We start from the raw sequence: 487587 nt of genomic DNA, 5'->3' as shown, positions 1-487587 counted from the left end.
CTAGACGTCCAATCCATTTTGACTGGGAGAGCCTGACAGTTTCCCTGTCCAATCCATTTTGACTGGGAGAACCTGACAGATTCCCAGTCAAAATGGATTGGACATCTAGCGCCATCAATGGCACCAAAAGATGAGCATTTGCAGCCAGTTCTCTCAGTTTAAATGAATTGGACATATGTCATTATCAATAGCAGGCAGTGAGTTAATAGTAAATATTTACTTATTATTATTATTATTTTTACAATTTTTATTTATTTATTTATTTTTCTGTGTTTATTATATTAGATTAATATCATTATAATTGAGACCTAGCACCCACATATGTGGCCATACTTGTATACCAAATGTTGATATTATAGCCAACATAACCCAAAATGTGATCTATGTATGCGGACGCCAGTTTTTTATGAGGTTTGAGTTTTGTTTTTGATAACCAAAAATAGTCACTTGTCCTAAAAAGGGTTACCCAATATACGAAAAATGTACTAAAAATTATACCATAAAAGATAAAACTCATTCATTCTTGTTGGGATCTTTTTCAATTTAAGAAAGCAGCCAATGCTTCTCCTGTACAGCAGGTGGCAGCATTCTCTTGCAAAGAGTGTGTTTGAGTCACGGTCCGGCGACTAAAGAAGAGGCGGCCACCTTCCGCCTGGCATGTGAAGTCACAAGTTACGAAATCAGAACTCCAAACAACCCGTTGTCACGACTTCTATTCCATGACGTCCCAGCAAATGGGGCTTGACACATTCTGCAGCCCGGACGGTTCCGACCAGTTCTGGGTAAGTTACTTTTCCCCCCGTCTTTTGACTTAATTTGCAGTATGTTTACGTCTTTTCTGTTTTGTTAGCTACCGGTCGCCGGTGTCACATGCTAGTTGAGTAGACGTCCTTTTCCCAAAGATAGCTATGTAGCAGTCAATTAAGTGTACAAGTTGCTTGAATAACCGGCTTAACAACAGACAACATGTAATTACATTCGGCGTGTGTAACCTCCCATGTTCTCGCAAAACAGTCTATAACTGGACTTACTAATGTTGTAACCAACACGCATGACTGACCAGAATAGAGGTGCTTGAAAGCCTATCATGTATGAAGCGTTTCCAAGGCTACCTTCTGCACCTTTCTGATGACTGTGTCACCACTTAAAGGTGGTAAGAATGCCGTCCATGTTAAAAGTTGAAAATGGGTGCACCAATGTAATTTTACATGTAGAAAACGAATCTTTCACTGAAATCTCGCTGTCATTGTCGTTCGGTCCAAAACATTGCAGTAGGGAACGCCCACTTGTTTTTCAACAATTTTAGAAGTGACGTCACAACGACAATTGATGATTATGCCTAGCTTTCTAGTGCTGCGCTAGCTGGAACAAGATGACCGAGCAACAGTTTGGTCACACAGACCAGCAACAACAGAAAAGAAAGTCCATGGATAACATGCTGGCAGACTGCAAAAATCTGCAGCTCATTCTGGGTGTGACACAGAACAGCATTGACAAGAAATCTAAAACATTGTTGTTTGAATTATCTGGGCTCTTGCTATTTTTACAGGATCCAAAATAACATAATTTCCCCTTATGCTACTACAGGATTGGGACCGCTCATGGAATACTACAAACCCAGACTTCACTCAGTGCTTCCAGAACACTGTCCTGGTATGGTTGCCATGCATCTACCTCTGGCTGTGCGCCCCACTCTACCTCATCTACCTCCGCAGCCACAATCGAGGTTACATATGTATGAGTCACCTTAACAAAGCCAAAACTGTGAGTTATACAGGACACAACACATATGGACAAAATTGTTGGTAGCCCTCTGTAAAGTATGGAAGCGTATTAATTAGGGCTGTCCCAAACGACTAATTTCCTACCGATTAGTCAGCCGACTATTTTTACGATTAGTCGACTAATCTAACAATTAAAAAAAATTTTTTTTAACGAATTTAATAATGAAATTTTTGTTAAAGCTTATTAATTCAAAAAAACATTTTGGAACACCTAAATTCTTTATTAACGTATAAATAAATAACATAAATATCAATAATAAATCACAAACAATGAGGTCAAATGCTGCTGGCATAAACTGGTGCAAAATAAATGTAAACGGAAACACTGTGACTTCACCTTTTTAACAGGAGTCAAAACAATTCTTACTCTTTTTGCGGTATGTCATTGTCTATATTGTTCTCAACGTTAAAATGAATTGCAATGTCCCGGACAATCATTTTCAGAATACTTTGTGTGAGTTCAAATGCTCTTTCCGGTGTGCATTCCGCATTTTTTGGGGAGGGGAAAAACTGTTCAACTTTTGTTTGTTTTAACTTGAAGATAACACAGAGGGCACACTGAAATATTACCACAATTATTTTGAATGAAAGGCACACATACCCACAGTAACAAAAATTAAGTATATAGTATTAATTTTATAGTATACTACTATATGTAAAACTTTATAATATTAAATAACTAACATTAGTGCAGTCATGGATTACAGTAAGCAGGCCAGTGGTGTTTCCATATATATTTATTATATTATGTGTACCGGTATACAGGATATATGTATATATTTTCCCAAAATGGGAACTTCCATGATCCTAATAAATTTAATAATAATTTTAAAAAATATATAATTATATTAATTATTTTATTAAATAAAAATGCGCATTGATACGACGCACATAAAGGCAACTTCCATTTAAAATATCATTAGAGAGTTTATGGACTTACAATCCGCTAGCTTGTTGTTTCTTGTTGTCTTCAAAAATTATAATTGTGTTCGTTTATAGCCGACGTGCTACCGTGGTATGCAAGCTCAGCTTAGCAAAGAGTACACACACAGTGGCACCCTCCATATTTTCCTTGAAATAATTCCAGGCTCTGGTTATTCTGGTCAGCTTTTTTGGCTTTAAGCCGCTTTCACGTGTAACCATCTCTGCCCTTTTTGGAAATTGGCGGTGTTTTCAACTCCTCACAGGCGATTCACTTGGCTCGTTGTCGTAGGTTCATCTGGGTTCGTCCGATTTCCTCCTCGGGAAGGCGGCGGCGTGTATAAAAACACCGAGAGGCGTCGGATGGCTCTTTAAGGATACTTTTATTGACCAAAACAAAAACGTGGGGGATGAAGCCACTCAACTCGGCGCGACCCACGCACTTTTCCAACTCGCCGATCTCGCTCCCTCTCTCTCGCTCCCTCTCTCTCGCTCCCTCACTCGCCCACTTTCTTCCTCTTTGCTCAATCTGACAACGCCGGTCACATTGAACTAACAGCGGCCCCCTTGGGGGTGCCAGTAACAACCGCTTGTATCGCGAACGCCTGCCATTCTAAACTTTATCAGCATGTATTTTTTTTTTTAACCCGTCATTACCCGTCGACTGTATGTTTTGGCTGTCGACGCATTTACGTCATCGATGACGTCGGCAACGTCGACTAGTCGGGACAGCTCTAGTATTAATGCCACCAAAAAATAAAATAAAATCCAGTATCACTTTTTTACATGATAGTTTTTACGTGATAGTTACTAGAGCTGGGAATCTTTGGGCACCCAACGATTCGATTACGATTACGATTCAGAGGCTCCGATTCGATTATGAAACGATTATTGATGCACCCCCCCCTCCTTTTTTTTTTTTTTTTTTTTTAAATGTTTTGTACATTAGTTCCAAAATTGTTCAAAAATCCTCTCAGGCTAAACCAAACTACTATTTCAGTATCAAGTTAACATATAACAGTAAACAAATATACAAAAATAACAGTAAATAAAAAACTCCAGTCCCCATTCTGTATCAGCTTTAAACTACATTCAATTAATTTAATGTTGTAAATCAACTGTTACAGTTGTTACAATTGCTCCCGTTATTCCATAATTTCCCCTCTGTCTACTTTTGTCAAAGTTTTAAAACTATTTCATCATTTAAAGATAGATTCAAGACAAGATTCTGCAGATTTAGGAGTATTTTAGATAAAAAGTTAATTAGGTTCGCTATAACAGAGCCTTCTAGAGAGGTCTATTGCTTTAAGATGGCGGCTGTTTACTTAGCCGGAAAGTCTGTCATTTCGCATCTCTCTTCAATAATACATGTTCTCACACCGATGTCGTCTGTCAGTTTGCATCTAGTTCTACATATATATGATCTCTACTGTAGCCGTATGTTTGTAGCATCTAGCAACTGGGCGTTGTTTGTAGCAGCTGTCAGCCACAGTCAGGTATGATTGTTTTTTTTATCTAGCGGCATGAGTTGAACATGATATTTACTCTCGGGCCGTTCCTCATTGCGTCCCAAAGACCGCGCTGACTTTGTTTTACTTCCGCTTTACCTGGTATAATTCAATAATCAGAATTTGGATATTTGTGAATCGTTCTCGAATCTTCCACGGCCGAATCGCGAATAATCTAAGAATCGGAAATTTTGCACGCCTCTAATAGTTACTACGTTTTTACATGATAGTAATCACGTTTTTACTAGGGCTGTCAAACGGTTAAAATTTTTAATTGAGTTAATAACAGCTTGGGCAACCATGACTGTCGGTGGTGGCTGCAAGTGGTATATCTTCTCTGCGTTGTGTTCAATACAGGGTGTTGAGTAAAAGATCATCTCCTGTCTTTCTTCCCCACATCGCTCGCCACAATAGATATGTCTTTTGTGAACAAGTTGCCAAAGCTTGTGCCAATAAAAGGGGCGGTCCAATGAACGCCTGTGTCCACTCGCATTTCACTGCCGTTTTAGCCTTCAATATGCAAAAACGCCGTGATTATAATCTGTTTGAGGCAATGCATGGGCGGATAATTCCATGCATGCGTTAAATGCGTAAAATATTTTAACGTGATTAATTACAAAAATTAATTACCGCCCATTAACGCGATAAATTTGACAGCCCTAGTTTTTACATAATGGTATCACGTTTTTATGCAATATTTATCACATTTTTACATGATGGTACCATGTTTTTAGACGATATTTATCACCTTTTTACATGATGTTATCACGTTTTTACATATTACATTTTTACATGATAATTATCACGTTTTTACATGATCATTGCCATGTTTTTACATGATTGTTATCACGTTTTTACACGATAATAACCACATTTTTACATGTAGTATCACATTTTTATATGATAGTTATTATTTTTTGGCATGATAGTTATTACAGTTTTGCATATCGCGTTTTTACATGATAATTATCACGTTTTTACATTTGTTTTTACATGATAGTTATCACATTTTTACATGACAAGTATCACGTTTCTACATGACGTCAAAACGTGATAACTCGCATGTAAAAACGTCTTTTTTTCCATCGTGAATAAAGGGAAAAACCCACAGTGTTCAAAAGTTGATCCTTGAAGTGTGAACAACAGGATAAAAAAAATCTTAAATAGCATTATTATGTGAATTAGAATCATATTTTGAGAGGATTTGACTATATACAACAATTTGGCAAAGCGCAGATGACGAGAAATTAGTCTTTTAGTCGGCCGTTTAGCCACGCCTACCATTATAGGGCTCTAGCGTCCCCAACAGGAGGATGACGTCGGCAGGGTCATGATTTCATCTGATTCAGAATTCAGCCCATTGAGGGGGAATTATTCAGAACGAGGAAAATGTGACGAAGACAGCTGCAAAATGTCATTGTTTCAGTCTCTCTACTCTAATATTTTTACAGGATATTCTTTTTATCAAAGTATTTTTCCCCAGTTGCTAAATAAATGGTATGTACATGACAACAGTCTTATGCTAAATAGAATATGAAATAATTAAAATGCATTTATTCAGTACGACATGGCAAAGTTGCTCCATAATGGTCAAAACTGTCGACTTCACCTTTACTGTTGCACATCCCGAACGATATTTTATGCCACCGTAGTTAGTCCGGTATTTGTCATTTCCCTGCCCCGGCTTCAGAGAATGTAAACAAACCAAGAGGCGTGACAGCTAGCCGACATGCTAACCAGAATTGAGTGACATCTCAAAGTCTTATTTTCGCTTTTCGAAGCAAAAAATCACACAAAACTAGCCCGCATGGCAGGATGTATCAACGGAGAACTTTTCTACATGTCCGTCCTTGATAAAACATAAGTAAATATTCCTTTATGTAAAGAAAGTTTGTAGTGTTTACTTTGTAATTGCTGTATCCGCGGCCATTTTTAACACAAAGTAAAAATTTGACAGAACACCGGGCACACAAAGAGGGTAATAACCCAAGTATAGAGGGGGGTGTGCAAACAAGCCACTGGTCGTGGTCGAGTGGCATTCTTTGTGGACACTCAGCCACAAAATGCAAGCCACCTCCGTATTAAAACGTGTGCCACGAGCCCAGTTTTATAATAATAATACAAAATACGATGTTTACTCACTTCCTCGTAAGTCCAATGGTCCCACAGTAGTAGGGCTTGTTTTGGCCAATATCCGCAGTGAATAGGAACCCTATGAAACCAAAAAAGGCTCACATTCCTCTTCCTGGTGCAGCAACAATTTTCTGCAGTCGTTTGGCTTGCCTGATGCGAAAAATAATTAATCAGCAAAATCAGCTGAAGCCGCAGTCTATCTGCATGCTATAAGGCAATGCTGTATTGTGAGATGCTGACCCGGGTGACGTCACATTTGCATTCGTCCTAAACGCGAGACTGAAGCCGGAAGTCGCTCATTTTCATGACACGGGATTCCAAAATTGAATATATAAAACGATCGCTTCCACACACATCCACGCAGTCCATTTCAGCATAAAACACCGCGTGAAATATGAAATAAACATGCTTTTTGGTGGCATACGCACTTCAAGACCTAGAGCAAGTGACTATTTAAAAAAAAAGAAGTACATTTTATCAATTAGTATTATATTTTAAATGATCAATTAATTGGTATTGTATTTTTTAGATTTTTTTTTGTATAATCACGGATTATTTATATATGAAAAGAATGTCAATAAAAACTGAAAATAAAAATGAATAACATGAAAATGAATCAAAACTGGTTACGGCCCTGAGTACACTTAGGTCTTTGAATGTGTTTACTGTATATTGCAATTCCAAGCCAAGTTTCTGCAGATTGATAATCAAAGGGATATCGGCTTGATGTAAACCAGATTTTTACTTTTGTCAGGTAAATCATTTTTCTTTCATTAATAGAGGGGTGCCAACAATATTTTTCCAGTTGTCTAGTTGTGTACTCTTATCCACTCAATATATATTTGCTTGTTCAATTAACTATGTGCCAATTTGTCAGAATAGCGATAACTGTTGTCCTATCTGCAGGCTTTTGGCTTCCTTCTGTGGATTATCTGCTGGGCAGATGTTTTCTATTCTTTCTGGGAAAGAAATTCCGGCAGTGAAGTTCCTGCGCCGGTCCACCTAGTCAGTCCAACCATACTGGGCTTTACCATGGTTAGGGAATTTTAACATTCAGTTCTTTAACATTTAACATTCTTAACATTAACATTAACAGTTAAGTTAACATTCTCGTTTGTGTGGGAGCAACGACACTTAAGGTATACACTTATACTGCGTTGATTGCTGCAGTTTGGTCTTGGGCTATTATCGGGGAATAGATCTGACTATAGCAGTTGTTCTACAACAACCCTTAGCAAAAAGTATGGAATCACCAGTCTCGGACAAGCACTCACTCAGACATTTTATTATGTAGAACAACCTCAGATAAAAAGCTTGAAAAATAATGAATTAGTTCAAAAGTGCAACTCGTTAGCATTCAGAAACACTAAAAGAAATGAATAAAAACATTGTGGTGGTCAGTAAATGTTACGTTTATAGAGCAAGTACAGGGAAATAAACTCCATTCTGAAGAAAAAAATATGGAAACACTCCATTTTGAGTAGAAAATACAGACGCACCCAGTCAACTTCCTTTCCTTAATTGGGCCCCTGCCTATAGGCCTGCCTAGATTAGATCTGCTCGTTAGTCAGCAGTTAAAACAGTGCAGTTATCACAACTTGGAGGGCTGCTGGACCAAGTGGATTCACAAGAATCATGGCTCCAACAAGAGAGATGGCTCTTGAGACCAAGAAGAGGATTATCAAACTTCTTGAAGAAGGTAAGGCTACACGTATGGTTGCCAAACATGTGTGGGCTGTTCACAGTCAGCTGTATCAAAAATCTGGACCAATTACAAGCAGCATGGCAAGGTTGTTAAAGTTAAGCGTACTGGTAGACCGAGCAAAACATCCAAATGTCATGACAAACAACTAAAGGCCACATGTCTTGAAAACAGAAGATGTACAACAAGACAAATTAAGAAGATATGGGAGGAAGCTGGAGTCAAGGTATGTGACAGAACTGTGCAAAATCGCCCAAGGGAAATGGGATTTTCATACAGGAAAGCTAAAAGAAAACCATCATTGACATTTTAACAGAAAAGAACACGACTGCAATGGGCTAAGGAGAGGCAATCATGGACTGTGAAGGTTATTTTCAGTGATGAGTCAAGAATCTGCATTGGACAAGGTGATGATGCTGGAGCTTTTGTTTGGTGCTGTTCCAGTGAGATTTACAAAGATGACTGCCTGAAGAAAAACCTTAAAATTCCCTCGGTCCTCGATGATATGGGGCTGCATGTCAGGCAAAGGCACTGGGGGATGGCTGTTGTTAAATCTTCAATAAATGCACAAGTTTACATTGACATTTTAGACAGCTTTCTTATCCCTTCAATTGAAAATATGTTTGTTTTCAAAATCATTTTCCAAGATGACAATGCATCATGCCACAGAGCTAAAACTGTTAAAGCATTCCTTGGCGAAAGACTCCTTCGTTCAATATCATAGCCTGCAAATAGCCCAGATCTCAACCCTATTGAAAACCCGTGGTGGAAATTGAAAATAATGGTCCACAGCAAGGCTTCGACCTGCAAGGATGATTTGGCAACTGCAATCAAAGAGAGTTGGCACCAATTTGATGAAGAATACTGTTTTTCACTCATCAAGTCCATGCCCCAGAGACTGCAAGCTGTCATAAAAGCCACAGGTGGTGCAACTAAATACTAGAAATGTGTTATGATTGTTATTTCTTTGTTCGTTTTTTTAATGATTCCATATATTTTTCCTCAGAATGGAGTGATTCTATATCAGGGCCGGCCCAGCCTATACGCAGACTATGCAGCTGCTTAGGACCCCTGACCACTAGGGCCCCCCCCCACAATCTGGCAATTGTTTAATTTATATTCTATTTTGTTTACTACAGTTTGCTTAATATGACTTTTGTGAGTTTTGATACTTGATTACAAGCTTAAAAAAATAAGTTCTTCCTTAACTTCTTTCTTTCCTCTTTTAGAAAAAGGTTTGGGGCTATCTACTGTAAGTATTGACAATCATTTGGGGAGAGAAGTTTGAAGTATGCAGTGCAACAAAATCTGATTAATATACAAAATATGGACGTATGAGTTGGATTGCATGTATGGGTTTCACAGTACACTGTGACGAAATGGTGGGCCAAAAATATGGGCCACTTTGCATTATTTTGCTTAGGGCCCCCAAATGGCCTGGGCCGGCCCTGTTCTATATTTCCCTGCACTTGCTCTATAAATGTAACATTGACTGACCCCTACAATGTTTTTTATTCATTTCTTTTAGTGTTTCTGAATGCTAAAGAGCTGCACTTTTGAACCAATTCATTATTTTTTAAAGCTTTTTAGCCAAGTTTGTTCTACTTAATAAAATGTTTGAGTGACTGCTCGTCCGAGACTGGTGATTCCATACTTTTTGCTAGGGGTTGTATATCGGAATTTTATTCGTATAGAGGTAATCTTAAAAAAAGTCCATATACAGTATCTGCCGGCCGATATACCGTTCGATCTTTAGTCCTATAAATGTGTACATGTCTTCCAGTTGCTGGCCACTCTGATAATTCAGTATGAGCGAATGAAAGGGGTCCAATCGTCTGGAGTATTGCTAGTTTTCTGGCTGTTGGCCTTGCTATGTGCCACAATCACCTTTCGGTCCAAGATCCTCCAAGCACTGAACCAGGTCTGTCTACCACTGTCAGTAGTTCAACAGCAGTTGACGATCCCATTTTTTAATAATTGATACTCCACAGTTCTTGTACTAAAAAACTTGAATTTGTGCTTTTGTTCTAGCCATCAACAATTTCTGTATGGAGGCACACCACCTTTTTTGTCTACTACACCTTTCTGCTGATTTCACTGATTTTGTCCTGCTTGTCAGATCAACCGCCACTCTTCTCCCAGGTTGTCAAAGATCCTGTAAGTCACTTCTCTCATCTCTAATATCAAATGTGTTACTTATCTTCGAGATATGTAGATGCATGTCAACCTCTTCCAGGGTTCCCAACTCAGTGCTTTATAAGTCTGGCGGGGTTCTACAATTTTTTCCCCTTGGTTCTTACTGATATTTCATGTGTTTTTGCTAGAATCCTTGCCCTGAACCTGGAGCCTCTTTCCTTTCCCAAATAACATTCTGGTGGATCACCAGGTAAGCAGTAGCACCAATTTCATGATGATATTATATTGAGTCTTTGGACAATGATACGGTATTTGCCAATGTTACAAAATCTGTCATGGTTCAATTCGATTCGAGAGCCTTTGATTCGTTTGACACGATATGTAGGCATTTAACAGTTCGCATGACACAATGAAAAGTACAGAGTAATATTGACGTTTTTTTCACAATCTAATTGCCTTTGTTTTTGCCCAGGTAACTGTTATTCTATATTTTGTACTGAAATGCTATGAATTACAATTTTACAAAGTATGTTATTAAATGCATTCATCCACTAAAATCCTTTCCAATTCTTAGTTTGTTCATTTGTTTTTTTAAATATTTGTGGGACAAATATTGCCATATGATTAAAATATGCTTAATCAAGATTAGTTTATTACCAGTCCTCTATTTAATGAGCTTAAACCATTGTTTGCCACCAGGATGATGATGAATGGCTACAAGCATCCTCTAGAAGAGAAACACTTGTGGTCTCTGAACTCTGAGGACCGCTCACAGAAAGTGGTACCAAGGCTGGTTCAGCGCTGGACTGCAGATTGTCAGAAAGGAAAAAGGTCAGGAGTCCAATGTTGCTTTACTCTTTGCGAAATTAAAAATTGTCAAAATAATAATATCTGGATGCTGTGTTGTTTTCGTCAACAATGACAATAACAAAAATATTTCGCAGACGAATTTTTTTTTTGTGACGATGACGAGCTAAGAACGTGGCTTGGGAGCTAGCTAGCAAGCTAGGCTGCGCTCCATCTTGCTCATTTGAAAACACACGGTAATGTTTGTTTTCTTATCTCGGCAAGAGAGAATATGCAATGTTGCTTTAGCTTTTAAATGGATGCTGAGTGATCATCACACACTAAATGTAACCGGTCTCGTCAGCATAGCATTAGAATTAGCATCAACTTTAGCGTGGCGAGCATCCTCTTAAACGCTTTAACGACTTAAAAAAAATTTATTTATTTTTTTTTACATAGTTTGTGGCTTCTAGGTAGGTTTAATTGAAAATAATGTACTGCTTTTCCTGCTGAGTGTGTGTTGTCATCACAAAGATGGCGTTTTCCTAATAGATGCCAGAATATGTGCTCGTCTGTCTCTGTTCATTTGAAATTGTTGCAAACCTTTATTTATTTTACGAGTAAAACTTTTGAATTTTACAGACAAAAACAATTTGTGTACCGTAACTGCCTATTAAAACTAGACAAATTTGTATGAAATTTAAAAATAACACATTTAGAAATTACTAAAATATGACTGAGACTAATAAGTGTTTTCGTTCAAAAGACTTAAGACAAGAAGTAAAAGGGCTACCAAAAACAACACTGTCTGGATGGGGATGGTTTGACTCTTGGCGATTTTGTTGTCATGGTCTCCCCTTCCAGTGACTTCTTCCTGCTCTTGCCAACTCATATGTGAGTCATGTTAATAGGGAACTTTCTACATTTCCTTCTTCCTAGAACAGAACAGAAGACATTGTACTCTCCCAAGCGGGCCCATAACACAAACAACAAGGAGAGTCCAGCTGCGGAGGAGTCTGAAATCTTACTCGTAAAAACCACAAAAAGAAAAGAGCCTTCCCTGCTGTGGGCTCTGTGCCAGGCCTTTGGGCCATACTTCCTCATATCATGCTTGTACAAGTTAATCCAAGACATCCTCATGTTTGTTGGACCTGAGATACTTCGGTCAGACATGAATAATATTCCTTTAATTATATGAGCTTGTTGTTATTATTTCAATAAGGGTAATTCTTTTCACTTGATTGTCTCCAGCCGTCTGATCCAATTTGTGAACAACTCCAGTGCCCCCACCTGGCATGGCTATTTCTACACAGTCCTACTTTTCCTATGCACATGTGTGCAGTCACTCATTCTCCAGAGGTATTTTCACGTCTGCTTCATCACAGGTATGCGCCTGCGCACTGCAATCGTTGGAGCAGTCTATAGGAAGGTATTTGCAATTCATGAGGTCTATAGTGGCTCCAAATGTGAAGCAGAATTTTCAGTCAATTTTTTTTTTTTTTTTTTGCTCATCTGCTCTCTTAGGCCTTGGTCATCAGCAGTGAGGCCCGGCGCAAGTCCACAGTTGGAGAGATTGTCAACTTGATGTCAGTGGACGCTCAGCGCTTTATGGATCTCATCGCTTATATTAATATGGTATGGTCCGCCCCACTGCAGGTGGTGTTGGCCTTGTATTTTCTCTGGCAGGTAAGAATCTATTTCAAACCACTTATGCTAGATCTACTCTGAGATTATTTCTATAACAAAATAGCTCAATGTTAGACTATGGCGCTTCCATGGCTTCCCCTATGAATTACAGTGCTGGCCAAAAGTATTGGCACCCCTGCAATTCTGTCAGATGATGCTCAATTTCTCCCAGAAAATGATTGCAATTACAAATGCTTTGGTAGTAATATCTTCATTTGTTTCGCCCGTAATGAAAAAACACAAAGGAGAATTTAAAAACAATCATTTTACACAAAACTCCAAAAATGGGCCGGACAAAAGTTTTGGCACCCTTAGCCTAGTACTTGGTAGCACAACCTTTAGACAAAATAACTTCAAACAACTGCTTCCAGTATCCATCAACAAGTTTCTTATAATGCTCTGCTGAAATTTTAGACCATTCTTCTTTGGTCAACTGCTCCAGGTCTCTGAGATTTGAAGGGTGCCTTCTCCAAACTGCCATTTTAACATCTCTCCTCAGGTGGTCTATGGGATTCAGGTCTGGACTCATTGCTGGCCACTTTAGAAGTCTCTAGTGCTTTCTCTCAAACCGTTTTCTAGTGCTTTTTGATGTGTTTTGGGTCATTGTCCTGCTGGAAGACCCATGACCTCTGAGGGAGACTTTGCTTTCTCACACTGTGCTGTGTCTCACATTATGCTGCAAAATTTGTTGGTAGTCTTCTGACTTTTCCATGCGCACAATCAAGCAGTCCAGTTTCAGAGGCAGGAGAGCAACCCCAAAACATCAGGGAACCTACGCCATGTTTGACTGTGGGCACCGTGTTCTTTTCTTTGAAGGCCTCATTTTTTCCCCCTGTAAACTCTATGTTGATGTTTGATGCCTTCTCCCAAAAAGCTCTACTTTTGTCTCATCTGACCAGAGAACATTCTTCCAAGACGTTTTTGGATTTCTCAGGTTAAGTTTTGGCTTTCCAATTTCCATTGAGTCCTCTGCAGCAGCCTCACAGTCGGATATACAGGGATTAAAGACGAGAACACACAACAAACTCCAGCCTGACTTTTTTATATCTCTGGGTCCGAAGTGGGGTCTTCCTGGGCATAGAGTCCCTTTTCATTCAGACGCCGAGAGATAGTACGGGTTGACACTGTTGTACCCTCGGACTGCAGGACAGCTTGAACTTGTTTGGATGTTAGTCAAGGTTCTTTATCTACCATCTGCACAATTTCGTTAAAATCTCTCGTCAATTTTCTTTTGCGTCCACATCTAGGAAGGTTAGCCACAGTGCCATGGCCTTTACACTTATTGATGACACTGCGTACAGTAGACACAGGAACATTCAGTTCTTTGAAGATGGACTTTTAGCCTTGAGATTGCCCATGCTTCCTCACAATTTTGCTTAAGTCCTCAGACAATTCTTTAGTCTTCTTTTTTTTCCTCCATGCTCATTGTGGTACACACAAGGACACAGGACAGAGGTTGAGTCAACTTTAATCCATTTTAACTGGCTGCAAGTGTGATTTAGTTATTGCCACCACCTGTTATGTGCCACAGGTAAGTAACAGATGCTGTTAATTACACAAATTAGAGAAGCATTACATGATTTTTGAAAGGGTGTCAATACTTTTGTCCAGCCCATTTTTGGAGTTTTCTGTAAAATGATAATCATTATTTTTTTCCATTGTCTTTTGTGTTTTTTCTTTGCAAGCAAAATAAATGACAATATTACTACCAAAGCATTTGTAATTGCAATCATTTTCTGGGAGAAATTGAGCATTTTCTTACAGAATTACAGGGGTGCCAATACTTTTTGGCCAGCTGTGTAACTGACCTTCCCACTGGCTAGTATACAGTAGATTTTTTTTTTTTTTTAATGCTGTCGCTGAAACTTTTTTTTTTTGTTTCAGTAGTGTGAAGATATATATACACACACCCTTATACCTATGGATTATTTTGTTGCTTGTAGACCTTAAGTCATTCACTGCCATTGACAGTTATAGTCATCAAATTCATTTCGACTGGGGGCCGGCCCTCCCAGTCAAAATCCAGACATTTATTTGTGCTGTGGATGAGATGGACGAGTAGATATACTGTATTGTGAAAAAAATTATAAAATCCTACCTAAACTGTTGTCACTCTCTTACAGAACTTGGGCCCGTCTGTTCTGGCTGGAGTAGCCGTTATGATTCTAATGGTTCCAGTCAATGCTTTCATCGCCATGAAAACCAAAACCTACCAGGTGAGATGTTTTCGACATCTACAATGTCAAAGATATACTCTCATATTTATAGTATTCAGAAGTTTGTGGGCCACAACCAATTTTTATACAGCCTGCCAAGTCAGTCTGTCTGACTTTTGCCATTTACAAGATAAATAGCGAGTCAGTCTGGTCTTCTGTGGTTAGTCCTAGATTTCAAAATTGTTGCTTTGACTGTCAGAAGACAAGTCTATCACTATGGACAAATTTTGTTTCGGTGTTCTCTTGCACTTCGAACCAGTGTTGTTTTTGGCAGCCCTTTCAATTTTCTTTTGGACGATAATACTTATGTGTTTGTCTTCATCTAGTTTTTGTTGACAAAAACTCAGACTAATTTAGTCTAGATTTAGTCAACGTTTAGTCAATATTTCCGTGTGTAAAGTTTCATTCCAAAAACAAATAAATAAGAAAGGTTTCCAAGTTCCAACTATTTCGAATTAACATTGACAGACGAGCACATATTGTAGCATCTACAAATCTATCACGTGATAAGACACACTCAGCAGAAAAACAGTTCATTATTTTGAATTAATTATATCCACCTTGAAATGTATGTAAAAAAAAAAAAAAGTTGTCCAAGAGTTTTTGAGAGGACGTGTGCTGTTAGCAATAGCCTAATGCTAAAGCGACTGTGAACGCTATGCAAACGCTACAAGTTACATTTAATGTGTGATGATCACTCAGTACAGACCTCTAAAAGCTAAAACAGTTGAGTTGCGGGGGGTGCAGCACGTCACATAAGTGACACAACCAGACACTGCTACGATGCAGGCTAACTACACATCAAATGTCGCATATTGTGAACACGTGACCAAAACTATGGCGCATTTTTGTCCCGTTCTTGTCTCGTCAGACGAAAACTGGCATTTGTGTCCTTATGTTTTAGTCTTCGTTTGTTTTAGTCTATTATTCGTTTTTAAGCTCGTTATCGTCTCGTCATCGTCATGAAAAAATTGTTGGTCGACGAAATATTTTCGTTTTAGTCATCGTTGACAAAAACAACACTGCTTCAAACAAGACTTTACGATGGAGCTGGACACTGAAAAAATTTCCATTGAGTCCCCTGCAGCAGCCTCATCGTCGGATATACCGGGGATAAAGACGAGAACACACACCTCACAAGTCCCAGGAGTGTTAAAAATATTGCCGTAATAATAGCCGTTGCTCTCTTTCGGTACACATCAAGAAGTCCCACTTCATGTGCTTTGATTTATCGGTCTATGGGTCTTATAGATGACAAAAATCAGGCTGGTTCTTTTATTTGCATGCTATTGAATAGATTTTGTACACTTGTCCTAAATATTGAAGTAAGTAATCTATAGCTTTAGTGTTTTATTTTGCAGGTAGCTCAGATGAAGAGTAAAGACAGTCGCATTAAGCTGATGAATGAGATGCTGAATGGTATCAAGGTACTGAAGCTGTATGCTTGGGAGCTTGCCTTCCAGGGCAAAGTATCAGATATCCGAGAACGCGAGCTACAGGTACTGAAGAAGGCTGCTTACCTTGGGGCAGTTTCTACCTTCACTTGGGTCTGTGCACCCTTTTTGGTGAGTAATATAAAAAATGTTCTCCCTTTCTGGGTTACACGTCCTCCAAATGCAGGCATGAAAATCTCTCACCTTTCGGCGAAATTCGCCGTTTTGAAGTAAAAAAGGATGACCTACGTGAATCGTGTAGATCCGAGGAGAAATTTTTTAAGGGGGGGGGTCGGGTGTAGGTGCCGGTTACCTTCACGGTTTACCATGCTATTAAAACGTCGCGGTTACAAAACCACTAAAATTTTCCGTCATACAGTAGTACGTAATCGTTATTTTTCATGTGTCAAAAATGCAGCCAGAAGTGGCTTGGCGCGGCAGCGCTTACCCTTTCCCCTGTTTGATGCTGCGTGTGCCAGTGACGCTATTCCAGCAAACCCAAAAACAAGCACTCCAAATGCAAGGCGTACTTTTCTGCAATTTATTGATCTCTCACATCGTGGCAACTGAAATATACCAAATGAATACATTTAAAACGTTGTACATTCGTATTTTTCCAAGTGTGAGTAGCTTCAACAGTTTAGCTTCATGAAAAGGTTCGCCAAAAAAAAAAAAAAAACACACATTTTCCTTTCAAATTCAATACACAAAGTTACTAAAAACTTACAAAGACGAATGATAGGCAAGGCTTAGCAAGGAGAGCAACTTCATTGAGGTTAATCACAGCCGCTGAGAGAGAAACAAGTTTGAAAGCAGGAGGGGAGAAAAGAGCGTCAAAGATCGTTAATTGCGACAGATGATCTTGTTCTAAGCACAAATTCACGTTCGCTGGAAGAGGAGAGGTCTCACTCCCAATTTTTTTTAGATGAATGCATTTGCCAGCATATTGAATTTGGTGAGTAATGGTTTCAATCGTTTTCATATTTTGCGTTATGACAAGTTACTGCCGTTCGTTCCAGCTTGCATTGAACACTGCCAGAGCTAGCCAAATCTCTGGTGAAAAAAATAGCTCCTGTTAAGTTAGCGTCAAGCTTGTGTATTTAATGGTAATATAAAAGCAGTGTTGTCAGTAACGCGTTATGTGAGTAATGCGTAACAGTAATCTGATTACTTTCTTTCAGTAAAGAGCAATCTAACGCGTTCATTTTTCTAAATCCGTAATCTGATTACTTTCCTTGATGCCTGTGCGTTACTATTTTGTTATTGCCCCATAATCTATGTATAATGAAGAATACTGTAGTCATGGGAGTGACATCACGTGTCACATTTTCTAATCGGGGATGGAAAAAAAACAGGTGACGTGTTTTACCATGATGCGTGAGCCGTGAGCGCTGGGAATTTGCGGTCAAAACAACATAGCCTTGCTATCTCGCCAGGATGCAATTAAATAGGCAGGAGATATACTACAAACGGCTGTATTTGCACAGTGGAAACACAGCCATTACTTCACATTTTTGTCCAGTAAAGATGACAAAAATATCTCCTTGCGCTGGCTCTAAAAGACTGTTGACCGCTAAAGCATCCAATTCAAGCACCACCTGGAATTACAGCACAACGGGTAACAAGACAGCCAGGACTTTTTGATACTGCTCGTGCTCAATCCTCTGTTCAAGCTCAGTTGTTGTTGAGGGTTTTGAAAGCTTAGGTTTAAAGAAATTCTAAATATCCATCTTGCCTCCTCAGCTGTAGTTTTGGCTAAGCAAAGCAAACGGCTGTCTCTCAGGTGCTATAGTCACAGGATCTGTTCGAAAAATAATTTGGACCCATTATGAAATACTTTGAAGGATTCTTATTCATTTCATTCATTTTTGTTGTTTTATTGCTCTAAAACTTTTATAGACAACATTTTAATGGTCATATTCAATGGTCTATACTTTAAAGGGGAAGTTCAGAATTTTTTACATTAGGCTTAATCTTTGAGTTAGCCTGGGTTCAATTAGTCGCTGGAGTTGATTTGAACAAATTCTGTGCAGTTTGCCAGTTATTTGATAGTTTCAGGGCTTCGGAGTGAGAGCGCGAGTCAATGGTGGTTGAAATCAACTCCTTCAACTAATTAAACCCCTGCTAATTTGAATATTAAGCCTTATGTGAAAAATTAAAATTGTCAAATTCGCCTCATGTTTCGCCGACGGAGGACATTTTGGCAGAACGCCGGAACATATTTCCTCCACACCCTTCTCACCTTTTTAACCCCTGACCCATTTTCATGCCTGCAAATGAGACTACACAACTTTTGTCTTGTTTATCATTGTTCTAAAAACAATAAGAATAAGAGCTTTCTTAAATATTGCTGCCACCCAACAATTTTCATCAATAATTTCTCGCTCATGCCATAGGTTGCACTGTCCACGTTCGCAGTGTATGTGCTGGTTGATGAAAAAAATGTGCTTGATGCCCAGAAGGCCTTTGTTTCGCTTGCACTCTTCAACATCTTGCGTTTTCCTCTCAACATGTTGCCTATGGTCATCAGTAGTATGGTTCAGGTCAGTGTGAGTAGCAACGTGACATCATTTTCTAAGAATGGCATTTCAACATTTGTTACTATATTCCAGAAAATGAAATGTCTGAAAATGTCCATGTTATCTGCTGTTTTGGCATTTTAGTTTTTTTATATATTGTTGCTGGCCAGCTAAAGGTTGATGTGGTCTGAAATATTTTGTTCTTAGCGTTATACACATACATAAGTTGTAAAAATAACGAAAGCATTGGCTCTCTTAAGGCGAGTGTCTCCCTGAAGCGGCTGAGAGTGTTTTTGTCACATGAAGAGCTACAGGAAGACAGTGTCATACGCAAAGCAGTAATAGGCTGTGAGTCTTTTTTTTTTTTTTTTTTAATTATATTATTTCTTCCTACTTAATTGCGTATTTTTTGCTGAAACACATTAACATTTCCTTTGCTTGCACATTCTTTTTTATCGTAGCCTCAAACAGTATATCCATAGTGGACGGAGTTTTCAGCTGGTCGAAAAACGAACCACCGACACTAAAGATGTAAGTATCCAGACTGCTTGATGTATACTTTGAATAAACTTTGTAAAATAGAGTGTTATTTATTTTTTCCCAATTGTTTTCTGCAGGCTCAATGTGTGTATCCCAGACGGCTCCTTGGTAGCTGTTGTTGGGCTCGTTGGGTCTGGAAAGTCTTCTCTTCTGTCGGCCCTGCTTGGAGAAATGGAAAAACTTGAAGGAAGTGTGACTGTCAAGGTGTTTACCAGCACTCAGTTGTGTATTACTGTAAAAGCTTTTTAGATTTTACAAAAGAAGTACTCAGTGCATTTATTTTCCCTATTACCAGATTTTTGACAATTACTGTAATTTCCGCCTTATAGAGTGCACTGAACTATAAGCTGTTCAGCCCAAATTTTACCAAATTTAAGAAAAATCCATATACTAGTCCTTTTCAAAAAATTAGCATACTGTGATAAAGTTAATTATTTTATGTAATGTACTGATAAACATTAGACTTTCATATATTTTAGATTCATTACACACAACTGAAGTAGTTCAAGCCTTTTATTGTTTTAATATTGATGATTTTGACAAAAAAGTCAAGAAAAAAACAAAAATCCCTATCTCAAAAAAATAGCATATTTCATCCGACCAATACAAAAAGTCAAGTCAACCTTTAATTAATCATATCAGCTATGCACTCAATACTTGGTCGGGAATCCTTTTGCAGAAATGACTGCTTCAATGCGGCATGGCATGGAGGCAATCAGCCTGTGGCACTGCTGAGGTGTTATGGAGGCCCATGATGCTTGGATAGCGGCCTTAAGCTCATCCACAGTGTTGGGTCTTGTGTCTCTCAACTTCCTCTTCACAATATCCAACAGATTCTCTATGGGGTTTAGGTTCGGAGAGTTGGCAGGCCAATTAAGCACAGCAATCCCATGGTCAGTAAACCATTTACCAGTGGTTTTGGCACTGTGAGCAGGTGCCAGGTCGTGCTGGAAAATGAAATCTTCATCTCCATAAAGCTTTTCAGCAGATGGAAGCATGAAGTGCTGTCAGGTTGGCAGTCTAGCCCATGATTGCGGTTTTGAGTAATGAACCAGGCTGTGAGTTTTTAAAAGCCTCAGGAATCTTTCGCGGGGGTTTTGAGTTAATTCGTTGATTCAGATGATTAGGTTAGTAGCTTCTTTAGAGTACCTTTTCATGATATGCAGATTTTTTGAGTTAGGGATTTTTTTTTTTTTTTTTTTTTTTAAACATTTTTGCCAAAATCTTCAATATTAAAACAATAAAAGGCTTGAATTACTTCAGTTGTGTGTAATGAATCTAAAATAAATGAAAGTCTAATGTTTATCAGTACATTACAGAAAATAATGAACTTTATCACAATATGCTATTTTTTTTAGAAGGACTAGTGTATATATACCTGACTATTAGCCAAATGTGTCTCTGTTTTAATTCACACAAAAATACACACGGTTCCAGGCTTCAATTGGGACCGTGTGCTTTGGTCAGATGAGACCAGATTGAGCTTTTTGGCAACAAACACTCTAAGTGGGTCTGGCGTGCCACGAAAGATGCTCATGCTGAAAAGCACCTCATACCCACTGTGAAGTATGGGGGTGGGTCAGTGATGCTGTGGGGCTGTTTCGCTTCCAAAGGCCCTGGGAACCTTGTTAGGGTGCATGGCATCATGAATGCTTTGAAATACCAGGACATTTTAAATCAAAATCTGTTGCCCTCTGCCCGAAAGCTGAAGATGGGTCGTCACTGGGTCTTTCAGCAAGACAATGACCCTAAACATATGACCAAATCTACACAGAAATGGTTCACCAGACACAAAATCAAGCTCCTCCCATGGCCATCTCAGTCCCCAGACCTTGTTTTGTTGGCAAAAAGGGGTTGTACAAAGTATTAACACCAGGGGTGCTAATAATTGTGACACACATTATTTTATGTCAAATAATTTTTTTTTTATGTGGGATTTTTTTCCCCCACTGAATGATTGCACTTGTATTGAAGGTTGGAAAGGTTCTCTTTTTTTTCCATTAAGGTCCCATATTATTTGAATTAAAAAAAATAAAAAAATGAAGCTAAAAAAACACATCTTTTTCAGGGGTGCCAATAATTATGGGGGGCACTGTAAGTACTGTATTAGTTTATTATAACAATAAATCAACAAGATGGCATGAACATTATAACATTCTCTTAAAGCGATCCATGGATAGAAAGACTTGTAGTTCTTAAAAGATAAATGTTAGTACAAGTTATAGAAATTTTGTATTGAATCCCCTCTTAATGTTTTCGTTTTATTGAAATTTGTAAAACTGTTCAATCAAAAAATAAACTAATAGCTCGCCATTGTTGATGTCAGTAATTACACCATGCTCACTCATGGTGCTGAAAGCCATAAAATCAGTTGGACCCAAGCGCCAGCAGAGGGCGCCAAACACCAAAAAACAAGTGACAAGCATTCTGGCCCACTTTCATCCCTGGAGACGAGTGATGACACACAGCCAGAGGGCGATGCGTGTCACTGTCGCTTGTCTTATCATCGCTTATCTTAGCATCTGATAGTCGGGCCAAGGGGCTAATGGCTAGCGCCAGCCTTAAGTGTAGCTGTTTTGCTGTAGCATACTTTGGCAATCCCTCCATTTTAAATCAAAATAAAGTCGAAACATTAACGTGTTAGAGTTGGACTGTTCTTCTGTAATTGGATCGAGCATCGAACGGAGTCTTCCTACTCAATAAAGTCTTTTGAGTGCTAGTTGAAAACAGCTAATGAGCAGTAGTGTCACATCCTCTTGTCGTGGCCAACAATGGATGTCCATCCTTGTAAAATTGCTCTTTCATAGTGGTATATATCATTAGATGGAGTTCTACTCATCTGTAAAATCCCCAGAGTTTTTGATGAAGTGAGCCAAAGCTTTCTCAGCATTCGCGTAGCAGTCTGAACTTGATTACATGCTTCTCCTTGCAGGGCTCAGTGGCCTATGTTCCCCAGCAGGCTTGGATACAGAATTCAACACTGAAGGAAAACATCATATTCGGCCAGGATATGAGTGAAGCCTGGTATAAGCGTGTGGTGGCTGCATGTGCCCTTCAGCCTGACATTGAGATCCTTCCTGCTGGAGATTCCACAGAGATTGGAGAAAAGGTATTGGTTCATTATCACATATTCCTGAAAATAAGTTTGGATATTGCTGTGTGATGAAGTGAGGTATAATGTTGTGGAATTGTTAACTAAGCCTCACCTAATGGAGGATTGTCTTGCATTGTACATCGCCTATTTATGATGTCACCTTCTCTCTACTTTTGAATACCCATTCTGGTCACATCCTAGTCAGACTACATACAGACTTTCAAAAGCAAGATACGCCGTGAGAGCAACAGAATAAACAGTGGATTTCTTAGTATCTATTGCATGTAAAGAATGAAAAGTGCACTTTCTGGCCAGAGAACAATCTAAAAGAAAACTTAATGGTTTTACAAAGCCAAACTGCTTGCTTGTCTTCCATTTTATCTGTGTACAGGGTGTCAATCTTTCTGGTGGTCAAAAGCAGAGGGTAAGCCTCGCCAGGGCTGTCTACTGCGACCGCACTGTCTACCTCCTGGATGATCCACTGTCTGCTGTTGATGCTCATGTAGGAAAACACATATTTGACCATGTCATTGGTCCACAGGGCTTGCTGAAGGACAAAGTGTGTATAGTTTTAATAAATGGTATTAGAGGGATAAACCTATCGCAGGACTTTCATGCACTGATTTGAGGTTATTCTTCCATTTCCCTGTGGGGGCTTATTATAGACCCGTGTACTGGTGACACATGGGCTGAGTTATTTGCCGCATGTTGACCTCATCCTGGTCATGGTGAATGGAGAAATAACAGAAATTGGCTCATACCAACAACTCATGGCCACTGAGGGCGCTTTTTCGGAGTTCCTCCATACATACGCTGGAGTCGACCATTCAGACAACAACGGTGAGACACTTGATGCAAGAACAAACCTATGTTTAGCGCTACTAGTTTTGAATTCTTATTAAAAATTTTCATTGTTTTTTTTCCCTCAGATTTAGAATCCAAGACAAAAATGTTAAACAAAGGAAAGGAGAATGGCAGTGTGACTGGTCTTTCAAAGTGAGAATAAATAATATATACGTAATATGTACTATCCTAGGTTTCAACTGTGTATTAATCTTTTTGGAAGACAACAAAACATACAATACTATGTTTTTAGTCCTAGTCAGAGCGGCAGTACTTCCAAAAAGTCTCAGTCAGTTGAAGAGAAAGAGGAGCTGGACAAAAAGGCTAAGAACACTGATGCAGGCAAGCTAACAGTGGGTGACAAGGCCAGCACAGGAAGGGTAGGTTGGCAAACAAGTTAGTTGTCATAACAAGGCATTTCCTAATTTTTGGCCGTCTAAACCTGAGACTGAGTGTATTTTTTGTTATGCACAGGTCAAGCTTTCTGTGTTTTGGGCCTATTTGAAAGCAGTAGGTATACTACTCTCCTGCCTCGGTATACTGCTGTTTTTCGCCCATAATGTTCTTTCTTTGCTCTCTAATTACTGGCTGAGTCTTTGGACTGATGACCCAGTAATTAATGGTACTCAGCCTAAGAGACAGCTGAGATTGGGGGTATATGGTGCTCTTGGCCTGTCACAAGGTAAGAATGTTTTATTTTTCTTGAAGAATTTGCATGCATTTTTTGTCGTCATAATGTTTTACCTCCATCTGTTGTTAATGTATTCAGTATTACTGTACAGCTTGTGCAATCTTTCCCCAAAAAGTATGTCATCCAATCTTGATTGTTCGCACCAGTGTTGTTTTTGGCAGCTCTTTTGACTTTTATGATTTTCATATTTTAGTTATTTCAAAATGTGTTTGTCTAGTTTTAGTCAACGAAAACTCAAATTTCATCTGTTTAACAATTAATTAAACTCACCTGGACGCCACGAACTGTATTTAAAAAGTTTTCCAAGAGTTTACAAGACACTCAATGGGTCCCCGCGCTAAATGCTAACGCTAACGCGGACGCTATGCTAACGCTACAAGTTAGTTTAGTGTGTGATGATCAAGCCTGTCTTGATATGCAGTCAGTCAAATTATCGCACGGTAGATAAAAATGAGGGCGGTAATTTTCGCGGCTGCGATTTATCGCCTCGTGCATGCTTGCATACATATGTGCGTGCGTGTGCTGCGTGCACTCGGCACACGTGTGTGCTGATTACATATTAAGACTCCAGTAGCTTTCACAGATGTTTATTGAACATCAACACACCATGGAATTAAAGTTCAGACATACAAAATAAGGAAACACTTCTATATTAAACATTGTAAAACGTTAGCATTGCTACATTGAGGCTAATGGAAAAAAGACTATGTACTAACCACTTTAGTCTGTTATAAAACATTGAAAGTCTTCTCCACAACGCAAAATTGTTGTTAAAAGGTGACACATCAAACATGAAAACTCGTTCGATTTAAGAATTTGCAAGCGATGCGTACAAAAGAAAAAAAATCTATTACTGACACAACATGCATGATGAAACAAGTGCATTTTGCTTGTTTCTTTTTACTGAGTGTAAAGCTTACGGTGAGCATTTCAAAATAAAAGCACGTCATGTTCAGATTTCTGGAGGCAATCACATATACTTCAGATTCTACACTAAGAATAAATTTAAAATGACACCCATTATGAAAAATCTGATTGGAAATGAAATGATAATATGATATAATAAATTATAATAATTTGGCTTCAAATTTGTTGCATGCAACCTTTGCAGGACAAGATGACAGTGATTTTGGATCAAATTAACCCTTTTAATGGGCTTTAATTGGCAGACAACAAAAATGACAGTGGGTTTCTCATCTATTTCATATTCTGCACCTAACTAGCTTTAAAATGACTCATTATGCATTGTGTTTTTTTAATATTTATACATTTTAATATAGTTTGTGTTTTATTGAAACAATTTATTGCATTTCAATAGGTGATTAATTAGGATGATTTGTCACTATATTCGTGGTGGAATAGGTTATAAAAAATAAAAAAAAACAGGCAATGATATAGCATATCGCAATAATTTATGAGACAATATATATTGCCTACTAAAATTTGTTATCATGACAGGCCTAGTGATGATCACTCAGCACGGACCTTAAAAGGCTAAAGCAACGTGGTATAGCCAAGATAGGAAAACAAAACTTACCAAGCAACACCTGAAATGTTTCACAAAAGGAGCCTGGAATGGGCGAGTATGCCTGTACGTAGAGCGGGGGAGTCAGGGGGAGGCGCAGCACGTCACATGAGTGACACGGCCAAACACTGCTTAAATGCGTGCTAACTACACATACGATAAGAAAATAACACAAATTGTGAACTTATAACGGAAACCGGAAAATTTTCGTCTCTTTTTCGTCTCGTCAGACGACAACCGGCATCCATCTCGTTATGTTTTAGTCTCCTAAGACACATTTTTAGCTCGTCATCGTGACCTCATTGTCATGGGAAAATTGTTTGTTGACGAAATATTTTCGTTATCGTCATCGTTGACGAAAACAATACTGGTTCGCACATTTTTTTTGGTGCATCATTAATGTATTCTATTTTATATTATAATATTATTAGCTAACAGTTTTTAGAAATAAAGAAATTTGATGTGTAATTTTTTAAATTATTGTTTAGTTTTACTGTTTACTTTAACTGGAGTCTGATAAACAGTTTGAAAACCATCAACATTAAAGTTCTACAATCTCGATCATAAAATTGCAGGGCCTATTCATTATGATAGATCATTTGGTCTTAATTGAAATTAGAATGTTTTATACGAATATATTTGTGTATTTCCTCATTTATTAAAAAAAAAAAAAATTTGTATGTTTGTTTTTCTTTTTTTTTCTGTTTAATATCCAGCAAACCACTTCTTAATTTTTGATACCAATTATAACTGCTTTTGGCGAGGATATTTACATACTGTATTTTTCGGACTTTTAAGTCTCAGTGTTTTTCTATAGTTTGGCCGGAGGCTCTGTGTTTCAACATTGGCAGTAACTTATAAAAACAAATAAAAACAACTGAGAAGGGCTGAACATAATTAAGTGATTTGGAGTGACACTGATGGTTTGGTTAACTTGATAGCATGTTCCTTATGCTATCGTTATCTGAATAACTCTTAATAGCTATGTTACGTTAACCGGGCACATTCACAGTTGGTTGTTTATGCGTCATGTAACGTTAGCATACAATACACTTATTCAACCTGTTGTTCTCTATTGTATTTTTGTTTTAAATTGCCTTTCAAGATGACTGGTGTAAGGTTTTGTCTCTTATTGTGTAAATCTTGTTGCTGTGTTGCAGGGATGGCAGTCTTTGGTTACTCCCTATCGATGTCCATTGGTGGCATCCTGGCATCTCGATGCCTACATCAATCCATGCTTTATGACGTCCTCCGCTCACCCATGGCTTTCTTTGAGCGAACCCCCAGTGGTAACCTTGTCAACCGCTTTGCCAAGGAGATGGACACCATCGATACAGTGATCCCCAGTATTCTTAAAATGTTCATGGGATCCTTGTTCAATGTGATAGGTTCTTGTATTGTGATCTTGATTGCTACACCATACGTAGCGATCATAATTCCCTTTCTTGGTCTTCTCTACTTTTTTGTACAGGTTGGTTTTTTTAGACAGCTTTTTCAAGTTCTAACAGTACTTATGTTTTTTTGAGTTTTTAGCTACGCTATTTATTATCTGCTCTCTGTACAGAGATTTTATGTTGCATCATCACGGCAATTGAAGCGACTGGAGTCTGTCAGCCGTTCACCTATCTACACCCACTTTAATGAAACGCTACTGGGCACATCTGTCATAAGAGCTTTTGGTGAACAGGAACGCTTTATACGGGAGAGTGATCGTAGGGTTGACCATAACCAGAAGGCCTACTATCCCAGCATTGTAGCAAACAGGTTTGGAGGAATTGCATTTACTGTGTTTCCTCAAGTAGTGGTCACCGTTATCAAAGAAACTTATTTCTGGCTAAATCCTGTTTCTACCGGCAATTGACTTAACCTGGACACTATTTAAGGAAATACTTTTTTTGTCTCCACAGATTCTCCACAGAAATCTTATGTTTTGTTTATCAATTTCATTTTGCTCTTCATATGCAGGTGGCTGGCAATACGTCTAGAGTTTGTTGGCAACTGCATTGTGTCATCTGCTGCTTTGTTCGCCGTCATAGCCAGAGAGAACCTGAGTCCTGGTATAATGGGTTTAGCGATCTCCTATGCCCTTCAGGTAATTATAGTCTTGCATTTCATTTCATCCAACATGGTCAAGAAACTGTTTTTCTGATGTTTGATATAAATTAGACTTTATTAACAATCCATTTGTCAAGTGAGACAATAAAATCAGAATCAAGCCCCTTCCTGTTGTGGATAAAATATTACCATAATTATGGTGCCACTGTTAGGGCCCAAATACACCAGATGCATGATCGTTGCGGTTCCGGTCCGACTCCGGTAAAAAATAGCGCCGGAGCCAATCCGTTCCCATTATATCCTATTGTTCAACGTATACCGGCCGCGTCAGTGCTTCGGATTGACTGCGGTCCACCTCCAGCGTGCCGCAGCCCGCCGGATGGTATAGGCTATTTTCTGTTTTTTGCTGGACACGCACCCGACAAAATGGGCGGAGCTGGGCCTGGACGTAACAGCCCAGTTGCTTATTCACGGTTTAAACACCAGCGAACATGGACGAAGAACGTTTCATCATGGAGGTGGAAAGTCACAAAGTGATATACGATGCAGCAGATCGTTGTTATAAGGACAGCATTAAAAGCGAAGCTGCAAGCTGTCCTATTATGTGTGGTTTTCTGGCAATGATATCAAACACACGACGTGCTGACAACTTTGAGCGGAAAAAAAAAAAGCAGCGTATCTGGAAGTGGTTCCACTTCAGAAATTCACGTGCCCGGCGCACACACAATGTCGGTTTGTATACAGAGTCGAGGGGGAAAAGTACGAAAGACAATAGAGACACTTTCTTTCCTACATTTTACTTGACTTTTCATAGGAAAACCAACAGTTTGCGCTGGGCACAGGAATCTGCAGTGTTGAGACACCAATTCCAAGTACGCTGTTTTTTAGGTCGTGTAGTATATAATTCGCTATCCCTTTTATAAATATTACAGATTATTTAAAAGTTGTTTATAACAGCTGTATGAGATGTTATGTGCCATAAATTTTAAATGTGCACAAATATATAAACCCACCGACACAACCAAGGGCATAATAGGGCCCCGCCCCCCTTCCCCCCACACACGGAGCCCTGATCTCAACATGATGCAGTCAATTTGGAATTAAGAGACATACATAACTAAAATATCAATATGCAAAAAAAAAGTACTCTCTCTGCTTCTCTGATGAGTATAGACTCCGTGTGTTTTTCGTTGTTTTAAATGGCACATTATAGCGCGCGATCACGCGAGCGCTCAAGAGGGAACGGAGTTGGCGGACTGCAGCCGTGCGCAGCCGGTATGATTTGCCTGTTTTTGACGTACTGCGTGGCACGCAGTCAACACTGAGCCGAACCGGAACGATCATGCATCTGGTGTATTTTGGCACTTAGCCTCAATAATGTGCTATCTACTATTGTTATATTTTGTCTTTTTTTTGTTTGTAAATAATAGATTGGGCAAATGTACAACAATGAAAACATGTAGGTCATGCCATTTCATGTTAATGTAATTCCAAAAATACCACAACTCTAATCCTCCATTACATTACCATCCATTACCTCATTACAAATTCCTTCTGACACTTGTGCATATTAGCTTCACTTACTTGTTTGGCTCAGGAGTTTAGGACAAAGTTTATCCCATCCTCATCTGGGTATTCTGTCTCGTGCAGTTGACAGCCTCTTTAACCTGGCTGGTAAGAATGTCCTCTGATGTGGAAACAAACATTGTTGCAGTGGAGCGAGTAAAGGAGTACAGTGACACAGAAAAAGAGGTACAGTACACTGTTTCAGGCAGTTAATCAATCTTTGTATTTTGTATTCTCCAAAAGACTTGGAAGTGGACAAAAAAACATGGCACAAACCATGGCCATTCCCTAGATGGTTCATTTTCTCATAGTTATAATGAATTATTTATTTGTCTTTGGCATTTCACTTGATTAGGTTCTTTTTAGATATTATTTGTGAAACCAAGACACAATACTCTTTTAATGTAGTTAAAAGTACCCTGTTAATAATTTGAATATGCCCTCTATGACCACCAGGCTGAGTGGAAGCAGGAGGCCTCCAGCATTTCCCCTCAGTGGCCAACTGAAGGGTGCATTGAATTTAGAAACTTCGGCCTACGATACCGTCATGATCTAGACCTGGCCATCAGCAACATCACTGTTAACATTTCGGGAGGAGAAAAGGTATGACACTATTTTTTACTTGTACAACCTAACACCGCCCTTTGATATGAAGCAAATAGTGAATTTTTGTAATGTTGCCCTCCTAATATTGGCCCATGCTACATAGCGACCAAGCGACTATTGGTTCTCGAATGACCGAGGAGCAGGATTTTAAAGATAGTGGCAAAAAGAAGCCGCTTTTCCTCACGAGGTACAAAGCGCGGAGGCGCTGGAGCCAATCCCAGCTAACTACGGGCAGTGGCAGGGTACACACGGAACTAGGCCTGAACGATATATCGTTTAAACATCGCCATCGCGATGTGCACGTGTGCAATAGTCCCATCGCAAGTACTTGCAATAGTTTTATTTTTTTTAATCCACAAATGTATGTTGCTCCATGCTTTCTCTGTCCTGAGTTGATCGCTTTAGTGACACTCACACAACCTCCCTGTCCCTCTCCCTCCCTCCCTCTCCTAGGTCTTTGTTCCTCTGCGCACTGGCTTATTAAAGTTAACGATGGTTGTGTTTGATCTTGCCACAGAGGCGGACTTCAATCACACCGCATCTTTCAGTCGTCGTTTAACTTGTTAAGCACGTGTTGCATGAAGGAAGCGTGCGCTGGAATGAATGTGTGTGCGTGGAAACGTTGGGGACAGCCGGTGTTCTGATGAATGGGTATGCTTTGTACACCTGTTGTGTTGTGTCCTGGAAATAAACACTAGAAGTGATTCTGCAGCCAAGGTAGATAAACAGAAGCATTAAATAAAGCAAAGCATTTTTCTCCTACAGTACATTATTCTTGTTTAAAAATGATTCGATGATCTGCACGTGTGGTACATGATTGGAAAGCTTAAAATCTCAACTTTCTGGGGGAAGAAAAATTTTTAACAGGAGGGCATTTTTTTAAAAAAAAAAGAAATGTTTTTTAAACAGCAAAACCCTAGCTGGAGGTGAGAGCATGCGAGAGCAGAATTACAGACACCATGACTTTAACGAGATATTATCGCGTACTTATCTTGTTTCGATCCAAAAGCTCCATGTCGCATGTATCACTGAGTGTCAAGACACAGCTGTGACTGGCCGCAGCTGGATTATTTCATTTTATTTAATGGGTGAAACATGGTACTATAGCAGAAATCGCAGACATCAAGGAGTGGTCGAGATTTTCTTTTTCATATATTTACCCTTTTAAACGTTTTTTTCCCCAATTTTTCTTTTTTTCGGGTAAGTTATTTATCATCTATCTGACAGGGGTTTTCAACCCAGTCCTCAAGGCACACTGTGGGTCCTGGTTTTTGTTCCAGCCGATCCAGCAGAGACAGTTGAACCAATGAGGCTTCTGCTAAAACAAGCCACACCTGACTGCAATCAACTGATTGCACTTGTAAAACACCAGATTGGGGAAAAAGTGTTGTCATCTTGTTTGGTAAGAATGAAATCCTGCACCCACAGTGTGCCTTAGTGGAATAGGTTGGGAACCCCTGAAGCAGGGAAAATGCGACAGTAACAAAAAAATACAATTTAGCGAAAGTTATGAGGTAGATATCCGTGACTTTTTTACAGACGCCATATTTTTCATTGTGACATAATTTGTTTAAAAATTGAAAATATGCGAGTGAATCATTTTTTAAAGTTAGCCATATACATTTTGTAAAGCATATTTTAGGGGGAACATTTTGAAAAAAACATGTCCAATATATGTATAATATGTATCTTTTTTCAATGCAAAAAAAAATATATATACAGTGGTACCTCTACATACGATCACTTCGACACACGATCTTTTCTACATCCGACGTAAAATTTGAGCCGCCATTTGTTTCTACATCCGACGAGTTGCTCGAAATACGACGACATGACAGCACTGCAAACGAACGCACGGTGGATTTTCTTGTGTGAGAAATCAACACAGTTTTCAAAAAAAGTTGATACAGTTGGAGAAACAAGGAAAAAAGTGATGCTTACCTTTGAAATGAAGATGCAAGTTATAGAAAAATATGAGCTTGGTGTGCGCGTCCCTGAACTGGCTCAACAATACAGCTCCATGGTCCTCTTCCGACCACCGTTCGCCACTATTTATAAGTTAAGGTGACAATTATTATTGTGGTAACATTGCCAAGGAAATCGCCAGCTTCGTCACGTTTTTATCATTTATTTAAGAACTTATCCAACACAAAACGCCCATTGTCTTAAGCAGTTGACTGCTCTCAAGAAAACGAAAGTATTATCTCTACCGCACCGACCTATCTCACCGTGACGTCAGCTTCGCGGTGCGTTCAGGGACAGTAAAAAGTGTCCGCCATATTAGAATCCAATTCGTTACATTATTTACAGGAATAATTATTAATTCTTCTTCTTATTATTATATTATTCTGACTTATTTATTTATAACTTATTTGTTTTTCTATGTTTAATTGCCATTTGTAACAGTGCCAGCAGTATTTATTAAGAATTTAGTGTATGTTTTTAGGCTTTGGAACGAATTAATGGAATTATAATGTATTCCTATGGGAAAATCCTGCTCGACATACGACCATTTCGACTTACAAACAAGGTCCTGGAACGAATTAAATTCGTATGTAGAGGTACCACTGTATATATATATATATATATATATATATATATATATTTTTTCTTCTTTTAATATCGCAATATGATATCGCAATATATTGCAACCCCCCAAAAAATCGCAGCAATAGTTTTTTCCAATATCGTTCAGGCCTACACGGAACTGGTTGCCAGCACAAGGAGACACACAACCAATCACGCACACACTCATACCTATGGACAATTTAGAGTGTTCAATCAGCCTACCATGCATGTTTTTGGGATGTTGGAGGAAACCGGAGTTCCCGGAGGAAACCGGAGTTCCCGGAGAAAACCCACGCATGCAAACTCCACACAGGAAGGCCGAAGCCCAGGATTGAACCCTTGATCTCAGAACTGTGAGGCAGATGTGCTAACCACTCAGCCACCGTGCCGCCCTACAAGAAGAACAACAAAAACAAACTGAGTGTCAATTTGACAGGCCTGCAGATTGTAAAAATGTTGCCTGTACCTAGCTTACAAATTGCTTGTAGGTTTTGTGTTTGCCAGTAGAGAACAGCATTAAACCTGTAGTAGCACACTTGGGCTAGTTTTTTATAGGACAGATTAATTACATAAATTAATTGCGGAATTAAAATTGCTACTCAGTTATTCGTGAATGGATCACATGGAAATTAGGTATGTAGTATATGCATCAGGCCTTGCACTCCTATTTCAAATTTGCTGTCACTGGGCTGATTGCTGTAATTTTAGGACTATAAACAGCTACTCACCCACCCCCCACCCCCACTTTAACACTGGGGTTTATAGTCCAATGCGACTTATTCATAGATTTTTAGAGACTAATGACCTACGTGACTTTGGGTGTAAATATACCATTATTAAAATGTGGACGCTTGTGGCTTTTAGTCCAGTGCGGCTTGTATTGGACAAATATCGTTTCCTGTGAAAATTTGCAAGGCGAAGCTTTTAGTCTAAAGATTATGGTAATTACATAAATTAAGTACAGAATTATTGTTGCCTGTAGGTTCCACTTTAGCCAGGAGAGGGAGCCGGGCAGTCGTAGTTCACTTTTGGAACTTGCTGGCATAAAGCCTCTACGCATTTGTTTGTGAGATTAAGCGAGATTTAACTTTTCAGCACAACTATGACCCAAGATATCCAATTTAACCAAATTTAGAGCACTCCTAACAGGGAGAGAGAAGTTTTTGTTTGTTTTTTTGGTGCATATATAAATCTCAGTTTACTCCATAGCGCTGACTTCAATTTACTTAGATTGTAATGATCTTGACTATTTCCTACTTAATCTACCTTTAAGGTGGGGATTGTTGGTCGAACGGGAGCAGGCAAATCATCTCTAACACTGGGCCTGTTCAGGATTATCGAGGCAGCTGAAGGACAAATTTTAATTGATGGAATAAACATTGCGAAACTTGGCCTCCATGAGCTCCGCTCCAGAATTACCATCATACCACAGGTCAGTGTTGAGTGTCGATCAAGGGCTTTCTGTTCAACTCACACTTGATCACTTGTGTATTCCTCAACTGCGAAACGATGATGTAAACCAAATTGCACGGAGTTCTTAACAGCTGCTGTTTTAATGTGATCCACAATCCACTGTACTTTTCGGTTCGCCCTCAGGACCCAGTCTTGTTTTCAGGCACTCTAAGGATGAACTTGGATCCATTTGAAAGCTACTCCGATGAGGACATATGGAGGTCTTTGGAGTTCTCTCATCTCAAGAATTTTGTGTCAGGCCTACCGGACAAACTCAACCATGAATGTAGTGAAGGTGGAGAGAACCTCAGGTAGGAATGAGAGTTATTAAGTTATTAATGTAACTACGGTTGTGTGAATTCCGACTGACCACCAGAGTGTTCAGTACTTTCAGCACAGACTTCTGGCAATTAGCTAAAAGGTCCTAAGAAATGAAGACCATGTCAAGAAAGTAAAAAAAAAATACTCCACTAATTATTAGGGCTGTCAAAATTATCGCGTTAACGGGCGGTAATTAGTTTTTTAAATTAATTACGTTAAAATATTTGACGCATTTAACGCACATGCCCCGCTCAAACAGATTAAAATGACAGCACAGTGTAATATCCACTTGTCACTTGTGTTTTTGGGTGGTTTGTCGCCCTCTGCTGGCGCTTTGGTGCAACTGATTTTATGGGTTCCAGCACCATGAGCATTGTGTAATTATTGACATCAGCAATGGCGAGCTACTAGTTTATTTTTTGATTGAAAATTTCACAAATTTTATTAAAACGAAAACATTAAGAGGGGTTTTAATATAAAATTTCAATAACTTGTACTAACATGTATCTTTTAAGAACTACAAGTCTTTCCATCCATGGATCGTTTTAACAGAATGTTAATAATGTTAATGCCATCTTGTTGATTTATTGTTATAATAAACAAATACAGTACTTACATACCGTATGTTGAATGTACAGTATACGTATACCCGTCTTGTGTCTTATCTTAACATTCCAACAATAATTTACAGAAAAATATGGCATATTTTAGAGTTTGAATTGCGATTAATTACGATTAATTAATTTTTAAGCTGTAATTAACTCGATTAAAATTTTTAATTGTTTGACAGCCCTAGTAATTATACATGTGGAAAATAAATTTGGCACTCACATCTCACCAACTATTACCAAATCAAAGTTATTCCTTACAAATCAAAGCATAAGGGAATGCCCTTTTTTCTTTCTTTCTAGTGCTCTGCAAGCTAATACCTGTAGACAAAACAATCACATGGCAACAACAAAGTATGATGGATAGCATGCCAGCAGACTTTAAAAATCTGCAGCTCATTCTGGTTGTAGTCGTTTTTAGTGGGTTGAGTTAAGGCAGCTGAGAAAGTAACTAGACTAGATGTAGATTGTCAAAATGTTAATATTTCATATAGCTAAGCACTTTGGTCTCCAGAAAACATATTCTGCCACAAAGCAAATACAATCAACCTTCATTTAGTTCAACATAGTTGGGAAATCTGTGCCTGCTTAAAATTGTTAATATCAAATATTAATGCGCACACTGCAGCACATCAACGGTCATGTTACTGGTTTTTGTTACTTTTGGAATGATTACAAAAAGTCAATCTTTTAAAAGACACACACACTCTTCTAGTAACTTGAGAGTAAACCAAAAAGTGTTGGCAGAAAAATCTCCGGAAGTGACGTTAACCATCTTTTTTGACCTCCTATAGTGTGGGCCAGCGCCAGCTGCTATGTCTGGCCAGAGCTCTGCTGAGAAAGACCAAGATCCTTGTTTTAGATGAGGCCACAGCGGCTGTAGATATGGAGACTGACAACCTCATCCAGACAACCATCCGCTCTCAGTTTGAGGATTGCACTGTCCTTACCATCGCTCATCGACTGAACACTATCATGGATTACACAAGGTACAATTTATACCACAAGTCCCACTCATGACTGCAGTCTGAAACCAGAAACACTTAAAAAAAAAAAAAAACACTACATTTACAAAGAAGAAAAAATGAAATCCACTTTACCCTTATCTCTAGGATTGCAGCGAATGAAGTCCTACATTGCTGGCAAAAAGTTTTGGCACCCCTGCAATTCTGTCAGATATCGCTCAATTTCTCCCAGAAAATGATTGCAATTGCAAATGCTTTGGTAGTAATATCTTCATTTATTTTGCTTGCAATGAAAAACACCAAAGGGAATGGGGAAAAAAATTAAATCATCATCATTAAACACAAACTCCAAAAATGGGCCGGACAAAAGTATTGGCACCCTTTGAAAAATCATGTGATGCTTCTCTAATTTGTGTAGTTAACATCACTTGTTACTTACCTGTGGCACATAACAGGGTGGCGATAACTAGATCACACTTGCAACCGGTTAAAATGGATTAAAATTGACTCAACCTCTGTCCTGTGTCCTTGTGTGTACCACATCGAGCATGGAGAAAAGAAAGAAGACCAAAGAACTGTCTGAGGACTTGAGAAGAAAAATTGTGAGGAAGCATGGGCAATCTCAAGGCTACATCTCCAGAGACCTGAATGTTCCTGTGTCTACCCTGCGCAGTGTCATCAATAAGTGTAAAGCCCATGGCATGATGGCATTGTGGCTAACCTCCCTAGATGTGGACGAAAAGAAAAAACGAAAGATTGTGCCGATGGTGGATGAAGAACTTTGACTAACATGCAAACAAGTTAGAGCCGTCCCGCAGTCCGAGGGTACAACAGTGTCAACCCGTACTATTTGTCGGCGTCTGAATGAAAAGGGACTACTAGGATACCCAGGAAGACCCCACTTCTGACCCAGAGAATTAAAAAAAGCCAGGCTAGAGTTTGCCAAAACTTACCTGAGAAAGCCAAAAACGTTTTGGAAGAATGTTCTCTAGTCAGATGGCAATAGGCATCAACATAGAGTTCACAGGGAAAAAAATGAGGCCTTCAAAGAAAAGAACACTGTCCCCACAGTCAAACATGGCGGAGGTTCCCTGATGTTTTGGGGTTGCTTGGCTGCCTCTGGCACTGGACTGCTTGACCGTGTGCAGGGCATTATGAAGTCTGAAGACTACCAACAAATTTTGCAGCATAATGAAGGGCCCAATGTGAGAAAACTAAGTCTCCCTCAGAGGTCATTGGTCTTCCAGCAGGACATTGACCCAAAACACACTTCAAAAAGCACTAGAAAATGGTTTGAGAGAAGGCGCTGGAGACTTCTAAAGTGGCCAGAAAGGAGTCCAAACCTGAATGACATTGAACACCTGTGGAGAGATCTGAAAATGGCAGTTTGGAGAAGGCACCTTTCAATTCTCAGAGACCTGGAGCAGTTGGCCAAAGAAGAGTGGTCTAAAATCCCGGCAGAGCATTGTCAGAATCTCATTGATGGATACCATAAGCAGTTATTTTGTCTAAAGGTTGTGCTACCAAGTATTAGGCCGAGGGTGCCAATACTTTTGCCGGGCCCATTTTTGGAGTTTTGTGTAAAATGATCATGATTTAATTTTTTTAAATTCTCTTTTGTGTTTTTTCATTGCAAGCAAAAATAAATGAAGATATTACTACCAAAGCATTTGTAATTGCAATCATTTTCTGAGAGAAATTGAGCATTATCTGACGGAATTGTAGGGGTACCAACACTTTTGGCTTGCAGTCTATTTGTATTGCAATATCCTCATAGCTCTGGATTATTTTGTTGCTTGTAGCCCTTAAATTATTTACTGCTGTTGAGAGTTATAGACATAAAATCCATTTCAACTGCAAAAGCTAGCACTAAGTGGTCACGTTTCACTGTTATTAGCGGCGATAGACGTCCAATCCAATTTGCCTGGGGGGTTTACAGCGATCGACTGATAACTGCCAGTTTTTTATTTTGGTTTTAACCTGATTCTGATCCCGTTTAACAAATGAAAGTGGAAGGATTTCAAATTGCTCCTTGCATTTTGATTTTGTCTGAAAGTGGCTCTACAATCAATATACACTTTCTTTTTCATTCTTAAAGTTTTGCATTACATTGTGCTGAGAAAAAAACAATTGTTCTTTTCTCTCTCTTTTAGAGTGCTGGTTTTGGAAAGAGGAAAAATGATTGAATTTGATTCCCCATCCAATCTCCTAGCTCAAAAGGGAGCCTTCTTCAAGATGGCCAAGGATTCTGGGCTGGCCTGAAGCTTTGTCATGATAGTCCTCCCAAACTGCGAGGGTTGATTTTGAAGGAGTAATACAGGTGGCCCAGCACTTGTCCCGTTCACAATGGGTTCGGTGTTTTCATGTCCACACCAACCTTCCCGAATTGAACTACTAGTTAACTGCCTTTTCTAAGTAAATATGCTTCTTGTTTACTCTATATTGTTAGGGGCTCATGTCGTTCCAGCAGAGGAACGGGAAGCATTTATGTAGCTTTTATTTAGACACCTGTGGATAGAAGTAAGGTCAATTGTGATCAGCTTTTCTCAATTACCAAGTGTTTTGTTTTATCCTGTTTTTCAACGTGTAGTGATTTGACATAATTACACTTGGTCCCATGCACTATTTCTTACAGTGGGGAGAACTAGTATTTGATACACTGCCGATTTTGCTGGTTTTCCCACTTGCAAAGCATATAGAGGTCTGTAATTTGTATTATAAGTTCTCTTCAACTGTGAGAGACGGAATCTAATACAAAAAAACAGAAAATCACGTTGTATGATTTTTAAATAATAAATTTGCATTTAATTGCATGAAATAAGTATTTGATACATCACAAAAATTGAACTTAATATTTGGTACAGAAACCTTTGTTTGCTATTACAGATACCAAACGTTTCCTGTAGTCCTTGACAAGGTTTGCACACACTGCAGCAGGCATTTTGGCCCACTCCTCCATGCAGATCTTCTCCAGAGCCTTCAGGTTTCAGGGCTGCTGCCGGGCAACACGGACTTTCAGCTCCCTCCATAGATTTAGTATCGGGTTCAGATCTGGTGACTGATTAGGCCACTCCTGGACCTTAAGATGCTTCTTACGGAGCCACTCTTTAGTTGCCTTGGCTGTGTGCTTTGGGTCGTTGTCATGCTGGAAGACCCAGCCACGACCCATCTTCAGGGCTTTCACTGAAGGAAGGAGGTTGTCAGCCGAGATCTGGCGATACATAGCCCCATTCATCCTCCCCTAAATACGGTGCAGTCATCCTGTACCCTTGGCAGAGAAGCAGCCCCAAAAAAATGATGTTTCCTCCTCCATGTTTCACGGTTGGGATGGTGTTCTTAGGGTTGTACTCATCCTTCTTTTTCCTCCAAACACGACGAGCCGAGTTTAGACCAAAAAGTTCAATTTTGGTCTCATCCGACCACATGACCTTCTCCCATTGCTCCTCTGGATCATCCAGATGGTCAGTGGCAAACTTCAGACGTGTCTGGACATGCACTGGCTTCAGCAGCGGGACCTTGCGTGCACTGTAGGATTTTAATCCATGAAGGCGTAATGTGTTTCCGATGTTTTTTTTTTTCGAGACTGTGGTTCCAGCTCTCTTCAGGTCATTGACCAGGTCCTGCCGTGTAGTTCTGGGCTGATCCCTCACCTTCCTCATGATCACTGATGCCCCACGAGGTGAGATCTTGCATGGAGCCCCAGAACGAGGCAGGTTGACCGTCAACTTCTTCCATTTTCTAATAATCGCTCCAACAGTTGTTACCTTCTCACCAAGCTGCTTGCTTATTTTCCTGTAGCCCATCCCAACCTTTTGCAGGTCTATTATTTTATCCCTGATGTCCTTACACAGCTCTTTGGTCTTGGCCATTGTGGAGAGGTTGGAGTTTGTTTGTTTGAGCATGTGAACAGGTGTCTTTTGTACAGGTAACAAGTTCAACCAGGTGCAGTTACTTCCGGTAATAAGTGGAGAACAGGAGGTGTTCTTAAAAAAGAACTAAGAGCCGAAATATTTACTAGTTGGAAATGTATCAAATACTTATTTCATGCAGTTAAATACAAATTTATTATTTAAAAACTATACAATGTTATTTTCTGGATTTTTGTATTAGATTCCGTCCCTCACAGTTGAAGAGAATTTATGATACAAATTACAGACCTCTACATGGCTTGCAAGTGGGAAAACCAGCAAAATCGGCAGTGTACCAAATACTTGTTCTCCCCACTGTAAGTAAATATACGTGCAACCAATCGGAAAACATTTAGCTGATAAGAAATATACTAGTTTGAAGACAAAAACATAGTAATGTTAAACTACAATCATCAACTGTTTCCAATGTTGACGAATTATGTTGCAGGAGTCAGCAGGGTATTATTTTCGCCAAAATGAAATGTTTGCTGTTTTGAATGCTATTTGATTCGGGTGGACAGGCTAATGTTTTCCCATTTGTGACAGAAAAGTCTGCTGATCAAAGACCAGCAATGTTTCTGACTTAATACAGTGGCTGGTTAGTGTAAAACCTTAAACGCACAAGTTCGAGGGGTCTGTTGGACAGATTCCCTTTTGCTGTCACTTTACATGCTGCATTGTTTATTTATTGTGTGTGTTTTGTTCATTTTCTCTCTTCAGCAGCTTTAAATTCATGTTTATATCAGCTACTCAAGTAGATTATTTTATGCTCTTACAGAGCTGAATTGATTTGATCAGTCATTGATTCTTGGGCAAAAATGCAACTGTAGGATTGGGACTGATTCATTAGATTCATAATTTAATTTTTGAAGACATGTTTTTGATTACTTCTGCACATGTTTCGTAAGTGCGCATTTTTAGAAAATGTACAGCATATGGCTTTATTTTGTTGCTTGAAAAAATTCTTTGACCTAAGATACCACTCCAAAAATATGTTTGTCCGTTGGGAGCTTTGTGTACGTTCAAAATATGCGTGTATGAATTGTGTTTTAAATAAAAACATCTTTAATTTGATGCCCACAAAAAGTGAATCCAGCTTGGGAATTCAGTACAAATAACACCAGCGGATGCTTAAATGTGACCAATTTTCGCTTTTCAAAATCTTGTTAGATAAAATGGTATTATATGTATGATTTCAATGACGCTTAGCCTAACTAAGAATGTCGCTTATGGGAGTTTGGAGTCCCTCATATAATAGAGCCTTATACCCATTTAATTTTATCTGAGTGCATGGGAGTGTAACGTTATCTACCTTAACCATGATGCACTTTGGCCGTAAAATAGCTTAAATTGGGCAGAGCGTCTCTGGTAACAAAACGCATTTGCCAATACAGTATCTGAGTGTGCTTGTAGTGTATTGATTTGTGTGTTGTTCATTTTTATTGGCCAAAATTAAGGTTGTATTTTCTGAAGAATGTTTATTAAGCCTGTGGAGATGAAAGAAAGTGCGTTTTGTTTTGTTGTCGCAACACAAAGTAAATAGTTTTTTCTGTATTTGTTAATATGTTCATTATTAGTTTTGAATAAATGCAGTTTATATACAAAATATACTTTTGTGATTTCTTAATAGCGAGGTCAAACAATGTTGGGGCGTCGACGGAATTCTTTCAGCGTCCATCAACATGAATTGTGAAAAGATGTGCTTCAACTGCAAACTCAGTTCTCTAGCATGGAAATCTTCCAAAACTTTTATCAAGCCGATGAAATCGCTCTATACTTTCCATAATGTATGTTGAAAATTGTTCCGCAACCAATTATTGTAACGTGAAAGTTAAGCAGAATCTGAAATGTTCTTTTCCCTTTCTTCTTTAACCAATCTATAGGTGTTCAATTCAGACAGGTAGTAATATTAAAGAGGCAAATGCATATGGCGGAAAACACAGACAAGGCTGTAAAAGCAGTTTCTGCTCTTGCACCCCTCTTTAAACTGCGGTACTTTAAGCCAAAAGAACTGTTGTGTTTGATATAACAATATGTGTACATGCTGCCATAGCAGATTCATGGCACATTAGGTCCCCAGACTATTCTTATTTGTCCGTTTTACCCTGGAAACTCCCGTTTACAGATGTCCCGCAATCGCTTTTGTTTCAACCTAGCCATGAAAAGAAGGTAAGTAATCGTATTTAATATTTGAAATGTCTGTCATTTTTAGCTTAAAATAATTCATTGATGTCTAATATTTAGTTAGAAAAAAAAAAAGACTTCAAAAAATTATTCACTCGCATATTTTAAACTTTTAAACAAATTACGTCACAATGAAAAAATTAGCGTCTGCATGAAAGTCATGGTTATCTACCTCATAACTGTCGCTTAATTGTATTTTTTCGTTGCTGTCGCATTTTCCCCACTATTTTAGATGATAAATAATCGATCCAGACAAAGAAAAATTGAAAAAAATGTTTGAAAGGGTAAATATGTGAAAAAGGAAAATGTCGACCACTCCTTGATATCTGATTTCTGCATCGCGACCCATGTTATATTCAGTGGCGCCTCCAGAAATTTTTCATAGGGGTGGCCAGATAGGGCCACTTAAAATCTTGGGGTGGCCAAAACTAAAAGCCATAATTTCAGGTTTTCATTATATTATTGCAGTAAACAGGTCAGGGGAAAACTATCAGAAAGACATAAGGACACGGCTACTGATATACTTTGGTATATTGTGTAATATTTGATGTTACTAATGATTGAATGTGCATAGTCTATAACTGTCCAGTCAACATTTTGAGTTCCACAACAATTCTGTTTTATTGTGTTATGTATACATTAGACATAAGGTGTACATTTAACTAGGGCTGTCAAACGATTAAAATTTTTAATCGAGTTAATCACAGCTTAAAAATGAATTAATCGTAATTAATCGCAATTCAAACCATCTCTAAAATATGCCATATTTTTCTGTAAATTATCGTTGGAATGGAAAGATAAGACGGATATATATGTCCAACATACTGTACATAAGTACTGAATTTGTTTATTATAACAGTAAATCCACAAGATGGCATTAACTTTATTAACATTATTTCTGTAAAAGGGATCCACGGATAGAAAGACTTATAATTCTTAAAGGATAAATGTGAGTTTGTATATTGTGACTAAATATTGCCATCTAGTGTATTTGTTGAGCTTTCAGTAAATGATACTGTAGCGACTTAACTATTCTGCCCAAATGCATGATGGGAAGTGGTGCGACCATGACTGTGTGTGGTGGCTGCAAATGCTATATCTTCTCTGCGTTGGGTACACTATAGGGTGTTAAGAAAAAGATCGACTCTTGTCATTCTTCCCCATGTCGCTTCCCACAATAATTATAGTTGCTGTGGGAGAGATGACAAAGCTTTTGCCAATTAAAGCACGGCCCCAATGAATGATTGTATCCACTCTACTCTACCTCTTATCTCTGTATATAAGTAAAATGGCGCCATTGTAGGCTGTTTGCGGCAATGGGTAAATGAGTCGTACCGCAAATGCGTTAATTGCGATATATATTTTCACGTGATTAATTTTTAAAAATTAATTACCGCCCGTTAATGTGATAAATTTGACAGTCCTACATTTAACAAAACAAAATAAATGCATTCATTTGGGAAGAAATGCATAACTGATGCTACAACAATCTAACGATATACTGGCCAGTGGGGTGGCCAACCAATTCATAGGGGTGGCCGTAGCCACCCCTGGCCACCCCCTGGTGGCGCCACTGGTTATATTATCATGTTTCACCCGTAAAATCACACCAAAATCCAGCTGTGGCCACTCACAGCTGTGTCTTGACACTCGGTGAGACATGCTACATGGAGTTTTGGGATTGAAAAGAGGTAAATACGCGATAATATCTCGTTAAAATTATTGCATCTTTAATTTTTCTCCCGCGTGCTCATAACTCCAGTTAGGGTTTTGCTGTGTAAGAAAGATTTTTATAAAAAAAAAAAAAAGAGAGAGATTTTAAGCTTTCTAATGATGTTAAAATCTCCAATTTATGGGGGAAGAAAATTTTTGAACAGGAGGGCAGTTAAAAAACATTTAAACAGCAAAACCCTATCTGTAGGTGAGAGCACGCGAGAGCAGAATTTCAGACGCCATGACTTTAACGAGATATCGCGTACTTACCTTGTTTCGATCCAAAAACTCCATGTAGCATGTATCATCGACTGTCAAGACACAGCTGTGAATGGCCACAGCTGGATTTTTGGGGGGATTTTATGGGTGAAATATGGTAATATAACAAGGGTCGCGATGCAGAAATCGCAGACATCAAGAAGTGGTTGAGATTTTCTTTTTCATGTATTTATCCTTTTAAAAGTTTTTTTTTCTTTTTTTTCAATGTTTCTTTGTTTGGATTGATTATTTATCATCTAACATATCGGAGAAAATGCGACAGTAACAAAAATGATACAATTAAGCGATAGTTATGAGGTAGATATCCATGACTTTTTTACAGACACCATTTTTGTCATTGTGATGTCATTTGTTAAAAGTTTAAAATATGCGAGTGAATAATTTTTTGAGGCCTTTTTTTAAATATTAGACATCAATTAATGATTCTAAGCTAATAATGACGGACATTTTGAATAATGAATATAATTAGTTACCTTCGTTTTATGGCTGGGTGGAACAAAAGCGGTTGTGCGGCGTCTGTAAACGAGGGTTTCCAGGGTAAAACAGACATTAAAAATAGTTCGGGGGCTTAATGCGCCATGAATCTGTTATGGCAGCATATAGACATATTGTTCTATCAAACGCAACTGTTGTTTTGGCTTAAAATACAGCAGTTTCTTTTAAAGAGGAGTGCAAGAGCAGAAACTGCTTTTTCAGCCTTGTCTGTGTTTTCCGCCATATACAAATATAGGATTAACCAACAATTTCATGGTTTTGAAATGTTACGTTTGTAAATATAAAACCATGGGACTGGCTGGCAACCAGTTCAGGGTGTCCCCTGCCTCCTGTCTGTCGTTAGCTGGAATTGGCCACAGCACCCCCGCTACCTTTGTGAGGATGCGCAATTCAGATGATGAATGAAATAAAATACCAATAATTATAATGAATTTGAAAGTATTTATTTTTCAAATAAGGTGTCTCACTTACCTTACAAAGCCATAAAGTACATTAAGAAATTATAAAAAGCAGCTTTATCTTCATTGGAGTCCATTTTTTACGTCACATTAAAAAACTGGAAAAACTACGTTTCCCATAATCCTTTGTTATGCGGCTTGCAGGCGAAGGAAAATGGCGGAGATTGATGGAGCAGGGCTGCTGTTGATTTCATAAAAACGAATATGAACAGTCGTTGCTGATTTCGATCGTAGCACCTTATGTGCTAATAAGAGATACAGGTATGTGCATGTGCGCAAACCGGGACCTATAACTGGACATAACGGCACAAAAGAAAATTTGGCCACACAACCTGTAGTTGCTACATTTTGCTAGCTAGCCTAAGCTAATTTAGCATAGCTAGAGGGTGAATACCTGATTTAGAGGTAAATTCATAGAGATGAATTTTCATCAAATGTTATATCCTTTTGTCGATGAGACGGAATGTAGTTCACACTCGAACATTCATGACTATGAAATCAAATACGTTTACTAACGCTTATTGCAGATGGTGGTAATGATTTTTCATCAAAACAAAGCCCTATGTCCTTTCTCGTCCACTTAAATATGTTACCAGTAAAAATGTAAAACATTTGTATTTCAAAATTGACATTAGATTTGACGCAAAGATAAAATCGGCCCAAGTTTGTAAGAACTGGCACAGATTTAAAGATTTGATGCAATTTTTCTTGCCAGATTTACTTAAAAGTGTAAATCATTACTAAGTAGGCATGTGCGGGTATGATATTCACGGTATCACGGTATTGCAATTGGAGCTCTAAAATGTGTTACCTTGTAATATCTGGGTTTAAAAAAAAAATTAAAAATCATTTTTCAAAACATTAGCAAATTGGAATATAAGTATAATGTTAAGTTAAAATAAATTTTAAAAAATATATACAAATTCGAAATAGAATAAAATGAATGCAGTCCTTTCGGTGAGCCTAAACCAGGGGTGGGCAAACTATTCCACAAAGCGCCGCAGTGGGTGCGGGTTTTTGTTCATACCCATCATGAGGACAGCCTTTCACCAATCCGGTTTCTTACAAGTGCAATCAGTAGATTTCAGTCAGGTGCTTCTTGTTTCCACTGATACCTCATTGGCTAAACTGTCTGTGCTGAATAAGTTTGAACAAAGACCAGGACCCACTGCGGCCCTCAAGGACCGGTTTGCCCACCCCTGGCCGAAACCCACAGCTCAACATTATTACCATCAGGATAAAAATAATTATTTTCCATAAAAAGAACGTGCGTATGACCCGTCTCATGTTTACAGTATACACACTAAACACTAGAGGTTGTAATCTTTGGGCATCAAACGATTCGATTACGATTCAGAGGCTATGATTCAGTTATAAATCGATTATTGATGCACACCCCCTACTAAACGACTATTTCAGTATTAAGTTAGCAGTTCAAAACGGTAAAATACTCAAGCCCCCATTCTGTATCAGCAGTTTTAAACTACATTCAACTTAATGTTGTGAATCAACCGTTAAAGTTGTTAAAATTGCTCCTGTTATTCTATAATTTCTGTCTACTTTCGACATGTGAAAGTTTAAAAAAAATTTTAAAGATAGATTCAAGTCAAGATTTTGCCAATTTAGGAGTATTTTAGATAAAAAGTTATAAGTTAAATTGGGTTCGCTTGGAAGGTTCGCTACAACAGCCTTCCAGGGAAGTCTACTGTTTTAAGATGGCGGCTGTTTACTAACGCCGGCAAATCTGTCATTTTGCATCTAGTTTTCTGTACATGTGCTGCTAATGCCGCCGAGTCTGTTATTTCGCATCTAGTTCTTAATACATGTAACATCTACCGCAGCATCATTATGTGTAGGTAGTTTGTAGCGGCTGTCGGCAGCAGTCAGGTATTATTGTTTTTTGTTTTTTTTTAATCTAGCGGCATGAGTTGAGAGCCGTGAGTTGAGCATTGTCATTACCCGGGTAATGACAAGCATGTTTACTCTCGGTCTGTTCCTCATTGTGTCCCGAAGACCGCGCCGTTGTGTTTTAGTTCCTCTTTATTTGACATATTTCAATAATCGGAATTTGGATGTTTATGAATTGTTGTCAAATCTTTCATGGCCGAATCACGAATAATCTAAGAATCGGAAATAGTTAACTCTCGTAGCTGGCGTGAAACGTTCATGACAGTGTTTACCAACCTTTAATTTTGTATAAATGCGAAATCATATTGGAGTTATTGTCTCCTCGGCAGCCACCCTCTGCAAACATGTTTTACATGTCAGTTGACCCTCCTCTTGTAAGCTGCGGCCGTCTGTAACTTTTCTGTAGCTGAAGTATTCCCATACCAGCGATTTCGTTTTCTTCGATGGAGGGAAATAGTTTGCCTTCTCCAGCCATCGTGTAGCACGGCTGACTCACTGACACTGAGCAACAACCGGTGGAGGAGGGTTGAGCCATACGGCTGCAAGCGAGGGATTTCTCCCTGCATTTTTGGGACATAAAAAATATCTAACACCTTAGGGACGGTATGACGGAAAATTTTTGCGGTTCTGAAACCTTGACGTTTTCATACCACGGTATACCTTGGAACCAGCAATCAGCTCATGTGTATTACCAAGTCAGTGACTGAAATGTCGACTTGTAGAGAAATAACAACTCTCAGTTGAGCTATGTTGGGGGAAATTGAACATGTTAGAAAGCAGTTAAATCGATTTTGAATATTTACAATACAGTTATTGAAAGGGACAGTGCAGTGGAAGTCAACATTATTCAATAATTCCATTGAGTCAAAGAAAACAGTTGTTACCAAGCCTGCCAAATTTTAAAATTATTTATAATAAACTGCTAAGTGTATTTAACCCTCTCGGGGACACTGGTCACTACAGTTGACACCTACTCAAAAGTTGCATTTTTATTACATTCTTATAGAAAAAAAACTCAAGGCCTTCATAGGGCAAGTGACTATTTTTGGTAATTAAAAAAAACAAACTGAAATACAGTGGTACCTCTACATACGAAGTTATTTCGTTCCAGGACCTTGTTTGTAAGTCAAAATGGTCTTATGACGAGTAGGATTTTCCCATAAGAATACATTATAGTTCCATTGATTTGTTCCACAGCCCAAAAACCTACACTAAATCCTTATGAAACAATGCTGGTACAAATGGCAATTACACATAGCAAAACAGATAAATTATAAATAAAAATCGAAATAATAATAGAGCATAATAATAATGATATGAATTCCTTTAATAATGTGACGAATTGAGTTCTAATGAGGCGGATGTGTTTTGCGTACTGTACCTGAACGCACGGCGTGGCTGACGTGACAGAGTAAGAAAAGTGCTGTAGAGATTTTACTTCCTCTTTTAATGTTTTGTTGTTATTTGCGTCCACTGAAGCGGACAGTTGGCGTGTTGTGTTGCACAAGTTCTGAAGAAAAAAAAAGATTAAAAACCTGACAAAGCTGATGATTTCTTTGGCTATATTACCACAATAATAATTGTCACCTTAACTTATAAAGACTGCCGAATGGGGGCCGGAGGAGGACCATCGAAATCGTAGACATTCTACTGCCGTATTGTCGAGCCTGTTCATGGACGCGCACACCACGCTTATATTTTTCAATCATTTCCATCTTCATTTCAATTGTAAGTGTCACCTTCTTGGAGCCCATGTTGATTTCTCTCACAAAAAAATCCGCCATGCGTGTCTTGCTGGAAAACAAAGAAACTGCGGCGCTGTCATAAATCGTCGTATTTCGAGCATGTCGTCGGATGTAGAATCAAATGGCGAGTCGAGGTTTACGTCGGATTTTCAAAAGATTGTGTGTCGAAGTGATCGTATGTCGAGGTACCACTGTATTAGCCATTTGTATTGTAAATTTTTAAAATGGTGTTTTTTTATATTATTTTTTTGATGATAAATAAATCAAAATCGATTCAATGGAATTAAAATGAATGAAACCAGAAACACACTGGTTACGGCCCCAAGTAACACTCAGGTTTTTGTTTTGTTTTGTTTTTCATAGTAATTAATTCAGTTATTTTGTAACTTCCAATAATTCAGTTGCCTTTCCGTTGTCTTCCAACCTGTAGGTTCAGCTGACCAACTTCTGTAAAAACAGCTGTCTTGACCCATGGACCTGACATCAGCATCCGGCCTTAAAAGGAGGCTTCCCTCCGCCTCCTCACCCTCTTCCAAAAGAGAGATTGTCAAAAGCCCTCCTTGTCGCTCACCCTCTTTGTCCCGGTCTTCGCCATCATCTGATAGGTCTTCACCTTCGTCCACGTCCTCATCTCCCTGTGCCAAATCATCGGTTCTCCCGAACCATGTACAAGGTCAAACTTGTGCATCAGAACTGGTGAGGGTGTCCTCCACATCTGCCTCCCTTGCAAAGTCATCTCTTTCTACATCCAAAGGCACTTTTGCGGAGTCTTTTCCTCACACTTTGTTACAGTCGAGTGATGATTATCAAGAGGAAGGTACAAAAAAGGAGATGTATGACCCTTTCCATCCTACTGAGGGAGAAAAGGATGGAAAGATTGAGGAAGATGGCGAGAAGTATGACCCATTTGAGCCCACTGGTTCTCCAGCATCAGACGACGACGACGAAAACAAGGAAATAAAAGAAGAGCTGGCGAATACGGACAGAGAAATTGAGGACGACAAAGATGAGGACCCTCCAGATTCTACTGACATTTTCTGTGACCCTCTGAGCCCTCCGTTGGATACCCAGCTCCCTCACAGAAGGCGAGTTGACTACAGCAGTACTAAAACTCGAGTTAAAAAAGAAAGGACCGACTCCGACCATTCTGAAATTGAAGAGGGAGAGATCGTTGTGGCTATTGAGAGAGATGTTGGCACTAAGAGAACGGCAGGAGAAAATCTCTCTTTGAATTCTCCTAAGATCACGTTCTTTGATCCAAAACCAGAGCGCATCCTACGTGTGCTAGATGGAGATGGATTTGTGTCTGTATGTGCTGACAGCAATTGGGAGGTGGACAGGGAGCCAGCGGCTGAGCCTGTTGTAGGAGTGGAGGATCTGAGAAGGAAACTGGTCAGCAAGAGGAAGGAAAGATATCTTGCCTTTCCTGGTTCTTCACCACTCACTTGTCAACTGCCACCTTCAGCTTCTCCTCCTGCTGAAGCCATACCTTCATCTCCTCTCGCACCTTCTGCTGAGCAAGGAAGCACGAGTCACAAGTCATCCAAAGGTTCCAAGGATCAGACCAGACAGAGAAGCAAGGATAGGAAGGCTCGGGAGAAGGATGAGAAGAAAAAGAAAAGAAGGAAAGACAAAGAGGGAGGTCGTGAAAGGAGCAGAGAAAAGAAGCCTGGGGATAAGACTCACAAGGAGGACAAAAGTAGGAGAAGCAGCAGAAGTAGTAGTCGGAAGAGGAAGAAAACTCATCACAGCAGCCCAGAGGCTTCAAAATCACGCAACTCTTCTAGACGAGAGGAACACAGCAGACACTCGTTCTCTAGTTTTTCTGTGGAACGCCACAGAGAGCGCGATAGAGAAAAAGATAGAGACAGAGGTAGAGACCGAGACAGAAAAACGGAACGAGACAGGCAGAGAGAGAGAGAAAAAAGCCGGACCATTAGCCAGAAAAGAGATGAAACAGATTCCAGACATTTGAGCTCAAGGACAGAGGAGAGGAATCGGAAGGGAATTTTTCATTCAAGCAGTAGAGAGCGGGAAATTTCAAAGAGGCCTAGAAGAAGCAGAGAAAGAAGAGAAACCTTAAGAGCTCGGGAGCATGAGAGGGAACGTCGCCGGGATGGGCGTCCTGTTGTCCCGCCATCGATTCAGGACCTTAATGGTTCTGATCTTTTTGCCATCAAGCGAACCATAACAGTCACTACCACCACAACCACTACCACTGTACCTGGCTCTCCTATACTTACTCAGGCCTCGCCATGTCGCATTGTACAGGACTTAGATATGTCCCACAAGAGAAAGAAGAAGAGGAGATGGCACTCAGGTGGAGAGGAGATGGACAGGGGAACTTGTCGTAGCCGTTCACAGTCACTCTCTCCTCTGCGGTATCACAGCTATGAGTCCGACCGCTATTCTGATAAATTAGAGATAGATATGTTGTCTTTAGATGGTGAGGCTTTGGACTCAGACTACCCATCCTTGGAGGATACACCTCCACCGGCTCTTCCTCCAGACCCACCTGCCCCTAGTCCCAAATCTAAAACGACCCCAAAGACTGAACGGCAACACCCGAAAAAGAAAAGTCGCACATCAAAGAAATTGACTCAATCATCCTCATCCTCTTCTTCTAGTAAAACTAAAGGCAAAGGCCTGTCTTCGCTTTCAGTCACTTCCGATTCTGCTTCTGTTTCAACTGGCCTTCCTGTAGCCAAGAGAACCAGAAAGGTAGGGAAAGAGAAAGTGTGGGACAAAAAGGATTTGGGTCGCTCCAGCAAATCTAAGAAAGAAAGCAGCGGTCGGAAAGGCAAACTTCAGTCCAAAGTGTCAGTTTTAGTGCGTGAGGGTGTAAGCAGCACCACTGGGACATCAGTTGGCTCTGGTAAGCTAGGTATGGACCTCCTCGGTCCTGGTGGTGCTGGAGGAGTCTCTGGAGGGTCTGTGGTGGGTGGTTCGATTGCTGTAGTCTTCTGCAGAGATAACGAGAGCAGGTCACCATTCCTCAAACCTTGCACTGAGCCTCTGTCGGGAGGAGTTCGCAATAAAGATCTGACTAGTATGGGCAAGCGAAATAGCCTAGCAGCGCCACCACCCTCTTTAGCCAGTCCTGTGGGAATCAAATCGAAAAAAACAAAGCCTGCCTCTATCACATCCACTTCATCCTCTACCTCCTCCCCTTCATCGACTTTGGTTACCAAGCGCCGCCGCCGCGTAATTAAGAAAGTCCGGGAAAAAGATGGAGCGTCAGATATGGCCGCTGGAGATGGAAGTAAATCAAAAATGACTTCTGAAGGCTGGAGTGGAGTTTCTCAAGAGGTTCTTTCGGTTGCCGTGGATGGAAGCAAGCCCATTAGTCCACATTCTGGCCAAACTGGCCCTGCTCCTTGTTCGTCATCCTCTTCTTCCTCCTCCTTTACAAGTGTGCTCCCGCCCTCTTCTTCACCACCCCGTACACCTCCACTTTCTATGGCTCCTTCACGGGACACCAGGGAATCTTCACCAGATTCTCAGACAGTGGACAGCAGCTGCAAGACCCCAGAGCCTTCTTTCCTCGTTGAGGAATGCCCCACCCAAACCAGCCCCATGCTTCCGCCGTCCAGTCCACCGAGCCCGTCTGAGCCCCAGGGGTCTACACCTACCATCATGCAGCCCCCTTCAGAAAATGCAACCATTTCTGTGGCCTCGCCCCCTTCTTCTTCGTCAGTAGGAGGTGGTCTTGGTTCCCTTTCGCTACCTTTGTCCTCGTCAGACCCCTCTTCCTCCTCGGTGTCTTCGTCATCTGCCAGTAAGCTTCCTCCACAGTCTCCTCTGGCGGCTCCTGTTCTACCATGGAGTCTTCAGACAGGAGTGGACTGCACAGCTGGAGGGGTTCTTGCATGTGAGTCTGCTTTATCAGTTAACAGAGGTCTGTCTTGTTGTTGGGAAATGTTCAAAGCTAAAATTGATTTGAATTTAACAATCACACCGTGCACCCTATGCAGATAGCGAATAGTGTATTTTTGTAATCTACTATTCACTGATAAATTACCGGCGATTTATAGTGCGGAAAATAATCTAATGTCTCAGTAGCAAACTATTTCTCACAAAATGTCTTCATTTACCATCCTAGTAACTGCCCTACTCTTCAAAATGGAGGAAGCAAATATTGCCAGCAGAGCAAAAGCTCAAGAGTTCATCCAAGCGACCAGCCAGGTTGGAGGAATTAGATGTGTAGCGTGATCCCAATTCAGTTCATTCAAAGTCTTGCCTTTCTCCTGTCTTAAATGCAGATCCTCTCACAAGCAAACCAGAGCCAGTCTCAGGCTCCCCCGGCCGCTTCCTTGACCTCCTCCCAGATTCCTCCTCCCCCTCCCACTCTGCCCCCGCCACCTGGATTGAGCCCAGCACAGTTCATCCTCCAAAGCTCCCTGCCGTTGGTTGGTTGCACCAAAACGCCACCCTCTCACTTGCACCCCACCCTTGGTGGCGGATGCGCACAGACGCCCCCACCTTCTGTGCATGTTGGGCTGCCAGGATTTACTGGGAGCTCTGGGGATGCTTTTTGGGACAATGAAAGTAAAGACCCTGATAAGGTAACGTTAAAGTTTATCAACCTGTTACAAATGTTTCTGGTCGTGTAAATAGTTTTAAAACATTCCCATCTCAACCATTTGATGTAGAATACAAAAACTATTTCTGAAAAATAGATTTCAGCAGAAAAACAACTACAAGGGCAGTTTTGTTGCAAAACAATTTGTTAATTACTTCTGCAATCATAAATACGTAACCAAAATCATAAAAAGGTAACCAGAATCACAAATATGTAAACTTAGTCATGTAACCAAAGTCACAAATACATAATCAAAGACATAAATGCGTAAATACTATTGTCACAAATAGTTAACAGTAATATACAGTGATCCCTCGTTTTTCACAGTTAATGGGGACCAGAACCCACCGTGCTAAGTGAAAAACCGTGAAGTAGCGCCCCCCCCCTTCCCCGCGAAGTAGCCCCCCCCAAGAAAAATATTTCGTGTGTGTGTGTGTGTTCAATGTATTTATTCAGATTTAGCATTTGAAAGAGATACATATAAGACTTTTTTGTACTTATTTTCCCCAAAGTATAATATAAGAAAAAAACCTTTTATGTGTATATGTGTGTGTGTGTATATGTATTAGGGCTGTCAAACGATTAAAATTTTTAATCGAGTTAATTACAGCTTAAAAATTAATTAATCGAAATTAATCGCAATTCAAGCCATCTATAAAATATGCCGTATTTTTCTGTAAATTATTGTTGGAATGGAAAGATAAGACACGAGATGGATATATACATTCAACATACGGTACATATGTACTGTATTTGTTTATTATAACCATAAATCAACAAGATGGCATTAACATTATTAACATTCTGTTAAAGCGATCCATGGATAGAAAGACTTGTGGTTCTTAAAAGATAAATGTTAGTACAAGTTATAGAAATTTTATATTAAAACCCCTCTTAATGTTTTCATTTTAATAAAATTTGTAAAATTTTCAGTCAAAAAATGAACTAGTAGCCCGCCATTGTTGATGTCAATAATTACACAATGCTCATGGGTGCTTAAGCCCATAAAATCAATCTCACCCAAGCGCCAGCGGAGGGTGAAAAAACTTCAAAAAACACAAGTAACAAGTTGGCATTGCACTGTGCTTTTATTTTAATCTGTATGAGCGGGGCATGTGCGTTAATTGCGTCAAATATTTTAACGTGATTAATTAAAAAGATTAATTACCGCCTGGTAACGCGATAATTTTGACAGCCGTAAAAAAAATGTGTGTGTGTATATAGGGCTGTCAAACGATTAAAAATTTTAATCGAGTTAATTACAGCTTAAAAATTAATTAATCGTAATTAATCGCAATTAATCGCAATTCAAACCATCTATAAAATATGCCATATTTTTCTGTGAATTATATATATATTCTGTAAAATAAATTGTTGGAATGGAAAGATAAGACACAAGATGGATATATACATTCAACATACGGTACATAAGGACTGTAGTGGGCATTTCACTCTACTGTCATTTAAATCTGTCCATGCTGTCCTCACTCCGAAGCGTCTACTTTTTACAAAGCTAGACAGCTAGTGAACGACGCCTTAATAATCAGACTTCTTCCTTTTTCATCTGATTTATTAATAAAATGGCCTCAAACCATTGTCCTCTTTAGACCGTTTACGTAAAACTACAAAAAAAAAAGTAAACACGCATTGCATTAGCAACAACGTTAGCTTAGCACGCTATACAGGTTGACTAAACATAAACAAAAAGCGTCTCATACAAAAAATATAACATTTCGCTTATTAACATAATATGTACATTCTTTACAACAACCATACTTACGGACAAATCTTTTCCAAGGATCATATAAGCACAACAGAGACGTCGTGCAGCCATATTGAACTGGCAAGAAAAAAATAAACCATGTCGCAAAGCGACCACAAGAGTTCGCTGTTAGACAGCACAAAACGCCTTGCTGTAAAACTTACCAAAAGGCAGAATACTGTCTGAGAGGGACATGTGCGTTAATTGCGTCAAATATTTCAACGTGATTAATTTAAAAAATTAACGCGTTAATTTTGACAGCCCTAATATATATATATATATATATATATATATTAATAAATGTTTTTTAAGCACTTTAGATAATTATGCTAAGTTTTAAACATGTTACTGTCCCACAGAATTATTTTTAAATAAGAATAAAGTAGAAAAATGCTTGTCTTTATAAAATGCTTCATTGAGTGAGTCCGCTCAAGCTGCTCACAATGAGTTGCCACAGCAACTGTTTAACAAGGTAAACGATGATTGACGCATACGGTGCTTTGAAGTTTCGGCTTCCAAGCATCTCTGGCAAGATCAAACCTTAACATCTGTCAATCATCATTAACTTTTAACGAGCAACTCCTGTACACTGCCTGACCATGAAAAGCGGCAGGAGGGAGAGCAAGACTACGTGATCGGATCGAGACAGCTCATCTGTATTTATTTTTTAATTGGAAAAACAAAATCAGCGATGGACTGAGGGCGTCAAGTTTGAAGCGTGAAGTAGCAAGAGATCACTGTATACGTAGCTAGTCACAAATGCGTAACAAGTCACAAATATTTAAATAGTCAAAAAAGCATGTTAACGCATATATTTTAGAATAATCGTAATTGTGAAGCTGTTGTTAGCATTATAGAGTTGTTATGATGTATGGGTAATGATGTCCTTTTTCTTTTCTTTTTTTTCTTTTTTAAATTTTTTTTATGTACAGTACCTGAAGAAGCTCCACACTCAGGAGCGGGCAGTGGAAGAAGTGAAGCTTGCTATCAAGCCGTACTATCAGCGCAAAGATATCAACAAGGATGACTACAAAGATATCCTCAGAAAAGCTGTTCACAAGGTCAGTCGCGCATTACACATAAACTACCGTAATTTCCAGAATATAAAGCGCATCTGTCTATAAGCCGCACCTCCCAAATATCCCAAAAGGTATTAGTATTTATCCGTTTCCTCTTGTATTATGTAGCTTTCATTCATCTTATCTGATTGCATTGTACAGTTAAAGGCAGCTACAATTTGTAGCAAAACTAGCCTATATTATGCATGCATTTTTACAGCGAATACACAAAGTTAAGAATGAATGTCTTAACTAAATCTGGCCATTTTCCCACTGTCATTGTTTCAGATCTGCCACAGCCGCACTGGCGAAATCAACCCGGTTAAGGTCAGCAACCTTGTAAAGCTGTACGTCCAGCGCTACAAGTACTTCCGAAAACATGGGCGCAAAATGGATGAAGAGGAGCGGGATGACAGAGAGCAGGGCGGGGCTTTTTGAAATGTTATGGTTCTTATTATCCCTTTATTGTTGACATCCACTATTTTATGTTAATGTTTTTTTTTTGTTATTGTTTGGCTGAGTCTGTTTTATGCATCTTATATGTGTGAGTTCACTGTAAATACATCAACAACAACAAAAAATAGTCTTTAGACAACAGGTCATGTATAGAAAATTCAATGGATCCCATGTATCCCATCAAAAATCCAAGAACCTTGAAAACACAATGAAATAAAGTTCCACATTCATTGTGAAAATTGCAGGAATAGTTGATCTATGCGAAGGATGTAATCCACGACTAAGTACTCATCAAAGTACACTGCACAGTACATACCAGAAGTATGTTCTTATAATTCTTCATCCCTGTTTCTTTGCATAATGCAAGCTTCAGCAGGTTGGTCTACACCAGGGGTGTCCAAACTACGGCTCGCTACCCAGTTTTTATCGGCCTGCAGCAAGTTATGAAAATATGATCAAATATGGCCCGCACAAGAAGCTTAAATTCAGCCTCTATTCTGTTGCACTTCTCAGCTTCAACACTAGATGGAGGTAGTCACCTTAAAAGTGCCTCTGCATTAGGCCTTAAAACCTGTTGAAATCAATGTAGAAAACTAGAATTTCATTTTTTTCTTTACATAAATACACTTAATAATCCAATGTGATGAATTGAGATATCTTGGTTGTGGTTTTCTCGACTTTATTTTTTTTTCTGTTGCTGGATATTTTCTCTGTTCTGCAAAGTTTGTTTCAGTAGTGAAAATATAAATATATTTTGCAATAACCTTATACCTCTCGATTATTTTGTTGCTTGTAGTCCTTAATTCATTGACTGCCATTGACAGTTATAGACATCAAATCCATTTTTATAGACATCAAATCCATTTCAACTGGGAAGGGTGGTAAGGAATGTTTCATTTTCATTAATGGCGATAGATGTCAGATTTGACTGGTGGGGCCCTCCCAGTCAGCATAGATTGGATGGCTATTGCTGTCAATGGCAGCCAATGAGTGAATACTTAAAATATACACATCTAAAAAGACTTTTTAAATCTGATTCTCAAAAAAGCAGAAAGATTTCAAATTGGTCTTTCCATTTAATTTTCTGTGAAAGTTTGGACACCCCAGGTCTACTCAGTAGGCCTAATTATAACTCATTTGAGTGTGAATGAGTAACCGAATGTGGCTGAAATCTGAGTTCATCAACAATTCATTAATCAGGCCGGATTACGCAATCTTCTCTTCCGTTTTATGAAAACATTGTGTCCCCAAAAAAAGGACAAGTATACTGTTTTGGGTCTTTTAATGTTTTATTTACATACAGCCACTCACCCTGTGATACGAAAAAACAGAAATGCATTGTTTTACCATCCTTTCTACTGGTTTCTCAACACATTGTTATTCATTATATAGTACCTTAATAACAACTAGCTGACACTAAGCTCTGTTTAGACTTACAGGGGTTGGACATGGAAACACCTATAATTTTTGGCATCATAATCATTGAACATAATTGTTTGAGTGACATGAGGAACATTCTAATGAAGTCGAACATCTTGTATAGCCAGCATAGTCCCAATACCTCAATAAACAGCATTTATGGTTAGTTTTAGAGATTCAATTAAGAGGTCGATTTCCACCGCGATCATTTCTAAAAGAGTTAAGAGGGTATTCTAACTAAATAATGGCTTAAAATTCCTTTAGAAACAAAGTACCAGTTGGATGAACCAATACCTCGAAAAATAGAGGAAATATCGCGAAAGGCGGACCTACATCATATATAATTATTGTTTTGTTGATTTTTAAAGGTGTTTCCAATGTTTTGTCGAACCTCTGTACAAATTACACATAAGACGGTGAAATCTTGAAGCTGAACAAACAATTGACTAAAGGTGTGCTTTTGTTTTTTTCCAAATTATATAATACTCTATCCTATGATCGCTATCTATACATCAATTTAACGTACTCAAAATAATAAAGTGTTTCGGAGTTTTTATATTTTCTTTCAAATGTAATACTGTATTAGCCAAATGCATGTAGTGTGCCACTGTAGCTGCCGTATGTCGTAATTCAACAAGATGGCCAAGGGTTTGCGCATGCGTTAAAGAGGTGACAACGAATATTGTTAGTTTACGACGGTTGTAATAGGTTTACGGCATCCCGCCATTTTAATTTTCAGAAGTTCCACAAGCGCTGCATTGTGGTTGTCGCACTGCGTTTTCATCGGCTCGGTAACATTTTCTTCCCTTTTACGTTGATACACGGAAACCGTACCAACTGAGCCCACTCGGCATTTACATCTATCTTTATATCTCCCCACTCTGCTCAAGTTTGATGGTGAAATCTTATCTTTGAATGAGTGAAGGTAAGAGTAGCCCCTTGTTTCTTGTTAGCCTAACTGCCTCAGTGGCTAACACCAATAAAGTAAGCGAACGAAACTCGAAATGCTAATTCGATTGAATTAATTATAATGTTTTGTAATGCCTGCCGTCTTAAAAACGTGATACTGATATTAATTTGATGCTCTTTGGGAATGTCAACCAGAAAGTAATGCTAAAAAAGGAACGCGAGTTAGCTAGCTAGCACGCCTGCTTTTGTGCTTGCCGCTGACCTAACACTCGCTTTTTATAAGCACTTGTTTACTAAATTCGTGTTTTTTAGGTGGAAAATGACGCAGTTTTTACCCCCGAACCTTTTGGCCCTCTTTGCCCCGCGGGACCCAATCCCTTTTCTTCCTCAACTTGAGAAGTTGCCACACGAGAAACACCACAACCAACCGTACTGTGGCATCGCCCCGTTCATCAGGCACTTCGAGGTAAAAAGCTTGTTTTTACAGTATAGTTTCTTTGGGTGTGACAATATATCGAAAATGTGATCTCCCACGATACTCTGTAGCCTGAAAGGATATGCCCCCACCAACACTCGATATATAGTTTTAAAAGTTTCACTGCTTGAAAGAAGAAAAAACGGTTCCTGCCAAATTCTGCTATTAGAATAGCGTCTATGTTAGCTCACTGGCTGATGTTAATGGTGCTCGACATCCAATTCATTTCGACTGGATTGGAAGTTTCATGCCGTCATTTGCGCTAAAATCAGAGCATTCACTGGCAGTCTTCCCAGACTTGTGGGCCCCTGTTGATTTTGAGACACTTTATACTGTGTTTATATGGGGACATTCTCGAGTCTCTTCCTGTTCAGTAACCCAAAATCAACAGGAAGTGTCCCGTAATGCCCAAAAATTGACTCACTGCCTGGTATTGGCTGCCACTGACAGACATAGGCGTGCTTGGACGTCTGCCCGTGATAGTTTCGTTCCAATTTACAGCAGAAGGAAAACTAGAGTTTTCTGTCTATTACAGGGTTTCTCCTCTAGGATTTTTTGAAGCTGTGGTGGCGGGCTGCATCGGAGTCTGACAGCCCCACCATGTCGTGCCATTGCAATTTCTTTTTATTTTTTCACGTTTTTTTCCCCCCAAGAAGAACCATAACAAACATATATTTGAAATATTTCATTAGCCAGGGTAATGTAGCTCTGTTATTGTACGTGTAAGTAAAATGCGTAGCTGATTACAGCTCCATTACCGTACGTAATAATACGACTTTTTTTCTCGTAGCAATAGTACGACTTGCTGCTCGTAGTGATGGGGCGGCAACCCAAAATGTTGAAAGAGCCATATTTGACCCAAAAAAACAAACAAACTGATACAGTATGTCTGGAGCTGCAAAAAATTAAAAGCCTTGTATAAGCCTTATAATGAGAGCAACACAGGCTGAATGTATCGATATTAGCTATATTAGCCTACTATCAAAATGACTACGTTGGCTACAAATACATCATTAGCCTTCATGATTAAATGTTTATTTTCCCTGCAGTGGATCCTATAGAGAATGACGCGTGAATGTGGCGTGACTACAAGTTTAACTACATTACAATATTAATGAATTGAAAGAATGTTTGGGTCATGTTTGTCCTCCTACAGAAACCATATTAAAACAGAAAATATATTTACCTACCCCATCTTTTCCCATTTTCAAAAATCTTTGAAAAAGCTAATGGGAGCTACTAAGGCAGCGCTACAGAGCCGCGGTTTGCAGAACCCCCCTCCCATTGTAGTCTTTTTCGTTTTATTTGGCTCTTAATACATTTTACATTACCACAACAATAATAGCCCTTCTGTTAACCGACCCATTTCAAGGAGTAGGGGGAAAATTCTAATAGCCGTGTGAAGATTTTTAGTTTCGGTGAGAAGGTAACATTTTTTGTTGCTGTTTGTGAACTACTTTTCCACACAAACGCTCATCGAGGTACCATTAATTTAGCAAGGAGAGGTATGATAGTCATTTTTCGAGTGTCCCAGAGCTTGCGAAACTTGGAGAGAAAAAAAACACATTTATTAGTTTCGTTTCGTCAGACGTGACTGCGTATATCCGTCCCCCGAAACAGCCTGATAGCACAGATATAAGTACGCCTGCACCTCGTTGTTGACCTTAGCGCGGCGGCGCCTCTTTGTGCAAATTTATTCAAAGTTGGTCTTCCGTCCAAGACGGCCGTCCACCGCTCACTTTCGCCGAAAAGTCCGATCCAAACTACTGTAATGCCCCGGATATGGGGAAGAAGCAGAGGAACCGGTACTGGCTTAGCCACTTTATTGTGGTAGCAATAATAAAGAAAAACAATAACAAAATAACAGCGGGCTGCCGCGACATGCGACCGGTATCTCGACCGTACTCCTATTCTTCCTACTCGCTTCCTCCTGCGTCACAGCTCCTCAGTCTGATCGTCTATTAAGGGGGTCGCGAATAGTTACGGACGTTACAATACACAATGAATAGGTTGCTGCTGAACCCCTTCACACTCCATTGCTGCTAGTTTGAAACAACCTTAAAAAAAAAAAAAAATCTCATTTGCAAGGCGTGGCGGCTTTTATTTTGGTGTGGCGGTGCGCCACTATCTCCTATATGTAGGGGAAACCCTGTATTAGTTTTGTTGACCATCTTATTTTTTTCCTGACTGGTTTATCGATAATTCTTGTATAGTAATCATCGCTATTGTGAGCATTCTATCGCCTATCGTGACGTGCACAGAGGTTCCCACCCCAAATAGTTTCCGTCAAGTACAGTTGGGGAGGGAATTTCAAATAATTTATTGTCTTTTGATAGGATCCTAGAGATGCCCCTCCACCAACAAGGGCAGAGACTCGTGAAGAGAGGTTGGAGAGAAAGGTGAGCTTTTGTTGTTGTTTGTTCAGACTTTGGAACCATTGTAAGGGAATCTGATGACTTCGCATTCCGAATTTTCAATACCGTAAATAGGGGTGAAGACGTTCGACTCAGTTTACTTAATATGAAGAACTGCAGTTTTTTAGCCGATAAGTGTCCATTCTTGGACTACAACTCCCTATTAGATTTTGCATCTCTTTGTGTGTCGCAATTGTTACAGATTTTGCTGACATCAATGTCAGCTACCCGCTTAATGCAAATTGTTTCATTTGCAGAGGCGAGAAAAAATTGAAAGAAGACAAACCGTGGTGGAGACGGAACTGAAACTTTGTAAGTTGCTTGATCTGGGCTTTAAAGCTGGGGCTTTAACAAATCTTTTTTTGGATTGTTTAGGGGACCCCCATAATGACCCGAATGCACAAGGGGATGCCTTCAAGACATTGTTTGTTGCTAGAGTGGTGAGTATGTTGTGATCAAAAAGTTTTTAAACATGACTACTGATTTTTGCTTCTGAAACCATTCTCTGGTTAATATCGATCAATATTTTCTTCGTCCTAGAACTACGATACCACAGAGTCCAAGCTACGCCGTGAGTTTGAAGTTTATGGCCCTATTAAGAGGGTAAGTTCATAAATATATAGAATAGGGGTGTAACAATACACACAAGTCACAGTTTCGTACAAACCTTGGTACAGGGTCACTGTTCGGTACGGGTTTGTAACAACAGGAAAAACAAAAACTTTTTTTTATTTTTTTATTACAGCATTTGAAAGTTAGTTTGTTCTGTTGGCTGAAACTAAAAAGCAGCAAAATAATTAGAAAACAAAACTGTTTTTATGGTTCTAACATTGTTTAAATCACAGTTTATGTGCAAAACTGGACAATGCATGCTTTTTTGAGGGGATCAACTAAGGTGGCAGTTAAAGTCTGGTAACACTTGCCAGCTAGCAACCTCGGTAATTTTTTTTTTTTTTTTTTTAATGTATAAAAATGAGATACGACCATTTTCAATATTGGGTTTCACAAAGTCAACTATAATACCATTACCAGTGAACATACACTAACACATAAGATATAGTTATGCATTTTTATATTGACCCAAGTAGGCATGTGCCGGTTACCGGTTTCAAGGTTTACCGTGGTATGAAAATGTCACGGTTTCAAAACCACTAAAATTTTCTGTCATGCCGTAGTACGGTATTCGCTATTTTACAAGTCTCAAAAATGCAGCCAGAAGTATCTTGGAGCGGCAGCGCTCACCCCTCCCTCTCCGGTTGTTGATGTGTGTGTGTCAGTGACGCTATTCTGCTAAACACCAAAAAAGAAACACTCCAAACAAAAGGTGTACTTTTCTTGAATTTATGGAGGTCTCAAATCATCGTAACTGAAATAATACAGGTTTAAAATGTTGTACAATAGTATTTTACACGAGTGAGTAGCTTCATTAGCACAAACACAACAGAATGTGAGGAAGTCATCCATGAAAAAGTTTGCCAAAAACAAAACACACATTTTCCTTTCAAATTCAAAATACAAATTAACTAAAAACTTACAAAGACGAATGTTAGCCTAGTCTTAGCTGGGAGAGCAAGTTCGTCGAGGTTATAAATTTCTCGGCCACTGAGAAACAAGCTTGAATGAAGGAAAAGGGATAACATCAAAGATCGCTGATTGCGACAGAAGATCTTGCCCTAAGCACAAATGTACGCTCGCTGGACAAGGAGAGGTCTCTCCCAGTGTTTTTAGATGAAACCTTTACACAACAACATTCAAACTAACTTATCCATTTTTAACTTATGAATTCTGCGTCTTTTTAACACAAAGGCATGCCATGCCTAGAGTTGACACAGTGGCTGAAAATGGCGAAACTTCACTTGAGCTTTTGCCCTCTCAAAAAAAAAAGTACAGTCAATATTTTTCAATTTTATTTAGAAGTGTTTTTACTTTTTTATAGTAATTTAGTTCTTGCTCCAATCTTGAGCAACCTGAGCTGTGGCTGTGGGTTAGTCTATAAGTTCTATTTATTTTTATTTTATTTAAAATATTTATTATTTATTTATTTTAACATAATATTCATGTTCAAATTTGCAAATATTTTCTGAAAAATAAAAAAATCCCAGATTTTTTTTTTTTTTTAAACCCATACCTCTCAAAATAACACATTTTGGAGCTATAATTGCAATACCGTAAAACCGCGGTATTTTTGCTCACGGTTATCGTACCGTCAAAATCTCATACCGGCACATGCCTAGACCCAAACAAAAACTGCAAATCGTTCCAAAACTGAAAAAGCATCACTTGAATTAGTGCAAAAATAAATACTCAGTGTTTCAATGACTTCAGCCTAGCGTTAAAGCAGAAATAATTTCCTGATTTGAAAATATAAATGCTCTTCAACAATTAGTACAGTGCTTCTCAATTATTTTCTGTTACGCCCCCCCAAGGAAGAGGTAAATGTTTCGCGCCCCCCCAACTCTCTGCCGCCACTGTAAATAGTATCATGTCTATAATATTACTATTATAAGTACGCCTCAGCCTAACATTGTGTCCTTTTTTTCCTATTAAAGAAAAAAAGTAACATAGATCAACTTATAATAAAGTATAACTTTATTAACATTGTTTTGCTTGTAACAGAAAAGACTTAACGCGCATCAATTTGCCTGAAGTAAAAAAAAAAAAAAAAAAAAAAGTCACATCCAAACTGTAAAAATACACTCAAGGTACATTTTTGACCATTTGATACTGAAAAATAAAATGTAATAAAATCAGTAAATAATCACAAATTCAAATTGATTAGAAACATTTACTCTTCAGGACAACATGCTAAAAAATTTGACCGAAAAAAACAAAACTGAATAGAAGGGGGGGGGGAAGTGTCTTTGGACAGAAGGAAAGTTTTTATTTTCGCTGATTCACCACAGTGCTCACTGGTTTATTGATATAACACTGACAAAGCGGGACGATTGTGACAATTGGCAATATTCGGCACGTTTTCGCTGAAAAACAATCAAGCGGCTTATCCATAATGAGATTGAGGTCTAATGTCTTTAAGTGGCGTCTTAACTGATTTGGCTTCAGACTCTCCCCTATAATCATTTTTACTCAGTAAACAGTAGTCTTTCCTCATTTCCCGCTATATTAGAGTCAAAGCCAAAAGGCAAACGGCCCGAAAAAAGCACATTCTCGGCGGCCGAGGGAGAACCGTAGGTGAGGGCGGTGGTCGTGACGATCCCAAGCCGAAAACGGCACTTCTCGGCCGGACACGTGAGAACCGGAGAAGACAGTGGGTCGCTGCGTGAGTCCAGCTCAGCATGAGTCTCTTCCGTGTGCTCTTGCTTACTTCAAAAATACTGCACGCACTTTGAAATTGAGAGCGCCACTGCCACCCACGGAGTGGATGTGCAAGTACACTTTATTCTAGTACGGCAAAAAAAAAAAAAAAAACATGTTCCCCGAGGTCACTCGCGCCACCCCTGGCATCGCTCTGCGCCCATCTGGGGGGGGGGGGGGCGCCCGGGGGCGCCCCACCATTTGAGAAGTACTGAATTAGTAATACTGCATTTGATTGTTCCCACCAGTGTTGTTAATAACGGCGTTATTTTTTTCAATAGTGAGTAATCTAATTACTTTTCTCATCTTGGCAACGCCGTTACCGTTACTGAGGATGGAAAGGCGTGCGTTACTATGCGTTGCTATATTAGTTGCATGACGCGATAAAAGTCTGCTGGAGACGGACTCGCCAAGATGACAGAGCAGAGCAGGAGTAGGGAGGAGGCAAAAAAGTTGTGATGCCGAGCAAACGCGATGCTAGGTGGCTCCAATAATACCTGACTGTAGCCGATAGCCTACAAACTACGCCCACATGATATGGTAGATATGGTAGACATCACATATATAGAACTAGCAACATGTACAGTATAGGAACTAGATGCGTTAGTAAACAGCCGCCATCTTAAAGCAGTAGACTTCTTAGGAAGGCTCTGTTGTAGAGAACCTTCCTAGCGCACCTAAGTAACTTTTTATCTAAAATACTCCTAAATCGGCAAAATCTTGACTTGAATATATCTTTAAATGATGAACAGTTTTAAAACTTTCACACGTCAAAAGTAGACCGAAGGGAACTAATGCAATAATGGGAGCAATTTTAACAACTTTAACCGTTGATTCACAACATTAAATGACTTCCAAACATAGCAAAGCAGGGATTCCCCTATATTCAACAGATTGTGGCGCACCGCCACACTAAAATGAAAGCCGCCACGCCTGGCAAATGAGATGTATTTTATTTATTTATTTAAATAAAAAAATTTTTTTTAAGGCCGCTTCAAACTAGCGGCAGCCGAGTGGGAGGAGTTCAGCGGACACCTATTCATTGTGTATTGTAGCCTAATGTTCGTAACTATGCAGGCCCCCCCCCTTAAGAGACGCAAGGGGAACGAGTAGGAAGAATGGGAGAACGAGCGAGATAGCGAGAGATAGCGGTCGCATGTCGTAGCAGCCCGCTGTTATTTTGTTATTGTTTTTCTTTATTATTGTTACCACAATAAAGTGGGTAAGCAAATACAGACTTCTCTCCTTCTTGCCCATATCCGGGGCATTACAATAATTTGGATCGGACTTTTCGGCGAAAGTGAGCGGTGGACGGCCGTCTTGGACGGAAAGCAAACTTTGACTAACTTGCGCTGAGAGACTGCGGAGAGGCGGGGCCCAAAATAAAGCCTTGCTCTATTTTCAGAGCGTTGGTCACAGTAAACGATTTATCAGTTCAAGCAGAGTAAAATGATACATATTCACAGTACAAGAACGTCGTTTCTATGTCCATCGATTGGTAAGAAAAGGCTGTTTGTACGAGTGACGTGTGGGCGCTCCCGTCAGGGGGGACATTTCACGTGGAGTGGCTATTTTTCGGCACAACACCGGCGCGCCAACTTCAGACAATTACGGCTGACGAAACTTTGATAAATGCGCCCCCCCACCCAAATTTCGCGAGCTCTGGGACACTCGAAAAATGACTCTCATACCTCTCCTTGCTAAGTTAATGGTACCTCGACGTGCCTTTGTGTGGAAATTTAGTTTACGAACAACGGGGAAAAAACTATTCACCTTCTCACCGAATCAAGTAAAACTCTTTACACGGCTATTAGAATTCCCCCAGTGCTCTAAATGGGTCAGTTGACAGAAGGACTGTTATTGTTGTGGTAATGTAGTACTTATGAGGGTCAAATAAAAGGAAAAAGGAGGACTACGACGGGGGTCTGCAACCCGCGGCTCTCGGGCCGCATGCGGCTCTTTAGCGATGCCTCGGAGCTTTTTTTTTTTTTTTTAAATGGAAAAAGATGGGGGAGGGAAATATATTTTTTTGTTTTAATAGGATTTCTAGGAGGACAAACATGACACAAACATTCTTTCAATTCATTAATATTGTAATGAAGTTAAACTTGTGGTGGCATAGTACAACAGAGTAATCACGTGGTGCGTCATTCTCTATAGGATCCACTGCAGGGAAAACAAACATTTAATCATGAAGGCTAATTACGTATTTCTATAGTAGGCTAATATAGCTAGTATCGATAATTATAAGGCTTGTAAAAGGCTTTTAATTTTTTGTGGCTCCAGACATACTGTATCAGTTTTTTTTGTGTTTTTTTGGGGGTCAAATATGGCTCTTTCAACAGTTTGGGTTGCCAACCCTGAGTCACTACGAGATGTAAGTCGTACTATTGCCACGAGAAAAAAGTCGCATTAGTACATCGGGTAACGTAGCAGTAATCAGCTACGCATTTTACATACATGTACTGTAGCTGAGAGGTACAACATTAGCCTGGCTAATGAAATATTTCAAATATATCTTTGTTATGGTTCTTCTTGGGGGAAAAAATGAAGAAAAAAAAATTCGCTGTGGCACGACATGGTGAGGCTGTCCGACTCCGATGCAGCCCACCACCACAGCTTCAAAAAATCCTAGGGGAAACACTGCAAAGGTTACTATATTTTTTTTGTTTTTTTCGGGGGGTAAAATAAAAAAATAAGCAATCCTAATGACAAAGATTTTAACATGTATTTTACAAATGAAATGCCTCAATGTAACATTTTTTTTTTCTTATGAACGGTTTTCAAAAGCTTTATTGGTGGATTTTCTCAAAGCACCACACAGAAATTTAATTGTGTAGGCAGGATGTGTGTATTATTCTTATAATTTCATTACAGGTGTTTTAGCTCATTTCAATTTATTTTATTTAAATGGGCTATAATTTATTATGTGTTTATATTTTACAAATGTGATGTAGTATTCATTTATATTGTATATTTTATGTTGTATAACTTTAGTTCCTATGTGAATATTAGTTCCTACTTGTTTTGTTGTGGTAGGAGGGCTTTGTATTGAACACGGGGCCGTGTTGGTTATTATTATAGCAGAGAAGACAGCCGTAAATCAACAAAGACAAGTCAACTGTGCCCCGGTCTACCACTCAAGAGATATGATTGACTCATAAAGTAGGTTACGATTGCATATTAGTTTGAAAATCGACCGGATCCACCGTATTATTACACGAGTGACCCCCGGCCCGATCCTAGCGAGTAGTATTGACGCAGGAGGGCTGCTTCTGGTGTCAAATAATAAACTCTGCCGTTCTTTTCGCATGTGTCGTGTTGAGCCGCTTCTGGGACGCATCTAACATGCGGCCGCACTGCGACTGATGTGCATTGGCTGATTGATTCTAACACCCGCGTATTACTGCGTTCTCGTGGCGGCCACGTTGTCGCACCGTTGACGTTTCTGGACTGTCCTACCGTGTTGTTCCTCATTATAGTAGAGAAGACGGACTAAATATAATCTACACAAAGAAACTGTAACCCGATCGACTCACCGCCTCGAAAAGTAAGGGTTATATTATGTCATACGCGTCCGTTCCAAACCGACTACCACGTACCGAAACGGTTCAATACTATTACATGTACCGTTACACCCTTAGTACTAACATTTATCTTTTAAGAGCTACAAGTCTTTCTATCCATAGATCGCTTTAAGAGAATGTTAATAATGTTAATGCCATCTTGTTGATTTATTGTTATAATAAACAAATACAGTTCCTTTGTACCGTAAGTTGAATATATATATCAGTCTTGTCTTATCTTTCCATTCCAACAATAATTTACAGAAAAATATGGCATATTTTATAAATGGTTTGAATTGCAATTAATTATGATTAATTAATTATTAAGCTGAAATTAACTCGATTAAAAATTTGAATCGTTTGACAGCCCTAATTTAATGTTGTTCCTGTTAATTTAGATATGTTTATAATACAGTATATGTTTATAGGTTATATATATATTATATTACTGACATGTTATGTGGTTATCTTGTATTCACAGAAACCACAATACAACAAAATAAATCTCATACTCCTTTCATCATCATTAAAGGAAACAAATCCTGAACGTCCCCTGTTGATTCTCTGATCGGAGTCACAACTCCATAGCGTCGCCGGCTTTATACCACACACCCACAGAGGGATCCCCAGTCAAATTAACCCTCTTTTTCAGTTATTATTATTTATTATTATTATTATTATATAATATTATTTTATTTACTTATGTTCCGTGAAGAATCCAAAAAGGGTTATTTGATTGTGGCTTTCTGGAAAAACAATACATTTTTACATTTAGGCACTTCCTGCAATCGTCACACTTTTTCTGTTACAAACTGACCCCGGCGCCCTCATCAGAGAAGGGAAAAGTTATATGGCCCCCACAGGAAAAAGTGTGGGGACCCCTGATTCAGGGTAAAGGTTAAATTAGGGTAAAAAATTGGGCTAGGGCCAATTGTCCCAAAAACCTTTTACACTTCACATAGTGTGGCCTAAGTTTTGTTTTTTTGTTTTTTTTTTTTGAGGAAAAAAAAACAACATGAAAATTATCACCAGTTACTTTGCCAAGTAACTAATTACTGTTACATTCAGGTAACTGAGTTACTAGCGCAATTACTTTTTGGGAGAAGCAATTTGTAAGTATAATTAATTACTTTTTTAAAGTAAGATTGACAACACTGGTTCCCACTCTGTACATTTACCCTGACTTTCCTTTGTAATCATTAATTTCACGGCCAGTCAGCAACTAATGATAACGTGACTATTGCTCGCAGATCTACATCGTCTACAACAAGAGGACGGGGAAGCCTCGTGGATATGCCTTCATTGAGTATGAGCACGAGCGCGACATGCATTGTGAGTATAAATATAGCTGGGAGCAGAAATACATTCATTCCATTCATCAAGCTACATTCAAGGGTTGTTCTTTCATTGCCACCAACATATTTCTTTTTTTTTTTTTTTCTGTGGGTTGGCATCTTTTGATAGCTTGGATCAGGATCAGTCCCATGTGAATGGCAAATTTGGATGGAGCTGACAATGTTCCAGATTTTGCATGATGAAAATAGTCTTGTGGTTGTGTGATGTTTGTGTGTCTGTGTTTGTTGCGTGTCATCAGTTGTCTGATGGTTTGGTTGAGGAGGGGACTGCTTCATTCAGTGGGGCATCATGGGAAAAGTGGGTGGACCAAGAGGTAGAGGTGTGCGTCATCTGTGAACCTGAACCTCTTTGCTTGTTGAAGGGCACCTTGTCTTTTAACTGTTAGGTGATGTTGCTCTGTGGAAGAGCAACTCTGCTGGTTGGACTCAAATGGTAAGCAAAAGGTTAGACTAAGTCACTCATCATTGAATGGGGTTTCTGCTGGAAATATGTAGCTACTGTTGATTTTGTGGAACCCCAACCTTAGAGCAGGCAGGTTTTTTAGAGCGGGCTCCTCAACTCTGGTCATGGAGAGGGAATTTTATTCAAAAGTCACCATATATGAAGTATTTAAAAAAACTTTCATGTCACTATTGATAATGCAACACCGGGTGGGTTCACCTAAAACAATGACCTCATTCTCGGATGTTGGTGGCATTAGCTCTTCAAGACCAGAGTAGCTGATCACCGTAACGTAGTCAGGCAAGGGACAACTTGAGTGGGGAGGCGGGGTTAAACATCATATTAACTGTGTGTTGTTCTCATTGCCACTGCAGCCGCCAATCTGTGATGGCTATTGGCCAGAGCTGGCTGGCAGATGATGATGGTTATGATACATCTACACCCTACTACCACAGCTCAGTGTATGGTTGGTATAATGGGTTTGTATGATGGGTAAGATTTCTTTCCACCCTCCATCTCCTATATAGGGAAGAGGAGCTACGTTCAATGGGAAAAGCGTTTTCACTGGCAAGCCCCAGGAGCTTTCCAACGAGATAGTTTTGTTTACAACTATGACTTTGACCATTGAACGCACCCCTGAACACTAGCATATTAATGGCACCCAGTGACTCTGCCCTTTTTGTTAAAGCCAACTTGGGTTGCACCTTCGGGCTTGTTCCTTGCAGTTGAACATGTACATGCAGGTACACGCGGAGAGAAAACACAAACCCTACTGTTTCCTAGTTTGTGGGAAAATAGTGACACTGCATATTGGATGGGCTGCACAGTAAATAACAGAAAGCAATGAAGAGATCCATTTTATTATTTGCAGTGAGGGTAAATATTCAGTCTTTACCCATGTTGGTTGATTCCATGATATGGAATGAAATATTGTATTTTTTAAAATACTTTGAAAGAGAAATATTGTTTTGGTATGACTTGTACCATTAGTGGAGCCAAAATTAAGGCAGTGTATTACACCAATGTGAATCATACTTGTTAGCATAACATCTTGTTAGCGAGCGATTAAGATTGATTAAAGAGCAAGACAAATATGAATATGCTGATTGACTCGGAACACCAGTTTAAAGAACAACTCTTTAAAGTTACTATACTTGTCCTGCTGTCGCTTTTTTCCATTCCCCCCCTTCTTCCCCATCTTTGACACAAAGGCCTTTTCATTTTTTGGGTTTGGCGATTTGGAACAGGGTTCCCCTAAAATAACGCGCAAATGTGCCAGACATACTTTAGATGCTTTTTGTAGACCTCTCCAAGTGGGAAAGGAAACATCCGGTGGAAATCTTTATTTACAGTCTGTTCTTTTCGTACAGCTGAACACTCTGGCTTACTGGCATACCTCCTTCACGGTGTTTTTTATTTATTTATTTTTACACCATGAATAAAATCGGTGTATGAATGTATATGTAAACGGTCTTCATGTGACCGCGCGGCACAACGTGATCCGTCCCCCTCGTCCAGGTCAGGACTCGAACCCACGACGTATCTCGCACGGCAATAGAACGCGCTAACTGCTAGTCTAAAAGGTCAGGCTGTCAGCTCCAGCCGCCTGCGCGCTTTCTTGAAAGCATCAGGAGGGATGTTTCCTATGCAACGCATACAATGGACCTGCGTGCACCCGTTACATATACACTATACCAGGGGTTCCCAACCTATTCCACTAAGGCACACTGTGGGTGCAGGATTTCATTCTTACCAAACAAGATGACAACACTTTTTCCCCAATCTGGTGTTTTACAAGTGCAATCAGTTGATTGCAGTCAGGTGTGGCTTGTTTTAGCAGAAGCCTCATTGGTTCAACTGTCTCTGCTGGATCGGCTGGAACAAAAACCAGGACCCACAGTGTGCCTTGAGGACTGGGTTGAAAACCCCTGCACTATACGACTGGGAACACAACAGCTAGTGCTTTGCTATGCCCAGCTTGAATAGAGCAAAATACACAACATTGTTGTCGGCTTTGTTTTATGGCAAGAAAAATCTGTGTGTATTAGGCCTGAACGATATTGGAAAAAACTTAATGTTGCGATTTTTTGGGGGGGGGTTGTGATATATTGCGATAATGAAAATATATATATATATTTTGTAAAAGAAATTTTCACTAAATGACTTAAACAGTTGTTTGGAAAGACTTTGGATGATTCAGTGTGACCACAGTGTACAGTGATCCCTCGTTTTTCGCGGTGAGTGGGGACCAGAACCCGCCGCGATAAGTGAAAAACCGCAAAGTACCTGCAAAGTGTGTATACTGATATCTTGAGTAATGGTGGACTATCTGTAACATTTGCATTTGATTGGCTAAAACAGTTCAGGCATTTTAAAACGTCTGCTTCCCACAATTTTAGCCACTTCATAGAAATTTTGTCTTCTATTGACGTTTTTCTCCTCTATTAAACTTTTTTTTTTTTAATATACGAAATGTTAAACAAGATTCTTTCCGCTTGGGTGCACATGATCAAAGCATTGTCTTGCAATTTAAGTTAACAATTTCATGTTCTACCAACCGATGTAATTAATCGTGCTAGTGCAATTCTTAAGGCTAAGATGGCTTTAATAGAAAAGGCAGATGCATTTTCTTGGTAATTTGGATACAGGGGCAAGTTATGTATGATTTATTCACCACACCACCAGTAGATAAGCCACATAGTATTTCCAATAACAGTAATAAAGAAGCACATTAGGTCGTACTGTATTTTTTCCCCTCAGTTAAAGAAGATTTAGACAAAGGGTGAATAAATCTCAGATTGAAGTAAATTCTCTTACACAGTAGCGGTTAGTGTTATGAGCATGGGATTCCTAGCCTCCATTCATTTGACAGAGCACTTTTGGATTAATGGTAGGGGTTTGGTAAGGCCCTGTCAGCAGATGGCATTTGAATGGCATCCTTTGTGAAGACAGGAAGTGGAGGGGTTCTGGTAAGGCCCCTGACTGTGTTGCAACCAAGTGTGTTGAGGGGTTGTGGTAAGGCCCTCAGACTGAGCTTTTAAGACTTTAAGGTCTTATAATGTCAGATTCTGCATTGTCTAAATGGTAAAACGTTGGGGTTTTGGTAAGTCCGTGTTCTTCAACGCCGAGATGGTAAGGTCGTCATTCCTCGTCACATCAGACCAGTGTAGCTGACAGGAAGCGGCATCCAAGTGTCAAAGGTCTTCACTTGTGCAAGACGGAGCAACAAACGTTTGTGTGGTATCATGGAGTGAGGCGTGAGACACATGGTGAATGAGAGTGCCTTGTTGGTTTTTTCATTGTACTGCTCTGCAAATAGGAGGGTAAGCAAGTCAAGGATCACGTTGGAATCAAACTCACATGAGGCTCATGTCTGATAGAACAGGGGTGTCCAATTTTTTTTTCCCCTCTAAGGGCCACTTCAGAAAAATCAAAGGGTGGAAGGGCTAACGTGAGATCCTTCCAATGAGATCCATTTTAACTGGGGGGCTGGCAGCGATCGCCCCCAATCATAATGGATTAGACGTCGATCGCCTTCAGTGTCAGTAAAATGTGACCACTCAATGTCAACCTTCTCAGTTGAAATAGATATGATGTCTATAACTGTCAGTGGCAGTGAAGGAAGCCTCTAAATAATTCATTGGTACAAGGATATTGCAATATCTAAATTTACACTACTGAAACTTTGCAGAATAGAGAAAATGGTCAGCAGAAAAGTACAATTTCTGAAATTCTACAAAGTTTACTACATTGAATTCAACATGTTGTCAGGTTTTGGAAAGGCAGTTTAAATGACTAGTACGACAGAATGTAGGCTAAATTTAAACTTCTGCCAGCCACATTCAATGATATTTTCATTTGCTGCAGAGCAATAAAAAACATAGTTTGGACACTCCTGCTTTAGAATGTAAAATAGAGTAGTTTTATCACAAATCTATACACATTTGGAAAATATACAACATTGTGTACATCTAAAATGTATGTTTGTGTGTGTGTGTGAACTAATTTTATTGTTGAGCATTTACACAAGTTTGCATTGCTAGCATGATGGGGTCTCGTAACTACCCCAGCAAGCTTGATAGGTCAACTAAATGCAACAACAAGGCAAGACATGAGTAACATTAGACACAGACATTAGTGCCAGATTTAGTTTTGATGGCATAACTATTCAAGCTCTGTTCACAAACTTGGCACTGCACTGAGCAATCTTTACAGCTGTGGTCATTTTACATGGACCTTCACATATAGAATTATGCTGGTAGATGTAGTAAGACTTATACCTGATCACCAGCCAGATAAAAATGGATGTTTAATTACACAATAAAAGAACATCGGGTGGAAGGAAGTCTACTCCCATTATCCTTGGGCTTTTGTCCAGAGAGCAGCCCTCTCGGCTTCACCTGCTCCTGGTCAGTATGCTAAAGCACTGTTTGTCTCCTTGGCTACTGTGATGCACTCTACTTTTATATCACACACGTCTATTCTCTCCCTACTGTTCTCCAGCTGCCTACAAGCACGCAGATGGCAAGAAGATTGACGGCAGGAGAGTGTTGGTGGACGTTGAACGAGGACGCACTGTCAAAGGATGGCACCCTCGTAGACTAGGTAAGTGGTACTTTGTATAAAACAGGATCCATCCAGTGGATTTTACAGTCGTGTTTTTAAGGTTTGTAAAATCCTTGAATTTTGCAAAAAGTTCTTGAAAATGATGGGAGGTGTTAGACAAACGGTATTTCTCAGCACCATGTCTAAATATAAAAATTATTAAATAAAGGAAAATAAATTTGCTCCATTAAGTTTTTCCCTTGATGTCTTGCAGTACATCGAGTACAGTGTATTTGAGCTCGTGCGTGAGTAGTTCATTCAAGTAAACAAATAACAAATACAGTAGTATTTAAATTCACACATGTGCATTTGCTGTGGTTTAGCACAATACTTTTATGGCACGACAATTTCCTCTTTTTGTCATGTTTTTTTCTGCGATTTCCACACGCTCCTTGCCTGTCGTTGTTTGATCCGGCTGGGAGCCACTTCGCTCGGCTTCGTCGCCACTAGAGCTGGGAATCTTTGGGCACCTAACGATTCGATTACGATTACGATTCAGAGGCTCCGATTCGATTATAAAACGATTATTGATGCACTCCCCTCCTTTTTTTTTTTTTTTAATAAAGTTTTGTACATTAGTTCCAAAATTGTTCAAAAATACTCTCAGGCTAAACCAAACTACTATTTCAGTATCAAGTTAACATATAGCAGTAAACAAATATACAAAAATAACATTAAATAAAAAAAACTCCAGTCCCCATTCTGTATCAGCAGCTTTAAACTACATTCAATTAATTTAATGTTGTGAATCAACCGTTAAAGTTGTTAAAATTGCTCCCGTTATTCCATAATTTCCCTTTTGTCTACTTTTGACATGTGAAAGTTTTAAAACTATTTTAAAGATAGATTCAAGTCAATATTTTACCGATTTAGGAGTATTTTAGATAAAAAGTTAATTAGGTTTGCTTGGAAGGTTCGCTACAACAGCATTGCAGGGAAGTTTACTGCTTTAAGATGGCGGCCGTTTACTAACGCCCGCATCTAGCTTTTTGCAGATGTGCTGCTACCGCTACCGAGTCTATAATCCATCTAGTCCTATATAAATGATATCTACCGTAACATTATGTAGCTTAGCTGTACTTGTAGCAGCTTTTCGGCAGCAGGCAGGTATGTTGTTGTGTTTTTTTATCTCGTGGCATGAGTTGAGCTAGAGCCGTGAGTTGAGCGTTGGCATTACCCGAGGGGCCGGTTAATGAGAAGCATAATGTTTAGCTACTCCCGCTCCGTTCCGTCCCGAAGCCCGCGCGGCGCGCTGAGTGTGTTGTACTTCCGCTTTACTTGGCATATTTCAATAATCGGAATTTGGATGTTTGTGAATCGTTCTCGAATCTTCCAAGGCCGAATCGCGAATAATCTAAGAATCGGAAATTTTGCACACCTCTAGTCGCCACTAGGACTCTGGCTACTCGCCTCGCTCCTAATCGACTCCCCTTGTTAAACAAGAAAACAGCGAGTCTTATTTTAAGGAGTAGGAGAGATTGTAATAGCCTTGTAAAGAGCTTTAGTAGTTTCGGTAAGGACGGTACTTTTTTTGTTGTTGTGAACTACAGTTCCACACAAAAAATAGAGATCTCATTAAGCTTAGCAATTTTAGACGTGACACCCATTTTTCGAGTGTCTCAGAGGTCCAAGAAAGCACATTTATCAAGTTTTCATTAGCCATGACGTGTGTGTCTTCGTCCACCAAACAGAATGCTATGGCTACGCCAGCACTTCTGCTATAGGACTCAAAATTTGCAACAAAACGCTCACTGCCGCCAGGAACGTACCCTCTCATGGGGTTTCAGAATCGGCACCTTTCAAACTAAATTTCTCAAGCCTCCGGGGTTTTTGGAGAACTATTTCACTTTGGAGAATTATTTCATTCTGATCGGAAGAAAAAAATAAAACATTGGAATATTGTTTAAAAGGTACTGGAAAAACTGAAAAATTCATCTTGAAAATCCTTCAGAAGTGCTTTAACTTGGCCATGAAAAAGGCGTACGATCCCTGTTTAAACGTATTTTAATCCGCATAAAAAAATACTAAAGCATCCAGTTTCCAAGTCTTAGTAATTGTCCGGAGACCCCATCTAAGAGAGGTAAGAGAAAACGCTTGAAAATGTATGCCAAATGGAGTTTAAAGTGCCACATAGCACTTAAAAAGCCATTAACTCATTCACTCCCAACCATTTTCACCAGTGCAACACCCTTCGCTCCCGGCCGTTTTACTGGATTTTGACTGATTTTGCAAGGCCCGCAGAAAATTCTGTTCTGTTGCTAATATAAACATGGAACCCACCAAAAGAAAGATTAGACTCTCTTCTTTCAGCAGGAAAAAAAGTTAGTTCATATCTTTTTCCATTCTTTAGAAATCAGCATTAGAAAATAGCTTAGTTTGAGCAATTTTCCAATTTCTGATGAAAACAGAAATTGAGCTTTTTGTAAAAATTTCAAACATAACTTTGACTTTAACACAGCTATTTTTTGCTTTAGTTACATCCCAACCATCTGAATAATATTTTCCTTTTACAAAATAACATAAACAACAAGACAAATGGAGCTTTTGATAGCAAAGTAACAATTTATTTACACATAACTAACCGAGAGATGACACTGTTGTGGCCGCGATAGACGGGGTAAACGTTTCCCTCATAGCTGCCTGTCTCTGCTCAGCGAGCAGCACAGACTCAACGGCATCGTCCGCTGCGCTGGTGGTCCCGGTCGTTCTGCTCAGTTGTCCAGCGCCTGGCATCCCAGGCGTCCTCCCGGTTGTTGTGCTCGGTCGTCTTCCGCTGGCGCCCCGGCCGTTCGTTCCGTTGAATCGGGAATGCGGGTCCTACCAAATGCGCTACTGCCCTCCAGTGGCTAGTTTTATTGCTTTAAAATGGATTTTCAGCGTTGCGCTTTAGAGCAAAGTTGATTCAGAACCCAGAGATGTCTCTTGTGAAAAAATTCCAAAAACGTCTTTGGAACACTGAAACAATTAGATATACAATGTATATATACGTTTTTGGGAGCAAATGACTTTTTCTAACTTCGAAGACTGATTTTTTTATTTATTTTTTTATTTTTAATTTTTTTTTGTGCTTAGAATAGGTTAGATTAATTAATTACCGAATTAAAAATGCTCCTCCATTGGCTTGCGCTCTGTCGTGTCCCCCCCGCCAAGATGTTTTGCCAATCCGAACCTATGCTAATATTTTTAGACCAGTAAAAATAATGCAAAAGAAGAAAATCTATTTCTGCTGGTAACTACTCAAGAATATTACACAATGCTCTGTTACTATCATTAGTTTCTAAAGAGCAGTAGTCCCTCTCAGCAGGGACATTTGCCTAGTGGTTTGATTTACAGAAGCCAAAAAGCACAATTGTACTGAAAATACGCAACTGCTGGATATGATCCGATCTTGTCACCTTATCAGTTATTGTCAGATAGTCCAAAAATATCTGTAATGGTGTCTGATGGAGACATCACTAATCACAATGAAATTTGGTAAGTATATCATAGGGATATAGATTGTCGATTGTCAGAGGCAGTTCAGAATTCTGACTTTGTCCTTCACTGGCCCTCTTGCTCTTGTGTAAAAATGTCTTCCAGTTCTGGAATGACCCAAACATTATTCGGGAGATTAACCTAACCGTGCACGTTTCATTCAGGTGGAGGATTAGGAGGGACCAGAAGAGGTGGTGCAGATGTCAACATCAAACACTCAGGCAGAGATGATGCATCTCGCTATGATGATCGCCCCCTGGGAGGGTGAGGTCACTTTTTTTCCAGCTCACCATTCGTATTGAGTTCTGTGTGTAATTGTCCTTTTTGTCAATGACTTTACAGTGACCGTGATCGGGGAGACCGTAGAGAACGTAGTCGTGACAAGGAGAGGGAGCGTCGGCGGTCTCGCTCCCGCGAACGGCGCCGCCACACCCGGTCCCGCGAGCGCGAAAGGGAGAGAGACAGACAGACGGCGCCGGGCGAGGACGGCTCCGCTAGCAGTCGGCGCCGAGACAGAGAGCGCGATCGCGGCGGTCAGGCCGGAGGGGATGGAAAGAGTAGAGAAAGGAGCAGGGATCGCGATAGGAAAAGGAGGAGTAGGAGTCGGGATCGCAAGCGTGACCGTGAGAGGGCCAAGGGGCCCGAGGGTGAGGATGTCAACCAGGGAGAAGGTGGCCCCGAGGGCGGCGAGCGTTTACCGGAAGAAGGTGAGGGAGAAGGAGGAGAGGGGACAGAGGAGCGCAGAGACAGAGATCGAGAAAAAGATAGGGACCGCAGGCGCAGCCACAGGGACAGAGACCGGCGCAGTAGGGGAGACCGAGACAGGGATCACAAGAGGGAGCGAGGAGATCGAGATAAAGGTGAGCGTAGGGAGGAGCGCCACGGCGCCTCGCGCGAAGACATTGCTCCTCAAGATGAAATGGCCAATGAAGAAGGAGCAGAACCGCCCAACATGGAGGAATACAGTCAAGACGGAATGATGGACCAGCAGCCTGTACCCGAAGAGTATGCTTCAGGTGAGAATGGTTACAAGATGGAGGCTACAACTGGAGAAGAGTACTAAATCACACCCACTTCGCACAGACTCTCAAATATTTCATATTCTACTGTACCATGACTCACTAAATTAATGCTAAGGCAAAGCTACCAGAGCCATATCTACCCTTCCTCTCAACAAGAAATGATACGGTTTGTCCCAAATTGAAATTCCACAATGTGGATCTGCCCAATTTGTGTTCCTAAAATTTGATTTTCAGCAAAAGGAAGGTGCTCTGTGGCACTAAAGGCAAGCAACCATTTTGTTGCCAGCTTTATATTGCGTTCGAGTCTGTCCAATTTGGTTTAGTGTTTGTGAAATCTGAAGGTAATTAATTGTGTGATGATTCACAATTGTCTTGGTGAAAGCGCAATTAAAAATTGTTTTAATTATGGGTGGGTGTCCTTCATTTTGTTCCAGGGTTGCCGATCAATCAATCGCTGCTAGCCCCTAGTCAAATTGGTTTGGACATCTAGGACCTAGGAAGCAGTGAAGGAGTTGAGCCCTTGATGTTTGAAATTACATTCACCACTTTCAAGTCGTCAGTTTTATTGTCATCTTCATATATAGCGCCATTGACGATGCTGAATGTCAATTAGTGTGGTGTCCAGTCGCCGATCTGCCATTAATTTAGCACTGGATTATAACTATTGTAGTATAGTTATCATTGGTTTAACTCATTCACTGCTAGTCCAGGTCACAAATAATGTGTTTTGGTAGTTAGCAAGAGGGAAATTTGACATTCTAGACATCTATTGATGGCAATAGACATCCTATCTGTTTGGCCTAATCGAATGATTGCCTCCAGGGCTTTCCAGTTTCAAATGGATTGGATTGGACGTCGAATGCCATCGATCGGTGTTTTGAATGTCAATTTCCCTCTAATATACTGATCTAATAATCAGCTCCAGGTCCTCCCAGTTCAATTGGATTGGAGGTCTTTTTTTTTTTCTTTTTTTTTTAAACCAGAGGCTTCAGGGAAAAAAAAGACTGTTTACTACTTTTTTAAAATTGATAATTAGGCTATTGATTTCAGTGTATAATCTATTTCTGGCCGGAAAAAATGCAACTATAGGTTTCTTTGCGTACTTTTGTTTGTGAATAAAAAACAGAATTATAAAATTTATTAAATATTCAAAGCTTACCTCAGGATAAGTGTAGTAACAAATGATGTCTTTTAAATTCAAGTTATAGGCGCTGGTAGAATCATGAAGAAAAAGTTTCAAAATAAGTCCCAAATTCTTTTGTTTTATAGATTGGACGTCTATTGCTGTCAATGACAGGCTTAGTGAGGTCATGAGATTCATCAAATTTCCCAAAACACACTTTGGTCACACTTATTTGAATTATTTGAATTGATATGATTGTAATCATATCACAAAGATGTTGAATCAACATTCCGCTGTCGATCTTATATCGTTAAATCAACGTCGCTTTCGATTAGTAATAATATTGGAACAACGCTGAATTAATGTTATGTTTCTGACCAAAACGCCCGCTCATCAATAATTCAATCACATTTCCCGGTCAATCATAAATCAACTATTTGTCAAAATTAGTTCAACTATAAAACAATGTTAACCAAACCATCGCCTGACATACCATAGAACAACGTTGTTTCAACGTCACCTGATGTCGAAAATTTCTATGTCAACCATACTGATGATTTTGATGGAAAAATCAACGTTCATTCAATGTCTGTCTGCTATCTGTGATACAATTGGACCATAAGCGGATTTTCAGCGGGGCTAGGCCCCCCGGTGGGCAAAAAGTCTCATTGCATGTAATTGACTTTACAGTATATGATTTAAAAAATAAAAATTTTCTGGGAAAATATTGTCTATAAAAGTTGTAAAGCAATAAAACAACAAAAAATGAATTTAATGAACAAAAAAAGATATTTTTATCATGGGTCAAAATTATTTTTCGAACAGATCATGTGACTAGCACCTTAGATCGTCATTTGCTTTGCCAAAACCACCCGAGGACCGAAGAGGCGAGATGGATATACGTAATTGTTTTCAAACCTAAGCTTTCAAAAGCGACAACTACTGAGCAAAAACCAAGGTTTGAAAATGTGGACAATGAAACGCTAGAGACCACCGTCAAAATGGTGAGCGGGGTTTCAATATGCCCCGCTAAAGACGCTAAGTGTACAACAGAGCCACCACCGGTGTCTTGCCAATGTAGTTACCCCCGTCAAAAATTGTGTCCACTGGCTGCGGGAGCGCATACGCACACATTAGTTATGAGTTATGTCGACTTAAACAATTGAAGCCAGAAAAGAACCACAGTTATATATTTTGGACATTGACGTTTATTAAACTGCAGAAACTCCATACAGGACTTGAATTACAGTAATAACAGTTATAGGTCATCCTATGAGTAAAACCGTGAAACACTGCCTTTTTTATTACGTTATACGACAGAATTTAAAAAAAAAAAAAAAATTTATGGATGTACCATGTTTTAAAACCTCATGGACAACTACATCACCAAAACACGGAAATCGAGCAAATCAGTGCAGCGCAGTGGCTCCACTCAGGGGACACAATTTTTGACTGGGGTAACTACATTGGCACGACACCAGTGGGCGTACCATATTCAGTGGATGATGATCTTGGCGAAAAGTATAGCCTAAGCAGCCTGATTTGGAATTCCCCTCAAGAATGATGGGTAACAAAAAAATAACCAAAAACTTTCAATTTATTATTATTAATATTCTTGTCAGTTAATTTTTTTGCTGACACTGCATTTCGGGGTCATCAACATGTTGTGCCCCCCTGCCCCAAAAGTCAAACTCCGCCTATGAATTGGACGTCGAATTGATTGGCCACTGGGCTGCAAATTCGCATATTTTAACCATTCAAGTCTTTAAAATATAATTTAAGACTTCGTTTATTACAGAAATGGTTCTCCTGTCACAAAGATTATTTTAAAACACATACATATACTCAGGGGTGAAAGTGGTTAGAATTTCTTGCCGAAACTCCCCGATGTGAAGGTCGCCACGGAGCCAGAAATTTTATTTATTTTGGGGGGGGGGGGGGGCAAAACTACTGAAATGCAAAGAAAACTGTTTTGGTCAGTTATTTCTATAACACATACAAAAACTGATTTTCATTCCAAAAAAAAATTTTTTTTTTCAATGATTTGCAAAATAAAAGTTAACAAAAACAGCGATCCATCTCCTAATTTTTATTTTCCCTCATTTCCTCACATACTAAATGCCAAATCTAAATTTTAACTACTTAAGAAGATAGGATTTCTATTCAAATTGAAGATAATGTAAACATTTACTTTTTGTTGTTTTTTAATAATGAAGATGTAAATAACATACATTCAGAAAATTAAGTACAAAAGACTTATATTATGCAGAGTGAAATGGAATATATTTTGAAGATCGCGCAAACATTGGCTTTTTTTAAATCATAAGGAAATGAATAAGTAGCCTAACATAAATGAACAAATATAAGTCCAAAGTGCACATTGACAGCTAAGATGATCTGAACCTCCCCATCAGAGCAAATAAAACTAAATATGATAAATAAGCCTCCTTAACTGTTCCTTGCTCTTGAAGATTTGATCCATTTTCTGTTGAATTGCCCCTTTTTTTTGCTGTTTTAGGCAACATGCACATTTGAACCAATCAGAGCTAACTATCTCTGGTGATTACATGTCAGTATTTCAGCCAATTGAACGGATAAATGAGTCCAGGCGTTTTGCTTTGCTGCGTGCATTCGCACATTGACCCGAGTCGTCATTGTCAGACTCAGATAACTGCAGCAGCTGGGGAAACCTCCATGCCGTCCGTGGAATGAAATAAATAATAAATATTGGTGGAAAGGATTACGCTACACGAGCACTTTATTATGACTGTTGTTCACACTTGTATATGTAAATCTGACGTTGGTAGATTGTTTTCTTCTTGGAGATGAAATGCATGTGTGGCAGCTTTGTATTTTTTGTTTTTTTTACATAGCGTTTTGACAGTTGCCATCATATTTTCGGGATCAAAGCACCGTGTACCGGAACAGCATTCCGGCCCTGAATCTTATACCGGAACTGCGTTCCTGACCGTTCCCGCCCACTTTCACCCCTGCATATACTGTATTATTTAAAAAAAAAAAAAAATATATATATATATATATATATATATATATATATATATATATATATATATGAGATGCCGATCGATCGGGTCCGATCACATCATTTTCAAAGTATCGGAATCGGCAAAAAAAATATCGGACATGCCTTTTGTAAATATATATATATTTTTTTAATTAAATCATTTTTTAATTGTATTTAACGTTACAGACATAATGTGTTACACTCTTCCAAAGTCTTTAGTTTAAGCTTAAGGTAGGGTTATCAAATTTATCGCATTAACGGCGAGAATTAATATTTTTTACATTTATCACGTTACAATATTTAACGCAATTAACGCATGCGCTGCAAGACCCACTCACGCATTGTCGCGGTCAATCTTTAATGGCGCTTTATATAGAGCTAAGAGGCAGCATAACATGAGTAGAGTGAATTTTGGCAGCCTTTGGAGCCTTTTTTTAAATGGCTAAAGCCTTACAGTCCCTCTCCCAACAATTAGAATAATCGTGGGAAGCAATGTGGGGAAGAAAGGTAGTAGCTGATCTTATCACCCTATGTTATTTCCCAACGCAGAGAAGATATATCCATTGGTACCACGACACACAGTCATGGTTGCACTTCCCATCATGCATTTGGGCAGAAGTTAAATGGCTACAGTATCATTTACTGAAAGCTCAACAAATACACTAGATGGCAATATTTAGTCACAATATACAAAGTCACATTTATCCTTTAAGAATTATAAGTCTTTCTATCCGTGGATCCCTCTCACAGAAAGAATGTTAATAATGTAAATGCCATCTTGAGGATTTATTGTCATAATAAACAAATACAGTACTTATGTACTGTATGTTGAATGTATATATTCGTCCAAGTTTTATTCATTTTTTTCTTAATGCATTGCCAAAATGTATATGATCGGGAAAAATTATCGGGAATGATTGGAATTGAATCGGGAGCAAAAAAAAGCAATCGGATCGGGAAATGTTGGGATCGGCAGATACTCAAACTAAAACAATCGAGATCGGATCGGGAGCAAAAAAACATGATCGGAACAACCCTAATATATATATATATATTGTGCATTATGGTTAAAGAATATACATATGGAAAGGGAAAAATATAAAGGAAAAAAAATTTAAAAGGCGCATTGAAATCATATCACATCGAGAAGAAATACTGACATCACATAAGGCACTTTAGCCACTCCGTTTGTACCAGTGTAATGTAGGTCGGTCTCTTCTCGACCTCGTCGACGCACGCAGACCCCACTCAAGCCGCCACTCACTTATTTGCCCGCTCGTAAAGCGCTGCCCTTGTCCGTGCGCTGCTCAATCTCACCTCTGTTGGCTCCCTAACGATGGAGCAGGAGATGCTGTAAAACGAGACAGACGGACAAACAGCAGGCAAGAACGCTTACGATGATGTCCTCTTACTATCATCCAGCCAAGGAGGCAGACATGGCGGCCATGGCGGAACCACTCTGCCTAGAAAGAGGTACAGTACTGTAAACTACAACACAATGGGATCGTCAGTTAAAGAGTACGCGGCTTTAATCTATACCTAGCAACAATAATAGTGTGATTTACGAGTTGTTTGTAGTGATGTAGTATTATAAGGGTATTTTATCAATACATAGCTTTGATTCCTATCAGAGGACAACGACGGTGCAGGTGGGTACTACTGCGTAGATCGCAATTAAACAGCATAGTAATCAGTAACATCACGTTGAAAATAACTGTAAATTTGGACAAGGTGCGGTCAAATCGCGGGTGCAACGCGGGGCTTTTGAATGGTTGCGTGCTAAACGCCTGTTGTTTGAGAACATTAATCCTTGCCAAATAGGAGAGACCGTCTCCAACCCAATCAAACTCCAAGTTCAATTAAAAAAAAAAAAAAAAAACCTGCCCAAATTACGACCTTCCGTTCAAGATGAGATTTTCCCTTATACAGGGTCTGGCAAAAATGATCTGACACATTTATACAGTGGTATGAAAAAATATCTGAACCTTTTCGATTTTCTCACATTTCTGCATGAAATCGCCATCAAATATCTCATCTTTGTCAAAATCACACTGATGGAAAAACAGTGTCTGCTTTAACTAAAAACACCCAAACATTAATAGGATTTCATATTTTAATGAGAATAGCATGCAAACAATGACAGAAGGGGGAAAAATAAGTAAGTTAACCCTCTGCTAAAGGAGACTTAAAGTTCCTACGACGGGATGGAAAAAAAAGAGTCTTAAATAGCATTATTATGTGAATTCGAATCATATTTTGAGACGATTCGACTATATACAACAGTTTGGCAAAGTGCAGATGACGAGAAATTAGTCTTTTAATCTGGCGTTTAGCCACGTCTATCATTATAGTGCTCTAGAGTCCCCAACAGGAGGATGACGTCGGCAGGGTCATGGTTTCATCTGATTTAGAATTCAGTCCATTGAGGGAGAATTATTCAGAATGAGCAAAATGTGACGAGCCGCAAAATGTCATTGTTTTAGTCTGTCTACTCTAATATTTTTACAGGGTATTCTTTTCATTGAAGTATTTTTCCCCAATTGCTAAATAAATGGTATGGTCATGACAAATAAGAGTCTTGTGCTAAATGGAATATGAAATATTAAAAATGCATTTATTCAGAACGACATGGCAAATTTACACCATATTGGTCAAAACTGTCCACTTCTTGCACCTCCCAAACTATATTTTATGCCACCGGAGTTAGTTCGGATTTTGTCATTTCCCTGCCCCCGCTTCAGAGAGCGTAAACAAACCAGGAGGCGTGACAGCTAGCCGACACGTTAACGCGAACCTAGTGATGTTTCAAAGTCTATTCTCGGCTTTCGAAGTGAAAAATCACTCAAAACTATCTGGGTTTATGTCACGGCGACGGGATTGTCAATTGTCTTCGCCGATCGGCAAGCCGCCCGGCAGCGAGCAAGTTACAGCTCGTTGGACTCGTTCTCTTGCTGCAGGCAGGAGAGATCGTTTGCCGGGGAAGCAGCTGGAAAATGACCGCCGGACAAACCGGCTGACGTCGGACGAGCGCGTAGCTGCCACATGGTCAACACGAATATGGCGTAAATTAATGCTCAAAAACACGGCAAAGACGTAAAGAGTGAGAGAGCAGCGTGCAGTTGTTGTGTGCAGCTAACAAGGCAGGATGTGTCTGAGGAGAACTTTTCTACATGTCCGTCCATGATCAAACTTAAGTAAATATTCCTTTATTTAAAGAAAGTTTGTTGTGTTTACTTTGTAACCGCTGTATTCACGGCCATTTTTAACACAAAGTGCAATTTCTGATGCGGTCGAAAATTTGACAGAACACCGGGCACATGAAGAGGACAATAAGCCGAGTATAGCGCTCTCCCGGCAGGGGGGTGTGCGACAAGCCACTGTTCGTCGGCCGAGTGGCATTCTCAGTGGACAAGGAGCATGTCGGCCACAAAATGCAAGCCACCTCCTTATTAAAACGTGTGCCATGTTCCCGGTATTGTACATAATACAAAACACGATGTTTACTCACTACCTCGTAAGTCCAATGGTCCCACAGTTGTACCACACTTGTTTTGGCGGATCACGGGGTGAATGGGAACTTTCTGAAACCCAAAACGGCTCACACGCATACCCCTGGTGCAGCTACAAAAGCCTGCAGCCTTTTGGCTGGCGTGATGCGAAAAATAAACAAATTAATCTTCAAAATCCGGGTTAGGGCTAGGGAATCCGCAGTCCATCTGTATGCTATAAAGCAATGCTGTATTGTGAGATGCTGACCCAGGTGATGTCACATTCGCATTCATCCTAAACCCGAGACTAGAGCCGGAAGTCACTCATTTTCATGGTGCAGGATTCAAAAATTGAATCTATAAAACGATTGCTTCCACAGATCTCCAAGCGGTCCATTTCGTTCAGGAGCATAAAACCCCACATGAAATATTCAATAAACATGCTTTTTGGTTTCATATGCACTTTAAAGAGCAATTGAAACCAATTTTTACCAAACAGTTTAAGTCAGGTGTGTGCCCAATGACTGATGAGTGGTTTAAACCTGCCCTGCCCACTATGAAACACACACCTGGTAGGAACTGTCTTGATGAGAAGCATTGTCTAATGTGCATCATGGCTCGCTCAAAAGAGATGTATGAAGGCCTGCGATCAAGGATTGTTGATTTGTATAAAGCTGTGAAAGGATACAAAACCATCCCTAAAAGTCTGAATGTTCATCAATCGACAGTCAGAGAACTTGTTCACAAATGGAGAGAGTTTGGCACTGTTGCTTCTCCTCCAAGGAGTGGCCGTCCACCGAAGATGACGCCAAGAGTTCAGCGCAGAATACTCAGAGAAGTAAAAAAGAACCCTAGAGTGTCTGCCAAAGACTTACAGAAATCACTGGCATAGTCCAATTTCTCTGTGCGCACATCAACTATATGTAAAACTATGGCCAAGAATGGTGTTCATGGGAGGACTCCACAGAGAAAGCCACTGCTGTCTTAAGAAAACATTGTTGCTTGTTAAATGTTCACAAAAAGGCACTTGGACACGCCACAGACGTTTTGGCAAGATGTTTTGTGGACTGATGAAACCAACGTTGAATTGTTTGGGAGTAACGCACAAGGTCATGTGTGGAGGAACAGCTCACCAACATCACCTCATCCCCACCGTGAAGCATGGTGGAGGGAGCATCATGATTTGGGGCTGTTTCTCTTTCTCAGGGCCTGGACAATTTGCAATCATTAATGGAAGAATGAATTCGAATGTTTATCAGGTGTTTTGCAGGAAAACCTAAGGCCGTCTGTCAGACAGTTGAAGCTAAAAAGAGGATGGATACTGCAAAAAGACAATGATCCAAAACACAGAAGTAAATCAACTTCAGAATGGTTTCAGAAGAACAAAACACACATTCTGGAGTGGCCAAGTCAAAGTCTAGACTTGAACCCTGTTAAGAAAGGGTCAGACATCCCATGAATCTGACTGTACTACAGCAGCTTTGTAGAGAAGAATGGGCTAAGATTAGTCCTGATTGATGTGCCAGACTGATCTGCAGCTACAGGAAGCGTCTGGTTGAAGTTATTGCTGCCAAAGGGTGGGCCACAAAATATTAAATGTGATGGTTCACTTACTTATGCCCTCCCCCTTTTCTGTCATTGTTTGCATACTATCCTCATTAAAATCTGAAAACATATACAGTGCCCTCCATAATTATTGGCACCCCTGAAAAAGATGTGTTTTTTAGCTTCTAATATTTTTTTTTATTATTCAAATAATATGGGACCTTAATGGAAAAAAAGAGAAAAATCCAACCTTCAATACAAGTGCATTCATTCAGTGGGGGAAAAAATCCCACATAAAGAAAAAATTATTTGACATCAAATAATGTGTGTCGCACCACTGGTGTTAATACTTTGTACAACCCCCTTTTGCCAACAAAACAGGGTCTGGGGACTGAGACGGCCATGGGAAAAGCTTGATTTTGTGTCTGGTGAACCGTTTCTGTGTAGATTTGGCCATATGTTTAGGGTCATTGTCTTGCTGAAAGACCCAGTGACGACCCATCTTCAGCTTTCGGGCAGAGGGCAACAGATTTTGATTTAAAATGTCCTGGTATTTCAAAGCATTCATGATGCCATGCACCCTAACAAGGTTCCTAGGACCTTTGGAAGCGAAACAACCCCACAGCATCACTGACCCACCCCCATACTTCACAGTGGGTATGAGGTGCTTTTCAGCATGCGCATCTTTCGTGGCACGCCAGACCCACTTAGAGTGTTTGTTTCCAAAAAGCTCAGTCTTGGTCTCACACAAAAATACACACGGTCCCAGTTGAAGCCTGGGACTGTGTGCTTTGGTCAGATGAGACCAAGATTGAGCTTTTTGGCAACAAACATTCTAACTGGGTCTGGCGTGCCACGAAAGATGCGCATGCTGAAAAGCACCTCATACCCACTGTGAAGTATGGGGGTGGGTCAGTGATGCTGTGGGGCTGTTTCGCTTCCAAAGGCCCTGGGAATTTGCTTGAGGGTGTCAATAATGGCCTTCTGGACAGCAGTCAGGTCGGCAGTCTTGCCCATGATTGCGGTTTTGAGTAATGTACCAGGCTGGGAGTTTTTAAAAGCCTCAGGAATCTTTCGCAGGGGTTTTGAGTTAATTTGTTGATTTAGATGATTAGGTTAGTTGCTTCTTCAGAGTACCTTTTCATGATATGCTTATTTTTTGAGATAGGGATTTTTGGTTTTACTTGACTTTTTTGCCAAAATCATCAATATTAAAACAATAAAAGGCTTGAACTACTTCAGTTCTGTGTAATGAATCTAAAATATATGAAAGTCTAATGTTTATCAGTACATTACAGAAAATAATGAACTTTATCTGCATTATTTGCACATCGTCAACATTACATACCAATAGTTTTCTTATGCCCACCAGAAACACCACCTACTATCTGGTGCACACCAGATGGTTTAAATTTATTTCATTTCTGTCGATGTCCCTTTAGGGGTTCCGTACAGATCCACCGTCAGAAGGAATCAAAATCGAACCAAACCAGAATACTGTACTCAAAAAAAAGAAGAAAAAAAAGAGTATTAACGGCTATTAAAATTACGTCATTTTTAGAATTATTTTGTTGAATTTGACTGTGTGTGTTTGTTAGATGTGTGTAGAGTGATCGAGCTGTTGGACCGGCTGCAGCGCAGAGGTGAATTGCCTCCTCCCAAGTTGCAGGCCCTGCAGCGAGTGTTGCAGAGCAAGTTTTGTGCCGCCATCAGAGAGGTATGATTTACAGAAAACGAATGTCGACTGTACATGGTATCATATCTCCAACTACTTATTTGCTTCCATTTAAAACAACCGTATGTAATTTTTTGACCAGAAAATTACTGCTTCAAAATAGCAATACATACTAGCGAGAAGTAATAAAGCTGGACCACCTACATTACAGTGAAACAAGTTTAGAATGTGATCCAGCTCAGACATTTATTATTAGCACAAGTGCTAGTGCTAACCATACAGTTATGTGCAGGCAATTGGCTTTGTTTCTTGCCTGATTTTTAATGGAATTTTTCACTTGTCTGTTTTCTCTGTCAGGTGTACGAGCAACTGTATGACACGTTAGACATTGTTGGGGGACCAGAGGTGCGAGCGCAGGCGACAGCAAAGGTATTAGTATTATTTGAACTGTTGAGATGAAGATGTTGAGATAGAGACATTCTGATTGCAGCTCATGAAAGGTTATGGTTGTATGGTTAACAGATGGGAATATTAGCCCATGCGCTGTGATTCATGAAAATGAATGAATTCATCTGTTTGAATTCTTATTCCATGAACACAATATTAATCACAATATAGTGATCCCTCGTTTTTTGCGGTTAATGGGGACCAGAACCCGTCGCAATAAGTGAAAAAACGCGAAGTAGCGCCCCCCCCCCTTTTTTTTTGTGTGTGTTCAATGTATTTTATTCAGAGTTAGTGGAAAGAGATACATATAAAACATGTTTTTTTTTTCACTTTTTTTCCTCCAAAGTATAATTAAAAAAAAAAAATTATGTCAATATAATATATGGCGGAAAACACAGACAAGACTGAAAAAGCAGTTTCTGCTCTTGCACTCCTCTTTAAAAGAAACTGCTGTATTTTAAGCCAAAAGAACTGTTGTGTTTGATAGATCAATATGTCTATAGATTCTAGATTTATGGCGCATTAAGCCCCCGAACTGTTTTTAATTTGTCCGTTTTACCCTGAAAACCCCCGTTTACAGACGTCGCGCAACCGCTTTTGTTTATTATTATGTATTTGTTGTTATATTTATTATTCAAAATGTCTGTTGTTTTTAGCTTAGAATCATTATTTGATGTCTCCTATTGCGTTTTAATAAAAAACAACTTAAAAAAAATTATTCACTCACATATTTTAAACTTTTAAACAAATTGTGTCATGATGAAAAAAAATGGCGTCTGTCAAAAAAAGTCACAGATATCTACATCATAACTATCGCTTAATTGTATTTTTTTTTAACTCTTGGATTTTCTCCGATATGTTAGATGATAAATAATCAATCCAAACAAAGAAAAATTGAAAAAAAAAATAAATAAACGTTTAAAAGGGTAAACATATGAAAAAGAAAATCTCGACCACTCCTTGATGTCTGCGATTTCTGCATCGCGACCCCTGTTATATTACCATGTTTCACCCATAAAATCCCCCAAAAATCCAGCTGTGGCCATTCACAGTTGTGTCTTGACACTCAGCGATACATGCTACATGGAGTTTTTGGATCAAAACAAGGTAAGTACATGATAATATCTCGTTAAAGTCATGGCGTCTGTAATTCTGTTCTCGCATGCTCTCACCTCCAGATAGGGTTTTGCTGTTTGCTGTAAAACATTAAAAAAAAAAAAAAAATGCCCTCTTGTTCCAAATTTTTCTTCCCCCAGAAAATTGAGATTTTAAGCTTTCCAATGACGTATCACACGTGCATATCGGACAATTTCGAAATTTGGACAAATTGGGGGTCTCAGAGTGGAACTTTAAGTCACCTAAGTGTTTTCCGCCATATATATATTTTAATAAATGTTTTTTAATCATTTCAGATGCAATAAATATTAGGGTTGTTCCGATCATGTTTTTTTGCTCCCGATCGTTTTAGTTTGAGTATCTGCCGATCCCGATATTTCCCGATCCGATTGCTTTTTTTTTTTTGCTCCCGATTCAATTCCAATCATTCCCGATAATTTTTCCCGATCATTTACATTTTGGCAATGCATTAAGAAAAAAATGAATAAAACTGGGACGAATATATACATTCAACATACAGTACATAAGTACTGTATTTGTTTATTATGACAATAAATCCTCAAGATGGCATTTACATTATTAACATTCTTTCTGTGAGAGGGATCCACGGATAGAAAGACTTGTAATTCTTAAAGGATAAATGTGACTTTGTATATTGTGACTAAATATTGCCATCTAGTGTATTTGTTGAGCTTTCAGTAAATGATACTGTAGCCATTTAACTGTTCTGCCCAAATGCATGATGGGAAACGCAACCATGACTGTGCGTCATGGTACCAATTGATATATCTTCTCTGCGTTGGGAAATAACATAGGGGGTTAAGAAAAAGATTAACTACTACCTTTCTCCCCCCACATTGCTTCCCACGATTATTCTAATCGTTGGGAGGGGGATTGTAAGGCTTTAGCCATTTAAAAAAAGGCTCCAAAGGCTGCCAAAATTCACTTTACTCATTTTACGCTGCCTTTTAGCTCTATATACTGTATGGGTAAAATGGCGCCATTATAGATTGAATGCGACAATGCGTGAGTGGGTCGTGCAGCGCATGCGTTAATTGCGTTAAATATTGTAATTAGAAAACGATTTAATTTTTTAAAAAAAATTTAAAAAGGCATGTCCGATATTTTTTTGCCAATTCCAACACTTTGAAAATGACGTGATCGGACCCGATCGATCGGGATGCCATCTCTAATAATTATGATAAGTTTTAAACATGTTACTGTCCTGTTTCTGTTCATGGAGTGAGTCCACTCAAATCTGCTCAAGCTGCTCACTTACAATCAATCAGTTGCCAAGCAACTGTTTAACAAGTTAAACGATGATTGACACATGCGGCGCTTTGAAGTTCACGTCTCTGGCAAGATCAAACCCAAACGTGTGTCAATCATCGTCAACTTTAATAAGCAACTCCAGTTCACTGCCTGACCAACAAAGAGCAGGGTGAGGGAGAGAGGTGACTACGCAATAGGCTCGGGACAGCTCATCTGTATTTTTATTTTATTTTTTTTTAAATTGAAAAAAAAAATCCGCGATTGACTGAGGGCGCGAAGTAGTGAGGGATCCCTGTACTGTGTTTAGACCGATGGGGGGAACACACAAAGTTTTGTTTTGCTCAATTCGCTTCCATCTTAAACAGGCCACCGTGGCAGCCTTCGCGGCCAGCGAGGGCCACGCCCACCCCCGGGTGGTGGAGCTGCCAAAGACGGACGAAGGTCTGGGCTTCAATATCATGGGGGGTAAAGAGCAGAACTCCCCCATCTACATTTCCAGAGTGATACCCGCGGGTGTGGCCGACCGACAGGGGGGTCTGAAGAGAGGGGACCAGCTGCTGTCTGTCAATGGAGTGGTAGGATGCATCTAACATTTTATCTTATTTATTTATTTATTTATTCTAACACTTGGTCGATTTTAGCGAAGCAGGTGGACAAAAGCGGTAGTGTTTTGGGCCTTAAGGAAGACTGCGTTTCCCATAAGGACCAGCGCACAGTGTCAGAAAATTCCAATCTCCCGGTTGCCTGCAGATGGATCGAACGACATTTCGCTGGGGGTCACGCCAGCGAGTGAAAGCTGGACCAATGTTTATTTATGCATAGACTTCATAATGATATTGACGGACACATTCCCCAGACACTGCGCCGCGCCTTCAAGTAGGGGGCCGTCCCACACTCTTCTTCAGTCGGTCGCAGTTATTCTCAAACACATGAAGGGTTTAGGTTGAAAAAGTACAAAGGCTGTACTGTATTCAAACAGGATTGTCTTAGGAGTGATTCGTTCGAGGATTCAAGGTTATTATTATATTTTTCTTACCATGCATGCATTTTGAAACGTGAAAAAAATCAATGGGAGAAATTAACCACTACGGCATTAGCGTCATAATTCACAATATTTACGTAAGATGAATGCTAACTGCCCGGTTTTTTGCTTTTAACCAAGAATCGAGACTGTTTTACGTTCATATCTATAAAGAATTCAGGGATTTAAGCATTTATTCACAAAAATTTTCAACCTAAAAAGCTCTTTGTGGTGATAAGGTGGCGCCAAAGTGGCTTAAAGACTAGCAGCACATTTGCAATATTTACGTAAGATGAATGCTAACTGCCCGGTTTTTTTGCTTTTAACCAAGAATCGAGACTGTTTTACGTTCATATCTATAGAGAATTCAGGGATTTAAGCATTTATTCACAAGAATTTTCAACCTAAAAAGCTCTTTGTGGTGATAAGGTGGCGCCAAAGTGGCTTAAAGACTAGCAGCACATTTGCAATATTTACGTACGATGAATGCTAACTGCCCGTTTTTTTGCTTTTAAACAAGAATCGAGACTGTTTTACGTTCATATCTATAAAGAATTCAGGGATTTAAGCATTTATTCACAAGAATTTTCAACCTAAAAAGCTGTTTGTGGTGATAAGGTGGCGCCAAAGTGGCTGAAAGACTAGCAGCACATTTGCAAAATTTACGTAAAATAAAAGCTAACTGCCCAGTGTTTTGCTTTTAACCAAGAATTGAGACTGTTTTGCGTTCATATCTATAAAGAATTCAGGGATTTAAGCATTTATTCACAAGAATTTTCAACTTAAAAAGCTCTTTGTTTCCACTCGGTCAGCTTTGACGGAGATAGGCCCCCTGTTAATCGGGCCCTCACCCCATGTCCCGTCAATATATTATGAAGTCTACGATTCATGAGTGTGCTTTTAGCCTGCCTTTTGTTGCTCTGCCATCTTTGCTGAATTCGCACGACTTCCGTATTTATAACGAAAGCACATTTGTAATTTTTATGTGTGGAATCAGTTCCAATTTACCTAAACAGATAAAAAATGCAAACATTGACAATTTTTTATAATTTTTATTTTTTTCTCTCACAAAACTGCATATCAAAATTATAATCATATTGCATTTTGATAGAATTACATTCAATTATGCTTAACAAAATGACACATAGAGCCACATTGATTAACTCATTTGCTCCCCAAAACGTATAAATGCGTTCTATTTTTAATTGTTTCAGTGTCCCAAAGACGTATGTTTTTTTTTTTTTTTTTTTCAAAAAAGACATCTCTGGGTTCTGATTCAATGTAGCTCCAAAGCACAAAGCTGATTTTTTAAAGCAATAAAACTGGCTACTGGAGGGCAGTAGCGCATTTGGTAAGACCCACGACCCGATTCACTGGCAATGAACGGCCAAGCCGCACGGCCGGGTGCCGGTGGAAGATGACCGAATGGATACCAGGCGGCGGACGACCGAGCAGAACAACCGGTAGGACGCCCGGAATGCCAGGCACTGAACAACCGAGCAGAACGACCGACACCACTAGTGAAGCGGACGATGCCTTTGAGTCTGTGCTGCTCGCGAGAGCCAGCAGGGACTCAAAAAAAAATTCACCTTTATGAGACAGACGGCGATGAGGGAAAAGTTTGACCGGCTGGCGCGGCCAGAACAGCGTCATCTTTCAGTTAGTAATGTGTAAATAAATTGTTACTTTGCTATCTATTGCTTTGCTATCTATCTTTGCTCTATTTGTCTTGTTGTTTATCTTATTTTGTAAAAGGAAAAAATTATTCAGATGTTTAGGATGTAACTAAAGCAAAAAATAGCTGTGTATAAGTTAAAGTTATGTTTGAAATGTATGCTTTCACAAAAAGCTCAATTTCTCAGTTTTTTCATCAGAAATTGGAAAATTGCTCAAACTAAGCTATTTTCTAATGCTAATTTCTAAAGAATGGAAAAAGATATGAACTAACTTTTTTTCTGCTGAAAGAAGAGAGTTTAATCTTTTTTTTTGGTGAGTTCCATGTTTATATAGCAATAGAACAGAATTTTCTGTGGGCCTTGAAAAATCAGTCAAAATCCAGTAAAACGGCCGGGAGCGAAGGGCCTTGCTCTGGTGAAAATGGCTGGGAGTGAATGAGTTAATTAATTGTTACACCCCTAGTGTCAACATTTGGCAGACACATTGAATCAGAGTTGGCTGGGAAATCGTATGTAGACGCTACAAAAAATGGCCCATGTCATACATGAAAAAGGCTATAGAGAAACTTAGCTTCATACAATCTTTTTATTATTCATATCATCATAAGGAATTTCATCGATGGCAGTGAATGTAAAATTGACTGGAGCCTTTTTTTTTTCCATTGATGCCAACTGGCATGGCAACTGGGATGACAAGCCTGTTTTTTTAGGGTGGCAGTTGCCACCCCATGCCACCATGGTGGATCCGCCCCTGGGTATATCAGAATCAAAATAGCTTTATTGACATCATACAAGTGTATTATTTTGCATTCAAGTGAGTAAGCAGTAATTTAATACTAAAAGGGAAAAAAATCCATGTGTTTAAAAAAAATATATATATATATATCGGTAAAGTATAACATAAATAAAATTGCTCACCACATAATCTGCAAAAAGGAAAATGCGAGTACGAAACCTTGACAACTTCTTCTGTGGGTAATATTGGCAGTTGTCAAGCCATCTCAATACTGCAAAACTGCAACCAACTATTGTCTTCCCACTGTGTTTGAATAAAGCGAGTCAATACTGAAGATGATATGTTTCCGTAAACCGTAGCCCTCACTACAAATGAACTCTATAGTCTCATTGTAAATGTCTTTATGTCCATGCAGACTGTGGAAGGGGAGCACCACGAGAAGGCCGTGGAGCTGTTAAAGGCCGCCCATAGCTCTGTCAAATTGGTGGTGCGCTACACCCCAAAGGTCCTGGAGGAAATGGAGGCTCGCTTTGAGAAGATGAGGACCGCCCGGAGACGACAACAGCATACAAGTTACACGTGAGTCTGACTGAAGCACTATTAACTGTCATTTATGAATACTTTTTCACTTTCAACCACTCAAAAATGTTCATTGGCATTAGACCTATCTACACATACAGTGGGGCAAATAAGTATTCAGTCAACCACCAATTGTGCAAGTTCTCCAAATTGAAAAGATTAGCGAGGCCTGTAATTGTCAACATGGGTAAACCTCAACCATAAGAGACAGAATGTGGGAAAAAAAAAACAGAAAATCACATTGTTTGATTTTTAAAGAATTTATTTCCAAATTAGAGTGGAAAACAAGTATTTGGTCACCTACAAACAAGCAAGATTTCTGGTTGTCAAAGAGGTCTAACTTCTTCTAACGAGGTCTAACAAGGCTCCACTCGTTACCTGTATTAATGGCACCTGTTTTAACACATTATCGGTATAAAAGACACCTGTCCACAACATCAGTCAGTCACACTCCAAACTCCACTATGGCGAAGACCAAAGAGCTGTTGAAGGACACAAGAGACAAAATTGTAGACCTGCACCAGGCTGGGAAGACTGAATCTGCAATAGGTAAAACGCTTGGTGTAAATAAAACCAACTGTGGGAGCAATTATTAGAAAATGGAAGACATACAAGACCACTGATAATCTCCCTCGATCTGGGGCTCCATGCAAGATCTCACCCCGTGGCGTCAAAATGATAACAAAAACTGTGAGCAAAAATCCCTGAACCACACATTGTGACCTAGTGAATGACCTACAGAGAGCTGGGACCACAGTAACAAAGGCTACTATCAGTAACACAATGCCCCGCCAGGGACTCAAATCCTGCACTGCCAGACATGTCCCCCTGCTGAAGAAAGTAAATGTCCAGGCCCGTCTGCGGTTCGCTAGAGAGCATTTGGATGATCCAGAAGAGGACTGGGAGAATGTGTTATGGTCAGATGAAACCAAAATAGAACTTTTTGGTAGAAACACAGGTTCTCGTGTTTGGAGGAGAAAGAGTACTGAATTGCATCCGAAGAACACCATACCCACTGTGAAGCATGGGGGTGGGAACATCATGCTTTGGGGCTGTTTTTCTGCAAAGGGACCAGGACGACTGATCTGTGTAAAGGAAAGAATGAATGAGGCCATGTATCGAGAGATTTTGAGTGAAATCTCCTTCCATTAGAAAGGGCATTGAAGATGAGACGTGGCTGGGTCTTTCAGCATGACAATGATCTCAAACACACAGCCAGGGCAACAAAGGAGTGGCTTCGTAAGAAGCATTTCAAGGTCCTGGAGTGGCCTAGCCAGTCTCCAGATCTCAACCCTATAGAAAATCTGTGGAGGGAGTTCAAAGTCCGTGTTGCCCAACGACAGGCCCAAGACATCAATGCTCTGGAGGAGATCTGCATGGAGGAATGGTCCAAAATACCAGCAACAGTGTGTGAAAAGCTTGTCAAGAGTTCCGTTATTGCCAACAAAGGGTACCTAACAAAGTATTGAGATGAACTTTTGGTATTGACCAAATACTTATTTTCCACCATGATTTGCAAATAAATTCTTTAAAAATCAAACAATATGATTTTCTGGGGGTTTCTTTTCCTACATTCTGTCTCTTATGGTTGAGGTTTACCCATGTTGACAATTACAGGCCTCTCTAATATTTTCAAGTGGGAGAACTTGCACAATTAGTGGTTGACTAAATACTTATTTGCCCCACTGTATGTAGGTTTTTTTTTTTTTTTTAATGCCCCCTATGGACATTAATAGCAGTATTATTCTAATAGCAAAACTAACTATGCTGTATATATATATATATATATATATATATATATATATATATATATATATATATATATATATATATATATATATATATATATATATATACATACACATACATTAGGGCTGTCAAAATTATCGCGTTAACGGGCGGTAATTAATTTTTTAAATTAATCACGTTACAATATTTGACGCAATTAACGCACGTGGGCCGCTCAGAAGTGTAATGTCCGCTTGTTACTTGTTTTTGTTATTTGGCGCCCTCTGCTGGCGCTTGGGTCCAAATGATTTTATGGGTTTGGGGAGTGAGCATAGTGTAATGACATCAACAATGGCGAGCTACTGTTTATTTTTTTATTGATAATTTTACAAATTTTAATAAAACAAAAACATTAAGAGGGGTTTTAATATAAAATTTCTATAACTTGTACTAACATTTATCCTTTAAGAAATACAAGTCTTTCTATTCATGGATTGCTTTAAGAGAATGTTAATAATGTTAATGCCAGCTTGTTGATTTATGGTTATAATAAACAAATACAGTACTTATGTATCGTATGTTGAATGTATATATCCGTCTTGTGTCTTATCTTTTCATTCCAACAATAATTTACAGAAAAATATGGCATATTTTATAGATGCTTTGAATTGTGATTAATTGCGATTAATTACGATTAATTAATTTTTAAGTTGTAATTAACTCGATTAAAAATTGCAATCGTTTGACAGCCCTAATATATATATATGTATATATATGTATATATATATATATATATATATATATATATATATATATATATATATACACAATAAAAGTCTAATTTGAATATTTCATATGACGTAGTCCATAGGTCATAACAACAAGCTTTCTTTGCAAGCAAATTCATGTATTGGCCTTTGGCGCCCCCTAGTGCCTTTTGGGTGTTAAGCCTCTCAACACACAAATTCCTCTATTTCCATGTTTTTGACTTGCCAAAGAAGCGATTGTATGAGTAATCACGGAAAATGCATTATAACTAGGGTTATCCCGATCATGTTTTTTTGCTCCCGATCCGATCCCGATCGTTTTAGTTTGAGTATCTGCCGATCCCGATATTTCCGGATCCGATTGCTTTTTTTGCTCCCGATTCAATTCCAATCATTCCCGATAATTTTTCCCAATCGTATACATTTTGGCAATGCATTAAGAAAAAAATGAATAAAACTGGGACGAATATATACATTCAACATACAGTACATAAGTACTGTATTTGTTTATTATGACAATAAATCCTCAAGATGGCATTTACATTATTTACATTCTTTCTGTGAGAGGGATCCACGGATAGAAAGACTTGTGACTTTGTATATTGTGACAAAATATTGCCATGTAGTGTATTTGTTGAGCTTTCAGTAAATGATACTGAAGGCCATGCCCAAATGCATGACGGGAAGTGGAACCATGACTGTGCTACCAATTGATATATCTTCTCTGCGTTGGGAAATAACATAAGGTGTTAAGAAAAAGATCAATTGCTACCTTACTTCCCCACATTGCTTCTCATGATATTTCTAATTGAAGGGAGAGGGATTGTAAGGCTTTAGCCAATTAAAATAAGGCTCCAAAGGCTGCCAAAATTCACTCTACTCATTTTATGCTGCCTTTTAGCTCTCTATATAGGCAAAACGGCGCCATTACAGATGGAGCGCGACAATGCGTGAGTGGGTCGTGCAGCGCATGCATTAATTGCCTTAAATATTTTAACGTGATACATTTAAAAAAAAATTAATTACCGCCAATACTGGGATAAATTTGATAACCCTACCTTAAGCCTAAACTAAAGACTCTGGATAAATGTAACATATTATGTCTGTAACGTTAAATACAATTAGAAAAGGATTTAATTAAAAAATATATATATATTAAAAAAAGGCATGGCCGATATTTTTTTGCTGATTCCGACACTTTGAAAATGGCGTGATCGGACCCGATCGATCGGGACATCTCTAATTATAACACATCAGATTTACAGCATATCAAAAATTATCATTTATAATGGGAGTCAATGAGCCAGAACATGGCATTATTACAACCTGTTTGCAATAAGTTAGAAATTGCAGCATCGTGCCATTTTGATCTTTACATTTTTTTTACAATCCTGGGGAAATATTAGCTCCCTAGTGTAGTTTTTCCAATGTTTTGTCTTTGATGAAACACAGAAAAAAAAAAGCCAGAAAATGGACAAATAACACCGACGTGTTAAATGAATTGTACGTCTATGGTATGCAATGAGTTAAATACTATAATTGACTTAGAGTGTGACTTAGGGTCGTAATTAATTTTTATTTCTGTTTTTATTCATTTTAATGTCGTTCATTTAGTTTTTTTATTGCATTTACATTTATTTTTAAATTGATTTACAATCATTTTTCCAAAAAAAAGTGATGTGTGTGTTTTAACCTTTTCACAGTTCTCTGGAGTCCAGGGGCTAAGTCATCCAATGGCTATCAACCACGTCGTCACCCATCCCACCTGACGCTTGTGTCCCAGTTGGAGGCATGACTATATATGACAAGTAGAAAACCAAAGTAGCCTACAAACGCCTGCTACCTGAAATGAAGCCAAACACTGCAGTTTGAGTTCATCCCTTTCCCCCCCTTCCCGTTTCTTAGGAAAAAAAATACAGTGGTAGCTTGTAGCGTCAAATCCCGGTGTAGAAACAGAAAACATAAATGTAATGGTGGCTTAACTAGATTTTAATGTTCCTATTCAGAATTTGTGCAGTATGTGGACCACTGTGCTATGAAGAAGTGTGTAGTTTGTGTAATAAGACACTTAAGCCTTCAAGACCATTTCTGTGAACAAACAGAGGGTTGGCATGACGTGATCAAAAGGAAGAACTACCCTCAGTGGCTGCTATAATCATGAAATAAATGGTGTCAAACTGTCTTTTCAACTCTCTATTTCATTCATTTTCTCAACAGCATATCCTCATGAGGGTTCCGGGGATGCTGGAGTTTATTCCAGCTAACAACTGGCAGGAGGCAGGGTACACCCTGAATTGTAAATATCTCCAAAACGAGAGCAGCACAAACTAGGGATGTCCCGATCGCATATTTTTGCGTCCGAGTCCCAAGTCACCTTGATTTTAAAATCTTTTTTTTTTTTTTTTTTTTTTTTTTAAACCTATCCTTTTCAGTTGCTTGACATGGAGAGCCCCCAAAGAAGTTGCTTTAATCCAAATAAATATTTTCAATTGGGAAAAAAAAGTCACTTTTAACCCCAGAAATTTTTTTTAAGAAAAAAAAGTGTTTGAATGCAAAAATAAATTTGAGACTCAAAAAACTGCATTTAAACACTATTTTTCTTTGAAAAACCTTTTTCAAGGTTTCAAGGTTTATTTTTTTATTGAAACAACTTTTTTGATTGAAGTAATGTAGTTTTGTTTTTGGACCACATTTGTGTTTTTATAATTCAATCAAAAAATAAGCTGCTTCAAACAAAAAAAAAAAAAATAATAAAGAAAAATCACTTTGATCCAAATTATTTTTTTCAATCATAGAAAAAAAGTTTTTGAATGAAATTGAAATTAAAAAATATTTGAGAATCAAACATGCTCGGGCCATGTTATGGGTTGGACATTCAATCAAAAAATATATTTTCACTCAAAAAAAGAACTCATATGCAAAAATAGCCCCCCCCCCCCCCCACAAAAAAAAAAAAAAAATACATTTTTTTTTTCTGAGTTGATTTTATTTTTTTACGTGAAACCAGTTTTCAACTCTTATTTTCGACTGAAGTGAAAAAAGTTTTGAACTTTTTTTTTGATTGAAGTGAAAATTTTTTTTGAATCCCCCCTATTTTTTGAATGAATCATTTTGACACAAATGTTGTGTTTCGCGATTGTTCAGACATGAGTGACAAGTGGCTACACCAATGGCGATCACCAATCCCTTGCTGCTTTGCGTTTCAAACTTCATGCCCTCAGTCCATTGCAAAATTTTCTATCAAATAAAAAATAACTAAATACAGATGAGCTGTCCCAAGCCGACCATATAGCCTCACTCTCCCCCCTGGTGCTCTTTTTTTTGGTCAGGCAGTGCACTGGAGTTGCTTATTAAAGATAACAATGGCAGATGTTAAGGTTTGATCTTGCCAAAGATGCTTGGAAGCTGAAACTTCAAAGCGCCACATGTGTCAATCATTGTTTAACTTGTTAAACAGTTTCTGTGGCAACTCACTGTGTGTAAGTGAGCAGCTTGAGCAGATTTTGAGTGGATTCACTCAATGAAGCATATAATAAAGACAATGATTTTTCAACTTTATTCTTTAAAAAAATAATTCGGTGGGACAGTAACATGTTTAGAACTTATTCCAAAAATTATTAATTCATTATGGAATTTTCAATTAATTAATTATGGAATTTTTAATTACGGAATTTTATTGTCATCATCATCGGTATCATTGACAATCATTGCAATTACAAAATGTGATTATGATTTGCTCGAAGGAACCGAAGAAGATGACAAAGGCGGACGAGACAAAGCATATGCTTATCAGTTTCCCGTCTCCCATTCAACTAAAGATGCACATTCAGGCATGGAACATACATCAAAACTGTAAAATAACACAGTCGACAATCTGGGTTTGGTAACTAAGCGTCCAGTCCAGCAGCTCAATTAATTTTAGGGCATACACGGTTATGACTTTGTCATGTCCCTGACATTTTTGCATCTGTTTGCTGTGGAACAATTTTGTTGTGGCTATGTGTGTGACATGTTATCACAGCTGGTGTGAGTTGCGACTCAAAATGCTTTTCTTATAAGTCTCTTAAAAGGATACATTGCTGAGGTGTAAATGGTGGCAACAATTGGCGCACACAAGGTCACTGTAAGTTTCATCAGACATGAATGTATGAGAAAATCAAACAACATGCTGTACATATTTTATCCCAAGATTAATGTCTCCACAACAAAAACATGCTTATTATTTGTTTTATACAGTATCTTTTCCATATACTCAGTAAACTAGACATTTGAATCAGGAGCTCGGTAGACACAGCAGATAATTATGTTTTAACAACTGGGGATTTGTAGTTCAATTGTAATACATTCCAGGAGATTGTCAATCATAATTGCAACAACCCCTCCCCCCTTAGATGCCCGATGCTTTGTGTCATGTTATATCCGTGCAAATTAAAGTCAGAGCCTTTGATATCTTTGGTAGATAGTCCTTAATGTGTTCAAGATTCTTGTAGAGACTCCTGCCGTTGATAAGTTTCAGCTTACCGTCCACATCCACAAGTTGTTATACTGGTCGGCTGTGTAGTATTTACAGCTATCCAGCTATTGTAGTCAGTTGGTCAAAACTCGTAATAGCTTTGATCTTCATATCTTGCGTCTTGACAAGGATCCTGCAATCCGAGACCCAGGTGTTGGCTATTTTCCCAGCTTTCTTGAGTTGACGTGCTTTTCATGTAATTTCGGCATTTCGGTGAGTCAAGTTGTCATTCAAGAAAATCTTTGACCCTTTCAGGTGGCGGCGCTGGTTAAGCAGGGCAGTCTTGGTCTTGTGGTCTGCCAGCTTCATGAGCACCGTCGCCGGTCCTCTCCCCCCAGATGGGAGCACAAGGCAGCGACGGATGTCCAGCGCTTCCATGTTTATTCCATACTCTTTCAGCTTAGCAAATGCCAGTTGCGCCACTGTGTCCCCTGGGCCAGGCGTCAGTTGTAATCCAGAAATGATGAGCTCATTTGCACGTCGGCACTGATCGAGGTCGTCAGCCAAAATTTCCAGCTTCTTGATGCGAACATCTCTCTCCTCGACCGCCTGTTGAGTTTCTCGTTTTCAGCGCGAATTAAATGGAGCTCTCTGACGATTTCTTGATTCTGGTTTTGAATCAAGCCAGTCAAGGAGACCTCCAACTTCTGTATGGAGGATTTTTTTCATCCAAGTCTCCAGGTTTCAGATTCTTTGGAGCCATCTTGAGAATCGAGCTTGCTGGCCCTGAGCGCTTATCGGTTAAGATAAGAGAGTGCTTCAGAGTGCGTCTGTACGCATTGGAGGCTGAGCAGCGAATGGACAGTAACATGTTTAGAACTTTATTCAAAAAATTATTACATTTGAAGTGCAAGAAACAATCTATTAAAATACACAGGACGTATACATTAAAGTTTTTTTAAATTATATTTTCGGGGAAAACATTTTTAAAAACATGCCTAATGTGTCTCTTTCCAATGCTAAATCTGAATAAATATACTGAACATACCAAAAAAAAAAAAGTTTTTTTGGGGGGAGGGTCGGGGAGCACCACTTCGCGTTTTTTTCTGGTTCTCATTAACCGCGAAAAAACGAGGGATCACTGTATTTCTGAAGAGCAGGAAGAAGCAAGAATCTTGATCACCACTTGCCAGCTGGCCGGCGATTGCCCAGGCCATCAAGTGGCGGCTGGGGAGTGTCAAAAGTTGGCATTTTTAGGGCAAGTGGTTGATTTGGGTTGTTAAAAAAAATTATTATTATAAAAGTTTATACAGTTATAAATTGATAACATTTTAATTACAACTTTATTCATTAAATTAAAATGAATAATATTTACACACTGGCGTTGGCCCAAAGCACCACTAAAGTTGATTTTTATTCTTTTATGGTATTTAACACATTGCATGCCATTGACGGCAAGAGACATCCAATTCATTTAAACTGAGAAGACTGGCCGTGAATGCTTACGTTTCAGTGCCACTTTGACTGGGAGGGGCGAATGAATGAACGTTCACTCACCCCTCCCAGTCAAAATGGATTGGACGTCTTATGCTGTCAAGGGCAGTAAAATAGGTGCCTTTTAAGGATTTTTTAAAAAATCTTGCATGATACAATTAAATGAGACAATTACACTGTATGACCTTATTGTTTCAAAGTCAGATCAAGTTTAATGTAGGAATATACAGCATACATGACTTCAACATTTGACCATTTTCAAGCGGCGCAGAGCAAAACTGTTAAATTCTCGATGTGAACTCCACTCTTCTGACCAAAGATCGGTTCACTTCTGCTAGTGAACGACAACCTACACACACAAAAAATGACAAATGATGTAACACAAAGTGTACCAACTTTTTGCAAGTCCTTCAATTTCAGCATGAATTCGTCATAAAATGTGATCCGATCGTAGAAATCACAAGAAAAACAAATCGTGTAAATTACAGAAAAGATCATGTCACTACAATATTTTATTGAAAGCAACAATAGTGAAAGAGATTCAAAGGCTTGTGTGCGCATTACCTGCCAAGGCCATCGCTAGTGTCAGCTCATCTTTAAGAAGTTGTAGAACGGCAGTAACACCTTGTTCACCCTGAACATGATAAGAATTGAAGAGTTCTGAATTTGGGCACATTTTGTTTGGATTATTCGCATTTTTTTAAGATGTCATGAAGATTTGGTCAAAAGGTTAAGAAGAGAACATGGAAGAGCCGCACAAACGGACAGGAGCCAGGTTTGAATCTCATCTCTCAATGGAATCATTTCAAGTGGTGGTCTTATGAGGTACCAAATGGGACAGAATGGATTATATATATGCAACTCTAAATAAGTAGTTAAATGTGTCAATAATCAATTAAAATTGGAATCAAATAAATAAGTATCATTAAAAGTAAGGTTGTTCCGATGTTGTTTTTTTGCTCCCGATCCGATCGTTTTAGTTTGAGTATCTGCCGATCCCGATATTTCCCGATTCGATTGCTTTTTTTTTTTTGCTCCTGATTCAATTCCAATCATTTCCGATAATTTTTCCCGATCATATACATTTTGGCAATGCATTAAGAAAAAAATGAATAAAACTCGGATGAATATATACATTCAACATACAGTACATAAGTACTGTATTTGTTTATTATGACAATAAATCCTCAAGATGACATTTACATTATTAACATTCTTTCTATGAGAGGGATCCACGGATAGAAAGACTTGTAATTCTTAAAGGATAAATGACTTTGTATATTGTGACTAAATATTGTCATCTTGTGTATTTGTTGAGCTTTCAGTAAATGATACTGTAGCCATTTAACTGTTGTGCCCAAATGCATGATGGGAAGTGCACCCATGACTGTGCGTAGTGGTACCAATTGATATATCTTCTCTGCGTTGGGAAATAACATAGGGTGTTAAGAAAAAGATCAATTACCACCTTTCTTCCCCACATTGCTTCCCACGATATTTCTAATTGTAGGGAGAGGCATTGTAAGGCTTTAGCCAATTAAAATAATGCTCCAAATGCTGTCAAAATTCACTCTACTCATTTTACGCTGCCTTTTAGCTCTATATATAGGTAAAACAGCGCCATTACAGATTGAACGCGACAATGCGTGAGTGGGTCGTGCAGGGATAAATTTGTTAACCCTACCTTAAGCCTAAACTAAAGACTGGATGAGTGTAAAATATTATGTCTGTAATGTTAAATACAATTAGAAAACAATTTAATTAAAAAAATATATATATATATTAAAAAAAGGCATGTCCGATATTTTTTGCCGATTCCGATACTTTGAAAATGACGTGATCAGACCCGATCGATCGGGACATCTCTAATTAAAAGTGTCATTATTTTATTAAAATACAGGTCCATTGAATGTTTTTTTTTCTTTAAAAAAAAAACAAAACAATTATTTTACCATTTAATGAATTATTTCATCGACATGTGGTGCAGCACCTCATGAATTGATTTGATCTGTCAAACTCACCCATCTAAATGAATGGGCAAACTAACACCTGATTGGTTACCCAGCACATCAAGCCAAGACTGATTTTAGACAAACGATTTATGCAAAGCCAGTAAACCAGGGGTGCCCAAGTCCGGTCCTCGAGAGCCCCTATCCAGCTAGTTTTCCATGTCTCCCTCCTTTAACACACCTGAATTTAATGATCAGCTCATCAGCAAGCGCTGCAGCTGCAATTATTGATTATTTGAGTCAGGTGTGTTGGAGGAGGGAGAAATGGAAAACAAGCTGGATAGGTGCTCTCGAGGACCGGACTTGGGCACCCCTGCAGTAAACATAGAGTCCCTGACAAAAGTCTTGCCGCTTATTTTTCCCCAATAGCTAAATAAATGGCATGGTCATGATAAATAACAGTGTTGTGCTAAATGGAATATGAAATAATAAAAATGCATTTATTCAGGACGACATGGCAAAATTGTTCCATAATGGTTAAAACTGTCGACTTGACTTTACTGTTGCACCTCCCGAACGATATTTTATGCCACCTAAATCGGGCTTATGTCATTTCCCTTCCCCGGCTTCGGAGAATGTAAACAAACCAAGAGGCGTGACAGCTAGCCGACATGCTAACCCGAACTGAGTGATGTCTTCAAAGCGGAAAATCACACATAACTAGCCCGGATCATTACACATGACGACTGGGTTGTCGATTGTCTTTGCCAAAAGGCAACCCGCCCGGCGGAGAGCAATGTACAGCTCGTTCCCTAGCTACTACGGACAGGAGAGCTCGCCGGGAAAGCAGCTGGACAATGACCGCCGAACAATGCAGCCAACGTCGGAGGAGCGTGTAGCTGCCAAATGGTAAAACGAATATGACAAAATAATTAACGATCGGGTCCGATCACGTCATTTTTAAAGTATCGGAATCGGCAAAAAAATATCGGACATGCCTTTTTATATATATATATATATATATATATATTTTTTTTTTAAATCGTTTTCTAATTGTATATAACGTTACAGACAAAATGTCTTACACTCATCCAGAGTAGTTTTGGCTTAAAGTAGGGCTATCAAATTTATTGTGTTAACAGCGGTAATTGTTTTTTCTTAATTATCATGTAAAATATTTAACGCATGCGCTGCATGACCCACTCACGCATTGTCGCATTCAATCTATAAAGGCGCCATTTTACCAATATATAGAGCTCGACGCAGCGTATAATGAGTAGAGAGATTTGGACAGCCTTTGGAGCTTTACTTTATTTGGCTAAAGCCTTACATTCCCTCTCTCAGCATTTAAAATTAACGTGGGAGGCAATGTGGGGAAGAAAGGTAGTAGTTGATCATTTTCTTAACATCCTATGTTCTTTCCCAACAAAGAGAAGATATATCAATTGGTGCTCCTACGCACAGTCATGGTTGCACTTCCCATCATGCATTTGGGTTGAATGGCTGCAGTATCATTTACTGAAAGCTCAACAAATACACTAGATGGCAATATTTAATCACAATATACAAAGTCACATTTGTCTTTTAAGAATTACATGTCTTGCTATCCGTGGATCCCTCTCACAGAAAGAATGTTAATAATGTAAATGCCATCTTGAGGATTTATTGTCATAATAAACAAATACAGTACTTATTAGAGCTGGGAATCTTTGGGCGCCTAACGATTCGATTACGATTACGATTCAGAGGCTCCGATTCGATTATAAAACGATTATTGATGCACCTCCCTCCTTTTTTTTTCTCTTTTTTTTAAAAAAATGTTTTGTACATGAGTTCCAAAATTGTTCAAAAATACTCTCAGGCTAAACCACACTACTATTTCAGTATCAAGTTAACCTATAGCAGTAAACAAATATACAAAAATAACATTAAATAAAAAACTCCAGTCCCCATTCTGTATCAGTAGCTTTAAACTACATTCAATTAATTTAATGTTGTGAATCAACCGTTAAATTTGTTAAAATTGCTCCCGTTATTCCATAATTTCCCTCTTGTCTACTTTCGACATGTGAAAGTTTTAAAACTATTTTAAAGATAGATTCAAGTCAATATTTTACCGATTTAGGAGTATTTTAGATAAAAAGTTAATTAGGTTTGCTTGGAAGGTTCGCTACAACAGCCTTGCAGGGGAGTGTACTGCTTTAAGATGGCGGCCGTTTATAATGCTCGCATCTAGCTTTTTGTAGATGTGCTGCTAACACTACCAAATCTATAATGCATCTAGTCCTATATAAATGATATCCACTGTAACATTGTAATGGATGTACTTTGTACAGCTTTTCGGCAGCTTTTCGGCAGCAGTCAGGTATGTTGTTGTGTTTTTTTGTCTCGTTGCATGAGTTGATCTAGAGCCGTGAGTTGAGCATTGGCATTACCCGAGGAGCCGGGTAATGGGATGCATGATGTTTAGCTACTCTCGCTCCGTTCCGTCCCGAAGACAGCGCGGCGCGCTGAGTGTTGTGTACTTCCGCTTAACTTCGCATATTTCAATAATCGGAATTTGGATGTTTGTGAATCGTTCTCGAATCGTCCACGGCCGAATCGCGAATAATCAAGAATCGGAAATTTTGCACACCTCTAGTACTTATGTACTGTATGTTGAATGTATATATTCGTCCGAGTTTTATTCATTTTTTTCTTAATGCATTGCCAAAATGTATATGATCGGGAAAAATTATCGGGAATGATTGGAATTGAATCGGTAGCAAAAAAAAAAAAGCAATCGGATCGGGAAATATCAGGATCGGCAGATACTCAAACTAAAATGATCGGGATCGGATCGGGAGCAAAAAAACATGATCGGAACAACCCTAATTTTAATTAATTAATGAAGATAAATTTTTCTTTAATAGGAAGATATAAGATATTTATATATGCACTTCCTTCTGTCCCATTTGGTCCTCCATATTGGTCTGGCTGGTCCGTTCTTAATTACAGTACAAACTTCAAGTGAGTGTATTGATTTTTCCCACCTCACATGAGAGGCCCCACAACACAGGCCGACCGATGAAGACTGCTTTCGCTCCCAAAGCCAGCGCCTTCAGGACATCAGTCCCTCGCCGCACTCCACCATCCAGGTAGACATCGCAACGACCTTTTACTGCCTCCACAACCTCCTCCAGCACGTCCAGCTACACAAACGCACAAGACTCGTGACTGGCAATAAATATATATGGCGGAAAAGACTCAGGTGACTTGAAGTTCCGCTCTGAGACCCCCAATTTGGCCAAATTTCAAAACTGTCCAATATGCATGTGTAATACATCATTTGAAAGCTTAAAATCTCAATTTTCTGGGGGAAGAACAAACCTTGAACAGGAGGGCTTTTTAGAAAAAACATTTTTTTAAAACGGCAAAACCCTATCTGGAGGCGAGAGCACGCGAGAGTAGAATTACAAATGCCATGACTTTAACGAGATTATCGCGTACTTACCTTTTTTTAGTCCAAAAACTCCATGTAGCATGTATCACCGAGTGTCACGACACAGCTGTGAATGGCCACAGCTGGATTTTAAAAAAATTATTTTATGGGTGAACAAGGGTAACAAGGGTCGCGATGCAGAAATCGCAGACATCAATGAGTGATCGAGATTTTCTTTTTCATATATTTACCCTTTTAAACTTTTTTTTGGGGGGGGGATTGATTATCTACCATCTAACATTTCGGAGAAAATGCGACAGTAACCAAAAAAAAAAAAAAAATACAATTAAGCGATAGTTATGGGAACCGTATATTTTTTCCAAATTGTGTTAATAACTTTTATGCCCCTCACCGTCCTGGAATTTTTGATGCCCAACTTGTGTGATTTGGTGAAAAATTCTCATTAAAAATGAAAGGGAAAGTTTATGTCAAATTTCCGGGGAACCATAATTTTTTTCCAAATTCTGTATACAACTTTTATGCCCCTCACCGTCCCGGAATTTTTGATACGTAAATTATGTAATTTGGTCAAGAATTGTAGGACTAGATACATTTTGAAAATTGTTTTTTTCAGAAAATTGCCGTTTACGGGCAAACGGAAAATTTTTTGGGGCCGTTTGAAAAAAATGCCTGCGTCGTGCGAAAATTCTGGACGTGTCGATACTTGAACGGTGCCGATCGGTCAAGCGGTTCGGGCTGCGCGCCGCGCCGAAGGATTCCCATTCAAAAAAAAAAAAACTGAATAACATATACCTGATCTTTCCAAAGGAAAGACCAGGTAATTAATGATCCTAAGCTAAAAATGACAGACATTTTGAATAATAATTATAATTAATTACCTTCGTTTTATGGCTGGGTTGAAACAAAAGCGGTTGCATGACGTCTGTAAACGGGGGTTTACAGGGTAAAACGGACAAATTTAAAAATACCTCGGGGGCTTAATGTGCCATGAATCTGTTATGGCATACAGACGTATTGTTCTATCAAACACAACAATTGTTTTGGCTTAAAATACAGCAGTTTCTTGTAGAAAGGAGTGCAAGAGCAGAAACTGCTTTTTCAGTCTTGTCTGTATTTTCTGCCATATGTATTTTTAAAATGAATTTTTGACACAAAGTACAACTTCCAACAATATTTGGCTCTCCAAATAGTGACCAACATGGAAATGAAATTGCATACTATAAAAGATGTTCATGTATACAATTCACTATGTTCAACACTCCTAGCTGTACTCAAATAATTGCCAAAAGTTACATAAATACTCTAAAGTATACTAAAATACTCCCTAATTTCTTACATGTGTTATTTTTATTTATTTATTTTTTTATGATGGCATTTTGTTATTTGGATGTTTTGGCCTAATGAATTTGTCACAAAGGTTCTAGTCAAGTGATTTCTTGATGAACCCTTTCAGTTCACATTGGCTGCCATTGACGGCGCTAGACGTCCAATCCTTTTTAAGTGTGAGTGCGCTAATGAACATTCGTTACCTTTGCTAGTAGGACCTAAAGTACGGTACCAAAACTGTTAGCATGACATTTGCAAGGCACTAATATACATAATATGACATGCAAAAATAATAGATGTATATTGTTCAGTTTTTTTTTTTTTTTTTTGGGGGGGGGGGGGGGGGGGTCACCCAACAACTTTATATTACAAAAAACAACACACCGTGGCAGGAACTCCGTCCAGTTGTCGAGCGCCATGGTTGGACACCAAAATGCCATCAACACCATAGCGCACAGCCCTGGAAGCATCCTCCCCTGAATACACACACCCACACAAGCACAAATTCAGTCACTGTTCATGATTATTTCACTTCAAACAATTAGTCTCACTAGTGAAAAGTTCAGTCTCTAAACTGTACTGTACCAGTTAGCACTCCTTTGACGATCACAGGTAGGTGCGTGTTTTTCTTGAGCCAGGTAATATCATCCCAGCAGAGAGTGGGATCGATGGCTTTTGCCACATAAACAGCCAAACCACTGTCATTGCCATAGTCTCCTTCGGAGAAAGCCAAGGAGTCTGTGGAGAAGTTGGACAATCTGGAACAGGGACACACATACAAGGTGGTAGTTAGTGAAAGAGGAAAATTGGTATTGAAAACACCTGTTGATGGCAATAGACATCCAATCCGTTTCAACTGGGAGGGGGTTGAAGGTGGAAGTGATCGGTTGATCGATTTTTTCAATTGATTACAGTTGATGGTAATTCTTTTTTTTTTTTTCATTGTAATTTTGTCAAATTAATTTGATTGTATTTAAGATTGTTTATATATATTTTTTTACTAATGGCTTTCTCAATTTATAAAAAAAATATTTTATTATTACTATTTTCGATGTTTTGAAATATGTTTTCCTTGTTGTAATTTAGACCGTGAGTGTTAATAAAATTGTCTGTCTGTCTGTCTGACATACTTGTGAAAGACTTGAGATACCTGACAGAATGACATACCTGACAGACTGTCATACGTGACAGAATGCCATATCTGACAGACTAACATACTTGAGAGAATGCCATACAGGACAGACTGACATACATGACAGAATGCCATATCTGACAGCCTGACATACATGACAGAATGCCATACCTGACCGACTGCCATACCTGATAGAATCCCATAACAGACTGACATACCTAACAGAATACCATACCTGGCAGACTGACATACCTGCCAGACTACCACACCTGGCAGACTGGCATACATGACAGATTGACAAACCTGATAGACTGCCATACCTAGCGGACTGCAATACCTGAGACCGACATACGTGATAGAAACCATTCCTGGCAGACTGACATACCTGACTGACTGACTGACAGACAGAATGACATACCTGACAGACTGCCATACCTGACAGACTGCCATACATGACAGAATGCCATACCTGACAGAATGCCATATCTGACAGCCTGACATACATGACAGAATGCCATACCTGACGACTGGCATACCTGATAGAATGCCATAACTAACAAACTGACATACCTAACAGAATGCCATACCTGGCAGACTGACATACCTGACAGACTACCATACCTGACAGACTGGCATACATGACAGACTGACAAACCTGATAGACTGCCATACCTAGTGGACTGCAATACCTGAGACTGACATACCTGATAGAATGCCATTCCTGGCAGACTGGCATATATGACAGACTGACATACCTGACTGACTGACAGACAGAATGACATACCTGACAGACCTCCATACATGACAGAATGCCATACCTGACAGACTGACATACATGACAGAATGCCATACAGGACAGACTGACATACATGACAGAATGCCATACAGGACAGACTGACATACATGACAGAATGCCATACCTGACCGACTGACATACCTGATAGAATCCCATAACTAACAGACTGGCATACATGACAGACTGACAAACCTGATCGACTGCCATACCTAGCGGACTGCAATACCTGAGACTGACATACCTGATAGAATGCCATTCCTGGCAGACTGGGATATATGACAGACTGACATACCTGAATGACTGACTGACAGACAGACTGCCATACCTGACAGACTGCCATACCTGGCTGACTGGCATAGATGACAGACTGACATACCTAACGGACTGACAGACTGCCATACTTGACTGGCTGACTGACATACCTGACAAAATGCCATACCTGATAGACTGAAATTCATTATAGAATGATATACCTGCCAGACTGACATACATGACAGAATGTCATACCTAGCAGACCGGCATACATGACAGACTGCCATACCTGACAGGCTGACTGACAGTCATCCATCCATCCATCCATCCATCCATCCATCCATCCATCCATCCATCCATCCATCCATCCATCCATCCATCCATCCATCCATCCATCCATCCATCCATCCATCCATCCATCCATCCATCCATCCATCCATCCATCCATCCATCTGTTTATAATATTTTTTTCATAATTTGTTGGGCGCCAACAGAAATTATGGAGCGGGCCAGAACAAAATAAAAACATTTGTAAAAACTAATCGTTTTTTTTTTTTTTTCCCAATCCTCTAACAAATGAAAGTGGATTTCATGTTAGCCCTTGTAGTGTAGTAGTATATGGATCTAAAGCTGGATAACATGTACGTATATCAAATAATGCACCAATGGATTCACAAGTTCTACCTTAAATGTGAGGGCAATTTAAAGCAGTTCCGCATGTCCTCCAGTCTCCTCCCCAAGTACGGCGTATCCACAGTAACAAAGATGGCCTTGTAGCCCGCCTCCTCCGCTCGTCGGACGAGCGAGAGCGTGAGTTGTCTGTCCTTGTAGATGTAAAGTTGCAGCCACAGCACACTGCCGACGCCTGGCGAGGTTGTCATCGCTGACATCACTTCCTCTATTGTGGAGGTGGCCCAAGAGCTCAGCATCATCCCTGTCCCCATTGCTTGGCAGGCTGGGTTGCGGACACACACTCACTCAAGTGAATACTCACCACCAGAATCACCGGAAAAATTAAATAAAAATGCGAGAAAAAAAACATGCATTCATCTGTAAAATGGGAAGAATAAAACATGGAATGTAAAACAAAATACAGAAATTCTATTTTCCTACATGGATATCTTCATGTCTTGTTTTGACCCATGAGCTCAAGGAGGTTTAACCCTTTAACGTTCAGGCCTGTTTTGTCCAATTTTGCATGCCGCTGATGTCACCTTTAAATTTCAAAGAAAAAAAATTGCTCACAATGGCCTAGTTGGGACCCTTTTTTAAGGACAAGAAAACCTTCATATGCAATTATATGAACATTTTGGGCCCATAAAGACTCCTAAAGAATCCTAAATTTGTTTGTCAAAATTTGTAATACTTATGTCGTATTGACAACCAGTCATTTTGAACGACCTGTTTTGAAGCTTGATCATATTTATTCAACTTGTTAGGATGAACATTCAACAGAAAAAATGAGACTGAATAGATTCATATTTGATAAATCAACAGAAACAGCAGGTATGGTCATGGCGTTTTTGGTTTTATACATACTATGGTCAAAACAGGTTATATACAGTAGAACAACTATGCAAAAGTGCAAAACAGTGGAAATATAAAACAAAAATATACAATATATAAGTGTTTGGAGGACGTCTTGGTGTGAGGTTTGTTTTTGCACCCGTCCCCTTATCTTTTCTATTCTGGGCCTCAAAATTACATACATACATACAATCGAGCTTCTCCAACACACATATATTTATTAGGGCTGTCAAAATTATCGCGTTAACGGGCGGTAATTAATTTTTTAAATTAATCACATTAAAATATTTGACGCAATTAATGCACATGCCCCGCTCAAACAGACTAAAATGACAGTACAGTGTAATGCCCGCATGTTACTTGATTTTTGGTGTTTGGCACCCTCTGCTGGCGTTTGGGTCCAACTGATTTTATGGGTTAGTACCATGAGTACTAAAGATGAACAACAACAGACTAAATAATTATACATTGTGCTAACATTACACTGCTGCTCGATTAGTTTTCGGCTGCATATTTTACTACTTGCAGCTTGTAATCTGCAGCCATTTTGCTCCGCCCTTCTCAGTTGTTTTTATAAGTTACAGCCAATGTTGAAACCTTGAGCGGAAACTTGGGGTTTAGTGTGAAAATAACATGTGAAATATATAATAATGTGTTAACAATTTCATACATAAGTTGCTCCAGAGTATACAGTAAATTGCTCCCCAAAAAAACAGCGATTTATACTCCGAAATTATAGTTCTCAATTGTGCTTTCTGATTGGAAGAAGGACAAGAAATGAGAAAAATATGGTCATAAACACATGGTCCATGCAGCGTTTTAATGCTTATTTATGAGGGCAATAAAACTATAAAACGTGAAGGGCATTATTGCTTGTTTTACTTGGTCTAATGACTTCAAGTGAAAACGAGGGTGAAGCTCCACTTCCGTACTTTTGGATGAAGGGTACCACAATTGCCTGGGTGACGTAATCACCAAGTTACGAGGCTTGTAAGATGGCGTGCGCACAGGACCTTACTACAACCTTAGAGGGTTAACTGACTAGCTTTATTTTGTGTTGAAGCTGGGTAGTGCAACAGAATGCAGGCTGAACTGAAGCTTCTTGTGCAGACCATATTCAATGATATTTTCATCATTTGCGGCAGGCCAATAAAAACTAGGCCGTGGGCTGCATTTGTCCTGCGTGCTTTAGTTTGGACACCCCTGTACTGTAATAGTTGTGTGTGTGTACTACCTCTTGCTGTAGCTGTCTCGCCATCTGGATGAGCCATCCTCTGCATAGCAGTTGCTGCAACACACAGGGGCATGTTGAGCTTGTGGCCCAACACAGAAACACTCAGATCCACAGAAGAGACATCCTTCAACACCCGAGGGATCAGGCGCCACCTACAATCAGGTTGATTGCTGTGTTATTATGTGTGTGTATATATATATATATAAAAAAGACGCCAACTGCCCCCTTTATATGTTTTAATAAAGCTGTTAATCTGTGGATAACAGCTGTGGCTCCAGACTGTGTTGATGGCTTGACCTACTCTCACGAGATAGCCTCAACTCATTATGCTTTTACTGATAATGTGTGTTTGTCCAACCAATGGGAAAGTGATAAAAGGGAAAGCCACAAATTAATGTATCACTAGTAGACGTCCAATCCCATTTGAAGTGGGAGGGTTGGCAGCGAATGAATGTTCATTCGACAGTCAATGAGTTTACATGGAAAAAGCAAAAATATCCTCCATTACTACCGAGAATAGAGCTAAATTAAATCGACACCTTGACAATTTATGGTGGTATTACAAAAATAAATACAGTAGATAGATAACTAAGTATCAGTATTTTGCAATCAAATGTCATATCCGGATACAGTATTTCAGTATCGACACTTTCCTATACATTTGACAACCCTACTTAAGACATACAGCGCTCTGGCCTGTAAAAAACTATATATAAGCCGCACTTGACTATAAACCGAAGGGTTCAATGCAGAAGATAAAAGAAGCGACTTATAGTCTGACAATTACGCTAGATATGTGTTAAGTTGAAATTCAAATTGCTAATATTTGTAAATGTGAAAAGTCCAGTTTGGACGTAGAGTAATGACTTCCTTTAAAGGCACGATAGGTGTGTGTGCTGGATTCGAGTCACAAGACTCGGACTCGAGTCGACTCGACTCACAAATTTGATGACTCACAGCTTGACTTAAATTTGAAGAATAATAAAATGCAGACTCGGACTTAACTCGCTTGAGTTAGGTCCGAGACTTGTGAGGCAAGAATTCAAGACACTACACAACTTGACTCGTGAGACAATGACTCGGGACTCGACAAGCTGATTCGAAAAACTTGGATTGTAGACTGGTTCCCACCTGCCAGTCATCCGCTTGGTCACCTTGGCTGCTCTCGCCACGCCCTCACTGAACAACCTGTGACCCGACTTGACTCAACATGACAACCATAAGCGGATTTCAAGGGGGGCCAGGGGGTTCAACAAGTGTCATTGCATGTAATTGATACACTGCCAATGAGTTTTCCCATTGGCAGTGTATCAAATACATGTTCTCCCCACTGTATATATATATATATATTAGTTAACGTTAATTACCGCGTTAACGCGCGGTAATTAATTTTTTAAATTAATCACGTTAAAATATTTGACGCAATTAACGCATATGTCCCGCTCAGACAGTATTCTGCCTTTTGGCAAGTTTTACAGCAAGGCTTTTTGTGCTGTCTAACAGCGAACTCTTGTGGTCGCTTTGCGACATGGTTTATTTTTTTCTTGCCAGTTCAATATGGCTGCACGACGTCTCGGGCTGACGCAAACGTTGTAATGTTGTGCTTATATGATCCTTGGACAAGATTTGTCCGTAAGTATGGTTGTTGTAAAGAATGTACATATTATGTTAGTAAGCGAAATGTTATATTTTTTGTATGAGACGCTTTTTGTTTATGTTTAGTGAACCTGTATAGCGTGCTAAGCTAACGTTAATGCTAATGCAATGCTTGTGTACTTTTTTTTTTTAGTTTTACAACGGTCTAAAGAGGCCATTTTATTAATAAATCAGATGAAAAAGGAAGAAGTCTGATTATTAAGGCGTCGTTCACTAGCTGTCTAGTTTTGGAAAAAGTAGACGCTTCGGAGTGAGGACAGCACAGACAGATTTAGATGACAGTAGAGTGAAATGCCCACTACAGTCCTTATGTACCGTATGTTGAATGTACCTGTATATATCCATCTTGTGTCTTATCTTTCCATTCCAACAATTTATTTTACAGAATATATACATAATTTACAGAAAAATATGGCATATTTTATAGATGGTTTGAATTGCGATTAATTGCGATTATTTACGATTAATTAATTTTTAAGCTGTAATTAACTCGATTGCAACCTTTCGCCACATTTCAGGCTTCAAACATAAAGATATGAAATTTAATTTTTTTGTCAAGAATCAACAACAAGTGGGACACAATCGTGAAGTGGAACAACATTTATTGGATAATTTAAACTTTTTTAACAAATAAAAAACTGAAAAGTGGGGCGTGCAATATTATTCGGCCCCTTTACTTTCAGTGCAGCAAACTCACTCCAGAAGTTCAGTGAGGATCTCTGAATGATCCAATGTTGTCCTAAATGACCGATGATGATAAATAGAATCCACCTGTGTGTAATCAAGTCTCCGTATAAATACACCTGCTCTGTGATAATCTCAGGGTTCTGTTTAAAGTGCAGAGAGCATTATGAAAACCAAGGAACACACCAGGCAGGTCCGAGATACCGTTGTGGAGAAGTTTAAAGCCGGATTTGGATACAAAAAGATTTCCCAAGCTTTAAACATCTCAAGGAGCACTGTGCAAGCCATCATATTGAAATGGAAGGAGCATCAGACCACTGCAAATCTACCAAGACCCGGCCGTCCTTCCAAACTTTCTTCTCAAACAAAGAGAAAACTGATCAGAGATGCAGCCAAGAGGCCCATGATCACTCTGGATGAACTGCAGAGATCTACAGCTGAGGTGGGAGAGTCTGTCCATAGGAAAACAATCAGTCGTACACTGCACAAATCTGGCCTTTATGGAAGAGTGGCAAGAAGAAAGCCATTTCTCAAAGATATCCATTAAAAGTCTCGTTTAAAGTTTGCCACAAGCCACCTGGGAGACACACCAAACATGTGGAAGAAGGTGCTCTGGTCAGATGAAACCAAAATTGAACTTTTTGGCCACAATGCAAAACGATATGTTTGGCGTAAAAGCAACACAGCTCATCACCCTGAACACACCATCCCCACTGTCAAACATGGTGGTGGCAGCATCATGGTTTGGGCCTGCTTTTCTTCAGCAGGGACAGGGAAGATGGTTAAAATTGACGGGAAGATGGATGCAGCCAAATACAGGAACATTCTGGAAGAAAACCTGTTGGTATCTGCACAAGACCTGAGACTGGGACGGAGATTTATCTTCCAACAGGACAATGATCCAAAACATAAAGCCAAATCTACAATGGAATGGTTCAAAAATAAACGTATCCAGGTGTTAGAATGGCCAAGTCAAAGTCCAGACCTGAATCCAATCGAGAATCTGTGGAAAGAGCTGAAGACTGCTGTTCACAAACACTCTCCATCCAACCTCACTGAGCTCGAGCTGTTTTGCAAGGAAGAATGGGCAAGAATGTCAGTCTCTCGATGTGCAAAACTGATAGAAACATACCCCAAGCGACTTGCAGCTGTAATTGGAGCAAAAGGTGGCACTACAAAGTATTAACGCAAGGGGGCCGAATAATATTGCACGCCCCACTTTTCAGTTTTTTTATTTGTTAAAAAAGTTTAAATTATCCAATAAATTTTGTTCCACTTCACGAATGTGTCCCACTTGTTGTTGATTCTTGACAAAAAATTAAAATTTTTATATCTTTATGTTTGAAGCCTGAAATGTGGCGAAAGGTTGCAAGGTTCAAGGGGGCCGAATACTTTTGCAAGGCACTGTATATATATATATATATATATATATATATATATAGTATTGATACACTGCCAATGGGTTTTCCCATTGGCAGTGTATCAAATATTTGTTCTCCCCACTGTATATATATATATATATATATATATATATATATATATATATATATATATATATATATATATATATATAAATATATAAACGTATTTCTTACCTAAAAATGTAATTACGCTTGATAACACACATCACTTAAAAGCTACGTGTTTTTCCCATGTGTTTCAATTTAGTTTCCATTTGTGTCAAGCTATTTTTAAGTTAAGTTTTAATTTAGTCTAAACTGTAAGTACTGGTAGGATTTTGAGTTTTTGCAGTGTTCAAAATAAATGTATGATACCTGCTGTATTGGAGCACATTTATTCAGCTATGACTACTGAGCTAAAACTGACAGCTTTATTATGTTTTAATTTTACACCCTCATCACTCTACAGCGCTGTGTTTTTACAGATTAAATAAAGCCTGTATGTAAGACACGTTAGCTACGCATCGACAGCGGTCATAATCAATAGAAACCTAGCCCTCCGACGGGCTAACGTTACGTGAGCATGTGACAGTAACGTTATATTTATTAGCGATGAGAAGTCTACTGCTTAAAGATGGCGACTGTTTACTAACGCTGCCCAGACGCGGCCGAGTCTGTCATTGCGCATCTAGTCCTAAATGCATGCGATATCTATGAGACGCATCGGACACTACCTGCTACCAAACTAGCATCATGCGGGCGTAGTTTTTAGCAACGTCGGCGTAATTTGTAGCGGCTGTCAGCTTTTTAAAAATTTTTTCTTATTGCTTCTTCCTCTGCGCACGTGACATCAGCGCGTTGTCCCGCATTAAAAGTAGTCCGGGCAAAACGGGATGCTTAGAGCTGGCAAAATTAAACGATTCCTCGAGGTGAATAAAATTACTCGGATCAGTTTTTAAACTCGAGTTGCTCAAGTTGCTCGAGAATTCGTTTCAGCTCTAGTATCGACACTTACTATTGTAAACATACAGCTAATCAGCCGGTAAAAATCCATATACAGGTTGATCCAAAAAATAGGAACTTTTTACCATCCAATAAAACTAAGAGTGATGGAAGAATTTTTATTTATTTATAGTAATTTAAACCTTAAAGCATGCCCTTTATGAAACAGTTGTTGAATTTGTATTTTTAATATTACAGTATGTCTTTTAAATGGTGTCCTCCTGCTTGAATGCATTCTTGAAAGCTGCTGTTGAAAAAAACGGGAATTTTTGCATATTGGCAGACATGAGCAAGTAGTAGCTCTACAAAACAGTGACCTTGAGCAAGTCAACAATGTGCCACTTTAGTAACCATGGTGAATTCAAGATGAAAGTCACAGCATGCCAGCTCAGATGAGGAGTCAATGCGGAATCTCAGCAGCAGATTTCAAGAACGCATTTGTACAGGACTTCGTCGTCGGGTCCGATCACGTCATTTTCAAAGTATCGGAATCGGCAAAAAAATATCGGCCATTCCTTTTTTAAATATATATATATATTTTTTTAATGAAATCGTTTTCAAATTGTATTTAACGTTCCAGACATAATATGTTACACTCATCCAGAGTCTTTGGTTTAGGCTTAAGGTAGGGTTATCTAATTTATCCCGCTAGCAATTGATGCATGCGCTGCACGACCCACTCACGCATTGTCGCGCTTAATCCTTAATGGCGCCGTTTTACCTATATAGAGAGATAAAAGGCAGTGTAAAATGAGTAGAGGGAATTTTGGCAGCCTTTGGAGCCTTTTTTTATTTGGCTAAAGCCTTACAATCCCTCTCCCTACGATTAGAAATATCATGGGAAGCAATGTGGGGAAGCAAGGTAGCAATTGATCTTTTTCTTAACACCTTATGTCATTTCCCAACGCAGAGACGATATGTCAGTTGGTAGCACTACGCACACTCATGGTTCCACTTCCCATCATGCATTTGGATATGGCTACAGTATCATTTACTGAAAACTCAACAAATACACTAGATGGCAATATTTAGTCACAATATACAAAGTCACAAGTCTTTCTATCCGTGGATCCCTCTCACAGAAAGAATGTTAATAGTGTAAATGCCATCTTGAGGGTTTACTGTCATAATAAACAAATACAGTACTTATGTACTGTATGTTGAATGTATATATTCGTCCGAGTTTTATTCATTTTTTTCTTAATGCATTGCCAAAATGTATATGATCGGGAAAAATTATCGGGAATGATTGGAATTGAATCGGGAGCAAAAAAAAGCAATCGGATCGGGAAATATCGCGATCGGCAGATACTCAAACTAAAACGATCGGGATCAGATCGGGAGCAAAAAAAAACCATGATCGGAACAACCCTAGTATTAACCACACTGGACTATAAGCTGCAGGGAGGAAAACGTAGCGGATTATAGTCCGGCAATTACGGTACATACGTGTTAAGTTGAAAATCAAATTGCCAATATTTGTAAATGTGAAAAGTTCATTTTAGATGTAAAAGAATGACTTTCTTTAAAGGCATCATGGGTGTGTGCGGCATACCTTTTGAAGGCCGCCACATTGTCAGCCAGTGTGGTCTGTTCCTCAGCTCCAGAGCTGTAGTAGTCATAGACAGCTTTAGGAAGAACCTTCCTGGCTTCCACCTCAAAGTCGGAGACGCACACGCGCTTACCCGACATGGTGAAACTTAGCTCAGTCGAGCTCACTGAGGTGGAGAGATCGAACGAAGCTAAACAGTGGCAGAGAGTAATCATTAACCCACCTCATAAGCCTGTGCAATCATCTTCTCAATCAATCTATGATAAGTAAAAGGGAGTAGGATTTGTTGTTCATTAAAAGATAACACTGTTAACAATCCACATAAAGAAATAGTGTTAACTGTTAATTTAATTAAGTGTTATATTGGTTATGTCAAACTGCTTTGCAACTACAGCAAGTCGACTGTGACCTTTGAACTGTTGTGTTAACCACAAGGGGATACAGCAACTCTATGCACATTACAATTATTGGTTTACTGTCTCTACAGGGGTCTTTCCACTACATAACTGTGAAATTTGTCCTGTGCTGTCCCGTGCGGAACATTTCATTCTTTTCGCTACTTGTTAAATTCCATAATCACAGGGTAGATTAAATCCAACTCCAATGTAAAGTGTAGAGGGACACTAAACGTATAAGCAACGTTACAGATTTACATACACACACATTCAAAATACATAATGCAGGCTGAACATGCAAAAACGTTTTACCTTGAAACAAGACATGGAGATTTTGGGGCACTATTAGGGCGTGCATGGCTGCACAATTTTGGGACAAGATGTCATGAACACAGCAAATCAGTTTTGTTTTGTTGCACACTTAGCCTCAAAATCAACAATCAGTACGATGCAAACCGTAATGTACAACAGTAAGTGGTATTATGGGAATACGTAGGATAAAAGAAAAAAAGTAATCTGATCTGTTTACTGATCCCTGCCTTTTAAAAATACAGGCAACACACAATACATCTGTTCTGTTCCATTATGTAAATGACACTTGCTCTCTTTGTGCCATTAAATCTAACATTAAGCCTTGTGTAGAGACTGAAAGGGAAAGATTGTAAATATGATTTTATTGTAAATATGATTTTTCCTAAATAACCAACAATTATTTTTAACTTTCATTTGATTTTATTTTATGCTTACTATAATCTCTCAAGGTTCATTTCAACTCAGAGTCTATTGTATATTTCTGAATGAAAGTAGGTTGAATGAAAGTAAGTTTCTTTTCTTTTTTTTAAACCTTTCAAGTAAGTTTCTTTCTTTCTTTCTTTCTTTTTTAACCCTTTCAAGCACAATTTGTATTTTTATATTTATATTAGGACATGGTTCTCAGACTTGCAGCCCAGGGGCCAGTTGTGACTGACGGACCAATATTTTGTGGCCCCAATTTGATATCTTATAGTAGTATTAGTGTTGCTTGATTGTATATTGTAATGGACAGTAAAAAAATATATACACTGCTGGCCAAAAATATTGGCACCCCTGCAATTCTGTCAGATAATGCTCAATTTCTCCCAGAAAATGATTGCAATTAGAAATGCTTTGGTAGTGATATTTTCATTTATTTTGCTTGCAATGAAAAAAACCCAAAAGAGAATGAATTATTTTATTTATTTATTTATTTTAAATCATTATCATTTTACATAAAACTCCAAAAATGGGCCAGACAAAAGTAGTGGCAACTTTTGAAAAGTACTTACCTGTGGCACATAACAGTTGGTGGCAATAACTAAATCACACTTGCAGCCAGTTAAAATGGATTAAAGTTGACTCGACCTCTGTCCTGTGTCCTTGTGTGTACTACATTGAGCATGGAGAAAAGAAAGAAGACCAAAGAACTGTTTGAAACCTTGAGAAGCAAAATTGTGAGGAAGCATGGGCAATCTCAAGGCTGCAAGTCCATCTCCAAAGACCTGAATATTCCTGTGTCTACCGTGCGCAGTGTCATCAATAAGTGTAAAGCCCATGGCAATGTGGCTAACCTCCCAAGGTGTGGACAGAAAACAAAAATTGACGAGAGATTTTCACGAAAGATTGTGCGGATGGTGGATAAAGAACCTCGACTAACATCCAAACAAGTTCAAGCTGTCCTGCAGTCCAAGGGTACAACAGTGTCAACCTGTACTAGCCGTCGGTGTCTGAATGAAAAGGGACTCTATGGTAGGATACCCAGGAAGACCCCACTTTTGACCAAGAGACATAAAAAAGCCAGGTTGGAGTTTGCCAAAACCTACCTGAGAAAGCCAAAAACGTTTTGGAAGAATGTTCTCTGGTCAGGTGAGAAAAAAAGTAGAGCTTTTTGGGAAAAGGCATCAACATAGAGTTTACAAGGGGAAAAAAACAAGGCCTTCAAAGAAAAGAACACGGTCCCCACAGTCAAACATGGCGGAGGTTCCCTGATGTTTTGGGGTTGCTTTGCTACCTCTGGCAATGGACTGCTTGACCGTGTGCATGGCATTATGAAGTCTAAAGACTACCAACAAATTTTGCAGCATAATGTAGGGCCCATTGTGAGAAAACTGCGTCTCCCTCAGAGGTCATGGGTCTTCCAGCAGGACAATGACCCAAAACACACTTCAAAAAGCACTAGAAAATAGTTTGATAGAAAGCACTGGAGACTTCTAAAGTGGCCAGCAATGAGTCCAAAACCTAAAACCAATAGAACACCTGTGGAGAGGTCTGAAAATGGCATTTTGGAGAAGGCACCCTTCAAATCTCAGAGACCTGGAGCAGTTGGCCAAAGAAGAATGGTCTAAAATTCCAGCAGAGCATTGTAAGAAACTCATTGATGGATCCCGGAAGCGGTTGTTCACAGTTATTTTGTCTAAAGGTTGTGCTACCAAGTATTAGGCTGAGGGTGCCAATACTTTTGTCCGGCCCATTTTTGGAGTTTTGTGTAAAATATAATGATTTAATTTTTTAAAATTCAGTCTCTTTTGTGTTTTTTCATTGCAAGCAAAATAATTGACGATATTACTACCAAAGCATCTTTAATTGCAATCATTTTCTGGGAGAAATTGAGCATTACCTGATAGAATTGCAGGGGTGCCAATATTTTTGGCCAGCAGTGTTAACAGATAAATAATTTTAAATAAAATGAATGAATTAAATGATCCATTTTTTGACAAAAACAACCAACTATTCTAACTACCCCCCCCCCCAAAAAAAACAACGCAAATAAAGCCATGAGTAATAAAAAAATATATGAATAATGCTAAACAAGAAAAAGAATAAAGACATACATTCAAACGGCTTTTGCTCTGGGAAGCTTATTTATATTTTGTTTTGTGACCTCACAAAGCTTATTTCTTAACTCGAACAATCACTTTAACCCCCCTCCCATTTGAAATGGATTGGACGTTTATTGCCATCAATATGTGATATCAATATCAATTTCCCTCTTTTACTATTTACAACAGATACTCTGGTACGTGGGCTAGCAGTGAATGACTTATGCTCATGATAACTTTCCCTCTAAGAATACATTGTATTTCTGTCTGTGCTTTTAACAGCTTCTCGCATCCGTCAATTGTCTGTCCCCGATCTCCATTTGCTTTCAAGATGGCGGACTGTGGGTTTGGTTTTGGGATTCAGTGTCCCAGTTCTTGCCACGATTCCTCTTCCTGTTCCGTTCTGCCATTACCACAGCTGCCACCACTGTGACCAGAACTGTTACGGTAATGACGAGTACAGTGGCTGTCTCTGCGATGCACAGTTTGCTGTCTACCCAAGCCAGTGAAGCCCCGGCCAGCTGCGGCGGCTGGTGACAGGTCACATTGCGGTAGTCGTCGATGTGGAGGTGTCGAACGTGAAGGATCTTGCTGAACACGCGGTGCAGCTCACAGTCGCAGGTCCAAGGGTTTCCTGGTGAGGAGACAACAACTGAACTGACTTTGAAATGAGAGAAATTGTTTGCTCCTGTAAATTAAATACAAACCTGCCAGCTGGATGTGTGTCGCTGTTGTGTGCAGATTAAGGAAGGTTTTGAATTTCAAGTGACGCAGGTTGTTTCCCTCCAGATCGAGAACCGCTAGGTTGTAGAGAGGAGTCAGAGCCTTCGTGTCGATCAGAGAAATGTTATTGTGACTCAGCTGGAGCACCTACAGTACACGGACAGATAGACAGCCCATTTTTATGTAAGAGGGTTTCCCTCTGGAATCATGTGATGCTTTGATTTTTACCTCCAGTCCAGGAAGCATATCAAGGCTCCCTTGGTGCATGACAGACAGTCTGTTGTTTTGCAAGTAGAGCTGCCTGAGCCTTGAAAGGCCTCTGAACACACCAGGGCTTACAGACACCAGATGGTTATGACTAAGGTCCATTTTCTCAACGTTGTCCAGATATTCAAAGCTGACCGAGGGATAGATATAATAGAAGCAAACGGAAAATCTTCATCTAAAAGATAATTCACAAAAATCTATTTCCCTGGATTTAACACTTTCATTACGTATATTCATTTAGGAAAGGGGTCTCAAACCTGTGGCTAAGGACCCACTTTCAGCCGGAAGGACAATATTTTGCATGGGCAACATACATTACAACAAATAGTTTTAGTGTCCATCATAAAATATGTGCAGGCAACACTAAAGCCCCTTTCACACATACACTGAACTCCGTTTAAGGTAGCCCTTATGTCTGAAAGCAATTTCCTGGGTCGACTGATACGGAGATGACACGGACATTTACCGGGTCGTGTCCTAGTATAATGTCCAGGACTTACCTGGGACACGGCATGTGTGAAAGCAGGCATTTAATTCCTGGGTCACAGCACGAAGGCTGATGACGTAAATATCATGGCGGGCTGATAGTCATTTCCTCTTTCTTCGCAGTAAGGAGAAAAGCGGTAAACAAACATCACAGTTATAACAATACAAACTGGAAATATGAAAATTAAAATGGAAACAACGAAATCAAATTGCTCCTGGATCGTAGAGCCGAGGAAGAGACAGTCTATCGTCCATCTTTGGAAATGTGTGGTTTATTTTGCTGCCGTTGCAGACCAAAAATCATATAATGTCCGGCCGGGTTATAAAATCCCGCCAGCCGCCCTCCCCGCACAGAGAGCGTCGAGTCACCAACATGGGACAAGTCTGAAAGTGTCCAATCCGGGACATCTCCCCATGTCTGAAAGCCATGACACGGGTAAATCCGCGTCACCTCACACGGGAATTTACCGGGATATAAATCTGACAGTGGCTCAATACTATAATTGGATGTCAAATGGGGACCGCAAAATATTGTCCCGTGGGCCACAATGTGTGGTAACTTTGACACCCCTGTCCAATATGAATGTAATAAAAACATTTAAGATTAAAAAAAAAAAAACATAATTCCTGCATGAAAGGGTTAACACATTACTGCACTTTCATCCTAAATAGAGGGTATGAATTTACATGTACATGTATATGAGAAGCACCTGAATGCAGACAGATGATCTAAATTGTTGTGCTCCAGTCGCAGCACCCTAAGAGCAGACAGGCCCACAGAGAAGTCAGCAGGAAGACTTGTTAGCCGGTTATCACTGAGATCCAGCTTCTCAAGGTAAGACAATGAGAAGAAAGCCTGTGGATCCATCATGGAAATAACATTGGCTACTCACTCAGATCTCCGTTTCTGACTCTACTCCATTGTTACCTGTGGTTGAAGGGTCCGTATGTGGCTGTTGGCCAGCACGAGCACCCGTAAGGACCACAGGCCCGCAAAGGCTCTGGTGCAAATTTCACTCAGGTTGTTTCCTCTCAGCTCCAGCAGCCAGGTGCCATGCGGGAGCCCCCTGGGAACGTGTTCGAGCCCACGGTCACGGCAATCCACCAAGTCGGTGTTTTCGTAACAAAGGCAGTGGCGCGGACATAACCGTGAGCACACCACGGAGGGTAGAAGGAGGGGATTTAAGACAAATGCTAGAACTAGTAAAAGAAGGCTGGCGAGGAGGTGACACATGCTGCCTTGGAAAGAGGAAGAACTCCAGGATGAGTAGAAGATTGGTGGCTACATTCTGCAATTCAATTCACCAACTCCCAAAGTCAATTCTGTGGAACCGAGAAGTAAAAAGAATTTTAGCTGCGTATTGTTCACTAATGCCTACCCCCAAAAAAAATCACAAACAAAATAGCTCAATTTATCACAATGGATTACTTTTCTTTTACAGTATAATTCATGTAAAAATAAATACTGAAATTCTACAGTTGCTCTACAACACATTATGAGGTTTTGACCCTGAGAAAAAGGTGAGGCACTGTTTAAGTGACTAGCTCCATGTAATGTTAAAGCTGAGATGTTCAACTGAATTTAAGGCTGAATTTAAGCTTACTGTGTGGGCCAATAAAATTTAGGCGGCAAGTGGTCTGCAATCCATAGTTGGTATACACCAGCATTGGATGGTAGATTGTTAGGACATTTTGGCTTAAAAAAAAAAAAAAAAAATTAAAGCCTTCTCTTTTCTGATTTTCTGCTAGGTCTTCATCAATAAAATAAAATAAACTATCTGAGGCTTTTTTTTTTTTTTTTTTTTTTAAAGTTTTTGTTTTATTGGTAAAACACGATTTATTTGGCGCTAACAATGTGTGACGGGGACAATGAGATGGCTGAAAATCCAAACAAACGTTTTTCCAGGAGTAGAAGCTGTTTTTCTGTTACTGCTGATCAAAAGTACAAACTTACTGACGCTTATTTAAAAAAAAAAAAGAAAAAAGAAAAAAAAAAAAAAAAAAAGAAAACGAAATCATCATCTTAGTCTGAGCATTAGTCCGTTTGCCCATCCCCAGTCAAAATCAATTGGATTTCTGGCGATATCAATGGCATGCAATGAGTTAAATACCATGGCGGGGTTACAGTATAAGCGTGTTACTTGGAGCTACTGCATAACCCGAGCATTTGTTAATATCTATTTTAATTTCAATAATTTAGCTTTTATTAAGATTGTATTATAAATGTTTTTATAATTATATAAAAATATGAAAAATACAATAATGATTATTAATACACATACAGTGGGGCAAATAATTATTTAGTCAACCCCCAATTGTGCAAGTTCTCCTACTTGAAAAGATTAGAGAGGCCTGTAATTGTCAACATAGGTAAACCTCAACCAGGGGGAACCCCCCCCCAGAAAATCACATTGTTTGATTTTTAAAGAATTTCTTTCCAAATTAGAGTGGAAAATAAGTATTTGGTCACCTACAAACAAGCAAGATTTCTGGCTGTCAAAGAGGTCTAACTACTTCTTACGAGGTCTAACCAGGCTCCACTCGTTAACTGTATTAATGGCACCTGTTTTAACTCATTATAGGTATAAAAGACACCTGTCCACAACATCAGTCAGTCACACTCCAAACTCCACTATGGCAAAGACCAAAGAGCTGTCGAAGGACACCAGAGACAAAATTGTAGACCTGCACCAGGCTGGGAAGACTGAATCTGCAATAGGTAAAACGCTTGGTGTAAAGAAATCAACTGTGGGAGCAATTACTGTAAATTTCGGACTATTAGCCGCTACTTTTTTCCTTCACTTTGAATCCTGCGGCTTATAGTCCAATGCGGCTTATTTGTTGATTTTTTTGGTTAATAGGTAACACTTTATATGAGAGCGCATCATAAGACCGTCATAATTGTGACATGACAATATCATGGGCATTACTGAATGCTTATGATGGATGTCATTAGGTGTCATGTGGCAAATTATTTCACTAACTCCGTTTATGTCCAGTTCAAATCTTTTACATCCATTCAAAAGTGAGCTAATTTGCCAGATAACACTAAATTCCATCCGTTATAGGCATTCACTATTGCTTATGACAGTGTTATGTCATACTTATGATTGTCTAATGACAGTCTTATGGCGCCACTGTCAAATAAAGTGTTACCAAATACCATAACTAGTAATTAATGAAATAACTGGAACAGTAACTGAAGAAATAATTAGCACAGAACATGAATTTTGATTGTTATTTACATCTGTAGCACTGCAATGCATGCTAGGAGGCATGTTGGACAACAACAGTGTTGACAGCAGGTGGCAGCAGAGGTTGATTGTCTCTCCCAAGGGAGCAGTTATGGCCAAATGGAGCTTCTTGAAGCAATGACGCTTCAAAGGTTCATGGTGGTTCATTTGGTCATATGCTGCCGCTGTCAAATGAAGTGTTACCGGATGATATCTTTTGGTGTAAATATCTCATAATACAGTGATGACAGCTGCGGCCTATAGTCCAGTGTGGCTTATCTATGAACAAATGCGGTTTTCGTCTCAAATTTGGTGGGTGGCGGCTTATAGTCAGGTGCGCCTTATAGTGCGAAAGTTACAGTATTAGAAAATGGAAGACATACAAGACCACTGATAATTTCCCTCGATCTGGGGCTCCGTGCAAGATCTCAACCCGTGGCGTCAAAATGATAACAAGAACGGTGAGGAAAAATCCCAGAACCACACGGGGGGACCTAGTGAATGACCTACAGAGAGCTGGGACCACAGTAACAAAGGCTACTATCAGTAATACAATGCGCCGCCAGGGACTCAAATCCTGCACTGCCAGACGTGTCCCTCCGCTGAAGAAAGTACACGTCCAGGCCCGTCTGCGGTTCGCTAGAGAGCATTTGGATGATCCAGAAAAGGACTTGGAGAATGTGGTATGCTCAGATGAAACCAAAATAGAACTTTTTGGTAGAAACACGTGTTTGGAGGAGAAAGAATACTGAATTGCATCCGAAGAATACCATACCCACTGTGAAGCATGAGGGTGGAAACATCATCCTTTGGGGCTGTTTTTCTGCAAAGGGACCAAGACGACTGATCTGTGTAAACGAAAGAATGAATGGGGCCATGTATCGAGAGATTTTGAGTGAAAATCTCCTTCCATCAGCAAGGGCATTTAAGATGAGACGTGGCTGGGTCTTTCAGCATGACAATGATCCCAAACACACAGCCAGGGCAACAAAGTAGTGGCTTTGTAAGAAGCATTTCAAGGTCCTGGAGTGGCCTAGCCAGTCTCCAGATCTCAACCCCATAGAAAATCTGTGGAGGTAGTTGAAGGTCCGTGTTGCCCAACGACAGCCCCAAAACATCACTGCTCTAGAGGAGATCTGCAGGGAGGAATGGGTCAAAATACCACCAACAGTGTGTGAAAAGCTTGTGAAGAGTTACAGAAAACGTTTGGCATCCGTTATTGCCAACAAAGGGTACATAACAAAGTACTGAGATGAACTTTTGGTATTGACCAAATACTTATTTTCCACCATGATTTGCAAATAAATTATTTAAAAATCAAACAATGTGATTTTCTGTTTTTTTTCCCACATGCTGTTTCTCATGGTTGAGATTTACCCATGTTGACAATTACAGGCCTCTCTAATATTTTCAAGTGGGAGAACTTGCACAATTAGTGGTTGACTACGTAAATACTTATTTGCCCCAATGTATATACATAACAATTCTTAATGTTTTTCTATTTTTTTTAAAGGACCAAATACAGTCACTTGCCCTATAGGGTAAAGGTTTAAGTGTCAACTTTTGAGTAGTTGTCCACTGTAGTGACCAATGTCCTTGAAAACCTTAAGGTTAACCGTTGCCTGAGAAAATGTAAAATTAATTAAAAAAAAAAAAATCAGTCTTAATAATAATGTTATTGTTATGTTAACAAGGTAGAGGATAGAATCTATTCTTTTTACCGATTGAGACCTGAATTTGGACAGCTATCTAAAGTTCATTACTTAATCTGATCTAAAAACATACCCATAATTAGGGAGCTTCTATCCAAACAAGACATGGAAACATACATTCATTTTTAGGAGATTGAATTATTGCAATTGAATGGAGATAAAATCAGGAAAATGCAGTTCATCCAGAATGAACATTTATTTTATTAATTAAATACACCAAAAGTGAACTCACCTTCCATCTTCCAGCAGAAAAGATCCAGCAAGACAAAACCAGACAGTTACATAGACCAAATGATGATGTTATGACTTTGGTGCAGTCAGTGAGCTGTGTCTGTAATCCCTAATCCTTTTCAATCACCAAATGTTTCCTCTCATCCACTAAACTGGCATTTCATCAGATGTTTTTCATCCACCCTCTGGCCCTCCTGTTTTCATGTAATACCGCTGGGGGGCTTTGGAGTCCCCGCATGCATCTGTTTCACTGACTCTTGGATTATATCAAGACTGTTACAATGAGACTTGAATGGGAATATGCGTGTTAGTGTGTATCTTCAGGAAATCCCCCGGGAAGATTGGATTTATGTGTTCTCACTGGTAAATTTATTGGGAATACATCTAATTTTACTTGCAAATCGATTCTACACACGTAGTCAAAGGTTTTGAGATTTGCCTCAAAAAATATAGTGTAATTAGTTTAATAGTGTGCTTTTAACCGGTTCAGGGACAGTGGATGTCTATTCAAAAGTAATTTTTAGCTTAACTCATTCAGTGCCAACCCAGGTCACATAGTACATGTTGTGGTAGTCAGTAAAAGAGGGAAATTTGCCATCAATGGCAGCCTAAATAAAAACAATACAAATTTTCAGAGCAAAATACACATGGGTGACTCTTTTTTTATTTCTTCATTTTTCTTTTTTGACAACATTTTACAATTTGTTTTGATAGATTTTAAGAGTATTTTATTGAAAATTATTTAGATTTTTTACCATTATAAAAATATACATATATATTTTTTTCACAACTATTTAAATAATTGATTTTTAAAATTATACATATTTTTTATTGCCGATCTCAAAATACGAGCGGGCAACATTAATACTTTGATTCGCTGTCAAATGGGCCACAACATATTATCCTGTGGGCGCAAATTAGCCCCTGGACCGTAAATTTCAGACCTGTGTAATTTATGAATGTAATAAAATCATTTAAAAAAAAATCAAAGATTTAAAAAAAGTGATGTCTTTAGTGTATTCCAAATTAGTGGAGTATGTTCTTCTCCACGTATCTACTCAAGTAAAAGTATGGCGTGGTAAAACTAGTACATTTTTCTCCATAACTTACTCAAGTACCGTATTGGCCCGAGTATAAGACGGCCCTGATTATAAGACGACCCCCTCTTTTTCAAGACTCAAGTTTGAAAAAAAAAAAAAAAAAAAAAAAAGACTTTTCGAACACCAAATTAATTTTTATACAGAAAATAATTACAGTACATCTGAAACAAATGATTATGACAATATATTTGCGAGAAAAAGCATGTTATTTTGCCTCATTCAAATCTTAATATCTGAACATTTAAATATGTAAACTAAAGTGCAATCACATTCGTAAATGAATGGCTTCTGGTTTTTGAAATGTAAATAAACCAATCTATTGTGATAAAACAACAAAATTGCAATAACTGCATTAACCCCTCAAAGTGAAGTCTAACTGTAACTGTAGTCTTGAAACAAATCTGAATAAGGAAAAACATTGCAATAAAATAATGCAAACTGATTAAACTAGTAGCTGAGAGCTGTCATGACAGAACATCGCTTCAAAGATATCTGGCGCCATCTAGCGTCGTGAATGGGGAGAGTTGCTGAGAGCTGTCATAACAGAACATCGCTTCAATGATATCTGGCGTCATCTAGCGTCGTGAATAGGTATAATGTCTAGACCGCGAATATAAGACGACTAGAGCTGGGAATCTTTGGGCACCTAACGATTCGATTACGATTCAGAGGCTCCGATTCGATTATAAAACGATTATTGATGCACCCCCCTCCTTTTTTAAAAAAATGTTTTGTACATTAGTTCCAAAATTGTTCAAAAATCCTCTCAGGCTAAACCAAACTACTATTTCAGTATCAAGTTAACATATAACAGTAAACAAATATACAAAAATAACAGTAAATAAAATACTTCAGTCCCCATTCTGTATCAGCAGCTTTAAACTACATTCAATTTATTTAATGTTGTGAATCAACTGTTACAGTTGTTAAAATTGCTCCCGTTATTCCATCATTTCCCTTCTGTCAAAGTTTTAAAACTATTTCATCATTTAAAGATACATTCAAGACAAGATTCTGCCGATTTAGGAGTATTTTAGATAAAAAGTTAATTCGATTATTCGCTACAACAGAGCCTTCTAGAGAAGTCTACTGCTTTAAGATGGCGGCTGTTTACTAACGCCGGCAAGTCCGTCATTCGCATTTTTGTTCAATAATACATGTTCTAACACCGCCGTCGTCTGTCATCTTGCATCTAGTTCTACATATATATGATATCTACTGTAGCCGTTTGTTTGTAGCAACTAGCAACCGGGCGTTGTTTGTAGCTGCTGTCGGCCGCTGTCAGGTATGATTGTTTTTTTTTTTTATCTAGCGGCATGAGTTGAACATGATATTTACTCTCGGTCCGTTCCTCATTGCGTCCCAAAAACCGCGCTGTGTTTTACTTCCACTTTACCTGGTATAATTTAATAATCGGAATTTAAAAGTTTGTGAATCGTTCTCGAATCTTCCATGACCGAATCGCGAATAATCTAAGAATCGGAAATTTCGCACGCCTCTAAAGACGACCCCCTCTTTTTCAATCTTATTTCAATGCAAAAAACACTGTCCTATATTTGGGCCAATACGGTAATATAACAACGTTAATGTGACCCATTACTACCCACCTCTGCCGACCAGAGCACAACGATCTTGCTGAAGGATACTTGACTTGTCAAGGTTGAGTGAAAAGAAAAAAAAATCCTGAAAATTCAGCACAGCATTCACTTGGAGTCTATTCTAAGAGTCAGGTGAGTAGATCTTAATGAGATGCTGCAGTTCAGTCGGGTAGCCGCTGATGGGACAACGCCGGTTGGCTTTCACGAAGGCGAAGATGCAGCGGTAACAGAAGACAAAACCAGACGTGGACAGCGCCGCCGCGTTGACGCGAAGCTTTCGGCAGAGCGGGCAGTGCATCCCGTCGCCCGCCGAATCCTCCGTGTGCAGGTGGAGGGGCGGCGGGGGCGCAGGGAGCGACGTGAGGCTATTGGCGGCGGCCTGGTTGTCGGATGAGTACCACCACTCCAGGAACTGAAGGAAGAAGACCCCCAAAGAGAGGGAGGTCGACAGGGAGACTGCCAAGCCCCTCGCTACTTGGGACGTCAACCAACGCAATCGTTGGACCGTGCTGCAAAGATAACAAGACAAAAAACATGAGCTTAATTGATTCCACTATCAATATTGACTTTTAAAAAAAAAAATGGAGTGTTACACGGGGCTATAACCAGAGTGTATTTCTGATTTTACTGATATAATTGATTGAAGACAAATCAAAAAGCAATAGGGGAAATAAAAAAATAAGTACAGAAAAATACCGTAATATCAATAATTTAAAAACGTACCGTATTGGCCCGAATATAAGACGGCCCTGATTATAAGATGACCCCCTGTTTTTCAAGACTCTAGTTTGAAAAAAAAAAAAAAAAAAATTTCGAACACCAAATTAATTTTTATACAGAAAATAATTACAGTACATCTGAAACAAATGATTATAAGAATATATTTGAGAGAAAAAGCATGTTATTTTGCCTGATTCAAATCTCAATATCTGAACATTTAAATATGTAAACTAAAGTGCAATCACATTTGTAAATGAATGGCTTCTGGTTTTTGAAATGCAAATAAACCAATCTATTGTGATAAAACAACAAAATTGCAATAACTGCATTAACCATCAAACTGAAGTCTAACTAAATGTAGTCTTGAAACAAATCTGAAGAAGGAAAAACATTGCAATAAAATAATGCAAACTGGTTAAACTTGAGAGTAGCTGAGATCTGTCATGACAGAACATCGCTTCAATGATATCTGGCGTCATCTAGCGTCGTGAATGGGTATAATGTCTAGATCGCGAATATAAGAAGACCCCCACTTTTTCAGTCTTATTTCAATGCAAAAAACACCATCTTATATTCGGGCCAATACGTTTTTTTTTTTTTAAATTAAAATAAATGTGGAGGAATTTATTAATAAATTTATATTGTAAGCAGTAGAACAGGCTTCCATTCACTTCGAGAAACAATGACAAACAATGGCTGGTCATAAACTCAAATGTCATTCACAGTCACGGTGTCATGTAACAAAATTGAAATGATCACATATCAACAAGCTAAACAGTAACACTAGCAAGTAAAGAAACACCAGGAACAGTATCTGAAGAAATAATTAGCAGAGAACATGAACTTTGAAAGTTAGTACAGGTAGTTACCAGGTTACGACGTACCAGACTTACGTGATTTCAACTTTACGATGCTGGAGTCTCGTCCGCCATTTTATCGCCAGTGTTTTTGTTTGTTTGTTTTTTAGTCGCGTAACACTGTCTCGTCCATTTTTAAACAGTAATCAGTACCGAGTTTTTGCCATGTCAGGATCCCTTCCTCCCCCAGCAGTGTCGCCGGCGTCCTGCAGTTCCTGGGAGCGTCATGTCCCACTTCTGCTTCTGCTTCTCCCCCGGCGCCGACTCCTATTGTGAGTCCCAATTCGGTTTTTTGAGTTCGGACGGCAGGCTCGTGTTAAGAGAGGCGCTGATGACCTGAGTGGCCATGATATCCCCCTCTCTCGCTTCCCTACTCTTTCCACAGCGCCCTCTTCTCTCAGCAAGGTGACTCACTTGCGAGTAAAGTATAGTTTATTATTATTTTATTTTATTTAAATCTCGAATAGTCATTCAGTATAACAGCATTTTACACAACCTACCTCACAGTATCTTATTTTTTACTTTATCTTATTAATATGACGTAAAATACATGTTTTTGGACATTTATTTTGTATTTAAGGTTACTTAAAGTGCATGTGACATGACAAAAAAAAAAATCATATTTTGAGACGATTCGACTATATACGTAAATTTGGCAAAGCGCAGATGATGAGAAATGAGTCTTTAAATCTGCCGTTTAGCTCCTCCTGTCATTATAGCGCTCTGGCGCCTCCATCTTGGTGATGACCTCAGAGAATGAGCAATTTCAGTGGAATTAGCATTGAGCCCAATGGAAGAGGAAGCGTTTTCAGCGATTCTGGTTCAAGTGTGAATTTTTCGAACGATATTGTCAATCCAGAGGAAGCTCGAATAGTCATTCCATATAACAGCATTTTACACAACCTACGTCACAGTGTTATTTTTTACTTTATCTTATTAATATGACGTAAAATACATGTTTTTGGACATTTATTTTGTATTTAGGGTTACTTAAAGTGGTTGTGACATGACAAAAAAAAAATTTCATATTTTGAGACGATTCGACTATATACTACAATTTGGCAAAGCGCAGATGATGAGAAATGCGTCTTTAAATCTGTCGTTTATCTCCTCCTGTCATTATAGCACTCTGGTGCCTCCATCTTGGTGATGAAGTCAAAGAATGAGCAATTTCAGTGGAATTAACATTGAGCCCAATGGAGGAGGAAGCGTTTTTCAGCTATTCTGGTTCAAGTGTGAATTTTTCGAATGGTATTGTCCATCCAGAGGAAGTATGTGACATACAGAAATATATGTTGGAGTCGTATTTGGAGGAGGAGGAAGATTCAGAACGAGAAAAAGGCGATAGAGACAACAAACACGAGGCTGCAAAGTGTCATCATTGTTTTTTTCACTCAACTCTAATATCTTTACAGGATATTCTTTGTATCTACCGTAAGTATTTTTTCCCCGATTGCAAAACAAATTGTATGGTCATGACAAATAACAGTCTTGTGGTAATTGGAATTTGAAATATTAAAAAAGCATTTATTCAGTACGTCAGGCCTAAATCACTGCATAATGGCCGAACCTGCTGACTTCTTAAACCTCCCGAACCGTATTTTATGCCACCGGAGTTAGTCCGGCTCTTGTCATTTCCCTGCAGGGACTCGGAGACGTAAACAAAAGAGGACGGTAAGAGCTAGGCTACATGCTAACACAAACCGAGCGGCTCTAATATGAAATAAACATGCTTTCTTGTGTCACAGGCACTTTAATTAATTCCGATTTACGTGGAAATTCGGGTTACATCGCCAGCCTAGGAACGGAACTCGTTTGTAACCTGGGGAACTACTTGTATTACCTCCTGAGTGCCACAATGCATGCTGGGGGGCACGAAGCATAGGACTGATTTTATTGTGCCTGCAAAGTGGATATTATATTAGGGCACCGTGACTGTGCATGACATTTGAATTCATGAAATTCCTGTGTGCTACTTTCAGTATGAGACACAAGTAAAAGCCAGTATCTCCATACACTTGTTGCCCAGGTCACTCATCCCGTTATATTAAATTGCCCTTAAATCGAAATCCCTGTTCTTGGGATGGATTTAATTAGGTAAATATCTCCATAAATATTCGACTTATAGTCCGGTGCGACTTAAACATGTTTTTTTTTCTTCATTGTAAGCATTTTTTGGCTTGTGCGGCTTATGCTTCGGAGCGACTTAGACAGTCCGAAAAAGTAAATATTAGTGATTTGTACCTGTCTCCAGCCATGATTCCTGTTTTGCTTTTGTTCGCCTCCATGTCTCTTATATCTCGCTCCGTGAGTCGAGCCAGTCGGACCCCGGCCAGCCACAGCAAAGGATGGTGGGTGCGAACGGTTCCAAAGACAAAGAGCAGCTGCTGACAGAAAATCCAGGCCCGCCATGCCGAGTTCACGTATGGGTAGACCGCCACGGCTGCCCGGTACAGCTTCTGAACTCTGCTCTGTGCCAGCCGAATTGAGAAGTCCTCTTCTTCCCTTTGACGCGCAAACGTGGCCTCGAGCTTTGCCCGCAAGTACGGCAGGAGGCACAGGAGAAGAAGAGAGCGCCAGCGGGTCTTCCCATGTAGGCCCGGGCCTTTGCCTTTTGCAAGCCTTTTCAGGCCATAGAAGTTTTCCGAAAAGGAGGCGCTACAGTTTGACAAGAAATGGTTCTGCAGGAGGACGTCCAGGAGAAGGTAGAATTCGTCAAAGCGTCGCCAAAGAAAACCAAAGCAGGACGGGTTGGACTCAGCAAGAACCTAAGGTGAGGAAGCAAACTTTTTTCTAACCTTTAAAAGTGAAGGGCACTCAGTTAACTAACTGGCTGCCACTATACCTCCAATCCTTTAAGACTCGGATGCCTTGATGCCTGAATTTACATTGCAAAAAAATACAGCAAAAAGCATTGGTGGTATAGATAAATACATGAAAATAACAAATAATATATACATATGTACAGTGGGACAAATAAGTATTTAGTCAACCACTAATTGTGCAAGTTCTCCCACTTGAAAATATTAGAGAGGCCTCTAATTGTCAACATGGGTAAACCTCAACCATGAGAGACAGAATGTGGAAAATAAGTATTTGGTCAATACCAAAAGTTCATCTCAATACTTTGTTGGCAATAACGGAGGCCAAACGTTTTCTGTAACTCTTCACAAGCTTTTCACACACTGTTGCTGATATTTTGGCCCACTCCTCCATGCAGATCTCCTCTAGAGCAGTGATGTTTTTGGGCTGTCATTGGGCAACACGGACTTTCAACTCCCTCCACAGATTTTCTATGGGGTTGAGATCTGGAGACTGGCTAGGCAACTCCGGGACCTTGAAATGCTTCTTCTGAAGCCACTCCTTTGTTGGCCTGGCTGTGTGTTTGGGATCATTGTCATGCTGAAAGACCCAGCCATGTCTCATCTTCAATGCCCTTGCTGATGGAAGGAGATTTTCACTCATAATCTCTCGATACATGGCCCCATTCATTCTTTCCTTTACACAGATCAGTCGTGCTGGTCCCTTTGCAGTAAAACAGACCTAAAGCATGATGTTTCCACCCGTATGCTTCAGAGTGGGTATGGTGCCTCTTTGACAGCCAGAAATCTTGCTTGTTTGTAGGTGACCAAATACTTATTTTCCATTTTAATTTGGAAATAAATTCTTTAAAAATCAAACAATGTGATTTTCTGTTTGGTTTTTTTCCCACTTTCTGTCTCTCATGGTTGCGGTTTAACCATGTTGAAAATTACAGGCCTCTCTAATCTTTTCAAGTAGGAGAACTTGCACAATTAGTGGTTGACTAAATACTTATTTGCCTCACTGTAAATATGGTCAGTGACTGAAAAATTCTTAAAAAATGCTTAATTCTTAAGAATTTTCTATTCAAATATAGCACAAAAATTCAGTTTCACTGTTAAAGGGACTTTTCTCTTTAGCGCTTTCCCACCCATCAGCTGTACAATAAAACCACCGAGTGGGAGGGTTTATTCATGTATTACAGTCTAAAACAGCCAGATTTAAAAACGTAGATTTTATAAGTGTGGGTTAAACAGATCGCACATAAGGAGACAGTGGCTAACCTTGACGGCGTGTCTCAGTGCCGGTTTAACTGCCTCCATCAGAGACTCCTGAGCCAGAAGCTCAAAGATGGATGGCTGCTCACCTCCAGTGCTGGAGGTCAAATGAGCACCAGCCTCAGCCATGACCGTTGCGCACCTACAAAATACAGCAAATGTGAATCACCGTGAAGTGGAGGCAAACTGAATTTATGGTATATTATTGAATACTGTATGCTATACTAAATAAAACTCAAAGCAGAATACAATATTTAAAAAAAAAACTAAATGAGATTTAAAAAAAAACAAACTAAATGAGATTAAAATAAATAGAATCAGAGATGCAGCCCAGGTAACTCTCTAAAGTTGACCCCCCCCCCCCCACACACACACACACACGGTTTTTAACTCACTGCATGCCATTGGCGGCAAAACACACCCAATTCATCTAAACCTGAAGACTAGCTGTGAATGCTCATGTTTCCAGCGGGGCCGAGAACCAAAAGTTGTATTTGCCATGTGGAAAAATAGATTTTGCAATGTGCCATTTTTTTTGCCATGTGGCAAAATAGATTTTGCCATGTGGCTTTTTTTTGCCCTGAGGAGTTTTTTTTTTTTTGCCATGTGGCAAAATGGATTTTGCCATGTGAATTTTTTTTTGCCATGTGGCATTTTTTTTGCCATGTGGCAAAATTGATTATGCCATGTGGCATATTTTTTTGCCATGTGGCAAAATGGATTTTGGTATGTGTCTTTTTTTTTTTGGTACGTGGCATTTTTTTGGGGGTATTTGGCATTTTGACAGGCCATGCACATCAATGCAATCAATTTTGCCACATGGCAAAAAAATGCCACATTAGAAAATTCATTTTGCCAGATGGCAAAAAAAATGCCACATGGCAAAATCCATTTTGTCACATGGCAAAAAAAAAAAAGTCACATGGCAAAATCCATTTGCCAAATGCCACTTTTGGTTCTCGCTGTCTCTCCACATGTTTCTGTGCCATTCATTCATATGCCCCTCCCGGTCAAAAATGGATTGAACGTCTAGCGCCGTCAATGGCAGCCCGTGAGTAAACTGGATGCCCCGTAAGAGTTTTAAAAAAAAATGTAAAAGCATTTACAACTTCGCCTAAATACCAGGCTGGTCATTTGCGTAAAATTATTACGAAATGGAATGGAATATTTGGATCAGGTTGTTGAAGCCCAACAAATATGCATACCTGTCAAGTTGTAGGGTTTCGGCATAATTTGTACAAGTGAGCATTGATTTTTAAATGTGTATGCCGTACGTTCAAAAGCTGTACGTTTTTTTTTTTTCTCCGTTCGGATTTTGTCACCGTTTCGGCAACGAGACAATGTGCGTTACTACGTTGGTTGAATGACGCGAGAAAAGTCAAAGACACAGAGAGGGAGAACGTGTTTGTTGTGACGCTCTAGCAAATGCAATGCTAGGCTAGGTGGCTCCAATATTTCCTGACCGTAGCAGACAGCCTACAATCTACGCCTAGATATCACATTCATATAGAACTACATGCGAAATGACAGACTCGGCGGCGTTAGTAAACAGCTGCCATTTTAAAGCAGTAGACTTCTCAGAAAGGCTTTGTTGTAGTGAACCTTCCTAGCGAACCTAAGTAACTTTTTTCTAAAATACTATTAAATCGGCAAAATCTTGACCTGAATCTATCTTTAAATGATGAAACTTAAAACTTTCACGGAAAGTAGAAAGAAGGGAACTCATGCAAAAACGGGAGCAACTTTAACAACTTTAACCATTTATTAAAAAAGGGACACCCATGGGTCTCCTAGTGTTAAAAGACTTACAGACATAGCAAAGGTTACTATGTTTTTTTTTTTAAAATTGAGTTTTATTTTTGTTTCATATTGCACGCTATATACAACGTTGTAAGATTAGTCACCAATTTGTAAGGGCATACGTCACTATTTGTAAGAATGCCAACGGCCAGGTATGAATATGAAAATCTTGAACTTGATTCTGGTCTGTTTATTGACTCTCTCCACGAAATATTCAACCTTTTAAAAGCCAAAACAATCATTTCGCAAAACATACTATTCCAATGAAGAAAAGGCGAAACTATCCATTTCGTAAAATGTTCGGAAAGTTAAGACAATCATGTGGTTGTTACAGGTTAGTTACGTCTCAATAAAGGTACAACCACGAAAACGTTCCTTACCTTCAGCGTTTGCTGCAAATCGGGACTTTTAATAATCTTGAGTTGAGTTTGAGTACCGTTACCAACCGCTGTTGCTATCTAAAATAATCATTGGTCATTTTAGAAACACATGCGCTAGTCCTGTCAGTCAATATTATTGAAAATGACTACTTCCGCATTTATACGCCATTTTCCTTGTTCATTTTCCTTGCGGTTGTTTCATTGGCGGTTAGCAAACAATTTATTGGTGCATACCGCCACCATCTGGTATGGAATGGATCTTGACCTTTACTCAAACTTCTTTTCAAACCTAACATGCCATAGGAAAATTTGAAATAATAAAAAAATACAAAATTACATGTATTTAGTTGTACTGAAATTAAACTGTTAAACATCAATTACTTTTATATTTCTCAAATATTCAGGAACATCTGATAGGCTACTCATCCCTTTCTGAATTTTGCTTCAGAATGTCCAAAATAACCCCACACCCCTTTTTTTCCCTTTTTAATCCCTCAGTTGAATTTCTTCTTTGGCCTCATGCCTTTCATGCTCAAATAATAAGTTCCATCATTTCCGCTCTTAAACAATATGTTATTTATGTATGTCCAAATTTCATTCTATATTAGTCTTTATTGTCTTCTATATATTTCGTAAGATGTTCTTGATCGTGTGTTGAATAGTATCTAACTTGCGATAAGATGTGTCTGCTGATCCACATACTATATTAACATAATAATTATGATGAATTCATAATATATAGTGAAGGGAAATTGAATTCTTGCTAACATGATAATCGATAATCATAGACATGCCTGCTTCTATTGTTTTAGTACATAAGAAAATAATGATATTACAACTATTGTGTAACCAACAATGAAATCAATTTAAAATTTGAGTGCATGGGAAATAGTGTTTATGTGGGCAAAAAAAAAATCATGCAAGAAATGAAGGACTAAGTGATAAGAACAGGCCAGTATGCGGATGGTCGTCGATCCACATCACACCCTCGCCATATAACGGACGGACAGATAGTTCTAAGCTGGCATCGTGTGCTGAGTCAGCCCACTCCTGGCTGACACGGTTACAGGATAATCAGCGTATCCCCGACAACTGTGGCCACGAACTCTTTTGCCCAATCCAAGACTGGCAACACCCCTGGGCACCGCCGCGACACCTCCTCCGATCTGCCTCCTAGCACCTTCAAAAAAGACTGAACTTTTCCGTAAGAGGTCCGTCACTTCTCAGGGCCCAGGTTTTTCCCCTCTGTTTGCCTGAGTTTTCCTTGTTGTTCTAGTTATTTTTTACTCTTGTTGACTCAGATTTAATGCTCTGCATTTTGAAAAGTCGTTGTTAGAGCTTTTCTTTGGTTTATAAAAGTTAGTACTCTTGAAGGCAGACAATGGTTACAAAAACAAGAATGCATAGCGTTTGGCTAAGAGGTCAAATGCCAACAATAGCATTTGTGATCAAGGGCGTAGATTTGGTCCCAGCATTGGTAGAGATGGTATACTGTAACAACATAACCTGCATGTACACTTTTTGCTAGGACGGGACATTAATAACACCAAACTGATTATCGAACGGGAGTCTGAGCCACATTTCTCAAGAATATTTACCTAATTAATAAATAGGTGAAATGATCAAAGCAAAAATAAATCTGTATTGACTTATATTAACTTCTATGTGTATTGGCTTATGTGATACAACGTTCGATTCAAACTTTTGTTTTCAAAAACTACCAAAGAAACATTTTGAAGTGCAAGTCCCTTTTTAAAAAAATGGGGAGCTATCCAAGAATAAGTCCACTTCTGGGGGACATTGGAGGACCCCTACACTCAAACGAAGGTATTGTAATATAAAAGTGAAAAATTCATGAAAAATAAAATCTGAGATATCTAAGGACTGATCTACATCTGAGACATTCAAAGTACTCCAATGAAATTCTGATGTGTGATTTCATTTCACTTTTTTTTTTTTCATGTCAGTTCATGTTCATGTCAGTGTCCCTCTGAAGTGGACCCATTTTTGGGACTTGCACTCTGAAGTCATCGCGTCGCATTACGATAATGCAATGTTTGTTGTGGAAGTTGGTCTGACCGCAGTAGTTTTGTAGGTTATCAAGTTCACAAAGATTAATGCTATGCTAACTCTGATGCAGGTCGGACTTTTAGTAGGAAAATTAGTGGTGTTTCCCCCACCTCCACAACATTGATGTATTTTTATATTACTTACAGTGTCTTGTGCTGGCTGAATAAAATAACTGCTAATATCTCTCCTCTTTGAAGGGGGTGGAGGAAGACACATGCGTACGTTTGAGGGGGAAAAAATGGACCAGCACATTCAGCAAGTGAAAAAGGACAAATGTAAGTCTGAACATAATGGAAATAATTCACTTAATAATATCCTTACAAGATATGGGAAGACAATCAAAATTACCTATATAACTGAACTCATTGTATAATGCAAATAAAGTGGCTTAAAAGTTGGTGGGGAGAATTTGAGGATTCTGAAAAATTGGTAGTGTTATGTCCCTACTGTCCCTATGCAAACCTATGCCCTTGTTTGTGATCATCTGTCCACTCCCAACTTATTTACTGCCTTCTGGAAATGAACAGCCCGTGTCAGCCTTCCATCAAACCTAAAAAAATCAAATTAGCTCATCCTTTTCAACTTTTGATTTTCTAATTCTATTCTTACTTCAATTTTAATTAGTGTTTTCCTTGTTGAAACATCAACAACAACATTGTCTAAACAGCTGAAAAGATTTTTTTTTAAAAATCATTGTTATCATCATAATAGAATAAACTGCCAAATATGATCAAGAGTGAGTAAAACACAACCTGCAGTCAGTGAATTTGCTTTATTATGTTTGCAGACAAGTTTAACAACAGGCCCACTTAGAAAAAAAACAACAACAGAGAAACAGATATTCAGGATCAACATCACAACTTTACAGTGAAGAATTTTGAAAAAAAAAAAGGGCTTCAACCAAATGTCCACAAAGCCCCCGACTGAACATGAGTGCCAATCATCACAAGAGTCAGCGTCCCTTTGAAACAAAAGGAAATTCATTTGTCTCGTCAATCGTCATCAATAATATAGTCACAGTAATTGCTTGGATAGCTCGTATTGCACATGTGTACACAAATTTGCACGTTATATACACGTGAGTAGACGCTGGAAAATATTATCTGTTTGATTTTGAATCAACAAGAAGGACAAAAGGAATGTGCTTGTGATCAGTTCCGAATAAACAAGATTCGGAGGTTTTCGGTCACGAGCTTGACGAGAGAAAAAAAAAAGAGGAAGGACATCCCGGCTCCTGAAATACAAGGAGGTCCCACTGATACGACTTTTCTCAAGAATATACAAGTACGGTACTCCCAACCCGCCACCACATGTTAGCAAGACATACATGTACACCACAGTATCAAACATAGATAAGAAAAGAGAGGATTAAGTCATGAGCATACGTGTTTTTATGTGTATTCAAAAGCTGCGGACACGCTTGGTCTCCCCTAACGTCGAATCAACTCTTAAATATACACCGTCTCTGCAAACTGTGCTTTTACAGCAAGTGGCCTCGGGGACAGCAACACATGACCATTTTTGCGTGGGTACAATATTGACATCATAGCAGTTGATGGGGGCAATCTGTTCCACAAGGCACTCATTGGTTGCCCTCTTTGCGTTAAAACTAACATGTGTGCGTGTGTGTGTGTGGGCGGTATCTCCATTTTTATTGCAGATATGTAAATGATTTGCTACGACGGAGTATGAGGACCAAATAAGAAAGATTAAAAAATAGGACTACGAGAATAAAGTCATAATAATATAATAAAGCAATTCGTTGTAACACCACAAGAAAAAAGTTGGAATATTACGAGACAAAAGTTGTAATTTTCTGAGGTTAAAGTGGTTTATTACAAGATTGAAGTCATAATATTGTGAGATTAAAGACGTTATACAGGTAGTCCACGGGTTACGAACGAGTTCCATTCCGACGCTTTTGACGTAACCCGATTTACAGTGATCCCTTGTTTTTTTCTTTTTTTGGTGTTCAATGTATTTATTAAGACTTAGCATTGGAAAAAGATACATGTAAGACATGTTTTTTCGTTTTTTCCCCCCTCAAAGTGTAATTTAAAAATAACTTTTACGTGTATATATTTTAATAAATAGCTTTTAAGCACTTAAAATGTAATAAATATGATAAGTTCTAAACATGTCACTGTCCCACCGAATTATTTTTAAAACAGTGCTAAAGTAGAAAAATGCCTGTCTTTATTAAATGCTTCATCGAGTGAGTCCACTCAAATCCGCTCAAACTGCTCACTTACACACAATGAGTTGCCACAGCAACTGTTTAACAAGTTAAACGATGATTGACGCATGCCGCGCTTTGAAGTTTCGGCTTCCAAGCGTCTCTGGCAAGAACAAAGCTTACCGTCTGTCAATCATTGTTAACTTTAATAAGCAGTGTGATATTGTATAATTATCTCATGAGGCTGTACTTTAGAATCGGTTTCACAAATAAAGAAATCCTTAATCTTTTGGCACATCCACATCAAATTATAATCAATATAAGGATTTGCACAAATACTTTGTCGTAGCTCCCAATTTATTTAATGATTTTAACAGAGGCGGTTGAGAGGTCTGGGAGCTACATTAGCGATCCATATTGCGTATTGTAATATAACTTTAATCTCGTAATATTACAATTGTAATTGCAATTTTACAAGAAATAGTTGTTACATCACGCCTTTAAACCAGTAATATTGCAATTTTTTTCTCAGTACTACAATGTATGACTTTATTCTTATATTTTTTTTCTTTGTTTGGCCCCAATACTCCATCATAATTTGGAATAATCAAAATCTTTGGAAATTTTCATGCTGCAACAATGGGGAATTTTGAAAATGCCAACAGGGAAAAAGAAAGTTGGACATATGCATTCAAAATCTTAGAAAAATCTGATCATGTTACAGTTTAGGACAAGAATCTGTATCTATCTGATTGAGAGTTATGTTGTTTAGGCTATATTTATCTTAATAACTGTTAATATGTTACATTAACATGACTATTTAGCCTGCTATTCTGTTTTAAAGTTATTACCATAATGTATAATGTTTGCTCTTGGTCTCTGATCAAATAAAATCTGCTAAAAAATACAATTTACACTCCAGTGTGACTTATGGTTTTTTTTCCTTTTCATTGTGCATTTTTTGGCTGGTGCGATTTATACTCAGGTGTGACTTTTAGTCTGAAAATTAGGTAGTTTTGTAATAAGAAAAGGTACTTTGCCATTTTTAAAAGTAGGAGGGAAAAAAAGTGTTTCATTGCATGTTGACCAACGTTGGTTTAACTTGGTGGCTGCTTCGGAATCATTTTTACCGTTCATCTATTGTGAATTCGACCCTTTTCAGCTGTTAGTTGCTGTTTTGTGCTCAGGCCAAAAATATGCATTATATCAAATTATTGCTTAGGCTCCATCTTGTCGCTTCTAATGGATTGTTTAAGTGAGGGGAGGAGCTTCATTTAAAATAGGGGTGTCCAAACTTTCATTAAACAGGATTGGAATTGGGTAAGTACTAACTCATTGGCTGCCATTGACCATGATAGATGTCCAATCCATTTTGACAGAAAGGAACTGGGTGTCTATCACCATCAATGGCAGTGAAATATAATCGCTAAATGCCAACCTTTCCAGTTGAAGTGGATTGATATCTAAAACTGTCAATAATAGTGTGAGAGTTCAGCGGTGCAAGCAACAAAATAATCCAGAGATACAATAGATAGGACAAAGAGAAAATGTCCAGTGACAGCAAAAAAAGTCCAGTAAGTCACAACCAAGATAGCTCAAATTGGATTATTTTTTTTTAAAATTGAAGTTTATGTAAAAATAGATACTGAAATTCTACAGTTTTCTACATTGATTTACTTGTCAGGTTTTGACCCCTGATCTAATGGAGACGCACTGCGTGACTAGCGCCATCAACTGTTGAAGCTGAGATGTGCAACAGAGCGTAGGCTGAACTCAAGCTTCTTGTGCAGGCCATATTCTCTGAATTTATCATAATTTGCAGCGGGCTGATAAAAACTGGGTAGCGGGCCGTAGTTTGGACACCCCTGATTTAAGCCATCATCTTGTCTGATAGAAAAAAAAGTGCTTTGCTGCTATATTGGGCCATCTACAGGAAATTACAAACATTTACAACTGGGCGTCAATTACTGCAATTTTAAAGGACTCAAACAGCAGGGGAACATATGATGCATTATGTAGACAACCCTCTTCATCAATAACGTAATAACAATAATAAGAAAAAAAATAATCACTTAGCATCTTCGATCAGAATGAGTTTGCATTGATCTTAAAGGGAGATGCAAAACGATGCATAATAACAAAAGATAAAAATCTAGGTAGAAGTTGGAATTTTGGGAGTTTTTAGAAAATTTATGCCACTGCCGGACATTACCAACTTTGCACTGATGACCCTACCTGTCCACATGTAGTCCAGGCTTGGTCCTACCAGAGGAGCCAGAGCCTGCTGTCCACCTCATTTGACAGCAACATCAACATGTGATTAAACAGGTGTAAAAAATATCATCGTATAATATTCACGTAACCACTCTGATAAAACATTGTTTTATCGAAATATACACAAATATGTCTCATGGCGGGTGACGAATTAAAAGGTAAAACCATCACAAAGCTGCCGAAATTTCTCATTCTTTTACATTGTATTTGTATGAATGTATATTTTTCCTTTAATTGTCACCCGTTTTTACATGTTCAGTTGATTAGACACACCTAAATAAAGCTAGCGCATTAGATTATAACAGCCCTCAATGAATCCTCTTGTCAAGCGGATTGCAGGCTTTTCAGTGTTTAGTGAATTCATCAATTTCACTGCTTGCTCTCTAACTTGTGGTGCTGTTACTCAACTACACGAATGTGTGTGTGTACACACACAGGTATACATAATTATTTTTCTTGTATTTATAAAAACAGCAAAAGTTTTGTATGCTCTTTACATAGAAGTATATACAGATTTAGAAAAATGACTGACACTGTGATGCAACCGTGGGCAACAAGACAGGACGCATTATTACACCAGTACAAAAAAAAACTGAATAAAAAAGAGGGATGGCGGTGGTCATGTGCCACAATCCCACCGTTGAACAAGAGAAAACGAGACGGTGATTTCAAGTGACACACGGTATATTTTCAAGAATAAATAAAGCATCTTAAAGCTGGCTGGACAACCTCATCCCCCGTTTCTAAATGTGTTTCCACAGCCTGTCCCTCTTCCTCTCTAAAATACATACAAGTAACAAATTAAGGCAACCAGATGAGAAGAAAACGACGAGAAAATGAAGTGACCATGAAACAACAGCTTGTATGTGTGTGCGCATCGCTGTGTTTGTTCAGTCCTTATTGGCTGCTTGGTTTGAGGTGCTGCGGTGGTGGCTGTTTATTGTTTCTGATTGGACGTGTCCTTATTGTGTGTGTGTGCGTACGTGGACAAAAAGGCACCTAGTTCGTTCTCATCCTCTGATCAACTTCCTGCTCCGTCAGCGGAGAGCTGAGCTGTCCAACTGTCACTCACAGATGTGACTATGTGACAAAAGAAGTGGTGCTGGGTGCAGTTTGTAAGGAGAGACGAGGGAGAGTCAACGTGACACAGCCCTCCTCGGGTTACCGTGGAGACGCTTACAATTTGCCCGCTCCTCCGATGGAGGGGACAGACTTTGTGCACGCTTCCTCCACCATTCCAGGTCATCCACAACATTTCCACTCAGTGCGAATGTGTATGTGTACCTATACACAATCCATAGGAAGGTCGAGTTGGTGCCAGGAGAAGGTCAAGGTAACATCTCTGTGTGCGTCCCCCTTATAAAACTAGCTCCTCTTCCATTGGCTCCTCTGTAGACCTGAACAGGAAGACGCATTAATGACATTTCTGACAAGGTGGAGCGCTCTACTCCACCAAGAAAGCGGTTTGAACCTTTATTTAATATCAGGCTAAATGTGCATGTATTAGGACATTGTTTTTCAACAACTGTGCCATGGCCAGAGGTGGGTAGAGTAGCCAAATATTTTACTCAAGTAAGAGTAGCGTAACTTCCAAATAATATTACTTAAGTAAAAGTAGTCATCCAAAAAATGTTCTCAAGTACAAGTCATGATTGCACTTCCCATCATGCATTTGGGTTGAATGGCTGCAGTATCATTTACTGAAAGCTCAACAAATAAACTAGATGGCAATATTTAGTCACAATATACAAAGTCACATTTATCCTTTAAGAAATACAAGTCTTTCTATCCGTGGATCCCTCTCACAGAAAGAATGTTAATAATGTAAATGCCATCTTGAGGATTTATTGTCATAATAAACAAATACAGTACTTATGGACTGTATGTTGAATGTATATATTCGTCCGAGTTTTATTTTTTTCTTAATGCATTGCCAAAATGTACAGAATATGATTGGAAAAATTATCGGGAATGATTGGAATTGAATCGGGAGCAAAAAAAAAAAGCAATTGGATCGGGAAATATCGGGATCGGCAGATACTCAAACTAAAACGATCGGGACCGGATCGGGAGCAAAAAAACATGATCAGAACAACCCTAATTGTAAGTACTTACTATGTTTCGTTTTTTTATTAACAATGGGATTTTTTTCTCAGCACAAATTTATATGAACTGTTATTATATTGTTATATATAACCTATTACATAATCACATTAAGTCAAAGAAATACTGCATCATTGAATTCCGATGAGAGAAAAAAATACATAAATTAAGCATCATTCATCCAAAGAGCATGAGTGCCCTCTAGTGGAGAAAAACATATTTCCTATTATGAAACTAAAAGAATTATATCCCTGGTTTTGTGTGGTCAATCGGTGCCAAATAAAAATTGGGAGAGAGTCATGTTGACAGCCACGCTCTATGTCAGATACTTATTTTTTTACGGTGCTTTAAAGACACTACTTCATTGAACAGAATGACATGATCATAGAACGTTAAAGTGCTTGTGACACGAAAAAGCATGTTTATTTCATAATACACGCGGTATTTTATGCTCCTGAATGATATGAACCGCTTGGATGTGTGTGGAAGCGATCGTTATATTTATTTAGTTTTTTGAATCCCGCGCCAGGAAAATGAGTGACTTCCGGCTTCGGTCTCGCATTGAGGAGGAGGGCGCTGTGACGTGTACGGTAGAAGACGTCCTCTTCACGCTACAGTGTACTGTTGTGTATGAGGACGAAGGATTCAGCTGATTTTGCGGATTAATACTTTTATTTTTTGCATCACGCCAGCCAAACGGCTGCAGAAAAATCATTCTGTATGCGGGAGAGGCGTATGCGCCTTTTTGGAGTTTCAAAAGGTTCCCATTCACCGTGGATATTTACTGTGGGACCATTGGACTTACAAGGAAGTGAGTAAACATCTTGTTTTGTATTATGTCAAATACAAATACAGTGATTACAAAGTAAACACTATAAAATTCCTTTAAATAAAGGACTACTTACGTTTGATCATTGATAGGCATGTAAAAAGCTATCCTCACGCTCATTAGCAGTTAGCTGTTAGCACGTTAGCTACACAACACAACAATTCCAGCCACCCTCCTCCAGGGAACGAACTGTAAATTGCTCTCCGCCGGGCGGTTTGCCAATCCGCAAAGAAACTCGACAACCGGGTCGTCATGTCAAATAATCCAGGCTAGTTATGTGTGATTTTCCACTTCGAAGACTTTGAAACATCCCTCGGTTCGGGTTAGCATGTCGGCTAGCTGTCACTCCTTCTGGTCTGTTTACATTCTCCGAAGCCGGAGAAGGGAAATGACATATGTCCGATTTAGGTGTCATAAAATATCGTTCGGCAGGTGTGACAGTAAAGGTAAAGTCGACTGTTTTGACCATTATGGAGTAATTTTGCCATGTCGTCTTGAATAAATGGATTTTTATTATTTTATATTCCATTTAGCACAAGTTATTTGTCATGACCATGCCATTTATTTAGCAATTGGGCAAAGTACTTGGGTAAAAAGAATATCCTGTAAAAATATTGAAGTAAAGAGACAGAAACAATGACATTTTGCCGCTCTCTTCGTCGCGTTTTCCTCATTGTGAATAGTTCCCCCTCGACGGGCTGACTGGTCCTTCTCAAGCCATTTATATAGCTATTGGGGAAAAATACTTGGATAAAAAGAATATCCTGTAAAAATATTGAAGTAAAGAGACAGAAACAATGACATTTTGCCGCTCTCTTCGTCGCGTTTTCCTCATTGTGAATAGTTCCCCCTCGACGGGCTGACTGGTCCTTCTCAAGCCATTTATATAGCTATTGGGGAAAATACTTGGATAAAAAGAATATCCTGTAAAAATATTGGGAGTAGAGAGACTGAAACAATGACATTTTGCAGCTCTCTTCGTCTCGTTTTCCTCGTTCTGAACAATTCCCCTTCAATGGGCTGAATAGTAAAACCGATGAGCCTAGTCTACCGCTGACGTCATCCACCTGTTGGGGACGCTAAAGCCCTATAATTGTAGGCGTGGCTAACCGGCAGATTAAAAGACTAATTTCTCGTCATCTGCGCTTTGCTAAATTGTTGTATATAGTCGAATCGTCTCAAAATATGATTCTAATTCACATAATAATGCCATTTAAGACTTTTTTTCTGGTGTCGTATGCTCTTTAAGCTTGAGTCTGATTGGTGTAATGTAGTCTTGGATTATTGTGTGACGTCTCATTGGTGAAAATAGTAGAGCCATTGCTGGCATCATTCCTGGCAAAAAAAAGTTAAAATCTAATATGAAGAACAAGTAACAACTAGTGTAGCCCAAAGTAGCGGCGTAAGAGTAATGTTTCACAAATCTACTCAAGTAAAAGTAAAAAGTATTGCTTTGTAAAACTACTCTTAAAAGTACATTTTTCTCAAAAAGTTACTTAAGTAAATGTAACGAAGTAAATGTAACGCATTACTACTCACCGCTGGCCCTGGCACACTACTGTACCGTGTCTGGCATGCAATGGAAAATCATCCACTTTCATCTAATTGGTGTAAAAATGTTTTTAGAAATTGAACCCTTTTCTGAGTGTCTTTGCTGTCCAATGGTCTGTAATTATGCAATAATACCCTTCTATTGTCAATAGGTGTCAATACTAAGTAACTAATTACTTTGTTTAGTAATGTGGATGAGGTAAGAGTGGCATTTGGGCTAGCGGCTAGCTTGCGAAACTAACAGTGACAGCGATGGGAACTTTTTTTTTTTTTTAAAGGAAAGATGCTAACATAGAATTGGACACTGAACGAATCTAATTGAATGGTGATCAAAAAGAACCAAAGACTGTTTCCTCTTTAAGATTCACTGGTGTGAGGCAACAAGAAAAATGTCATTGGTGTTTACACTGGACTATAAAGAAGAACTGGACATAGCTGGATTAATTTTCATTGGGGATGCAGTGCAGCCCAAAGTGCCCTAAAATTCATAGGAAGTTATCTGAAATCAACAGGAAGTGACCTCAAATTAATTGACAGCTACATGATATCAAGTGGATATGACGCAGAACTGCCTCAAAATCCATAGAAAGTGACGCAAAATCTAAAGTTGACGACCTACAATAGCCCCAAAATCAACATAATGTCACGGGTACTCTTCCACTGTAAGTGCTAATAGCTACACTGAGCCATCACATCCTAATTAACCGCTCAAGTGCTAATGTTGGTGAAAAAAGCCTTTTGGAACAAAACCACATTTTCAGACACATTTCAGGTGAAACCTTTTGGCATCGATTTTTCTTAGCATCTTAAATCATAATAATAATACAACATTTGATTTACTCTATATAGCACTTTTCATGATACCCAAAGAAGCTTAAATAAACACAAACAGTACATAATATAGCCTGAGATGGCAAGGCATATTTTCCTGACAGATAAGGGTCTACTTAAACCAAATAAGGCAAAATGGCACATTTTGTATGTTCTCACAAACTGGATTCCAGTAAAATTCACTGCACTGGTAGCTTCGTGGATTCTACAAGTAAAAGCAAAATACCGACTGGCATTTTATGTTATAGTTAGGGTTGCCAACTGTCCCCTGAAAACGGAATCGTCTGGTATTCAGAAAAAAAAGTACGCATCCCTTATTGAGCTTTCAAGAGACACTCTTTGTCCCTTAATATCATCAAACTTGAAAATATTGTCTTATTTGTAGAATGAACGAATACTGGTATGGTGCTTTAGAAGAACATCCAGAGAAAGTCATTCCCTCGCCTATCCTGCTGTTTGACCAATGAGCTGACAGGACAATGACAATTCGAAATCCCACTCATCTCATTGGTCGAAGTACCGTCACTAACGGAAGACAACAAAAGAGTGTGGGAGATGAGACGTTGAGTTAAGCGAGAGTAAAAAGCATGTTCAAAATGATGATCATATGTTTTCTTGTTCTTCTCTGTGTACTCCATTTTTACTAATCGTATTATATTTTTGTGTTCTGTCAAATTCATTATATTTGGAGTGATCATTTATGAAAATGTTATTGCTTAGGGTACTTTGAACGCACCTAAATTGTAAATTAAAAAAAAAAGTTTGTTTGTTTGCACCTTTCAACAAAAGGTATTAAAACACAGCCAAAAACACACCCACACACTCAGGACCTTAAGTGTTAAATTACACAATTTCAAATTGAGCAGGACAGATTTAATGCTAGTATATTTTGTGTTGATAAAACATTGCTGATAAAAATGTTTTTCCATGTGCTTGTATAACTCAAATATGTACATAATTCAGCTTTGAGTAAGTTTTGAGTAAAATTATTATAAAATTACAATGATAATGAAAAAAAAATCTCTTTTCACATACAAAAAAATAATTAAAGGGTGATGGTCATAATGCCAGCCGGCTGGCTCTACCAATGAGGTGTCCCTTATTTTTCTTCTCAGAGCCTATCCCTAGATAACGACGAGCAGGAGACAGGGTATACCCTGAACTAAATGCCAGCTAGTCACAGGACACGTAGAGACAAACAACCATTTACCCACACACTCACACCTATGGACGATTTGGAGTGTTCAATCAGCCTACCATGCATGTTTTTGGGATGTGGGAGGAAGCCAGAGTACCTACAGAAAACCCACGCAGGCACGGGTAGAACATGGAGACTCCACACAGGGAGACCAGAGCTGGGATTACACCAACAATCTCAGAACTGTGTGGCGGACGTGCTAACCGCTCTATTTATTCAATATCTTGATCTCCAGCTTAAGGTTCTGATACCATCTTTCCTGGGATAACTTGAGCATACTAATTGAACAACTTCTGCTACTTCTACATCTTACTGGTGAGGACAGAGAGCATATACCATACTGACCTGCTGGCGTCAGCGATGTCGGTGGTCGAGCTTGACTGCTCTACATCAACACTCAAAGAGGCCATGGCACTAACTGTGTCTGCCTCGTCCTTCTCTGATTGAACCTGCGCTCCCACTGGGCTGTCCAGTCGCGAGTGGCTGCCCGTTGGAGACAAAGTCTGGAGGCAAGGCCAGTGTTTACCTAAGAGTCATAGAAACATAAACAATGTGAGAGGAAGACATGTCGTGGCTTCTAGAGAGTGAGATATAGAGAGTGTGTGGCGCGTGTGTGTGTTGACTCACTCTGGATTTCGATCACTCTTTCTAGAGAAGCGCAGGCTTTTGGACATGGCTTCTCTTGAGGCCACTGAAATGCTGAGTCACTCTGTGAAGGTCATATAAATATGCTTGTAATTCACATTAACTATGTGTGCTTATCTGACTCTTAACAAAATAACAATGAAAAGTCCAAGTGGCTCGGGCAGACATGTTGTCACACTTTTTACATGCTTATGCATTTCTTGGAACCAACACATCATGTAGACTGCTGGCCAAAAGTATTGGCACCCCTGCAATTCTGTCAGCTATTGCTCAATTTCTCCCAGAAAATGATTGCAATTACAAATGCTTTGGTAGTAATATCATATATATGTACATATATATATATATATATATATATATATATATATATACAGTGGTACCTCTACATACGAATTTAATTCGTTCCAGGACCTTGTTTGTAAGTCGAAATGGTCGTATGTCGAGCAGGATTTTCCCATAGGAATACATTATAATTCCATTAATTCGTTCCAAAGCCTAAAAACATACACTAAATTCTTAATAAATACTGCTGGCACTGTTACAAATGGCAATTAAACATAGAAAAACAAATAAGTTATAAATAAATAAGTCAGAATAATATAATAATAAGAAGAATAATTAATAATTATTCCTGTAAATAATGTAACGAATTGGATTCTAATATGGCGGACACTTTTTACTGTCCCTGAACGCACCGCGAAGCTGACGTCATAGTGAGATAGGTCGGTGCGGTAGAGATAATACTTTCGTTTTCTTGAGAGCAGTCAACTGCTTAAGACAATGGGCGTTTTGTGTTGGATAAGTTCTTAAATAAATGATAAAAACGTGACGAAGCTGGCGATTTCCTTGGCAATGTTACCACAATAATAATTGTCACCTTAACTTATAAATAGTGGCGAACGGTGGTCGGAAGAGGACCATGGAGCTGTATTGTTGAGCCAGTTCAGGGACGCGCACCCCAAGCTCATATTTTTCTATAACTTGCATCTTCATTTCAAAGGTAAGCATTACTTTTTTCCTTGTTTCTCCAACTGTATCAACTTTTTTTGAAAACTGTGTTGATTTCTCACACAAGAAAATCCACCGTGCGTTCGTTTGCAGTGCTGTCATGTTGTCGTATTTCGAGCAACTCGTCGGATGTAGAAACAAATGGCGGCTCAAATTTTACGTCGGATGTCGAAAAGATCGTGTGTCGAAGTGATCGTATGTAGAGGTACCACTGTATATATATATATGTACATATATATATATATATATATATATATATATTACACACACATATATATGATATGATAAATATCTTGAGCAATTGAGCAATATCTGACAGAATTGCAGGGGTGCCAATACTTTTATACTACTACTAATACTTTATCTATATCTATATATATATAAATTAGTGCTGTCAAACGATTAACATTTTTAATCGAGTTAATTACAGCTTAAAAATTAATTAATCGTAATTAATCGCAATTCAAACCATCTATAAAATATGCCATATTTTTCTGTAAATTATATATATATTCTGTAAAATAAATTGTTGGAATGGAAAGATAAGACACAAGATGGATATATACATTCAACATACGGTACATAAGGACTGTAATGGGCATTTCACTCTACTGTCATTTAAATCTGTCTATGCTGTCCTCACTCCGAAGCGTCTACTTTTTCCAAAGCTAGACAGCTAGTGAACGACGCCTTAATAATCAGACCTCCTCCTTTTCCATCTGATTTATTAATAAAATGGCCTCAAACCATTGTCCTCTTTAGACCGTCGTAAAACTACAAAAAAAAGTACACAAGCATTGCATTAGCAACAACGTTAGCTTAGCACGCTATACAGGTTCACTAAACATAAACAAAAAGCGTCTCATACAAAAAATTTAACATTTCGCTTACAAACATAATATGTACATTCTTTACAACAACCATACTTACAGACAAATCTTGTCCAAGGATCATATAAGGACAACATCACAACGTAGGCGTCAGCCTGAGACGTCGTGCAGCCATACTGAACTGGCAAGAAAACAATAAACCATGTCGCAAAGCGACCACAAGAGTTCGCTGTTACACAGCACAAAAAGCCTTGCTGTCAAACTTACCAAAAGGCAGAATACTGTCTGAGCGGGACATGTGCGTTAATTGCGTCAAATATTTTAACGTGATGAATTTAAAAAAATTAATTACCGCCCGTTAACGCGCTAATTTTGACAGCCCTAATATATATATATACACATATATATATATATATATATATATATATATATATATATATATATATATATATATATATATATATATATATATACACACACACACACATATATATATATATATATATATATATATATATAACACATATATATACATATATATATATATATATAATATTTATTTTGCTTGCAATGAAAAAACACAAAAGGGAATGGGAAAAAAAAAAATCATTATTATTTTACTCAAAACTCCAAAAATGGGCCGGACAAAAGTATTGGCACCCTTTGAAAAATCATGTGATGCTTCTCTAATGTGTGTAATTAACAGCACCTGTTACTTACCTGTGGCACATAACAGGCAATAAATAAATCACACTTGCAGCCAGTCCAAATGTATTAAAGTTTACTCAACCTCTGTCCTGTGTCCTTGTGTGTACCACATTGAGCATGGAGAAAAGAAAGAAGACCAAAGAACTGTCTGATGACTTGAGAAGCAAAATTGTGAGGAAGCATGGGCAATCTCAAGGCAAATAATCGCCATCTCCAAATCCATCTCCAAAGACCTGAATGTTCCTGTGTCTAATGTGCGCATTGTCATGAATGAGTGTAAAGCCCATGGCCCATTTTTGGAGTTGTGTAAAATGATAATGATTTTTTTTCATTCTCTTTTGTGTTTTTTCATTGCAAGCAAAATAAATGAAGATATTACTACCAAAGCATTTATAATTGCAATCATTTCCTGGGAGAAATTAAGCATTATCTGACAGAATTGCAGGGGTGCCAGTACTTTTGGCCAGCAGTGTATACAGAAAAATACGGTATATAACAGATGAAAGACCAAAGTCTCAGTGTATATTTTGCATTCATGTTATTTTCATGTCTTGTGCTAGTGCAGCTTTAACCCTTTCAGAGACAGTAGTGACTACAGTGGACATCTATTCAAGAGCTGACACTTTATAGGGTAAGTGAAGATTTTTGGTAATTTAAAAAAAAAAGTAATTTTACAAGTTGCTACATTTGACAAGAGATGAATATATCAGTGTATGCCACTGCTTGTGAAAGGTGTTCACATTATTGCATTTTGTCCACTTCCAAAACACCAGGATTTAGACAATACATTGAAAACAGCAAATTTATTTAAAAGCTCTTGCCTACACGTTCATATTTTGAGACGGTATACAATTTTTTAGGTAAATATGTTTACCCAGAAATAACCATTTCAATTAATACCCTTTTTCACCTAAATTCCTTGCATTTTCGGCCAGATATTGTATCTCAAAAACTATAGCCAATTGACAGTTTTGACCTTATTTTTCTTTTTTAGTGACGCAAATAATTTAGTAGTCGCTTATGTTTTTATATTTAGTTTTTATCTAGGAAGCATTTTTTTGTAAACCAGTGTTATTACTGTAATTTTCATACTATAAGACACACCTGACAATAAGCCACCACATTTGACACGAAAACGGTATTTAGTCATAGATACGCTGCACCGCCAATGAATTAAATGAGTGCATTTGCTTGGGCCAGTGCATGGAAATGGGACACAGACCTAATTTGACACGATACAATTTAACTTGATGTACATAGAACTTGATTAATTAAGTCAAACCACTTAAAATTGATAGTCTGTCGTAATCATCATTATACTGGGTTTAATACATATAAATATAGCCAATACTGTAAAACCACTAACATTTTTCCCTATTTAATCATTAGCCGACAGCGCCCTCTTGTGGCTGGTTGATTAATGTTTACCCGATGGTCGATCAATAAAACACTTTCAAATATGTAAAATCCTTTTTTTAACATTAACATTTTCAACATTATATAAGTACCCCCTGAGTGTAAGTCGCATACTTGACCAAAGAAGGGGAAAAAAAGTGTGACTTATAGTCTGAGAATTAGGGAAACAATGTTGCCTGCTTATCTCCAAAGAAAAACTTTTGTGGGCCATAACAGCAAATCTTAAGTTAATTTTTTTGTTAGGGTTTGCTTAGACGAGCAATAACAAAACATAAAAAAGAAAAAATATCACACAACTAAAGGCTAATGCAGAGTTGTAATGTCAGTGGCAGAGCAAGAATAAATTCACCTCATTATACGACATTGCACAATCATCCTGATTTTGCAGCAATATAAGATATGCAGACTCGCTTACCGGGTCTCCAAGGAGTGCAGAGACGCAAGCTTCTGATGCATCACAGATGGCAGTAAGGTCATGACCACCCTCTAATGCCATAACAACGCGCCCACCAGCCAGACCCATCAAGAGCTGGGTTAGCAGACCGAAACCTGCCATGACATAGCAGTCACCCAAACACACATTAATGCATGTGTATACAGAACAGAATAGTTTTTAACTAGAGTCTTCAGAATGACAGACTTTTTACAACTGAAAACAGACTGTTGCCATGCTAACTGATTTGGCACTCACATTTGGCAGACACTATGTAACCACCTAGAGGAGACTGATGACCCTCCACCGCGTCGAAGCCTGCAGACACCAGAATGACGTCTGGACTGAACTGCTGAGCAATAGGCATCACCACACTCCTGCACAAAACATGTATTTGAAGATTCGAACAGGGTTAGTAAGTCGTAAATTGGGCCCCATCACATTATTTTCAGAGAATCAGAATCAGGTAAAAGCGATCGGTTTTAAAAATTAATCATATTAACTCATTGGTTGCCATTCATGGCGACAGACGTCCAATCCAATCGGCGGTGAATGAGTTAAGGGCTAGAAGCAAAAAAATAATCCAGAGGTATAAGGATATTGCAAAAATATAATCATTATAAAAGTTAATGTAAAACAAAACGTCAACATAATTTTTTGCAGCCTTATTTTGTCCTGTACAACTGATTTGTAAAACATTTAAAAAAGCAAAAGCTTAAAATCGAGTTGTACTCAGTATAGTAACAATAAAGGCTTTCTATTCTATTCTAAAAGAGGGGATGTGATTTTTTTTTTGCTTCATTGAAACTACTGTCGTACTTAATAATAAACAGGGGTGCACATATTTTTTTTGCCCAGGTTCTCAGAGGACGACATGGAGATGTGACTTGGTCCTCATTGCGCTTGAGAGCCGACCCGCCTGATGCGATAAAATTATGACAAGCTTTACTTAGAGCCAGTTACCTTTAATTAATTATATTAACAATTAATGCTTGATTATATCAACTGGCACAACAAAATTGCCATTACTTTGAAGTGAAATGTAAAGAAATAAACATAAAAGCACTAATTCAAAATAAAGGGCATTTTGCGGCTCCCACATTAACTTCAAGCCTTTGTAAAAGTGGGATGTCCTCCTCATAAGAGCTCATTGAACGTGCATGTTTTGTGAAATGCGAGCAAAAACATGTTTGTCAGTGCATGGCGCTGTTATTCATTAACTTTATTCCGCCACTTGTCCATAAGGCGAGTGGGGTCCTGTCTGACATCGATAGTTTGCTTAATTGCCACATGCTCCTGAAATTCTTTGACCCTACATAAAATGCGCTGCTCTTATCAGCGACATTGGGATTCTCACGGCAAATTTTGTACCACATTTCCGTGCGAGCATCATTTGCTTCTAGCCATGGTACCTCCTGCAGCCACTTTTCAGCAAAAGTCCTTTTTTTCGGTAGCTCCAGTGACATCTCTGTCGTCTGTCTGTCTGTCTTTTGACGGGGGTGAGGGAACACGGAAATAATTACTCAGTGGGGCCTGCCTCTTTAACATTTTGAGAAGTGATTTTCTCTTGTCCGCCGCGAATACAGTGGTCAGCCATCGGTACGCAAAAGCGTATGGAAGCCGTTGAGGGCCAGCGCGTTTGTCTACGTCCAGTACGCATGCGCGCATGCAGACCACTTATGTGCACCCCTGATAATAAACCTTTTATATGGCTATTATGATGGCATGGTTTTATTCAAATGGGGGGGGGGCATTTGCATGTAATTTTTTCCTCGTCCTAATACATTTCCGATGTATTGGATTGGGACTTGACATCATAATCAGGAGACTTGGACTCCCATGGAAAAATATGTAATCGATATGTACCAGAGAGTTTTCTTCACGCTGTTCAAAATGTGGCAATAACCTGAATATGTATTGGTTGCATTGGAATGACACACCTGAATATTTAATTTTTATGGCATCTCCAGCCTAGCAGCTATATTGCAACTTGTACACAGTCATATAAACTCATTTCCAAGTGGCAGTTGCATTTACCTGAAGGCAGTGAGGTACTCAACATCACCCAAAGGGGGCTCTACTCCTCCTGTCCATGCTATGTTCACATTGAAGCCCACACCTGCACCAGATCCCACCTGAGGAAATGGGAGAGTAATTAGTCCATTGACAATTTATGTGTCTAGTTGAGTTAAAAGCTGGTCTATGCCAAACAAACGGTGTGAAATGCTTAATATTTGAGTCAAATATTTTGTATTATTTATGGGTTTTTGCTTAGTTTTTTAAATGCTATTTTTATACCGTGACGTCGCCATCGTAACGCGGAAGTAGGACGTGGGAAGTATAGACACACCCTCGCATACAATCGATGTTATTTCTGTTTGTTTTCTCCGGTAATCTTTCAAAAAAGAACATGCCGATCAAACACTACTGCTATGGAACTTGTAGAAACGACTCTCGACATTACGACATATGAAGGATGTTTTCTTCATACGCTTCCCGAAAACAAAAACTCGGGAGGAAAAAATGTGAAGAATGGATCAACTTGCGCGGACGTCCAAAAGGCCAGTTTAATGCCAGCAAGGTGAAGTCATTCAAACATTTTGTTGGGGGCCATGGTCCTACAGAGGACGAAAAGGTAAGCCATTTTGACATTTTTACTTATTTTTTAGCGTGGCGTTTTGCCATGCTGCTTCTGTCTGACAATAAATGACCTGAAAAAAATTAAAATGGTATCTGACTGCTACTGATACCTTTTCTGTTATAAAAAAACAACTTTAGTGGGGGGGGGGGGGGGGGGGTAAGTGCAAATAAATTATAGATTAAAGATTTGTTATTCATGAAAAAATTAAAAGAGTTCCTTGGCTGTCACTGAGTAGCATTTGCGATCGCTACACAAAAATAGCAATGTAAATTTCCCCCAAGAACAGTCAGAGACATAAAGGAACCAGTGGATATAATATATAAGAAAGATAGGGCATATGGTGTTAAAGGATACATTTTTGAAACAGGAGAATGTCATTGTCAGCGGCGTAAGGCAATGCACACAAGAAAAAGGTGTCTATAAAAAAGCTAACTCTGGATCAGGTCGGCTCTTTTTCCTGTTTTTTCAGCCCTCGACACTCAAGCCATCTCTTTAACTGAACAATTGTATGTTCTTCCAAATATTTACCAGGAAATCTGGCACCAGGGACAGAATTTCAGACAGATTTGGTAGGTTTAGCTCAGTAAACATCTCGCTCTTACACTATTTCCATTCATTTACTATTAGGGATAAACGGGAGGTTGACCCGCCTAGCGACAATTGCTAACGTCATGAATATTAATGAGCAAAAGTGTTTCCAAAGTAATTTTAAGCCATTCTTCAGTTAAAAATAATACCCTCTAACTCTTTTAGAGATGATAGTAGTGGAAATAAACATCTTAATTGAATCTCTAAAACTGTCCCAAAATGCTCAAAAGAAAGAATGTTGAGGTCTGGCGATTGTGCCGGCCATACGAGATGCTCAACTTCATTAGAATGTTCCTCATGCCAATCTTTAACAATTATGTTCAATGATTATGATGCCAAAATGTTAGGTGTAGGGTTGTTCCGATCATGTTTTTTTGCTCCCGATCCGATCGTTTTAGTTTGAGTATCTGCCGATCCCGATATTTCCCGATCAGATTGCTTTTTTTTTTGCTCCCGATTCAATTCCAATCATTCCCGATAATTTTTCCCGATTATATACATTTTGGCAATGCATTAAGAAAAAATTGAACAAAACTCGGACGAATATATACATTCAACATACAGTACATAAGTACTGTATTTGTTTATTATGACAATAAATCCTCAAGATGGCATTTACATTATTAACATTCTTTCTGTGAGAGGGATCCACGGATAGAAAGACTTGTGACTTTGTATATTGTGACTAAATATTGCCATCTAGTGTATTTGTTGAGCTTTCATTAAATGATACTGTAGCCATGCCCAAATGCATGATGGGAAGTGGAACCATGACTGTGTGTAGTGCTACCAATTGATATATCTTCTCTGTGTTGGGAAATAACATAAGGTGTTAAGAAAAAAATCAATTGCTACCTTGCTTCCCCACATTGCTTCCCATGATATTTCTAATTGTAGGGAGAGGGATTGTAAGGCTTTAGCCAATTAAATAAACGCTCCAAAGGCTGCCAAAATTCACTCTACTCTTTATATGCTGCCTTTTATCTCTCTACATAGGTAAAACGGCGCCATTACAGATTGAGCGCGACAATGCGTGAGTGGGTCGTGCAGCACATGCATTAATTGCGTTAAATATTTTAACGTAATACATTTTTTTAAAAAAATAATTACCGCCGTTATCGGGATAAATTTGATAACCCTATCTTAAGCCTAAACTAAAGACTCTGGATAAGTGTAACATATTATGTCTGTAACGTTAAATACAATTAGAAAAGGATTTAATTGAAAAATATATACAATATATTAAAAAAAGGCATGGCCGATATTTTTTTGCTGATTCCGATACTTTGAAAATGACGTGATCGGACCCGATCGATCGACATCTCTAGTTAGGTGTTTCCATTATTTTGTCCAACCCCTGTATATTCAACTGAATTGGGATCTTGGTCTTAGGCTTACTATGTAAATGCAGCAATTACCTCGGGAATACAGCAACATCTTTTTTTATCCTCTACAATGAGCCTGTTTTCACTTAAAATGGATCGCACACAGAGAATAATGAAATTAAAGTCTGTGTTTCAAAGATGATGGGAATCCAAATTCATTCATTTACCTCCTCAGGTGCTCCGCTGCCAGGAAAAAAGTTGCCGTCATCGTAGCGATGGAGGGAGATGTAGAGGACATTGGGGTCACTGTAGAAGGCCTGCTGCGTGCCGTTGCCATGGTGAATGTCCTGCAGTGAGAGGTTACAGTGGCATTCAAGAGAAAGCATCATTGTTACGAAACACAGCGTTTCCTAAACAATTTATGCAGGAAATTTGGAGGCGCTTCCGCAGCGCACACTGTTGAATAAGTAAGATTTAAAAACAACTGAATGATTAATGTTATGCTAGTACATGTATGAGAATGTGAATTCACTAACCCAGTCCACAATGAGGATCTTTCCCACTCCCAGTTTCTGCTGGAGTAGCTTGGCAGTGATGGCTACTGAATTGAAGAAACAAAACCCCCTATTTTCACACACATATAAGGAGAATGAAACAACAGATTTAAAATATATGTATATATCTTCAAGTAAATAGCAAATTTGTCTAATGCTTAAAAGTATTGTATTTGAAAATTGATGCATGTACAAACATGGCAGTGGATTCTTCTGCATGATGTCCTGGCGGACGCACTACTGCGAATCCATTCTGGTACAGAAATAGAAAAACAGTAAAGGAGAGGTCAGAATAAAAGGTACTGTAGAAGGCGCATTTTTTCACAATTGACTATACTATTATAATCAGGTGCAACTTACTGTATTTTAATGTTAATAATAAAATATAAAAATAATACATCTGAAATGCTATGCTGCCTGGCCATGGAGTAAACATTACCCTTCAACCAGCTGCGAGAGGGTGCTCTTGACTTGTGATGAAGAAGCCAAGAAATTGTAGTGCTCTTACAGTATTGACTATCATTCTGACTGTTTTGACATGTGCTCAGAAAGAGGTTAAGCTATACAAGGTAGCTTTGGAGACCAGCTGGATGACAGCAAAATTGTTGAGTAAAAGTCGATGTGCATGCTAGGAAAGTTGAAGGAAGCTGATGAAGTGGCCATTTTGGTCCTGCAATGTAGTAGTTTGACAAGCTAAAGGGTGCTTATGTTAGCATTGACAGTAGCTCTGTTATTTGTTACTGCCACAATGCTGTGGTTTTGGTAACTAGGAAATTACCTTAAACTGCTCTTTTATTTCTGAAGTAATATTAGTGACTACGTTTGAGCTACTCAGCGACAAATTTCGGACAACATACGGTAATTCTTCCACCCCAAATTTGACTTGTAGTACAATACGACTTATCTGTTTTTTGTCTGTCTGATGGATTGTTGAAAAATGTGACTATTCCAGAGCGACTTATAGTCCTGAAATTGCGGTAATTCAATTTTTGGAAAACAGTGTACGTGTGTACATTGGTGTATGTTACCTTCAGTTCCCCTGCTGCAACTCTGAAGGCCAGTTCAATAACAGAGCCCACTGCCATGCGGACAGCTGCAGATGAGTGCATCTCATTCCACACAGTGTCACTGTCTACCTGCAGAGGGCAGCAAAGCACAAGTTTTTAAAGTAGAACAAATGAGCAAGTAAAGATTTAGAGACAAACATTTACCCCTATTCCTCCACACGGAAGAACAGCATACATCTTCTGACTGATTGGACCTGAAACAGAACGTTTCCAAGAACAACCTTAACTTCATCACTGCAGTCAAAATTAAATTTAAATATAGTGATGCCTTGAGATACGAGTGAACCAACCCATGAGTTCTTGGAGACGTGAACTGTTTTTGGCAGTTTCAATCTGTTTGATGCGACTACTAAAAGGATAATTACTTATTTGTGTGTTTAAGGCAATTACATACTGCTAAATGCTTTGTCTTAACCCTCTCAGGGACCGTGGTCACTACAGCGGACATCAATTCAAAAGTTATCATTAGCTTAACTCATTCACTGCCAACCCAGGTCACAGAGTATGTGTTGTGGTGGTAAAATTACTTGGTGGAATGGATCTTGCCCCTGGGCCTTGAGTTTGAACCCAGTGGTTTAGATCAATTTTAACCAATACCGCAAAACACCAAAGATGAGCTAACTAATAAATAATTAATATCTCGTTTATGGAATTAGAGTTCAATAATTCACTTCTCTTTTCATCTATCTCTGCAGGCAGCCATTCTGTCCAATATCACTAGCGGATTATTGGCTTTTCCGTTAATTTGAGAGGGGAAAGATGATCTGAAATGCGAGGGTTTTGAATTGCCAGCATGAGGGAACAAATTACATTTTTATCTCAAAGCACTACCGTAAGCCGATAATTTGGTACCCAATAGCTTTTTGTGGTCCAGTTTGTGTCGATTCAGTGGACTGGTTCCGTAGAGCAGAGTGTGAAACTCGGAATGGACAGTCTGGATCTCATCCAGGGATGCTTTACGCCCACGAATTCTCTGCTCAGACACAAACAAGAAGAGACCGAGAAAGCTTTTTGCACACTTGCTCTTGACTTATTTTGGGTGCAAGTGTGTGTGAACATAAATGTGCGTGTGTGCGTGCATGCGTGCCTACCTCACAGCGGCCCAGCAGGCCTGTCTCCTGTAGCCTGGACCAGATGCTCTGCACTCTTCCAGCATGCTCTGGGTGGATGTGAGCGTTGCCACAAACACACTGGTGCTTTAACATCAGACTGTCATAAACAAGTCCTGAAGGAAGCAAAACAGAATAACAAAGAAAGATGAATGCAGTGATGTAAACAACACATCACATCAAATAAAAGCTGACAACAATGGGTGTTGTTACTGCCAGCAAAACAAATGGAATATTGACGTAAAATGAACACAAATACATCCATAATGAAATACTGTATTTTTCGGACTATGAGTCACAGTTTTTTCATAGTTTGGCTGGGGGTGCAATTTATACTCTGGAGTGACTTATGTGTGAAATTATTAACACATTATTATATAATTTTACATGTTAGTTTTGTGTTTTGCAGTGACACTGATGGTTTGGTAAACTTGTTAGCATGTTCTTTATGCTATAGTTATCTGAATAACTCTTAATAGCTATGTTACGTTAATATACTGGCCACGTTGACATTTCGTTGTTCATGCATCATGTCACATTATCACACTGTACACTTATTCAGCATGTTGTTCTCTATTGTATTTTTATGTTAAATTGCCTTTGAAGATGACATATCTGTTCTCAGTGTTGGATTTTCTCAAGTAATTTTCCCCCAAAAATGCAACTTATACTCCGGTGCGACTTATGTTTTTTTCTTCTTCTTTATTTGGCCTTTTTTGGGCTGGTGTGACTTATACTCAGGTGCGACTTATATTCCGAAAAATACAGTATATGTAATGTCATATAATGTATGCATTCGTAAACATCCATATAATAGGCTTACAACTTGCTTCTATTATAGTTAAAATGTTTTGGAGTAACATGTGCAAGACCAATGTCAGTAACCGCAATTTCTTGAATATTCCATATGGCTGACAAGCAAGCTGGTGTTGTGACCGCTCAACTTGTTATTTTTAGCAGAAAAGTCACTTTGATTTGACATATGACAGAAATTCACTCAAAAATAAGACAGAGCTCTACACTTTAGCAACAATTGTCAGCAAGAACAACAAGAACAAATATTATACATTTTCAACATACTGTATTCATGTCAAAATGAATAATTTTCTTTGGAAAGTACAGCACATTATGTGACGATTTGTCCCATCCATCCATTTTCTACAGTGCTTGACTTTGGGCAAGAAACACAAAACACCCTGCATAGATCACTGTCCTCCAAAAACTCTTTTCTGTCCAGATGTACTGTACTGTATTCTCGGAATAAACAAGACAATATGAACAACCACAATAAGAGCACACCAAAGTCCTATTTGGCACATTAAAACTGTTTCAGCCTTTAAAAACAATCAAATTTAATATGCAGCTGAACAGGAAAAAAATTGCAAGTGATTTGCGCTGCTGTGGGCGCGAACACTTCAGTTCTATGTGATCAATCAAAGCGGCTTCTCTCATTCCCTTTAAGTGAGACACAGTCACATGTTGCACAAATAGATCTACAACTTTGCAGTCATCCATGCATTCGACCGGAGCATTGTGACAGTATTTTTTCCGGATGGCCAGATGCAGACATAAGCGGAAACCCACATTAAATGTGGTGGTGTTTGATTCGCAACATAGAATCAGTGGGGGGCTTTGGCAAGATGTATCGATTAACTAATTTGCCACCAGGCAATCCACCAGACCCTTGCTATAATAGAATGCCCAGCCATAGACTTCATAATGATATTGACGGGACCCATTCCCCAGACACTGCGCCACACATTCAAGTAGGGGGCCGTCCCACACTCCGCTTCAGTTGGTCGAAATCGGACGCAGTTATTCTCAAACACATGCAGCGATTCAACGCCAGCTTTAGGTTGAAAAAGTACGAACGCTGTACCGCATACAAACAGGAAGGATTGTCTCAGAAGAGATTTGTTCAAGGATTCAAGGTAATTATTATATTTTTTGTACCATGCGTGCATTTTGAAACGTTGTGAAAAAAATCAACGGGAGAAATGGACTGCTACAGCATTGGCATCATAATTCGCAATATTTACGTGAAATATATGCTAACCGCCCAGTTTTTTGCTTTTAACAAAGGAACAAGACTGGGATTTATGCATCTATTCAAAAGAATTATCAACGTAAAAAGCTCTTTGTGGTGATAAGGCGGCGCCACAGTGGCTTATAAGATTAGCCGCACATTTAACATATTTACGTAAAATAAATGCTAACTGCCCGGCTCTTTGCTTTTAACCAAGAATCGAGACTGTTTTACGTCTATATCTATAAAGAATTCAGGGATTTAAGCATTTATTTACAAGAGTTTTCGAATGTAAAAAGCACTTAGTGGTGATAAGGCAGCACCACAGTGGCTTAAAGACTAGCAGCACATTCGACATATTTACGTAAAATAAATGCTAACTGCCCGTTTTTTCTTTTTTGCTTTTAACTGAGAATCGATACTGTTTTACGTCCATATCTATAAAGAATTCAGGGATTGAAGCATTTATTCACAAGAATTTTCAAAGCAAAAAGTTTCTTGTCTGTGTTTCCACTCGCTCAGCTTTGACGGAGATAGGACCCCTATTAATCGGCCCCACGCCCCGTGTCCCGTCAATATATTATGAAGTCGATGGCCCGGCTAAGTGCAAAGAGTTATTCCAAATTACGAAGCAGGTGCAAGACTGCACAAAAACCAAGACAATATTTTTGGGGTATAAGGAAGAAAACCTGCACAAGTAGTGGTTGAACTGCCAACTCTCTACCAGAGCAGAAGGAGCTTGACGCTAGAAGCTCAGCAAATGTGTGACCCACACTTGCTAATGGAGATAACAACTTGCCCCCAATGTGTTCCAATCAATAATGAATACATAGTGAGGAAGTAAGGCATAATGAGTTCTTCAATTGCGAAAGTGAGGAAGCATTTGGTCAATGGAATCTTTACTGTTTATACATGTGCAAAACATATCACTTGTTAGAACTTGAAGCATCACTGAACAGCTTTTTCTAATTTAAAAAGCATACTGATAAGTAGGCGTGTGACAACATATCGATATGGTGATGTATCATGATACTTTGTATCCCAATAGGTTATTGATATGCTCCCGATAAGAATCGATATATCATTTTAGAAAGATGTCTTTTTTTGATAAAGGATCTAGGGGGCTCCTAGCAAAAAAAAAATCACTAAACCAACATTTTCCACTAGAATAGTGTATATGTTAACCCAATGGCATTCAAACATTACAAATTCCTGTAGATTTTCGGTCCCTTGCTATTAGTATTGGGTCACTTTCTTGTTAACTCATAACTGAATATTCCTATTGTCTATATAGATATAGAGAGACAAAAGTTTTCGACACACGATACTTTTCCGTTGTGTTTTTCTCTTTAATAGTTGTAACGTAGACTATCATAGATTGTTTCCTGAGGTTCCCACCCCTTCTGGTAAGATCTGTTCCCCAAACTAACCTGTTGTAAAGAGATGCCTGACAGGATTGACACCAGCTGCCGGAGAAGACTGTGCTCTTCCCAGCGGCCTATGAGGCGAGGGGGAGGGTAATACATCCATTTGTTGCGAGGCCTGATAGAAACGTGAAACGAAGTTCATAGCAGGATAATTTCACTTACTCTCTTACAAACACAGTATTCTATATTTTTAGTAAAATTTTGTTTCAACTCATGTAAACAGTCACAGAGACTGTATTTTTAAAAAAATAAAACTTTTATGTATACAGTCTATTTTATTTGTGTGTGTGTGTGTGTGTGTATACAGACTTTATGGTTTGTGTAAGCAATTCTATACAGACTATATATAGAGAATATTGCTGCGCTCCCAACTGTGAACTGGATGAGTCATCATGTGTGGGTGGACACAAAACCACACTCGAAGATACTGAGATTTTGGAACACACACACACGGCAATGCGTCCAGTGGTTGAGTCACCAGCTGGTGATGTCAATGCAGCGTCAAATAAAGTGAGTGCGTGCTCTTGTTTCAAAGTGTCTGCATTTTAACCATTACAGGCAAGAAATGAAAGATTTTGTTTAGTTTCTCCTTCCAATTACATGTGTTGATATCAGGGTATCCAAACCTTTTTAAGAAAATTCAAAAGATGCAAGGGCCAACTTGATTTTATAAAACTGCACAAACCTGACAGTAGTTCCCCCTTCCATCTTCTTCGCTATCCCCCAGATGAATGACATCATCTTCCTCCTCTTCATCATCCAGTTCACTTTCTGTGCTCTCTCCTTTCACACGAACGACTCCTGGTTCTTCTTCATTTGGGTGCACACTTCGGCGATCAGTGGGGATTGCGCTGTCATCTGACCCCTCCGTCTGAAGTCTAATTGATAAATGTACCAAGTGGTTTCAAACTTAGTGTGTTTACTAATACTTGTACCAGGGGTCGCGTTAACCAAATATTTTCCGTCGTTGACCGGTTTTTTAAAACGGTGACGGAAAAAACTGAAGTCCGTCCGTCATTTTGACAGGTTGCAATTCACACCCCAGCGAGCGAGCATATTAATTAGCTATTGTCTCTCTTAATGCATGACGTCGTTGGCTATTCTGTCAGAATATTGTAGCGTCACTGGGGTCTGGCGGCGGCACCGTGATTGACACATCAACGCGCGGTTCTTATTGGTGCACCCGGTGTGCCAGCGCGTCATCCAATTGGTGGACTAGATTGCCGCCTGTGTATAGACCCCAATCAAATGACGTCACAACTCCGCCCCCCTGACTGGACCCGCCATATTGTGTGTCAGCTCGTCGTGTTTACAAATTACCGCTACGTACATGCCTCCTATTACGGCGTGTTTTTCTGCTCGTTAACATTAATAATCAAAATGGTGAAGGCGTGTGTGGCAGTTGGTTGCAGTAACAGAGAAGATAGATGGAGAGACTTGAAGTTCTACCGTATTCTGAGAGACCAGAAGAGGAGAGCGAGATGGACTGCTGTAATTCGACAAGAAATCTGGGCACCAAACGATCACCACAGACTATGTAGTAGTCATTTTATATCTGGTAAGATGCATTTAATATATATTTAGAAGATTTTGGGCTGACAACCACAATTAAGATCATTGTGTGATGTTGGCGATTGGGGTCTATATAGTTGCCTCTTTTCCTTTGGGGGCGGGTTTGTTGTTTTGTTGGTGTTGTTGGCGGTAAGCAGAGTAAAAAGAGGGAGAAAAATACCACGACTTCAGTGTCTAATTTTTCGCCGCCAAGCAAGCGTTACAATATTAATTAAAAATGAATGAAAACTAAATACTATTGAATATTTCATCATTATCATTTTAAAAATTTAAGTGACGGGTAGAAATAGATTATGACCGGATTTTTATGACCCTGTCAGTCAAAATGACAGACAACGAAAATGTCTAGCGCAACCTCTGACTTGTACGTATGGAATATATTGTAAATATCAATGACATGGTACAAGTCATCTGATTAGAGATCACCTGAGACTGCTTGTTTCTACATCCTCCTCTTGCATGTCATTGGTCTCTGTAAGCTCCTCTTCTGTCTCCTCTGGATGAGTGGGAGGTGGTCTGGGTAGGTCTGACCCCTTTGAAAGCATCTACACAAACAACGGTGTGGTTAGAAAAAGTAAAAGTGCTGTCGATGATGTATGATAGCGTTTTCACGTGCATACTTTATAATGTTTCTCCAGAAAGTGCTGATGTTGCTGCTGAACTACCAGTTGTTGGAGGGCTTGGGGAGATTGGGGCAAAGGTGCACTCTGGGTACGAGCTAGAGGCCGATGGCGAGGCAGCTTATTGACTGATCGCATGCCGCTGGACACTCCTCTCTCTGCTGTAACCAGGGGTGACTGGCTGTACATGGGGACTAGTTAAAGGATGTAAATCGTAAGTTTGGCATCAAAAAACTACATACCGGTATATACAATAATTTTGCATATATGAGCCGAAAGTGTACCAGATAGCATTGCAGTTTGTTGTCTGGCCTGCTCTAGTAATAGTACATGTTGCAATAATGAAGAATGTGCAGAGTGTGAGCTAGGAGGCTGACTCTCTCCATCATGTCCTACACCTGCAAATGAAACAACAAAAATCCGTAATCGTTTCAGGGATAGTGGTGACCAGTGTTGTTAATCTTACTTTAAAAAAGTAATTAATTACAGTTACAAATTACTTCTCCTAAAAAGTAATTGAGTTACAAACTCAAGTTACCTGAATGTAAGAGTAATTAGTTACTTGGCAAAGTAACGTGATACTTTTCATGCCACCCCCCCCCCCCCCCCCAAAAAAAAAAAAAAAAAAAAAAAAACATAGGTCACACCATGTGAAGTTAAAAGTGTTTTTGGCATAATTGGCCCTAGCCCAATTCTTTACCCTAAACTTAACTAGACACAGGAGCATTGCGGATATTGCGATAACTAGATAGTAACCTTTGCTATGTTTAAAAGTCATTTAATGTTGTGAATCAACCGTTAAAGTTCTTAAAATTGCTCCCGTTTTTGCATTAGTTCCCTTATGTCTACTGTCGACATGTGAAAGTTTTAAAACGGTTTCATCATTTAAAGATAGATTCAAGTCAAGATTTTGCAAATTTATGAGTATTTTAGATAAAAAGTTACTTAGGTTCGCTAGGAAGGTTCTCTACAACAGAGCCTTCCAGAGAAGTCTACTGCTTTAAGATGGCGGCTGTTTACTAATGCCGGCGAGTCTATCATTTCACATCTAGTTCTCTATACATGTGATATCTATCATAGCATCATGTGGGCGTAGTTTGTAGGCTAAAAATATATATATCATAATTGGTGCATGAAAAGGCAATAGTATAGTATATTATAGTATTGTGTATAGTTTGAGTTGGATGTTGCGATATTTCTCTCTTGCCACAAAGTGTCCTCCTCTATGGTGGTGCGGAAATGGCCACCCTACTTTGAACAGATCATAAATTATGTGATTTCTACATGAAACAATTGGTCGAGTGATTTGACCGTGGGAACTGACAAGAATTGAAACCTCAATGATGTTTAATCTTGATTAGAATACCTACATTCCCTAAACAATGTTATTGAATAGAAGTTAAAATAGTATTGCTAATAGAACAAACAATAGATAAATGCATACCTGCAGGCAGGGAGGATGTGGAGAGAAACTTCCCAGTTAGAGCTCCACCGGCTCGGAGAGACTGAATGGCTTGACGCTCTGCTTCCTGTTGGCTTGACAACTTCTGGGAGGCCTAAAGGAAACATAATAGGAAAAATACTGTAATGGCAGGCTTTGTAAAATAGAGCAACATAAAGCAACATTCATTCACATGTTAAAAATAGATAAATCTTTCCTATCTTTCCATGAGTGTGCATGTGTGTCCTTTGCCTACCGTGATGTGTGTGTTCGCAGGGAGTCCTAAAGAGATATTGGGCAGAGATGGTGAAGTGTAGAGACTTAGCGGACTCAATGTCCCATCAGCTCCTACCGTCTGATGAAGGGATCGAAGCTGTGGACACAAAAAGAAGGGTTGATGTATACTCAGGCATGATAGAATACAAGCCTAATGACAGAGTTTTATTTTTCGACTATGGATAACTAACACTTTGAAATATGTTTACAAGTACCTATAAACTGTCAACAAAACAATATTCCACGAATGTCTGTAATTATATTTCCATGAAAATTATGTTTTTGATCCTCCTTCCAGTATGCAGCCCCCTGTAACGAATGTGATAAATCCAAAACAACCAAGTTATACAGGGTGTCCATAAAGACTCTTTACCATATCAAAAAATTATTAAAAATGCAATTGATGACATATTTTATTCAGATTTGTTCTATTGTATTCAGCGTTTATTGAAGGTTGTTTTTTTTTTTTTATACCTCTTTTAATACACTTCTACATGGGCACCGTTAGTTGCACGAAGCACATCAAGACGATACTCGATTTCTTGCCATGTTCGCTGCAGCATAGCCTCATCAATTGTGACAATGGCCTCAGTAATCCTTCACTTAAGGTCAGTAATGTCCCTTATCTTTGTTCGATACACGATATCTTTAACATAGCCCCATAGAAAGAAGTCCAGGGGAGTGTTATCTGGTGAACGTGGCGGCCAAGGAATTGGCCCATTCCTTCCAATCCATCGGTCTGGAAATGTTTGATTGAGGAACCCACGAACATTCAGATGGTGGTGCACCATCTTGCTGAAAAATGATGGTTGGTTGAAGGTCATTCAGTTGTCATTCACGTTCATCAGATAGTCCCCTGGACTTGTTTCCATCGGGCTATGTTAAAGATATCGTGTATCGAACAAAGATAAGGGACATTACTGACCTTAAGCGAAGGAAAAAAATCGTGTGTCGAAGCGATCGTATGTCGAGGTACCACTGTACTGTATATTTTTTTCTCTTGACACCTAAACCCACTTGACAATATTAAATGACTTGCTAAGTGACTGTGTTTTCCGACTAATGATGAGGATCATGATCACACTACTCCTACTAAAGATGATAATTGAAATAACAAAAATTGCGTATGGTTCCTTACAGTCTGATAAAATATGTTACCATGTTTGAGCATGTGTATTTCTGTACCTCAGTCTGTATGTTAGGGACAGATCCAGTGTTGCCATTAGCAATAGCTGAATTAGAACTGTTAGGACTACTGGGCCCCGAACCTGGAGCGCTGCTACAGAGAGGGGAGACTGTAAAAGAAAAGAAAAAAAATAATATGTAATGGAATTTGCAACATATTTTTACCATTACAATCTTATAAAGTGTAATGTATGTAACCTGAAATCTCAATGGCCCTTTTCTTGAAGGTGCTGATGACAGTGCCATCTTTCCTTCTGAGGAGTGGAGAGCTTCGCCTCTCAGCTACTTTTTGTTTCAACCGTGAACGTACCTTCAGGTTGGGCTCTGACACTGGGTGACGTGAAAAGGGAGGAGGGAGGGAGAAAGAGTGAAAACGTCATCTTGGAGCTCTAAGTTATCTTCGAGGAAGGAGTTTTGTGACAGGGTTAGGAGTATCAGTCTGCTGCTCTGCTCTGCTGCCGGGGACCGGTATCGGTCTGCGGCGCTTTTGCTACTGGGGCGCACAGAAATAATCATTTATTAATGACCGTATTCTGGTCTGTGCCTCTTGACTCAGCAATCTGCCTGTCCACTCTTTAGATATAATAATAAAACTGGATAGGATGTTGTCATTGAAATCCATTGGCGCTAGTCCTCGATAATGACATAGGCGCATCACATTTGTACCCAGAAATAATAAGCCTACACACTTGCGAAAAAGACTGAAAATCTTTGGATAGCTTTTTTACTGGGGAAAAGGTCACCTGACGAGCCAGAAGAGGAGCCAACATCCTCAAAGAAAACGAAGCCTTTCAACAGACAATACCAAGAATTCTACCTTAAATACGGGTTTGTCACAACAGGTGACTTTCAGGCGCCAAGTGCAATATGCATAATATGTGGCCAAAAGCTAGCAAACGAGGCAATGAAGCCATCAAAGCTGCTTTGGCACATAGAGACTAGGTACCCTGGAATAACAGATAAGCGTTTGGAATTTTTTGAAAGAAAAAAGCGTGAGCACGAAGCACAGAAACAATTACTGAGGGCCACCATATAAACAAAAGCAACTGTACTGAGAGCATCATATCTAGTGATGAACCGTATTGCTAAAGCTAAGAAACCTTTCGCAATTGAAGAACTCATTATGCCTGCGACCAAGGACATTTGCTGTCAGGTTTTAGGAGCGGCCACTGTTATAAAAGGTTAATTATAAGTTATATTTTCTCTGCACTTAATGTCAGTTTTTATCCCCGTTGTGTTATATTATATTAACTGGATTTTTTCCCGCCACACATCGCCGGCCTGTGTAAAAAAAAAAAAAAAAAAAAAAACCCACATCACACCGGTCCGTGGTGCAAAAAAGGTTGGGGTCCACCTGTTTAAATGACATCAACATGGGGGGGGGGGGGGGGGGGGGGAATTCTACCCGGCATTGTATTGTTGCAACACTCATTTTTATAAAACTTTTTTCTCTTAGTGGTACTTTAACCATTTTTACAATGTCACCTTATTCACAAAAGTAGCTGGGGGTTTGTTATTTTGCTCAAGGATACGTCAACAGTAAGTGAGGGAACTGGGGAATTCAGCCTGTCCTCACCAAGGTGAGAGATGACCTTGCCACAACCTAAACCTAGACTCTCCAAACAATCTTTTACGGCGCGAAATCATAGACGGTGCAGCTGTGCTTGAGCATGAAAAATTCTGCAAACCTACATTAACACAGACAGTAAATAACCCCCAAATTATCTTAAATTGTTGTCTTAATAATTAATAAAACACTGTAGATACAGCGCCGATAGCAGCCTAGCACTCGAACAAGCACAACAGTTTCTTGAACAAGTCACGAGGGGTGTGACAAAATATCGAAATGGTGATATATCGTGATACTTTGTATCCCAAAAGCTTATCGATATACTCCTGCCAAGAATCGAGATATAGTTTTGAAAAGGTGTCAATGTCTTAACAAAAAAAAAGAACCATCAAGTTGCTACCAAAATCTTCCACCATAATAGTGTGTCAGTTAACTCTAAGGCTGCATTGACTGTGCTCGACACCCAATCCATTTAGATTGGGAACGTTTGTACATTCGAAACCAGAGCATTCATAGTCATTCTGTCAGATTTTCAGGACATTTACAGGTCACTTGCTGTTCATTTTAGGGCATTTACACGTCATTTTCTGTTGCGCTTGAGTCACTGCCTATTCATTTAGATCAGGGGTCTCCAAACCGGTCCTCGAGGCCCGCTTTGGGTCCTGGTTTTTGTTCATACCGATCAAGCACAGACCTTTTAACCAATGTGGTTTATTTTGAAACAAGCAGCACCTGACTGCAATCAAGTGATTACACTGCCAGATTGGTGAAAAGGTGTGGTCTTGTTTTGTTGGAGTGAAATCCTGCACCCACTGCGGCCATATTTGGAATAGTTTGGAGACCACTGATTTAGATGATTCCCAGTTCATTTCCTGTTCTGTACCTCAAAATAAACAGGAAGAGACCCCTTAAAATACCCCAAAATCAAAAGGAAGTAACTAAAAAACAACAGGTAAATGACCTTAAATGGCCCAAAATTACCTCATTGGCTGCCACTACCGGCCATAGACGTTAAATCCGTTTGAATTGGGAGGGATTTGAACCATTTGAACCCTCCCAGTTCAAATGGATTGAATGTCTACTAGTGATAAACTCATTCCAATTCACATAAAAAGCTTGTTTTTCCTGTTTATTAGTTGTTCGTAGAATATCCTAGAATGATTTCCTGACCAATGTATCAATAATCGTTGTCGCAATATCGTCAGATCATTATTATCGTAAGCTTTGTATCGCAAATCGTATCGTATCGTGAGGTACCAAGAAGTTCCCACTCCTACAAGTCACATTAAGCCAATGCGAAGCAATTAAAGTTTAACTTATCTCACGGTAAATCATTGTTTCCAAGAAAGGTATTCAACCAATCCATTTGCTACACTGCCATTCCTGTGCAGGGTCACAGCAGTGGTTGGATCAAAGCTGACTTTGGGCGAAAGACCAGTCAATTACAAGGTGTTAAAATGGGTTCTTGAGAGGGAATTGATCCCAAGAAATCAGTTGCTAGTTAGTTAATAGGGTGAATTGCTCTGGTATTTTTCCTGTTATTGTCGTGAACTTTGCAAGGAAAAAAAAAACAGACCATCTCACATAATCTCAACTCAGGCCGTATCACGTCAGTTTCAGAGAATCGGAATGGGGTAAAAAAGATCGTGTTTTTAAAATGTATTTACTTATTCTTAAATATTAACTTATTGGCTGCCATTGATGGTAAAAGACGTCCAATCCATTTTGACTGGGATGGCTGACGGTGATCATTCTAAGACTCCAGACTCACAAGTAAAAGTATGCGATCGGGACAAGTTTGTATCTTCTACCTGTTTTGCGGAGTGGAAAGTCGTCCTTGCCCTCGTAGTTACCCAGTAATGTAGGAAGTTTATAAGATGGAGGAGTTCCTGGGGTGTTATTCTGGGGTGGAGAATTTTGTTCCAAGGAAGTGTTCTGGCCTCCCCTGCAAACACACAAAAAGACAATTGGGTATAAAAATGTCATAATAAATAGTTTACGCTGGAATTTTATTTTAATCGCTAAAGTTGGTGATAAAGAATGATCGTCAAGCATGCACGTCAAGCATGCCGGGACACAAGGCTCTGATAATATAGGAAGCACAGAGAAGATAATAGAAATCCTTACCAGCACTTTGAGAAGGAATGATTCAGTCCACCAATAGCAGGTTCTTTCTTATTTAGAAGGAATTCCTGCAGTTTCAACTTTACTTCTGTACTGGCAATAGCACCTTTCATAACATATGGGCACAAATAATTGCAGTTAGAACTAGTGCAAATACTGTACCTTATACAAGTGTTGCGCCGATACTGATATGGCCTTAATATGACATCATTGGTATCAGGGAGTACAAAGAAATAACATGCCAATGCTGTGCAATATGCACTTTCCGAGATCTACTTTGAAACTGCCCTACCCAAGATGATGAGAAGATATCCAACAGTGTGCCGACTGGTCATGTATCTGCTGCGAATTTCAATTAGTTTATCACTAGTGCACATCCAATTCATTTGAAGTGGGAGGGTGACAGCAAATGAAAGTTCATTCATTTGCTTTAAGACCATCCCACTTTGAATGGATTGGACGATTAACACCGTCAATGGCAGCCAATAAGGTAAGAGATAAAATTTGTTCCTTCCTCCGTCCAAGATGCACCCTTCCACCGATTAGTTTATCACTAGTAGACGTTCGTTCAGTCGCTGCTACCCTCCCACTTTAAATGGTTTGGACGCCTAGCGCCAATGGCAGACAATGAGTTAAGCAGTGTCAGTCCATGCCATGACTGAAATTACTTTACAGTCAAGTGAGTATGCAGTAATTTAGTATTAAAAGAAAAAACGGTATCAGTTTATAACACACAGCTGGCCGTCGGAATTGGTATCGGGACAACACTTCTTTGTACTATTTTACTGTGTTCTTAGGAGCAAAAGCTGTGGGATAAACCTACTCTCTTTGCCTTTCTCCTTATTTCGAAGTAGAAGGAGTTGTTGCTCCAGTCGTTGTTTCTCCTGCTCTTCGTGTCTTTGTTGTTCCAGTTTTCGCTTCTGTTCCAGCTCTTGCTGTCGCTTTGCTGCCAACAGCTCCTGTTGTTGCTTACAAACCGATAAAATTATCTGAATGACAAATATACCAACTGAAAGGATTGAAAATAAATTGAATTATGTTGTTATGGCTTACGGGTACTAGCAAACTGCGACTTTTCTGACAAATACTGTGATTGTGATTTGTACTTTTAAATGCATAAAACCTTCAGCTTCATCAGGTTAGATCTTCACAGCAATAAAAACCTCAATGTTGATATGATGTGGGTGAATTGTTCAGCTCCTGGTTTATAAACTATTTATAGTAAGTACCTTGAGGTGTTCCTGTAGCTGGACTTCATGTTGTCTGGTTAGGACTTCATGTTTTTTCTGGAATTCAGCAAATAGGAGTTGTTTCTGGAGTTCTTGCTGCTGTTTCAGTAGTACCAATTCATGCTGAAGCTGCTGCTCTCTCAAAGTTGTGTCCACTCCTGTACTTCCCACAGACAATGATCCCAACCTGGGCTCAGTGCGCAGGTCAACAGGGCCTCCACCAACAACTGAGACTTCTTCTGAACCTGTGATGCAGTTAGAACAGTTACGCATTTAGTATAAATACTGTATAATCAAATACACTTGAAACTTCTAAATACAGCCTTTTACTCAATATAAGAAAGGACAAAAATGATTACCCTCAATAAATGTCCAAAGAACCCGCTAAAACATTTGTCTTACATGCCTGAGGTATTATTCCATTCAAGTGCATTGTGGTTGGTGCAGCAGACATTTGTGTTTCCATCACAAGACTACACGCTTGAGGGTGTTTTTATGACTAATGACGCACTTTAGGAGCTTTTATATATAAAAGTATTGTAGATTATGAAAGAAAAGTAATAGCACAAAGCAGTTATGTAAGACTGGCCAAGTTACCCCATGAATGTGTGCTGAATATCTGTGTTACAAGGATGTCATCAGTGACCATCAAGTAATATATACAGAATGGCATTCCAGACGCTACAGTGGGGGCCCCTCTGAAATTTACAACCTGGCAGAAGCCTTGTCAAGGCAGATCTAAGGATTTGCTAGATGGACTACTAAAAGTCTCACTATCATAGAAATGCTTTCCTTAATGAAACTGGAGGAGGTACAGTAACCTCTGTGAAGTTGGCTCCCCATCAAATGGAAATTTATAGTAAAACTATGTCCTTCATTTGTGCTAGGTTTGTGCTCATTTGTGCTGAAAAAATTGTTTGCGCTGCTATCGTTTTTGAGATACAGTGCTGCTCGAAAGTTTGTGAACCCCACAGCGATGGTCAGATTTTTTGTAAAAAAAACGAAAATAACCTTATTAAATGTTAAGTTATACCCAAATCCACAATACTGACATTCCAAATAATGGACTGAAACAAAAGAAATAGTTATATTGTCATTCTTTATTTAACAAAAGTGGTTGATTTAAGAAAAACTCAGATATCATGTGTGCAAAAGTATGTGAACCCCTTCAGTTAATAGGATATTGCGCCTCCTTTTGCAGAGATTACCTCAACCAAACGGTTTCTGTAGTGACTAATCAGCCTCTCACATCTACTTTGGGGGATTTTTGCCCATTCTTCCTTGCAGAACGCAGTCAGTTGAGAGAGGTTTGATGGGCGTCTGGCATGAACTGCTCGCTTCAGGTCCCGCCACAGCATTTCAATGGGATTTAGGTCAGGACTTTGACTGGGCCAGTCCAGAACACGAATTTTCTTCTTTTTCAGCCATTCCTTGGTTGTATTGCTGGAATGCTTTGGATCATTATCATGTTGCATGATCCACCTTCTGCCAAGCTTTAACTTCAAAACAGATGGCGTCAGGTTATGTTCTAGGATTTGACAATATTCCTCAGAATTCATGATTCCCTGGACTATGTGGAGTTGTCCAGGTCCTGAGGATGAAAAGCAAGCCCAGATCTTGACATTCCCACCTCCATGCTTCACTGTTGGGAGAAGGTTCTTTTGGTGGTATGCAGTGTTGACTTTTCGCCAGACATGGCGGTTTTGGTTGTGACCAAACAGTTCAATTTTGCACCTACATCAGTTGATGAAAACTCTTTTTAATTTAGTCTCGACAACACAACTGTTAAAAAAACAAAAAAAAACTACTGAATTGATTGATTAGGAAATCAGGTTGAAATAATAGAAAATTCCAAAATGTTGAGGGGGTTCACAAACTTTCGAGCAGCACTGTATGAACAATTAATTTATAGGTCAATTTGAGGGCAACCAGCCCCCCATTTTGAATAAAAATGGTGTCAATCGTTTGTGCTGTGAATTTTTTTGTTTGTGCAGCAATCGTTTTTGAGATATGTACACATTTCGTTTGCATACTGTACAATCAAATACACTAGTGTATTAATAATACACTCTAAAAAAAAATCCACTGGCTCTACTTAAAAAAATTGTTGTAACAATTTGCATTTAATTTTTTGAGTAAATTCAACTAAGCAATGATTAAGTACTTCCCTTATAAATTTTCTAACTGGACTAACTCAATTATTCTAGTTGAACCATCATTATTTATTGTCCTCCACAAGCTTTATTGTGTAGAACCAACTCAATTTTTATAGCATTAATAAGAAATAAAACTACTTCATTTAGGTTGCTATAACTCCTTCATTTTAATTTCTCAACTCAAAAGTTGATGCAAAATGGTACTTTAATTTATTGAGTAAGAGCAACTCATTCATTTTCCATGCCGCTTTTTCCTCACGAGGGTCGCGGAGGTGCTGGAGACTATCTCAGCTAACTATGGGCAGTAGGCAGGGGACACCCTGAACTGGTTGCCAGCCAATCGCAGGGCACAAGGAGATATACAACCATTCAGGTACACTCATACCTACGGACAATTTAGAGTGCTCAATCAGCCTACCATGCATGTTTTTGGGATGAAACCGACGCGGGCACGGGGAGAACATGCAAACTCCACACAGGAAGGCCGAAGCCTGGGATTGAACCCTTGATCTCAGAACTGTAAGGGCGGACGTGCTAACCACTCAGCCACCGTGCCGCCTAAGAGTACCTTGTTTTTCAAAATAAAGTGGACATGGCAACTCCAGTTTTATTTGGAAAAAAATACATATTTCAAAACTCAAAAGAATGGACAAAAAGAAAGTGCAGAGCAAAACCAATATAAACATCCTAAACATTGTCAACAGTTCACTTCAGGTGCAGGTATAAACGAAAAGTGTACTTCCAGTACTTTGATTCACAGATATGGCACAACAACACACAGTGCAAAACAAGTGTACAACAAAATGTTTGCAAATGTACAAACAATATAGGGTGATTGAAAAGTAACTCCTGTTTTAAGATAATTTATTTAAATGTTGTAAACATTTTTGTAATTTTTTTCGAGTATGCTGCTTGATGTATGGTAATGAAATCTGTTTTCATTTTCTTTCTGACTGCAAATATTGTAAGGCAGAAAATGGCCAATTCTTTTCCCGTGGTAATATGCACATGTGATGGGAATTTATGAAGTTGCACCAACTTAATAATGGAATAGAAATTAAATTTCACTCACTTAATCTTTCCCTTTGTTACGTGAAAGCAGAAAAGCTTATTCAAAAACAATATACTTTTAAGTTAATACGTCCTTCTTAATATTTAACTTTGATTAACTCCATAAAAGAAGTTACCAACTTAATAAAACAATGAATAGTAAAAAAAAAGCCATTTTTATGTTGAAAAAGCTCATGTTTTCAAGTCATACCAACTAGCCTCATGAATCATTTTTTAGAGTGTACAGGACTCCAACTCACCACCAACTTCTCCTCGCTGTTCACTTGCTTTTCCTACTGGGCTCTGCATGCCTGATGGAAGGCTGCTTTTCACCTCCACGACTGCAAGGGGTGGAGAACGACAATAAGATTAGTCTGGATCATGTTTGTCAGTGGCACATGTCTATTACATAACTGTCTACCGATAAAAAACAAAAGTTCTTATTTTTTTCCAGATGAGCAATTATAATGTCAGAAGAAGCCAGCATCCTGCTGCCTCATTATTTTTGTCAAGTAGTTTACTGTATGTACTTTTTCAGCGCTATCTCAGGCTAAACAAGCCAAGACTCAATAACTTCAGAATAGACAGCTCCAATTACCTTATTGGCTTTGTTAGCTACACCAATCATTGGATATGTGTGTTAGTGTGTGTAAGATAGGACTTGTGAGAAGTGAGCCAACACTGACCCTGATCTGCCACATTCTGTTGGCCACTCTCTCTTGAGCTCAGCTGATCCTTGCTAATGGATTAGGCTACTTCCTGAATATGTTAAAAGGTATGTTAGGGCATCAGGACGTTTCCTGTCTGCTGGCTGGACAGGAAATTAAATCAGGCCTTCCTAGCGGAGAACTTGGAGTTTTGGATCTTTTAAACTGACATCACACTTCACTTCACTTGAACTGTGTTTCCGAAATTACTTTGGTTTTTTCAGCTTCACTTTTAACACCTTTAGTCTTAACCATGAGCTTTTACGATCCATAAAAAGTATGAGGTAAGCTCATCAAACAACGACGTCCATAATGGGTCTAAGATTGTTAGCTCTGTCCTGATTAGAGAGGGAACATCATTCAAATCCTGTCAGGTGGTTTTTCTCCCAATGTTGCAGTTTGACTTATGCCCTTGAGGGTAACTTAGAATCTTGTGGAAAATTGTGTTACTCAATAAAATCTACGGTTACACAGTGGTGAAAGCTTAGTTCTAATCAAATTTAGAAAATGACTTTAAAATATGCCTCCGAAATAGCTCTACACATTCAAAGACAAAACCAAAAATCAAGACAGTTTTATATTGGTGCTATGTGACCATTCAATTGGCTCGGTCACTTTGCTGGTCTTACTGCATAGAAAAAAAGTTGGCAAGAGTCAAAACGTCTAAAGCCGAACGTTGGTAGATAAACACAATGTGTGTCTGTGAATATCTGTGCAGCCGCTCACTTCTCAATTACCTAAACAAATATTCTGGTGTTTCACGGTGACGCACGTGTCTCCCTTTCCACTACAACACACACACTGTCCCAATGTCTATGTGTATATGTGAGACTGGATTGTGAGTCTGTGTACAACAGTCCTCTTGGCAAGAGCGCAGCATTCCTCAGCAGCCAGCTTCTGACGTCAAACTAAGGACATTTATAGACTAGTAAACACACACAAACTCACACTAACGTACAGTCTGGCAAAAGGGGTTGGTCGAAGGTAACTTGTCAGTCAATAAGATTAGCCTCCTAACGGTTTGCTACAGTTTAATATGATTGGTTTTCAGAGTAAAATCTGTGCGTTGGATCGGAAAAGGTTGGAAAACATTGGTTTAGACTACACTGTCAGGTTGGCAACCTTTTTTCCCTACAATTATTTCTAACCATATCAGCCTCACACAAGTTTTTGAACATTAGTGGAAGTTTCTAACCGTCGTTTCTTGACAGCCCTTCAGAGGGAGTTTGTTGTTCGAAATTTGGGCAGACTTAAACTGTCGCCGGAGCTGAGCAAAGGAAAATATGCCACTTCAACAGAATAACCGATGCTGGGAACTAAAGCTATGTAAGCGAAGCCATTTTGGCTTAGATAAGTTAACGCGATCGTCGATGAGTTACGCATTATCACAAACCATGAGTAAAAGACTGTGTGCGTGCTTCGAAAATGCAAGAAAGCTGACAAAGTGGCCAGGCAAGTCAGTAGAAGTGATGCTTTTAAAATACTTACATTGATAAAAGCTCAAAATGCAAGATTTGATAAAACTTGCTTGGGCGAAATAATAACAAAAATAAAATGGGAATAAAAATAGATTCATCAAATAATTGAAAAAATTGACTGATTAATCGATACATCCATCCCTTTTGTCTTCTCCCCTAGTCTGGAAAAACACAGCTCGGGCACCCAACCTGTCATCCACCCAACATCACCTGTGAACCCTTCAACAAGCTGGTTGAAGGCTGGTTACACACCATAGGTTTAGCTCAGCAGATAATGCAATCGACTCCTGCGTGGAGGTGTTGTGACAGCATAGGTTTGCAACCCGAATGGGTTCAAACTAGAGATCGGGACATCTCTAGTTTGAACCCATTCATCATCGGCATCCTGATCGATCGGGTCCGATCACGTCATTTTCAAAGTATCGGAATCGGCAAAAAAATATCGGCCATGCTTTTTTTAAACATATATATATATTAGAGCTGTCCCGACTAGTCGACGTAGTCGACGTCATCGATGACGTAAATCCGTCGACGAGCACAACATGCCGTCGACGGTAAATGAAGGGTTAAAAAAATATATGCGTGGAAAGTTAGAATGTCGGATGCTCTGTTTGCAAGCAGGGAAAGCGGCACAAAGCCAAAAAAAGCGCACCAGAGTGTCCAAAACATTGACTTATTTCAAAGAAACAAAGGAGAGTACACTCTTCTGTCCTGTCTCTTCAGTGCCAAGCTTAGCTGCACGTCGGCCGTGAATAAACACCTCAAGCGCCTTCACGCAGTTTGTAAGGTTTTTTTTTTTTTTTCTTTCATTTTTTGTACACCAGAGGGTACTGTCGCCTTACTAAATAATAATGTTTCATTGACAATGGGCCTATAAGTGCTATTAGTATTGTTCTTAATGCTAATTGAAAGGTTTATTTCATGTTATGGTTTATTTTATGGTATAGAAAATTATATAAGGTTAAAAGGTCATAAATATATACAGTATATACAGTGATTGCACTCAAGGGAGAGATTGTCAATGATAAGGTAATAAGGTAAAGGCAATTCATATAGGCAATTCATTGATATATAAATAAGGTTTAGAAGGAAAAATGTGAAAAGTTTTTGTTAATTTCTAATTGTGTTGCTTTATTTGTGTGCGCCGTAGCTCTTACGGTGTGTTTACATCAAGGATGGAATAAAAGCTGTAAACCATCAGTTTAAGAGACCATCTTTTCAATCGGGATGCTACACTAGTTAATTCTATCAGCATTTGAACTCATTGTTTATTTGTGATTTATTATTGTTATTTACGTGTTTATTTGTACTTTAATAAATGATTTGAGTGTTCCAATATGTTTTTTTTTAAATTGATAAGCGTCAACAAAAATTTCATTGCTAAATTAGTTTAAAAAATTTAAAAAATAATTATTAGATTAGTCGACTAATCGTAAAAATAGTCGGCTGACTAATCGGGAGAAAATTAGTCGTTTGGGACAGCCCTAATATATATATATATATCTTTTTTTAAATTAAATCGTTTTCTAATTGTATTTAACGTTACAGACATAATATGTTACACTCATCCAGAGTCTTTAGTTTAGGCTAAAGGTAGGGTTATCAAATTTATCCTGATAACGGCGGTAATTAATTTTTAAAAAAATGTCCATCCATCCATCCATTATCTTCCGCTTATTCCGGGGTCGGGTCGCGGGGGCAGCAGCTTCAGCAGGGAAGCCCAAACTTCCCTCTCCCCAGCCACTTCAGCCAGCTCCTCCGGCGGGATTCTAAGACGTTCCCAGGCCAGCCGAGCGACATAGTCTCTCCAGCGTGTCCTGGGTCGACCCCGGGGCCTCCCGCCGGTGGGACATGCCCGGAACACCTCTCCAGGGAGGCGTCCAGGAGGCATCCGAACCAGATGCCCGAGCCACCTCAACTGGCTCCTCTCAACGCGGAGGAGTAGCGGCTCGACACCAAGCCCCTCCCGGATGACCGAGCTTCTCACCCGATCTCTAAGGGAGAGCCCAGACACCCTGCGGAGGAAACTCATTTCGGCCGCTTGTATCCGGGATCTTGTTCTTTCGGTCACGACCCACAGCTCGTGACCATAGGTGAGGGTAGGAACGTAGATCGACCGGTAAATCGAGAGCTTCGCCTTTTGGCTCAGCTCCTTCTTCACCACAACGGACCGGTGCAGAGTCCGCATCACTGCAGACGCTGCACCGATCCGCCTGTCAATCTCCCGCTAAAAAATGTAAAAAAAAATGTGTCACATTAAAATATTTATCGCAATTAATACATGCGTCGCACGACCCACTCACGCATTGTCGCGCTCAATCTGTAATGGCCCCGTTTTACCTATATAGAGAGATAAAAGGCAGCGTAAAATGAGTAGAGTGAATTTTGGCAGAATTTGGAGCCCTTTTTAATTGGCTAAAGCCTTACAATCCCTCTCCCTACGATTAGAAATATCATGGGAAGCAATGTGGGGAAGCAAGGTAGCAATTGATCTTCTTCCTTCACATCTTATGTTATTTCCCAACACAGAGAAGATATATCCATTGGTAGCACTACGCACAGTCATGGTTCCACTTCCCATCATGCATTTGGGCATGGCTCCAGTATCATTTACTGAAAGCTCAACAAATACACTAGATTGCAATATTTAGTCACAATATACAAAGTCACAAGTCTTTCTGTCTGTGGATCCCTCTCACAGAAAGAATGTTAATAATGTAAATGCCTTCTTGAGGATTTATTGTCATAATAAACAAATACAGTACTTATGTACTGTATGTTGAATGTATATATTTATCCGAGTTTTAGTCATTTTTTTCTTAATGCATTGCCAAAATGTATATAATCGGGAAAAATTACCGGGAATGATTGGAATTGAATCAGGAGCAAAAAAAAAAGCAATCGGATCGGGAAATATCGGGATCGGCAGATACTCAAACTAAAACCATCGGGATCGGATTGGGAGCAAAAAAACATTATCGGAACAAACAGAGTTCAAACATCATGTAGGATCTGCCACTGCTACCCACCGGTTAGCAATGATATTCTTGGCCATAGGCGAATCTTTTTACAACATGGATGAAGGGTATGATGCGAATCCCCACTACTACGGCAGGTGTCGTTTTAGACATTCAGAAGTGTCAGCCAGTGTGATGAAGGCAGTTTTGAGGTGATATAGAGTATTAAAAACGATCAACATCACTTAAATTAGTTGTTTATCATCAATGTGAGTAGTGGATTAATCTTGGAATACCTAATACAGTTGTGGTCAAAAGTTTACATACACTTGTGAAGAACATAATCTCATGGCTCTCTTGAGTTTCCAGTTATTTCTACAACTCTGATTTTTCTCCGATAGAGTGATTGGAACAGATACTTCTTTGTCACAAAAAACATTCATGAAGTTTGGTTCTTTTATGACTTTATCATGGGTTAACAGAAAAAGTGATCAAATCTGCTGGGTCAAAAATATACATAAAGCAACACGAATTAGCAATTTCTTGTGAGTGATTATTGACTTGAACAATCATTGACTTGAACAAGTCAGGAAAGTCACTTGGAGCCATTTCAAAGCAGCTGCAGGTCCCAAGAGCAACAGTGCAAACAATTGTTTGTAAGTATAAAGTGCATGGCACTGTTTTGTCACTGCCACGATCAGGAAGAAAACGTAAGCTATCACCTGCTTCTGAGAGAAAATTGGTCATGAGGGTCAAGATTCAACTGAGAATCACCAAAAAGCAGATCTGCCAAGAATTAGAAGCTGCTGGAACACAGGTGTCAGTGTCCACAGTCAAGCGTGTTTTGCATCTCCCTGGACTGAGAGGCTGCCGTGCAAGAAGGAAGCCCTTGCTCCAAAAGCGGCACCTTAAGGCTCGACAGAAGTTTGCTGCTGATCACATGGACAAAGATAAGACCTTCTGGAGGAAAGTTCTGTGGTCAAACAAAACAAAAATCGAGCTGTTTGGCCACAATGCCCAGCAATATGTTTGGAGTAGAAAAGGTGAGGCCTTTAACCCCAAGTACACCATGCCTACCGTCAAGCACGGTGGTGGTAGTATTATGCTGTGGGGCTGTTTTGCTGCCAATGGAACTGGTGCTTTACAGAGAGTAAATGGGATAATGAAGAAGGAGGATTACCTTCAAATTCTTCAAGATAACCTAACGTCATCAGCCCGAAGATTGCTGGGTCTTGGGCGCAGTTGGGTGTTCCAACAGGACAATGACCCCAAACACACATCAAAAGTGGTAATGGAATGGCTCGAATGGCCTTCCCAAAGTCCTGACTTAAACCCCATTGAGAAGTTGTGGACAATGCCGAAGAAACAAGTCCATGTCAGAAAGCCATCAAATTTAACTGAACTGCACCAATTCTGTCAAGAGGAGTGGTCAACGATTCAACCAGAAGCTTGCCAGAAGCTTGTGGATGGCTACCAAAAGTGCCTAATTGACGTGAAAATGGCCAAGGGACATGTTACCAAATATTAGCGCTGCTGTATGTATATTTTTGACCCAGCAGGTTTGATCACTTTTTTCTGTTCACCCATAAAAAAGTCATAAAAGAACCAAACTTCATGAATGTTTTTTGTGACAAAGAAGTATCTGTTCCAATCACTCTATCAGAGAAAAATCAGAGTTGTAGAAATAACTGGAAACTCAAGAGAGCCATGACATTATGTTCTTCACAAGTGTATGTAAACTTTTGACCACAACTGTATGTAATCCAATAATATATACTAGTCCTTCTCAAAAAATTAACATATTGTGCTCCAGCACCTCCGCGACCCTCGTGAGGAATAAGCGGCATGGAAAATGAATGAATGAATGAATGATAAGTTCATCATTTTCTGTAATGTACTGATAAACATTAGACTTTCATATATTTTAGATTCATTACACACAACTCGTTCAACACAAGTCGTTCAAGCCTTTTATTGTTTTAATATTGATGATTTTGCCAAAAAATTCAAGAAAACCCAGAAATCCCTATCTAAAAAATTTGCATATTTCATCCAATACAAAAAAGTGTTTTTTTTTTTAATACAAAAAAAGTCAGCCTTCAATTAATTATATCAGGTATTCACTCAATACTTAGTCGGGAATCCTTTTGCAGAAATGACTGCTTCAATGTGGTGTGGCATGGAGGCAATCAGCCTGTGGCACTGCTGAGGTGTTATTTAGGCCCATGATGCTTCGATATCGGCCTTAAGCTCATCCGCAGTGTTGGGTCTGGTGTCTCTCAACTTCCTCTTCACAATATCCCGCAGATTCTCTATGGGGTTCAGGTCAGGAGAGTTGGTCCGTGGACCATGGTCAGTAAAGCATTTACCAGTGGTTTTGGCATTGTGAGCAGGTGCCAGGTCGTGCTGAAGAATGGACTCTTCATCTCCATAAAGCTTTCAGGAGAAGTGCTCCAAAATCTCCTGATAGCAAGCCTGATTGACCCTGCCCTTGATAAAATACAGTAGACCAGGGGTGCCCAAGTCCAGTCCTCGAGAGCCCCTATCCAGCTTGTAATAGCTGGATAGGATAGCAAAATTCCACGTAAAAATATCTTTTTTGGCATTCTGTTTCTCTTTTACTGTACTTTCTATTTCCCTGTACTGCTGCTGCTGCTGCAGAGTGGTATTTTGGGAAACCGATATTCATTTTTTGCTCTCTCTCTCTCTCTCTCTCTCTCTCTCTCTCTCTCTCTGTCTTGTTCATTCTGCACTGCTTAAGGAAAATAGGTACTATGACGTCAGCTCTGAAAAACAGGAGAGAGAGAGTGGGAAAGAAAGAAAGAAAAGGTAAAAATAGTATGATGGCTGCGTGTTCTTTGGACAAATTAGAAGCCTGGAGTCAGCGAGAGTAATCACGTGTCCTGTTGCCATAGAGACAGATGGGTGGACGAGATGTATTAATGAATGGCTATAGGTCGAGTGAGATGTCTGTTGTGTTGCATAAAGTTTCACGTCCGTGAGAACAACTGGTTAAACTTAATACAGATTTGATGTAGAGGGACACCTTCTGTACAAAAATTCCTTACCAACAACTATGTACTTTGCTTAAAATTTCAATTCAAAAAGATGTATATATATATATTTTTTTTAACATTTTTATAGTGTTTTATAGAGTTTTTATGCCATTGAATCATTGATTTAAGCGTGCTTCCTTTACACATTAGAGGCTGTAGTGGTATAGTGCCCCACAAAGGTAAAACATCATATTCATTTTAATTTAAATGATTCCACATTTGAATATAATTTCTGAATATGTGGGAAAATTGAGAACTATGAGACATAGTGCTAACTTGTAGGGAAGAAGCTTTTTACCATTTCAGTATTCCTGATTTTTATTTTTATTTTTTGGGGGGTTGCTATAAAAGAACTCGAATGCATTTGTCTGCCTTTGCAATTATTAGAGTGCTGTTAGCCAAAAATGCATGTGCCCATCATATGGACCAATGGCATGGTTCCTTAGGAGTGCCGTTGTTATTCTTTAGTGTGCGCACAGTTTTGTCTTTTAATACAGGAATTGACCTCTTTTCAAATCTTTAGGTGGAATCAGAATGTTAAATTGTAACCTAAACATTGCCTTTAGGTATTAGATGACTTCATTCTTAGTCTGGAACAGATAATTGGAATTTAGAGTGGAGTGCTTACCATGACGAATAATCATATCGAATATGAATATTTATGTTGACCTATATTACAGAGTTTTTTTTTTCTACTCTGGAGGGTCCAGTGCACTTCACTCAAAACCCTCTTTACTTATACCTTTAGTCAAAGGTTTTGAGACACTTCACTTCAGTAAAATGAGAAATTGTCTTAAAACTGTTACAAACTACTTGTCAATGTCAGGGGATTAGAGGGACTGTACGTATGTCATGTTCCAAATATACTTAGCTGTTGGCATCAAAACCCCTACTCTAAACACAGCTCACCTCACTGCATCTTTGTCGAATGCCAGTCCCACCTAAGCCGTTTTCCTGTTTTGTCATACCACAAATACCACCTCAAAACATCTAGAAGACGCACGGCTATGAACAGAAAAAGTTGTAGACTAATCTCAAAGCATAACAACAAAAAAAGAGCAAAAGATTTGACGATATAATGGCTATTATTGACATTGCGTACATGTACCCTCAAAAACAAAAAGTATTTGAAGAGCAAAAAAAGACAGAAGAGTGCAAATGATGGGTGGAAGTGCATGTTAGCTGAGCCCTTCTGTTCAATACTTTGAGGAGCCAAGGGTCAGCATAAGCCTTAACAACTATCAGTAATGAAAGTCATGAGTATGTAACAACATCTGCATATTCTACATATCAATAGAAGCTTTTAGTCTAAGGAACCAAAAGACCTTCAGCATACTCCCTGCCCTCCCCATCTCCATTCCCAGTGATGACTCACCAGCTGTAGGCATGGCAGTGGTGGAGCCCCTGCTGCTACTCAGGAGCTCCAGTGGCTGTTGGCTGTCTGTGCTGGCAGAAGAAAAACAGGACTCTGTCTCATAAATGGTCTGCAACATGGTGCACAATCCTGACACCGTGGGATGCAACAGCATACCAAAAGACGAGACGTTCACTATTTTCTCACGAAACAAGTCGGTTCCTTTTCAAGAATACTGCCATGTATTCAAGAAGCACGGGTTACTCATTTTAAGAGGATATGAGTAATCACTTACAAGCTCTTAAGTTGAATACTGCTGTTCCGAATGATTCTTTCAACATCAAAAACTGAATTGGGAAATTCCATCAAAAGATCCATAGAGAATGTTGTGTGTTTAGATTTTTATTTCCTTAAGGTAGCTTCTAATGCCTTTGTTCTATTTTTACCCTAACACTGACAGTCACTCACAATGTCCTCTATGATGCAGCCTCCAGAAAGTCTTCCCTCGGCTCAGCTAAGTAAATCAATCTAAATAAAAGAGTGTACTACAAGATGTAAAGTTATTACAGAACAATGGTAAAAAAAAATCCTTAGAATGACCCACACTTGGTTGGGTTAGTCATTTTCTATAGCATCTAGAATCCACATCCATGTTGCTGATTGTGTAATAATGGCTGGTAAATTGTCAGATGCAGCAGCTACTCTTTTAGATCAGAAAGTTTGCCTCCTTTGGTAAATCCACGTCTTGACCAAAGTAAGTGAAGAAACTAGGCGATGAAAAAATCAATAAAACAGCACTTTGTAAAAGTTCCCAAATGTCCACGGGCTGTGAAGTGATGGCAGGGATCTGTTCCATGTGTGCAGTTGGTTTGCATCAGGATGGACTCGCTCAGAGCTTCAGCTGCCTCTTTGCCGCTTCCCAGAGCTAATAACACCGCACCAAAACAGATACAAGGAAATGCTAAATTCCCCTGCATCAAAGGATCCTCACGCTGTTCTCCTCCTGTCTGATGAGAGGGAGAGGAAGAGAGCAGGAAGATAAGGAAAGGCGAGGACATAAATAGCTTCGGGAGAGCACTCCCCGAGGTTCCATGCTTCCAAAATTAGAATCAAGCACTGAGAGAACGATAGAGCGAGAGAAATGGAAGCACGGAGGGCGGGTGAGGAAGCAAATGACACGAAGAGAGAGAGTGCGAGAGAGAGAAAGAGAGAGAGACGAGGAAAAGTGTGGAAGCAGAAGACGAGCGGTGACACCTCAAATAAAATTGAGCAGCTAAGGATCCTATACTTTTCTCCTCAGAAAAAGGAAGGGCAAGTTGCTGCAATGTCAACTTTCTTACAAAACAAACTAGAAATAAGTAGTGGTCAGACTGTTAATATTCACTGTTATGTGTGTTTGGAAAGTCGCTGTGTGATGCTCTCTGAGCTGTTGAATGAAAGAGGGTGGGTAGCGGCAGAAAGTAGATCACAGCATGGAAGGATGTTAAGACAGATAAACTAAAAGTCAACAGCAGCTTTTTTGGGAACACTGTCATTCAATTAAGTCTTCCTGCAGCTTTCATCTAATGAAGACTAGAGGAGACACTAACATGGAAGATGGGGGGGGGGGGGGGGGGGGCGATGGAGGCACTGTAGATGAAAATAGCCGGCCTGAGAGAAGGAGGAGTTAGAGATATAAATAGACAAACAGAGTGAGGCAGAGAGAGAGAGAAAGAGAGCAAGAGAGATAAGCCTCTAGCTCTGGAGGGTGAGGCGGGGGGTGATGGAATAGGGATGCAGACCAATGTCGTGTTTCTTCACTGCACCTCCCGCAATTCACTTGTCAATCGAACAGTGAGATCAGGACAACTAGTTTATAATGTTTTTTACTAGAGCAACAATGTCCAAACTACGACCCACAGGCCAACTGCGCTGCCCAGTTTTCATAGGCTAGCAGCAAATGATGAAACTATCAGTGAATTTGGCCTGGACAAGAAGCTTAAATTAAGCCTACATTCTGTTGCACTTCTCATCTTTAACACTAGATGGAGCTAAACAGTGCCTCTCCATTAGCTTAGAAGTCAAAACCTGATAACATGTTGAAATCAATGAAAGAAACTAGCATTTTAGGATTTTGTTTTGCATAAATAAACTTTGTTTAAAAAAAAAATCCAATATGAAAAATTGAGAGATCTTGGATTTTCTTGACTTTTTAAATATTTTGGCATTCAAAATTTGCATCGCAGTTGCGCTTTGAATCTAGCCAATCAAAAAGTACAAAAACTCATGATTGATTCATGCTGAAAGTACATTTCTGGGTTTGACTGTGAAGGATCCAGCGAATTGTTGATGTGATATGTACATGTGATATGTACAGTGCATATGAAATGTTTTTCAGAACAATACCTAACTCATAAATTCAGATGTACCTGTGGATAAAATGCAGAAGTGTGTGGTGAAAATGTACACATTCTGACTCTGAGTACATTCATACAAATGTGAACACTTTGAATAATCTCATCATGTACATCTCTTCTGGCACATGATTTCTTTCTGAAGTCATTTGCATCATCCCTTATTGACACTCGATTTTTTATTGTTTAAGAAAAGTATTTTAATTATAATGTTAATATATATTTTCATTTACACTCTTGTTTCCAGGACTTATTTTTTCCTTTACATGTATGAATTTTATCACCTCCTTCTCATCATCACATATTATCACAATACTAACACCCCCTTCAAATAAGTTATTCCAAAAAATAGAAAAATTGAGCCAAATGTTGAATATGTGATTTATTTTATTTATTTATTTTTTTTACTTTCTACACTTTAAGGGTAGAATTACATTGTCTGTTAAGCAAGGATGTAATAGATTTCACCACATGTGTTCGGTTGGTAGAAGAAAATAAAAGAATTTGCGTAATTTTTCCAATACCTTTGGAGTGAATCATAAAGTTTCTGGTTGAATGAAAACATCATGTAAGATATCTTATTACCGTATTGGCCCGAACATAAGACGGTGTTTTTTTGCATTGAAATAAGACTGAAAAAGTGGGGGTCGTCTTATATTCGCGGTTACCCATTCATGATGCTAGATGGCGCCAGATATCATTGAAGCGGTGTTCTGTCATGACAGATCTCAGCTACTCTCAAGTTTAATCAGTTTGCATTATTTTATTGCAATGTTTTTCCCTATTCAGATGCTTTAAGACTACAGTTACAGTTAGACTTCACTTTGATGGTTAATGCAGTTATTGCAGTTTTGTTTTATCACAATAGATTGGTTTATTTGCATTTCAAAAACCAGAAGCCATTCATTTACGAATGTGATTGCACTTTAGTTCACATATTTAAATTTTCAGATATTAAGATTAGGGGTGCACGATATCCATTTTTTGAAACCAATACCGATATCGATAACTTCCTGCTCCTCAAAGCAGATACCGATAACTGATAATAAATATATATATTTTTAAATGTATAACCTGAGTTTTTGAACACCTGGAGGTTTTTAAAAAAAAAAAAAAAAATAGTGGTGGATTCAACATAGATTTGCCTTTGATCTCACCAGATTTTTCATAATGACATGAACAAAACAGTGCGTTTCACTTCTGCACTGCCCGACAGCCAGCTAAAAATGAATACACTTCCATAAACCACAAGGCTTGGTCTTTTCTTGCTTTTATGGGAAGACACTCGTCTTAATAATGTGAAAGTACAACAGAAAAATACACATATTCAATACTCAATATACAACAAACTGCACAATACACAACTATTATATGTATAGCATAGCACACTAGCTTGAGCTACTAAAGCATTGGTTGGCTTCTATAACACAACTTATCAAGTTCTGTACATATAACCCTTCACCACAGAAGTAAACATATGGTGCACATCCATATGTTATAGTAAATATAAAATACTTACATAGAGGCGGAAACGTAACAGAAAGCATTCACGATTGTCAGTGCGACCACTAGACACCGCAATGTGTATGTAAATGAGCTTGTAATGTGAACAAAACTACTGTGACAAAAAATAGATGCAACGAATTATTCTGACCAGCATGTGGGAGCAATGCCCGGCAAATGGTCAACTGCTTTCCTATACTAGTGTGTAAAGTCACTGTAAACTGTAAAGCCAGCTCAATACATATTATCGGTCCTATTAATAATGTTATTGGATTAATCAGGATGACGTCATAATTCCTATTATCGGACCAATAATTATCGGACCAATAATTATCGTGCACCAGTAATTAAGATTTGAATGACGCGAAATAACATGCTTTTTCTCTCAAATATATTGTTATAATCATTTGTTTCGGATGTACTGTAATTATTTTCTGTATAAAAATTAATTTGGTCTTCAAAAAGTCTAATTTCAAACTTGAGTCTTGAAAAAGAGGGGGTTGCCTTATAATCAGGGCCGTCTTATATTCGGGCCAATACAGTATGTCATACATGAATTTAAACTCTTCAAAACCATTTTATAATAAAAAAGAGCAGTATTAGAGAGTGAAGCACCTGGGAGATGCCACCAAGCATCGTCATGTAAGCTTGCTTTTCAAGCAAAGGCTGCACTGCGCACTTTGCTGTCAGTGTGGATATTATTAATTGAAACTACTGGCTGCTATTTATAGTATTTGTTTGTTCCATTCAGCACTTCATTCCAAAATGAAGCTGCTGCAAGTACCCCTGTGTCTAAGAAATTGTGATCCAATGATGATAATAATCATAAGATAAATCATAACTCTTTCGTTTAGGTTAGGCGGACTCAATGGCTCTTTCAGGAAGGAAAATCTCATTAAAACATTTTCATTAATTCATCACCTTCATTCCACCTCCTTCTCACCCTCGTCATCCTCACCTCCTGTGTAAACAGTTTTGCATGTCCATGGGCAGACTTACGTATGCCTCACTATGACTCACAGGCAAAATGCAGGGACAAAATTTAGATAAGCTAGATCTAAAACAAACGTATCCTGCTGCAATATTATAATATCGTGACCTAAAATTGCGTTTGTCCTTTTCAAACAGCCATTCCAAAATTTTGTGGGTGAAAGATTCGCCTGTGACAAGACAACATATCTGACATCTGAATGGTCTCACATACTAAACACATCTGCCGAAGGTGTGTGTGTGTGCTGCAGTAGCTCAGTGGATGACTCATCTCTGCGTTTCTATTTGAGGCGCATCAACCACTGGAGTCACACTGTGTCTTTGTGTGTATGTGTGTGTGCGTGTGTGTATGCATGCATGCATGTGCTATATCTGTACCCATGACAACCAAATTACAGTCAGTGTGACAACTGACATCGCTCAGTGTAGGAGGATCGAGATGGCTTGGTGAATTATTCTCCATAGTTTATACTGCATAATTCTGACTTCAAACATCTGAAGTTTAAGTCACACACAAAACTAAAGCTCTGGGTCATACCTCTGTGCTCTGCAGTTTTGTACTATAACTAAAATTCATTGCACATATGCCATACAGTACATACATATTCATATATCAAGGCTGGGCATGTGCCGGGATGAGATTCTGATGGTATGATTGATAACCATAAGCCAAAATATCACGGTTTCATGGTATCACGGTATTACAGCTCTAAAATGTGTTACTTTGAGATGTCTGGGTTAAAAAAAAGAAGGGTTTTTTTTCCATTGAACAGGATTTTTATTTTTCAAAACACATTAGGATATTGGAGCATAAGTATAATGTTAAGTTTTAAAAAATTGGAACATAAGTATAATGTTAAGTTCAAATAAATAAAAAAAAAAAAAAACTGAAATATTGTAAATTTAAAAAAAAAATGCAGTCCTTTAGGTGAGCCTAAACCAGTACTTCTCAAATGGTGGGGCGCGCAGAGCGAATGCCAGGGGTGGCGCGAGTGACCTCGGGGAACATGCTTTTTTTTTTTTTTTTTTTTTTTTTTTTTTTTTTTTTTTGGCCGTACTAGAATAAAGTGTACTTGCACATCCACTCCGTGGGTGGCAGTGGCGCTCTCATTTTCAAAGTGCGTGCAGTATTTTTGAAGGTAAGCAAGAGCACACGGAAGAGACTCATGTAGAGCTGGACTCACGCTGCGACCCACTGTCTTCTCCGGTTCTCACGTGTCCGGCCGAGAAGTGCCGTTTTCGGCTTGGGATCGTCACGACCACCGCCCTCACCTACGGTTCTTCCTCGGCCGCCGAGAATGCGCTTTTTTCGGGCCGTTTGCCTTTTGGCTTTGACTTTTAATATAGTGGGAAATGAGGAAAGACCACTGTTTGCTGAGTCTAAAAATGATTATAGCGGAGAGTCTGAAGCCAAATCAGTTAAGACGCCACTTAAAGACATTAGACCTCAATCTTATTGATAAGCCGCTTGATTGTTTTTCAGCGAAAACGTGCCGAATATTCCCAATTGTCACAATCGTCCCGCTTTGTCAGTGTTATATCAGTAAACCAGTGATCACTGTGGTGAATCGGCGAAAATAAAAACTTTCCTTCTGTCCAAAGACACTTTTCCCCCCCTTCTATTCAGTTTTGTTTTTTTCGGTCAAATTTTTTTGGCATGTTGTCTTGAAGAGTAAATGTTTCTAATCAATTTGAATTTGTTATTATTTACTGATTTTATTACATTTTATTTTTCAGTATCAAATGGTCAAAAATGTACCTTGAGTGTATTTTTACAGTTTGGATGTGACTTTTTTATTTATTTATTTTTTTTTTTTTACTTCAGGCAAATTTATACGCGTTAAGTCTTTTCTGTTACAAGCAAAACAATGTTAATAAAGTTATATTTTATTATAAGTTGATCTATGTTACTTTTTTCTTTAATAGAAAAAAAGGACACGTTAGGCTGAGGCGTACTTATAATAGTACTGTTTACAGTGGCGGCAGAGAGTTTGGGGGGGGGCGCGAAACATTTACGTCTTCCTTGGGGGGGCGTAACAGAAAATAATTGAGAAGCACTGGCCTAAACCCACAGCCACAGCTCAACATTATTACCATCAATACAAAAATAATTGAATTACTTTCCATAAAAAGCACGTGTGTATGACTCGTATCATGTTTACATTATACACACATTCTTTCTCAACGTAGACACACTAAACAAGCTGGAGTTAACTCTCATAGTTGGTGGGACACGTTCATGACAGTACATAGATTTTCATAATGTATTGACGGGACACGGGGCGCAGGGCCGATAAATAGGGGGCCTGCATTGTTGGTGAGGCCGTCAAAGCTAACAGAGTGGAATCACAGACAAAAAGCTTTTTTTCGTTCAAAATTCTTGTGAATAAATGCTTAAATCCACGAATTTTTATAGATACAGACGTAAAACAGTCTAGTGCAGTGTTGCAACGATTAATCGATTAACTCGAGTATTCGATTAGAAAAAAATATTCAAAATAAATTTTGTTGCTTTGAGTATTCGTTTAATTTAAGTGGCGTTGTATTGGTTTATTTTGAAAGTGTTTGCATGTAGTTTTATTGATTTGGGTGGCAACAATAAATATGATATAACTCATTTCTCATGGCTGAAACAGCTGCTCCCTGTTAAAACTAACATTAGCCAAGTTTTTGTTTGAGCGAATGTTTTTGAATGCATTCATGATTTAGTTTATAGGAATATTTAACAGGTTTTTTGTGGGAATATGTGTCTGAACCATTTGTTAAGAACCTTGTTTAAAAAAAAAAAAACAGCATTTTATAGCATTTAAGCTAGCGGACTTTTTCTGTGTAAGTTAGCCAATTGTTCTTTTGTTGTACATAGATCCTCATTTTAAAAAAATTTTAATACCGTTTGAGGCTGTTTGAGGCTCAGCTCGGGTATGTTAATTTTTCATGTTCCTTACCAGATTACTCAAGTATTCGAACTAACTAGTCCGTCGATTAATCGACTAGTAAAATATTCGATAGCTGCAGCCCTAAAACAGTCTCGATTCTTGGTTAAAAGCAAAAAAAACAAAAAACGTGCAGTTAGCATTTATTTTACGAAAATATTGGGAACTATGATATGATATGATAATGTCTCCCATTGATTTTTTCCCCACAACTTTTCAAAATGCATGCATGGTACGAAAAATATAATAATTACCCTGAATCCTCAAACAAATCACTCCTGAGACAATCCTTCCTGTTTGTATGCGGTACAGCTTTCGTACTTTTTCAACAGAAATCTGGCGTTAGATCGCTGCGTGTGTGTGTGAATAACTCCTCTTGATGTGGGCCGCCCCCTACTTGAACACGCGGCGCCGTGCATGACCGATCTGACCTGTCAATACCATTATGAAGTCTATAGACAGTGTTTACTAACCTTTAATTTTGTATAAATGCGAAATCATATTGGATGTAATGCCTCCTCGGCAGCCACCCTCCGCAAACATGTTTTACATGTCGTTTGGCCCCCCTCTTCTAAGCCGCGGCTGTAACTTTTCTGTAGCCAAAGTATTCCCATACTAGCGATTTCCTTTTCTTTGATGGGGGAAAAAGTTCAGGAGGTTTCACCTCCCCATCGTGTGGCAAATTTTTGTGGTTTTGAAACAGTGACGTTTTCATACCACGGTACTCCTTGAAACCGGTAATCGGCATATGTCTAATCAAGACTAAAAAAACTTTTACTTTGAGGAGCAGTTTTGCTCATCACAGACTTCATTCATTTGAAGAGCAATTTGCTGTGAGGTAACTTTTTATCTTAATCCCAGAGGTCTAAGGGTTAGAAAAAAAAAATAGAATAAAATGATATAATTGGAGAGTTGTAAGTAGGGCTGCAGCGGGGTTAGTCCTGATATAGATGTATTGACTTTTGATCCGTGAGAGGGAAGATAGGTCGGATAGGAGTGGGATAGAGAAACACGAGTATGTGAACAATGTTAGTAATGTGGAGTGGGGAAACCAGTATTGGAATGGACAGGTCCTAAAACAAAAGGCACAAAAAGTGTTGTACTATGCTATCAAGTTCACCTTTGATTCCACATCAAGGATTCATTCCACACAGGTTGCACACTAAGAATTGAGGAAAAGCAGGCCAAAATTATGTCCGATCACTAATTTAATGTGCTAAAAAAGATTTAAAAAAAACAAAAAACAAACAAAGAACAACAAAATGGTTCATATGCTGTCATTGTACAAAATACCAGGAAAAGAGGCACCGCTGCGCAGCAAGCAGTCATACCATGAACTTAGTTCTCTCACATTCGCCCATCCATAAAAACAAGCTTCAACATCCTCTTCCCAAATTCCTTTTCAAAGTTATGAGCATACAAAGAGTTCACCAAACTTGTGAAGATGTATGGAAAAGAATCTGGATGCATTTACGATTGTGGTCATCTATGAGGTACCAAACCCCAGATACAAGATATTCTGTCTCTGTACAATGGGTGTCAAGAGTTTGGTCTACATTGCCTGAAGTAAGTTTCCATTGAGGGTTAGACTGCCCCAAAAATGCCCTTTAGTCACTGAATCTTTTCACAAGCTTTATGGACAATTTGGCCAACTCAGTACTGCATTCCTGCTTTTTGTAAGTGATGAGCTTCTGTTGGCTTCATCAAGCCGTGAGCTATACTTAAGGAGTTCACAATTCAGAGATAGGCACATCGAATCCGCAACCGTATATCACTATATGAATCGAATCCTTCAAAAAAATTGTAAAGCCCCTAATGATAAATAAATTTAAAGTTGAATTTCTATTTTTACAAAGGTGTTGGGAGACAGCAAAAACCACAACAATAATCAAGCCTTTATTCAGACTACAGCCAAAAAAGGCATACTGAAATTTATTAAGGACTAAACAAATAAACACATGTGTTTATTGTACCGTATTGGCCCGAATATAAGACAGCGTTTTTTGCATCGAAATAAGACTGAAAAAGTGGGGATCGTCTTATATTTGCAGTCTCGACATTATACCCATTCAAAACGCTAGATGGCGCCAGATACTGTATCATTGAAGTGAATGCTGAACTTGAGGAGTATTGTTCTGTCATGACAGATCTCAGCTACTCTCAAGTTTAACCAGTTTGCATTATTTTATTGCTTTGTTTTTCCTTACTCAGATTTGTTTTAAGACTACAGTTAGTTAGACCTCACTTTGATGGTTATTGCAGTTATTGCAATTTTGTTGTTTTATCACAATATTTTGGTTTATCTACAGTACATTTCAAAAACCAGAAGCTATTCATTTACGAATGTGATTGCACTTTAGTTTACATATTTAAAGGTTCAGATATTAAGATTTGAATGAGGCAAAATAACATGCTTTTTCTCTCAAATATATTGTTATAATCATTTTTTTCAGATGTACTGTAATTATTTTCTGTAGAAAAATTAATTTGGTGTTCAAAAAGTCTTTTTTCAAACTTGAGTCTTGAAAAAGAGGGGATCGTCTTATAATCAAGGCCGTCTTATATTCGGGCCAATATGGTAATTACCCATAGCTGATGAAATGGATCAATTGGAATTTACCTGAAGTGTGTGATGAATTCATGGAGGCTGACTATGGACTTTGCCTTCTGGTCCCTCAGGTCTGTGTATGTGTGTTAAAGTGGGTCCTCTGATTCAGCCATCTGTTGCAGGGCGGTTGATAGATGGGACAAACAGTTGAATTTATAAAACTCCTCCTCCGTACCAACTTTTCTGAAAAAGAAAAATTAGACATTGATCAGTTTTCATGTACTTGCTACTTGGTAGGTTTATGCAACGTCTGGCCCAAAGGCTGCTGGGATAGGCTCCTGAACACCCGTGATCATGTGAGGAAAATCAAAATACAAAATGGATGGATGTTTTATGTTATCATCCATTCCTTTTATAATTCACATTATCATCATGTAGTGATAGCTTTGTCCTGCTGACCAGGTTGTGACATGGGCTATAATTTCAAAGACATTAAAAAATGATTTCTGTATTTAATCAAATCACTTCATAAATACAAAGACACAAAAGAAATGCCACCATAAATGCCTTACCAGAATTACACAGTACGTATATGCGTTGGGACCATCTCATAAGTAATACTATCCAGTAGTCTGGTGCCATCTACTGGCCTGATATGGATTACAGCAACTGTAAAACGTCAGACATGCCAATGTGAAATCCTTCGCAGACTTCATCATCCTGAGCAATTGTCTCATACGCATGACACCAACCTTTGTGCTTGTGCTTAAGTGGGTGGCTGCATGTCAGGAGTAATGCTCAATCTTATTAGCTATAATGTGATTTAGAAGAACATCTTAAGCTGTGATTTGCTCTCTCATTGCTGACTGAAATGATCCTAAATACTTTGCATGTACATCAAGTGCTCTCATTTCATTCAGCAGTTCATATACTGTACTCATCACCTGGGCCCAATATTTCAAAATCATTTTTTTTATTTAAACTGGATGAGATTGTTTCTGGAAAGGACTAAATCTCAAAACAATGTCTTGAACAAGGTAGGATATTCTGTTCCAAGGAAAATTGGGATATGGAACTGGGAATCCAGGCCTACCAAGAGACTAGGGCTGCAGCTATCGATCATTTTAGTAGTCGATTAATCGAGGAACTACGTAGTTCCAATAATCGAGTAATCGGATAAGGGACATAGAACAATTAAAATAGCTGATAGTTCAAACTCATATTCCCACAAAAAATGGCTAAATATCACTTTAAACTAAATTACGAATGTATTAAAAAAATAGCTCAAACAAAAACTTAATTAACTAAACTAAATTTAATTCTAATATGTTTTTCTAATCGAATACTCGGGTTACTTGATTATTCGTAGCAGCACTACAAGAGACCCAATCAACTGCTGTTCTTGGGTAAATTGAAGATTACAAAAGTTTTAACGTTCCCGGAGTCCCAGTACAGTTCTATTCAGTGAGAGGTGGAGAACATTATAGACTAGTCACCAGCCTTTCATATTCCGAATTATATACTGTTTGTATATGAATGATCAGGAATCTTTAATGTTAATGATTAAGTTGGCGGGAGGGGCAAAGACAGCTGCTGGAGTTTTAATTTAGGATGCTTCAACTCGAAACATGTTCTCCCCATTCTGAACATCTTTGAGTAAGATATACCGATCACGATATTCATCAAATGGATAAGGTGATTATGTCTGTCACAGGCTGCAGTACTTCAGCCTAACCAGACTAGCCTACTGCCCAACTGCACTAGAGGCCGAATGGCAAAAACATAAATGCAGACAGAAACCTAAGACTATTGTGTCTTAACATTACAGTAGTCACGTGTCTGTGCTTCATATGAACATGATCCCAATGTTGCCAAAGAATCAGCAATAACAGAAAACTCTCACTCCTCCTCTTCACACCCGCATTTCCCAAAATACCTGGCCCCTCCCATTCAGTAGATGAGCGCTGCCTGGCAACATGTTTGCTGTGGTTACGGTTCACCTGAGCACTTCTAGATTAATCAAGTGTAAGCGAGCGGGACATAGGACGAGTTGTGGAGTTGTGGAGTAAAAAACTGAGGCTCGCTTATTAAAATAATATTTCCTTTTTAACTCCAAACCCAAGGAATTTCAAAATCTCAACAGGACACAGAAAGATTTTGATTTTTTTTACCTTAAATCTATGTTCTATTCTGCTTAAATTATTGCCATTTTGCACTTCCACATCATTGCATTCTGTTTTTTTATTCAGAATTTGTAAGTGTCCCAACTTTTTGGGAATCCGGTTTGTATTATGAGTTGGAACTAGGTCTGCAGCTATCGATTATTTAAGTAATCGATTAATCTATTGATTAGTTAGTCCAAATAATCGAGTAATCGGATTAGGAACATTTAATGCATTGCAGAATAAATGTTAAGAGATGTAAAACAAAGGCTTGCTAAGACTGCACTTTCGAAAGAGCGTACAATGCGAAAACAAAATATAGTTCCCGAGTGTTTCTACATATACATATGGCGGAAAACACAGACAAGGCTGAAAAAGCAGTTTCTGCTCTTGCACCCCTCTTTAAAATAAACTGCTGTATTTTAGGCCAAAAGTACTGTTTGATAGAACAATATGTCTATATGCTGCCATAGCAGATTCTTGGCAGATTAAGCCCCCCGAACTATTTTTAATTTTTCAGTTTTACCCTGGAAACCCCCATTTACAGAAGTCGCGCAACCACTTTTGTTTCAACCTAGCCATAAAAAGAAGGTAAGTAATCGTATTTAATATTCGAAATGTCTGTCATTTTTTGCTTAGAATCATTAATTGATGTCTAATATTTAGTTAAAAAAAAAAAACAACTTTAAAAAACTATTCACTCGCATATTTTAAACTTTTACACAAATTACATCACAATGAAAAAATTAGCGTCTGTACAAAAGTCACGGATATCTACTTCATAACAATCCCTTAAATGTATTTTTTTCGTTACTGTCGCATTTTCCCCAATATTTGAGATTATAAACAATCTATCCAAACAAAGAAAAATTGAAAGAAAAACGTTTAAAAGGGTAAAAATATGAGAATGAAAATCTCGATCACTCCTTGATGTCTGCGATTTCTGCATCGCGACCCTTGTTATATTATCATGTTTCACCCATAAAATCCCCCCAAAATCCGGCTGTGGCCATTCACAGCTGTGTCTTGACACTCGGTGATACATGCTACATCGAGTTTTTGGATCGAAAAGCGGTAAGTACGCGATAACATCTCGTTCAAATCATGCCATCTTTAAATATGCTCTTGCATGGTCTTACCTCCAGTTAGGGCTTTGCTGTTTAAAATTTTTATTTTTTAAAAAATTCCCTCCTGTTCAAAAAAATTCTTGCCCCAGAAAATTGAGATTATAAGCTTTCCAATGATATATCACACATGCATATAGGACAATTTTGAAATTTCGCCAAATTGGGGGTCTTAGAGCAGAACTTCAAGTCACCTGAGTGTTTTCCGCAATATGCTATGCGCTTTCATTTCGCAAGAGCAATAAATGCATTTACAAATAAATTAAAATACCTGAGCTTAGCCTCAAACAGTATTAAAAAAATAAATTACTAACTGCAACAAAAGAACAAATGGCTAACTTGCATAGCAAAAGTCTTGTTAGCTTACACGCTTTCAATGATAACTTTTTTTTTTTACACTACTTTTCACAAATTGTTCAAACACATATTCCCACAAAAACCTACTAAATACACCTATGAACTAAGTTACGAATGCATAGAATAATACATTAACGCAAACACAAACTCACCTAATGTTGGTCTTAACAGGGAACAGCTGGATTCAGCCATGTTAAGTCATCAAATCAATAAAACTAATTGCAGACATTTTCTAAACAAACCATTACAACACCACTTTATTGAACAAAACCTCGAAGCAGCAAAATTGTATTCCACGTTTTTTTCTTACCGAATTACTCGAGTTAATCAATTAATCCTTGCAGCACTATTTGGAATATCAACTCATTGAATACATTAACGCATTTGCACTTAAAATAGTGATGTACAGTTAACGAAAGGTTTAATGATTGCAAAAGCTGGAACGTACCAAGGTCTTCTAAGTATATTTATGGACATTTTATTCAAAACGGAGGTTGTCACAATAAAGACTTTCATTCAAGGTTCTTAAATTTCACCAGGCATAATAAAAGATACGTACTGTTTATAATAATATTTCCGCACAAGAGCTCTCAGCTTCACATTGAAAGATGAAAGTTAGGCAATCATTTAAAAAACACAATGGATGGTCACATACTAAAACATTTTGGCATACCATTATCTTGTCTTGGTCAGGCCCAAGCGAAAAACACTCATATCAAATCTGGCCACTGGAAAGTAAAGTTAAAGTGGGCAGCATTGCACAGCCCATGGAGATATTATGCAACTAATACGCCAAATGCACCCTTGACCTCTGAGATCTGACTTCTGGGCTTTAGGGGGGGAAACAGTACATTATACAGCTACAAATCCTTCATCTAAAGTCCTTCCAACCAGACGATCAGCAGAGGGATTGATGCCCCTGTGGGAGGAGGTGACACGAAGGAATTAAACAGCAAAGAGTTCGAAGAACGAGCCCAGTTTGTTGGAGGATGCTCACAGTTGTGAACTATATGTCAACTGATGCACAACAGTCAAGGACTGTAACTTTTGGTCAGGATCAATAAAAAGACTGCCGAAAGTGTGGGATAAAAGATATTCATACTAGAGATGTCCTGATCGATCGGGATGATCACGTCATTTTCAAAGTATCGGAATCGGCAAAAAAATATCGGACATGCCTTTTTTTAATAAATATATATTTTTAAATTAAATCGTTTTTTAATTGTATTTAACGTTACAGACATAATATGTTACACTCATCCATAGTCTTTAGTTTAGGCTTAAGGTAGGGTGATCAAATTTATCCCATTAACGGGGGTAATTAATTTTTTTTCAAAATTTATCACATTAAAATATTTAACGCAATTAACACATGCGCTGCATGACCCACTCACGCATTATCGCGTTCAATCTGTAATGGTGCCGTTTTACCTATATATAGAGCTAAAAGGCAGCGTTAAATGAGTAGAGTGAGTTTTGGCAGCCTTTGGAGCCTTTTTTTAATTGGCTAAAGCCTTACAATCCCTCTCCCTACGATTAGAAATATCGTGGGAAGCAATGTGGGGAAGAAAGGTAGTAATTGATCTTTTTCTTAGCACCCTATGTTATTTCCCAACGCAGAGAAGATATATCAATTGGTACCACTACGCACAGTCATGGTTGCACTTCCCATCATGCATTTGGGCAGAATAGTTAAATAGCTACAGTATCATTTACTGAAAGGTCAACAAATACACTAGATGGCAATATTTAGTCACAATATACAAAGTCACATTTATCCTTTAACAAGTACAAGTCTTTCTATCCGTGGATCCCTCTCACAGAAAGAATGTTAATAATGTAAATGCCATCTTGAGGATTTATTGTCATAATAAGCAAATACAGTACTTATGTACTGTATGTTGAATGTATATATTCGTCCGAGTTTTATTCATTTTTTTCTTAATGCATTGCCAAAATGTATATGATCGGGAAAAATTATCAGGAATGATTGGAACTGAATCGGGGCCACAAAAAAAAAAGCAATCGGATCAGGAAATATCGGGATCGGCAGATACTCAAACTAAAACGGTCGGGATCGGATCAGGAGCAAAAAAACATGATCGGAACAACCCTAATTCATACATTTAAAAAGGAACTTGATGGAATTTTTCATTTTTAATTTTTCATATGGGTCACTGATGGTGTATTGGAACATTCGCATGACTTCCGCAAAGGCAACGCCGGATTAATTCCCACACAGTGACAATGTGAATGTGAGTGTAAAGGGTTGTCTGTCTCTCATTGTGCCCTGCAACTGAAGTCATGTGGAATAGGCTCCTACAACCCGCGAACCTGATCAGGATAAGCAGTGCTGTAAATGGATGGAATTCCTTCGATGCATGCTGTACTATATTTCTGGAATACTTGCCCTCTCATTTAAAGTGGATTTAACTAGGGATGCACGATATCCATTTTTTGAAACCGATAACTTCCTGCTCTTCAAGGCCGATACCGATACGATAACCGATAATATATATAATTTTTTAATGTATATCAATCAGTCAATATCGTTGACGATGTGTTCCCCTGAACAATGAGCACTGATCTAAAACAAACATAAACCCAACAAGTATTGTGCTTTGTCAGCAGATACAACATTTGATGCAACGGGAGAAGAGACTTTTGTGGTCTTGGTCCATGAAACAACTTTCTTAGCCTGGCAATTATAGGACAGCAAGCCTATCAATAACCAAAAGGCCTCTCAATAACTTGTAAACATGACACTGTAAAATGCAAACATTTGCTAATTGCCATAGAAAGGTTTATACGTAACTCAGTGAAGGAAAAATACGGCCTCTAGAACAGTAACAAAACTTTGCATACTGGCAAAACAGGAGTGAAAACAAACGCACACATCCCAATCCGACACCAAAAATATTATTAAAACGACCGATTACATATATTGTTATTGGATTTATTGGGATGATGTCATAATTCCTATTATCGGACCGGTAATTATCGTGCGCCTCTAGATTTAACCCAACTTGTAAATCCTTTGTTACCTGCCTACTTCCCAAAATGTGTCTGTGAGCGAGGCTTTGAAATGTAATCCTACACTCAATCCATAACTTTACAACTAGGCAGGGCAAAAAGCCACAAGCAGCAAGAATAACTGTCAAATAAGAGTCATAGATAACTGTTAACTGACAAGTTAGCATTAGCTTCTGATAGATGGGAAAGAGCCTGTATAAAATGTGTACAATTTACCTCATAAAAAGGGTCATCTCTGTCAAAATGACCACTAATGCTACTGCTTTCTTTGGTACAGATGGGCCATTATTCATATCTTGTAATCTTTGATTGATTAAAGATGTTTTAAAGAAAGCTTTATGGAGGTAGATTTGTGTCTTTATTTTTCAATCAAAAAAAAGTTGCTTCAATCCAATAAAAAGTTGCTTCAATCAAAATATATATTTTCAATCGAAGAAAAAGTCACTTCAATCAAAAAAATGTGTTTGAATGCAAAATTAAATTTGAAACAAAAAAAAAATGTATGTGAAAACTATTTTTCTTTGATTTAATTTTTTTTTTTATTTAAGTCTTTTTTTTTTTGATTGAAACTTTTTTGATTGAAGTAATGTAATTTTGCGTTTGGACCACATTTTGGCTGGGACATTTGTGTCTTCATTATTCAATCAAAAAAATAAGTTGCTTCAAACAAACAAACAAAAAAATATATATACATAATTAGGCCTGAACGATATATCGTTTAAACATCGCCATCGCGATGTGCGCATGTGCAATAGTCCCATCGCAAGGACGTGCGATAGTTTTTTAATTTCATTTTTTTAAATCCACAAACGTTGTTTTGAGGAAGGAGATGGAAAAAAAGCGCACAGCTTCTCTTTCCCTCCAGCAAGTCATCGGCTCCTCCCCCTCCCCCTGCAACAGCGGAGTGGAGGGAGGAGGGGCCGAACAGCAGAGCGGAGGGAGGAGGGCCCGTTCTCAAAGTGAAAGCAAGCAATCAACACGTTGGAGGAGCAAGGAAGACTGTATCCAAAAGGAGTTTTGGAAGTATTTTGGCAAGAACAAGACTATAAGGGACAAAAAACAGCCCTGTCGACAGTGCCTCGCCATGGTTGCCTCAACAAGAAGTAATCTGTCAAACATGTGGGACCATTTAAAACGCAGGTATCTATGCATTCCTGCTATGAGCTCCCCATCGGAGGCTTTTTAGCACAGGTGGGAACATTGTTACGTGCCAACGTTCTTGTCTCAAGCCTGCTATAGTGGATAAACTAATAGTCTTGGCCAAAAACCTATGAGACCCAGTTGAGAATTGCTGAGCAAGGAAGGTGGACGATATGCAGACAAATACATAACACAGCTGAAGGAATGTCTTTTCTTCTTTTTATTCATGTGACAGCTATCAGGAAGGCAGGAAATTTGGGAGTTAAAATGGTTCTGTTATTCATCACAGTTATTTGCAGTTATTCAGTTCAATTATTTACAAGTTCAATTGAGTTTGTATCTTTTATATTTAAATTTATTGTAAACCGTATTTTTCAAATAACTATATATAGTACAGCTGCACATAAAGTTTTGATACTTAATATTTTTGTTGAAATATTTTTACAACTTTGTTGCCGTTTTGCAGTTTTATATTGTTATATTTTGTGTAAACAACTCAGGGGACTAATGCACTTGCACTTTTATTAGTCAGATTTAATATTTAAGTTCAAATATGTTGACAACTTTGTTGTTTAACTGAGGTTTTTATTTATTGTTATAGTTTGTGAACTCTTTTGTCATGTTTAATATTTTTGTTCAAATATGTTGACAACTTTGTTGTTTTACTGAGGTTTTTATTTATTGTTATAGTTTGTGAACAACTCTTTTATTTGTCATATTTAATATTTTTGTTCAAATATGTTGACAACTTTGTTGTTATTTTACAGAAGTTTTTATTTATTGTTATATTTTGTCAAAAACTTAGGGGACTAATGCACCTGCTCTTTTATTTATCATTTAATGTATTTGCTGCTGTTGAAGTGTAAAATATTGTATTCAATAAATGATCTATTTTGTGCAGACATGACTTCCTGGATACCTTCATACAGAAATCTTCATCATTCACAAATTAAACGGTATTATATGAATACACTGTGGTCACGGTGTGTTATGTAAAGTATTTCCAAACAGCTATTCAAGTCATTTAGTGAAAATTTCTTTAAAAAAGGTAGATCTTTTTTTTTTTAATATCGCAATATAATATCGCAATATATTGCAAACCTAAAAAAAATCGCAACAATAGTTTTTTCCAATATCGTTCAGGCCTATACATAATATATATAATATATTAATAATAATATATGTATATATAATCACTTGAATCAAATTTTTTAATATTCAATCGTAGAAAAAAGGTTTGAATGTGAAAAAAATATTTGAGACTCAGAAATTCACATTTGAACACTTCATTTTTCATTGAAACTGTTTTCTTTGATTGAAGTAATCATTTTTGTGTTTGAGCCATATTATGGGTAAGACTTTTGTGTCTAAATCATTCGATCCCGATAAAAGTTGCTTCAATCCCCCCCCCCAAAAAACCCTATTTTTAATCAAAGAAAAAAATCATTTGAAAAAATTTTTGGGGGGGGAATTTTTTTTTATTTTATTTGAAACATTTTTATTGAAGTGTCACTTTTTTGAAAAGCAAAAAGTTTTAAACTCTTTTTTTTTTTTTTTAAAGTTGAAAAAGTTTTAAACGCACTTTTTTTTTTGAAGTGGAAAAAGTTTTGAAGGCACTTTTTTTCGATTGAATCATTTTGACACAAAGATCCAACTTCAAAGCTACTTCCGACATGTTTGAGTGGCAGGTGACGACGCCAATGGCATAAAAGATGAAGCAAGAATGATGGCCACCATCCATCCAGCCATCAGACTCTGCTCGAATCCAAGCCGAAAATAGGGCACCAGTACGGGGGTGTGACATTGGCATCTGACCGGAGTGCCCGCAACGGTACGGTGCCCTGTCGCGGCACACTGGTGGGACCCCGATATCACCCTCAAGCCGCGGAGACCGGCTGTCGAGTGGACGGCCCGCGAGTGACACGACACTCATTAGTGTCGGGCCACTCGCCGGCCACTCCAGTACCGGTGCGTCGCGACACTCCGTTTAGACCCCGATTGCCAACTGTCACGTCAGGGCAGCGGGTGAAGTTCCCCTTGTTGAATCACATTAAGCAGCAAATTATTTTTTTTCTTTGATTAAAAATAGTTTTTTTTTATTGAAGCAACTTTTATTGGGATTGAATGATTTAGGCACAAATGTCCTATCCATAATATGGCTCAAACACAAAAAGGATTGCTTCAATCAAAGAAAACAGTTTCAACTGAAAAATGAAGTGTTCAAATGCGACTTTCTGAGTCTCAAATATTTTTTCACATTCAAACCTTTTTTCTATGACTGAATTTAAAAAATTTTTGATTGAAGTGATTTTTCTTTTGAAAATATATATTTTTTTGTTTGAAGCAACTTATTTTTTGATTGAATAATAAAGACACAAACATTACTTCAATCAAAAAAGTTGTTTCAATCCAAAAAAAACTTGACTTAAATCCCCCCAAAAATTTCAATCAAAGAAAAAAGTTTTCAAATACATTTTTTTGGGTTTCAGATTTATTTTTGCATTCAAACACATTCTTTTTATTGAAGTGAGTTTTTCTTCGATTGAAAATATATATTTTGATTGAAGCAACTTTTTATTTGATTGAAGCAACTTTTTTTTGGATTGAATAATAAAGAGACAAATCTACCTCTATAAAGCTTTCTTTTGACTACTTATGACTGCAACCTGAGACAAGATTGCTGAAGGTTTAATTCTCTTATGTCACAAGTGCGCATTCTAAGCTGAGACCTCAGCAAGATGTGGGTCTTCTGGTCTCCAGGGGGCTCAAATTCAACTCCTGGATTCCTTGAGTTATTAGGCTCACTGATTTTTGATTGCATTCAAAGATATACATTTAGGGGTCATTTACATTGCGATGGTCCGAGAATAAGACACATTTCATGTTTCTGCATTTACACGGTTCTGTCTTGATTTTGTCTCCATTCGAACAATGTCGCAATTCTGTGTGACAACGATCTAGTATTAATGCCAGTGCAGTTTTACAAGGCAACACCCTATGATGTACTTCCTTGACAACAACCTCCTTAGACCATAAGACAACTTACCCGCCCACTCCAAGCAATGGTGTTATGGTAAATGGTGACATACTTGTATAGTGCTTTTCCACCTTTCAAGGCCCTCAAAGCACTTTACACGACATCGCCATCCACCTACTGGTGACGCAGCACCAGTAGAAATGTGGGGTTCAGTATCTTGCTCAAGGAACTGTCACTGTCAAGGAATTCATCAGGGCAGAGAATCGAACCTACAACCTCTAGGTTGGGGGACAACTACTCTACCACTGAGCAACACCACCCCGCCAAAGGCATCCACATGTTTTTTTTCTTTCGCTTCAAAAGGCAAAAACACCAAGATAAAATACATTTCAATTAAGAATATAAAAACAGTAAATGGCAGCCGACATTCAACCATGTTTGCTGTTTTGAAAGTTTAGAAGCAGCGACCGCTCATGCCCAAAGTGACGTGTGTGAGTGCTGACGTCATCGAAATGAGAGCATTCCATTCATATTGACTGTTAGCGCCACTGAAATTTGATTGATTCCAGAGACATTCAAGTTGCAGGTTTTAGACTCCCAACTTGTAGGTTGTACATTCCCTAAAAAACACAAGCTGATGTGTCAGGATGGCCGAGTGGTCGAAGGCCCCAGACTCAAGGGGAAGTTCCTTCCTCAGACATGCGGGTCTTCTGGTCTCCATATGGAGGCATGAGTTCTAATTCCACTCCAGAGTTCTGTTGATTGTTAGCATCAGTGAAATTTGATTGATTCCAGAGGCAATCGAGTTGCAAGTTTTAGACTCACAATTTGTAGGTTATACATTCCCTAAAAAAAAGTTGATGTGTCAGAATGGTCGAGTGGTCAAAGGCGCCAGACTCAAGGGGAAGTAACTTTCTCAGACATGTGGGTCTTTTGGTCAACAAATTGTGGGGTGAGTTCTAATCCCCCTCCTGGATAGTTGTTTTGATCGTTAGGTCACTGAAATTTGATGGATTCCAAAGAGATTCAAGTTGCAGGTTATAGACGCGTATTGAAATCAGTGTCAGGATGGCTGAGTGGTCGCCAGACTCAAGGCGAATTTCCTTCTTTAGAGATTTGGGTCTTCCTCTCTCGAAACGGGGGAGTGGGTTCAAATTCCACTCCTGACAAGCTCTTTTGATTGTTACCGCCACTGAAATTCGATTGATTCCAGAGACATTCAATTTGCAGGTTTTAGACTCCCAACTTGTAAGTTATACATACACTAAAAAAAGCATATTTTGATGTGTCAGGATGGCCGAGTGGTCGAAGGCGCCAGACTCAAGGCGACGTTCCGTCCTCAGAGATGTGGGTCTTCTGGTCTCCAAATGGAGGCGTGGGTTCAAATCCCACTCCTGACAAGGGCTTTTGATTGTTAGCGCCACTGAAATTTAATTGATTCCAAAGACATACAAGTTGCAGGTTATAGACTCCTATCAAAATCACTGTAGGGATAACTGAGTGGTCGAAGGGGCCAGACTCGAAGTGCACTTCCTTCCTCAAACGCGTGGGTCTTTTGGTCTACAAATTGTGGCGTGAGTTCTAATCCCCCTCCTGAAGACTTCTTTTGATTGTTAGGGTCACTGAAATTTGATTGATTCCAAAGACATTAAAGTTGCAGGTTATAGACTCCTATCAAAATTACTGTCAGGGTGGTCAAAGGCGCCAGACTCATAGTGCACTTACTTCCTCAAAGGTGTTGGTCTTTTGGTCTACAAATGGAGGTGTGAGTTCTCATCCCCCTCCTTAATAGTTATTTTTGATTATTCGGGTCACTGAAATTTGATTGATACAAAGGACATTCAAGTTGCAGGTTATAGACCCACATTAAAATCACCGTCAGGATGGCCGAGTGGTCGAAGGCGCCAGACTCAAGGCGTTGTTCCTTCCTCAGAGATGTGGGTCTTCTGGTCTCCAAATGGAGGCGTGGGTTCAAATCCCACTCCTGACAAGGGGTTTTGATTGTTAGCGCCACTGAATTTAATTGATTCCAAAAACATACAAGTTGCAGGTTATAGACTCCTATCAAAATCACTGTCAGGATGACAGAGTGTTTGAAGGCGCCAGACTCGAAGTGCACTTCCTTCCTCAAACGTGTGGGTCTTTTTGTCTACAAATTGTGGCGTGACTTCTAATCCCCCTCCTGATGACTTCTTTTGATTCTTAGCGCCACTGAAATTTGATTTGATTCCAAAGACATTCAAGGTGCAGGTTATAGACTCCTATCAAAATTACTGTCAGGGTGGTCGAAGGCGCCAGACTCATAGTGCACTTACTTCCTCAAAGGTGTTAGTCTTTTGGTCTACAAATGGAGGTGTGAGTTCTCATCCCCCTCCTTAATAGTTATTTTTGATTGTTAGGGTCACTGAAATTTGATTGATACAAAGGACATTCAAGTTGCAGGTTATAGACCCACATTAAAATCACCGTCAGGATGGCCGAGTGGTCGAAGGCGCCAGACTCAAGGCAAAGTTCCTTCCTCAGAGATGTGGGTCTTCTGGTCTCCAAATGGAGGCGTGGGTTCAAATCCCACTCCTGACAAGTTCTTTTCATTGTTAGCGCCACTGAAATTCGATTGATTCCAGAGACATTCAATTTGCAGGTTTTAGACTCCCAACTTGTAAGTTATACATACTCTAAAAAAGCATATTTTGATGTGTCAGGATGGCCGAGTGGTCGAAGGCGCCAGACTCAAGGCGTTGTTCCTTCCTCAGAGATGTGGGTCTTCTGGTCTCCAAATGGAGGCGTGGGTTCAAATCCCACTCCTGACAAGGGGTTTTGATTGTTAGCGCCACTGAATTTAATTGATTCCAAAAACATACAAGTTGCAGGTTATAGACTCCTATCAAAATCACTGTCAGGATGACAGAGTGTTTGAAGGCGCCAGACTCGAAGTGCACTTCCTTCCTCAAACGTGTGGGTCTTTTTGTCTACAAATTGTGGCGTGACTTCTAATCCCCCTCCTGATGACTTCTTTTGATTCTTAGCGCCACTGAAATTTGATTTGATTCCAAAGACATTCAAGGTGCAGGTTATAGACTCCTATCAAAATTACTGTCAGGGTGGTCGAAGGCGCCAGACTCATAGTGCACTTACTTCCTCAAAGGTGTTAGTCTTTTGGTCTAAAAATGGAGGTGTGAGTTCTCATCCCCCTCCTTAATAGTTATTTTTGATTGTTAGGGTCACTGAAATTTGATTGATACAAAGGACATTCTAGTTGCAGGTTATAGACCCACATTAAAATCACCGTCAGGATGGCCGAGTGGTCGAAGGCGCCAGACTCAAGGCAAAGTTCCTTCCTCAGAGATGTGGGTCTTCTGGTCTCCAAATGGAGGCGTGGGTTCAAATCCCACTCCTGACAAGTTCTTTTCATTGTTAGCGCCACTGAAATTCGATTGATTCCAGAGACATTCAATTTGCAGGTTTTAGACTCCCAACTTGTAAGTTATACATACACTAAAAAAGCATATTTTGATGTGTCAGGATGGCCGAGTGGTCGAAGGCGCCAGACTCAAGGCGAAGTTCCTTCCTCAGAGATGTGGGTCTTCTGGTCTCCAAATGGAGGCGTGGGTTCAAATCCCACTCCTGACAAGGGCTTTTGATTGTTAGCGCCACTGAATTTAATTGATTCCAAAAACAAAATCACTGTCAGGATGACCGAGTGGTCGAAGGCGCCAGACTCGAAGTTCACTTCCTTCCTCAAACGTGTGGGTCTTTTGGTCTACGAATTGTGGCGTGAGTTCTAATCCCTCCCCAGAAGACTTCTTTTGATTGTTAGGGTCACTGAAATTTGATTGATTCCAAAGACATTCAAGTTGCAGGTTATAGACCCACATTAAACTCACTGTCAGGATGGTCGAGTGGTCGAAGGCGCCAGACTCAAGGCGAAGTTCCTTCCTCATAGATATGGGTCTTCTGGTCTCCAAATGGAGGCGTGGGTTCAAATCACACTCCTGACAAGCTGTTTTGATTAAAGGGTGCAAAGATTTTCAATCGTTTTAAAAGAGATACAAGTTGTACGCTATAGACCCACATTAAAATCACTGTCAGGGTGGCCGAGTGGTCGAAGGCACCAGACTCAAGGCAAAGTTTCTTCCTCAGAGATGTGGGTCTTCTGGTCTCCAAATGGAGGCATGGGTTCAAATCCCACTCCTGCCAAGGTCTTTTGATTGGAATCAATTAAATTTCAGTGGCGCTAACAAAAACATACAGGGTGCAGGTTATAGACTCCTATCAAAATCACTGTCAGGTTGACCGAGTGGTCGAAGGCACCAGACTCAAAGTGCACTTCCTTCCTCAAACGTGTGGGTCTTTTGGTCGACAAATTGTGGCGTGAGTTGTCATCCCCCTCCTGAAGACTTCTTTTGATTCTTAGCGCCACTGAAATTTGATTTGATTCCAAAGACATTCAAGGTGCAGGTTATAGACTCCTATCAAAATTACTGTCAGGGTGGTCGAAGGCGCCAGACTCATAGTGCACTTACTTCCTCAAAGGTGTTAGTCTTTTGGTCTACAAATGGAGGTGTGAGTTCTCATCCCCCTCCTTAATAGTTATTTTTGATTGTTAGGGTCACTGAAATTTGATTGATACAAAGGACATTCAAGTTGCAGGTTATAGACCCACATTAAAATCACCGTCAGGATGGCCGAGTGGTCGAAGGCGCCAGACTCAAGGCAAAGTTCCTTCCTCAGAGATGTGGGTCTTCTGGTCTCCAAATGGAGGCGTGGGTTCAAATCCCACTCCTGACAAGTTCTTTTCATTGTTAGCGCCACTGAAATTCGATTGATTCCAGAGACATTCAATTTGCAGGTTTTAGACTCCCAACTTGTAAGTTATACATACACTAAAAAAACATATTTTGATGTGTCAGGATGGCCGAGTGGTCGAAGGCGCCAGACTCAAGGCGAAGTTCCTTCCTCAGAGATGTGGGTCTTCTGGTCTCCAAATGGAGGCGTGGGTTCAAATCCCACTCCTGACAAGGGCTTTTGATTGTTAGCGCCACTGAATTTAATTGATTCCAAAAACATACAAGTTGCAGGTTATAGACTCCTATCAAAATCACTGTCAGGATGACAGAGTGTTTGAAGGCGCCAGACTCGAAGTGCACTTCCTTCCTCAAACGTGTGGGTCTTTTGGTCTACAAATTGTGGCGTGACTTCTAATCCCCCTCCTGATGACTTCTTTTGATTGTTAGCGCCACTGAAATTTGATTTGATTCCAAAGACATTCAAGTTGCAGGTTATAGACTCCTATCAAAATTACTGTCAGGGTGGTCGAAGGCGCCAGACTCATAGTGCACTTACTTCCTCAAAGGTGTTAGTCTTTTGGTCTACAAATGGAGGTGTGAGTTCTCATCCCCCTCCTTAATAGTTATTTTTGATTGTTAGGGTCACTGAAATTTGATTGATACAAAGGACATTCAAGTTGCAGGTTATAGACCCACATTAAAATCACCGTCAGGATGGCCGAGTGGTCGAAGGCGCCAGACTCAAGGCAAAGTTCCTTCCTCAGAGATGTGGGTCTTCTGGTCTCCAAATGGAGGCGTGGGTTCAAATCCCACTCCTGACAAGGGCTTTTGATTGTTAGCGCCACTGAATTTAATTGATTCCAAAAACATACAAGTTGCAGGTTATAGACTCCTATCAAAATCATTGTCAGGATGACAGAGTGTTTGAAGGCGCCAGACTCGAAGTGCACTTCCTTCCTCAAACGTGTGGGTCTTTTGGTCTACAAATTGTGGCGTGACTTCTAATCCCCCTCCTGATGACTTCTTTTGATTGTTAGGGTCACTGAAATTTGATTTGATTCCAAAGACATTCAAGTTGCAGGTTATAGACCCACATTAAAATCACTGTCAGGATGGCCGAGTGGTCGAAGGCGCCAGACTCAAGGTGAAGTTCCTTCCTCAGTGATTTGGGTCTTCTGGTCTCCAAAAGGAGGCGTGGGTTCAAATCCCACTCCTGACAAGTTCTTTGATTGTTAGCGTCGCTGAAATTTGATTCATTCCAAAGACATACAAGTTGCAGGTTTTGGACTCCCAACTTATAGGTTATACATTCCCTGAAAAACTCATGTTGATATGTCAGGATGGCCGAGTGGTCGAAGGCGCCAGACTCGAAGTTCACTTCTTTCCTCAAACGTGTGGGTCTTTTGGTCTATGAATTGTGGCGTGAGTTCTAATCCCCCTCCAGAAGACTTCTTTTGATTGTTAAGGTCACTGAAATCTGATTGATTCCAAAGACATTCAAGTTGCAGGTTATAGAACCACATTTAAATCACTGTCAGGATGGCTGAGTGGTCGAAGGTGCCAGACTCAAGGGTAAGTTCCTTTCTCACACTTGTGGGTGTTCTTGTCTCCAAATGGAGGCGTAGGTTCAAATCCCACTCCTGACAAGTTCTTTTGATTGTTAGCGTCGCTGAAATTTGATTCATTCCAAAGACATACAAGTTGCAGGTTATAGAAACCTGTCAGAATCACTGTCAGGATGGCCGAGCGGTCGAAGGCGCCAGACTCAAGGGGAAGTTCCTTCCTCAGATATGTGGGTCTTCTGTTCTCCAAATGGAGACGTGTGTTCAAATCCCACTCCTGACAATTTTTTTGGATTGTTAGGGTCACTGAAATTTGATTGATTCCAGAGACATTAGAGTTGAAGGTTTTAGACTCCCAACTTGTAGGTTATACATTCCCTAAAAAACACATGTTGATGTGTCAGGTTGGATGAGTGGTCGAAGGCTCCAGACTCAATGTGTACTTCCTCCCTCATTGATGTGAGTCTTCTGGTCTCCAAGTGGAAGTCTAGGTTCAACTCCCACTCCTTACAAATCTCCCTTTTTGTGATTTCTACAAATTCGTTAAATCAACGATTCAATCAAATGCTTCGAGATGCAAAACATCGATGAAAATATTTAGATTTTGCAAAAAATGATTTTCATCTAAATATGTGAAATATTTCAGCAAAAACTGTCTAATACATCGAGATTAATTTGTATTTCTTCTTGCTTTAGATTAAAACTAACTTTTAGGGTTCAATGTGTTGATCGTATCGTACTACATCGTTCAGAGACCCTTGAATTAATAAAATCCAGTCGTGGGCAGACGTCTGAATACCAGCAAATATTGTATTGTGGTCAAAAAATATATTTCATATCATGAACCTTTTGACTTGATTTTGCTTTGTCATGTCAGATCCAAGTTTTATCATCGTGAATTAACTGGGGGTTGTGAAATACCAATACAAAGTGGTTATAGCTTGCTTCCTTCACTGACTGCTTCAAGGAAATGTATGCTACTCATTAATAGGAGTAACTTCCTCCTCATACAATAATTCTTTCATATACAGTACACGTCAACAGGTTTTAAAGACACCCGAGTTATGAAGTAAACTTAACTTGCATGACCTTATTTTCTCAAATGTCATTTTCCTACCTGTGTAAATCTCAGGGGACTTGAACTCAATAGGTATGACCAATGAGTAAAGGGTTGATCTTTCTTGTGCTATCATTACAGGAGATTAGAATCAAAGGCGATGACAACTATAGAAGGGGAAAAAGAACGTTTGCCGTTTATTACTGAGCAGTCTTGCTTGGCTTGCCATGGTTCCACTTTCTATTAGGCCGCTGGAGTCTAATGTGTTATTATATTAAAAAATTATACATAAAAGATATATGCATTAATACATGTACATTGTTTTCTTTTATATACACATAAGTGTCATTTATACCATACTGAAAATATTACATGCTGAAAAACTATTTATAAAAATATATATAAAAATATATATACAGATGTGCTTTTTTTTATTATTATACAGTACTTTGGGAAAAACATGTCTCATATGTATCGCTTTCCAATGTTGCTAAATCTGTATAAATTAGGGGTGTCAAACGATTAAAATTTTTAATCGAGTTAATTACAGCTTAAAAATTAATTAATCCTAATTAATCCTAATTAATCGCAATTCTAACCACCTCTAAAGTATGCCATATTTTTCTGTAAATTATTGTTGGAATGGAAAGATAAGACACAAGACGGATATATACATACAACATACTATACAAAAGTGCTGTATTTGTTCATTATAACAATAAATCCACAAATGGCATTATTAACATTCTTTCTGTTTAAGTGATCCATGGATAGTAAGACTTGTAGTTCATAAAAGATAGATTTTATAGTTAAAAGTTATAGTAATTTTATATTAAAACCCCTCTTCATATTTTCGTTATAATAAAATTTGTACAATTTTCAATCAAAAGTAAAGTTAATATAATAAGAAGAATAAAAATAACAATAATAAGAACTGAGTGACCAAACTCTGAGTAATGCCAGTTCACTTTGCACGGCCTCATTGAAATCTGTTTCAGGCAATGCGAGAGCGGCTCATTCAGTGCATGCGTTAATTGCGTCAAATATTTTAATGTGATTAATTAAAAAAGTTAATTAACGCACGTTAACGCGATAATTTTGACAGCCCTAGTATAAATACATTGAACACAAACAAAAAAAATGTTAATGTAAAAATAGGATTTTTTTATATTCTTTAATTTCTTGTCGCGGCACGGTGGCTGAGTGGTTAGCACGTCTGCCTCACAGTTCTGAGATCAAGGGTTCAATCCCGGGCTTCGGCCTTCCTGTGTGGAGTTTGCATGTTCTCCCCGTGCCTGCGTGGGTTTCCTCCGGGAACTCCGGTTTCCTCCCACATCCCAAAAACATGCATGGTAGGCTGATTGAATACTCTAAATTGTCCGTAGGTATGGGTGTGTGCGTGAATGGTTGTATGTGTCCTTGTGCCCTGCGATTGGCTGGCAACCAGTTCAGGGTGTCCCCTGCCTACTGCCCGTAGTTAGCTGGGATAGGCTCCAGCAACTCCGCGACCCTCGTGAGGATGAAGCGGCATGAATGAATGAATAATTTCTTGTCCTTTTTCAAAACCGAAAACACCACAAAAACTACATATTATAAGAGGCAAGGTTGCGAGCGACGACCGGTTGGATTGAGGCTCCTTTGAAATGTGCGGAATGAATCGAAAACTAAATTTAGCGCAAGCTAATGCATTATTTCATCAACTCGTGGAAATGGATTGACCAGATTTGTCGTTCTTTTATTCAGATGAGTCAGTGAGTTGAGAAGAGTGACAGGCTGACAGCGCAAACGGCGGAAGAGTGGGCTGTGTGACGTGTGTATGACGTAGTAACGTAGGAACTGAGTGGCATGCCTGAAAAAGTTGAATTGAACTAGTTTATTGTCTATATTTTTTAACAGACTTTTCTTCAATTTTATATTCTATTTTTTTTCACTATCTTTTTAACTTTTTAATTTGTATACAGATGTGTGTGTTCGAGAAGCTTGATTGCATGTATATACCAGGGGTCGCGTTAACCGGAAATTTTCCGTCGTTGACCGTTTTTTTAAAACGGTGACGGAAAAAACTGAAGTCCGTCAGTCATTTTGACAGGTTGCAATTCACACCCCAGACCACAGGGTGGCGAGTTAGCATATTAATTAGCTATTGTCTCTCTTAATCCTTGAGAGTCGAAGGACGCGCCGGCGCGTCCTCAGCGCACGTCGTCTTTGAAGCGCCCTCACGTTTTAATTACGTCACCCACATGCCGTTGGTTGGTCTCGTTTTAAAGTGCGGAAGTTGCGGTTTACTCTCGTTATTATTTGAAGTCAATCGACCAACTAAAACGTGAGATATTGTCATTTAAGTTTTATAGTTTTATTGTCCTCTCAAAAAAACATTAAAACGCTGCAATGATCATTTGTTTATGTCTATATTTCCATCATTTCTTGTCCTTTTTCAAAACGGAAGCTCCATGAAAAAAACACAAATCAAACGAACCCTTTCGAAGTCACAGTGGAAGCACAAAATGCATTTTTTAAATAAATATAACTGCCGTGCGAGGTTCCACCGAACGAGAGGGAGGAGTGTTCTGAAGCAGCGAGGTGGCGAGCGACCGCTGTGTGGCTCGAGCAGCGACTTTGTGTGACTTTGAGAATGAACGGAAAACTAAATTTAGCGCAGGCAATTGTGCTTTTTGATCAACTTGAGGAAGAGGATGGTCCAAATTCGTCATCATCGTCTTCTTCGGAAGAGTCCTCGAGTGAAGATAGTGACGGATTTGAACACGTGGGTGACGCCATCGACGAGCAGAGGTAAGCAAACTCACTTTTTTTTTTTTGATGCTGAAAAAGTTTCTTTTGAAAGTTTCTTTTAATATTGCAAGACAAAGTTAATTTTGATGCAATATAAGTGTGTGTTTGTGTACATAATAATAAAATGTGCATATCAGATCAAAGTCGTTTGTGCACTGTGTGTATCCAAGGCAGGAATTTATAATTGTGATGATCTTCTTTCTATATGAAGATTAGGGATGTAGCACATATTCAGCTATGGTATTCTTTTTATTGTCATACATATAGATTTCCATTATTATTTATTGCTGTATATATTTTTATTTTATACTTTATTATTTTCATAAATACCGACTTTTTTTCATGTACATTTATAGTGACAATGAAAGTAAAGTGAAATGAAAATGGAAGGGTGGAAAGAGGACCGACACTCCATGGAAGTGTGGGCTGTGTGATGTCGCCCTGTGTCGAATTCCAGGACGAAACTGCTTTTCGGAGTGGCATGCCTGAAAATTTTTTTAACTTGTTTATTGTAAATATTTTTGAAAATACTTTTTTCCCAATGTTGTATATATATTTTTTCCCCACAATCAGTCTTCTCAATTTGTCTATATAAATGTGTGTTCAAGAAGCTTGATTGTGTGTACATAGTTTTCATCAGGTGATGGGCCGCAATACCTAAACTCATAAAGAGATGGCCTCTAAACACTTTTTGTGTTAGATGGTATATATTTTTTCACTGTTCGGTCTGCTGTATATAACCTGTTTTGACTAGAGCATGTATAAAGGCAAAAAACGCCTATGGCTATACCTGTTGTTTATGTTGAATTGTCAAATATAAGACTATTTATTCTAAATTTTTTTGGTTGAATGTTCATCCTAACATGTTGAATAAATATTACAAAGTTTCAAAACGGTTCGTTACGCATGTTTGGTTGTCAATTGGACATCAATATTAAAAAATTTGACAAAACGATTTTGGAATTTTTGGTCTTTTTGGGCCCAAAATGATGATTTATAATTGGTCAGTGAATGAAACAACAGTTTGGACATGAAGTTCAAGGTGTCACAAAAAAAGGGACCAAACCAGGCCATCGTAAACAATTCTTTCTTTGAAATATAAAGGCAACTTCAAAGGCATGCAAAATCAGACAAAATAGGCCCAGACCTTAAAGGGTTAATGCAGGACGTCGTTGGCTATTCTGTCAGAATATTGTAGTGTAACCGGGGTCTGGCGGCGGCACCGTGATTGACACATCAACGCGAGGTTCTTATTGGTGCACCCGGTGTGCCAGCGCGTCATCCAATTGATGGACAAGATTGCCGCCTGTGTATAGACCCCAATCACATGACGTCACAACTCCGCCCCCCTGACCGGAGCCGCCATATTGTGTGTCAGCCCGTCATGTTTATACATTACCACTACGTACATGCCTCCTATTACGGCGTGTTTTTCTGCTCGTTAATATTAATAATCAAAATGGCGAAGGCGTGTGTGGCAGTTGGTTGCTGTAACAGAGAAGATAGACGGAGAGACTTGAAGTTCTACCGTATTCTGAGAGACGCGAAGATGAGAGCGAGATGGACTGCTGTAATTCGCCAAGAAATCTGGGCACCAAACGATCACCACAGACTATGTAGTAGTCTTTTTATATCTGGTAAGATGCATTTAATATATATTAAGAAGATTTTGGGCTGACAACCACAATTAAGATCATTGTGTGACGTTGGTGATTGGGGTCTATATCGTTGCCTCCTTTTCTTTGGGGGCGGAGTTGTTGGCGGTAAGCAGAGTAAAAAGGGAGAAAAATACCACGACTTCCGTGTCTAATTTTTCGCCGCCAAGCAAGCGTTACAATATTAATTAAAAATGAATGAAAACTAAATACTATTGAATATGTCATCATTATCATTTTAAAAATTTAAGTGACGGGTAAAAATAGACTATGACCGGATTTTTATGACCCTGTCAGTCAAAATGACAGACAACGAAAATGTCTAGCGCAACCTCTGGTATATACATAGACTTCATTATGATTGAACGGTCAGAATCGACTTTCACCGCGCAACGCCTTTAAGGAGGGGGCTGCCCTGAAGTCCGCTTCAGTTATTCCCAGTCGGTCGCCGAGTAAAAACATGCAGGATTTTAACACGCCGGATTTAAAAAGTACGAACGCTGTACTGCATACAAACATAAAGGATTGTCTCAACAGGGTAGGCTTTCATTTTGTGGGTGACAATGCTCTTTGTCAGAGAAGGAACTCGGCCGACGACCGGCAGCTTGTCACACACCATGGTCAGTTCCAACCCATCGGTCCTCTTCGTGTGGCCACCAATAAACCACTATCCTCGGCTTTGACTCGGGCAGCCCCCGCTCCAACATCAGCCGGTTTGTTCAATGAGAACGCGCTATTTTTGGCGTTCATTCCCCTCTCTGCCTGCCCGCCGGAGCCGCAGCAGAACGACAAGCTGTAACTTGCTCGCCGCCAAGGCTTGGCCAGTCGGTGAAGACAATCAACACTGCCACCGTGTGTGACATGATTCGGGGTAGCTTTGTGTGATATTTCATTTTCGAAAGGCGTGAATAAGACTTGGAAGAGCTGCTCGGTTTGGGTTAGCATGTCGGCTAGATGTCACCCCTCCTATTTTGTTTACGCTCTTTCCTCCGTCTCTGAAGAGGGGGCAGGGAAATGACAAAAGCCGGACTAACTCCAGTGGCATAAAATACCGTTCGGGAGAGTAATTTCTCTTCATCTGCGCCTTACCAAATTCTTGTATATAGTCGAATTGTCTCAATATTTGATTCAAATTCACATAACAATGATATTTAAGTTTTTTTTATGCTGTCACAGGCATTTTAAAGGGTTAACCGGGAAAAACGAAGGATCACTGTATTCACATTCAGGGAGGGCCTGGGATGTTTGACAAAAGGATACGATACGATTTGTGATACAAAGCTCACGATAACGATGACCTGACGATACAACGATTATCGATACATTGGTCAGGAAATCATTATACAATATTCTACAAACAACTAATAAACAGAAAAACAAGCTTCTGCTGTGAATTGGAATGAGTTTATCATTAGTAGACGTCCAATCCATTTGAACTGGGAGAGTGGATTGGAGCCATCCCTCCCACTTCAAACGGATTGAACGTCTATGGCCAGTAGTGGCAGCCAATGCCAGGCAATCAGGTAATTTTAGGCCATTTAAGGTCATTTACCTGTTCATTTTCAGTTACTTCCTGTTGATTTTGGGGTATTTTATGGGTCTCTTCCTGTTTATTTTGAGTTACAGAACAGGAAATGACCTGGGAATCACCCAAATGAAAAGGCAGTGACTCAAACTCAACAGAAAATTACATGTATATGCCCTAAAATGAACAGCAAGTGACCTGTGAATGCCCTGAAAATCAGACAGAATGACTGTGAATGCTCTGGTTTCGAATGAACGAACGTTCCCCGAGTCTAAATGGATTGGGCGTCCAGCACCGTCAATGCAGCGTTAGAGTTACCTGAGACACTACTATGGTGGAAGATTGCAACTTGTTGGTTCATTTTTATTTATTTTTTTTAGACATTGACACCTTTTCAAAACGATAGCTCGATTCTTGGCAGGAGCATATCGATAACCTTTTGGGATACAAAGTATCACGATACATCACCATTTCCATATTTTGTCACACCCCTATTTGACAATTATTTGTATTGACAAGTACATGCAATTTTAGTAGGGCTGCAGCTATTGAATATTTTAGCAGTCGATTAATCGATGGACTAGTTAGTTCGAATAATCGAGTAATCGGATAAGGAACATGAAAATTTAAAATACCTGACCTCGCCTCAAACGGTATAATTTTTTTTTTTTTTTTTTTAATGAAGATCTATGTACAACAAAAGAATAACTGGCTAACTTACATAGAAAAAGTCCGCTAGATTAGATGCTTTAAATGCAAATTTAAAAAAAATTTTTTTTAGATGCTCTTAACCAGGAGTGCCCAATCCCGAACCTCCAGAGCCCCTATCCAGCTTGTTTTCTGTGTCTCCCTCCTTTAACACTCCTGAATCAAATGATCAGCTCATCAGCAAGCTCTGCAGCAGTCTGATAACGATCCCAATTAGTTCATTCAGGTGTGTTAGAGGAGGGAGACATGGAAAACAAGCTGGATAGGGGCTCTCGAGGACCGGGATTGGGCACCCCCGCTCTTAACAAATGTTTCAGACACATATTCCCACAAAAAACGGCTAAATAGACCTATAAACTAAATTAAGAATGCATTAAAAAACATTAGCTCAAACAAAAACTTCACTTACGTTGGTCTTAACAGGGAGCAGTTGGATTTAGCCTTGTGATAAGAGGCAGACCAAAGGGCAGTGTATCCACCCTCATCAATAAAACTAATTACAAACACTTTCAAAATAAACCATTAAAACGCTGCTTTAATTAAACGAATACTCGAAGCAACAAAAGTTATTTTGAATATTTTTTTTGAAATCGAATACTCGAGTTAATCAATTAATCATTGCAGCATTAATTTTTAGCATTTAAAAACGAAAAAATGTACCGTTAAATCTTAATTATTGTGTTTATTGAAGTGAAAATAAAATAGTTTTAACTTTTCTAAGGACTACATCTCCCAGGATGCTTTCCAGCAAAACAGCAATGATTCTGCTACAAAGTGTCTCCCACTGTTGATTTAAAAAAAAAAAAAAAAATTAATTCTGATTTACAATATCAAAACATTGATTGAGTTTTACAAGGGAGACATCTTATCTTCAACGACAGGTTTTAATTTGGGCTAGGTTTTAATTAAACTAGGCGTGTTTTACGGTGTGATTGGGTTGGAGACTGTCTTTCTCATCTGGCAACCCCGCAAGTAACATCAATCGCCAGACTTAGATCATCAAACCACACTGCTTTCAAACGGTTTAGGTAACAATGGAAGATCATAAAGCGAAAACCCACGTGTTTAAGCCTTGTACAAAGTCAGTAAGATTATAGAGTTGGATGTTCCGCGGTAGCTGTTAGCATAAGGCGTGTACCGGAGAAGACCCACTGTTGATTGCCTACTCCAGGCTGACAACGTCAAGTTGTGCCCTGTTTAGTTAAGTTCTAAACTGTCATGTTAACTCCAACTCTGTAATGACCTCGCATGGCAACAAACGCTGCTTTGTATCGGTTTAGTAAAGATACATGTGCGTTTTATCACCCGGGCACCCGTTTAGTGTCCTTTAGCTTTAGCCATAGCAGTGTTTTTCCAAGTTAGCTAAGTGTAGATAACGGCTCAACATTTCACCAGATAGACAAGAAACGACATCAGTCACGCATGCACATACGAACACACACATAAGCACTAGCTTTCTCTCACTACACAGTTACCGTGGATGTCGGCGGGTCCTCCCGGAGCGTGTGTATTAGTGCGGAGGTGTCTTCCTCCCGGCTCCGGCTCCCATCGCGGCTCACAACGTCCTCAGGCAAAGCGACCACCGTAAAATTTCCACAACCTGGACCGGACTTGCTTCCTAGTTTTTCGTCACTTTCATATTTACAGTCCAGTCCGCCTCACTCCCGTTCCCCCGTCCCTTCTCCTCTCCGCCACCGCCACCACCAACAACAACATTATTGACGTCCTCCTCATACCACGTGATCAGTCTGCTGAGGCTAAAAATAGACGCCGTAGAAACTAATGGGGAACGATAGACAGGGGCAGAGACAGACACATGGCAGACAGACGGGATCGAGACAGACTAGCGAAGGTACACTGAAGTTGGTCTGATATACTTCCAATTTATGGCTTTTTTTCCTGTTTAAACCATCTTTAAAATATGATTTTATGCTGCTTTCAAAACAGTGATATAAAATACAGCAGATGAACAAAATGTAAAAGTAAACCCAAGCCCTCTCCTCACTGGTAGCACTTCACCAGCAGACAAATGAGGTAATGATGAACAGAGAGAAACCTTGAGTAGAGACTCCAAAATCAAAGGACAACATCGAATAAGAAGTGACCTTATTACACAATGTCAAAGTAAATGCAATCACATTCAGGCTTTATTTTCCCCTTAGGGAACTCAAGGGCGTAGGTTTGCATAGGACATCTTTTCAGGGTGCTCAAATTGTCCCCACAAACTTTTAAGCAATCTTATTTGCATTATATAAAGAGTTCAGTTACAGTGTATAACAAAAGTGAGTACACCCCTTGCATTTCTGCAGATATTTAAGGATATCTTTTCATGGGACAACACTGACAAAATGACACTTTGAGACACAATGCAAAGTAGTCTGTGTGCAGCTTATATAATAGAGTTAATTTATTTTCCCCTCAAAATAACTCACAATATAGCCATTAATATCTAAACCCCTAGCAACAAAAGTGAGTACACCGCATGGGAACTACGTACATCCCTAAATGTCCAAATTGAGTACTGCTTGTCATTTTCCCTCCAAAATGTCATGTGACTCGTTACAGCAGTACTGTCAGCATTGCTGCAGAGATTGAAGAGGTAGCACCACCATGCTTGACAGTAGGCATGACACACTTATCTTTGTACTCCTCACCTTATCGCCACCACACATGTTTGAGACCATCGGAACCAAACAAATGAATCTTCGTCTCATCAGACCATATGTGACGGCCCCTGGCTGTTTAATAGTTAATTTTCTGAGACTCTTCCAGTTAGCTGATCGTCGCTCCACCAGCTGGCTGCTTCGCCTCCCACTATGACGAAAGCTGATTGACGCAGGACGGACCGACGACGTTGCCGCCGCTGATTGGCCACAAAAAAGGCATAAAGCTTCATAAACCTGCCGCTGTCAACGCTCTATGAGGTCGCATTTGACAGCATTCTGCCGCGGTCCTCCTCGTCAGCTGTTTGCTCGCCATTCACTCTCGTTTGCATTTGATCGCTACTTTGATACACTCCCGCTTTTTCGGTGAGGTCTTTTGTGTTTATTCGTTATTGGATCGTTTTTGTTCACTACTGTAAATAAGAGCACTGAAGCAAGTAGGGGTAAGTCGCCATTATGTTCAACCCGTTTTCTCCTGTTTTGTATAGCGTAGGAAGCTAGGTTAGTGGCTGTCTTTTCTTTGTTCTTTTTCATGATCAGGGTTTAGTTAGCAGGTGGGGATTAAGTGTAGATTCCTTTTGTTTGTTCTTTTGGCCTGGGCTTACCCTGAAGCTGCGCTTCATCCACATTTTGTACATATTCATTGCGAGTTTGATTGTTGTGTAAATAAATTTGTGTCCACTTGTGAATTTGTGTGGCTTGTTTTATGTTACGCCCTTCGCGAGCCGTCCTTGGGACGTAACACCATAAGACATGGTTCCAGTAATCCATGTGCTTTGTTGACATGTCTTCAGCAAACTGTTTGCGGGCTTTCTTGTGTACCGTCTTCAGAAGAGGCTTCCTCCTGGGGTGACAGCCATGCACACCAATTTGATGTAGAGTACGGCGTATGGTCTGAGCACTAAGAGGCTGACCCCCCACCTCTTCAATCTCTGCAGCAATGCTGACAGCACTCCTGGAATGAGTCACATGACATTTTAGAGGGAAAATGACATGCAGTACTCAATTTGGACATTTAGGGATGTATGTAGTTCCCATGCGGTGTACTCACTTTTGTTGCCAGGGGTTTATATATCAATGGCTATATTTTGAGTTATTGTCAGGGGAAAATAAATTAACTCTATTATATATACTGCACACAGACTACTTTTCATTGTGTCAAAGTGTCATTTTGTCAGTATTGTCCCATCAAAAGATAAACTTAAATATCTGCAGAAATGCGAGGGGTGTACTCACTTTTGTGATACACTGTATATAGGTAATTTAGATTGTCTACCCATATGCTGTGATGCTAGAATAGAACCTACCATTATTAAGTGAATTATTTTCATTATGTTCAGACTTACATTTATCCCTTTTCACTTGCTGAATGTGCTGGTCCATTTTTCCCCCTCTCAGATACTGTAACCCTGATGTGTGGAGTTCCACAAGGCAGTTGCCTCGGTCCTCTTCTTTACAGCATTTTTGCAAATGATATGTCATATGTGTTACGAAGTGCCTGTATGACTATTTATGCCGACGATACAACAATACATGTCTCTGGCCCTAGCTTAGATCAAGTCAATAACATGCTATAACAGGAGCTTATGTCTGTTTATGAGTGGTTTGTGGAGAACAGGTTGAAACTAAATGTGCTAAAAACAAAGTGTATGGTGCTGGGATCTAAATATACAATGAGAGAAGCCCCAGAGCTCACTCTTTCTCTGCTTAACCAATCATTAGAACAAGTGTCAGAGATTAAACTCTTGGGGGTCATTTTAGATCAAATATGTCATGGACGACTCATATAAATAATATTGTGACCAAAATGGGTAGGAATATTTCTTTAATAAGGCGTAATGTCCACTTTATGCCAATAGAAACAGGAAAACTTGTACTAAAATCTTTAGTTTTATGTCACCTAGACTACTGTCCCATTGTGTGGTCCAGTGCTGCCAAGAAAGACCTTGACAAAATCCAGATAGCTCAGAATCGGGCTGCTAGATTAGCTCTAAACTGTCCTTTTTGTACAAATATTAATGCAATGCATCAAAGACTGTCATGGATGAAAGTCAAGGACAGGTTGACATGTAGTACTGTGCTTTCTTTGCACAAAATCTGGATCTCACACAAACCTTTTAGCCTGTTCTCTAAACTTCAGACCACCTGTAACAGACATTTAACACGGTTTAACACGAAACGTGCTTCGACTGCCACGTTTATTTTGCCACTGCCTAAAACAAATGCACTTAAAAGAACATTTATTTATCGAGCTATTTCATGCTGGAATTTACTGCCTCCTGAAATGCTTACAACAAGCAATCACATTTCTGTTAAAACAAGTCTTGAAAAATCTATAATTTGTAAGGAAGTGATGCTTATTTAGCCATTGTAAATATATGTAGTTGTTTTATTTATTTATTTTCCACACTGTAGAAATGTAAACTTGCTTTATGCTATTAATTGTTTTGTATATATTGAAAAATTACTGTGAATGACCCCAGGAAGAATAGTCTCTACTTTGGTAGAGACTAATGGGGATCCTTAAATAAAGAAAAATAAAAACAAACGTTTGGCTGGCTGATGACTTGAAGCCCTCCGTCCCACCACAAAGACACATACACATACTCACACATCCCGACAAATTCATGTCGACAACATGCCACCTCCTCTGCCCCCTTCAGAGATTTTAGATTTTTTTTTTTTTCGGCCAGCAGCAGCCACTGTAAGCCATGTAAAAAGTAGTGCTGTCAAATTTATCGCGTTAACGGGCGGTAATTAATTTTTAAAATTAATCACGTTAAAATATTTGACGCATTTCACGCATGCGCGGAATGACCCGCTCATGCATTGCCTCAAACAGATTACAATGATGCCGTTTTTTGCACATTGAAAGCTAAGAGGCAGAGAAAGGCGGGTGGACACAGGCGTTCATTGGACCGCGCCGTTTATTGGCATAAGCTTCGGAAACTCCTTCACAACAAACATAAGTATCATTCAGTGAAAGCACGACAAAAAATAATATTCCTACCTCTCAAAAAAAATAATGTTCATTCCCAATCAAAATAGCTATGCAAAATACAGATAAAACGTACTCAGACTTTGGTCAATCTCTATTCAAACATTTCGTTTAGCTCAACAAATACACTGGACGGCAATATTTAGTCACAATATACAAACTATCAGAGGTCTCGTACGTTGTGAAGCCAGCTCTCAAATGACCGTGTACAATGTATGGACCAGTGAACAGGGAAGTTATTCAAAACTCACCATTGACACCTTGTGGTGTATTTCAATCACTACCTTACGTAGTTAAAGACACTGTGGAAGAACGGCAGGGAGCCCATGTGACGTAACTGCTCGGCGACGTTAACAATGGCGAGCTACTAGTTTATTTTTTGATTGAAAATTTTACAAATTTTATTAAAACGAAAACATTAAGAGGGGTTTTAATATAAAATTACAATGACTTGTACTGACATTTATCTTTAAAGAACTACAAGTCTTTCTATCCGTGTATCCCTTTAACAGAAAGAATGTTAATAATGTTAATGTCATCTTGTGGATTTGTTGTTATAATAAACAAATACAGTACCTATGGCTATGCCTATGTTGAATGTATATATCAGTCTTGTGTCTTATCTTTCTATTCCAACAACAATTTACAGAAAAATATGGCATATTTTAGAGATGGTTTGAATTGCAATTAATTACAATGAATTCATTTTTAAGCTGTGATTAACTCGATTAAAAATTTTAATCATTTGACAGCCCTAGTAAAAAGGCGTCAATGTTGTGGCAGTGAGGGAAAAAACACTAATTTTGCTACTGAAAGTCCGACCAGCATCAGAGTTAGCATAACATTAAACATGCTAACCTGCAAAACTATTGCGGTCAGGCCAGCCTCCACAAGGAACAGCGAAGTTAAGATAGCTTACCCTTATTTGGATCATTGTTTACATTATGTGCATTACGGTAATATCGTCCTTACCAATGTTAGGACCAAACCTACACCCTACAGGGAAATATTTCTCCACAGCACCGAGACTGAATTTGAATAAAACACACTAGGGAGTGGGGTCACAGCAAAGTACCATAACAACCTTTTACCAGAAGTAAATTAAATTAAAAAATAGAACCTTTGAATTAATGGTAGACAGCCCTGCGTACCCCCCCCCCCCCACACACACACACAAAATAAATTGAATGAGTATTTGTCCCATTTTAGTCAAAATACAGCTTTATTTATAAAGTGGACACAAATGGCACCCTATAAAAATAAGACCCAGGAAGGTTGTAAGTAGTATTTATGTCCCATTCAATTAAATTTGCAATGTGTGTACTTGCCCTGTTGTTCAGATGGGTGAGGTTTGGTCACTTTAGTGTAGATGGACGAATTATTCAGGAAGCTGTGGTGGTTATGCGTGTGAGTTTGGCCCTTATCTTTAACATATATGATGTAAAAGAATGTGATAGAACAGTACAGAACGGTGGGTTGAATCATGCTTTGATATAGCAGCAGTCTAGGAGATGAAAGGCAACAGAGTTAGAGTTAGAGTTTGTAAGCAGTGCAAGGATGGCCGTGTCGTCTGAGTATTAAAGGCATGGGATAGTGGGCAATGGGCTTATGCAGTCATTAATGTATAGTGTGTGCAGGAATGGGCTCACCACTCAACCTTGTGGTGTACCAGTATTCATTGTGATGAGAAACGATGTCTCACCTACCCATTCTGCTTGCAGCCTGTCGGTCAAGAAGACTTGGGTGAAATAGATCAGATGGATGGGGATGTTGAACTGGTGTAACTTATGGATCATCAGATGTTTTTGACTGTTAAAATAAAATGAGTTTCACTGATCAGAACACAAAATGTTTTCCAGATTTTATCAAACTATTCTGATTGTCCAGAGATTGACAGCCTAAATTTTTCATGTCCTAAAAATATAAGACATCCTTTTGCAGCTTTATGTGCATAGGAATTGCCAGCCTAAATTTTTCCAAGTCCTAAGAATACGTACAAGACACCCTTTTGCCGGTTTACGTGCATAGGCAGCAGGGGTGAAAGTGGCTAGAATTTCTTGCCGGAACTCCCCGACGTGAAGGTCGCCACGGAGCCGGAATGTTTTTTTTTTTTCTTTAATTTTGGGGGGGGGGGGGGGGGGGGTCAAACTTCTTAAACTACTGAAATGCAAAGAAAACTGTTTTAGCACAGTTATTTTTATAACACATACTAAAACTGATTTTCATTCAAAATTGTATTTTTTTCAATGATTTGCAAAATAAAATGTGACAAAAACAGCAATAACCCCAACCTCCATCTCCAATTTTCCCTCATTTCCTCACATACTAAATGTCAAATCTCAATTTTAACTACCTAAGAACATAGGATGTATATTAAAATTGAAGTTAATGAAAACATTTACTTTTTTTTTTTTTTAAATAAAGATATACGTAACATACATTCAGAAAAATAAGTACAAATTACTTATATTATGCAGAGTGAAATGAAATATACTAGTATTTTGAATATCTTTTTTAAAATCATATGGAAATGGATAAGTAGCCTAACATAAATGAACAAATATAAGTCCAAAGTTCACATTGACAGCTAAGATGTTCTGAACTTCCCCATCAGAGCAAATAAAACTAAATACGATAAATAGGCCTCCCAACTCTTTCATTGCTCTTAAAGATTTGATCCATTTTATGTTGCATTGCCCTTTTTTTGTCGCATCAATTCAACCTTTTTTTTTTTTTTTTTTTTTTGCTGTTCCAGAAAGCATGCACATTTGAACCAATCAGAGCTAACTATCTCTGCTGATAACATGTCAGTATGTCAGCCAATTCAACAGATAAATGAATCCAGGAGTTTTGCTTTGCTGCGTGCAGTCGCACATTGACGTGACTCATCATCGTCAGACACAGATAACTGCAGCAGCTGGGGAAACCTCCATGCCGTCCGTGGAATAAAATAAATAATAAATATTGGTGGAAACGGATTACGCTACACAAGCACTTTATTAGGCTTGTAGTTAACACTTGTGTATGTAAATCTGATGTTGGTAGATTGTTTTCTTCTTGGAGATGAAATGCATGTGTGGCAGCCTAGCATTTTTTTTTTTTTACATAGCGATTTGACAGTTGCCGTCATATTTTCGGAATCAAAGCACCGTGTACCAGAACAGCATTCCGGCTCTCAATCTTATACCAGAACAGCATTCCAATCATAATACTTATACCGGAACTGCGTTCTGGCCCTGAATCTTATACAGGAACTGCGTTCCTGACCGTTCTGGCACACTTTCACCCCTGATAGGCAGTGGGATGAATTTTCACCAATGGGGCAAAGTAACCCAAAAAAAAGCAGTGAGCATATCTGGCTAAAACAGTGAACCCAGGATTGCAGCTTAAGATGAAAAGAGTTTGGGCAAAAATTCAGGCGTGCGTAGGCAATTCTAAAATGTGGACATAATTAACGGGGGGTTTCTGACAGCGATCACCAGCCGCTGACACAGTCTCAAATATTATTGCAAAATATTTACTGGTAGAGTAGGCACGATAAACTATTTTGCAGTCAATATAAAAGTGCATGGCACAAATGGAGGATCCATGCTTGCACCCTGCATAGAATCTATTTCCGTAGATTTGCTGAAATTTCCATTCTTAAATTAGGCTCCCATGCTGCTGTTAATGAGTCTGATCTCAGTCTAGGACTGTGGAGATACTGTATCGGGACGATACAACGCATTTAAAAGATGGCTGGACAATCATGAAAGCCATCCAAAAATAATAAAATGATGACAAGAATACGATAGCGTAATGCACTTTGAACTTCAGCTGGAATAAGTTTAGCGTTAGGTGACCCTTAGGAGATCAACCCATATGGATAATATAGTGTAAATCAATGTCCCTACAGACCTTTTGAAAAAAAAAGGTCAATAGCTGTCATTTTGTCATTCTGTCATCATTTTTTAAATCAAACCATATTAATGTGTTATATATGAATACATCCTATCAGAATTAGATTTTTGGGGAGCATAGACCAAGTTAAAGTGCTTGTGACACGAAAAAGCATGTTTATTTCATAATACACGCGGTATTTTATGCTCCTGAATGATATGGACCGCTTGGATGTGTGTGGAAGCGATCGCTATATTTATTTAGTTTTTTGAATCCCGCGCCAGGAAAATGAGTGACTTCCGGCTTCGGTCTCGCATTGAGGAGGAGGGCGCTGTGACGTGTACGGTAGAAGACGTCCTCTTCACGCTACAGTGTACTGTTGTGTATGAGGACGAAGGATTCAGCTGATTTTGCGGATTAATACTTTTATTTTTTGCATCACGCCAGCCAAACGGCTGCAGAAAAATCATTCTGTATGCGGGAGAGGCGTATGCGCCTTTTTGGAGTTTCAAAAGGTTCCCATTCACCGTGGATATTTACTGTGGGACCATTGGACTTACAAGGAAGTGAGTAAACATCTTGTTTTGTATTATGTCAAATACGAATACAGTGATTACAAAGTAAACACTATAAAATTCCTTTAAATAAAGGACTACTTACGTTTGATCATTGATAGGCATGTAAAAAGCTATCCTCACGCTCATTAGCAGTTAGCACGTTAGCTACACAACAATTCCAGCCACCCTCCTCCAGGGAACGAACTGTAAATTGCTCTCCGCCGGGCGGTTTGCCGATCCGCAAAGAAACTCGACAACCGGGTCGTCATGTCAAATAATCCAGGCTAGTTATGTGTGATTTTCCACTTCGAAGACTTTGAAACATCCCTCGGTTCGGGTTAGCATGTCGGCTAGCTGTCACGCCTTCTGGTCTGTTTACATTCTCCGAAGCCGGGGAAGGGAAATGGCATATGTCCGATTTAGGTGTCATAAAATATCGTTCGGCAGGTGTGACAGTAAAGGTAAAGTCGACTGTTTTGACCATTATGGAGTAATTTTGCCATGTCGTCTTGAATAAATGGATTTTTATTATTTTATATTCCATTTAGCACAAGTTATTTGTCATGACCATGCCATTTATTTAGCAATTGGGGAAAGTACTTGGGTAAAAAGAATATCCTGTAAAAATATTGAAGTAAAGAGACAGAAACAATGACATTTTGCCGCTCTCTTCGTCGCGTTTTCCTCATTGTGAATAGTTCCCCCTCGACGGGCTGACTGGTCCTTCTCAAACCATTTATATAGCTATTGGGGAAAAATACTTGGATAAAAAGAATATCCTGTAAAAATATTGAAGTAAAGAGACAGAAACAATGACATTTTGCCGCTCTCTTCGTCGCGTTTTCCTCATTGTGAATAGTTCCCCCTCGACGGGCTGACTGGTCCTTCTCAAGCCATTTATATAGCTATTGGGGAAAATACTTGGATAAAAAGAATATCCTGTAAAAATATTGGGAGTAGAGAGACTGAAACAATGACATTTTGCAGCTCTCTTCGTCTCGTTTTCCTCGTTCTGAACAATTCCCCCTCAATGGGCTGAATAGTAAAACCGATGAGCCTAGTCTACCGCTGACGTCATCCACCTGTTGGGGACACTAAAGCCCTATAATTGTAGGCGTGGCTAACCGGCAGATTAAAAGACTAATTTCTCGTCATCTGCGCTTTGCTAAATTGTTGTATATGGTCGAATCGTCTCAAAATATGATTCTAATTCACATAATAATGCCATTTAAGACTTTTTTTCTGGTGTCGTATGCTCTTTAAATTGGAATTGGAGAGCTTGCTTGGGATATGTATTTCAGCATTTCACACTTTTGATATGCCCATACTGCATGTGTAATTTAAAAAATATATATAAAAAAATAAAAGATTACCATTTCCCAAATGAAATTCAGGGATTAATTTATTCAAGAGTAGTGCTAATACTGAATAATCATGCGCGTCGATTTAAAAATGAACAGACTAGGGTGCTAAATACATTTAAAGGGTAATGGCATGCAAGGGAGGACCTTTGCCCTTCACCTCAGTCAACCAATCAATAGCTTTGTGTTCTGCAGATCACCACCAATCAGCAGCAACCTTTAAAAATCCCCACAAGGCACCTGTGGAGTAGTCGGACTGGGGGAAAGCATCTCCATGGCAACAACATCATTACCAGAATAGCTCTTTCCTTCTCTCTCTCTATTTCTGTCTCTAGCGCTCTCCTTCCTTTTATCCCACCTCCACAGTCCTCCTATTCTTGATATCCCTCTCTTCTACTGCGGTTCTTTTACTCCCCTCTACATCCATCATTCCCCATCACCCTTCCATCTCTGTGGCTCCCTTGCAGTCTCTCTTCGGTCTCACTTTCTGGCTCTTCTAGTGAGTGTCCTCTTTCTCTTTTTCCATGTTTTTCTCTGTTCACTTTAATTAGTTCTTCCTCTTATCATCCGAATCTCTGAAAATATATATACATTGAGTCATCTCCAACTTCAACTAATCTCCAATGTGCTTCTTTTTCTTTCTCTACATAAGTCACATGACTGGGATTTGCATGTGGTTTGGTCATTAAATATTTGTCTCGAAGCAGTTTTTACAATTTAGCTTTAGACGAAAAATTTCATGTTTGCATCTATATGGTTACGTCTCCATTCGAACAATGTTGCAATTCCTCATGAAAACGATGTAGTATTCATGCCAGGCCCTAGGGGGCAGTGCAGATTTACAAGGCGACAGCGAATGATGCACTTTGACCTCCTCAGCCCGGAAGACAACATGCCCGCCCACTCCAAGCAATGGCATTTTCTTTTGTTCAAAAAGGCACAAAAATGGAAACATTCAACCTATTTGAATTAAAAAATTTACAAAAACAGTAAATTAAAGCCGACGTTCCGCCATATTTGCTGTTCTTAATGTTTAGTAGCACCGCTGCGCACGCCCAATGTGACTTGTACGAGTGCTGACGTTATCGGCGTGGTCCCGCGCCGCGGGAGCTTTTGATATGCAAGCGGAGCAAGCCCCCCTCAAGCCCCTGCAATCGAATTCTTCACCTTTGGAGGCAGGATTCCAAGGTTTGTGTCTTTGCCTTCCATCTTCGCCGACACCACACGAACGTGAGGCCACTCCGCAACACAGTCAATGCGTCTTTGTGTCGCAGAGTCGCCATGTAAACTGCCCCTGTGTATTCACACACATACACATGGCATTCAACATTCATTTTTTTCTATTTAGGGTTTCAAAAGTGCTCCATGTTAAATAAAAAAAAACTAGATAGTCAAAGTGTGTTGTTTTAGAAGCGCATTGTATTGGCGGTTAGAGCATATTGGCTCTGGCCTACCTCCCTCTGCTTACCTGGTTTTCGCTGGGTATTCCAGCTTACTCCCTCATTACAAAAACTGCTTGCCGCAAACACTAATGTGGGCAAACACTTGGAAAAAATGGATGGTTTGAATAGAACTTTCAAGATACTGACAAGTATGGCTGAGACGATCCGCTCTTGTCATGATCCAATCCGTAATCCAGTACTTCTCAAATGGTGGGGCGCGCCCCCCCAGGGGGGCGCAGAGCGAATGCCAGGGGTGGCGCGAGTGACCTCGGGGAACATGCTTTTTTTTTTCTTTTTTTTGGCCGTACTAGAATAAAGTGTACTTGCACATCCACTCCGTGGGTGGCAGTGGCGCTCTCCTTTTCAAAGTGCGTGCAGTATTTTTGAAGATAAACAAGAGCACACGGAAGAGACTCATGTAGAGCTGGACTCACGCTGCGACCCACTGTCTTCTCCGGTTCTCACGTGTCCGGCCGAGAAGTGCCGTTTTCGGCTTGGGATCGTCACGACCACCGCCCTCACCTACGGTTCTTCCTCGGCCGCCGAGAATGCGCTTTTTTCGGGCCGTTTGCCTTTTGGCTTTGACTTTTAATATAGTGGGAAATGAGGAAAGACCACTGTTTGCTGAGTCTAAAAATGATTATAGCGGAGAATCTGAAGCCAAATCAGTTAAGACGCCACTTAAAGACATTAGACCTCAATCTTATTGATAAGCCGCTTGATTGTTTTTCAGCGAAAACGTGCCGAATATTCCCAATTGTCACAATCGTCCCGCTTTGTCAGTGTTATATCAGTAAACCAGTGATCACTGTGGTGAATCGGCGAAAATAAAAACTTTCCTTCTGTCCAAAGACACTTTTCCCCCCCTTCTACTCAGTTTTGTTTTTTTCGGTCAAATTTTTTTGGCATGTTGTCTTGAAGAGTAAATGTTTCTAATCAATTTGAATTTGTTATTATTTACTGATTTTATTACATTTTATTTTTCAGTATCAAATGGTCAAAAATGTACCTTGAGTGTATTTTTACAGTTTGGATGTGACTTTTTTATTTATTTATTTTTTTTTTTTTACTTCAGGCAAATTTATACGCGTTAAGTCTTTTCTGTTACAAGCAAAACAATGTTAATAAAGTTATATTTTATTATAAGTTGATCTATGTTACTTTTTTCTTTAATAGAAAAAAAGGACACGTTAGGCTGAGGCGTACTTATAATAGTACTGTTTACAGTGGCGGCAGAGAGTTTGGGGGGGGCGCGAAACATTTACGTCTTCCTTGGGGGGGCGTAACAGAAAATAATTGAGAAGCACTGCCGTAATCCAAGTTACAGTTACAGAAAACGTTTGGCCTCCGTTATTGCCAACAAAGGGTACATAATAAAGTATCGAGCTGAACTTTTGGTATTGACCAAATACTTATTTTCCACTGTAATTTGGAAATAAATTCTTTAAAAATCAAACAATGTGATTTTCAGTTTTTTTTCCCACATTCTGTCTCTCATGGTTGAGGTTTACCCATGTTGACAATTATAGGCCTCTCTAATCTTTTCAAGTAGGAGAACTTGCACAATTGGTGGTTGACTAAATACTTATTTGCCCCACTGTAAATTAACAAAAATAAGTCCAAAGCGCACATTCTTCACCTCCCAAATAAAATAAAATTAAATTAAATTAAAATCAAATCTTTTATTTCTCTTAAAGATCTGATCAATTTTCTGTTGCATTACCCCTTTAATTCAACATGCTTGTTTTTTTCCCCTCTATTTGTTGTCCCTCCCCCCAAAAAACGTGCATTTAAATCATTCAGAGCTAACTATCCATGCTGATCATATGTCAGTATGTCAGCCAACTGAACGAAAGGCTGAGTCCAGTTTTTTATGGGTTTTTGTGCAGCCTGCATGTGCAGGGCTAAGCGACTTGTCAGATACAGAGACATGCTGCGAAAAACTAAGTAGAATAAACAAATGAATAATAAATATCTGTGGAAACAGATTATGATGCACAACCTTTTTATTAAGCTTGTAATTAACACTTGTAAATCTGACGTTAGTAGACTGTTCTTATTGGAGATGCGTGTGTGGTAACGTGGCAGGTTTAAAAACTTTTTTTTTTTTTTTTAAATATGGGGTTTTGACAGTTGCCGTCATATTTTTGTGATCAAAGAACCCACTTTCACCCCTGGTTAGGAGTCACTGTTCCTGACACTACCGTTCCATAATCTGAGAACTCAAACTTAATATTATTTTACATTTGACAGAGAAAGATCACCTTGATCACTGCATGGTGATTCATCTACAAAAGAAACTTTTGACTCATCTACTGAAAAGCCACAAACATTTTACATAAGTTGCCTTGCCCGATCTGTAAAAACTACATGAAAAAAGTGACACAGAGAAATGCTTTGTATTGTTCTTTTATGTTAGGCGTTATTCGTTTTGTATTTTTCCACACATCCTGCAGGGAAAGCTTGAGAACATCATTTGACATCTAAATCTTGAGGCTTTTGTCCTTCCTGGCAGCTGGCGTGGGTACATTTGCTTTAATGATATGACTCACGTTGTTAAGCAATTTTTTTTTGGTAGAACTATGTCTCTAGATTTTGTGATGGATGCAATCATTTTGCTTGAAGACGGAGCGGATATTCAAATTGGCTGAGGCGAAATAAGTGTCATCAAGCGTCATTATATGTGTTATTTGCAGACTACTGAGGACAACAAATCATTTCAATCAATGTTGGAATCAGGACACCGTAATTTCTGGACTATAAGGCGCACCTGACTAGGCCGCCAGCCACCAAATTTGACATGAAAGCGGCATTTGTTCAGAGATAAGCCACACTGGACAATAAGCCGCAGCTGTCCTCATTGTATTATGGGATATTTACACCAAAAGATATTAACTGGTAACACTTCATTTGACAATGGCACCATAGGACCGTCATGAGACCAAATGAACCACCATTAAGCTTTGAACCAATTGGCTGCAAAGCCTTATTGTCACTAAAAGCTTCATTTGGCCATAACTGCTTCCTTGGGGAAGACAGTCAACCTCTGCTGCCACCTGCTCTCAACACTGTTGTCATCCAACATTCCTCCTAGCATGCATGACGGCACTACAGATGTAAATCACAGTCATGTTCCGTGCTAATTATTTCTTCAGTTACTGTTCCAGTTGTTTCATTAATTGCTAGTTATGGTATTTGGTAACATTTTCTTGGATAGTGGTGCCATATACATTCCTCCTAGCATGCATGGCGGCGCTACAGATGTAAATAACAGTCATGTTCTGTGCTAATCATTTCTTCAGTTACTGTTCCAGTTGTTTCATTAATTGCTAGTTATGGTATTTGGTAACATTTTCTTGGATAGTGGTGCCATAATACTGTCATAAGTCATAATTATTACATGACACTGTCATAAGCATTAATGAATGCTTATAATAGATGTCTGTTAGTGTCATCCAGCAAATTATCTCACTTTTGAATGAACGTAAAAGATCTGAGCTGGACATAAATGGATTTAGTGATATAATATGCCACATGACACATATTGACATCTGTTATAAGCATTCAGTAATGCCCATGATAGTGTCATGTCATAATTTTGATGTTCTTATGACAGTCTTATGATGCCACTGTTAAATAAAGTGCTACCCATTAACCCAAAGAAATCAACAAATAAGCCACACTGGACTATAAGCCGCAGGATTCAAAATGAGGGAAAAAAGTAGCGGTTTATAATCCGAAAATTAGGGTATATAAAAGAAAACGGAAATACAGGGTGACCCAAAAAAAAGTTTACACTCAGTTGACTGCTTGTTTAAAAGCCATTGAAACATATCTAAATAGGTTGTCATGGTTAAGTGATACATTAAGGTCACTCAATGCAGCTGGTAATCTCTCATCTCTACAATTCCTGTGCTTCTGCTGAAAATGAAGAAAACTTTAGCTGTACCTGAATTGCTGTGTGCCGGTCTTACACCTACTGAGATTGCAGCAAATCTGAGAATATCCAGATGTGCAGTCTACAAAGTTAAAAAGAAGCTGAAAGATACTGGAACAGCCTCACGAAAACCTGGGTCTGGAAGTGGCGATCTGTGCGGACCAAAAAGTTGATTGACAAAGTGATATGTGGCCACCCCAGAGTCCAGATCTCAATCCCCTGGATTATAGCATATGGGCAACTGTGGAGGACAGTGCCTGTAAAAAGCCACAAACTTCTGTGGCAGCCTTGGAGAGGTCCATTGTTAGATCTTGGGAAAAGATGACAGCATCCTACATAAAGAAGACCTGTCAAGCGTTCCGCAGGCGCCTGGAGGCTGTTGTGACACTTAAGGGAGGACACATTGAAAAATAGAGTGTACTGTACATGTTCTTTACAATAATGTATAATTTGTGATTCAGTTCTAATTCTAAGATGAATAAACATGGCATTTAAGTTGTAGTATGGCAGTGTAAACTTTTTTTTGGGTCACCCTGTAGTGAAGTGTTGTGAACATTTTTTGGACTCACTGTATGCAAAATAAATATTTAGAAAAAAATAAAATAATTTTGAATAGTATCATTTATTTGTGTATGTAATTACAAGTCACAACTAGAGATTCACCAAAAATTCAGTAGGTGAAAATTTTCAGCCGAAATGGGCCTAAAAATGGGGTTTCGGTCCGAAACGCTTTTGTCACCGAAATAACATTACTGAAACTGGAAGTTGCGTTGCTGCAAGCAAATTGCTTGGTAATTTGCAATTCTGTCACGGGTGTGGCGTTTTGGACCCAAATGCAGGGACAGTGAGAGAGTACTGTAGCTCATTTTCTTGATGAGCAGAGGAACAGATAAAGCAGGGAAGCTACTTTTCATTGGATGCCCTACAAAAGAAAATGCCACATGACCACAAGCAGTAGAATTGGCTTTTTTCCCAGGTCATGTACATTGTTATTTAGGTGGGTCAAGTTAACCCTTTCAAGGACAGTGGTCACTACAGTGGACAGCTATTCAAAAGTTGAAAGTTAAGCTGTATTTGATGATTTAAAAAAATATAATTTAAAAATATTAGGAATTATTATAATATTATTGTAATCAATAATTATTCTTAGTTAAATTAATGATTGTATTATATATACATATATAGTTATAATTATGAATAAATTTATAAATGAATCCAATGTTCATAAAACCCTAATGAAATTAAAAGGAATAAATACAGAAATACACACTGGTTACAGGCCCAATCAACACTCTAAAGTTGATTTTTTTTTTTTTTTTAATAGTACAACTGATTGAATGTCGCTGACATCCAATTTTATTTCAACCAGGAAGCTATTCATGCTCAGATTTCAGTGCCACTGATGCCGCTAGAATAAACGAACGTTCATTTGCCCCTCAGTCAAAATGGATTGGACGTCTAGCGCCGTCAATGTCAGCCGGTGAGTGCAATGAGTGCCCTGTAAGGGGTCAAAACAAAACATAATTTGCACATAAATGGGTTCAAATATGTGTCCATTCATGCTGCAGACAATCCAGGACCTCATTAATGCATTGCTAAAGATCTTGGGAGTGAAATGGGTCCATTGGTGCCATTCGAAGTTATTAGATGATAAAAGGGGCTCACACATACACACACACATACAGCAAAGAAATTGCAGTGGTGAGTCAGACCTCTGATTCACAGGAGAAATAAAAAAAAAATGTCAAGCAGAAAAACGGTATACACACACTGAAACACACAAACAGACATGGCTGTGAGCACAATTTTCAGACATTGTTGAAGATAACCTTGAGTCGACAAGTAGACTCTGTCTAACTTGCATATTAATGCACCTGTGGGAGGCTTGTCCTGCCTACATACAGTGACATCATTGAATAACAAAAGTTTCCGATTGCTCATTAGGTCTATATATTTCAAATCTTTACATACCATCTACTCTATACTAAACAATTATTGCAAAACAAACATACTGTATCTTTTTTCGAGGATGTATATACATTACCACCACATTAGAACTCGATTTGTTACATCATTACCGGAATGATTAATATTATTATTATAATTATACTGTTATTATAGTTCTGTTATTATAGTGGCGTGGCTCAGTGGTCCCCCAACCCAGAGGTTGTTGGTTCAAGTCTCCGCCCTGATGAACTCGTCTAAGTGTCCTTGAGCAAGACACTGAACCCCACATTGCTCCTGGTGCTGCGTCACCAGTAGGTGGATGGTGAGATAGTGTAAAGTGCTTTGAGCACCTTGAAAGGTGGAAAAGCGCTATATAACACCATTTATTCCGATTTCTATGTATAATTAAATATATAAAATATATAATTGTAATAATACCAGCAGTTTTTATCAAGGATCTAGAGTAGGTTTTCAGGCTGTGGAACGAATTAATGGAAATATAATGTACTGTTATGGGGAAATCCGGCTCAGCATACCATCATTTCGATTTACAAAGTCCTGGACCGAATTAACTTCGTATGTAGAGGTACCGCTGTATATAATTTGTTAAACCTGTTTCTGGGCTCTCATTGGACCAAGGAGACCTAGTTCTGGTCGAATATCTGCTTGTCAAGAGGAATACTGTAAACATTTGCAGTGATAAAATACTTAACCTCAAATATTAGGCGGCAGCGCCCTCACTGGGAAAACAGCGGTTACTGCAAATATTTAGTCATCTAGCACGATATGTGTACACAGTACAGTTCAACGTGAATTAAGCGTTTTCATGCAAGAATAATAACTTAAAAATGTTTTATTATTATTTTTTTACCCCTTACATTTAACTCACAGGATGCCATTGACGGTGCTAGACATCCATTACATTTTGATGTTCTATCATTCACCTTACCAGTCAAAACAGACTGGTAAAAATACATACAAAATACAGTAATTAATTTAATTAAGAATAATAATTAATAATTTAATTAGTCAAATTATAATTTCTAATATTCAATACATATTTTTTGAATGAGCAAAAATCCTTACGTGCCCGATAAAGTGTTAAAGGTCTTAAGCGTAAAATAAAAAGCTGTTTATGTATATATACACACACACACGCACCCCCCCATATATATATATATATATATATATATACATATATATATTTAAACATCAAAAATAGTCACTTACTCTATAAAGTCAAAGGTCTTATGTGTCTACTTTTGAATAGCTATCCACTGTAGTGACCACTGTCACGGAAAGGGTTAAATAATAATTATGCTGAACAACATTTCAAAAGTAATGGCTGAATTTGACTAATTAATTTTCAATCATTTTTCATTGATTGTTAATTTTGATTCCAGTTTCCAGTGACCATTGTAAGTTTTCTTTCATGAACAGAAGATTTTGTACATGTATGTGATTGTTCTGCCTATCGCCACTCGCCATAAAATGACTGTCATAGAATGTCAAACATTATTTTTACTTGAAGTCAGAGGCATGGCTCGCGGATAGGCAAGCCAGGTAGTTGATTGGGGCGTCAGCCAATAAAGGGGCCCCTGAGAGCTGCTGAAATGCACTCCAAAGATCCAAAGACATGACAAGGACTGGTCATTTGAGACCCCCGCCCGTGTAATTTTAAGTAAGTTTATTTTATTTGGCATTATTTAGTTACTTATACTGTTAAATATTTTTCTATCAAAATGATTTATATATTGACTGACAACTTTATTCTTCTTTTGACATGGCCTTGTACATTTTTTACTTATTTCTTGTGCATTTATGTGTGCAAAAAACAAAATTTTGTGGTGTGCACAGGGTGGGGTGGAGGTACCAGTTATTTCTTGTTTGGAGCCCCAAGAGACCCCAGCCCCGCCACTGGTTGCAGTATCTGACAAGTTATTTGGAAACTATTATTCAATATACAGTGGTACCATGGCATACGAATTTATTTCGTTCCAGGACCTGGTTTGTATATCGAAATGGTCGTATGTTGAGATGGATTTCCCCATAAGAATACATTATAATTCGAATAATTCGATCCACAGCCCAAAAACCTATGATAAATCCCTGATAAATGCTGCAGGTACCATTACAAATGGCAAATACACATAGCAAAACTAATAAATTATAAATACAGTGGTACCTCTTTGTACGAAAAAATTGGTTCTGGAAGTAGTTTCGTAACTTGAAAATTCTGTAAGCAGCGATGCGTTTTCCATGTAAATGCCCTCATCCGTTCCATGCCCCCCCAAATTCAGACATAAATCTTTTACAATGCGTAAAAATGCATCAAAACATGTAACAACTACCATCCATCCATCATCTGCTGCTTAATCCGGGGTTGGGTCGGTGGGGGGCAGCAGATTTAGCACAGATGCTCAGACTTCCCTCTCCCTAGCCACTTGAACCAGCTCTTCCAGCAGGATCCCAGGCCAGCTGAGAAACATTGTCTCTCCAGCATGTCCTGGGTCGTCCCCAGGGCCTCCCACCAGTGAGACATGCCCGGAACACCCCTTCAGGGAGGCGTCCAGGTGGCATCCCAACCAGATGCCTGAGCCACCTCAACTGGCTCCTCTCAACACGGAGGAGGAGCGGCTCGACACCGAGTCCCTCCCGGATGACCAAGCTCCTCACCCTATCTCTAAGGGAGAGCCCGGACACCCTGCGGAGAAAACGCACTTCAACCACTTGTATTCGGGATCTTGTCCTTTCGGCCACGACCTACAGCTCGTAGGAACGTAGGTTGACTGGTAAATCGAAAGATTCGCCTTTTGGCTCAGCTCCTTCTTCACCACTACGGACCGGTGCAGAGTCCCCATCATTGCAGACGCTGCATCGGTCCGTCTGTCGATCTCCCGCTCCTTCCTACCCTCACTCGTGAACAAGACCCCAAGATACTTGAACTCCTCCACTTAGGGCAGCATCCCTGACCCGGAGAGGGCACTCTACCCTTTTCCGACTCAGGACCATGGTCTCGGATTCGGAGGTGCTGATCTTCATCCCAACCGCTTCACACTCGGCTGCGAACCACTCCAGTGAGAGTTGGAGGTCACGGCGTGATGAAGCCATCAGCACCACATCATCGGCAAAAAGCAGAGATGTAATGCTGAGGCCACCAAACCGGACCCCCTCAACACTTTGGCTGTTCCTAGAAATTCTGTCCATAAAAGTTATGAACAGAATCAGAGACAAAGGGCTGCCTTGGCGGAGTCCAACCCTCACTGGGAACGAATTCGCTTACTGCCGGCAATGCGGACCAAACTCTGACAACGGTCGTGCAAGGACTGAACAGCCCTTACCAAGGGGCTCAGTACCTCATACTCTTTCGTAACAAGGGGCAATATTTTCCCATTGAGGCATGCCCTAACCTGAAAATTCTGTATGTAGAGACGTTGGTAAGTAGAGATACTACTGTAGATAGGAAATAAAAAAGTATTTTTATTGTGACCTTAAAGTGCCTGTGACACGAAAAAGCAATTTTTATTTCATAATACACGCGGTATTTTATGCTCCTGGATGAAATGGACCGCTTGGATGTGTGCGGAAGCGATGCTATATTTATTTAGTTTTTTAAATTCCGCGCCATGAAAATGAGTGACTTCCGGCAACAGTCTCAAGTTGAGAAAGAGGGCGCTGTGACGTGTATGGAGGAAGGAGTCCGCTTCACTATACAGCAGGGCCGGCCCAGCCTATACGCAGACAATGCAGCTGCTTCGGGCCCCTGACCACTAGGGGGCCCCCCAATCTGGCAGCTGTTTAATTTATATTCTGTTTACTACAGTTTGCTTTATTTGGCTTTTGTGAGTTTTGATACTTGATTACAAGCTTAAAAAAATAAAAGTTCTTCCTTAACTTCTTTCTTTCCTCTTTTAGAAAAAGGTTTGGCGCTATCTACTGTAAGAACTGACAATCATTTGGTGTGAGAAGTTTGAAGTATGCAGTGCAACAAAATCTGATTAATATACAAAATATGGACGTATGCTTTGGATTGCATGTATGGGTTTCACAGTACACTGTGACGAAATGGTAGGCCAAAAATATGGGCCCCTTTGCATTATTTTGCTTAGGGCCCCCAAATGGCCTGGGCCGGCCCTGCTATACAGCCATACTGTTGTATGAGAAGGACTAAGCATTCAGCTGATTTTGCGGATTAATACATTTATTTTTCGCATCACGCCAGCCAAACAGCTGCAGAAAAAAAACTTGCTGTTTGAGCAGAGGTTGCGCTAGACTTTTTCGTTGTCTGTCATTTTGACTGACAGGGTCATAAAAATCCGGTCATAATCTATTTTTACCCGTCACTTAAATTTTTAAAATGATAATAATGACATTGTGGTGACCCGTTGTTTGGCATAATTCACCTTCCGTACTTGTGTGTCCATTTGGTCGAGCGGGTTACCGGCTACGACACAGTCACGTGACAGAGACACTTAAGAGCCGCGCGCGTTCCGGCTTGAATATGAATAGAGAGTTCACAGAAAGCAGCAGAGCTACAGCGGCTGGACACAGCAATTCGAGCTAACAAGACTCTTAACATTGCATACCGCTTCAACATATTCAATAGTATTTAGTTTTCATTCAGTTAAAATTAATATTCTGTCCGAACAAGCTTAACAGAGAATCCACACCGTGCCATCACACATCAAGCAGATGAATATGTAACTTTTTCTCCGCAGTGACAAAAACAGCTGACTGTGGCCCCAATAGGTAGTCTCCATATGGTACAATGAAATTAACAGTTCACCTGCTGTGGCCTGAATGCAGTCTCCCTCCTGGTGCGCATGGACTTGAATTGCGTGCCCGCTTGTGCAGTCCCTCTTTTTTCACCTCTTTTGAAGAAAATTCGGACACTCAGTTGCCTTGACATTTTTCCGAGTAAGGCCAACGACGTCATGCATCAAGAGAGACAATAGCTAATTAATATGCTCACTCGCCACCCTGTGGTCTGGGGTGTGAATTGCAACCTGTCAAAATGACAGATGGACTTCAATTTTTTCCGTCACCGTTTAAAAAAATCGGTCAACGACGGAAAATGTTCGGTTAACGCGACCCCTGTGTTTGAGGGAGAGGCGTGTGCGCCTTTCGGGAGTTTCAAAAGGTTCCCATTCACCGGTGGATATTGGCCAAAACAAGCCCTACTACTGTGGGACCATGGGACTTACGAGGAAGTGAGTAAACATCGTGTTTTGTTTTATGTCAAATACAAGATCATTTTAATACGGAAGTGGGTTGCATTTTGTGGCTGACATGCTCATGGTCCCCTCGGCCGACAACCGTCGGCTTGTCGCACATCCCCCTGCCGGGCGACCACTATACTCGGCTTTTGCCCTCTTGGTGTGCCCGGTGTTCTGTCAAATTTTCCACCCTATCAGAAATAGCAACTTTTTGTTAAAAATAGCCGCGACTATAGCGATTACATAGTAAACACTACAAACTTTCTTCAAATAAAGGACTAATTACGTTTGATCATGGATAGGCATGTAAAAAGCTCTCCTCATACACATTAGCTGCACGTTAGCTGGACAACAACTGCAATCGCCCTCCTCCGGGGAACGAGCTGTAAATTGCTCTCTGCGGTTTTGCCGATCGGCGAAGACAATCGAGAACTCAGTCGTCATGTGAAATGATCCGGGCTAGTTATGTGTGATTTTCCTCTTCGAGGACATTGAAACATCACTCTGTTCGGGTTAGCATGTCTGCTAGCTGTCACGCCTCTTGGTTTGTTTACATTCTCCGATGCCGGGGAAGGGAAATGACATAAGCCCGATTTAGGTATCATAAAATATCGTTCGGGAGGTGGGACAGTAAAGGTGAAGTCGACAGTTTTGACCATTATTGAGTAATTTTGCCATGCCGTCCTGAATAAATGCATTTTTATTATTTCATATTCCATTTAGCACAAGACTGTTATTTGTCATGACAATGCCATTTATCTAGCAATTGGGGAAAAATACTTGGATAAAAAGAATATCCTGTAAAAATATTGGAGTAGAGAGACTGAAACAATGACATTTTGTGGGTCTCTTCGTCGCGTTTTCCTCGTTGTGAATAATTCCCCCTCAATGGGCTGCATACTAAATCAGATGAAATCGTGACTCCGCTGACGTCATCCACCTGTTGGGGACGCTAGAGCCCTATAATGGTAGGCATTAGGGTTGTTCCGATCATGTGTTTTTGCTCCCGATCCGATCCCGGTCGTTTTAGTTTGAGTATCTGCCGATCCCGATCCAATTGCTTTTTTTTTGCTCCCGATTCAATTCCAATCATTCCCGATAATTTTTCCCGATCATATACATTTTGGCAGTGCATTGGCAAGAAAAAAATGAATAAAACTCGGACGAATATATTAGGGCTGTCAAAATTATCGCGTTAACGCGCGGTAATTCATTTTTTAAATTAATCACGTTAAAATATTTGACGCAATTAACACACATGTCCAACTCAGACAGTATTCTGCCTTTTGGTAAGGTTTAAAGCAAGGTTTTTTTGTGCTGTCTAACAGCGAACTCTTGTGGTCGCTTTGCGACATGGTTTATTGCGTTCTTGCCAATTCAATATGGCTGCACGACGTCTCGGGCTGACGCCTACGTGGTAATGTTGTGCTTATATGATCCTTGGACGAGATTTGTCCGTAAGTATAGTTGTTGTAAAGAATGTACATATTATGTTAGTAAGCGAAATGTTATATTTTTTGTATGAGACGCTTTTCGTTTATGTTTAGTGAACCTGTATAGCGTGCTAAGCTAACGTTGATGCTAATGCAATGCTTGTGTACTTTTTTTGGGAGTTTTACGACGGTCTAAAGAGGACAATGGTTTGAGGCCATTTTATTAATAAATCAGATGAAAAAGGAAGAAGTCTGATTATTAAGGCGTCGTTCACTAGCTTTGGAAAAAGTAGACGCTTCGGAGTGAGGACAGCATAGACAGATTTAAATGACAGTAGAGTCAAATGCCCACTACAGTCCTTATGTACTGTATGTTGAATATATATATCCATCTTGTGTCTTATCTTTCCATTCCAACAATTCATTTTATAGAATATATATATAATTTACGGAAAAATATGGCATATTTTATAGATAGATGGTTTGAATTGCGATTAATTGCGATTAATTACGATTAATTAATTTTTAAGCTGTAATTAACTCGATTAAAAATTTTAATCGTTTGACAGCCCTAGAATATATACATTCAACATACAGTACATAAGTACTGTATTTGTTTATTATGACAATAAATCCTCAAGATGGCATTTACCTTATTAACATTCTTTCTGTGAGAGGGATCCACGGATAGAAAGACTTGTAATTCTTAAAGGATGAATGTGACTTTGTATATTGTGACTAAATATTGCCATCTAGTGTATTTGTTGAGCTTTCAGTAAATGATTCTGTAGCCATTTAACTGTTCTGCCCAAATGCATGATGGGAAGTGCAACCATGACTGTGCGTAGGGGCACCAATTGATATATCTTCTCTGCGTTGGGAAGTAACATAGGGAGTTAAGGAAAAGATCATCCACTACCGTTCTTCCCCACATTGCTTCCCACGATATTTCTAATTGATGAGAGAGGGATTCCAAGGCTTTAGCCATTAATAAAGAGGCTCCAAAGACTGCCAAAATTCTCTCTACTCATTTTACGTTGCCTGTTAGCTCTTTATATAGGTAATACGGCGCCATTATAGATTGAACGCGACAATGCGTGAGTGGGTCGTGCAGCGCATGCGTTAATTGCATTAAATATTTTAACGTGATTAATGAAAAAAAAATTAATTACCGCTGTTTACGCAACAAATTTGATAGCCCGACTTTAAGCCAAAACTAAAGACTCTGGATGAATGTAAGACATTTTGTCTGTAACGTTAAATACAATTAGAAAAAGATTTAATTAAAAAAATATATATATTAAAAAAAGGCATGTCCGATATTTTTTTGCCAATTCCGATACTTTGAAAATGACATGATTGGACCCGATTGATCGGGATGCCGGTCGATCGGACATCTTTAGTAGGCGTGGTTAACCGGCAGATTAAAAGATTTCTCGTCATTCGCGCTTTGCTAATTTTTGTATATAGTCGAATCGTCTCAAAATATGATTCTAATTCACATAATAATCCTATTTTTTCTCCTGTTGTACGCACTTTAACTTGTGGAGTTACTTATGAATAAACAAATTTTAAAAAGCGCTCATATTTTTCTATGATTTCTTTCTTCATTTCATTGGTCAGCATTACCTTCTTTCTTTTTTTCACCACTACTACTACCACCTGCACTCACCTTCTTGGAACCCATGATGGTTTCTCTCACAAGAAAATTCAACGAGCTGCTGTCTTGCAGGAAAACAATGAAATTGCGACGCTGTCCTAAATCGACATATCTCGAGTATTTCTTCATATGTCGAGACAAAGAAAAAATGTCGATGTGTTCGTATGTCGAGGTACCACTGTAGTTACTCCTGTAGCTTTTTAATCAGGCTAAAGTGTCTTCAGAGAGATGTGGTATTTGTGAGCATGTGACTTTATTTAGAGAGGGAGAGACACTGCAAAGGGGGGGGGGGGGGGGGGGTCTCGCAGATGGCGCCTTTGGCTGCACAGCAGGGCCACCCCCACCTCTGGCAGCTGCCTCCATTCTATTGACCAGGTAGCAGAAACAAAGAAAGTTCTTCTGGGCATATAAACAAAGTTTAGGTTGGGGATGCTCTTTTCTCTTCGCCTCAACTCTCCTCTTAACTCCCTAGGGATGATTCAACTATTTGATTGGGGTTTATCATAAGACTCACGAGACTTGTGTGACTAAAGCCTGCAATTGTTCAACTAGAACGATTGTATACTCACTTTTTATTTCTACATCACCTCTCCTTGGCGACCGACCAGAGAGTCTCCCAGAAACCCCAGAAGGCTCCAGGAAAAATACACAACATAGTCGATACATATTTTGGGATCAATTCAGTTCACACTGGCTGTGACTGTAATGATCGCTGCCCGCTCTTCCGATGAACGAATGTTCAATCACCCAATGAGTTAACATAGGTACTATTGTAGTTGAAAATTTTGGTAGCAACCTGGAAAAAATGGGGCCTGAAGAGGGAGACGAACATGATGATGAGACGTATAGGGGCACCAGTACCCACACCCACACCCACAATTTAAAAAAATTTTTTTTTTTTACAATTTTTAAAAATTGATTTCTAATTTTCCGCACAAAAACACGAACACAACATTCCCCAACACCACCAAACATAAAAAAATATAACTAATAAGCACCAAATGGGCCTGTGTTCCCCTCTATCATGATGAGCCAGAGATCCATATTATACCCCTTTTTCCCTGTAAGTCAGCCACTTCCCCCAGTTTTTCCAAAACAAATATTCTTTTATCCTTAGCCTATGTGTTAGCCGTTCCATGTCGAGTATTTCATCCACTATTAGCAGCCATTGTTAATATGTTGGAAATTCAGTTCTTAACCAGTTCTTTGTTATGGCCTTTTTTGCAGCCACAAGGAGAATTTTCACAATATACTGGTCGTCTTTATGTATTACATCCTCTAAAAGTCCCAGATATAATACCTGACAGGATTTGGGAATTGTATATCCCAACATATCACAGAGAGCTGAGTGAACCTTCTCCCAAAATGATTGAATATTAATTAGGGCTGTCAAACGATTAATATTTTTAATCAAGTTAATTACAGCTTAAAAATTAATTAATCGTAATTAATCGCAATTCAAACCATCTATAAAATATGCCACATTTTTCTATAAATTATATATATATATTCTGTAAAATAAATTGTTGGAATGGAAAGATAAGACACAAGATGGATATATACATTCAACATACGGTACATAAGGACTGTAGTGGGCATTTCACTCTACTGTCATTTAAATCTGTCTATGCTGTCCTCACTCCGAAGCATCTACTTTTTCCAAAGCTAGACAGCTAGTGAACGACGCCTTAATAATCAGACTTCCTTTTTCATCTGATTTATAAATAAAATGGCCTCAAACCATTGTCCTCTCAGGCCGTCGTAAAACTACAAAAAAAAAAGTACACAAGCAATGCATTAGCAACAACGTTAGCTTAGCATGCTATACAGGTTCACTAAACATTAAAAAAAAAAAAAAAGCGTCTCATACAAAAAATATAACGTTTCGCTTACTAACATAATATGTACATTTTTTACAACAACCATACTTACGGACAAATCTTGTCAAAGGATCATATACTGGACTGTCTCAGAAAATTAGAATACACAATATTCTAATTTTCTGAGACAGTCCTGTATATTGTTCTATGTAAAGGACGTCAGCCAAGGTCGGCCCCCCACATTTTTACCACGCCATATCTGGTCCCCTTTGCAAAAAGTTTGGACACCCCTGCTTTAAATGATGGATTAATGTACAGGACTGTCTCAGAAAATTAGAATATTGTGTATTCTAATTTTCTGAGACAGTCCAGTAAGCACAACATTACAACGTAGGCATCAGCCCGAGATGTCGTGCAGCCATATTGAACTGGCAAGAAAATAATAAACCATGTCGCAAAGCGACCACAAGAGTTCGCTGTTAGACAGCACAAAAAGCCTTGCTGTAAAACTTACCAAAAGGCAGAATACTGTCTGAGCGGGACATGTGCGTTAATTGCGTCAAATATTTTAACGTGATTAATTAAAAAAATTAATTACCGCGCGTTAACGCGACAATTTTGACAGCCCTAATATGAATACATGTCCAAAATATATGTGTATGGTCTGAATTCAAGTCATTGCATTGTCTCCAGCAAGATTGTTGGCTACTTCTTTGTTTACTTTTAATTTTAGGTGTGATGAAGTATCGAATTAAGATTTTCCAATTGAATTGCTTCCATTTAGGTTATTGTGATGTTGAGAAGTGTGACCGCCACATGTTGTTCCATTTCTCCTCTGGTATCAGTTCGCCCAGCTCTCTTTCCCATTTCATTTTCACATATAGTGTTGACTCAGTTACAGAGTCTCTCAATATGCGATATATAGTTGACACAGTTTTAGGGATAACATTCTCATAGGATCGTACCAGCATCTGTATTATAGGGTGTACTTCATTCCCACCTATCTTAACATCCCTATTATAGTAATAGCGTATTTGCAGATATTCAAAAAAGTCTTGGTTAGTAAAATTGTATTTTTCAGTTCTTGGAAACTTTTTATTTCTCCCCTTTTAACCACTTTACTTATAGTTGTAATTCCTTTATCTGTCCATGTCTTAAACCCGTCATCTAGTTTTCCAGGTATGAATTTATCATCGTATGATATCCATTTTAGTAGACCTATTTCTTTATCTATTTTTAAATGTTTGACTACAGAGTACCATACGTCTAATGTAAAAGACGCTGCCACATTGCTAGCTCCATCCTCGATTTTTTGAGTTAGGTTTTGGATTTGTCCAATTTGTGATTGTAACGGGTACTTCTGTGAAAAAACTTCTATATCCTTCCATTTTGCCGTATATCCCTCATTACACCAACAAATCAAATGTCTCAACTGTGCAGCTTGAAAATAATGTTTCAAATTTGGAAGTGCCCACCCACCTTTGTCTTTACTTATTTGTAATGTAGTGTATCTTATTCGTGGTCGCTTCCCTTTCCATAAAAATCGAGATATGCACCTATCCCATTTAATGAATTGGTCTTTTGGAACATGAACAGGCAAGGACAAAAATAGATAGAGTAGACGTGGCAAGATATTCATCTTTACCACATTTACCCTATCGCCCAATCCCAGTGGGTAGGTAGACCGTCTTTCCATGTCCTCTCTTATGGTCTTATCTATTTGTGGATAGTTACTTTCATATTATTTTGAAAAATCTTTAGTTATGTTTATACCTAAGTACTTAATTGATTTTGCATCCCAATTTATTTGCCATTTCCTTAATTCTTGAGATGGTAAACTATTGAACATAAGGAGTTGGGTTTTGGGTATGTTTATTTTATAACCCGAAAGCAAACCGGCTCAGCAACAATAAAAGTGAATGATTCACTGTCACAAAGATTCCAGCTAGAAAGGGGGACCAGGAAGGGTTGCTGTCTTAGCCCCATACTATTTGCTCTGTATATAGAACCATTGGCCCAAATGATAAGACAGAATACATCACTAGAAGGGGTGATGGTTAATAGTCAAGAACATAGATTGAGTCTATTTGCAGACGATATTATGATTTATTTATAGAACCCAAATGACTCCTTTTTATATCTTACACAAATACGCACCCACTAAATTTTACAAAAAAAAAAAATATTTTCCATGCATAAAATGCACCGGACTACAGTGTATCACAAAAGTGAGTACACCCCTCACATTTCTGCAGATATTGAAGTATATCTTTTCATGGGACAACACTGACAAAATGACACTTTGACACAATGAAAAGTAGTCTGTGTGCAGCTTATATAATAGAGGTAATTAATTTTCCCCTCAAAATAACTCAAAATATAGCCAACAATATCTAAACCCCTGGCAACAAAAGTGAGTACACCCCTTTGAAAAAACGTACATCCCTAAATGTCCAAATTAAGTACTGCTTGTCATTTTCCCTCCAAATGACTCCTTTTTATATCTTACACAAATACGCACCCACTAAATTTGACCCCAAAAAATTATTTTCCATGCATAAAATGCACCGGACTACAGTGTATCACAAAAGTGAGTACACCCCTCACATTTCTGCAGATATTTAAGTATATCTTTTCATGGGACAACACTGACAAAATGACACTTTGACACAATGAAAAGTAGTCTGTGTGCAGCTTATATAATAGAGGTAATTAATTTTCCCCTCAAAATAACTCAAAATATAGCCAATAACATCTAAACCCCTGGCAACAAAAGTGAGTACACCCCTTTGAAAAAACGTACATCCCTAAATGTCCAAATTAAGTACTGCTTGTCATTTTCCCTCAAAAATGTCATGTGACTCGTTGCAGGAGTGCTGTCAGCATTGCTGCAGAGATTGAAGAGGTGGGGGTCAGCCCGTTAGTGCTCAGACCATATGCCGCACTCTATATCGAATTGGTGTGCATGGCTGTCACCCCAGGAGGAAGCCTCTTCTGAAGACGGCACACAAAAAAGCCTGCATGAGAGCGCAAAAATAGATTTAAAGTGGATTGCATCGCCAAACTCCACTACTGCTGCATGTTTTGCTGCAACCCCGAAGATGATAAAGTGTGGAAAACCGTTCACAGATGGTGAGTACATGAAGGAGACATTTATCAACATATCAAAACACCTATTTGCAGACTTCAAAAGCAAAACCGAGATAATAAAGAAAATCAAAGACATGCCCAGATAAGGGGCATGTTGTGCACGTTCCATTTTGTTGTGTTTCAATACCTCAAAATAAAAATGACAATGACATGGCAATGGCAATATTTTATGTGTTTCTACTAGCATTTTTTTTTTAGTAAAAGAGAACAATTTTGGCTTATCAGAGCCTGCAAGTCCGAGGTTCCCTTTAAAATGATAAATCGATTCTTAGCAGGAGTATATCGATAACCTATGGGACACAAAGTATTGCGATATATCCAGGGGTGAAAGTGGGCCAGAACGGTCAGGAACGCAGTTCCGGTATAAGATTCAGGGCCAGAACGCAGTTCCGGTATGAGATTCATGGCTGGAATGCTGTTCTGGTACACGGTGCTTTGATACCAAAAATAAGACGGCAACTGTCAAACCCTAATGTAAAAAAAGCTAAGCTGCCACACATGCATTTCATCTCCATGAAGAAAACAATCTACCAACGTCAGATTTAAATACACAAGTGTTAACAACAAGCATAATAAAGTGCTTGTTTAGTGTAATCCGTTTCCATCGATATTTATTATTTATTTTATTCCACGGACGGCATGGAGGTTTCCCCAGCTGCTGCAGTAATCCGAGTCTGACAATGATGAGTCACGTCAATGTGCGAATGCAAGCAGCAAAGCAAAGTGCCTGGACTCATTTATCCGTTCAATTGGCTGACATACTGACATGTGATCAGCAGAGATAGTTAGCTCTGATTGGTTCAAATGTGCATGTTTTCTGGAAAAGCAAAAAAAAAAAAAAAAGTTTGTTGAATTGATGCGACAAAAAAAGGGCAATGCAACAGAAAATGTGCCAAATCTTTGAGAGTCAAGGAAAACGTTGAGGAGGCTTATTTATCATATTTAACTTTATCTGCTTTGATGGGGAGGTTCAGAACATCTTAGCTGTCAATGTGCACTTTGGACTTATATTTGTTCATTTATGTTAGGCTACTTATTCATGTCCTTATGATTTAAAAAAGTCAATGTTTGCGCAAGCTTCAAAATATATTCCATTTCACTCTGCATAATGTAAGTCATTTGTACTTATTTTTCTGAATGTATGTTAGTTATATCTTTATTATTTAAAAAAAAAAAAAAGGAAAGCAAAAGTAAATGTTTACATTAACTTCAATTTTAATATAGCCTACATCCTATGTTCTTAAAGTGATCCTCTACCTTAAATACATGTAGGCTCTAATAAACCACAATTGTTCTCTTGTACTAAAATATGTTGTTAGAGACACATACAATGTTGAATGAATGGCAATATTTTATCATATTTAGTACATATTTTTAAGTTTTCATTTTAAAATATGCCACTGTCATACAAACTCACCTTATACCATGCTTTGACATTCGACGGCGGATAATGCATATTCTCTCACTTCTCACCAAGTAGGACTACTAAACTAGGTCGGCTGTTTCCCTGACTTTCAGACCCACGTTCTGTCATCTGTGGCAGGCATGGCTAGTAGATTTCAGAAATCGAATGTCGATCAACCAATAAGCGAATAGTTCAACCCATGGCACCCTTAGGAACGCCCCCTCATTTGAATTACATTTCCACTTGCAAGTTGGCGCTGACAATGAAATAAGTAAATATAAGGCAAAGCGCTTTTATTTATTGATTGACATTTATTTCAATCAATATATTTATTTTTGTATTTATTTCCACATTTATTTTTGTATTTATTCTTACATTTTTAATGTAATTTCTTATTTTTGTATATATATTCATTTTTATTTTTACTTTTATTTAATTAGCTATTTATTTCCATATTTATTTTTGGATTTATTTTTAGTTTTTGTATCTTAATTCTTATTTTGTATTTATTTTCGTTTTTATTTTGCTTTTTATTGATTGATTTATTTTTATTTTTATTTTGAATTTTGGCAGCTTTGGTCCTCCATAACCACGCGTTACAACTGGCGCCCGAACATTTTTCCTGGATCCTCAGTCAAGTAAGGGATCCGTCTAATTTCTGGATCCGACGGTCCCACCGTGGCTGCAATATTGGTTTCGGATCTGTCTAGTTTCTGGATTCGTCGGTCCTACAGCGGCTTTTGGGACCAGTCTATTTTGTGGATTCGACGGCCTGATCGCGGTTGCAACATTGCCATGAGATCGGTCTAATTCCTGGATCTTCGAGTGAGTGAAAAAACGCGGATTTGGATTAGTATTGCTATCTTTTTTGTTGACTATTCTTCATGGGAGTTTTCCCCAAATCACACCAAATAATTAAAGCACTATGGCACGCTACAGTGACAACAGTGACTCTGACATGGACCTTACTTTTATGTTGGAGTTCGTCTGGGAGCTCCCGAGTGACGAGTGTTCAAGTTGAAAATATTATTTTGTGTGTGAATAAATGTGCATAAGTGGAAGCTTCTCCCCTTTTTGGTACTTTTATGCACGTATACTACCTACCACGCGTTACAATGTACAAGACATGGATTACACTCGATTCCAGGATTTGTTCCCGTCAAACTGTTGGCTTGTACTGTATGGAAAGCATACGACAGCTCTGGACACTAACACAGGGCCGGTGTAGGTTCACTATCCTCTTCCCCTCACTATCCACTCGCTCTCGCTATATGATTGGCCGAAGAGTCGAAATGCTCTCCCGTGATTGGCCGAAGACTCGAAATGCTCTCCCGTGAAATGCCTGTTTAAAAATGTTCCCGTTGTTACTTCATGTGTTCGCTTAAAAGTACTCATTTAAAAAGGAAAGTCGATGGATGATACTACACACAGAGCGTATTATTAACAAATGCTAAAGTTGTATATTCATATAGCGAGAATAAGGAACGTCACTGACAAGCGCGGGCCCCCGCGAGTGGATAGTGAGGGGAATAGGATAGTGCGCCTACACCGGCCCAGGCCATTTGGGGGCCCTAAGCAAAATAATGCTGGGGCCCACATTTTTGGCCCACCATGTCGTCACAGTGTACTGTGAAACCCATACATGCAATCCAAGCCATATGTCCATATTTTGTATATTAATCAGATTTTGTTGCACTGCATACTTCAAACTTCTCACCCCAAATGATTGTCAGTACTTACAGTAGATAGCGCCAAACCTTTTTCTAAAAGAGGAAAGAAAGAAGTTAAGGAAGAACTTTTATATTTTGAAGCTTGTAATCAAGTATCAAAACTCACAAAGTCAAATAAAGCAAACTGTAGTAAACAAAATAGAATATAAATTAAACAATTGCCAGATTGGGGGCCCCCTGAGCAGCTGCATTGTCTGCGTATAGGATGGGCCGGCCCTGCACTAACAATCTACATAATTATACTGGGATAAGTTTGAAAACGCAATATCTTACCTTGAAAATCTGCCAACAAAAACGGAGTTGTCAACAGCATACTCTCTCGCTCTGTTGTCAATGAGACGAACTTGCAGCGAGTACATCATCAGTTTTGCCCAATTCTTTTCTTATAAGGTAATGTATTTCCTGTTCTCATTTTGCCTTTGCTGCTCGTCTTGTGAACGACCGACAGTGCTGTCCTGCGCTTCAGTTCTCTGATCTGGTTCAAATTGGAAGCGCAGAACCGACGACATGTTGGATTAGCTAAGAGTGACACGCTGGAAGTTCGGCCTGGTGATGTCACGCACTGCGACGTAACAAGAATGGCGACCTATCACTTAAAATAATTTTACAAATTTTATTAAAACGAAAACATTAAGAAGGGTTTTAATATCAAATTATTATAACTCATACTAATATTTATCTTTTAAGAATTACTTGTCTTAAAGATCGAGGATCACTTTAAGTAGTTAAAATCAAGATTTGGCATTTAGTATGTGAGGAAATGAGGAAAAATAAAAATCAGGAGATGGAGGTTGGGGTTATTGCTGTTTTTGTTAACTTTTAGTTTGCAAATCTTTGAAAAAATACAATTTTGAATGAAAATCAGTTTTTGTATGTGTTATAGAAATAACTGTGCCAAAACAGTTTTTTTTGCATTTCAGTAGTTTTAGGAGGTTTGACCCCCCCCCCCCCCCAAAAAAGAAACACAAATAAATAAATAAATAAATAAACAAACAAAATTTCTGGCTCCGTGGAGACCTTCACGTCGGGGAGTTCCGGTGAGAAATTCTAACCACTTTCACCCCTGGATATATCACCATATGGATATATTATCACACCCCTAGTACTGAATGTATACTAGGTAAAGTTCAGCACATCGTGCAGACTGCTTTTTCCTCTGGACTCTTCCTTCTCCTCCGGAGTTGTCAAGGCAACCAACCCTTTACGTTTGAGCTCTTAGTCATCAATCTACACGACCGCCATCGCATGTGACGTCAACAAATCTTTTGGATCTTTCCTTCTCTTATTCTTTCCAAATTTAAATTATGCTGTCACAATTAGAGATGTGCAACGAAGTATAATAGTAGCACTAACGTTGCAGTATGCAAATACTCTTATTTTCTTATTTTATTTGTCACGTGGGTTGGCTCTGTTTTCCAAGGCGCACCACTTGAGTGAGGGAGGAGGAAGGCGGATGTATAAATCCGCTCTCCGCGAGTTTGTTAAGCACTAAAAAGCGAGATCAGAGCCTACGACGCGGTGAGTATTTATATTAAGCAACTTAATTATATTTTTGCATACTTGACAAACTGGTTTAAAGTGGTTTTGTGACCGGAGTGACACTGTCAAACTATCAGGATGTCGATAACAAGTGGCAGCGCGCGATTATGACAATGCACATCCGTATGTGAGACACAGACGTCATCGACGTTAAAACTTTTTCTATTTTCTTACTTGTATGTCACACAGTGATCTAACATGCCTTTTTTGCAGAGATGAAACGATAAGAAGATAAATATTGATGAGGGGACAGTGGTCACAGCAGTAGAATGCTGTTAAAAAATGACTCTGAAGACCTTTCCACCCATTATAGTGATTTAGTGATTATTTTTTGACAATTTTTTGGGTAAAAACTAGGGCTGTCAAACGATTAAATTTTTTAATCGAGTTAATCACAGCTTAAAAATTAATTAATCGTAATTAATCGCAATTCAAACCATCCATAAAATATGCCATATTTTTCTGTAAATTATTGTTGGAATGGAAAGATAAGACACAAGACGGATATATACGTTCAACATACGGTACATAAGTACTGTATTTGTTTCTCATAACAATAAATCGACAAGACGGCATTAACATTATTAACATTCTCTTAAAGTGATCAATGGATAGAAAGACTTGTAGTTCTTAAAAGATAAATGTTAGTACAAGTTATAGAAATTTTGCATTAAAACCCTCTTACTGTTTTGGTTTTATTAAAATTTGTAAAAATTTTCAATCAAAAAATAAACTAGTAGCTCGCCATTATTGATGTCAATAATTACACCATGCTCACTCATGGTACTAACCCATAAAATCAGTTGGACCCAAGCGCCAGCAGAGGGCGCCAAACACCAAAAAACAAGTAACAAGTGGACATTACACTGTACTGTCATTTTAATCTGTTTGAGCGGGGTATGTGCGTTAATCGCATCAAATATTTTAACGTGATTAATTTTTTTTAAAAATTACCGCCTGTTAATACGATAATTTTGACTCATTTCACCTGGCTGAATCCAGCTGCTCCCTGATAAGACCAACATGAGCTAAGTTTTTGTTTGGTTGAGTAATATTTTTTTAATGCATTCGTAATTTAGTATATAGGTATATTTAGCAGTTTTTTTTGTGGGAATATGTGTTTGAACCATTTGTTAAGAGTATTGTAAGAAAAAAAAAAGTTAGAATTTTATAGTATTTAAGGTAGCTGACTTTTGCTATGTAAATTAGCCAATTGTTCTTTTGTTGTACTTAGATCCACATTTATTTATTTATTTTTTATACCGTTTGAGGCTCAGCTCTGGTATTTTGAATTATGTTCCTTATCTGATTTCTCGATTATTCAAACTAACTAATTCATCGATTAATCGACTACTAAAATAATGGATAGCTGCAGCCCTACTCCAGAATGAATTGGACAATGTCCGTGTAATCCGTGTTATTAATTTCCGGACAGTATATTTAATGTTGACGGGAATGCATTATGACCCACCTTAAAAGGCACTCACATTTGCCACATAATGGTGATTTAAAACAGTATAGCTATGTGATGGAGCCAGCTTTCCCAGATTCTGCCACAATGTCACAATGACCTGTTTCCCCGATAATCAGTGCTTCGGCCACGTTGCAGCGCTATCTACAGTAAAACCGTGATTCTTGACTTCCCAGTTTGAGATGTAGTCCACACAATTAAATTGAAATTTTGAAATTTGTTGAATCCTCCATCCAGAAGTGAAGGACATTACACATTTCTCGATTTTCTGTCTTGTAAAAACCTCCAATTCACCTGAAGAAAAGAAAGATCATGAAATCAAGTACCAGTTTGTGAATTTACAAGGGAATTGTACCATGTGCCAAGGTTTGTCTTTGTAAAATTTTCAGATATTTTAGGAGCTCGATTTTTTTTTTGTGAGGTTGGCTGTGAGTTTTTCATATTTCTGGCACTCTGTTCTTAGTGGTCCTAAAAAGGAATTAAAAAGGCTCAAATTTCACCTGTTGAAACTTGCAAGAACCCTGACCTGACACTGTCAATGGCAGCCCATGATTTAACATAGACACGAGGGCTGAACGATATTGGAAATTTTCACCTGACTTGAATAGCTTTGTTTGGGAAGACTTTGGTTTACTCACTATGACCACATTTTATTCATTAGAGATAGGGCTGCAGCTATAGATTTTAGTAGTTGAATAATCGATGAACTAGTTAGTTCGAATAATTGAGTAATCGGATAAGTAACATAAAAAAAAAATCAAAATACCTGAGCTTAGCCTCAAATGGTATAAAAAAAATAAATAAATGAGGATCAATGTACAACAAAAAAACAATTGTCTAACTTGCATGGCAAAAGTCTGCTAGCTTAAATGCTATAAAATGCTAACGCTTTTTTTTTACAATGCTCTTAACAAATTCTTCAAACTCATATTCCCACAAAAAACGGCTAAATATGCTAAAGCTGCAGATATCGATTATTTTAGTAGTCGAACTAGTTAGTTTGAATAATCGAGTAATCGGATAAGAAACATAAATAAATGTGGATCTAAGTATAACAAAAGAACAATTGGCTAACTTACATAGCAAAAGTCCGCTAGCTTAAATGCTATAAAATGCTAATTAAAAAAATTTTATTTATCATTATTTTTTTTCAATGCTTTTTAAAAATGGTTCAAACACATATTCCCACAAAAAACGGCAAAAAAAATTACAAATGCATTAAAAACTTTAGCTCAAACAAAAACGTATGTTGGTCTTAACAGGGAGCAGCTGGATTCAGCCATGTGAAATGAGTTATATCATTTTCACGGTTGCCACAAGAAGGTAGTGTATCACCCCAAATCAATAAAACTAAATGCAAACACTTTCAAAACAAACCATTACAACGCCACTTTAATTAAATGAATTTTCGAAGCAGCAAAATTTAATTTGAATATTTTTTTTCTAATCGAATTACTCGAGTTAATCGTTTCAGCACTAATTAGAGATCTCCTGATTCCGATCACAGGATTGGAAATCCAGCCATTTTTTAGAGGATCGTATTTGGGTAAAAAGGTTTTTAATTTAAAAATGTTTGGTTTTCTGCTTCCTGCTTGTACAGCCTCTAAATCTCCCTCCTGCAAAGCAGTGCAACCAGACTGTTTTTCTCTGTCAACAGTACAGCTGGCATTTGGTACTTAAAGTTAATGATGATTGACAGGTTTGTAACTTTGATCTGACCAGAGACGCCTCAGTAGCGCTACGATCAAAGGCACAAATGTGCTAATCATCCTCAAGCTTGGTCCATAGTCTAAAGTGTGCTGTGGCAACTCATTCATTTTTAAGTGAGAGGCTGTACTCGGCAGCGTAAGCGTTAAAGCAAAAAAAAAAAAAAAAAAATCGGGACACGGTATCAGCAGATTCTCAAAATCAGGTGACTTGGAGCTCTGATTCGGGGATAAAAGTATGCGATCGGGACATCCCTAGAATTCATTTAATACCGTTTAATCCAGGTTAAGGGAGTTTATCTGTGAATGATGAAAATTGGTGCATATAAGAGCCATGAACAATGGCACGACACTTTTTTTCATTAATATTCATGATGTTAGCAATTGTTGCTAGGCGGGACAACCTCCCGTTTGTCCCTAATAGTAAATGAATGGAAATAGTCTACGAACGAGATATTTACCGAGCTAAACCTACCAATTCTGTCAGAAAATGATGTCGCTGTTGCCAAATTCACTGTTAAAGATGTGGAAGAACATACAAATGTTCAGTTAAAGAGATGGCTTGAATGTCGAGGGCTGAAAAAGACCTGATCCAGAATTGGCTTTTTCTTGTGTGCGTTGCCTTACGCCACTGACAATGACATTCTCCTGTTTAAAAAATCTATCCATTAACACCATATGCTCTTTCTTTCTTATATACTATATCATCTGGTTGTCTTACATCCCTGACCATTCTTGGGGGCAATTTACATTGCTTTTTTGTGTAGCAATCGCAAATGCTACTCTGTGACAGGATTTGTGATAAATAATTTTTTTTAAAGTTTTCGTTGTCTAATTCTATATATATATATATATTTACACTTCCCCCTTACCAAAGTTGTATTTTTACAACAGAAAAAGTAACAGTGGCAGTCAGATACCATTTTAATTTTTTTCAGGTCATTCATTGTCAGACAGAAGCAGCACGGCAAAACGCCATGCTAAAAAAAAAAAAAAAGTAAAAATATCAAAATGGCTTACCTCTTCGTCCTCTGTAGTACCATGGCCCCCAACAAAATTTTTACTGCATATGAGATGTGAATGGCTTCACCTTGCTGGCGTTAAACTGGTCTAGGGCTGCAGCTATCGAATATTTTAGTAATCGAGTATTCGACTAAAAATTCTATCGATTAATCGAGTAATCGGATAAAGCATTTTTTTTTTTTTAGGTAAAGAGCAATTATAAATATACTTGAGAAAAAAAGACATTTAATCCAACATTGAACCATTTTCAGTCAATCAATGTCTTTATTTTCGATGTGCATTGTTGAAAACAGCCAACAATTGAATCTAAGATGGGACTAGAAAAAAAAATTCACTGCTTTCACTCAAAAAACTTCTAGATCTTATAAAAAAAACCCATATTTCTTACCTAAAAATGTAATTACGCTTGATAACACACATCACTTGAAAGCTATGTGTTTTTCCCAGGTGTTTCAATTTAATTTTGCATTTGTGTCAAGCTATTTTTAAGATCTAGTTAAGTTTTAAGTTAGTCTAAACTGTAAGTACTGATCGGATTTTGAGTTTTTGCAGTGTTCAAAATAAATGTATGATACCTGCTGTATTGGAGCACATTAGGGACCAGTGCTTCTGGGTGTTTTATTCAGCAATGACTACTGAGCTAAAACTGACAGTTAGCTTCATTATGTTTTAATTTTACACCCTCATCACTCTACAGCGCAGTGTTTTTACAGATTAATTAAAGCCTGTATGTAAGACACGTTAGCCACGCATCGACAAAGGTCATAATCAATAGAAACCTAGCACTCCGAAGGGCTAACGTTACGTGAGCGAGTGACAGTAACGTTATATTTATTAGCCATGAGAAGTCTACTGCTTAAAGATGGCGGCTGTTTACTAACGCTGCCCAGACGCGGCCGAGTCTGTCATTTCGCATCTAGTCCTAAATGCATGCGATATCTATGAGACGCATCGGACACTACCTGCTACCACAATAGCATCCTGCGGGTGTTGTTTTTAGCAACGTCGGCATATTTTGTAGCGGCTGTCGGCTGCGGTAAGTTTTTTTTTTTATTGCTTCTTCCTCTTCGCACGTGACGTCAGCGTGTTGTCCCGCATTAAAAGTAGTCTGAGCAAAACGTGATGCTTAGAGCTGGCAAAATTAAACGATTCCTTGAGGTGGATAAAATTCCTCGGATCAGTTTTTAAACTCGAGTTACTCGAGTATTCGTTTCAGCTCTAAACTGGTCTTTTGGACGTCTACGCAAGTTGATCCATTCTTCACAATTTTTCCTCCAAGTTTTTGGTTCCGGGAAACGTATGACGAAAACATCCTTCATATGTCGTAATGTCTAGAGTCGTTTCTACAAGTTCCATAGCAGCAGTGTTTGATCGACGTGTTCTTTTTTGAAAGATTACCGGAGAAAACAAACAGAAATAACATAGATTGTATGCGAGGGTGTGTCAATAATGTCCCACTTCCACGTTACGATGGCGACATCACGGTCTAAAAATAGCATTCGTGCGGTACACTATTGCTGCTTTTAGGAAGAAAAACAAAAGTTTATATTAAAAAATATAAAACTCGCACATCCTGCAATGGGACTATTGCGCATGCGCACATTGAGATGGCGATGTTCAAACGATATTTTGTGCAGGCCTAATAGACACTATTCTAGTGGAAAATTTGGTAGGAACCTATTAGTTCCTTCATCACAGATTCTATCTTATCTTTTTAAAGTGATGTATTAATTCTTGCCAGGAGCATATTGATAACCAGTAGGATATAAATTATCATGATATATCACCACAATGACATATTGTCACACCCCTGCTGAGCATGGTGTAGCCTCCAGCACTCCCACGACCATCATGAGGCTAAGCAGTACAGAAAATGAATGACTGTTTTCTTTTCTTCATTGAATTAAAAATATTATTATATTCAATTCTTAAAATTGTGTTGGTGATCAGGCAAAATTATACGTGGTAAAATGTGATTTCATGGCACTGCTATTGTTGTTATTGGAAGGAATAATCTTATTCATTCTGTAACTTGATGTTCTAACCTTATCAGCTTCATAACTGAATTTGGTCTACCAATAGCAGAGCTCCGGGCACAAGTCACAGTCTGCAATGGCTCTCTCTTTGGCTCTGTTTGTCTTTTTCTCAGATCATGCAGGTTTCTTCTGCTCAATACTCTGATCGCGCCGTGTTTGCGTGGTTGGTAGCAGGCTCACAGGTTCTGGGCGTGACGGCAGTAGTGCTGACTGGCGTATGGATGGGTCACTACCACGGTGGCTTTGCTTGGGACGGCACCCAACAGGAGTTCAACCTACATCCTCTGTGCATGGTTCTGGGCCTGGTCTTCTTACAAGGAGATGGTGAGCAATCGCAGACCTCAGTATGAATTTCAAAATCTGATTGAAAACAATTGTTCCATAATACAGTATACGCTTTATTATAAAGCAGGGGTTTCCAAACATTTTTCTCTGAGGGCTCTTCACAAAAATCACATGAATTTAACCATTCGGGCTGATGATATAACTTTTTTCTTTGTGGCCTGTTTCCAGAAAAATCAAAAGACGCAAGGGCCAACTTTGTTGAACAAAGGATTGTAATCGGGTCAAAAAGATCGGGTTTTTAATTTTTTTCCAGTCCATTTTGACTGTTGAAATAGATTGGATGTCTATCGTCATCAACGGCAGTGAAATATGATCACCCAATTCAAATTGAAATGGATTTGATGTACCTAGAGAGAAGAATTTATTCCGTTCTGGAGTGGCTTTCGTATCTTAATTTTCTAGAATAATGAATCGCGTTTTACACGTACAGTGGGGCAAATAAGTATTTAGTCAACCACCAATTGTGCAAGTTCGCCTACTTGAAAAGATTAAAGAGGCCTGTCAACATGGATAAATCTCAACCACGAGAGACAGAATGTGGAAAAAAAAACAGAAAATCACATTGTATGATTTTTAAAGAATTTATTTCCAAATTAAAGTGGAAAATAAGTATTTGGTCACCTACAACCAAGCAAGATTTCTGGCTGTCAAAGAGGTCTAACTTCTTCTAACGATGTCTAACGAGGCTCCACTCGTTACCTGTATTAATGGCACCTGTTTTAACTCATTATCGGTATAAAAGACACCTGTCAACAACCTCAGTCAGTCACACTCCAAACTCCACGATGGCCAAGACCAAAGAGCTGTCGAAGGACACCAGAGACAAAAGTGTAGACCCGCACCAGGCTGGGAAGACTGAATCTGCAATAGGTAAAACGCTTGGTGTAAAGAAATCAAGCGTCAAAATGACCACCAGGACCACTGATCTGTGTTACGGAAAGAATGAATGGGGCCAGGTATCGAGAGATTTTGAGTGAAAATCTCCTTCCATCAGCAAGGGCATTGAAGATGAGACGTGGCTGGGTCTTTCAGCATGACAATGATCCCAAACACATAGCCAGGGCAACAAAGGAGTGGCTTCGTAAGAAGCATTTCAAGGTCCTGGAGTGGATTAGCCAGTCTCCAGATCTCAACCCCGTAGAAAATCTGTGGAGGGAGTTGAAAGTCCGTGTTGCCCAACGACAGCCCCAAAACATCACTGCTCTAGAGGAGATCTGCATGGAGGAATGGGCCAAAATACCAGCAACAGTGTGTGAAAAGCTTGTGAAGAGTTACAGAAAACGTTTGGCCTCCGTTATTGCCAACAAAGGGTACATAACAAAGTACTGAGATGAACTTTTGGTATTGACCAAATACTTATTTTCCACCATGATTTGCAAATAAATTCTTTAAAAATCAAACAATGTGATTTTCTGGGTTTTTTTCACATTCTGTCTCTCATGGTTGAGGTTTTAAATACTTATTTGCCCCACTGTATGTCTTTCTGCGCTGTTTTTCTCTCTCTGTTCCTCTGGTTCTTGCAGCTCAATGTACTTTGCTAATAGTTGTAACTAGATTAGCTCGTGTGTGTCACCAAGACAGCTGTCTGTTTTGAAGCTGGATTGTATTAACAAAAGCAAAGGTCAGCTGCTGGACATTAGTGAGATCTTCACAAGTGATGGAAACACCCTTGGGGGTACCACAAACATGGGTGTACTTAATAGTACAAAAAGGCACTCTCGTGTTGTTAACAAATAAAACTGTATGTTTGCGTATGTTCAGGACAGTCATTTTTTCAAGAAGCAGCTCGCTAACTGATGCTTCATTCATTGTCATCATGATTGAAGGCAGAGGTTCTAAATTCTGGTTCCGTATGTCTATCAGTATGTTTGTGTTCAAAGTAATTCAAGAACAAGGAAAGGGATTATTATCAAATTTACAGGATATTAGGGCTTAGGGTTTTAGGAGATGTAAAATAATTCGTCAAACTATGCAGGATTGCACTTTCATTTAAAATACCTGAGCTAAGCCTCAAATGGTCTAAAAAAATAAATAAATTAGGATCAATGTACAACAAAATAAACGATTGGCTAATTTGCATAACAAAAGTCCGCTAGCTTGAATGCTATAAAATGCTAACGCTTTTTTACAATGCTCTTACCAAATTCTTCAAACTCATATTCCCACAAAAAACGGCTATAAATATACTAGGAGTGCAGATATCGATTATTTTAGTAGTCAAACTAGTTAGTTTGAATAATCGAGTGATCAGACAGGAAACAAATAAACGAGAATCTAAGTACAACAAAATAACCATTGGCTAACTTACAATGTATCACAAAAGTGAGTACACCCCTCGCATTTCTGCAAATATTTTGGTAGATCTTTTCATGGGAAAACACTGACTAAATGACACTTTGACACTATGAAAAGTAGTCTGTGTGCAGTTTATATCATAGAGTTCATTTATTTTCCCCTCAAAATAACTAAAAATATAGCCATTAATATCTAAATCCCTGGCAACAAAAGTGACTACGCCCCTTAGGAACTACGTACATCCCTAAATGTCCAAATTGAGTACTGCTGGTCATTTTTCCTCCAAAATGTCACGTTACTCGTTACTGGAGTGCTGTAAGCATTGCTGCAGAGATTGAAGAGGTGGGGGGTCAGCCTGTTAGTGCTCAGACCATACATTCAGACCTCTTCTGAAGACGGTACAGTTATTTTGAGGGGAAAATAAATTAACTATTATATAAGCTGCACACAAACTACCGTAATTTTTGGACTATATGCCGCTACTTTTTTCCCTCATTTTGAATCCTGCGGTTTATAGTCCAGTGCGGCTTATTTGTTGATTTATTTGGGTTAATAGGCAACACTTTATTTGACGGCGGCGTCATAAGACTGCCATAAGACCTTCATAATTATGACATGACCCTATCATGGGCATTAATGAATGCTTGTGAGAGATTTCATTTAGTATCATGCGGCAAATTATGTCACTAAAACCATTTATTTCCAGCTCGGATCTTTTGCATCCATTCATAAGTGATATAATTTGTCGGCTGGTACAAAATGACATCTGTCATAGGTATGAACATGGTCTTATGACAGTCTTATGGCACCACTGTCAAATACAGTGCTACTACATACCATAACTAGCAATTAATGACACAACTGGAGCAGTAACTGAAGAAATAATTATCAAAGAACATGAATTTTGATTGTTATTTACATCTGTAGCGCTGCAGTGCATGATGGGAGGCATGCTGGATGACAACAGTATTGACAGCAGGTGGCAGCAGAGGTTGACGGTCTCCCCCAAGAGAACAGTGATGGCCAAATGAAGCGAGAACAGTGAAGGCCAAATGAAGCTTCTTGAGGCAATGAAGCTTTGCAGCCAATTGTTTCAAAGCTTCGTGGTGGTTCATTTGGTCTTAAGAGAGTCTTATGATGCTGCTGTCAAATTAAGTGTTACCGGTTTATATCTTTTGGTGTAACTATCCCACACTACAGTGAGGACAGCTGCGGCTTATAGTCCAGTGCGGCTTAGCTGTGAACAAACGCAGTTTTCGTGTCAAATTTGGTGGGTGGCGGCTTATAGTCAGGTGCGCCTTATAGTCCAGAAATTACGGTACTTTTCATTGTGTCAAAGTGTCATTTTGTCAGTGTTGTCCCATGAAAAAAAAACTTAAATATCTACAGAAATGCGAGGAGTGTACTCACTTTTGTGATACACTGTACATATCAAAAGTTCGCTAGCTTAAATGCTATAAAAGGCATTTTTTTTGGTTTTTTTTCACAATGTTGTGCTAAAATTAGGATGCACGTTATAAACGGGTACAATAATTTCCCCTAGATTTTACAAGTAAATTTGGGGTGCGCATTACACACGGGTGCGCCTTATACTCGGGAAATTACGGTAGGCAGAAGTCTGCTCTCTCACAGTGCACCTCTAGTTCAAATTTTATTCATAATGACTTCTTTCATCTTCATTCATAGGATTTTATTCCAAAGGGTTCTGCTCAATGACAGTTTGTGCAAACACACGGTACAAACACACACACACAAACACACACACGCTTAATACAGTATTTCAATCGGACTACTTACTGAACTTGCATTGAATAAAACCTTTATTGAGTTCAGTTTCAAAGTATTGCCGTATTGCTACCCCGCAGATTGATGCATGCTTCAGTGACCGCAAGATTAGCTTTTTACTCCACAATCACGCACAGTGCTAAGTATTGATTTTAGTTGCATTTTACACAACTTCCTTGGAACTGGGGTTTGCACAGAGGCAATTCAATCTGAACAATTGATAAAAAATGTGATTGCGGCTTCTTTTTTTTTTAAATTTTGATTTGAAACCTCACTTTTTTCCCCCCAACTTTCAATTCACAGCTATTCTGGTCTATAGAGTGTTCCATAATGAGCCGAAAAAGAATGTAAAGATGCTTCACGGTATGATTCACCTGCTCGCCCTTATCATCAGCATTGTTGGTAAGTTACAAAGATGTGTTTGTGTTCGCTTTCAGATTTTATGTGGTACGACCCTGATACATTGGGTTGCCAAAGGTCCCGGGATATTGGAAGTTCCGATTGGTACCGTACCAATCGGAACTTCCTATATTCCAGGATGTCCAGCGCAATCCAGGACAGTTGGCAACCCTAGACTTCACTATCAGTTGACGGGAAACAGGGCGAGGGGCCGTAGGCCTATTTTCAAAACCGAAGCCGCTAGCGACCAAAAACCAAAACAGGCACCTCCCTTATGCATATACAGTGCCCTCCATAATTATTGGCACCCCTGAAAAAGATGTGTTTTTTAGCTTCTAATTAGGGCTTTCAAACGATTAAAATTTTTAATAGAGTTAATTACAGCTTAAAAATTAATTAATCGCAATTAATCGCAATTCAAACATCTATAAAATATGCCATATTTTTCTGTAAATTATATATATATTCTGTAAAATAATTTGTTGGAATGGAAAGATAAGACACAAGATGGATATATACATTCAACATACGGTGCATAAGGACTGTAGTGGGCATTTCACTCTACTGTCATTTAAATCTGTCTAAGCTGTCCTCACTCCGAAGCGTCTACTTTTTCCAAACCTAGACAGCTAGTGAACGACGCCTTGATAATCAGACTTCTTCCTTTTTCATCTGATTTATTAATAAAATGGCCTCAAACCACTGTCCTCTTGAGACCGTAGTGAAACTACAAAAAAAAGTACACAAGCATTGCATTAGCAACAACGTTAGCTTAGCACGCTATACAGGTTCACTAAACAAACAAAAAGCGTCTCATACAAAAAATATAACATTTCGCTTACTAACATAATTTGTACATTCTTTACAACAACCATACTTACGGACAAATCTTGTCCAAGGATCATATAAGCACAACATTACATTGGCGTCAGCCCGAGACGTCGTGCAGCCATATTGAACTGGCAAGAAAGCAATAAACCATGTCGCAAAGCGACCACAAGAGTTCGCTGTTAGACAGCACAAAAAACCTTGCTGTAAAACTTACCAAAAGGCAGAATACTGTCTGAGTGGGACATGTGCGTTAATTGTGTCAAATATTTTAACGTGATTAATTAAAAAAATTAATTACCGCGCGTTAACGCGATAATTTTGACAGCCCTACTTCTAATATTTCTTTTTTAAATTCAAAATAATATGGGACCTTCAGTATGACAAGAGGTGCATGGAGTGCTGCTGGGTGTGCCAAGTACATTTCTGGTGCTCTTTGGTGTGGGGATCAAAAAAGCTAAAAGATGGGTCGTGCCTGGGTCTTTCAGCAAGACAGTGGCCCTAAACATATGGCCAAATCTACACAGAAATGGTTCACCAGACACAAAATCAAGCTCCTCCCATGGCCATCTCAGTCCCCAGACCTTGTTTTGTTGGCAAAAGGGGGTTGTACAACACCAGGGATTAACACCAGAGGTGCTAATAATTGTGACACACATTATTTGATGTCAAATAATTATTTCTTTATGTGGGATTTTTTCCCCACTGAATGAATGCACTTGTATTGAAGGTTGGATTTTTCTCTTTTTTTCCATTAAGGTCCCATATTATTTGAATTAAAAAAAAAAATTAGAAGCTAAAAAACACATCTTTTTCAGGGGTGCCAATAATTATGGAGGGCACTGCATGAGTCTCTATGAGCAGTGGCATGAAAAAATTCAAAGTCATTCCCCCCAAAAATCCAAATTAATTATTTTCTTTGTAAGTCTAACAAAACTTGGCTTTAAAATTCTCAGATTTTACACTAGATGCAAAAAAAACACCAAATGCAGAGATAATCACCTATATTTTCCAATATCAGTAGCAATATTTAACATACAAGTTTTTGCCCGAAATAGCGACTTAATTTTCTTTTAAATTTAGTGCAATTTTTTATTTTATTTTTTTAATTTATATTTTATTTTTTTGTTAACTTTATTAATATTTGTTATCTTGTCACATAACTGTTCTATTGATATCTCACAGCCCCTTTGTATTATAATACCCTTTAAAATAACACACGTAGAAGCTAAATTGTTTTTTTGTATATACGCAGAAATGTCTAAATTAGTTGTTTTTTTTGCCAAAAAATGGGCAGCTGGCCGAAAATTACCTGATTATTTGGAATGTAAAGTTATGCTATTGTGTATGGATACAAAATCCAACATGGCGGCCATCACAAAACAAAGTACAAATAAAACTGTCATAATTATGACATGACACTTTCATGGGCATTAATGAATGCATATGAAAGGTGTCAGTCATTAAGAGTCATCCGGCAAATTATGTCACGCGGCAAATTATGTCACGAACTTCATGTATTTCAAGCTCGGATCTTTTACATCCATCCAAAAGTGAGATAATTTGCTGGATGACACAAATGATATGTGTCATAAGCATTAAGGAAGCATGTCTTGCCGGATATCTGGCCCTTGTCGTTTTTAAATTGAAATGTTACTTAAAATAACACACGTAGAAGCCGAATTGTTTTTTGTATGGACGCAGAAATGTCTAAATTACTATTTTTTTTGCCAAAAAATGGGCAGTTGGCTGAAAATTACCTGATTATTTGGAATGTAAAGTTATGCTATTGTGTATGGATACAAAATCCAACATGGCGGCCATCACAAAACAAAGAGCGTTTTAAGTTGAAAATTCTTGTAAATAAATGCGTAAATCCCGGAATTTCTATAGATATGAATGTAAAACGTTCTAAATCAGTGGTCCCCAAACTACGGCCCGCCTCCACATTTGATCCCTGAGAGCATTTTGAATGTTAATTTTTTTTTTTCCCTTCTCAATAGTGTTATTTAATTCCTGGCTGTTTTCTTTGAAAAACTCACAGAGGGTTATTTGTTTATTATGTATTTAATTAATAGTGTTATTATTATTGATTATTATTATATTAATAATATAATATAATATATATTATAACAATAAATTTTTACATTTAGGCACTCCTGCAATTGTCACACTTTTTCGGTTACAAACTGACCCCGGCCCCTCATCAGAGAAGGGAAAAGTTATGTGGCCCTCACAGGAAAAAGTTTGGGGACCCCTGATCTAGATTCTTGGTCAAAGCAAAAAAACGGGCAGTTATCATTCATTTTGCGTAATTATTTCAAGCTAAAACCTCTGTCCTGTTTCCACCTAAATCCGGCGTTAGAACGCAGCGTGTTTGAGTTTATCGCAGTGAAAGCTGCCACAACCTCGACACTCTGCCTGGCCCGGCCCCCTACGGCAATATCTGTAGGAGCTGTCTCGTCAACTGATAGTGAAGTCCATGCACCAGATTAACTGCATGCACATTTTGATTTTGTGTGTTTGTAGGTATGGTAGCTGTGTTTGACTCCCACAGAGCAGCCAATTATGCAGACATGTACTCCTTGCACAGTTGGTGTGGCTTGATTACCATTGTTCTATTCTGTTTGCAGGTAAGCCTATATACAGTTTAGGGGAGAATGGGGTTGGTTGTCACAATTTTAAGTCTTTCATGAATATATTTCTATCAACACATTTTAGAATAGCCATTTGTTTATTACTATAAAGCTTAATATTTGCCCCAGTCAAATTAGATTCAACGTTCATTGCCGTCAATGACAGTGAAAGATGATCACTTAATGCCAGCCTTCACTGTTGACATGGATTTGGTGTCTAGAACTCTCAATAGCAATGAACGGTTTAGTGTTACAAGGAATAATCCAGAGGTATAAGTATAATGCAAATAAATAATAAATACTGAAATACAGTTTCCTACAGTGTTGTTTTTGGCATCCCTTTTAATTTTTGTCTTAGTCTTATGGACGATAATACTAATTAGTAGAGATGCCGATCGATCGGGTCCGATCACGTCATTTTCAAAGTATCGGAATTGGCAAAAAAATATCGGACATGCCTTTTTTTAATATATATATATTTTTTAATTAAATCGTTTTCTAATTGTATTTAAAGTTACAGACATAATATGTTGCACTCATCCAGAGTCTTTAGTTTAGGCTTAAGGTAGGGTTATCAAATTTATCCCGTTAACGGCGGTAATCATTATTATTTTTTAAAAATTTATCACATTAAAATATTTAACGCAATTAACGCATGCGCTGCACGACCCACTCACGCATTGTCGCGTTCAATCTGTAATGGCGCGGTTTGACCTATATAGAGCTAAAAGGCAGCGTAAAATGAGTAGAGTGAATTTTGGCAGCCTTTGGAGCCTTGTTTTAATTGGCTAAAGCCTTACAATCCCTCTCCCTGTGATTAGAAATATTGTGGGAAACAATGTGGGCAAGAAAGGTAGTAAATTATCTTTTTCTTAACACCTTGTTATTTCCCAACGCAGAGAAGATATATCAATTGGTACCACTACGCACAGTCATGGTTGCACTTCCCATCATGCATTTGGGCAGAACAGTTAAATGGCTACAGTATCATTTACTGAAAGCTCAACAAATACACTAGATGGCAATATTTAGTCACAATATACAAAGTCACATTTATCCTTCAAGAATTACAAGTCTTTCTATCCGTGGATCTCTCTCACAGAAAGAATGTTAATAATGTAAATGCCATCTTGTTGATTTATTGTCATAATAAACAATATATATTCGTCCGAGTTTTATTAATTTTTTTCTTAATGCATTGCCAAAATGTATATGATCGGGAAAAATTATCGGGAATGATTGGAATTGAATCGGGAGCACAAAAAAAAAGCAGTCGGATCGGGAAATATCGGGATCGGCAGATACTCAAACTTAAACTGGATCGGATCGGGAGCAAAAAAACATGATCGGAACAACCCTACTAATTAGCCTAAGTCATAGTTTATTCATCTCAAAATGTGTTTGTGTTTGTCAAATTTTTTGAGTGAAAACGCAACACTAATTTTGTCTAGTTTTGGTCCATGTGTACTAAAAATGTTCTCGTCTGTAAATAAAAAAAATGCTCAAAAAATAAGTAAAGGTTTGCAACTATTTCGAATGAACATTAACAGGCGACCATACTATTGCGTCTACACTCTACATGGACAATGCCAACTTTGTGATGAAACATACTCAGCAGGAAAACAGTACACTATTTTCAATGGATTATACCCACCTGGACGCCACGGACTGTATGTAAAAAAAAAAAACGAAAACTGGCATTCTTGTCGTTATGTTTTAGTCTCCCAAGACACGTTTTTAGCACGTTATTGTCTCGTCATCGTCACGAAAAAAATTATCGTCTACGAAATATTTTCGTCATAGTCATTGTTGACGAAAATAACACTGTTTAGGGAGTAATTTTTTAAAATTTCACATACAAAAACATTTTTAGTAAACGTTGACTAAAACTAGCCGAAATTAGTCTTGAGTTTTCGTCAACAAAAATTAGATGAAGACAAACAAATTTTGAGATGACTAAAATATGACTAATAAGTATTATCGTCCAAAAGACTAAGAATAAGACGAAAATGAAAAGTGCTGTCAAAAATCACACTGCTACACATAAATGTCACATATTGTGAACATGACGGAAACTATTACGCATTTTTGTCCCGTCTCGTCAGATGAAAACTGGCAGTGGTCTCGTTACGTTTTAGTTATTGTCTTGTCATCATCATGAAAAAAAATGTTCGTTGACGAAATATTTTCGTTATAGTCATTGTTGACGAAAACAACACTGTTTAGAGAGTAATTTTTAAAAATTTCACATACGAAAACATTTTTAGTAAACGTTGACTAAAACTAGCCAAAATTAGTCTTGAGTTTTCGTCAACAAAAATTAGATGAAGACCAGCACATTTTGAGATGACTAAAATATGACTAAGACTAGACTAAGAATAAGACGAAAATGAAAAGTGCTGTCAAAAATCACACTGTTACACATAAATGTTAAATATTGTGAACATGACGGAAACTATTACGCATTTTTGTCTCGTCTCGTCAGACGAAAACTGGCAATGGTCTCGTTACGTTTTAGTTATTGTCTTGCCATCATCATGAAAAAAAATGTTCGTTGACGAAATATTTTCGTTATAGTCACTGTTGACGAAAACAACACTGTTTAGGGAGTAATTTTTTATATTTCACATACGAAAACATTTTTAGTAAACGTTGACTAAAAGTAGCCGAAATTAGTCTTGAGTTTTCGTCAACAAAAATTAGATAAAGACAATCACATTTTGAGATGACTAAAATATGACTAAGACTAATAAGTATTATCGTCCAAAAGACTAAGAATAAGACGAAAATGAAAAGTGCTGTCAAAAATCACACTGCTACACATAAATGTCACATATTGTGAACATGACGGAAACTATTACGCATTTTTGTCCCGTCTCGTCAGATGAAAACTGGCAGTGGTCTCGTTACGTTTTAGTTATTGTCTTGTCATCATCATGAAAAAAAATGTTCGTTGACGAAATATTTTCGTTATAGTCATTGTTGTCGAAAACAACACTGTTTAGGGAGTAATTTTTTAAAATTTCACATAAGAAAACATTGTTAGTAAACGTTGACTAAAACTAGCCGAAATTAGTCTTGAGTTTTCGTCATCAAAAATTAGATGAAGACAAACACGTTTTGAGATGACTAAAATATGACTAATAAGTATTATCGTCCAAAAGACTAAGAATAAGACGAAAATGAAAAGTACTGTCAAAAATCACACTGCTCCACATAAATGTCACATATTGTGAACATGACGGAAACTATTACGTATTTTTGTCTCGTCTCGTCAGATGAAAACTGGCAATGGTCTTGTTACGTTTTAGTTATTGTCATGTCTTCATCACGCAAAAAATGTTCATTGACGAAATATTTTCGTTATAGTCATTCTTGACGAAAACAACACTGTTTAGGGAGTAAGTTTTTAAATTTCACATACGAAAACATTTTTAGTAAACGTTGACTAAAACTAGCCGAAATTAGTCTTGAGTTTTCGTCAACAAAAATTAGATGAAGACCAGCACATTTTGAGATGACTAAAATATGACTAAGACTAATAACTTTTATCGTCCAAAAGACTAAGAATAAGACGAAAATGAAAAGTGCTGTCAAAAATCACACTGCTACACATAAATGTTAAATATTGTGAACATGACGGAAACTATTAGGCATTTTTGTCTCGTCTCGTCAGACGAAAAGTGGCAATGGTCTCGTTACGTTTTAGTTATTGTCTTGTCATCATCATGAAAAAAAATATTCGTTGTGAAATATTTTCGTTATAGTCATTGTTAACGAAAACAACATTGCTTAGGGAGTAATTTTTTAAAATTTCACATACGAAAACATTTTTAGTAAATGTTGACTAAAACTAGCCGAAATTAGTCTTGAGTTTTCGTCAACAAAAATTAGATGAAGACAAACACGTTTTGAGATGACTAAAATATGACTAATAAGTATTATCGTCCAAAAGACTGAGAATAAGACGAAAATGAAAAGTGCTGTCAAAAATCACACTGCTACACATAAATGTCACATATTGTGAACATGACGGAAACTATTAGGCATTTTTGTCTCGTCTCGTCAGACGAAAACTGGCAATGGTCTCGTTACGTTTTAGGTATTGTCATGTCATCATCACGCAAAAAAATGTTCGTTGACGAAATATTTTCGTTATGGTCATTGTTGACGAAAACAACACTGTTTAGGGAGTAAGTTTTTAAATTTCTCATACGAAAACATTTTTAGTAAACGTTGACTAAAACTAGCCGAAATTAGTCTTGAGTTTTCGTCAACAAAAATTAGATGAAGACCAGCACATTTTGAGATGACTAAAATATGACTAAGACTAATAAGTAGTATCGTCCAAAAGACTAAGAATAAGACGGAAATGAAAAGTGCTGTCAAAAATCACACTGCTACACATAAATGTCACATATTGTGAACATGACGGAAACTATTAGGCATTTTTGTCTCGTCTTGTCAGACGAAAACTGGCAATGGTCTCGTTACGTTTTAGTTATTGTCTTGTCATCATCATGAAAAAAATTGTTCATTGACGAAATATTTTCGTTATAGTATCACTGTTTAGGGAGTAATTTTTTAAATTTCACATACGAAAACATTTTTAGTAAACGTTGACTAAAAAAAGCAGAAATTAGTCTTGTTTTCGTCAACAAAAATTACATGAAGACAAACACGTTTTGAGATGTCTAAAATATGACTAAGACTAATAAGTATTATCGTCCAAAAGACTAAGAATAAGACGAAAATGAAAAGTGCTTTCAAAAATCACACTGCTACACATAGATGTCACATATTGTGAACATGACGGAAACTATTACGCATTTTTGTCTCGTCTCGTCTCGTCAGACGAAAACTGGCAATGGTCTCGTTACGTTTTAGTTATTGTCTTGTCATCATCATGAAAAAAAAAATTTCGTTGACGAAATATTTTCGTTATAGTCATCGTTGACGAAAACAACACGGGTTTCCTACATTAATTTTAATATTTTCTTAGGTTTTGACCCCTGAGCAAATCGAGAGGCACTGATCAAGTGACTAGCTTCATCTAGTGTTAAAGCTGAGAAGTGCAACAGAATGAAGGCTGAATTCAAGTTTCTAATGTGGTCCATATTCAGTGATATTTTTTATTATTTGCTATGAGCCAAAAAAAAACGTGAAGCGGGCTGTAGTTTGCCTGCAGGCCGTAGTGTGTAGACAATGATTTTATTTTATTTTTTTGCAATTGGCGCAGTCGGGTTTTAGTGTGGCAACCAATCCTGTTTTCCTATAGATCATCGCATATGCAAACATGCTTATTTTGGGTGACATTTTCAATGCATTTTTCAACAGTGGGTCATGGGTTTGTTGTTCTTCCTGTTTCCTGTCGCATCGTCATGGTTGCGAGCCACGTACCTCCCCATCCATGTGTTCTGTGGCCTGGTTCTGTTGGCTCTGTCTGTAGGAAGCAGTCTACTTGGTATCACAGAGAAACTCTTCTTCAGCATCATGTATGTCTTCATCAATGTCTGATACATGCTATTCACATATCCATTTGTGCAACGTCTGTCGTATCAATTTCGTGGTTAGAGTGGTCATTTTCTTTCGGGTAAAACAACATAGTACCATAGAACATAAGCTGTTAAGCTGTGGACAAAAAAAGACTAATTTTGTAATCAGAAACCCAATATTAGTTTTAATCAGCAAAAAATCTAACTCTAGATTCCCCAGCACACCTCACCCAAAATAAATGTTCCCTGTTATAAAAGTTACAGAACATTACCGTAATTTTTGGACTATAAGCCGCTACTTTTTTCCCTTATTTTAAATCATGTGGCTTATTGTCCAGTGCAGCTTATTTGTTGATTTATTGGGTTAATACAGGGGCGCTGCGAGGGATTTTGGGCTCCACGAAAAGATATCACTTTTGGGCCCCAACACCAGTGCCGGGACACACACACACACACACATTTAGAGTATCAACTACGTGATTTCCTGAATTCTGGTGAATCTTTAGTTCTTTACACACTAATTTGTGCATTTTCTACATTAATTTAAGATGAAAATATATTTATGTAAACATACAGCGAATAGAGCAGTAATGAATAGACCGATATCATCGATAAGACGCAGTAAGAGGAGTTGTGCCTGTTGCAACAGGCAAGGGCAGACACAACTGTTTTAGTATGAAGAGCTTGCTAAGGGTTTGCCTGCTGTACTGATTAAATGTAAGAAAAAGTGGAGCAAACACTAGCTAGCAAACAATTACAGTATTTCATTATAGAGTAGGCTTAGCCCAGTACTTCTCAAATAGTGGGGCGGGCCCCCCCAGTGGGGCGCAAAGCAATGCTGGGGGTGGCGCATGTGACTTTGAGGAACATACTTTTTTGCTACTAGAATAAAGTGTAATTGCACATCCACTCAGTGGGTGGCAGTGCCGCTCTCATTTTCAGCGTGTGCGCAATATTTTTGAACCAAAAAAGAGCACACAGATAAGAGCACTGGAGAAATGAAAAGCTAAGACAAGGAAATATGACGAAACGAATGCAGGATTTGGCTTTTGGCTTTGACATGAAGTACAGTGGGACACGAGGAAAGACTGTTCTATTTACTTTGTCTAAAAATGTTCGCGGCGGACAACAGGAATTAGATTTTTCAGCGAAAAGGTCCCGAATATTGCCAACAGTCCTCCCGCTTTGTCAGTGTTTTATCAGTAAACCAGCGAGCACTGTCATATAATCATATAAGGTGGCATACCAAGTTGCTCAGTGCAAAATAACTCCACAACAAAGGAAAGGAGCTGATGCTGCCAGCAGCAAAAATAAACTGTCCCTCTGTCCAATGACACTGTCGTTTTTGTTCTATTAAGTTTTGTTTTTTTCGGTCTAATTGTTTGGCATATTGTCCTCGTGAGTTAATGTTGTTAATCAATTTGAATTTATTATTATTTATTGACTTTATTAAATTGTATTTTTCAGTATTAATCTCCTGTTTTGCTTTCTTTTCTTTCCTCTTTTGATAACCAGATTTTTGTTTTGAAATCATTTCTGCAGTACCGCACACTCTGAGTCATTGACTGGTGTAAATGCGCACCGCTGCTCCCGGTCTGATCGAAGGAAGGGCGGACCAAACCATTTAATGAAAATACGGGAGTTGGGAGGGGGGGTGGCTGGCAATACATAATATGCTCTCTGGGTGTTTACTTTTTGCCAAAACAAAACAAGAAAGAGAAACCCTTCGTTTTATTCCTATTAAAATTATAATGATTAATATTTAAATTTGCAAACAATTACCTAATGTTCTAATTTTCTTTGTGGGCCCTTAGAAATCATATCACTTTTCATTCCTATACGGCGCCCCTGGGTTGATAGGGAACACTTAAATTGACATTGGCGTCATAAAACTGTCATAATTATGACATGACACTTTCATGTGCATTAATGAATGCATATGAAAGAGTCATCCGGCAAATTGTCACGCGGCAAATTATGTCACGAACTTCATTTATTTCAAGCTCGGATCTTTTACATCCATCCAAAAGTGAGATAATTTGACACAAATGATATGTTATAGGCATTTATTAATGCTCATGGCAGTGTTATGTCATAATTATGATGGCCTTATGACAGTCTTATGACGCCACTGTCAAATAAAGTGTTACTAAATACCATAACTAGCAATTAATGAAACAACTGGAACAGTAACTGAAGAAACAATCAGCACAGGACATGAATTTTGTCTGCAGCGCCGCAATGCATGCTAGGAGGCATGATGGACAACAACAGAGTTGACAGCAGGTGGCAGCAGAGGTGGACTGTCTACCTCAAGGGAGCAGTGATGGCCAAATGAAGCTTCTTGAAGCAATGAAACTTTGCAGCCAATTGGCTCCAAACTTCATGGGGTTTCATTTGGTCTTATGACAGTCTTATGAAGCAGCTGTCAAATAAAGTGTTATCGGTTAATATCTTTTGGTGTAAATATCCCATAATACAGCGAGGAAAGCTGCAGCGCAGCTTTTGTATGAACAAATGCCGTTTTGTGTCAAATTTGGTGGGTGGCGGCTTATAGTCGGGTGCAAACTTTTTGGGGTGGTAGGAGAGATTTATACAGTGCCCTCCATTATTATTGGAACCCCTGGTTAAGATGTGTTTTTTAGCTTCTAATATTTTTTTTTAATTTAATTTTTACATCCAACCTTCAATACAAGTGCATTTATTCAGTGGTGAAAAAAATCCCACATAAAGAAATAATTATTTGACATCAAATGATGTGTGTCACAATTATTAGCACCCCTGGTGCTAATACTTTGTACAAATGGTAAATGGTGTTACACAACCCCCTTTTGCCAACAAAACAAGGTCTGGAGACTGAGATGGCCATGGAAGGAGCTTGATTTTGTGTCTGGTGAACCATTTCTGTGTAAATTTGGCCATATGTTTAGGGTCATTGTTTTGCTGAAAGACCCAGTGACGACACATCTTAAGCTTTCGGGCAGAGGGCAACAGATTTGGATTTAAAATGTCATGGTATTTCAAAGCATTCATGATGCCATGCACCCTAACAAGGTTCCCAGGGCCTTTGGAAGTGAAACAGCCCCACATCATCACTGACTCACCCCAATACTTCACAGTGGGTATGAGGTGCTTTTCAGCATGCAAATCTTTCATGGCACGCCAGACCCACTTAGAGTGTTTGGTTCCAAAAAGCTCAATCTTGGTCTCATCTGACCAAAGCACACGGTCCCAGTTGAAGCCTGGGACCGTGTGTATTTTTGTGTAAGACCAAGATTGGGAACCTTGTTAGGGTGCATGGCATCACGAATGCTTTGAAATACCAGGACATTTGAAAGCAAAATCTGTTGCCCTCTGCCCGAAAGCTGAAGATGGGTCGTCACTGGGTCTTTCGTGGTACGCCAGACCCACTTAGAGTGTTTGGTTCCAAAAAGCTCAATCTTGATCTCATCTGACCAAAGCACACGGACCGTGTGCATTGGTCCCAGTTGAAGCCACTGTGAAGTATGGGGGTGGGTCAGTGATGCTGTGGGGCTGTTTCGCTTCCAAAGGCCCTGGGAACCTTGTTAGGGTGCATGGCATAATGAATGCTTTGAAATACCAGGACATTTTAAATCAAAATCTGTTGCCCTCTGCCCGAAAGCTGAAGATGGGTCGTCACTGGGTCTTTCAGCAAGACAATTTGCCTGGCACGGCCAGACTGTTCTCCCTGTATTTTTCAAACACTGAGAGAAAAGTCTGGGACCCAGCCCATTAACGGCCTCTCGAGCAGGTACAAAATCAATAAACAAATCAGATCCGTTTATTTGCGTGGCGTGTTCTTAACGAGCAACATCTCCCTTGCGCGTCGGAAGTCGTCTCCACAACAACACAGATGGTGAACAGGAGAGCCGAGAATATGTTCCAATCCACGGTAAAATCAGTTTTAAATTACCAAAAACACATCAACACGAGTCATTGACAACAGTCTGTCTCGCGCTAGCCATGTTGATTAAACTCCGCTCTCCTCGTATGTTTACTTCCGCGCGCAAGTCCCTCGTCCTGCCCTCGTTGTTTTACTAACGTCACGTCTGCCCGTCGCTGATTGGTCCACTCCGCTGTCGGTTTGCTGTGGCTTGCTCCGCCCTGGAAATTGTATCCGCTGAATGGTGGCCAGACTCAATAGCTGAAACAGTGGTGAGTCTGGTGTACCAGGCAACAAGACAATGCTACACAACCCTAAACATATGGCCAAATCTACACAGAAATAGTTCACCAGACACAAAATCAAGCTTCTCCCATGGCCATCTCAGTCCCCAGACCTTGTTTTGTTGGCAAAAGGGGGTTGTAAAAAGTATTAACACCACGGGTGCTAATATTTGTGACACACATTATTTGATGTCAAATAATTATTTCTTTATGTGGGATTTTTCCCCACTGAATAAATGCACTTGTTTTGAGGGTTGGGTTTTTCTCTTTTTTTCCATTAAGGTCCCATATTATTTGAATTTTAAAAAATTATTTGAAGCTAAAAAACACATCTTAACCAGGCGTGCCAATAATTATGGAGGGCACTGTATTTATTTCTTTGAGGAAAGATGATTTACAAGATACTACACTTGATCTTAGCCAAAAGGAGGAGTGTAGTGTCATAGATTGTATCATAGGGCAACTCAGTATTTCTAAAATGGTGTGGTAAAGTACCAGTTTTACTCAAATTAAACACCACAGCTCCATGACATTAACAAGCCACAAGGTGGCTCCAAAGCGACACTTTTCAAAATAGCGCTCCACAATTCACTTCAAGCTAGTAGGTGAATGCCAACACATGAATACGTGAGGGTTCTCTGTTGTACTAATACTACTTCTTCTCTGACCCAGGTCATCCTATTCGCGATTTCCACCCGAGGGGGTTCTGGCCAACGTTTTGGGGGTCCTGCTTGTTTGTTTTGGGGTGCTGCTTTGCTACATGATCACTAATGAACAGTACCGGCGGCCACGCAACCCTGAGGAAGAGTCTTTGGCGGTCCACTTCAAGACCCTGACTGAAGGTGGCTCACCCACCGAGCCCTAACTCATCCACGCAGTCTTGACTTGTTCTATATTCACTTATTACTGCATGTAGTCCACCACCAAATGTGATATTGCTCGCATTTGATTGACACTATCAGAGAATTTCTTTGCACTTGTGTGACTATGTGTTGCTTAGTCTGTTTTCGTGCAACTTCCTGCCACCCGTTTCAAATAAAACAATCAATTGTTGATATTTTTGAAGATGGACAATCCTAATGAAGCCAACATAGTTAGCCATACATTTATGGATTCATCTCAATTGCTCATTCCCAGTATCTTATTGAGGAAGATGTTTGTAGCAATGTAAGCTTGCAATGCATCATACTGTAAGCTTTTTCTAAAATCTTGTGATGACCAAAATTTTGGACATCTTTACATGCACAGGTGCTCTCTGACAGTGTCATTTAAAAATATAATTATTGGAAAGAGCAGTGGTAATGATTTGACAGGTTCAAACTAGGCAAAGCAATTTCTGTTTACAGTATATTATTATTATATAAATTATTATTGTGAATACTTAAAGCAACACTAGGTAACTTTTCAACCTATATAAAATATTTTCATAACATTTATGATGACATATCCAGAGGTGGGTAGTACCGCGTTACATTTACTTGAGTAACTTTTTGACAAAAATGTGCTTCTCAGAGTAGTTTTACAACACAATACTTTTTACTTTTACTTGATTAGATTTGTGAAGAAGAAACGTTACTCTGACGCCGATACTTTGGGCTACACCATAGTCGTTACATTTTTCCTCTTTATTTTACATACTGACTTTATTTTTGCCAGCGATGCCGACAGAGGCTCTCTCATTTTCACCAATGAGACGTTGCAACAAGAACCACATGCTCCACTATCAATTTCTTTTATCCACTTGAGGGCTCTCATGCGCTTTGGACGGGTGATATATATATATATATATATATATATTTTTTAATGTATATATTTTTTTCCCACAAGAAAATTATACTGTAATTTCAGGCAAATTTTGATCATTCGACAGTACATAAATGGGGGAAAAAAATCAAAACAATTCCAAATTGGTTCAAAATACTGTATTAGCATGGTAATGTGGTCCCAAACACCTAATGGCTGATATTGTCACCTCACTAAGTCACAATTAAGATAAAATGGTTACTGCGCTGTAACACCCCCCCCCCCCCCCCCCCCCCCCCCAGCCGCCCTCCCTCCCCGGGCCGGCTGGGTGGGGTCCGCGGCCCTGGGTTGGGCGTCTCCGCTCGTCTGTGTGGCTTTCGCGTAGAGGTGTGCAAAATTTCCGATTCTTAGATTATTCGCAATTCGGCCGTGGAAGATTCGAGAACGATTCACAAACATCCAAATTCCGATTATTGAAATATGCCAAGTAAAGCAAAAGTCCAACACACTCAGCGCGCCGCGCGGTCTTCGGCACAATGAAGAACGGAGCAAGAGTAGCTAAACATCATGCTTCTCATTACCCGGCCCCTCGGGTAATGCCAATGCTTAACTCACGGCTCTAGCTCAACTCATGCTACGAGATAAAAAACACAACAACATACCTGACTGCTGCCGAAAAGCTGCTACAAAGTACATCCACATAATGTTACGGTAGATATCATTTATATAGGACTAGATGCATTTTAGATTCGATAGCGTTAGCAGCACATCTACAAAAAGCTAGATGCAGGCGTTCGTAAACGGCCGCCATCTGAAAGCAATACACTTCCCTGCAAGGCTGTTGTAGCGAACCTTCCGAGCGAACCTAATTAACTTTTTATCTAAAATACTCCCAAATCGGTAAAATATTGACTTGAATCTATCTTTAAAATAGTTTTTAAACTTTCACATGTCGAAAGTAGACAAAAGGGAAATTATGGAATAACGGGAGCAATTTTAACAACTTTAACGGTTGATTCACAACATTAAATTAATTGAATGTAGTTTAAAGCTGCTGATACAGAATGGGGACTGGAGTTTTTTTATTTACTGTTATTTTTGTATATTTGTTTACTGCTATATGTTAACTTGATACTGAAATAGTAGTTTGGTTTAGCCTGAGAGTATTTTTGAACAATTTTGGAACTAATTTACAAAACATTAAAAAAAAAAAAAAAAAGAAAAAGAAGGGGGGTGCATCAATAATCGTTTTATAATCGAATCGGAGCCTCTGAATCGTAATCGAATCGTTAGGTGCCCAAAGATTCCCACCTCTACTTTCGCGTGCTTGGTGGGGCTCGCGTGCGACTGGATTTGATAGGGTACGCACGAGTGGGGGGTCCCAGTGCCGGGATTGGTGATGGGGCGGCGTAGGGTCGGTAGCCAACGGGCTTACACTCACAAGGGATTCACAAGGTTACTGGGTTCTAGATCACAGAGCTAATTTGTGTACACTCTACTCCTTTCAATCACTTAGTTTATAGACTCCCCCTACCCCCGTCCTCCTCTTTCCCCGGTCAACAGGCCCCCCACATGGTGTCAACCAGAAATACATCTAGCTGACGATACCACCAACATATTAGTAGTTAATGTAGACGTTCAATGTATTTCTTGTTGTTTTTCTTTTCTTTCTTCTCTTGTGTTTCTTTTCTTCTGTTCCCCCATAACCCCTTCCTGTTCGCTGCTTTGTCATAATAAACGAGGTATGTTGAATGATCACAATGGGAGTATGTCATACTCTCAATTTGAAACATTAAAACTGTTCAGACCAACCGGGCACTTAGACTTCCATTCTCCGTGTCAAACAGCTGAACAAGACAGGTTAAAAAAAAAAAAAAAAACGGTTACGAAGATTTTTGTGTCATCTTTTTGGCCTAATATGGTCATGTAATAGGTTATGGTACGGTATAATAGTAACAGTTCATATGGATGACGTTGTGCCGAGAAAAGAAATATACCATTATTTAACAAAAATTGATATTCTAAGCAGTTACTCACAATGTTATTTATTACTTGAGTATTTTTTTCAACGAACACTTTTTTACTTGTACTGTACTTGAGTAAATTTTTGGATGACTACTTTTACTTTTGTAATATTATCTGGAAGTAAAGCTACTCTTATTTGAGTATAATTTTTGGCTACGCTACCCACCTCTGGATTGGTTGACTGACAACTAGTTTAATGACACTTCTATATCTTGAGGGGTTCTGTATCACTTTAACCGGCACTAATTAACTTTGAGGAGGGTGGCAGGAACCCTCTCACAAAAAAAACCCCAACACAAATGTGCTAACTGCTTTACGGCATACGTCACTTTCCTCTTCCCCCATACATTATTAAGACGGATGTCGATGCGAATGCTTTCGGGTGAAATTTGCAAAGGTGGCAGAGCAACAAAAGAGACAAAAAGTTTTGTCTGGGGAGGAAAAATTGACACTCAAGAATAAACATTGGCCCTAATTTCACTCGCTGGCGTGACGCACGCTGACAACATCGGGTGGGGAGGAGGTTAGCCACATGGTTGCTAATTAGGGTTGTTCCGATCATGTTTTTTTGCTCTCGAGCCGATCCCGATCGTTTTAGTTTGAATATCTGCCGATCCCGATATTTTCTGATCCGATTGCTTTTTTTTTTTTTTTGCTCCCGATTCAATTCCAATAATTTCCAATAATTTTTCCCGATCATATACATTTTGGCAACGCATTAAGAAAAAAATGAATAACACTCGGACGAATATATACATTCAACATACAGTACATAAGTACTGCATTTGTTTATTATGACAAATCCTCAAGATGTCATTTACATTATTAACATTCTTTCTGTGAGAGGGATCCACGGATAGAAAGACTTGTAATTCTTAAAGGATAAATGTGACTTTGTATATTGTGACTAAATATTGCCATCTAGTGTATTTGTTGAGCTTTCAGTAAATGATACTGTAGCCATTTAACTGTTCTGCCCAAATGCATGATGGGAAGTGCAACCATGACTGTGCGTAGTGGTACCAATTGATATATCTTCTCTGCATTGGGAAATAACAGGGTGTTAAGAAAAAGATCATTTACTACCTATCTTCCCCACATTGCTTCCCACGAAATTTCTAATCGTAGGGAGAGGGGTTGTAAGGCTATGGCCAATTAAAAAAAGGCTCCAAAGACTTCCAAAATTCACTCTACTCATTTTACGCTTCCTTTCAGCTCTATTTATAGGTAGAACGGCGCCATTATAGATTGGACGCGACAATGCGTGAGTGGATCGTGCAGCGCATGCGTTAATTGCGTTAAATATTTCAACGTGATTAATTTTTTAAAAATTAATTACCGACGCGATAAATTTGATAGCCCTACTTTAAGCCAAAACTAAAGACTCTGGATGAGTGTAAGACATTTTGTCTGTAACATTAAATACAATTAGAAAAGGAGTTAATAAAAAAAAAAAAACATATATATATATATATATATATATTTAAAAAAGGCATGTCCGATATTTTTTTGCCGATTCCGATACTTTGAAAATGACGTGATCGGGCCGATCGATCGGGACATCTCTTTTGCTAACCATTATATTTTATTGTTTAGCCACAACTGGATTCATTACCTCATTACTATTCATCGTTCACACAGCCGCTGGAAACCGAAATGTGGTTTAATCCATCTGCAGGCGACGGTAGATCAGGATTTTACGACACTACGCGCTGGTCCTCATGGGAAATGCAGTCTTTCATAAGGAAAAACACTACCGCTTTTGTCCACCGGCGTCGCTAAAATCGACCAAAACTGAAAAGTTACATAGTGTTGCTTTAAGTGCTACTGGACTGAAATAGAATTTTTAAAATTCAGGAGATAAATATGCAAAATATCTCTTGTTAAATTCTATTACAGATATGTTGATGGAGGTGGTCAATATTTAAAGTGCAATTATTTGTGAATGTCATGGAAAATGCTTTTTAAAAAATAATTTTAATAATCTGTTTGCATTGTTTTGCTTAGATGCATGGATTAAATCTGCTCTGTGTAGAGTTGTCACATGCCTATGTAAACATTTTATCCCTTTCAATAGTGTTGTTATTTCTGTTTGTTATTTGCTCCGGTGCCACATGAAAACATTCGCAACAGTACAACCCGTTTTTCTTTACTGAACTAAATGTTTTATTGACAGTGATTGCTCTTTGTATGTGATGTTTAAAAATAAACCTTGTGCTTCTTGATATTAGAACTCAAAGTTATTTTGAGAACCTACCCTCGCCCACCAACGATAACCAGGTGCGGTCACATTGCTAGGACTCCCAGGCTTCCGCCCCTGGTCTACAGAACAACAGCAAAGTAGCCAAAAATTTTATTCAAGTAAGAGTAGCCTTACTTCTAAGTAATATTACCTAAGTAAAAGTAGTCATCCAAAAAATGTACTCAAGTACAAGCATAAAAAGTATTTGGTGGAAGAATACTCAAGTAATGAGTAACATTGTGAGTAACTGCTTAAGATGTCTGATTTTTTTTTTTTTTTTTTTTAAACAATGGTATTTTTGTCCCGACACAAAGTTATCTATATGAACTGTTAATATTATACTGTACTATAAAATATTACATAACACATTAAGCCAACTCCCGCCCCAAAAAAAAAAAAAAAAAAAAAAAAACATTGAATTCTGGCGAGAGAAAAAAATTACAGAAATTAGGCAATATTAGTCTACAGCAGGGGTCCCCATCCACCGGGCTGCGGACCGGTACCGGTCCGTGGCGCATTTTCTACCGGGCCGCACATGAATAATATTTCATTAACGGGAAACCGGAGATATTTTCCTTTTAGTTTCATAATAGGAAATATACACTCACCAGCCACTGCATTAGGTACACCATGCTAGTCACGGGTTGGACCCTCTTTTGCCTTTAGAACTGCCTCAATTCTTCGTGGCATAGATTCAACAAGGTGCTGGAAGCATTCCTTAGAGGGTTTGGTCCATATTGACATGATGGCATCACACAGTTGGTGCAGATTTGTCCGCTGCACATCCATAATGCGAATCTCCTGTTCCATCACATCCCGAAGATGCTCTATTGGATTGAGATCTGGTGACTGTGGAGGCCATTTCAGTACAGTGAACTCATTGTCATGTTCAAGAAAACAGTCTGAGATGATTCCAGCTTTATGACATGGCGCAGTATCCTGCTGAAAGTAGTCATCAGAAGTTGGGTACATTGTGGTCATAAAGGGATGGACATGGTCAGCAACAATACTCAGGTAGGCTGTGGCGTTCCAACAATGCTCAATTGGTACCAAGGGGCCCAAAGAGTGCCAAGAAAATATTCCCCACACCATTACACCACCGCCATCAGCCTGAACCGTTGATACAAGGCAGGATGGATCCATGGTTTCATGTTGTTGACACCAAATTCTGACCCTACCATCCAAATGTTGCAGCAGAAATCGAGACTCATCAGACCAGGCAACGTTTTTCCAATCTTCTATTGTCCAATTTCGATGAGCTTGAGCAAATTGTAGCCTCAGTTTCCTGTTCTGAGCTGAAAGGAGTGGCACCCGTCATGGTCTTCTGCTGCTGTAGCCCATCTGCCTTAAAGTTCGACGTACTGTGCGTTCAGAGATGCTCTTCTGCCTACCTTGGTTGTAACGGGTGGTTAATTGAGTCACTGTTGCCTTTCTATCAGCTCGAACCAGTCTGTCCATTCTCCTCTGACCTCTGGCATCAACAAGGCATTTCTGCCCACAGAACTGCCGCTCACTGGATATTTTTCGGACCATTCTCTGTAAACCCTAGAGATGGTTGTGCGTGAAAATCCCAGTAGATCAGCAGTTTCTGAAATACTCAGACCAGCCCTTCTGGCACCAACAACCATGCCATGTTCAAAGTCACTCAAATCACCTTTCTTCCCCATACTGAGGCTCGGTTTGAACTGCAGGAGATCGTCTTAAACCATGTCTACATGCCCAAATGCACTGAGTTGCCGCCATGTGATTGGCTGGTTAGAAATTAAATGTTAACGAGCAGTTGGACAGGTGTATCTAATAAAGTGGCCGGTGAGTGTATATTTCCTATTATGAAACTAAAAGGATAATAGCTCCGGTTTCCTGTGGTCAATTGGTGCCACTTTCCTATGTACATAAAAGTTGTAATGCAATAAAACTGCAACAAAAATGAATGAAATGAACGAAAAAAAAAATTTTATAATGGGCCAAAATTATTTTTCAAACAGATCATGTGACTCGCACCTTAGACGGTCAATTGCTTTGCATATTATTAAAAAAAAAAAAAAAAAAAAAAAAAAAAAAAAAACAATTAGGGGAGCGCAATTTTATTTTTTCAAAAATGTTGTTTTTTCTTTGATTGAAAATATTTTTTTTGATTGAAGCAACTTTTTGGGGGATTGAATGATTTAGACACAAATGTCCTACCCATAATATGGCCCAAACACAAAAAGGATTGCTTCAATCAAATAAAACTTTTTCAGTTAAGAATTGTGTTCAAATGCAAAATTTTCAATCTCAAATATTTTTTTACATTCAAAAACGTTTTCTATGATTGAAATTTTTTTCTTTTTTGATTGAAGGGATTTTTCTTTTTTAAAATATATATTTTTTTGAAGCAACTTATTTTTTGATTGAACAATAAAGACAAAAACACAAATCAACATTTCTTCAATCAAAAAAGTTGCCTCAATCCCCCCCAAAATTCAAACAAAAATAGCTTTCACATGCTTTTTGTTTGAGTTTCAAATTTAATTTTGCATTCAAAAACATTTTTTTTTTGATTGAAGCGACTTTTTTTTGATTGAAAATATATATATTTTGATTGAAGCAACGTTTTTTATTCAAGCAACTTTTTTTTGATTGAATAATAAAGACACAAATTTACCTCCATATGGCTCCGCCCAGGGGATACAAGTTTTGACTGGGGTAACTACATTGGCACGACCCCGACGGGCGTACCATATTCAATGGTTGACGATCTTGGCGAAAAGTATTGCCTAAGCAGCCTGATTCAGAATTCCCCTCAAGATGATGGGAAACAAAAAACGCTCATTGTAAACTTATTATAAATAATCTTGTAAGTTTATTGTTAACACTGTGTTTCGGGGTCATGAACATGTGCGCCCCCACCCCAAAAGTCAAACTCCGCCTATGGTTACTACCCACCTCTGATAACACATGATACTCATTGAGTTGTTAAAGACGTTTAATTCTTTTTATCCATTTTTAATACATCCAATGAAGTGGTCGAAATCACGGCTGCTGAACGTGTTGCCCTATGAGACTGGTGACAGCAGGGAGCTGTATTATGATGGAGAGGTCACAAGTCTCGCTCAGACACATACAAAAAGAAATGTACAAAACATTCATGTTAACGAAATGCACAAAACTCTCAAGCAAGAAACTAAAATAGGTTGTGCCTGTGACCCTGCACAGGATAAGCGTCGTAGAGAACGAAAGCATCCATCTCTGAAAATTATTCACAATGCTCATTTGATGGCTACTTGTGCTAAAGGTTTGTCAGTTCTGTGCTCTTTGGCTCTGGAAGTAGGCCAAATGCTTTGCTACAACCAATAGAACAGGAGATAAAATGAATGTAGCCAGCAGAACAATCCATTCAAAAGCTCAAGAGGAATGTCCACACAGCTGTCATTGCAATAACAAATGACTGACAGTTTATGAGAGCTGAACTGAAAAGAAAATATATACAGTGTATCACAAAAGTGAGTACACCCCTCGCATTTCTGCAGATATTTAAGTATGTTTCCATGGGACAACACTGACTAAATGACACTTTAACACAATGAAAAGTAGTATGTGTGCAGCTTATATAATAGAGTAATCCCCTCAAAATAACTTAAAATATAGCCATTAATATCTACCGCATGGGAACGACGTACATCCCTAAATGTCCAAATTGAGTACAGCTTGTCATTTTCCCTTCAAAATGTCATGTGACTCGTTACAGGAGTGCTGTCAGCATTGCTGCAGAGATTGAAGAGGTGGGGGGTAAGCCTGTTAGTACTCAGACCACACGCCGTAATCTACATCAAATTGGTGTGCATGGCTGTCACACCAGGAGGAAGTCTCTTCTGAAGACGGTACACAAGAATGCCCGCAAACAATTTGCTGAAGACATGTCAACAAAGCACATGGATTACTGGAACCATGTCCTATGGTCTAATGAGACGAAGATTAATTTGTTTGGTTCTGATGGTCTCAAACATGGGTGGCGGCGACCAGGTGAGGAGTACAAAGATAAGTGTGTCATGCCTACAGTCAAGCATGGTGGTGGGAATGACCCCCCCCCCACCTCTTCAATCTCAGCAGCAATGCCGGTAGCACCCGTGTAACGAGTCACATGACATTTTGGAGGGAAAATGACAAGCAGTACTCAATTTGGACAATTTAGGAATGTACGTAGTTCCCATGTGGTGTACTCACTTTTGTTGCCTGGGGTTTAGATATTAACGGCTATATTTTAAGTTATTTTGAGGGGAAAATAAATTAGCTCTATAATATAAGCTGCACACAGACTGCTTTTCATTGTGTCAAAGTGTCATTTTGTCAGTGTTGAAGGGAATAGGTACCGTTCTCGCACACACCATATAAATGTTTTCATTAGTCTAACACATTCATCTAATTATAGTTTAGGCAGACTTCTCTCCATGCCCTTGAACACAGTAAAGTGAATCACCATCTCGGGGCTCATGAGGGGGAAATAGAAAAAATGGTACTGTTTCTCGTAGGCACCGTCTAACTGTTTGCATTACTCGAACACACGTAATATAATTAATCAGGGAATAGTATCATTTCTCATATTTACGGTAGGACTGAACTACTCTAAACACACCTAATATAAAATAGCACACCATAGTTTAATGAAAAGAACCAGAATAGATACACAACGCCATCTTATCACAGAAGCCCAACGTGTGCGTCACGAGCAAGATTGACGCACCAACTATCGCAATCAGTTCTCCTGGCCACAACAAGGAAAAGGAGTAGCGCGCTTTGTCCTAAAACAAGTAGAGCCAGCAGTGATAACAAAGTTGATTGCGGGCGCTTGGGACGTCAAGACCAGCGTCGTTCGCTGTGGCAACCACGTCCTATCCACAAACAACCTAACCCCACAAAACCGGCCACAGAGGGATGGTCCCGAAACAACACTCAACCACACCTTCGGCCCGGACTACTCCACCATGGACTTAAAAAACACTGGACACTGAGAGAACACAAATTTTGCTGCTTGGAGACTTTTCTATGTAGCCTTGTTATGGATTTAACATTGTTCCTCCGTCGTCTGTTTTTGCCTTGTTTTTTGACCATTGTCGACGAATAAATTGTCAACCTGCTTTTGGTGAGCCTTCTTCAAACTTTTGGAACATGGAGTCAGTACAAAGGGTTAACATAAGAGGTGAACGCGCGAAAATCCGCCCTCCCGGTTGGTGCACGGAAGCGTTAAGTAGCGGAGCATCACTTCGTTTGGCTGTTGCCGTTTTCCGTGCGGCTTGGCCGGGGGGGCGAATTCCAACAGTGTTGTCCCATGGAAAGATACACTTAAATATCTGCAGAAATGCGAGGGGTGTCCTCACTTTTGTGATACACTGTATATATATTTTTTTACTACTTGTGAAAGAACCACTTAATTTTAAAAATTGCACATTATTTTGTCTTTTCAGTACAGCTCTAATATACATGTGTATTAATTGACATCCATTTATGAAAACAAAACTGAAAACAAGTTGTCCTCGAAGCAAGTTTTTGTTCGATGCTCAATGCAAACAAATTTAGTCTGCACAAAAAATTATATACATCTTTTTTTGTGCCCTTTTCAAAGCAAAAAAGACAAAGACAACCAAATGTACATTTTCAAACGGAAATAACTTTAAAAACAAAAAAAAAAAACATCTACTCCTTGTGCTCAGATGATGTCCCACTATCGCACCATTGAGGTTACCACAGTCTTCTGTGCAATGAACTGAGCTTCAGACAGAGAGCGATCTTGTATTCAGTTCTCAGCTAAATCTGCTATGAAGCACCCTGAATACCATTTATCTCTTGTCTTAGGCTCATCTTATGTTCTACACAAGCACTAAACATTGTACAAATAAGTTTACTTGTTTCTCTTCGTCTTCTCTATACATTAGACTCAACAAATGGTCTTTTGGCTTTGACAGGCGAGGTTGGACACGTCTTTCTGTTAACCGGCAGTGTTCGTGCGAGCTTTACGTCAACGTAAGGCAGCTTCTGACTGGCAACCTGAGGATTGTTGCCTGGCAACACGTCGTAGTAGGGTAGCTGCTTGTCATAGTGGCCGTTGTTGTTGCTGCGGTTATGATAGGCGATAGAGAAGGCCTGCTGCGATTGGCTCTTCTCGTTGGCTTGGTCGCCGGGGTGTTTTCCGGGCGAGGTGATGATAGTGTCCACCGAAGACACGGCCCATGATCGAGAGGGGCTGAGGCTAGAGGAGGAAGCGGGCGGCGCTTGTTGCTGGTATTGTTGTTGCACCCTCACAGATTTGTCGTTAAGACCCATATAAGGCGTGTTTCTTGACAAACGACCGGCCTCTCCAGGATATGTACCGCCTCCTACCACACACTCTACCTGGGGGGAGGAGTTGAGTACCAGATCATCGAAGTGACCAATCAGGTCTCCGGTGAATGCCTGTGAAGGTAAGTCCATATGCTGCGCGGAGGCAGATGTCCTGAAACTCGGGCCGCGGTTAGCCTGCTGCCCGCTAGCGAGGCAAACGTTGGTGCTCTGGGAGTGTATGACGGGTCTCTGGGGAAGAGCAGGGGCAATTGGGTGAGCGCTAAGTGGGTGTCGTAGGCCTGCCTGGTGGAGGTACTGATCATCTAGGGAAGCTTTTGTCATTTCAGTCACTTCCATGGGGTAATAGGCAGCTTTAGATTGGTTACGGCTGAACTGACGGGGCTGGCCAAAGCGACTCATCCCTGCACCGTAGCCGGGTGTCGCTTTCGACTGGTAAACGAGATCAACATCCGCACTCTCTTGTAGATACGAAGGTCCACATCCCAGTCCTGCGTGTGCATGCTGGCTAGGTTTCATATCAAAGGGACCTGGGCGAAATCCCTCCCCAAGTTCAGCAAGTTCTTGAGGCAGTTGTGCAAACTGGGAGTAGGCGGAACTACCCAAAACCATGCTGGAGTGAACTGCTGAGCTGGGTTGGCCCGTTCTAACAACTTGGACTTTGACTGGTTGGTGCCACTGGTTTTGGTTCTGAAAAGATCTTGCTTGATGGTGAGGGTTCTGATCTGGAAGGTGACCGGTTAACAACTTGCGCTCTGCCATTGGGCTGATGGGATGCCGATGCTGCTGCGGCGAGGTTGGCGGGCTGACACAACGATAGGAGGAGGACGGTCCCACGTGAGAGGGGGAGGAAGAGGGCGAATGTGTGGGACTGGACTGGGGGCGATGAACATTATGAGTTGGAGGAAGGGAAGAAGGTAAATGCACTGCTGGACGGCCATAAATATTAAGAGCGGTAACGTCCCCTTTCCTCTGATTCCTGTCCTCTTCGATCTCTTCATCCTTTGCAAATGCCTCATTGGCGTGGACCTGCAGGTAATCTGAATCTCTACCCCTTGCATCATGGTGAGAGGGAGCGGAAGAGTCTTGATGCTGTATGTGCTGTCGACACTCTTCCTTAACGCGAGACAGCAGGCGCTGAATCTCCCGGTTGGAAGGACACAGGCGACTGGCTTCCAGCAGATCTTCAAGGGCTGCGTGAAACTGCCTATATTTAGAGAAATTGTGAAGAAATGATAAAAAAAAAAAAAAAACATCATTAAATCTACAGTTGTGTTCAAAATTCTTGAGAAAGCATTAATTTTGAGTTCTATAAGTACGATATGTTCTTTTCCTATGAATGACTAACCCTTTATTGCCAAATGTATCACATTTGATATACTTAGAATTTCATGATTTTGAAACTAATTCAGAATTTTGAAATATCTTTCCTAAAAAAAAATAATGGATGCAAGTCAACTCATGCATCTGCAGGTCCCATGAGAAAAAAAAAACAGGATTTAGCAAGGGTTATAGATATTACAATAATAATAATAATACATTTTATTTATAACGCACTTTACATTTGAAAAACAAATCTCAAAGTGCACATTACAGCGCTTATTACACATATTAATTTTGTTGTTTCTTTAGTACAAATTTGAAAAAAGGTTTCATTATGACGTTATTTTTCAAATTTTGTGATTCTCTGACAATTGCTTCATACTGCAGGCATTAAAGGGCTAAACTAGCAGTAACCAGTTTCTGGGAAATGTTGATGGATCGGAATTGGAGCCTGCGTGGATTAAACTAAATTCCACAGTTTCTCAATTTTCTATTGGTTGAAAATCCGGGGATTGTTTAGGCTACTCCATAGTCTTAATCTAAATTATTATTATTTTTTTTATGTGTGACGTCAACATCTTGTTGATACAGGAGGTCCCCGGGTTCCAACAATGGCGACGTAACCCGAATTTCCGCGTAAATCAGAACTAACCCTTTAATTAAATCTCAACATAACCATACAAAAAGTCCAAAAGTATTGTATTTTGTTTAAAAATGGAGGATAGACTGCCCTCTGGTGGCAGCATTGGGTCTGGCTGGACTGTCGCTTTGTATGACTGAGAAGCAGACTCTGACATCGGACATTGATAAACGATAGCTGCGCTCTGGTTTGGCCCACATAAGGCGGTAAGTTGTTTCAGCTAATATATGTTTGTGTATGCATTTGTAATTAACTTTACCGCTACAGTTTGTGGAGTTACATGGGAGCGATTTGCTATGAACGTACTGTACCACATGAATGCTATTTTTAGACTGTGACCTCGCCATCGTAATGTGGAAATGGTCATTATAGACACGCCCTCGCATACAATCCATGTTATTTCTGCTTGGTTTCTTTGGTAATCTTTCACCAAAAAAAAAGAACACGCGGATCAAACACTGCTGCTATGGAACTTGTAGAAACGACTCTAGATATTACGACATATGAAGGATGTTTTCTTCATACGTTTCCCGAAACCAAAAACTCGGGAGGAAAAAATGGGAAAAATGGATCAACTTGCGCCGATGTCCAAAGACCCGTTTAACGTCAGCGAGGTGAAGCCATTCCCCTTCATATGCAGTGAACATTTTGTTGGCGGCCATGGTCCTACAGAGGACGAAGAGGTAAGTCATTTTGATATTTTAACTTTAGCGTGGCGTTTTGCCGTGCTGCTTCTGTCTGACAATGAATGACCTGAAAAAAATTAAAATGTTATCTGACTGCCACCGTTACCTTTTCTGTTGTAAAAAAAACAACTTTAGTAAGGGGGAAGTGTAATCAAGATTTGTTATGAATGAAAAAATTAAAAGTGTTCGTTGGCTGTCACTGAGTAGCATTTGTGATCGCTACACAAAATAGCAATGTAAATTGCCCCTATGAACGGTCAGAGACGTAAGACAACCAGAGGATATAAAATATAAGAAAGACGGCATATGGTGGTAAAGGATAGATTGTTGAAACAGGAGAATGTCATTGTCAGTGGTGTAAGGCAATGCACACAAGGTGCCGATAAAAAAGCTAACTGTGGATCAGATCGGCTCTTTTTCCCTTCTTTTTCAGCCCTCGACACTCAAGCCATCTCTTTTACTGAACATTTGTATGTTCTTCCAAATCTTTACCAGTGAATTTGGCCCCAGGGACATCCTTTTCCGACAGATTTGGTAGGTTTAGCTCAGTAAATATCTCGTTCGTACACTTTTTCCATGCACTTACGATTAGGGACAAACGGGAGGTTGACCCGCCTAGCAACAATTGCTAACGTCATGAATATTTATGAGCAAAAGTGACGTGTTGCTTGCGGTATGCCATTGTAAATAGGTTAGCATTCGTAGCATTAAAGCTAGCGTACTTTTGTTAGGCCAATTCCAATTCTACTAAATTTAGATATTGATCAGACTAGTTGGATGTTTGAACACCAATAGTTTTGTGTCAAGTGTTTGTAGTTAAAATGCGTGTCGTTTTGAACATAAGTGTACACATGTATGTTAGCTAGATGCCGATCGATCGGGTCCGATCATGTCATTTTCACATCGGAATCGGCAAAAAAATATCAGCCATGCCTTTTTTTAATATATATATATTTTTTAATTAAATCATTTTCTAATTGTATTTAACGTTACAAACATAATATGTTACACTCATCCAGAGTCTTTAGTTTAGGCTTAAGGTAGGGTTATCAAATTTATCCCGATAACGACGGTAATTAATTTTTAAAAAAATGTATCAGGATAAAATATTTAACGCAATAAATGCATGCGCTGCACGACCCACTCACGCATTGTCACGCTCAATCTGTAATGGCGCCGTTTTACCTGTATAGAGAGATAAAAGGCAGCGTATAATGATTAGAGTGAAATTTAGCAGCCTTTGGAGCCTTTTTTTAATTGGCTAAAGCCTTACAATCCCTCTCCCTATGATTAGAAATATCATGGGAAGCAATGTGGGGAAGCAAGGTCGCAATTGATCTTTTTGTTAAAACCTTGTGTTATTTCCCAACACAGAGAAGATATATCAATTGGTAGCACTACGCACAGTCATGGTTCCACTTCCCATCATGCATTTGGCCATGGCTACAGTATCATTTACTGAAAGCTCAACAAATACACTAGATGGCAATATTTAGTCACAATACACAAAGTCACAAGTCTTTCTTTCCGTGGATCCCTCTCACAGAAAGAATGTTAATAATGTAAATGCCATCTTGAGGATTTATTGTCATAATAAACAAATACAGTACTTATGTACTGTATGTTGAATGTATATATTCGTCCGAGTTTTATTCATTTTTTTCTTAATGCATTGCCAAAATGTATATGATCGGGAAAAATTATCGGGAATGATTGGAATTGAATCGGGAGCAAAAAAAAGCAATCAGATCGGGAAATATCGGGATCGGCAGATACTCAAACAACAAACCTAATGTTAGCTTTACAAATTTTCAAAAGTGAATGAAGTAAAAAGCTTTCAAAAGCACAATTATGTGGTTTGCTGTCTGTAAAACTGAACAACTTCACAATTAGTGAGGACAGAACGCGTCATATTAATAAAGTAAAGTAAAAAAAATAAGATACCGTGAGGTACAAAAATGGACAAAATGGCGGACGAGACTCATGCGTCGTAAAGTCGAAATCGCTTAAGTCGAGTACGTTGTAACCCAGGGACTACCTGTACAAAAAACGCGACTTATAGTCATACACTATTTGATTTTTTTTTTCCTTACTCAGACATAGCCTTGGAAAAGATTTTGAATGATTCCCATTTTTTATTCATGTAGGAAAATTAAAGCTAGTTTGAGCTTTGCTTACTTTTAAACCCATGTCTATGCATGAAACTGTATAGAATGCAATACATTTCATTAAAAAATAATTGCGTAGGTACCTCATATTTATTAAAAAGTCCATTACCTGCGACTGCGTTTGGCGCGCGCTCTGGCGTAGAAGGCCTCGTAAGATTTGGGTTTTAGTTCTAAAGCCCTGCTAGCAAATTCCTCAGCAAGACTAAAATCCTGCAGATGAAAATAGAGGTTCAACTTAGGGTACAACATGAGTTGAAATCAATCTAGAAGGACTCTTGTTTTGCAAAAGTAGGCAAGTGGAAAGGGCGAGCAACTCACATTCATTTTGCGGCGACAACGTGACAGGTTGAGCAGCACACACACTCTCAACTGTTTGAATGTCTTCGGGTCGTCCGTCGGAAACTTCTGGAGTGCAGACTGATAGGAATGAGCTGCATCCCTCACTTTACCTTGCTACACACGCACATACAAAAAAATACTTATTTGTTTTACTTGAGATGCTAAGTCTTTAAGTCTGTGAGTTACCTTGTACAGTTTGTCACCCTCTTGGACCAATTTACTGATGAGAACCATTAAAATGTCTGGTTTGGATGTAGCCATGGCCCAGGTTGCTGGTCCTACATATGCAAACAAGTCAAACCTAAAGCGATGGCTACTTCATTATGTATCGAGAAAAGCAGATAAACTCTTACCTATTTTGGCGCCCTTTTTGAGCAGAGCGATGACAGCTGAAGTGTTCCTACATCCGACCGCTCGGTCCAATGGTCGCATCCCACTGGAATCCACGTGTTCCACAGACGCGCCGTGATCCACCAAGTGCTTCACCTGACACAGATGACACAAAGCAGAGTGAGTGAGCACTAATTTTTGTAATACAGTGATCCCTCGCTACTTTGCGCTTCAAACTTTGCGCCCTTAGTCCACTGTAGAGGAGTTTAAAAAAATCAATTATTAAATGCATCGCGATTCGACACGTGACGATTCGATTACGATTCATAAAGGTTCAAAAACGATGATTTTCACTCATAACTCTATGACAGCTGCTCGTAGCGAAACGAAATTCAAGACATGTCTGCCGCCCGGACACCGTTAACAGACGCACGCACAACGTTATGATGGATGTTCCCAGCTACTGGGAGAGAGATTTACTCCTTTTTATAAGACTGGAAAATAAATTTGTGTATGAGACAGGCAGGTACAGAAGCGCGACCATGTAGGGGAAGAGAGATAGTTCGTTGCTCCTTGTCTTTCAGATGTCCAACTGTAGTTTTAAGGCATTTCAATTGAAAATTGTCCTGAGAGCGTTGCCAAGACTTCTGTGCGTCTGTAAGAGGTGAGTACACAAACCCTCCTGTACTGTTCAGCTTTATTGTTGTTGTTTTTGAGATGTTAGTAGTTAGCGCCGAGGGCTAAGCTAATTAGCTAATTCGCTAACATGTATTTCATATGCAGAACGTGTAAAACCATGATTAAGTACAGCGGTAACACTACAAACATGCGAAATAGTACAGAAATCTGTTGTTGCAGGTGAGAGAGGGAGAGAAGAAAGTGTAATGTAAAGTGTAACACTCTGTAATGAGTGTGTGTGTGGCAGTGTCAAGACCAGTTGTGATTTCCACCTGTCACTCCAAGGGAGGCAACACTGTGAAAACAAAGTATATTGGTAAAAAGAAGTCCTATTTCTAAAGACACTTTGTTTGTGTCCAGAAAATGTGGAATTCATTCCACTAGTGTAAATCTTATTGTATTGTTGAGAGAAATAAGTACTCCCTTTAAAATGGGTAATGTTTGTGCACTTTCTTGTAAAAAAAAACATAAATGAAATGCGGCTTAAGGGCAGCTTTTTGTTGTATGGGCATGTTTCCATCTTTCCTGTGGAATCATAAGGATATTTTAAACAAATAAACAAATAATGGACAGAAATTTGTTTGGCCACTTTATTAATCAGTACTGCACGATCAGAGGCGTCGCACCATCCCATTAGGCAAACCAGGCAATTGCCAAGGGCCCCCAGCCAGCAGGGGCCCCCAGAGGGCCAAGAGATTTAGCACACACAGCTTTACTGCACTGTCGCAGCGACAAGTGCGACAGTGCCAGTGAAAGGCTTGTGTCTGAGTTCCATGAAGGGGCCCCTTTACTCGCTCTACACCCCCCCCCCCCCCCCCCACGTGACTCAGAGTGAGAGTGAGCAGTGATTTGGCTTTTTTTTAATTGGCGTACATCCAAAATGAAGAGAAGTTATTCTTCTGGAAGCGACAAAAGAAAGAAAAAAAAAAAAGCAGAAGAGGGGAAAAGGAAGCAAGACAGAGGTGAGTGTACTATGTTACTGAAGTTTTATGTCCTAATGCAGTAGAAGCTGGGCACTTTGAGTGTGCTAAAAAGCGCTCTATGAGACCGATGTGTTATTATACTTTTATTTTTTATTTATTTATTTTTAACCTGTCCTGTTCAGCTGTTTGACACAGAGAATGGAAGTCTAAGTGCCCAGATGGTCTGAACAGTTTTATTGTTTCACATTGAGAGTCTGACATACTCCCATTGTGATCATTCAAAATACCTTTTTATTATGACAAAGCAGCGAACAGGAAGGGATTATGGGGGGACAGAAGAAAAGAAACACAAGAGAAGGAAGAAAAACACATACACAAACAACAAGAAATACATTGAACATCTAGACTAATTACTAATATGCTGGTGCCATCGTTAGCGAGATGTATTTCCGGTTTACACCATGTGGGGGCCTATTGGCCAGTGAAAGAGGGGGACGGGGGTGGGGGTGTCTACAAGCTAAGTGATTCAAAGGGGTAGAGTATACACAAATCAGTTCTGTGATCTAGAACCCAGTAATCGTGTGAATTTCTTACGAGTGTGAGCCCGTTGGCGACCAACCCTACGCCGCCCCATCACCAATCCCGGCACCAGGACCCCCAACCCGAGCATGCCATACCACATCCAGCAGCACGTGAGCCCCACCGGGCGCGACAGCCACGCAGACGGGCGGAGAAGCCGCGCGGGCGCCAACCCAGGGCCACGGCCCCCACCCAGCCAGCCCGGGGAGGGAGGGCAGGCGGGGGGGGGTGGGGGACCAAGCGCAGCCCATCCCTCCTCCCGCAGCCCAGCAAAGGAGCCATCGTCCCCCCACCCCGGGATCCAGGGTGGTCCTCCGGGCCACCCGCGCACCCATCAACCGGCCTTCAGGGATGGCAGGAGGGGACGCACCACCAACCCCACGCCTACCCCACCCCCGCCAGCCCACCCGGGCCACGAGCCACAGCCGCAGCCCCCCAACCAGCACGGCACGCCACGGGACCCCCAGCGGCCCACCAAGCCCAAGGCAGGGTCCCCCGCCAGTGCAGGCAACACCCCGCTGATACATTATTATACTTTTATTAAATATGCTATTGCTCCAAGTCCAACTGTCCCCTTACTTGCACACGCTCGAAGGGCCCCATGTTGCTTGTTGCCTGGGGCCCCCGGGGACCCTTGCTACGCCTCTGTGCACGATGCATCGATAATCGTGATAATCGCGATCATCATCAATATCGCAATCATCATTCAAAAATCAAATCATAGCACCCTGAATCGTGATCGAATCGAATCGAGGAGTGCCTAAGATGGCACACACCTAGTCCATCGCGGATTTTTTCTCAATTAAAAAAAAAAAAAAAAAAATGAATACAGATGAGCTGTCCCGATCCAAACATGTAGTCTCTCACTCTCCCTCCTGCTGCTCTTTGTTGGTCAGGCAGTGCACTGGAGTTGCTTAATAAAGTTAATTGACAGACGATACGTTTTGATCTCGCCTGAGATGTTTTGGAAGTCAAAACTTCAAAGCGGAGCATGCGTCAATCATCATTTAACTTGTTAAACAGTTACTATGGCAACTAATTTTGTGTAAGTGAGCACCTTGAGAGAATTTCAGTGGACTAAGTCAATGAAGCATTTAATAAAGACAAGCGTTTTTCTGCTTTATTCTTGTTTAAAAATTATTATTTTTTTGTTAAAAGTGAAAAAACATGTCTTCCATGTGTCTCTTTCCAATGCTAAATCTGAATAAATACACTGAACACACACACACACACAAAAAAAGTTGTTTTTTTGGTGCTACTTTGCGGTTTTTCACTTATCCGACAGATTCAGGTCCCCATTAACCGCAAAAAACGATGGATCACTGTTTGTTCAATCAAAGACTATTATTTTCACTAACCACTTCGGGATCACCGCGGAATGCAGCCAGATCTAATGGTGTGCGTCCACTGCGGTCACTATGCGTTGTAGCTGCACCTCTCGCCACCAGCTCTATGACCAATGAGAGCTGGCCTTTCAGACAAGCCCAACTCAGCGCTGTGAGGCCTTCCCTGTCAGCCTGATCCAGAGACGCACCTGAAAGCATATAACAACAGTAAGTAACAGGAAGTGACCCATAATGACTGATGAAAAAAGATCATAATGCTCTGGTTAATATGGAACAGCAGTGTTGTTTTCGTCAACGATGACTATAATGAAAATGTTTCGTCAACGAACACTAGAGGTGGGAATCTTTGGGCATCCAACGATTCGATTACGATTCAGAGGCTCCGATTCGATTATAAGTCGATTATTGATGCACCAAAGACCCCCCCCCCCCTTTAATTTTTTGTACACTAGCTCCAAAATTGTTTAAAAATCCTCTCAGGCTAAACAAACTACTATTTCAGTATCAAGTTAACTGTTAAAAACAGTAATTTCCCTTCTGTCTACTTTCATCGTGAAAGTTTTAAAACTGTTTCATCATTTAAAGATAGATTCAAGTCAAGATTCTGCCGATTAGTTTTTAAAAAATTTTTATTTATTTTTTTATTTTAGACAAAAAGTAATTAGGTTCGCTACAACAGAGCCTTCTAGAGAACTCTACTGCTTTAAGATGGCGCCTGTTTACTAGCGCGGGAAAAGTCGTCATTTCGCATCTAGTACTTGGTATATGATCTAACAGGCTGTCGTCTGTCATTTCACATCTAGTTCTAAATATATGTGATATCTACCATAGCCGTATGTTTGTAGCAACTAGCAACTGGGCGCTGTTTGTAGCGGCTGACGGCTGCAGTCAGATATCATTGTTTTTTTTTTTATCTAGCGGCATGAGTTGAACATGATGTTTACTCTCAGTCCGTTCCTCATTGCATCCTGAAGACCGCGCTGACTGTGTTTTATTTCTGCTTTACCTGGTATAATTCAATAATCGGAATTTGGATATTTGTGAATCGTTCTCGAATCTTCCACGGCCGAATCGCGAATAATCTAAGAATCGGAAATTTTGCACGCCTCTAACGAACACTATTTTCATGACGATAAAGGAATGACAACAAGCTAAAATAGTGTTTTGGGAGACTAAAACATAACGAGCCTAATGCTAGTTTTCGTCTGACTACAACGAGACGAAATGGCTCAATAGTCTGCAGCACATGTTTACAATGTGTGACATTTTGTGTGTAGTTAGCATGCATGTAGCAGTGTCTGGTTGCGTCACTCATGTGAAGTGCTGCCCCCCTTTTTTTGTGGTGTCCAGGGGGCAAAAGTAATTGAAAATAATGTACTGTTTTCCTGTTGCATGTGTATTATCACTAAGTTGGCATTGTCCTTGTAGACGCTACAAAATGTGCTGGTCTGTGAATGTTCATTCTACGTACCCATAACTTCAATTAATTCATTTATTTTTGGAGTCGTTTTTCAAATTTCACAGACGAGAAATTTTTAGACTAAAACGAGACTAAAACTTGACGAAATTAGTCTTGAGTTTTCGAGAAACTAGTTTTCATCAACAAAAACTAGATGAAGACAAACATAACGTATTGGCCCGAATATAAGACGGTGTTTTTTACATTGAAATAAGACTGAAAAAGTGAGAGTCGTCTTATATTCGGGGTCTAGCCATTATACCCATTCACGGTGCTAGATGGCGCCAGATATCATTGAAGCGAATGCTGAAATTGAGGAGTAATGTTCTGTCATGACAGATCTCAGCTACTCTCAAGTTTAACCAGTTTGCATTATTTTATTGCAATGTTTTTCCTTATTCAGATTTGTTTCAAGACTACAGTTACAGTTAGACCCTCACTTTGATGGTTAATGCAGTTATTGCAATTTTGTAGTTTTATCACAATAGATTGGTTTATTTACATTTCAAAAACCAGAAGCCATTAATTTACAAATGTGATTGCACTTTAGTTTGCATATTTAAATGTTCAGATATTAAGATTTGAATGAGGCAAAATGACATGCTTTTTCTCTCATATATATTGTTATAATCATTTGTTTCAGATGTACTGTAATTATTTTCTGTATAAAAATTAATTTGGTGTTCAAAAAGTATTTTTTCAAACTTGAGTCTTGAAAAAGGGGGTCGTCTTCTAATCAGGGCCGCCTTATAATCGGGCCAATCCGGTAATTTGAGATGACTAAAATATGACTAATAAATGTTATCGTCCAGAAGACACGAAAATTAATAGGTCTGTCAAAAACACACTGTGGTACAGTAAGGTTTTCTTTACCGTGATCTAACAGCAATTTGGCAGTAGCCATGTGACCCTCTGAGGCTGCCGTCATCAAAGCAGTGCGGCCCTGCTGGTCCACCATGTTGACCTGTGCCCCGTGACTCAGTAACAACTCCACCACCTGACAGAGAGACGGTGTGAGTGATTTTATATATGTTTGTGTGTTGTGCTGCTTTAACCATGCGGACCTGCCAATGGCCTCGCCTGACCGCACAGAACAGCGGCAAGACACTTCGCCTACTGCCTTGCTCCAGAGCAGCTCCTTGATCCAACAACAGCTTGCAGACTGACAACCTGCCTCCACTTGATGCTGCTGTCAAGGCTATGGAGATGAGATGGTGAAAATATGTTAGAATCCATGTGCAAACATTGCAGCGTAGCATCAAAAGCAACACTTTGAATGATCTACAGCTATTGGACCTTTCATAAACGCCACTCCCTAAACAGCCAGTGACCAATCAGCAACCGTTGTTAAGTAAGCATGGTCGGTCAAGCTCTACTCATGCCTTTAATGCTAATTGATTCATTTGGTGGTTACTGTAAGACACTGTTTTCTGAGTGAATCTCGGATCCATGTGGGCTCCAATTGTTCTCCTGCAGTATTTGCGGAGACTGTGGTGTAATTCAATGGAAGATTCATCTGAAAAATCCACCTTTTGCCACAAAACAGTGAAGTTTGGTGGTGGCAAAATCATGCTCTGGGGTTACATCCAGTATGGGGGTATGCGAGAGATCTGCAGGGTGGAAGGCAACATAAATAGTCTGAAATATCAACAAATCTTAGCTGCCTCTTGCATTCCTAACCATAAAAAGGGACAAATTCTGCAGCAGGATGGTGCTCCATCGCATACTTCAATCTCTACCTCAAAGTTCCTTAAGGCAAAGAAGATCAAGATCCTCCAGGACTCGCCAGCCCAATTACCAAACATGAACGGGATGAAAGAGGAAGCATGGAAGACGAAACCCAAGAATGTTGATGAACTCTGGGAGGCATGCAAGACTGCATTCTTTGATATTCCTGATGACTTCATCAATAAATTGTATGGATCCTTGCCGAACCGCATGGATGCAGTCCTTCAAGCCCTTGGAAGTCATACAAAATATTAAATTTGGATCTCACAGCACAAGTACTTAATTGACTTATGTTATGTAACATTTTTGTATTTGAAGTACATTTTTTGTTCAATTTTCACACTACTCTCTGTACGCGACAAAACTTTTGTCTTGCCAAAATTTGACCTTTATGTTTTCATCAAATGATAAATCTTTTTTCAGTGAAACAAATTTATTTTTGAACATTCAACATCATTTGGGGAGGGTCTTAGCTTTCATATGAGCCATTTCTGTAACCAACTGAATAAATAAAAGTCAGGTTATTAGCAATTGTTTCTACAAAATGGATAAGCAACAAGACTTTTGTCAGGGACTGTATTGCACTTCTCATGTTTAAAACTTAAACAGTGCTTCTTTATTAGCTAAAGAGTCAAAACCCGACAACATGTTAAAATCAATGTATGATACTGGAGAATTTCAATATGTTGTCTTACATGAATGTACATGTATTTAAGAAATAAAGCAAATTTATAAAGTGTAATGTTGGTTGTGATTTTCATTACTTTTTGCTGTCGCTGGACATTTTCCCTTTGTTCCGCAAAAATTGTTTCCGTAGTGTAACTATTAAAGTAGTATATATTGCAATATTCTTATACGTCTGGATTATTTTGATACTTGTAGCCCTTAACTCATTCACTGCCATCAAAAGTTATAGACATCAAATCCTTTTGAACTGGGAAAGCTGGCATTGAGTCATCATGTTTCGATTTTTCAGAAAGTGGCGCTCTTTTAATTGGAATTTAAAAAAAAAAAACTTTTTTTACATACTATGTGGGCAACAATAATAGTATAATTAGGTGTCAATTGGGGACCGCTAAAATATTGTTCCATGGGCCTCAAGTTAGAGACCCCTGTCCTATATGAATGTAATAAAAAACATTTAAGGAAATAAATATCATAAATTGTACATGAAAGAGTTAAATACTGCATTTTATTGTGGAGTTTCGTTGATACCTGTCTCTCCCCACAGACTGTCAGGTTTGTTGATCTCAGGTCTTTCTTCTTCCTTACTGTCTTCTTCTGGAGGATCCAGCAGATAAGACACAATCTATGCACAAAAAGCACAATTGATGTTTATTTTACTAAGCGCATTATTCAAAACATAGTATACTTCCAATGAATGTTGAATATTGAATTATATTTCGTTAGATGCACATTCTTAGGAATCTATGTATGTCAGGCAATTTTGACAGAACAATATAATAAACTGTAGTGATTCATATTAGTGTAATAGTCCTCAATTACTTGAATAATCTCAATAAACAGCTGCGAGTACCTCGGTGTGGCCCATGCTGGATGCTGCAGTCAGTGCTTGCTGCAGAGCCTGGCTTCTGCTCACCCCCCTCTGGTCACAGCAGGGAATGCAGCTCCAGTCCGAGTTCTTCAGAAGGAAACGGAGCACGTTGAGGTGGCCTCGCTGAGCTGCGTGCACACTAACACACCGACCTGAGCTGTCAACGTGACCAATCTGAGAATAAAAAGACATAGAGTGATTTTTTTCTTACACTTGCTCTCAATAGCATTCACCACAAACATTTGGGTAACAAACAGCGAACCAGTGGCGAAAGAAATGTCAACAGGGCCTGGGTACGGCAGAGATATAGATTCAAGTGAAAATTTTGCCAATTTAGGAGTATTTTAAATAGAAAGTTAATAAGGTTCGCTACAACAGAACCTTCTAGAGAAGTCCCCTGCTTTAAGATGGCGGCTGTTTACTAACGCTGGCAAGTCTGTCATTTCGCATCTAGTTTTCAGTACATGTGCTGCTAACGCTGTTGAGTCTGTCATTTTGCATCTAGTTCTATATACAGTACATATGATATCTATTACCTACCGTAGCATGATGTGGACGTAGTTTGTAGTGGCTGTCGGCAGCTGTAAGGTATTATTGTTTTTTTTATCTAGCGGCATGAGTTGAGCCAGAGCCGTTAGTTGAGCATTCTCATTACCCGGGTAATGACAAACATGATATTTACTCTCGGGACGCAATGCAGTCCGTTCCTCATTGCGTCCCAAAGACCGCGCTGTGTTTTAGTTCTGCTTTACTTGACATATTTCAATAATCGGAATTTGGATGTTTGTGAATCGTTCTCGAATCTTGCACGGCCGAATCGCGGATAATCTAAGAATCGGAAATTTCGCACACCTCTAGTACCGATACAGTATCAGCATCAGCCGATACCACACAGCTAGGTATTGAATTGGAATTGGGACCCAAAAAATAGTATCAGTGTAACACTAAATGGGTACTATATACATGTATTTTTTAATGGCCATATATTACTGATTTGTTTTTCCAGTCAGGGGTATGAAAAACTGTAAGACAGGCATTACCTTTGCTTTATGCTGACTAAGCAGGGTGATAACATCCAAATGTCCAGCAGAAGCCGCAAATCCCAGTGCAGTTAACCCATCTTCTGACTGAATATCCACCTGAGAAGATTGTTAGAAATTCAGCTTTGTCCAATAAAAAAATCAATTTCAAGTTAGTGTTATTTTATTGGTATACATACCTGGGCTCCATGGTCAAGTAAAAGAGCCACAGCATCAGTGTGGCCCAAATGAGCATGGACACACAGCAGGGGGGCGTTATTAAGGACACCGCTTCGGTAATCCACATCAGCCCCGCTCATGATCAGCAACCGGCTCACCTGAATAAGAAGAAAGGCTATCACCATCAATGCCAGCCAATAATTAAGTAGACACTATCTTAAGGGAGGGGGCACAAAATTGTGAAGTCACCAGGCCTTGAATTTGTAAACTTTATAAACTAAAACCAACATTTGATGCTGTTCCACTGATTGCATGCTTTCAAATTCAAACTACTGTTGGCTGTTAAAACAAATCAATATTTCCTGTTTATGGGGATTGACAGCAAATGCTAAAAGCAAAGCTAACAATGTATTGCGGTTATCCTAACAGCTTAACCCTTTCAGGGAAATTGGCCATTACAGTAGACATCCATTCAAAAGTTATCTGCTGTCCTTCAAACAACACAATAAGAAGTGAACCATAGAATTTCCATTGGCCGATTAAATGTTATCCAACATCGATAGTGTTACCTTACCTTGATGTTTGGGGTGTAAAGGTTTCGCAGTGATGAGAGCGCATGGTTCAAACTCTCTGTACTATAGGCCAACCAAAGGCCCTGCAGAATTGAAGATGAAATTCCAAGCTTCTTACTCAAGCCCTGAACAAGGGAGAAAATATATAAGAAAAGATATGTAAAACATAGCAAAAACAATGTTATCAAAAATAATGTTAACGGGATCCTCGGACTTAAAAGACTTCCAGGCTCTAATAAGCCAAAATTGTTCTCTTTTACTAAAATAGAAACACATATTTAATTGCCATTGATTTGAAAATTTATAATATTTAGTACATGTTTTAAACTACGGAGGGTGCCATGTTTTACGCGCGCAATCCATGCTGGGGGTGATGCTGCCGTTGGCCTGGACTGGGAGAATAGCTGTGCTAGGTAGCAAGCAAAGCTAGTTTGACGACTGGCATGATTTTGTCACACTCTGCTGCTGGTTAGATTGTTTTGTTACAGAGATGTGGGATAAGTTCCCAACGTCGTACCTGCATCCAATTCCAGCTCATCAGCACTCAGCAATATCTTTAAACTGATCCTAGGCAGCTTGCCGAGATATTGACTTGCTACCATTTGACAGTTTATATATCCCTTTGTTGTTAGATGCGTCATTGCCTTGTTTTTTTCATTTGTCTGTCTCCCACCGCGGTTTTCCCTGTTTTTTTTAACTGATCGTGACCTACTGTCACAGACTCTTTTTGTGTTTCCCTTTTAGCGATTGCGTGTTTTTTTTTGTGTGTGTGTTGAATAAACCATTTTACGCAATTCCTATGTTAATGTTGTCTGCTTGCTGTCTGAAGTGAGCCGCGTTTTTAAATTCTGTGGTCAAGCCAGCCGCACTTTCTTTTCAGTTGTGTTTCCCTTACAGGTTTACCGAACAGATAACACATGTGGATTGCGTTTCCTTTATAGGGAAAATCATGACTCTCACGTCATGTGGAAGTATAGTCCTGTGGTCTACACGCCTGTCTCTTTATGGGAAACGCGGTTTCGAACCCGGCTGGAGACTATCATTTAATTGCTTTTGCTGCTCGTTCTGTGAAATATCACAATGCTGTCCTGCTCATCTTTTCCACTCGGGTTCGAATTGGAAGGGCAAAACCGACGACATGATTATGTAGCTAACGAGTGACACTGTGGAAGTACGGCAGCGCTGCCCAGTGAAGTCACCGCCCAGACTGCATTGCGTCATCAACAACAATGGCGACCTACTAGTTAAACTAATTTTTCAAATTTTATAAAAACTAAAACATTAAGAGGGGTTTGAATATGAAATGTTTATAACTCATACTAACAATTATCTTTTAGAACCACAAGTCTTTCTGTCCGTGGTAACCTATAAGACACATTCATGACTCACATACAACTGAACTGTGGCATTTACAGGGTGAACCCTAAAAAAAAGCAGGCCCCAAAATTGGATAGGTGTCATTTCTCTATTTTTTTTTTCAGGATATAAAGATATTTTTTAATATGATGTAATGACGTTCTGGAATAAAAAACATCTAGCAGCACCCAATCAAAATGGATTAGGCATCTGTTGCTGTCAGTGACAGTCCATGAGTTAATAAGTTTGGACAGCCTTGCCACAATACTACAATGTGAACTCCCGTGGCTTATGGTCAAATGTGGCTTATACACTGTATGAACAAATAAAAAAAAAAATACAGTTTTCGTGTTTAATTTGGTGGTGCATCTTATAGTCGGGTGCGACTTATAGTTTGAAAATTACAGTAAAGTTGTAAAAGAAAATAGATTATGCTTTAACTTTGGCTTTTATATGGGAAAATTAGAGGACATTTGGGTTTCAAAATTCTTGAAAAAAACTCCTTCACTTCTCTGATATTCTGTTAATAATAGGTAACAAATAATCAAAGGCTTGAAAGCTCATTTTAGAACTCTATTGTAACAGAATGTCACCATTTCCAGTATATGCCAACTGTTCAAATACCTTGTAGATGTGAGCCTTTAAAATGTGATGTCCCAGCTCAAGGGTCTGCTGTCGGCTCAGCTTCCCTCCCTGTCTGCAGAGCCAGAAAGCCAGCAGTGTGTGACCGCTTCTGCAGAAAAGCAATCAACACAGTCTTCAGCATTCTCCATTATTTTGGCTGATTCAGTCTCAAGTATAGGCAAGACTGCATGAAACACTAAGATTCATTCAATTATAGATATTTCCTTGGCAATACTTCAACATACCTGGGGTCACAGAGGAACCTGTCGTCCTGCCCGTCATCCCTCCACACCAGCCATTCCCTGAATGAAGTGTGGTTTAGCATCCTACTACCATCACTGCGCTGTTGGAGGAACGGACACAACTGCTCCAAACGCTGCGTGAACTCGGCCCATTGCATTGCCCCGCCAGTCAGAGTGCCAGCATTTATCACTTCGAAAAGCTGAATAAGAAGATTTAAGTTAATTACCCCTTTGTGCAATTGTCATTAAGAAACAGTTTATTTAGATGGTGGAATAAGTGGGTTTAGAATGAGGCTCTATGGAAGATTGCTTTGTTTTGAACTCTCTAGTACTACAGAGGGCTTTATTTTCCCAGATCGGAAGTTCCCCCTTGATCTTAACAAATGTATGTTTACCAAGTTTTTATTCCCATAGCCAGCAGCATGAATAAAATGGAGTCCGGCTACTGATTGTTCTTACCTGTTGGTCAGTCAATGGGTGCAGTGTAGCCACGGTCACATTTAGCAGTTGTATAACTCTTAGAAAAGACGATTGTGTGGGGAATCGCATGTTAAGTTGCAGCAGGTAGACCTCCGCGAGGCTTACAGGAACTACCTAAAGAAACAAGGAAATATGGGGATGTTTGATGCTACGGCATGTAGAATGATGAATACCTTAAACAGTTTGTGCATGTCTTCCCATTGTATACCTTGAAGCTGGAACTCTTAAGAACCAGGTAGCCGCCTTCTATCAAGTCTAGGGTCAGTTTCAAGTAGAGGTATGAGCCTTTGCTTAGGGTCTTCAAATGGCTTATCAGCTTGGTAAGTGCTGTGTTGTCAAGACGACCATTGCTTAGTGACACGTTGCTCTGAATCTCAGGGCTGCTATGGATACGTTGCATCAGGTAACCCTAAAAAATGTAGTTGGTTAGACACTATATTGATATAAATAGTATAGAGTCAGTATAGGGACTACAAATAGTCAGTTAACCGGTGTGTTACCTGCAGATCTTGATCTATGGCACTGTTTTCCTCCAATTTGTCTAAGGAGATGCGGTGAAAAGGTAAAGATCGAGTGATGTCCTGAGGAAAAGAAAAATAATTAATCGTTACAATTAGGGATGTCCCGATCCAGGTTTTTGCACTTCCGATCCGATACCGATATGGTTTTGCACTTCCGATCCGATACCGATACTGGCTGATACCGGCCTATCTGAGCATGTGTTTAAGTTTAAAGTTATTTACCCTCCTTACTTAGTTGTCAAACTCATGTTGAAAAAGGTTTTAGTACTCTTGATAACAACTAGCCAGCTGAATTAGGTGAGTTTGAATAACACACAACGGTTGGTAACAAGAAACTGACCTGTTTATTCAGTGACAAACACAAAACATTATAAACAACAAACAGAAATGGCATAGTCAGTCAGTAAAACGTGCAAATAATATTGTAAACTGTCTTAAAAAAGCAAAACACACAAACAAACTCAGTGGAAAATCCCATAAACCCCCCCAAGCTATTAGATGCTTTTAATGTTTCGTGCATTAGTTACAAAAATTGTATAAAAAGCCTCTCAGGTTTAAACAAACGACTATTTCAGTATCAACTTAACATTTTAAAACAGTAAATAAAATACTCAAGTCCCCATTCTGAATCAGCAGCTTTAAAGTACATTCAATTCATTTAATTTTGCGAATCAACTGTTAAAGTTGTTAAAATTGCTCCCGTTATTCCATAATTTCCCTTCTGTCTACTTTCGACATGTGAAAGTTTTAAAACTGTTTTGAAGATAGATTCAAGTCATGATTTTGCCGATTTAGGAGTATTTAGATAAAAAGTTGATTAGGTTCACTTGGAAGGTTCACAACAGCCTACTAAGGAAGTCTCCTGCTTTAAGATGGCGGCTGTTTACTAACGCAACTAGTTTTCAATACTTCAATGTTGCTAACGCCGTTGAGTCTGTCATTTTGCATCTAGTTCTATATACACATGATATCTGTTATCTACAGTAAAATGATGTTGACGTAGTTTGTAGCGGCTGTCAGCAGCAGTCAGGTATTCTTGTGTTTTTTATCCAGCGGCATGAGTTGATCTAAAGCCGTAAGTTGAGCATTGGCATTACCCGGGTCTATGACAAGCATGATGTTAACTCTCGGGACGCAATGTGGTCCGTTTTTCATTGCGTCCCGAAGACCGCACTGTGTATTAGTTCCGCTTTACTTGACCTATTTCAATAATCGGAATTTGGATGTTTGAATCGTTCTCGAATCTTCCACGGCCGAATCGCTCAAGGATGTAATGACGGCTGGGCATGTTGTACCGTGGTTCTAAGTGTTGGATGGTGCATCTTTACTCACGAGAGATAATGGCTCGTCATCCAGAATGAATTCTTCGGCAATGACTGTCGTTATTCCCTGGGCTTTGGGACTGTCGATTGCCAGTTTGTCACGCATAGCAAAAGTTTCTGCCAGTGTTACTTGCGTAGGACCTTTCTTTTTCTCTTCGGTTTTCTTAACCATACTTCTTATATTGTTTGTGGTGGTATTTCGCTAAATGCTTGATTAGGTTCGTTGTGTTAAAACTTCTTACAGCTTTACCACCACGCTTCACTTTATTGTGGCATATGTTGCACTCTGCCTCTTTGTCTTTGTCGTCCTTTAAGGTGAAATGATCCCACACAGCTGACATTTTTACCGATAAAGTCTCTCGGTAAATTGGGAGACGGTAATGTAAATGTAGTGTGTTGAAGGTGTGCCGTAAAATGCGGACCGGATTTTAGGGAAACCGAAGCAAAAACTGGAATGAGTTTGTAAACCGTTGCACTGGAAAACCCGGACCGGACTTAAAAAAAAAAAAAAAAAAACTGGATCGGAAGTCTGGATCGGAATTTTTCCGTGTCGGCTGATCCGATACCGATGCACATTTTTTTGCCCATATCGGTGTCCGATCCAATCCAAATATCGGATCGGGACATCTCTAGTTACAATTGGTATATCGGAAAGGCATCATATCTATAGTACCGTATTGGCCCGAATATAAGACGGCCCTGATTATAAGACGAACCCCTTTTTTAAGACTCAAGTTTGAAAAAAGACTTTTTTAACACCAATTAATTTTTATACAGAAAATAATTACAGTACAGCCAAAACAAATGATTATAACAATATATTTGAGAGAAAAAGCATGTTATTTTTCCTCATTCAAATCTTAATACCTGAACATTTAAATATGTAAACTAAAGTGCAATCACATTCGTAAACGAATGGCTTCTGGTTTTTGAAATGTAAATAAACCAATCTATTGTGATAAAACAACAAAATTGCAATAACTGCATTAACCATCAAAGTGAAGTCTAACTGTAACTGTAGTCTTGAAAAAAATCTGAATAGGGAAAAACATTGCAATAAAATGCAAACTGGTTAAACTTGAGAGTAGCTGAGATCTGTCATGACAGAACATCGCTTCAATGATATCTGGCGCCATCTAGCGTCATGAGTGGGTATAATGTCTAGACCGCGAATATAAGACAACCCCCTCTTTTTCAGTCTTATTACAATGCAAAAAACACCGTCTTATATTCGGGCCAATACGGTGTCCTGTCTGTATGGCTAGAGATTAACTATGATCTCCTGAACAAAAGCATGTAATTCTGCTATTTTTTAATGCCATCCCAAACACAATTTCGAAGGTACAGTATGCAACAGATAAAATAAAAGCAGACATTTTTTAAGGAATTTGTTTGTTTGGACACACCTGTTGATTGGACCTGACAGTGGCAATGATCTTTAACCATGAGGGAAATTTGTGAATGTTTCGGGACAAAAACGAGGTCAGTGTGTCGCCGTAGTCTGGTCGATGGAACTCCGCCTCATTAAGCCCATCAATCAGCAAAATGAGGCCCGACCCGTCCAAATGCAAACTCCTCTCTGGAGAAAAACAAGGCAGAATCATACCATTTATTTGCCTGAACGGAAAAAACAAATTCAACGACTTTATATTTTACCCCGGTAAAGAGCATTTAGGGGTTCTAGAATTCCTTTCTGGAGGGCTGAGCTCGGGTCTTGGATGCAGGATCGTAGACTGAGCGAGCTCTGAAGCTGCGGTGTTCGATGCAGGAGCTCTCGATATGCTGAAAGCTGAGGAGCTTCGGTTAACGTTGCCGCCATGTTGTGGACAAACTCCGGCACTAGACACGTATGACAGTTATCTGCCTGACAGAAATGATAGGAAACGACCTGCAAAGACAGACAGGTAGACCAATCACCATATTCCTTAAATGGATATCAATACAAGGTGTATTACTACTTTACTAGTGATGTTTTTCCATTGTTACCTGTCCTGCAAGCCTCAGCACGGCCTCCTGCTGTCTCCTCCTGATCTCTGGAGTCCCCGGACAGCTACCTCCTTCTTCTGCTCCTCCTCGTCCAAGTGAATCCTGGGGGAAAGATTCCGCATCTGAAATAGAAGAACTTCGTGTTAAGGATACAAACACAAAACATCTCAGCAATAGGAGTGGGAACCTCTTGGTACCTCACGATACGATTTGCGATACAAAGCTCACGATAACGATCATCTGACGATATGGGGATACAACGATTATCGATACATTGGTCAGGAAATCATTCTAGGATATTCTACAAACAACTACTAAACAGAAAAACAAGCTTCTGCTGTGAATTGGAATGAGTTTATCCTTAGTAGACGTCCAATCCATTTGAACTGGGAGGGTGGCAGCGAATGAACATTCGTTCATTCGCTGCCATCCCTCCCACTTCAAACGGATTGAACGTCTATGGCCGTCAGTGGCAGGCAATGAGGTAATTTTGGGCCATTTAAGGTCATGTACCTGTTGATGTTCAGTTACTTCCTGTTGATTTTGGGGTATTTTATGGGTCACTTCCTGTTTATTTTGAGTTACAGAACAGGAAGTGACCTGGGACTCACCCAAATGAATAGGCAGCGACTCAAACTCAAAAGGAAATGACCTGTAAATGCTTTCAAATGAACCGCAAGTGACCTGTAAATGCCCCGAAAATTGGACAGAATAACTGTGAATGCTCTGGTTTCGAATGAATGAACGTTCCCAGTCTAAATGGATCGGGCGTCATGCACTGTCAATGAGACACTATTATGGTGGAAGATTTTGGTAGCAACTTGTTGGTTCCTTTTTATTTTTAGACATTGACACCTTTTTAAAACGATATCGATTCTTGGCAGGAGCATATCGAATACCTTTTGGGATACAAAGTATCACAATACAGTGGGTCAAAAAGTATTTAGTCAACCACTAATTGTGCAAGTTCTCCCACTTGAAAATATTAGAGAGGCCTGTTATTCTCAACATGGGAACCTCAACCATGAGACAGAATGTGAAAAAAAAAAAAACAGAAAATCACATTGTTTGATTTTTAAAGAATTTATTTATAAATCATGGTGGAAAATAAGTATTTGGTTAATACCAATAGTTCATCTCAATACTTTGTTATGTACCCTTTGTTGGCAATAACGGAGGCCAAACACTTTAGGTAGAAAATAAGTTGGAAAATAAGTATTTGGTCAATAACAAAAGTTCACAAGCTTTTCACACACTGTTGCTGGTATTTAGGCCCATTCCTCCATGCAGATCTCCTCCAGGGCAGTGATGTTTTGGGGCTGTCGTTGGGCAACACGGACTTTCAACTCCCTCCACAGATTTTCTATGGGGTTGAGATCTGGAGACTGGCTAGGCCACTCCAGGACCTTGAAATGCTTCTTACGGATCCACTCCTTTGTTGCCATGGCTGTGTGTTTGGGATCATTGTCAAGCTGAAAGACCCAGCCACGTCTCATCTTCAATGCCCTTGCTGATGGAAGGAGATTTTCACTCAAAATCTCTCAATACATGGCCCCATTCATTCTTTCCTTTACACAGATCAGTCGTCCTGGTCCCTTTGCAGAAAAACAACCCAAAGCATGATGTTTCCACCCCCATGCTTCACAGTGGTTATGGTGTTCTTCGGATGCAATTCAGTATTCTTTCTCCTCCAAACACGAGAACCTGTGCTTCTACCAAAAAGTTATATTTTGGTTTCATCTGACCATAACACATTCTCCCAGTCCTCTTCTGGATCATCCAAATGCTCTGTAGCGAACCGCAGACGGACCTGGACGTGTACGTTCTTCAGCAGGGAGACACGTCTGGCAGTGCAGGATTTAAGTCCCTGGCGGCGCATTGTGTTACTGATAGTAGCCTTTGTTACTGTGGTCCCAACTCTCTGTAGGTAATTCACTAGGTCCCCCTGTGTGGTTCTGGGATTTTTGCTCACCGTTCTTGTTATCATTTAGACGCCACGGGGTGAGATCTTGCATGGAGCCCCAGATCGAGGGAGATTATCAGTGGTCTTGTATGTCTTCCATTTTCTAATAATTGCTCCCACATTGATTTCTTTACACCAAGTGTTTTACCTATTGCAGATTCAGTCTTCCCAGCCTGGTGCAGGTCTACAATTTTGTCTCTGGTGTCCTTCGACAGCTCTTTGGTCTTGGCCACAGTGGAGTTTGGAGTGTGACTGACTGAGATTGTGGACAGGTGTCTTTTATACCGATAATGAGTTAAAACAGGTGCCATTAATACAGTTAACGAGTGGAACCTCGTTAGACCTCGTTAGAAGAAGTTAGACCTCTTTGACAGCCAGAAATCTTGCTTGTTTGTAGATGACCAAATACTTATTTTCCACTCTAATTTGGAAATAAATTCTTTAAAAATCAAACAATGTGATTTTCAGTTTTTTTCCCACATTCTGTCTCTCATGGTTGAGGTTTACCCATGTTGACAATTACAGGCCTCTCTAATCTTTTCAAGTAGGAGAACTTGCACAATTGTTGGTTGACTAAATACTTATTCGCCCCACTGTATATCACCATTTCGATATTTTGTCACACCACTACTCAGCAACCATGGCTGCTACTTAATAGCTACAGCTCACTGCTTTGGTGTTTCATTTTCCACTATATCATTGGCCTCTCTAGCAATTGGCTTGGCAGCGTGTCTGGTTGTTGGTTACCAAGTTGGCTGATTCTGTTTGCTTTGTATGATGATTCAGCTGTCTGGAATATGAGGTTGTCTTTGCGGGTGGAAAAACTCACTGGGGGTCTTTTGTCTAAAATCCTTGCCAAGTTGACTTTCTTGTCTCCTATGCCTATAAAAGAGACTGTGCATTTAATAGCTTTGTCAACCAAGTTGTTTCGTGGGTCGTTCCGAAACCTTCTAGATCTCAATAGAAAATAAGAAATATACTATAAGACCACTCATTTCAGACAATACGTATGTTTGAGGTTATATATAAATCCCACTGTATTTAGATTTAAGGTCACAGCATAGTTTATTTTAAAAGTTTAACTTTTGCTTACATTTGGGAAGTGTCTGGAAGCCAGTAGATGTTGGCCACATCCGGTTCCCATGACAACTCAGTGCCACGAGCCGGGCAATGATGGCTGTCTTGCCAAAACCCATGTTTCCGACAATGATCACTCCTTGATTGATTGAGGGGTCATCACTGGAAAGGCAGGTGTCAACCTCCTGGAAAAGCCACTCCCTTCCAGTAAACCTCCAATCAGAACACAGTCCGGGAATTTCAAAGTGAAGGGGCTTTAGGCTAAGATATGGAGTTAACTGAACTGTGAGAAGGAAAGAAAATGTTCTGGGTTAGCATGCTGCTAAACAAAATGATACTAATCTGTTTGCTTGACAATGATTTTACCTCTCTTTTCTTTTCCAGAATTCTGTCTGGGCATTCTGAGGGACGCCCTGGAAGGGCTGAGCCTTTGCTGGTCATCCAGGTAGGCCAGACCTTCAAGTTGAGCAGAACTAGATGCTGAAAAACACAAACATGATTTCACAGAGTAACTCAGTGATCTTTGAGTTCTGCTAAAACAGAAGCAAAAGTGTTGTGGTTTAATATGTGAAACCTTAACAACGCAAAAAACTGACTAGGTGCTCGAATGTGGTGACCGCTGACTTGAGTGGGCGCATCTCCTTCCGGTCTAAAATGCCAGTAATTTGACAACTAGAGAACATTTTTAAAATGTAGAGCATTAACAAGAGACAATGCTACAATATTCAGGTACAACACTATTTTTTGAGTTATTGATGTCATAGTACAGTCCCTGACAAAAGTCTTGTCACATTTCCATTTTGTAGAAACAATTGCTAACCTGACTTTTAATAAATCAATTGGTTTCAGAAATTACTCATATGAAAGCTAAGACCCTTCCAAATGATGTTGAATGTACAAAAATATATTTGTTTCACTGAAAAAAGATTTATCATTTAATGAAGACATAAAGGTCAGATTTTATCAAGACAAAGGTTTTGTCGCCTACAGAAAGTAGTGTGAAAATTGAACAAAAAATGCACGTCAAATACAAAAATATGTTAAATAACATAAACGGATTAAGTAGTGGTGCTGTGAGATCCAAATTTAATATTTTGTATGGTTTGAAGGACTGCATCCATGTGGTTCGGCAAGGATTCGTACAATTTATTAATGAAGTCATCAGGAAAAATAAAAAAAGCAGTGCCTCCCAGAGTTCATCAACATTCTTGGGTTTCATCTTCCATGCTTCCTCTTTCATCCTACCCCAGACATGCTCAATGATGCTCATGTCTGGTGACTGGGCTGGCCAGTCCTGGAGGTAGAGAATGAAGTATGTGATGGAGCACCATCCTGCTGCAGAATTTGTCCCTTTTTATGGTTAGGAATGTAAGAGGCAGCTAAGATATGTTGTATTTCAGACTATTTATGTTGCCTTTCACCCTGCAGATCTCTCGCACACCCCCACATTGGATGTAACCCCAGACCATGATTTTGCTACCACCAAACTTCATTGTTTTGTGGCAAAAGGTGGATTTTTCAGATGAATCTTATATTGAATTAAACCGCAGTCGCTGCAAATATTGCAGGAGACCTACTAGAGCCCGGATGGAACCGAGATTCACTCAGAAAACAGTGAAGTTTGGTGGTGGCAAAATCATGGTCTGGGGTTACATCCAGTATGGGGATGTGCGAGAGGTCTCCAGGGTGGAAGGCAACATAAATAGTCTGAAATATCAACAAATCTTAGCTGCCTCTTCCATTCCTAACCATAAAAAGGGACAAATTCTGCAGCAGGATGGTGCTCCATCGCATACTTCATCTCTACCTCAAAGTTCCTAAAGGCAAAGAAGATCAAGATCCTTCAGGACTGGCCAGCCCAGTCACCAGACATGAACAGGATGAAAGAGGAAGCATGGAAGACGAAACCCAAGAACGTTGATGAACACCAGGAGGCATGCAAGACTGCTTTCTTTGATGTTCCTGATTACTTCATCAATAAATTGTATGAATCCTTGCCGAACTGCATGGATGCAGTCCTTCAAGCCCACGGAAGTTTGGGAAGAAAATTTGGATTTCACAGCACCACTACTTAATTCGCTTATGTTATGTAACATATTTTTGTATTTGAAGTACATTTTTTGTTCAATTTTCGCACTAGTTTCTGTAGGTGACAAAACTTTTGTCTTGCCAAAATTGGACCTTTTTGTCTTCATTAAATGATAAATATTTTTTCAGTGAAACAAATATATTTTTGTACATTCAACATCATTTGGGAGGGTCTTAGCTTTCATATGAATCATTTCTGAAACCAACTGAATAATTAAAAGTCAGGTTATTACCAACTGTTTCTACAAAATGGATAAGCGACAAGACTTTTGTCAGGGACTGTAGTTGGTACGGGTTAAGCACGAGAATGAGAATCACTGGGGGAGGTTCCAAAATTATTTTTTTTTTCCAAAAGTGCTCGTAAATGCCCCAAAAGGGTCTCTCAGGGCTACACGTTGGGCTTTTGGCTCACTAAAAGAGCAGGATGTAAGGGTGGAAGTCCAAAAATGTATTTTATGTGTATATGTGTCAATGCTTCCTGACACACAGCAACAGTGTTGTTCCCGAACCTCATCTCTTTATTAAGCGTAACTGACATAACATTAGAATGAAGATCGTCGAGTGCCATCAATGACAGCCAATGAGTTAAATGATTTCACTGTAAGCGTAATTAAAAAAAAGTCATAATCCGTGCATGACAGGGTTAACTATGCAGCGCCTGTTTGTTAACCATCCCATCACTGACAAAACCGAGTGCTGAAAGTAAGACAGTATGAATGCACACACGACCATTAGGTGCACGTGTAAAGGCAAAGCAGTAGCATAATAACACTCTTACAAAAAAGGTCTCCAGAATGTGCAAACCTAAGCACAGCTATGATTTGTGGTCATAAGCTCACTGAAAGAAAATGTCTTTTTTTTTTTTTTTTTTAAAACAAAATGTTGAGGTTGTATACAAAAAGAGAAAACTCACCAAATGTGTGAAACAGTCAATGCAGTCACAAGCAACACCACAGAGAACGTTAACACTAACTCTGCTTCATATCCTGTGTGTGTTATAGACGTCATACATGTTACTTCCTTCCTTTCTCAAGTGCTCTTCTCGAGCGTTCGTGAGTCAGTGAGCATGGAGAAACGGGAAGGGAGGATGAGATAAAACCATGTCACTCTTTATGCTTTTACCTTTTCATGCACAAATTATGATTTTTTTTTAACACTTACAGGGCACTTATTGAATACAGTGGCTGCCATTGACGGCGCTCGACATCCAATCCATTTTGAGTGGGATTAACCAAAAATAATAAAATTATTCATTCATATGTATAAGAAATACATAAAAAAATAAAACAATTAATCATTAAAAAATATAATAATTAATATTATTTAAGTATTTATTAATTATTTTTAATATTAATTATTTACGTTAAATTATTAATTCATTCATTTTCCTTGCCGGTTATCCTCTCAAGGGTTACGGAGGCGCTGGAGCCTATCCCAGCTACCGTAATTTTCGGACTATAAGCCGCTACTTTTTTCCTTCATTTTGGTACCTGTGGCTTATAGTCCAGTGCGGCTTATTTGTTGATTTTTTTTAGGTAACACTTTATTTGACAGCGGTGTCATAAGACTGTCATAAGATCATCAAAATTATGACATGACACTATCATGGACATTACTGAATGCTTATGTCATTAAGTGTCATTTGGCAAATTATGTCACTAACTCAATTTTTGTCCATCTTGGATCTTTTGCATCCATTCAAAAGTGAGATCATTTGCCAGATAACACTTAATGACATCTGTTCTAAGCATTCATGAATGCTCTGAGACATGTCATGATTATGATTGTGTAATGACAGTCTTGGCACCACTGTCAAATAAAGTGTTAGTAAATACCATAACGAGCAATTGATGAAACAATTGGAAAAGTAACTGAAGAAATATTTAGCATAGAACATGATTTTTGATTGTTATTTACATCTGTAGCGCTGCAATGCATGCTAAGAGGCATGTTGGATGTCAACAGCAGGTGGCAGCAGAGGTTGACTGTCTCCCCCAAGGGAGCAGTGATGGCCAAATGAAGCTTCTTGAAGCAATAAAGCTTTGCACTAATTGGTTCAAAGTTTAATGATGGTTCATTTGGTCTTATGACAGTCGGTCGTATGATGCCGCTGTCAAATAAGGTTGTACCGGTTAATATCTTTTGGTGTAAATATCCCATGATACAGTGAGGACAGCTGCAGTTTATAGTCCAGTGCGGCTTATCTACAAACAAATGCCGTTTTCGTGCCAAATTTCGTGGGCTGCGGCTTATAGTCAGGTGCGCCTTATAGTGCGAAAATTAGGGTAACTAACACCAGCCAGCCAATCACAGAGACAAACAACCATTCACACACACACATACCCACGGACAATTTCGAGTGTTCAATCAGCCTACCACGCATGTTGTTGGGACGTGGGTGGAAACCAGAGTCTCCGGAGAAAACCCACGCAACATGAAATCTACACATTAGAAGGCCCGGGCCCGGGATTGAACCCTTGATCTCATAACTATGGGGTGGACGTGCTAACCACTCTCCCACCGTCCGCCTATGGTAAATTAACAACATTAAAATGAATAAAAACAGAAATATACACTAGTTACGGCCCAAAGTAATACAGTGATCCCTCGTTTTTCGCGTTTCATGGGGACTACAACCTGCTGCGATAAGTGAAAAACCACGAAGTAACCCCCCCGCCCACAAAAAAAAATTGTTATTTATTTAGACAAAGAGATACATATAAAATATGTTTTTTCACTTTGTATAAAAATATTTTAATAAATGGTTTTTAAGCACTTCAAATGTAATAATCATGAGTTTTCCAGATTATGAGTTTTAAACATGTTACTGTCCCACCAAATTATTTCTAAACAAAAATAAAGAGGAAAAAATGCTTGTCTTTATTAAATGCTTCATCCAGTGAGTCCACTCAAATCCGCTCAAGCTGCTCACTTACACACAATGAGTTGCCACAGCAAATGTTTCAAGTTAAACGATGACTGACGCATGCAGCGCTTTGAAGCTTTGGCTTCCAGGCATCTGTGGCAAGATGAAACCTTAGCGTCTATCAATTATCGTTAACTTTAACAAGCAACTACAGTGCACTGCCTGACCAACAAAGAGCAGCAAAAAGAGTGAGGGCCCAAATACACCAGATCCATGATCGTTCCGGTTCCGGTCCGGCTCAGTGTTGACTGCGTGCCACGCAGTACGGCAAAACCAGGCAAATCATACCGGCCGCAGTCCGCCAACTCCGTTCCCTCGTGAGCTTGGGCGCGATAATGTGGCATTTAAAACAACAACAAACACACGGAGTCTGTACTCATCAGAGAAGCAGAGAGAGAGAGCACATGTTTTCTTTGCATATTGATATTTTAGTTCTGGCTGTCTCTTAATTCCAGATTGACTGTATCATGTTGAGATCAGCGCTCCGTGTGTGGGGGCTAGACGGACGGGGCCTATTATGCCCTTGGTTGTGTCGGTGGGCTTATATTTTTGTGCACATTTAAAATTTATTGCACATAACATCTCATAGAGCAGGGTTCACTAAATCCGGACCCAGGTGCCGCTTTTCCTGTCGTGTTTTCCACGTCTCTCTCCCCTAACACACCTGAATCAAATGATTATGTCATCAGCAACCTCTCCAGAAGGCTGATAATGATCCTGATTATTTTGATTCAGGTGTGTTGGAGGAGGGAGACATGGAAAACACGACAGGACAAGTGGCCCTGAGGTCTGGATTTAGTGAACCCTGTCATAGAGCTATTTATAAACAACTGCTAAATAATCTGTAGTATTTATAAAATGGATAGCGAATTATATACTACACGAACTAAAAAACAGCGTACTTGCAATTGGTGTCCCAACACTGCAGATTCCTGTGCCCAGCGCAAACTGTTGGGTTTTTCTATGAAAAGTAGAGCTGAAACGAGTACTCGAGCAACTCGAGTAACTCGAGTTTAAAAACTGATCCGAGTAATTTTATTCACCTCGAGTAATCGTTTATTTTGACAGTTCTAAGCATCACGTTTTGCTCGAACCACTTTTAATGCGGGACAACGCGCTGTCACGTGCGGAGAGGAAGAAGGGGAAAAAAAAAAAACTTACTGCAGCCGACAGCCGCCACAAACGACGCCGACGTTGCTAAATACTAGCCCGCACGATGCTACGTTGGTACAGGTAGCGTCTCATGCGTCTCATAGAGATCACATGTATGTTGAACTAGATGCTAAATGACAGACTCGGCCGCGTCTGGGCAGCTTTAGTGAACAGCCGCCATCTTAAAGCAGTACAGCGCTAAGCGCTAATAAAGAGCGCTAAGCGCTAATAAATAAGATTAACGTTACTGTTCTGAAGTAACGTTAGCCCTGCGGAGGGCTAGGTTTCTATTAATTATGACCACTGTCGATGCTTGGCTAACGTGTCTTACATACAGGCTTTAACATAACATAGCATTGTGGAGTGATGAGGGTGTAAAAAAAAAACTTAATCATGCTAACTATCAATTTTAGCTCAGTAGTCATTGCTGGATAAAACACCAAGTAGCACTGGTGCTAATGTGCTCCAATACAGCCTGTATCACACATTTATTTTGAACACTGCAAAAACTCAAAATCCTATCAGGACTTGCAGTTTAGACTAACTTAAAACTTAACTAGAACTTAAAAATGGCTTGACACAAAGAGAAATTCAATTGAAAGACGTGGGAAAAAATCCAAACTTTTAAGTGATGTGTGTTATCAAGCATAACGGCATTTTTAGGTAAGATATATATAATTTTTTTTGTAATAAGATCTAAAGTTTTTTGAGTGAAAGCAGTGAATTAGTCTTTTTTTTTCTTTTCTTTTTTTTTAGTTCTAGTTCCATCTGAGATGCAATTGTTGGCTGTTTTCAACAATATACATCGAAAATAAAGACATTGATTGACTGAAAATGGTTCAAAATTAGATGAAATGTCTTGTTTTCTCATGTATATTTATAATTGCTCTTCACCTAAAAATATATTTGTTTTATCCGATTACTCGATTAATCGATAGAATTTTCAGTCGATTACTCGATTACTAAAATATTCGATAGCTGCAGCCCTAATGAAAAGTCAAGTAAAATGTTTGAAAGAAAAAAGAGAAACGTCTTGAATAGACCACCAGGTCGAAACTTGTGGGTGTCTCTTTATTCTGTTTCGTACTTTTCCCCCTCGACTCTGTATACAAACCGACATTGTGTGTGCGCCGGGCACGAGAATTTCTGCAGTGGAACCACTTCCAGATATGCTGCATTTTTTTTTTCGCTCAATGTTCTCAGCACGTCGTGTGTTTGATATAATTGCCAGAAAAACACACATAATAGGACACCTTGCAGCTTCCTTTTTAATGCTGTCCTTATTATAACGATCTGTTGCATCGTAAATCACTTTGTGACTTTGCAACTCCATGATGAAACGTTCTTCGTCCATGTTCACTGGTGTTTAAACCGTGAATGAGCAACTGGGCTGTTGACGTCAGCCCCGGCTCCGCCCATTTTGTCGGATGCGTGCCCGGGAAAAATAGAAAATAGCCTCAACCATCCGGCGGGCTGTGGCACGCCGGAGATGGTCCGCAGTCAATCCGGAGCACTGACGCGGCCGCTATACGTTGAACAGTAAGATATAATGGGAAAGGATTGGCTCCGGCGCTATTTTTTACCGGAGTCGGACCGGAACTGGAACGATCATGCATCTGGTGTATTTGGGCCTTGAGACTATGTGATTGGCTCAGGACAGCTCATCTGTATTTATTTGTTTATGTTTTATATGAAAATAAATCTGTGATGGACTGAAGGCGCAAGTTTGAAGCGCGAAGTAGCGAGGGATTACTATACTCCAGTACTTCTCAAATACTGGGCCGGGCCCCCCCAGGGGGGCGCAGAGCGATGCTGGGGGTGGCGCATGTGACCTTGGGGAACATACATTTTCGCCATATTAAAATAAAGTGTAATTGCACATCCACTGAGTGGGTGGCAGTGGCGCTCTCATTTTCAGCATAAACGCAGTATTTTTTAACCATACGAGCACACAGCAAAGAGCACTGGAGATATGAAAAGCTAAGACAAAGAAATATGATGACACGTATGTAGCATTTGGCTTTTGGCTTTGACTTTTAGTACAGTGAGAGACGAGGAAAGACCAATCAGCGTACTTTGTCTAAAAATGTTCGTAGCGGACAGCAGGAATTCTTTGTTTTCCAGCGAAAACATGCCAAATATTGCCAACAATCGTCCCGCTTTGTCAGTGTTACATCAGTAAACCAGCGAGCAATGTCAGCATCACATAAGGAGGCATACCAATTTGCTCCATGCAAAATAACCAAACACCACAGCAAAGGAGCTGATACTGCATGCAGCAAAAATAAAAACTGTCTCTCCATCCAATGACATTGTTGTTTTTGTTCTATTATTTTTTGTTTTTTCAGTCTAATAGTTTGGCATATTGTCCTCTCAAGTTAATGTTGCTAGCCAATTTGAATTCATGATTATTTATTGATTTTATTTTATTTTTTTCCAGTGTTTTATTTATCTATTTATTTATTTATTCCATCCATCCATTATCTTCCGCTTATTCCGGGGTCGGGTCGCGGGGGCAGCAGCTTCAGCAGGGAAGCCCAAACTTCCCTCTCCCCAGCCACTTCAGCCAGCTCCTCCGGCGGGATTCCAAGACGTTGCCAGGCCAGCCGAGCGACATAGTCTCTCCAGCGTGTCCTGGGTCGACCCCGGGGCCTCCCGCCGGTGGGACATGCCCGGAACACCTCTCCAGGGAGGCGTCCAGGAGGCATCCGAACCAGATGCCCGAGCCACCTCAACTGGCTCCTCTCAACGCGGAGGAGTAGCGGCTCGACACCAAGCCCCTCCCGGATGACCGAGCTTCTCACCCGATCTCTAAGGGAGAGCCCGGACACCCTGCGGAGGAAACTCATTTCGGCCGCTTGTATCCGGGATCTTGTTCTTTCGGTCACGACCCACAGCTCGTGACCATAGGTGAGGGTAGGAACGTAGATCGACCGGTAAATTGAGAGCTTCGCCTTTTGGCTCAGCTCCTTCTTCACCACAACGGACCGGTGCAGAGTCCGCATCACTGCAGACGCTGCACCGATCCGCCTGTCAATCTCCCGCTCCCTCCTACCCTCACTCGTGAACAAGACCCCAAGATACTTAAACTCCTCCACTTGGGGCAGGATCTCATCCCCGACCCGGAGAGGGCATGCCACCCTTTTCCGGCTGAGGATCATGGTCTCGGATTTGGAGGTGCTGATCTTCATCCCAACCGCTTCACACTCGGCTGCAAACCGCCCCAGTGAGAGTTGGAGGTCACGGCTTGATGAAGCCAACAGCACCACATCATCTGCAAAAAGCAGAGATGAGATGCTGAGGCCACCAAACCGGACCCCCTCAACGCTTCGGCTGCGCCTAGAAATTCTGTCCATAAAAATTATGAACAGAATCGGTGGCAAAGGGCAGCCTTGGCGGAGTCCAATCCTCACTGGGAACGAATTCGACTTACTGCCGGCAATGCGGACCAGACTCTGACACTGGTCGTACAGGGACCGAACAGCCCTTGCCAAGGGGCTCGGTACCCCGTACTCCCAGAGCACCCTCCACAGGACTCCCCAAGGCACACGGTCGAACGCCTTCTCCAAATCCACAAAACACATGTAGACTGGTTGAGCGAACTCCCATGCACCCTCGGGGACCCTGTCGAGGGTGTAGAGCTGGTCCACTGTTCCACGGCCGGGACGAAAACCACACTGCTCCTCCTGAATCCGAGATTCGACTTCCCGACGGACCCTCCTCTCCAGCACCCCTGAATAGACTTTACCGGGGAGGCTGAGGAGTGTGATCCCTCTATAATTGGAACACACCCTCCGGTCCCCCTTTTTAAAAAGGGGGACCACCACCCCGGTCTGCCAATCCAGAGGCACTGTCCCCGATGTCCACGCGATGTTGTAGAGGCGTGTCAGCCATGACAGCCCTACAACATCCAGAGCCTTTAGGAACTCTGGGCGGATCTCATCTACCCCCGGGGCCTTGCCACCGAGGAGCTTACCAACCACCTCAGTGACTTCAACCCCAGAGATTGAAGAGCCCACCTCAGAGTCCCCAGACTCTGCTTCAAAGGAAGGCGTGTCGGTGGAATTGAGGAGGGCTTCGAAGTATTCTCCCCACCGACTCACGACGTCCCGAGTCGAGGTCAGCAGTACACCATCTTCACTATACACAGTGTTAATGGTGCACTGCTTTCCTCTCCTCAGACGCCGGATGGTGGACCAGAATTTCCTCGAAGCCGTCCGGAAGTCGATTTCCATGGCCTCACCGAACTCCTCCCATGTCCGAGTTTTTGCCTCGGCGACCGCCGAAGCCGCAGTCCGCTTGGTCAGCCGGTACCTGTCAGCTGCCTCCGGAGTCCCACAGGCCAAAAAGGCCCGATAGGCCTCCTTCTTCAGCTTGACGGCATCCCTTACCCCAGGTGTCCACCAGCGGGTTCGGGGATTGCCGCCACGACAGGCACCAACCACCTTACGGCCACAGCTCCGATCGGCCGCCTCAACAATGGAGGTGCGGAACATGGTCCACTCGGACTCAATGTCCCCCACCTCCCCCGGGACAAGGGAGAAGTTCTGCCGGAGGTGGGTGTTGAAGCCCTTTCTGACAGGGGATTCTGCCAGACGTTCCCAGCAGACCCTCACAATACGTTTGGGCCTGCCAGGTCTGACCAGCATCTTCCCCCACCATCGGAGCCAACACACCACCAGGTGGTGATCAGTTGACAGCTCCGCCCCTCTCTTCACCTCTTTATTTATTATTATTTTTTACTTTTTTCTTATTTAATTTTCAAAAGAACACAATGTTATGCAGAGGTGTACTTATAATAATAATAATTTTATAGACATATAATACTACAGTATATTTACAGTGGCAGCAGAGAGTTGGGGGGGTGGGGCGCAGAACATTTACGTCTTCCTGGAGGGGGCGTAACAGAAAATAATTGAGAAGCACTGCTATACTCTAAGTCGATTTTTTTCCCATAGTATTTAACTCATTGCATGAGATTGATGGCAATAAGAAGTCTATTTCATTTTGAATTAAACCATAAAGATTGACACTTATGCTCATGTTTCACTACAATTGATGGCGCTAGACGAATGAACGAACCCGTCCTAGTCAAAATGGATCAGATGTTTAGCGCTGTCAGTGACGGCCAATGAGTTAAAGGAGTGCCCTCAAAGCGTTAGAAATGATACTAATAAAACAAACTTTAATAATTCAACATTCTTGCATGAAAGGTTTGGCAATGCATCACTCTATTTGGCTCATAAATATGTAAATCAGTGAGAGAGACAAGAGCAAGTTCTACAATTTTCCGGTCTTACAAAATCACACAAAAGTTGAGGAGAGCGAGATTTCCTTCCTAACAGGAAATGCTCTACGAGACTGTTAGACAAAATTCACACATACACCAACAGCCATCTTACCAGCAACTGAATTGGGGCGAGGCATAAGGTAGAGTGGGATGGAGTGGGTGGATCCTGACAAGTGGTTCGAGTCTTGACCCCAATCTGGGTGGAGTTTGTTAAGGCTGCATGTGGAAGCCTTGTTGTCCTCCACCCTGTAGAGGAAGTCATCGGTGGAGCCTCCAGGAGCTATCATACAGGAAGAGGAAGTCGACGCCACCACTGGCCGCCCCCCTTGCCTCCAGAGTTTGAGGCTGCTGCCATGGTAACCGTCACTGGGATGCTTGATATTGTCGTCACGCTCTGCTGCTGATTCAGCTGAATAGCTGGTCAATGTAGCTGGAAGATAATTTAGTTTATAATTGATGAATCAAAGTTGTCTTACTAAACTAAATCGATGTCATTTATATACGTAGCAGCTTTATTGTCAAAAAGCAACACAAATTGGAAATAAAGGATAACGTAATCGAATAGAATGATCATAAAATTTGTTTACTGTCTGTACCTATGATCCCGCTATCTCTGCTCTCCAGTGTTGACGTTGGGGAGGTGACAGAGGCATGGATGGATGGTTTGTTGTTGTTGCCTTCCACTCCAGCAGGAGGCGGTAATGTGGATGAGGGAGACGTGTTGCTGCTATCCAGACTGGAGGAGGGAGAGATCCTCTATGGAAGGAAGAGAGGATTAAGCTACAAAAGATTTTCTCACCATCTATTTTTATGAAATTGCTGCTACTTAAGAATTTAATGGTGTCACGCAATAGAAAGTTCATGACTTCATCTGTCTGTTCTGTATTATTTGTGGAAGATCAATACAGAGTAGTGTAGGGATTTCCCGATCACGTTCTTTTGCACCCGATCCAATTTTGAGTCATCTGATTTAGTTTCTGGCAATATCAACACACATATAAAATACCGTATTGGCCCGAATATAAGACGGTGTTTTTTGCATTGAAATAAGATTGAAAAAGTGGGGGTCGTCTTATATTCGCGGTCTAGACGTTGTACCCATTCACGACGCTTGATGGTGCCAGATATCATTGAAGCGATGTTCTGTCATGACAGATCTCAGCTACTCTCAAGTTTAACCAGTTTACATTATTTTATTGCAATGTTTTTCCTTATTCAGATTTGTTTCAAGACTAAAGTTACAGTTAGACTTCACGTTGATGGTTAATACAGTTATTGCAATTTTGTAGTTTTATCACAATAGATTGGTTTATTTACATTTAAAAAACCAGAAGCCATTCATTTACGAATGTGATTGCACTTTAGTTTACATTTCTAAATGTTCGGATATTAGGATTTGAATGAGGCAAAATAACATGCTTTTTCTCTCAAATATATTGTTATAATCATTTGTTTCAGATGTACGTAATTAGTTTCTGTATAAAAATTAATTTGGTGTCTTTTTTCGAACTTGAGTCTTGAAAAAGAGGGGGTCGTCTTATAATCAGGGCCGTCTTATATTCGAGCCAATACGGTAAGCATACACATACAGTGATCCCTTGCTACTTCATTGCTCAACTTTCGCGCCCTCACTGCATCACAGATTTTTAAAATCTTGTTATAAGTATCTTACTATATGAATAGAAGACTTCAGAAAAAATTTATGTACACTTTATTTACATCTACGTATGTATGAACACTTACACACGCGCACACACGTATCATGAGATTGAAAATGAATGTACAGTACATATTATCTACAGTGGTATGAAAAAGTATCAACCTTTTGGAATTTCTTACATTTCTGCATAAAATCACCATCAAATGTGATCTGATCTTTGTCAAAATCACACAGATGAAAAAACACATGTTTGCTTTAACTAAAACCACCCAAATATTTATAGGTTTTCATATTTTAATGATGATAGTATGCAAACAATGACAGAAGGGGGAAAATAAGTAAGTGAACCATCACATTTAATATTTTGTGAACCCCCCATTAGGCAGCAATAACTTCAACCAGAACCTTCATGTAGCTGCAGATTAGTCTGGCACATCGATCAGAACTAATCCTGCCCCATGCTTCTCTACAAAACTGCTGTAGTTCAGTCAGATTCCTGGGATGTCTTTAGGTCATGCAACAGCATCTCAATAGGGTTCAAGACTGGACTTTGACTTGGCCACTCCAGAACGTGTATTTTGTTCTTCTGAAGCTATTCTGAAGTTGATTTACTTCTGTTTTGGATCATTGTCTTGTTGCAGCATCCACCTTTTTTTTTTTTTAAGCTTTAACTGTCTGACAGACGGCCTCAGGTTTTCCTTCAAAACATCCTGATAAACTTTTGAATTCATTCTTACATTAATGATGGCTAGTTGTAAAGGCCCTGAGGTAGCAAAACAGCCCCAAATCATGACGCTCCCTCCATCATGCTTCACGGTGGGGATGAGGTGTTGATGTTGGTAAGCTGTTCCATTTTTCCTCCACACATGACGTTGTGTGTTACTCCCAAACAATTCAACTTTGGTTTCATCAGTCCACAAAATATTTTGCTAAAATATCTGTGGAGTGTTCAAGTGCCTTTTTGCGAACATTAAACGAGCAACAATGTTTTTTTAGACAGCAGTGGCTTCCTCCGTGGAGTCCTCACATGAACACCATTCTTGGCTACAGTTTTACATATATTTGATGGGTGCACAGAGGTATTTGACTGTGCCAGTGATTTCTGTAAGTCTTTAGCAGACACTCTAGGGTTCTTTTTTTTACCTCCCTGAGTATTCGGTGCTCAACTCTTGGCATCCTCTATGGTGGACAGCAACTCCTTGTGAGCGAAGCAACAGTGCCAAACTCTCTCCATTCGTAGACAACTTCTCTGGTTGTCGATTTTGAACATCCAGACTTTTAGAGATGGTTTTGTATCCTTTCCCAGCTTTATACAAATCAACAATCCTTGATCCCAGGTCTTCAGACAGCTCTTTTAACCAAGCCATGATGCACATCTGACAAAGCTTCTCATCAAGAGATTTCTTACCAAGTGTGTGTTTTATAGTGGGCAGGGCAGCTTTAAACCACTCATCAGTGATTGGACACACACCTGTCCTAAGGCAGAGGGTCTACTTAATTATTTTCCCCCTTCTGTCATTGTTTGTATGCTATCCTCATTAAAATATGAAAACCTATAAATGTTTGGGTGGTTTTAGTTATAGCAGACACTGTATTTTCATCTATGCGATTTTGACAAAGATCAGATCACATTTGATGGGTTTTTTTATGAAGAAATGTGAGAAATTCCAAAAGGTTCAGATACTTTTTCATACCACTTTATATTATTTATACATTATTTTATGTATGTTAATTTTATTATTAATATATTTTTACATGTTTCAAGCTATTTTTAATGGTCTAATTATGACATATGCATTCATAGTGTTATATATACACTAACTGATAATATGGATACACACAAAAAAAATTATGATAAAAATTGGCGCTCGACAGTACTTCGCGGTTTTTCAGTTTATGTTTCTGGTCCCCCTTAACTGTGATAACTGAGGCATAACTCTATATTTAATGGTCAACAATACTTCAATACTATTGTCTGAGTGTAACAAACGGCTTGAAATCCATCAATATTCAGCTGTTTGCTAGCATTCAAACCGTCGTCAGTTTTCTCGGATTCTGATTGTCTGAAAAAAAACATCATCGTGCCGATTTAAGATTATGTCATCGTAATGGACAACCCATCAGTTAGGGACAGGTCAGGTCCTCTAATAAAAAAAAAAAAAAAGAAAGAAACATAACCTTTCATTTTTTATCCATAATTCAATTTTCATAGTATTTCCTTCAGAATTGAGGGGAACTGGGCTAATCCTACAAATTGGACTGGTTATCATTAAAAAAGAGATCATAGAACCATTAGATAGTGGGAACAGATAGTGACTTACCAGTGAGTCTTGCTCGTATCTACTTTTTGTTATTATCATTGCTGACATATTGCATTTAGGTGTATTTGAATGTGTGTGATTACCTGTCCGTCGACCTGGGCATGGTGAGGTGAGCCAGGTTCTTCATTATTGATCTTTTCTCCCAATAAAAAGCCTAGTCTGGTCATCAACGCATCAGCTGCCTCATCGACTGACGGAGGTGGTCCTAGCTCATCCTCTTCACCTGCAAAACATGGATGTAAACAAATAGTTTCACCAATATACATGTCAGACATGTTTGGTAATATCCAGATAAGAAAGTTGTTTGTAATAATCTCATTATTAAATCAAAATAAGACATAATAATTTTGACGTGAGCTGTTTTTATACTAGATCATGGTGTCCAAACTACGACCAGCGGGGCAACTGCTGCCCGCCTCTCATGTTTGTTGCCCGCAGCAAATGATCAAAATAATATTTAGGCATGAAAATGGGTCAGGGGTTAAAAAGGTGACAAAGGTGTGGAGGAAATATGTTCCGGTACACTGTACAACCCACACTGTGTTTCAGTGATCTGCAGGAGGCACCGCACATTGTGTGGCCATCTTATGCACCCCACAATTCGATTCAATTACGATTCAGGGTGCTACGAATCATTTTTGAACAATGATCACGGTATTGACGATGATCACGATTATCGATGCATCATACATTACTAATTAATAAAGTAGCCACACAAATTTATGTCTTATTTTTTTATTTGAAATATCCGAATGATTCAACAGGAACGGCCCATATAACAAAAAGCTGCCCTAAACTGCTTTTTCCCCCCTTTTTTTACAAGAAAGTGCAAAAACATTAACCATTTTAAAAGCAGTACTTATTTCTCAACATGCCTATAGACCCTACTCACCTACGTCACAAAATGACGTCTCGCTGTATCCGGCCGCCATATTGTCCATAATTTTTTAGCCCTATTCTCAATGGTTTCAATTAGTCGTGCAATTTATAGAGCAATTCATGGAAGCCCCGGTGTTATCTGACGCTGTAAACTCATTGGATGCGTTGCATAAAAGGCGTTATGTGGAAAAGCTTCAGTTTATCCATTCGCCAGATCCATATTTGATGCCTAAATCGATGTTTTTCGACCCGCTGTCTTCACCCTCTCTGCCTGACATCTGCTACCCTGATATTTACAACTATCTTGTCCACACAAAATCAGCCTATTCTCACGAAAGTTTGAAAAACTTTTAAGAGCTTGGAGGCTTATAAATACTTCATTGCTGGTTGGGTGAAACAGGTCCTCGTCCACAAAAATTCGGCAGGAATCTATCTTGTGCTCGGGAAGGTTAGTTACGAAATTTTCAATTCAAAATCTTTTGTTCTTGCTAACATCCACTGTCAAGTCTAATGTATTTCATGTCATTTGTCAATGGAGCTAGGGCTTTTAAAGAACATACGACATGAGAAAAAAAGTCTTAAATGGCATTATTATGTGAATTACAATCATATTTTGAGACGATTCGACTATATACAACAATTTAGCAAAGCGCAGATGACGAGAAATTAGTCTTTTAATCTGCTGGTTAGCCATGCCTACCATTATAGGGCTTCAGCGTCCCCAACAGGTGGATGACGTCAGCGGTAGACTGGGCTCATCGGTTTTACTATTCAGCCCATTGAGGGGGAATTATTCAGGACGAGGAAAACGCGATGAAGAGAGCAGCAAAATGTCATTGTTTCAGTCTCTCTACTCCAATATTTTTACAGGATATTCTTTTTATCCAAGTATTTTTCCCCAATAGCTATATAAATGACTTGAGAAGGACCAGTCAGCCCGTCAAGGGGGAACTATTCACAACGAGGAAACGCAACGAAGAGAGCTGCAAAATGTCATTGTTTCTGTCTCTTTACATCAATATTTTTACAAGATATTCTTTTTATCCAAGTATTTTCCCCAATTGCTAAATAAATGGCATGGTCATGACAAATAACAGTCTTGTGCTAAATAGAATATGAAATAATAAAAATGCATATATTTAGGACGACATGGCAAAATTACTCCATAATGGTCAAAACTGTCGACTTCACCTTTAATGTCGCATCTCCCGAACGATATTTTATGACACCTAAATCGGACATGTCATTTCCCTTCCCCGGCTTTGGAGAATGTAAACAAACCAGAAGCCGTGACAGCTAGCCGACATGCTAACCGAACCGAGTGATGTTTCAAAGTCTTCGAAGCGGAAAATCACACATAATTAGCCTGGATTATTTGACATGACGACTGGGTTGTCGATTGTCTTCGTGGATCGGCAAACCGCCCGGCGGAGAGCAATTTACAGTTCGTTCCCCGGAGGAGGGTGGCTGCAGTTGTTGTGCAGCTAACGTGCTGCTAATGTGCACGAGGAGAGCTTTTTACATGCCTATCAATGATCAAACGTAAGTAGTCCTTTATTTAAAGAAAGTTTGTAGTGTTTTAGGGGTGGGCGATATGGCCTTAAATACGTATCACGATAAATGGAGCAGATTTACCTCGATAACGATAAATGACGATAAAGTCGCCCAAGCGGACTGTTGTATAATTTGAAAATCTGAATCAATGCATGAAATACAGATTAACAGTTTCTTGTTGATTTAGTTACCAGCATTCAATTTGATATATTTAACAATTGTACATGCAGTCTAGACATTAGGTTTATAAAAATGTATTGTAAACAATAAGAATTCAAGTATGAGCATTTATAACAGCGTGTATGGCTTGAACAATCTACATTGTCAAAATCAATATGCCTGTGCAAACATGTCATTGTAACACAAATGACTTGCAGCTTGAACAGTACACTTCAAAAAGACAATTTATTGTTAATGGCTGCTGTGACATAATTATTCAATACAAGTGTTTACTTTATGGTTTCAGCCCCCCCCAAGTGCATTTTTTAATAAATGCAGGCATACATGAACCCCCAAACAGACAGACAGACACACATTAAAGCTATATTGATCTTCTGCAAATTAAACACTTAAGATTTTATGATAGCAATAATGACACAGAATTAAGCACATACAGAAAAATAGCTGGGGCCATTTCTCGGTCATATTACAAGTTTCACCGTTGGATTGTGCTTAATGCTGAATGCTTTACCATCACAAAAGCTATCAGAGAAATCACACACAGTCAGATACAAAATAACGCGACATAGTAATTGCTAGATGCAGTCCGTGCACAATCCACTGATTAAGTTCAGCCGTTTTGACAAGGTTAGAGCCGCTATCCGACTCCATCACGTTCATTTGTAGCGTTAGCCGCTAGCGGCCGCTAGCGTTAGGCGCTAGCGTTAGCCTGTGGCCTGGCTACCAGTAGAAAGCAATGAAAGCACCATCTCCGGAAATCGTGAGAACAAGGGAGTACAGCGGGTGAAAGCCCGTCTGGATGCCACCAAGAGTCTATTAAATGTCGGGTGAAAGTTTGGCGAACCTCCCTTAAGCCACACTCCATCACGTTTTGCTTGTAGCATTAGCTGCTAGCGTTAGCTTGCCGGGCTTCTGTTTGATTGGCTTCCTGACGATCACGTGACTCCCTACGTGAGTACATTCACTGCTTTCTTAAAGGGGAATGAACATGGGTGAACAACACAGAGTCAAAGCGGGATGAAAAGACTATTTTCTTGTTTTATTAATTTACCGAATTTACCGACATGGTCAAAATTACGTCGGTCATCGTGAAGAATTTCGGTGACGGTAAATTTTCGGTTTACCGCCCAGCTCTATAGTGTTTACTTTGTAATAGCTGTATTAATATTTGACATAATACTACAATACAAGATGTTTACTCACTTTCTCATAAGTCCAATGCTCCCACTGTAGTCGGGCTTGTTTTGGCCAATATCCAAAAAGGCGCATACGCCTCTCCCTCATACAGAATGATTTTTCTGCAGCCGTTTGGCTGGCGTGATGCGAAAAATAAGCCCTAATAATCCGCAAAATCAGCTGAATCCTTCGTCCTCATACACAACAGTACGCTGTATAGTGAAGAGGACGCCTTCTACTGTACAGGTCACAGCGCCCTCCTCCTCAATGCAAGATCGAAGCCGGAAGTCACTCATTTTCATGGCAAAAACTAAATAAATATAGCGATCGCTTCCACACACATCCAAGCGGTCCATATCATTCAGGAGCATAAAATACCGCGTGTATTATGAAATAAACATGCTTTTTCGTGTCACATGCACTTTAATGTTTATATGGTTTAGTGATAGCACTCTCACTACATACATATATAATATGTAATAAATATGAAGTGCGATAGCACTACTCCAGATTGTTCCTAGTTGAATTTATTTTTTGGCTTTTGACCTCAATAGTGAAATTGTAAATTAATTGTATGACAACTGTCTTACTATCCCCTTATCATTATATATTTTCAGGTAGTTCATTCACAACGTCTGAGTGTATGTTGTCGGCGATTAGCCTAGCAATGATCTTAATTGTGGTTGTCAGCCCCAAACCCTCTAAATATATATTAAATGCAACTTACCAGATATAAAATAACTACTACATAATCTGTGGTAATCGTTTGGAGCCCAGTTTTCTCGTCGAATTGCAGCAGTCCATCTCGCTCTCCTCTCCGGGTCTCTCGGAATACGGTAGAACTTCAAGTCTCTCCGTCTATCTTCTCTGTTATTGCAACCGACCGCCACACACGCCTTCACCATTTTGATTATTAATGTTAACGAGCAGAAAAACACGCCATAATAGGTGGAATTTACGTAGCGGTAATGCATCAACAGTGATAAGTTGACGGACAATAAAGCGCGTGGGCATGGTTGTGACGTCATGTGAGTAGGGTCTATACAACACACAACTGATCTTGAGATGCTCTTTTTCACAAGAAGGTGCAAAAACATTAGCTGTTTCAAACAGCAGTACTTATTTCTCTCAACAACACAATAAATGAATTCCACATTTCCTGGAAACAAACAAAGTGTCTTTAGAAATAAGACTTCTTTTAACCAATATACTTTGTTTACACAGATTTCGGTACTATTTCGCATGATTGTAGTGCTACCGCTGCACTGAATCCTGGTTTTACACGTTCTGCATCATGAATGACTTTTGTACAGAATCAATTGACATGGAAATACATGTTAACGAAGTCGCTAATTAGCATAGCGCTCGCCACTAACTAGTAACACCTCAAAAACAACAACAATAAAGGCTAAAGAGTACAAGAATGTTCGTGTACTCACCTCTTGTAGACGCACATGGGACTTAGCAACACACTAGAGACATTTTAAAATTAACACGACTTGAACCTACTGCTGGATAACTGAAAGGCAAGAAGCTACGAACTATGTCTCTTCCACTCTCGCTCTAAAAAACAACTTACGCACAGAAGCGCGACAGCCGGGTTCTTGGCCGTCTCATTCACAAATGTATTTTCAAGTGTTTCAAGTCCGACCCCCCCCCCCCCCCCAAAAAAAAAAGTTTGTAAGATATGCTTGATTGTATGACCATTATACTCTGCGGGTTATACAAGTTTGCTCTCCCAGAGCTATTATACGCGCTCTCCCAAGCTATTATGAAGAATACAGTTTTAGCCCATAATCATGTGCTTACATTTTTATTACCGGCAATTGCTCACATTCTGCTGATAAATAGATACACACACACACACACACACACACACACACACACACACACACACACACACACACACACACACACACACACACACACAGTATGTTGATTCATCACACAACGTCTCAGTACTTTTCCACCAAGCTACTTCGAGTGCAAATGTGTGTTCAAAACAAAGTTATCTTACTCGCTCAAGAGTGTGACTGTTAATTTAATCAAGAGTGTGACTGTTAAATCAATGACTAGAATAAGGAACTTCGCCCGATCGAAACTGCCACGTTGGACAACAGTGTTGTAACTATATTCCGCTCAGCAACAAGCCCTCAATAAAAGTCAGCAGCGCGGGGAGTCCGGAGAGAGACCTCGGTGAGATTCCGATGTGGCACGCTGCGCTCTCAGACTCTCCCCAAAACTGCATGGTAAAAGCATACTCTCTGACTCCTGCCTCCTTGTGTCCTGCCTTTGTCACCTCACTCTGGGTCAACAGCTAAATTGAAGAAGGTGTTCTAGACCCAACAAGTTTCTCCTCGGATCTACACAATTCACGTAGGTCAGCCTTTTTGACTTCAAAACGGCGAATTTCACTGAAAGGTGAGAGATTTTCATGCCTGAATATTGAATATGACCAGCCCAACAAGCTTGAGTTCAGCCAACAATATGTTGCACTAATGTTGCTAATCACTTAAACTGTGCCTCTCTATGCGCTCAAGAGTCAAAACCCAGCAACATGTTAAAACCAATACTGGAAACGTATAATTTCTGGATTTTTTTTTTTTTTTACATAAATTTATATTTAAAATTTAAAAAAATAATAATAAATTGAGCAATTTTGGTTAAGATTTTCTAGACTTTTTTGCAGTTGCTGCACATTTTCTCTTTGCTCTGCAAAGTTTCTTTTAGTGGAAAACACTCAGGTGACTTCAAGTACCACTCTGAGATCCCCAATTTGGCCAAATTTCAAAATTGTCTTATATAGGGATGGGAATTGATAGGATTTTTACGATTCCGATTCCATTATCGATATTGCTTAACGATTCGATTCTTTATCGATTCTCTTATCGATTCTAATTTGGGGAAAAAGAACAACAAACGTTTTGATTGGCATCGAGTTTGTTTAATCAGAACTCACAACCTTACAAACTCACAAAGAGATCAAAAGAGGCCCAAAGCCTCAATGTTAACTGTGGCAATAAGTGGCAAATACACAAGAATGTGTAACATTTTACTGAAACATTTATCTAATAGAAATAAAAAATATTGGTATATATTGGGAGATAGGTTGTTGTTCTGCGTTTGGCAATATGTGTTAAAGCAGGGGTCCCCAAACTTTTTCCTGTGAGGGCCACATAACTTTTCCCTTCTCTGATGAGGGGCCGGGGTCAGTTTGTAACAAAAAAAGTGTGACGATTGCAGAAGTGCATAAATGTAAAAAATTATTGTTTTTCAGAAAGCCACAATCAAATAACCCTTTCTGGATTCTTCATGGAATGAAAGTAAATAAAATAAAAATAATAATATAATAATAATAATTAATAATAAAAACACTATTAATTAAATAGATAATAACCAAATAACCCGCTCTGAATTCTTCAAGGAAAAAGGCCAGGAAATAAATAACACGATTGAGAAAAAAAAAAAATTCAAAATGGCCGGACCAAATGTGGAGGCGGACCGTATTTGGGCCGCGGGCCGCAGTTTGGGCACCCGAAGAAATGCCGCATCCAAGGGAGTGAGCGTGCGAAGTGAGAGAGGGAAACACTTCTACGAGCCTACGTTCTTTGTTAATGTTAATATCTACATAGGCAACGCCTGTATGTATAATCTTTTGTGTTGTTGTTGTTGTGTTTCCACTCGCGATCGGACACTTAAATCCAGTTGTGTAGTGGTTTGAACGATGTGCTAATGCTAGCGAACGAATGCTAACCCTACTGTTATTAGCAGCTAATCATGGCTGATTTACGTTGATGCAAACCTGTTTGTTATTGGGGACGAAATTGATTTGTTTCATTTCTATTTTTAGTTTCACTCTTCAAGTGATGGTTGAATAAAGTCAGCAAATTATACCAACGTCTTCTGTATCGTTCATTTCGGAGTTTAGCTAGCTGTATAGCTGTCTCGGTGAGGACAGTGCAGTCTATTCCTTCCCGATGCAGTTATCTCCACTTTGCAATGACTGCAAGTCGCTTTGTTGTAATTTTTCCTCGTGAACACTTTCGAGGGTTTGAACCTACGTGCTGTCATTGTTATGTTTACGGCTGCAATGCTCGTGCTTACCCGTCGTAACCTTTCATTTTCACACTCTTTCCTGGTGAAGTGTAGTCCAACTTTGGAGCGAGTGGTTCTTGGCGCCATGCTAGTTTGATGCGTCTGGACAACAAGACACGTCACGACGCAATACGCGTCTTTAGGAATCGTTAAAGGGATCGTTAAGGCTTTTTCATTGTGATGTCGAGGCCTCGAAACACTAGGAACCGGTTCCGAATTGGAATCGGATTTCGATTCCCATCCCTAGTCTTATATGCATGTGTGATACATGATTGGAAACTTAAAATCTCAATTTTCTGGGGGAAGAAAAATTTTGAACAGGAGGGCATTTTTTAAAAAAAAAAAAGATTTTTTTTTTTAAAAAGAGCAAAACCTCAACTGGAGGTGAGAGCATGCGAGAGCATAATTAAAGACGCCACGATTTTAACGAGATATTATCGCGTACTTACCTCTTTTCGATCCAAAAACTCCATGTAACATGTATGTGTCAGGACACTGTGATTTTGGGGGGATTTTATGGGTGAAACATGCTAATATAACAAGACTTGCGATGCAGAAATCGCAGACATCAAGGAGTGGTCGAGATTTTCATTTTCATATATTTACCCTTTTAAACTTTTTTTTCCCCCAATTTTTCTTTCTTTAGATCGATTATTTATCATCTAAAATATTAGGGAAAATGCGACAGTAATGAAAAAAATACAATTAAGTGATCGTTATGAGGTAGATATCCGTGACGTATTTCCAGACGCTAATTTTTTCTTTGTGACGTAATTTGTTTAAAAGTTTAAAAAATGCGAGTAAATAATTTTTTAAAGTTTGTTTTTTGTTTTTTTTAAATAAAATAATAGACATCAAATAATGATTCTAAGCTAAAAATGACAGACATTTCGAATAATAAATACTATTACTTACTTTTTATGGCTAAGTTGAAACAAAAGCGGTTGCGCGATGTGTGTAAATGGGGTTTCCAGGGTAAAACGGACAAATTAAAAATAGTTTGGGGGCTTAATGCGCCATGAATCTGCTATGGCAGCATATAGACATATTGTTCTATCAAACACAACAGTTCTTTTGGCGTAAAATACAGCAGTTTATTTTCAAGAGGGGTGCAAGAGCAAAAACTGCCTTGTCTATGTTTTCCGCAAATATATATTTTGCAATATCCTTATACCTCTGAATTATTTTGTTGCTTGTAGCCCTTAACTAATTCAGTGTAAATGACAGTTATAGACATCGAATCCATTTCAACTGGGAAGGCTGGCGTTGAGTGATCATGTTTCACTGCCATTGAGTTAATACTTCAAAACAAATACATTTGAAAAAAAAAACGATTTTTTTTTTTTTTTTTTACCTGATTCCGATAATCCGTTTAATAAATGAAGGTGGAAGGATTTCAAGTTGGCCCTTGCATTTTTCTGCAAGCGGCACTCAGAGAAATAGTTTGGACACCCCAATACCAGATCCAAATTTAGCTCAAGATTTGTCTCACTATTTTGGCTTTCTGGGGAAGAATCTCTTCTCCCTGTCAAGTCATCCATATGTTTTCACTGCAGTATCACCACTTTCCAACCGCATGAACAGAAAATTAAAGGGACTGTGAACATGACGCCAATTAAAGTGCATCTGAAAGAAATTGGCAATGCTTCCAAATGAAGTTGTACAGTACACGCGCCCACTTGCAGGGAAAGAACGTTCTGTAGTTTTCAACTGAATACACTGCAAAGACAAGATATTTAATGTTCAAACTGATAAAAAAAAAATTATTGGGGCAACTGTTCTCTCATTTCAACCCTTTCATGCACGAATTATATCTTTTTTTTTCAGAATTTTTTTTTATCACATTCATATAGGACATGGGCTTAAAACTAGAGCTGTCCCGACTAGTCCACATTGTCGACGTCATCGATGACGTAAATGCGTCGACGGGCAAAACATACCGTTGACGGGTAATGACAGGTTAAAAAAAATTACATGCGGATAAAGCTTAGAATGGCGGGCGCTCGCGATACAGGCGGTTGTTACTGGCACCCCTGAGGGGGCCGCTGTTATTTCAATGTGACCGGCGTTGTCAGATTGAGCAAAGAGGAAGAAAGTGGGCGAGCGAGCGAGAGAGAGGGAGCGAGATTGGCGCGTTGGAAAAGTGTGCGGGTAGGTATCCTTAAAGCGCCATCCGACGCCTCTCGGTGTTTTTATGCATGCCACCGCCTTCCCGAGGAGGGAATCGGACGAACCCAGACAAACCGACGACAACGAGCCAAGTGAATCGCCGGTGAGGAGTTGAAAACACCGCCAATTTCCAAAAAGGGCAGAGATGGTAACACGTGAAAGCGGCATAAAGCCAAAAAAGCGGACCAGAATAGCCAGAGCCTGGAATTATTTCAAGGAAAATATGGAGGGTGCCACTGTGTGTACTCTTTGCTAAGCTGAGCTCGCATACCACGGTAGCACGTCGGCTATAAACGAACACTTGAAGCGCCGTCACCCAAGTATAATTTTCGAAGACAACAAGAAACAACAAGCTAGCGGATTGTAAATCCATACAACTCTCTAACGATTTTTTTAAATGGAAGTTGCCTTTATGTGCGTCGTATCAACGCGCATTTTTATTTAATAAAATAATTAATATAATTATATATTTTTTAAAATTATTATTGAATTTATTAGGATCATGGAAGCTCACACTTGGGGAAAATATATACATATATTCTGTATATACATAATATAATGAAAAATATATATGGAAACACCACTAGCCTGCTTACTGTAATCCATGACTGCACTAATGTTAGTTATTTAATATTATAAAGTTTTACATATAGTAGTACACTACAAAATTAATACTATATACTTAATTTTTGTTACTGTGGGGATGTGTGCCTTTCATTCAAAATAATTGTGGTAATATTTCACTGTGCCCTCTGCGTTATCTTCAGGTTAAAACAAACAAAAGCTGAACCGTTTTTCCCCTCCCCAAAAAATGCGGAATGCACACCGGAAAGAGCATCTGAACTCACACAAAGCATTCTGAAAATGATTGTCCAGGACATTGCAATTCATTTTAACATTTAGAACAATATAGACAATGACATACCGCAAAAAGAGTAAGAATTGTTTCGACTCCTGTTAAAAAGGTGAAGTCACAGTGTTTCTGTTTAATTTTTTTGCACCAGTTAATGCCAGCAGCATTTGACTGTTTGATTGTTTGTGATTTATTACTGATATTTATGTTATTTATTTATACGTTAATAAAGAATTTAGGTGTTCCAAAATGTTTTTTGTGAATTAATAAGCTTTAACAAAAAATTCACTATTAAATTAGTAAAAAAAAAAAAAAATTAGATTAGTCGACTAATCGTAAAAATAGTCGGCTGACTAATCGGGAGGAAATTAGTCGTTTGGGACAGCCCTACTTCAAACCTACAGCCAATGGGGCCAATTAAGGCAAGGAAGACAATTTTTTGCAGCCTCCATTCGACATTTAATTGTAGTATTAGTGTTGCCTGCACATATTGTTTGATGGGCAATAAAAAATAAAATATAAAAGAATTTTAAATAAAATTAATAAATTAATACAAGGATGCATTTTGGGGAAAAAAACAATTACTTAAATAGCAATAAATGAAAAAATATCCTATTAATAATTCTAAATAAAATAAAATAAAAAAATCTAATTGTAACAAATTATAAAAAAAAATAAAAAATAAAAATAAAAAGACATACATAAGTTTCACTCGTATTTTGCTATGGGAATTTATTTAAAATTATTTTTTGTTTTGTTCTTGCTTGGGACTTCACATAGCTTAACTCTTTGGCAGCCATTGATGGCAATACATGTCCAATCCATTTTAATTGGGAGGGGCTGGAAGCGTACTCTGTGACCTGGGCTGGCAGTGAATGAGTTAATCTGCTGATAACTTTTGAATAGATGTCCACTGTAGTGATCGCTAAAGTGGCAACGCATTAAAAACCGACATTATTTTTAAAGGATATTGCCACTTGAAAATCTGAATCTGAATCTGGAAAAAATCTGGTAAAAAAAAAAAAAAAAAATTCTAATAATTTGAAAAACTGAACGTTTTACAAAATGTCCCAATTTCATTCGAAGCAGAGTTGCATTTTGCAGAGCTTTCCCCCCATGAGTTTTTCTCACAAAATGAAAATATATATTTATCAGCTAAGCCGCACAACATCTTTATATCGCTAAATGAAAATACTGTTGCCACTTGGCATCATAATTATTTTACCGCGACACTCATGCATGTGCACAACGCCCCCACAGACATACGCGCTCACACACACACAAATGTGGTTGTGTGTGTGCGTAAACCACAGTACAAAAAAAACATACCGTCTCTTGGCAGTCTATAATTATAGCTATAAATTGATGACTGGTGAACTAAATAATAGAAAAGCATTGTGCGTGCGACTACACAGTCATGTGTGGTCAGTCAATGACAGAGTGTGTAAGTTGGAGAGCAAAAATAAAATGGAACTACACAAGCAGTCAAGTATTTCCATTTCATTCTACTGAGTTGCTGATTTCAAGAACATCATGTTATCCCATTTCCACACTATTTTTGCAGTTTTTTAAATTGATAAATAATTTGAAGGTTGTTGTATCGTCTTAACGGTTATAAGAATGAGAAGGGAGCAAACTCTAGCAACAGGCGTATTTTTCGTACTATAATCCGCAATTTTTTTCTCTCCGTTTGTAGGATTTCTTCTAATGAAGTGGCTTCTCTCTTTTTTTTTTTCTTTTTTTTTTTTTTTTAAACAAACGAGCTTTATATTTTCTTTACATTTTCTCTTGTGCGCTCGGTGTGTATTCTATTCCCCAAACACACTCAGAGAACTTTATTGCACGGGATATTTTCCGTCCGATGCTCAATCCGATTACAGAAGAACAGTTTAAGGGTGGCCCTGGGTGTTTTGATTTAAAAAAAGACTGACTACCACAGTGTGCAACAAAAAGCTGTTTCACTAAGGGCTAGTGCTAGTTGTTCGCCCTGGGCTATATTAAATGCTATGGTGGGGATTGTTAAAACGACTTTGTCCTCTTCAAGCTTAGAAAGCAAGGTAAAGTGGATTCTATTTTGAATATGCATCATTTTGAACATGACACTCTTTATAACATGCATCACGCCATCTCCAAGCCTCAACAACAACTTACTTTACTTACTATATTTCTTCAAAGAAAAACTCTGCATATAACACCACAGGAGACACAAGTGTATTTCACCAAATCCAGTTCAAGGATCACACCAAAAAGTGTCAAAGCATCCCACGTGTCATTGCTGCTTTTTTTTAGCCACCAAAATTTGGTAATAAAAGATTGAAAAAATTTAAGGAAAACATACAGTACATAATAATTCAAACAGTATTTGACCTACAAGTATCTTGAATAAGCACAATTAAACAGTTCTGTAATGTTCAAACGGAAGACATCAGTAAGGTTGTCAAAAGTATCGAAGTATCAATGCTAAGATGTTGTACCCAGATAGGATACTTGACTACAAAAGGAACGATATCCAGTTGTTTTTTTTTGCACGACCAAAAGTCACCAGAAATTTTTGTTGTCATGGGGTAAATTTTGATTTTTAATTACTCTTGATAGGAATGGAGGATATTTTTGTATTTTCCTTGGCAAGTCATTGGCTGCAATGGACCTATTGCAAAATCACGCCCCCAAATCACAAAAGTTGGACACCAGCTGTAGAGCTGCATTGGAATATTGTGTGGTCGTGACTTAAAACATCTTTTTTCTAACTTTAAAATGGCAAAACCCCAATGGCTTAACGCTATGCGTAGGTAGGGTACCTGTAATTTCGACACCAGGTACACTAAAAGATTGAGAGGAGGATTTTTTTTGGTGCGTTTTTCAAAGCCTAAAAGTAAGCTCGCAAAATGCAAGCTATGGATAAGGCTTTGTCGTCGACCATATAAACAACTGAATGTCAACACAAAGACACTTACGCTTGCAAAAATGTAAGTTAATGATCGATTTATTAAAATATTTGCTAGAATGTAGTAGAAACGTAGACTTAACTATTACCATTAGTTCACTAACATTTGACTTTCTACTTGTTTAGTAGCCTGTCACTTAACAAATAGAATAAAATATAACTAATCTATGCTGTCAAGACCGAACACTGAAAGTCCAAAGTAAACACCACAAAATTGTCAAGACCGAGCACTGAAAGTCCAAAGTAAACATCACAAACTTTCTATAAAACGGACGCACACGAAGGAAAGTTCTCACACGCACCTAGCATGTGGCTGCGGTCAAGTCGACTGCATGCCACTCTGCCTTAAGCATTTATTTACGTTGTATTCATGTTGCACTTGTATCTTTACGATGTAAGTTGTTTATTTAGCACATCTGGATAATTTTGAGAATCCAAGTGAAAGAAAGTGTTTATTATTCGCCACAAAAGCTTCGAAAGAAAAATCTGACAGAACACATGACATAACGTTACTAAGTAGCTAACGTTATAGCTAGATTGATACTCCGCCTGTGGGGTTCCTTGATATTATGTTGTGAGTAGGGATGGGAATTGATAGGATTTTTACGATTCCGATTCCATTATCGATATTGCTTAACGATTCGATTCTTTATTGATTCTCTTATCGATTCTAATTTGGGGAAAAAAAAGAACAAACGTTTTGATTGGCATCGAGTTTGTTTAATCAGAAGTCACAACCTTACAAACTCACAACGAGGTCAAAAGAGGCCCAAAGCCTCAATATTAACTGTGGCAATAAGTAGAAATAAAAAATATTGGTATATATTGGCATATAGGTCGTTGGTCTGCCGTTGGCAATATGTGTTAAACTTGCAGGGGTCCCCAAAATTTTTCCTGTGAGGTCCACATAACTTTTCCCTTCTCTGATGAGGGGTCGGGGTCAGTTTGTAACAGAAAAAGTGTGACGATTGCAGGAGTGCCTAAGTGTAAAAAATGATCGTTTTTCAGAAAGCCACAATCAAATAACCCTTTCTGGATTCTTCATGGAACAAAAGTAAATAAAATAAAAATAATAATATAATATAATAATAATAAATAATAATAACACTATTAATCAAATAGATAATAACCAAATAACCCTCTCTGAGTTCTTCACAGAAAAAGGCCAGAAAATAAGTAACACTATTGAGAAAAAAAATTCAAAATGCTCTCCGGTATTGTTCAGGGGGCCGGACCAAATGTCGGGGCAGGCCATACCGGCCCGCGGGCCGTAGTTTGGGGACCCCTGTTAAAGTCTATTATTTACCAGTATAATGAAATGCATGCCTTTTAATTTTTATGGTGCTTTCACGCTCAAGTGGGGGCGCCCTTGCGCTTCCTCACGCGAAGAAGAACGCGCTCACGTGAAGAAGAGCGCGCTTACACGTGAAGACGAAATGCCGCATCAAAGCGAGTGAGCGAGTTAGTGAGAGAGGGAACCACTGCTATGACCCTACGTTCTTTGTTCATGTTTGTAAAATATCTACAGAGGCAACGCCTGTATGTATCATCTTTTGTGTTGTTGTTGTGTGTTTCCACTCGCAATCGGACACTTAAATCCAGTTGTGTAGTGGTTTGAACGATGTGCTAATGCTAGCGAACGCATGCTAACCGTTTTGTTATTAGCAGCTAATCATCATTGTTTTACGTTGATGCAAACCTGTTTGTTATTGGGGACGAAATTGATTTGTTTCATTTCTATTTTTAGTTTCACTCTTCAAGTGATGGTTGAATAAAGTCAGCAAATTATACCAACGTCTTCTATATAGTCATTTTGGAGTTTAGGTAGCTCTATAGCTGTCTCGGTGAGGACAGTGCAGTCTATTCCCTCCCGATTCAGTTATCTCCACCTTCCCTCCCGATGCAGTTATCTTCACCTTGCAATGACTGCAAGTCGTTTTGTTGTAATTTTTCCTCGTGAAGTGAAGACACACTTTTGAGCGTTTGAACCTACGTGCTGTAATTGTTATGTTTACGGCTGCAATGCTCGTGCTAAACCATCGTAACCTTTCATTTTCACCCTCTTTCCTGGTGAAGTGTAGCCAAACTTTGGAGCGGGTGGTTCTTGGCGCCATGCTAGTTTGATGCGTCTGGACAACAAGACAGTCACGACGCAATATGCATCTTTAAGAATCGTCAAAGGGATCGTCAGGGCTTTTTCATTGTGATGTCGAGGCCTCGAAACACTAGGAACCGGTTTAGAATTGGAATCGGATTTCGATTCCCAACCCTAGTTGTGAGTGGTAGCATTTCGCATCGATTATAATAATGGTCTCCTTTCTGTAAAGTTTAATACCATGGACATACCGCTCCACTGCATACTAAACCATCTCTTTGTGCTTCTATTCATTAATAAATAAATAAATAAAAAGGTCTATTGCCAGCTGTGGTAGTGCAAATTCAGAAATTTGAACTCCCGCCATCATCCATAAATTGTTCGTTCACTCAGTCACTGTCACTGAGAGAATTTCACAAAGCCTTGGGTTGTCTGAGTTTTACAAGGGGAGCGGGGCTTTGCGACAGGCCCATTGATGCCGCTAAACGTCTGCTCCATTTGAAGTGGGAGGGGTGGCAGCGAATGAACATTCATTCGCTGCCAACCCTCACACTTCAAATTGATCGGACGTCTACAAGTGATGAACTCATTTGAATAGTTTGTAGTTTTAAGAGCCTCTTGATTGGACAAAGAGTTAATAAAATCACGTTAAATTTTGGTTGTGTAAATTATTACAAATGGTCTTGAGTAATTTTTTGACCATCAATATCGAGTTAAAATTTTAGTATCGTGACAACAGTACTTCACACGTTCATACATTCAATGTAATAAAGCAAGCATATATTTGCTAAAACATCAGGGCTAAACTAGACTTCATTCTCACCTTCCGCTGGCCTTCCTCTCCTAATTCTCCTTGCTCCATTGATTGGCTCATCGTCCCAATCCTGACACAGATCCGAGTTTTCCTCATGGGTCAGACAGCAGCATACATAAAACAGCAAGCTTCGCAGAAGGGAGGATGCATGGCTGAAGGTGCCAACTGCCCCGCAACGGCAGTTTTCCGCAAACCTCCAAGAGTGTTGCGCTGAGGCCCGCTCATGCCTACACCACACGGTCCTTGAACGGGCACATGCTTTCAAAATCGCCGCCGTGCAGTCCATAACTAGCTATGAGCCTGATGTAATTGGTTCAGAGTGTTTCCATGTGGAGGGCGGCGTCAACACATGAAAGAGCTGTCGTTGCCTCAGAATAGAGCTTTACGTTGACGTGATGAATATGAAAAAGGTCCGTCAAATCGTCGCCGATTTCTACCTTTCGGCTGTAATCCTCATTTGTAGGTTCTTCGACTTGTTGGGAGATGGAAAACAAATCATCACCACCAGTGAGTTTCTGAGCTCCTCCTTCTCCAGAGAACACAAAGGAGAAAGGAGAGAGAGATGGAGGGAGTAAGAAGATAAGCGAACGGTCTCTCCAGAAATAGAAAAGCACTCAAGATACTCAAGTTTTACTCCACAGAGGCACAATAAAAACAGTCCATAAGCAGGAGAGTACAACACCAATACAGACTTAATGGTCAGTTAATCGAACGTCCACACAATCATCAACAGAGAGCTTTTAAAGCTGACCGCAACTCACATCATTCCAGACCAGGGGGTGTCCACTGCTCTCTTTACTTTAAAAGTGAAAACAAGTTTCATTCACCGGCAGATCAGACCAAAACCTCAACAAAAACAAAACAATAAGCCAGGCTTAGGTTTCGATGAAGATCTTCAAGTAACTACTTCTTTTTTTTTCTATTCCATGGCTGAGCCTCCATATCTGGTCTGAAAGACGATCTCTCTCGTCTGACTGCAGCGCAAATCAAAACTCCCCTCCTCCAACCAAAACACACACACTCTTCAACACGCACATGAAGGGAAAGAGGGACGGATAGCGAGAGTAACTCAACACAGGGCAACTTTGTTCCGGAGAAAAGTTTCTTCGCTTTTAAAAAGCTTTTTTTTTTAAAACCAGCAATACTAGGGGAGGAGCAGGAGTGAAATTTGTTGAATAATACTCACCCACAAATTCATTTGATTCAAGAAAAACTTATTTTATGCCCTGTCTGGCATTGCATGTAATTGACTTTCCCATTTATGAATTTAAACTAAAGACCTACAGCGGGGCAAATAAGTATTTAGTCAACCACTAATTGTGCAAGTTCTCCCACTTGAAAATATTAGAGAGGCCTGTAATTGTCAACATGGGTAAACCTCAACCATGAGAGACAGAATGTGGAAAAAAAACAGAAAATCACATTGTTTGATTTTTAATGAATTTATTTGCAAATCATGGTGGAAAGTAAGTATTTGGTCAATACCAAAAGTTCATCTCAATACTTTGTTATGTACCCTTTGTTGGCAATAACGGAGGCCAAACGTTTTCTGTAACTCTTCACAAGCTTTTCACACACTGTTGCTGATATTTTGGCCCATTCCTCCATGCAGGTCTCCTCTAGAGCAGTGGTGTTTTGGGGCTGTTGTTGGGCAAAACGGACTTTCAACTCCCTCCACAGATTTTCTATGGGGTTGAGATCTGGAAACTGGCTAGACTGGCCACTCCAGGACCTTGAAATGCTTCTTACGAAGCCACTCCTTTGTTGCCCTGGCTGTGTGTTTGGGATCATTGTCATGCTGAAAGACCCAGCCACGTCTCATCTTCAATGCCCTTGCTGATGGAAGGAGATTATCACTCAAAATCTCTCGTTACATGGCCCCATTCATTCTTTCCTTTACACAGATCAGTCATCCTGGTCCCTTTGCAGAAAAACAGCCCCAAAGCATGATGTTTCCACCCCCATGCTTCAGAGTGGGTATGGTGTTCTTCAGATGCAATTCAGTATTCTTTCTCCTCCAAACATGAGAATCTGTGTTTCTACCAAAAAGTTATATTTTGGTTTCATCTGACGATAACACATTCTCCCAGTCCTGTTCTGGATCATCCAAATGCTCTCTAGCGAACCACAGACGGGCCTGGACGTGTACTGGCTTCAGCAGGGGGACACGTTTGGCAGTGCAGGATTTGAGTCCCTTGTGGCGCATTGTGTTACTGATACTAGCCTTTGTTACTGTGGTCCCAGCTCTCTGTAGGTCATTCACTAGGTCCCCCCGTGTGGTTCTGGGATTTTTGCTCACTGTTCTCGTTATCATTTTGACGCCATGGGGTGAGATCTTGCATGGAGCCCCAGATCGAGGGAGATGATCAGTGGTCTTGTATGTCTTCCATTTTCTAATAATTGCTCCCACAGTTGATTTCTTTACACCAAGCGTTTTACCTATTGCAGATTCAGTCTTCCCAGCCTGGTGCAGGTCTACAATTTTGTCTCTGGTATGCTTCGACAGCTCTTTGGTCTTGGCCATAGTGGAGTTTGGAGTGTGACTGACTGAGCTTGTGGACAGGTGTCTTTTATACCGATAATGAGTTAAAAAGGTGCCATTAATACAGGTAACGAGTGGAGCCTCGTTAGACCTCGTTAGAAGAAGTTAGACCTCTTTGAAAGCCAGAAATCGTGCTTGTTTGTAGGTGACCAAATACTTATTTCCCACTCTAATTTGGAAATAAATTCTTTAAAAATCAAACAATATGATTTTCTGTCTCTCGTGGTCGAGGTCAACCCATGTTGACAATTATAGGCCTCTCTAATCTTTTCAAGTAGGAGAACTTGCACAATTGGTGGTTGACTAAATACTTATTTGCCCCACTGTAGCTGGTAAAATGTTGTCTATAAAAGTTCTAAAGCAATAAAACAAATGAAATGAACAAGAATTCTATCAACTATTAGTATAAGAATTATAATACTAGGCCTGCAAGCAGGACTGAACGGGCCCTCGCAATCTAGCGCAACTCGGACGTCACGCAAGTCGGACTGTGTGCAGGTCAGGGTGGTGGCAGATCCTCCTCTCTAATCATCTCATTAGAACCTAACATGCTCGAAAGTCGCCTAATTACATTCCCACACCCAAGAGATAAAAACCCCTATTGGAGAGAGTACTACAAAAAAGGAGCCACTACTGAGCTGTGCAGCCAAGCCCTTATTCAAAACCAAAATTAATCTTCTAACTTGGCCAATTCGACCAAGTGTGCCAAATATTGTGGCTCTATAAGCTGCCTGAGTCTCTGAAAAAAAATATTTCCTTTAAATGGCGAACAAAGGGTCGTCACGGCAACAGACAGAGACACGTGGACATGGGCCGTAAAAAAGTATTTTAATAGGTCTTGAAACTACAATGACCAACATGAAAAGAACTGGACATGTTTTGGAAAAACGAGTGACTTCCTATCGCCACTAGTTGGCGCTGTAGGGTTGATGCAAATGACCCCTACAAGTTCCTTCAGGGTATGACTCTCAACAAGCACGGGAAGTTTGGCGCAGATATGTTCTATATCTGCCGAGTTATGATTGTTCAAAGTTTTTGGAGAGAAAAATTGTTGACAGTCATTTTCACTTTCCTGTTTGGACCCCTCCGCTTCAACGAAACTTCAATATTTTTCATCAGGCACCTGAAGACAGGTCTTAAGGCTTCCCTTATGCAAGTTTGAGGTAGATTGGTTTTTTCCCTTTAGAGGAGGAGTGTGTCCCGTAAAAAAGGGCATTTCCTGTTTCCACTAGGAGGCGCCAGGCACAAATGGTAAATTTTCAATCCAGTCCTGCTCAGGCTGGTATACCTCACACACATGCCAGATTTAAAATAGATTTAACATTGTATGAGGGTGTTATCAGTCATTTTCCGAATTTGGTGTTTTGGCGAAAAAATGGAAGAATTTGGCGCCCCGCCCAGGTCAGGCCCGTGAATGAAAACACACCATTTTTATAACTTAAGATTTCATATGCCTCATGAACAGTCTCGCCAATTTTGAGAATGATCAAACTAATTCCCTAGGTGCCAAGGTGTAAAATGTGCACACTGTAAATCGATAAAAAGTTCACATTCAATCCAAAATACCCGATTTCCTGTAGGATTTGGAATGTGTGTGCAAGAGACTTTTTGGAGCAGTTTTGCACAAAGTTTTGACTCTCCAAATTTCATCACTCTATGTTAGAAAAACCTAAATGGAGAGGCCTTTTTGAAAATTTCAAGGGGGCGCCACTGAGCCATTTTCTTAAATTGTTTCGTAACGTTGCAAGATTATCGAACGTTATCCAAAGCCGCATGTATGTGCAAATTTTGGTGAGTTTTTATGCATATTCAAGCCTCCAAATGTAAACTCTTACTGTGAACCCATGAAAATTTCACATTCGATCCAAAATACCCGATTTCCTGTCTGATCTGGAATATGGGTGCAAGAGACTTTTTGGAGCAGTTTTGCATAAGGTATCTACTCCCCAAATTTCCTTGCTCTATGTTGAAAAAACCCAATAGGAAAGGCCTTTTTTAAAACTTCTTTCTGTCGCCACTAGTTGGCACTGTAGAGTTGATGCAAATGACCCCTACAAGAACCTTCAGGGTATGACTCTCAACAAACACGGAAAGTTTGGCGCAGATATGTTGCATATCTGCCGAGTTATGACTGTTCAAAATTTTTGGCGAGACAAATTGTTGACGGTCATTTTCACTTCCAGTTTGGACCTCTCCGCTTCAACGAAACCTCAATATTTTTCATCAGGGACCTGAACACATGTCTTGAGGCTCCCCTGAAACAGGTTTGAGGTCAATAGATTTTTTTCCCTTGGAGGAGGAGCCTGTCTCGTAAAGAAGGCCATTTCCTGTTCCCACTAGGGTGCGCCAGGCCTAATGGGTAATATTTCAATGCAGTCGTGTTCAGGCTGGGATATCTCATATACATGCTAGAAATGAAAAAGATTGAACGTTGTATCACGGAGTTTTTAATCATTTTCTGAATTTGGTATTTTGCCCAAAAATGGCCGACTTTGGGACCACGCCCAGGTCAGACCCTTGAGTGAAAACTCACCATTTTGAAAACTTAAGATCTCATATGTCTCCTGAATAGTCTGACCAATTTTGAAGACTATCCAACTATTTTCTTCAGCGACAAGGTCTCAAATGTAAATCGATAAAATTTCACATTTGATCCAAAATTTCCGGCTTCCTGTTGGGTTTGGAATATGGGTGCAAGAGACTTTTTGGAGCAGTTTTGCACAATGTATCGACTTGCCAAATTTCATCGTTCTACGTTGAAAAAACCTAATAGGAAAGGCCTTTTTGAAAATTTCAAGGGGGCGCCACTGAGCCATTTTGTTAAATTTTTTTGTAGATTATCAAAATTTACGCAAATTTGCATGTATGTGCAAATTTTGGTGAGTTTTCGTGCATGTTCAGGCCTCCAAATGTAAACTCAAACTGTGAACCGATAAAAATTTCACATTTGATCCAAAATATCCGATTTCCTGTTGGATTTGGAATATGGGTGCAAGAGGCTTTTTTGAACAGTTAGGCATAAGGTATCTACTCCCCAAATTTCATTGCTCTACGTTGAAAACCTGAGAGGAGAGGCCTTTTTGAAAATTTTAAGGGTCAAGGGGGCGCCACTGAGCCATTTTTTGACATTTTTTCAAAACGACACAAGATTATCGAAATTTACGCAAAGCCGCACGTTTGTGCAAATTTTGGTGACTTTTCGTGCATGTTCAGGCCTCCAAATTGGCCATTTTCATTTGCCCTGAAAAAAGAAGAATAATAATAATAATAATAATAATAACTAGGCCTGCAAGCAGGACTGAACGGGCCCTCGCGATCTAGCGCAACTCGGACGTCACGCAACTCGGACTGTGTGCAGGTCAGGGCGGTGGCAGATCCTCCTCTCTAATCATCTCATTAGAACCTAACATGCTCGAAAGTCGCCTATTTACATTCCCACACCCAAGAGATAAAAACCCCTATTGGAGAGAGTACTACAAAAAAGGAGCCACTACTGAGCTGTGCAGCCAAGCCCTTATTCAAAACTAAAATTAATCTTCTAACTGGGCCAATTCGACCAAGTGTGCCAACTATTGTGGCTCTATAAGCTGCCTGAGTCTCTGAAAAAAAATATTTCCTTTAAATGGCGAACAAAGGGTCGTCACGGCAACAGACAGAGACACGTGGACATGGGCCGTAAATAAGTATTTTAATAGGTCTTGAAACTACAATGACCAACCTGAAAAGAACTGGACATGTATTGGAAAAACGAGTGACTTTCTATTGCCACTAGTTGGCGCTGTAGGGTTGATGCAAATGACCCCTACAACGCCCTTCAGGGTATGACTCTCAACAAGCACGGGAAGTTTGGCGCAGATATGTTGTATATCTGCCGAGTTATGACTGTTCAAAGTTTTTGGAGAGAAAAATTGTTGACAGTCATTTTCACTTTCCTGTTTGGACCCCTCCGCTTCAACGAAACTTCAATATTTTTCATCAGGCACCTGAAGACAGGTCTTAAGGCTTCCCTTTTGCAGGTTTGAGGTAGATTGATTTTTTCCCTTTAGAGGAGGAGTGTGTCCCGTAAAAAAGGGCATTTCCTGTTCCCACTAGGAGGCGCCAGGCACAAATGGTAAATTTTCAATCCAGTCCTGCTCAGGCTAGTATACCTCACACACATGCCAGATTTAAAATAGATTGAACGTTGTATGAGGGAGTTATCAGTCATTTTCCGAATTCGGTGTTTTGGCGAAAAAATGGCCGACTTTGGCACCCCGCCCAGGTCAGGCCCGTGAATGAAAACACACCATTTTGATAAATTAAGATTTCATATGCCTCATGAACAGGCTCGCCAATTTTGAGAATGATCAAACTAATTCCCTAGGTGCCAAGGTGTAAAATGTGCACACTGTAAATCGATAAAAATTTCACATTCAATCAAAAATACCCGATTTCCTGTTGGGTTTGGAATATGCATGCAAGAGACTTTTTGGAGCAGTTTTGTACAAGGTATTGACTCTCCGAATTTCATCCCTCTACGTTGAAAAAACCTAAATGGAGAGGCCTTTTTGAAAATTTCAAGGGGGCGCCAGTGAGCCATTTTGTTACATTTTTTTGTAACATTGCAAGATTATCGAACGTTATCCAAAGCCGCATGTATGTGCAAATTTTGGTGAGTTTTTATGCATATTCAAGCCTCCAAATGTAAACTCTTACTGTGAACCCATGAAAATTTCACATTCGATCCAAAATACCCGATTTCCTGTTGGATTTGGAATATGGGTGCAAGAGACTTTTTGGAGCAGTTTTGCATAAGGTATCTACTCCCCAAATTTCCTTGCTCTATGTTGAAAAAACCCAATAGGAAAGGCCTTTTTTAAAACTTCTTTCTGTCGCCACTAGTTGGCACTGTAGAGTTGATGCAAATGACCCCTACAAGAACCTTCAGGGTATGACTCTCAACAAACACGGAAAGTTTGGCGCAGATATGTTGCATATCTGCCGAGTTATGACTGTTCAAAGTTTTTGGCGAGACAAATTGTTGACGGTCATTTTCACTTCCAGTTTGGACCTCTCCGCTTCAACGAAACCTCAATATTTTTCATCAGGGACCTGAACACATGTCTTGAGGCTCCCCTGAAACAGGTTTGAGGTCAATAGATTTTTTTCCCTTGGAGGAGGAGCCTGTCTCGTAAAGAAGGCCATTTCCTGTTTCCACTAGGGGGCGCCAGGCCTAATGGGTAATATTTCAATGCAGTCGTGTTCAGGCTGGGATATCTCATATACATGCTAGAAATGAAAAAGATTGAACGTTGTATCACCGAGTTTTTAATCATATTCTGAATTTGGTATTTTGCCCAAAAATGGCCGACTTTGGGACCACGCCCAGGTCAGACCCTTGAGTGAAAACTCACCATTTTGAAAACTTAAGATCTCATATGTCTCCTGAATAGTCTGACCAATTTTGAAGACGATCCAACTATTTTCTTCAGCGACAAGGTCTCAAATGTAAATCGATAAAATTTCACATTTGATCCAAAATTTCCGGCTTCCTGTTGGGTTTGGAATATTGGTGCAAGAGACTTTTTGGAGCAGTTTTACACAATGTATCGACTCACCAAATTTCATCATTCTACGTTGAAAAAACCTAATAGGACAGGCCTTTTTGAAAATTTCAAGGGGGCGCCACTGAGCGATTTTGTTAAATTTTTTTGTAGATTATCAAAATTTACGCAAAGTTGCATGTATGTGCAAATTTTGGTGAGTTTTCGTGCATGTTCAGGCCTCCAAACGTAAACTCCAACTGTGAACCGAAAAAATTTCACATTTGATCCAAAATATCCGATTTCCTGTCAGATTTGGAATATGGGTGCAAGAGGCTTTTTTGAACAGTTAGGCATAAGGTATCTACTCCCCAAATTTCATCGCTCTACGTTGAAAACCTGAGAGGAAAGGCCTTTTTGAAAATTTTAAGGGTCAAGGGGGCGCCACTGAGCCATTTTTTGAAATTTTTTCAAAACGACGCTAGATTATCAAATTTTACGCGAATCTGCACGTATGTGCAAATTTTGGTGACTTTTCGTGCATGTTCAGGCCTCCAAATTGGCCATTTTCATTTGCCATGAAGAAAGAAGAATAATAATAATAATAACTAGGCCTGCAAGCAGGACTGAACGGGCCCTCGCAATCTAGCGCAACTCGGACGTCACGCAACTCGGACTGTGTGCAGGTCAGGGTGGTGGCAGATCCTCCTCTCTAATCATCTCATTAGAACCTAACATGCTCGAAAGTCGCCTATTTACATTCCCACACCCAAGAGATAAAAACCCCTATTGGAGAGAGTACTACAAAAAAGGAGCCACTACTGAGCTGTGCAGCCAAGCCCTTATTCAAAACCAAAATTAATCTTCTAACTGGGCCAATTCGACCAAGTGTGCCAACTATTGTGGCTCTATAAGCTCCCTGAATCTCTGAAAAAAAATATTTCCTTGAAATGGCGAACAAAGGGTCGTCACGGCAACAGACAGAGACACGTGGACATGGGCCGTAAAAAAGTATTTTAATAGGTCTTGAAACTACAATGACCAACATGAAAAGAACTGGACATGTTTTGGAAAAACGAGTGACTTTCTATCGCCACTAGTTGGCGCTGTAGGGTTGATGCAAATGACCCCTACAAGGCCCTTCAGGGTATGACTCTCAACAAGCACGGGAAGTTTGGCGCAGATATCTTGTATATCTGCCGAGTTATGACTGTTCAAAGTTTTTGGAGAGAAAAATTGTTGACAGTCATTTTCACTTTCCTGTTTGGACCCCTCCGCTTCAACGAAACTTCAATATTTTTCATCAGGCACCTGAAGACAGGTCTTAAGGTTTCCCTTATGCAGGTTTGAGGTAGATTGATTTTTTCCTTTAGAGGAGGAGTGTGTCCCGTAAAAAAGGGCATTTCCTGTTCCCACTAGGAGGCGCCAGGCACAAATGGTAAATTTTCAATCCAGTCCTGCTCAGGCTGGTATACCTCACACACATGCCAGATTTAAAATAGATTGAACGTTGTATGAGGGAGTTATCAGTCATTTTCCGAATTCGGTGTTTTGGCGAAAAAATGGAAGAATTTGGCGCCCCGCCCAGGTCAGGCCCGTGAATGAAAACACACCATTTTTATAACTTAAGATTTCATATGCCTCATGAACAGTCTCACCAATTTTGAGAATGATCAAACTAATTCCCTAGGTGCCAAGGTGTAAAATGTGCACACTGTAAATCGATAAAAAGTTCACATTCAATCCAAAATACCCGATTTCCTGTAGGATTTGGAATGTGTGTGCAAGAGACTTTTTGGAGCAGTTTTGCACAAAGTTTTGACTCTCCAAATTTCATCACTCTATGTGAGAAAAACCTAAATGGAGAGGCCTTTTTGAAAAATTCAAGGGGGCGCCACTGAGCCATTTTGTTAAATTGTTTCGTAACGTTGCAAGATTATCGAACGTTATCCAAAGCCGCATGTATGTGCAAATTTTGGTGAGTTTTTATGCATATTCAAGCCTCCAAATGTAAACTCTTACTGTGAACCCATGAAAATTTCACATTCGATCCAAAATACCCGATTTCCTGTTGGATTTGGAATATGGGTGCAAGAGACTTTTTGGAGCAGTTTTGCATAAGGTATCTACTCCCCAAATTTCCTTGCTCTATGTTGAAAAAACCCAATAGGAAAGGCCTTTTTTAAAACTTCTTTCTGTCGCCACTAGTTGGCACTGTAGAGTTGATGCAAATGACCCCTACACGAACCTTCAGGGTATGACTCTCAACAAACACGGGAAGTTTGGCGCAGATATGTTGTATATCTGCCGAGTTATGACTGTTCAAAGTTTTTGGCGAGACAAATTGTTGACGGTTATTTTCACTTCCAGTTTGTACCTCTCCGCTTCTACAAAACCTCAATATTTTTCATTAGGCACCTGAACACATGTCTTGAGGCTCCCCTGAAACAGGTTTGAGGTCAATAGATTTTTTTCCCTTGGAGGAGGAGCCTGTCTCGTAAAGAAGGCCATTTCCTGTTCCCACTAGGGGGCGCCAAGCCTAATGGGTAAAATTTAAATGCAGTCGTGTTCAGGCTGGGATATCTCATATACTTGCTAGAAATGAAAAAGATTGAACGTTGTATCACGGAGTTTTTAATCATTTTCTGAATTTGGTGTTTTGCCCAAAAATGGCCAACTTTGGGACTACGCCCAGGCCAGACCCTTGGATGAAAACTCACCATTTTGAAAACTTAAGATCTCATATGTCTCCTGTATAGTCTGACCAATTTTGAAGACGATCCAACTATTTTCTTCAGCGACAAGGTCTCAAATGTAAATCGATAAAATTTCGCATTTGATCCAAAATTTCCGACTTCCTGTTGGATTTGGAATATAGGTGCAAGAGACTTTTTGGAGCAGTTTTACGCAATGTATCGACTCACCAAATTTCATCATTCTACGTTGAAAAAACCTAATAGGAAAGGCCTTTTTGAAAATTTCAAGGGGGCGCCACTGAGCGATTTTGTTAAATTTTTTTGTAGATTATCAAAATTTACGCAAAGTTGCATGTATGTGCAAATTTTGGTGAGTTTTCGTGCATGTTCAGGCCTCCAAACGTAAACTCCAACTGTGAACCGAAAAAATTTCACATTTGATCCAAAATATCCGATTTCCTGTCGGATTTGGAATATGGGTGCAAGAGGCTTTTTTGAACAGTTAGGCATAAGGTATCTACTCCCCAAATTTCATCGCTCTACGTTGAAAACCTGAGAGGAGAGGCCTTTTTGAAAATTTTAAGGGTCAAGGGGGCGCCACTGAGCCATTTTTTGAAATTTTTTCAAAACGACGCAAGATTATCAAATTTTACGCGAATCTGCACGTATGTGCAAATTTTGGTGACTTTTCGTGCATGTTCAGGCCTCCAAATTGGCCATTTTCATTTGCCATGAAGAAAGAAGAATAATAATAATAATAATAATAATAATAATAATCCTTTGCATTACAATAGGGCCTTCGCACGCCTAGTGCTCGGGCCCTAATAATAATAATCCTTTGCATTACAATAGGGCCTTCGCACGCCTAGTGCTCGGGCCCTAATAATCCTTTGCAAAACAATAGGGCCTTCGCACGCTTAGTGCTCGGGCCCTAATTAGTTTCCATAATATCAGTGTGAACATGAAAAACCGGAGAGAAGCATCGGAATACTGTAGTTTCATTTGCTCCACCAAAGACATTAACTATACAACAGAATCACCAGTAGGCATGTGCCGATTACCGTTTTGTATGAAAACGTCAAAGTTTCAAAACCGCAAAAATTTTCCGCCATACAGTCCCAAGGGTATTAGCTATTTTTTATGTCCCAAAAATGCATGGAGAAATACCTCGCTTGCAGCTTAAGGCTCAACCCTCCCCCACTGGTTGTTGCTCAGTGTCAGTGAGTCAGCTGTGCTACACGATGACTGGAGGTGGAACTCCTGAACTTTTCCCCCACATCGAAGAAAACTAAATCGCTGGTATGGCAATACTTCGGCGACAGAAAAGTTACAGACGGCCGCAGATTAGAGAAGGGCCAACCGACATGTAAAGCATGTTTGCTGAGGGTGGCTGCCGAGGAGGCAATGTTTTCGCATTGATACAAAATTAAAGGTTTATATTAAACACTGTCATGAATGTTTCCCACCAGCTAAGAGAGTTAACTCCAGCGTGTTTAGTGTGTCTAGCGGTGGTAAAACGGTTTTTTTCTCTCTCTGGCAACTGTCTGTGTTGAGAAAGCGAGTGTGTGTATAATGTTTACATGATACGAGTCATACACTAAAGGACTTCCAAAAAAAAGATTTTTCGATGCATCGCGATTCGACACGTTCATAAAGGTTAAAAAACGATGATTTTCCCTAATAACTTTATGACAGCTGCTCCTAGCGGAACACTAGACACATCTGCCGCCCGGACACCTTTAACAGACGCAGGCACAACGTTATAATGGATGCTGCCGGTTACTGAGCGAGAGATTTACTCCTTTTCAAAAGACTGGGAAATAAATTTGTGTATGAGACAGGTAGGGACCGGGTGACCACGCTTCTGTGCTTCTGTAACTGAGTTAATAACGCAATTACTTTTTGGGAGAAGTAATTTGTAACTGTAATTAATTACTTTTTAAAGTAAGATTAACAACACTGCTTGTTACTGGCTACGCTATGGACAGATTGAGCAAAAGAAAACAGTGTTGCTAACGATTAACAAGTATGTTAAATTTAAATTAATAGGGGTGTAACGGTACACAAAAATCTCGGTTCGGTACGTACCTCGGTTTTGAGGTCACGGTTCGGTTCATTTTCGGTACAGTAAGAAAACAAAATGCAAAATATAAATGTGCTAGTTGTTTATTACACACCGCTTTCAACAATAGGAACATGAGCCTATACAAAGCTAGAATTCTGCTAAAAAAGTACCAGGTATTTAAAGATAATCCAACAACAATTTGCTTTTCAGACCCCGCGTATTGGTCAGCTTTCTTACTGAAAGAAAGAAGAAAAAAGAAGTCCTGTGCTAAAGAGAAAAGCAATCCCAATGACAAAGATGTTAACATGTATTTTACAAATGAAATGCCTCAATGAATCTTTTTTTTTTCTTATGAACGGTTTTCAAAAGCTTTATTGGTGGATTTTCTCAAGTTAAAGCGCCACACAGAAATTAATAAAATTAATTGTGTAAGCAGGATCTGATTATTCTTATCATTTAATTATAGGTGTTTTAGCTCATTTCAATTTATTTTATTTAAATTGGCTATTATTGATTTTATTATGTGTTTATATTTTACAAATGTGATGTAGAATTCATTTATATTGTATATTTTATGTCGTATAACTTTAGTTCCTATGTGAATATTAGTTCCTACTTGTTTTGTTGTGGTAGGAGGGTTTTGTATTGAACTCGGGGCCGTGTAGGTTATTATTATAGCAGAGAAGTCAACAGTAAATCAATAAAGACAAGTCAACTGTGCCCCGATCTACCACTCAAGAGATCTGATGGACTCAAAAAGTGGGTTACGATTGCATATTAGTTTGAAAATCGACCGGATCCACCGTATTTTTACACGAGTGACTTCCGGTCTGCCCGATCCTAGCTACCGGTAGTAGTATTGATGCAGGAGGGTCGCGTCTCGCGTCAAATAATAAACTCTGCCGTTCTTTCCGCGTGCGTCGTGTTGAGCCGCTTCTGGGACGCGTCTAACACGCGGCCGCACTGCAACTGGTGTGCATTGGCTGACATCAGAAACTCGTTCGGTACGCCTCCGTTCCAAACCAAGCACCACGTACCGAAACGGTTCAATACAAATAGATGTACCGTTACACCTAGGGTGACCATATTTTGATTTCCAAAAAAGAGGACACTCGGCCCGGCCTCGAGATACTTGAATTTTACTCACAGTTCACTCAAAGATGCCTATATCAGTTTAATATATTAAAAGTGTGCCTCCTCAGTCTGGACAGAAAAACTAAGTTTTATTTTTAAAAAAAAATGCCATATAGTATATATTATATACTATATAGTATACATACATATAGTATATATTATATCCTACATGGAAATAGGTTTTTTACTTAACAGGCTTTATTCTTAAAAAAAAAAAAAAATTAATGAAAAAATTATATATATATCATGCAGACCCGTGGAAATATAGTGCAGTCAATACAGACACACAGTAGGCTTGTGCCACATAAAATTTTTTTATAAATTACTATCACGACAATTGTCGTTGAGAAATTGTTATACCCACTCAATTTTTATTCTCATTCAATGTTCTAGATTACACGCAAACAATAACCAAAATAAACTGACAAACTATTCAACCAGCATGTTTCCAAACGCAGCAGTTCAAAACTACGTTTCCCATAATGCTAAGCACAGCTTAGCTCACTGATAGCTACCCGATTAGCGAGTACCGGGATACAAGGCAAAATCAAACTTTGCTATCTAAGTTTACAATCATCAGTGGCGCAACGATTTGACATCGAAACGGGATTTTACAGATCACGCCAGTACAAAGCTCCGACAGAAGTCAACAGTTGCCATTATATACGTATTTATCGTAAAAAACTCTTAACAACTGGGCAGGCGCTCCTACTTAGAATATAATACTAACATTAAACCAAATACACGAACGCAGAACAATTAATACAAGACTAATACAACATACTGCATCTCTTTGTACCAATATATTGTATGATATATAACAAAAGACGCATGAGCGACATTACCAGAAGATAAACTTACAGAAAGGTGTACAGAGCACTATAGACCCTACCCACGTGACGTCACAACTCCGCCCTCCTGACTGGTGCCGCCCAATTGTCCGTCAACACATTGTGTTTGCCTGTTACGGCTACGTACATTCCTCCTATTTACGGCGTGTTTTTCTGCTCGTTAACATTAATAATCAAAATGGTGAAGGCGTGTGTGGCGGTCGGTTGCAATAACAGAGAAGATAGACGGAGAGACTTGAAGTTCTACCGGATTCCGAGAGGAGAGAGCGAGATGGGCTGCTGCAATTCGACGAGAAAACTGGGCTCCAAACGATTACCACAGATTATGTAGTAGTCATTTTATATCTGGTAAGATGCATTTAATATATATTTAGAGGGTTTTGGGCTGACAACCACAATTGAGATCATTGCTAGGCTAATCGCCGACAACATACACGTATGTATGTAGTGAGAGTGCTATCGCTAAACCATATAAACATTAAAAGCCCTAGCTCCATTGACAAATGACATGAAATACATTAGACTTGACAGTGGATGTTAGCAAGAACAAAAGATTTTGAATTGAAAATTTCGTAACTCACCTTTCCAAGCACAAGATAGATTCCTGCCGAATTTTCGTGGACGAGGACCTGTTTCACTCAACCAGCAACGTAGTATTTATAAGCCTCCAAGCTCTTAAAGTTTTTCAAACTTTCGTGAGAATAGGCTGATTTTGTGTGGACAAGATAGTTGTACATATCAGGGTAGCTAGCAGATGTCAGGCAAATACGGCGGAGACAGCGGGTCGAAAAACATCGATTTAGGCATCAAATATGGATCTGGCGAATGGATAAACTGAAGCTTTTCCACATAACGCCTTTTATGCAACGCATCAAGTGAGTTTACGGCATCCGAAAGCACCGGGTCTTCCATGAAATGCATTATAAATTGCTCGATCAATTGAGACCATTGATAACACAGACACAAAATGACGGACAAGGGGGCGGAACAATACAGCGATCATGTGATTTTGTGACGTCGGTGGGTAGGGTCTATAAACGTCTCTTAAAACTACTCCTTATTGTAGTCTGTAACTAACTCTTCTCTTGCCAAACCGTCAACCCAGTAGATGGCGGTAATGCACCATATTACAAGGGGTAAACTGTACTCCTTCTCCCGCCCCTACTATTGGAGCCACGACAACGCAGGCAAGCGCTGCCCCCCAGCGGCCGGAGATATTCTCTTCAAATTGGTCCCGTGAAAAATCATCAAAACGGGACGTTTTTATGAATTTATAAAACCCGGCCGGATGATGAGGACACGACGTGAAAGGTGGACATGTCCGGGCAAAAGAGGACGTTTGGTCACCCTAGTTACACCCTTATGAATTAATAAAAAATCGTTAAGTGTATATAATAAAGCTTCAAAAGTGGGAAAAATAAGGCTGGCCTGTTAATTTATATAAATACTGGAATAGTAATGTGCTGCTGAAAACACAGTTGCCAAACTGAAACAATGTGATCACAGTGCATCACATTATTCAATCTGCATTACAAGTTCATTCTCTTTCATTGTGCAAATAGTGAATTGCTGTGTTTTATTACTATTCAATGCACGCTGTCCTTTAAGCTTTTGGATTTACTGACTGAGTCAAAAGAATGCCAACCATAGCTTCTACTGCCGGCATATTATCCAACCAGAGACAGCAAACCAAAGCCCGTAAGTGCTATAAGGGTCACTTACTTTTCAAGGTTTTCAACAAAAAAATAATTTTCAATTTTACATGTCAAATAAACTGCAAGCCTATTAAGTAAAGGATGAATTAAAGTATGATTGTTCGGACAATGACTATAAGTGCTGATTTTCCACTCTTGACAAAGACTTAGACTACACATGGGAATGTTTAGTGGAAGTGTGTCAAATCAACCCCGTGGAGAAGGAAGGGGAGTAGAAGTAGGAGAGGATGACAAGGGGTGTCTTTAAGTTTCAGTGTTTTATCTCTCACTAAGGAAAATGAGGGATCAAAGTTCAAACCACCCCCTTTCACCAGACACAATATAACAGGCACACAGCTGTATGTGAGCCAAGAGACACAGATAGGGAGTGGAAGGAGTTCTGTAAAGTTCAACCTCACTGAAAGACAGCTGCATTTACACTATCCTTTTTGGTATTTTTTAATAAAGGAAAACCTATTTAATCCGAAGTGTTGACTCCACTCGACACTGGAATCACACACATTATTGATGTAATACATTTGTCTCAGTTTCAGCCAAATGTTAACTTCTGCGGAAATTTCTGCAAAACTTTTAACAAATATAACTAACCAGAGAGACCCAAACATCTTAAATGACTAGACAATGACAATGAAAACAAACACTAGAGAGTAATTACACACTGTATTCACATAATTTTAACAAAATTAGCAATAAAAATTACAATACCCTGCATCTCACAAACAATATTGCAAAGTAATGCTCATTTTTTAAGCGCTCGAATGGCGTCTTCCATTGTACAATAGCATTAAGCTACCGTGTTTGAAAAACAAAATCTATTTCGTATTTTAGTGCACAATTTGTGTAATATTTTTTGCTGTGTGTCAGGCCATATAGAAAAAGTGATACACTGCTGGCCAAAAGTATTGGCACCCCTGGAATTCTGTCAGTAAATGCTCAATTTCTCCCAGAAAATGTTGTAATTACAAACGCTTTGGTAGTAATATCTTCATTTATTTTGCTTGCAATGAAAAAACACAAAAGAGAATGAAAAAAATAAAATAAAAAATCATTATCATTTCACACAAAAATCCAAAAATGGGCCGGACAAAAGTAGTGGCACCCTCAGCCTAATACTTGGTAACACAACCTTTAGACAAAATAACTGCGAACAACCGCTTCCAGTATCCATCAGTGAGTTTCTTACAATGCTCTGCTGGAATTTTAGACCATTATTCTTTGGCCAACTGCTCCAGGTCTATAAGATTTGAAGGGTGCTTTCTCCCAACTGGCATTTTCAGATCTCTCCACAGGTGTTCTGTGGGATTCCGGTCTTGACTCATTGCTGGCCACTTTAGAAGTCTCCGGTGCTTTCTTTCAAACCATTTTCTAGTGTTTGTTTTGGGTCATTGTTCTGCTGGAAGACCCATGACCTCTGAGGGAGACCCAGCTTTCTCAAACTGGGCCCTAGATTATGCTGCAAAATTTTGTTGGTAGTCTTCAGACTTCATAATGCCATGCACACGGTCAAGCAGTCCAGTGTCAGAGGTAGCAAAGCAACCCCAAAACATCAGGTAACCTCCGGTATGTTTGACTGTGGGGACCGTGTTCTTTTCTTTGAAGGCCTTGTTTTTTTCCCCCTGTAAAATCCATGTTAATACCTTTTCCCCAAAAACTCTACTTTTGTCTCATCTGACCATAGAACATTCTTCCAAAACGTTTTTGGCTTTTTCAGGTAGGTTTTGGCAAACTCCAGCCTGGCTTTTTTATGTCTCTGGGTCAGAAGTGGGGTCTTCCTGGGTATCCTACCATAGAGTCCCTTTTCATTCAGACTCCGATGGATATTACGGGTTGACACTGTTGTACCTTCGGACTACAGGACAGCTTGAACTTGTTTGGATGTTAGTTGAGGTTCTTTATCCGCCATCCGCACAATCTTTCATTGAAATCTCTCATCAATTCCTCTTTTCCATCCACATCTAGGGAAGTTAGCCACAGTGCCATGAGCTTTACACTTATTGATGACAGTGCGCATGGTAGACACAGAAACATTCAGATCTTTGGAGATGGACTTGTAGCCTTCAGATTGCACATGCTTCGTCACAATTTTGCTTTTCAAGTCCTCAGACAGTTCTTTGGTCTTCTTTCTTTTCTCCATGCTCAATGTGGTACACACCAGGACACAGGACATAGGTTGAGTCAACTTTAATCCATTTTAACTGGCTGCAAGTGTGATTTATTGTCACCACCTGTTATATGCCACAGGTAAGGAACAGGTGCTGTTAATTACACAAATTAGAGAAGCATCACATGATTTTTCAAAGGGTGTCAATACTTTTATCCGGCCCATTTTTTGAGTTTTGTGTAAAATGATATATATTCTTTTCCCATTCTCCTTTATGGTTTTTTAGTGATATCACTATCAAAGCCTTTGTAATTGCAATTATTTTCTGGGAGAAATTAAGCAATATCTAACAGATTTTCTGGGGTGCCAATACTTTTGGCCAGCAGTGGAGATGGCCCCTTGCTAATCTGAAGGCCTGAATGCTTTTGGCTGCTTGGCTTTTCTTACCTGCTATTCTTTTGGCCTGACGGATGTTAAGAGGAGAGGAAGGAAGGGAACGAGTAAATCCTTCTGTCAGTCTTATCTCTGAGCTGGTGGACTCAACGCTGCCACCACCTGTCAAGAGAAAATGAAGCGTCAAATACTGTTGTGAATGTAAAACCTTAAGAGCTTAACATAGTTTCAATTATTAGATTCTGAATTAAAGTCAATTGCAAGTTTTGAAGCTAAGGAAAAAATGTCAAGCATTCATAATATATTGTAGTATCATTATTTGTAGAAAACTGGTTTCCAGTATTTGCTAAATTGTATTCGCTCTCGAGAGAATGGTTATCATGTAAATGTAAAATGGCTTAGGGTTTAATGCTACAACAAATATAAGTGTTCAGTACATACATTTGTTCTAAATTCATGTATTGGTCTATATTTCATTTTACATTAACAACTCCTTATATTTTGCAAACTGGAAAAGATTAAATGAAATCTAAAGTGAAAAATTAGCATTTTAAATGTTGTCTTCTGGGGGGAAATTCAATCTTAATGGTCTTTCTTCGATTCAAATTAGGGATACAAAAAACCTGCTCTAGTAAGTGTTTGAACTGTCTGAGTTATTATGCTATAAGTATCTCCTATAATTGTTAACGTTCAATTTGCTTAGCCCAGGAGACACTGTTTAAATGTTGCTTAAAGTTGCTCGTTAGGTTTATGTTATTGTTGTTGTCAAACATCTGGTTAACTATGTCATCTACAGTCTCCAATGTGCTGTTTGTTTCCAGACCTGTTGTGACAAAAGCACGAGACGATTGCAACATTACACAGTCTACAAGTTTAATGTATACTGTATTCCATGATTGCATTCTGCCTGCATTTTGTATTTGCAATTTTCATGACTACACAAAACCCAGCAGCACATCTTAATAAAAATAAACACGTGGACATAAATTTAATCTGTAAAACAGTTCGCCTATATGAAAAATAAACCTGACCCCAAAATGAAATTTTGTACTGTAGTAGCAACTCAGTAGTGTTCAGTAACTATCAGAGATTATAGTTTTTAGTACTATTTTTTTTTTTATAAATAAAGTGAGAAATTAATACAGTGGTACCGCTACATACAAAGTTAATTCGTTCTAGGACCTTGTTGGTATGTACAGCAGGATTTTCCCATAAGAATACATTATAATTCCATCAATTCGTTACTCAGCCTACACTAAATCCTTAATAATTACTGCTGGTACTATTGCAAATAGCAATTACACACATCAATACAAATAAATTATAAAAATCGTAATAATAACTAGGGTTGTTCCGATCATGTTTTTTTGCTCCTGATCCGATCCCGATCGTTTTAGTTTGAGTATCTGCCGATCCCGATATTTCCCGATCCGATTGCTTTTTTTTTGCTCCCGATTCAATTCCAATCAATCCCGATAATTTTTCCCGATCATATACATTTTGGCAATGCATTAAGAAAAAAATGAATAAAACTCGGACGAATATATACATTCAACATACAGTACATAAGTACTGTATTTGTTTATTATGACAATAAATCCTCAAGATGGCATTTACATTATTAACATTCTTTCTGTGAGAGGGATCCACGGATAGAAAGACTTGTGACTTTGTATATTGTGACTAAATATTGCCATCTAGTGTATTTGTTGAGCTTTCAGTAAATGATACTGTAGTCATGCCCAAAAGCATGGTGGGAAGTGGAACCATGACTGTGCGTAGTGTTGATATATCTTCTCTGCGTTGTGAAATAACATAGGGGTTAAGAAAAAGATCAATTGCTACCTTGTTTCTCCACATTGCTTCCCATGATATTCCTAATCGTAGGGAGAGGGATTGTAAGGTTTCAGCCAATTAAAAAAAGGTTCCAAAGACTGCCAAAATTCACTGTACTCATTTTAGGCTGCCTTTTATCTCTCTATATAGGTAAAACGGCGCCATTACAGATTGAGCGCGACAATGCGTGAGTGGGTCGTGCAGCGCATGCATTAATTGCGTTAAATATTTTAACGTGATACATTTTTTAAAAAATTAATTACTGCCGTTATCGGGATAAATTTGATAACCCTACCTTAAGCCTAAACTAAAGACTCTGGATGAGTGTAACATATTATGTCTGTAACGTTAAATACAATTAGAAAACGATTTAATAAAAAAAAAAAAAAAATATATATATATATATATATATCAAAAAAAGACATGGCCGATATTTTTTTGCCGATTCCGATACCTTGAAAATGATGTGATCGGACCCGATCGATCGGCATAATCTCTCATAATAACATAATAATAGTAATAGTAATAATAATAATGATAACCCCTGTAATAATGTAACGAATCGGGTTTTAATGCGGCTGACGGCTGATGTGTTTTGCGTGGTGTACCCGAATGCACCGCATGGCTGACGTGACAAAGTGAGAGTTGCATTAGAGTTTTTACTTTCACTTTTCATGTTATGTTGTTGGCGTCAGCAGGCGTGTTTTGTTGCACAAGTTAAGAAATTAATGATTAAAAACCTGACTATTTCTTTGGCGATGTTACAACAATAATAATTATCACCTTAGCTTATAAAGACCGGTGAACGGAGGTCGGAAGAGGACCGTCGAGATCGTACACATTCTACGGCCGTATTGTTAAGCGATTTCACGGACGTGCACTTTTCTATCATTTCCATCTTCATTTCAATGGTAAGCATCACCTTTTTCTGCAGCGCTATCATAAATTGTCGTAGTTCCAGCATGTCGTCGGATGTAGAAACAAATGGCGATTCAAATTTTATGTCGGATGTTGAAAAGTTTGTGTGTCGAAGCGATCGTATGTCGAAGTACCACTGTACATTATCTATTAATAAAAACTAAATGAATGGAATTGAGATTAATAAAACCAGAAATATACACTGGTTACACTCCCAAGTAACAGTCTAAAGTAGATTTTTTTTCATAGTACTGTATTTAACCCAAATCATGCCACTGAGTGATAGCTGTCCAATTCATTTGAACTGGGAAGACTCACTGTTAATGCTCACCTTTCAGTAGCATGGGCGGTTTTTATCTTATCTTTTTATCGCTTATGGACAGGTTTAAAACTTTAAATGCAAAATGACTACATATACAGTACATCAAAGGCACTTTTCTCCCACCCAGTTCACAATTTTAATATGACATAATAATATTGTTTCCCCACATTAATATCATTTTCTCTGGTTGATTAGGGAATCCCATACTTTTATCTGTCAATTATGTTCACCCAATGGAGAGTTCATTGTTTGAAGAAAAAAAAAGAGCTAACATGAAAGTTAGACTACATTTCTGTAAAAAGTGGTACACAATATAAGATCTGTTTCGCAAGCTTCGTAACAACACACTGTGACACTGACCACCATTGTTCTTGCGGCTTTTGCTTCCCAGCAACATCTTCAGACTGTTTCGGAACATGATTGCTCACCGTCTCTTTCCTGTCAAGAAATAATCAACTATTAAGAAATGTTCATGTATGACAACATTGTTCAAGATAAGCCTAATAAATCTGACATATGAATCACACATTTACAATGATGCATCACCTCAATGAAATCACAAAACCAAGTCTTCTAATGAAGAAAAAGGGAAGAATTTTCACAGAGAACTGTTTGACTCATTGATCAAACAGTATATCATATATAAAGGAAGTAGGGTGATGTATTATGATGCAAATATAAAAGGGTTGCGCAATAAATCATAAACAAAGGAGCAACATTACACAACTGAACTTTACCGATATGCTCTGGTATGTTAATTTTTCTTCAGTCATTTCCAGCTGGTATTCCTTCGCAGTACTAGGTGTGTAGTCAATAGTTAAAAAGCTGTCATATACACAGCATCTAAATGGCGTGATTTTCCTATGGGAGGAGAATTTACATCATTGTCTTCTGTTTGTTAATTATGTAAAACAGTTCCCGGGTGATTTATGAGAGATTTCAAGACTATACACAGAGTATAAAGAATTACAGTACGCTGTAGTGACCACTACATTATAACAGAATTCACCTAGGAATCTGGTGTGGGGCATGTTGTGTTCCTGGGGGGAACTATTTAGCTGTGCGCGTTTCCGGCACGAGACACCGGAGTCACGAGAGACACGAGCGGCCGAGCACGGCAACAGACTCAATAACATCATCCGCTACACTGGTGACCCCGACTTGCCTCATTAAGGTCTCAGAGGCATTTTACGAACACGAAGCAATGGCAGACACTAGCTTTCTCGAGTTAACGTTGTTCAACGAGTCTTCTGTGGCCGCGTGGTTCGCGTGCACGGAGGCGCAGTTCGCCCTCCACGGTATAGCCGACGATACCATGCGCTTCTACCACGTAGTGGCCGCACTCGGGTACTCGACAGTGGTCAAAGCTCAGAGCTTTGTGGTCTTTCCGTCAAAAGAGAACAAGTATGAGGTGTTTACGGAGGCCCTTCTCATGCGTTTTGAACGGTCATATGCTTTATCGACTTCAAAGACGCCCGTGGTGCCCGCCACAAGAGCCCTACTGCCTGAGGTTCCCGCCAACGATGGCGGTGCTTCCGCCCCGGTTCCCCGCAGTCGTACTTCCGTTCCAGTACCAGTGCCACCACAGTACGCTCCCGCTCTGGCGTTTCCGTACGCCGACGTTGCTGTCTCGCCTCCGGCGCCACTCTCGCTTGCCTCGGTTCTGGCGCTGCTCTACGTTGACGCTGCTGCGCCTGTCCCTAGCCTTCTCGGCTTCAGCGCCGCCGCGCCCGTCTCCGGCATACTCGACGACAATGCGCCCGCCTCCAGCCTACTTGACGACGATGCGCCCGCCTGCGGCCTACTCGACGACACCGCGCCCGCTTCCGGCCTACTCGGCGACGCCCCATCCATTCCTGGCCTACTTGACGACGCTTTATCTGTTCCTGGCCTATTCGACGACGCCCCGTCCGTTCCTGGCCTAGTCGACGGCGTCCCGTTCGGCCCTGGTTTTCTCGACGGCATCCCGTCCGGCCCTGGTTTTCTCGGCGGTGCAGCGTCTGCTCTCGGTCTTCCTGGCGACTTCAATCCTGTGCCTGCGTCTCTGGCCACTGCTGACGTCGCTCCAGCACCTGCGCCTCTGGAAGTCTCCGAGGTCCCCCCACTACCGGCGCCGCTGGACGCCACTGCCACTGACCTCGCTCCAGCGCCTCCGGAAGTGTCCGAGGTCGTTCCTCTGCCAACGCCTGAGAACGCCGCCGCCTCTCCTTGTTCACCACTTTTGGACGCATGACCTTGCTTCGGCTCCGGTTTCGGCGTTTCACTCGTTTCTGTTGTGGCCGGTCGGCTTGGTTCGTTTTGCCAGTTGCCCTCATCCCCAGCCGGGCAACTCCGATCGCCGCACCTGTCGCCCTTGTCCACAGCCTCACGCGTCTCAGCGTCATACTCGGCCGCGGCTGAGCAACGCATGCTACCTCTCTCGGCGTCCGTTTCGCCGGCAACGCCTGGGCGGTGCTGCACGACGCTCTCCTCGTCCTGGACGTCCACCGGATTGTCCTGTTCGGTCGTCCTACGCCTGGCGTCCCGGACGTCCTCCCGATCGTTTTGCTCGGTCGTCCACCGCCTGGCATCCTGGACGTCCTCCTGATCGTCGCATTCGGTTGTTCGTCACCTGGCATCCCGGACGTCCTCCCGATCGTCCTACTCGGGCATCCCACACCTAGCATCCTGGACGTCCTCCTGATTGTCCATTCGGTCGTCTTCCACCAGCACTCGGGTTATGCCTGGCGTCCTGTGTTGGTGAATTCTGGGGGGAGCCTGTGTAGTGACCACTATATTATAACAGAATTCACCTAGGAAACTGGTGTGGGGCATGTTGTGTTCCTGGGGGGAACAATTTAGCTGTGCATGTTTCCGGCACGAGACACCAGAACGGCAAGCTTGAGTTTGATTAGTATAATGGACTCATCTGATTGTTGTCACGACGTCTCATTGGTGAAACTGGTAGCGCCACTGTTGGCGTCTCTGGCAAAAAAAACCTATCTAATATGTAGAATAAAGAGAAAAATATAACGACTGGTGTAGCCCAAAGTAGCAGAATAGGAGTAGCGTTTCTTCTTCACAAATCTACTCAAGTAAAAGTAAAAAGAATGGCTTCGTAAAACTACTCTTGAAGTACATTTTTTCCAAAAAGTTACTCAAGTAAATGCATCGGAGTAAATGTAACACATTACTTCCCACCTCTGAACGAGCTGTACGGGTGACAGCAGGATGCTGAAAATGTCAAATTTACAGAGGAAAAAAAGATGAAAACTCCCAGGAGTCTCAAAGAGATTTGCTGTCGCTCCCTTTCATGACGCATCACAAAGTCCTGCCGGGCATGCTGTGATTTGCCAGTCAATATTGGACCGGAGTGGAAATTCAACTGAAGCCACAGAAGACCAGACTAGCTAGCTAGCTAGGCTAGTACCACTCCATTGCCCTCTTTAAAATTGGAACGTGATGATCTGTCCTGAATCTGCATTCAGCCATCCATTCTTTATACATAACCCGATTCCTCATTAGGGTTAAGGGTTAACTGGTATTTATCACAGCTGACTTTGGGAAGAATTGGGGTACACCCTGGATAGGTCATCAGTAAGTTGCAGAGCTGTAGTGGGTCACAAGGGTTTTAAGGGGTCCTTCCCAGTTCGAACAGTTGTTTAGGGTATTTCAGACCCATATGCTTAGTCATTCTTTTTGTTGATGCTTCTGTATCCATCTGCTGCTGGCCAAAAGTTCTCTTGTATGGCTTTTAGATTATTTTTGTTCCAGCAAGTTTTACTGACATACAAACCTCAACCACAATGCACAGCCTGTCAAGGTCCCATCTGGACTGTTAGTTGTATCTGTTGATAGTAATTGGTACTTTTGGAACCAAACTGGTTTTTATAATCCATTTGTTTACAATCTTAGTTTGTTCTAGATAGTCTTTGTTGCACTCTGCCACTTGTTGGTTCTCACTTGACAATGTGGCACTTTGGTTATTGTCTTGAGTTTGAGTTTATTCTACATTTTTAAGATAACCAAATTAAACTGGTTCGGTTTTACACATTTCTTAACTTAAATTTGATAAATATCAACACGCCCCCCAAAATATCGAGATTAGAGCTGAAACGAATACTCGAGCAACTCATGTAACTCGAGTTTAAAAACTGATCCGAGTAATTTTATTCACCTCGAGGAATCGTTTAATAATGCCAACCCTAAGCATCACGTTTTTCCCGGACTACTTTTAATGCGGGACAACGAGCTGACGTCACGTGTGTAGAGGCAGGAGCAATAAAAAAAAAAAACACCTTACTGTAGCCGACAGCCGTTACAAACTTCGCCGACGTTGCTAAAAACTACGCCTGAATGTTGCTACGCGGTAGCAGGTAGCGTCTGTATGCGTGTCATAGATATCACATGTACGTAGAACTAGATGCAAAATGACCGACTCGGCGGCAATGATAAAACAGCCGCCATCTTAAAGCAGTACACTTCTCAGACCTCATAAATAAGATTAACGTTACTGTCCCTCGCTAACGTAACGTTATCCCTGCGGAGGGCTAGGTTTCTATTCATTATGACAACTGTCGATGCGTGGCTAACTCTAACTCTTACATACAGGCTTTATTTAATCTGTGAAAACAGCGCTATAGAGTGATTAGGGTATAAAATAAAGACTTAATAATGCTAACTGTCAAGTTGAGCTCAGTAGTCATTGCTGGATAAAACACCAAGTAGCACTGGTGCCAAATGTGCTCCAATACAGCACAACATTTATTTTGAACACTGCAAAAACTCAAAATCCTATCATGACTTACAGTTTAGAATAACTTAAAACTTAACTAGAACTTATAGCTTGACACAAGTGGAAATTCAATTGAAACACGTGGGAAAAACACCTAACTTTTAAGTGATGTGTGTTATCAAGCGTAATTACATTTTAAGGTAAGAAATACTGGTGTCAACAATAATCGATGCGGCGATGCATCCCGATGCGGGCCATGGACGATGCGATTCGATGCAGGCAACAAGCCGAATCGATTCAGCACATATTAAAATATATAAATCCATTCAAAAATCTTCCAGTGATGCGATGGATTTGGTTTCCCCATTTGTATTATTATTCTCATGTTTACCTGTAGAGGGAGCTACTGTACAAGAAATGCAGGGGGGACGAGGAACCCAAATCTGCTTCCTCACGGGAGTAACGTCACAGACATGCGCAATTGCGCAGTGCCAATTGAGAAAGCAGAGAGATAAGACATAACAACAATGGCTGAAGCGGAAAAAGAGGGAGCGCGAAAGATTATTGACGCACCAAAGACATTGAAAGCAGGCATATGGAGACATTTTGGCTTCTATGAGGTTGGTGGGAAACTTGACCAAACTTATGCGGTGTGTAAAAAATGAAAGGCTGCTACTGTGTGTAAAAAAAAAAAAAAAGAAAAAAAAAAAAAAAGAAAGCCCTGGTCTCATTCAAAGCACTAATTAAATGCTGTGATGTTTTTTTTTATTTTTATATATATTACTATTTTCATTTGACTACAACCAGGAATGACACAAGATCCTATAAAAAGTTATTTAATGTCTGACCGCTTGTGTTGCCTCATGATTCACGAAAAGTATGCTTTGCTTTAGCATTTTAATGCATCCCAGGCTTTAATGCATCGTGATTCATTGCCGAATCGAACCGAATCGAATCGTGGCCCTCCGAATCGTAATCGAATCGAATCGTGAGGGCAGTGCCGATGCACACCTCTAGTAAGAAATATATATATTTTTATAAGATCTAAAAGTTTTTGGAGTGAAAGCAGTCTCTTTTTTTTTTTTTTAAGTCACATTTGAGACGCAGTTGTTGGCTGTTTTCAACAATGTACATCGAAAATAAAGTCATTGATTGACTGAAAATGGTTCAATATTAGATGAAATGTCTTGTTTTGTCATCTATATTTATAATTGCTCTTTACCTAAAAAAAAAATAAAAAGTTTTATCCGATTACTCGATTAATCGATAGAATTTTCAGTCGATTACTTGATTAATAAACTATTCGATAGCTGCAGCCCTAATCGAGATATCAAACTCAAGTCGTATCACCCAGCCCTACGGGGCATAACAACATACACGAATTTAGGTTTTCAAACAATCACTTTGATATCTTGCATTAGACAATTCTTCAAAGTGAATAAAGTTCTTTGGCAGTTCTTAGCTCAATAATCCCCACAAAGCATGAAAAAGATCAGCGATCACTTCAACCTGTGGCACTGGAATGAAACCACTATGCATCCCATGTACAAATCCTATAAAACTCTACCACTATCTGCATGGCTAGCCTAGGAATAGACGTAATCCCCGTCTGAGAGCTGTCCCACAAAATCCTAATTGCAGTGACTAGTTGTCATCTTATTTCCAAGATATAATATGTGCCAGCTTGCTTATCGTTGCGTGTGTGTAATGTGTGTCAGTGTGCTAATCCTCAATGACAAGCAGGCAGAAAAAGATAGGCCTGAGTCTAAAAAGCAAAGCTGTATCCTCCACCCCCACGTACATATGTATAATAATAACATAAGACACATGGCCAAAATGCAGTACATATATTAATATGCCGCCAAAGGAAAGAAAATGCTTTCAGAATGCAGCGGAGATAAGTTACTACATTGTAGTTGTAAAACAAGACAATTGTGTCTGTCTTTTACAATTTCATAGGTATTCCATCCAAAACCATGTATCACGGAACACCCAATTGGTTTCAGCAATTCTATTTGTTGTGACATCACAACAAGGAGTGGGAACCTCTTGTTACCTCACGATACGATACGATTTGCGATACAAAGCTCACGGTAACGATGATCTGACGATATTGCGATACAACGATTATCGATACATTGATCAGGGAATCATTCCAGGATATTCTACAAACAACTAATAAACAGAAAAACAAGCTTCTGCTGTGAATTGGAATGAGTTTATCACTAGTAGACGTTCAATCCGTTTGAACTGGGAGGGTGGCAGCGAATGAACGTTCGTTCATTCGCTGCCATCCCTCCCAGTTCAAACGGATTGGACGTCTATGGCCGTCAGTGGCAGCCAGTGCCAGGCAATGAAGTAATTTTGGGCCATTTAGGGTCATTTACCTGTTGATTTTCAGTTACTTCCTGTTGATTTTGGGGTATTTTTTGGGTCACTTCCTGTTTATTTTGAGTTACAGAACAGGAAGTGACCTGGGAATCACCCAAATGAATAGGCAGCGACTCAAACTCAACCGGAAATGACCTGTAAATGCCCTAAAATGAACAGCAACTAACCTGTAAATGCCCCGAAAATCGGACAGAATGACTGCGAATGCTGTGGTTTCGAATTAGTGCTGCAATGATTAATCAATTAACTTGAGCATTTGATTAAAAAAAAGATTCAAATTTAATTTTGCTGCTTCGAGTATTCGTTTAATTAAAGTGGCGTTGTAATGGTTTTGAAAGTGTTTGCATTTATTTTGTTTGATTTGGGTGGCTACACGGCCCTCTAGTCTACCTCATTTCACATGGCTGAATCCATCTGCTCCCTGTGTAGATCAACATAAGCGTTTGTTTGAGTTAATGATTTTTTTGAATGCATTCCTAATTTAGTTTAAAGGTATAATTAGCCATTTGTTTAGAGCATTGTAAAAAAAGTGTGAGCATTTTATAGCTTTTAAGCTAGTGGACTTTATCTATGTAAGTTAGCCAATTGTTCTTTTGTTGTACATAGATCCTCTTTTTATATATATATATATATATATATATATATATATTAGGGCTGTCAAAATTATCGCGTTAACGGGCGTTAATTAATTTTTTAAAATTAATCACGTTAAAATATTTGACGCAATTAACGCATGCACTGAATGAGCCGCTCTCGCATTGCCTCAAACAAATTTCAATGACGCCGTTTAAGGACATTAAGAGTGAAGAGAGAGTGAAGAGAATGCCACCAGCCGCTTGGGGGCAGCGCAGCGCCGTTCCATACTAATGTTATTCCTTCTAATAGTGGGAGAATTAGTAGATGTGAGACGTTTATGCTGTTGCTTTGTGCTCCACACATATTTCGGTAAGTTTGCCTTCTTTTAGTGGCAATTATGTGTCTCTTGTTGTATTTTGGGTAAGATATGCACAGAGATATATCTGTTATAAAGGCGAGTGGACACAGGCGTTCTTTGGGCTGCGCCGATTATTGGCATAAGCTTCTGCAACTCCTTCACAACAAACAGAAGTATCATTTAGTGAAAGCACAACAAAAATAATATCGCTATCTCTCCAAAAACATAATGTTCACAAAAAGAAAAGCACTTCAGTCTGTAGTAATGAGGCCCTATTCTCATACAGCTAAACAACAATGCAAAGTGAACTGGCATTACTCAGAGTTTGGTCATTCAATTCTTATTATTGTTATTTTTATTCTTCTTATTATTATATTAACTCTACTTTTGATTGAAAATTGTACAAATTTTATTAAAACGAAAATATGAAGAGGGGTTTTAATATAAAATTACTATAACTTGTAACTATAATATTTATCTTTTATGAACTACAAGTCTTACTATCCGTGGATCACTTAAACAGAAAGAATGTTAATAATGCCATTTGTGGGTTTATTGTTATAATAAACAAATACAGCACTTATGTACAGTATGTTGTATGTATATATCCGTCTTATGTCTTATCTTTCCATTCCAACAATAATTTACAGAAAAATATGGCATACTTAGAGATGGTTTGAATTGCAATTAATTACGATTAATTACGATTAATTAATTTTTAAGCTGTAATTAACTCGATTAAAAATTTTAATCGTTTGACAGCCCTTATATATATATATATATACAGTATATGTACCGTGCGAGGCTCAGGTATTTTAATTTCTTATGTTCCTTATCCGATTACTCGATTATTTGAACTAAATACTTCATCGATCGACTTAATCGACTACTAAAATAATCGATAGATAATCGATTCGAATGAACGAATGTTCCCAGTCTAAATGGATTGGGCGTCGAGCACCGTCAATGGCAGCCTTAGAGTATTATGGGGGAAGATTCTGGTAACAAGTTGTTGGTCCCCTTTTTTTTTTTTTTTTTTTTTTAAACATTGCCACCTTTTTAAAATGATATCTCGATTCTTGGCAGGAGCATATCGATAACCTTTTGGGATACAAAGTATCATGATATATCACCATTTCGATATTTTGTCACACCCCTAATCACAACCATAATTGGTAATCATGCTTAGCTTTCTGGTGCTGGTCTAGCTAGTACATGTTGACAGAATGACGGAACGGTCACATGGCAACAGCAGAATCGAAAGCCTATGTATGGAGAGACTAAAACTTTACAGCTCATTTTGCATGTGACATTAACTTCTTTTTGGGAAATGAAGACCAATTTGGATCTACTTTGATTATTAAGCTTATTCTATCACTATTTCGTAATAAATGTAAAAAATATGGGCTGCTATTCTTTTAAAATAACTTGCTCAACTAAGCTGTGTTATTTCATAGCACATTTTAAATACTGAATGCTCCATTCAACAAAGCAAATCAAACTTGTAAATCAAGATAACACTTTAACTCATTGCAGAGGCTTTGAGACATTGACCAAATATGAGAGCGAAACTAGGCTATGCTTGGCTCCTTTTTCTGTGCCATGAGCACTGACTGCAAATTCATCTTAATAATAAGCACACATCTCTGCCCCCTCCGGTCATGTCCTGTTGAGGCTCAGTTAGTTAACGAGACTTGCGGGAAATACAGAAACTGATTTCATGTCTTATCCCTGAGTCACTCTTGGCACTAAGTAGCAAGCAAACATGACTCAGCACTAGCATGGCGTGAAGCTCATTCATGTGAATCCCACATGCGGAAGCATGGATACAAGCACGCCCGCATGCTCACATACACACCATCTGTCGTCAGTTACTGCTCGACGTGACCTCCTATATATCCTTGTTAGCACTAGGGTGGGCTTGGGGAGATTTGGCTGACTCCTCTAACCTTGTTGAGTTTATGCTAATGATGCAAGAAAACAATCCTTGAATAAATGCTTGTTAATTTTTCGGGTATAACAAAGCTTTACATTTAAAATTTTCATAAATATTTAGAGTGGATCAGCGGAACAATAGCTAAATGTATGAAAAATACGTTATAACATGCCCCTTTGTTGTTGAACGACACAGTAATTGGCAAGATATAAGGCCACCATTAGATAGTGTCACTTAAGTTATTTTATAATGTGCCGTATTATAAGTACAAAAATGAATGTTTGTTTGTCCATCTGTTCATTGTTTACTGCCTGTTTCATGGAGAATATTGAACAGATGGGCAGTGCCATTATGATTGTAGGGAGTAGATGGGTCCAATAAAGCCACAGCGACTGGAATGGGGAAAGTAAATTCTTCTAATCACACCTCACCAATCCTCACCATATATAGGTGCTACCTTGTCCCCCGTGGCACTATTTAACCAAGTTTGGCGGAAATCTGCCTTTTTACATTATCCAGCTGCAATACATATGTCCTACTAACTACTTTGACGATCAAAGAACAATGCTAGTGCTCGCCTATGAATAGATATAAAAATACAAATATATTACATTGAGTTTCAACAATCTAATGTATATGACGGAAAACACTCAGGTGACTTGAAGTTCTGCTCTGAGACCCCCAATTTGGCCAAATTTTGAAATTGTCCTATATGTATGTGGGATACATCATTGGAAAGCTTAAATCTGAATTTTCTGGGGGAAGAAAAAATTTAAACAGGAGGGCATTTTAAATAAAAAACCCTAAACCCTAACTCAAAGTGAGAGCATGAGAGAGCATAATTAAAGACACCATGATTTTAACGAGATATTATCGCTAACTTACCTTATTTCAATCCAAAAACTCAGTGTAGCATGTATCACCGAGTGTCAAGACACAGCTGTGAATGGCCACATTTGGACTTTTTGGGGATTTTATGGGTGAAACACGGTAATATAACAAGGGTCGCAGAAATCACAGACATCAAGGAGTGGTCGAGATAGTCTTTTCCAAATATTCACCCTTTTAAACGTTTTTTTTTTTTTTTTTAATTGAAAATTTTTCTTTTTATGGATCGATTATTTATCATCTAAAATATCGGAAAATGCGACAGTAACAAAAAAAATACAATTAAGCAATAGTGATGAAGTAAATATCCATGACCTATTTAAAGACTATTTTTTCATTGTGAAAAGTTTAAAATATGCAAGTGAATAATTTTTTAAAATCATTTTTTAAATATTAGACATCAATTAATGAATCTAAGCTAAAAATGATAGACATTTCGAATAATAAATATAATTACTTACCTTCTTTTTATGGCTGGGTTGAAACAAAAGCGTTTGCGCGGTGTCTGTAAACGAGGGTCTCCAGGGTAAAACGGACAAATTAAAAATAGTTTGGGGGCTTAATGCGCCATTAATCTGCTAAGGCAGCTTATAGACATATTGCTCTATAAAACACAACAGTTCTTTTAGCTTAAAATACTGTTTATTTTGAAGAGGGGTGCACGAGCAGACACTGCTTTTTCAGCCTTTTCTGTGTTTTCCGCCATATATTAGCTTGTTGTTACAGCTTGCGTTGTTAAAAAAAAAAAAAAAAGATCAAAAGTGTCCCTCTTCCTTTGACAGCACAGATGGACGACCCAATTACTGAACAATGATTTAATGCAACCATCTGACAGAGGTTGCAAATGTAATTATATGCAAATGATCAGAACCCCCATTCAAATGCATTTAACATATCCATAAAAAAACAGTATCATATTGTGGCAGAAAAAGACATTCACAAAACAAACAAAAATAACCCACAAACACACACGTTTAACTCATTCACTGCCTAGTATCAAAATTTCAGCGCCATTGACAGCGATAGACATTCAATACTTTCAACTGGGAGGGCTGGCAGTCATCGGGCGATCGCAGTCAGCCCTCCCAGTCCAAAGGGAAAAATAGTAAAAATAAGAGTCACATGACTGCGTCATAGATGAATTTATATGAAAGAAAGCCAAATAACCATAAAACATAATCATAGTTTCATTTACGCATTGGAATGGAATATGGGCATTACATTCCTCAGGAGATAAGGCCCTTTTTGGCATAGCTGTTTTATGGCCATCACAAAGATTGAAAAAACGTGATGAACATGTTATTTTGTGATTATAGTTCAAATAAGAACAATAGAGGATGATTGCCAATTAGGATTAGAAATTAAGAGGAGAATCAAAAGTATTATCCAGTGATCTGTTACCAGACCTTATGGTTCTTAGCACCAGACATTAAGGAGAAATAAAACTTGATTCATTCAAATTTTTTACTTCCGTTTGTTGATACAAAACAAATACCATAATTGTTTTATAGTAAAATTGGTAATCTTTTTATATGTGAATTAAGTTCGCAAAACTATTAGTGATATATCAGTAGTATTAGTAGTATGGTATTTAAACTTTATATGGTTTATGCATGGCGGAAATGAAATTAACTCCACCACTGGTGCAGAATCAGCTAAGCTGTGGGCTATAATAAGAAGCCTCAGGCACTGAGGAGTGATTAAAGATAAGAAGTTGGAATAGAAAATTGTTATGCGTGGTACTTGGCAAATTAAATAATTTGCATGGATGTGATTAAATCCCAAAATGTTACACTGGCCTCTTTCCATGCCAGGATTTTTGCAGGGATCCTCGTTTGTATAACAAATGAGATTAAAATTACCTCATTTTCATTTGACAGATGTTTGCAGATGTGCTTAAGATCCTCATGATTGCCACATTGGCTGCCCTCTGACAATTGGACTGTTTGGGGCTGTAAACATTTCGAAGGACATTTTATAAATGCACGGCACACACACGCGTGTCATGGGACCTTAGCCCCGACAAAATGGAACCCTGTAAAGATCATCAAGGACGACAGTCAAGCAACCTGCGCTCGACTCTCTTTCCATCTGGAAAACCATACCTGCACACTAAATCATTCACCTCCCATTGCAACAACATCTTCTTTCTAAATAAACCAGACCTTTCTTACAACACCATGTTTTGCTTTCATTAACATTAAAGTACACGACTACAAACGCAAGCAGAATACAGAACACAGTGTAGTTGAATTGACCAAACAGAATAAATCTGAATAAAATCATCATTAAATTACAAAGGCATTGCACTTCAAGAACGGTACCTTGTCCATTTAATTAGCACATGCTAGTGATCTAATTAACTAATGACTGACATGGTGGGAGGGACTTTAATCAGAGTCACATTAAACCCAGACTACAGACTACAAGGTTAGCCAGATTAGCGTGGGATTACACCCATCTGCACCGCCGCTGTTGAGGAACAGAAGTTAGTGGGGGAGGGAGGGGACAAAATATGTCAAAGAACAACAAGGCCCAATCTCCCCCAAAAATGCTTATATTGAACACATTTTTTAGTATTAATTCATTGGCTGCCATTGACGGCGATAGACGTTCCAAACACTTTGAATGAGGAGCTGGCAGCGATCGAACAACCACTCAATGCCAGCCTTCCTAGTTGAAATGGATTTGATGTCTATAATTGTCAATGGCAGCGAATGAATTAAAGTGCGTACGACAGGAGAGAAAAAGTCTTAAATAGGATTATTATGTAAATTAGAATCATAATTTTGAGACAATTCGACTATATACAACAATTTAGCAAAGCGCAGATGACGAGAAATTAAGTCTTTTAATCTGCCGGTTAGCCACGCCTACCATTATAGGGCTCTAGCGTCCCCAACAGGTGGATGACGTCCGCGGAGTCACGATTTCATCTGATTTAGTATGCAGCCCATTGACGGCGAATTATTCACAACGAGAAAAACGCGACGAAAAGAGCCGCAAAATGTCATTGTTTCAGTCTCTCTACTCCAATATTTTAACAGGATATTGTTTTTATCCAAGAATTTTTCCTAATAGCTAAATGAATGGCTTGAGAAGGACCAGTCAGCCCGTTCAGGGGGAATTATTCAGAACGAGGAAAACGCGACGAAGAAAGCTGCAAAATGTCATTGTTTCAGTCTTTCTACTTCAATACTTTTACAGGTTATTCTTTTTATCCAAGTATTTTTCCCCAATTGCTAAATAAATGGCATAGTCATGACAAATAACAGTCTTGTGCTAAATGGAATATGACATAGTAAAAATGCATTTATTCAGGACGACATGGCAAAATTACTCCATAATGGTCAAAACTGTCGACTTCACCTTTATAGTCGCACCTCCCGAACGGTATTTTATGCCACCTAAATCGGGCTCATGTCATTTCCCTTCCCCGGCTTCGGAGAATGTAAACAAACCAAGAGGCGCGACAGCTAGCCGACATGCTAACCCGAACCGAGTGATGTTTCAAAGTCTTCGAAGCGGAAAATCACACATAACTAGCGCAGTTCATTTCACATGACAACTGGGTTGTCGATTGTCTTTGCCGATCGGCAAACCGCCCGGCGGAGAGCAATTTACCTCTCGTTCCCCAGAGGAGGGCGGCTGCAGTTGTTGTGCAGCTAACGTGCAGCTAATGTGTATGAGGAGAGCTTTTTACATGCCTATCCATGATCAAACGTAATTAGTCCTTTATTTAAGGAAAGTTTGTAGTGTTTACTTTGTAATCGCTGTATTCGCGGCAATTTTTAACACAAAGTTGCGATTTCTGATCGGGTGGAAAATTTGACAGAACACACCAAGGGCACACCAAGAGGGCAAAAGCCGAGTATAGTGCTTGCCCGGCGGGGGGATGTGCGACAAGCCGCCGGTTGTCGGCCGAGGGGACAAGGAGCATGTCAGCCACAAAATGCAAGCCACCTCCGTATTAAAATGATCCAACACATAATACAAAACACGATGTTTGCTCACTTCCTCGTAAGTCCCATGGTCCCACAGTGGTAGGGCTTGTTTTGGCCAATAACCACCGGTGAATGGGAACATTTTGAAACTCCAAAAAGGCGTACACGCCTCTCCCTCATACAGCAAGAGTTTTCTGCAGCCGTTTGGCTGGCGTGATGCGAAAAATAAACGTATTAATCCGCAGAATCAGCTGAATCCTTAGTCCTTCTCATACAACAGTACGGCTGTATAGTGAAGAGGACTACTTCCTCCGTACACGTCACAGCGCCCTCTTTCTCAACTCGAGACTATTGCCAGAAGTCACTCATTTTCATGGCGTGGGATTAAAAAAACTAAATAAATATAGCGATCGCTTCCACACATATCCGAGCGGTCCATTTCATTCAGGAGCATAAAATACCGTGTGTATTATGAAATAAACATGCTTTTTCTTGTCACAAGCACTTTAAGGGTGACCAGCAACAATATAATCCGGAGGTATAGGGATATTGTAATATATCGTATAAGAGAACATGTCGAGCGACAGCAAAAACGTCTAGAAAATCGCAACCAACATAGCAAAATTTATCACAGTAGGTTATTAATATTTTTTTAATAAATTATTTTAATAAAACTAATGGAGAGGCAAGAGACTTTGAGTGACTAGCTCCATCTAGTGTTAAAGATGAGAAGTGCAATATAATGTAGGCTGATTTTAAGAATCTTATGTGGGCCATATTCAATGATTATTTGATTGTTTTTTGTTTGGACACCCTTCTTTTAGATCCTCTCAAAAGTACAATGAAAACAAAAACGTGTGAGAAGAGCATCACGTGATGCAAACCACAAAGCACCCAAACTTCAAAATATGACATTTATCTCAACTCTTATCTCATCGTCACACCACAGAAAGTGAGGAATCCCTTTGTTATAAATGGAAGTGAAGAGATGTGAGTGCAATGGGGGCAGAACAAAGCAGCAGTGGCTAGTCCAGGTGCTCTGGTTTCCTTCCCAAAGACATACAGTACATGGTAGGCTCATGGCGTACCGCAAGCAACACGTTACTTCCGTTCATTAATATTCATGACATTAGCTACTGTTGCTAAGTAGGGACAAGCCACCAGTTGTCCCTAATAGGAAATGAATGGAAATAGTGTACGAAGGAGATGTTTACAGCGCTAAACCTACCAATTCTCTCAAAAATGATGTGCCTGGTGCCAAATTCCCTGGCAAAGATGTGGAAGAACATAAAAATGTTCAGTTAAAGAGATGGCTTGAGTGTTGAAGGCTGAAAAAGACGGGAAAAAAAACCGAGCCAACCTAAGCATAGCCTTAGCTTTTTTATCAACGCGACTGACAATGACATTCTCCTGTTTCAACAAGCTATCCACTACCATCAGCCCTGTCTTTCTTATATATCCTCTGGTTGTCCTACGTCTCTTACCGTTCTTGGGGGTAATTTAGTTAGCTTTGTGTAGCGATCGCAAATGCTACTCAGTGACAGCCAACAAACACTTTTAATTTTTTCATTGATAACAAATCTTAAATTTTATAATTTATTTACACTTCTCCCTTACTAAAGTTGTTTTTTTAATATATATAACAGAAACGGTAACAGTGGCAGTCAGATACCATTGTAATTCTTTTCAGGTCATTCATTGTCAGGCAGAAGCAGTACGGCACAACGTGACGCTAAAAAAATAAGTTAAAAAAATAAAAATGGCTTACCTCTTTGTCTTCTGAAAGACCGTGACAACCCAACAAAATGTTTACTGAATATGAAATGTGAATGGATTCACCGAACTGGTGTTAAAGTCCGCGCAAGTTGATTCGGTCTTCACATTTTTTCCTCCCGAGTTTTTGGTTTCCGGAAACGTATGAAGAAAACATCCTTCATGTGTCGTAATGTCTGTCTTTTCTACAAGTTCCAAAAAAAGCAATGCGTGATCGGCATGTTGGTTTCTGAAAGATTACCGGAGATGTGGCACAAATTACGTTGTTTCTATGCGAGGGCGGGTCTATAATTTCCCACTTCGGCTTTACTTCCGCTTTACGATGCGACGTCACGGTCTAAAAATAGCATGCGTGCAGTACGCCATTGAAGACTTAATTGCGATACGCCAAGGTCTAACCCACCTTTTCACCCCAAAATCAGATGGTATAGTTTCTAACTCAACTGCGACCTAGCAACAGGATAGATTACAGTAAAGGAAGCCAAACTGAAATAATGTTGACTTAAAGTGCTTGTGACACGAAAAAGCATGTTTATTTCATAATACACGCGGTATTTTATGCTCCTGAATGATATGGACCGCTTGGATGTGTGTGGAAGCGATCGCTATATTTATTTAGTTTTTTGAATCCCGCGCCAGGAAAATGAGTGACTTCCGGCTTCGGTCTCGCATTGAGGAGGAGGGCGCTGTGACGTGTACGGTAGAAGACGTCCTCTTCACGCTACAGTGTACTGTTGTGTATGAGGACGAAGGATTCAGCTGATTTTGCGGATTAATACTTTTATTTTTTGCATCACGCCAGCCAAACGGCTGCAGAAAAATCATTCTGTATGCGGGAGAGGCGTATGCGCCTTTTTGGAGTTTCAAAAGGTTCCCATTCACCGTGGATATTTACTGTGGGACCATTGGACTTACAAGGAAGTGAGTAAACATCTTGTTTTGTATTATGTCAAATACGAATACAGTGATTACAAAGTAAACACTATAAAATTCCTTTAAATAAAGGACTACTTACGTTTGATCATTGATAGGCATGTAAAAAGCTATCCTCACGCTCATTAGCAGTTAGCTGTTAGCATGTTAGCTACACAACAATTCCAGCCACCCTCCTCCAGGGAACGAACTGTAAATTGCTCTCCGCCGGGCGGTTTGCCGATCCACAAAGAAACTCGACAACCGGGTCGTCATGTCAAATAATCCAGGCTAGTTATGTGTGATTTTCCACTTCGAAGACTTTGAAACATCCCTCGGTTCGGGTTAGCATGTCGGCTAGCTGTCACTCCTTCTGGTCTGTTTACATTCTCCGAAGCCGGGGAAGGGAAATGACATATGTCCGATTTAGGTGTCATAAAATATCGTTCGGCAGGTGTGACAGTAAAGGTAAAGTCAACTGTTTTGACCATTATGGAGTAATTTTGCCATGTCGTCTTGAATAAATGGATTTTTATTATTTTATATTCTATTTAGCACAAGTTATTTGTCATGACCATGCCATTTATTTAGCAATTGGGGAAAGTACTTGGGTAAAAAGAATATCCTGTAAAAATACTGAAGTAAAGAGACAGAAACAATGACATTTTGCCGCTCTCTTCGTCGCGTTTTCCTCATTGTGAATAGTTCCCCCTCGACAGGCTGACTGGTCCTTCTCAAGCCATTTATATAGCTATTGGGGAAAATACTTGGATAAAAAGAATATCCTGTAAAAATATTGAAGTAAAGAGACAGAAACAATGACATTTTGCCGCTCTCTTCGTCGCGTTTTCCTCATTGTGAATAGTTCCCCCTCGACGGGCTGACTGGTCCTTCTCAAGCCATTTATATAGCTATTGGGGAAAAATACTTGGATAAAAAGAATATCCTGTAAAAATATTGGGAGTAGAGAGACTAAAACAATGACATTTTGCAGCTCTCTTCGTCTCGTTTTCCTCGTTCTGAACAATTCCCCCTCAATGGGCTGAATAGTAAAACCGATGAGCCTAGTCTACCGCTGACGTCATCCACCTGTTGGGGACGCTAAAGCCCTATAATTGTAGGCGTGGCTAACCGGCAGATTAAAAGACTAATTTCTCGTCATCTGCGCTTTGCTAAATTGTTGTATATGGTCGAATCGTCTCAAAATATGATTCTAATTCACATAATAATGCCATTTAAGACTTTTTTTCTGGTGTCGTATGCTCTTTAAGATAGGAGTTAACTCAGGGGTTTTTACAGATACGAGCAACCATTCCATCAGTTTTTTTGTCTTGAGTCACAAGCACAGACTTGGGATATTAGCACTGTGTTATTGCAGTTCACTCACTTCAACTCATTTCATACTATGGACATTGAACAATTCGACAAAAAAAAGCGGCATTAAGCACATCACCACCAGACATTTTAGACAAATAAATTCAAATGAAGTATGACCAACCAGCTCCCTAAAAGCATCGTCAACCCAGACAAGCACATCTCATGAGTGCCCATGGTAACTCAAAACCTACAGGGAACAATAAGTCTGCAATGAATTAATCAGCCCTTGGATAAGAACATTGCAAAACGGGCTCCGAGGATCTATTTGTATACATCCCCACCAAATTTCATTCTGATCCACCCATGAATAAGGCAGGAGTAGCCGTTTCAGTTCAAAGAAGACGAACAAATCAAGTGAGCTTTTTGAAAACTCGCCCTGGGTGATGATAAAAAATGAAGGTGTAGGTTTTTGAGCCCCGTTTTAGATGGTTGGATTGACAATGGAAGAATGGGTGGATGATGGGGGTTTGGGTTAGAAAAATGGATGACGGATAGACGGCTGATGATTGATGGTAGACGAACAGGCAGATGGTGGATATACAAAACTACTGATGGATGAATGGGTGGACTGATAGAAAACATACATGAACATACATAACCACTATTCCAATATAGTTGATGGAACGGGTGTTAAATTGAAATGTTGTGTCAGTTAATCCCATCATTTCTTCACAAAGGATTTTTTTCCCCTGTCAAAACTGGTAACCACCAGCTGTATCCAACGGACAAAGTTGAACCCATTCCGTGTTCTCTTATTAGCAAGCAGTTTCCAACCCATAATTTAGACATTTTCATTAATTTATCACTTTATAGGGTGCTCATTTAACTCACTGGCTGCCATCGACAGCACTCGATTTCCATTTTGACTGGGACAGTTTGGCAACGAATGATCACTGCCAACCATCAAAGTCAAAATGCAATGGACGTCTAGTGCCGTCAATGGCATGGAAAGATGAGCATTCACAGCCAGGTTTAAATGAATTGTAAAATAAATGAATAAATAAATAAATAAATTTTGAGTGTTATTAGGGACTAGAAATATATTTCTGTTTTTAGTCATTCTAATGCTGTTTTAAGTAACATTTTGTTAATTTGTCTTTTAAAGCAACACTAGGTAACTTCAACCTTTATGAAATATTTTACTAACAGTTGTGATGATATGTCAACTGACAACTAGTTGAATGAAACCTCTTTTATATGTTGAGGTGGTCTGTATCGCTTTCACCGGCACTAATTCACTTTGAGGAGGGTGGAAGGAACCCTGCCACACACACACACACAAAAAAAAAACTACAAATGTGCTGACTGCTTTATTCTTCCCTCTTTCCCCATTCTTTATAAAGATGGAAGTCGATGCGAACGCCTTCGCACGAATTCTGCAAAGATGGCAGAGCAAGAAACAAAAAGTTTGGTCCGAGGAGACACACAAAAAAAAGAAAAAAAGGGAGGCTACCAGGATAAGAGGACACTCAAGAATAAACACTGGCCCCGATTTCACTCGCTGGCGTAACAACCCCCGCCCAACCAAAGTCGTCATGATACAAACTCAAACGTTTCTCATTGTTAACATCGTCATCTGCTAGTGTTTAGCCACAACTGGATTCGTTGCTTCATTACTATTCGTACTTCACATAGCCACTGGAAACACAAATGTCGTTTAATCCATCTGCAAGCTTCCGGGACATCAGGATTTTACGACACTGTTCGCTGGTCCTCATGGTAAACGCAGTCTTCCTTGAGGTAAAACACTACATTTTTGTCCACCGGCGCCGCTAAAATCGACCAAAATTGAAAAGTTACCTATTGTTGCTTTAATTAAGACGTAAAAATTTTAAATCATTGCGTCACATTCAAGGCCACTTTTCCTAAATGTAAAGACTGTTGACTACATGACAGAAAATTTGATGTCCACATATTTCAACACCACTTTTTTTTTTAAAAGATTCATTTAGGTTTTTGTATAAATGACTAATATTACTCATGTATGAACTTATATACTAGTTTTCATTCACAAGTGTGAAACTGTGTCAATTGTGTGTCACATGATAAAACCTGGGTTAATTAAATATTCACAGTGGATAATGCATTAATACGACAGATGTGCTATTTGAACAACAAAAACTGTAAAAACAACAGGATTATAACAGCAACAATGATAACAGTATCAAGCATTTTCAGGGTGGCTTGCCGATTTTACGGCACTATCGCACAGTCAAAGGATGTGAGGCAACATGAACACATACTCGGAGAAATTCATTTGAATGATATGAAACCTACCGCGAGTGAGTCACCTGCGTATTTGTCTTCAGCTGAGCGGGGGTACAAATGGCGTCATTATGGCAGATACAGTTATAGGTCGGTCACGGTCGGGGCGATATTACGCCGTCGCTGTGTGCTCTCTTGTAAATAAACCAATAGAAGCCCCCGTAGACGTCGTACCGGAGCAAGACTCCCACGCCCCGGTCATGGCCGGGTATTTTCATGTCCTTGTCAATAAAGGAGTGGCGATAGTGCGAGCACGAATGTCTCCCTACCGGTGAAGGCTACGGCTTGACGTCTGGGAAGGGAAGGGTAGGGAAGCCTCTCTGGCACGAGTCCCCTCTAGGCTAGGGGGAATGATGAATTATTCATGAGAGGGGTGTGGCCAATTGCTCTACGCTAGACTACTCCCAACAACAGCATGTAGTAGAAAGCAGCAGCTGTCAGGGGGACCTCTTGTGGTCAAAGTTGACTACAGCGACAGGTTGGTAGTATTAACACATTGTCTGCCATTCAGGGGCGGAGATCCGTTTTCGGGATCGAGGCGCATATGCGGAGTTTTAGGGGGGGCAGCGGCCCCCGGTGGCCGAAAAGTGTCATTGCATGTAATTGACTTGTAAGTTGTAAACCATTAAAGCAAACAACAAATATGAAGTAAACGAACAAAAAAAAAAAAAAACAAAAAAAAAAGATTTTTATAATGGGTCAAAATTATTTTTCAAACAGACGTGACTAGCACCTTAGATGGTCATTTGCTTTGCATATTATTTAAAAAATAAAATCGGGGAGGGGAATTTTATTTTTCAAATGATTTTTTTCTTTGTTTGAAAATATTTTTGGGGAATTGAAGCAACCTTATTGGGTATTGAATGATTTAGACACAAATGTCCTACCAATAATATGGCCCCAAAACAAAAAGGATTGCTAATCAAGGAAAACTTTTTAAATTAAAAAATTAAGTGTTCAAATGCAAATATTTGAGTCTCAAATATTTTTTCACTTTCAAAAACTTTTTTTCTATGATTGAAATTTTTCTTTTTTTTTTTTTTATTGAAGTGTTTTTTGTTGTTGTTTGAAAATCTATATTTTTTTGTTTGAAGCAACTTATTTTTTGATTGAATGATAAAGACACAAATGTCTTAGCCAAAATGTGGCCTAAACGCAAAACAAAATTACTTCAATCAAAAAAAAAAAAAAAAGAAAAGAAAAAAAAAATGGACTCCAATCAAAACAAAAATTCAAATGCATTTTTTTGTGTTTGAAATTTATTATTGCATTCAAACACTTTTTTGGGGGGGGGTCGAGTAATGAATACAGGGGATACAATTGTTGACTGGGGTAACTACATTGGCACGACACCGGTGGGTGTACCATATTCAATGGATGAGGATCTTGGCGAAAAGTACAGCTGTCCTAAGCAGCCCGATTTAGAATTCCCCTCAAGAATGATGGGAAACAAAAAAACGTTCATTTTCAACTTATCATTATACATATTATTTTAAGTTAATTTTATTGCTGACACTGCATTTTGGGGTTATCTACATGTTGTGCCCCCCCGGCCCAAAAGTCAAACTCCTATGGTCGAGGGGGTCAAAAAACAGTAATTACTAACTAGAAACTGCAATTTCTGGAGAAATTACTCTGGGTCTTTGCTGTGTGGAAATACAGATCTTAGCCCCGCCCAAGTTGGTTTGGGGAAATTTCGGGACATTTGGGGGGGGTGTCTTGGTCATATCAGGTCATTTGGGGACATTTGAGGGGTGTGTCCTGGTCATATCAGGTCTTTTGGGGACGTTTGGGGGCGTGCCCTAGTGATATCAGGTCATATGGGGACCTTTGAGGGTCACGTCCTATTGATTTCTGGTCATTTCCTGTTGATTTGGGGACATTTGTTTTTTTTTTGCCATTGAAAATGAATGGGAAATTGGGAGGTCCATGGCCCTTAATGGGATCGACATTCATATGCGTCAATGGATTACAAGTACATTGGCATCAGTAGAATGGACAAACATGCCCGTCAATGGCATTAAACAAAGTAAATGCCATTTGAAATGATTGGGAAATTTGGACGTCCATGGCCGTCAATGGCAGCACCCTCCAAAAGCTATTATGGAATTGGGGACATTTGGGGGACACGTCCTATTGATATCTGGTCATTTCCTGTTTATTTGGGGACATTGTTTTTTTTTGCCATTGAAAATGAATGGGAAACATTTTGGACGTCCATGACAATGGCATCCACTTACATATGCGTCAATGGAATCCAAGTATATTGGCATCAATAGATTCGACATACAGTAATGGCCGTCAATGGCATCAATGCGATGTAAATTCCATTGGAAGTGAATGGGAAATTTGAACCAAAGTTGCATCCCATTAAAAAAAATGAATGAGAAAGTTTTTGGCAAATTTCCAGGGAACCGTAAATTTTTTCCAAATTCTGTATACGACTTTTATGCCGCTCACCATCCTGGAATTTTTGATGTCCAAATTATGTGATTTGGTCAAAAATGGTAGGACTAGATGCATTTTGAAATATCTGTGAAAACGGAAAATTTTTCAGGGTGGTTTGAAAAATTCCCTGCTCTGCGTGAAAATTCCAGTCGTTTCGATATTCGAACGGTGCCAATCGGTCAAACAGTTCGGGCTGCGCGGCGCGCCGAAGAAATCCCATTAAAAAAAAACAAAAAACAATAACACTAAAAGACCCTGATAATTATTGGGGGCGATATTGATAAAAGCAAGAGCGTAGGTTTGGTCTCAACATTGGTAGGGACGATATAAGAGCATAACCTGCATGTACACTTTTTGCTGGGGACGGGACATTTACAAGACCAAACAGATTGGGTGAACGGAGGTCAGGGCTACATTCGTCACCAGTATGAACCTAATTAATTAATAGGCTAACTGATTAATGCAAAATAAATCTGTACTGATCTATTCTAACATTCACATGTATTGGTTCAGATGATACACCGTTCGATTCAATAATGTTGGATCAACATTCCGCTGTCCATCTTATATCGTTGACTCAACATCACTATTGCACCCTCAATTAATTTTGTTTCAACGTTGAAATCCTTACAAAACTTAAACGTCATTTTGATTATTAATAATATTGGAAAAACGCAGAATCAATGTTATGTTTTTGACCAAACTGCCTGCTCATCCATAATTCAATGACTTTTCAATCATATTTCCCAGTCAATCATAAATCAACTATTTGTCAACATTAGTTCATCAACTATAAAACAATGTTAACCCCAACCATCGCCTGACATACCATAGATTAGAACAACATTGTTTCAACGTCACTTGACGTAGAAAATTTCGATGTCAACCATACTGATGATTTTGATGGAAAATCAACGTTTATTCAATGTCGGTCTGCCATCTGAGTATCTTTCTTAGCACTAGCTGAGTCCAGATTTACAACTATATGATTGAAATCAAATGAACATGGTAAACATGAAATGAATATACTAATGATCAAGCCCAAACAGTCTAAGTTGGTTCATCAATTTCTCATAATCAGATAACTCCCCTTTTCTCAATGGATGGTATCATTTTATGCTATTCTTTCTCGTTTTATGATAAAAAGAAATGATGTACATTTCATCATACTGTATTACTACTCAACATATCTGTATGCAAGTCTTTGTTTATTCACCTAGTCATACAAACAGTGGGATTAGATGGAAGGTGTCAATAATTGACTTTATATGACTACATCTGACAGAATACCTTTGTTCCCTGTTCTGATTTCCACCACAGTCCAATAAACATCTTTACTGGTGTCATGAGCACGAGACTTAAACTCAGAATAAACGGGGATCCAAACGCAAACAGAGTGGATAAACCATTTTCGGAGAAGGGAGGGGTGAAAGAAATATTCTAATAATTAAAAAAAAAAACATTTCTGCGCAACTAAAACGAGAAATGAATCGATTTTACTTTGAATTAAGTCTACAGTTCCAAAAATACTTATTTTGTTTCCAAATTATAGGGGTTGCATCTTAGTTGAGTTACTTTAGTCCCTCGGGCCCCCCCGGGGTATCCACACTGGCTGCCATTGACGTCCAATTCATTTAACCCTTTCAGGGACAGTGGTCACTACAGTGGACAGCAATTCATAAGTTAGCAAAATACTTTTTGGTTGTTTAACCCTTTCATGTACAAATTATTGTTGGATGTTTTGCAAAGCAAAGCTCCTCACGTATAACATTTGTATTTTTTCCCTGTCCATTTATTCGACGCGTTGCACAGCACACACGGTTTGACCTGTGTTCGGCAATTCCTTACTGCGCGGCGAAACGTTCTACAAAATGTTCGGCGCGCTTGCGCAAGCATCCGCACATCGGTTAGAAGCGGCGAGTACTATTTTTGTTTTTTTAGTCCCCTTTTAATGCCTCAAAAATACTTTTTGCATGTATCCTCTCATACTTTTATAGTTTTTTTTTTGTGTTAGTTTTGAAGCAGTTGACCACATTAGTCACGTAGCGTATTTAAACCGTCCTTGTTTGTTATAACTACAGTATATTTGTTTTTTGTTTTTTTTAAAGTTTTTTTTTAGTATGTTCTGCCTGTTTGCATCTAAACAAAACAAGTTGAGAACTCACGGGAGTACTTTGGGTGTCAAATTCGACTCATGTAGCACGTTTTGCTGATGTTGACAATTTTGGAAGAACACTGGTTTCAATTTAGAAACATTCGAGAAATGCACGCGACGCAGCCTCACTTTCGATTTTGCCCCTGACGTATACGGTTCGGACAAAAACGTGAATTTTTCTACAAAAAAGCCCTATTGGTTTCCAATGACAAAAACATAAAAAAATTTAAAATGTATCTTGTCCTAGATTTTTTTCCAATTCACATAAACTGCACATACATCACATAAAAAAAAAAATCAGGAATTGAGTCCACAAATACTGTATAGTATTAGCCAAAAACCCACAGTTCCACCAAAATATGACAAAAACATCCCCATTTATTTTAAATGAGGGAGAAAAAAAGAACTGATAGGAATGTCCTAAAATCAACAGGAAATAATCCCAAATGTACAGGAAGTGACCCCAGAATGCCCAAAATGTTCAGGAAGCGACCCATAATCAAACGGAAGTGACCTATAGGTACCCTAAAATAAACAAGGAAGTGACTCCAAAATTAACTAATTGCCCACCATTAACAACAACGGTCCAATTCCTCTGAACTGGCAGGACTAGCTTTGAACGCTCATCTTTCAGTGCTATTAACAGCGCTCCCACCCAGTCAAAACAGACTGGACGTCTGGTGCTGCCACTGGCAACCATTAAGTTAACATGGAAGTGACCCATAATTGATCCAAAACAGCAAGTGACTGAAAATCTGCCACATAGGAGATAAAGCATCCCCACACAATTTCTCCAGGAATTGCATCTTCTAACTATTATTCTTTTATCCTTTACAGGGCACTCATGTAATTCATAGATGTCCAATCCATTTGGACCGGGAGGGAAAAATGAACATTCAATCATAATTCGCGCATGAAGCATTAGAGTGGTCAGGCTTGAAGGCTTAAAGACAAAGAGGCCAAAATGAGAGGATGACAGACAGCCAGTTTAATAATAATAATAATAACAGTAAAAAAAAAAAACAGTTCTCCAAAAGTAAATCATGCATTATACTTCATCAGATAAAAAGCTGTAAACACAAACAATAGGTCCCCTTTAAGAAGGAAAACACTGGCATAGTAAAAAGATTTGTACCCGGCAGGAGCAATGTATACAAAGTGAGACAGTGGCAGTGTGAACTGATACAGAGTGGTACACAGTGGTACAAGTACAGATATAGTACAGTACACATGCACTCATATCACAGTCTGGTTTGATTAAAGTGTCCCCCCCTTATGAGGTCAATTTTTACATACATAAATCGTTTGCTGCATTAAAACAACTCCTCGATGTAGTTTTTCCACAGATGCTACAAAGTGATACACAGAACCATAATTGCTTTTAGCTGCAATACATTTTTCATTTTAGTGAGGCTGTATAATTGATTAACGCCCCCCATGTGTGTCAGGGGGTGGTGGAGTAAAATGTTCAAGGGATATATTGATGAGGATAGGGGAAGAACAGACAGTTTTGCTTTGGGGAGATAAAATATATGATGTATATATACATGAGTAAGTTTAAGAAAATATCTTTTGTCAGTCCGTCACAGTATCTTTTATATACAAAAAAAGAAAACAAAACACTGATTTTGCATAACACACATGGCTTTTCAGAGGCAAAAAATGCATAAGGGTTAGCATCTATTTATAGATAAAACCCATAATCCTTCATTAAATCTGTCCATATGTGACAATACCTTGTTATTGAGAAGTCAAGACAGGTGCAGTTAAATAACACTACTTTTTATCCAGACAAAAAACAAAACAAAAATAAAACAAACCATATGATCTTTACAAAAAGATTTGGTTTAACCCTTTCATGAACGAACTATGATTTAAATTTGTTTTAATCCTTACAGTGAACTCATTGGCTTAATTCATTCTAAATTGCTTCAACTCTTTCAGTCAAAATAGATTGGACATTAAGCCACTAGTGTTACTTGGGGCCGTGACCAGTGTATTTCTGTTATTATCCATAGCAATTTCATTAATTTAGCTTTAAAGATAATTACCGGTATAGCCATAAAATAATTTAAAACTACAATAATGATTACTCATTAAAACAATTCAGTCAAAAAATAATCCCTCTTCTTGCCTTTTGTTTTTACGGTTTCTTTCAGCATGGCATCTTACCTGACTCTATGATGGCAGTACAACTTGTGCCTATCTTAAAAGACAAGGCTGGTAAAATCAATAGTAAAGATAATTACAGACCAATTGCCCTGGCCTCTAAAGTTCTAGAGTCAATCATACTGGGTAGAATCGCTATATTTATTTCTACAAGCGACAATCAGTTCGGGTTTAAAAGGAAACATGGAACCGATATGTGTATATTTGCTCTGAAGGAGCTATTATTTAAATATTAAAGCCTAAACTCAATGTTTTCATGCTTCATTGACTTATCTAAAGCCTTCGATCGGATCAATCACAGCAAACTTTTTCTTATGTTGGCACAAAGAGGGGTGCCCAAATACAGTGGGGCAAATAAGTATTTAGTCAACTACCAATTGTGCAAGTTCTCCTACTTGAAAAGATTGGAGAGGGCTGTAACTGTCAACATGGGTAAACCTCAACCATAAGAGACAGAATGTGGAAAAAAACAAAACAAAATCACATTGTTTGATTTTTGAAGAATTTATTTCCAAATTGGAGTGGAAAATAAGTATTTGGTCACCTACAAGCAAGCAAGATTTCTGGCTGTCAAAGAGGTCTAACTTCTTCTAACGAGGTCTAATGAGGTCTAACGAGGCTCCATTTGTTACCTGTATTAATGGCACCTGTTTTAACTCATTATCGGTATAAAAGACACCAGTCCACAACTTTAGTCAGTCACACTCCAAACTCCACTGTGGCCAAGACCAAAGAGCTGTCGAAGGACACTAGAGACAAAATTGTAGACCTGCACCAGGCTGGGAAGACTGAATCTGCAACAAGTAAAACGCTTGGTGTAAAAAAATCAACTGTGGGAGCAATTATTAGAAAATGGAAGACATACAAGACCACTAATAATTTCCATCGATCTGGGGCTCCATGCAAGATCTCACCCCGTAGCGCCAAATGATAAGAACGGTGGGCAAAAGTCCCAGAACCACACGGGGGGATGACCATTATGTGCAAATAAATTCTTTAAAAATCAAACAATGTGATTTTCTGTTTTTTTCCCCCCACATTCTGTCTCTCAATGTTGCGGTTTATCCATGTTGACAATTACAGGCCTCTCTAATATTTTCAAGTGGAAGAACTTGCACAGTTAGTGGTTAACTAAATACTTATTTGCCCCACTGTATGTTCCCAATTCGGTGACCGTTTTGACATAAAATATAACGCACAGAAAAGTAACATCATGATTGTACGTTCTAAAGAAGATAGAACTGAGGGAATATAGCCGCCCTTTCTGGGCAAAATAGTTCTGAATATTTGCAGTGAAGCTAAATACCTCGGCCACTTCATATCTGAAGACTTGTCAGATGACAGGGATATTCATCGTCAATGTTGTAGACTTTATGCACAGGCAAACATGCTTAAAAGAAGATTTTGTATGTGCTCCCCCCACGTTAATACCTCACTGTTTAAGGCGTACTGCACACCGTTTTCCACTGCCCACCTGTGGTCAAGGTACACAGCAAAATCCATGCAGAGGCTAAATGTAGCCTACAGTGATGCCCTGAGGCTGTTAATGCGTGTGCCTAGATGGTACAGCGCCAGCCAATTATTTGTTAGCTCTGGGTTACCCACCTCTTAGGCGCTTTTAAGAAAATTGATGTATAGCTTCATGTTTCGGCTAAATGAGTCTGGAAATAATATTATAATCAACTTTACAAACCCTACAATGAGCTTTAGATTTAGTTCGAGCCTGTGGCGCTGTTGGCGCAAAAGCCTATTTGTTGTGCACTGATAGCCAGTGCTTCCTTGTTATTCTGTTTTGTTTTTCTTTCAAGTCACTTTAATACTACGTCTCCGTATGCACGGTATTCTTTTTTTTTCTTCGTTGGTGTGTGTGCTATGGACCCACTGTGAGATTCCGGAATAAAGATCATATATAAATTATATAATAATAACTGCTAATTTATTTACGTTAAATGCTCAAAAGTTGTAATTTGGAAAAAAAAATATATATGCTCACTTGCTTTATTAAGGATTAAAGGTCTTAAGTGCCAACTTTTGAATAGCTGTCAACTGTAGTGACCACTGTCCCTGAAAGGGTTAAACGTGAAATCATTTTAAACATTTAATGCAACAAACCATTATGTCTTGAAAATATCGTGGTTCCTACAGCTGGCAAAAAAAAGTCACCAATCCCATCTGCAGCCTATCATTATTAAGCACAGTTTTGCGCACATCCACAATACCATTAAAGTTGCTCAGCGATCCAGTTGATCCACGTCAACTTGTTGCATGGATGGTGCACTCATAGTACCTCATACTGACAAATGGCGGTCATGTGCAAAGCAGTTCGCATGTGTAGAAGTTCAGAGGCAAGGGGACGGGGTTCTAACTGGGGGGCTCTGGCTGGGAGATGGAACTGACATCGGGGACGGAATGGCGGAATTTTGGTGCTTTTCCTGTTGCCTGCCACCTTTGTCTCTTCCTTTCCCTCCCCCAGCACCTTGGCCCTCGAGTCCCTCAGAGTTCTCCAGCATTTCCTGAATGAGTGGAGGCATGGAACCAGGGATCTCCATTTTCAGTGTGATTACTCGTTCTGCTCCTAAGTATTAGAAGTGCAAAGAGAGCATTGAAAAAACACCATAAGACCAAATTTGAGCTATTTTGTTATTTCCAACATTTAGGTTTGACCAAAAAAAGCGTACAATGAACGTAATAAAGGTGGTGCAATTTCTACATTCTGTGTGGCAAACGTAAATAAGACATTCACGCTGTATCAGATGCGTCTAATGATCCTTACCCTTCACGCTGATGCTTCTAAGGTCCGTAATTTTCATGAGGATCTTAGGGAACATGCAAGGTTTGTCAGGCCTCCTCCGGCGGACATAGAGCTACACAAACGGGTTATAACAAAACAGATATATTTTTAAATGCCACCCAGGATAAATGATAAAGTTAACCTGTGCATAATGCAATAACATTTTGGGAGGGGGAAATATGACCATATGAGAAAATCTCTTTGGACCTGACTTGACTCATATTAGATGTCAAACCTTCAGAGCTTCCAGCATTGGCTCTTGAAGAACATCCACTTTGTCTGACTCCTCTAGATCTTGACGGTCTGTGGGCACACACGCAAACAGATCAAATAAATAAACTTGATCAATTTGTGATCATCAGTAGTACAGCGGTGCCTTGACTTGTTCCTGTGACCAAGGTCATTACTAAGCCTGTCGCAATAAGCAATAATTCCCTTTATCGCACAGTAAATGAAAATGAAGGCGGTAATTTTCCCGCTGCGATTTATCGCCTCACATGCGTGCGTTTGTTGTGAGTTGTTAAAATTGCTCCCGTTATTGCATTATTGCTTTATTTTCTTTCTGTCTACTTTCGACATATGAAAGTTGCTTCAGCATTCAAAGATGGATTCAATTAGAAGGCTAAAGTGTATAAGCTTTGGCATCGTGTGCAGAGTACCACAGGTCTGGAATGAACTTGACGAAACGCTTAAAATGTCACACTCCATCTCCATTTTTAGGAAAAAACTCAAATCTCACCTCCTTGCAATGTGTGCTTAATATGCTGATTCTGTGAATAACATTATTAAGGTATATCATATCAAATCCGATGTAACCAGAATTAGGAGTGGGAACCTCTTGGTGCCTCACAATACGATACGCGATACAAAGCTCACGATAACGATGATCTGACGATATGGCGATACAACGATTATCGATACATTGGTCAGGAAATCATTCTAGAATATTCTACAAACAATACAAACAACTAATAAACAGAAAAACAAGCTTCTGCTGTGAATTGGAATGAGTTTATCACTAGTAGACGTCCAATCTGTTTGAAGTGGGAGGGTGGCAGCGAATGAACGTTCGTTCATTCGCTGCCATCCCTCCCACTTCAAACGGATTGAACGTCTATGGCCGTCAGTGGCAGCCAATGCCAGGCAATGAGGTAATTTTGGGCTATTTAAGGTCATTTACTTGTTGATTTTCAGTTACTTCCTGTTGTTTTTGGGGTATTTTACGGGTCACTTCCTGTTTATTTTGAGCTACAGAACAGGAAGTGACCTGGGAATAAGCCTGTCGCAATATGCAATAATTCCATTTATCGCACGATAAATAAAAATGAAGGTGGTCATTTTTCCACTGTGATTTATCGCCTCGCGTGCACGCGCGTGCGAGCGTGCGGCAGACGTGCTGTTAAAAGTTCGGATTCCTTGTTACCAACTGCGCAAAATGCATCTTCGTTCCAGGTCCGGCAAAAAATAGCGCCGGAGCCAATCCTTCCCATTATATCCTATTGTTCAACGCATACCGGCCGCGTCAGTGCTCTGGATTGACTGCGGACCATCTCCGGCATGCCAGCGTTGTTGACGTGTGGTCGCCCCCGTCAGGGGTGACATTTCACGCGGGGTGGCTATTTTTCGGCACGGAACCGGATATTTACAACGAAGTCTGCCAAAACATTGTTACCGACTCGGCTGCTATGAACAACCATGCTTTGACAACGGACATGATGAACATTGAGTGGCAAATTAAGAGCGCTGTGCTTCAAACTTGTCCTGTTTATGAAAGTCGATTGTCATATGCTGGTGTTGTGCAGTAATGAGCATGGCGTTTGCTAACTTTTTATATGCGCGCACACACTAGATATCATGAAATAGCAAACTAGATGTGCTACGTCCCATGCCATTGGCTACGTGAGCCCAGAGTGATTATGGAACACGTAGTCCATATACTACATCGATGAATTATAAACTGCCATGACTGAATGGAAGTTAAGAAGGCCAAATCAATCCGTACCAGTGACTATAGATAATGCTGCAAATATTGTTAATTCAGTGTGTGACACAGATGGATTCGGAAATAGGATGTCTTGCTCATAATAATAATACATTTTATTCTTCAGATCAGTAAAAAGCAAGCACATAAATATTATGCACTGAAATGCGTGCTTATATGATGGCAATTTAATTTTAGCTCGTTAGCAAAAAAAAAAAAAAAGAAAAAAAAAGAAAAAAATACAATTGTTATTTTCTTTTCAGAGCATTACATGTATTGAATCGAATCGAATATCGTGTCCCCCCGTACCGAAAATCGTACCGAACCGTGACTTAACTGTATCATTGCATCCGTATGGAACACCATAGCAGAAGCTATGAGGGGAAAAGTTTTCATTTGCCTAAATGCTTAAGTTATTAAGTGCAATTTTATTTTTCTTGAAAAACACATTTAATTTATTCTGTGTTTCTGTGTGGTATTAATATTGTTGTCTTTTACTTAAGAGGCATGGCTTATTGTTTTTAGTTGTGATTTCTTAAAAAGTATTTTTGAATTTAAGAGTGAATATCGCGTTTAAATGGGTGTACTTGATCTATTAATATATACTGTATACTCACTGTGTTATTGTAAATTGGTTTTAAAAAAAATTTGGGAGGGGCGCAATAATATCGCATATCGCAATAATTTATGAGATAAATTATCGCACACTAAAACTTGTTATCGCGACAGGCCTACCTGGGAATCACCCAAATGAACAGGCAGTAGAGCAGGGCGGTAAACCGAAAATTTACCGTTACCGAAATTCTTCACGATGACCGACGTAATTTTGACCATGTCGGTAAATTCGGTAATTTAATAAAAGAAGAAAATATAGCCTTTTCATCCCGCTTTGACTCTGTGTTGTTCGGCTTTGTTCATTCCCCTTTAAGAAAGCAGACAGTGCGCTTACGTTTGGAGTCACATGGTTTTCAGGAAGCCAATCAAACAGAAGCCCGGTAGGCTAACGCTACAAGTAAACGGGATGAAGTCGGGCTTAAGTTAGCTTCGCCAAACTTTCACCCGACATTAAGTAAACTCTTGACGGGTTCCAGATAAAGATGGAAAAACCGAGGCTTTCTGAAACAATGAACCACTTTTAAGACAATTGCCCTAAATTGAATCAGTTTGACACACTGCAAGAGCCCCATCTACTGGATAAACAGTGCAGGTTTCTTTTTAAAAGTAAAGTTGACAAATTGCCTCAGCATTACATACAGTATCTTCAATAGAATTAAGTGGATGTCGTCTATTTCAACCAGGAGATCGTGTCGTCATTAAGTGTGATTTACACAATTAAAGTTGACCTCTTTAAGCCTGTGTCATTGCTTTTGTCTGTGAAGATGTGTTCAAAGCAGTATTTGTAATACACGACAGTGCTAGTCTTGTAAGTGGCTCGTCCTAGATGACGGCGAGTAACTATGTATTGTTTATTCTTTGTAAAAATTACACTACAGTAAGCACAGTGCTTGGGAACAGGAATATTATTGCATACTGTAAGGATTTCCAAAATCATAAGATGTAAATTGAGCCGAATAAAAGAAAGGAAAGGTTTGTGAAACATTTTATTTTTTAATTAAGTATAATTTCTGGGGGGCGGGTGGATGTGTCGTATTTGTATCTATTCTAAATATCTAAACGTATGCCACTATCTAGTGTATAACAATGCGGAATGAATTTAATGAAATTCAAGTGATGATATTTTTCAAGCCATACAAGCTGTTATAAATGTTCACACAAGAATTCTTATTGTTTACAAGATTTTTTAAAATACTTAATGTTTAGACTGCATGTGCAATTGTTAAATTGAAAGCTGGTAAATAAATTTAATGAGAAACTGTTAATTTGTATTCCATGCATTGATTCAAATTTTCAAATTATATAACTGTTTGCTTGGGCGAATTTATCGTCATTTATCGTTATCGAGGTAAATCTGCTCAATTTATCGTGATATGTACTTAAGGCCATATCGCCCAGCCCTAACAGGCAGTGACTCAAACTCAAGATTCTGCCGATTTAGGAGTAGTTTAGATAAAAAGTTACTCAACTTAGGTTCGCTACAACATAGCCTGCCTGAGAAGTCTACTGACTTAAGATGGCGGCTTTTTACTAACGCCGCCAAGTCTGTCATTTCGCATATAGTTTTATATACATGTGATATCTATGAGACACATCAGATGCTACCACCGTAGCATCATGTGGGTGTAGTTTGTAGGGGCGTGGTTTGTATTTGGCGTGGTTTGTAGCGGCTTTCGCTTGGCTCTGGGCTGCGGTCAGATATTATTGCATCTCCATTGCTGCCGTGCTACCTGCCTCTCTCGCTCTTTGCTGATGTAATTTCTGCATGAATTCCAATTTGGGAGACTTGAGAGTTCAGACCACAGCCCCATTCTGGAAAAATGTGGCCCAGATTGGATTTTAACCACATATGAAAGTGACCTATATCGAATTTGAAATACTGTAATTTCCCAAATATAAGGCGCACCCGTGTATAATGCGCACCCCAAATTTACTTGTAAAATCTAGGGAAAATTATTGTACCCGTTTATAACGCGCACCCTAATTTTAGCACCAATAAATAGAAGAATACAAGAAAACAGAGCTTGTGTACAGATACAGAAATGTCATTTTACTGACGGGTGAAACACAGCACATGCATAGCACATTGGTAGTTCAAAACATTACCATAAACTGACAATATTTACGGTAATAATATGATCTGACAACTTCTCCAACTTACCAGAATCTAGAAAACAAAACAGATGTGACTTTTCTTTTAAAGGCAGCTGTATAACTTGCTCGTTTCATTATGATGAATAAATGTTTCTTCCATGGATTGATACGTTCTTACTTTCATTTTACCGTAAGTCGGAAATCCGTGAGAGCTCATCGCTGTCAACACGACAGTAACAATAGGAACTATTGCTATTTGGGTTTGAGTTTCCCGAGGGACAGATATAGTTGACGGACACAGGAAGTCTGTGTGCTTACGTTTGTTATGGTCCGGGTTGCGGAGCTGCAATAAACGTTGACTCAAATGAGTTCAAGACACTAAATTCTGTGCTTTATGAAGTGTGAAAAAAAGCAGAATTTAACACAGACGAAAACATTCGGCCGATTAGAGTGAAGTATTACCGAAACAAAATGGTGATGTCACGTACCGTAATGGTCGGCAACGGGTCACCGCATACGTTTCGTCAACAAAACGTGGCCGTGTCAATAAAAAAAAACATCGGTTTATATATATATGTAATACATATATTTCTGTCTCCATCCATGTACCCGTTTATAATGCGCACCATGATTTTACAAGTTGATTTTGGGGAAAAAAAGTGCGCGTTATATTCGGGAAATTACGGTAGTCCATTTCTATGGGACTTGTCCCGTTCAGACACCCTACTTGAGTCGAGAAAAAAAATCTGATTTGTGCATTAAGACCTGCGGTCTTAACCTTGCTATGTATATTTTATTTAGTTTTCTAAAATTATATTTTTAAATGATGTTTTTGTTTAGAATATCTTTTTCACATAAAATGCCAAAGCAAAATACATGGGATTCGCTTCTTTTTTTTGGAAGTTATAATTAAAAAAAAAAAAAAAAAAGATTTACCATTATTCACATTCACTTTTAAATTATTTTTAACTTATTCATACAGTGGGGAGAACAAGTATTTGTTAGACTGCCGATGCTGCTGGTTTTCCCACTTGCAAGCCATGTAGAGGTCTGTAATTTGTATCATAAGTTCTCCTCAACTGTGAGGGACGGAATCTAATACAAAAATTCATAAAATCACATTGTATAATTTTTAAATAATAAATTTGTATTTAACTGCATGAAATAAGTATTTGATACATCACCAACTAGTAAATATTTCGGCTCTCAGTTCTTTTTTAAGAACCCCTCCTGTTCTCCACTCATTACCGGAAGTAACTGCAACTGTTTGAACTCGTTACCTGTATAAAAGACACCTGTTCACATGCTCAAGCAAACAAACTCCAACCTCTCCACAATGGCCAAGACCAAAGATAATAGACCTGCACAAGGCTGGGATGGGCTACAGGAAAATAAGCAAGCAGCTTGGTGAGAAGATAACAACTGTTGGAGCGATTATTAGAAAATGGAAGAAGTTCAAGTTGACGGTCAATCTGCCTCGTTCTGGGGCTCCATGCAAGATCTCACCTCGTGGGGCATCACTGATCATGAGGAAGGTGAGAGATCAGCCCAGAACTACACGGCAGGACCTGGTCAATGACCTGAAGAGAGCTGGAACCACAGTCTCAAAGAAAACCATCGGAAACACATTACGCCGCCATGGATTAAAATCCTACAGCGCACGCAAGGTCCTGCTGCTGAAGCCAGTGCATGTCCAGACACGTCTGAAGTTTGCCACTGACCATCTGGATGAGCCAGAGGAGCAATGGCAGAAGGTCATGTGGTCAGATGAGACCAAAATTGAACTTTTTGGTCTAAACTCGGCTCGTCGTGTTTGGAGGAAAAAGAAGGATGAGTACAACCCCAAGAACACCATCCCAACCGTGAAACATGGAGGAGGAAACATCATTTTTTTGGGGCTGCTTCTCTGCCAAGGGTACAGGACGACTGCACCGTATTGAGGGGAGGATGGATGGGGCTATGTATCGCCACATCTTGGCTGACAACCTCCTTCCTTCAGTGAGAGCCCTGAAGATGAGTCGTGGCCGGGTCTTCCAGCATGACAACGACTCAAAGCACACAGCCAAGGCAACTAAAGTGTGGCTCCGTTAGAAGCATCTTAAGGTCCTGGAGTGGCCTAGCCAGTCACCAGATCTGAACCCGATGGAAAATCTATGGAGGGAGCTGAAAGTCCGTGTTGCCCGGCAGCAGCCCCGAAACCTGAAGGCTCTGGAGAAGATCTGCATGGAGGAGTGGGCCAAAATCCCTGCTGCAGTGTGTGCAAACCTTGTCAAGGACTACAGGAAATGTTTGGTATCTGTAATAGCAAACAAAGGTTTCTGTACCAAATATTAAGTTTGATTTTTGTGATGTATCAAATACTTATTTCATGCAATTAAATACAAATTTATTATTTAAAAATCATACAAAGTGATTTTCTGTTGTTTTGTACTAGATTCCCTACCTCACAGTTGAAGAGAACTTATGATACAAATTACAGACCTCTACGTGCTTTGCAAGTGGGAAAACCAGCAAAATCGGCAGTGTATCAAATACTTGTTGTCCCCACTGTATATGTATTTTATTGTCCATGGATAAATACGTGTGAGCAACAGTCACCTTGATGTCAAATAGGGTGCCACAAAATATTGCCCTGAGGGCTTCAAATTGCACTGGCCGCAAGTTTGAGACTGCCTCAGGTATTGTGTATGTCTCAAATATTTTACAAATGTAGTACCTCCACAGAGCAAGCAGATGGCACTAAGTAATCCTGTTTCTGCATCATCCATTTCCAGTGGGAGCAGTTGGTTGGCGAAAGAGAACACCAGGTCTGTGAGCGGTCCAAACCCGGCATTGTGCATCTGCGTGCGGTTGAGCGTCAGACCATCCGAGAAGGTCATTGTGTCCTGGTCTGGGGTGTAGCGTGTGCAGATCCTCAGAATCTGAGATAAAACAAGTGAAGTCGTAAGAAACTTCATATCTATTCATTTCAATTGGTTAAGTTTGAAACATAACAAATATACCAAGATATCGAGACAGGCAGCTTTGAGAAGGGTGATCTGATCGGCAATGCTTAACGTCGTGAAGCCTGGCAGATGCTTGGCGAACTCCACTGTCTTTATAATGCATTTGGTGGACAGTTCACTAAACTTGTCCCATAAGTTGACATCCAGAGGGACACGGTGCTCAGCACTGTTGCTCTACAGGCAGGAAAAGGAGACGCCTTCATTTTTTACTTCCTTAAAAAAAATAATTTGGCTAGAAATTCTAATACAAACAGGTTCATAGAAAGAAACAAAAGAGTTAGTGTTAAGTACCGTAGTGTACTTTCCCAGCTGACCAAGAGAAGGAAATGTGTCTTGGTGCGCACGGCGAACTCGCTCAATCATTTGCTCCGTTTCTGCCGACAAGACATAGACCTCCACCTCCACTTGCCTCTTTTCTTCCTTCTTCTTCTTTGTCCGGTCATTTCGGACCACTGAGCGCAGAGGTGGAGTGACAAATATAAAATTCAAAAGCATGTACAAACTTTTTCTGAGATTAAACATAAGTAGGAGTGATCACAAAAACGATGTGCTAATAGGAGTCTTTTCAAACAAATCACATTCAAATATACTGAATCTGTAGCAAAATTCTACACAATCTAGGGACCATCCATAATCTCAAAACTTCCATCTTGATGTACACAGTGCTGCCACAAACATATGATAATTAGTACAATTTAATGTTGAAATAAAAATATTGGTGCCTTTACAAAGACAACAATAGTCAATTATTATTATAATAATGTTCTGATATGTTTATGATAGTGGTTGTCATTGGCAGTTATGTAGAAGTAGTTACTTCATCAGTTTCTCATATTTTGGGAGACTTCTTTAGGCACACAATATATTGGAAGTAATTTTGTATATGATGCACTGCAGTTCACCACAATTGCAAACTAAAACCACAATGACAAATATATTGTTTGATGAATTGTGTATTATGATTTCATTTAAATAGATATAAGATTGTGCAGCCAGTCATTTTGGTGTACGTTTTATGTTGAATCACGTGATGAATGAATTTACTAAAAACTGCCACTAGGTAGTGACAAACGTCAATAATAAAATGGTTTTGCTCACCTACCGGTACTTCAAATCGGAATACAAATTTACATTTCTGCCAGAAAACTCCAATTGTAATATTTTCCAATTGTGGTTTTGTTTTGTTATATTGTCCATATTTAGTAATTAAAAAACAAATTAACCTCAATATCTGTACTTTACATACGTGGAAACACATTTTGGGTGATGTAGATGTACAGTAGACCACAATATTATCATTTGGTATAAAAGTGTATCCTACATTATCTCAATTATATTTATATTTGCTATTTTTTAAAATAAATTAATAAAATTACACATTTGAATATAATCTTAAATGAATAAAAACCCAAATATACTCTTTGTCATGGCCTACAACAAAGAGTGATGATGAGCGTTCAATTCATTTAAACTGGGAAGACTGGCTGTGAGTGCCATTGACGGGGCTAAACGTCCAATCCCTTTTGAATGTGAATGTACATTCACCCCCTCCCAGTCCAAATGGATTGGACGTCAAGCACCGCCAATAGCAGCAAATATGTGTTAAATGAAAGCCCCAAGAATGAATTAAACACGTACACTAGGGCTGCAGGTATCGATTATTTTAGTAGTCTATTAATTGATGAACTAGTTAGTTTGAATAATCGAGTAATCGGATAAGGAACATAAAAATTTTAAATACCTGAGCTGAGCCTAAAACGGTATAAAAAAATAAATAAATGAGGATCTATGTACAACAAAAGAACAATTGGCCAACTTACATAGCAAAGGTTCGCAAGCTTAAATGCTTTAAAATGCTAATGTTTTTTTTACAATGCTGTAAACAAATGGTTCAGACACATATTCCCACAAAAAACGGCTGAATATACCTATAAACTAAATTATTAATGCATTAAAAAAACATTAGCTCAAACAAAAACTTAGCTTATGTTGGTCTTAACAGGGAGCAGCTGGATTCAGCCACGTGGAATGAGGCAGACTAGAGGGCAGTGTATCCACCCAAATCAATAAAATCTAAATGCAAACACTTTCAAAACAAACAACGCCTCTTTAATTTAACGAATACTCGAAGCAGCAAAATTTAATTCAAATCTTTTTTTCTAATCGAATACTCGAGTTAATCGATTAATCGTTGCAGCACTAATGTACACAGCAAAATGTACGAGATATAAAGTAGATTTAAACTCACACTCCTTGGACATTCCAACTTCGAGGCATTTTTGCAGGCGACAGGACTGACATCGGTTGCGTGTGACTTTGTTAATGACACAAACTTTGTCTCGATGACAAGTGTATGCCATGTTTTTCTGGATACTCCTCCGAAAGAACCCCTAAAAGCAGATATGACAGAATATAATACACTTGCTTTAGACACAGCTTGATGTACTATAGTCTACAAAAAGCATGGAATATATGTATTTCAGGTATGAAAATGGGTCAGGGTTTAAAAAGGTGAGAAGGGTGTGGAGGAAATATATTCCGGTATACTAAGGCTGACTAATTTTCTCCCGATTAGTCAGCAGACTATTTTTAGGATTAGTCGACTAATTAATAATTTTTTTTTCTACTAATTTAGTAATAACATTTTTGTTGACGCTTCTTAATTCACAAAAACATTTTGGAACATGTAAATACCAATAATTATTCACATATTAATGAGGTCAAATGCTGATAGCATTTCTAGTACAAAAGAATGGAATGTAAACAGATTCAGAACACTGACTTTGCCTTTCTAACATTATTCAAAAACAATTCTTAAAAAAATATCTGTATGATTATTATTATCATTATTATAGTAGCTATACTACCATATATAATAGTATTATAATAATTATAATAATTATTCATTGCCAATCACACTTTTCATAAAGGGTGTCATTTTAAAGCTATTCTTGGTGTAGAATCTGAATTCTGTAGTATTATAGTATTTACATATTGTAGTATTAATTCTGAAGTATGCGGGATTAACTCTAGCAATCGTTATTTATATGACAAACATGACGCGCTTTTTATTTTGAAATATTCACCGGAAGTACGTTCGCTAAACCGCTAACCGAAAGCTTTACAGTCCGCAAAAAAGCATTTTTTGTCATTGCTTCTGGTGTCACTGATAGATTTTTCATTTTTTCGCTTGCAAATGCTGTTAACCAGCGATTTTTCACATTTGAAGTGTCACCTTTTAACCGCAAGTTTGCGTTTTGGAGAAGACTGCCAATGTTTTATAGCAGGCTAAAGTAGGTTGTCTTTTTTCCCCATTAGTCTCAATGTAGCAATGCAAACGTATACCGTTTGATATAGATGTGTTTCCTTATTTTTGTATGTTTGAACTGTAATTCTATGGCGTGTTGATGACCAATAAACATCTGCGAAAAGAACTGGAGTCTCATATGTCATCTACACGCACGCACAAATGTATGCACGCACGCGGTGATGAAACGCAGCCGTGAAAATTACCGCCCTCATTTTTATTTACCTTGTGATAAATGGACTCATTGCATATCGTGATAGGCTTAGCAAGTTCAATAAAACATGTTGTTAGTTAGTTAGATGGACATACGACCCCCCCCCCCCCCCCCCCTAAAAACTTTCTCCTCGGATCTACACAATTCACGTAGGTCACCATTTTGGACTTCAAAACTGCGAATTTCGCCGAAAGGTGAGAGATTTTCATGCCTGATATTTGTAATTGCAAACCTTGACCAAAAACTTTTTTTGTTTGTTTGTTTGACTGCGTCTAAATCTGATGATGATAAGATGAGACCAAGTGTGACCTAAGACCAACAAAAACTCACAATGGTTTCCAAAAGTAAATACAAATTGCATGTAAAGATTGTGTGTGTCTTTATTGGATTAGATAAAGATAAGCGGATTAGAATCCTAGGGGAGGTGTAAAGGTCATGGCCTCCACCCTGACACATTATGCAAACACCCCCTTGACTCAACCTCTGTGTAACAGACTTCCCGCAGTTTGCCTTGCTGCAGTGCTGTTGCGGTTGTAGTTGTTGTTATTCAGAATCTATGTTGTGATTGTATGAGCTCACGTACCTTGCAGCCCTCGCATGCACTGACTCCATAGTGGTATCCTGAAGATTTATCCTGACATACAAAGCAAGGCTTGTAGATGCGCGGCGGAGGTGGTGGAGATGGGGGGCTTGTGACCAGCAAATCTTCTCCAGAACTCGTGCTTTCAGTTTCTATTGCTGCAAGAGGAGAACAAAAATTTAGTGTGACACCGATTCAATTACGTTTCTGCGAGCAGCTGATTCACCTATTGCTTCGTAACTTACTTAGAATTTAACTTTGTTACGATTTGGACAAATTAATTTTGCTGTGACGTGCCATTGGTAAGCTAGGTTTACAGCAGGTCTGTTTCAGGCAAACTTGGACAAAACCAGATGGTCTTGACTGGCATACGTAGCTGTCATAGGTCATTGTGGTGCAAATTTAACTAAATAGATCTAGATTCAGATCAAAAAGCTGTGCCAGATTTACAGTAAAAGGTTATGATTAAAAACCGAAAGGCGCTTCCAATTTAAGTGGTTACAGATCTTGCACAAGTGACAAAATATAGATAAGACCAATTGCATGCGAGACAAGTATAACACATGTAGTGCTGCAACGATTAATCGATTAACTCGAGTATTCGATTAGAAAAAAATATTCAAATTAAAAGTTGCTACTTCGAGTATTCGTTTAATTAAAGTATTGTGGTATTGGTTAATTTTGAAAGTGTTTGTATTTAGTTTTTTTACGATTTGGGTGGATACACTGCCCTCCAGACTGCCTCGTTTAACATGGCTGAATCCAGCTGCTCCATGTTAAGACCAACATAAGCAAGTTTTGGTTTGAGCTAATGTTTTTTTAATGCATTCGTCATTTAGTTTATAGGTATGTTTAGCCGGTTTTGGTAGGAATATTAGGAATATGTGTCTGAACCATTTGTTAAGAGCATTGTAAAAAAAAAAAAACAACAACAAAAAATTTGCGTTTTCTAGTGTTTAAGCTAGCGGACTTTTGCTATGTAAGTTACCCAATTGTTCTTTTTTTGTACATAGATTCTTGTTTATTAATTTTTTTATACCGTTTGAGGCCCAGCTCAGGTATTTTAATTTTTCATGTTCCTTATCCGTCCGCGACCCTCGTGAGGAATAAGCGGCATGGAAAATGAATGAATGAATGAATGTTCCTTATCCGATTACTCGATTATTCGAACTAACTAGTTCATTGATTAATCGACTACTAAAATAATCGATAGCTGCAGCCCTAAACACATGCCCTTACTCAACCAACCAATTCAGCGCTGTTATAGAAGTAAATGTTTTTGACATAAGCACTCAACAACTGGGATAAATTGACAGAAAATCCTTCCAGGACAGGTGAGGCTTCATTTTCTGGCTAGAAAAGTTGAAACCTTAATTTCATTACTGAAGTTAAAAAAATAATAAACAAAAACCTAAACTTCAACTGACAACATTAATTCATAAAGCGTTTGTTTAGTTACATGTGTTATTTACTTGGCGATACAAATTCCAAATGCATTGAAGTTCTACTGAATAAATTAAATTTGACTAATGTATTATTTAAGTGCAGCTGTAATAGGGCTGAATGATATTGGAAAAAATAACATTGCAACTTTTTGGGGGTTTGTGATATATTTTGCGATATTAGAACTAGAAGAGTTTGAATAAATCTGTTTGTGAAAACTTTGGTTGACTCACAGTGACCACATTGTATTCATATAATACAGTTTATTCCAGGCTAAGGGGAATCATTTGTGAATGAAAAGATTGCTGTATAAAAGGCAGAGGTGGGTAGTAACGCATTACATTTACTCTGTTACATTTACTTGAGTAACTTTTTGAGAAAAATGTACTTTAAAGAATTTTACTAAGCCATACTTTTTCCTTTTACTTGAGTAGATTCGTGATGAAGAAACGCTACTCTTACCCGACTACTTTGGTCTACACAAGAGCGTTACATTTTGCTCTTTACTCTACATATTGACTTTATTTTTGCCAACAGTACCCCCACCAGTTTCACCAAATAGACATAGCAACAATAATCACGTCTCTATTATACAAATCAGGCTCAAGGTTACAGTTCTTCCATCACGCCAGCCAGTTCAATCACATGTCGTCCTTAAAGCACTGAAAAAAAAACTAAGTATTTGCTGTATGTGCTGATAAAAAAATACCATATTTAGATTAAAAAAAAAAAAAAAATTAAATCAAACATTGTAAGCAGTTACTCACAATGTTACTCATTGAGTATTATTTTCACCAAATACTTTTTTACTTGTACTTGAGCACATTTTTTGGAAGACTACTTTTAGTTTTACTTGAGTAATATTATTCTGAAGTAACGCTACTCTGACTTCATTAAAATTTTTGGCTCCTCTACCCACCTGATAAAATGGGATCCAGGTAGTAGACGTACACCGATATATCGGGTCGATATATGGAATTTTTTTTTCACCATCGGCAATAAAAAAAAAACTGATAAAAATGATTTTGATCAGGCATATGTGTGGGCAACTGTGGCCACTGCTGACTGATGGTAGGACCTAGAAGGACCCTGCAGCAGCTTGAAGGTAGGCTGCTAAAGAAAGCTTCAGGCTTGCCTGTTCTGTAAATGTTGTAAGATTATTTTTTTTTAATTTTGCATGAGAGAATACGGAGTGTTGCCTTAGCCTTTTAATGTGTTTACTGAGTGATCCTTACACTGTAAATGTAACTCGTAGCGTTAGCATAGCATTCGCTTTAGCATGGCGAGCATCCTCTTCAATTCTTACTCTCACTTGTTTACATCTCGTTGTGACGTCCTGGTGGGTTTAATTATTTGAAAATAATGTACTGTTCTTGCTGAGTGTGTATAATCATAAAAAGAAGTGCTGCGTCCGTTGGTTTGGTAGCACTAGACCAAATTAATCCTTTAAGTCTCAGATCATCATTGTAAATTTAGAGCTGTCGAAGCAATTTTAAAAAATTGCCTTTCATAATCTATGTGATTGAAAAAAAAAAAAAGTATATCCGCTTACAAAATCGGCTTTGGATATCATCAACAGACTGAATTTTTTTTCCGATATCGGTATCGGTATTTGAAAATTCGATATCGGTATCGGCATTTGAAAATCACACCGGTTAACCACCAACTACTAGACTACTTAAATATATTTTACAATAAGTAGACACCATCATCTGGACCTTCATGAAATTTTTTCGAACCGAAAATTTTTTAAATTTTAGTTGAATACCACTATTGTATTGGATTCATGGTAGGATTTATGACCAGTCATGGTGTTGATGAGAATCGTGACTGGCCGTATTAGAGTAGGGTTGCCTTTCAAAGCCAACAGCAAATAAATACGTCACCTATCACTGGAGTGAAGTACATGAAAAAAACTTAATGATGCACGTTGTTAAGTCGTATTATTGCTACAAGATTTAAAAAAAAAAAAAAAAAAAGTCTCATTACGTAGGGGCAATGTAGCTGTGAGCCGCTACGCACTTTATTTACATGTACCTTAGCTGGGAGCTATGACGAAGCATTAGTATAAATGCTTCTATTGATTATAATTTGATGTTCATGAAGCAAAATAATAAGAATTTCCTTATTTGTAAAACTGATTCTAAAACACAAGATGCTTTCAATATTGTCGATTTTAACAGAGGCTGCAACACGTTACGTAAAGTACGTAGTAGGAGTGGGAACCTCTTGGTAGCTCACGATACGATACGTTTTGCGATACAAAGCTTACGATAATGATGATCTCACGATATGGCGATGCAACGATTATTGATACATTGGTCAGGAAATCAACCTGCGATAGTCTACAAAACAACTAATAACCAGAAAAACAAGCTTCTGTTGTGAATTGGAATGAGTTTACCACTAGTAGACATCCAATCCATTTGAACTGGGAGGGTGGCAGCGAATGAACGAATGTTCGTTCATTCGCTGCCATCCCTTCCAGTTCAAACGGATTGAACGTTTATGGCCATCAGTGGCAGCAAATGCTAGGCAACGAGGTAATTTTGGGGCAATTCAGATCATTACCTTATTGATTTTCAGTCACTTCCTGAAGTTCCTGTTGATTTTGGGTTACAGAACAGGAAGTGGCCCGGGAAATGATTTAGGGCTGGAGCTATCGATTATTTTAGTAGTCGATCAATCGATGAACTACTTAATTCGAATAATCGAGTAATCGGATAAGGAACATGAAAAATTAAATTACCTGAGCTGAGCCACAAATGGTGTATAAAAAAATAATAAATAAGGATCTCTGTACAACAAAAGAACAATTGGCTAACTTAAATAACAAAAGTCCGCTAGTTTAAATGCGATAAAATGCCAACGTTTTTTTTTTTTTTTTCCCCACAATGCTCCTAACAAATGGTTCAGACACATAGTCCCACAAAAACACAGCTAAATATACCAATAAACTAAATTACGAATGCATTAAAAAACATGAGCTCAAACAAAAACTTAGCTTACCTTGGTCTGAACAGAGAGCAGTTGGATTCAGCCATGTCAAATGAGGCAGACCAGTGGGTAGTGTATCCACCCTAATCAATAAAACGAAATGCAAACACTTTCAAAACAAACCATTACAACGCTACTTTAATTAAACGAATACTCGAAACAACAAAATTAATTTGAATATTTTTTTTCTAATCGAATACTCGAGTTGATCGATTAATCGTTGCAGCACTAATTTGATTTAAATAGCACATAATTTCACACGGGCCAGTCAGGTGAAGTATCTTGTCCAAGGACACAACAACTCTGCACAATCGGGAGCCGGGATCTGAACCCTAGATCCTTCGCACATAGACCGCACTTACAAATGCCTCATTCTGGCATACAGTACAATCATTGTAGCCTTAGAGCAGGTCTCAACTGCATTAAAGGTGTTTGGCACAGATAGAAGATGAAGATATCCTCCTGTACTGTTGTCTCCCCAATGTGTAATAATTGATCTCCTCATGCGCATTAACATTCCAAGTACCCCTCAATCATGTCAGTGATGGGACCTGAATGAGAGGCCACCATAAATCTTTGATATCGCCCCTCATAAAATGTTGGCCCTATTAAAGATATCATTTATGATGTTAGGTTGGGGGTTAAGGAGGGTGGATCAAATGTGTGACTTTGGTGAAGAGTTGAGAAAAGCAGAAAGAGAGAAAATTGTGAACATTTTATAGTGAAAGGGCACAGTAAAAATGGATGAAGAAAGTATTTGTATTCTTTGGGGGTTATATGAAAAGAAGCTGGGTTAGAGTACGTATTGTTTTGAGGTTTTAAAAAAAATTGTGTTGATTGATGTGATTGATGTTCAAGTATAACCAACTCATGAACAGAAAGTAAAGAAAAAAAAGTTTGGGAAAATGATAAATGTTTTCAAGTTAAGCCAAAGGCCTAAACAAATAATGAAAGGGGCTTCTCAGTGAAAAATGTACCATTTTGATACTTATCCTATAAACCTGTTTTCTGCACATTGAAATAACTCTTGGCAGAATTATCGTAACTACCAAAGATGTCATTGGCATTTTAACAGAGAGAAAAAAAAAAAAAAACATTTGGAGGCAGAGTAAATGAGTGAGAGAGGTAAAGACACGGTGACTTTTAGGACACTGTATTCCTACTAAGATGGTCATATCGTTGAAAAACTACTGTAATAAGAATGGTGTAGGTACTTTCTCTTGACATTTTTATAGTTATGCTTCTCTGCGTTCTCGCTCAACTAACATTTGTCTGATATTACAAATGTGTTTCACGTGCAGGCAAAGAGACGTCAAAATAGACAAGAAAGTAGGTACAGTAGATCTACGGTTGTTAAGTGAGCTAAAATACGAATTATTCAATTTAGTACAGTTGCATTTTTACTGCAGTACTACAAGACTTCATGTGACATACCTGGAAAAATGTAATTCGGTGTGTTTTGCAGTTTTTCATTTCTTCAACTTACAATGCCCAAAGAAATGTCTTTCTGATTGCCATCATAACCTGAGCTATAAAATTAGACCTTTTCCTTCCCTATAATTTGTCTCCAGCCTCTCTGTCCTTTTGCTTTTGTTCAGAGACATGGCAATGATAGAGTGTGACACATTCTCAGGTCATGACCCTCCAGATTAAAAACACAATCCCTTTGCTTCTCCCCCTTTCCCTCTGCCTTCACTAACCTCTAACCTAACACACTTCCACACACATACCCACTCACACTTACCCCCTCCCCCTACCTTGGTAACCATACCAGACATTCCACTATAGAGAGATTGAGCTTCCCTTCATTGATGTACTCTCTTTCAACTAGGAAGAACAACACAAGGAAAGGGACTCTCCCATATCCTCAGTCCATGTCCTAATTATCCACTCTCCTCCCAATTGACACTACATTCATATTTCTGCTTGTCTTATGGCACAGTTTTCAAAAGTTTCCAAATAATGGACAGTGTTTCTAAAATCTTAGATAAACAGCTACTTTAGGCTGGGAATGCAGTTTTATAGCCACACTGGCAAAACTACAGAGATGCAAAGGTGTATCAAAAGTACAAATACGGTAATACCGTAATTTCCCGAATATAAGGCGCACCCGTGTATAACGCGCACCCCAAATTTACTTGTTGATGGGGGAAAATATTACGTGCCTTAACAATTAGCACATTATGTATGATCGCCTCTGACCTAGATGCCCTAACATTAGCACATTCACCCTGGGTCCCATAGTTAGAAGGGACTCTCACGAGATAACTTGTTTTGCACCACAGTATTGTTTTATTACACGCCTGGGTCCCATAGTTACACGCCTGGGTCCCATAGGTAGAAGGGAATCTCACAAGATAATTTGTTTTGCACCCATAATATTTACCATTTGTTGCATCTGTTGCAGCACAGCTCATTTGTCCCATGTGAAAAGCCCTTTTTTGAGGGGGCTGAACCAAAAGTAGCTTTAATGTTTGTCATTGTGCAGGGCCGCGCCGCTCGGAGACGGAGGTTGGCCTCTCCGCCTCCGCGGGGCGCGTCCCTACAAAAACCGGACATTTCCGGGCGACCCTTGAAGTCCGCTGGTGAATTAGATGTACGGATCGCCCAGTTTTGTCCTTTTGCCGCTTTACCGGAGTGTTGGCTTCCCGCTCATTTGTCACGGTAAGCGATTTTCATTGCTAGGGGACATCTTGTTGTGCTGTAACGGTAACGCGGGGATTCTGGGATTGACAAACTCAAATATAGCGTAATCGTTAGCCTTTGTTATGCTTGTTTGCTTGCTCTTGTGGGATTGTAATCAATAAATCTCATTCATTCAGCATTTTCTAATCAATAAACATTGTTTCTATTGAGCAAAAGTGTGCTTGTTACTGACTCACCGCGAACCCGGAAATTTCGGAAAACACTTAAAAATCTAGGGGAAATTATTGTACCCGTGTATAACGCACACCCTAATTTTAGCACCAATAAATAGATGAATACAAGAAAATAGAGCTTGTGTACATATACAAAATGTCATTGACTGGTGAAACACAGCACAAGCATAGCACATTAATAGATATATATTTCTGTCTCCATCCCTGTACCCGTGTATAATGCGCACCCATGATTTTACAAGTTAATTTTGGGAAAAAAATTGCAAGTTATATTCGGGAAATTACGGTAGTTTTGTTAAGCAACAACAACTAGCTGAAGTCAAATTTAGCAGTCGTCTTCTCTTCCAATGACAAATCTATGGTTGTTTAGTTTCAAACAAAATACAGTAGGACTTGACATGAGAACAGTTTTGAAGCCTCAAAGATACAGTATAACACTGAATTGATACATAATGCTAATACACCTTATCTGAATATCAATTATCATTACATTATTTGAAAGCAATTGTGGTATTTGTAGAAAAATGATTGTTGACATTGGTATTTGGTGCTAAAATATTGTTGACATTTCATGCCTCTATTTGCCGGCGAACCTATGCAGATTACGTTATGACAATAACAATTCTACAACCCAGTGTTGTTGGTGCATTTGTATTGCTTAAGCATAGGTTTGCTAGTGCTTAGCCATAGACTTCATAACCTAATTATAAAGTCTATGGCTTAGCTTACATTGACTAAACTGACCATGCAACATAAAAAAAAAACATTCATTTTGAGGCCCTTTCAGATTTATATGCCGGTAAATTACCGTGTAAGGTGAGGTCATTGCTTTCACACAGGGAGAGCTATCTTGGGAATAACGCCGGTTGGACACTTTCACGGACTTATCCCGTGTTGCCGACTCGGCGCTTTCTGTGCGGGGAGGGTGGCTGGCGCATCAGCATCAAAATTAACTACACATTTCCAAAGACGGACGATGGACTCTCTTCCTTGGCTCTACGTTTCTGTAGCATTTTTTTTTTTTTTTTTTTTAATGTTTTCAGTTTTATTTCGCTAATTACAGTTTTCCATGTTGATAACGGCGATGTGTGTTTACAGCGTTTTGTCTTACTGCAAAGAAAGTGGAAATGAAGATTGGCCCGCCATGATATTTACGTCATCAGCCATCATGCTGTGACCTGGGAGTTTAACGCCTGCTTTCACACATAGCGCTTCCCGGGAAAAGTCCCGGACATCTTACTAAGATGTGACTCGGTAAATGTCCGCGTCATCACCTTGTCAGTTGACCCGGGAAATTGCTTTCACACATAAGGGCCACCCATTTAAATAAGCTTTACTCAGTGTCCTCACAACTATTCCTGCGTTACGGATATTTTCAGGGCTTTAACTCATTTTTGTTAGTATTAGTTGGGATCTTATACTTTATAAAAACACCTCCCCAAAAAAAGTTTGTGTACACGACTTACGTAAAGTAGAAGGTCAGATGTGGACAATCAGGACAACAGGAAATAAAGATGTTAGCAAGTTTTTGAATAATTTACAAAGCATTACTCCCTCAAAAGAATAAAAACTATATAATCTCAATTAAAAGTCAAACATTAGGCGAATACATCTAGCTCTGACAGTTTCATTTTCATGTTCCCTACAGTAGTCTATTCAGGGGTGCTGGAGCGGCGGGTCAATCGGGAACTTGAATCTTGGATTCAGGAGGAGAAGTGTTGGTTTTCGTCCCGGCCTGGAACAGTGGACCAGCTCTACACCCTCGGCAGGGTCCCTCAGCAGTTCGCCCAACCGGTTTAAATGTATTTTGTGGATTTGGACAAGCCGTTCGACCATGTTCCTAGGGGAGTGCTATGGGGGGTGCTCCGGGAGTATGGGGTACTGAGCCCCTTAGTAAGGGCTGTTCCGTCTCTGTACGACCAGTGTCAGAACTTGGTCCGCATTGCCGCCAGTAAGTCAAATTCGTTCCCAGTGAGGGTTGAACTCCGCAAACGTTGCCCTTTGTCACAAATTCTGTTCATTATTTTTATGGACAGAATTTCTAGGCGCAGCCGAAGCCTTGAGCGAGTCGTGTTTGGTGGCCTCAGCATTGGCATTGGCTTCATCAAGCTGTTCTCTCCAACTCTCACTGGAGCAGTTTGCAGCAGAGTGGGAAGCTGTTGGGATGCAGATAAGCACCTCCAAATCCAAGACCATGGTCCTCAGTTGGAAAAGGCTGGCGTGTTGTCTCCGGGTCAGGGATGAGATCCTGTCCCAAGTGGAGGAGTTCAAGTATCTTGAGGAATTGTTCACGAATGAGGGCAGGAGGGAGCGGGAGATCGACAGGCGGATTGGTGCAGCGTCCGTAGTGATGCAGACTCTGCATCACTCCACACCGGTCCGTAGTGGTGAAGAAAGAGCTGAGCCAAAAGGCGAAGCTCTTGATTTGTCAGTCGATCTACGTTCCTACCTCCACATATAGTCACATATAGTCTGTGGGTCGTGACCGAAACAACAAGATCCCAGTGAAGGGAATAGTTACCTTTTTCGCACACACCATATAACTGTTTGCATTACTCTAACGCACGTAATATAATTAATCAGGGAATAGTATAATTTCTCATATTTACTGTACTACTCTAACACACCTAATATAAAATAAATAGCACACCACAGGTTAATGAAAAGAAGCAGAATAGATACACAATGCCATCTTATCACAGAAGCCCACCGTGTGCGTCACGAGCAAGATTGACGCACCGACTCTTACAATTAGTTCTCCCGGCCACTCCAAGGACAAAGAGCAGAGCGCTCTGTCCTAAAACAAGTAGCATCTCACCCAGCCCGGACAACAAGTTGATAGCGGGCGCTTGGGACGTCAAGACCGGCGTCGGTCGCTGTGGCAACCACGTCCCATCCACGCACGAACCTAACCGCCCAAAACCGGCCACAGAGGGATGATCCCACACCTTCGGCTCAGCCCACTCCACCACAGCCTTCAAAAACACTGGACACTGAGCTAATAAACGATTCGCTGCTCGGAAACTTTTCTATGTAGCCTTGTTTTGGATCCAACATTGTTCCTCCGTCATCTGTTTTTTCCTTGATTTTGACATTGTCGTCGAATAAATTGTCAACCTATTGTCGGTGAGCCTTCTTCAGACTTTTGGAACACTTTTGGACCCCTGTTAAAGTGTTATTTACCAGTATATTGAAATGCATGCCTTTTAGTTTTTATGGTGCTTTCACGCTCAAGTGGGAGCGCCCTTGCGCTTCCTCGCGCGAAGAAGAACGTGCTCACGTGAAGAAGAAGAAATGCCGCATCCAAGCGAGTGAGCGAGTTAGTGAGAGAGGGAAGCACTGCTACGACCCTACGCTCTTTGTTAATGCTTGTAAAATATCTACAGAGGCAACGCCTGTATGTATCATCTTTTCTGTTGTTGTTGTGTGTTTCCACTCGCGATCGGACACTTAAATCCAGTTGTGTAGTGGTTTGAACGATGTGCTAATGCTAACGAACGCATGCTAACTGTTTTGTTATTACTGAATTAGCCGCTAATCATCGCTGATTTACGTTGATGCAAACCTGTTTGTTATTGGGGACGAAATTGATTTGTTTCATTTCTATTTTTAGTTTCAATCTTCAAGTGATGGTTGAATAAAGTCAGCAAATTATACCAACGTCTTCTGTATCGTCATTTCAGAGTTTAGCTAGCTGTATAGCTGTCTCGGTGAGGACAGTGCAGTCTATTCCCTCCCGATGCAGTTATCTCCACCTTGCAATGATTGCAAGTCGTTTTGTTGTAATTTTTCCTCGTGAAGTGAAGACACACTTTCGAGCGTTTGAACCTACGTGCTGTCATTGTTATGTTTACAGCTGCAATGCTCGTGCTAGACCATCGTAACCTTTCATTTTCACCCTCTTTCCTGGTGAAGTGTAGCCAAACTTTGGAGCGGGTGGTTCTTGGCGCCTTGCTAGTTTGATGTTTTTGGACAACAAGACAGTCACGACGCAATATGCGTCTTCGGGACTCGTTAAAGGGATCGTTAAGGCTTTTTCATTGTGATGTCGAGGCCTCGAAACACTAGGAACCGGTTCCGAATTGGAATCGGATTTTGATTCCCATCCCTAGAAGAGAGGGAGCTCCAACTGGGTTGAAAAAATAAAGCTTCATGAGAACGATGGAGGAAAAAATGAGAAACATATTGCTACAAATCACACATGGGGACACACTTTAGATTTTACACCAACAAGAAAGGAAGTAAGGTGAACAAGGACTTTGCTGTATGCAAGAATTGGCTAACAAAAATAAGGTTCACTGTGAGCTGGTGACGAAGTGCACACCGGATTTCTTCACTGCTTACTTTCATCACTTGAGGTAAGAAAGTTTTGCAATGTAATTGATTTTTAATTTACATGTATTATTATGATGACATTTGGTGTTGAATGATATGAAATAAACCAGGACCCTAAACTGGATGAAACTGAATATCAAACAAGCCCACATTAATTTACCGATTTATTTGATATTATTTGAGAACCACTTTCCATCCAGTTTACTACACAAACTGTTATTACTGCCATTTTGATACAATAAGTTATAAAAATGGTTTGAATAGGTTCCAAGATATATAAAGCGATGTGCATGATAACTAATGTAGCCTACATATTAAAAATAGGTAATTATTGCATTTTTAATTTCTATACATTCAATTCTTCCAACACACACACAAAAAAAAATCTGGATTTCAACTCAAAAGCTATGAAGTAGCTAATATTTTTTGTTTTATTTTGTTGTTTTTAAGGTGAGGAAGACTGACTGACCAAGTCTGACATCTCAAATGCTGAAGCAGATAGTGGAAGTGCTCAAACCAACGCTTTTGGCAACAAAGGTCATATACGAAGAAAAGACCCATACATTTTATTATTGCCCCACTGCTGACTGACACCCACAGCATTTTTTTTTTTTTTTTTTTTTTTTTTTTTTTTTTAAAGATTTAAAACTTTAAAGAAATTAAGGGTGCCATTCATCATGATCTCTCCAAGAGATAACAGTGGTTGTGGTTTGTTTCCTCTATATGTGCAGGTGCACAATTTGCAGTAGATTTATATTTTACAGCAATGTTGCACAGAAAATGTGTCACTGTTTAGTAAATAACTTAAACAACCAATATATCAATAATCGCTGTATCGTGATATGGTAAGATAATCGTTATCGTGAGCCTTGTATCGCGAATCGTATCGTATCGTGAGATGCCCTGAGGTTCCCACTCCTAGTCTTGAAGTAGTCATTGAACAAATACAAAAGGTTAAGGGCAGGGACTCAAGTCAAAACAAGCGTACAGTTGTTTCCGGGAAAACTATTATAAACTGTGGATGAGGTTATCGAGCACTTAAGCAAAGATAATGGGTCAGTATAGTGTGCGTGGGAGGGTTGAGCATGTGTGCGCAGGTAAAGAGGGATGATCAGGTGATTAAATGGCGGTGTAAAGATGATACACTTTAGTTGTAGGGCAGTGAGAGACAGGAATTAGAATTAAAGGAAGGGTCAAGGAGGTCAAACTAGCCACGAAGTGAATGTATAAACGATAATGAACCTTATCATCATCAGGCAAGACGGTTCAGTCATTATATTTAAAGTTCTTGTGGCTTCTTGAGACATACCTAAGTAGTGTCAAAATGTAGTGAGCTAACACACTTTGAGGAATTAACACATTTTATTCTCATGTTTTTTGTGGCTTTCTTTATCAGTTTTCAATTCAGTGGCAACCTCCTTAGCATTGAGGGATCAGGATTTCTTCACGTTTTCACTTTTTCACAAGAAGAGGGCAAAAGGTCAGCTTTTACGTGTTATGCAATGTATAGGATTGCAAAATAACAGAAAAGCTGTATCATCATTTCATTTTCCTGTTAATTTCTGATGGAATCAAATATGTGCAAGATAATCAAACATCAGTTTCATCACCTACAAGAGAAAAGCTCTATAACTGAAAGTAACAGCAGTATTTCGCGTGACTAACATGACCACACCAAGTCAATTTTAGAGGAGTGGCTGGTATCAGGAAGACCAGGGCTAAAATGATTCCACCTAAAAACTTAGGTTTAATGGTCCATGACCAAAGCGTAATGTTTAACACCGCAAACTCAATTCCCATGTCTGTGGGTTGAACATGCAGTCAATTGTCACTGCCTCAGAAGCTAAACTTTGATGTTATGTTACGATAATCTGATAATAATAATATCATAACGGCTGTCGGAATGCCCACTTTGGACATGGCAATATCCCACTTGTGTCAGAAAGGCTCAAGTGAATGAGTGCTGACTCTTCGCTAAGGCCTCTTATGAGTCAATCTTCCTGGAGGGCATCTTGAAAGGAGCTAGTTCTAATCTGCTACAATGCTCCTATGTACAGGTACATTATATTTACAATATAATGAAGGGCTTACCCTTTTATAAGTGCCTAAATTTCAGTTTTTTTCTATTTTACCCATATCTAACAACAATGGGATCTTTACATTAAAACTACCACACTATCCAAAAGCTGCTCAGTTTTTTCCGGTTGCTTCAAAATGCCTTTATTTCTAATCTCGAATTAACGATCAAAGGTGTATATCGCCTTTGCAAAATTGCGTCTTGTGCACAGACCAGCAAATTAAAGAAGAGTTTTCAGATATACAGTGGTACCTCTACATACGAAGTGAATTCGTTCCAGTACCTTGTTTGTAAGTTGAAATGGTTGTATGGTGAGCAGGATTTTCCCATAGGAATACATTATAATTCCATTAATTTGTTCCACAGCCCGAAAACCTACACTAAATCCTTAATAAATACTGCTGGTACTATTGCAAATAGCAATTACACAGAGCAAAACAAATAAATTATGACTACAAATAGGAGTAGTAATAGCAATAATACTGTATTGGCCCGAATATAAGAGTGTTTTTTTGCATTGAAATAACACTGAAAAAGAGGGGGTCGTCTTATATTCGCGGTCTAGACATTATACCCATTCACGACGCTAGATATCATTGAAGTGATGTTCTGTCATGACAGATCTCAGCTACTCTCCCCATTCACGACGCGGGATGGCGCCAGATATCATTGAAGCAAGTGATGTTCTGTCATGACAGATCTCAGCTACTCTTTTTAGTTTAACCAGTTTGCATTATTTTATTGCAATGTTTTTCCTTATTCAGATTTGTTTCAAGACTACAGTTAGTTAGACTTCACTCTGATGGTTAATGCAGTTATTGCAATTTTGTTGTTTTATAACAATAGATTGGTTTATTTACATTTCAAAAACCAGAAGCCATTCATTTACGAATGTGATTGCACTTTAGTTTACATATTTAAATGTTCAGATATTAAGATTTGAATGAGGCAAAATAACATGCTTTTTCTCCATCCATCCATCCATTATCTTCCGCTTGTTCCGGGGTCGGGTCGCGGGGGCAGCAGCTTTAACAGGGAAGCCCAGACTTCCCTCTCCCCAGCCACTTGAACCAGCTCCTCCGGCGGGATCCCAAGGCGTTCCCAGGCCAGCCGAGAGACATAATCTCTCCAGCGTGTCCTGGGTCGTCCCCGGGGCCTCCCGCCGGTGGGACATGCCCGGAACACCTCTCCAGGGAGGCGTCCGGGAGGCATCCGAACCAGATGCCCGAGCCACCTCAGCTGGCTCCTCTCTACGCGGAGGAGTAGCGGCTCGTCCTCCCGGATGACCGAGCTTCTCACCCTATCTCTAAGGGAGAGCCCGGACACCCTGCGGAGGAAACTCATTTCGGCCGCTTGTATCCGGGATCTTGTTCTTTCGGTCACGACCCAAAGCTCGTGACCATAGGTGAGGGTAGGAATGTAGATCGACTGGTAAATCGAGAGCTTTGCCTTTCGGCTCAGCTCCTTCTTCACCACTACGGACCGGTGCAGAGTCCGCATTACTGCAGACGCCGCACCGATTCGCCTGTCTATCCCCCGCTCCCTCCTACCGTCACTCGTGAACAAGACCCCAAGATACTTGAACTCCTCCACTTGGGGCAGGATCTCATCCCCGACCCAGAGAGGGCACTCCACCCTTTTCCGACTGAGGACCATGGTCTCGGATTTGGAGGTGCTGATCTTCATCCCAACCGCTTCACACTCAGCTGCGAACCGCTCCAGTGAGAGTTGGAGGTCACGGCTTGATGAAGCCAACAGCACTAAATCATCTGCAAAAAGCAGAGATTCAATGCTGAGGTCACCAAACCGGACACCCTCAACGCTTCGGCTGCGCCTAAAAATTCTGTCCATAAAAATTATGAACAAAATCGGTGACAAAGGGCAGCCTTGGCGGAGTCCAACCCTCACTGGGAACGAATTTGACATACTGCCGGCAATGCGGACCAGACTCTGACACCGGTCGTACAGGGACCGAACAGCCCTTACCAAGGGGCTCTGTACCCCGTACTCCCGGAGCACCCTCCACAGGATTCCCCTAGGCACACGGTCGAACGCCTTCTACACAACCACAAAACACATGTAGACTGGTTGGGCGAACTCCCATGCACCCTCGAGGACCCTGCTGAGGGTGTAGAGCTGGTCCACTGTTCCACAGCCGGGACGAAAACCACACTGCTCCTCCTGAATCCGAGATTCGACTTCCCGACGGAACCTCCTCTCCAGTACCCCTGAATAGACTTTACCGGGGAGGCTGAGGAGTGTGATTCCTCTATAATTGGAACACACCCTCCGGTCCCCCTTTTTAAAAAGGGGGACCACCACCCCGGTCTGCCAATCCAGAGGCACTGTCCCCGATGTCCACGCGATGTTGTAGAGGCGTGTCAGCCATGACAGCCCTACAACATCCAGAGCCTTTAGGAACTCCGGGCGGATCTCATCCACCCCTGGGGCCTTGCCACCGAGGAGCTTACCAACCGCCAAAGTGACTTCAACCCCAGAGATCGAAGAGCCCACCTCAGAGTCCCCAGACTCTGCTTCCTCAAAGGAAGGCGTGTCGGTGGAATTGAGGAGGGCTTCGAAGTATTCTCTCCACCGACTCACGACGTCCCGAGTCGAGGTCAGCAGTACACCATCTTCACTATACACAGTGTTAATAGTGCACTGCTTTCCTCTCCTCAGACGCCGGATGGTGGACCAGAATTTCCTCGAAGCCGTCCGGAAGTCGTTTTCTATGGCCTCACCGAACTCCTCCCATGTCCGAGTTTTTGCCTCGGCGACCACCGAGGCCGCAGTCCGCTTGGCCAGCCGGTACCTGTCAGCTGCCTCCGGAGTCCCACAGGCCAAAAAGGCCCGATAGGCCTCCTTCTTCAGCTTGACGGCATCCCTTACCGCTGGTGTCCACCAGCGGGTTCGGGGATTGCCGCCACAACAGGCACCAACCACCTTACGGCCACAGCTCTGATCGGCCGCCTCAACAATGGAGGTGCGGAACATGGCCCACTCGGACTCAATGTCCCCCACCTCCCCCGGGACAAGGGAGAAGTTCTGCCGGAGGTGGGTGTTGAAACTCTTTCTGACAGGGGATTCTGCCAGACGTTCCCAGCAGACCCTCACAATACGTTTGGGCCTGCCAGGTCTGGCCAGCATCTTCCCCCGCCATCGGAGCCAACACACCACCAGGTGGTGATCAGTTGACAGCTCCGCCCCTCTCTTCACCCGAGTGTCCAAAACATGCGGCCGCAAGTCCGATGACACGATTACGAAGTCGATCATCGAACTGCGGCCTAGGGTGTCCTGGTGCCAAGTGCACATATGGACACCCCTATGTTTGAACATGGTGTTCGTTATAGACAAACCGTGACGAGCACAGAAGTCCAATAACAGAACACCACTCGGGTTCTGATCGGGGGGGGGCCGTTCCTCCCAATCACGCCCCTCCAGGTCTCACTGTCATTGCCCACGTGAGCATTGAAGTCCCCCAGTAGAACGAGGGAGGCCCCAGAGGGGGCGCTCTCTAGCACACCCTCCAAGGACTCCAAAAAGGGTGGGTATTCTGAACTGCTGTTCGGTGCATAAGCGCAAACAACAGTTAGAACCCGTCCGACCACCCGAAGGCGGAGGGAGGCTACCCTCTCGTCTACCGGGGTAAACCCCAACGTACAGGCGCCAAGCCGGGGGGCAATAAGTATGCCCACACCTGCCCGGCGCCTCTCACCATGGGCAACTCCAGAGTGGAAGAGAGTCCAACCCCTCTCGAGAGGATTGGTAACAGAACCCAAGCTGTGTGTGGAGGAGAGTCCGACTATATCTAGTCGGAACTTCTCTGCCTCACACACCAGCTCAGGCTCCTTCCCTGCCAGAGAGGTGACATTCCATGTCCCAAGAGTTAGCTTCAGCAGCTGGGGGTCGGACCGCCAAGGCCCCCGCCTTTGGCTGCCGCCCAACTCCCTACGCACCCGACCCCTTTGGCCCCTCCCACAGGTGGTGAGCCCATGGGAAGACATGCTTTTTCTCTTAAATATATTGTTATAAACATTTGTTTCAGATGTACTGTAATTATTTTCTGTATAAAAATTCATTTGGTGTTCAAAAAGTCTTATTTCAAACTCGAGTCTTGAAAAAGAGGGGGTCATCTTATAATCAGGGCCGTCATATTCGGGCCAATGCGGTAATAATACCTGTAATAATGTAACGAATCGCGTTCTAATCTGGCGAATGTGTTTTGCGTGTTGTATCTGAAAGCACCTCATGGCTGATGTGACAGTAAGAGAGGACTGTTTGCTTTCACTTTTCATGTTCAGCTGCGGCGGACAGTAAGCATGTTGTGTTGCACAAGTTCTGAAATAAATGATTAAAAGCCTGACGTAGCTGGTGATTTTTTTTGGCGATGTTACAATCATAATAATTGTCACCTTAACTTATTAAGACTAGCGAACGGAGGTCGGAGGAGGACTGTCGAGATTGTAGACATTCTACGGCCGTATTGTCGAGCCACTTCACGGACGTGCACAGCACAGCACGCTCATATTTTTCTATCATTTCCATCTTCATTTCAATGATAAGCCTTGCCCTTTACCTTTTTGCAACACCTGCACTAACATTCTTGGAACCCATGTCAATTTCTCTCACAAGAAAATCCGCTGTGCATCAGTCTTGCGGGAAAACAACTAAACTGCCGCGCTGTTTTAAATCGTCCTATTTCGAGCATGTCATCGGATGTAGAAACAAATGGCGAGTCAAATTTTATGTCAGATGTCTAAAAGATTGTGTGTCGAAGCGATAGTATGTCAAGGTACCACTGTACATACATCCGCTTGCATACTTGGGTATTGTGTGGGCCAAATTCTGTGATATTTTTATAATTTGCTCCTGGCTGATAAAAACTGGGCAGCTGGCCGCAGTTGGCCCACTGGCTCTACTTTGGACGCCCCTGCTTTAGATTGCTTAACTAAAAAGCTATACATTTTAAAGCTGAAACGAATACTCGAGCAACTCGAGTAACTCGAGTTTAAAAACTGATCCGAGTAATTTTATTCACCTCGAGGAATCGTTTAATTTTGCCAGCTCTAAGCATCACGTTTTGCCCGGACTACTTTTAATGCGGGACAACGTGCTGACACGTGCATAGAGGAAGAAGCAATCTTTTTTCTTTTTTTTTTTTAAACTTATTGCAGCCGACGGCCGCTACAAACTACGCCTACGTTGCTAAAAACTATGCCCGCATGATGCTAGTGTGGTAGCAGATAGTGTCCGATGCGTCTCATAGATATCGCATGCATTTAGGACTAGATGCGAAATGACAGACTCGGCAACATCTGGGCAGCGTTAGTAAACAGCCGCCATCTTTAAGCAATAGACTTCTCATCGCTAATAAATATAACGTTACTGTCACTCGCTCACGGAACGTTAGCCCTTTGGAGGGCTAGGTTTCTATTGATTATGACCACTGTTGATGCGTGGCTAATGTGTCGTACATACAGGCTTTATTTAATCTGTAAAAACACAGCGCTGTAGAGTGATGAGGGTGTGAAATTAAAACATAATAAAGCTAACTGTCAGTTTTAGCTCAGTAGTCATTGCTGAATAAAACACCAAGTAGCACTGGTTCCCACTGTGCTCCAATACAGCAGGTATCATTATTATAGGTATCACATTATTTTGAACACAGCAAAAACTCAAAATCCTATCAGTACTTAAAGTTTAGACTAACTTAAAACTTAACTAGAACTTCAAAATAGCTTGACACTAGGGCTGCAGCTATCAAATATTTTAGTAATCGAGTAATCGACTGAAAATTCTATCGATTAATCGAGTAATTGGATAAAACAATTTTTAGGTGAAGAGCAATTATAGATATACATGAGAAAACAAGACATTTTATCATTTTCAGTCAATCAATGTCTTTATTTTTGATGTATATTGGTGAAAACAGCCAACAATTGCATCTCAGATGTAACTAGAATTAAAAAAAAAAAAAAAAAGACTAATTCACTGCTTTCACTCAAAAAACCTTTAGATCTTATTTAAAAAATATATATATATATACCGTAATTTCCCGAATATAAGGCGCACCCGTGTATAATGCGCACCCCAAATTTACTTGTAAAATTTGGGGAAAATTATTGTACCCGTTTATAACGCGCACCCTAATTTTAGCACCAATAAATAGAAGAATACAAGAAAACAGAGCTCGTGTACAGATACAGAGATGTCATTTTACTGACTGGTGAAACACAGCACAAGCATAGCACATTGGTAGTTCAAAACATTACCGTAAACTGACAATATTTACTGTAATAATATGATTTGACAACTTCTCCAACTTACCAGAATCTAGGAGAAAACAAAACGGATGTGACTTTTCTTTTAAAGGCTGCTGTATAACTTGCTCGTTTCCTCATGATGAATAAATGTTTCTTCCATGGATTGATACGGTAAAACTACTGAACTATTGTTATTTGGGTTTGAGTTTCCCGAGGGACCGATATAGTTGACGGACACAGGAAGTGTGTGTCCTTACATTTGTTATGCTCCGAATTGTGGAGCTGCAATAAACGTCGACTCAAATGAGTTCAAGAAACTAAATTCTGTGCTTTATGAAGAGTGAAAAAAGCAGAATTTAACACAGACGAAATCATTCGGCCGATTAGTGTGAAGTATTACCGAAACAAAATGGTGACGTCACGTACCGTAATGGTCGGCAACGGGTCGCCGCATACGTTTCTTCAACACAACGTGGCCGTGTCAATGGAAAAAAAATCGGTTTATATATATATGTAATACATATATTATTCTGTCTCCATCCATGTACCCGTTTATAATGCGCACCATGAGTTTACAAGTTGATTTTGGGGGAAAAAAGTGCGCGTTATATTCGGGAAATTACGATATATATATATATACACCTAAAAATGCCTTTACGCTTGATAACACACATCACTTAAAAATTAGGATTTTTCCCCACGTTTTTCAATTGAATTTCTATTTGTGTCAAGCCATTTTTAAGTTCTAGTTAAGTTTTAAGTTAGTCTAAACTGTAAGTCCTGATAGGATTTTGAGTTTTTGCACTGTTCAAAATAAATGTATGATACAGGCTGTATTGGAGCACATTAGGGACTAGTGCTACTTGGTGTTTTATCCAGCAATGACTACTGAGCTAAAATTGATAGTTAGCATTATCTAGTTTTTATTTGACACCCTCATCACTCCACAACGCTATGTTATGTTAAAGCCTGTATGTAAGACACGTTAGCCACGCATCGAAAGTGGTTTTAATTGATTGAAACCTAGCCCTCCGCAGGGCTAACGTAAGATGAGCTAGTAGTGACAGTAACGTTAATCTTATATATTAGCGCTTAGCGCTCTTTATTGGCGCTTAGTGCTCTACTGCTTTAAGATGGCGGCTGTTTGCTACCGCTGCCCAGACGCGGCCTAGTCTGTCATTGTGCATCTAGTTCAACATACATGTGATCTCTATGAGACTCATCAGACGCTAGCTGCAACTAACGTAGCATGTGCGGGCTAGTATTTAGCAACGTCGGCGTTGTTTGTAGCGGTTGTCGGCTGCAGTAAAAAAAATTTTTTGTGCTTCTTCCTCTATGCACGTGACATCAGCGCGTTGTCCCGCATTAAAAGTAGTCTGAGCAAAACGTGATGCTTAGAGCTGTCAAAATAAACGATTACTCGAAGTGAATAAAATTACTCGGATCAGTTTTTAAACTCGAGTTACTCGAGTATTCGTTTCAGCTCTACTTGACACAAATGGAAATTAAATTGAAACACGTGGGGAAAAACACGTAGCTTTCAAGTGATGTGTGTTATCAAGCATAATTACATTTTTAGGTAAGAAATATGTTTTTTTTTTTTTAATAAGATCTTAAAGTTTTTTGAGAGAAAGCAGTGAATTTTTTTTCTAGTCACATCTGAGATGCAATTTGTGGCTGTTTTCAACAATGTACATCGAAAATAAAGACATTGATTGACTGAAAATGGTTCAATATTATAATACTTTTTTTCTCATGTATATTTATAATTGCTCTTTACTTTAAAAAAAAGTTTTATCCGATTACTCGATTAATCGATAGAATTTTCAGTCGATTACTAAAATATTCGATAGCTGCGCCCCTAATGCATTTCATTTTTTTCAATTTTGAATAATGCTGCTTTATGCGGTCTAAAAATGGAATTACTAAAATCGCAGTAAAAAAAAAAAAAGCAGCGTTAAACTAATCTTTATTTTCATTGCCAACCCAGTAAAAATGAATTAACATTCATTTAAAACCATTCTCAGTCAAATGAAATACACAGAAAGGGAAGCAACAGCGGAGGACTCCGTCAAGGATAAGTAATTCATAAGAAGCTGTCCAAAACCACACTTTTATCTTTCATCTAATGGTTTTGTGATCCCACATACACAACCACAATAAATGTCTATTTGATATAAACACCGACCAACTCCTCCCTTTTCGCACACTCGGGTCAAACTTAGTCAGTGTACTCTCACATTCCCAGGCAAACTGTGAGTGTGAGAGGATCCATGTAGTGTGTGTATCGACGTGTACATGCGCCCCCTTTGTGTGTGAGTGTGTCTCTTGCAGACGGAGGGAGAGAGGGGTCATTCAGTACGGAGAAGTGATGACTGGGCAGCTGACACAGGAAAGAAAGAGCAGATAGAAGGTGGATAAAGAGAGGGAGAGATGTAGGTCACTTCCCAATTGTCAGTGAGTCACTGCTCTGGATCACACCCAAACACACGCACACGCGCGCGCACACACACAAAGCAAAGTGCCGACCCATAGCTACTGCTTGCAAATCACTGGAGCGGTCGTCGAATGTGAATGTGTGTCGGTGTCCATTTGGCCTTTGACCTTTGACCAGTTTAATGCTCATCATTCCAGTCACACACAAAGAAACACAGACACACACTCTGTAGGCAAACCCCCATCGACCACCCCAATGTGCCTATTCCACACCAGCACCCCCCCCCCCCCCCCCCCCGTCCAACATCAACTTCAGAAACGGTGACGTCTTTACAAAAACAAAACAAAGAACCCCATTAGGTCTATGTTAGAGCACTGCAAAATGACATGTAAATGTGCACATTTAGGGGATGACTATTATCGTCTTATCTCATCAGGTTTTAGCAGACAGTGCCTAAAAACTGAAAATTACAATTGTAGTGGTACAGCACATGCTGCTAAGCCTGGAGCACTAGGTGGTAGTATACTGTGCTGTCGAGGGATGCCACTTCAGTGAGAGACAACTTTGTAGCAAAGGGGCTGATTTTTTAAAATGGAAAATTGACACAGAGGAACATAATTAGGGCTGCAGCTATCGATTATTTTAGTAGTCGATTAATCGATGAACTAGTTAGTTCGAATAATCGAGTAATCGGATAAGGAAAATCAAAAAATTAAATACCTGAGCCTCAAACGGTATTTATAAAAAGGATCTATGTACAACAAAAGAACAATTGGCTAACTTACATAGCAAAAGTCAGCTAGGTTAAATGCTATAAAATGCTAACTTTTTAAAAAATTAAAAAAATTTTTTTTTTTTTTTACAATGCTCTTAACAAATGGTTCAGACATATATTCCCACAAAAACGGCTAAATATATCTATAAACTAAACTATGAATGCATTAAAAAAACATTAGCTCAAACAAATCTTAGCTTATGTTGGTCTTAACAAGGAGCAGTTGGATTCAGCCATGTGAAATAAGGCAGACCAGAGGGCAGTGTATCCACCCTAAGCAATAAAACTAAATGCAAACACTTTCAAAATAAACCATTACAATGCCACTTTAATTAAACGATTACTCGAAGCAATAAAATTTAATTTGAATATTTTTTTCCTGATTGAATACTCGAGTTAATCGATTAATCGTTGCAGCACTAAACATAATACACAAAAAACAGCACAAGCAAGCCAACAAATGTTCATTAACCCTTTCGTGCACGAATTACGAGTATTTCAAACCCCTTAAAGGGCATATATTTAAATAATTGGCTGCAATTGACTTCCCAGTGAAAATGGATTGGACGTCTATTGCTGTCAATAGAGGTCAATCAGGTTACACTATCTGAGATCATTTGAGATTTATAAAACAAAACTAATTTCCAGATCAAAATACACATGGGCCATACTTACTAAAAATAATGTATTTGTTCTTATTCTTTTTCCAATAGATTACAACTTTTAAATTTATTTTTAGAAGTTTTAACTATTTGAATGTAATAAAAACATTCAAGTAAAAAAAAAAATCAAAATTCTTGGATGAAATAGTTGAAAAGCACAATAATAGGTTGCAACAAGACTTACAGTGACAAGATCCACTCCAGTGCCTGCCGGACACAAGGGATCCTCCGAACGGCCTCTGAAGCCCCCCGACGCCGGATAGAAGTCCTTTCTCAGGCTCGAACCCCGGTGGTCTGTGGTAGTAGTCCATGCTCAGGAAAGAACCGCTGCTGGGACTGCGAGGGCTGGGGCTCAAACCCACGACATCCACGCTTTCGTACATCCTCACGACTTATTCTTTTATTTGGTTCCTCGAATTTTGGAAAAGGTATAAACAATTTAAAAGCGAGACGGGGTACGGAGACAAGAGTTCACATCTTCTTAGTGGACTAGTGGCGCAGGAAGGGGGAGGTGAGAAGAGTATATGGCCGGTCCTTTTGACCTTTCAACCCTGGACAAAGCACCGTTTGCTGTCAAAAGCTTTAAACCTATTTTCTTGTCTTATTCACATAAACTGTGCTATAAGTGCCAGGAAATGAACGTGCGTGCTGGCGGGGTTTTAAGTTCATAAAACACAACAAACAATAACGGGGATTGGGTTACAATATCGACACACGTGGTGTGTATTGACTTCATAAAAAGTCCGAAACGTACCTCTGTTAAATTAATAAGAACAAAAATACCACTTCTGATTTGATTCGCTAGCTAACATTAAATCCCGGTAGCCCGTCAAGCTCAGTGTCATTCGGCTTCTAAATGTGCCAAGCCAGCCAGGCAGCGGCGTGTCGTTCAATCCATGGCCGCCCGCGGGAGCTTAAAGTGGCCAGAGGTCCAGACTCCAGTCGGTGCCATGCGCCGCTCACCTTGCTCCAGTTCAACGAGTCTACGCGGTGACCGAGAATCAAAATCCGCGCCCGCGATGCGCCGTGGCACGTTCAAATTACCGCTACGTGTCTAACAGGGGACGGGATAGAAATCCGGTTTTGGAATGGCGGAGCACAAGTCGGCGCGGTCAGCTCTGGTTGTGTTGTGTTGTGTTCCGGTAGTGTCCTGTGGTAACCTCCGGCATGTACCCATTGGCCTCTTCCCCCCTCGCTCTCTCTTTCGCTCTTTCTCTCTCTCTCCCTCTCTTGCTCTCTGAGACACGAGCGCCACCCCTCTGCCTGTACCCATAATATGGCGGTAGATTTGTGTCTTTATTATTCAATCAAAAACAAACAGTTGCTTCAATTAAAAAAAAAAGTTTCTTCAATCAAAATATTTATTTATTTATTTTGGCTAGGACATTTATATGGTGGCAGATTTGTGTCTTTATTATTCAATCAAAAAAAAGTTGCTTCAGTCAAAATATTTATTTTCAATCAAAGAAAAAGTCACTTCAATAAAACCAAAATGTGTTTAAATGCAAAAATAAATTTGAAACTCAAAAAAATGTACTTGGACCCTATTTTTCTTTGATTTTTTAAATTTTATTTTAAGTCAAGTTTTTTTTTTTTTTTTTTTTTTTTTTTTTTTTTTATTGAAACAACTTTTTGGACTGACGTAATGTAGTTTTGCGTTTGGACCACATTTTGGCTAGGACATTTGTATGGAGGTAGATTTGTGTCTTTATTTTGTGTCTTTATTATTCAATCAAAAAAAAAAAAAGTTGCTTCAATCAAAATATTTATTTTCAATCAAAGAAAAAGTGACTTCAATCAAAGAAAAATGTGTTTGAATGCAAAAATAAATTTGAAACCCCCCAAAAATGTATTTGGAACCCATTTTTCTTTGATTGAATTATTTTATTTTATTTAAGTCAAGTTTTTTTTTTTTTTTGATTGAAACAACTTTTTTGATTAACGTAATGTAGTTTTGCGTTTGGACCACATTTTGGCCAGGACATTTGTGTTTTTATTATTCAATCAAAAAATACTTGCAAAAAAAAAAAAAAAAATCAATCAAAGAAAAATGGGTTCCAAATACATTTTTTTTTGAGTTTCTAATTTATTTTTGCATTCAAACACATTTTTTTTTTGATTGAAGCAACTTTTTTTTTGGATTGAATGATAAAGACACAAATCTACCTCCATATACCCACCGTCAACAACTAAATTTAGTTAAGTAAAATAAACCTGTGTTTTTCAACACTGTGTGCTATGGGGCACCGTTTGTAAAGCAACACATGCTGAAAATTACGACAACATTTTCTCACATTTAGCGCCACACAGCATTTAAAATGGTGTGCAGTTTTTAGAGTCACTTTTTTTTTTGCACATATACATTTAGCACATTTACATTTAGCAACTTAAATATGTATTTTTAAATAAAACGTTTTAGACCTGATTGTTTAAATCCAGAACTAAATATTTAATTTAAATCTTAAATTTATATCCTAAATGTTAAATTAGGAAACAGTCAGAACTAAATATTTAGCTTAATATGCAAATTCACATGACTGGAGACCGGAAGTAACAAAATAAAAGCTGGTGGAGCAGCTTTGGCTCAGACTGTCTGTTTACGTTGCTTGAAAATGATTAATACCTACTCAACGGTGGCAGTCTGCTCTTGGAAATGAGTCATTGTGTTAATAACAATATATAGGTAAAATACATATTTAAGAGAAACTATTTAAAGAGTATTTTGTATGCTCCAGCTTTTATTTTGTTACTTCCAGTCTCCAGTCATGTGAATTTGCATATTAAGCTAGATATTTAGTTCCAACCGTTTCCAGATTTAGCATTTAGGATATAAATTTAAGATTTAAATTAAATATTAAGTTCTGGATTTAAACATTCATGTCCAAAACTTCATATTTAAAAATGAATATTTAAGTTGCTAAATAATGTTGTAAATGTGCAAAAAAAAAAAGTGACTCTAAATATTTCACACCATCACTAGTGTGCCGTGAGAGATCGTCAGGTGTGCCGTGAGAAAATATCAAATATCACATTTTTATTTTATTTTATTTTTTTGCGTCGTCGGGCGGAGTTGCAGTAGGAAGGAAGGTAGAGGTAGAAATTGCAGTTGTGTGCTGATGAGCAAGGTATTGCTCTTGTCGCGTTCAATAACCGCTCGGATTTTTAACCGTCAGCTACCTTGCTGTCCTCGACAATGTGGACCCTAGCACGTCTACTGTACATCATTTGATTGGACTCGTCAAGAATCAATATTCACGAAAGTGTCTTTTCCATTTTATCCATATGTGACGACAGTCAATCCCCCCTGTGTTTTATTCCAACACATTGTCAAGGGCAGCAAGTTGGCTGACGGCTAGAAATCTGAACAGTTCTTGAATGCAACACGAGCAGCTATCCTAAACGCCATCCCCAAACGTCGCAAACCCGTCGCTTCAAAACAAGTGTATGGACTATATTTTATTCGCCATTGTGAAAACACAGAGAAACAGGCAACTTTTTTGAGAAAAGCTACAAAGGTAAATAAAAAAGCCCCGAAAGCCAGTTACCTTGTTGCTGTACTTGTTGCTAAATCCAAAGTCCCACACTGTGGCAGAGACCTTAATACTGCCTGCCTGCAAAGCTATTGTCAGCGAGCTGCTCAGCCCTGATGCGGTTAAAGACACTGCTAAGGTCCCCCTGTCTGATAATTCTGAGCTTTTCAAGCCTAACTGCTATAAAAAATAAAAACAGAGACTGCTGTTGATGAAGATTCCTGCCAGGATATCAGCTTTGGGTTCATCTAAACAAGCTCAAATTTCACCCTGAGTAAGTATAAATATTGAGAAACTATTTTATAAATAAATATTCTGTGCAGAAAGTAATTTTGGAACATTTTTGGTTTGTGCTGTGCCGCGAGATTTTTTCCAATGTAAAAATGTGCCGTGACTCAGAAAAGGTTGAAAAACACTGAAATAAGCTATTACTAGAAGTGGGTAGAGTAGCCCAAAAAATGTACTCAAGTAAGAGAAGTGTTACTTCAAAATAATATTACTCAAGTAAAAGTAGTCATCCAAAAACTAAGTAAAAAAGTATTTGGTGAAAAGAATACTCAAGAAATGAGTAACATTGTGAGTAACTGCTTAAATTTTTTGTTGGATTTTTTTTTTTTTTTAAACAATGGTATATTTTTTCTGAGCACAAAGTTATCTATAGGGACTGTTGTTATAATGAAACAATAACCCATTATATAACTATGGTGTTAAATCAAGGCCAAAAGTATTGTAATATGACAAAAAGAAACGATTGTCTGTCATTTAGTTCTATATTCGTGCTATACCAATGAGACGCATCAGACGCTACAACCGTAGCATCATGAACTAGCACAAACAAATGGCACCACTTCGGGTCCATTTTGCACTAGTATCTAAAAAATGATAGCAGCACAAATGAAAAATATTACAGCACAAACTAGCAAAAAAGATGCTACGCTGCATCCAAGTTTTCTATTGGATTTCAGACACATCGTTTCTTTAAGTAAAAGTCAACAACCTGGCATATTTTCCAATTTTTATTCACCAAAACTGACCAAGAGTTGTTAGAGTTACAAAAGACAAAGCCCCGCCCCCCGCTCTTAGCATTACTAACTACAGGTATCCAGAAAATAAAGTGGAGAGAGAGTGGAGTGATAATCAGTGCTGGGAATAACGCCGTTATAAATAACGCCGTTATTTTTTCAGTAACGGGGTAGTCTAACGAATTATTTTTTCCACCGTTACAACGCCATAACCGTTACTGACAGTCAAAAGCGGTGCGTTACTTACTTTGAATAAATTGAAGAAACTACCAGCCGTAGCGAGTCTGCTCTGTTTATTTGTCATCCAAGACTTGGGGTGCGTTCAGGTTCATGGCAATGAAAATAGTAAACACACATAGCCTACCTTTGCAAGAACGATAGAGATGCCGTTTGATACGGTCATAATGTGCAGGTCCTGCACCCATCTGCAGCAAAACTGTTCGTAGCGATTTGTAATTTCGGAATCACTGATGAGTTTAGTAACATACACCGAACAATAAATACAGCAGAATGTCCATTTCGCGTAATTGTGGAAGCCCGTTGACATCTTTACTCCAGTTTTCTCCGACTTGCTCGCAAGGGTCAACATTGTTCAGATCCTTAAGTTTGATCACATATCTGTTCTTCGCCTTAGTAACGAGTTTGTCTCTATATCGAACTGGCAAGTTAAAGTTTAATGTCCCGCGAGCCAGACCTGCTTCCAATATGGCTGCGTTGTTGTCAAATCTCACGTGATCCCCCATTCTGTGACGTAAATGCTCGAGCCTAATAGCGAACGTGTATTTGCTGTTATTAAAGTTTTTTTTTTGTTTTTTTTTAACAAACTTCAGAGCCGTTGTTTTCACACACAAACCGGAGCAGCGCATGCGGCAAACACACACACGCAAAACAGATGCAGAGGGATATGATGGCAGAGCATTCAGAGGAAAATTTGTCCTTTACGAGGTGGAGATATAAACACTATTTCAAGTAGGTCGTAATTAAAGGAAAGAACGTGCATGTAAAGTTTAATTTATGTCCCGGGGCAAAGCTTTTGTCGACATCTGTGGTAAGCAAAACTGTTCATAGCTTTGTAGCGATTTGTAATTTCAGAATCGCTGATGAGTTTAGTAACATACACCAAACAATAAATACAGCAGAATGTCCATTTCGCATAGTTGTGGGAGCCCGTTGACATCCTTACTCCATTTGTCTTTGGCTTGCTCGTAAAGGTCAACATTGTTCACATTCTTAAGTTTGATCACAGATCTGTTCTTCGCCTTAGTAACGAGTTTGTCTCTTTATCAAACTGGCAAGTTACAGTTTAATGTCCCACGAGCCAGATCTGCTTCCATTATGGCTGCGTTGTTGTCAAATCTCACGTGAGCCCCCATTCTGTGACGTAAACGCTCGAGCCTAATAGCACACGTACTTCAGAGCCGGTGTTTTCACACACAAACCGGAACAGCGCGTGCAGCAAACACACACGCAAAACAGATGCAGAGGGATACGATGGCAGAGCATTCAGAGGAAAATTTGTCCTTTACGAGGTGGAGATATAAACACTTTTTCAAGTAGGTCGAAATTAAAGGAAAGAACGTGCATGTAAAGTGTAATTTATGTCCCGGGGCAAAGCTTTTGTCGACATCTGTGGTAAGCAATTCAAATCTGTTTATTTTTGTTGCACTTCAAGTGTAGGATAAATCTCTTGCTGGTGAGGTGCAATGAATATTACATGGTTCTATAACAAAACTACCTGTCTGTTCTTCTCTATTCAACTGACTTGAATACTGCTCAGAAAATTCAAATTCTTTGACATACAACAACTTTGTTTTAAAGTAACGGAAATAGTTACTTTCGCTCGTAACTAGTTACTTTTACTGTAGAGTAATTCAGTTACTAACTCAGTTACTTTTTGGAAGAAGTAGTGAGTAACTATAACTAATTATTTTTTTAAAGTAACGTGCCCAACACTGGTGAGGTTGGACTACTGTAACGCACTCCTCATCGGGATCCCTGGCAAGAGCCTACAAAGGCTCCAGTATGTCCAAAACAGCGCTGCCAGGGTCCTGATGAGGGTGGGTAAACACGAGCACATCACCCCCATCCTTCACACCCTACACTGGCTCCCTGTTCACCTCCGTATTGAATTCAAAATCCTCCTTCACACCCATCACTGTCTACACGGTGTAGCCCCCACCTACCTCACCGAACTCCTCACACCAAATACTTCAGCCAGAACCCGGTCAGGCCAACTGCACCGTCTACTCCCGCCCAGGACTCGGATCAAGACTATGGGCGACAGGGCCTTTGCAGCTATGGAACGCCCTCCCAGGCCACCTCAGAGCCCCGCAGACAGTGGATGCCTTTAAAAAAGGACTAAAAACCTACCTTTTTAAAAAAGCTTACCCTGGCTAATTTTATCCATCTTATTTTATCTGATTTCCATCTGATTTTATCTATGTTTCTGTCTGTTTATGCTTTTACTGTTTTATTCTTAGTCTTTTTATTTTATTACATGGTAATGTGCACTTTGAGATTTGTTTTTCAAATGTAAAGTGCGTTATAAATCAAATGTATTATTATTATTATTATTATTATTATTATAATTCATCAAAGTACCCTTGTTTCCTGAGGGCAGCATCATTTCTGGTTGCTTTGATAGGCTGTCTCACAAGTTAACACGCCTCTCGTTGAGGCCGCCCCCCCTCACCCGCGATATAACACGGCCAAAAGTTTTGAAACCGAAAAAAAAAGATCTGAAGGCGAAAAAAAGATTCAAAAGTGAAAAAAGATCTGCATGTGAAAAAATTGGAAACCGAAAAAATACGATCTGAAAGTGAAAAAAAATTGTTTGAACCTGAAAACATCAACTTTGTAACAAAATATCAAAACGTTTTTTTTCGCTTTTGAAAGATTCAAGAATAAAACTTAAACATTCAGTTAATTTTTTTTTTTTCTTTCTTTTTTTCAGATTACAATACTTTTGGCCTTGATTTAACACTATACATAACCACATTAAGCAAAAAAAAAAAAACAAAAATAAAAAAAAACGTTGAATTCGGACGAGAGAAAAAAATTAATAGGTGCCCAATAAAAACTGGGAGAGAAGTTTAAATCCGCACTTTTGAGTCCTGTTGAGGGCAGCGCTCTATGTTAAGTACTTCATTTTTTACAGTGCTTTAAAGATGCCACGTGATTGAACAGGCTTGCGTAATAGAACGGCAAGCTTGCGTCTGATTAGTGTAATGGAGTCATGTGATTATTGTTGCGCCATCTTATTGGTGAAATTATTAGGGCTACTCTTTGCATCACTGGCAAAAAAAAAAAAAAAATCTATTATGTAGAATAAAGAGGAAAAATGTTACGACTCTTGTGTAGTCCAAAGTAGAGGAGTAGGAGTCGCGTTTTTTCTTCACAAATCTACTCAAGTAAAATTAAAAAGCATGGCTTAGTAAAAAAAACTCTTAGAAGTACATTTTTCTCAAAAAGTTACTCAAGTAAATTTAACAGAGTACATATAATGCGTTACTACCCACCTCTGCAATTAACCCTTTCAGGGACAGTGGACCGCTACTCAAAAGTGTCAAAAGTCGACACTGAAGACCTTTAATATCATATTCAACTCATGACGTCGAATTCATTCAAACTGTGAAGACTGGCTGTGAATGCTCATATTTCAGTGCCATTGAGTTAAATGGGTGCTCTGTGAGGGTTAAAAAATAAAATCATAATTCGAGCATTAAATGGTTACTAAATGTGATCGGGACTGTGCCGCACACAATGTAAGGAAGCTTCACTTGTCTGGAGGCACAACAATCATTATTAAGTTAAGTTTTGAAAGATACTTATTTTAATGTTCTTTTGATTTATTGTACTGACAAAGGACAAATAGAAACAGGAAAGTTGAGCGGAAATAAGGAAAGAACACAATCTAATAACATTAAGCCAAGGCTTGAGGGAACGTGAGAGAAGTGAACAAAGGCGGGTTGCTGCTGATGGAGACGCTGATAGTAACTGTCTCTCCTTCATTATTTATCTGACAGCTGTGCTGTAAGTAGGTTAAACTTTTCAAAGACCGCAAGGAGAAGACGACTGGGCAACAAGGGACGAAGAAGAGAAAAGTGGGAATATGGGAGGAAAGCAATGGGTGCAATGAAATACACAAATAGGGACTGGAAATAGCAACAGATGGCAAATGAGACTGGGAGAAGGCAAACATTGTGATCGTGTGTGCCTAAGGTGAAAAGCTAAATGCATACTTGCACATGGACGATGTATAGAAATGTGAAAAGCTAAATGCATACTTGCACATAGACGATGTATAGAATCATCTACGGCTGACTTCACTCATCATCTACGACATATTCTCGTGTGATGTTGGATGGGCAAATCATATTTAATGTGACAATGAATGCAACATGCTATTTTTTCACTGTAAATCATGTGTACTTCAAGTAGCAGATGTAATTTTAGCTTAATGAAAATGAGCTCAGTCTTTTCGCTTTATTGCACAGTTATGTGACCTGAGCATACAGCGCGTTTTGCAGTGGTTTTTTTAGAGATAGACTGATAAATCGGCCGGGCAATATGTTGGGCCGATATTTGGACATTTTATATCAGTATTGGCCTGTTTTTTTTAATCCAACAGGCTGATATGAAAAAGTCCATTCAAAACTAGGGATGGGGACTAGGGATCACGACATTTTTCAGAGGATCGGAATTGTGTGAAAAGGATTGGGTTTTTAATTAAAAACAAATATATCTATGTTTTTGTGCTTCATGTTTGTACAGCCTCACTTTCCCTCCTGATGCTTTTCTTGGTCAGCAGTGCACTGCGAGTTTTGCTTGCTAAAGTTAACGATGATTGACAAGCGTTGAATCTTGCCAGAGAAGCTTAGCAGTGCTACCTTCAAAGACGCCGAATGTGTCAGTCATCGTTTAGCTTGTTAAAAACTAGTGTGCTGTGGCAACTCATTGTGTGTGTGTGTGCGCGGCTGTCCTCAGCAGTGAGCGGATTTGATTGGACTCACTCAATGAAGCATTTAATAGAGACAAGAATTTCTCTACGTTATTCTTGTTTAAAAATAATTTGCATTATGAAGGCGCCACGGTGGGACAGTAACATGTTTAAAACTTTTTTTTTTTGGGGGGGGGGGGGGGGGGGGCAACACTTTTTTTCCAGAGAGATATTTATTTAACCTTTTATTTAACTTTATAATAGATGTTACTGAGTGTAGGAAATTCAGGCACTTCTGGAGCTATTATTTGTTTATTTGTGTGATTCCGTAAACATGCTTTAGGCATTTCATGGAAGTTCAGTGTTTGCATTATTCAATTGTTTTATGCCAATTTTTACACTTTCACTGCAAATAAATATCAGCTTTGAAAATCGGTTATCAGCCCCTCTAACTACTAAAATCGGTATCGGTATCAGTCCTGACAAACTTGTATCGGTCGATCTCTAGTTTTATTTCATTTGACTAGCCACAGTTTGAGCAAAATAAATGGCACGAAATTTTTTTGCTAAACATTTCGAAGCAGTTCTACACATTCAATGTAAATACAGTTTAAAGTAAAAGTAATCTTTTTGATCACCCTGGCGGAAGGAATCTTGTTTAAGAACTTGAAATTAAAAACCTGACTTTCATTTTTCTGGTGCGTAATTGTGGAGTCCATATTCATGATCAAACATGAGTTGATGCCTGTTTATCTTTCTAATTAATCAAAAAATACAGGAATACAAATTAAAAGTAGGTTTGTAATAGCTGGGGAATTTCAGGTTTCGTTCAGACTGAGTACTACTGGGATGAATACAGTATATAAAGCTTCAACTAAAATATACAAGTAACAGAGCGCAGAAGTCTACCAAAAAGGCAACATCTACATAAATGAAGAGCTGGCAAACTCTGCCAGTGCTATTGAAAAATGAGGGCAAAGAATTTGGCTCTGCAGGCAAAAAGACAAAGCTCTCAGCGAGGAGTCTGTGACCCCATTATTGCAGTGGCAGTGATGTGCACTGGCAATAATGTGGGTAAAAACATGTCACAGATATTGTCGTGCTATGTTTGTGCGAGCGTGCATGCGCGTGGGTGTGTCAATGGCGAAACACTTTGGCCTATTGTGTAAGGTCAAACAAGACTGCACTACGGAACGTGCTACAAAATTTGTTCATAGCCGTTATCTGTTGCCTCACTTGCAGTTCTTTTCACATTGATCCGCCTGTACCACTTCAAAGGTCACTAGAGTCATTCCAATTAAGTTCACTTATCTGAAATAACCCCATAGGCATGGAAATAAACAAATTGTGATTACTTCAGCAACACAAACAAGCAATGTTGTGTACGTTTTCGGTCACTGCAGACTTCAGTGCCGCACCGAAATGGGAAATGTAGGGGAATCCCAATGTGTGACAGACCCCCGCATTGTTTTCCATTCGCAACTTTGCCTCCTTATCTTTATACTCATTTCCCTTCGTACTGTAGGCCCAATAATCTGCCTGCTGTCTGCTACTGGGTGCAATTCCTACTGAACTACAGTTTAACTCTGGAGATGCTTTGCACAGCCTCCACATTTTGACTGATTCTTACGGTTCCAACTTCGAAATGTTCCAAAAATTCACACTTGTGTATGAATGTACAGTGGGGCAAATAAGTATTTAGTCAATGACCAATTGTGCAAGTTCTCCTACTTGAAAAGATTAGAGAGGCCTGTAATTGTCAACATGGGTAAACCTCAACCATGAGAGACAGAATGTGGAGAAAAAAAAACAGAAAATCACATTGTTTGATTTTTAAAGAATTTATTTCCAAATTAGAGTGGAAAATAAGTATTTGGTCACCTACAAACAAGCAAGATTTCCGGCTGTCAAAGAAGTCTAACTTCTTCTAACGAGGTCTAACGAGGCTCCACTTGTTACCTGTATGAATAGCACTTGTTTTAACTCATTATCGGTATAAAAGACACCTGTCCACAACCTCAGTCAGTCACACTGCAAACTCCACTATGGCCAAGACCAAAGAGCTGTCGAAGGACACCAGAGACAAAATTGTAAAACTGCACCAGGCTGGGAAGACTGAATCTGCAATAGGTAAAACGCTTGGTGTAAAGAAATCAACTGTGGGAGCAATTATTAGAAAATGGAAGACATACAAGACCACTGATAATCTCCCTCGATCTGGGGCTCCATGCAAGATCTCACCGCGTGGAGTCAAAATGATAACAACAACGGTGAGCAAAAATCCCAGAACCACACGGGGGGACCCAGTGAATGACCTACAGAGAGCTGGGACCACAGTAACAAAGGCTACTATCAGTAACACAATGCACCGCCAGGGACTCAAATCCTGCACTGCCAGACGTGTCCCCCTGCTGAAGCCAGTACATGTCCAGGCCCGTCTGCGGTTCGCTAGAGAGCATTTGGATTATCCAGAAGAGGACTGGGAGAATGTATTATGGTCAGATGAAACCAAAATAGAACTTTTTGGTAGAAACACAGGTTCTTGTTTTTGGAGGAGAAAGAATACTGAATTGCATCCGAAGAACACCATACCCACTGTGAAGCATGGGGGTGGAAACATCATGCTTTGGGGCTGTTTTTCTGCAAAGGGACCAGGACGACTGATCTGTGTAAAGGAAAGAATGAATGGGGCCATGTATCGAGAGATTTTGAGTGAAAATCTCCTTCCATCAGCAAGGGCATTGAAGATGAGACGTGGCTGGGTCTATCAGCATGACAATGATCCCAAACACACAGCCAGGGCAACAAAGGAGTGGCTTCGTAAGAAGCATTTCAAGGTCCTGGAGTGGCCAGTCTAGCCAGTCTCCAGATCTCAACCCCATAGAAAATCTGTGGAGGGAGTTGAAAGTCCGTGTTGCCCAACGACAACCCCAAAACATCACTACTCTAGAGGAGATCTGCATGGAGGAATGGGCCAAAATACCAGCAACAGTGTGGGAAAAGCTTGTGAAAAGTTACAGAAAACGTTTGGCCTCCGTTATTGCCAACGAAGGGTACATAACAAAGTATTGAGATGAACTTTTGGTATTGACCAAATAATTATTTTCCACCATGATTTGCAAATAAATTATTTAAAAATCAAACAATGTGATTTTCTTTTTTTTTTTTTCCACATTCTGTCTCTCATGGTTGAGGTTTACCCATGTTGACAATTACAGGCCTCTCTAATATTTTCAAGTTGGAGAACTTGCACAATTAGTGGTTGACTAAATACTTAGTTGCCCCACTGTATGTATGTGGCGGAAAACACTCAGGTGACTCGAACTTCCTCTCTTAGACCCCCAATTTGGCCAAATTTCAAAATTGTCCTATATGCATGTGTGATATATCATTGGAAAGCTTAAAATCTCAATTTTCTGGGTGATGAAAAATTTTGAACAAGAGGGTATTTTTGGGAAAAAAAAAAAAAAATTAAACAGCAAAACCCTAACTGGAGTTTAGAGCACGCAAGAGCATAATTATAACCTCTTTTCGATCCAAAAACTCCATGTAGCATGCATCATTGAGTGTCAAGACACAGCTGTGAATGGCCCCAGCCGGATTTTTGGGGGATTTTATGGGTGAAACATGGTCATATAACAAGGGTCGCGATGTAGAAATCGCAGACATCAAGTAGTGGTCGAGATTTACATTTTCATATATTTACCCTTTTAAACGTTTTTTTTTTTTTTTTTTTAGTTTTTCTTTGTTTGGATCGATTATTTACCATCTAAAATATTGGGAAAAATGCAAAAGTTATGAAAAAAATACAGTTAAGCGATAGTTATAAGGTAAATATCTGTGATTTATTTACAGACGTTCATTTTTTCATTGTGACGTAATTTGTTTAAAAGTCTAAAATATGCGAGCGAATAATTTTTTAAAGTCTTTTTTTTTTTTTTTTTTAACTAAATATTAGACATCAATTAATGATTAAGCTAAAAGACTAAAAATGACAGACATTTCAAATAATAAAGACGATTACCTACCTTCTTTTTATGGCTAGGTTGAAACAAAAGCTGGTGCGCGACGTCTGCAAACGGGGTTTTCCAGGGTAAAATGGACAAATTAAAAATAGTTTGGGGGCTTAATGCAACATGAATCTGCTATGGCAGCATATAGACCCTACTCACCTACGTCACAAAATGACGTGTCGCTGTATCCAGCCGCCATATTGTCCGTATTTTTTAGACCTATTCTCATTGTTTTCAATTAGTCGTGCAAGTTATAGAGCAATTCATGGAAGCCCCGGTGTTATCTGACGCTGTAAACTCATTGGATGCGTTGCATAAAAGGCGTTATGTGGAAAAGCTTCAGTTATCCATTCGCCAGATCCATATTTGATGCCTAAATCGATGTTTTTCGACCCGCTGTCTTCGCCGTCTTTGCCTGACATCTACTACGCTGATATTTACAACTATCTTGTCCACACAAAATCAGCCTATTCTCACGAAAGTTTGAAAAACTTTAAGAGCTTGGAGGCTTATAAATACTTCGTTGCTGGTTGGGTGAAACAGGTCCTCGTCCACGAAAATTCGGCAGGAATCTATCTTGTGCTCGGGAAGGTGAGTTACGAAATTTTCAATTCAAAATCTTTTGTTCTTGCTAACGTCCACTGTCAAGTCTAATGTATTTCATGTCATTTGTCAATGGAGCTAGGGCTTTTAATGTTTATATGGTTTAGCGATAGCACTGTCACTACATACATATATAATATGTAATAAATATGAAGTGCGATAGCACTACTCCAGATTGTCCCTAGTTTAATTTATTTTTTGCGTTTTTTACCTCAATAGTGAAATTGTAAATTAATTGTATGACAACTGTCTTATTATCCCCTTATAATTATATATTTTCAGGTAGTTCATTCACAACGTCTGAGTGTATGTTGTCGGCGATTAGCCTAGCAATGATCTTAATTGTGGTTGTCAGCCCAAAACCCTCTAAATATATATTAAATGCATCTTACCAGATATAAAATGACTATTACATAATCTGTGGTAATCGTTTGGAGCCCAGTTTTCTCGTCGAATTGCAGCAGCCCATGTCGCTCTCCTCTCCGGGTCTCTCAGAATACGGTAAAACTTCAAGTCTCTCCGTCTATCTTCTCTGTTTTTGCAACCGACCGCCACACACGACTTCACTATTTTGATTATTAATGTTAATGAGCAGAAAAACACGCCATAATAGGAGGAATTTACGAAGCGCTAACGCATTAACATGACGAGTAAACGGACAACATGGCGCGGGGGCGTGGCTGTGACGTCACGTGAGTAGGGTCTATAGACATATTGTTCTATCAAACACAACAGTTGTTTTGGCTTAAAATACAGCAGTTTATTTTAAAGAGGGGTGCAAGAGCAGAAACTGATTTTTTAGCCTTGTCTGTGTTTTCCGCCTTGTATGTATGTATGTATGTATGTATGTATGTATGTATGTATGTATGTATGTATGTACGTACGTATGTATGTGTGTATCCCGTCCCACTTTAAAAAAAATCTGATTCACATCGTTTACACATAAAAAAATCATGAATGTGTTTTCGAGGATTTGGAGTCCTTTTGGAGAGGCCAGACTGATATGTTTTGAGCATGTTCTGAGGAGAGATAGTGAGTATACTGGCAAGAAAGATGCTAAATTTCTATATGCCTGGCAGGAGGTCTAGAAGACGGCCAAAGAGGAGGTTTATGGATGTTGTTAAACAGGACATGAAGGTAGTTGGTATGAGAGTAGAAGATGCAGTGAACGGGGTTAGATGGAGAAAACTGATTCGCTGTGGTGACCCCTGAAGAGATTCAAAGAAGTTGTGAACAGTTTTTGTTAAAAACCTATGGTTCCACTGAAATCTGACAAAAACATCCTTATTTATTTCCAATGGCCCCATTCATTTTCAATGGCAAAAATGTCAAATTTCAAAAAATATGTCGTCCAATATTTTTCATCCAACATAATGTACACATAAAATAATTCAGGAACTCAAGGTGTTGTAATACTTCCTCTTCTTCCCTTTTCTGACACCCACAGCAGGAAATCCTGTGTCAACCGTGTGTGTGCGTGAGTGTATGTGTGTGTAATTGCGATTGGAAGAGAGAGAAGCTTACATATTTGGAAAGAGAACTTATGACTCACACACTACTACAAAACATGTGTGAAATTGTGCAAGTGTGTATGAGTAGCTTCGACAAAAAACACGTATAATTCCAATGGGGAAAAAAAGTTCAAATTTAAAAACAAATCTTGTTCTTCATTTTTTATCCAATTTACTGTATTTTTCGGACTATAAGTCGACTATAAATCTTAGCTAGGAGAGCAACTTCGTCAATGTTTTAATTTAAGCCTCACAGCCGCTGAGTGAGGAAGGAACAAGCTTGAAGTGGAAAAAAGGATAGCGTCAAAGATCGCATTACGACAGATGATCTTGCCCTAAGCACAAATTCACGTTCGCTGGACGAGAAGAGGTCTCACTCCCAATATTTTTTTAGATGAATGCATTTGCCAGCATATTGAATTTGGTGGGTAATGGTTTCAATCCTTTTCATATTTTGCGGTATAACAAAGTTACTGCCGTTTTTTGCAGCTTGTGTCGAACACTGCCACAGCTAGCCAAATCTCCGGTGAAAAAATAGCTCCCGTTAAGTTTGCGTCAAGCTTGTGTATTTAACGGTAATTTAAAAGAAGAAACACAAGCTTCTTTCTAATATCACTGTAATTGCTATTTCAGGGATGTGTGGCGCCTGTTTTCAGTAAAGATGCACCGATACCGATACTGGTATCGGTAGGGGGCGCCGATCCAGCCCGAAATGGTGGTATCGGTATCGGCGAGTACCAACAAAGACGGCGCCGATACCATTTACCGGTCCAATATTATAACATTTGACCGCAGCCTTTTTTTTTTCCTTCTGGCGCTCACTACACTCTGTCTCTGTGTTGTGTGATGACACGTGAACATCAAGCAGCTATCGCTATTGGCCTGCTCCAGACCAATGAGAGCGGGCCAATAGCCAATCACAAGGCAGCTTTTTCATATGGAGGAAACACAAACCAGGAGTAATGGCGGCGGTCGGGAAGTATTTCAAAATAGAAATCCCGTCGATTAAAATCAATGACTGCATGCAAGATTTGCGGCCTGAAAGTTTTGAGATGTGGAGTTAAATTGGCCAATTTCAATACCTCGAACCTGATAAAACATTTGAAGACGAAATGTGAACGAACACAACGAGTTTGAGCGTGCAAGAGGAGGAGTTGTATCCAGAAGAAGGGCGCTGGACCGGAGCAACAATCTCTGGTCAGTTCACTACGTCTACTTTACTTTTATTGTGTTTCACTGAAAGAAATGCCGCAGTAATTTGGGAACTGTTTCCAAAGTAGGGTTGCCACCTTTCAGAAATAGAAATAAGGGACTCCCCCCTCCCGAAAAAAGGAGGCTAATAGAGAGACGGGATGCTGTGGTCAATTATTATTACTTCTAGTTGTTAGCGTCCGCAAATGCGGAAACAAGGTGGGAACTCGAAGCAGACAACAAGCGGGGGATATGTACAAGGGCTTAATGATTGCAAACAAAAAATAACACGCGATCGCGGGATAGAAGAAATAACAAAAGGAGTCCGTGACAGCAGGTCGACGGAGCTCAATACTACAAACTCGAAGGTTAACTAAGACGATAGGCAGCGAGCCAAAAAGCCAAAATAAAAACATTCAAATACTTGCACAGGGTATAGGGTTACAAACGAGAGCAACACACTAACAGAAAAAAACCAAATGCAGGGGCGTAACAAGCAAATGTAGCGAGACTATAGTGCAAGATGTCGAATGGCGATCAGCAAGGCAAAATACCTTTGAGATCACCCGTGCTTAAATGCTGCACTGATGAGACTGGATTCAGGTGAGGAAAGCCCCCATGACCAGCCCAGCAACAAGACACAATCTAACCAGCAGCAGAATGTGACAATAATATCATGAAAGTTGCACTGTTTGGCCTTTGAGAGGTTTAAAAAGGTTTATTCAGTTCGTTCTGAGTTTATTATTATGAATTTATTTTTACTTTCTTACTGTTGGGCTAGCATTATACATGTTTTATTAATTTCATAAATGTAGCACTATTTTGCCCTTTGAGAGCCAAAGGTTTATTCAACTATTGTCTACTAGGGTTTAGTAGACTATTCACTTTGTACTATATGTAGCTCTTTGGGGAAAAAAAAAAAAAATATATATATATATATAAACGGGGTGGTATCGGTATGGTATCGGTATCGGCCGATACTGCACAGCCAGGTATCGGTATCGGGGCCAAAAAATGGTATCGGTGCAACACTAGTTTTCAGTTCGACATTCGTGCAGTGTTGAACACTTAACTCGTTTAGCTTCAAAGTAAACTTTGTTTCTAAATAAAACATGGCCAAGGTATATATGTCTGTGGTGCCTCTTGCAGATTATTGAAACACAATGTGGTTCGACACTCAGCTCAATACAGTATTTTGTTGGGTTGTACAGTGTACCGGTGTTCGGCAATTCCTTGCTACGCGGCGAAAGGTCCTACACAATGCTCAGTGCTCTTGCGCAAACATTCGCACGCATGGGCACATCAGTTAAAAGCGGCGAGTACTCACTATTTTTGTTTTTATTGAGTTTTTTATTACCTTTTCATTCCCTCAAAAATACGTTTTGCATGTATTACCCCTCCATACTTTTAACCATTGTGTTTTTTTGTGGTAGCTTTAAAGCAGTTGACCATATTAGTCACGTAGCGTGTTTAAACCGTCCTTATTTGATATAACTACATTTAAGTCTTTTATTAAGGCATTTTTTAGTACGTTCTGCCATTATGCATCTAAACAAAACAAGTTGAGAGTGCACGGTAGTACTTTGGGTGTCAAATTCGCCTAGTATAGGACGTTTCGCCGATGTAGACATTTTGGCAGAACGCCAGAACATATGTCCTCCACACCCTTCCCACCTTTTTAACCCCTGACCCATTTTCATGCCTGTATCAAGGCGCACAACAGTTGTAAAGCTTTTGTCAAAAACATACAGTTCCACCAAACAAAAACCTCTCCATTTATTTCCAGTGCCCCATTTCATTACTAATGGGGAAAAAAAGACCTGCCATTATCAGGATATAACATAAAAACCTCAAAATACACAGGAAGTGACCCATAAATGCCCTAAAACCAACTGCAAATGATAAAAAATGTGCAGGAAGTCACCCGGAATGCCCCTAAATCCACAGGAAGTGACCCATAGGTACCCTAAAACTGACATGGGAAGTGACTTCAAATGAACTCCTTGCCAAAGATAGACATCCAATCCAAAACTGGGAAGACTGGCTGTGAATACGCATCTCTCAGTGCTCCACCCCTCCCACTGTGAATGGATTGGACTTCTTGCGCCATCAATGGCAGCCAATGAGTTGACCCGAAAACGCATCAAAAGTACTAAGAAGTGAGCCATGGGAGAGCAAAGCATCCCCATGCAATTTCTCCAGAAAAGGCGTTTTCTAATAGTGTTACCATTTCTTTTCCTCACTGCAGTCAATTTGACAGGTTATCCAAGGTGAGAAAAACATACACGATGGTCCGTGTTGTTCTCTTCGCTCTTCATGTTCAAGTCTGTGTCATCCAGGCAAGATGGAGGCGGAGAAAAAAAAAGCAGATGAATTATTAAAAATGCAGGCACATGCCTCACTCTCTCCCTTTTTTTCCTTCCTCTGGCCTACATAGCGAGCACACGCTCCCAAATAATCCTGTTGACATACAGCTCAGTGTGTCTAGTTTTTGAGGGAGTTTGTGTTGAAAAGTCATTATAATAAAATAATATTAACTTAAATTTCTTTTTTTTTTTTTTTAAAGGACGAAATAAAAATAAATATTCTCGGATTTATGTCATCCTCGATATTTTATTGGGTGTTGAAGAAATTTCATTTTAATTTAATTTTAAACTGAAACAGGAAGTTGATGCATATGATTTACTTTTGTGGGCCAGATAAAATGAAGTGGTGGGCCAAATCTGGCACTTGGGCCTTGAAATTGACATCTGCACACTGGTGATACACGAGCTCCCTGTAGTGGCATACAAAAGATTAGCGAAATTAAATACTGAAAAACAATTTTTAAAAATCTACTACAGTGCATTTATCAAATTCAGTTCATGGTTTGGGAAACTAGAACATAATGACACGGATGCCAGTTATTGTCTGACAAAACGAGAACGAGCTGAAAATGTGCAATCGTGTCCGTCAAATTTTCACAATGTGTGAGATTTTATGTGTAGTTAGCCTGCATCGGAGCAGTGTCTGTTTGTGTCACTCATGTGACATGCTGACACCCCCCCCCCCGACTAAACACGCAGTGTCGTCTCCAGTCTCCATGCAGGCTGGCACACACGGTAAGATTTGCTTTCTTATCTTGCCCAGAGAGTATATGCATGTTGCTTTAGCCTTTAACTCATTCACTCCCAGCCATTTTCCCGGTGCAACCCCCTTCGCTCCCGGCCGTTTTACTGGATTTAGACTCTCTTTTTTCAGCAGGAAAAAAAGTTTGTTCATATCTTTTTCCATTCTTTAGAAATCAGCATTAGAAAATAGCTTAGTTTGAGCAATTTTCCAATTTCTGATGAAAAAACAGAGACATTGAGCTTTTTGTAAAATCATACTTTTCAAACATAACTTTGACTTTAACACAGCTATTTTTTTCTTTAGTTACATCCCAAACATCTGAATAATGTTTTTCTTTTACAAAATAACATAAACAACAAGATAAATAGAGCTTTTGAAAGCAAAGTAACAATCTATTTACACTAGGGGTGCAACGGTTCAGTTAGCCCGCGGTTCGGTTTGAACCTCGGTTTTGGGATCACGGTTTTGGTTCGGTTTCGCTTTGCTTTTTGCATTTTTTTTAAAACTGCCTTTATTTTGCTTTTAAGAAAATGAAATAAACACTTAAAATGTAAAAATGTTCGACTGTTAAAATGCCTCTTAGCTCTTTGGCTAGTTTAGTGACTGACTACTGAAATACAAACACAGTAGTAAAAAAGTTATTTGGCAAAGTAACTGGTGTTACCATTCATGTTTTTTTTTCATTAAAAAACAAACAAACAAGCAAACAAACAAAAAAAACATAGTAACCTATTCTATGTTTGGAGGTCATTAAATGTTCTGAATCAACCGTTAAAGTTGATAAAATTGCTCCCGTTTTTGCATTGGTTCCCTTCTGTCTACTTTTGACATATGAAAATTTTAAAACTGTTTCATCATTTAAAGATAGACTCAAGTCAAGATTTTGCCGATTTAGGAGTATTTTAGATAAAAAGTCACTTAGGTTCACTACAACAGAGCCTTTCTGAGAAGTTTACTGCTCTAAAATGGCGGCTGTTTACTAAAGCTACCGAGTCTGTCATTTCGCATATAGTTCTATATGCATGAGATACCTAGGTGTAGGTTGTAGGCTGTCGGCTACAGTCAGGAAATATTTGAGCCTAGCATCGCGTTTGCTATAGCGTCACAACAAACACTCTTCCCTCTCCGTGCCTCTGACTTTTCTCGCGTCATTCAACCAACGTATTAACGAACGGAGGAAAAAAAACGTAATGAAAAACGTAACAGAATTTGAACGTAACGTACGGCGTACACATTTAAAATCAGTGCTCACTTGTACAAATTACGCCAAGACCGTACAACTTGACAGGTATGAATTATAGTGGACCGTCACAGTTAGGAAGTAGCACTCTGTAGCACGGGACGTCCAACTATCAGTGGTCACGGCGAAACTATGTGCTTTAGCGAAGTCATCTTCGATGGCTTTGCGTGCCATTTCATAAATGTCGGGGAATAAGTTGTTGGAGAAATATGTCTGGGAGGGAACAATGTAACGCGGGTCAAGCGTTGCAAATAAATTAACGAAGCCCGCCATGTGTTTTCACTGGTGTCATCTCCGGGGTTGTCCTGCTCTGAAAAAATGATATCTGTGGGTGATGCCGGCTGAGGTGCCGGAGTCATGTTATAAGTGTTTCCATTAGCATAGGGAACAAGCGCTCAGCAATGCTTGCAAATAGTTTTTTTTTTTTTTTGTCTCAATATTTTCTCTCCCTCCTATTTTCCCTCCCACCGCATTGTAGTCCATGGGGAAACCGAAATGTTGCCACACCGCAGATTAGAAAGAAGCCAGTGCTTCCTCAAAATTTGGTCTCTCCACTCTTCCGCTTGCCATAGCTTTTTGTTTTTTTTCTTGTTTCACTTTCACTCCGCTCGTAAGCGAGAGAGGGCGTTACTAGGCTTCTATTACACAGGTGCTTGACAGAGATCGGACATTTACTTGCGGCGGGGCGGGAATTTCTCCACAGCTGTGTTTTCCGTCGCACACAGGGCTTGACCAATTCATTCCACAAGCGTTCGGAATAAATTAATTGCAAATCGCCGCCTGTCTCATAATGATGGATTTTTTTTAGTCTTTCTTTTGTGGTGACCACTGCCTCGTGGCAGAGTTCGCCTGGGGAACTTGTGTTCCTGGGGGGGAACTGGTTTGGCCGTGTGCGTTTCCATGCGGGACACTGGAGGGTGCGGGGGACGAGAGCGGCCGATCACGGCGGCGCAGGCTCTGCTCGGCGAGCAGCACAGACTCAACGGCATCGTCCGATGCACTGGTGGTCCCGGTTGTTCTGCTCGGTCGTCCAGCTCCTGGCATCCTGGGTGTCCTCCCGGTTGTTCTGCTCGGTCGTCCACCGCCTGGCATCCTGGACGTCCATTCGGTCGTCTTCCGCCGGCGCCCCAGCCTTACGGCCCGGCTGTTCGTTCCGTTGAATCGGGTTGCGGGTCTTACCAAATGCGCTACTGCCCTCCAGTGGGCAGTTTTATTGCTTTAAAATGGATTTTCAGCGTTGTGCTTTGGAGCCAAGTTGAATCAGAGCCCAGAGATGTCTCTTGTGAAAAAAAAACGTAAAAGATGTCTTTGGGACACTGAAACAATTACAAATAGAACGTATTCATACGTTTTTGGGAAACGCAAATGAGTTAAAGGTCTGTGGTGAATGATCATCACACACTAAATTTAACTCGAAACTTTAGCATAGCATTCGCATGAGCATTTGGCTAATTCTAAAAATGAGGGTCCTCTTAAACTCTTGGAAAACTTTTTTTTTTACATACAGTTCTCGGCGTCCAGGTGGGTATACTTCATTTAAAATAATGTACTGTTTTCCAACTGCGTGTGTATTAAGTATCAGGAAGTTGGCGTTGTCCTTGTAGACGCTAGAGGTGTGTGTCAGCACTGCCCTCACGATTCGATTCGATTATGATTCGGAGGGCCACGATTCGATTCGATTCAGAGGGTCACGATTCGATTTGGTTCGATTCGGCAATGCATCGCGATGCATTAAAGCCTGGGATGCATTAAAATTGTAAAGCAAAGCATATTTTTCGTGAATCATGAGGCAACACAAGCGGTCAGACATTAAACAACTTTTTATTGGCTCTTGTGTCACTCCTTGTTGAAGTCAAATGAAAATACTTTCAGATATATATATAAAAAAAAAACAGATCACAGCATTTAATGCTTTAGTGCTTTGAATGAGACCAGGGCTTTCTCTTTTTTTTTTTTTTTTACACAGTAGCAGCCTTTCACACAGTGCAACATCTGAACTCCTGTGCAAAATCAGAAATAACTGTCACTGTATTTTAGTCACAACGACCCATCAATAAAAATATTCAAGTAAATATTAAAGAAAACGACAAAAAAAATATTGTAGTGCAGCAGCATCTTTATCGCAATATCCATCCAGGGATATGTTCAGTTGCAAACAAAACATCAACTAAATTGCAATGTAGAACAAAAGTAAAATGTAGGCCTAGCCCTCTATATATGTGCAATAGAGGTTAGATCGGGCCTAAAAAATCCAGCCCGACCCGACACGCCCCGCTGGTATTGAAGCCCGACCCGGCCCGATCAATTAACTAGATTTGCAGGCCCAGCCCGAAAAACCCGAATTTTTAATTTATATATTTATTTTTGGAGAGACGCGAAGAAAAAAAACGCAGCAGCAGCAATTTATTTTCATTTCTTCGAGTTGTTAGAAAAAACGCAAGTTTTCTTAATGTTTAAATAGTCTAAATATTTTTATGATCATTACAAAAGCATTTACACAACCAAATAATGCTGGGAAAGTTTAATATATATATATATATATATATATATATATATATATATATATATATATATATATATATATAAAAAAGAAAAACCTTGGGTTTTGCAGACACACAGAGGAGAAGATTCAAAAGGATCACATTTCTTTATTGTTGGAGTAATTTTTTAAAAAAATTTATAGATGAAAACATTTTTAGTAAATGTCGACTAAAACTAGACGAAATTACTGTAGTCTTGGGTTTTCGTTAACAAAAACTAGACGAAGACAAACACATTTGGAGATAACTAGAATATGACCAAATACTTTTTAGTCTATCATCCAGAAGATAGGACTAAGACAAAAATTATAAGGGCTACCAAAAACAACGCCGGTTCAGTTGTGTATTTATTTTTTAAATTTTCAATCCAAACAACAAAATACTGACATTTAATGTTTAAGATTATTTCTTATTTTCACAAATTGGAGAACAGCTTCTATATGTAATACCATTTCAGTAAATCTTTATCATTATTTTTTCGTAATCGCTAAACACAGTGTTAATGCTCAAACTATGGCCTATAAAAAATAAATAAAACCTCTGCCTTTATTTTCAGCATTTTGGCCTACTACACTAACATATTTATTGTCTCTGATGGTGTTACTCAGAGAGACAAATTTTCTTTGAGGTGGTATATGCTGTAAAATGTTCGAGACCCACCGATCTAAATCAAATTCACAGAGAGGTTACTTTGTGGATACGCATTGTGAACCACGAAACCTGGGAAGCAATCATCCGTAGAGATCTACTTCCATCCATGAAGACATCATTTCTCTCTGCGGGAGTTGCAATGGCTCGTCACCTGATTAACATGAATAGGTTCTTTCCAGAGAGGGGCTTATATGTCTTACTTCAAACTTCAAATTGCGATGGGGAGGGGGCACCACAGCGAACAATTAGAATGATGGAACACCTCCTTTTCAGTCTTTACTGCATACCATCTTTCGGTATTTCTGTATTTCTCTGAACCATTTCTGCTCCCCTCCCTCTTTCTTAATTTCCCAGCTGTCGCTGCATCCAACCATACCTCACCTTAATGAGTCTTTGTGAGGGATAGTAGCCTTTTAGTAGAAAAAGAAGTTAATAGCTTTGATGATGGCTGCAGCTAATGTCTTTGGGCTAATGGCCTTAGCCACTACTGATGATAACCATGAAAGAGGCATAAATGACTGATAGCGTATTGCTTTCATACGTGTGTTGTGTGTCAAGAAAAGATCATAAGAACATAAAACCTGATTTTGTGGTATGCCAAGTTGAGTGAGCTTGTACTTGGAAGATGGAGGAGTAAAAATCACAACATCTAACGCAAACCTCCTAACAGCGATAAATTTTTCTACAAAGTGCATGATAACAATGGTATCGTAAAACAGTGATTCGGAGATAACAGTTGGAAAAAAATCGGGAGAAAAAGTAGATATTACTGTATTGGTCCGAATATAAGACAGTGTTTTTTGCATTGAAATAAGACTGAAAAAGTGGGGGTCGTCTTATATTCGCAGTCTAGACGTTATACCCATTCATGATGCTAGATGGCGCCAGATATCATTGAAGCGATGTTCTGTCATGACAGATCTTAGCTACTTGCAAATTTAACCAGTTTGCATTATTTTATTGCAATTCATTGCAATTTTTCCTTTTTCAGATTTGTTTCAAGACTACAGTTACAGTTAGATTTCACTTTGATGGTCAATGCATTTATTGCAATTTTGTTGTTTTATCACAATAGATTTAGGTTTTACATTTCAAAAACCAGAAGCCATTCAATTATGAATGTGATTGTACTTTAGTTTACATATTTAAATGTTCAGATATTAAGATTTGAATGAGGCAAAATAACATGCTTTTTCTCTCAAATATATTATTATTATATATAATAATCATTTGTTTTGGATGTACTCTAATTATCTCTGTACAAAAATTAATTTGGTGTTCAAAAAGTCTTTTTTCAAACACTTGAGTCTTGAAAAAGAGGGGGTCGTCTTATAATCAGGGCCGTCTTATATTCGGGCCAATACGGTACTATTCGTCCTTCACACAGCCGCTGGAAACAGAAATATTGTTTAATCCATCTGCAGGCGACCGGGAGATTGATTTTTGATTGATTGATGATTTTACGACACTGTTCGGGTGTGCGCTGGTCCTGATGGGAAACACAGTCTTCCTTAAAGTGCATGTGACATGAAAAAGCATGTTTATTTCATAATACACGCGATATTTTATGCTCCTGAATGATGTGGACCGCTTGGATGTGTGTGGAAGTGATCGCTATATTTATTTAGTTTTTTGAATCCCGCGCCATGAAAATGAGTGACTTCCGGCTTCGGTCTTGCATTGAGGAGGAGGGCGCTGTGACGTGTACGGTTGAAGGCGTCCTCTTCACTAAAGAGCCGTCCTGTTGTGTATGAGGACTAAGGATTCATCTGATTTTGCGGATTAATACGTTTATTTTTCGTATCATGCCAGCCAAACGGCTGCAGAAAAATCTTGCTTTATGAGGGAGAGGCGTATGCGCCTTTTTGGAGTTTCAAAAGGTTCCCATCACCGTGGATATTGGGCAAAACAAGCCCTACTACTGTGGGACCATTGGACTTACGAGGAAGTGGGTAAACATCTTGATTGTATTATGTCAAGTACGAATACAGCGATTACAAAGTAAACACTACAAACTTTCTTTAAATAAAGGACTACTTACGTTTGATCATTGATGGGCATGTAAAAAGCTCTCCTCATGCACATTAGCAGCACGTTAGCTGCGCAACAACTGCAGCAGCCCTCCTCCAGGGAACGAACTGTAAATTGCTCTCCGCCGGGCGGTTTGCCGATCAGCGAAGACAATCGATAACATAGTCATCATGTCAAAAGTTCCGGGCTAGTTCTGTGTGATTTTCCGCTTCGAAGACTTTGAAACATCACTCGGTTCGCGTTAGCATGTCGGCTAGCTGTCACGCCTCTTGGTTTGTTTACATTCTCCAAAGCCAGGGAAGGGAAATGACATAAGCCCGATTTAGGTGTAATAAAATATTGTTCGGGAGGTGCGACAGTAAAGGTGAAGTCGACAGTTTTGACCATTATGGAGTAATTTTGCCATGTCGTCCTGAATAAGTGCATTTCTATTATTTCATATTCCATTTAGCACAAGACTGTTATTTGCCATGACCATGCCATTTATTTAGCAATCGGGGAAAAATACTTGGATAAAAAGAATATCCTGTAAAAATATTGAAGTAAAGAGACAGAAACAATGACATTTTGCAGCTCTCTTCGTCGCGTTTTCCTCGTTGTGAATAGTTCCCCCTCGACGGGCTGAATGGTCCTTCTCAAGCCATTTTTTTAGCTATTGGGGAAAAATAAGTTTTCCTCGTTCTGAATAATTCCCCCTCAATGGGCTGAATAGTAAAACCGATGAGCCCAGTCTCCCGCTGACGTCATCCACCTGTTGGGGACGCTACAGCCCTATAATGGTAGGCGTGGCTAACCGGCAGATTAAAAGACTAATTTCTCGTCATCTGCACTTTGCTAAATTGTTGTATATAGTCGAATCGTCTCAAAATATGATTCTAATTCACATAATAATGCTATTTAAGACTTTTTTTCTCCTGTCGTATGCTCTTAAAAGCAAAACACTACCGCTTTTGTCCACCGGCGTCGCTTAAATCGACCAAAACTGAAGTTACAAAGTGTTGCTTTAACATTGCCAAACAATAACACTTAAAAAAAAAAATCAAACAAAGTATAATAAATTGAAAGCAAGCAAGAAGAAGAATAAATAAATAAATTCGATTCCGTGTGTGTTTTGCTCTTGGAATTTTATTTACTAATTGTTTTTTTGTGTTTTATAAATCTCTTGTGAACTCACGTAGCTTAGTTTTTTGACGTCAATAGGTGTTTTCAGTATTAATTTCCCTCTTTTACAAACTACCACGAAGGGTTAAAAGCTCAAGAGAAGAATACAATTAGAGAAATGGCTTTTGCATGTAAAGCCTCAGTGGGAAGGTCACACCGCGGCAGGAGGAAGAGCCAGAGTGATGAAGAGCTAAGTGTCCTGCAGAAGCGGAGCAACCCGATAGAGACAAGCCATTACAGTGACATACAGTCATTAGCTAGCTCAGCTCTTTGCTGCCAGTGGCCGTTAGAATTGAGCTCGCTTTAATGCCATACTTGTCATTCAGCAGGGATAGCATCGTTATGAACTATGCGTCACATATATAGTCTGCCTTGTAGCAGCCATACCATAATTTCTCCGCTAACTCCTGAATTAAACGGCACTCAATCTTTGCTAAGAAGGCTTCCTCCGTTTCCCTGTGAACACTACATCACACCTCAGCGTCTCTGATCGTAATTCAACTGCTTTTTAAATAATTTCTGGCTCTGTCTTATCGCCGCAGCCTGACTGCATCTTATTTTTCAGTATTTCGAAAATAACAAGGCGAGGGGATGATTTGAAACATTTTGCTGTGGGTTGTCAACACTCAACTCGGGGAATTTGTCATGTATAATAAGTAGTGTTGCTAGTTAGTAGAAGCATAGATGGAGTTTTGGGGCAGGGGTGGCACAACATATTGATGACCCCGAAACGCAGTGTCAGCAATAAAATTAATTTACAAGAATAATTATAATAATAAGTTGACAATGAGAGTTTTTTGTTTCCCATCATTCTTGAGGGGAATTCTAAATCAGGCTGCTAAGGCAATACTTTTTGCCAAGATCGTCAACCATTGAATATGGTACGCCTGCCGGCGTCGTGCCAATGTAGTTACCCCAGTCAAAAATTGTATCCCCTGGGCGGAGCCATATGGAGGTAGATTTGTGTCTTTATTATTCATTCAAAAAAAGTTGCTACAATTAAAAAAAAAAAAAAGTTGCTTCAATCAAAATACCGTATTTTTCGGACTATAAGTCGCAGTTTTTTTCATAGTTTGGCTTGGGGTGCGACTTATACTCTGGAGCGACTTATGTGTGGAATTATTAACACATTATTATATCATTTCACATGTTGTTTTGGTGTTTTGGAGTGACACTGATGGTTTGGTAAACTTGTTAGCATGAACTTTATGCTATAGTTATCTGAATAACTCTTGTTAGCAATGTTATGTTAACATACCGGCCTTGTTCGCATTTCATTGTCCATGCATCATGTAACATTATCATACTATACACTTATTCAGCATGTTCTCTATTGTAATTTTATTTTAAATTGCCTTTCAAGATGACATATCTGTTCTATGTGTTGGATTTTATCAAGTAAATTTCCCCCAAAAATGCGACTTATACTCCAGTGCGACATATATATATATTTTTTCTTTTCGTTGGGAATTTTATGGCTGGTGCGACTTATACTCAGGTGCGATTTATAGTCCGAAAAATACGGTATATAATTTCAATCCCCCCCAAAAAAGTTGCTTCAATCAATCAAGTCAAAAACATGCATGTGAAAGCAATTTTTCTTAAATTTTTGGGGGGGGATTGAACCAACTTTTTTGATTGAAGTAATGTTGATTTGTGTTTGGGCCACAATTTGGCTAGGATGTTTGGTCTTTATTATTCAATCAAAAATTTAAGTTGCTTCGAAAAATATATATTTTCAAAAAGAAAAATCACTTCAATCAAAAAAAATTGAAAATTGATGAATTTCAATCTTGGAAAACATTTTTGAATGCGAAAAAATATTTGAGATTGAAATTTGCATTTGAACACTTAATTTTTCATTGAAAATGTTATTTGATTGAAGCAATCCTTTTTGTGTTTGGGCCATATTATGGGTAGGACATTTGCGTCTAAATCATTCACCCCCCCCCCCCCCCCCCCCAAAAAAAAAAAAGTTGCAACATTCAAAAAAAAATATTTTCAATCAAAGAAAAAAATCATTTGAAAAATAAAATTGCCCTCCCCTAATTTTTTTGGGGGGGAAAATTATATGTAAAGCAAATTACCGTCTAAGGTGCTAGGCAAGGCAAGGCAAATTTATTTATATAGCACAATTCAACACAAGGCAATTCAAAGTGCTTTACATCACATGAAGATCATAAAAATCACATTTAAATCAATACAACGTAAAAACCAAGACAATCAAAATCGGAAATAAAATTATACATAAATATCACATTTAATCACAAATAGCATAAAAATAAATAAATAAAAATAAAACAAAAACTACTACTACTAATAATAATTGAAATCAGCAATGGAGATGAGCACATGAGGAATAGAAAGCAAGTAGATTGAAATATATAGACAGTTATGGATATGCAGTACTAAACAAAAGCGTTTTTAGTCCTGATTTAAAAGAGCTAACAGTTTGAGCATACTTCAGACGTTCAGGTAACTTGTTCCATAGGTCAGGAGCATAATAACTAAATGCTGCCTCACGCTGCTTGGTTCTTGTTCTTGGAACAAGCAGGAGACCGGTTCCAGACGACCTTAGGGGTCTAGATGTCTCATAGGAATCTAACAAATCAAGCATGTATTTTGGTCCAAGGCCATTAAGTGTTTTGTAGACGAGCAGTAGTATTTTATAGTCTATCCTTTGACTCACTGGAAGCCAGTGTAGCGATTTCAAAACCGGTGTAATGTGGTCCAGCTTCCTTGTATTTGTGAGGACTTTGGCTGCAGAATTCTGTACTAGCTGCAGCTTCCTGACTGATTTTTTATCAAGACTCGTAAATATACCGTTGCAATAGTCCAATCTGCTGAAAATGAATGCATGCATAAGTTTTTCCATGTCTTGTTGAGTCAGAAGCCCCTTAATTCTGGTTATATTTTTTAGGTGGTAATAAGCAGATTTAGTAACGGACTTTCGATGGCTATGAAATTTTAGGTCTGAGCCAATAATTACGCCAAGGTTTCTGACTTGATTTGTAGCTGTAAGTGACATTGTGCTAAGTTGCCTGCTTATCTTTGACCTTTCCTTTTTTGGCCCAAAAATGATCACCTCTGTCTTCTCCACATTTAACTGGAGAAAATTCTGGCACATCCATTCATTGATTTGATGAATGCATTTACTCAGGGAGACTAAGGGACTATAATCACGTGGGGACACAGAAATGTACAGTTGTGTGTCAACTGCATAGGCGTGATAGGAGATGTCATGCTGTTCCATTATCTGAGCTAAGGGAAGCATATAGATGTTAAATAAGAGTGGTCCAAGAATTGACCCTTGAAGGACTCCACACGTGAATTTGGTTCGTTCTGACTGATGGTTTCCGATTGACACAAAGAAATCCCTATCATGTAAATAGGATGTGAACCACTGAAGAATAGTGTCAGTAACCCCTACCCACTGTTCCAATCTGCTGAATAGTATGTCGTGATCAACCGTGTCGAATGTGGCGCTGAGATCCAATAGTAACAGAACAGATGATGTGCCTGCATCGGTATTCCGACGAATATCATTTAGGACTTTGATAAGCACGGTCTCGGTGCTGTGTTGTGGCCGAAATCCAGACTGAAATGAGTTAAAAAGATTGTTTTGGATCTTAAAAGTCTGGATCTGTTCGAACACAACCCTTTCGATAATTTTGGGAATTATCAGAACATGCTAGTCACATGATCTGTTCGAAAAATAATTTTGACCCATTATAAAGATATATTTTTGTTCATTTCATTCATTTTCGTTGCAGTTTTATTGCTTTACAACTTTTATATTATATAGGAAAGTCAATTTCATGCATTGACACTTTTCGGCCACCAGGGGGGCCTGGCCCTCCTGCCCCCCCCCTTAAAATCCGCTTATGAGCAGAAGGGACCCTGATATGGCACTAAAAGGCAGGTATCTGTATCAGTGATTACTAAGAAATAATGCACTGATGCAGTGAAATAGAGTGAGGAGCAGAAGTATTTGCACCCTTTCTAAATTTGCAAGTTCACTTACTTAGAAAATAGGTAGAGGTCTGAGATTTAAATCATAGATCCATTACCACTCATAAGCCCCTTTCACAAACATATCCCAGTAAATTCCCGTGCAAGGTGACGCGGGATTTGCTTCATTGCTTTCACGCATGGAGAGATATCCCGGGAACGACACTGAAAGACTTGTCCCGTGTTGCCCACTGGCGCTCTTTGTGCGGAGCGGGCCGCTGGCACGATTTTATAACCCGGACATTACGTCATTTTTGGTCGGCACAATGTTGGTCACATTCTGTTTTTTTACAGAGTCGTTTGTGGGAGCGCTCCCGAAATCGTACATAGACTGTATTTAAGCCCAGGTGATTCAAGAGAAGGGTGCCGAGCTGAAACTTTCTCAACGACAGCCCCGAAACCTGACAGACATAAAGAAGATTTGTGTGGAGGAATGGGCCAAAATCCCTGTTTCCATATGTTAAAACCTGGTAAAGAACTACAGAAAGCGTCTGACTCTGTAATTGCAAACAAAGGTTGCACTTAATATTAGCACTGATTTTCTCATGGGTACAAATACTTATGAACCCCAGTAAATTACGAATAAATCATTGAAAATTCATACAATGTGAGTTACAGATTTTTTTTCAGATTATGTCTCTATAAGTGGAAATGCATCTATTATGGAAATTTCAGACCTCTACCTATCTTCTAAGTGGATGAACTTCCAAAATCACAAGGGGTGCAAATACTTCTGTTCCGCACTTTATGTACTCTTCGAGATGTCCTCCCCATGATGGTCGCCGGTTACGAACAATATCGTGAAAGAAAAAGTGCTTGTCGATCTTCCCAAGATGGCAGCCGATTAGAAACTCAGTTGAAGAAGAAAACGAAGAACACGAAAATGATGGCGAGGAAAACGAAGAAGAAGGCACTAAAGCGAGAAAAAAAAATCTGTTATTCTGTTCAATATTTTTTGTAAGATGGAAAATAGTAAAGTCCTCGGGTGTTTTGAGCCAAGTAGAGAAGTTTGTATTCTGCTCATTTAGCAGTCTTATTTTTGATAAATAATACTTATAAATTATACTTAATTATAAATGACTAACCAGGGGCACAAATGTGGGACCGAATTCAAAAACGGTGTTACCAGTCACAAATGTGAAGCAGAGTTACAAATACCTTAGCAGATCGAGACACAAATGTTTGAACAACCTCAAAAACGACAACTGTGTAAATAGTCACAATTGTTAATCACAGATACATGTTGTAATATATTGGGCCTTTGTATCAACTATAATCTTACATGCTTACATAGGACTTTTGCAGCACTCTTGACACGGAAAATCTAGTGACTTGCAAATGTGCGTGGACATCTTTAAATGCCAAACCAGTTGGGCAAATATGGAGGTAGATTTGTGTCTTTATTTTTCAATTAAAAAAAAGTTGCTTCAATCAAAAAAAGTGTTTTAATGCAAAAATAAATTTGAAACTCAAAAAAAAAAAAAAAAAAGTATTTTGCACCCATTTTTCTTTGAAAGTTGTTTCAATCAAAAAACAACAACACTTGATTTAAATTTAAAAAAATAAAAAATAAAAAAAAATTAAAAAAAACTTGATTTAAATAAAATAAAAATTTAAAAATTCAATCAAAGAAAAATGGGTTCCAAATACATTTTTGGGGGGTTTCAAATTTATTTTTGCATTCAAACACATTTTTCTTTGATTGAAGTCACTTTTTCTTTGATTGAAAATAAATATTTTGATTGAAGCAACTTTTCTTTTTGATTGAATAATAAAGACAAAAATCTACCTCCATACAAATGTCCTAGCCAAAATGTGGTCCAAACGTAAAACTACCTTACATCAATCAAAAAAACCTTGACTTTAATCCCCCCAAAAATAAAATAAAATAAAAAATCAAAGAAAAATGGGTTCCAAGTACATTTTTTTGAGTCTCAAATTTATTTTTGCATTCTTGTTTTTATTGAAGTGACTTTTTGATTGAAAATAAATATTTTGATTGAAGCAACTTTTTTTTGAATTGAATAATAAAGACACAAATCTACCGCCATAGTCATACTGTATTTTACCTACCCATAACACTCCTGTCACAGTTTAAATGACATATTGACAGTTCCTACCACACCAGAATGCAATGTTCAAGATGTACCACCTATTGCTAGCAGGTGGCTTGTATTTTGGTGTACCGGTAATAAGGACAAAAACACAACAGTGCACACAGCTAAAGTCGAACTAAACCACAGTCTGTCTTTATGAATTTCCTAATCCGATGCACCACATTGCTGGCATGTGACCACCAGTTGCTGAGAGCAAGTTTAGCATACTGCTTCACTGTTCATGGTTCACAGTGTCGCGTCATCCCACCACTCCAGGACATGCAGCATGCAAGAGCATTTTTTGGAACGGTTTTTAATTTTATCGAATTTGCTCTGATTGTATGTCTGTTAGCCCATCTGTCCTTCTAATCCACATACAACTACTCACCCACCTCCTAATTCCCCGATTCACATCCAAGCTTCTCAGCTGCACTAGACAGAGAGTCCATTTAGTCTGTGTGTGTGGACATGTGTGCATGTAAAATGCTCCTTCTGCTTCCATTTTGAGAGGTAAGGTGTGTTCAAGCGTGAAGGCTATCTGTCAGTCTAGATTACATTCAGTGGCTGGGCACTGTGTGTGTCGTGGAACACATTTTCAGTGCTGTGTTTTAACAGATTAAAGAATTTAGCTATGTCCCAGTTCAGGTTCTCTACAGTATTCTCCGTCAACCAGGTCTTTGGCCGTCAACGTAAGACCCTGCAGGGACCACCTCCATGGTAGTTTCTTTCACTTACGGCAGGGGTGTCCAAACTTTTTGCAAATGGGGCCAGATTTGGTGTGGTAAAAATGTGGGGGGCCGACCTCGGCTGACGTCCTTTACGTAGAACAATATATCTAAGCAAATTTTAGCAAGCCACTCTGTGTGTCACATTTGCTTTATTTTAGGGGTGTCAAACGATTAAAAATTTTAATCGAGTTAATTACTGCTTAAAAATTAATTAATCACAATTCAAACCATCTATAAAATATGCCATATTTTTCTGTAAATTATTGTTGGAATGGAAAGATAAGACACAAGATGGATATATACATTCAACATACGGTACATAAGTACTGTATTTCTTTATTATAACAACAAGATGGCATTACCATTATAAACATTCTGTTAAAGCGATCCATGGATAGAAAGACTTGTAGTTCTTAAAAGATAAATTTTAGTACAAGTTATAGAAATTTTATATTAAAACCCCTCTTCATGTTTTCGTTTTAATAAAATTTGTAAAATTTTCAATCAAAAAATAAACTAGTAGCCCGCCATTGTTGATGTCAATAATTACTTACACAATGCTCATGGGTGCTGAACCCTATAAAATCAGTCGCACCCAAGCGCCAGCAGAGGGCAGCAAAACTCCGAAAAACACAACAAGTACAGCTTTCACTGTGCTGTCATTTTAATCTGTTTGAGCAGGGCAATTGTGCGTTAATTGCGTCAAATATTTTAACGGGATCAATTTAAAAAATTAATTACCGCTCGTTAACGCGATAATTTTGACAGCCCTACTTTATTTATATGTTTTTTAAATACTTTCAACAATCTTGCAACTAGCCTTTGTGGCGTTCTCTTTCGACTCTCAGGCTCTTGCGAAATACTGCTGCTGTGAAATTAAACTAGCTTCAAGTTGCTTAAATTTCCCTGTAATCTTGTCATACATGTCAGTGTGTCTTGTTTGGTAATATCGCCTCACATTGAACTCTTTAAAAACAGCAACTGTCTCTTTGCAAATGAGGCAGACAGTCACAGTTGTTGCGTATTTTAGTGAAGAATTAGTCCAATTTTCACCTATCCTTGAAGCGTCGGCCAATGCAGTCAACTTTCTTTTTTTTTGTTGATTATGGCCATTTTAGAAAATTTGAATTAAAGGGTCACACGAGGTAATGTTGCTTAGAGTGCTGTTGCCTTTTAGTGGGTAAATGAGGAGCAGCATTTAGTGTGTAAGCTACTTCATATGCTGGTAGCAGTGCTGCTGACCAATTAAGTCTGTGTGCGGGCCAGACGTTACTGAATTTATGACAGAGGCTGGAGGCCGGATAAAATTTGACCACGGGCCGGACTTTGGACATGTCTGATTTACAGTGAGGAGCAGATGTAGTCGCACCCCTTGTGATTTTGCAAGTTCACCCACTTAGAAAATAGGTACCGGTCTGAAATTTCAATCATAAATGCATTTCCACTCATAGGGACATAATCTAAAAAAAATACTCCAGAAATCACATTGTATGTTTTTTTTTTTTTTTAATTAATTTATTTATAATTTACTGGGGTTCATAAGTATTTGTACCCCTGAGAATCAGCAATAATTTGGACACCCAAAAAGTTGGCAGTCTACCCTAAAAAAGTCCACCTTTACCCCATGGGTAACCACCCACCCACCACCCTTTTGAGCTCATTATTGTTACCTGTGCACCCTACAGTCAGTCGTAGTCCAACTGCTACCATGGGCAAGACCAGACAGCTCTCGAAAGACACCAGAGAAAAAATTGTTGAGCTTCACAAAGCTGGAAAAGGCTATGGGACAATTGGAAAGCAGCTTGTTGAGAATAAACATGACTGATTATCTACCTTGGAATGAGGCTCCATGCAAATCTCTCCTCGTGGGGTATCACTCATGATGAGAAAAGTGAGGGCTCGGCCTAGAATTACACGGCAGTAACTGGTCAATGACCTGAATGCACAGTTTCAGTACAACACTACGGTGCAATGGTTTAAAATCATGCATTGCTCTCAGAAGGTCCCCCCTGTTGAAGCCAGTACATGTAAAAGCCTGTCTGAAGTTTGCCAGGGACCATCTGAATGATGCAGAGGGGTCATGGGAGAAAGTCATGTGATCAGATGAGATCAAAGTAGAACTTTTTGGTGCAAATTTTACTCGTCGTCTGTGGAGGAAAAGAAGGATAAGTACAATCCCAAGAACACCATCCCCACTGTGAAGTATGGGGGTGGAAACCTCATGCTTTTGGAGCTTTTGGGGATGAATAGTGAAATGTATCGTCAGATTTTGAGCCACAACTTCCTTCTCTCAGTCGGAGATTTGAAGATGAGTCATGGCTGGATCTTCCAACATGACAATGATCTGAAGCACACAGCCAAGCTGACCAAGGAGTGGCTGCGTAAAAAGCATATCAAGGTTCTGGAGTGGCCGAGTCGGTCTCCAGACTTCAATCCAATAGAAAATTTTTGGATGGAGCTGAAACTTCGTGTTTCTCAGCAACAGCCCCGAAACCTGACAGATATAGAGAAGATTTTTGTGGAAGAATGGGCCAAAAACGCTCTTTCCATTTGTGAAAACCTGTTGAAGAACTACAGAAAGCGTCTGACCTCTGTAATTGCAAGCAAAGACTTCTGCTTTAAATATTAGCACTGATTTTCTCTGGGATAAAAATACTTATGAATCCCAGTAAATTACAAATTATTATTGAAAAATCATACCATATGAGTTCTGGATTTTAAATTTTTTTAGATTATGTCTCTATCAGTGAAAATGCATCTATGATTGACATTTAAGACCTCTACCTAAAGTGCCCTCCATAATTATTGGCCCTGAAAAAGATCTTGGTCTCATCTGACCAAAGCACACGGTCCCAGTTGAAGCCTGGGACCGTGTGTATTTTTGTGTGAGACCAAGATTGAGCTTTTAGGCAACAAACACTCTAAGTGGGTCTGCCACGAAAGATGCGCATGCTGAAAAGCACCTCATACCCACTGTGAAGTATGGGGGTGGGTCAGTGATGCTGTGGGGCTGTTTCGCTTCCAAAGGCCCTGGGAACCTTGTTAGGGTGCATGACATCATGAATGCTTTGAAATACCAGGACATTTTAAATCAAAATCTGTTGCCCTCTGCCCGAAAGCTGAAGATGGGTCGTCACTGGGTCTTTCAGCAAGAAAATGACCCTAAACATATGGCCAAATCTACACAGAAATGGTTCACCAGACAGAAAATCAAGCTCCTCCCATGGCCATCTCAGTCCCAATACCTTGTTTTGTTGGCAAAAGGGGGTTGTACAAAGTATTAACACCAGGGGTGCTAATAATTGTGACACACATTATTTGATGTCAAATAATTTTTTCTTTATGTGGGATTTTTCCCCCACTGTATGAATGCATTTGTATTGAAGGTTGGATTTTTCTCTTTTTTTCCATTAAGGTCCCATATTATTTGAATTTTAAAAAATTATTAGAAGCTAAAAAACGCCCCTCTTTTTCAGGGGTGTCAATAATTATGGAGGGCACTGTATTTTCTAAGTGGGTGAACTTGCAAAATCACAAGGGGTGCAAACACTTCTGCTCCTCACTGTACGCTCACATGCTAGCTCAGAATTGCAACTGAGAATTTACTCTCAATTGCCTTACCTGGATTGATAGCTAGCTAGCTAGATATGTTATAC

The 487587-nt window shown here is 39.3% G+C and overlaps 11 protein-coding genes and 13 non-coding genes across 28 annotated transcripts; 18 read left to right on the top strand and 6 right to left on the bottom strand.

Moving 5' to 3' along the window:
* Positions 1-644: 644 nt before the first annotated feature.
* abcc1 (ATP binding cassette subfamily C member 1 (ABCC1 blood group)) lies at positions 645-41190 on the top strand. Its single transcript, XM_057861580.1, has 31 exons — positions 645-782; positions 1588-1764; positions 7253-7381; positions 9832-9969; positions 10080-10205; positions 10373-10434; positions 10884-11015; positions 11910-12134; positions 12222-12399; positions 12495-12656; positions 14780-14872; positions 16234-16437; positions 18702-18848; positions 19085-19172; positions 19286-19355; positions 19442-19568; positions 22297-22473; positions 22850-23017; positions 23124-23298; positions 23388-23454; positions 23555-23681; positions 23776-23983; positions 26678-26988; positions 27082-27281; positions 27483-27609; positions 29223-29324; positions 29595-29741; positions 33586-33744; positions 33909-34075; positions 35488-35682; positions 37812-41190. The coding sequence occupies exons 1-31, from the start codon at positions 720-722 to the stop codon at positions 37918-37920; spliced, it is 4560 nt and encodes a 1519-aa protein (XP_057717563.1). The 5' UTR covers positions 645-719; the 3' UTR covers positions 37921-41190.
* Positions 41191-44828: 3638 nt separating this feature from the next.
* Positions 44829-58181, top strand: scaf1 (SR-related CTD-associated factor 1). The gene is made up of 6 exons (XM_057861480.1): positions 44829-44956; positions 48779-52219; positions 52451-52533; positions 52611-52913; positions 55625-55753; positions 56039-58181. Exons 2-6 carry the CDS (start codon positions 48820-48822, stop codon positions 56186-56188), a joined length of 4065 nt encoding a protein of 1354 aa, XP_057717463.1. The 5' UTR covers positions 44829-44956; positions 48779-48819; the 3' UTR covers positions 56189-58181.
* Positions 58182-58341: 160 nt separating this feature from the next.
* snrnp70 (small nuclear ribonucleoprotein 70 (U1)) lies at positions 58342-79607 on the top strand. The gene is made up of 10 exons (XM_057861481.1): positions 58342-58550; positions 58847-59000; positions 61346-61408; positions 61681-61735; positions 61799-61863; positions 61964-62026; positions 69552-69633; positions 74602-74703; positions 78342-78441; positions 78520-79607. Exons 2-10 carry the CDS (start codon positions 58854-58856, stop codon positions 79238-79240), a joined length of 1398 nt encoding a protein of 465 aa, XP_057717464.1. The 5' UTR covers positions 58342-58550; positions 58847-58853; the 3' UTR covers positions 79241-79607.
* A 4920-nt stretch (positions 79608-84527) lies between these two features.
* Positions 84528-101597, top strand: lin7b (lin-7 homolog B (C. elegans)). The gene is made up of 6 exons (XM_057860488.1): positions 84528-84820; positions 89979-90097; positions 90413-90484; positions 93256-93465; positions 96739-96902; positions 101101-101597. Exons 1-6 carry the CDS (start codon positions 84745-84747, stop codon positions 101120-101122), a joined length of 663 nt encoding a protein of 220 aa, XP_057716471.1. The 5' UTR covers positions 84528-84744; the 3' UTR covers positions 101123-101597.
* A 3941-nt stretch (positions 101598-105538) lies between these two features.
* Positions 105539-123480, bottom strand: hao1 (hydroxyacid oxidase (glycolate oxidase) 1). The gene is made up of 8 exons (XM_057817183.1): positions 123300-123480; positions 117003-117154; positions 114926-115196; positions 112647-112819; positions 112446-112537; positions 110326-110484; positions 105909-105978; positions 105539-105693 (listed from the first exon to the last, which is right to left on the bottom strand). Exons 1-8 carry the CDS (start codon positions 123434-123436, stop codon positions 105626-105628), a joined length of 1122 nt encoding a protein of 373 aa, XP_057673166.1. The 5' UTR covers positions 123437-123480; the 3' UTR covers positions 105539-105625.
* Positions 123481-126473: 2993 nt separating this feature from the next.
* si:ch211-237i5.4 (chondroadherin-like protein) lies at positions 126474-133687 on the bottom strand. 2 transcript variants are annotated; one of them, XM_057817983.1, is made up of 6 exons: positions 133179-133687; positions 128930-129324; positions 128712-128857; positions 127477-127645; positions 127233-127395; positions 126474-127177 (listed from the first exon to the last, which is right to left on the bottom strand). In XM_057817983.1, exons 2-6 carry the CDS (start codon positions 129233-129235, stop codon positions 126852-126854), a joined length of 1110 nt encoding a protein of 369 aa, XP_057673966.1. In that variant the 5' UTR covers positions 129236-129324; positions 133179-133687; the 3' UTR covers positions 126474-126851. The 2 variants fall into 2 exon arrangements, with proteins under 2 accessions (XP_057673966.1, XP_057673967.1); XM_057817984.1 differs by having other exon boundaries at positions 126474-127159; positions 133179-133684.
* Positions 133688-133722: 35 nt separating this feature from the next.
* On the bottom strand, positions 133723-143879 carry pex12 (peroxisomal biogenesis factor 12). The gene is made up of 4 exons (XM_057817985.1): positions 143712-143879; positions 141538-141673; positions 139697-140220; positions 133723-136384 (listed from the first exon to the last, which is right to left on the bottom strand). The coding sequence occupies exons 2-4, from the start codon at positions 141658-141660 to the stop codon at positions 135997-135999; spliced, it is 1035 nt and encodes a 344-aa protein (XP_057673968.1). The 5' UTR covers positions 141661-141673; positions 143712-143879; the 3' UTR covers positions 133723-135996.
* A 2638-nt stretch (positions 143880-146517) lies between these two features.
* Positions 146518-232253, bottom strand: hdac5 (histone deacetylase 5). Of its 3 annotated transcripts, XM_057860970.1 has the most exons (30): positions 232015-232253; positions 205735-205905; positions 195317-196302; positions 186004-186084; positions 182538-182782; positions 182132-182276; positions 181312-181414; positions 180996-181129; positions 177813-177944; positions 177615-177724; positions 176410-176526; positions 176157-176268; positions 174997-175110; positions 174713-174906; positions 174519-174637; positions 173206-173398; positions 172524-172635; positions 169050-169183; positions 168811-168931; positions 168103-168152; positions 167920-168027; positions 167089-167144; positions 166874-166961; positions 166565-166684; positions 163821-163918; positions 162042-162160; positions 161766-161899; positions 157371-157452; positions 157089-157269; positions 146518-151628 (listed from the first exon to the last, which is right to left on the bottom strand). In XM_057860970.1, the coding sequence occupies exons 3-30, from the start codon at positions 195468-195470 to the stop codon at positions 151589-151591; spliced, it is 3396 nt and encodes a 1131-aa protein (XP_057716953.1). In that variant the 5' UTR covers positions 195471-196302; positions 205735-205905; positions 232015-232253; the 3' UTR covers positions 146518-151588. The 3 variants fall into 3 exon arrangements, with proteins under 3 accessions (XP_057716953.1, XP_057716954.1, XP_057716955.1); XM_057860971.1 differs by lacking the exon at positions 195317-196302 and having other exon boundaries at positions 146519-151628; XM_057860972.1 differs by lacking the exons at positions 195317-196302; positions 205735-205905 and having other exon boundaries at positions 146519-151628.
* trnal-caa (transfer RNA leucine (anticodon CAA)) lies at positions 217743-217855 on the top strand. Its single transcript has 2 exons — positions 217743-217780; positions 217810-217855. It is a non-coding gene; the product is annotated as a tRNA-Leu (tRNA).
* On the top strand, positions 218333-218445 carry trnal-caa (transfer RNA leucine (anticodon CAA)). The gene is made up of 2 exons: positions 218333-218370; positions 218400-218445. It is a non-coding gene; the product is annotated as a tRNA-Leu (tRNA).
* Positions 218923-219035, top strand: trnal-caa (transfer RNA leucine (anticodon CAA)). The gene is made up of 2 exons: positions 218923-218960; positions 218990-219035. It is a non-coding gene; the product is annotated as a tRNA-Leu (tRNA).
* trnal-caa (transfer RNA leucine (anticodon CAA)) lies at positions 219153-219265 on the top strand. The gene is made up of 2 exons: positions 219153-219190; positions 219220-219265. It is a non-coding gene; the product is annotated as a tRNA-Leu (tRNA).
* trnal-caa (transfer RNA leucine (anticodon CAA)) lies at positions 219743-219855 on the top strand. Its single transcript has 2 exons — positions 219743-219780; positions 219810-219855. It is a non-coding gene; the product is annotated as a tRNA-Leu (tRNA).
* Positions 219973-220085, top strand: trnal-caa (transfer RNA leucine (anticodon CAA)). Its single transcript has 2 exons — positions 219973-220010; positions 220040-220085. It is a non-coding gene; the product is annotated as a tRNA-Leu (tRNA).
* trnal-caa (transfer RNA leucine (anticodon CAA)) lies at positions 220341-220453 on the top strand. The gene is made up of 2 exons: positions 220341-220378; positions 220408-220453. It is a non-coding gene; the product is annotated as a tRNA-Leu (tRNA).
* trnal-caa (transfer RNA leucine (anticodon CAA)) lies at positions 220540-220652 on the top strand. The gene is made up of 2 exons: positions 220540-220577; positions 220607-220652. It is a non-coding gene; the product is annotated as a tRNA-Leu (tRNA).
* On the top strand, positions 221131-221243 carry trnal-caa (transfer RNA leucine (anticodon CAA)). The gene is made up of 2 exons: positions 221131-221168; positions 221198-221243. It is a non-coding gene; the product is annotated as a tRNA-Leu (tRNA).
* Positions 221361-221473, top strand: trnal-caa (transfer RNA leucine (anticodon CAA)). The gene is made up of 2 exons: positions 221361-221398; positions 221428-221473. It is a non-coding gene; the product is annotated as a tRNA-Leu (tRNA).
* trnal-caa (transfer RNA leucine (anticodon CAA)) lies at positions 221951-222063 on the top strand. The gene is made up of 2 exons: positions 221951-221988; positions 222018-222063. It is a non-coding gene; the product is annotated as a tRNA-Leu (tRNA).
* Positions 222349-222461, top strand: trnal-caa (transfer RNA leucine (anticodon CAA)). Its single transcript has 2 exons — positions 222349-222386; positions 222416-222461. It is a non-coding gene; the product is annotated as a tRNA-Leu (tRNA).
* trnal-caa (transfer RNA leucine (anticodon CAA)) lies at positions 222776-222888 on the top strand. Its single transcript has 2 exons — positions 222776-222813; positions 222843-222888. It is a non-coding gene; the product is annotated as a tRNA-Leu (tRNA).
* A 10887-nt stretch (positions 232254-243140) lies between the features above and the next one.
* On the top strand, positions 243141-295930 carry LOC130931808 (transmembrane ascorbate-dependent reductase CYB561). Of its 2 annotated transcripts, none has more exons than XM_057860902.1 (6): positions 243141-243185; positions 273626-273836; positions 278241-278339; positions 281694-281797; positions 287138-287295; positions 292156-295930. In XM_057860902.1, the coding sequence occupies exons 2-6, from the start codon at positions 273629-273631 to the stop codon at positions 292346-292348; spliced, it is 762 nt and encodes a 253-aa protein (XP_057716885.1). In that variant the 5' UTR covers positions 243141-243185; positions 273626-273628; the 3' UTR covers positions 292349-295930. The 2 variants fall into 2 exon arrangements, with proteins under 2 accessions (XP_057716885.1, XP_057716884.1); XM_057860901.1 differs by lacking the exon at positions 243141-243185 and adding an exon at positions 267146-267255.
* Positions 295931-299936: 4006 nt separating this feature from the next.
* On the bottom strand, positions 299937-362399 carry tanc2a (tetratricopeptide repeat, ankyrin repeat and coiled-coil containing 2a). Its single transcript, XM_057860898.1, has 27 exons — positions 361107-362399; positions 344422-344561; positions 340954-341113; positions 340470-340787; positions 329268-329381; positions 328918-329184; positions 325862-325983; positions 325532-325763; positions 325282-325454; positions 322533-322613; positions 322241-322441; positions 322012-322146; positions 321556-321752; positions 321311-321419; positions 319333-319455; positions 318779-318916; positions 318600-318698; positions 317542-317733; positions 317220-317313; positions 315341-315474; positions 315150-315273; positions 312830-313005; positions 309315-309447; positions 309148-309239; positions 308941-309075; positions 308732-308832; positions 299937-305012 (listed from the first exon to the last, which is right to left on the bottom strand). Exons 1-27 carry the CDS (start codon positions 361381-361383, stop codon positions 303392-303394), a joined length of 5688 nt encoding a protein of 1895 aa, XP_057716881.1. The 5' UTR covers positions 361384-362399; the 3' UTR covers positions 299937-303391.
* A 47414-nt stretch (positions 362400-409813) lies between these two features.
* On the bottom strand, positions 409814-451005 carry LOC130931807 (retinoic acid receptor alpha-B-like). The gene is made up of 9 exons (XM_057860900.1): positions 449738-451005; positions 425689-425843; positions 423833-423974; positions 421876-422036; positions 421582-421758; positions 421296-421500; positions 414125-414192; positions 413872-413962; positions 409814-413673 (listed from the first exon to the last, which is right to left on the bottom strand). Exons 1-9 carry the CDS (start codon positions 449934-449936, stop codon positions 413438-413440), a joined length of 1434 nt encoding a protein of 477 aa, XP_057716883.1. The 5' UTR covers positions 449937-451005; the 3' UTR covers positions 409814-413437.
* Between the last annotated feature and the right edge of the window lie 36582 nt (positions 451006-487587).

The sequence above is a fragment of the Corythoichthys intestinalis genome, chromosome 16 (assembly GCF_030265065.1).
Source record: "Corythoichthys intestinalis isolate RoL2023-P3 chromosome 16, ASM3026506v1, whole genome shotgun sequence".
NCBI classification, from domain to species: domain Eukaryota; kingdom Metazoa; phylum Chordata; class Actinopteri; order Syngnathiformes; family Syngnathidae; genus Corythoichthys; species Corythoichthys intestinalis.
This window is presented reverse-complemented; position numbering and strand designations above follow the sequence as displayed.

Coding starts and splice junctions, on each gene's coding strand:
- abcc1 (XM_057861580.1), top strand. CDS start 720: ATGACGTCCCAGCAAATGGGGCTTGACACATTCTGCAGCCCGGACGGT. Junction 783..1,587: donor ACGGTTCCGACCAGTTCTGG/GTAAGTTACTTT, acceptor ATGCTACTACAG/GATTGGGACCGCTCATGGAA. Junction 35,683..37,811: donor ACTATCATGGATTACACAAG/GTACAATTTATA, acceptor TCTCTCTTTTAG/AGTGCTGGTTTTGGAAAGAG.
- scaf1 (XM_057861480.1), top strand. CDS start 48,820: ATGGACCTGACATCAGCATCCGGCCTTAAAAGGAGGCTTCCCTCCGCC. Junction 52,220..52,450: donor AGCTGGAGGGGTTCTTGCAT/GTGAGTCTGCTT, acceptor TTACCATCCTAG/TAACTGCCCTACTCTTCAAA. Junction 52,534..52,610: donor TCATCCAAGCGACCAGCCAG/GTTGGAGGAATT, acceptor TCTTAAATGCAG/ATCCTCTCACAAGCAAACCA.
- snrnp70 (XM_057861481.1), top strand. CDS start 58,854: ATGACGCAGTTTTTACCCCCGAACCTTTTGGCCCTCTTTGCCCCGCGG. Junction 61,409..61,680: donor AAGAGAGGTTGGAGAGAAAG/GTGAGCTTTTGT, acceptor TTTCATTTGCAG/AGGCGAGAAAAAATTGAAAG. Junction 69,634..74,601: donor GCACGAGCGCGACATGCATT/GTGAGTATAAAT, acceptor ACTGTTCTCCAG/CTGCCTACAAGCACGCAGAT.
- lin7b (XM_057860488.1), top strand. CDS start 84,745: ATGATGTCCTCTTACTATCATCCAGCCAAGGAGGCAGACATGGCGGCC. Junction 84,821..89,978: donor ACCACTCTGCCTAGAAAGAG/GTACAGTACTGT, acceptor TGTGTTTGTTAG/ATGTGTGTAGAGTGATCGAG. Junction 90,485..93,255: donor GAGCGCAGGCGACAGCAAAG/GTATTAGTATTA, acceptor CATCTTAAACAG/GCCACCGTGGCAGCCTTCGC.
- hao1 (XM_057817183.1), bottom strand. CDS start 123,436: ATGTCGGGTAAGCGCGTGTGCGTCTCCGACTTTGAGGTGGAAGCCAGG. Junction 112,820..114,925: donor AAATTGCCCTCACATTTAAG/GTAGAACTTGTG, acceptor TCCCTGTTCCAG/ATTGTCCAACTTCTCCACAG. Junction 105,979..110,325: donor TGTGGGGCCTCTCATGTGAG/GTGGGAAAAATC, acceptor TATCATGTTCAG/GGTGAACAAGGTGTTACTGC.
- si:ch211-237i5.4 (XM_057817983.1), bottom strand. CDS start 129,235: ATGTGTCACCTCCTCGCCAGCCTTCTTTTACTAGTTCTAGCATTTGTC. Junction 127,646..128,711: donor GATCATCTGTCTGCATTCAG/GTGCTTCTCATA, acceptor TCCCTCGGTCAG/CTTTGAATATCTGGACAACG. Junction 127,396..127,476: donor ATATGCTTCCTGGACTGGAG/GTAAAAATCAAA, acceptor CGTGTACTGTAG/GTGCTCCAGCTGAGTCACAA.
- pex12 (XM_057817985.1), bottom strand. CDS start 141,660: ATGGCTGAGGCTGGTGCTCATTTGACCTCCAGCACTGGAGGTGAGCAG. Junction 140,221..141,537: donor CACTGAGACACGCCGTCAAG/GTTAGCCACTGT, acceptor TCCTCACCTTAG/GTTCTTGCTGAGTCCAACCC. Junction 136,385..139,696: donor GGAATCATGGCTGGAGACAG/GTACAAATCACT, acceptor TTATCTTTGCAG/CACGGTCCAACGATTGCGTT.
- hdac5 (XM_057860970.1), bottom strand. CDS start 195,470: ATGCTGTTGCATCCCACGGTGTCAGGATTGTGCACCATGTTGCAGACC. Junction 181,415..182,131: donor TAAGGAGAAAGGCAAAGAGA/GTAGGTTTATCC, acceptor ATGTTATGAAAG/GTGCTATTGCCAGTACAGAA. Junction 168,028..168,102: donor TTCCGTGTGGAGGAATAGGG/GTAAATGTTTGT, acceptor TGCCCTCTGCAG/GTAGACAGTGACACTGTGTG.
- LOC130931808 (XM_057860902.1), top strand. CDS start 273,629: ATGCAGGTTTCTTCTGCTCAATACTCTGATCGCGCCGTGTTTGCGTGG. Junction 281,798..287,137: donor TTGTTCTATTCTGTTTGCAG/GTAAGCCTATAT, acceptor ATTTTTCAACAG/TGGGTCATGGGTTTGTTGTT. Junction 287,296..292,155: donor AAACTCTTCTTCAGCATCAT/GTATGTCTTCAT, acceptor TCTCTGACCCAG/GTCATCCTATTCGCGATTTC.
- tanc2a (XM_057860898.1), bottom strand. CDS start 361,383: ATGGACTGCACGGCGGCGATTTTGAAAGCATGTGCCCGTTCAAGGACC. Junction 325,764..325,861: donor TGCTGAGGCTTGCAGGACAG/GTAACAATGGAA, acceptor CTGTCTTTGCAG/GTCGTTTCCTATCATTTCTG. Junction 325,455..325,531: donor CCTAAATGCTCTTTACCGGG/GTAAAATATAAA, acceptor GTTTTTCTCCAG/AGAGGAGTTTGCATTTGGAC.
- LOC130931807 (XM_057860900.1), bottom strand. CDS start 449,936: ATGTACGAAAGCGTGGATGTCGTGGGTTTGAGCCCCAGCCCTCGCAGT. Junction 414,193..421,295: donor CATCTGCTTGCTCTGTGGAG/GTACTACATTTG, acceptor GTGTGCCCACAG/ACCGTCAAGATCTAGAGGAG. Junction 413,674..413,871: donor TAGAAGCATCAGCGTGAAGG/GTAAGGATCATT, acceptor TCTAATACTTAG/GAGCAGAACGAGTAATCACA.